At 37.3% G+C, this 576,716-nt stretch overlaps 1 protein-coding gene across 5 annotated transcripts; it reads right to left on the bottom strand.

Annotated features, from left to right (window-relative positions):
• Nucleotides 1–125,500: 125,500 nt before the first annotated feature.
• Nucleotides 125,501–478,365, bottom strand: SNTG1 (syntrophin gamma 1). 5 transcript variants are annotated; one of them, XM_075085000.1, is made up of 20 exons: nucleotides 477,885–478,365; nucleotides 327,161–327,259; nucleotides 326,418–326,520; nucleotides 288,497–288,551; nucleotides 278,867–279,001; nucleotides 266,658–266,714; nucleotides 259,713–259,770; nucleotides 257,109–257,152; nucleotides 256,960–257,001; nucleotides 235,449–235,551; nucleotides 233,981–234,063; nucleotides 230,862–230,992; nucleotides 225,100–225,229; nucleotides 201,421–201,459; nucleotides 178,653–178,769; nucleotides 173,697–173,768; nucleotides 159,860–160,012; nucleotides 153,875–153,967; nucleotides 141,040–141,150; nucleotides 125,502–132,062 (listed from the first exon to the last, which is right to left on the bottom strand). In XM_075085000.1, the coding sequence occupies exons 4-20, from the start codon at nucleotides 288,521–288,523 to the stop codon at nucleotides 131,904–131,906; spliced, it is 1,554 nt and encodes a 517-aa protein (XP_074941101.1). In that variant the 5' UTR covers nucleotides 288,524–288,551; nucleotides 326,418–326,520; nucleotides 327,161–327,259; nucleotides 477,885–478,365; the 3' UTR covers nucleotides 125,502–131,903. The 5 variants fall into 5 exon arrangements, with proteins under 5 accessions (XP_074941103.1, XP_074941104.1, XP_074941101.1 ...); XM_075084999.1 differs by lacking the exons at nucleotides 326,418–326,520; nucleotides 327,161–327,259; XM_075085001.1 differs by lacking the exons at nucleotides 326,418–326,520; nucleotides 327,161–327,259; nucleotides 477,885–478,365 and adding an exon at nucleotides 291,640–291,927.
• Nucleotides 478,366–576,716: the final 98,351 nt, after the last annotated feature.

Below are 576,716 nucleotides of genomic sequence, written 5' to 3'. Positions count from 1 at the left end.
TCAGCCTCCTTCTTCTTCCTTCAAAAGGACAGAGAGTTCACAATTATTTCAGGCTAGATTTTGGGAATCTGCCTCTCCAGCTGAGACTGTTGCCTGGACTCTATAATACTGACAATATGTGGTCCCCGTGGTTCTCACAATTTTTTGCCTTTTCCCTTTCCTTTCCTTTCCTTTCCTTTCCTTTCCTTTCCTTTCCTTTCCTTTCCTTTCCTTTCCTTTCCTTTCCTTTCCTTTCCTTTCCTTTCCTTTCCTTTCCTTTCCTTTCCTTTCCTTTCCTTTCCTTTCCTTTCCTTTCCTTTCCTTTCCTTTCCTTCCCTTTCCTTGCCTTGCCTTGCCTTGCCTTGCCTTGCCTTGCCTTGCCTTGCCTTGCCTTGCCTTGCCTTGCCTTGCCTTTTCCTGCTCCTTGCCTTTCCTGCTCCTTTTCCTGCTCCTTTTTCCTGCTCCTTTTCCTTTTCCCTGCTCCTTTTCCTTTTCCCTGCTCCTTTTCTTTTCCTTTTTCCTGCTACTTTTCTTTTCCTTTTTTTTTCCTTCCTTCCTGCCCCCACCCAAGTTTCCACAACAGCTTTTACCACTGTTATGCTTGCATGCAGTCTTCATTTGCCAAAGATGTGGCATCTTAAATTCTTTAGATAATTTTAGTTGGTGGCTCTGGAGATCAAGTATCTTAAACCCCATGCTATTCTGCTTTAATTTTCTGTGAAAACCCTGTGTTAGATAATACAATACACCTCCTTATATTTACTGTAAATTGCACTTTCTCATTAGTGTGATTTTTGAGCATCAACATGCGTATTTGATAAAAAATATTCTAATGTTATTTATTTTCCTTCACTTAAATGAGAACTTTGGAAGCTCAGCAGAAGTTAAATAACTATATTAAGAATACTAGTATGCCTAGCTCTAAACCCTATGAAACCACCAGGGAATATTGAAGTTGTAATACATTCTTGCTGATTTAAAAACCTGCAGGTTTCATATTTGAAAAGTTCTAAACTGAAAGGATTTGGGGTCGTTATAGATCTTTGCTCAAGACAATGAAATTCTTCCTGGGGTCTTTGGATTCAGTAATCCATTTAAATCTTAGAAACTGCTGGGGAGATGTATTCTTCAAAAGTGGAGAAGAGGGAACCTCTAGAAAGGCAGAAATTACTTGTAACTGAAAGATGTCTTTCCCAGATGAAAATAATATTGAGGTTCTTAGTCTTTCAGAAAAGAAAAAAGTTGCTGCCACCAAAGGAGTGGTTAATGTATTCAATCTTCCAACCTTATTTAAAAATGAAAACATACTGTAGTGGGACTGAAAGGCAGAAAATAAGAGAAAATAGAAAGGAAAAGTGGCTGGCAGGAGCTGATCTTCAGGCTTATTCATGTTGGCAATGCAAAAGTGCTAAATTGTTCATTTGTCTTTACTAAATTCTAAAACACAGTAGCTGCAAAGTGAGGATTTTGTTAGGTTATATTTATAGTCAGATCTTTAGCTGATGGTTCCACAGATGACAGAAGAGTATCATTCACAAAAAGTGATGTGGCAGAAAAATCCCTGTAGACACTTTATGTTGGCTTCGCCTACTCTGACCGTCCAGGAAAACAAAGAGTCAAACCAACCTTATACCTCTAAAATAGTACCATGATCGAACTAGAATGTTTTTGCCATCAGGCTCAGGTTATTCTGCATCTCATAGCTTCTGGTACAAACAGTGGTCAATGCTTTTATAAACAACCTTAAATCGACCGGCAGGACCCATCCCTGCGGTGTCAGCGGTAGAGTCTTTAAAGAAGTGATAGGACATGACACATATTACTAACAATAGGGACATGATTTGTGGGTAATGTTAATGGAATTGCTTATTAATACTGCAGACTATTCATAAAGAATACAAGGTTCTTGAATATGTTAATGCAACAAGAGAATTACAAAATGAAATTTCTCAAAAGTAGTAAAACTAAACTCTTTAATATTTGAAAGACTAAAGCTAACTTTTGTTATGCACAAATTATGGCTTATGACTGTGTATAAGCATGAGAGCAACATTAAAAAAAATACATCTCAATTAAATGAAGAGAGGATGATAAATAGCACATAATCAGTCATTTTTTGTGGTCCTGGAAAGCTATTATCTTCATTCAGAGGTTATTCTTTTTGATGTCAAATTAATTTTCCTCTTGACAAATGCTTCATTCACTTACACATCAGGGAATTACAAATAACAAGAAGCAACACCAGCAAGGAGTTATCTTTGTGAATTTCATCTAAATTGAACATGGATTTATGGTATGTTGCTGTTATTTTATGTCTCAGTGTATTTGGCTGATAGAGTATATCACCATCATATTATGGGCTATACATATCATCTCAAGACCACCATTCTGCATTTTGTGAAGACATGTGTTGGTGTAAGGCTTATTATTCTTGTTTAAGCAGTTTCCAAGAATCAGCTGGGAGTCTTGATGAAAGAATTGCAACAGCAGCTGATAGCTGCCAAGTATACATTCCCTGCAAAGACTGTCTTAATGGCACAAGATGTTTGAAAATTACCTTCACCACAGATAGAAGGGTGCTGCTTTCTCAGTACCTAACCTTTTTTTTCTTTTTTTTTTCTGATCTGGATAAATGCTTCTGCAATAATTTCTGAGGGCTCTCTATGGTCAGCAGAGGAGCACCTTTAATGAGCTGGAAATTTTAAGTATCCACTTAGAATCAACAGAAATGTTGGTTTAAATTGTTGTATTTCTTGAAAGACTGACAGAGTCAGGTAAGTTTACCCCTTGACAAATACTTTTTATTTTGATTAATATGTTCTGTAGATATTAGTTCTTCATGGGCTTTTAAGCCAAAAGTATTTAATCTCTCTACCTGTGACCTTAAAAGTCAGGAAAAAAGAAAAAGGGAAAGAAGCAGAAGGATATTGGACTCATTTTCTGTTCTCATAATAGAGTGAGGATTACAGGGGAAGACAAAAGCACAGGCTTGGTAAAAATGAGGCTGAACCTGTTCATGGGGTATGGTTTTATCACTGAAATAAAGTTATAGTAATGAAAACTAGATGGGCACCACTATCCTTACCCACTCCTTTCTACCATCAGTTCTGATTTCAGTCTCTCCTGCAACATTGAACCTGTTATGCTCTCACCTCCTACCATTATAAACATTTTGAAAGTTACATTAGTTTCTCTTCATCCTTGCACTCAACACATGCAATTCCTAAGAGCCAACAAAAAAAGTTTGATGAAAGGCTTATCAAAATTGGTTGTCACTTATATATTCACAGCAAAAATAATTTTAATAGCATGATTGAATGGTAGTGGTTGGTTAACCTGTTTCTCAGTGTTATCATTACCAGTGGCCAACCCCTTTTTGCTCAATAGTTGTGATTAATCAGTCTTTCTACAGAATAATTAGTGTCTGTCAGAAAAAGAGAGCTTGACTTGAATGTTGTCTCCTATGCGCCTGCTGTAAAAAAGTGCCTGTTCCACAAAACTCAAACCATAGGTTTCTCTGCTTTTGAACCATCAGAAGAGTCTTTTCCAGAGGAGATCATTTTCCTTCCAAACAAGGTATATATCGCCACTCCAGACCACTTTCCACTTGGACAGGCAGAAACCCTGCAGTGCCAAAGCCCTGACCCTGCAAGGCGATGGATCCTATCACTTCCCTCATCCCTTACACAGCTTCTTACAGGCATTGCTTTGTGAATGTTTGGTTTTGGCCAGCCCCACCCATTGTTGTGAAATCTTGATCCTGTGGTACTGATCCTGTAAATTTTGGCTTCCAGTGCAGGGCTCTGCGGCCCCATTACAATGCAGATTCCTTGAAAAACCAAGACAGATTTTTGGACCTGAGGTAATGGGCTAATTGGTTCAGATTTTCTGTGGGTGATAGAATAATAAGCACTCCGACTGATGATGCTCAAGACATTTTACCCAGCTACATGGAGGCACATAAACTTTTGATAATGACTGTACTATCAGCAGCTTGTTAAAACATTTTCTGCATCCTACTACTTAAAAGAAAATGCAGTGGACTTTCCAAGCTATTTAAAGAATCTGCTTTCTGGTTATTAACAAGAACTTCGGTTTTCAGACTAAGGGCAAAAAAATTCAGGTTAGCTGAAATCCTCCACTTCATCCTTAATTACAGAGGAAGTAAGAATGAACACAAAATAATTTTCCATTTTGGAGAAGCCTTTTAAAAAAGTATTAGAAAAGTATGAGAAAACTATTGTATGTTGCTACTATATAAGACTGCACAGTGAGACATTCTTCCATAAAGCTTTCAGGTGAAGCTTTCAGCCTGTTTTGCCTATGCATTGACTTAGTTGCTGTAAGATTTTTCTCATACAACTATTCAAGTGATTTTGGTAGTACACAACTTTTTTCACCTGTTACATGACAGTAGCGTATGTTAACACAACCACCTCTAGGGTATAAAATGTTAAAATCATAGGCTCACAGATTAATTTAGATTGGCAGGGATCTACGGAGGTCCTCTGGTGCAATCCATTTGGCAAACTAAGGCCAGCTTTAAAGTTAGATCTAACTTAAAAGTTATCAGGTTCCTCAAGGCCTTTTTGAATCCTATTTTGACTATGTCCAGGGATGGATGTTCCACACTCACTTTGAGCGTCCCCATGATTAGGTTAAAAAAAAGAAAATATTTAACAAAAAACTTCTCTTGTTTCCTCCTCCTTTACTTCTCATGAGGCAGGTTAATTTTTTATGCCTCAGTCAAGGAATTACATTTATTTTGTCCCTACGCTTCCAGATACCTATTTACCTCTGGAACATAGCAAAGTCCAGTGTATTCACTCCATGGAGTACAAAGACAACAATTCTGTGTCATTCGTCTGAGAATAGTTGTCTTCTTGCCTTCTGTCTTCTTTACTATATAGCAGAAAAATGAGAAAGAGGAAGACAACATATAATCAAACCCTACAAAACCTAGTATGCTGAGAAATTATGATAATATATTATACTGTCAAGTTTCTTATCGATCCACTTAAAGGAACATTGACCTTTAATATTAATGTGCTTAGCTACAAATGTCATTGGAAGAGACTATAATACTTAATCTTCAGTGACATAAAATGTGCATGTCTACACTGAACAAAACCACAGACTATAGTGAAGAAATGTAGACTTAATTGCATCATCTACTTGTCAGGAGGCTCTTACCATTTGCTCTTATGAAAAATGGAGATTAAGAGCATTACCAGGCCAAAAGTCTACTATTCTTCATGGAAAGACATTACTGTGAAATAAAAAATAATTAGATTTTTGTTGCAGACAGGAAAGGTGGTTAAATTATACATGTTTATTTCAAAAGATTAATATCAGGATGCTCTTGATATAAAATGAGAAGCATCAGCACAACAGTAAACAGAAAAGGGTTTATTGATTGTTTTATCTGCCAGGAATTTACTTTCTTACAGGATATAAAATATAAATTATAAGGCATAACCTTTATTCAGAGGGGATGCTGAACAGAAACACCTTTATCTGTGCACATACCCACTCCAAAACCACTTTTTTCAAGAGTTAGGGGCTCTTAAGATAAAGTTTTCTGGCTGTGCTGGGTGCAGGTGCCCAGGCACTGGCAGCAGGAAGCTTCAGGGATGGCCTCCATGAGAAGAAGCTGGGGCTGCCCCGTGCCAGACACAGCTGGTTCCAACAGACCCACCACAGGGCACAGCTGAGCCCAGCAGCCAAGGTCATGACACCTCTGGGATAATATATTCAAGAAAGGGCAGAAAATGCTGGGATGGTGGAGAGGAAGAAAAAAAGTGTACACTCTCTTCTGAGTGAGAAACAACCCTGCGAGTGAAGGTGAGAGAAGAAGGATGGGAAGGAGAGGTTCACACTGGAGCAGGTGAAAAGTTTGAGGAGGAAGAAGCAGCAGAGAAAAACTGCTGTGCACTGACCACAACCCACCCTGACCCTACACTACTTGGTGGCGGGGAGGAAGATGAGTCTGGAGTGAAGTTGAGCTTGAGACAGTGGGGAAGAAAGGTGTTTCTTTATTGTCCTTTCCATTTCTCACTACCTGAATCTATTTTAACTGGGAGAAAATTAATTTCCCTCAAGTTGAGTCTGTTTTGCCCATAACAGTAATTGATAAGTAATCTCTCTTTCCTTTTCTGTCCCCTTGTCCCACCGAGGAGCGGAAGTGAGCAAGCAGCTGGGGGGGAGTTTGACCCTCAGCAAGGCTAACCCACCACACTGGCCAAAGTCCAGTTTGGGTAATTAGATTTCCTTTACCTAAAATTACATGAAACCTTGTTCTACCAAATTGCTACTCCTAAACCAAAAGCAAAACCCAATAGAGGTGACAGGTAGTTGAGTTGTAGTGGTTTTCAAAGAATGCATGAACTTACTGAATCAGTTAAGACTAAGAAACTCTTTGGATTAACAATATTTCTTGACTTTTTTTTTTCCTTTTTCTTTTTTTAACTTACTTGTAACTTTATTTTTCTTATTTAGTCTTCTTCATATCAATATATGTCTTTATGTATTAATACTGTCTGAGGAGCCAGTAGGAAGTTAAAAATATTGTCAATGACCAACATCTTGTTTCTTGTTACTGAAAGACTTAGAAAGTACTCCGGTAACACTACAAGGCACTCATTCTGATCAAATAAGAAGATAAAACTGCTCAACACTGCTAGGTCAAAGTAATGAAACAGTTAGATGAAATGATAATGGCAGTTGAAATTATATATAGGTTACAATCAGGTGAAAGACACTGAAAGTTACTTTCTACACAATTAACTCGACTGTTTGAAAGCTGGCATGTGAGATCTTGCAGGGTATGAAAAAGACTTGGCTGCAAGACAGTTTCCATTTGATGTGTGTTGAATAACGTAATCCACTCAAGTTCAGTGGTGTGTAACTGTGATATTCATAGTCTTCATATATTTAAGATGACAGCATTGATTACATGTTTCATTTTTTTGAAAATTACATTCAATGTATCTTATTCCAAGAAGCTACCAGCAGAAACGTTTATACACTTATTCTTCAGCCATTGTTCTGACCAATATGTTGTTATGACAGGGTAGGTCTTAAAATAGATTAAATGGAGACATCAAGTTTAAAGTAGCAAATATAATTTTCTCAAGTCAGTACCATGAGTCATAGCCCGTTATATGATACAATACAGAACAGAGCTGAACCTAGCACAAGGAAAGCTACATAATCTAATTAACATTATTCCAAATGTTTCTGTCAGTCTTAATAAAGCAAACCACAGAGAGTTACAAAAGTCATTTAATGATTTAATGATCCCAGAAACTCACAGCATGAGCTAATATAAATTGCTATATTCAACATTTTTTGCTGTCGTTCAACTTTTTAAGACCTTGGATCTCTGAAAAATATAATTTGTCAAATATTGTAGTTAAAAGGAATATTATATTCATAAATATGTACAAGAACTGTTATATTTGTTATACTGTTAGCTATGCAATAATTAAAATTACCTTCAGCCTGTAACAGACAAATGAGATTGTTAGGAAGACCTATTAGACAATTGTTAGAGACTATTATCCAATTATTAAAGATGCTGTGGAAGTCTGAAGTATTCGTAAAAATAGTTTCTTGTTTTTCCTAAAAGGAGGTTTTCTTCTCTGTTTTTGTAGTCACTAAAGCTAGTCATTTCCATTCTAGGAATGAAAACTCTAGTTACATGCTGGAGCCAGAACCATACTTAGGATATGCAGTCAGTAACATTATTTCTAGAGAAGCAGATGCTCAGTTTTCCCAATGAGTTCAGTGAGTTTCAGCACACAAAGTTTCTGAAAATCCATTCTCTCTGTTACACAGTAGATACAGTAGGCACTGAGTTTTAGAACAGCTTTTAAAAATTTGGGCTAAAGTGTAATGCTTTCCTTGTCAAAGACAGTAATCTTTTATATTGTATCACTGATTTCTTCCCTGTCTATATATAACATTGATTTTTTAGAGACCAAACTATATCTGAGTTGACTGGATAGCCAGAAGTAAAATACTGTGTTTCAGTCATGGTATCTTCCCTAAAATTCTGCCATAGGGAGATATATGTGTGAGTTATGGAAGTAGGCGGAGCACAGAATCACAGAATGGTAGGGGTTGGAAGAGACCTATGGAGATCGTCTCTTCCAACGCCCCTGCCTGAGCAGGGTGCTCAAGCCTAGAGCAGGGTGCACAGGACCATGTCCAGGTGGGTTTTGAATATTTCCAGAGACAGAGACTTCACAACCTCTCTGGGCAGCCTGTTCCAGTAAAGAAGTTTTCCCTCATATTCAGGTGGAAATTCCTGTGTTCCAACTTGTGCCCATTGCCCCTTTTCCTGTCATTGGGCACCACTGAAAAGAGTCTGACCCCATCCTCTTGACACCCACCCTTTAGATATTTATAAGCATCGATAAGATCCCCCCTCAGTCCTCTCCAGACTGAACAAACCCACATCTCTCAGCTTTTCCTTATAAGGGAAATGCTCCAGTCCCCTGATCATCTCTGTAGCTCTCCGCTGAACCCTTTCCAGTAGTTCCCTGTCTTCCCTGACCTGGAGAGACCACAACTGGACACAGTACTCCAGATGTGGCCTCACTAGGGTGGAGCAAAGGGGGAGTACCTTGCACTTGCTTTTATTGAATTTCATCAGGTTCCCCTTGGCCCAGCTCTCCAGCCTGTCCAGGTCTCACTGGATGGCAGCACAGCCTTCTGGTGTATCAACCACTCTTTCCAGCTTGGTATCATCAGCAAACTTGCTGAGGGCCCACTTTGTCCCTTTGTCCAGGTCATTGATGAATATGTTGAACAGGACTGGACCCAGCACAGACCCCTGGGGAACACCGCTAGTGACAGGCCTCCAACTGGACTCTGCACCCTTGATCACAACTCTCTGAGCTCTGCCGTTCAGCCAGTTCTCAATCCACCTCACTGTCTACTCATCTAACCCACACTTCCTAAGCAGATTCACTTATGTTCACTCCATTGCTTCTCTGTAAGTCAGGGCTAAGATATCCCCTAGCTGTGACAACATGAAAAAAAAAAACAACACCAAAAAACCAGACATGGGTTGACATCCATATTATTCATACTCTACACCTTCTGTGCCTTTAGTCAATCCACTCAACTTCAGAATCTGGTATGGAAAAGTAAATTGGTGTACTATGATTACCACTGCTTTAGGATGAAATAAAGGATACTGGGAATGAGACACAGTATTACTCTTCTTCAATATGCCTAATAGCACAGCTCATTATGTGGCCCGTTTCAGTAGGAATGTTATGTAATGATCTGTCCATGTGAGCAAGGAGTAAATTCCTACTTCCTTTTCAAAGTAAGAAGGAAACAGGAAAGGAGCTACACTGGAGCATAAACCTCTCCGAAATTTAGTGCTTCTTATTCTTCCTGATTTAAAAGCTTTCTTCTCTTTCTTTCACGCTTCACTTTAGTAATCTCTTTTTAGTCCACACAACTTTTGACATAACTGATCCAGCTGCCATTTTTCACAGCAGCTCTCAGGGAAGAGAAAAACAGTCTCAGATAGCACACTATAATGACGTGTATGACCCATCTGGCAGCAGCCTAAGAAAGGTTAATGAAAATTCTGATTATCTATCCTTGATATGATGAAGACAATTAGAAACAACTGTTGTAACAGACTACATCAGGAGCAGTGTCAGGAAGAACTGTTGAGATTTTAAACTATGGTGAAAGGTTGCAATGGGATGAAAATAATCTGCTAAGTGCTGAAGTTAGGAAGAAAACACAGAGATTCCATGAAAGATAATAGGTAGAAATAGTCATCTTCCACTTATCTTGACCACTATGACAAGACACCTGAAGAAGAGGCTTTGTTTTGTCCTCCAAGGTATGTAGAAAGGATCTGGGGATAAAGGGCCTAAAGCTGACAGGTACCTACCTTGCATTTGTGAAAATCCTTACTAATTTTGTTATCTGAAAGAGAAAGTGCTCTTTCTTACATGGATGGAAAGATCACATATGATGGAAAGAGTGTTATACTAGACATGAATTGGTTATAGCTAACTGGCATATAAAAGATAAGAACAGATCAAACAGTAAAACTCCTGTTGAAATTGTCAAAAAATGTGCATTTAAGTTCAAAAAGACTAAGGTTCTGACAAAGATTTGCTAGCTTGTATTTAGATACTTGGTCCAAAAATGGTGTTCAGTTGAAAAAGAGTGAGCATTTAGTGTCAACAGATGTGATACCATTTTATCTGCTGTCATTTAGAAGTAATGAGGTGACTAAATATGATAATAACTGCTGCCTTTATATATTGGTTGATGGACATATGTAAGCATTTAAAACATTTATGTTAAAGTCAGGACTAAAACTTAGTGTCATACACTAACCCTTCTTTAGTTTGAAAGATCGCATTAAGATCACATGCCACTTTGGCATGTGGTCTTCATTTGTAATGTACAGCAATTTTTGCATTAACAGGAAAAACATTTTACAGAACTCTGATTTGAAGCATTTTGCAAATATTTAATAAGAACGTATAGCGATCATGCAAGAATCTTAAAAATAATAGATACAGTCTGCAGAGCTCTTAAACTGGCTTTTAGTTAATGCAAATTTTCTAGATAAGTTGTCTGAATTTCCTGAATTGTTTCTGTAAGTATTTTAAATTAAATTAAGATCCAAAGAAAATATTTTAAGATACAAAAACCTGAAACTGTGGACAATGTTTTTCAACATGAAACATTGAAGTGAGTTCTAAATGAATCTTTAGAAGCAGGATGCATGAAAATATATTTCTACTCATAGTGTTATGCACAGACACAATTGTCCATAAATTAGGTATTCATTAGTTATTGTGTTCCTCTGGAAGCATCCCAATAGGAAACCCTATTTACATTCTCATTCTGACCCTCAGAGTGCTTGCAACTTCTCCTTTCCTAGTTTCATCCTGAAAATTAATGATAAATACAACACTGAACAATACCAGAATCAGGCAGTGCAAAATACAGCAAGGAACTCTGTCCTGTTGCTTAGTCTGGCATCTTTTCCGAATCCTGAAGGAAAATACAGGTTTTGGTTTTTGTCTCTCCTGTAGAAGGCTACAATGGATCTGACATATGGTTCCACTTTGATAATTGACCATTGCTAATTGCTTCCTGAATTTGGAATTTCCTATCAACTCAGAAAATTACTTTGTGATAATGTCACATATTCCTAACAGAAAAAATATCATCACAGATAGTTAAAATACACTAAAGTGAATAGTATGTAAAATGTCCTTCTTTCCTAATTTAACGAGACTTAAGAATACTTTTTTGCAGGTCTTTCATGGTAGATACTTAACAATAGTTCTGCTGTTTTTTAAGAACTGAAGTTAATCTAACTAGTCTATGACCTCTGAACTCTTTTTAAGAATTGGTACTAGGTTTGCTTTCTTGTTTCAGTCTTCTGCAACCTCACTTGTTCTGCAGGGGCTCTAAGGGAACTGCTGATGGTTTCACAGGTTAAACCAACTCTCAGAGCAACCTGAGGTAAATTTCCTTAAACTAGACTGCTTTGAAAACTTTTAATCTAACCTTAAGCTCATATTCATTTATTGCTGTAGTTTTTGTCTGATACTCCAACACAGAGTGATGACCTGAACATAAAGATCCTACAGGCGTTGGACCTCTAGTTGTCAGTTTTCTGTGCCTGCCAAGAAGTCAGAGGACTTACCTGTGCTTGGCTTTTCTTTTAAGCTATTTATAAAATATTTTCACTGTATTTTGGCCCTTTTACATGTTGTGCTTCATCCTGAGTCTCAGGCTTTCATGCCAAATCTAATTACTCTTGTAAGCTTGTAGACTCTCCTGATTTGCTTGATCTTCCTTCATTTTCTGTACAATCGCTTGTACTGCGCATGGTATAATTTGTGGTTTATAGAATTTAGTCTTGGTGCCCTTTTCCTTGGTAAACCGCTAGGGCAGTCTGTACTTACAACCTTCTTCATTCTTCAAGGAAAAACCATTTGACTCTTTCCTCCCTTCACCCCACCCCAGCTTATCCCTTGTCATATCTTACACTTAGAACTGTGGCTACCACACAATCTGCTTTCATGATACCTGTTGCATAAATTTCCATATTCTTCTTTCTGCTGTTCCAGAGAATGGAAAAAATTGCTGTTTGTCTTTCCAGGAATGTCAATGTCAAGGACATGTATTCCTCTTTTCCATTACTTTTACAGTCAAGAACCTCCAGCAGAGGAATGAGCAGCATCTTGAATTGCTACAGTCAGAGTATCAACAGCTCCTGTGTACATGCTGTCTTCTGTGAAGCATTTCAGGACTGGCATTTCATTGCAGTCTTGCAACAATTTCTAGAACCATATTCTAAACATCAGCATATTTATTACTCTATTATTGCTTTTGCTAGCTTTTTTAATCTGTTCCTCAACCATCTCACAAACAGAGGAAACCAAGCACAAACATACTAGTTTTAGAAGCTGTTTCTTGCTTGATGTTGTTCGGGATAGAATTATGATTTTGGCTGAAAAATATTAAATAGTGATCTTTGCCACTTTTGTATATACCTTACTTCAGCTTGAAATAATTAAAACTAACAGTCTAGAACAAACTTCACGTATTGCCAAATCACACTTGTAGAAGTAATAAAAATTGAAATCGAATAAGATCCAGTGAATAAATTTTTATTCAGCTTTAGTCAGGCCTCTTGAAAAATTTACAAGTTTACCTTTGAAGTAATTACCTGATAATTCACATGGCACATTTCTTTTCTCTTCTTTGTGCCTGATTCTTCTATCTTTTGAAACATCTTTAATTAAAGCAAGTTAGCCACTGGGATCTTTATCTAAAATCACTTCCACTTATTTTGTTCAGAGATGTCACACAATTCAAGACTGGACTCAATAAATACAACCTCGAGGCAGTATGCAGCTGTGCTTCTTTTTCACCTGTGCCCACTTTTGTAAAAATATCTGATAGTGTCTTTAATGTACCAAAGCTTAGTGAATATAGGTTAAGTCCCAAGAGTCGGACAAGTACCAGGCTTACTGAATTTTACAGTCAGTTGACTCAATAAGAATACAGAGCAATCAAAATGGAGGGAACTGCATTTGTGAGCATGTGTTGCTTCAGAAAATGCTAACAGGAAAGCTAAAACTCCTCATGCTCCTCCACTCCTCCTCCTCCTTTTGAGAAACCTGTACATAAATGTAATTTTTAATGTCATTAACCACTTCATATGTACTTATTTAATATTACAGTTCAAGGAGATTCAGAAGACAGAACCTTAGAGTTAAGACCTTGCAGCCTCTGAAAATATATCAACAAACACTACAAATGTGTATATTTCTGACGTTGGTATTTCCACATACCAACTGGTAAAACTAACTATTCCCACAAGCTGTGGTTCATCACACATTTCTTGACAAGGCTGAGGCATATTAATATACACTAAACTTCTATCATAACCTTTTAATAGTCTCACAAAGGAAGAATTCGATGTGTTTCACTTACATGTGAACAATGAACACTGCCACTATGTAAAACAAATAAAGCCTTCGATGCTAAAGACTGATTTCTGCAATTTTGCACGTTGTAATAACTATCCACTTATATAATGATATCTTCTCCTTTCATAACTGTATGTGTGTGTATGCGTGCATGTATTGATGATGCCTGAGATTCATCATGAGTCAGTTTAAGTTTGCTTTTCTTTGTGCTCCAGAAGATAACTTTGTTATCAGTTACACTTTCACCTATGTGTAATAAAAGATTTTCTGGCCAAACACATATACTATTTCACTCAGCAAGACATTGCCCTTTGAAAGTCAAAATATTCACTTGTTTCTTTCTCCTTCACAATGAATAAATAACTAAATAACTAGATAGATAGATAAATAAATAATGTAAGGTAATACTTAAGGAAAAGACATTTAATTTGAGATTGAGCATTGTAAAATTATATTAAATTAAACTTCCTTCTTCCAAAAGAAACATTAATTCTAGCATAAAACCTACCTTTATCAGAAGGAGAAATGCTAAAGTAGAAACAAATCTTGACTGTCTGCCAAGGACAAGTAAAGCGATCTTTCTAAATGCCTGTTTCATAAAGGTCTTAAACCTGTTAAGATTCTTCATAGTGCAAGAGGTGAAAATAATGTGAAATTTCATGATGTAATGAATCAAAGGATATCTCAATTTCATTTTCTAACCCATCTCACCCCATTCACTAATTCACTAAATAAGTTTAAGAAGCAGTACTTGATAAACTTTAATGTTCTGGAAGTAAATGTTTACTTTTTTCAAAACATGTTGTTGGGTTTTTTTCCAGGTGCTCACAGTGACAAAGGAGAACAAAACAAAATAAGCCACAGCAACAAAACGCATTGAAGAACTATAAATAAATGAATACAGCACTAATTATAATATTTCCCAAAGTAAATATTACTTATAATTTATAAAGCAATTGAGAACTAAATATAAAGAAGAATCAAGAACACATGATGTTTGTTGTAATCATACATGAAGGACTTACACTTAAAAAGGTAGCAGAATAGTCACATACACACACATGTAAAATTTCACCTATCAATAAAATTACATCTATATTTACGATTTTTAACCTCTTCAAGCAAACTCTAATGAAATCCATTTTCAGAAATTTTGATAGGAAGTTGAAACTGTTTATCATGCAGAGGAAAAATGTTGAAGACCTCCTGCCTCCTGTGTATGTACAGTTCCCAGTTACTTCAGGAGGAGATATGCTATGTGTTCCCAACATGATGCCTGTAGCCCAAGAGTATGGCTTAATAACATGCAGTACATAAAACTTTTTACAAGAGCACTCTAATTTTAAATCCTGAATTAGAGTTCTCAGCTGTGTGCTGGGTATGCCAGTGACTTTAATGTGATCCTAATAGCATCTAATGACACTACTTTCACATCCATAATAAACTGGAACTGGATAAGTTAGAAGTTCTTTAAGTCTGTCAGGTGGAAAGTTGCAAGTAGCAATCAATCAGACATGTTTGGATGCCAGGACTGATAAAAGAAATTGTCATCTTCCTCAGAATTGATATGATAGGTAAGAACCTTGGCAAAATACAGTCCTTTTCACCCCAGCTTCCATGTCAGTCGGACAGTCAATACCACTCTTCTGAAGCTCCCTGGACACAAAATCCATTCTCAATGACAGGCAGTCTCCTGTATTACAACATTTTTTTTCCTTCTTCTGGTCTTACACTTCTTAACTGTTCTTAAAGTACAGGGGTCCAATGTGCACAGGGTTCAAACAAAGGCAACGGGTTTGGCATTGGCTGTAAGATTATCAGAGTGAACTGGTAAAGAGAATCAAGGGTGAACGTTCCTAGAGTAATTAAACTGAAGCCAGTGGAAGTTACTCTGAGGTTAACATTCATGAAACATTGACTTGGGACCTTATGTTCAAATGACCCAATCCATTATATTTGGCTGTAATACTGACAGACTTTTTTTTTCTTTCTGTTTTTTTCTGTACTTGGGTATTTTTGGTTGGTTGGTTTAGGTTTCGGTTGGTTTTTTGTGCGTGTGTGTTGTATTTTTTTCTATAATAATTTCCTTCTTACTGGTGTGCCTGCTTGATTTTCACTACAGCATAAGGGAGAGAAGAAAGGGTAAGGAATGTGGCAGGGCAGAAGCTGCTGCTGGAGTGAGAATTTACAGGCTCAGTATTTTATAGTTTGCTAAAAGATCTTAGTCTTGGAAAAAGTTTAATTAACCTTTCTGAACATGTAATAAAGTCTGCATTCATTGCTTTTTTCCCCTGTCCAAAATGCAGAACTGGTGGCTAGTTAGCATACAAACATATTTGCTCTTATTCAGATAAGCTGAACACTGGAGGTTGATTGTTCTTCATGTATTATTTCTGAAGTTTGGTGATTATTACTTTACACAGAGTGGCACCTCCCTGCTGCTCTGATTTCCCAAGGAACTTTTCTGAATCAGTCAGTGAAGGAGAAAGAACAATACAATTACTGGATGGTAATTTACAAGCAATTTCTCTGTTACTCTAGAAAGTGTATTTTAGGTTGTTATAAAACAAACATTTTGAACATTTGCCAGGTACCTGGACCAGGCAGTTTTGAGTACCAGTCTTTTCTTTAAAATAATAAAAATGTAAGTGGACAAGGCAGATGAAAGATCAGAGAGGCATTATCAAGCCATATATCTTAAAAAAATCTATTTATATTTCTTAATGAATATTTAGGTTGTGATATAAGAGGACTGATGAGGTAATGGTGATTTGATTGAATGGCAAACACTAAGGGTGCACTTAGCATGAGAGCTCCAAGGTTAGCTTTATTCTTACAGTAACTTTACAGTTCTCTCACCTTTCTTACTGACCTTTCTTATGTATCCCTGACTAGAAATAAAACCTATTCTAGACATGTTTTTCTAGGAAAGGAGTTTCATCTTTCCATAGTTACAAAAAGATAAAAAAGAAAATGGTTTCATAAAAGCCTGAAAGGAGGATCAGTTCCATGCCTGTTAAAAATAATAAAACTCACGTTATCTTCAATGCATGCAGAAGCCCAAAACATAGATACAGAGTAAAAACTGAGCAGGCTTACAAACTGAAAATGAGCTTCTCAGTAATTTACTTTGTGTTTAGATCTCATGAATGTTTACTCATAGAATACATCAATAGACTATTTCTTGGCACTATTCAAAATTAACTGTACCCACCATCATGCAGTTTGCCATTAAAGCCAAACACATAATCAAGGATGAAATTGGTGTCATGTCTTTGAGACAGACATCAAAGAAGGAAGCTCTGAAAGAAAAAAAGGGGAAAGAGCTATTAAATGATACCAGAAGAGAATTTAAGGTTTGTACCACCTTTAAAAAGCTGGGGTAGATCTTCTTATATCTTTGATAACCTTGAACCTGTAGAGTTTCCTGTGTTGACCTCTCTGTGATGCTGATTTCCGTGCATAGTGCAAGTCACTACGCACAAGTGCAGGTGAGGAAACCAGCCGTGAGGTCTTTTACACATCTTTCTGTACAAATGTGTGAACTGGCAGGGTGTAGAGGGAGTCAGAATTCAACATATATGAAATGACAAGGCAGCCAGGAGAGCTGGCCTCTTCCAATCCATCCTTCATTTCTACACTGGAGAAGGCATTAAAGGACTAGATGGAAAAACTGACTTTCTAAGTCCTTTTTCCCAGGCATTTACATGGGACTGTATGGTTACTTCACTATGATAGCTTACCTAGTTCTTTGTTATCCAGGATAGCTAATAACTACCATTTTCACCCCAGAATAGATGATGAGCAGAATCATATTACATATAGAAACCACAAGACCTTAAATGTGGACATGAAATTTCTTCTAAGAAATCCTTAATACCTGCTGTGGTAGTGATCATTACAGAAAACCTTATTGGTAAACTGAACAAATCAATCCTAAGAACCCAATTTTATTCAGTTTTTACTTAACAGACTTACACTGCTTTCTGCATAGTCTTGATGAAATCTAAAAAAAATAAAATAAACAACAAGACCTTTTTGGACAGATATGCTACAGAATAAGAAGACAAAACAGTATAAATGTCAACCTATTATCTTGGTTTTATCTGTAACACTGCTGATCCAAAAAGAATTTCCATTAAGAGCAGCCTTTAGGGACAAGTTTTGAGTATATAACCTGAACACAAAACACTTAGGTTCATGCATATTTATCTCTGCTGATGAAAGAGTAAGTGTTCTATTAGATGACATTCTTTTTAAATGGCTAAGCCTCATAAATTGCATATCTTAAAGTCATAATTAGGATCTGTGATTAGCTGAGACATTTCAGAAGAGATGCTTGAAGAATCAGTAAAATAGAAAAGATCTATATCAGGCTTCAATGAATAAAATACCTTGTTTGCACTACAACCCTTAAACATATAGTGGGAGGGATGGAATAAAAATGTTAATACTGAGTTGAATTTATAGCATCATTCCAAATTTCTCAAATACTGGAGTTTAGAACAGTAGCTGTCAGTCTCTTTTTATGGTAATCTCATATTTCAAATATAGAAGGGGAACATATCATCTTCCAAGAAAGGGAGAATGGCCTGTGAGCCCTTGCAGCATTGTCATGATATTTTAATGCAGCATATATCTTGGCATGAAAGTCCATGCTTTAAAGTGCAATTACTGTATTGGGAAGTGTTAAAAAGAGGCAATGAACCCATCATTTCTTTTTGCTCATCCCAAAATATATCAGGGTAAATGCATTCTGACCTGAATTAAATGAAGTTAAACTGGACTGTGTTGAACAGGAACCAGGAATTAAACATAGAAGTCTTTTCAGGAACAAAGAGAATGGATATTATATATATTCTTAGCAACAAATTAAGCTTTTGAAAATAAATGTTTTAAATGTAATACTAAGTTCCCTCCTTATTGTTATTATTTAATGCAGCAAAATACAGGATTTTCCATGTACAGTGCTACTAAGATATGAAAGTATTTCCTGCAGGTCAGCAACCATCTAACCAAATTTGCATGCTTGATTTTGAAATGAGTGATACAATGATCAATACATGAATAAGTATTAACAGCAGAAGAATCTAGCACAAATTTTGCTGTGCTTTCAGTTTTTCTTTCGCATGTGAGGAGTTTTACCTTTCAAAAATTTAGGAATCTACTAGTCCATTTAAATATGCTTAAAGTCACTTTTATCATTACTATTTTGTGAAATCAGAATTTTTAGCTGAAAATTGAAAGAAAAAAACAAACAAATATACTTCTAAGGAAAGTAATAATTTGTGATCATTTCTATGTTGTTTTCTTTAGTCTAAACAAAACCCAAGAAGCAGTACAAGAGGATTTGGAGAACAGGAAAAAAGAATCACCTAAACTAAAGGTACTTATAATGCTTCATCTTCATTAGTTTTCATTGGTGAGCTATGTAATATAATCTCCTAATATACTGTTATTTGATCAAAGTTGATAGAAATAGATATAGTAGAGACATGCATTTCTTAGCTCTCACAAAGCAACCTATTTAATTACGGTTTGCGTATTAATAGTGGGAAACATTACATTTTTGCTTACTGAATTTGAGAGTGTCTTTAATATGCAAACAAGTGGGTTTTTTAATATCTATTAAAAAATGTCACCTTCTTGGAAACTGGCAATATGTATAGAACAAGCTCTATTAAAGTCTTTATAAAAGACAACATTTTTAGCAAAACTTATTCAAGAAAATCCTGAGGATTTCAAACAACTTGGCTTACTGGAGAACATATTTACCAATCATAGCGAGTGGTAGATAAATGTTTCTAGAAAGGCAACCTGGTGGCAGAAACCTAGTAAATGACTAAGAGAATTCTGAATAGAATCTCTAATATTCTCAGCTTAGAAGGCAAGAGACATCCTAATCCACTTATGCCAAAAATTACTATATTAGGTATTAGAAATCATTCCATGAACCACATAAACACTAGACATGAGAGTAGTTGCTGCTCTCCTTGATCTAAAATAAGCTTACAACCAAGATAGATAAAGAGGACACAGACTCTGCAGATGTTATTTTAAAATATCCAAATAAGTTTCAATATCTTAGTAAATTTCACAACACTGAATGCAACCTAGCACACAACCAGCTCTGCTCCTATTAAAGACCACAAAAGAAACCCTACTGGTTCAACTGGAACTGAACACAGTCTTTTGTTGTCTAAAAAGTTTGCAATAATGAGGAGGAATTAGTCTTGGTTTTGAAGAAGGACCCTGGGACATGGAAGGTATCATGAGTTATCCAGCTCTGAATTCCAGATTAAACTTCTTGTATTGTTCCTTCTTATTTCCATGATAAATGTCTTCTATGAGTATGCATGCAAAAAAATGTTGCTTTCCAAAGTGTTCTGTCATCACTGCTAAGGGGAAACAGAGATAACCTTTCTACTGATGCTCAAAGTTTACTTTGTAGCTCAGAAATTCTCTGCACTAGCCTTCTTTAAACAAAGCTGCTTCTATTCTGCCTCTCTTGGAAACAATTTTACCACTCCCTTAACCATATTTCCTTTGTTCTGAATGGAAGAAAAAGAGGGTCATGGTAGTTCAGGAAACCAGAGGGGACATGAGACTCAGGAAAGTATAAGCATATTTGGAGAAAGAAATCACTAGAGTTTGGCTGGTTTACTGGATTTAAAATAAATTAAAAGCAAAAAGATTAAAAGGCTTAATTTAAAATTATGACTTCAAACACTAGATATCATTCTGGAATAAGCTTAGAGATCTTAAGCTGAGCAGGTTCTTCCATGCTTGCCTTCTTACAGAATCCCCTTTGTGGGATTTTCAGCTATGCAAAATATTGCGGAGGTCAGAGAAGAATGTGCATGTCTTTGGGATTGACTGTCATTCTTCCAGACTAAAATAGAAATCTCAATAGATAGCTCCAAATGTGTGGTTATGTAATACAGCTTGGCAGAGCAGGATAACAGCGGCAGATTGAATTAAGACTATAGAATTTGCCTTGTCTCATGAAGTGAATAATGAAGTAAAGATAAAACGTATTCAGAACTGAGGACCACAATTAATTTCACAAGGAATATGAAAGCTCAGATTTCCAGCTGAATAAACCCTGTTTACCTTCTGGAAGTAAAAGTGATAAAAGGTGAATTATCCCAAAGTACTGACTCCTATAACTGGGATTGGAAGGTCTGAGCCTATTACACAAAATTAGGAATAACTGGCCTAAGAATGTATATGAGTATTACAAGAATATGAGAAGTAAATTAATTTCAGAATGACGTAATCTCTGAGTGACAATTAATACTGGCTACATAGGGCCTATCACAAAATTGAGTAAAGACAATATCTGTTGAAGCAACCTGGTGGTAAACAAGGGTCCACTCTTTTCCAAAACAGGTGTGTGGAGGAGCTTTGCATACTTCTGATTGCATATCTGCACCTGGAGGAAGTTGTTGCTGTTGTGGACTATAGGAAAGTGAATTCATACAAGGTCTATGTATGTGTACGTGCCTATATACACTTTGTTTTACTATAATGGTCTTACCAAGGTTTAAATGTCATTTTAAAAACTGTGTATTTAATTTGTCCAATTTGATGCATTCCTAGGATACTGAACTTATCCCATGTTTTAACCATCAGTGTTTTTTGTGAAGGTGAACATGCTAAAACCCTTTTAGGAGTTCTATTCATAAGAAGAAAACAACTTTGGTATCTACGCTCTGTGCATTAGTCTAGAAATGAACCATACATTATCAGAAATAGTTTGTGCAGTCAGTGAGATCTATTCTTTCTGTGGAATATAACTCTACAGCAAACAAAATAGAGAATTTCTTATGTAATTTATTTGTCTTTTTTGCATCTCACACTAATATCTCATTGTTAAGGTAGTCCTTTTGTATTTCTAGGAGACAGGATTGATTTGTGCTAGTACAAGTATGTTTGATTTTAAAGACTTTTCTTATATAATTTCAGTGATAGCAAACCTAAAGAAAGTAAAACCTGCAAATAAAGAACACTATGGGTGTATTGGGGAAATACTCCGTGGAATTAAACTTGATAGAAAAAGCAGAATACTGAATGTGCCAAATACTCATACACTTTAACGTAAACTCTGCTTGGCTGCAAAAATTTCCTTTTAATTAAATGAAAGGTGAAAAGGATAACTGCTGGCCATTTTTTTTTACACCTTCCCTATATCCCGCACTCCCTTCTTTTAACAACTATCTTCTCTTGATAAAAATACAGAACATGAGAAAACACAGAAATTACTTTATAACTGAAATGGAAAGTGAGGAAGAACTTCCTTTTTCATATTACTTGGTTGTGGATCTTAAAAAGTTTTGCCTGCTTATTGTAATTTAATTTATAAAATTTATTAAAGAGTAGTACTAGTCGTACAAACAACTAGTACCTCAGTTACAGGGAGTGAATAACACTTGAAGAACTATCATTTAGGTACAGTCTGTGAGTACTGGGAAAATTTTTACTATCCTGTAGTTTGTTCTAGATGAATCTTCCCAGAGAAGCACTTGGAACCGAGTCATAGGCCAGATGTCTTGTTCTAGAGGCAGAAAATTCTGGCTGTGAGATACTCTTTTTTTTATGGCATTGCTTGTGGGTTATCGGAAAATACTGGTAATAATATGAGTACATGGGATTACTCTTTGGTGCACGTGAGTAAATTTGAGCTCATAGCAAGCTATAAGAGATAGTCCCCTCTTCTCAATATGTCACTTTCCTATCTAGAAAAACTGCACATGACTTGTTTAAGATTAAAAAAGGAAATTAGCTAGCACTTGCTCAGCACAGCTTCAGGGGGCTAACCTTGTATCAAGTGAGGATACTTTTTGGAGAGGTTCACTTGACTTATACGGAAATTGTTCTGTTCCCTTATGTGAATCACTTATTTCAGTAACATTCATATTAGCAATGTTTTGTACTTCTTGTCTTACAAAGTGTTATTATTTTTTGTAATGGTTAAAATCTTCTTGTTGTCAACTGATTAGTTCATTTTGTGCACTTGCACTTAATCATCCTTGTTACTGATTCAACATGTTATTTGTTTTAGAGAAAGCCAATTATAGTCTGAATTTTTAAATTCCACCTTCCTGAACGTTGTCTTTAATTTACTTGAGTGGAGTGACAGTTTTCATTATTCTGTCTGGATGAAAAGAAAAGAAGTAGTTTTATGAGAGTATTTCTTTCAGGATGCTGTCTTCATCTTTAAATTATTTGACAGTAAGTCATGGTATTTACCACTCCTAAAGAGAGAAAAAAAATACATTCTGTTAGACCACACAGATAGACTTTAAAGGACAGCAGTGAGGATGCATTTTATGGGTAAAAGTTGAGTCTAGACTTTCCTTTTGAAGTATTGGAAGAATATATTAAGATACAGTCAGTCAGTCATCATCCTCAAAAAAACCCAACAAAATCATCAGCAAGATTATTTTTCCATAATTAAGACTAAGTAAACTCTTACATATCTAGCACAAGGTAAGAAATAAAAGGACAGCATATGCTGACACATATAGATCCTGGGACTGGAGTCTTTAGTTGGACTTGCATTTTTTTTTTTTTTAAAGAACAACCTAGTCAGTAGGCTTCCCACATACACAATGTTGGCAAAGCCCTCATTAAAACCTTAGCGGAATTTTAAATTTACTCCAAAATAATACACTCAACATCTTCTTTTATCCACCTCACTGAATGTTACCTTGGCTTTCTCCTTTAACTGAAATGAAAATGTCTATACCAGTGGAGAAAACATAGATTCATGAACACAAAGTAATTTTATTTAAGTTAGATTATTCCTGACAACTGAAAAGCTGATTAATGAACAATACAGAAAATTAATGAAATACATAAGTATATCAAGTCTTGCCTATCGTGCAACACCACAGTTTTCTGAACCTGGTTCCTTTTTCTCCCTCTAAGTTGAAACTTTTCAGGGATAAAGACCGTATACTTTAAGAATGTAGCCCCCAGCACCCTGTTAATGTTAATCAACAAAAAAAAGAATAGCTGCTGGTAGCCTGGTGGTGGCTTTTTATTGAGATCAAATACTTTATCCTGCAGAGCCACACTAGGCATGAGACTTGCTGCCCTGAGGTCTCAGTTCTAGCACCGTCACAGTGATCATTTAAGTGCAATATGCAGATTTCAGTATTGTTGTGATTGATGATTTCTCAAGTCATTTAATACAAGCAAATTGTGATAAAATATAATTAGGAATCAGAAGGTTAACTTGATAAACTGTAATGTCTAGTGCTATGCAGGCTTACCAAATCTGATGATCCTTTCTGTCTTTAAGCACGGTGAGTCTGAATTTACTGAGCTTTCAAAATTTCCACAGCCACTCAGAAAAAAAGATTCAATAACAATATCATATGTCACTTCATCAAACAGATGCCTCAGGGTCCTTACTCTGATCTTGTTGTGAAATAAGAAAGATACAAATATAAAACTGGTATAAAATCTAGTAGAATTAACTATATTTCACCCTTTTTCTGAAAAGTCTTGCAGCTGAGCTTTTCTGAGGAGAAACTGATAGTGTGACACAAAATTTACATGAGGTCAAACAAAAGTTAAGGAACCTCCCATTAGAAATGGATTACACACAGAGAAGTCATAGGGGAAAATTCTTTTAAGAATAATCAGCAGTGCAGATAGAGGACATCTCTTCCTTCTTGCTAATTTATCTTTCCAGCAGCTTATGCAACTAAAATCAACATAATTATTTTTACATAACTAAGCTGTTGTTCGTATGTGGATTAAAAAAGCAATAGAGGATCTTGTACGACAGGATGATATGCAATCATAATGGTGCTAGTACTTGGTATTTCTTTCTACAGCCAGAGCAAACACAAATTGATCACTGCTGTACATTATTTCTGGGTCAGTGAATGAACCTTTCATTGTACATATTCCCTGTAATGCTTCCATAACCTTTTCAAAGGACCAGTATTATACCATCACTCTTACACTTTTTCACATGTTTTTTTCCTGTGGTAAACAGTGGCTGATAGAAGAATCAGGAATACAGACTGAAGGAAACTTAAGGAATCACATTTTGTTTTATTAAAGAATTTTTTTTCCTGTTTCTCGGGAAGTGTTATCACTATTTATAACCTGATCATTGCATTTCAGATTATATATGCATTGTGATGTACACAATCTTTTAATTCAGCCTTTATGTCACATTCTGTAGTTATATATATATTTCTTCTTTAGTCTTCCTACTTTAAATGGACTCACACTTTGCCATGCTATGATTAGTCGGTGCTTATACACTGTTTCAATGGAAGAAGTACAAACACAGATTCATGTAAAAGGCTATTTGAACAGGCTGAGATCAGCAAGTAACAGCTGTTACCACTTTCAGGTATGTCTGCAGGATTAATTATTTTTCTAATGCATCTTTAAGTCAATAGGTGTAGGTTAGCTGATAGGATATGCCATTTCCGAAGGTATCATTCATGCTACTACAGTTAACAACTTGAAACCAAGTATTTTGTAGTGTTTGTACCTTGGCAACCTTCTAAATGTGTTGCAAATAAGGTTTTTGTGACTGATTTAATATGGCATACAAATCTGCAAAATTTTGGGTGTATATATATACACACACATACAGCGTATATAGTTTATCATTTATATACAAGGTTCTATCTGCAGATCACCTCTTTTGACCTGCATAACAGAGATCAGAAAATGGGTGAAGACCAAGTCCAAAACTTAGAACACAGACCCTGGTGTTCAGCAGCTATTACTCATTTGCCAAACGTAAGTATTAGAATATTGGATGTGTGGTTTCTTAATCATTCTTTAAAGAAGGGAAATCACTTCACAAAACACCAAAATTGCAAAGGTCCCAATAGTAGTCCATCTTTTCACATGCATTCTGTGACAGATGTTGTTTGTCTGCTTGTCAGTTAGGAAAAAAAATATTTACTTTTGGTCTGACAGTCATCTATATCTGTTATTATCTGCTAAGATCTTTCTACCTCTGGAGAAACATGAGCAGAAATTGCAGATGGTAGTCAACTGCCCTACTTTTCTGTCAAGGCAGAAAGAAGAAATAATGTTATTCAGTCCTCCTTCTGATCTACTGGCAGTTCTTACTGTCCCACAAGATTTTGGTCACTATCAGGAATATAGAATAATAAAGACAATATTGGATTTTGAATGTTATGTGGTCATTCTTGATTAACATAGGAAGATACTGTTCTTGCAAAGGTAAACTATAGTACTGAGAAGGATGAGATGCTTGATTTTGAAACAAGGACATGCTATGCCACTACACCTCATCCAGAAAAGGTTACTACATGACAGATTCAACGTTTCAAACCTATGTATGTTGGAAATCATTTCACTAGTTTTGAATGACATGTGAAGGACTGCGCTTCTGCAGTTGTCAGTAAAGGGAAAGACAGCAAATATTTTTCACTCTAAGAGGGAAGTTTCTAATGTTTTAATTAAAAAAAATTGGTTATTCATTGACTGGCATTATTCTAACTCCAGATTTACAAAGGATACATAGAAAACTAGACATATATTTAGGCATTTTTCTACCTTAGAGCAATAACGCTTAATGTTTAAATAAAAAATTAGAAGTGAAAAATAGACATAAGGAAATATAGCATCATCTCCATGATAGAAGAGTTCTCTACATGGTGAAATTAGTATTAGCATGATCCACAGGAGTTCAGGAGCCGAATGAGGATAACTAAAAGTGATATTGGATCATTACACAGCTGTAGCTCTGTAGAGTGACAGGAGATATCTATGAGCCAATAGGTTTGCTTTTCATGGAAATGAAATAGAGTTATCAGTAATACAGATTAGCAGCAAATCTAGTTCATTTTGTGTTATCAACCTCCTCAACTCTGTGTCATTACCAAAGAGGATACCATCTTATGCTTCCCACTGTTATTTTAAGTCATTCTTACACTGTGAAGTGCTATGACTCCTCTCTGCCCTTCGATCCCACATTAGCAACCTGTGCTCTGTAAACCAGCACTACCTCAGTGCACGATATGAAAGAACAAAAGTAAACATGTGACAATACGTTCAGGCTAGCTAAAGTGAGGCTCTGAGCCTATTAGTTGACAGTTCCCTGATGCAGACTCTTTTGACCTTATGCTTTGTTGCCTTGCGTGCAGAAAGAGGAGATAATGCTGGTGCAACAAGTCGTCTTAGGAATTTCATCCCAATGTTCAGGAAACTACTTTGCTTCAAAACCTGACTTTTGCTGGAGATCAAGCAGAGATCAAAGTCCTCTACTGTGTACAAAGTTTATCTGAAAAGAATGTCACTTTCATCAGCCATCTCACTTACTATATGTGTTTGCATGTCTTCCTAGATTTGTCTTTTGTTTTATTGAAAGAATTTGAAAGATAATAGTAAATAATACTGTCACCCAATGACACTTCCATAACAGTAATGTATTTTTTTTTCTGCTTGACTGGGAGCTAGATTCATGTTTTAAATTATTTGCTGATTATTGTTATGGTAATCTAAGTTTGAACTCAAATAGACAGATCAATTTCTTCTTCTGTATTGTTAAAAAATGTTGTGGGATTAATTGCAACTTATGTAGTTCAGTGAATCCCATTCTTTTTAAAATGGAATCTCATTTGAAGAACCTGACAGTGTTTCAGACCAGAGGCAAATTGGGAATGAACACCAGTGAGGCTCCTTTCCCTATCCTATAGCAGCTCTGTTTCCTATCATAAATTCCAAGCAAAGCTTGGAGCCTAATTTTGTAGTGTACTGATGCCTCACCAGACTAGCCCCTTTTGTAGCGAATGAATAACTGATTTGAGCAATTTGAGACCTATTACAAGCCTTCACTATATAATTATTTGCTTATATGTTGTTCTAGGAATTTCTAGAGGTTTCAAAGATAATATGTTTCTGTACCTGACTGCATTTGGTAGGATTATTTATTATTGCCTCTAGAACAAAACATCCTAATTATGTTTTTCTTGTTGAATATTAAGCTGAAAGTAAGTACTTCCAGACTATGTAATACTTAAAGTTTAGTTCCTGCTTATTTCTCCCAACACGTATGATATACCATCAGACACTTCACTGTAAAAGAAATTCATTGTGATTGGAAATACCTGTTGTGAACTGTGAACTCAGAACAGATTGTGTTGCAGTTATAAAAACATGGGCTTTTTTTACTTCACAGTAGGTTTAATTTTTAATTTTGGTTGTTATCCCATAAGCTTTGCCAACGTACTTCCTTCGCTAGCAGGTAATGATTTAAATCAGCCTGTTGGATATCTTGCCTGGAGTTCTTAATACCTGTTTTTGTCCACTCACATAATTAACACTGTTATCTAGAGTTTAATAGAACATTACAACATTTAATTAAAATTGTGTGGAATGATTACTATTTTGATTAAACCTGGGTTTAGAAGCAGCTAATTTGTCAACATGAGCTCAGCATGTCTGGCTTTCTACTAAAACCCTTCATTAAGGTCACATCTGCTTCCCTTGACTCCTTCATCAAAAATTACCTTGGTCATTTTGTTTTATGACCATAAAATCTCTCAGTGAAAAAACCCTTCAAAAGTGCTTACAGATGCATCCTTTGGCTCCTGAATGTTTCCAAACTGGGGATGTACAAATCACTTTAAGTCAATATACAGCTCATCCCAAAGCCAAAAATCACTATAGCTACTGAAGTTATCTGCCACTCTTGTTTCTTATGTCTGGCAAAAGGAAAATTTTAGAGGACTAATACTAAACTTTAAGCATTATGCTACTTTTTTTTGAGAGCATCAGGACATAAAGAACTCTGGGGCTAAAATACCCTGCTGTTGTATCACATAAATCTCTTCTGTTACCCTTTAAAGGTTAGAAATTGCATAAAATGTAATATAAGCATCACTGGAGTACAAATATATCCTAGAATGTGCATGAAGGGAAAACTTTGCACTCATTCAACTCAGTTTTTATACATATGTGACTCAAGGTCTTGAGAAAAATAACTGGAAAAATCACAGACAGCAGCCTTAGAGCAGCTTTAAAAAAAATCCTGCACAGTTCTGATTCTCACCATGTCTTTCTAGTACAAAAACCAGCAGGAAATCACCTTTTCTTCTCTGTCCTTTAAGCTATCCAGTCTGCCAGCCCTGCTTTCACCAGTCATTTACAATTTATTACTTATACTGGAGAGTGTGGGTGATCACTATCCTGCTATGCTTTTGTACATGTCCAAGCAGAAGTAGAATGATGACCATTCAAAGAGATTTATGTTTCTATTATTTATGCTAACAATCTTAAAAGTTAAGGGTGAGTGGACTTAGGAAAATTGTCTTCTACACCAGGTTCCAAAATGTAAATGGATATTGCACTAATCAGTGATTACTCAGAAGTGAACAAAAAGGGAATTTTTTATGAAATAAGACTTTATCACTGCCACCTTACTCATTGCATCATTTTGTGGCTACAGGGCTTTGTAAAACATCACCGGATATCAAATCCCAGTTTGGCTCCCACCACATAATTTACATATTTTTTTTTTTAAATGTCCTTAAAACTACACCTGAAAGCACACGAAAGTGCTAATATAGAGACTAGAGTTTGGAAAACTAAAAAGAACTGTGTATGAAGCTGCTTGTTACTGTTTCCAGTTGCTGAAATTCCCAGTCAACAGTCATGAAGAACACCCAAATCTGGCTATTACTCTGTGTTCTGTCTCTTTATATGCAAACTACCAGCCCTGCCTGAAAACAAAATGAAAACCAAAATAAACCAAAAACATATGACTGGAATGTAGCCATGAGATTTCTGTATTGTCGTTGAACAGGATTGCAGACTTGGCCTGGTGATCCAAAGACAGTGGCTATGTTTTTGCACAGAAAGTCCTGCCATAGTTCCAAATAATACCTGAGGAAAATTTGTGTTAGCAGGCCCGGTGCTGAAAAACTGTGGATGATAAGCACCATATGCTCTTGCACTAAGCCCAGCATTAACTAGTTTATGTGTTTATATGGGTTGTGATGAATGCTTATGAAGAACAGGCAGAATTGTAAAGGCATAAGTCAGTGTTTGTTCTTACACTCAGACATTTTTGCCTGACAGTGTCCAATCATATATGAACTAAATGATGCAATAATACCTGTGAAAGATGAAAAGTCAACTGGTCTTGCATACCACGTCTGTTGAAATCTCTCAAGTGTCTGTGCTTGCACCAGTTTTTCTCATATTTAAGATTAAGATTACTCTCCTAGGAATTTAAACATGAAATGATTACCAGGATGTACAAAGGCAAAACAGATATATCACCATAGGGATCCCTTCTCTGATTTTGAATGATGAGGTTGCCTGGTGTTCTCTCTAACTAAATATGCTTCATTAAGGATTTTTTTTTAAATCTCTATAGTCACCCAATTGACTCTCCAAGATTCTTGATTCCAAAGGTTATGTATCAGGCCTTCTCAAAGCAAGCGAGGTCTAGGAGCTGTTCAGTAAACTGATTTGGTAATTTACAACCAGCTTTGGACTAACAAACACGGAAGTTATGAGTTAGTCCCTAGAGAAGAGTGTATTACCTCTTACAAATATGTTCATAGAACTTAAGTTCTGTTTGTTCATACACTAATTCACCATGAAAAATTTAGAACAATTCTAACATCAAACGTGGTGAGATAACTTCTAGAAGACTAGAATGCCACTTGTTCGGTTTATAAAAGAAATATAAAGTCAATATGGTATCAAGCTTTCCATCAAATAAAAAAATTAAAGCCTTTTTAGGCTTATCATACTGTTATACAAATGTGAAGACTTTATCTTGTATGAAAATTATATTCATCACCTGGAAGTATTCCAGTGAAGGTCACAGATAAATCTATTCTGAGTCATGTAGGTTGCCAGATGACCAGTAACAACAAGGAATGCTCATCCATGAAGGCTCAGCCAGAAGAATGGGGAATTTTGGTTGAGCAGTACGCTGATGACAAACACATTATATCAAAGAGGACTGGGAAAGAATATATGCAGTTGTTTAAGAAAGTGTTTCAAGGACATCTTAAAGGCATTCTTGTGTTGAACTTAACAGCCATCTTCTGGGGGGTTTTATTCAAAAACAGGCCTTAGGCAGCAATGAAAGCTAGAATGGCAGGAAGCATAAATTTCTTTAGAGAGCATAAAGTTGTACAGGGAAAGTATGCCAGAAAAACGTACCCTGGAAAAATACCCTGCTCATACCCTGGGTATTTTTGTGAATGGCACAATAAAAATATACAGTTATTTTTTCACCCGTGAGCAGGTCTCTGTCACCTCTTCCTTATGACACTGTGATACTTCCTCTCAACTGTAAATTGAGGTATTTTTGCCAAATAATAATCTGCAATCTGACAGGTTAGCACTGCTGGACTCTGACAGGGCAGTGTAAACATTTCATAGGTTAAAGTAACTGTCATAGTTGCTAAGCTCGTGGGGAATCTTCCTTATAAATCATTGAAGTAGGCACCTGGTATTTACACAGATGTAAATATATTCTGGTCATCATACAATTTTTAATAGATTTTGTGTTTATCAGTTTTGATTTTCCAGTTTTTATGAGTATTTATGCACCTTGCATATTTAATTTGAGAATTTTTTATTAGTTAAATTGAAGGAAACTGCAAATATGTTAACTCTGGAAGCAAGGCTTACTGAATCATATATGTAGAAGTCATATACTCTTTCATGATGGGTTTATTACTTTGGCTCCACAGAATAGAGTACTTTCAAAATCTCCAACTGATCTTTGAACAAAAACAACTAAAAATTATATTTTAAATGACAAAATGAAATTACAATAAACTCTTAAGATGCCAGATCAACATCATCAAACTTAAGACATGGACATATTCTACATGAGGCTTCATAATGCATTGTGCTTTGAATAGAGTTTTGCTAGAGCTGGCAAACAGCTCTTTGCCCCTGAAAGGATACTTACTTTAAAAAGAACAATTGAGAAGAAATAAGTATTATCCAAGTTCATGGCAGAAAAATAGAAAAATTCCTCTTTTTAAACTCCTATTTCCCTTGAGTAGAAATCTCTTACATAAAAATCTAATTTATTAAGAGTATTATTAACTATGTCCTGCTTAATGAACCAAATCTTATCACTGCTGCTACATCTTCTCTTAGGTGGAATCCAACTCGGTGAGAAAAAAAGTAAGAAAGCAATGATGGCTTTGGCAAGGGCAGAGAAGAGGAGATGTTGCCAGGGAGACAGAGGAGGAAGTGTTGAGGATGTTCGCTTGGGAGTGTTGGAGATTGCTGTATGCATTTGGACTGGATACCTTAGGCACTGTATCCAAAACTATTCAGTGAAAGTGAACCTGCAGTTTTGTATTTTTTGAAGCTTTTGGAGAGATTCCAATTGGACACCAGAGGGAAATTTTTCACAGTGAGGACAGTCACCATTGGAATAATCTCCCCAGGGAGGTGGTTGACTCAGCCACATTGGACACTTTTAAGAGTCGTCTGCACAGGGTGCTGGGCCATCCTGTCTAGACTGTGCTCTTCCTAGAAAGGTTGGACTAGATGATCCCTGAGGTCTCTTCCAACCTGTGATTCTGTGATTCCATTAAAGTCACATGAAGCTGAAAGAGAGCAGGGTTGAAAAGTGATTTGGAAAATTGCTTTTTCATCAAAATAAATTCAGTAGGACAGAAAATTTTGCACAATATTAGTAGTTGTTCATGTGGCCACAGACTTGTAACTCATTTCTGTGCAGCATGTAAAAGGGTTATTGTTATAAAGTAGTGAAGAATGGGAAATATATAAATATCAATTGTTGTAATGCAATAATATTGTACTGTACAATATTGAAATTTGAATGACAACGAAGAGTTTACCAAGTTTTTATTTATTTGATTCATGAAGCAAACTTTGGAGATAAATAACATAAGCTAGCTTTCCTGTAATGAAGCTTGCTCCTGACCTTCAACTAAAGAGATATTTACAAGCTTATAACTAGACATATATTAAAGGAACACACCCCTCTATCTTTTGAAGTGCCACAAGAGAAAAAATGATAAAACATTTCTGTTGCTACATGACTTGCAAACCTAATTTCATTCAGCCTGGTTAACTGTACAGAGATATTGTAATGATTTTCAACTGGATAATAAAGTTTGAGAAAACAGATCTATTTCTTATTTTACTGAAATAATTTTTGTGAGCTACATTTCAACTGAACAGATGGTGCACACTGAAAAATAATGTTGTACAAAATGGCAGGGTTCTTTAGCCTTAAAAATTTAAAGTGAGTATGCGCACATGTTTTAATTTTGATAGGCTGGCCAAGATCATCCATTTGAATACTGCATTCTAAATAAGAATAACATCTTTTTTTATTTAATCTGTAGTTAAAATTAATTGATTTTGGCACTTGCTATTCTGAGGTAGCTCAGTTTACTTCTGTCATATTAGATGCAATTTCATTGCTATTTCCCCTATCAGCTGTAATAAATCTCTTGCACACCTTTCTGTCTGCCATTGCCTCTACTCTCTTGGAGGACACCTCTGCTGTGTCCTTAGTTGGACAGGATCACCCATTTTGGCAGATACCTCTTTTTCTATAACCCAGTTCCACCTTTTGCTCTGTATCCTAAACTAAACTAAAAGATGAAGATATTTTCTAAGCTCAATTAAAAAAAAATTATCATGGGTTTCTCAACATTGCATAGAGTCACAGACTCACTGAGGTTGAATGGGACATCAGGCGTAAAGCAGGGTCTGACTGAATTCACACTAGGCTACTTACAGCACTGTCCCTCTGGTTCTTGAAAATCCTCAAGGATGGAGATTTCCCAGCCTCTCTGGGCAACCTGTTCCAATGCTTGGTTATCCTTTTGGTGACAATTTTTTTCATTATATCCAGTCAGAACTTTCCTCTGTATCAATGCATCACAGTAGTTTCTCATTCTTCTCCTGTGCATGCCAGTAAGGAGCCTGGTGCTGTTACCTCACAATGCCTTGATTTCAGTGGAGAATAAAAGCAATGCTTTGGGATGACAGCAAAGATCCATTTCATACCTTGCATCTTTTCAGGGATTTTACTTTAATCATATGCCTAGGAAAGGGCATTCAACATTTTATAATCCAGGAATTCCTAAACCACCATTAATATATTTTCATCAAATAGCCTGCATGAATTTGGTTTATTCACATTCTCTTGATGCAAAGACCTCTACAGCTCAACTTTAGCGTGTGTGAAGGATCAACTGCATTGGTTTTCAACCTGCTGTCTCATATTTCTGTTTGATGACCTATTAAGAACTAGGAACCCTGAGAGACACTGAATGATTGTTTCCCATTTCTACCCTTAACAGTGTTATTGGACTGTATTGTATACACCCTCAGTTTTCTCTATTCCAGCCTGGGCTTCTCAGTCGTTGCCCTTTCTAAGGTTGTTTCCTGATTTTTCTGCCCTTCCTTGAGCCTTTCCCAGCCATACTAGAAATCCAAAAAGTGGTCTTAAGAGGATCAAAACTGCACAGACTAGTGGCATGTTTATACAACAGCATAACACTCTGGTTTGTTCTCCATTCCTGTCTGTATAAAATAACACTGTTCTGTTCTCCATTCCTGTCTGTAGATGCCCTTTTGGGACTGCTGCTGGTCTGGTGTCTCCACCAAAACCTTTGGGACAATCGAAGACACGTACCACAATAGTCTGATCAGAGCCCAGCATTTTGTGTGTAAAGTCACGACTCTGTTTTCCCTACGAGTCTCATTTCACGTTTACCACCTTGAAATTCATGAGCCATTGTATTGTTCAGTACATCTCATGTATTCCTCTCAAATACCTTATGGCCTGATGGTTTTTAATTTGGGGATTGGGGGTGTTTGGATGAAAAACTTTCAGATTTTGTGTGTCTGCATAAAAGTGAGTGGAGAGAGTTTGGGTGAGAAGGGAGTAGTACTTTTTGTAGCTTTTCAAAAGAAATTGTTAGTGGTACTCTTAGATGCAAAAGCCCTTGGATCGTCTGGGCTTCCCTTCTTTTAATCTTTAAAAAAATTGACTTTACAGTTCGTAGGGGAATAGACAGGGATCGGCGACCGGAAGATCACAGGATGTGACAGAAGGATAGACTCCTCCCCATAGGAGTGGCAGGAACAGGAAGCGCAAGAGCTATATAAGCGTGTGACGCAGTTAAATAAACGGGCATTTTGCATCCATCATATTGATGTCTGTGCATCACTGTCCCCAGGGTGGGTAGAGCCCTGTGTCCCAGAGATGTGCGGCCCAAGGTAAGTTCTCCCATAGACGCGTACAGCAACAACAGTTTTAATCAGAAGGATCTCTTTATTTAGTAATAAAAGTATAATAAAAATATAAGTATAAGGCTATGAGCATGTTTGCCATCCTAAAAGAATGAATGCCACTATATTTGCAATTAGAATTCAGCCTCTTTTCTAATAGATAAAAATTTATTAACATTTACTGAGTTTAACTAAGATCACCAAACAAACAAAGATGAAAGAATAATATACTAAACCAAGCAGATTTTTTCCTATTTGACAAGTGTGTTTTTAATCATTATTGATAGCACTGTATAGTAGACCACCATTTTGATTGAAAGACTGAAAAAAATATGGTTAATCTGTAAAAGTAAGGAAGTTGGGTAATCTGAGGCCTCTTTTCAGTTCTCTTTATTAAATATTTGAGCAACAGAAAAAGATCTTTTTCATTTAACTACCATATTAAACAATAAGATTGTTATGTATGTTCACATTCATATTTCCAGGTAACATCCTGGCACTTTTAGTTAAATGCCCTAATTTTAAAAGTCTACTGAGCAGTCAATATTTAGGGAAAAGTACAAGTGAAATTCTTGAGATAACTAAGCCAGACAGGATTTATATCATTTCCCAAACTGGTTACTGCATTTCTCTCTAAAGTGACTTCTTGGGTTAAGACTTTTATTCACAAGTGCTAGGGGTTTTTCCTCTGCTGCAAGTCCACACAAGATACCTGCCTAGGTAGGTACGTGGCTTGAGAAGTAAGATTGTTTAGCAACTCCGTTGGGATTGAGGGTTTAGCAGGGCTATACAGTACCATGTCACTATTTGTGACTCCAATAGGAATACTATGTAAGAAATTTAATTTGACCTGGTTACAGAAATAGTATTAGACAACTTGTCAGAGTTCATATATTTTCATTATTTTGATGTCACAGAAGTCATCCTTTCATCTGTCAGAGATTCCCAGTAGATGTGGATGAGGAAAGAGAATCATCTTTCAGATCTCTCATCATCCTAGTTGTTCTGAGCAGGTGCCAGTATATTGGACTTTGAACACCTTAAATATTGCTAGACTTCTTTGACAATGTGGTGCAGTTTCTTACTTTGGGATATCTAGATGGTACAATAGAATTGTATTGAGTGAAAGCAAAAAATGAAATGTCTTTCTTCAGCGAAACTAGCATGGAAAGTTTTATTTTAAGAAATCCCCATGAGGAAGATTTTGACTATTGAGTTAGAACAATTTTCAAGTCTTATGATTTTATTGAGTATTTGATTTTGCTGAGATTTATCCTTCTCTGTCTGCCCCAGCTGCTGAAATTGGATTATTATCTGAGAAGGTAAGCTTTCTTTTTTGAAATGTAACTGTTTGATGACTGCTTGATTCAGGAAACAGCTTGACTAAAGCTAAATACTCAGTACCTATGGGAAAACAAAAAGAATCCAAACTACTTACTCCCTATATCTCAGAACCATAAATAAATTCATGCTGTGTGAAAACTAATTTATTCATATTTTATAAATGTTTGTCAGAGGGAGAATAAGAAAAGAAACAATGTTCCAAATTTAAAGCTGACAACTGAATAGTTTTTTTCTAGAACAGCTATAATTTGACTAACATGGAAGAGAAGGCACAATAAATTAAAGAGGTATATTTTTCCTGTATGCTGGTTTAAGGCAGCAGTGAACTTAACATGGATTGCTAACCTGGAGACACACTTTTTTGTGCCTTGTGCTAGACTGCATAGTTAGAAAACACAAGGAGTTCTATTAGGTGTACTTAAACTTCTGAAATCTTAGTAAATTTTAGGCCATTACTTAAAATGTGGTGAGATTATACGCTGCCCTGATAGGACTCTTAAGCTTTAAAAAGAAGGCTGGGGTGTGAGGGGGTGGGGGAACCCACCTAAATACCATAACCCAGCTGTTTCCAGGACTATCACAGGAGAACCATCAGCTCTTCTCACATCCTCACCACCACTGGGCCTCACCAGGGCACTTTTCAGATTGAGAGGTGTGACTGCTTACAGGGCTACCAGATTTATCTTGAGGTGTAGGGGAAAGGCCCTTGGGGATTGCACAAGTCCTGTTACGGATGTTTAGGGGAGGAAACAAAGGTGGGGAAAAGGAGGGATCAAAGTGGCTGGGGAGAAACAAGCATATGAAAACAGAGGGCTATGGTGACAAGAGGGGCAGGTCACGTGTGAACAGGTCAGTGTGCATGTCTATCTGTGCTTTGCCCAAATCACCACTGCCTGTCCCGTCTGCTCATCAGTCTCCATTTGTAACTTTTCCTGAGCCTCTATTCAGTGTGCATGCATGTCTGCGTGACAAATGGGGTCAGACCACAGGTTACAGGGACCCATGGGTCTGTGGTGCCAGTAAATGAGGGGGCAGGCATTTGCTGGTCAGGGTGTGATCACAGGGAGTACTAAGCTGGACTAACCAGCAAAGAGGTGAAATGGTCTGGCAGCCATGGATGTTTATAGATGGGTCTCTGGGAAGGAGGCAACAGAAGGATCTGGCTGCTGGAGGGACCACATTGTCCAGGCTATCTGCCAATCAGACCATGGGGTCTGGGTGTTGACTGAGATACCCGTGTGTGTGTATTTGAGAGATGGTCTTGATCTATGCGGCTGGCCCTGTGTATATGTATTGTGTATATATATGTTTGCGTTTTCCTGTTGTGTGCATCCTGTATATACGCTCAGTCTCACTACTGGTTGGACCTGGGGACATGAAGCTACAGCAGCCTCACTTCTGTTAGACCGCCAGACTGGCAACTCCTAACAGTATCCAGCTCACTTTTTGCCCTTGAAAGATCACCCCATTGTGCTACTTGATTTGATCAGATTTTAGTCCCAGAAATAAACAGAATTGAAAAAGCAGGAACAATTCCAACTTCACAAAAATTTTGGCAACTGGTAGCATCTGTATTTTACAAACACCCCTGAAACTTTCAACATTCTGATGTGCACATTTGTAACAGGCTTCAGACAAACTGCCACTGTTTAGTCAGGAAAGGTGTTTTTTTATATGAAAGCAGAAGTATTATTTGGTAATTTTTCTGACTTTAGGAAAACCAAAAGGGAGGAGACAGAGAATGGTAGTAGGAGGTAGCTGATATTTCATTCACTTTGCAAGCTGAGTTGTGTAATCATCTAATCAGGTGTGTGGTTGATCATCATATTTTTTTCATATTTTTGGTCTGTGTGACTACACTGAAATTAATTCCAAATATTCCAATAAAAAGCCTCAAATAAGGCACTTTACATTAAAATAACTTTCATAATAGATTCAAAACCTGTCTCAGTCATACAGCAAGACATCCATTAAGCTGATTAACCTGGACTGATGTGCCCCTAAACAGCACTGAAATGTTCCCAAGATTAGCTGTGCTTGTGTTAGGAAGTGTTGGATTATTCAAACTCAGCAAATGCAGGTAATGCATATGTGACAAATTATTTTTGTCAGTAGAAACCATCTTTAAAAATATATTTTATCTACCAGTGAGGCAGGTGAATGGAAGAATGTAACCAGGTGGCTAACTTCTATCAAGCAACTCATACTTTATAGAAACTGGGAACTGGAAAAAATTCTGGGTTCTCAAAATAATAGTGCTGTTGAAAAGCAATATAATCTTCACTTGCAGCCGTGGTGACAATCTAGTTTGAATTTGCATACAGTAATATTGTCTAAAGCTCATGACAAATTTCACAGGTGCCTAGAAAATAATTAAGAAGTCATACAAATGGTGTTGCACAATGGTTGGGAAAGATGGTGTTGCTTAAACCCCTTTTACAATGATGCTATTCATAAGTGGAATTCATCGGACGTGTATTTAAATAGTCAGTAACTACCTTAATGGAAAGTGAAAACAACTAATTTATTTAAACTACTGCATAACTACTAACACTAGTCAGAACCAGGAGGAAGTATGGGGGCAAAAACTCATACTATCAAATAAAAACTAGCAATCTCGTAATCTATTGTAATAAATAGTTATCTAAGATAAGTAAAACCCTTTATACATTATAGCGGAATTTGTGGTTCCATTAATTTAGAAGTGTACACCACTGAAGATTACCTTTTATCTCCCTAACTTCCCCATTCAACCGGAGTGTTACACTTAGTATTGAAATAGCAACAGTGTTTTGCTCCTCTGTTTGCTGTCAGTAGTCCAAACACAGATGCTGCTAACAGATTACACAGTCCTTTCACTTCTTCCTCTACAGGCTAGTGTTCCTATATTATTTAAAACTCAGAAAACAATCCTTTCATTGAATTTCACAGTTAAGTCATATATCAAGGTAGCAAAAATTATGGTACTGTCTCTCAGCTTATTACATGTTAAATTACAGATGCTCATGGTTGTGGACTTCGTGCTGGCATTTGACAACAAAAGAGACTCTGGTTGCAGGGCCAGGTTAGAGAAGAGCTAGACAGCTGGCCCATTAATCAAGTGAACAATTTCAGCTTCACAGAACGCTAGCCTCAGATGGTCTAAATTGGCTTAGTCAGTGGAGCTGTGCTGCCTTACTCTGAGGCCATGGCCCCCATTTTTTATCTGATTTGTTAGCTGAGACAGCCAATGGGTTAAGTTAAGTTACTCGGGGAGAATATTTTATTTTAGTGCCAGATACCTGCAGTTGACTTCAGCTGATGACACAATTTTCACTTTGTTCTCAAATGCCAGTATTCCTATGTCTGATTTGTCCTGGAATACTACATTATCTATCATATGTTTTAGAATGGGCATAAAATGGTTTTGCCTAGTAAGTGTCCTGATGGTAGTGACCTGAAGGAACAGTGGCGTGACCTCATTCCTTTCTGCTGCTATTGATATCTTTAATCAACTATTTACAATGATTTGCAAAAATTTAGGCTCTCTGTAGTCCAGGCTTCTGTACCTATAAATCAGTAGATGCTCATCCCATTTCGTAGTAATAATTCTGTCTGAAGCCAGTACCTTTAAATTTTAAGAGATATCAATAGGGAACAGAGAGATCTGTAAGAAAATGGAGACAACCAGACCAGTTCTGCACAAGCCACTTCATGTCCACATCGAGACACTGTCTGCTCTCCTCCGGGCAGCCTCAGGCACCTACCCCTGCACATTTTGCTAAGCTTGTTCCTGGGCAAAGCTGCTGTGCATGAAAGTGTTCGGCCCACAGGATGAGGTGGTAGCATAGACAGAGGAGGATTTGGAAGGTTGCAAATCTCCTACAAAGGAGGAAAAATGGCAGATTGGCATGTGCCAGTTTCCTGCTGACTGTGGAGAACGTCAGCTGCCAAACCAGATCCTGGTACTTGAATTTGCTGTGTGAGAACTGTACCCCTGAACTCTCTCCTCAGCCACTCTCCAAAAGTTTGAAAACAGCATTAAAGTTCTTTGCTATTGTTCACTCTATAAAGAAATACCAATATTAATTTTTTCTTTACTTAATAAAATAAAACTGTAATGATGAATACTACTTTTCACATTTTCTAAAACTGGTATGGTGAAGATAAATATAATTCCAGTGATAGGCATGTCCAGTAGTCATGTTAGAATGAGTTTTTACATTAAGTATGAAGCCTGATTTTTGCTTTTAAAATGAAAGTGTATAGTGCCAGATATCACTTTGGGGAAGCAGACCGTGGCTTTTCCTCCTACAGTCACAATATAACATGGTAAAAAGGCATGTGATAAAGTAAAGCAAGACTCTCCATCCATTTATTTTCTAAACATTATTAACTGATATTTCATTTCACATGAATAAATTGTTGGCTTTAATGGAAATTAGAAAGGCCAATGTAAGCTCTATCACTACAATTGAGATCCAAAGATATCAATGCAAACAAATACTATTAGCTTGGGGTTTTCCAGCTGAAAACATTTCTTTTGATCACTATGACTGAGGATGTGATGACCAAAGACTGTGAAGGAGCTGTGGTATAACTGGAAACAAACCAGTTTTAATTTCATGGAGCAAGGAATTCTGCTTAGCAAATGACAAAAATGATCCTTAGATACATATCTTAGCCTAAAGGGAACTATATAATTGATAGATTTTTACATAGGCTGATAGATTTTTAAATTAGGCTGTTTTCCAATGATCTATTATTTCTCAGACATGACATACAGAATGTACGGGTTATAAAAAACTTTTTAAAAAGTATTAATTTATAATTCTTCAGTGTCCTAGGTCTCAACAAAATACAGATGTCTTATATTGATGGATTGCGGTAATGGGCAATGATTGGAAATTTAGAATGTAGAAAACTGAAATATGGAGGAAACCAACCTGGCATTTTTAGCATCATAGTAATAAGGAAATAAACCGTGCCTCCTGGATTTTCTGCTTTGGTTTGTGACACTAAACACAATTATTACCCCAATGGACTGCTACAATTGTGATATTCACCAGGTCAGTGAAGTACCTTAGAGAAACCTTTCTGAAATCTGAATGAGTCACATACTACTGCTAAGTTACTAGAGATCAAGATTATCTGCTGCTGTTACACCACTCATAATAGCAGAAGTAATTGGACCACATCTGCAAAAATCACAAATTTTTAAATGTAGTTTTCAGCATAGCAATTCTGAAAACTGAATACACCAATAAACAATATATCGCTTTTATCAACTTCAGACATGTCCAATTTTGAAAAAAACACCACACACAACTCATGTTTTAGCTATCAGTGCACGCTTTTAAGAAAACAATTCAAAACATTCCATGTATGCACCTAATTTTATATGCAGTGAAGTGGAGATATACTATTCTTTCTTGTCCAGTGCCAAGTCCCTACAATCCTTTACATTACAAGTGTATGGCTAAGGAGCCTGTACACAAAGCTCTAAACCTTCGGCTTCTATTAACTACTGCAGGTTGGTAAACACTGCTGTTCCCAGAGAATTGGATTGGCAAACTTCTATCAACTTTAACCGTTTCAGAATGTATTTATACAGCCTCACTTTTTTTTTTCTTGTTGAAAGGTAACACACAAAGGAAGTCTGTATTCTGTTATTTTTAATATGGAGGACTCATTTTTGTTTGTATGATATGAACAGGAAAATAATAACTGAACCAACGTAATTACATTTTTTCATACAGTATTCAATCATATAAATGAAGGCATGGAAAATAAGTTTTGTGCATTAAACATTACTCATAAGCAGATCTTGTTAAGGATTAAATATGAGATATGGGCTGTATAATCGGAACACCGAGCAGTTAGGTTACAATAAAAAATTGTAAATACTTTCAGAGATATGAAAGGCTGTTTGTTTTTCAAAAGAACTGCATCTCTTACTCATTATCTAACTCTAGATGTTAGGAGCTTTAGGTAGTGATGACCTGATCATAGAAAAACACGGTCAGCCATATACTTATGTGATTTATCTTTTCTTTTCTTTTTTTTTTTTTAACATCATTATGTGCCAAATTCTGAAGTCTCCTTGATTCGTGTACAAATTGATTCAATTTCCGTGTTACCCTATAAAATGAGGTGATTCTGAGATGTGAAAAACAATCACTTCAAGTGAAGCCTAAAGTGTTAGGAGAGTTAGCAGAAGAATATTAAGCAGGAGAGTTAGCAGAAGGTGGATGCATATTCTCTTGCTAATGCAGTTTTATTTGCCTATGTATTCATTAGCATAAAGTGTTGAGCCAATCAGCAAAATTACCTCAATATGTAGGTTTCTTACATATATCAGTGATTTGGCATGTTGCTGCTGACAACTCAATTAAATTAAATGCCATAGATGAGTATTTTTACTGACAAGTGCACTGAATGAGGAAGATACTGACTTAATGTTCTTCAGTAATTAAATCATATTGAAGTATGCGGTGCCTGTCCACCTGCACTACTGGTCCTATTCATAATGAACTCAGAATGACAATTAATAATTAGCATTGGTTAAATATGCATGTGTCTAAGTTTAACCATCATTGTATTTTTCTTTATTATTTATGTGACAGTATACATCTGGTATTGTATAATTTTGATCAGAAGCTGTCTCAAGCATATTAAGAGAAGAATTAAAAGTAACATATTTTTGCTCAGTTAGCTGTGTAGTCTTAAAGAATAATAATTTTAACTGGCTTTTTCTGATCAGAATCTCTTCACATCTTGCCTCATAAAAACAGCATGCCCGAAATTGCAGTCACTCAAGAGCAAAACTCCAAAAAAGCCTTGACTTTGATTACAATCAGTAGGAGTCTCAGACAGAAGGTTTTGCTCTACCAGTTTTAAAGATAGGGGGAAGGTTAATAACTATTTGCAGTGGTTATTACATAGCAGTGTCACAGAGAGCCTTGAGGGGACGTAACAGAAATATCATCATAACCAGAGGCAGTTTGTCAGAGGGACCAAGTCATACGGCAGTTTCTCAGCTTGTGATTGCGAGAGAAAAATATCTTCACTATCTCATTTTTTACATCCTTGCTATGTCAAGTTTCTTGATAATTGAGGAATTTTCTGTGCCTTCAGGTAAGCCCTTGAATCCATTTGGAATAACAGAGAGCAGAAGTTACTTTTGTGAACAGACTTGGAAACACTGGTTGCCAAATGCTGTATTCTGATAGACTAATGGGCTGCATTAGCTCCCAATGATGAACAGCTGTTATTTTATTTAAGTGCATGGATGACAATCGTCCTACCACTCATATTACATGGGCATGGAGAGAGTGTTACCAGAAGTGCTCTCATTAAGTATCCTGAGGTCTGAGTGAAAAGTAGCCATCTTTTACAGATGAAAGGAACAGAAATGCTGGGAAGAAAATAGTAGTTGTTATTTTTGGTTGTTTGGGTTTTTTTTTTTTCAAAATAGACAATCTGCTATTAAAAAAATAGATAAGCAAAGAAAAAATTACACACAGAAAACAACAAAACTAAGGCAATATGACTTAAAGGTTACAACGACCTTGTTTTTATAAACACATTCCCTCAAAATATACCCTTTTGCTCCAGCCTTCTCAAACACTTGCAGGTAATATATTACCCTTTCTCTCATTCAAGACCATTTCACAGCTAAGATTTGATTTTGCAGCCATTTTATGGCCAATATCTGAAAACACAATCCTTCTTGGAGTTTGTCTTAATTTCACTGAGAACACAATGGTATATGAAGCATAACAATCTGAGCTGAACTGTAGGATGGAGGGAAGATGAAACTTCACAGGGTCTTAGCCAGGCTGCCCACATCTGAGATCCAGAATGACTCTATTTACAGAAAACATCATAGAATGGAAAACTTTGATAAAGTGTATTTTGTTGTCTTTCTTGGATGCTATTCTTTTCTCTGGAATTTGAATTTGTGCTTGGCTGAAGTGCAATTAATGTTCAGGTGCAACAGGCATATTTCTTAGGTCATGTGGAGACTTTGTAGTCTTGCTTTGGCTGACAATATACGTATATGAGTACTTATACCGCTATACTGACCTTTAGCAGCTTGAATAAATGTTCGATAGGCCCTGTGCATAGTTCTTGTAGTGGTAGTTGCATAAGTATTTAGACAGCCTTTGACAATGAGAAGAATGAGAACAGGTTTTAGTCAGGCAATAAATTACTTTTTCCCATACCTACTACCAGGACAGTCTTGGACCTGCCCCCAAGGGAAGCAGAACAGACTAGCTAAGGGCTGGCATGCTAAGCTTAGGGAAAACAACTTACACAAGCCATTGTTATTTGTTCATGCTCCTGAGAAGCCCTGCTTCAGAACTATTGTTTCAGGCTTTCTAAGGATTCAGGAAAGCATCAATGTAAGAGAGGACTTTGTTTCACAAATACGAGATTTTCTCCTACCTGATTCTAACCCAAAACAGATTTCATACATCAAGTTTTCACTTATTAGAAATGAAGATTTTCGATGTGGAACATTCCCAGAAGCTCAGTATCAGAAGATCTGCTTCCAAAAAGAAAGCTGTCCTTTTGGCAGAGATATGCTCTCCCTTCAGCAACAGTATTTTCTTCTTTGAAAAGTAAACTAAAATGGTTCTATTTTTCAAATTTGTACCTAATTATTTAACAGCAGTTATTGTACCACAAAAATCCATTGAAACAGTAACTAGGTTCCTTGTAAACTGGACAGATATAGGCTATTTGGACTACATATGTAAATATACATAACTCCATTTTGTATATATAAGCTCTTCCTCTGTATTATTAACTACCATAATATAGTGTCTCTATGGTGCCTATGTATGCTTGGCATATTATAAAAGTCAAAGCATGAGGATTCCAAGGCTAATATTCTTCTCAGACTTAGTGCAAGTTCCATTCTTTTATAAAGCACATAAAGAAGATAAATACAAACTTCCCTTATTGTAGCAGTCTTTAGATAGCTTTATGGTCACCATCTTCTTTCTTTGCCTTCAAAATAAAACAGAAAGATACAGAATGTGGTCTTCATATTTTCACTAGCAGCTGCTAGGTAAAACAAGCAAAAATACCTGCAAAACTTTTCATAACACACACAAGTTAAAATGAACAAAGCATCTATGAAGAAAGCATCTTATAATTGATTCAAACTACTCAGATGTGTTGACAGATGCAATTCACATGTAAATGAAGTTCAACATTTGATATCAAACCTCAAACCATATAGTATTCTGCTGTCCTATACTAATTCAATACATTGGAATGTAAACATAAGTGATGGAGAAACTAGAAAGACACTGTATATAACCAGGATGTACATTTTTCTAGTTGAAGTTTTCACTTCTAGAGCTAAAACCTAATAGCAGTGGGGTGACAAAAAGATAGTACTTTGTACCTTTCCCTTGATAGCCTTCCAACACTTTAGATTGAAATTTGTGTAATAATCTTCCCTTCCCTTCCCTTCCCTTCCCTTCCCTTCCCTTCCCTTCCCTTCCCTTCCCTTCCCTTCCCTTCCCTTCCCTTCCCTTCCCTTCCCTTCCCTTGGTGCTGAGAGACTTTAATTGAACTAGCTTACCTGGTGTGACCCAGTACAAAGGTAGCCACAGCACTAGAAGATGTAGGAAAGCTGCCTCATCACACAAGTTCTTATTCAGCCTGCTGAATAACTCTCTGAATAAGTAAGTCACATAAATAATCACTCTTTATAGGTTAAACACATCTTCTCACATAGCACTCACGTATAGACATGCTGTATGGTTTCAACAGCAAGAACATGCTGCTGCTGAGGAAGTGTGCATGTAAAGTTTATTGATTGTTACAGTTTCATTAGGCTTCATGAAATAGGAGAGCAGAGCTAACATTTTCTTCTTCATGCCACAGTCTTTCTCAAAACTTGCATCATGTTAATCTCTTAAAAAGCCAGTACAAGTAGAGTTAGTTAGAAGTCTTTAGACTGGCACTAAAATGCTTTCAAATAGCTCTGCTGACATATGATTAAATCCCTTAGGCAAAAGAAAGCCCACCAAATACTCTAGTAGAGTTACTTTAAAGCTTTCAAGAGTTTGCTCAAGGACATGTGCACAATCACGAGACAGTTAGATAAGGAGCTTATTTGTCCCTGTCTCCTCTCCTTTTTGAGTGCATCATAATCTTTTGTTTATGTTAAAATTTTTCTATAACAGCTAAAATGATGTCAGAATCACTACTGCAGGTAAAGAAAAATCAAACAATGAAGAGCTTCTCAGCAATGCTAGGAAAAGAAAAATATTAAAAGAACCTACCACCTAACAGTACAGATAAACAAGTTGAGTTTTCCTGGTGTTGTATGCGAGACATCTGGGACCTCAAATACTTCTTGTTCCAGTACCTACAATCTCAAATGCGGAGAGCAGATTTGCAAAATTATGATCAAGCCTCTACCTAGGCTTTAATTTGTATTTATTTATGCTTTTTGTATTTACTTTGGTTGGCATTTATCTGCATAGTAATAACTTCCTTCTCAAGCTTATTTAATACTGATAACTTCTGTTGCAACCAACAGACATTAAAATTTGAGGCTAAAGCATTCTAGAGAAAGCAGGAAAATCTTCCAGTTTCATAAAGCTGAACCCAGCAAGTAGAGCTGAATTCAAAAAGGGGAAATGGCTGGTCTGTAGATAACTTTGGTTCCATATTAAGATACATCTGACTTCTTCCAAAGCACAGAAGGTATCTTTTTAAAGTACTTTTGTAGTTATCGGTCCTATGAAACATGAAACTTGAAAAAAAAAAAAAACAGTGAATAAGAGATCCTGCTGAAATTGTTGTGAAATAACAACTATTTGAAATTTTGTAGTCTACACTGAAGGCAAAAATTAGTTTTGTTTTGTTTTTTTTTCTCTTCCCAATGGCATTTGTAATGCCATGTTTTAAAACCTGGTGTAAATCTTATTGAAATAACTTGGAAAACTCCGTTTTAATGGACTTCAAATGAGGGGAAATAATTATGTTCTAAAAGGTAAGTAGCCTAGAAAATCGATTGTCTCTTTTCAGGATTAAAGTGTTTGCTGTGCAGAGTAGTTCTCTGCCCCTTTGGTTTCTACTTAAAACTGTGATGGTTAAGGTTAAGCCAGCAGCTATGTAGTCATAAAGTGCAAGGAAGGTTATCAAACAGCTTTTTAAAGGGCAGATATATAGAAGTAAGATATAATGTTATAAAGTTCATTATTGTGCTGGACACACTATGGCTACATGCCTCTACTTATCTGAAAATCTTACTCTTGAATAAGCACAATCATTTACAATGATAAAGTGTACACATATAGCTGCCACAGTCTTTTCTAATTTTGGTTTGTTTTTGTCCACACGATGGACATTGGAATTCTTGGATAATGTTAGTAGTTTAACAATACTAAAGTGGGGTTTTTTGGTTTTTGGTTTTTTTTTTTTTCTTAAGGAACACTAATCTCAATCACATAGAACTTGTTAGCATATTAGTTTCAATATAGGAAGAAAAAGAGATGATCAGATTATTAGCTATGAAGTATTATTACATAGACGCAAAACTGAAAGGTATCAGTTCCTCCCACAGGATACAGCCCTTCACAAACTTCTCCAGCATGGTTCCTTCCCACACCTTCAATTCTTCAAGAACTGCTCCAGCATGGGTCCTTTCCATGGAGTACAGTCCTTCAGGAATGGACTACACCAGCATGGGTCCCCTATGGGTCACAGGTCCTGCTGGAAAACCTGTTCTTGTGTGGGCTTTTCTCCATGGATCATCAATGATCTGGATGAGGGGATCGAGTGCACCCTCAGTAAGTTTGCAGACGACACCAAGTTGGGCAGGAGTGTTGATCTGCTGAGGGTAGGAAGGCTCTGCAGAGGGACCTGGGCAGGCTGGATCAATGGGCTGTGGCCAATTGTATGAGGTTCAAAAAGGCCAAGTGCCAGGTCCTGCACTTTGGTCACAACAACCCGATGCAATGCTACAGGCGTGGAGATGAATGGATGGAGAGCTGCCTGGCAGACAATAACCTGGGGGTGCTGGTTGATACCCAGCTGAACACGAGGCAGCAGTGTGCTCAGGTGGCCAAGAAGGCCAATGGCACCCTGGGGTGTATCAGGAATAGTGTGGCCAGAAGGAGTAAGGCAGTGATCGTGCTCCTGTACTCGGCACTGGTGAGGTCGCACCTTAAATACTGTGTTCAGTTTTGGGCTCCTCAGTACAACAGGGACATTGAGTTTCTGGAGCATGTCCAGAGAAGGGCAATGAAGCTGGTGAAGGGTCTGGTGAGAAAGTCTTCTGAGGAATGGCTGAGGGAACTGGGATTGTTTAGCCTGGAGAAAAGGAGGCTGAGGGGAGACCTTACCACTCTCTACAACTACCTGAAAAGAGGTTGTAGTGAGGTGGGTGTTGGTCTCTTCTCCCAAGTCACTAGTGATAAAAAGAGAGGAAACAGCTTTAAGCTGCATCAGGGGAGGTTTAGACTGGCTATTAGGAAAAATTTCTTTACTGAAAGAGTGATCAGACATTGGAACAGGCTGCCCAGAGAGGTGGTGGAGTCTCCATCCCTGGAGGTATTTAAAAGACATGTAGACATTGCACTTCAGGGCACGGTTTAGGAAATACGTTAGTGTTGGGTTGATGGTTGGACTTGATGATCTTAGGGGTCTTTTCCAACCTCAATGATTTATGATTCTATGATTCTATGGGCCACAGCCCCTGTCTGGAGCCTGCTCCTGCTTGTGGTCTCAGCAGGCTTCAGCTTCCTTCAGGGCATATCCACCTGCTCCAGCAGGGGATCCTCCACAGGCTTCAGGTGGATATCTGATCTACTGTGGTCCTCCATGGGACCACGTGTGTCCCTCCATGGGATGGCCTATACCACCATGGTCTTCTCCACAGTCTTCAGGGGAGCCTCTTCTCCAGCACCTGGAGCACCTCTTCCCCTTCCTTCTTCACTGATCTGTTTGCATAGTTTTCTCTCACATTTTTCTCACTCTTCTCTCACACAGCTGCTGCACAATGCTTTTCACACTTTCTTAAATATGTTATCACAGAGGTACAACTAAAGCCACTGATGGGCTCAGCTTTGGGCAATGGCAGATCCATTTTGGAGCCAGCTGACACTAGCTTTTTCTGACACGAGGCAGCGGTGGTGTCTTCTCATAGAAGCCACCCCTGTAGTACCCCCACTACAAAAACTTTGCCACTTTAACCCAATACATCCTCCAAAGTGAGACATATGACTCTGAACCTACTGAGACGAGGAAGGGATCTGAAGTACAGTTCATACAGTGGATTTACTCTCCAGCATATCACATGAAAAGGTTTCACTGAAAAGAAACACTAGCAGCCGCTGTTTTGCACGTGATCCTGCCAACATGCCATAAGTTAGCTAGTGGACTTACAAGTAGGGACATAACTATAGGTGTTGGCTGAGTTTTCTGTGGCTCTGCTCAGGCTTGCCAAAGTTGAGCTGGTTTTGACAAAAATTAGAGCCTTTACATTTCTGTGGAACATGCATTGTAAACCACTAGCGTGTGGGGTTTTCATTCTTGCCAAGATTATGTGACAGCTAAAAAGTGATTTTAAGGATCATAGGTTTTGACTATGGAATTCTGAAATTTCCTTCTGAAAGTCTCCCTCCTGTCTTTTTGGAACTGTATCTTAGTCTGTAGGATTACTTTCTTTTGTCTGTCCTAGATCAAGCTGATCTTGCCCATCAGGGAATCCATGCTATATTTATTTTTTTAGCTTTGTTTAGGATTTGGAGATGGGAGCAGCTTCTGACATTCATTCAATTTGGAATAAAGTGTTTATACTTGGACACAAGCAAATAAGATAGCCTTACTTAAAACCTGTGACAAGAACAGTTTATAAGCCAGAAAGAATGTAAGAGTGAAGACTATACATCCTACCAGCTTGGAGGATGTTTCCACACCACCTTATAAAACAAGGATCAGGGAAGAGAGAGAGAATTGTTCTGGTTTAGTTTGTGAACTACCATTATTTCATTATGATGGATAAAAGAATGATGTTTCAATTTAAGTGTCATAATTACAGACTAAGAACAACATTTTTGTTTTCATTCAGTAAAGCTCACTTACCACAGGGGAAGACTTTAAGAAGGACAAATGGAAATTAAATACCCAACAGTTTGGTATTCCTGAAAATCTTTTTCTTTTACACATGTATAATAAAAGTAATAGCATTCATGAACCACCATAGTTTTCAAATAATTTCTTTATTTCTTTCTTTCCTGCTGGAAACACCTGCTAGTCCAAATGAATTAAGATGTAACTGGTAAGTGCTGTGATAATTAAAGCTGCAAACAATCAGCTAACTGAGTTTTATTGGCTGATTTTCTTATTGTTCAAATAATTAGTGAATATCATAAAAAGTAGAAATATCTTAATTAATGAGGGATAATTTGGAATTCTGGCAGTATCCTGTACTCAACATACAACATATGCTTCACAAAAAAACTTTAGAAGTGTCTTATGAATCTAACCAGTCACTCTGAAATGAGTTTAACTTCTTCAGGCTTGTAGAATGGATTAAAGTATAATGGGAAAAGAGAACATACTTCAGTACTTGGGGGAAGTCAAAACGCAAAGGGAGAGTTTTGGGCCCCATTCTGGTCAAAAATTGTTTATTCTTCCACCACAAAATTCATACCCAGGAGCAGAAGCATAGGGACAGGTGAGCTACTCTGAACTTCTTCTAAGTTCACAGAAACCACTTTTCAGTTTTCCTATGAAATGACCCCAGCAGAGACCCAGACTAAAGCACAAGGTCATTCCCTCCTTTGTTAGAAGGTTATAAGAGACAACTATATAACCTGACCTGCTATAAAACAAAGATCAATGAGGTTCAAGAATGGTTCTCACATGAGGTGATTGTTTATTCTGTTACACTGTTAGAGTTACACTGTTTGAGTTACACTGTTTATTTTCAAAAGCCGAGATACTATGATTTATAGATCTGGAGACATTAAATAAGTAATTTTTCTATTAGCTGTATTATTGGCTTAGAAGGATGATGTGGGACAATTCTTTTTTGCCTGAGAGTCCTCTGGGCTTTGGCAGAATGGCAGAGGATGCCAACCCTCCCACATCCTCGCCTACAAAGCTACTTGAGTGCATGTGTCCTCTAACCACGTAAAGGAAGAGCAACAACAATCTCACTTTCTTCACTACACAGAATTAAAAGCTTTGCAAATTTTCAGAACTACTGTGCCACAGCAAATTTTTTCCTCTTCCGCCTGAGTGAACATCTCTTAATCCTCACCTTTTTACTTTCTATTACAGAAAAATTACTAAATAGTTCAACTTGTGAATGTTTAAATTCTACATCAATCTGAGCAGCTTCCTTGCATGACAGGAGAGGCAAGAGGAACACAGGGAGCCAGGGGGTTCAAACATACACATATCATATGTTAATTTGCATTACTTTTTTCAAAAACTTAGTTTATTTTTAGGTATAAGAAGAACGTATTGGTCTTTAAACAAGGAGCTTCTTCAAGAATTATGCAAATATTCTTGGTTTAAAAAAGCTGAAAAGAAACTGTATGTTTCCCCTAGTATAAAATCTTTAATGAGTTCCAGTCATCATCTGACTGAAAATGATATGCACAGCAGCTCAGTTGTTCCTTTAATACTCAGAGATAAATGAGTTAACAGAAATATTTTTCTTATATATTCCCTGTGAACTTCATAGGATTAAGTTTACTGTTATTTCTGTGTTGTCAGGGCATAAACCTGGGACTTTTGGACTAGGGGTGAAGCTGAAGGAGTCACAAATGAGTGACTTCTCAAACACAGAGACCTGAAAGTACAAAACTTTTCCTTTCCCCTAAGAAATTGGATGTGTCTTGTATGACTCGGGTATGCTTACCACAAAAGATATCTTCTAACGAACATCCTGTTGCTATGACATGTAAAGTTTTACTCTTGGTACAGAAAGAAGAGGATAGCATATTATGGCTTAGTGTATACGTGGAGAAACCTTCACTTCATAATAGCTTGATTGTGTTTACCATCAGAAGGACATTATTTTCACAATGAGCTCTTCAACTAAAACTATTTCATACATCCTTAAATGCTTTAGAACTGACAGTTAAGTCCCAAGAAGGTGTCTTCTCTGCAGAATGGAGACTGAAAAGCCTTAAAATCTGCAGATAAAACAATAGAGAACAGAACTGGCAGACAGACCTTTTTTAATAACAATAATTAACATCTCCCTAGGGTATGGCCTGACAACATGTTGTGTCAGTTTGTACTGATGGTTGTCAGACGGCTATGATATTGCAGGCAACATAAAGGAAACAAACTGGGTAAAGACCAAAAAACCCAGATATTATACTGCATGTATTACAAAATACAGTGAAGCCCTGTTATCCCAGATAAGAAAGGACTGGGACATCTAAGATGAAAACTTGGGAGCACAATTATTAAAGTATGTCCTTGTGTGCGTCTCCACTTGGAGCCAACTTAGGGGTAGCAGATTGTTAATGCTCCTCTAGCAGGCCTTGCCAGACCAATTCTTTCTCTCTGCACAAAGCCAGCTAAATGCTACATTTTCAATAATAAACCCAGATGGAGAGAAAGACACTTGAGCAGAGACTAGCCCTGGTATTTCAGAATTCCATTGCCATTAATCTGTGACACTGTAAACTCTCTCCTGGGTAAACAGGAGATTACTAGGAAAAATGTGTTCTAGGTAGGAAGTACTGAATATAGGTAATACTGTTTTCTGTGAGAAATTACCTGAAAAACAAAAGCATACCATAAAACTCATGAACATAAAAACCTCGTTAGCTCCCCCTAATCTGGGTGACATCTCAGAACTCTAAAAAAACTAAACCAGTGTTTTTCTTTCCACATGGCGTTTTACAGACAGTATCAGATTTGGGTGTTGAGATATAATTCCCATAAAGTTTATTTTCTCCCTAAATCTTGATTCAGTTCACTAAAGAATCAAAATTTGGTGAAATATCCTTTCTGCTTAGTTTAACAAAAACTAAAAATACTATGTAGCCACTGTTCCATAAATTTCTGCCATTGAATAGAAACTGATAATAATCATGTGACTGTGCAAAAAAAATATGCTGTATTTTAATTAAAGCTTTAGAATATGTTTGTTTTTCCTGCCACAGGTTGTGAAGTGTGCCTCTGTCAAATATTAAATTAATAACTTTCTAAATTTAAATATGTACAACCTGTGGAGTACTACATAGCTTTAATTCTTTGCCAATTGTACTTTATTTTTTTGCAGTGCCAAAGATCAACACAAATGAGTTGTAAAAAACTCTATGTAAAAAAAAGTGATGCAAAGATGATTTCAGCATTTCAGGAGGCATACTTCAACATTTTTCCAAGTATCTGCTGTTCAGAGAAAGTAAAAGTGTTTCAGTCCTGCTGCTTTCATTTTGGGAGATATGTAACTTTCTTTGCCCAGGAATGCTCTCAACATTACCACCATTTCTGTCAAAACAAATGATAAATGTATGAATCTCAATAGAGTTAATAATTTTGCTGATCTCTTAAAATAGAAAGGCTCTTATTTGTTACAATTACTTCAGACTTCTTATTCCATATCAGAAATATGTAAATGGCTGCTTATATTTATTATCTGCTGTTTTCTGCTTGTATCCTTAGATTGGAAATTGTTCAGTAAGATTCTGCTCCGTGTATCATATATGTGCCTCCAAGAATCTTCTTGCAGTAGATCTGCCTCCACCTTAATATTTTGATAATTTCACTATTATGCAAATGTTTACCAACATATTAATACTAGCTATAAGGGTGTTAAGTTCAAACACCTTCATTGAAGCATAATGAGCAGACATAGGTTTCCAGAAGAAATTTCCACTTAACAAATTTACACTTAATAGACTTGCTAAATGTAACCAATAAAAAGCCTCAACTTTAGGCCTTTTATTTTCCTAACTATCAGTCAATAAGAAATGAATGGTTGAATGAAAACTAAAGCCTAACTCATTTGTCAAGCTACCTTTAGTTACAGTGGGCAGTCACAAATTCATATTTATTAAGTCAAAATTAACCCTAATTCAAATTGTCACCAAGATCAGAAGTTTGTTAGAAAGGAATTTCTTACTTGTAATTATTTTACTGACAAAAGAAGACTCATTTATGTTGCTAAAAAACATGTAATTAGAAGTGAACTGAGAGCTAGTTTAGAGAAATTACAGAAGGAAGCTTGTTCTAGAAGTATAGTCTATGAGACAGGGGAACAGACTAAATGCTGAATCTTTACATTAGCATGTAATTTCTGCCATAGTCAAAACTAAATGATAACTTGTTTAACATATGCATTTGCTGAAATGCCCTGTGACTTACTTGCAGGACTGTGACCCAGCTTGACTACGTTGTGGGTACATCTACAACAGCAACCTGTGCAGCTGAGGAGGAAAGGACCAGGACCTGATTTGATTAAAACTTTTATGGTTCTGGGACCATTTGTCCCCATTGCTTGTTTACTGGAAACAGCATTTGTTCCAGGTGTCCTACCTAGGCTTTTACTCTGTGTCTGTACCTCACAGGGGATATGAAATGGATTTTCACTCAGCCAACACAGCTTGTCTTACTGTCACTAACAGAGCAATGCACCTGTAGAGCCAAGCTACTGGAAGACTACTGAGGAGATGTATCTTCCCCTGGGATGAAGCACCTTGCCTCCCCTTTAAAGTGGGGTGCTTGCAATGGTACCTAGTCTTTGACTTCAAGCTTGGTTTTCTTGCACAGGTACAGTACCTCAGTGCATATAACATGACTCCAAAATCACTGGTAAAAACAACCTTTGCTGTGCTCTTAATGATTAATGTAGACAAATCCTTTGTGTCCTGCTTGGCCTCAGTACTTGATTTTCCCCCAGGCAGAAAAGGGGAAAGGATGGTGCATGTCTGTGTCCAACCCCTAGACAGAATCAGCAGGCAGCTGGGGTATGCGCCCAAACATGTAGCTGGGAAATACACTAGAAATCTAACTGCATTGCATTAGCACAGTGTTAGCACATAATTATGGGTTCAATAACTATTGTGATTCTCTAATTATTGTTTAGCTATTAGATCCAGGAAAGGCATCTTTAAATTCATCTCAGTGGAGGCAAATACATATTTCTCATTAACTGTGAATGGAGCTCAAAATGTCCTATAAGATCACTATGTTTAAAAAAAAAAACCAAAACCCAAAACAAAAACCCAAACACAAACACCCAAACAAAAAAACCCCTAACCTTTTCACAGCCTGTGACTTTAATTTTTCTCTTTGTGACCAGTACACTATGAAACGGCAGAAGAAATGGAGACTAAAAAAATCTCTTGGGAGGAGAGAAAACAGTCAATTTTTTTCTTCATATTTAACCTAAGCACAGGCCACTTCTTACCATTGCCCTCCTGTATTTACCTGGTTTACCTTGATTTGCTAGCACACCACTAACAGGCTAAAAACTGAAGTCAGTTGTAACTCTTTTTCCAGCTGTGGACTACTGATGCAGCATGATCAATGCAGCAAGAGAGAATTAATCACATATTCCTGTGGTAGTTATCAGACACTTCAGGTTTTCTGTTTGTCTTAAGCTTTGGATTAATATGATTACAAAGATAAAATTTGTTATTAAACCAGAAAATTTTTAGATGTTACAGCTTTGAATAAAATCTTAAATCGGTGAATCTCCAGAGGTTTATAAAAGACTTCTTATTTACCTCAAGACTTTGAGGCAGAAGTACATATATGGTGTATCATAATTTTTCAAAGGCTGCCACAGATAATGCAAAAATATTAGGCAGAGGGTTAGCTGAAAACGCTGCTGGTCCCTAGGGTGTTGAAAATCAGTTTCACACTCCTTGCAATGCATCAAGTGCTGTGATAGTCACTTTTTGTGCTGATATATTTAAGGTGAATATGCTATCTTAAAGTTTTAAAATGAAGGCCACAAACCTATTTACATTCATGACTTTGTCTCACAGAGTATTCCTTTTAAATGTATTTAAAATGGAAATATTTCTTGAAAGGCTTTAATCTGCTCTCATTTGTGCCAGCTTTACAGTAATGCTAGCCTTTTGACTTCATTTAAATTACTCTTGATTTATAGCATTTTTATTTATGTGAGAATCTGGTCTTTTCTTATAGGTTGAAGACAGTGTGTTGGGGTTTTTTATTTTACTTTTTAGGGCTGAATTAACAGTGGTCACTGTAAAGTGAAAGTCTTCTAATTTGACACGAACAATCTATTTGACTGTGCACTCAATCAGAACACATTACTTTTAAGAACACTGACTAAAATGAGTGATGCTAGTATGACTTGGCAAAAGAATTGTTGCTACATTCAACGCAGTCTACAAAGGTTAAAATAATACAACAATAATAGTACAGAATAAGTCCATATACATTGATACAGTTATCAACACTGTACTCTAGAAGCATTACTTTTCCAAAAAAGGTAAGAAGTTACATATTTGAGGTAGGACACAGCTAACAAATTGTTTGGCATTTTTATTTACAGCCTTGTTCACATCAATTACTATCGTAATAATTTAGCAAGAAATTTTAATAAGAATGTGGCAATTTGGGAGTACCAACAGTACAGGTCTGGGTTTTAAAGCACTGAAGCGACAATTTTTCCAAGGTAAATATACATCACCACAGCAGTAATTTTAATAGTGTATGCAAATACCTTTTAAAATTGTCAGATAACTTTTGTAGTCAGGTCTGTTAAAGAACTGGCTGACTCAGTTAATCGTGCTTTAAACTAACAAACTCAGGAGTAGTATCCAAAGCTGTGATACCTGCATGTTCATAAGGAACAGGGTGGATGTGTGCCCCTACCAGAGTAGTGAGGATTGCTCCCCAACCTTCTCCAAAGACCTGAACCCTGAGTCCAGCCACCTCAGGTGCATCTATTCCAACACACATAGTCTGGGCAACAAACAATGAGCTACAATGTCATAGGAATCATAGAAACTTGACAACTCACATGACAATGGATGGCTACAAACTCTGAAAGATAGAGACGGGAGAAGAGGAGATGGACTTGTTATGTAAAAGAAAAATTGTGTGTATGGAGGTGAGCTATGGAGACCAAAGTTCTGCTGAATGTCTTTTGATCAAGATTAGAGGGACCATCACCAAGGGTGATCTTTTGTTAGGTATCTGTTACAGACCTCCCAATCAGGATGACAAAGCTGATGAAACCTGACTTCATCTTAGGGCAACAAAACCACAGGTGACTTCAGTTACCTGAAAGTTTGCTGGGAAAGCAACACAGCAGCATAGAAGTTGTCCATCAAGTTCCTGGAATGCATTGAGGACTGCTTCCTGCTACAGGTGCTGAGCATGCTGACTAGGGACAGCATATTGTTAAGATTCACTACTCACAATCTGAGAAGACTTACTTGACAACGTAACTACCAGTGGTAGCCTTGGACACAAGGCTCATGACATTGTGGAGTTTAAGATCCTTCTGCACACAGTGAAGACCAGTAGTAGGACAAAGACCATGGATTTCAGAAGAGCCAACTTCAATATGTCTGTTGGTAGGACATAAGGGAATGGCTTAAACCTTAGTCAGGGGAAGTTCAGACTGAAAATTAGGAAAAAATTCTTTGCCAAAAGGGTTGTCAAGCACTGGAACAAGCTCCCCGAGGAAGTGGTCATGGCCCCAAGCCTGTTGATGTTCAAGAAGTATTTGGACAACACTCTTAGATATATGGTTGAATATTTAGGTGGCCCTGTGTGGGGCCAGGAGTTGGACTCAACAATCCTCCTGGTTTCCTTCCAAGCTGGGGAAAGCCAGCACAGATTTATCAAAGGCAAATCATGCATGACTAAGCTGATCACCTTCCACAACAAAATAACATTTCTGTTGGCATGGGGAGAGCAGTGGGTATTGTTTACCTGGACCTCAACAAAGTGTTTAGCATTATTTCCCAAAGCATTCTCCTGAATAAACTGGCAAGATACAGATTGGACTGGTGGTCTGCAAGATGGGTAGGAAACTGGCTAACAGGTTGCACTCAGAGGGTAGTGATCAATTGTTTTTACTCAGACTGACAGCCTGTCACAAGTGGGATACATGAGGGATTGATACTGGCCCCCATGCTGTTCTGGGTGATGGGAATGAAAGCACCCTCATGAAGTTTCAGGATGACTGGGTAGTAGGGTGGACACGTCAGAAAGGAGAGATATTGTACAGAGAGACCTGGACAGACTGGAAGAGTCGGCTAGCAAGAACTGTATGAAATTGAACAAAGAGAAATGCAAAGTCCTGTACCTGGTACAGAATAACCAAAAGATCCAGTACAGGCTAGTGTCTGCATGTCTGGGGAGAAGACTTGCTGATAAACACCTGCGAGTCCTGGTGGACAACAAGCCAAACATGAATCAGCAGGGCGCTGCAGCAGCAACAAAGGTAAGTCAGATCCTGGTCTGCATCTGCAGGGGCATTACTAACAGGGATAAATGTGATCATTCCGATCTACTCAGAACTTGTACCCTGGTTTCAGCTGGGATAGGGTTAACTTTCTCTAGTAGCTTTTATGGGGCTATGTTTTAGATTTGTGCTAAAAACAGTGTTGATAATGCGGAGATGTTTTAGTTGTTGCTAGGTAGTGCTTACACTAGTCAAGGACTATTCAGCTTCCCATGCTCTGCCAGGTGCACAAGAAGCTGCGAGGGGACACAGCTGGGACAGCTGGCCCCAACTGGCCAAAGGGATATTCCATACCATATGATGTCATGCTCAGTATATAAAGCTGGGGGAAGAAAAAGGAAAAGGGGGATGTTTGGACTGATGGCATTTGTCTTCCCAAGTCACTGTTATGCATGATGGACCCCTGCTGTCCTGGAGATGGCTGAACACCTGCCTGCCCATGGGAAGTAGTGTATGAATTCCTTGTTTTGCTTTGCTTGCACATGATACTTTTGCTTTACCTATTGAACTGTTTTTATCTCAACCCATGAGTTTTCTCACTTATATTCTTCTGATTCTCTCCTCCATCCCACAGCAGGGGGAGTGTGCAAGCAGCTGTGTGGTGCTTAGTTGCTGACTGGGGCTAAACTATGAAAGCATGTCAAGCTGCAGCTGGACTACTGTGTCCATTGATGGTCCCCACAATTCAAGAAAGACTGAGACAGACTGGAGAGGGCCGAAAGGAGGGCCACAATGGTGATCAAAGGGATGGAGAACCTGCCCTATGATGAAAGACTGAAGGAGATAGGTATCTTCTCCCTGGAGAAGAAAACGCTCAGAGTGAATGTCGTGGTTTAGCCGGCAACTCAGCCCCACAGAGTCGCTCACTCACTCCCCCACTGGTGGGATGGGGGAGAGAATCAGAAGGGTAACGCTCGTGGGTTGAGATAAGAACAGTTTAATAATTAAAATAAAATAAACAACAACAACAACAACAACAAAAAATGCAATGGAAAGGAAAACAACGAGAGGCACAAAACCTGGGGGGGAAGGGAGGGGGATGAACCACCAAAACAAACCGCACGCAGCACAGCCACCTGCCAACACGACGCCGCGCAGCTCCCGAGCCGCAAACTGCCCCCCCTTAATATACTGGCCATGGTGTCACATGGTATGGAATGAACCTGCCATTGGCCAGTCGGGGTCAGCCACCCCCACCACGGCCCTGCCCCTCCCAGCCCCCCCCCCGCCACGCGGTAGAGCACGGGAAGCTGGAAAGGTAGCTGACCCCCCACAGCGAAGGGAATTAACCCATTCTCAGCTAAAACCAGCAAGCGAACCTTGTTGCAGTATTCCAGTACTTAAAGTGCAGCTACAAAGAGGAAGGAGGCTCTCTCTTCACAAGCAGTCACATGGAGAAGACAAGGAGCATTGGACATAAGTTGTACCAGGAAAAGTTTCATCTCAACGTAAGAAAGAAACTTTTTACAATACGAAAATCATTCACTGGAACAACCTCTCCAGGGATGTGGTAGAGTCCTCATCACTGGAGGTTTTCAGCCTGTGACTGGACAGGGTCACATCTCATGTGCCTTTCCCATGAAAGGTTGGACCAGATGATTTTTGAGGTCCCTTCCAACCTAGGCTGTTCTATGATTCTATGAACTGAAAGCATTCAGAAACTAGTACTAGCCACCCCCTGTTTTATATTTTGCAATCAAGTCTTGGGTTTATAATAATATATATTAGTTTTATACATTTTCAGTGGTGTAGAACATGTTTTATAATGACTGAAAGTTTTGGGGTTTGTTTCCTAGTCTTTGATTATAATACCACCAATTTAAACAAAAGATGGGCTGTGATAATCACAGAATCACAGAATCACAGGTTGGAAGGGACCTCAGGGATCATCTAGTCCAACCTTTCTAGGAAGAGCAGAGTCTAAACAAGATGGCCCAGCACCCTGTCCAGACGACTCTTGAAGGTGTCCAACGTGGCCGAGTCAACCACTTCCCTGGGGAGATTATTCCAATGGTTGACTGTCCTCACTGTGAAAAATTTTCCTCTTGTGTCCAATTGGAATCTCCCCAAGAGCAACTTGTGTCCATTTCCTCCTTGTCCTCTCCATGTGACTCCGTGTAAAGAGGGAGTCTTCATCTTCTCTGTAGCTGCCCCTTAAGTACTGGCACACGTTGATGAGATCCCCTCTGAGCCTCCTTTTCTCAAGGCTGAACAAACCCAGTTCTCGCAGCCTGTCCTCATATGGCAGGCTTCCCAGTCCTCTGACCATCTTGGTAGCCCTTCTCTGGACCCCATCTAGCCTGTCCACATCCTCTCTGTATAGTAGGGACCAGACCCGTACATAGTACTTCTTTTTCAAAAGTCAGCCGTGTATTTAAGTTCTTGCAGAAAATCCTATATGAGGCATTAGGGAGTAATGCCTATAGACATTAAAGGACCTTAAATATTTCCTTATCTTTATCTTTATTCAAAGGATTTTCTGAAGCCATTGACTATAACAGGTAATGTATTATACTTGCCCAAAAAAAGGGAACTGAGAACTTTCTGCTTGACTAAAGCTTGAATTGACCTATTTTGTCATTAAACTTTATTGTAGATGTTTGAATTTGAAATCCTGTGACCTTTCCTCCAATGCATGATGTCTATGCAAACAGGCATTTGTATGAATACTTTTTTTTTTCCAGATCTCTCTAGAAAAAAAATACTATTTAAACTATGAAAGAAACCCACAGGAACAAGTGAGAATAATTAAAATGCTTGATGTAACACAAAAGCTTAAATAGCACGTTTTTCTTCCTTTTGAGAAGTTCAGTGTTAGGAAGCGGGAAGGGGATGGTGTCCTTATAATATTGGGTTCCCAGAATCTAACTGACAGTTTGCTTATTTAATCAATTTTTAGATGAGAAAATGAGGTTAGAGTACACAGAACATTGCTTAGTTGGCACAACTTTATGAATTGTTTCTAAATATTGTTTGTGTAATGTTATTGCTTACAAATCATTCACAAATAGTTCTTCAATCTCTGTCTCATCCAGTAATATAATCTTTTGAAATGAAATGATTTAATTTACTATGAAGCATAAGCATGAAATATGACTAACAACTCAACAGTGGAGATGAACGTTTTAGGTTTTTAAAAGAGCATTTTATCTGCTACCTTATAACAGCAAAGAAGAGAAATAAAATAGAGTGAAAAAATAAGTCAAACTACTTTATTTCTGCATAAGACTGTCTAAACCTTGGGCAATTAGTAACTCAGTAGGAGAAGCCGAACATTGAGCAGGGAACTGAGTAATGGAGTGAGACAAAACAGAACATCTCCAGGAAACTATTAGTTCAGCATATTGGCTTTTATTGTTTTAAAAGAAAAAGTTATTGCAATTGCTAGTCAATTGCAATAGATAATTACTATGAAAGATTTAAAATATGCTCTGAAAATATTTAATTGTCTTTCAAAGTCTATATTTTCTTTCTCGATTATTAATTCCCAGATCACTTCCTTTATTAGTAGTGGCTCAGAACAGGAAGCCCCTCAACCATTTGGCCAGCAATATTCACTATTCACTATGCAGACAGGCAGTCCTTGATCAAAATGGCTGCTATAAGATTTACTTTAAGAATCTTTTCTTAATTCCTTTCTTGGCTTCTTTTAAGTCAGTGAACTCTAAACCTATCTACTTCAAGTTGTGTTCACATTGAATAACATGATCACATTCTGAATGGTTATGTTCAGTGGCTAAAGTATTGAAGAATGAATCAAAATAAGCATTTAAGATCTTTTCACTAAAGCACAAAAAATGAGATCTGAAGGGGAAGAATTCCAGACATCAAGTAAAAACTCTAATATTGTGAAAGGAATTGCAGTAAGACAGGAATGCCTGGAGTTAAAGTCACATAAAATCCAGATTTCTTCATTGTTTTTTTTTTGTTAAGGGAACTGTACAAGGCCTCTTTCTCTATTAGCTATTAAAAAAAAAAAAAAAAAAGAAAAAAACAATCAAATAATTCCTCTTCTTCATTGGAAACTATTAGGGGAATTTTATTTAAGTAGAATTTTGGAAGTACTTTTAGGATGAATGAAGATACATTTATTGGCAAATAAATTAGACCCCAAAAGGTAAAAACCCCATATCATACCGTATCTTGTATTTAGTCACATAACATTCACCTTTTGCTAGGAGTTCCTCAGATATTATTGTTATTTGATTTAATCTTCTACATCACAAATCACACAGAACCTTATCTTGTTATTGCTACATGAAAAGTAGTGAACAGTGAAAAAGTGTGTAACTGATAACAACACCTTGACAATAGCATTTACACTCTTAAATAAGGGTATAATGTTACTGTCTTCATTTCATGAAAGAATTGAAACATTTCCTTTTCATTCTTTTTGTTGTTGAAAATGATGAGCAAATTTCTACCTTAAGTTGTTTTTTTGTAGACAGTTTTGAAATTAAAGAAATGGTTTAAATCCGTGAAGCTGAGACTCAAGGAGGCTTTAAGGAATTAAACAGAATATTTTTTTGCCATAACTTTCAAATGCTATTTGAAAAGAGATTATGTGTTGCTGATGAATAAGGCAATGGGCAGATTCATTGGGTGTTAAAAAGTAGTATAATTACTGACTTGTGCAAACTTCTTTTTCAGAGAGACCGATGTAATTTTAGCTTTTTCCCAGACACAGATTCCAGCAAGATATTTTGGATTTTATTAACAAGATTTGGGAAAAAGTAACACCACATATGAAAGGAGATGCTAAATTTGTATTATTCATGAGGTCAGGTAGCTTCCAGATACATGGTCACAATTTAATCCAATGGTCTCAAACTAATTTTTTTTCTTTTATTTTCTTTTTTTTTCTTTTTCTTTTATCTTTTTCTTTTTCTTTTCCTTTTCCTTTTTCACTGTCAAAACACTATTCTCTTGTGTACATTACAGACTGTACCTTAAAATCTAGCGTGGAATAATTTCCAATTAATATTTCCCTCTGTGAAGACATTTATCTCAACAAATCTATGTACTGAATTAGAACAGGATGCTCATTTATAGTCATTTGAACAATACCTGTTCAAAAAGTCTGGACTCAAACCTAAAAGGAATTTCTTAAACTACTGACCTTCAAAGACCTTGAATTTACAACTAAGTGAAAATATGTGTTTCACAACTAAATGAAAATTTACAACTAAGTGAAATAGCATATTTCAGCTAACCACCTCTGTAAATTACACGACCTTCAGCAGAAACCGTACCACTGGTATTTCCATAAAATTATGTGTTATACCAGTATAGCTATAAGCAATGTTTAATTTAAGAGATTAACAAGCTAGAGTATATCACCTGAAGACTTTACATATAGATTATGCTTCACAGTTAAAATTACTGACTTAACGTAAGACTTAATACACTACATTATTGACTTAAAATTTCACAGAGTCACAGAATCACAGGTTGGAAGGGACCTCAGGGATCATCTAGTCCAACCTTTCTAGGAAGAGCAGAGTCTAAACAAGATGGCCCAGCACCCTGTCCAGACGACTCTTGAAGGTGTCCAACGTGGCCGAGTCAACCACTTCCCTGGGGAGATTATTCCAATGGTTGACTGTCCTCACTGTGAAAAATTTCCCTCTTGTGTCCAGTTGGAATCTCCCCAAGAGCAACTTGTGTCCGTTCCCTCTTGTCCTCTCCATGTGACTCCATGTAAAGAGGGAGTCTCCATCTTCTTTGCAGCTGCCCCTTAAGTGCTGGTACATGGTGATGAGATCCCCTCTGAGCCTCCTTTTCTCAAGGCTGAACAAACCCAGCTCTCCCAGCCTATCCTTGTATGGCAGGCTTCCCAGTCCTTTGATCATCTTGGTGGCCCTTCTCTGAACCCCTTCCAACCTGTCCACATCTTTTTTGTACAGCAGGGACCAGAACTGCACACAGTACTCCAGGTGTGGCCTGACAAGTGCTGAGTAGAGTGGGATAATGACTTCTTTCTCTCTGCTGGTGATGCCCTTTTTGATGCAACCCCGCATCCTGTTGGCCTTCCTGGCTGCAGCAGCACAATGTTCGCTCATGTTGAGCTTCCTGTCCACCAGGATCCCCAGGTCCCTTTCCACAGAGCTGCTCTCCAGCCAGGTGGATCCCAGGCTGTGCTGCACTCCTGGATTATGTTTTCCCAGGTGCGTGACCGTACACTTGTCCATGTTGAACTTCATAAGGTTCTTGCTGGCCCACTCCTCCAGCCTATCCAGATCTCCCTGCAAAGCAGGTCTCCTTTCTGGAGTGTCTACTTCCCCACTCAACTTGGTGTCACCCACAAACTTCATCAGGCTACACTTGATGCCATTATCCAGATCACTTATGAAGATGTTGAATAACATTGGGCCCAATATCAATCCCTGGGGGACTCCACTTGTGACACGTTGCCAGTTTGAGAAAGAACTATTTACCACTACCCTTTGGGTGCGGCCTTTCAGCCAGTTCCCCACCCACTGCACAGACCGCTTGTCTAGGCCATAACACATAAATTTCTCCAGGAGGAGGCTGTGGGGGACTGTATCAAAGGCCTTGGAGAGTCCAGGTAGACAGTGTCCACCTCCCGCAACATGTCAACCAGGCAAGTCACTTTGTCATAGAAGGCCACCAAGTTGGTCAAGCACGATCTGCCCTTAGTGAAGCCATGTTGGCTTTTCCCAATCACGTGCTTCAATTGACTTGTGACGGCCCCCAGGAGGATTCGGTCCATAACTTTCCCAGAGATTGAAGTAAGGCTGATGGGCCTATAGTTACCCAGATCCTCCCTCGAGCCCCTCTTGTAGATAGGGGTAACATTTGCCTTTCTCCAGTCCTCTGGGACATCCCCCGTTCTCCATTATTTCTCAAAGATTATGGAAAGCGGCCTAGCAATGATGTCAGCCAGCTCTCTCAACACCCTCAGGTGGATGGCGTCAGGGCCCATTGATTTGTGGGGGTCAAGCTCCTGTAGTAGTTCATATATTAACTCTTCCTTCACTGATGGTGGGTCGGTGTTTGGTTCAATTGGCAATTTTGTTCCCAAAGCCTGGGACCCGACAGTGCTGGTAAAGAGAGAGGTGAAGAAGGTGTTGAGGACCTCTGCCTTTTCTGCATCAATCGTGATTGATTCTCCTTTTCCATTTAACAATGGTCCTCTGTTTTCCTTCCTTTTCTGCTTGTTATTTTTTATGTCTACAGCCAGTTTCAATTCAAGTTGGGCTTTTGCTTTTCTAACTGCATCTCTGAACTCTCTGGCTTTGCCCTTGTAGTTCTCGGTGGACAATCCTCCACTTCTCCATTTCTGGTGTGCTTCCCTTTTGGATTTGAGTAGACCCAGGAGGTCATGGTTGAGCCATGGGGGCCTCTTGCTCCGCTTACTTCCTTTTCCTTTGTAGGGGATAGACTGGTTTTGTGCTTCCAGTAGAGAGTTCTTAAGAATTCCCAGCTCTCACTAGCTCCTTTGTATTCCATGGAAGCATCCATCAAATCACTCCCAATTGAGCCCTGAGTGCACTGAAGTTTGCCCTTCTAAAATCCAGAACTCCTGTCTTACAGCTGACCTTCAGCACACTCAGCAGGATCCCGAACTCCACAATATTGTGGTCACTGCAGCCAAGGCTATCACTAACAGAGATATTACAAAGCAGGCTTTCTCGGTTTGTGAATAGCAAGTCCAGCAGCACCTCCTTCCTGGTTGGCACGTCTATTATTTGTATCAGGAAACAGTCCTCTATGCATTCCAGGAACTTGATAGATAACATGTAAGCTGCCATGTTGTTCTTCCAGGAGATGTCTGGGTAGTTGAAGTCACCCATCAGGACCAGGTTCTGTTGGCCAGAAGCTTGCTTTAGTGTCCCAAAAAATGCTTCGTTGGCTTCGTCACCGTGGTTAGGTCGATAGCAGATGCCCACTGTGAGGTCCTGCTTGGAGATGACCCCTTTGACTTTAACCCAGAGGCATTTGATAGAGCAGTCGCAATCACCATAGTTGACTTTGATACATTCAAGGTGTTTCTTGATGTAGAGTGCAACTCCTCCACCTCTTCTAACTTGCCTGTCTTTACGAAAGAGCCTGTAACCGTCCATTGCGATCCCCCAGTCGTTTGAGGTGTCCCACCATGTTTCAGTTACTCCTATGATGTCATACACTTCTGAGTGGGCATGGAGCTCCAGTTCCTCCTGTTTGTTTCCTAGACTGCGTGCATTCGTGTACATACACTTGAGGCGTTTACTCTTTTGTTTCACCTCTTGGGAGACAGCTAAGGTACCTTTGTCACCGCACCGCTTGGCCTGACTTACTCCCCCATTGGATGTGCTGATGTGATCATTTTCGCAACAGATCCCACCCCCCAAGTCCTTCAGTTTAAAGCCCTCCTCACCAAATTAGCCAGCCTACTCCTGAAGATTCCCCTACCAGCAAAATTGTAAGCAAAAAACCCCAAAGACTTAAAACGTCAGGCCTACATACCTTTCAATAATCAATATAAAACTCTATAGAAATCATTACTCTAATTCTTTCTGCTATCATAGTCACATATTATTTATGAAATTTCCACTAGAAACAAAAGAATATTAGCCAGTTAGTTAGACATCTATTTTCTTTTTTTTTTCTTAGTTTTTAACAATACTTTGGGAAGTAAATCTAATAAATTACTTTTAAAAAAAAATCTAGACATATTGACAAAGAAAAATAACATTATTCCAATCCAGGTTTTCATATATCTTAATGTATAAATGTTGCAGCTTATTCCTTCTGTATTCTTTATTTAACTTTCCCTTAAACTTCAAGCTTTATTTACTTAGACTAGAACAATGAGCATTCCATTTATTGTCCCTGCCTGTGTGTAGTTCAATTGACTGATAGCAGCATGGGACCTCTTTAGATGGTAAAGAATCCAAGTTTTGCATTCTGGACTGTAAGATGAAATGCTGTGGTCCTGCAAAGTTTAGATACCTATTTGTACTCCAGATATGCTTAACACCTTAGTTATCTGTACCTGGGCTAACCCAACACTGTCTTCTCAAAACTCTTCCCTCTTGAAACCTTTTTCTTACCTCTCCAGGCAGTCTACTCCATTTAAAAGTGACTTCTTAGTGCTTTAGACCTCTTTTCAAACATTGTTGTGACATTTCAGTGATGTCTGAGACAAGTCAGTAACTAAACTGCTGCTGTAATAAACCCTTCCTTAAGAAAATTTAAAAAGTATAACCTGAGTGTACTATGCTAGTTTCTGCAATTTCATCCTGGTTTTGTTAGTCAACAAATTCTGGAGAAATATGACTTTAGAAGGAACCTGTGAACCAGCTTACTTTTGCTATTATGAATAGCAATTTCATATGATCAGTTTGCAAAAATTTATGTACTTAACTTATTCCTGATCTCCAGAAAATCTTTGTCTGTGGCCAGTTTATGCCCACCGGTTTCCATCCCGGTTTAGTTCTGAAGTCGTTCTTCCCACCTCAGAAAAAGTGGGTCCTTGGCAGCAATAATGTGTTGTGTTCTCTCTAAATTTCTCTTAAAACTTGAACTGTGTTTACCTCTTGATACTTTACCATCATTATTTTTTTTGCATAATCCATGTACAGCTTTCTACTTTATTCATGTTTTTTGTATTTACAATACAGTTTTTCCTTCTGTGTTCTGATACTTGTTTTGACTATCACAAATCTGTCTGATCTCCTGTTACACAACAGTTTTGTTTTGTTTTGTCTTACAAATATATTACAGATATTTCAGTTGGATGTTCTTGTCTTTCATCACCTGTCATTAGGTCACATTTCATTAGTCATTACTGTATTTGCTGTTGTCATTCATGACTTTGATAAGAGAGTTTACCAAATCTCTAAAATATTCTCAGTAGTATTCCCACTTCTGAAATGTATGGATCACAAAAATAATTTGAGTGCCCTTTCTCAGTATGATACAGCTCTTACACTTTTGCTGTTTGTGCATTTGTATATTGCACAATGCATTACTATACTATCTTTTTTACCCTTTTCTCACATAAGGAAATGCAACAGTCTAATGACTGGCAATAATACACTATAAGAATTAAGTGAAAATTCATGCAGTAGTTTAAAGTGGATTTCAGCACCTGAAGTTTGTATTTAGGTACTGGAGAAAGTTATGAGGCACTTAGATCCCCTTATTCTTATTAAAAAATACATTTTGCATAAATCAATGAGTCTTTTTTAAAAGAGTAAATCTGTCAAATCATAATGGGTTGGTTAAAAATTTACAAATATTATATTACAAATATACGGCTCTGCAGAAGTTAGAATGATTTTGATCAGGATAGCTTATTGCACTTCAATATTTAGATATTCAGTTCCCCCCCAAAATGACCTCTACATCTTTTCCACCTGATTACTTGTTACAGTGTCCATACTTTTGTAAGTTATTGCTGCAATTTTGATTTTGGAAACACAATTACGGGATTTAGTTTAATGAAATGTGCTGTTTTCAAGGCTATTCTCTAGAGTTAATATATTGATTTGTGGAGCATTGGAACCTTTATCAACCTATAAGAGTTTTAACTTCTAAAATAAAAATTGGCAAATGGACTTAAGGCTGAATAACGTGATCCAGTTATGTCATATGGAATCTTATAACAAACTCAACATCTTCTGCGGATCTGGCTGGAAAATTAAAATTAGTTTTTCCTTGACAGATTTTATTTTTTCCCAAAACACCTTTAAAAATATGTATACATTCTAAGCATTTCTTGTCCCAGTACATATGAAAGCTTTACTCCTTTGTTAGTTGTGATCATCAGATCAAATGGATTCAACTTGCTGAATCACAGAATCAGTCACAGAATGGCTGAGTCTGAAGGGGACCTCTGGAGGTCAACTGATCTAACCCTCTTCCTCACGCAGGGCCACCATAAGCCAGTTGCCCAGGACCACGTCCAGATAGTTTTTACTACATCCAGGGAAGGAGACTCCACAACCTCTCTGGGCAACCAGTGCCAGTGCTCAGTCACTCTCAACGAAATTGTGTTTGCTGAGGTTCAGAGGCAACCTCCCGTGTTTCAGTGTGTGCCCATTGCCTCTAGTCCTGTCACTGGGCACCACTGAAAAGAGCCTGGCTCTGTCTTATTTGCCCTTAGGTATCTTCAGGTATGTATATACATAGATGAGGTTCCCTCTGAGCCTTCTCTGAACAGTCACAGCTCGCTCAGCCTCTCCTCATAGGAGGGGTGCTCCAGGAGCAAATTGTGTTGACTAGTTCTTCATAAAAGGGGCCTCTCTGGGGAACAGAAAGATAGGGAGGCACTGCCTGGATGGAAATGGGCTGTAGATCTAATCATAAAATCCTCTCACCCAGCACCAGAAGCTTTAACAGTGTCTTGGTTATGAGAGCATATGTAGCAAAAAAGAGGGATTTTTCAGGATGAAGCAGTAAAAACAGTCCATGAGACAGAGCCCTGTGGCTCTGTTTTGAGGAGCACCTTCCAATGCAGGAATTGGCTATGTGAATTGGACTGCCCTCTTTCCACTTTTTCTTTTCTTTTCTTTTTTATTCTTTCCTACCTATCTTCCTGAACTTCAGTATTGGTATTACCTAATATCTAAAAGTCTAAATTGATAATTTGATACTATCTTAATTATTTTTTTCATAAAGCTACTACAAGTACATGACCCAGTTACAATTTTACATTTCTTATTTTTATTTTTTGCTTTACATAAGTACTGAAAATTATAGGTTAACTTAAAAAATTTTAGAAAATTAGGTATTTAAAGAAAGTCGTTCCTAGACCTCAGAGAATTTTTAATTATTCAAATGATTCATTGCAATGCACAATCTGAGAAAGTGCAAGAGCATGAATTTTTATTGCTGTTCATTATTAATATGAATGGGATAAATTTATTGAAGATCTGGATTTTCTTTTTTTTACTTCAAAGACCTGAATCCATAGGAAGCCCAGCAGCTCAATATACAGTGTTACTGTGTTGCTTCCAGTATTTATAGGAGCCTTTTCTTAGTATTAATCTCCATATAATCCCCAGTACTTTCATTATTAAAAACATGGAGCATATGAAATGACTGTTTCCCTTCTTTGTTTATTCCTGAACTGGCCAGTGTGTCCCAGTGTATCAGTTCAATCAGGAGAAGAGCAACACATACAAAATATCTATAAATGTAAAACTATGACCACAAACTGCTTATGAGGAAACTGCATCCATCATGCTGGAGCTGTCACTCAGTGGTCAAGCTTCACTCACTGCACACAGACAAAAGGTCTAATTTCCATTCTTCAGGCATTCAAACTTCTCCCGACTTTAGCAGAAGCTTTGCATGTGTAAAGAATGCAAGATGAGCAGCAGGAAGCCAAAATTAAACTACAGTGCAATCTCTCTGCTACTGCTCTTGCAACATTACCGAGAAATATCACCATATTGCCTTAGAATGGAGAATAGACCATAACAGCAGATGGAAATAATATAAATGGATGAATGTATGTGAGGAGCTGAGATTAGAAGTCATCCTGATTATCATTTTTAAAAAAGAACAGTTGACTCCTGTGACATTATGAAATGTCATATAAGCAGCTGTGCTGAGAGCTGTGTAGGAAAAAGGTTGCACATGAGATACTGCTCGGTTAATATAAACTTCCTCAGCAGCACTGAAATCAGCAAAAAATGCTTCTGTATTTTTAATGGAAGAGAGGAAGGCTTACAGGCTCCATAGATAGACAGGTCCATATAAATGCATACATTTATATAAATTCCTAATAAAATCCCCAGTGACCAATGTAGATTCATAGAAATCCTGTTGTATTCCTATGCATCTGATTTGACGATCTTGTATATAGAGATCCTTTAGTATAACAAGGGGTTGCCTTTTTTTAACTAGATTTCACTTCAGGCTTTCTAGGCATAGTACATAATCAAAAACTCCGAGAATAATTATTAAAAAAAAAATTATTTTAACTGAAGTCACAAGCTGGGGCCAGCAAAGCCTATTGTACAGCAGCCTTGCAATAATAAATTATTAAAAGAAATTTAGCCAGAGGTACTAATGAGTTCATTAATGGGGGCAGATCAATGTTGTAACATTTTCTGAACTACTAGGTCATATCTAGCTAAATGAAGAGATTTTCCTAGTCAGGAAAACTAAAGACTCTAACTCTAGCATGATTCCTTTCCTATTTAAAAATTCAAATTAATTGTATGTATGTATTTTACTTCTTGTGACTAAACCAAACATATGAATTAATTTAATTTCTTTCATGATGAACTGGCTTAGCAAATGGGAAAAAAATAAAAAATCTTCATTTCTGATTTGCATAAAGACAGATTTTTTCTTAAGAAAATATGCTTATTTTTCTATTCTCTCTGGGAAAAATTCAGAGAGTTTCACTAAAGAAGCTAGTTGTTGTAGATGCGAATCACCTGCTTTAACCTTGTCATTTTCTGCAGTATCCATCATAGGACTTCTTTCCCTGGACATTAAGAAACATTGCTTTACTGAGAGGGTGGTCAAACACTGGGAGAGGCTTCCTAGAGAGGTGGTCGATGCCCCAAGCCTGTCATTTGGAAAATGCCCTTAACAATGTGCTTTAACCTTTGGTCAGCCCCAAAGTGGTCAGGCAGTTGGACTAGATGATCATTGTAGGTCCCTTCCAGCTGAAAATAGTCTAGTCTAGTCTAGTCTAGTCCATTTTCCAATCTGTCCAAATCTAACATCACAGACCAGACTTTGGGGGGGGGCGGCTTACACTACATATGCCCATCTGTAAATGTGCAAATGAATAAAAAATGCTGTGAAACTTAAGCTTATGGGTAGCCAGATAATGGGAAATATTTAATATAAATGAGTTGAAATTATATGTAACTGTATTATACATACACATGTATAAATATGTACCTATAATAAGTATATATCTTTAGTTATGTATTTGTAATGGTTAACGTACCTCATTTAGCTATTTGTTTCTATTTATCTTGGAACTGATATGCTTCCAATATTGGACAGAAAGTTTGTATTTATCTTTGAGCATTACATATGTAACACTACTAGTTACCACTTTCAGCTTTATAAATTAAATTAATCAGTTATCAAGGTAAACTAAAAGGGTCTTTAGACTTGTGGGAACTGGAATACTATAGGCAGGGGATACTTTCCTTTGAAACTATTTAATTCTTAAGGAAAATATTACGTTTTCATTAAAAAACAAGTAAAGGAACACTGCGAACACTGCTGTGGTTCTCCTCCCCACAAGATTATAGGACACATGCAGGCTGGGTTTTGCAGCAATACATTCATGACATGCAAACCCTCCTCCGGAGGGGAGGACAGAGATGAGCTGAAAAATGTGGGAGCCATTGACAAACATTTGACCATCACAAAATTTTATGAAACTGCTCTAAAAGAAGCCTGTATTCAACTTCTAGTGTCAAGTAAACTCTGTTTTGGTTGTGTTTCCCACTTTAATTTCTGAAATGATGCAAAAGAAAAATGCTGTGTAATTGTCCAAGTGTAAATGTAATCATTAAATACATTCAACCATATGGAGTATTTTGTTTTTGCCTTCCCATCGAAGCATTTCTTACATTCTACAGGCAATATCAGTGTAGGAAACACTGGAACATGTGGAAGTGTTGTTTACCTTTTATTACTGCACTCATAATCTGGTTTGTTTTTCATCAGCATTACTTGCTACCCAGACTTTCTTTTTGTGTTCATTTGCTGCCCAATCTGAATGTTATGTGACATGCATGATTACATCAGGTTTAGTCTGAATTACCAATACAGCTCTCAAACTCTTCTTTAGTTGGTTACCGCTTACCAATACAAAGAAGTCTCATCATATCCACAGTTAAATAAGGATGAGTTCAAAAGTATTTCCCAACATCCCAATTCACTCACCCCGGATATTGGAAGGATCTTTTTGGTGTACAATTATTTACTGTCTTATTTCATGGGTTTATATCATGCAATGAACAAATGCTCCCTGGGGTGCCAGGAAGAGTGGTTGATGGGCAGACTGTGTTTTCAAAATCATGGCATGTAAGTAATGATATTATCAAATCCTTAAAAGTATTTGCTTGTCAAAACAAATCTCTCTGTTCCTTCATGTGTGCCAGAAGAACATTTTAATACTTTTCTGTCAGCTCAGCATCAAAGATTAACATCTGACTTGCCATGTCATGTTCTTCTACCTTTCCTACTGCATTTAAGCCATTCTAATTCTTCATAGAATTTATATACTTTACAAAAAACCACACACAGATGAATTTGCAGCAAAATTAATGGAAACAACCTCTAAGTTGCAGGTGACTATGATTAGATGTACTGCCTTGAAAAGATGACGAACTGCTTCTTGTCAGTTATTGAGCTAGAATATACAGATAGCAAACTTGTATTCTTCCACAGAGCACATAAAATTGAATGGAAATCCTTTTGAACCTTCTCCTGTGAGCATAGCATTTTATATTTCAAACTTACTTTAGCAGTTAGAAGATATTTTGGAAGCTAAATGAAACCTGAATAATCTAGCAAAGGTAATTTTCTTTTTCTTTTTTTTGTAAGGCACAGATATAATCTCTTAATGAAAGGATGCAGACAAATTCTAGTAAGAGAATGCTAGGGAATTATAAAGGCACCCACTATGTGACTGAAATAAAATTATTTTCTCTATAAAATTAATGTTTAAAAAGCAATTAGTTAAAAATACCTATATATTTTGCATTTTATTTTTTCCATATTAATAACAATTAAATTCATTGCAAATAGAGGTAAAAAGTAAGGTGTTTTGGTTATATTATCTATCATAAAGCTAAAAATTAAAGGATTTACAGAGAGGTGGAAATTTTATTTTGGGCATTTTTTTATTTAAAGTTTGATTTCTTGTCATGGCAAATTCAAAGGGTTATTTTGGTTTCCTCCAGTTTCAGGATGAAGAATCTGTGTTTTCCCTGTTTTACTTACACATGGACATTTTGTTTCTCTATAGAATTGACTTTGGCTCTGAAGAAATGGAAATAACCCCAAAGGCTAGTTCAGTAATACCATTGTACCCCAAAGTTGCATGTTTCCTAAATGAGTGCTTTGGATTAGACCCCTTTCACAGAACAAGTGGTTCATTATAATAATCGCTCAGTATAATACTTTCTAAAGTTTAGTATGAGTAATTCCAAATCTATAGGTAGCTGCACAGTAATTTTAAGACTAGAAAGTTAATCTTTATGGAGTAAACCAGATTTTCCCCTGAAATAGTTATGACATTAATTCAACCAAAATGTAGTTAAGAAGCTATTATTTAAGATTAGTATACTAATAATATATTCAGAGTACCCACTACAATTCCTGTTCAGTCTTACATTTTCTTCTATTTAGAAAATGTAATATATTCTATACATTTAATATAATATATTCCATGTATTCTTCCTTTATCCCTCCTCCCTTTTTTCTTGTGGGGGAGGAAAGAGGTAAGTTGCTATTTGGGAAAAAAAACATGAGCATTCAATATAAAAGCTTTCAGTCTTCTGAAATGCAAGAGACAACCATAAAAAATATTCCATCTGTGTTATTGCTGCCTTTTCTGATGAACTAGACCTGAGTCAGTGGTAAATTATTTTCTTTTGGTCTTTGATTTTGAGTCCTATTTAAATTAGTTATTCAAAATGAAAATTCTTTGTACAGAGGTTATTTACTATGAGCTGTATTCATCCAAGATTAATGGATTTTCTACTCTTGAGTAAATGTAAACAAGAATATCAGTTTCATCTTCATTCTTTTATTTTTTTTAATGTTAGTGTTACCAACATCTTTTACATATGCTTACACTGTATGAATGATGAGAAAGCTGGCACACTATATTACTTCATTTGCCTTTTGGCAAAGTCAAATTTAGTTTTGAATTTGAAAGTAACATCAAATTCAAAAGGAAGATCTATTGTTAACTGAAATCATGTTTTCCCATCATTTACAAGCTACCCCATATGTACAAAGTGATAAATAAGGACCGTGTGTCTTTGCAGAAACCTATATCTATACATATAGCCTGTAGCCATCCATAAAGCCATATGCATATATTTTCCCTAGAGCAGATATATTGTTCTCAGCTCATCTGACCTAATTTTCTTCTTTCAGTGAAGGCAAGCTTCTTTACAATTGGCGCTAAAGAAAAGGTTATTCAGAGTATGAACTGATAAAGCAGGCATATAACTTCTTCAAGTTCATGAAAAACTTGGTAGGGTAAATTATTTCTGCACTGAACTCCATTTGACGTGATTTTCAGCATTACTTCCAATAATTTTTTTATAAGCCCAGAACATGTGTCCTACTTTCTACTGCTTACATGGGATAATAGAATTTCCAGCAAAAATGGGGCAGTGCTTGTGCACAGGACCAATTTTACTCTGACATAGATTGGCACAAATCCATCAGACTTTAATATTTGTGATTCCCATCGCAGTGTAGTCAAGTGCTGTCAAATAGCAGATGGGAAAATTAATTCTTAAACTGAGCAATAAATAAAAACTGCGATTTTTTATTAGTAATCAAATTAACAGAAGGGATTAATCCTGCCATATGACCATTTGGATACCTGCGGAGAAAGAAGAATTTTCAATTAATATCACATTCCCTTGACATAACAATTTGGGAGAAGAGAGGGAGGAGGGTTCTTCTAATTAATCAAATACAGCAAAGCAGAATTAAAAAGAAGCAGATTACTTTTCTCTTAATTTCTGCCTTGCTCTCCACAACAGAAAAATCTGTTTTCACACACATTTCTGCTCACGTTCCATTCTGAAGTGTTCTAGACAATAAAAAACCTTTTGTTTCTGCAAGTGGCAAAAAATCTGTTATCGGCTGTGACTGAACAGCTTAATATTCTTCTAAAACAGAGAACATTTTTTGTTTCAGTCACAGAATACACCTCTGACTTTCTTCAACACGTATCTTTGGCTCTGATGTAGAAGAAACTCAGCTGCAGAGGAAAGTCAAAGGTGCAAAAAGAAAATGAGACACTGGAACCCAGACATACTTCAATTCAATCTGTGAACACTGTATCTATAGTCTTAAGAATACTGTCCTGACACATTTATTGGTTTTCAGCTATCTGCAACCATATTCAATTTAATCATTTAAATATTGGCATATGTGATAATATTGGCTAACTTATATACAAAGATATACATTTTGCTTTCATGTAGTGAGTCACAATGCAGCAGCATAAAGGTTATAGAACCGTATAAAACATCTGCTTTTTCCAATCAAATGAAACACAATTTTGGAAAAAAACCTGCTGTCTCTGTAAGTAATGATATTATCACTAGAGCAGAACAGACTCCCCTCCTCCCCGTTATATTGACATTGAATGAAATGGAAGCATGAACTAATTTCTCTGAAAAGCAAAACAGAACACCCTTGTTTCATGTTTGATATGAAGAATATAAAGTATAACTAAAAATACAAAAATAGTGAAAGTTACAATATTTATAAATTATTTTTCACCTTTATTTAGAAATATATATCCTAAATTTATACAGGTATGCATACTAAGTTTTGAAAATGTAACTTTGAAGGTGAAAAAGTGATGTTTCCACAAAGATACATCAGGGACTTTATATCCATTTGTCCAATCTGCTATGATAGGATTATTTATTGAAAATAGTCATATAAAAATGGAGTGGGGGAAAGGATTATATATAAAAAAAAGTAAATTCTTTATCTTTCCTGGATAAATTCCAAAGTTTTTGGGTATTTTTGTCTGCTTTGGTTGTGGTGTTGTTTGTTTTTTTTTTCTCTGAGATTAAATACAGATTTTCACCATTTAAATACCTTTTTACTTTGTAAAATGAAACACTTTCCTCACAGCATGGAACAGAAGAAAAGATCAGATGCTAAATTCTTCCTGCTGTGAGACATTCAGGCTGAATTTCAACCTTCTGATCAGCTTCATGCAGGCATATGAGAGAAGGATTGAAAAGAGAGGTTTCTGAGTGGCAGTCTCTGAGGCAAAACACTTGATAAAATGTGGGCTGGAGAAATTAATTATTTTCATTTTTGTGCTCTAAGTATGCTTGCCTTTTTATTGACTTTTAGTATAAACACAAACAATAGCTCTCTTACAAGCACTCTAGAAACTTGACCGGCCATAGGTAAGGTTTAATTTTACTTACTTTACAAGAGCAGAAAGAGTAAAATAATTTTCAAAGCAAGGCCTCTCGTGAAAATATCTTTTTATTAGGGCAGTTGACAGTGGCAGTAGAATTTAGCAAGAAACATGATCTAAATTACTTTCAGCAGTTATTTGTACTGCAGTGTTTACTACAGTGCTTAGTGACTGCAATTTATTGAAACTTAATTATGTGATAAAATAATTATAGGGATGACCCCAATCACAAGCATATTGTGCAGAGTATTCACTCTCATTTTCAGCATAGGCTGAAAATCAACTCCATCACAGTTTAGCATTTCTTTATAAAGGCCTGTAAGAAGGGTTAAGAAGATCACACTGACAAACGTCTAAAGACTACTAGTGAGACAAGATTTTAAAGTGATATGTTTTAATAATGAACAAGCGATCTCAAACAAATTCTGTCTTTAAATGCATGTTTGTGAAATAAAAGATGCACCGAAAGCCTTCATAAGCATAGAAAATGGTAAACAGACATAGATTTAAAAATCTGATTAGACGTGTTTAAAGGCACTTGTCTTCCATTTTCAGTTTTCATTCAAATTTCCTAGCTATACGCTTAAAAAGAATCAGAAGAGCTGTAACTTAATTTTACATGCAGAAATTTGAAACGAAGTTTGAATTGAGTGCATTAAGGTTTTTTATTTTCTGGGGTCTTTTTTTTGCCTTTTTCAGTCTGAATAAGATCTAAAAAAATAGGCTTTGTAACACATTTCAGTCCTGGGGAAAAGTAAATAGAGTCCTTGATCATAATGGCAACTGTGTGCTTTATTTGATGAAAGTAACAACACAACCGAAGATGCTGGAAATTTTTGATGTCTTACAGCCTCACTTTTCATTTCTGTGTATAGAAAATGCCATGATCTATCTAAAATGATCAGCAGCTGAATACCAGAGGCTGACTCTCTGAATTACTCATAGATCTTCTGTTTTTTCAATGGGGATATAATACATAAAATCTTACAGTGTGTCTGCATATAACTGGAAGTCATGCAGACCACTACAAAGAAAGAAGCCTTCAGATTTACCTCTTTTAGAGATCTCAGATTCTGGCATCAGTGTTACACAGTCTCTTTAAAACTGCATTGCTCTCAAGTAGTCCATAATCGACTGCTGTTGAAGACAGTGGGAGCTATAGGGCTCACAAGAGGATGGAAGAAGAACAGATGGACCAAGAATGGAGGCAGCCAACAGCCAGACACGTAATGAACAACTCTCTTGCCAGGCTGTGTCCCAGTTTTTCAGCCATTGGGCTGTAATATTCATTTCTTCTATCCTCATGAGCTACACAGCTGTTTTACACGGTATTTACTATATGCCTCCTGGAGAAGCTGCGTCAGTACCTGCAGAAATAAAGCATTCATAAGGAAAAGCTTCTGTTAATGCTGCATTCCCAGCCTACAGCTGGACTCATGATACAAACTCTTAAATAACCCTTTTCTTATAATTACACTTATTCCTTCTATACCAGCAAGTATGAGACATGGACAATGGTGACTGCTTCAGTGTACTTAGCCCCTGACAATTTGCTACACTGACTGCAGCTAACTCTAGAAACCACACTGGTTTCTAGAGTTAGCTGGTCACAAACATTGGCGAGCCACCAGCAGTGATGATGTTTGGTACTTAAATGTGCAGAATTTTTCACAAGGTCCAATGACTTGGAAAATCAAGGCGGTGTCTTACACAAATTACACTAGAGCAACTCCTGCTCAAAAGACAATTAGAACAAGACCCATATGCTGAGCTCACAAAAGAATACAAGAAAAGCAGCCATGGGGGCAATACCTTCTTCTGCAATATCAAAGAAAATGTTTTTTGGTCCCAGTGGCACATAGAGATCTCAGCCAGTTACTCTGCATTGGTTAATTAACTACCTTAGTGCACCGGATCACAACCTCTAATACGAAGTGTCAGTCTGCATGTTTCAAGTTTCAAAGACGTAGTCACTGACCCCTTACAGATTATTTCTTTTCATACTAGGACTCTTAACCACAGCTAAAAGCAAAAAACCCCTACTTGCCGGGATGGTACATTCTATTTAACCGGTTCGTCCTGAAGAAATGCTTTCTGACATGTTTTCTACTCATAATTGTTTCACTGAATTTAGAGGTACAGGGAAGAGAAGGAGAAAGACAGTGAGCCTTATGGAAGGAAAGAGTAAATTGAAATCTTAAAAGCAATTAAAAATCAAAGACAAAGCTTCATGATATGCAATGACATGTCAGAATATGCCCTCAATTAGAATACAGGTCTAAATTCAGAGTAAATTAAAAATACAAATTTAAGCTCTGATACTATCTAGTTTCACTGAAGACAAAGGAATTGCTCAAAAAGTTTGATTTATACTCTACCATTTACACAGGTATCTCTGTAAATTTATTCTCATGTTCCACTGGTGTAACTGTACAGAATCTACTGCTGACATAGTTACCTCTTCATTAGTGTTATACTCAGTTTAGTACCTAAACAGCAATTTTTCTGTAAGTGTAAAGGAAATATATTTTAAAGTGGCAGTGTTTCCTGCATAATCTTTAGAAAAAAAACACAAAAGCTCTCTAATCCTTCACAACGTATTTGTATATGTTCATAGGTAAAAACATTTAAATCTTTTAAAACAACAGAGAAGGTATTTTATTTTGCATGCCGCTGGAGCTGTATTATTTCAGTAGTTATAGATTTACTTTATTGACAATCATTTTGCAACCAGTCAACTGAAACTGCAATTTGTACAGACTGCCATTCTGTGTCAACATGACATGTATTAGAAAGACATGTGAGGTTAATACCAATGTAAACAAAAGATGCATAGTAGTCAAAACAGTATAACAAGGTAGAATGAAAGCCTTGTGCATTAATCTACCCCAGTGCCACAAACAAATTTAACTTCTGCTGTATTTACTCAGTGAGTGTGGTTGGTAGATAGATGTGTGCTGTTGTTCACAGCTTTGTAAGAAAATTAAAAGAAAAGGTTACGATGTAATATTTTTTAAAAATCCCAGACTTGAACAACATGGTAATTATAGGCTACCGTGTTAAAGTTTACTTTCATAAATCATGCAGCAGGAGTGATAGGCTGTTTCACTTTTGGATGAGACTATCCTGATAAACTTGAAGAGTACTCTTTCTTAACTATTCCCGCAAAATGAGCAATGGATGTAGATTTCATAGTAACATCCAATGTGTTAGAGCTTTGCCTTATGTAAGCAAACTGCTTGGGGAGAAATCACTTGTAAAACATAAACCTAAAATTAATCTTCACCTGTTTTCAAAGAAAAGTTTCAAATTAAACCAGTAGTTTCTTTTGCACTTTCGCTTGTTCAGGATAAATCAGGCATAACCTGATTTATAGAATGTTCTTTTCCTCCAACAGTTTGCAGCAGATTAATTCTACTCGGAAGTAAATCAAGCCCTGTATAAGTGCCTATCAGAATAACAAGAAGAGGTCTTAAGAAAATCACACTAATAGAGTATAAAAGCTATTGATTTTCTATTTTAATTGCGAAGACAGAGATAAATATTTTTAATCCATCCATTTTTTAGTTAACAAAACAGCTTAGACAACTTTGTAAGAATATCAATGGAGTAATAAACATGTGCAACCTGAGTGAAAGATTCCCTTCTTTAATCATACTGTTCATGGTCAGTCGCCCATGGGCTGCATAACAGTTGCAAAACCATGTTATAGAAGCCTAACTGCAGAGCAGGTTGATATATCCCCACAGTATAAACTGTACTGTGCTCTGTGACCTTATAGACTCAGGCTGTACTTAATTACAGCAGACCATTGGTGGTGTATTCTTTTTGTGGTTTATGTCCCGATTCTCATTTTATGGTTTTATATGTTAATGTATATATTGGTTTATTCATGGTTTGCTTAATCCTTGGTATCCTCACTTTCCTAATTATTCCAGGTAACTTAGAATCAGTTAGTATAGAGTAGTGTCACCAACACAGTTGTCTCAATAAACTGTTAAATTTCTTCTTCGGCATTTTCCTTCGTACTTTACTTTCAATTACACATTCATAAAATTAGAGAAATGATATCACAGCATGCCCTCTGTATAGATACCAAAATGAACTGTCAAGAAATCAGCCAACTGTTACTTGCAAAAGCATCCATTCGTTAGCAACTAATGCTTGAATTCCTTGCTTGAATCGGTTTGCAAAAAGATGCCCAATGAGAGATGCTCGTTTTTGAATAAAAGCCGCTCTAAGAAAATGAAGTTTAAGCCAAGGCAGCTCCATTAAATACGAGCCACCAGATGGCAGCACGATTGCCAGTTCTTCCCTATGAAGGAAGGGGCAGTACTTCAAAGTACCTGGTTAGTGCAATGCCCTTCTTCACCTTTATGCACCAGGAGAACATCTTAGTTACTCGTAGCTCTTTGGGATTGTTGCTGCACGACAGAGCTCCTGCTCACAACGGAAGGAACTCTTAATGCTCCTGCTTTTTATTTCAAAGCATGTCATGTGAACTTGCTCTTTCCAAAAGCACTAATCCCTTGAGATTTTTTTTTTTACTGCATTTCTCCTTCTTCTCTGAGGTAAAAGGATCCAAATCCTCCCTATAGGATCTTACACTGAATTTGGGTGTGTTTTTTTAAATTTATAAATAACAACAAAAGAACACAGAATTAATCCCTCATCATTTTTCCCCAGATTTTAATTTCATATCGGAAGAGCCCACAAAGCATCCTCTTTTTTTCTTCCTTTTATTTTTTTTTAATGTGTGCTGAATTTTTGTCAATAATAAGGCAATTTTTGTGTCAGGGCTCAAAGAACTGTCACAGCCTCAACTTGGTTGTCAGTAGTTAAAAAGATGTAAGGCATTACGAAGTGCTGAAGGAAGGTCTTCACACCTCTTACCCACCCTAGTTCTGTATGTGTCTCTGTGTTTCCTCAGTGCTCGCAGCACTTCTAATAAATCTGCCCTCCTGGCCTTGCCAAAATGTTTTTTAGAGGTCAAGGATTATTCTCCATCTGTTTAGCTTTATACACCAGCTCTGCGAACAGCCTTCAGAAATTATCTGGATTCTGTTTCTTCACAGGCTGTGGACAGACAATAGCAATCTATTGACTACTCCCACTTTAATGACTTGCTACCTGTAACCGCAGCCATGTTAAGTGGCTACTTGGCTTTCACTAACCTGTTGCCTTTGCAAAACGCAAATGTTAGTTCGAACTATGACATGTATTTGCTATAGTCCAGAGAAGTAAATTAACTCCCCTGGAAGTAAAGGTGATCTTGATAGATACTCTGTTGTTTTAGTATGATCATTTAGATTATTTGATTTGCACTGATGAAAACCACTTTTTTTTTTTCCTGTTAAACGTATCTAAATGCCTTCAATTTCTCTCTGTTTGTTTACCTAGGCTTTGGTAGAAGTCTTAACCAGTGTTTAAAAGAAGACTGTCATTGCCACTGAACAGAAGGTAGAAAGCTAGATTTTTTCTTCTTTTCTCTTTTTGACAATGTGATCCTTGGTATGGTGATTTCTTGTGATACTTTCTCTTCTTCCACATTAAAAAAATATATCCAGAATGCCGTAACTGAATTTGTAATGGTCTCCACTGAAATCTTAAGCAAAATTGCTCAAATAATTCATACACTGGACAAACTGTGAAAAGTACCCCTATCTCCGAAGAGCCTGTCTGCCATTTCAGAAGTGACACACTCAGGGATTTGCATTCCAGTTTTCAGCACTTAGCTCCCTTTGGCTCTTCAATTATTTATTTTTACTTAAATGACACAGACTGTGGTGATTGATTTGAGCACAGTCAATTGTCCCAAGATCCAGTGAATGATATAAACCTCTGCCAGACCGGAGGGAGAGACATCTACCAAAACGCAATCTCTCACACAAAAGTGGACAATACCTGGCCAATGGCACATTCTGACTCAGTTCAGCTGGAAGTAAGTATATTAAACACTATAACAGCAAAAGCTTACTATATTCACTACCACTGTATAAAAGCTTTAGTAAAAAGACCTTATCTTTCTGCCTCTGGCCTCTACTGTGAGCCTTTGGCCCCGTGCAGAACACTTTCTGTTCTCACTCTGGCATTTAAAATATCTTAAGCATTGAAAAGTGTTACTTGGGATGCAATTAAGAAAAAATGCTGAGCTTGGTTTGTTGGAAACAAGGGTAGAGATTTGGGGCAAAAGAAAAAGAAGGGGAAAGGACTGAAGCTGCATGCTGTCTCTCAGCTCAGGACAAGGAAGTCTAAGTGGTGGGCAAAGGTAATCACGACCCTGAGGCAACACAACACTGGGGCAGATAGGGGCAGATCTCTTTGTCCATTAACTAAAAAGACACAGCTGAACTTTGGGGCACATGTTTCCGTCATCTTGTTCTAGAAGTTGGTGGAATATTGTCTCCTAAGTGATAGCATTTAATTTATAGCTCAAATAATACCCCTCTGCAAAATATGAGGTTTTCTTTTTATATATATGAAAAGACATGTACTGACAGCTTCCCCCCTCCCTCCCTCATTCAGTAGTTCTACTCACTCCATTAAATCCTGCAGTGGAGAAGCTGTCCACTTATTTTTGATGTCTTTTTTTGCATTTAATGAGGATGGCTGCTAGATGTCATGCTTTCCTGTTTGATATGATGACACTTACTGATAGGTTTCAACTGAAGTATATATCCTACTGAGTAGAAGGACCCAGTTAGAACACACTATCACCTGTCACGGTTCAATGTTGCCATTTAAATAAAACTGACCTATGTGTTAATGGAGCTATAACCTCTGCTTTAGAGTAAGCTGTGTCTCAATCAAAAACAGAGATGGAAAAAGAGAATATACTATGCAGCACAAAAGGTGAAATATTACTGTGGAAGGCAATACTATAGCAAAATGTTTAGAGCTTGGCAGCACATCAAAGTACTTTCTGGAATCATGGCTTCAAATTGAGCTGAAGATTTTCAGGACAGTGTAAGTGCATATGTACAGGTGCCTTAGGTCAGATTAAATATCCATCTTTCCCAGAATCCTGCCTCTGAATGGGGTCAGCATTGCTTAGGGAAAACCTCCTTTTAACAGCAGAAAAGTTCTGGCAATTTGCAGCTTAGGGACTGCCTCAGCCAGATGATCTGTGTTTAATAGCACTTTCCAGGGGTATTTTTCCACATATTTATCTAATCTTTTATGAATTTATTTATGCTTCTGGATTGTAAACATCTTGGCAAGGACTTCAGCTGTTGACTGCTGGCTGCTTGAAAAACTGTCTTTTATGTGTTTCCAACATGCTGCCTGATCATTTTATGTGGTGTGTTCCTGTATGGTTAGAAAAAAAAATATCATTCTTTATTTGCTTTCATCCCACCACTTAAAACCTCCATAATGCCTTCTCATGGTCATTTCTCTTCTGCGATGAAAAGTCATAGTTGATTCGATGTCTTCTAGTACAGGTGCCATCTCACCCCCTCAGTCTGCCTTCATAGCCCTCTATATACCTTTTCACCTTTTGAGGCAGAGGGACAGAACACAAATATTCAAGGTAGAAGATAATTTAAGTGTATACAAAATTGTAATGAGATTTTCCTTTTTCTTCACATATGAAGTAATTCCTACCATTTGCATTCTTTTGACTGAAGCTGATTGTTGAGCCAACCTTTCTCATCAAACTAGTCATGAGACTTGCGAGATGTTCTCGAAGTAACACTAACTTGTCTATAGCTCATCATTTTCAGTGTATGTATCTAATAGATACAAGTTTTTTCAAATTTTGTAGATTCCTTTAAAAAGTTGCCTTTTACTGCTCTGTCACTCAGGCAGTCTGCTGGAAATTCCAGAAACATTTAGAATGTCTCAGCCCTCGAGATTTTTCAAGCTTTATTCATCACTATTAGTGAGTTTTCCACTCTTGTAAAGGATACAATGTTAAGGAAACCTAAGTTTCAACTACAGCATGAAGCAAATGGTTCTTAAAATTAAAGCATGATGCAACTTTATTAGCAAATGCAGTAGCCCTCAGTAGGTCAGAAATATAGAATTACCCTTAAAAGGATTGCTTGCCACTTAGGGGAATTAATACTATTTAATTTTAGCCATCATTTTACATGGTTATTCATGCATTTAGATCTATATCAAAAATATGTCCTTCACAGACAAAAATTTATCTAGGTTTTGAGCACAAAGTTATGAACATCAGAGATAATGAACCATAAACATCAAAATTCTAAGAAAATTTCAGTTAATTTATCAGAAGCAAGTACCCCACAGTGTTTCAAATTTTCTGCCTTCTTCATTTTAATGTAAACTACATTTTTGTAGCTTTTCCTTATGTCTCCGACAGGGAACAGAAGCCAAAATTTCTGGTCCCTTGGAAAGTTTTGTTTCATGATTAAGAAACCCTCTCAAATTTCCTCTTTCTCTTTTCAGGGACTAACAAAATGATTAATTTTATAAGAGGGTTTTTTGAACCGCAGGACCATAGTAACATTTTAGTTGCAAATGTTTAAATAAACTGAATGTGTGCTTGGATATATCCAAGAATATAACCAAAGTAAGGTTTGTATAAAGAGATAGTTTCTTTAGTTGAGCAACTGATATGACTGGAAAAATGGACAAATTCTCATGGTGAGCCACAGACTGGTTCTGACAGGCAGAGAAATAATCAAGCCAATCCAAGACCACATTGAGAACAATAACCTATGAATTATGTTAATCCATTATACACTTTGAGATAGAAAATTAGTGATAGCATGGTATAATGGGATATAAACAAGCAAAACGATGACAGGTTCAGCAGGGGTGTATACAAGCACTTTGCATTTGTGAGAGAATGAACTTTTAGCAGCAGGCAAGAAACAGAACTGTTGTGGCCTTTTTATATCTCCCTTCTCAGCATCATCTACATTATGTCCACAGTTTTTAACATTTAATAGAATTTTACTCTCAGTCTCATCTGTTGCAACTGCTCTGAAGATGTCCCTTCGAGATTCAAATTTTGAGGGTTGAGATAGACAGCATAGCTGTTAAATGAAAAACATTCTTTGGTTGCTTCTTGTGCCCTCCTCTCCTTTAAAAGTTGATTGCATGAGTTCATTTATGGCAGTGTCTGGGGGGATTTGTGTATGACAAGATATATCTACCAATTTTCATGGATCCTACATAAGTGTATGCTTTTCTTTAAGAAAGGTGGATTAACACACAGACACTGTACTAGTGAAATTGCGGTGTACTACAATAATTTTTTACAATCTGTGGAAGTTAGACCACATTGTTACTGATGAAAGAAAATTTTTCAGAAAAGTACTCTCATATCTCTGACATCTCACTCCTGGTTGTCAAGGAGATGCCAACCACTGTCTCTGTCTTTGTTGTGCAGGGGCTGAATACTCTCCTTTTCTAAAGTTAAGGTTATTTTCCTCAACTTATACATAGCTGCTTATTGGACCTGTCTGTGCCAGACCTTTGAAGCTTAGTGTGCCTGAAAGTTGTCCACTTTTACAACTATATCAGCTTGTACAATAGAAAGATACTTCTTACCAGCTTGGCCTTACTAACTGCAATAATACTGTTAAATTTTTGATTCACCATATTTTTTCTTGTTTTACAATTACAGCATAAAAAGAAAAAAACCCTAGCCATTTAAAAGGAGAAGTTTAAAAAATCTTCAGATAGGTAGTCCTGGTAGAAAAAGCCTTTGTCTTAAGGACGTTATATGTTTAAATGAAATAAAAAGGCTGAGAAATGTTAATTGTATATTCCTTGCCTGGAAAAAAAAAAAAAAAAAAAAGAAAAGAGAAAGAGAGAGAAAACAGCAAGACCCAATTTGCTGCTCACAAAGTGATATTTATCAATGGAAAAAAAAAAAAAAAGAAATATTGCATAATATTGCTTACCTGGTGAAATACAAAGGCAATATCAATAATGCAGAACATAGCAGAAAGTATATCCAAGTAATTGCAGTTTAGGGAAGTAAATGATGAAGCATGAATTATTTTGAGAATGCATAAACCGACTTTGAAGTGGACACTAGTCTAAATGCTTCAGCTCACCATGTAATTTTCAAGATTTCCAAACAATTAAGAACTTTGTGATATTGATTATTTTATCACGAACTCAGCCAAGACAACTCAACTTCACAATTCCATGAGAATAAGCATTTAACTTCCCAGTGGTGAAATCAGCCTAACTTAAAATAATAGAATTAAGGCAAAGCTATAGAAATATTATAGACTCAATCTCGTAAGCGGTGGATTATTTTTAATTCTCAGCAACTTATATGGTAGTTTAGAGAGCTCAGCTGCACAGGATCAAATCCTGGGTGTATTTAAAAGGTAGCTGGTTGTAAAGGATTTGAAATGAGGAAATAACATAAGCTACATTAGAAGAAACGTTACTTTTACAGTTTGAAATAAATATACGCTAAGACATTAAATTAAATCAAAACTACAAAGTCTGAAAGTAATAATGCCTTTTTGCAAATGAACATATACTTGTTTTCTCATTAGTCTGTAGATACACTGCATCTTTGAATTTTTCTTCTGGATTAGAAACAGTCCTAAAATAGAGATAATTTGCCTAGATGTGGATGTATAAAATACATACAAATAGATGACATTGCTTGAAATGGTTCCATAAAAGTATTATTCATGCCCTGTCCAGATTTAGTTGGGTTATTCATCAGGATGAGGACCCTGAGACTCTGCACAGGCTGACCAGAGCATGGCACTTAAAAATAAACAGTCATTCACTGCTTAGTTTGCTTCCATTTCTCCATTGCATTGCTGATATTCAGATGGGTGGCATGATGTTACCGATTCCCAAGAGTTCCCCCTCTTAGTGAGAAGAAAGGTGCAAGGAAGGGATTATGATTCAAAGATGTGCCCACCAGTCATAGTCTCCTGGAGCTACATTTTGGATAAAGTATGTCATACATCCCTTCTTGCTCAAGGTTGTGCCTCAGGACTAGATTTTCCCTTTAAAATTAAGGCGCACAGTAGGAGGTTATTTCATACAAGTCAGAGAAAGTTTGGTAATAAATACAGACTTCCTGAAAATAAAATACTATCCAAAGTATAACACTTTATTTTATGTTACTTCTACACATGCTGCTGTAAATTCTTAGTGTTAGGTTTGAGCCATATTATTTTGTAAAGAAGGAACTTGAACGTATGGTTCTTTTTATGTCTTTCCCCTAAAGATGATTGCAGTTATTGAAGGATAGATGTGAAAATAAAGACAAAATGTTAATTAAATTATATAAATTGAAGAAGATGTATGGATTTTTTTTATGTGTAACTATTGAGAAACTGTGGTGATCTTCTGCCCCTGCTTACCTTCTTCACCTGCATCAATGGTGGAAATATCTATTAAAAAATGGCTTCAAATTTATAAAGATCTAGGCACAACTAAAATTGGCAATGGGACCTCTCAAATTGTTTAAAAGTTAATCTGTATGTAACTCCTTGCAGAAACAGGGCCAATAGCTGCATTGCTTTCTGTTTGTCCTACAGTTTACATTTCTTATTTCTACCAGTTAGAAACTAGAAATTATTGAAAGATTTTTAAAAAATCAGACCAGAAGTGGTGCAAACAACTACTCTGTCAAACAGCACACTCCTATATTTCTTGCTCATACTAATTTAGTTCCTTTTACATTGTCTTAATTTTTCAAAAGACCTTGTCAGCTTCTTTACCTTCTATTACTGCTAATACGTTATATAGTTACCCTATAAAATAATGCCGAAAGAGAGGTCCAAAAAGTTTTTAATAACTTCCATAGTTTACTACCATGACTTAAAAGAGATACCACTGTCTTGGAGTGACAAAACTCAATACTTTGATATATCTTCTAAATATTAGATTTAAAAATGAAATTACTGATTAGTATTTTAGACAGCACAGTAAAAGCAAGCCAAATGTGGTGTGGTTTTGTTTGGATTTTTTCCTTCTTTTTACAACAGTTTTGGAAAAACTAGTAGAAAAAAGATCACCAAGTGATACAGCATGTTTCTGACGCTTTTTCATAACATTTTTGCCAGATCTGTCTCATCTCTCTAGAGAAAATTCATAGTTACCACCCAGTCTTCAGATTTTCTGTCCAGCATTGGGAAAGGCTAAACAATCCAAACAAGCAAAATACAGCTTGTCTGCAGGAGAAGAAAAACATCTTTATTCCAAATAACGAGCAATAAAATTTTGTGAAAGAAAATGTTTTAAAATCCCACCTGAAGAGCTCTAGCTTTCAGCTGTTACTGACAAAAAAGCTTTACATTTGTTTCTGGTGGATTGAAAGATGTGTATGGTCTGTATTCAGAAAATTAAATTCCTGCTACAAAGTCAGTAAGTGGCTTCTATTAGCTGCCACACTATTATTCTGGAAAAATGGGTCAGTCGTTAACATAATAAACGTAATGGTCATGGCATATACAGTGGATGCAAGATAATTACAAACTGTTTCCAATAATTGATCAGTTTTCAAGATCACTGAGTATCTCTGCAATTGTGAAAGTTAACAAATAAATAGCAAATGCCAAAACATATGATTTGCACAAAACTTGATATTCTTTACTTGAAGAGCCTAGGAAAAAGATTTCAAAGATATTTTCAGTTTCTGTCTGTGAGCAAAGAAATGAGATCAGTCATCAGATGATAATCATCAGGGCATTCCTTTACTGGCAACTGTTTGGAAAGGTACAAGCCAAAGATATTATGATTTTTTTGAGGAAGCTGCAGAGAACTAAACAGAATATCAATCAGTCTTTTCTTTTGGGACAGTACAAGAGATACAAATTTTGTTGAATAACAAATCTAGGAAAAATGTCATGGGCAGAATTAAAACTTGCATACAAACTTTGTGGCTTATGGAGGCTTCAACTTCATGGTCCAGATGGTCTGCCTATGATTATTATCTTATGTAAATTTTATTATTTATGTAATTTTTTATGATATTATGTAAATTTAGCTGCCTGAAAAGTCATCAACATCTTCAAATCCAAAAACATGTATGTCCTCAGTGAAGGATATTATAATATAATGTTGCAGTTGCACATACACCTAAATAGGGCAATCTATGAGCTGGACACTCTTTAACATCATGTTTGTTGCACTGCTGATCTATGCCTTCAAAACCATAAATTGTGACACCTACCTGCAATATGATTCAGTGAATCTGCATCAATCACATTAAAATAAAAATATAATTAGAACAACTGTGATGACCAAAACCGCACAGGGATGATGTGGCAGTGTAACTGACATGACGAAAGAATCCCTGAGGATTGCTGCATGGAGGGGTGTCATAATGAAGTCAGATGAAATATAAAAGCTATCACAGCGCTAATCTTGAATCATATAACGTAGCACAGCTCTATACTGAGGATCCATGACCCATTCCAAAGGCCACAGTTCGGTTCTCCAACATTGATAAAATCTGAGGGTGCATTTGAGGTCAGAAGTAATTTGAATTCTGCACAGTGTAAAGCAAAATAGGAAGTCAGAACATTAAAAAGCAAGTGTTCAGTAACGTGTAGTTTTACCCATGGGTTGTTCTGCATATTTTGAAATAGATGAGCCCTCTAAGTAAAATAGCCAAGGGAAACAGGCAAGAGTTTGCTCATTAATTCTGATGGAATATTCTTCCATACGGTGAACGAACTAGTGTATACATTACGCTGAGTTGCTTCTAACAAAATGCAGTTGAATGCAGTTTAAGGTTTAAATCTAGATGCCAGCTGTAGAATGGATTAAAATCCTTGTTAGGACTGGGTCACTCCTCTCCTCAAGGTAATTGTATGGAATGACTTACAGGAAAGACAGTTCTAGAAAGTTTTCCATATTTTGAGTTAAGACTGGAATCAAAGAATTAATTATGAAAGAAGCTCTAGGGCTTACCCTACTTCCACATTTGATCAGCTTCTATCCTGTCTCTGCCTTCCACACAGACCTGGGTACCCAAGTACCCAGGTACTTGGGTAGTTTTCAGTGGTGTCCTGGAAACAGGTCCTGGAGGGTGCTGCCCTGAGACAGTCTTTCTCACTGACAAAATTCTGTCGGTGTGTGTATGGCCGTGTGTATATGCTCTTTGTAATTATTCATCAAAGTTCCTTGAGAAACATTTAGGATTTTAAAAGTAGCATAAATATTAGATCACTGAGAAGATTTATAAACTGATTCTTCTAGTTTATTCTCTCATTAATGCCAACAAATTAATTAGCTTTTCCTCTAACAATTTTCCTGCTCAATGGAGTTTTACATCCAGATTAATTTCTTCTTAGTAGGTTAACTTCCCACGCAGTAGGCTTTATGGTAGATTCTCATTTTGCAGTTATTCTGTAGTGTTTCTTGGGATGCAGGTCCAGATCTTAAAATCTGGCTTGGTAGCATAATATAGAGCTAGCCTGGTGTTTTTCTGAAGTGTCATAAAATAAATTTGCATACATAATCTATAGGCTTTTTATACATTGCATGAGGAATACTGCAAGTTTAAGTACTAAATGCACAGAAGACCTTCCCCAGTAAATGCATCTGGAGAGATACCTATTAGCAGTCTTCATTGCCAGGTCCAGTTTCTACACCTCTGTTCTTACTAGTCACTTCTTTATTTCTATCTGATTATACATCTTCTAAAATATGCATCACAACTACATGATAGTTTGGTTAAGATAATTTTCTCTTTGGCTTCAAAGTATGTCAACTTCTATACTCAAAATGCTGCATAATCTGTTTTCCTTTCTTTGACCTCCATCATTCATCCTAAAAAAATCTCATCATGGATGGCTGTTTCCCCAGTGTACTGCATTTTGGTTTCTAGGACATTCTCATCTTTAAAATTTTCACATAGTCTTATCCTGGTTTATGTCTCTGCTTTCATTTCCTTATGTGACTTTCAGTCCCAACAGTCTCTGCAACCTTCCCACCTTAATGCTTTGCTTTTCTTTATTCATGTTTCCTTCTGACTTTTGAGAAAATGTCTGTCATATGCTGTCTGCCAAGCACCCCTCCTTTGAACTTGCATTTAAACCCTTTTTTTGGGTGGAAGTTATTTTCATCTCTGGTAATTTCACTGTGAACATCATTGTATTGTAAATTCAGCTAAGTGTTGGGATGCCCAGATTCTTTGTGTAGATGTCATGCCATTATTATTTAAATCAATGAAAGAAATGGAAAAACTTTTAACAACCTGCCATCAGTCAATAATCTTTCTGTCTAATTTTTTATTTCTTTGCCATGGAAGACTAAGTTTATTAATGGCAGAGAATTTTTTTTCCCTTGTAACATACTAATTTATCTTGCTATTAGAATGAATAGACTGATGAATTAGTTTGGTGAATACTTAATCATCTTGTCCAGCACTTATGTGCCGCTTTATAGCAACATAAGCCTTATCTTTTGAACCTGCAGATCAAAACTATACCAGCTGCCAGGTTTTAGTTTGTAGTAAGGAAACCTAGATCAAGATTTTTTTTAACAGAACTCCTCTAATTAACAGTGAGTTATCAAGACAAAACCTCAATGCTAACAAATAAGTGTGTACTGAGCTTGTTACATGTTACTAATGTAAAAACTGAAATGGACATTATATCACATTGTTGCTTGTTCAGTGCTAATGTACCAGTGAATTTCCTTTCTTATTTCTTCCCCTTAGCTGAGGTGATCAGGCAGATGAGAAATGGACTTGGTAGTGAATACCTGAATAACTAGACGTGGCCTAAGGTAATCATCAAAAATTCACAATGTCCATCAAGCAGTTTCCAGTCATTTTGACACTGCCTGGATCTAAACCAATAACTTAAAATAAAAAATTATGGACTCCAGAATCATCCTCAGGTACTTAAAATTCTTGCATATACAAACAGTTTTGTACTAGTGAATTTCTGGATTATTAAAAAATTCACCTTTCAATGAATGCTATTATTCTGTTACACAACTGGAAAACCAAAGAGATATTAATTTTTTTTAAAAAAAAAAGTGTTTTAAAAGTGTTTTTAAAAAGTTTATAAAAATCTTTTTATACTTGGAATAGTTTAAATGTGTTTTGCTTCATAGCCTGCTGTCACCCAATCCTTTAACCACCAAGAGTGTGCCAATGCTTGTCCTGTTGAGTTGTATGTCCTTATGAGTTTAGAGTGCTCTGTTTTAAAGATCTGCATGATGTTCACTGGAAAAGATAAACAAACAAGCAAAAGGAGGATTTTCTTTTCTGATGTTTATAGGTTTTTTTCTTTAGTTTTTGTGTTTGAACTGAGGTAGTTATCTTCCTTTTAAATTAATTACCAAAGAGCACAAATTTGTGAAACTAGATATTGTTTCTTCCTTACCAGCGATGCTATAGGATTATTTTTCTTTGTTTAGTTCTTTTGAAGAACCACTGCCTTTTCAGATAAATAGAAGAGTGTTTTCAGTTCAGCTCCCACAGTTACTCTCCCAGTAATATAAAGCTATGAACAGGCTTTCTAACAATAATACTAAAATACCAAGAACTATTTAGTCAGATATTAATTATATAGTCATTTAAAAAAGCAAGATTTATTCTTTTCCAGGAGACACACTATGAAAAAAGATTATTTTCATATGCATATTTTTAAAAATCTAGATCAAATCGAAGCATCCTTTTAGATAAATCAATTTTCACATCCAAGACTGAAAAAGTGTTTCAGGGGATTTTTTAAAAGACAATTATCCACTCTCCTTCTGTTTCCTTCTTCTCCCCTCTCTAAGGCAAGCTGAATAAAAACACAGCAAAGCCATCACTGAAGAAAAAAAAAAAAAAGACACAGCAATTTCTCAGTTAAAAAAAAATCAGGTTGGAGAAGACCTTTAAGACCATCAAGTCCAGCCGCTATCCTAACACTGCCAAGTGTTCACACAATACTCACACAATGGAGCAAAGACACTCCACCCAAGTACACTTGGAGGTGTTTTCTTTAGAAATTTATTCATTCCTTCGTTGTTTAATTTGATTTAAACAGCATAATCTGGCCTGGAAGTACAAGTTTGCCCATTGTGAATGGAAAACACTGCAGCAGCCATTACTGGAAATATTAGGGAAAAACTAGCATTTAGTAGCTGTTTCCAGCAGACTAATTTTTTTTTCCCCTTTGATTTAGCAGAAAAAATGGCTTCTTTTCTGTATGAAATGGCAGATGCACTACTTGGTTTAGCCTAGTAATGAATGCAAAGAACTGTTTGTATTTTTGTCTTTAATGCATGTCTTCATTTAAGAAATCTTAATTTTGTGAATAATCATGCATTGAGGGCAATGCTAATCAGCAAAGTATAAGAGAAAGGGAGGATATGAAGGTAATGTTTGCTAATACAAATGGAAGGGAGAAATAGGACCTTAGAAAAGAGACTAGTACAAAAATAACAGCAGACTTCAATCATCAAAAACTGAAATAATCAGTGTAAACAGGTTTTTTTCATATGCACATATTTTCCTTTTAGGTTGTTACATTCACAGTTTAATATATATGTTTCATGAAATCTGAAGGCTGAAAATACCCTATATTTAACAAAATAAGAATGAAATCCTACAAAAACATTCTCAGTTTGACTCATAGCAAAACAACAGCCAAAATCTCTATAAACTTAATCAATCTGTCTGACCACTACAGACATTCAATTAGTCGATAGCAATTTGTTTGGTGAACATGCAACCATGTCTGATAGGTCAGTAAAGTTCAATTGTAGTTATGCATTTAGCTACAACTGTTACAGTTTACAGTCTGACTCAGTGCATATTCACAAATCTGCCCACTTTTTAACAAGAATCCATTCCTGTTATTACTTATTGTCTCCTTCATTTGAAAAACAGTTTTCTGAAAATATCTAGGAGCTTGTGGAAGACCTTCCATGGTGTCGATAATCTTGGTAACTTTGAATTCACTTGCAATGGTTTGCATCAACAGAAAAGGAATATGCTGCCAAAGAAAATACTGTCTTGAAAATTTAGGCAATGCCTACATGGCAAAATGTTCTGTCAAGAGTCATAGATTTTCAGGTGAAGGTACATAAGTCAGAAATACAGGGCTTTGAAAACTTATCGGCACTTCAGAGGCAAGTGTACAGTACTTAACCTTGCTTAGCAGAGAACTGCCCTAGCTGAGTCCTAAATTAATACACTGTACAGGTTCCTGAAGTAATGTAAGTATTTTTTTAAACCTGATTCTGATATTTCCATATCAGAAAGTGGGCAGCCACTGAACAGTGTAGTTTATTCTCAGTGCAAACCATTAAATAGTGCTGAATATTCTCCATAGTGCTAGATCTCTTTACAATAAACACTTTTAGTGCCAGATGGAAACAGCTAGGCTGCTTTTACATGCACAGAGGTACTTAAGACACACTTTTCCTCTAATTGTACATAGAAAGAAATAAAATCTGAAAATCATCTGTCTCAAAGGCAGGAATGAATCTGAAGCAAAACGGGGTGGTGGTGGTGATGCATATGTTATAGGAACAGTTGCCCATTTGTGAAACTGGTAGGCAAAGAAGACTTGTTTTTGTGGCATGGTTTCAAAAGATGTCTTTCAAAAACCATGTGTCTTTGCATACAACGTGTCTGAGAAACAAGGTATTGGACGTATCTGGTTTGTGCCATTTGTTTTACCTCTGCTCTGAGTGAACTGAGTGATTGAGTTGTTTGGGATGTCATTAACATATGTCTGGAATTTAATGTGAATGCTTTATTCAGCTGTGAGTTCCCAAAAGGATGTACACATCTCCTAGAGGTGGTACATTTTCAAGAAATATTTATGTTACTTGTTAGCACTTGATGATTTCCATTTGAAAAGACTCAGCATTTGAGAAAACAAAACAAAAGTGTAAGTGTACATAAACTTTTTCCCTTGCCTAATCTTTCACTAGTATAATGGGAATAATGTAAATCTTGAGACGGAATATTTTTCAATTCTAATCTTAGACTTGAATCATTATTAATTCCAATGAAGCATGAGTTAGTGCCATCAATGTTACTGTAAGTGCATCTTATGAGAAAAGGTAATCTATAAACCTAGGGAATAAGAAAAGGAGTAAAATAGAAGAAGAAAAGGAGTAAAAAACAGAATTGGTGAAAAGTAATAGCATTGTTTAGAAATCAGACAGTTGATATTGTGTTGTGATCTGTTGCTAAACGGGATTAAGACCTATTTTTTTCATAAAGCCTGTTAAATACTAAGTATGCTATAGTACTGAAGCAGAGAGTGAAAAACAATCCTTTTAAGATTCACTTCAAAATGTAATTTGCCCTGTGCTTACCCTTGTTAATCAACAAGAAACCCTATAATCTTTACACTACATTTTAAAAATGACAGGTGAAGAAGCGAGATAAAACTTTTGAAACTGATCTAAGTGCTATTTTCAGTTCAGTTGCTGTCCTTTGACTCTTAGTTTCCATTAATTTTCAATGACATACAGATAACTACGTGCTCAAGCAACGTCTGAAAACGGTTCTAAGAAGCATTTTCCCAATAAAAGCTTTGAGAAACTTGACCTGCACATCTTAATCTTAAATTTTCATAATCTCTAACCAAATGTGTTCTCTCTCTTTTCAAAATGTATCTGGCCCCAAGAAGTGATTCTGCACTTATTCCCAATAAGATTCTAATAAGCTTATATGTGAGTTGGAGTAGATTTGGAACTGCTTCTGGAGTGGCTGATACACATACGACAAAGGTGGTGGAATAAAAAGTCACTTTTCAGCACAAAAATGAATCATTTAAATCTCTGTAATTTAATAATGCTTTGTAAGCATCATCAAAATAAATTGTTTTTGTAATTCTATCTGAGTAAAAAGTATTTTGTTTCAGATAGTCTGAATGCATACTAATTTTGTAGAATAAAATGGAGATGGGAGGAAGCATATGTAAATATATGTGTACATTGCAATGTTCCTTCTTTTTGTTGTGATCGTGCTGCTGGCCAGCAGGAAAGTTAGTCTGTCAGACCTGAAGGAAAGAAGCAAAGCTAAAACTCATGTGGACCCAGAGCGTTGTAAACAGCAGCACAAAGTCCAGCTAGAGTCCAGTAACCAGAGGTCTATCCCAGGGGTCAATATGGGGGCCAAATACTGTTAGACCTCTTTGTTAATGACCTGGACAATAGTACAGACTGCACCATGAGCAAGTGTTCAGGTGATATAAAGATGGGAGGAGTGACTAATATACCAGATGCTTGTTCTGTCATTCAGAGAGACCTGACAGGTTCAAAGATGAGCAGAGAGGAATCTTGTGAAGTTCAAAAAGGGGAAGTGTAAAGTCCAGTATCTGTGGAGGAATAACCCCATGCACTGATACATGATGACTGGCTGGAATGCAGCTTTCCTGAGAAGGACCTTGGGACCCTTGTGGTCACCAGGATGACCTAGAAAGGTACCTTCGTAGGAAAGAAGGCAAACAGCCTCCCAAGCTGCACTTGGCTGATCATTGCAAGCGGTGATCCCCTCTCCCTGATTTGCACGCTGAGGCCATATCTTGAGTGATGCATCCAATTCTGGGCTCCCTATTACAGGAAAGACAGGGACCTTCTCAGGTGAGTTCAGCAAAGGACCACTAGGATGGTGAAGGGACTGGATCTTCTTTCATGTTCTTTTTACAGCCTGGATGAGAGAAGACTCAGGGGAAGCTTATCCATGTATTTATAGATCTGATAGAAGGGAATGAAGAAGAGGGAACCAGTAGAACTCATTGACGGGACAAGAGGCAATGGGTACAAATTAAAAGACATGAAACTCCATCTGAACAAAAGAAAGAAATAATTTACTGTGAGGGAGATTAGACAGAGTAAAAGGTTTCCCAGGGAGATTGTATAGTCTCTGTTTCTGGAGATATTAAAAATTTAAGTGGACATGGTCCTGGGTAATCTGTTCTAGCTGATTCTGCTTGAGCATGGAGTAGGGGTGGCAGAAGAGGGGCATGAGGAGGGGACTAGATGATCTCAAGAAGTCCCTTCCAGCCTCAGTGATTCTGTGATTTTATGATTCTCTGATTCTCTAAAGGACAGTTTTCCAATAATTCTTTTTCTATAGACCAAATAGCTTGTTTATAATGGTGTCATGAAACTGTGTCAAGAGCTCTAGTAAATTCAGGATATATGACCTCTATTGGCTATTCCCTGTCCATAAGGTCTGCTGCCCTGTCACAGAAAGAAATTAAATTGGCTTGACATACGTTGAGAATGACAAATCTGTTGTGGCTGCTACTCATTTCCTTGTTCCCTTCCAGGGACATACAAATAGTTTTTTGATCATTTGTAGTAGTACTGAATGTTGGCTGGCCTATATTTCCTCCTTTTCCTCTTTTCAAATAAAGAAAGAAATGCTCTTCCATTCTCCTGGTGCCTGATCTGTGTGAGATCTCAGAGATAACCCATAAGGATTCTGACAACTCAGGAGCTATTTCTTACATACCCTAAGATTAAATTCTTCTAGCCTGCTTGATTTGAAAGCATCTTATCTAAGCAGCCAGCATGCTATACAGTCTTTACTGAAGGCTGAGCTCTCACCCTTTTATTCTGGGAATTCATTCTATAAGTCAATTGATCAAAACTGACCATTTTATTAAGGATTAATGCAAAAAAGATCATTAAACTTCCTTGGTATCACCTGTAGATAGTACAGCCTTTCCACTAACTTATGATCATGAACATCCAAGCACTTTATTTTTTCTCTATATTCTCATGCTGTACATTCACATTTGACTGTAACTTACTTTCTGCTCCCTGTATCTTAACTCTTGAATATGTTCTCTCCCTGAAGTCAAAGAAGAGCTTATGGTTTAGTCCAGTTCATCTCCTATCCACTTTCTATTTTTCTTCTACATTGTGATAGTGTGCACTTGTGACCTTGGTATCATCTCTGTAAGAACCTGACAATTCTGTTTTACCCTTTAAATAATTTTTCAGCTGAGACACTGCCAGTTCTGAGTTTATTGAAGTCTGCCTTACTGAATTCTATTGTTTTTCATTTTCCTGTTATTACTTCCTCCTTTCTTAAAGATTACAACCTCTATGATTTCATAATAATTTTTACTCAAGTTCCTTTGTCTGCATCTTTGTTGTTAGTTAGAGCACAACCTGAGTACTTCACTTATCATTAACTATGCGCTTAACATATTTATATGCGTGTGCTGTATGCACAGAGAGAAAATCCCCATTTTACAAATAAGGGTATTTGTAACCCTTTTATATCTTGTAACCAAGTTAGAATGCTGTCATAACATGATTAATTACCAGGGACATTTACGTTAAAGTTGTTGTCAAAAGTGTTTGCCTAAGCAGTGGTTTATGCAATTCATTCCTGTCCTGCCTCTTTCCAGGTAATTGTCACATCTGAGTCAGATAGGTGTCTTACTAACATTTCGGTCATATTTCTATTTTGGACTTCAGCATAGTATTGTTCAAGAGCCTGCAGTAGTCTCCTTATCCAGGCACTATATAGCGCTTGCCTAAAATTAACAGTAAGTATGCACCGCTTGTTATCTGTGCAGGAACACCCCTATAGCCTCTCCAAAGCAACTATGATATATAATTATCCAGAAAACTTAATGGGAAGCTTTATCACATCTTATTTAGTTGTTGCACTGAAAGCTAGCAATGTATGGTCACTGACTCGCTAACAGATAGTAAGCACAGCTAAAACTTTAACAGATCCCCACAAAGAAATGTCCACTTCCAGAAAAACAAACGAAAACAAAACAAATCCCAACTTCTTTAGCTATCTGGCAATGTTTGTGTGAGCTTATTCACTCATGTGAAGTGACATGCCAGTCCAACCACTCTGTTCTTGAAGAATGGCAATATCCAGGAGACAGAAAAAAATGGACTCTCAACCTCTATCTATTTGTTTGCAACATAGGCAGATCACTGGTAAGCCTGGCAAAGTTTCTGATGGAACCAGGTATGGAGCCAGGTATTCATGATGCAAGAATTCCCTCTGACACCTACTTAGAGGGTAAGTCTAGACAGGGAAATGAGCAAAGCTGAAGTGAAAAAGAATGAAAGGTCTCTATTTTCACCTTAAATGATGGAATTATGATTTCAACAGTAATCTGTCACTGAATATGAAAAAGAAATACTAGAACTAGTGTTTTTATTCTGAAAAACATGATCTTTCCATTCACTTCATCCCCGTCTTTCTTTTTAGAATGCACATCATCTAAGATCAGTAAGATACCATTGCAATTAATCACCCAGTTCAACATACATAAAGACAGTGACGACATTTATTAAAATAGAATTCTCACTGTCTTCTCATTAGAAATACTAAAATACAGTATTCTGATGGTTAGAATTCCAGTACTCAATATTTTAAAATGCTTGACTGTGAACTTCTTTGGAGGACAATTTAACCACCTTTATTATGTATCTCAAAGGGATGACCTCTAAATATGTAAGTCCAGAAAGATTTATGAGCTATAAATATAAGTTGGGCAAAACAACTACTGGTTCTCTGTAGGCACCTAGGTTCAGAATAGAAGTGAGATTTCAGACACACTTTTCTCCATATTTCCTTACTAGCTGTGGCACTTTGTTTAATCTATGGTGAGTTCCACTTAGCAGTGCATAATTCTCCCATCTAACATCGAGAAAACCAGGCATTATATACAGATTTAGGAATCCTACAGGAAATGCACAGAGGTGAACTCAGTTCACCTACTGAACTACCTGGAGGTAAATCACTCTTTACAGCAATTCATTTTCAGTCACTTCATTGGTGTAGCAGAAAACAATGTTCTATACAACATTCCAGGAAAGTTAAATCACGTGCATTTGTGATTCCAAAGAACAATTAACCATTTGAAGTGCTCCTCGTATGGCATTTGTTTTCCATTAGGGACACTAATCAGGAAAATTCCATTTAGGTGTCTGCATGCTATTTGCATGAAAGCTTCTTGGTACATTTTTGAGGATCTTAATTTTGGCTACTAAAAATGTTGAACTTGGAATATGTTGGCCTTACATGCAACCCTATGAGGACTGCAAGGATAAAATTACTTCGTAGCATTGTCTCATGATAGACCTGATCTATAATTCTGGACTGGTTGAGCTGAAAACAGAACTGAAGAAAACAATACATTGTTTGCATAATTTCTTGGTGGTCAAGAACATTTACTTGTCCAGTAAATTGGATGTCCTGAATTAAGGTCTTGTGTCTGCTCAGGAAGATCTGAACTTATATCTCTAATTTCTTTAAGGAATGCTTTAAACCAACTCTTAGATGAAAAAAGGAACATTTAGAAAATGAGGCTGTCATTGTGTTAAGCAAGCAAGAGTGATGAACAGAGGGAGAAAAAAAAAAAAAACAACCAAAAAACAAGAAGGAATATGATTACAGCTTCACTGTTAGTGTCCTTGCTCAAAATGAGATACACACCTTTCAGATCTGCTTCCAGGAGCTGTTACTTGTTTGCTTGCTGCCTACTGTAAAACTGTGTGACTCACTTAAGATCCAGAGAAAGGAACCTGGCTTTGCTTTCTCCCATCATGCAGGCACTTCCGTTTTCATTCCTCCAGCCCCATGACTTTCTACATCTGGCTATGCTTCAGCAACTGGGCAACTCAAAGGAGCAGGTATGTCCAGAACAGCTAAAATTCGAGTGTAAGATAAGTACCCTGACAGTTATTACATTTAATTGTTAAATGCACATATTTCTGATTCTATTATTCATTTGTTTAAGCCAGCAATTGAGTCAGACAGGGTGGATAATTTTTTACCAATCTTCTCAACTCTGCTGTACAAACAAAGGACTTTTGCCAAATAGATATATGGAATGGCATGTTCATCAGTTAATTCCATTAACAAGTTGAGTTAGAAGGGCTAATGCTGGAAACCATTGTTTACTTTTTTTATTAGATTTGACAATGAAAAATGCTTTGAGAATAAGTAATGTAATTACTGCTAAATGCATTTCAGGGGTGTGAAAAGTACTTGTCAAGGAGAACAAATTGTATAACTATATAAGACATTACTCTGATAACTTCACTTTTATTGTTGAAGAATGCAACACTGAAATAAACTGTTGTAAAATATAATTTCCCAGGGATTTTACTTTTCTGTCTCAGCTTCAGGCAATTCTCTGAGAATTCAATTTCATTTTCAAAGAATAGGTAATTTCTTACATGTAATAAATCTTTTGCCCTTGAAAACTGTCATTTGCAATATCCAGGATTAAAATCTATATTTAGTACCTAAAGAGCATGCAAGAACATGCTTTTATATATGGACTAAAATGAGGATGCCACTTAGGTAGCAGTAAGTATGCAAAATATATCAATTCTTTCACACAATATAATTCCTGATGGCCAGAAAATACTATGTCTTCTACTAGAAAATTCTATAATTTCTGCAAAAAAAAGTGTAAAAGGGGCTTTATGGCATATCTTCTTTGAAATGCCCTCTTATCCTTGTTTAATACTATAAAAGCTTGACTGTAAATTTTCATTAATATTAAGTTTGTGCTAGAAAAAAAAAAAAGAATAACTGATTTCACAAGCCTAGCCCATGTACACCATGTGCACAGAATTTTCCACATGCCAAATTGGAAATTATCAGACCAACATAAGAGGGAAGTGAAGCTCTGCCTGTCCAAGTGTGAAAGCCATTTAGCACACAGTAGCACTGCACAGCAGTCTACATTAGGAAAGCAACTTGACAGAGCAGCTAGGCTTTACCAAGAGCATAATTTTAATTCTAGGAATAAAAATCTGCCTCAGGGGAAAGTTGTCAAGAGCCATTTAAGGATCAAGTGTGGTCAGAGTCCCACTTTAGCCCTCATGGTGCTCATTGACATAAACTTACCATATCATTACCAGCTATCTCAAGGGGACCTACCAAATTAAACACTGCTCTTTCTGATCATTACAAATACGCACTGAGATACTGTGTGCTGCAGGAAAATGTCAGAGAGCGCTACAACTGCTGAATCAGACACTTCAACCCTCAGATGTCTTATCATGTATTATTCTTTCCATGATTTCACTTTGCTACCTTTGACCTGCATTATTGTGCCGCTCATTTTGAGAATTTTGGTTTCATCCCACTTCATCTCCTGTATTGATAAAGGGAGAGAGTGGACATCTGTGAGACCTAATGGCTGCTTGAAGGACAGCAAAGCAATGTGGGGGCATGGAGGTGGGCAGTATACACTGTGGTGTACAGCCTGTGGTGTACATGGTGTATACAACAGTTCATGGTGATGAGAAACTCAGAATAAAACTTTTGCTCTGGGACAAAACAGACCCAAACTAGTAGGGAGCTGAGCCCAGTTTAGCAAGTCACTGGCCAAATATTAGCGTCCAGAGCTCCTGTATAATGAGATCTGCCTCCTGGATCAGGAATGCAATGGACATGAAAGCAATTTTATAGCATATTACAACAATATCTCAAAATAAGTAATGCAGCTCCTGAGCTATGACTGTGAAGTAGTTTACATGGCAGTAAACACAAATGCAGAATAAGAGATGATGCTTCAGTTTCTACAGCTATGCAATTAAGAGTAGTTCAACTAGATCTGGACTGAACTGAACACTCACAATCACATATGGATTATGCTCCTATTGTCACAATAACTTTGTCTCCTATTGTCACAATAACTTGTTCTCCCTAGGCAGGATTATCTTCTGGACACAATCCCTAGATCATGCGGACCAATAATGTCCCTAGATCATGTCCAGAATGTAAGCTGAGAACCTTAGGATTCTCTAATCTGCTCATAGACTTTTGGATCTAAAGGTTTGGAGCCTGTAATAACACACTTACTGTTCACCACACTCTGACCTATAAAAAAGTCCCTCACGGCATCCTTCTGAACAAGTTGTTCATCTGTGAGATGAGTAAGTATGTGGTGCGCTAGGTGAAGAACTGGCTGAAGGGCAGAGCTTAAAGGGTTGCAGTGAATGGGGCTACATCTGGCTGTTCACCAGTCACCAGTGATGTTCCTCAGCTTTCAGTTCTAGGGACAGTTCTGTTCAATATTTTTATCAATGATCTGGATGTGGGAGTTGAATGCACTATTAGCAAGTTTGCTGACAATACCAAACTGGGAGGGGCTGTTGAGTCTCTTGAGGGATGAGATGCCTTGCAGAGGGATCTAGATAGGTTGGACCATTGAGCAATCATCAATGGCACAAAATTTAATAAGAACAAATGTCAGATTCTGCACCTGGTATGGAGTAATGTCGGACGCAAGTATAAATTGGAAGAGGAGTGGCTGGAGAGCAGCCCTGCAGAAAGGGATCTGGGGGTGCTGGTCAACAGCAGGGTCAACATGAGTCAGCAGTGTGCCCTGGCAGCCAAGGGGGCAAACCGCATCCTGGGGTGCATCAAACACAGCATAACCAGCCGGTCAAAAGAGGTGACTATCCCACTGTATTCAGTGTTGGTTCTGTTCTGTTCTATTCAAATATAAATTAGATATATTATTTTGGGGTCATAATTATCATTGCCTGCCATTATAAAAAAAATTCCTTGCTTGCTTGCATGCTTGATGCTTTCCTTCTACTGCATTTATATAGCTACTACACAAATAGCTTTCTTCCCATCTATCAAATTTACCTGGTGTTTCTGCTTTCTTTTTGTTTCCATGGAAACAAAGATGATTTTTAAGGAGAGAGAAAGGAATGCGGGTCATCACAAAACCATTCCTCAAGATATCTTGAGATATCTTAGTTTTGTCCAAGAATTCCCAACTTGCTACCCTCTAGGAGGCATATTTTCCCTACAAAGTCCTGCAAGGCCTTTGTTTTGTGTCCTTCTATTCATACAGAAATTAACATTACAGTTTATAGTGTCCCAGCCTAATTAGGCAATGATATACTCGATTGAAGTCTGAATAAAAAATAAAATTAAAAGCTTTACAGTTCAACCTTATTTACATGCTCCTGCATATAAAAGAAGAGCCCAGGGGACTTCAACTAGGTGCCAGGGCAACAGAGTTGATGACCAGTCTGCTCATTGCTGTAACTCCACAGGTTCAGATTGGTCAAAGTGCTCTGATGCCAAATGTAATGCTAAATGTGAACCTAATGTCCCCACCCAAATATACTTAATGCTGTTGTTTAAGTGGAATGTTCAGTTCCTGTTCTTTTACTATCTTGAGTAGGGACCTGCTAGAACATCCTTCTTTCCCTGATGTATCTTGATTCACTTCCAGTTGAAACTAGGACGTCAGGAAAGAAGATGGGAACAGATGGGGAGAGATTATATATTTTGACCAGTCCCATTATAGAGTCTGGATATAATTCATCTACACCTGAATTCTGGTATCTTTTCCTGGAAACTGTGAAGCCTTGGTGAGTCCCAAAGCTTAAATACGTACTAAAAATGCCAGATTCCTGAGCATCTCCTGGGTAATAGGGATGTGTTTGCACTCCAAACACCCAAACCAAAATGTTTGCCAATATGTCTGAATAAGACAATTTTGTGACACTGAGATTCAAACCCTAGAAATAAGGGTGCTCTGTCGTTTTCACTATTCCAAGGTACAGGAAGATGAGTATTCAAGACCTTGCATACCATGAAGGTATCCAAATCTGTATGTCCCTGTTGTATACTCTAATGGTAATAATGGATGGTAGTAATTGCAGATTCTTCTTCAGTTGTTTTCCTTGGTGTCCTCTCAGAGGTTTCCATTTCCATACCAGCTGCTCATGAAGTGGATGCTGACAGTTTAAAAGCTACAATACTGTCACTAATTTTATGATTTCTTTATATAACAGCATGTAATTTTCAGTGTTTCCAGAGATGTTAAAAAAAGAAAAAAAAGCCACCTGAGACCTCATTAATAAATTGCTCAGGATGGGAATTATTTTAGTTATTTCCAGGTAAATTGACCCTATTTCAAAATTTTTGCCAGCCAGTAAGGAATAAAAAACCCTGGGACAAGGCTGGAGAATAATCAAGACATGAGAATGGATATTCTAATGATATACAGCTATAAGGCAGACCAAGGGGATCTGGGGACTCATGGTCAGAGCCCTTACATCTATTAGCAAAAAAGAAAGAAATGCCTTCTGGGCAGCAAAATTGCCAGCAAGGGATTTCAGAAAAGGAAAAGAGAATATTCTGTTTGGAAGGGTGTTCCTAAAATAATTCTTAAGGACTAATCTTAGATATCACAATAGACAGCTAAGTGAAAAATGCAGAATGCAGCTAAAATAAGAAGAAAAATAAAAGAAAGAAGAAAGAAGAAAAGAAAACTTATCTAAATGAATAGGTCAGAGAATAATACAGACAAAGCTTTAATGCAGCTCCATGAACCTATAGTAAGATCTCATAGCCACTTGTATAATTTCAGACAGTACTGCTATGGGAGATGAGATTCAGAGTAGGTTATCTTTTTCAGAAGTGTACTCGGAATAATTAATGTCAGGAAAGAAAAGTAACTCTTATTACAATATTTGTTCACCTTGTCACCTCAGGCTAATCTTCCTGATTTTCTGTGTACCTAAAGCCAATGAACGGCTGTTACCTGGCTCACTGTCGTCTTCTGGCGTCATGCCCTAAACAGGTTAGATGGTTTTAAAGCTACTGAGAGTTCATCTGCGCTTCTTTGTACTTTTCTGTGAAAGCCTAAACCATTAAAGCAGAGCAGATATAATCCAGCTTATCTGGGGAAGTCTCTCCCATGGCAATTATCGCTGCTTCTTTTGTCTTCCCAGCACTTACAAGAATCAACTAATAAGCTACAGCCGCTCAGATGCAGTCAAGATACCACTTACCGAACAGTGCTTTCTGGTAGGCTTTACCCCATGATGGTAAAACAGTGACGTTTAGAAAACAAAGCTATCTGCAAAGTTGATGCTTCTTTTGCTGTAGACATGGAATAAAATGGCACAAATGAGATAACCTTGCTAGTAAAGAAAGAATGGTCTTATCTTTGAAGTACATGAATTATGACTGAAAAACTTGTTTCTTTCTGTCTTTCATACCGTTCCTGTGAGGCTACTGAAAACAAAGCAACCCATTTTTGTGTTATATGCAACTGGTTCCCAATCCAGTTGGTAGCCGGTCACAAGTGGGGTTCCCCAGGGCTCAGTTTTCAGGCCAGTCTTGTTTAATATCTTTATCAATGATCTGGATGAGGGGATCGAGTGCACCCTCAGTAAGTTTGCAGATGACACCAAGTTGGGCAGGAGTGTTAATCTGCTGGAGGATAGGAAGGCTCTGCAGAGGGACCTGGACAGGCTGGATCAATAGGCTGAGGTCAGTTGTATGATGTTTAAAAAAGCCAAGTGTCAGGTCCCACACTTCGGTCACAACAACCCCATGCAATGCTACAGGCTTGGGGAAGAGTGGCTGGAAAGCTGCCCAGCAGACAATAACCTGGGGGTGTTTGTTGATAGCTGGCTGAACATGAGGCAGCAGTGTGCCCAGGTGGCCAAGAAGGCCAACAGCACCCTGGGGTGTATCAGGAGTAGTGTGGCCAGCAGGAGTAGCGAAGTGATCGTGCCTCTGTACTTGGCACTGGTGAGGTCGCACCTCAAATAGTGTGTTCAGTTTTGGGCCCCTCATTACAGAAGGGCATTCAGTTGCTGGAGCGTGTCCAGAGAAGGGCAATGAAGCTGATGAAGGGTCTGGAGAGCAGGTCTTATTAGGAGAGGTTGAGGGAACTGGGGTCATTTAGTCTGGAGGAGGCTGAGGGGAGACCTTATCGCTCTCTACAACTACCTAAAAGGAGGTTGTAGTGAGGTGGGTGTTGGTCTCTTCTCCCAAGTTACTAGTGGTAGAAAGAGAGGAAATGGCTTCAAGCTGCATCAGGGGAGGTTTTGATTGAGTATTAGGAAAAATTTCTGTACTGAAAAAGTGGTCAGACATTGGAACAGGCTGCCCAGAGAGGAAGTAGAATCACTATCCCCGGAGGTTTTCAGAAAGCATGTAGAAGTGGCACATCATGCATGGTTTAGGAGTCATGGTGGTGTTGGATTGATGGTTGGACTTGATGATCCTAGAGGTCTTTTCCAACTTTAATGATTCAGTGATTCTATGATTGTTCCCTGGGTTTCTATCATTACGTCTGAGTGGTTTGTTTTCCAGTTCCCAAGTGTGCAAACCCATGACGGATGTGGGAGAGTTCTGCCCTAAGCACTTGCAGATTTGCAGACTATTAAACTGTCCTAAAAGACTGACACCAAATGTGAGTGGACAATTTTTGCTTCTCATCATTCTGTCTTCAATTTACTGCCTGAAGACAAGCAAAATGCTAAGTGGTCTTTCAGTACTTCGTGAAAACAAATCTGTTACTATTTCAGCAGTGTTCAGATATTACAGCAATGAGTACTGTAGGAAAATCCAGGAGATTTAATAATTCTCTCTTCAGAGTGAATTTTAAGAACATGCAGTAAATAAGGCATGGACCAGACATTGAATGATGAATAAAAAACAAAATATTGAATAGTTGTTCATTAAACGTTCTTCATTTTGTGCTCTGAATAAGACAGGACACCTCTGTAACAAAACAGTAGATGATAATGTAACTAAAGGCACCAGAATTTTAGTGTACTTAATACTACATTATCAATACTGTTCTTTTAACAAGAGAGTTTTGTTGGGTTTTGGAGGATTATTTTCTTTAGTTTTGAGGTATGGAAACTTTTGGTTACAACCTATGAAGACAACGAAGAACAAAAAAAGAAGTTGAAAATATATAAAGCAATATGTAGTAGAAAGGATGGATTGGGAGTTTTCACTCTGTCTTACTCTCTAAACAAATAGGAGCAATCAAGGAGATTTAAATGCACCAAGCTATCTCTGCTTTTAAAAGTCTGAACAATGAATAATTGCACAGCAGGATGAGCTGGAACATATTAAGGCCAAGGATGTAGCAAGTTTCAAAGGTAGATTAGACTCTGATATAGTTTAAGGAATGTATGCAGTTCCATGTTTCAGTGTTAGAGCCTATCTCAAAAGGGGATTAAAAATATACGTCTGGTATCTGGTAGTTTATAAACCAGTACTTACACAGATGTCAAAATTTTTGTGTTTCCCTTTGAAAGCCATGGCCATTGACAGAAACTGTCTGAACTTTTTGTGGCAATTCCAGTGTGAACTGATTTTAATTTTTAATTTATTTTCCCACAAATTATATTTATCTTCAGATATTCAGATATCTTCGGATAACTGTAAAATTTTCTATCTTCTTTCTTTCCTGCTCTATTATTTCTTTAATACTGACAAGGTATAGGAAAGTTCTGTGATGATTTTTTACAGGTGGTTAATTTAAGTCAGTACAAAACATTAGAACTGAAAATCCTTTAATAATCAGAAATGCTTTATTGGGAACCTCATTTGGAGCACCAGCCTTATCTTTAGTCTTGATTCTGTGATTTATGCTGATATTGTTCAGATGTATATGAATTCCTTTATATTTGTTTTGGGCTAAAAGGTGCATGTTATTTATAGAAGCTGATATTTATGTGAGCATACAAAGTGACACTAATAATGTTCAGTTGTTGCAAATTATCAAAGTAGGCACATTACAAAAGTCAAGCTCTTATGGGAGTTATCAGATACATCTTTGAAGCTACCAAGAAGTTCACATTTTCCATTAAGAGTACCACCATGCATACCACTAAACACCTCAAAATTATCAGTTAAAATCCTCACTAATGGAACTGTCATAGTACCTGCAGAAGAGGTATTCAGGGGAAAAACAGACAAATGCTATTGTAGCCTTCAGGCAGATGTATGTTTGACAACAGCAAAGTACATCTATTGTTTAATTCACAGCATAAATTACAGTACATTGCAGAAAATGGAATTTCAAGTAAATTTGTTTACTTGTGCCCATCCTCTTTTATTTCACAGCTCAAACATTTAGGATTTGCTGCCTTAGCTGCTCTAAATCCAGGTACCATAATTGAAGAAGGTGTGGTTTAGTTCCCAAGCAAAGGGGCTTAGGAACAGAAACGAGAAAGAAGTAATACAAGTTACTAATGAAGAATACTAATGAATAAATGCTCCCCTACAGTAATAACAGACAGCATCTGACCTTCCAGCTGTCAGTCACTCTAAGCGAGCGTGGATTCTATACTAACCATCACTCACTGCCTTTCAAGGAAAGGTGGGGAAAAGGAATAGTGACCTAGGATATGTTTGGTCCCCATTACTTAGTTGAAGGCAGCATAAAAGGCGGCTTTGAATTGCAGAGTGGCAGAAGATTATTTTGTCTGTTTCAACATGTTGGCATTTGTGGCACCATGGCTTTGCCATGGAAAGGGAAAGCCTCAGCAGGCTGCTGCTGCCAAAAGCCATTCTGCTTTAATGCTTCCACTCTTTCTGCCGCTGGGGACTGGTTACAGAAGCGCCCTAAAAGAGCTGATGAGAGCTCAAGCCTATTGTGAGCACCATAAACATTTAAAAACCATCTACTGTGTAAAAGCCTAATTTCCCTAGCCCATTGGTTTTATTTTTTTTTTTACGTTTATGTTTTTCCACAAAGCACTATGTACCTCTCCCCCAGAAAGCAAGTAGAAATTAAAAGACAAAATACTGCTTGAAATTAACTGAGTTCATAAACTCTGAACCAAACATTCAAAGTTAAGTCAGAATTACTAGTGCACCCTCCACTTATAACACATGCTGGTTTATTTTTCAGTTGTGCTCATTTAAAATTTCCATCATGAAGACTCTGCTGTTCACTTGAATAACTGTTCCCCTTTAGGTTTGCTTCTAACACCCAAAAAAGTCGTCAAGTTAGGACAAAATGATAGCTTGGAGCTTATAACTTGCTCCTCAGATTCCAGGAAACTTGACATATTAATTTAGCCACATGCCTGCTGTGATGTTAGAGCTGTTCTCAGCTATTCTCAAACAAAAACAATCTGTAACACACCGTAAGACATGTAGGAAATCTAGGTACTAGCTCACCTTCCACATTACACTTCCAGAATGCAATATATTCTCTACGTGGAAAGAAAAGATGATGGTAGATGTTAATTCATGGAAGTTTGTTTCAGATGAAAGAGCTCTAATTACCAGCCTCTGTCACATTTTTTTGATATCTGTATAACAGATTTTAAAACTAGTTTATGTACAGACTCTCCTAAGATATATTTGCTCATCTTGTATGACCATGACCATAGCTGACATGTTTTTGCCTATGATATCTTCAGTATTTATTTCAGGAGAAAATATTTTAAATGTATGTACAAGGATATGGATCACAACATCATATTGTGACAGTTTTTCTGAGAAAGGTTAATAGCTTTCTCATTAGGCAGAAATAGTTTATCTGCTGGAAACACGCGGCTGCATTTGACCACCTTTCACTTTTCTTGTGCTAGTTGTACTCATTAGTTGTCTTGAAGAAAGCTGTTGAATTATTGCATGTTTTTAACAACTTTAACTAATGAAGATTTACAGTATAGTTGATGATAACAGTTTTAATTCTATTACAAGTGCCATAAGGTCATTTTATACTCTGAAGGAATCTATTATGATTGAGTTTTGCTTTATATTTCCAGTATATGTACTTATCTCCCTAGCTGAGTAATTAAAATATGTTGATAATAATCCAATGGGACCAGGAAACAATTTTGTATGTAAAGTCTACTGTGATTGTATTTGTTATATCATTTCCCAAGTCTGGTAAGATAGCATGGTTATCAGAGCCATCATCGGTTCTAGTGGGATAGCACACTTTCTCTGAAGCTCTGCTCCCAAGCTGACTACGCAAGCTCCTCCATCTTCCAGAAGGGTGCAACGGACACTTCTAATGTAAAGTACTGGGTCCCTTCCTTCTCTTCACACTCTTTGTTTTCAAGCACATTTGATATATCCACATGGATATAATGTTTCTCTGCCCCTTGAGCAGCAGGAGAGACAAAACTCAAAACTCAAAAATCAAATAGATTTCCTGTTAGAAAGGTCTGACCAAATATTTTCATAATAAAAGACATACTGTAAGCCTTGACAGTAACAGTCACATTTTAATGCAAAACAATGACTAGGCAGCCACTGGTTTACTGCATAAACACATTAAAATATCAATAGACAGGGATAAATTAAACTAATGCCTTGGTTCTAATTAAGCCTTTGATTTCTGAAGTGATTTTCTGTTAATACACAGAAAAAGGACTCCAAGGCTACATCTATCCTACTAAATTAAACATGCCAGTATTGTTTTTTGGCACTAAGACAAGCTGGCATAGAATCACCCTCATACATACCACCATACTCTCTCACCTGCCAGAACAGGATGGCAACATTCGATCTCCTTACGGTGAATGGTCCTACTCAGTCCTCTCTCTGTAATCCTACCTGGAATTGCTTCAGAGACAGCCTGGGTCAAGTATGTGCCAGGGATCATTTTAATCTGTCATTTAACAACATAAGTTGGAGTATAAGACCATAACGATTGAACAGTGAAAGCAGTCCGGTTCCAGCGCCCAGGAACATTCCCCAGCATCACTTTGCTTACATCACCAGCACCACTTTTGCTGAGAAACTTTCTATTTGTTGGCCGACTAACCTGCCATCTATGCTAGGCATGTATTTTCTCTGTCACTTCATAACAAAGATCTAGAAAAATGAAGGCATTTATTCAGCGCACTGAAAACTTGAAGAGAATTGTATTCCCTTGAAGTTGTAAGAATTGTCACATCCCAATTTTACAATAAAGTCACATCAAATATCTGGTTTGCTTGCAAACATTGCGACATGACATGAATACTTCAGATGTATTACCATGAAATTTACTTGTACAGATATGCTGATATTGGAGGGGGGAGGGGGAGGGAAGGGGGAGAAGGAAGGAGAATGAAACACTTTTGCAGCACTATCTTACCAAATTGGTAAAATCTTTTTTACAGTTAAAAACGTGGTCACGAGCATTTTCTGGCAATGAATCCACTTACAGATAAATATGTCATTTTTATTCCTATGTTACCACTATGTGATCCCATGACATACTTAGCTAATTAAATTGATTTTTCTCCCAAAATTAAATCCAAATGATTTGTGGTTTATAATCCCACATACTTTTCTCAAGTGGGAGCTGAGATCCTTATTTTGGGAACCTGTCCTTTGGGGTCAAATTTTGTAGCCTTGGTGAAATAGACTACAGAAATTTTCTTGCTCATTTGGAATGTTTGCCACTGGTACGCACTTACAGACAGTATTAAAATTCAATATTTGCTATCATTCCACTCTGTTATTATATATGCTGTTACATATATCCAGAAAATTGTGGTAAGATGCTATGGTACAATGCCATCTACCATTTTAGTACAGCGAGAGCTTGTTTATAACAGTACAGATGTATTTGGCAACATGTATACTGAAAAAAAAAAAACTATAGGCAGAAGTAAATAACTGCTTTTTACACCATGGACTCCTTTCCTCCACAGCTCAGGGAGCCTTTCTTTCTTTTTGGCCAAGAAGCATCAAGTTTAGTGTATTCTTGAAGTCTTGGTGGTTTCAATATCTACAGTTAAGCTTTCTGAGGAGAAAAAAGGGATCCAAACCCTTCTTCTGACTATTCCCCAAAAGGTCCCTTATATTAGATAGAAACCCATCTTGCTTGCTGAGGGAGATACTGTTGTATGCTAAACAATCTTTTAGGACCTTGCCCTACAGCTACTATCCTTGTTTGACTCTCAATGAATTCTAAAAGATTGATGAACTATTACATTTTGAAGATTAAATGTAAGATTAAAGTAATTCTTCACATACAATTTTGAATTTTGGCCCCAGTTCTAGAGTATACAATGACAATTTATACAATTGCTGAGCAGATGCAGAGAGCTATTGATTTCTCCAGAACTCATCAATGCATTTGTTGCTGCTGTGACTCACCTAGAGCTACTCTGAAATAATTTGATAATGCTGTAGGCTGACCTAGTGGCTTCTATACAAATATTTTGACTTAAGTGCCTCTTACTTGGAATTGTCTGAGATGGATCAGGCAGAAAACAGGAGATGACTCACAATAGCCCACAAAAGGGTCATTAAGAGATAATGCCAGGACTATTAGATTTGATGCCTCTGGCCTCTGTTGACTTATGGAATTGGTTTGGACTGAGAGGGAATAAAAGCCTGCCAACACAAACGAAACAATGAAGACACCTTTGTGTTATTCAAAGGGACGTCACCTGGGGCTATGATTTGATATCCAGACTGGAAAGAATCTGCCCAGGTACATACAGAAATGTAGTAGTTTGTGTAGATTAGTTTTAGGCCTTCTCATGACCTACAGCACCATTTTCATTTGGAAAGGCATGAACTAAGAAAACAGGCATATAAATTATTCAATACCTTATAACCCCTATTTTTTATGAAGCAGTTTGGTAACATCAGAATAAAAGCATTCTGGTTTAAGAATGATACTGGGTTACCTCAGCAGACACAGGATCATACCAGAAGAAATGTAAATGTTACAAAATGCAGTGGGATATAGTCTTACACAAAATAAATAAGAGATTCTTCCAGTCCAAGAAAGTGGCCCTAATTCTGAGATTAGTGCATTTCATGACACTAGGAAAAATCACAGCCACAAAATTACCACATAGTTAAGAAATTTAGTTTAGGTTATCCACAGAAAGAACAGGATCTGTATTTGTAGTACATCTGCTATTTCTCTCCCTAATATTCTCATTGAAGCATGAGATAATATTATTCATTATTAATGTTTTCTCTGCCAACTTCAAAGACTCAGGCTGCGCTAAAATTAAAAGACACGATCCCCAAATCCCTTTTTCACATACCTCTTCAATGCAATCGCCAGTCGCCTCCAACTTATATGCAAGTCAACAGAATGTTTCACCCTTCCTGTTCACTGCCTTTGGTGAGGAGCCTAATTGCCTTTAGATTTGCCTATATCTAGGAAACTGCCATCCCACAGAGGGAGTAAACAGTTCCCCAACTGAGAAATATGCAGGTGTGAAAGCAAGGAGATGTCACCAGGAGAAAATGGCAATCACCTGGGGAGCTCAGCTGTAAAACATAAGGACTATAGCAAAAGTGGATACTATTACAAACTGCCACTGGGACAAATACCAGCACTTAGCTCATCTCTCGTTTCCCATGTTTGCATCTACAAAAAAGGGCTCTGGAGGGGATCCTGGGATCTACAGACCACTGAGTCTCACTCACTGCTGGGGCAGGTGAGTCTATAATAAAGAATTACATTACTGAGTATATGCATAAACTAGTATGCTGAGGAAGAGTCAAAATCTTCTGAAAAGGGAAATGCTGCCTTACTGACTTGCTGGACTTCTGTGTGTCACATAGCCCATGAATAAAGGAGAGACCATGGAAATCATAGAACTGGATTTTAAAACACGTTCATGGTGTTCCACACCCAAGACTATCAAAGAAACTGAGCTGTCACTAGGTTGGAGGAACAGATGTTTTAAAGATAGGAAGCAAAAGCTAGAACTTAATAATTATTGTCCTGGCTGGAGAAGCGTCAGCAGTGGATACCTCCAGTGACCAGCCTTATTCAACTTTTCAGGACATGGAGAAGGGGCTATGCAGTACATCTACAAATTTACAGATCATATTAACCTCTTGCAAGTAGTCAAATGCTGTACTAGCAACAAAATACTGAAAAAGGATTCATAAAATAAATGCTTGGACTAAAAGGTAGTAGTTGAGTTCCAGTAGACATAAACATATGAAGTATTTTACCTAAGAGAAAATAGCCTAAATTGTGACTCAGTGAGGCTGAATTTGGAACTAGATCTTAAGAAAGAGTCAAGGATGAAAGTTTGCTAGATAATTGGCTCCACCTGCAGCAGCAGAAACAAAAGGTACATGAATGGATTGTGGTCAGGATGGACACTGAGAGGAAGAGAGAGGGTCTTATTTTGCTATCAATGTGAGGGCAACAGAGCAGTGGAACAGGCTGCCCAGGGAGGTTGTGGAAGTCTCCTCCCCTGGAGACATTCAAAACCCTTCTCGATGGGTTTCTGTGCCCCCTGCCCTCGGTGTCCCTGGTCAACCAGGGGGGTTGGACAAGATGATCTCAGAGGTCCCTTCCAACCCCTATCATTCTGTGAAATCTTGCTGTCCCAGACACTAGCACTGTATATAGTTCTGGCCTCTGCATCTCAGGAATGACATAATCACGTTAGATGAGATACAGAAGAGAATGCCTAAAACTGTGAGAGATGTAGAGCAGCTTCTGTCTGAGGAGAGACTGTAGAGGCTGTGACTCTTCAATATGGAAAATAGAGAAGGCTGGGTGGCGAATATGAATCAGGTTTACAAAATCATGGAGGTGATGGACATGGTAATTTCAGCACCAAATCCAATGGGGCTGAAACACAGGCTTTTGATCAAGCTAATATTAGGCTGGTTTAAAACATACAAAAGAAGGTAGTTCTTCATATAATGAGCTTCTGGAATTTAATGCCACAAGAGTTTCTGGGAGCAGACAATATTGGCAAATTTAAAAGGGATTAGGTAACTTCATGGACAACAGGTTTAAAAAGAGTACTAAACAGACAAGGCATGGATGTGCCTGCCATCATCTCCAATTCTGGATGGTGCAGAAGTATGAAATATTCTAAATATCATCTCTTATTTCCTGTCCTTACAGGTTTGCCCTTAGGACTGGTGTCTGACTGATAAAAATCTCAAAGGTTTCCTTGAGAAGGGGTAAAGGCTAAGGGAAAAGAAATCAGCAAAAAGCCAACAGTCACAGAGAGCAACAAATGAAGAAAAGACAGAGGGTGAAAGTAAAATGTGTAGAAACAAGGAACTTCAGAGAGACTTCTCACAAAGCACCCTATCAGAACCCACCACTCCCTGATGACATTCAAGGAGCCCATGAATTAAATTAATACAAATGTTTATTAACAAAAAAGTCAACAGTTGTCCATAGATACCATACAGCTGGGGTCTCAAAATAATAAGTTATTGATAAGTAGGGGAATCTGTTAGCAAAAGGTTTCTTTTTAATAGTGACCTTCACAGAACTGAAAAAAAAAAAGGGACAGCAGGGTTTTTTAGTGTTTTAAAGTGAACTATCTTTCTTTTGTACAAAATGGCTTTTGCCACTGGGTTTAAAAAATCTAAAAGAAAAGGAATACTTTAGTCTTTTGTTTCTTCAGTGATTTTCTTCTTGAAAAGACTAGAGGCCTTTATCTGAAATAAGCCTGGAAACTTTTTTCATTGTCTCAAAGGTACTTGACAGATTCTAAACATGTGAATAGGATTAAGTAGAGGATTTTAGAGTATAAGCTTATGACACATCACCAACACATTAACTGTAGATACATTTTTTTCAAAGCAGCCTCTTTCCAGTGGAAATGGATATCTGTCCCGGGATCCCTGGGTAAGAATTTCAATCCATTAATAAGGAATCTGATGAAAAAAGCAACACTTTTGAAAAAAAATATTCAGAAAAGTGCAAGAGAAGTTCACACTCCAGGTAAAGGCATTGCTGAAAAATGCCCGAGCAAATGGTGTCATCAACATAAACAGCTGAGGAAAATGGTGTAATGATAACTTACCTGCCAGGGTCCAGGGACTATTTGAGAGAGCAAAATATAAACCAGAGAGATTGCTTGAAGAGATCTGAAAGCATGAGTTTTGTAGCATTCATTCTTACAGAACTTGAGAGCTTCATCTGGCAATTGTGGTACTGGAATACAACAAAATGCATGAAAGGGTACAGCTTTTGGAATAGATAATCTTAAATTTTCTTCTACATCCTAGATACATTTTTCTGATCACATGTTCACACAAAATTTAATAAGTGAACCAAAACAGCCAGTATATAAGGTGAATAACAATAATTTTGTGGCTTCATTTATTCCCAGGTTGTCACACATGGTCTCAGAATAATACTTCAGCCTCAGTGAAATACAAATAAAGTGCACAATACTTTAGAAGACTGATTCAACATAAATAAATAAGTAAATACAGCTGTAGGCCTGAGAAAACCCCCCACATTTATTATCTTATCATATATAAAAAGGATCAGGGCTCATAAAAGAAAATACAGTCCCACTGACAATCTTCTTTTTTTTATTTTATATCAAGAAAAAACACGAAGAGCTGTTATTTATAATTTCGCAGAGAGCAGCAATCATTTTATCTCTCCTTAATAAAATACACCTTATCTCTCCCTCCTTTTCAAACTCTAATCAAAATATAAGTGTGTAACTTAACCAATCTAAGCTGAATGAAATACCTTTTCTTAAAAGTGATTGGAAATACTAAAATTACAGAGGCTACTATAACTAAAATAGGAAGGACAGGAATGGAAGCAGCACCTAAATTTTAGGAAGGCAGTTCTTGTAATGAGACATTCCCATAAAACCTGGTTTTTTAGAAGTGGGAGTGAACAGATATATGAGGGCAAAATGCACAAGAATCACGATAGCTTTAAAATAAATGAAATTATTCTAATGAAGACATTAGTATATAATAAAACATAGCATATCTTATTTACTTTATAGAGATAAAAGCATATTCAATTTTAGTATTTAACAGCAAAGAGTTTATAAAAAGATCCTCTTTCTTTTCTGCCCTTCTCATGCAGGAATGGATTGAAGATTGCTAATGCTCCTAAAACCAAGGGTAAGTGCTATCTATCATAAAACTGGAGAATCATAAAAATAATTTTAGGATCAGAGAAAAAATTGATGTAATGCTCTAACATCCTCTCATCTGGAGGCATGGGAGTTTGGAGTAGATGCTGTCCTGAACTAGCTGATGACGTTACGATTGTCTCTCATCTATGCTCAGTTTTGTGAAGGCAGTGTTTTTTCCCATAAAATAATGGAAAGGAAGACCAGAAATCTCCTTCACTAACATTAGAAAGGATCAGATTGACACAAGCCTTTTTGTGAAGGACACAGGAACAGGACAGCCTTACTCTGAGAAGGTGGTGGTACTAGCTTGTGCCAGTGGACCCAACAGACCTCATGAGTCCGCTCATGGGCTCAGCTGCAACACCTCTCAGTGGCTAAAAGACACGGGTGTAACACCATTTTAAACAGCCATCTATCCTTTTACAATACAGCCACCACACTGTATTTGATTTAGGTGTTTACGTATTTACTATGAGGCAATCTGATGATTATGTGTCAGAAGTCACGCTTCCTTCTCTAGAAACAACTCATACTTTAAAGCTAATGCTGAATACATGTACACATTTAAAATTTAATGTTCTTATTCATTAAAACCAATGCTGTTTTGCACAAGCTGTTAATAACTTCAGATAATTCCCCAGACTTCTAACTGGGGTTAATCCTTGCAAATCAGTTTTTTTGTTGTTTTTGTATTAATTTGCACTTCTGTTTTTAAAAGTCCTCAAGACTGATCACACAGCAGTCAAAATGAATGGACTCACAGGAGTTCATTTATGCACAGGAAAAAAAAAAGCTAATGACATTGAATCATTGAGCTTCGTCTGCTCACAGCTAAAAAGAAAACAAACCAGAACAAAAAAAAAGAATACCCCACCCACTGAAACGTTTAAAATTCTTTACTGTGTTATTTGTGTTCCAAAACCTCTGCTCACCTAAAGTGAGAATGGGTTTCAAAAAATATGATTTCTCTGGCCGAAACAGAAATAAATATATAGAATATAGTGCTGATTTTGTCATTGTAGTTCTGTCCCAACCAAGGCTGCCTGAATATAATCCAGCTGCAGGGGTTAAAAAAAGGGAAGATTAATCATTCAGAAACAAACTGTCTGATTGCAACGATGGAATAAGATTTGATAAATGCTGGAGATATTCTACCTCTGGAAGACCATAAAGAAAAGGTTTCCTATGAGCCTTTCATTCTTTCTCCTTTGCCCTTTACAGAGCTTTTTATTTTCTTCTATTCAGTCATGGCTGGAAGCCAAAGGATGTGGAAAGGGGAGGACTGGCATATAAATCCTCTAACCTGCCTCCTAGAAAAAAAGATTTGCATCCAAATCTGCATCTTTACCCTGACACCCCTTGGAGCTGTGTCACTGAAAGCTAACTCTTAAAATGATGGCTCATTTCTCTCTGCCTCCCCTTCCCCATAATGTAGGGGAAAAAGAGAAAGACTCCTAATTTATCTTCTGGGTGATAAACTGACCTGTTCCTATACCTCATCCTCATTACTGATGAGCTGAGAGCTGATCGCACAACTGGAAGAACAAGTAGGTCCATGATATACTAGCTTTTCACAAGATGCCTGTGAGTCACCAGTGTGATGCAGCCACAGAAATAACTCAAGCAACCACTCATAGTCGTTGCAGACGGTCAGCAAATATTATGGCCATAGGGCAGGACATAAGGGAAATCATATTTGGAGTGCCGTTTAAGGTGCAGAAGTAGTCACAGTTAGGGAAAAAAGTCAAATTGGAACAGATTTAGAGTAAGGCTGCATCCCATTAGGATCATATGGAAACAAGCCAGGGAACCTGATTAGCAATCAGCAATGAAAAGCAGTGCAGAAAGCCCTGAGCTGCCATGGACTTTATCTGCTCTGGAAGCAGTATATCACGGTGTGGTGCTGATGGGCTGTATTTATTATCTTAAACTGCATTAAAGTGGATGAACTGCTTCTGGCCCTGAACTGGTATTGCTGCAGCACAACAGGTAGACATATCAGCCAGAGTCAGCAATAGCTCAGGAATCTCTGCACCAAATTTCACTGCACTGCATAGACATCTGTATGAGCTTGGCTTGTGCATTCAAGCAAAAGCAAAGCTGTCAGGGCATATGATTGCTTGCTATAAATATATTGAGGAGAGGAGGAGAAAGGGCTGGAAAAGAACTATTTAAATTAGGGGATAATGTTGGCACAAAGTCAAATAGATATAAACTAAGTTACAAATAGATTTAGGCTGGAAATTCAAAGACAGTTTCAAACCATCAGAGCAGTGAGATTCCAGAAGGCTTTCCAACAGGAGGAAGAGGGCCAAAAACACGAATTACTTTTAAGATGAAGTTTAAACATCTGTGAGAGGGGTTATATGACATGACTGCCTGAGGAAGCTGGATAAGATTCAGTGTCTACAGCTGTTCTTCCTGAATTTATATTCCTCTGAGCATTTTCCTACCATCTCACAAGCCCCTTGGCCCTTCACAGTAGGTCACTAGGTTCCTCTAACCCCCTCAGACAGCTCAGATCTCTCTTACACTACACCAGCACTGGGGCCCTTGACCTCCCTATCAAGGAAGACCCCTATGCATACTTCTGCGTAAACTGCTTCCAGCCACATGAACCACCCAGGCAGGGGTTCCCTTCACCTTTGAGTTTCCACATTAACCGTAGTCTAAGCTCATGTTTCTTGTGAAATGACAGAAGGCCTGAACTTCATGCTTCTTGCAAATATTTGTCTTCTGCTGTGAACAAAATGTAAGCTGCTTGTAATGTTGCCCTGATCTGAGCCTTTGCTGCACTCGGTGGTACTGCAGTGCAAAGACCATGGCCAACCACCACACTGTCTCTCTTCCTTGGCCCAGTAAAGGGGTTTGACCTTTTTGAGACCCTTTGTTTCCCTCACTAGCTTCTTGAAGCAAAATAGAAAAAAAAAAAAAAAAGAAGAAGAAGAAGAAAAAAAGACATCTAGCTGAAAGATTTTGTATCTGTTCAAAAGAGAAAGGTGAGAGTTTGGATCTGGCCACGTAAGTTTCTCTCTCGTCTTTTCACTGAAGCTCATGGTATTTGATACAATTTCTTTTGCCTTTTTTAAAACCCCAGTTTTAAATTTCAGCATCTAGTAAAAATCTTTCTAGTCCTTCACCCTGCAGCAAAAAAGTCTGAAAAAGGTTCAGTTTGCACCTTAGGTAGTCCAGAAAAACAGAGAACAGGTAAAACATTATTATCTTCCATGCTCACAATTCTGCAAGGCCAAATCAGGGAGTATGGAGTGGCTATGCCGAACACACCCTCTTCCAGATGCCATTGTTACTATGCCGTGTCCTTTAGGAAAATGCATAAATCTCTGTTTATGGCCTCTTGAGTTTTAAACCTTCTCCAAACTGGTGATACATAACTGTTACCATAATCACTTGGGCCAATCTGTGTTTCCTTTTCACCATACCAGTAACACAAGTGTAAATGATTTCAAGTTCATCAGCTCGCTCTGAAAACATGATACTTTTTTCTCATTCTTCTTCTAGTAAAGAGGTAAATTTCTTTTTTTGATTCACAGTATGTTATTGAAGGACAATGAAACATGCTCCCTTTTCCTTGTTCTCACCACCTTAAGCTCTTTCCTGCATCAGAGGTACTCAAAATTTTCATCCTCACAACAGTGTATTCATTTGTTTATAAAACTGGGGTCTTAGTGTAGCTTCCTTAATTTCCCATCCTGAGTCCACTGCAGGGTAGGACCTGACCTACACCTATCCGTTTTGCAGTTTATCTTGGTTGACTGCCAGAATATGTCTGTATTCAAGGACATGGCAAGGACAAGAGGACCATGGAGCAGGCCTCCTTGGACGAGCACTGAGCCTCTAAGGAAGGATCCATGGTGTCATGCTGGGGAGCCTCCCCTTTGGGAACAGAAGCTGCATAGGCTCATCTGTGTCAAGCATGTCCCCCCTGCTTAGACAGTCCCCTGAAAACACTGACATTTTCCTAAAGAAGAAGTAGTGATTATCCCCTATAGATCAGTGTCTAAAGTGTCTAATACTTCAGTTATTCTGCTGTAAATACATTCACTGAGTGATTAAAATAAGCAAAAGAAAGCCACTGTAACTAATATGCTGGTATAATTTTTATAAACTTGCTATAATTTGTTTGAAGGGAAAATACAGACTGATCCCTTTGTGCTCAGTCATTTCAGATTTTCCTTATGAGGATACTTGCTGAACATAATAACAGATCCCTAAAGGAATAGCTTTGGAGGTTCAGGGCAGTAAGTGCCATATGTAACACCCTACTTTGAACGTGTTCAGTTCCTGAAAAGTCAGGCCAGCTGACGAAGGTGGCACTGATGCCAGGGAAGGACCAGAGGGAGCAGGGTTGCTCCTGGGGTACCGGAAGGGGGCTGGATGTGCCTTCCAGTAGGAACAACAACTCCCACCAGCAGAAAGGTCTAGTTCTTTTTCTTCCTGTGACCCAGTTAAACCTTCCTACCCCAGCATTTTTGGAGTAATAAAATTTTGTCCACAGTGCTAAGGAGTCTGGATCTAGCTCTGGTGGCAAGCACCTGTGCCATACATGGCAAAGAAGGAAAAGTCTGCTCAGAGCTGGGAGAAGAGTGTGCACGTGAAGTACATAAAGCACATAGCCAGCAATCCCCAGTACTCCCTGTGTGTTCATTTTTCTGGAACAATTGCATAGCAATATTAACTATAGCGCTACAGAAATTTTTTTTTCTGATAAGGAAATTAAAGGACATAGTTTTCTATTTGTAAAGGGAATTGCATTTGAAGAATACTTTAAAAATTAAAATGCTGCTACTTCATAAGCAAATATAAGAATAGCTAGCGTCAAAATACTGAAAAAGAAACACTAGGGAACTGTACAGCTTATTGATAAGTTGTGAATATTATACTGTGATAACCTTTATTGATCAAGTGGACAGGTAAATGGATCTCAACTCATTTTAAATGTTGCAAGAATAAATTATTGTAGGGCTTGGAGAACAAGTATGTTGGTTGTGGAACAAAAGTGTTATGATTTCACAGAAACTCATTCAAGGACAGTATCTTAAGAAACTTCGATTACAATAATTTTCTTTTGAGGTCAAAATCTGTGAGGAAGATGTAAAAGGTGCTAGATTAAACATGACAAGCCAGAAGAAAATAGGAATTTCCAGCATAAACATAACTTTCAGTTCTATGTGAGTTCATGTTCCCAATGTAAAATATAGTTCTTACTTAAAAGATAAATGGAAATGGTAGCTGTAACAGGATTCCTGTACATTTTGAGTATGCTCACTTCCAAGATTTTCCTAACTTTGTAATATTCTATGATACTCTTCACATATTTTTTTAAAGACCTCTCTCCACTCATTTTTCTTCTGGCCTTTCACTTAAATGGGGTACAAAAACAAACTTGAGGCACACGAAATTAACTGAAGCGATGTGACAGAGGTATGTATGTTTGCTAACCCACATCAGCTGAACCACATCTGGGAACGAGGACTAAGGAATTTTTCAGCACAAAGTGTTCATCACACTTATAATTACAACAGTGATATTTTTTCCTTCTCTTCAAGATGGTCTAAGGGCTGGGGCCAGCAAGGGAGGTTGCCTTGAGCACAGAACTGAGGAAGGCAACCCCAACCTGACGTCCAAGAAAGCACTGGTGGCTGCTTGTGGAGGGGGTGGGAGGGAAAGGTGACAGCAGCACTGTCACAAGGGAGCTTACCTGGCTTCTTGGGAGCACAAGAAAGGCACCAAAACGTGCCTGCAAGGTGTGCACTGCAGACTCTCATGCTAAATTGTTGAAAAGGTACAAAGGTGCCTAAATAAAAGAGGGGCTCCCCTTCTTCCGGCATCTCTTCCACCAGCCGGGGAAAAAGGCAAACAAAATTGAACTCATCCAAGCTGGTTTTGTTCTAGTAGGTACAGCACTGTTTGAAAGTTGTTTGATTGCAAAGTTGTATCAAAAAATGCCTTCAATCACTGCAAAATCAAGCCCAAGTTCATGCAACCAACACTAAACAATTAAATATCAATGGTAAAATGACCTGGTGGTTGTAGGTGAACTTCATAGCCAGGGGAGAGGCAGATACTTCCAAAATCCTAGTCAGACTTTAAGTGGGTGTATGGCCTTGTGGAAATGATCATACAAGTAAGGAATCATCATTTCTATTAAATAAACAGTTGAACATGGTGTTGGGAAATAACCTTACCACCCCAGGGTCTTCAAGTATTTTCTTCATCTCTCAGACTTGACTTTCAATGATATAAAACTCATACACTGTATGACTGGATGCGAAATATTAGTTAGAAAAGTATTTATTTTCTTTTTTTTTTGTTATGTTCCATTACAAAAAAGAAACAAAAACAAAACATAACAAAAACAAAACAGAAGAGAGCATTTTATTAGTGGTACATTAATGAGCTTAAACAACTAGGTGCCTTATGTTTGTCACAAATACATACACAAACAACCACAAAACCATAACTAAAAATTAAATAAATAATTTGAATAGTTTTTCTTAAATTTTTAATATTTATAAAATATATAGCACTTTCTATTATATTTTTCAGTCATTTTTATCCATAACAAATTAAAACTTATGACATATATTGTAAATATGCTAAAGGGATAAGAATAATTAAAAAATCAAAGTTCCTGGAGGTATGAAATAGTAAATCAGTTAATGTTTATCAATTTATTATCATATATCCAGATTTTGCATATCCTGCAAAAATAGCAATTTCTTCGACTAATATACATATTTTTCTTTATAGTATTATAAGATTAAGTTTTTAAATGTAAAGCTTCATGGATTTATGCTTCTGTTTTATAGTTGTGCCTAATATGTAACTTCCATTAATATATACTGAATATCTTCCATTAGTATATACTAATATACACACATACACACATACACACATACACACACACACTATGTATTATATATTAGTATATACTGAATAATAAAATAATTTCTATAATATATAGTTGGGATTCATGTGGAGAAAGTTGTTGAAAGTGGAAGGCATATATACCATAGTGAATACTGACTAGGTTATGTAAATGAAAGCATTTAGTTTTACATCGTTCAATGTATTTTAATAGATTAAAATACTGTAAAAATATCCAGAATCCAAATAAATTTATTTTTATTCCAGTATTTCTATGCTTTTCTCTATGATTCCAACAGAATATGAAATGCTACCTCTGCTAAACTTCCTGAAAATGGAGCCAGGCAAGTAGGCATGTGTTGACAGGACAGACCTTATTCCAGGAAAATACTAAAATTGCACTTACGAACACTCCAAGTCAGAAGAGCACTTAAGCTCAGATATCACTTCATTTTCTTTACCCTGAATGTTAATCACACACTCAATCACTCTTACTGGTACATGGATGCCCTTGCCATAATCCTTAATACTGTCCCCTGACTGTATAAGAGGTTTAGAGGCGCTGTTATGTAGCAGAGAGTATGGTTTTGCCGCCTGTCTGAGCAAAGAGGGTGAGGTGTGTATTTGCTGTAGACAGGGAGAAAGCACTCTGCACCTGGGAGAGGGCTGACCAGCACGGGGTGGCCTGCTTGCTGTCAGTACTGTCCCGTGGTGGTGAGGGAAAAAGGTGATGTGGAACAACCTGCCCTGGGCACCCATCAGATTTCTTCAGCTTCATTCTGCCCCTTGCCACAGAGCAGCATCCCCCTTCAGGCATTGAGCTCTGGTGGGCTACACTGCGAGCTCATCTTTCTAGGGTCCTGCAAGTACCCACAGTGCATGAGCAGCAGCTGCTGCAGAGATGGAAACAGCTGGCACCAGGAGCTGGCAGCGGTGCCATTAGTATCTCAGACGTTTGTTTTTTACCTCTGGACTCATTTCAGTTGTGCCCCATGGTCTGAAAGCCCATCAGGACCTGGAACTCATATAGGTGTGATGCTCATTTAGTGTCACCCTAAAAACCCAGTTCATGTGCTTAACAACAGCTCTGTGATAGGGACAATAGCACAGTGAGTGGCAGCAGGCAGGAGCCTGCCTTCAAAAGCACATTCCTGATAAAATGAGAACACTAACGCAGAAGCACCTCTAGCTCCTTAAGGACAGACACACACAAAAGGGCGTTCAGAGATCCTAAGCTACTTTCCTACCTTACGTTTCCCTTTTGAGAGTTGCAAGTCCTACCTTAGGCATCTAAGACAGGTACTTAAATTTTGGGAGCGTGAGTGAGTGCCTCATGTTTCCCATCATGCAGAATGGGTCAGAGGTGTGAGTCCGAAGTCCGGACTCATAACGCCCACGGTGGAACATTTTAAAATCAGCTTAAACTTATCTTCAGACACTACACTTTTTCAGAGACCAGACCCTGTAAGGAAATGGAAAGTGCAATACAAGGACAAGTGTTTAATATTAATAAAAATACATTTTCCAAAAGATTCCTTGGAATTGCCATACCAGAATGAAAACTGGTCTTTCTTTTTGGCATAAAGAATACTTGAGGGTACTTAGACAATATGTAGCAAAGCTGCTGAATTTCTGAGGGCAGCAACTGTACATTCACAAGATCTTCAGCTTTTTTAATATTTTGTTTGATGTAAGAAATGTCTTAAGGCATTGAATAAACCAAATCACATTTAAAGTCATAGGCTGCTGTACTGATAACTACCTAGTCATGTTTAACTGTCCACTTTGAAGTGTTCTGATAAAGTCTATGTGCATAAAATAAAGGTATTTTTTGTGGAATCAAGGACTAATTTGGAAAATTTTTTTCATTATTCTCATCTCAAAGCATTTTGATGCTGTTTATTATTGGTTTGTATTCTTATTAATTCTTTTGAATAGACAGAATTTCAAATTACTGGTTTTAAAAAATAACCCACTTATGTCTAGTTTGTCTCCACAAACTTCTTGCTGCACTTCATTAACTAAATAAAATGGCCAATATTTAAAAATATCCTGGTTTTTATTTCAAAGGTGCCTTCATGCTACAGGAATGCAAAGCTCTTTTGAAAATCTGGAACTGTATTTATAAACAGGTATAGGAAATGAAACATATTAATTCACTGATGAAATCCAGAATAACATGTATTCAAATTGATAACACTTTCATAATAAAATTATGTTAACACTATAACCTAGCATATGATTAGTTCTGTGAAGGTGAGATAATCTAAAATTTCCATCATAAAGCAAAGTAAATCAAAACAAATATATTTAGTTATACTTAAGAGTACATATTTTTGGTATAATATATAACATCACTTCAATAGGCACAGTACTATAAAGAAATTTTTTTATTAAACTTATTTAAGAACATCATGACATAAAGAGAACAAATTACATTTTATGCTATGGGTTTGTTGGTTTGCTCTTTTTTGTTAAAATATATTTTTTTCACTTGCATACAGAATTTTAGCAAAAGCTTGTAGCTCATTGTAATTGTGTTTTTTCATTGTCACTGGGCTGTGTTAACTTACAAAATACTTGTATTCATTATAGATTATGTGTGAAATGAGAGGCTGCAACATAAAGCCTGGGCTTTGGCATATGCTTATGAAGTTCCCTATGCTTTAAATGGGAATATCCTGTAGGTATTTAAATGAAAAATATAGCCATTTAATATGTTTGTAAATTATATTTTGCTATTTCAGGATTAGTTATATCACACGGTTTAAAATTTTCCCTCTTTGGTTCAAGACTGAATTCCCAACCAACTTGCTCTAAAAGGGCAGGCCTGGAAGCAGAGTCACTTCTGAATATTCTGTGAGGTCAGTGCAGAAACCCCTGCTGCATTTACAAACCAACACTGACCTGCAGTCAAGGCTATGACATTTTATATTCTCTCAAGATCACTTTCATCTTCTTGAAAACAAAAGTATTGATTAAGTCCACCAGTTTACCTCTTTGAAATATAGGGGTTTAGAAAAACAAACAAAATCAATTTGCAGGCTAATGTTTGTCTCTCAAATGTTGCATATTTAATGCCCGGTTACAAAAGCCTCATCGATGAACACAGCAGTTCTACAAACAGAATACTTGACAGAGATCTATCTCTAGGATACCCTGGTGGAGTCCCAAAAGTTCATGTCATTAGCTCAGTTCTGCACAAGGAGCAATTTTTTTTTAATTTGTTTTGGGGGCTTTCATATCACGGAATCCCTTAATCTGCAGTAATTTGCAAGGACATACTTTCTGCTGGTTTGGGTAAATGTTATGTTCATTTAATCACATTAAACAACGTCCCTTAAACAACTCTCAGTTTCAGTGGTACAACAGTGCACGTAGCATGAACGGTTGAAGCTAAAACATTCAACTGGCAGCTGAGTAGTTGCAGATTCCGCCACTGCCAGAAGAACATTTACTGAGGTGTTAGCACATGCCAACGCTGTGATAGCTGAGTGTCACAGCCACACACTAAAAGGAAGGAGATGACTTGGGAGCACAGAGGAGAACTATCATTGACAAATATCAGGCTTCTGTTTTCAGCGTTGTCAGTGCTCTGTCAAATTTGTGTTTCCAGTATATGCTTTCTTGACAAGGACAGTGCCTGAGTCATCACCGTTAAACCCCTTAGACTGTTGCAGCTTTGGATTCAAAATATCTGGGGTTTGTAGTCTCTCAGGAACAGACTTGAGATCCCACGGACAGCCGCTGTTGTTTTACATGTCGGTCAGAGACCAGGATGTGACCCCATTATTTAGGGACAGTTCACATAAACAAACACACGATGATGACTATGAAAATATTGCATTTTGATGACAGTTAAAGAATTTAATAGCTGGATTATGAGATCATTCCACTGTATTTAGCATGGAAAATAAATGTGTAACCCTTGGATGTGTACCAATAAGAAGTAAGCATGTACTGAAAGTCATTTGACAGTGATAAAAGAGTCCCCAGAAAATATATTTTCAGATTATTTGGAACTAGTATCAAGTGTGATGAGCTATACTTCAAGGCAAGGATACTCTCACACACATAAATCCAAATACTTCTAATACAAAGCAAAAAAAACAGAGACACAATTTGCCCCTACAGTTCATTCATCTTTTGTCCCTGCCTTGCATTTTGAATTGTTCCCATTTCGAAAAAGCTTTACTCTGGCTTCACTTCTGAAGTTTTAATTACCGTAATATGTAGAAAGGGATGTGACAGAATTAGTCTTTCTGCTAAACAAGGCAGAGTGTCCATAAACCTTACGTGCTATGTGCTTTTATAACTAGTCTAAGCAGGGGAGAAAAAAAATAAAAAGAAATTTTGATTTCAATATGATAAACAAAAACCCCACAAAGTACTATTTAAAATGTTATGCACAAACTAGCTGCACTAACTGTTCTTACTGCAGTTCTTTTACCCTCTCTGGCAAAAAAAAATCCCCCACTTTTTCTGTTGTTCCAGCTATATCCCACACATGCTCCCACCATTTTTCCATGTCCACTGATGTGTGCAATAGCATAAAATTAAATTATTTTGCAAAATTATTTTTAAATAAAGTTATTTATTTTAAATTTACAAGTCTATCAGACTTCATGATTGAATGGTACTCTGGAACCAGTATGTGGTCCAGAGTGATGTAATATTCTTAACATACAAAGACATTGTGCACTCTGTTATCTATTCTTTGCAGGTTATTTAATTTATTCCTGTCTTTTACTGACAATATTCAAAGAAAAAAAATATTATTAAGAATTCAAAGGGTGGACTCATTTTTTTAAGCATAAGGTAGAATGTCTATTTTGTTGAGAGCCTGAGTGGAACAGAGGTTTTACTTATGATGTGAAATCAAGGTTACACATAGAAACAATGTATTAGGTGGATTGTCTCTGAAACAAATTCAACAGCTAAGCCTTGTGAACAAAGCCTATTAGATTTACAGAATTTAATTCTTGACAGAAGAAAAGGGAGGAAATACATACCAGACGTGATATTTTACACCCTTGCACTTAATTTGTAATTAAAATTAAATTCATATCACATTATTTTTACTTGAAGAAAGAGACTTGCTCATGGAAAGGTGTTTTGCTTTTTGTTACTTGGGTGGGTTTGGTTTTTTTTATATTATTATTTAAATGTATCAGTCCAATATGGCTATATGTTTGTTGTTGTTATTGTTAGACTAAAGGAACGTAATAGAAAAAGTAGCATGACTCCATGTATGGACAAAAGTAAGGATTTACAACAGTGCTTAAAGTGCTTTCTTATTTGAGGAGATACTTACACAAATGCCTTTTCATGCTTATCTCCTTGTCGCCATGTACTATATGCTTGTTGCTTGCTCTTACGTAATTTATAATATAATGATTGGACATTAAGTTCATGTTCAGAGTTTAGTATATTGTCATAAAAAACATCTGAAAACAGGGAATTGACAATTCTATTTGTGTATTATTACAGCAATTTGAAAATTTTATTAAATACTGAAGTGCTTCATTTCACCATTTATTCCTTTGCTTCCAGCGTTGCTTAAAGCACTATGTAAGTACAAATAGATCATACTAAAAGCATATCCATCCTATTTTGGGGTTTCAACTAGGATTATTTACTGATGTCTTGCAGAACAGAGATGAATTTATGATCCCTCGTGACCATTTATCTGCTGATGCTGCAAGTTGTCTTGCCTCCAGGATTGGTTTCCATGTAAATCGTTCACCAACAGTATACTTCTTATGAATATTTATACATTGTTATGTCTTGTTGTTAAGTGGCAGTGCTATAATGTGAGATGTCAAGTAGTATACTTTAATTTGCCAGTACCAGAAGTTGTGGGAGCAGCAGAAGCTGTGGCTTGACTGCCTACATACAAAGGGTCCAAACAAGCCACTTTGGCTGCAAAGAATGAGTGGATACAGTGAAGGACTGCAAACAGGTTGGAAAACTCCAGTTCCTGGAAGTGAAAACAAAAAGATTAAACATGAAACAAAAAGAATACTTCACAAACATACACCAGGAATTAATTGCTATTCAAATAGTAATAATTTTAATAGTTTGATGTAATTCTGTTAATGTGCCTGACAATTCTCCATGGCAGGGACTTAGACATTGAGCTATCCCCATTCAATAAATAATTGTTCTGAGGCTAAAATGGGCAAATTTCTGAGATAGGTGCCTCCATAGAAATATGAGATCCTACTGGCTAAAGAGGAAGGAAAGTGAGGCTATATAATATTTTTTTTTTCTCCAGGTTAATGCAAAGCTGGCACTTTTGCAGGATAATTTAGATAGAAATTGAATGACTGCACCATAATGGTCTACTCATCTCTGGACTACTATTGTATACCCAAAGTACCCACAAAGATCAATAACGTTGAGCTTCACATATGAAACATTTGTTCATCATGTCACCTCACACTGGTAGCTGTTATCATACCTATGCTGATTCTATAACAACAACAACAATAACAAAGACACATTTTGAAAAAGTGTTACTATCACACAGTGATATTCTGGATCTGTTTTCATTGAGAGGTTTACTGTTATTGGACCAAAAAAATGAACAGACTTCATGTTTTAAACTTATTAGCAATATTAGACAACGTCCTTTTTTTACTTTGATTTACATTTCTTTATAGCTCCTCGGCATGTGACTAGACTGTCTGGTACTCTTTTAGACATTGCTACAGAGGAAAATATAAAAACCACATTGTTTTTGCATATATAAATTTGCTCATTTTTGTCTAATTGTTTTTACTTGGTCAGTCTTTTTTAGGTTATCTTCAGGATGTGTTTTTGGAGTTGTCATTTAATCAATAAATATCTGTTGTATATGAAAGCAAATACTGAGGTATTTGAATACATGTAAATGTAAGGACAGTGATGCAGAGATACCATCTTTCTGCTTTGATTCACTGCCTGTACAGATTTCTTCATTGTAATATGAAGCTAGTAATAGATAACTGTCATATATTCTATTTGTCTTTCTGTCCAGCACTGGTATTTCCAGACTATGTAGTGCTGAGGGTTTTGCTTTTTTTGTTTAGAAGAATATTGATAATGTCGTAAATTCAACAAAAATTGCTAAATCTCTCAAAATTACATTAACCTGAAATTTTCTGCCTCTTGAGATTTCCTGGAAGATATTGCTTCACATAATTCATGGAGACATTTACAAATCCTTCACATGCAAGGGGGAACAACTGTCTGAAAGCAGACAGCTGCAGGTACAGAGTGACCAGTGATGTACTGAATGGTTGGAGCTTTGTTCAGCTTTCTTAAACCTGAACAGATGTCCTTCAGACATGCTCAGAAATGAATTTATAACATTCCATGAGCTTCTTTCGTCTCCCCTAACTACCAATTCTCAATAAAGAAGGTAAAGTTTATGCCAAGTTTCACAAACCTGCCATCTGTGTCCATCTAGAAAAATCTGTTTAGAGACATTCTTAATTTAATCACTGGGAGAAGGGCAATTTTATCACTATGCTAAAGGATTTTTACTACCTCAAATTTCAAAATAAGAAAATTTAGCATAGATGATAGGAAAACAATGGAAATTCAAAGGTGAGGAAACAAGGAGTTATGGAAGCTATTTATAAAAATAAAACTGAAGCTTAAGATGAGAGAATAAAAATTCAGTGGAACAGTGAAATATTCATAATATCAATTCCATGTGTCATCTGTAGAAAGCCTATATTTCCCCCTTTGTCTCAACAAGATAAGCCTATTAAAACAAATATTACAGTTTGAGAATTTTTCTAGTCAATTAGGTAACCCTACTAGCTGAAAGTCCTTACTCTCATAATTACAGCTACTGAACACTGAATTTTCACAGTGCATTAGTACAATTATTACCAACAGTTATCACAGGTGTTTCTGCAGCAGTAACACTTTGGGAAGAACCATTGCTCAATGGACCTCCAAGGAAAACGGGTGAAGCCACAGAACAGCCTCGGAAGGTCCCATTTGATTATTATTATTATTGGCACAATGCAGAGTTTACCTTGACTGCAAAGATGGGCACTAAAATGTCAGCAAATGCTAGATTATTATTTGCCATGATACATTCTTATTTCAATGTAGACATGCATATTTAACTGGAAATTAAAGCAATGTGAAGCACAGTAGGCTGACTGGTATGTGGTGAGTACATATAGGCCTGAGTAATGGCTGCAGCTCTATTCACAGGAGTCTTAATGATGGGAACAGGATCTATCAGGAACAACACTTTCCTGGCAGATTAGCCTAATCACAAGAAAGCTTAATGAACAGATAAGACTTCATGTAGAGCTGCTGACAGACAAAATACTCATTTCTGCTGAGAACTTGCACTTTTAGCTGCTCACAGGTCTGCACTGCTGCCAGCAGATGGAGGGGAACCAACAAGCTTTTGTGTGCACATAGCCACCCCTGGTTGCTTTCGTATATACTTTACCATCAGTCATCCTCTTGTCTGAGTACACTTTCGTCTAGGCAGGGTGTTGTGTTTTGCACACCCAGTTTAAGATGAAGTTTCAAATAAGCAAACAGATAAACCCTAAGAAACCCAAAGAAATATGCAGTGAAGTCATTAAAGTTGCTTCCAGTAGGGAAAAGCAAATACTCTGAATCTCAAAATAAGCAAAGAATGGCAAACTTAGACACATCTACTTGTCCATGGACAAGTACACAATTTACTATTACTCCAGTTTCCAGATTGTTGTCTGTACATCTCACCAAAGACCCTGGTCTCCTAGGAATATCAGCGTACCTTCAAATCTTCAAGTCTTCAAATGGTCTTTCTAAGCTATCTCTTGATCAAACTACTCATACCCTACATTGCCATCATTATACTAGACATTGCCAGATTATTAATCTGAACAGTCACAGTTTCACTTCTGCGCCTGCAAAATTATGGAGATTATTCTGGGAGTTATTGAAAACACCTGAAAAACAACAGTCATTGGTCCCAGCCAGCACAGGTTCACCAGGGGAAAGTCCTGCCTAACAAACTTGATTTCCTTCTATGACAAGGTTACCCACCTAGCTGACCAAGGAAAGCCAGACGATGTGACCTTCTTGGATTTCAGTAAAGCTATTGATACTGTCTCTCACAGTATCCTCCTGGACAAAATATCCAACATACAGCTGGATAAACACGTAATGCAATGGGTGAGCAACTGGCTGATGGGTTGGCCTCAAATGGTTATAAATGGGGTTATGTTGGGATGGCGACGAGTCACTTGTGGGGTTCTGCAAGGATCCATCTTGGGGCCAGTACTCTTTAATCTCTTCATAAACGACTTGGATGCAGGAGTGGAAGGAATACTAAAAATGTTTGCTGAAGATACAAAATTGGGAGGAGTTGTTGACACTCTCGAGGGCAGAGAGGGCCTGCAGAGAGATCTGGACAGACTGGAGAGCTGGACAATCACCAACAGTATGAAGTTTAACAAGGGCAAGTGCCGAATTTTACACCTGGGGCACGGCAACCCTAGATGTACAGACAGACAGGGGAACGAGAGGCTGGAGAGCAGTTCTGCAGAGAGGGACCTGGGGGTTCTGGTCAACAGCAAGCTGAACGTGAGCCAACTCTGTGCCCTGGCAGCCAAGAGGGCCAACCATGTCCTGGGGTGCATCAGGCAGTGCGTTGCAGCCAGTCGCGGAAGGGGATTGTCCCACTCTACTCTGCACTGATGCTGCCTCACCTTGAGTATTGTGTGCAGGTTTTGGCGCCGCAGTATATTAAGGATACAAAGCTACTAGAGAGTGACCAGAGAGGGGCCACAAAGTTGGTGAAAGGTTTAGAGGGGTAGTGTATGAGGAGCAGCTAAAGTCACTTGGTTTGTTCAGCCTTGAGAAGAGGAAACTGAGTGCAGACCTCATCGCGGTCTACAGCTTCCTCACAAGGGCAGGAGGAGGAGCAGGCGCTGATCTCTTCTCTCTGGTGACCAATGACGGGACCCGAGGCAATGGCAGGAAGATGTGCCAGGGGAGGTTTAGGTTGGATATTAGGAAAAGGTTCTTCACCCAGAGGGTGGTGGAGCACTGGAACAGGCTCCCCAGGGAGGCAGTCACGGTGCCAAGCCTGACGCTATTCAAGAAGCAGTTGGACAACACCCTCAGAGATCTGGTGTAAATTTTGGGGTTGTCTGTGCAGGGACAGGAGTTGGCCTCAATGATCTCTGTGGGTCCTTCCAACTCAGGACATTCTATGAATCTATGATATATAAACTACTGATATGAGAAGATTTATGTTCTTTCATCAAATATGGTGTTACATGGTCTCTCTATATTAGCATGGAATCTGATCTAAAATAGATATTAAACAGATAATCCATGTGCAAGACATGGGAAAACTAAAAAATAAACCACAAAAACCTACAGAGTTCAGAAATCTGAACTCAGAATGGAGTCACTGTAATTGAGCAATCACTCTCTAAAATCGTAAGGAAGTATACTTAAAACCCATTTAAAGGTTGTATTCTAAATTTGAAGAGCACTGTGATGCTCACAGAAAAACTCTCAAGGCCAAGAACAAGGATTAATTTAAAATTATGTTTTGGAGAATGTACTTGAAATGAGCAGAAATGTCAGTCTGGAAAACAGTGCAAGCATCCATCAAGACACCTTGCAACACTTGAAAGTGAGCATTTTGTTCACATTACAACAGCAGTAACTCAGTCTTATTTCAGATTAGATTTCTATACAAGATAATTTCAAGTACAAATTAATTGACATTCATTACTGTTAAGATAGTACTGATTAATTAATAAGTATTAATGCTAAATCCTTGAAGTTAATCTTCTTTTGCTGGTACCATATTTCTGCCCTCTTCTGTTCTCCATATTCAAATAGGCAAAGAAAGTTGACTGGATCTTCATCACGATGTGCTGATTTCTGTATTCACTTCAGTTTTGTAACACTCAGCTTAGAGGTCCAGCTACTCTGTGTACAAAAGCTAACCTGATGCAGCACAGCTGTGTGACCTTGCCTGAGTTTTTCTGACAAGCTGTTGAGCTGTGAAAAAGCCCTGCAAGTTGAGAAAGGTGAAAGCACAGACCGAAGTGTAGCTTTTGAGTTATACATATGTTTTGCAAGCCACAGAAACTCTCAGCTCACAGAAATTACTGACTCTTGCATTTACTTACAAAATTGAAATGAAAAGTGCATGTAGTAAGAAAAACAGCACTGATGCTGATTTTTATACGCATTACATACTCCTCTGTTTGGGCACACATATATATAGAAATAGGATCTCTCATAGATTTAAGGTACTCTTCCCCTTCGTCAGAAAAAATATAAAGCAGTTTCAATTGCAGTGGTCCAATACTTTGCCAGGTGAAACTGAAGAGCACATTGCACTCTGAGTTTATTACAGTCCTGAGATTGTGTTAGCCTCTAGAAGCTGCTGTGATACTGGAGAGACATTAATGGATCATTAAAGTATAGCTAAACAAATATGTAAATAGATAGGAAACTAGATGGGAAGGTACCTAAGTGAATCCCTTCATGTCTTACAGAAGAGGAGAAATATTTGCCCTTCCGTGCTTGGTTTTTTCAACCCAACCCCAACAGCTCAGCAAGAATGAAGGAGAGGAACACGTAGGCTCCACGTTCTGCCAAGCCGACAGCTCTATTTTGTAGCTCTCAGTCAGAAAAATTCTGTCTGACTGTGCAAACTTGTGCAATATCTCCTGCTGAGTGACAGCTGGGAAATAACCTACAGATTGGAATGTCTAAGGGGTGTCGGTGATTAATGTTGCCCCTAAGTGGTTTTCTTCTCAGAAACCACTTAGACCTTACTTTAGAGACCTTTGAAGTTAGGTGTTTGCATCCAGGCACCCTGCCATGGACCCACTGGTGTGACCTATGGTAATTACTGTTCAGATTTTTCAGACTGGAATTGCTTAAATCTACAAGGAAACACTTCTTTTCTACTGCACTATATATCTTTATAGTAACAGCTGGGCACACTGCCGGCTCATATTCAGCTGGCTGTCAACCACAATGAAAGCAATATTATTTAAAAACAATAACAACAACAACAAGAAAAAACCTATGGCCAGACCACCTCACATTTGCAGGGAGTAAGTGAATTATAGTGCATTAAATACATTAACAAATTCCATCAGTGCCATAGCTAAAACTCGGAGATGGAGGAGAACAGACCTTGGAGGCAAGAAAAGCAGGAGTCTCAGATCAGGTATGCATATGCCGTAGCATGTTCCGTATAGAGTGTGTTAGTGTTAATGACAACAGGGAAAAAAAACACACTCAGTTCTAGTGACTGTCTTAAGCTGTATCAAAGTTACCTGCCATGCCCTATTTCTCATTACTGCTTGGGAACACAGAAGTGAAGAGCACTAATATGTTTGGGCAACAGCTGCTCAGACTTCTGGTTTTGTTTTCAGCTGTGAGCTTTCATTTCACCATACTCTTATTATTCCCTGTGTAATATGACTGGCAAAAAATTATCTTTACGTAAAGAAAATATTACCCTGTATTTCCCCTCACAACAGTGGGTCTCCAGGACATCTGAAGCACAGAGCTGCATTTAACAGGTGATAATAGCTGTGTCCATGAATATTCATCAAAACCTTTAACAGATGTTTTACAAAATTCCCATCATCTGATTCCAAATGAAGCCTGCATAGGGTATGCATGAAACCTGGCATTACAAGCATTTCTGAAAATCTGATTAACATTTCATAATGACTCAAGAGCTCCCCAAATAGCCATACCTCTAACTCTGTAATGTTAGTAAAGTCCAAAAAATAGAGGCTAGAATGTACCACCTCTTCTCATGGTGAATACTGCTTTAAATCTGTGAAAGGTTTAAAGAATACTGAAGGGGCCTATTCACAGAATTTCGAACTAATGAAAGTTGAAAAGATATGACCTAAGAATCTTCACATTCATTTTATAGCCACATTTATCTATATTTCTTAGACTAAGCAACATACTTCATATGTAAAAATATTGGAATGGATAGAAATGGTCACCATAAATACAATAGCACCTTCCAGAGAAAACATAGTCTGACATTTTTTGATCATGATACTTTTGGTGTGCTTTGATCACCAAGAAAATGAATTGAAAGTAACAAATTTTTATTTCCAAATTGATCAATGTGAAAGTTCAAATTTATAACAAAGAGAAGCAACTAGGCAACATGAGAGCAAATTAATAAGCATGCTAGCAAGTTTCCATAATATTCTGTCTCCATAAGGTGGAAGGCATAATTTCTACATTGATATAAGATCAAAAAATGAAATTTCCTAGAAATAACTCAATTCAGTTTGAGTGGAAATAACAATATGTACAATAAAGGCACCAGGCTATCTCTAAGGCCTATAAAGTGATTTGCATAACAGATTTCTTTTAAAACATGAAAGCATTTATATCAAAACTTCTTTTCTTCTTCAAACTCTAGATTTCATACTTTGTTTTTAATTCTTTTAATTTAATTTAGTACTAAAAAGATATTCTAGTTTTACTGAAAAAAAACCCCACCCTGTCACATTCTTGGATTCCTATGAAATCTCTTTAGTCCTAAAACCATGTGTTAATATAATGGCAGTAGCAGACAGATATTAGAAAAAAAAAATATGAGTTTCATCCTTCAGCCGTACTTACAAGCATGAAAAAAGTTTCCAATTATTTGCTTAAGAAAGCATTGTCCTCAAGACATTAGGTTGTTGTTACATTTTCTTATTAGAGATTAAAAGGAATTCTGTACTATTAAAACAATTTCTGAAGGAAATCAGAAGTAAGAAAATATTTATTTTTGAGATGTAGCAGAAAAGAAAGGTATTAAAAGCCATAGTCCATTGCTGTTGATTTAGTGGGAGCTTTTACATACCTTTATTGTATTGAGTACAACTTTCAAAATCAAGTCAATAGCTGTTAGGTAGAAAATAATTTATACCAAACATGAAGAGAGATGCAGGAAGGAAAAATAGCTGCTTAATGTAGCTATTTGCATTTAAACTCACAACTGCCCCTGATACAATGCTTTTTTTCTTTACATACTTTATTATGCTCTGCATATTTAGCCCTTTTAGACAACAATTTATTTAACCATTTCCTTTTTGCTCATGGAACCATATTGTTGTCACATTCATTCAGCAATTTTCTCACTGACACGATCAGGAAAAATGGTATAGCAAGTGCTTCAAAAGCAAGGCTTAATGGTAGCTGAGAAAATAGTCTTTAGGTTTACACAAAATTTGGGATTCTAGTCAAAAAGACCTTCAATTCAGACTCTAAGGCAGTTCCAGTTATCAAAGATCCTGGGAGATCACTTATCAAACACATTGGGACAGTAAATGCCCTATTCTCAAAAGACATAAATCAAACTAAGCATAAATGTCTCAGGGTTACTGTTTATATAATTACCTCTCGAATCAAAAGCACGACTAGAAAATACAACTTTTCTGATTTTGAATTAGACGCAGACACAAAGCTTCAGTTGTGTAAGGGAATATGTGTTTAATCCGTACTTTTTTGCTCTAAGAAATAAAAACAGAATTTAGACCTTTGCTGGAGTTTGTCCCCAGCTTGACTTAAGGATATATTTTGCACCATTTCTTCATGATATGAGTATAGTGTGAAAAACAGGGCATTCAAACTCTCAGCCAGCTATATCAAAATGATAAAGAGGAGAGTTGGCAAACATGCCTAAGACCATATATAGTGAGCCCTATTTTTTATTATATTTTAAAGGTAATTACACCTTTCAAAAGACTTTAAACTACCAAAAATCCAAGCAATTGGTTCAGTTTTGTTTTCTTGAAATTTCTTTGGTTTTCTTTGCATTATTTACTTTGCGCATTAATCAAATATTTCTGAGTAATTTAGCTCAATTTACTCCTCCATTCTCTTAGCTGCTGTGATAACTGCTTTTAATGTATATTGCCTTTATAAAACAATGTATTGTTTTTTACCTTTGCTTCAATTTGTTTAGTATCTTGGTTTTGGAACAAAAATTTGATTTTGCTCTTCCCATCATCTGAAGAACCTTTCAGCTGGGAAAACTTGTACCTCCAAAGTACAGCCTAGAGGGGAAAAAAAACAACCCACATTAAAAACCATACACAAGCAAGTCCATGTAGTTACCATTGAATTTTTATTAGAAATGGCCAATCTCCTTCCAAGGGGAATTTTAAACCCTCTATGACACATAATTAAATCAGTTTAGTGTTATGTGGTCTGATGCCCTTTTGATCATATGCATTATACTTTGGCAGTGTCTGATTCAGATCAGTCAGACTACATTTGTGAAATTTACCCCAAAATTCCTTTATCTATATTTAATCCTGATTAAACAAAAAAAAAAAAAAAAAAAAAAGAAAGGGTGAGTAAATTCATTGTCATGCTAAACAAAAAAAAGATTTTCTTCCAGTGATGATCTGTGGATTCCCTACTCCACCTGAAGTGATAACCTGGCATAGAAGGCCTCTGTGTTTTTTTCCCCACATTAAAAAATCTAGTTGTATTAATATAAATGGCACATAAAATGAAAACCAAATATATGTTTGTAAATTATAAAATAACAAATGGAAACCCAGTAATGAGAACTTATTTTGAGTTTACTTATGAGAGGTCTAATCATGAATTTGAGCAGATCATTAATTCTAAGCATACTGGTGGCCTTTCAAGTCATTATGTTATGAATTACATTGTGTCTTGTTGAAAATAAAGAATGCTCTACAGAACAAACATGCAATTAATATCTTTTATTTTTATATCTAATGTGGGTTTATGTAGAAAAAAATAGATTTTAAACTACTCTGCTTAAAAGTGGAAAAGAGCTATTTTTTATTGTAAGTCTTCTAAGCCTCATTGAAAGATATGACCCTCTCTAGATATTCTGAAGCACTAGCATTTTTCATTGTGATTTCAGTTGTATTTCACGTCATTATAAGGTCGTCCCCAATCACATTGTGCTGTTACTTTGAGGAGACATTAACTTCACATGCATCAGACACCACAGAAACTTAAGGCAAGAAGTGTTGTTCCATTTTCTTTTGTCTAAGGGTTTGTAACAGCGTCAGATGACAGTTCCATCTGTGCCCTTTGTTTATATTTATGAATTATTTAGTATCTACTTGAAATTAAGCAGAATATGAGGGAGGTCAAATATTTAACTATCCTAATCTATTCAGGTCCCTTTGCTTCAGGATGTGTTGATCTCTTTATGTTAATGACTGGCAAAAGTCTCTAACCTGCACCAGGCTAAAGTTATCTGGGTTTGTCTTAGTAACTTGAAGAGGAAAACCACAAAACAACAGTACCTTAACTGTGTACAGTACACAAAGCAAGTGCTAGAATTATTTTCCCCAAAATTCTCTCTAAATTTTTGTCCCTTCCAGATAAAAAACCGTAAGCTCAGCACCACTTTCATTCTCTGTGTGTATGTGACAGGTGAGCTCCCATCCACCATAAACAGAGTTAAGGACATTCTGTTTTAGATAAACTAGAGGAATTTGGCAATTTATGTGAAACTATATCATATTTGTTTCAAATGCTGTCCTCCTGAGCCCACCAATCTGTCCTACAGAAAATAGAATAGCTTCCCTCATCTCTAGGTGTGTGCAATTCCTTTCACCTTGTTTGATCAATGTTGTTTACCTATGTCCTGTAGATAGTGAGGTAAAGAAAAACCAACACAACAAACCAACACCAGAACAACACAGTATACTCTTCAGGTGGCCATACGTCCTACCTATATTGTAAACTCCTTTTTTTCACAGACCTATGTAACTCAGCAAATCTTGTCAGAAGATTGCCTTTCTGCAGGAACAACAAATCTACTTAAGCATGTCATTTCATAGGTGAGAAATGTAAAGGGTATTGATGGTCTCTATATCTCAGGAGAACAACAGTCAAAGAAACAAGCTACCATCCTTCCCTTCTCTGACGATGTATGGGGAGGTGCAGTAGTAACAAGGCCCTTAGATGGGCAGGCAAAATCCCAGGGTACCTGGCCTTATTCCCAATCAGATTAAGTTTGAGTGAAAATGAAGGATGTACAGAACTTCAGTACTTTGGCATTTCCGATGCAGTTTTGCCACTTGCTTCATTCCCATCCAGGGGAAAGAGAATGTCAGTCACACCAAACCACAGGCATGATTAAAGAACACACTTCAGTTTATGCATGACATTGGTTGTGGAGAGCGCTACTTAGCAATGTCTCTTGCTGAAGTACATAGCAAAAATCAGGTCCGTAGCATGGAGGGGACAAAATCCTTCTTGAGACTAATCCCAATAGGACTGCACTTCTTCCATCAGGATATCAAAACAAGTTCCTAGAATTGACAGTTCAACAGCATACTTCACAGAGACTATTAAACACTCTCTGTCTAAAGCATAAGGGATAAAAATGCCATTAACAATGCATGAAAAGATTCCCAAATTAAAGAACTATGTATTGCTTTTGAGTCATCTTCGGAAAATTGCACACATTTTTTCCCAAAGATGTCCACATGAAGGAGGGTTCTTTTTCCAAAAATAAGAGTGGAGAAATGTTGTGAGTTATTATGTCAGGAATACAATGTATTTCAAACATTCAAGATAGTCATCCTCGTTACTTATTTTGTTCTAGAGAATTTCTGAGCAACAGTTCCCTCACCTGGTTTGAACTGGGATGAATACTTGTTCACTCTGATACACTCTGGATGTGTCTACACCTCAGTGTACCATACTACATTAGAAGTGTAACAACTAGCTTAAACTAGATGTACAAATTCTAGATAGCTAAAATTGGGTGAATTAGTTAAGCATATACCCAGTAAAACCCATTTAATTCCTTGTCATCTACCAAAGAAGCTGAAGCGCTGCCCTGTGTAGCCAGAACTGCATGTTTTGCACGCGTAGCAGATATACAAGAGTATGTAGATTGCTCTCTTAAAATACAGTATCTTGGGGATCCCTGGGTTACTTCCTCTTGTGGTTTCATATGTTCTGGGTGGGATTTTTATTTCTTTTCATTTTCATTACTGCAAAATGCATAAGCAGCGAGCAGAGACCAGACTTATCCTTTTTCAATGACTACCTCATAGTGCGAAAGTAGAAAGGAGAAGCAAGACCTACTCACATAAGCACCCAGTTCCACACACAGGTGTAGCTACAGCGAAGACATAAACACGAGACAGAGACTTTCACATATTATCTTCCATGTTCCTATGGCCTGACTTCAGTGTCACAGTGCTTGCTGTGGTGACTCTTCTGAATTCTAATTTTAAAGGCTAATTCCCCTTCATTAGGAATAGGCACTCTTGGAGATACTGATCTATATGACTGTCAAAGCCAAGTGAATAATTTTTTTATTGTTTTGAGCACCACAGATTCTCAGAACTATCTGTTGGATGCTTGCCTCAGAAATGTAAAATAAGTTGATATAATTTTGTACAACTATATATATATTTATGTATAGAGTGACTTCTAAGCAATAAATGCATTCATAAAACTTGTGGCTTTTTCACAAATTCCAAAAAAACTAGATGTCTGTCATATAAATTATTCCTAAATCAGTTTTTATGAGTTATAAAATATAAGCAGAAGTACTTACTGGTTTGAAGGTGCAGTGTTACTGAGCTCAACACTCTATAACACATTCTGGTAGGGTTTCTTTTGGTTAATAAAGGCAGACTGTTCAAGTACTTTCCTTGTATAATTCTCAGTAACTGTGCATAAACTGCATCCCTGAGAATATTTTAAAGGACCATATATAGCATTTTTAGGAAGCAGTAACTCTGCATTTACTCTAAAATAGATTTCACAAGTGAACCCAGTGGAAATTCCTTTTAAAGCACGAATTGCAAACAAATTCAAAAAGATTCTGTGGTAGATGCTGGCATCAGCTACTCCGAAGGACCCTGAGACACTTCTCAAGTCGAGGCACACAACCTCATCATGCCTGGATAGAAGACCAAGGTGAGAACTCAGTATGCACTACTTATTGCCTTTAAAAACTAACTCTCAGTCCATAAATAGAGACAGAACTTGTGAATCACAGCAAGCAGTCCAATTTAGAAACTAGGACCAAGGTAACAGCATATACTGAAAATAACAGCAGCTTCACAATTTGCATACATCCAGTGTGGTCACAGAAAACCTGACATGGTTAATCCATTTTTGAGAAATGTGCTGTAAGAAGACAATCTCATTGAACAAATATGGTATGTATCATGCATAACACTGAAAACAACCAATAAGATATAAATCCTTTTCACAGCTATTATTCATAGATCACTTAGGCTGCTTTATACATTTTATACCATTTAATAAAATTAACTTCAAAGAATACCAGAATGCAATGCAAACAAATAAACAATGCAGACAAGCTGACAAATTAGATTTAAGACTTCTCTTGAGATGCTATTAAATTATTGTAATAAGAAATCATCAAAAAGTGAAATCCTGTCTTCATTGAAATTAATAGGCTTTTTTTCTTCCTTTGACATATCTGGGACCAAGATTCTCCACCAATACTTTTTAATGAGAAATATTTTATTTATAAGTAATCATCTAGGACTCATTTGTTCTAGTCTTTGTAACCAAATTACTGCCTATTATCTTCTGCCAGTGTTATTTTGCTATAATTACCCAAGGATGCTCTATGCCTGCATAGTTTTATTTTATAGATGGGACATAAACATGATACATAAATGGCACATGGAAGAAAAGCTATTGACTGCAGTACCTGTAATACTTTCCTGATGTTCCCCACAGTCACACAAATGAAGAATATTATATTGCTTCTATTATTAGCACTAGTGCTAAATCTAGAATACATATTCTGGCAAGGGACCTTAGAAAATATTTTCACTTTCATATCATATGTCTGTTTGCTACTGATTCCCAGAATCCTGGACTAAACTACATACAATATTGATGAGATGTCATCAAACTAAATCACTTCTTATCTAGATAATGGTAGCCAAAAAGTGGAAATGCATCATAATTATCTTAGTTTAGGGTACAGTACGATCAAGAGCATCGGTTAGAGGTTTTGTTTTGCTTTGGGTCAAGGAGCTTGATTTGCCCTAAACGGAGACTGGATTACTAAACAAACATGGAATAAATTGATGTCTCTGTATTTTTACTTTCCATACTCTAAGGAATATGCATAGAAATATGAGTATCTGACTAGTCCAATGCTCTGTGAATGCTATGTGATTTAGCAAGAATATACAGGGCAATTTACATTGGCACTGTATTTTGTCAACTTGGCTGTATTTTGTCAACATGAGAGTCTCCAACCAGAACAGAATTAATTTGTGTCCTATGGCTTCAGTGATGCACTACCTTCGATTTATTATTAATAAACAGTCTTGCCACTTCTATACTGGATTATGTACTGTGGACCAATTCTGTCCTTGAAAAAAGACCGTTTACACTTAACGAACTTGTGAAATAGTGTTTGTACCACACACTGCAACAGCATCATTCCACCTACCAGTGCACATCACCAAATACAAGTTTTCTCTATGCTTTCCATTGATGTGAATCATACAGTATTTATTATGTAATAGCAAAAGAAGTTTGGCCTTCAGTAGGAAAAAACCTGAAAGAGTCTGTCTGTGGTCTATAATGATTAGACAGCTACATCTCAGACCACTTGTTAATGGTGGAGTAAATAAAGAAAACATCTTTATTAAGGAAAGGATGTCAGAGGTCACTTTTCAAATACTAATTTCAAATATTTAGCAAATCCCTTCATTGTCTTTTCTATTGCATCTTCTAAAAGCTGTAGCTGTACTTTTTCCAACACTGCCTTCTTTTTTCTTGATACACTGAATGATTAAATCATTCTTCTGTTTGGCTCTTTAAGTTAATTTTTATATTATATATATTATTGAATTATGCTAAATTCTAATGAACACTTTTCAAGCTAATGTTGTTTGTCATCTGGCTAAAATAAGCGATACTCCTACAAGTCAAACTAAATCAAAAGCAGATACCTTGTAGGTCTTTATTTTCAAGAAAAAAAGTAATTGGGTCTTTGGGCACCTGGGAGACACCTTAATTTGGCTGTTTGTCTCGTACCTAATTGAGAAAGATTGCATTCTTGCAAAGTGACACTTTGTCCATACTGATAGCAGCAGTAGGGAACTGAGTAGGATTAAGATCTTGTTCATGCTCAGTTCTACTGTGTTACCGATCTCTGGAGAGTCTTACTACAAAAGAATTATGGTCCAAGGCAATTTCCTTTGTCAGCTGCTGTGGCTTTATAACTATAAAGGGAAAGACAGGGGAGGACACAGAGGATAAGGAACAAAAATGAGGCAAAGCTAAAAAGCATGAAAGTAGCCCTGATAAAATAACTGTTCTTGCCCATTACTGGAGTTACATCAAATGTTAAAAGACTACAGTGTATTTTCTTAGTGCTGATGGATAACCTACCAACATTTGTTTGTTTCTAGCCACAGTACTTAAGACTGTATGAACCATGCTTGACAGCTTATATTAAAGTTATAGTAGCTATTTGTTCAGCATTTCAATTACTAAGCATGGGATAAATATTTGTTCACAAAAGTTACATTATTAAATCTCCACCTTGAAGTGAGCCTGGTTTCCTTCTGCCTTCTCTGATACTGAACTTTGGATATCAAGGGGTTTTTTACATGCTGTTTTATTTTAGTATGCTGTATGTGTATTAGCTGCATGAAGAGACAGACCTTAAGGTATGTATCCCTAGATACGGAGTTTGTTCCTAACAGAATTAAGAGAAATTCTGTTCTGTGTTATTCACTAGCCTTTTGGTATGAAAAACAAATAAAAGGTAGTTGCAATGCTGTTTGCTGTTTACAGTATATTCTCTTTTTTGATGAAGTGTGCAAGGTGCCTGTGAGAGAACAGATGACAGGTACATTGAGCTCTGTTGATATGCACCTCATGAGCCATTAGGGAGCCTTTTGTTTGTTCTAGCAACACCATAAATTCAGCAGCACTTTAATTTATTTTAAGTCCTGTAAGGGATCATTTTTTTCTCTTCTGACAAATATACATTTTTGCCTGCTGCCTTAATGAGCAGTAAATGTGACAGAGTACAGACATAGCACTTTGCACAGGTACATATATTGCAATGTACTCTCACACAAATGCATACATATATTATTTGTACAAGCTATGATGCAAAAATGCACATTATAGAAAACAATTTTAATGAATAAGTCAGTATAAACAGAAACATTTAACATACACGTCTATGTATATACGCTTGTATATACACTTGAAGAGTAGACTTTTTTTGTTAGAAGCATGTTAAAAATAAGTTATTGAATGCCACTTGAATAAGTAGTTTTATACATTGGATCACTTTCAGAATACTAGTTAGATGTACATCTGTGTATGTCTTGTTATGCTTTTTAATCTATCAATGTCCATCCTTAATTCTTCAGGTGGCTCAACTGGCTGCAAAACCTTGTTTATAAATGCTTATCATAATACATGTGTATGTCCATACCTGACATAAATCATCCACAAAAGAGTTATATTTGCTAGTTATATTTGCTGATTAAAACATTTATGAGCATTTAAAATGAGTTTGGGTTTTTGAACATTTGTGAAATTTTGACTGCAATTTGTCAGGCATGTTGGAAAAATTCTTATTAACCTGAAATGTAAGAGGGAAAAAACCAATTTAAATATTGTTTCATTGTTTAAATAACTTGAACTATTAAAATAATGAGTTGAAGAACTTGGCTTCACTTCAGTTTATTAGTGATTATTCACTATTAAAAATAGCTCGCAGTCAATTCAGTAGTGATTAAGAAAGAAAATTTAAAATACCACGAGCAGTGTTAAGTACAAAGGTAGAAATTGCCTGAAGATTTACTGAAGACCTGCCTGCATCAAAATATAAGACAGGACTTCTCAGGTGTCCTCAGAAACTACTACTTCAGCTTTGTGTTCATGTGGGAAACATGAAAATGTCATAGATAAATAATAAACAAAAAAAGTTAATTACATTCATTAGATCTGCCCTCCAAGTACTTATCCAAGACCCTCTTTGAATTCAGTAAGATATTTTGCATCTGCAGTGTTATTCTGGGAGAGCGAGAGATGGACTGAATGAATTGTCTGCCATTGAACTCTGAAGTCTATAGAATATGGCTTCAAGTTAAGCTTTACCTAAATAGGAGTGGTTGAATTTGGTAATAGTCGTGGTGAAATAACAGAAGTGAACATGTACAAGAAAGACAAGGACCTATTAGAACAGGTCCAGAGGAGAACCAGGGCTGGAGTACCTCTTCTTTGAGGACAGGCTGAGATAGTTGGGGTTGTTCAGGCTGGAGAAGAGAAGGCTGCGGGGAGACCTTATTGTGGCCTTCCAGTACTTAAAGGGGGCTTATAATAAAGACTTTTTACCAAGGCCTACAGTGACAGGGCAAGGGGCAATGGTTTTAAACTAAAAGAGGGTGGGTTTAAATTGGATGTAAGGAAGAAATTTTTTATGATGAGGGTGGTGAGATGCTGGAATGGGTTGTCCCGATAAGTGAGGATGTCCCAGGATTGGAAGTGGAAAGATAATAGTTTGTACTGATTTTTCAAATACTGATTGTGAAAATTCATACAATTTATAAAGAAGTAGCTGTAAGTATTTTTATCATGAACACTGTGACATTTTAAATACTATTTTTGTCTTTAATACTGAGTTTGTTAATTCATGTGACAGTTGCTAGGACTTTTGTACGGTCTTAATGCACAAATATACATGTAAGTATTAATAAGATATAGATAATTTAATTTAAATTTTATTAATGTTTTCCTTGTCCTGCAAACTGTTTTCAATTTTCCACTGTTTTCTCAGATCTTTCTTGGAAAAGAGATTTTGAAATCCTGCTTCATATGAACTCCTTCATTAGCTGGAGAAATAATACTTTTACCTTACGAACATTACCAGCATAGACACAACCTACACCTGCTATCATCCCAATGAAGATATTTGAATAAATTTTTGGCTGAGAGAATCACAACCTTTATCTTTCCAAAAGACAATGGAGAGCAGATAATGGTTTTCCTATTTACATACTCATTAAAATGTGGTTGATGCACCTAGGACAGATTTGAGACACATTTTCAGCCTGTGGCTTGTTTGACAGTTTCAACTGTAGCAACAGATGATGTTGCATTATACAGCATTGTTTCTTTTCTAATGCCATTGCATTAGAGCCATCCTTACCTCACACTGCCTAATGCCTTATTAACTAACAAAACAATATGTCTTTTTTATCCATGGTGCTATATACTTTATTCTAACATACATACAAACTAATTAAGGTGCAACACTGCAGGTAGGTTTCTGAGGATACTAGCTGCATTCTGCTTACAATGCTGAAAGTTTTAAGGTTTTTGTGATGCTTCAGAATAATATGCAGAGAAGTTAAAAATAACTTTTTTACCTCTTTTATATGTAAACATTTTCTAAGTAAAATCTTTTTCTGTGAATGTTATGCAGTAGTTTATTTATGCTTATGCAGTTTGTTTAAGTAGCTATATATCAGAAGCCTGAAAACATTTTTAAGGAATCTGTTGACAACATAAATACTGTCCTATCTGTTTAGAAAACTTGGAGAGTTTCTCATTTGATTTGCTTATCAACTTCCATTAAAGTCACAGAAATATGTATCTGTATGTGTGTGTACCAACCCTTAACTTTGAAGGGAGCTGCACAGTCTTGGTTTTCATTAGACTTTTTTTTTGTTTGTTTCTAGATGATGTGTTTTTTAATTGGTAAGAGAAGAATATTATGAGTTTCAGGGCACCAAACGATAGCATTATATGTTCCATGAAACATTTGTGAGATTAATGAAGTAGTTTTCCCAAAGGCTGGTGAAAACTGGTAAGAAGATCTGCAAGACAGTATGACTAGTGTGTGTGTCACATAGCTCTTAATGACAATTGCCAGAAGAACGTTCTCCAAGAAGCTTTTGTGTATTGCTTATAGAACTAAAATATTTATGATTCTTTTGGTTTATGCTTTAAAGGCTCCATTTTGGGAGGTCTGGATTTATAAGTCAGGAAAAAAAAGGTCTTGAGGTCTTCGTATTGTTAGTCTGTAATGAATTTCATAGTCTCAGTTATTACTATCCATTTATTTTCTTGAATTTCCAATGTACAGGTTCTCCATGCCTACTGAATAGATTAGTCCGTGGCATATCTCTGGTATGCATGCTATCTAATAGATCAGGTATTTTTAACACAGAGCCTTTATCTTAAACTGTACTTTCTGCTTGCCTGTCTGTCTGTATCAAAGAAAAATGAAACAAATCCTGTAATCTTCAGGATTCTCCATGTACTGACTCCTGAGCTTTGCCAGCACAGTTTCTCCCTCCATTCAGGAAAATAAAACCCACTTTTAAAACAGAAATGAGTGAGCATTAAGGCAAAATTGATTTTATCAGTCTAAAATGAAGATACAGGAAGTGCAAGAAATACAGAGAAAACATGGACAGTGCAAGTGGAAAGGGGGAAGGGAAATTAGGAGATAAGTGTAGTGCTGAAAAATGGGAAGGAGTATTTTTTAGGGGGAATACTACTGCCACAGCATGCAGCTCCTGGGTGGTGTCAGATGCTTTGAGGGCCAAAGTGACACAGTAGGGGGGGTGGTGATGGATTTGACAGACCAGCAAGAGCTCCCTGCTCTTCCTTGCAGCCTGTGTGTAAGTGTGGTGAATGAGTGGTACCAACTGAGAGATTTCTAAGGCTGGTCTGGGTTGGATAAATGTTTTGTGGGCTGCTACCCACTGCAAGGCTGGCAGGTGAGAAGGAGAAGGAGCAGCACAGTATGGCAGTTGCAAAAGATGCAAAATGTACTACACTTTCTGTAGTTACAACTACAGTCTATTCTCTGCAATAAAAATGTCTTTCCTCCAGTTCAAGAGGTATTCTACACTTTTCTGTTCTGTCCACATAATGCCTCTGAAGCCCTTTCCTTCCCGAATGAAAAACATTCAGACATCTGCTATCCTTCCACACTTTGATGAAACCTCTTTCAGATTCTGTAAATGTATCCTCTTTCATCAGTATTTAGACCCTCAAGATCTCCAGACACTCAGCTGCAGTTAATACTTGGCTTAAAATTTCAGGACTTTTTGGATGCTGAGGCTAGATGTCACCTCAGAAGGAACAGGTTAATTTCATGATTTCATGGCTTTACAGAGAAACGGGAGAGGAAAAAGTAAAATTGCCTCATATTCGTACAATGCTTTATGGGTCTTCTGAAGCTTGGGAGACCTGGAAGCTGGAAAATTACTTTTTGGCTTTATTCTGTTTGTCATCAAGTCCTAAAAGATTCACTCCAGTGGTCTTGCAGTGTGGACTTTCTGCTGCTTGGTTATAAACTGTGGTTTTAGCTTGAGTAGGTTCCCAACATACCCAGTCAGGATTCTTATGGCTTGAAAGGGAAGTTATATGCTAACTTTTTGCTGCACTTGTTTTAGTGTTGGAGTTTAGAATGCATTTTTTGTACTCCGTATGTGACTTGATAGGGAACATGGGGCAGTAGGAAGAGAAGATCTGAATGCAAACCTGCTGGCAATGTTAACAACTGCATTAGTGTTTCATTAGTCAATTTTAATACTTGAAAAATTTTCTGCTCTTTGCTATGAAATAAAAAAAATTGAAATGTATTTGTGAAGGCAAAGAAGAATCTCTTTTATAAGTAATATTGTTCACCAAGATGATATCTCCAGAAATTTTGTACAACTGGAAAAGCACAATGACTTATTTGAGAACGACAGACAGTGAAGTTATATCTACTAGAGCTATTTCCTATATTTGGAAATTAGCTCTACATGTTCTAAGGATGTACTAAAGGTGTAGCACACCCTGCAGCCGTGGTAACAAGTATGAAGGTGGTTGTGCTTGTGTTTTGCTATCTGAAATTTGGTGTATGCTTGTACTGCAGGTAATGACTTTAAAAGAGTCTGAAGTCTTTTGAGAATTAGAGCAAGAGATTTGAAGGAGATGCAAATTATCTTTATACAAAAGCATTGCTATAGTATTATGGGGGGGAAGCCCCTGCATATTTTTCTGAGCCACTGCATTTTAATTCTGTTGCAGTGATTTTTCGTGTAATACCTCCTAAGTTGAGAGTCACATATTTCACTGATGAATCATACAAGACTATTTGCTTAACAAAAAGAAATATGTATACGCAAGTATTTGAATTTCAAATTCACCACACCTTGTATAAAGAAACAGTAGAATGGAGTGGGAAGAATAAAAGGGTTCTGATTAGTGGAGTAATATGGTGGGAAGGGTTGACTTCAGATAGAGGATAGGAGCATATTCTGGAGAGAAGAGGGCATTTTCAGCAATGGCTGGTGACAATGCTGCAGCATCTCAAAGGACAACAGGTACTGAAGAGATATGGAACTCAGACAATTTCACATTCTCCCATAACAGCAGTGTCAAGTAGTAGTAATAAAGCCTGCTTACATTTTAGTACTTGTTAGCTATTAGTGCAGATGGAAACATCAAGCTGAATCAGCCTGGGCTTTCATGTGAAATTAAAGAATGAAGAGTTGATGCTTGTTGCAGACTGATATTGGTATTTACTTTTCAATAACAAGCACATAGCAGAATACAACTGCTCACATCATTTAGAAATCACCCCCAAGTTTAAACTAAAGCACAAGAGATTTGACAAGAGGTGATCTGTTGCAATAACAAAACCAAGTACATTTTAAGGATGTACTACTTATCCCAAAATATAAGAAATAACAAGGAATAATAATAATGTGATGGAAACAAGTCTTAGGACTTTACCTTTGTGGCAGCATCAAAACAGACAAAGCCCATGCTAAAGTCGATGGTAAGTCCCATAAGATGACTGTCTAAAACACAGGCATATGTCTTGCACTGTAAAAGAAAAATCACAGAAGGTAGTTACCACAGAACACATGTCTTCAAATTCTTTCTAGGATCACTATTTCTGTGTCTTTTTTCTCATGTTTATATATCTCAAAATTATTATCAGAAATAAGTCATCTGTGTGTAAATAGGTCAATTTATTGCCAATGTATTTCAAATCAATATCAGTGACAAGGTTTTCGAACTATTGTAAAAAGAGGCTTTGCTTTGATTAGGGAAAAAAAAAATCAGAATCAGAATTGCCTCAGTGGTTTACCAGCGACAGCTGCTAAAAGGGAAGGGAAATTTTATTTTTGAATTCTTTTTTTTTTTTTTTTTTGGTACCTGGTAACTTCCTCTAACATTAATACATTCCTTTTAGCTTTTTAAGAAAAACTAAATGCATTTGTTAAAGATCTTTTTGGTATGCTGTTTATTGTGGTTTTGTGTTGTCCTAAATCTCAGTGAAAAAGGTAGTATCTCATACCATGTAGCAATTGATGTAACCATATTAAATACCTTTTTTGCTTCAGCTAGTGGTCAATATCACTCAAAAGTTTCTGTGAGAAACCTTGAAATCCTGAAAGACTTTGTCATCCTGTTTTTTAAATCTATGTGTCTATTTATTTCCATAACACCACACTTCAATACATGCTGTGAGACATCTATTAGTGTCTTTCAGGATCAAAACTAATGCTGTGCCTGAAGGCTGACTTCAGGTACACAATGACAAACTTGCATTTTTCAACACAAAATATGTAAAAAAATTAAAACATTTCCAAATCTGATGTAAGTTCTTTAAAGAAACCAATCTTATTTTATAGACATTTTACCCTCTAGATTAAATGAAATATATTCTTGAAATGTTGCTGTATGAAATGAGAACACAGACTTCAGTGATCTATGATATGTCAAAGAAACAAAATATAAATTGTAAACATGGGGACAATGTAAGCTACTAAATTATCAGTGTTATAAAAGTATGTATTATTATTTTTGGCATTTTGATTGTCAATGATAAATTGCATGCCTTTAATTATATATTCTTTGGGTCGGCTCTTTGGATTCTAAATGGTCTTCCCCAGAACACAAGAAGCTGAAAGGCTCATTAACAGCTTTTTGGAGTTGAAATAGACACCGTAATGAAGAAAATGGAAAAGTTCCTAGCTATATAGATTCTTTGGTTATTTTAAATTTTACTTTCTTACACTTCAATATAGATTTCTTTCCTGGAACTGAAATATTTGATTAAATTGCTTTCCTTGATGAAATCAAGGTCTCAACTGCACACAAACAGTTGTTGGTTAATCTTTGTGCTCACACTTTGGAGCTCTAGAATCCAGGTTTCAAACACAGTGATATCCATCACTGAAGGACACTCTCTGTTAGTTATCAGTGAGGCACAAGTGTAACATTTAAACCAGTCTTTATAAAATGTACGGCCATCTATAAATCAGAAGTAAAAACAATCCACAACACATGCCTTACAAGATGATTTTACAATATTGCTGAGTAACAGCAATATGTCACTGTGTGATGCAACAAAAGTGTCCAAAAGCTATAACTGTCTGTTGGTAAATGAAAGGTTTCCTACTGCTGCTGTTGAGGTGGAAAACAGTGGCTGGTCTATTCTTATAGCTTCTAACACTGAAAGAACTTTGTGTACTTTACTATATGTATAAAATCTTAATTCATACAGTATAGAGGTGCACTTGGTTATTATAACTACTAATGCATAAACCCCCAAAATTTTTAATTACAAAATCAATGATTCAGCTCTGTGGTGTTGCAGTCATATGGTATTTGTGTTTATATTAGCAAAAAGAAAGTGGCTTTATTTTTCTGGCGTAGCTACACCGTAAAACTGCTATGAATATGTAAACTTTGATGGTAAAACAGTATTGTTAGAAAAGGACAGGATATTGCCTTTGGCACATCTCATTAGTAGATGAAAAGAGTGTAAAGTAATATATTTCACTGTGACTTACTACTTAATGAATTCACATACACAAAAATGTTCAGGTTTTGCATGAAAAACAGAAATGTGCAGTTTTGTAGAATTATCTTCCTAATTTCCTACAAGATGCAAACTACATTTTTATTTGTAGACCTGCAAGATGTCTAGAACAGACATAGAGCCTTTACTGAGAATTAAAATTTGGCAAGGAGACAGTCCATTAGATTTAAAAGATGTATTGCTCTCTAACTCGTCTGACCTCCCACCCCAGCACCAGAAGTCAACCTGCAACGTGCATTGCAGCACCATGCCGAGCTGGCACAGCTACCTCTGCATAAGCACAGCACTGTTCCTGGGCTAATGAGCCTCACTGAGAAGTTAACATTTATGAGAAACAGGACATATCAATCTTGGTTCAATGCTGCACTGAAATAGCAACCTAGTTCCCAGACTGAAGGTTCTTTCTACAAAAGCTAGTGCACTGTTTGTAAAGAAATTTCATCAGGTTCAGTTCAATGTGGTCATCAGTAGGAAGAAACTGCACTGTAAGGTGCAAACTACCAGGAGTAGCTGATTTTTTATTTACTCTTTGCTTATACATGAGACAAGTCTATGCCCTTAGACCGTGTATTCCATGATGTTCAAGAATAACAAAAGGATCTCTGGACAGTGAGATTTTAGTTTCTTTGGAGGAGAATGCCCCTTGCTTTATGCACATGTTGTATTCACTTGCACAGGATTCTGATCACAGGTCAGAGTAGGAATGTGAACTTTCAGACCCGTGTTAGCTATGTTAAGATATTTCTCATCTTTATTTCCTTTTATTTGTCTTTTAATTCAGACACTTGGAGAAAACAAAAATGCAGAAATTCTTCCCAGGAGACTTGATAATTTAAAATTTCTTATACATTTATCAAACACTTGAGGTCATTGAAAGTATAATAATAAGTAATATATACTGTGGATGTTTGGCTTTGGTTGCTGATTTCTCACACAGAGCTCAAGAAAACCTTCTTAGAACAGAAACTTCCCCCTTCCAAAAGAAGCAGAAGCTATTTCAGCACTCATTTCTTGTTCTCTCACAGAGTACAGAGTCTTAAATTGGATTTATGAATAATTCATCGGGTCAGGCAGGGGCTGAAGGAGACAACCCAAAGTTGTTCCTTATATTTTACTCCCTCAATACACACAGTTTAAATTATGGAAAAAATGTATGTTGTAAACCTAGTGTAAGCTATCTCTGAAGCTAAGGGAAACCATACTGTAAATCCAAGATTAAATTCAGAGTTCTAAACTCAGATTCAACTTCAACGGAGACAAACATTAAAGCACTGTAACACAAAGCAGCTTGCACAATAATCTTTATATTAGGGAACAAGAAACTACAATACAAACAAGAAGGACAGCATGAAAAAATTCGTTATGGAAGTAGTGAAAATTTTAGCATAAAGTAGCAAGAACACAAAGGGAACCTGACAATCATATATAATTGCACATCATTATGCAAGCTATAGTAGTCCTGGATTCTCCATATAACGATGCTGTGAGATAGTAAAGAAAAAGGATCTTTATATCAACAGATTCTTTTTTCTTTTAATAGGTAATTATGAAAACAGATTAGCATGTCTTACTACTCTAAAGAAAACTAACTAAAGAATGACTGTAACACACAATGGCACTGCTACAATATCATACCACATATTATTGGCTAAAGTATTATCAGCTTGACTATTTCTGCTCTAATATATTTCTTTCCTAAAAAAAACCCAAACCTGCCTAATTTTTGTTTTAGATATACCTCTGGCAGAAGCTATGAATTAGACTTAAACATAATTTTTTATGTATTTATAGTAAGGCATCTTTAAAGCATTTTCATTTGTGATATATTCTTTAGAATTACATCAGAATAGGGCCCTGATTAACCTCTCGTGGAGGTTAATGCCAATTTATACTCACTAAGTAACTCTGTTATTATTTGCATGATTATGAAATAGTACACAACACATCTGAATAAGCCTAAATGGCAGTTTTAAACTGCAGTTATATTTTCAAAATTATATGATTTCATAGTAAGACAAATCTGAGCACAGCTGGATTATCATTCACATGAAATATTAATATTCATATGAATATGATTGCATAAAACACAATTTTAGTAAAAATGTACAGTTGATACCTCAATTTTGAACCTGTCACCTTTTTTTCTCACAGAGCAATGAAAGAACTTGTCAGAGACAAATTATATCACTACTTAGTCAAACCAGATTTTATCTGATGAGGATGAAAGCAGTAATGGATTGTTGAAAGAAAAATGAGGAGGCTGAGTCCAGTTATATAAAATTAATAATTTTTCCCAAACTGAGATATAGAAAGAGACGCAAGAAAATAATAATAATTTTAAAAAGGTGAAATCATAAGTGTGAGTTCCACAATAATAAATCATGAGAAGCCTGTTTGTCCACCTTCACAAATTTTCTATCATCAATCAATCTCAGAAAATAATTACCCTGAGTTCATAATTGCTATTGTGAACATCAATAGAGTGAAAAGAAAGGTGGAAAGGTTAAGTTTCATCTGAGATTAAAATTATTAGGGAAATTTTGGGGGATACATGGGAGCAATTTTGAATAAATGTAATGCTAAGACCCAAGAAGAAAATCTAAACTAGGAATGCTACAGTTTGAATCAGTATTAGAGAAGCGCAAACATGAAGTAGCTTCTGGGCTAAAAGTATTCAAGAAAATGGCCATATATTCTTTTACTGATGGCGCAATAGTGCTTCTACAAACAATGCTGCTGTCAGTTATATGAGAAAAAAAAGCATCTCAAATATTTAGTAGCAGTGGATATATATTGTCACAATTTTTATACACAGGAACTACACTTATATATTTCAGCATGACAACCAGAATACAAAAAGTAAGAATAGCTCCTGTAAAAGGCAGCAGAGTGCATGAACTTAAAGTTGAACCTTCTTCAACTCCTCCTCCAACATAGGTAATATGCATTAAAACCGACAGCAGTGTAGTTTTTGCAAAATGGATCACCATTAGCATATACTAATTCAGTTCATCTGCATGTGTTGGTTTATAGGTCAGAGGAGGGCTAATCTGTAACTAACTAACAATTTGTCTAAATAAAAATCTGTCAGTGCTTGCATTCCCAGGAGGCCGCAGAAAATGAGTGCAGGGAAAGTGAGCATTAGCCAAACAGAATAACTCATGGTAACATCAACGAAAGCTGTTCCAACCACATGTATTTATGTTTAGAACGTGACTATAACAACAATTCAGGTGAATTATAACTGGGGGGTATTTTTTTCTCCTATTTTAATTCAAAAAAATACTACTTTTTGGTCATGTGAGAAAAACGGAGTTATCTTAAAACACTCTGATACGTAATTTTGCTATAAAAATTTGCTAGTAATCTGTACCTGAATGTCACCCACCTCTGCTCTGTCATCTGACAATTGAGCAAATACGCAAGAAACAAAAAATGTGTGCAAAACCAATAATGTATCTGAGGCAAAATTTTGTCCTTGCTTGCATTCAGTAAGTACTCTAACTTGTAATTATTACGAAGACAATTTAATTCCTGCAAGGTTCTCTTATATTATCCAATAACAAATAAAGTAGCATGTAAGACAGTATGCAAGAGCATCTAAACATCTGGTTTTTCCCCTCTCCTGTCCACGAACTTTAGTTAACAGATACGTATCACCTAGTCATAACAACTCAAAGATTGTATTTGAGGTGATCTCTTCTCAACATTAGACTGCAAGCTGTTTGGGAACACCGAAAAGCTTTTTACACAGTTACATACACAAAACAATAATAATTTGAGAGCTGCAAGAGGTCAGAGAATTTCTTAAATTGCATCATTATTTCATATAGACCTAAACTGTTAACGTACCAAAAGGTAATCATCAAGGCAGTTGTTCTCACCTGTATCCTTTCAACTTCTAAAAAAGTTGCTGTTTGGAAGGCTTTTTCCCATAGTGTTAGGTCAGATTCTAGTTCCACAGAAAAGTAAAGATCTTCTCCAGATTCGGACTGGACACTGAAGCAATGTTTCCGTCGGTCCAGTAGATCACTGTCCTGATGAAAACCTGAAGTTATATAATCTGGCATACATCAATTAATATTTATAATTGCAAACACCTATGCCTCAAACCTAGCATTTTTAAATGGCATTTGTAATGATATAATGCTGTAGTAACTACTGAGAGCTGAGGAACTGAAAATCAGGGTTTTGGCCTAAACATTGACGTTTCAATGAATTTTAAACAGGACACCTATATTCAGAATTGTACAGAACAGCATAACATATCTGGCATAACTTTCAATATTTTAACAAATCACTTCTCAGAAATGTTATCAGCTACACACTTTTAAATGAGATAAATTCTATAAATGGTGTCCACTTTCTATTCACATGAGAGGAACACAAATATCAGCTTCTCTGATCTGTTTGACTCACCCACCCTGCTCTGTAAGGCTGGCCAAAGGAAGCAAGAGATTTATTTAAGCAGTATGAAAAGTCCATCTGTCCTATTTTTCCCTATAGAGACTAACCAAAACAAGTTCATATTTCTGGTGGCTTACAAAACACAACATGAAATTTGTCTATAGCTGCATACTGCCAACAGAGACTATAATGGCTGCCAGTGGTTAGGTTGCTGGCTTTGGACCTGGAGAAGGAAGATACTTTTGGCTTTGCTTCCAACAAAACACCACACAATGGATATCAGGTTATCGATATACAATATTTAATGATTCCTAGCTTTTGTAATTGGCACTGAATCAAAGAATAAGGAAATCCATCATTAAAATGTTTTTCAATTTTTTGTTGTTTGTTTTTAATAGTGGATGCTTTCTGCTAAAATTCTGGTATGCAATTCGTCCTTGTGAAAAATACACGTTCAGAAACAGTTTTAATTAATTTTGTCCCTACTATGGCAAAGCAGCTGTCACAAGCCACAAGTTCACCAGCTGTCCCTGCAAATACATCTGGAAATTTGGGTATATGCAGTTTGGGTGAAATTTCTACAATGCTACCCCATAGCAGAGGGCACAGTTGAGATCAGTAAAGGAGACTCACAGGACAGTATTTCCTTCTTGTTATACACAACTTGAATTGAGCAAGGGGACCATTACCAGCTGATACAAGCTAGGAGAGCACCTTGCATCATTCAAGCCAGCTCTCTTGGGGGCAGAGAACCAGGAACCTAAACCTGACCAAGAATGGAAATATATAAAACAGGAAGTATATGAAACTGTTACTCTCAGGAAAAGAAGTAGGCAATGGTAGAGTAAGCACTGTTTTCCTCCTTTTCATTCCGTAGACATGTGACAGACCTGCTCAAAAAAGCCAGTACAGCATGCAATCACGAATGCTCCTGGTTCATAACTGCTTTACAGTTTCTAGAAGAATCAGCTATGGAGGCAACATACCCTCTCTTTGTAATCACCATGACAAAACCGAGTTGCTCAGATTTTAAAATGACCAGTCGCTGTGGAACAATCTCCTTCGTTACTTCCATCAAGTTCTAAGCTTAGTAGCTAAAGAGCACTAAGAAATGGATGTAAAAATCAGAATGAACATAGGCTGTTAGATCTTAAAAACAGGATTTTTAAAAAATTAATAGTCTAACATTTTTTTTCCAAGTTTTCAGAAGGCTGTGTAGTTGAACTAGTCAGATGTAGCTAAATAATAGGCTACATCCTATGACAAATACTTTTGTATCTTTTTTTTTTTTTCTTCTTTCCACTTAGGCCCTTCTGCTAAAAAAATAAAAAAGTAAATTCTGCTCACAGTGTGTTTTGACCAGCATTCAATAAAAGAGGTCATAATGTCTAGGTTGTTGTTAATGACATCTATGCCCTACTGCACACTCAGTCTCAAAGCGCACAGAGCGGCAGCCCTGTGACAAATGTTTAATCTTGTGGATATGTGTAGCAACATAAAACATATCATCTAGCACCTGACTATACAAGCCCCACCAATAGGAACTGGATGAGCAAAAGCACCGGCTGACCCTCACTCCTCCAGGGAAGAAAAGCCACCTTGTATCGTATAACAGCACTTCTTGTCTAACAGGTCTTAAGCAGGGTCAGAGCAACACCTGACTGAATGGGCCTGTTGGTCCATAACCAAATGACCAAATTCAGCACGGAGTCTGACAAAACTTGCATGTAAGGTACATATCTTTCGCAGGGAAGGTTTTAGTTCTTCATAGCTACAACCTCAGAAGAAACTAAAATATTTTGAACGAAACTAAAATATTTTGAACTCATTTTCACCTATTCTTGGCAATAGTCAGTAGAGACCAGTTAATTATTACTAATGCAAACTCTTAAACATTATTTGAAACAAGACTATGGCACTATGTGGGATCACAGGAACCACTGTTGTTAAAGCAATTGAAGTAATAGCTCCTGTTTTTAAATGGGAGGAAGTTTAGTGCAGTGCTGAGTTCCTGAATGCAGATCTCTATTTAGCTGGGCACAGTTAAGGTTTGATGCTTTTGAATTACATTGTTCAACTGTCCTGTTCTTACAGGCTTTTTTCCTATTGAGAAGAATATGCAGGCTATGAAAAAGAGATGAGTTCTCATGTAGACTGTGAAAATGAAACGTTAAAAGTTTTACTGAGATTGATCTCTGCTAAAAAGTGTTTGAAAAATACAAAAAACTCAGAAGTCTTTGAAGCGATTAAATAAAACCTTCTGTATTTTATTATCAACATTGCTAGTAATAATTGTACCAGATTTTACTAAGCATTGCATCTAACCTAGAGGATGAAAGAAGAAAGAAGAGCTAAATGGGATCTACAATATTAATCCATGGTTTTGTTATTCAATATGAAAATTAGAACATTCTTTGACTTAAAAAAGATCTAATCAGCATTTCCCCTCAGTAGTTTACATATAAATTCTAGAATATTTCAACTACTAGTTCATATTGTGACAAACACCACATTTTGTGAAGTTCTTATTTGGAATGAAAACAAACTTCAACATTTCCACAGAGATAATAATTTTCCACATAATAATTTCAATTTTTTAACTAGTTCTAATGTATGTACTTGTGATTTTGATATCCATGACTATGGTTAAGTCCACGGTACAAAAAGTTCAAGTCAAATATATTTAAATGTTGTACTTTAGTTTAAAAAAAAAATTGCTGACATACATATGAGGTATTCCTTTCCTTCCTAGTGGTATTTCATTCTACTTGTAAAAACAATTTGGTGCAAGGCTCCCTTTCGTACTGCTTCTGCTCCTATTTGTGGCAAGATCTTTCTTTAGGCTTTCATTTGTTCTCAGGCAATCTAAAAGTGAAATCTGTATTCCAATTTATAGCTCTAACTATGGTTTCACTTGTACAATGGATAACTGCAGGAAACAATCCGTAGGCAAAGCTAAAAGATAGCTATCCAATGTCCTTGTAAAGGTAGAAATTTAAAGCAAATATTTTTTTCTTAGGAATACAGCTGAGAATTGTCCAAAAGCCTCTGCAAAATTAAGATAAACTTGTTAGGAGTCTCAAAACCAGGTCTGGTTTAAACAGGAATATTCATGAATTAACTTTTACAGAAAGGTTATTTCAGCTAAATTACAACATGTCATTCTACCCATTTAAGAATCTGCTATGACCCTGTATTTTTATAATCACTTACTAGTCAGTGATGGACATGAGCCATTTTGATGTTGATTTTTTATGAACTCTTTCATACCATTAATAATTAGCTGTACCATTTGCCCCTGATGTTCTCAATGTGAATTAATACAGATTCTCTGAATAGGAACAATAACAAAACTTGTAGCAGTATGCTAATTCCCTACTGGAAGGAAAGTAGTCCTGCTGAAAGATGGGCTGTGAGGAAAGTATTTGGCTTATACCCAGCTTCAGGGTGATCCAGCACCTCTGCTGACAAGATGGTATGACTCCTGCTTGCCAAATTAATAATGATGTCCGTGTTAAGTGAGAGTAATAAATTTGTCTAAGGGAACCAGGCATGGCTCATTAGGCAGGTCCTTTCAAATTAAGGCAGAATGCTTCTTTATCACTAAGTAGTGACATCGCTTTCTCTCCTGCAGAGGTTATCTTTTCTCTTTTGAAAGACTGGCCTCTCCAGAGGTAGCACTGCTCCTTTTCTATTACTTCTGTCTTTTCATTTTATGTATGATATATGCACTAAATACTCCTATTTTGACTCTTATTTAAATCGCTAAGATGCAAGAGACCCTCAACTTTTACTATAGTCAGTGAAAGTTGAGTTGTCCTATTCTACAAAGGTCTGTGCAATAGGAAACAAAGCTACATCTACCTCTTTCATGCTCGTGGCATGATTTTTACCCAGGAGGTGCTTAAGAACTGTCTGGAAGTCTGGTTTACCTGTAAAGTTATAAGTAATATTCAGAGTAATTGGGTGATGGAACTGCAAATATTAGTGACACTGGCAAGCAATTTTTGACATAAACAACAATTCATTTAAGATGTTCAAAACCATCCTAATCAGAGTTGTGCACCTTAACAGACAAAAAAGACCTTGACTTTTGAGATAATTTTATTTCAGTGGTTACAATGAGGTAATATTAATGTTTGTGATATTAATTATAATAATTCATAATAATACACAGATGAGAAAACAAACAAGACCTCTTTTCTGTGTTGACTAGTTCAGACAGTCCTGAAAAAAGGAATCCGCCTTACCATATCCAAGATTCAAACCTACCTCCTAAATTCTCTGAAGAAAAAAGTATTCTGCTATCCATTCAAGAGTGCAATAACTTCAAGGTGACTAAATACTAATCATATCATGCCTTTACACTTGCTGGTATTAGTGCCCTGTTTATTTTACTGTTTGTGTCTCCTTTCACTTACCAGCTCCATCTGTGTAAAAATACTTCCTTCTTTCTAAGGGATTCTAATGATCTACTTCCTTCTTTGAAAGTTTGGGAACACTTTTCTTCAGCATCACCATTAGTTGCTATGGAGATGGCTCTAATAGCATTTACAGGCAGCAGGGAACAGATTCACTCCAGAGTGAAAAAAAAGATACTGCTTCTCCAACATATCTTCATTAATCAAGTAATAAAGACAGACCCATGCAGGCATGCACGTGTTCACACATATCTCTTCTCATTTGGACCTTTCTGAGTTTTAACGTTAAAAACATAAGAAAAAATGTTGAAAGTCTGTGTGTGTGTATATATATATGCATTTAAATAAACAGAGAATGCCAGCTAAACTAAAACTGGACAGAACATTTCTCAATGTCCACATTTTATGAAAATATATTTTCTCAAGGGGAAAAATAATTATAATTACAGAATAAATTCTAGTTTCAATTAAATTTCCATTAGAAAGACCTTTCTGATTGCTTGAGAGAAATAGAAATGTTCATTCCCTGGAACCTATTAGGTACAGCAATAAGCTCGAATTTCTTTCGTATTCTGCCTGAACAGGAAAATTAATTTCCTATTCTGCCTGATTAAAAGGTGGTGCAGTCTCAAAGATGCTCATCTGAATCAGAGCAAGAATCTGAACACAGGGTTCTCCTGAGACAGTGCCATAATTGTACCTATCTCTTAATGACCTCCACTCAGAAATGTGTTTATTTTAATGCCATATGAGGAAAATTTTCAAAATTTTAATAAAACAGATTGATCTTCTGGGGAAAGAAATTATTATAATACTTTCCAAAGAAGCATTGGTGGTTATTTTCTGCTAAAGAGTAATCAGAGACTAATGTAATTACAAACAGAGATTTTAAAAATGTGCTGATCTTCTCTTTGGAGAGTTATTAAGGTTTTGTGCCTCTTCAAACTTTGAGGCATTATTTGCTGGAAATTAAGTTTAAGAACAGATCCCAGAAGAGTACACATAATGATAATAGATAGCAATGTTAAAGAGTGATCCTATCTTTTAATTCTAAGCCCTTGTTTACAACTCTAATATTTAAATAATTGTAGCTGGGGCTTTTTCCTATGTTAGTTGCCTATCTGAGAATATTTTTATTTTTATGTTATAGTTAAAACAGCTGAATCAATTCTGTGAAATAAATTAGGAAAAGGAATAATATTGGTTTGTCCATGTTAAGGAAAAAGAAACAAACAGCCAAGCAGAATTACCCCCAGAAACTGCTTTTTCGGCTGCTCTGGGGTTTCCATTCTTTGGAAGAGCAATGACTGCTTATGGGATGGGAGGAAACTTCTGCTGCCTTTGAAAATAAATACAGGTTAAGATCTACTGAAGAATTCAGATGTTCTGGGCAAAATTTAGCTGTTACCATTTTGAGGATTTAATTCTGAATGTGCTCCATCCCCATAATGTATAGGAAGATAAAAACCTTCCCTACTTTTCCCAGCTGTTAGGGGAAGTTATGCTACTAGTCATAGCAAATGAGAACAAGAAACACTATCCCTCCTTCTAGAAGCTATGTACCTCTTCAAGAAGAGAAAAAAAAAAGCATCTGACTCAAAACCAGAAGTGAGCAGAGAAATTATGTGAAAGAAAAGCCCTTTTAATTCTCACACGGTGAAATTTTTGTGGGCTTTTTTTCCAACTTCAGAGGCATTTGCTTTAAAGGTAGAAAAGGACTTTAAAAGGTCTTCCTCATGAATGACACAAATATTGGAAGGATAAGAATTAATCTGATTAAGTAAAAGGCTGGAAAATTACCCACCAAACTGAGTATTCATTATTATAAAAGCATTACTTACATAACTGCATACTCTCTTATTTTGTTTCTTTTATTATTTTTTTTTCAACAGAATTCCTTGCTTACTCAAATAGCTTGTTGATATATTATGGCAAGCTGAGAATAGATTAGAGTAGCACAGTGAAAACATTTGTGTTGGATATCAATATATCAGCGAATTTGTATCAGCAAATGTGTAAAAAAAATTTTACATGTACTTGCTAGTAGTGCTCTAAAAAAAAATTCAAAAGTGCCTATGGAAAAGAAGATCCTATCATAAAACAACAACAAAAAAACTGTTAGGAAATTAATATTTCTGTTTTCAGTGTTGGCTCTGGCTCTTGAGAGTATGTAATATGTGGACCTCCTCTGAAGGGGAATGCACCAAAGGAAATTTTAGATAGTTGTCACTGTGACAGGAATAATTCATTTCATATAAGGGATGGGACACAGATCCAGTGAAAAAATACAGTGGGATCACTGTTGCATGAAAGCCTATAGTCCTAAATTCTTTATGCAATAAAACTGCAACATCTTATGATAAATTTAATTTTTGCAATAGTCAGAAAGAAAGACAGGAAAATAACTCAACTAATTTAAAAAAATCTGACCTGAAAATAAGAGAAAATTGATAAATTAGAGAAAAATGCTACACAAAAACCTACCAGAATTAATGTATCAGAACATATAAGTGGATAAAATACTGAAATAATGCATCACTCCAATCTTGAGAAACTGACTAGACTAAGTCAATGAAAGGAAACCTTCTCAAGCTTTGGATAACTCTTGAACATCTGGGATGCAAGACATGTACTTGTCTTTCCTGAGTATCCTCATTCAGTATTTATATTTCACACCTTATTTCTGTTCTTTCTCATCATTCCTTTTGCCTTATGTTAAAACTTGAATTTGGCTTTGCCTTTCAAGGATGTTGCAACACCACTGTGGGTCTCATAACTAGACAGGCAGCAAAAAGTAATTTCTTAGAAGAAGGAAAAGCTGATACCTTTTACCAACAGAGAGGTTGCAGGAGTCATTTAAACATATATTTTCTACATTTGTTATTCTTTTCTTTCCCTCTGTGTGTTTATCTTGTTAATTATTCCAGGAAGCAGGATCAGACTCTGAGATTGGCAGCCCCAGCCCAATGCAACTGACTTGGTTTTTTCCCCAAAAGGTGGCAGTTTATACTACCCTAATATTGCATTAAAAATGTCAAAAAAATGCTTTTTTTTCTTTAAAACAAAAAAGAAACCTCTCTAAAGTTAAAGTGAAACAGAAAAAGCCTTACTTAATAACTTTACATTTCAAATATTGTTTGTTCTTCCTTTTCTGAACCAAATAAAAATTTAACAAGCCTTTATACAGTGGTAGTTGTCATGCATCTAATAACACTGCCCCTTTGCTTTCAGGGAAGATTCTTACATGGTGGAGTACAGTTACAGGAACATCAACGTCTTTAACACACAGGGCCCATTACATTTATCCAAATTAACACACCATGGATTTGGGATTGTATCACTATGTACATGTTGAAGAGAAGTGAACTGACATTGCATACAGAATCACAGAAATTACAGATGATTGGGCCAGAGTTGTGGTCATCTACTGCATATCTCTATGCAAGTTAGGAGCAGCTACACACCAGCTTATGCTTATAAGGATCCAGTGACGGAAACTTGACGGCCTCTTCAGGAGCTCTGTGTCAGTACTGAATGATACTAGCACCTGAGGAGTTTATCGTATAACTGAAGCCAACTTAATGATGATCTTAATGTCAGTGGACATGGAGATCATTTATGACTTCTTCTATTTTCCCTATCTTATAAGAAGACTGCAATTCTAATTAGAGTGGGAACAGATCCTCTTTTATTTGGAAACATTAACTCTTAAATTTAGAACAGGGGGTAAACGAAAGACTGAAAATTACTTCAACTGTTTAGAACTGAAACACTCAACAGTTTAGCACTTTTTCCAAGAACTGACACCTGGCTAAACCCTGGCTGAAAATCTAATTTTCCCTGGATGCAACATTAACCTATTCATAAAAGGGATTAATTACTTATGCCTCCTAAGCAGTTTTGAGTATATGTGAAGTAATTTAGTGGAATCATATCAGGATGCAAATCTTAGCCATTGAGCAAACTATGTTAATGATAGACCTCAAAATAGATTCTATACCATCACTTTGTATGTTTATGTGTCTATTGGCATTAATTTTAAAATTTATCTGAATATGCAAACTGTTTCAGTAGCTTCCCATGCTTTTTATATCATCCTTTTCCCATTATTAGCTTATTGAAAATGGAGAACAAAATCACAGGAAATTTAAGTGGGAAAATTAACATAACTGTATTTGAGGATTTTACACACGCTAACAGCTAAATAAGAAAGGAAACACAAGTCTTCTGAGACACCAAGTTGGTCCTGCTTAATATAGTAAGAAAATGCACCGATGTGAATGATACCAGCTATAAACATCAATGATTCACGATCCTGACATATTGCTGGCACAGGCTGCCTTGCACAATTATCCACACATTTCATTTCAGAGCTGATCTGACACCTGAATATGTTTCCTATTTTATGCTGAATAAAGTGTGCTTCTTATTGTAAATCTCCAAATATTTTTGCATGACACATTGAAGATAGATGGCAGGTGACTGAACTAAAGAAGGCATTTTATCACAATTAAAAGGAGATGCTTGGATGAAGCTGAAGGCCGTTAGTAACCCAAGCAAACAAGGCAAACTTGTCTGCCGAGAAGTGCAATCTTTTATATTATTCCTCATAATTTACCTGAAAAAATCTAATAAAATTTTTTCTAAGCTAATATGGAAAAATTGCTTAAATATGTAAGCTATTTATCAACTGTACTTAAACCTTGTTAAAATATACATGCTTACACATGTAAGTACATGCACACACACTAAAACACACACGTTAAAATTGAATATCAAAAATATAAGAGGTACCAAAAAGACACATACAGTTCTACCAGCTTTGAAGTATTGACCAGGACAAGGCTATCTGCCCTTTTCTGAAGCTAGTGACATAAGTACCTGCCACTCTGGAGTATTGAAGATTTGACCAATCCTAACATTAGAATTAGTTGGCTGCTAAATGGGTTTTACCCCTCAAAACAGAGGATAGCGTGAAACAACCTTCTTCCAGAATAAATTGGAAATATTTATTCATAGCAAATTCTACTACCAGTTCTGTTGAAAATGACTCCCAGATACATTTTAACATCATAAGTGGTATCATGTTAAGCCTGACAAATTGCTTAACATGGATCACAGATTTTCATTGACATGCTAGTGGTGGTAAAAAAAGAAAGTGATTTAAAAGCTATCAACTTCTTTTACCAGTATGTTCCACTGATTAATTGTCAGAACTTTTGGCTTCCAACAACTTCTCAGTTTGAACTTGCCTGACTTTGATTTCTACTCTTTCTTTTTATACCTATTTCTTTTTAGGGTTAAAGGGTTCTTCAGTGCCAGAGTATTTTCATTCTGTTAAGGTCCTTCCAACCCATAATCAACAGACCTATTGGATTTTTAATAAATTGCTTCATTTGCATCAATTTAGTATCCCCCCTTGCCCTCCGCCTCAGTCTTAAGTTATTTGCATCTCCATAACTGCTCCTTTTACATCAAATATAGCCCACTGCTGTTTGCCATTATTTCACAATGAATAATTTAATCCAATAAAATTGAAATGTGATTTTTGTATTCAGCCTACTTTACCTACTTTACATGTCAGAAATTATTATTTTAACCCAAAAATCTTGACAATGAAAGCTTTATACTTATGAGATATGTATTTTCACATGGTATTTTGAAAACTTTCTACAGAACCTTTTTTTATAATCCACTATAGTTTTGGTAGTGTATGAATGTGATTGTCAGGGCTTGGGGTTTTTTTTAAACACTTTTTTACTATCTAAAATTGTAAACATTGCATTAGGGGATCAGTGCTCCTTTGCTCAATTTATGTCAATTAAACTGTTTTTCACACAGTCAAAAGAGACCTTTTTAAAACCTACTTTTATGCTTCAAATTTTAATGGTCTTCCTGGTTATTTAGAAAGTCCTAATCACATTAAGAATAGTGGCTTATTGTCTTGCTTAGGGCAAGTCTCCTCTTCTTTCCTTTCCTTGTAATCTGATGGGGAAAAAATACATTAACAACAAAACAGTGATTTACCAGAGGACTATTTCAAATATGCGTCCACTAGCTATAAATCACATAAGAATCATGGACATCTCTGATCAAGGTGCAGAAGATCCTGCCTTTTAGGTGCTTGAGGGTGAGGGAACAATAAAAATTGAAAATGGCAGAATTTTATGATATTTACTTTTAGCAAATTGTAGACTGAGCAATTTGAGTTTAGCTGAGAATATGGAACTAAACCCACTTAAGTGACACTGACTGATGATATTGTTCTGCAAACAGGTATTACTACCTTCCTGGATTTGTCTCTGCCCAATGACATGATTGTCCCTTCTGAAGCAGAAACACAGAATAATTCTATCTTCTCAATTTTCCTGAAAAAAAATGACATTAACTCAGTCACTGCCATGGAAGAACAGGAAGTGCAAGAGAAGGGAAACTCTGTGGTAGCAGAGCCAGGGTTTCTTTTCTTCATTTTTTTATTAGGTTTTCTGAGGTATCATGCTATCTATCAATCTTGGAGAATATAATCGCTTCAAACCCTGTTAGCCTGCCCTTTTGCCATTCAACTCATTCTCCAAGGAAAACAAATTTATAATGGAAGTAGCACGTGAGGTACTATAGAAGGGAAGAAGTTTGAATGTGATCACAAAGCACCAAAGTAACTTTTTCTAAGTTGCCTCTGCTCCACTAATATCCATGGGGCTTGTATAAAGTGTCTAGAAACACATACTGCTAAAATGGAGACATTTATGATGCTGGTATAAAAGCTGAACAACACCTTGCATCTCTACAGAGGTTTGATGCAGTAGTAGTAGTAATGGGAAACTGTTTTTCTTGGGTTTACTTGCTTTTATATTTAGTGACATCATTATTGAGTCCTATACTACCTGCTGCAGAAAAGTAGAATATGGTAAATATTAATACTCCAATGTCAGAAGCTGGAATTTCATTGCAGGAATTACACTGAGGATCTACACCTCTTCCCAGACAGTTTGGAGAGCTGTATGATAAGAAAAAACAGCATCTCTGCACTCTTTTCTGTGCTTCCATGGAAAAGTTCTAGGAAGGCAGTGGTTTAGGTTTTTCTGCTTTGTGGACCAACTTTTTGGTTATAACTAACTTCTGCTACACAGCTGAAAAAAAATAAAATTAAAAAAAAAAATCCCTGCATTGGTGTACAAGAACAAGGCATAAAGGAGAAGGGTAAAAGAGAAAAATGGGTAAAAATGAGTGAATCAGAAGAGTACCGACAAAGGAAAATCGTAGAAGAAATGAAAAGAAGAAGGACCTTTAAATTACAGAAAACTATATGGCATAGATTCTGTACATTTCTATTCAAACAGGACAATAAGATTTTTGGATAAGTCACAAGAAGAATCATCCTGGCTCCAACAGGTTAATTCTCACAGAAGAGCTACCTTTGTGCTTATTGTTTTCCAGGCTCAAGGACTGAAGTAATCAGAAGTTACCAGAATAAAAATGGATGCGCATGTCACAAGTGAGATTCTTCATCTCTCTGAAAGCCTGACCTTGATCCAAGAGTGTTGTTCATATTACCCTTCAGGGTAATGTCTTCACAGAGTGACTAACTTTTCCTGTTAATTCTCTCCCTACATGACCACTGCTAAAGAGTTAATGTTTGCACACACTTGGTAGTTAAAGGACATACCACAGTGATGAGGTGTGTCGCATTTGGGATGTTCTACTCCTTGATCAAGACTGCAGTCCTCACAGCCAACGTAGGAGCAAAAGAACTGCTTTCCCTTTTTTGTTCCAGATTGCTAGCAGAGAGGTTTCTCTCAGACTATAAATTTGGTTTCTTATTTCTGAAGTCTCTGGTGTAAAAACATTCTGAATTTTATTGAGCTGTTCCATCTGTAATCTGCCTCCCTAAGGAAAGTAGAGTGCACCTATGTGACCTACAAAAATTAGGAAATGTACCATGTATAGAATCATAGAACTGTTTAGGCCTTTAAGGTCATCAAGTCTAACTGTATGTCAGTATAAGGTCTTCCCAATGGGAAACTCTTTTTTAAAATACGATTTTTCATGCTTCCTTTTGATACTAGTCTATCTCTGCCTAGATGAAACTTCAGAAAAGACCAAATTAGGTGTTTACATAATTTTGACCCAAAAACCCAAACCCAACATACAGAGGAAAGCACTTCAGATGAGTGGAAAGAGACGGGTTTGTTTTAAATCTCTTTTCCATCTCCTTTTCCTCTCCTGATGTTTTAGATTGAGAAATGTTGAGCATCTGGAAAACCATTTTTCACTGTTTTTAAAACAGAGGGAAGACCATATATATTAATTCTGAATGAATTAAGAATTAAAAATTAAATGCAATGTACAATAATGGCCCTATTCAAATTGCTAGTCATAGCTTTATCTTTCTAAATGTATTTCATTATCTCTTCCCATTTATTACAGTTAAGGCAAACTGAAGAAATTGGAGAAAAATAAGACAAGAGTTTTCAGAATGATATTGCATATTTTAAGGACTCTGCTCTCAGTTTAGTGAAATATTATATTGCAGAGACTGTTAGTTGCATCAACATATTTGAAAGCAACCAAATTGATTGCGATGTCTTTAGCTTCTCAGTTATAAAAAGAAATGTTATACTGGTGACTTTAAAGTAAAGCTATAAAACCTTTATAGCATTATTGAGAAATAAATATTGACTAGTTCCTAGTCAAAATCAGTTTTCTTTCAATTTTGCCATGCCTTCTAGTTTGGCTCTGTATCTACCGACACCAGGATTTCTGATACTGACTTCACAGCAAAAAATCTCTTTCTGCAAGATGGTCACATGTAGTTTCCATGTTGCAGTATTATGCTCTGGCTTGTCAACTGTTCTGACAAAGTGGCAATTTATTTTATACGTTCTCATCATACCTTGAGAATTTTGCACATTATCTCATAAACTGAAAAAGTTTTCTCAGCTCGTGTCCAGTCCCAGGTTGTGACCTTGAAAAAACAAACAAACAAACAAACAAACAAACAAACAAACAAAAAAAAAACAACAACAACAAAAAAACAACAAAACAAACAGGAAAAGAAAGTAAGTTATTTTTGTTTGTTTCAAGAATTAAGTGTATTAAAAAAAAAATAATCTATCGCTAAACCATTTGCATCCAGTATAATGTATACAGAAAGATCAAGCACCGCATCAGAGCAATAACTAACAGGGACCAGACTGTTCCATCCAGGCAGTGCTTAGGAGATGTCCTGCCTTTTTCCTTCTGCTTACAACACAGTGCCTTTGCATGCAGGTTGCTCTATGCTCAATGATGAGGCTTCCCATGGGAACCTGTGGGGGTTGCATTGAGATCCTGAGAGGACACAGCCCTTGAATTCCTCTCACAGAACCTTGACTATAAGAAGGTACGTTTCTCACCACTTCCATCTTTGTAACTGCATGCCACAATTTGTTCCTAGTCACCTACATTGTCTGTAAATCCATAAAACCAAATTCTCCAGCCTTTCAATGTCCCAGACACCCCACATGCCTTGAAATCCAGGGGATAAAAAACCAAACACGAAACAACAGAGGAAAACATATGTTTTCTTTTTTTCTAACCATGATTAAACTACTCCTAAATTCTAATAAAGATTTGAAGAATAGCTATTTCTCTTCTTTGACTTAGGATTTGACAATTGCTTTTAACAGTATTAATTTTAAGCAACTATTTTACACAAAAAAATTACATAGCTAAAAGAGTGCAATAAAGTTATGCAAGGGTAAGGGTTAAGACTTAAATACGACAGAAAGGGACAGATGAATATATTCAGTAAGGGAAAAGTCAAGGTGATATCACAGCAACCTATAAATAATTTTCCAAGGGAACTGCAAGAAGGAAAGAGAAGAATTATTCACAGACACAAAAGACAGAAGAACACACAAAACAGAATGAAAATTGAGGCTATATATGAAAAAAAAAATCTTAATGGTAAGAAGATTTGAATAGTGGCCTAGCTTCAAAGGAAGACAGCTGTATCATTACAACTGTTAGACAAGGTGAAGAGGCTGATGAAGACAGTTTATTTGGTTTTCAAGATTCAAGAATATAAAGTTCTTTGAAAAAAGTACCATAAAATGGTATCCACAGCATACGAAGAAAATGTTATATGAGACCAATTTATCTTTTATCTAAAAAGGAAACAACCATTAATAGACAAAACAGGACTGAGAAGCATCTATGGGTTTGGATGGCTTGGTATAAAACTTTCTTAATCAAAATTATTTTGCTGCTGTATGAAAAAATTCTATCCCTAAATAATATTTAGGTTTAAACACTATTGTAATTGAAACTCCTTTGAGGATGTCAGAGTCGGGGCTAAAAAGTTAAAAAATATAGCATCATAGTTCCTCTTCTATTAGAATTTTATTTATTTGCAGTCATCCTCAAACTCAGTTTTGACTATATGATTAAGTATGGGAATTAAAACAGATTTCTAAGGATGGGAATGACAAAATACTGAGTGTCAAAAAATTGTTTGGTATAGAATGAGGAAGTAAAGAAATATTGGAAATATACAATCTATGCCTAAGTTTTAAGAAGCTATTCAGATATGTGAGAAACTTCATGTAAAACTTTTCTTAGGGAAAGGAAAGAAAAGAAAAGAAAGAAAAGGAATGAAAGAAAAGAAAGAAAGGAGGAAAGGAAGGAAGGAGGAAAGGAAGGAAGGAAGGAGGAAAGGAAGGAAGGAAGGAGGAAAGGAAGGAAGGAAGGAGGGAAGGAAGGAAGGAAGGAAGGAAGGAAGGAAGGAAGGAAGGAAGGAAGGAAGGAAGGAAGGAAGGAAGGAAGGAAGGAAGGGAGGGAGGGAGGAAGGGAGGGAGGAAGGAAGGAAGGAAGGAAGGAAGGAAGGAAGGAAGGAAGGAAGGAAGGAAGGAAGGAAGGAAGGAAGGAAGGAAGGAGGGAAGGAAGGAAGGAAGGAAGGAAGGAAGGAAGGGAGGGAGGGAGGAAGGAAGGAAGGAAGGAAGGAAGGAAGGAAGGAAGGAAGGAAGGAAGGAAGGAAGGAAGGAAGGAAGGAAGGAAGGAAGGAAGGAAGGAAGGAAGGGAGAGACAAAAAATTAACTTTCTCATGATAAACAGGGAAATGGGGAAATGAGTCCAAAATACCAGCAACACAGGCTGATGTCATATTGCCCCATCAAGAAAAGTAGTTACTATTGCTGCTGAAGCACAAAGCCCTTCTGAGCTATGTTTAAAAGTTTAGTGTAAGATCCATACTTTGGGAAAAAATATCAGACCTCCCCCTTCTGTCCTAATTTTCTGCTTTTAATTGTACTTATAGAGAGACTTCTTTTCAGGTCAAACCAAATCTCTTTCTATGTAAAGATATGTGCAAAGCAAAAGCAACTATAAAATTAAGACACCCATAGAAATTGCTTGCCTTGTTCACTTTTATTATTTTCATTTAAAAGCTTGAGTAGGAGCAGAAAAGTTGTTAGTAGCTCTTTCTAAATTGAAGTCCATTCTCTCTGAGATTTTCAACGATAAACGGTAAGAAAATGAAACCTATGAGACTTAACACACATTCTACAGGAGAAAGCGTACCAGGAAATAACAGAAAAAGAAAAAATGTAATTTTGTTTAAAGCTTTCAAAATGCAAATGAGATGCGTTAGAATTGCTAATTTATCTGACCATGGAAAGTAGAGGTACTATCGACAAAACAGATAAAAAAAAGAGGCGGGGGAGGCCACTGATCTATGCTGTTTAAACATAGCTTCCCTAAAGTGTTAAACTTTGGCAGACACCAGGGAAATACTTTGATTTTCTAGTTAAAAAGTTGGCAGTACATCCCCGTTCAGAAAACAACTTAATCCAAGGAGTTTACACTGTAAATATAATTAAAACAGTTTTTCTTCTTATAACTCATAAGTAGTAGCTCTGAAACTGCGGGATTGATGTTTGTTCTTAATCTTTTGTAATCCCCAGACGAGAAGAACACATACCTGCAGAATAGCAAACATAACTGTATGTGTAAAAGTTTACATATAGAATATAGGATTTTAGAAGTCCATTTAAAAGGCCTACTGAAATCTTTGATACAATGATAATTTTGCTGGACATATAAGTGTGCCGTTATTACATACATTACATGTTTTAAAAGTATCTCTATAGGAACTCTTCCTCTCTTTGTTCTTTAAAAAGCATGTTTGTCATTCTGCTTTTCTCTTACTCCACGGAGAGAAAATTTTTTTTTTCTCTGTTTGAACTGTCTTTCTATTTTAGAATAAGAACCAGAATCTGGCAAAACAAAATCATGTTGTGCTTGCAGCTCAGCTGAAATAAGACCTATAAACACTTCAAGGATCAGTGGCTTGTCTCATGCAGCAGCAGCTTGCCAAGATTGTCCTAATGCACGTCACCATGGTTCACAGCCCTGTTATGAACATGTTCCTCCCACGCCCATTAACCATCACACATTACCCATTTACTTACCAGCAGCATATTACTTCTGGAAACATATGACTGAATCCTCAGTGAAGAGGCTTGTAGTTCCTTCCATAGTGCTTACAAAATAATCCTCCTCATTTGTACTGAATAGGAGCTCTCAGCATTGTTTCTGCTTTGATCTAGTGTCCAGAGTGGAGGGTAGCTTTTTTTGACTCTCCTGGCCAAAGCCAGGAGAGCTGCTTTTGAACTGAGGTGCTTGGCAGCATAATCTGTCATTTTAATCTGATCCTGAAAAATATCCACCAACAAAAGCCAAGCTCCCATTATGAGCCATGGGAGAGCCAAACTCCCACTCCAGTGAACTAGTGTACCGGTATTGAACACATGAAGTTTCCCATTCATACTTATTTCCATTCTTTGTGGCTTTCACATGTTCTTAAACACTTTGCTAAACAAACATGAATAGTGACTGATGAATGATGTAAAGATTTGCAAGCTGGCTTTGAACTACCTCAGGAACAGGTTGCCCAGAGAGCTGGTATATGTCCCATCAGGGCAACCTGATCCAGGCACTGACACTAGGCAACCTGATCCTGAAGATGTCCCTGCTCATTGCAGGGGGTTGGACCTAGTGACCTGTAAAGCTCTCTTCCAACCCAAACTATCTTATGATTCTATGATTCAGGCAGGAAAGAGCTACAGCCTGGATCTGGCAGCCCAGGGTTTAGCAGCAGTCAGAAAGGTCACCCAATAAACAGAACAAATGAATCCATACAACTCTCCCTGCTGCCGGTATGGGACTGCTACTGGCTTCTTAGCTACTGGCTTAAAAGTTAGCTAGAGAATATCTCTGTTTACTGCATCTTAGATGTACCATAAAACTGCGAAAATAAGTTGCTGGTATGAGACAACAGCTAAAATTTTGCCCAGTGTTGCCAGTCAGATTTCAATTAATATATTTAACCAAAACAATTGCATTTGCTTTCCTACCTTCCTCCTAAGCAGCATAAAAGTTACATTCAGGATTAAATAATACAGACATACTGCCATTCCCACAGCATTCAAAAAGCTTTGGTTTTTCCCCCAAATCTCAGCAGTTTGACTAGAATGATAGTTCAGTTTAAATCTAGCCATCTTGCTTCAGGCTTGTTCTGCCTGCCAACGCAAAATGAAAAGCCCCCTTTTAGCACAGGTAGATTCCTCTTGTATTCTTCTGAGTGTTTAGGTAAGTGGGGGAAAAGAAATTCTTGTTAGATGCCCAATCATCTGATGAACAGCTATTTTCTATCACTTCTATACCACATACCCTGGAACTTCCCAGTGCTGTAAGTTGCAATCCTGTTAACTCAATGAGTGATATCTCATTGTGAAAACCTTGTACATATTACATGAAATTATTTTATTTGATAACATTTATTCCCACTAAGCATGAGAAATATACTTACTGGAGGTGCTATAAATTTATATAGGGAAGATCCCCTCAGTGCTAGAAACTTTGGTGTGTACATTCGATCCTGAAGGGAGTCTTGTTCCCGTTCTTCCGTCCAGCCCATGTAGACTATCTGACAGAAAAATCAATAGCGTTGACAAATTCCTTAGACGCTTTCTTCAAATTAATTGCAAGTATTTCATGCAAGTAAGCTGGTGTCTGTCAAAATTTACATAGCTACAAACCTTGAACCACTGACTCAATATGGTGTATTGGCAGTTCCCTTACAATCATCTACTTGTATAAAGGATGCCTGTTATGACAATCCAAAAACATCAGACCAAATATTTATTGTACTAGCAACAACAAAAAAGTTAAAACACATACTCTGTGGATGTTAAAGTTCTACTGTCTCATTAAAAGCTCCCTGAAGTAATTCAAATATTTACTGAAAGATCACATCAGAAAAACTTAATGCAAGTGAAGTGTAAGGAACCACTAAGCAGGAATAGAAAATCAAGTAACTGTTGTTACACTGCAATATAGATACAGTCTCCATGTAAAACTTCACAATCATGCATTAAACAATATGATCTTACAAATTTTATTTCCAACTAACAACAGGCTTTCTTTTTCCCCCCTCTAAAAATCACTATACAGGAGTTTTGAACCTCCTTGCTTAGGAATAGCAAATTAAGAGACTATTTTCAGACACTGTTTTGAACAGACTTCATCTGCAGCTAAGAACTAACCAGAATGCTGCCAACTCTTACCACTACTTGCAGATCTTCCGACAGAGATGTATGAACTAGAACTTTTTCAAACCCATTTTATGACCTAATTCCCTACCTATCCATCTATTAAGTTTGAGTAATTTAGTATCAAATCCTTAAAGAGTAACAGAGTATGAGTCACCACTATGCCAACTTCTGGAGAACATCTGAACAGGGAGTAGACACATCATGCAACTTTTGATTTATAACCATGCCATTAGTAATAAAATACAATTTCCAGTGTGCACTGGTACACTACTGCTATGGAAAAATAGATCAACGCATATTTCATACAGTGCTGTTAATGGAATATATCTATTTTTAAATCTTTTTGTGAAACTTATTTCTACATTAACTAGGAATGGGGCATTCTCTGTCTCAAATGCCAGTTATGAACATGTAAGGAAAACAGTTTAGGAAAAATAACTACACTCATATTAATAGTTAGTAAGTTCACCAGTGGTATAAATATACCTAAAATTAATTATTGTATTGCTTGTTTTATCTTTTGAGATTTTGTACATCACATATTTTTTAAAAAGTGATTTACACAAGTTAATTTCATAACTGTTGGGAAGAGCATTTTCATCAACACTTCTTCATGGAATATACATTAAAAGAAATAGGAGGGGGTCTGTTGGGTTTTTATTTTCTTTTTTTTTTTCCCTTCCTTCTTTTTTCTGTTGGATTGTATTGTAACACACTGGAAATTAATGGGTTTTCAAATCATCATGTATGAAATCTACACAGCTACTCTCCATCACAGTTTATTAGGTATTTTATGGTCTATTCCTCTAACACTTACAGTGAAACCTCACCATTTAATTATTTTGCCAATAGCAAACATTAATACTGTAATATAGTTTTGGGTCCAATGAGTAACATGTGTTTAAGTATTTGGTGATTAAACAAGTTTATAAAACTCAAAAAGAAGACAGAGCTGTACCACAACACTCAAGAATCAAGCAGAGTGCTCAACATTATATTGTCATGCAATAGCCAAAAAGCCACGTTCTCTGAAATCTCATTCATTCTTGAATGAAAAAAATAGTCAGGGAAAACAAACAAACAAACTGACAGGTACAGTAAGAGAAGATTTAAATTATTTCAATTCAATGTTTATTTAGATTTCTCTACTTTCTGCTGTTTTGTACATTATCCAATGCAGAATAAGTATGGATCCCCATCCCTCTGATTTGCCAGGAATCTGTAGAGCTCAGTGACTGAAAGAAGCTACACAGAAGAGTAAAAATTAGTATAAAATATTGTACTACTATGTGCAGAAGTTTGGCACATTTTCCTCTCTGAAAATGAAACTCAAAGAGAAGGAATGTTCTCTAATTTCTAGGAATTTGAAATTAATTAAACTGAATTGTTTTGGTTCTCTCGGGATTTGTTTCATTAAAATTGGACACACAGTAAGATATCACCTTGCCTAATGATATCTAATATCACTGTAGCACTGTATGTGATCTGTTTTCAGTTAGTGTTTTTCTTTTTCACATTCGTCATTTCTACTTCTATATTCATCAGAATAACCGGATACATTGACTCATGCTGTGCAGATGTATTGATATTTCACATTTGATCGCCTTAATACTAAAGCAGCAATGAAATTTAAGGCAATTGCTCCTTTAGATATTTCTCCCTTGCCACTGTAGACCATGAGGACAAATCAGATTGATTTTTCAGACAACCTGCTGTACCAAGGCTTTATTAACAAAAAGGCATTTATCCTTCAGACTAAATACGTACTATTAAACATACAGAAGAACTGCTAAGCAAAGGCTGTATGATTATAATCAAGAACACTTACAAAGTTTTTGAGTGTATGTGAATATTCATGTGTGTTTTAAAATAGCATGGGCTAGGCTCTGGAAAACAGGGCAAAACTGAATAAATACTTGATAACTTTATTACTTATGCGTTCCTAAAGTGGTTTCGGTTTATACAAACACACTGAACATGTGAAGTTAGATAAAATACCGTAGTTTTTATACAATGAAAATTTTTCACTTATGAGATAAAATAGAGGCCACATTCTTGAGACATTTACGTTACTGGTAAACATTGTGACTCCTAAAAAAGTTTTGACTATGAACAACTTCAAGAAAATTCCTTTTTTGGAAAGGGATCTTAACTGTCCCAATTTATATTTCATGTGTATATATGTACTGAAATAGCGGATGAATATGAAATGTGTCTTGTGAGTTTTGGAACATATCTTAATGCTGTACATGTGGACCTAGCCCAAAACATGGAATTTCATGAGATTCTACCTGAAAAGCAATGTTTACAACCACAGACACAAGATGAATTGAAATAATTATTAATCACAAATAGACAGTACATAGCATGCCCCTTTATAAATTTAAAAACCAGGTTAGTTTTTTAATCCTAGAAAAGTTTATTAAATCCCTATGAACTGCTGACCATTATCAACAAAGGTGGCAGTGGTAAGAAAAACAGATTTTATTTGTGATAACATTCCACTTAAAAGACAATTTTTGCAGTCCTGGTTTCTAACTAACCTGAAGCACCTCATTCTTCAAAATCAAATGGTGACACAAATTAGTTAATTTAGTGGCTGCTGCTTCAGTAGCAAAGGTTCAATAAGTTATTGTGGTTTATGAGTTAAATCATGTAGAGTTTTAAAAAATCTATATCTAAATGATAAATGATACAAGACATTTTCTTCAGTCAAAAATCCATAATCTCCCCATTTAGTATGTACTTACACCACGCGGACATCCTAATCAAGCAAGATAACTTGCCATAAATTGCCATATTTCATATCAGTCCAACATATTGCTAAAACAACTTAGATAGCCTTGACTTTCAGAGAGATTTCTCCAGAGTTTTTAAACAAATTTTATTATGTTTTAGGAAGAACAGTAAGGTAAAAATACAAGAAAATTTCCCAAAAATGAAATGTAAAATGATGTAACATAAAATGAGTGAGGTGATTCAAAGACCAGAACAGATGCACTGACAGCTTTTTATCTTGGAAGTCTCATATCCATAGCCATATTATGTGAAATAGTGCTGTAGGGCGACAGGATAAACATGGGGCCAGAAGACAAATGATTATGTCAGACAACACAGGGGGAAAATTATGGGGGATGAGGAACTCGGATAATGCTCTCTACTCTGGTTTTAATATCATTATCTATGTATGATAGTCTCAAAATTCATTATAGTCAATTGTTAGCAGAAAAACAATAAAACTACACCAAAATGGAACAAAACATGTGATTATCATGCAACCATTGGCAAAACCAGTCCTGTATTTAAAAGGCTTAGGATTTTCATGCTAAGAATTTTTTTAAAGTCAGCAGAAGAACTGATCATATACAATTTTGACTGAATGCTAGAAAAAATTTGCTGTACCGTAAATATAGTCAAAATGACTTCTATCTTATTTTTCCTGCTTGTGAAAAGCCTTCCATATCTTTCCATAAATATTTTTCTTTTAAATTCCTGTAAATTACTCTTATCTTTCTCACAAAGTCCACTAAAACAAGGCGGTCTGCAAATGAGAAATAACCTCAGAGAAAAAGAAGGCAAATGGCAATGAAAGGGTATTTTACATATGTTTCAGATTAGATTTAAAATAATTTAAAGCCTCATTTGCGTCATTATGTTTTGTGACAAATAAACATCAGTAAAGGTCAGCATTTTCTAGAAAATTATACCATGAAATTATTAGTAGAAAAGGAACATCTTTGGCAAATACCCCTTTTCACCTTTATTTCTGAACACAATTTAGAAATGAGCTATTTTTGGTTGAATTGTGGATGGGCATGGTCCTGGGCAACCTGCTCTAGGTGATTTTGCTTGAACAGGGAGGTTGGGCAAGGTGATGTCCAGGGGTTCCTTATGATCTCAACCATTCTGTGATTCCATGAAGTAAGAAAAATTATGAATGTAGAAAAACAGTTGCTGCAGAATAGTTTCCCCCTTCAGTTCTCCTGTTATATGTCCTCCTTTCTATCCTATGTGCTTTAGAGCTATGACTGGCAATTATGACCTCCATATTTTTGAACCACCTACCTACTAATAGATTACTCAATCTTTGTGCATTTCACTTATTATTGGTGATTATAAAACTATTATGGCCGATTATAAGATCACACATTTATTGTATCTCATACAGGTTAATTTCCTTCTGGATTAGAACTCTTGTTGTCAGCTTGTTACCAGACTAAGGCTGAGTATAGATTTTCCATTTGGTTCTGTTCTGTTCTGTTTTTTAAATGAGCAGACAAAAATTAAGGAAATATTTAGGGGTCTTAAAGTAAACAGTACCAGAGAAAGCAGAAATTACTTGTTACTTACGGAAGATGATTCTTCTCTTATATTCCAGATAACTAAAAACTAATATCAAAGACTGAAAACAGATTATATTTGCTTTCTTAGCATACAATATCATAATCAGTGTGAAGACAGTTGTTTATGATAACAAAACTTGCCTGGATGTCTGCAGACATCTGTTCAAAATTAACAGCACTGTTTGAAAAACCTGGATTGCAGTTTACATTACATCCAGCACCATCCCATGAGAAATCTTAGCACCTGCCCAATGACATCTACCAGATCTTGCTAGAAATCAGGACTGTATTAACTGCATCATGCCTTCACTCCCTTCACAGATTTGAAAAGTGATGGCTACGTGTGGATATAGGACAGCTTTCTGAACAGGTAAAGGCCTGTACTTTGACTTTTCCAGGTTTCTCACAATCTTCTTCTTGTTATAATCCACTAATGCAGAGCAACATTTTGTCTCATCCACTCAGTTTTTCATCCAACGTTACATGTTAATAGCTACAGTTTATTTCAAAGCAATCATTTTACTTATTTAAGACTTCTAAGTATCTGTTCATTGAAATAAATTCTTCTAAAGACAAAGTCAATTTAAACATTAATTGGGCAACTGTGTGCCTTTGTCAAAATGTCAACATTAAAAGTTGGGGGGAGGGTTGCCTCCCTTAAATTATTCAAGTCAATGAACAATTACATGTATTTAAAATTCGTTACAATTTGAATTCATTCATTTTAATAAAGGTGATTAGCATTTAGAAACTACAGCATTCCTGTGTTAAGACTTTTTCCACAGAAGAACTTATGCAACTGTTTTTACAAAGATAGATTTGGATGCAAACTGCAGTATTAGATACCAATCTATATTAATTTGTTGGGGGTTGTGAAATTACTAACAGTAATCAGTACCAAAATAGCTCATGCTAGTCCTGGCTTGCAGGATATTGGCTGGGTAATTAAAAAAAAATAATCATCAACTAGAGTAGCTAGCCAGGATATGGTAAGCCCCTGAATTGCACATGGGATGTGTGCATTTTACATGGGATTGAGTTAAGCATTTTCCTGATTAACAGGCATGGTAGCTAGGTGATGAAAAAATGTATCTTGTGTTATCTTGAGTGATCTGCCTTCCTCCCTCACTTGAACAAGCCTCCTTTCCTCTTGTAGAGGCTTCATTTGGTTACCTGCCACATAACTCACCTTCAGAGTAGTTTAGCACATCCCTGAGCAGGTTCATTTGGCTGCCAGGTTTATCCCTGAGGATAGTCAGCCCCACCGCCATCACAGGCATTTTACAGCTGACCTGAGAAGCTTCAGACCTTCTCTGACAGACTCAACAGAGCAGCACACACACTGACTGAAAAAATTACTATATATCACACTCTCATCATTCCCCCTCCTTTGGCGGTCATGTAACTGCAACCAGTAGGGTTCTGGGTTTTTTACTGGGAAAAAAATGTTTGATATATGGACATATTTGAGTTCCTGCCTGTCCATTTTTCACCTACTGAATTTACTAGCACGCACAAAGAAGGCTGTCAATTTTAACACAGGATAAAATTACTGGGCTTCTTGAGGGTTTAAACAGATAACACTGCAATACAGAAAGCTCAACACTCAGGTAGCAAGAAGGTAAACATCATCTACTGTAAAGCCTCATAGCTTGACTGTGTTTAGGACTTATCTTTTGATTAATGTATCTTTCCTCTTCTAAATGTACACAGTATAAATGTAATACATTTTTTAGGCTCTAAAATATAAATGAGTCAAACAAAAAAATATTTCAGATAATTGAGCTGGAGGGTATGGCCTCTCCTTTACGATTAACCATGTGTCACATTCATCTTTGTCACCTCAGGTTAGACTACTGAAACATGCTGAATGAAGAAAAGGATGAGAATATTACAGGTCACTAGGCAGTGTCTTTCAGACTTCTGATGGTGCCACCAAGCAAACAACTGACATATCTTTCTCTAGTACCAGTGCAAGTGAAACATTTATGAAAGCATTTATTAACATTATTCACTCGCCCCCAGGAGTAGTTTTCCATTAGATTTCAATGACTGGTTCCAGATCCTGGTTTGATTTGCATTTTCTATTTCTCTGAAAAGGACTGGTAATCAGAACTTGGACAGGACTAGTGCAATTTAGGATATCTGGCTGTCTCTGAGAGATCATAATACTCATAGAACTGCTTTGCTAATATCCTGAAAGCCTGCAAAACTTCTGCTTGCTGAGCTCCATCCAAAGTAGAAGGTAACCACAAAATGTCTGAGTATATAGGAAACAGAGATGATGGGTAATAGATTAGACTTGTGTGAAATTAATTTTAGAAATATGTTTTGAATTTGCATAACATTAAAATTACATTTCTATAGAGTTATATGTTTACCCTTCAAAGTGCTCACAAAGCCAGAACAGAACTGCAAATACTCAGTGTACACTTAAAGCTGTCTTTTAAGTCTCTGGTGTTGCTGTTTGCACAGCAAAATAAACATATCTGACAGAAATCCCATTTTTTGGTAATAATAACAATATCACAAGACCTGGCTTACAAATATTATTAAACCTCTGTGAGATTGAACTATTTACAAAATTAGCAGTGCAGATATATATGTAAGTATACAAAAGCGTGTTTACACTTAATATATTATATATAAATACTTCAACCTCTGATGAAACCATCATCAAAATTCCATGGAATAATGCTGATCATGGCTACTGGATGATAACTATTAAGGAGCCAAATTTTTACTTGTCATTCTTATCATTTAAATGGCAATTCTTACAATCTGAAGAAAATAGCTATTAATGTTTGGGAAACCTCTCTTGCTATGTGTACGGAGAAAATTATTTTCTGTCCTGCCTGATTATCAAAAGAAAAGGACTTCTGCAAGCTTAAAGTGTTCTTAAGGTTCCCTCAGGGCTCTCAGAGAACAAAATTACTACTTATATACTCCCAGAATAATAAATATAAATAAAATCTCCAAAATATTTAATAAATTTACACTAGAATTACATTGTCTCATTCATTTTTTAAGAAGTCAATGCATGTAATTGAAAGAAAATGTAATCAATAGGTGAAATTTTATTTTCAAAAGTACAAACAATCAGTTTTCTGCATAAATCCACTGGTTTTCAGCTTTCAAAATCCATGTTCAGTTAATGAATTGTTTTGAATGAAGAGAGTATGACTGAAGAAGTAGTAGTGACATAGGATCCTTTTCCTTCCTTACCAGCACCTTGATTTTGCTGTGAGAAAGAAGATCTAGGAAAGGTCAGCTGGTCATTAGGCAAATTTTTTTTTTATTATGAAAAATTTTTATAAAGATTTATAAAGATTTATAAAGATAAAGGAAAGTTGCTAATTTCTAAGAACTCACAGCATCAAGGGAAGGACTGTGCTACGACAACAAGCTAAAACACCATTTGAAACCAAGTTTCACATTCACAGAAATGCACATAATGAAGCAATTACTAGATCCAATTAAAAATAATAATATATCTATAATCCTTCAAAGATTAATGACTACTGCAATCAGAGACATCATGGCAGGTGATACATGACACTAGCGTAGTCTATGTTTCTTTACAACTATTAATGAGGGCACATGTTTCTTTTAAGCAAAGTTAGTTATTAAAATTCGATATTAAACTTTCTGGAGATCAGTATCTCCAGCAACTGCCAACCAGTGCATAGCAGCAAAGTTTACTAAGAGAAAGGAAATAATGAAGAAGTCTTATCTACTGGTGGACTAGTCAGAAATAACTGAAGGCCACACAGCTCTCCCACAGAAAATCTACAGATGAGAAATATTTGATGCATCTGCATAGTGTCTTTGGTGGACCAACATTATTGGTGCCAGCTACTAACAGGGGAAAAAAACCAACAGGCAATATAAAAAATTAATGTTCAAATCAATAAAGAATACTGCCTAAGGTAATTTCATCATTCATTAGCTATAACAAATAATGTTTTGTCTAATTAATTCAGTTTTTGAGATCATTAAGCAGTAGGTGTAATTAAGTTTAATTTCTAAATTGAAAATTACAAATATTCTTCTTGATCTATAAAAAATGAGCAATGCAGTAAAACTTCAGTTTATATTTCAATTCATATTATGTAATAAGAAACTGTAAACTAATCCATAAATTTGACATATATGGATAACATTATGATTCCTTCCCTATCAGAAACATCAGACAATAATTACCCTTTAATCTTCCTTTAAATCAAAGGGTGTTTAAAAGATATATATAAAGAAATGATCATAAGCAGGAGGAACAGAACACAGAATTACGAAAGCAAGACATTTGCACATTCACATAGGTCACTTAATACTAACTCCACAACATTAACAGGAGTCATTGACATTTTTTTTGTTGTTAATCATTATCTTGAATAAAATCTGACAAAAAAGACTTTGCTTTTGACAATATGAAATTGATTTACAGTAAAAATTCTAGACAATCACCAAATTTATCACATATAAAAAGAAACTCTAGCTGAAAAAAAGAAGTTTAAATAATGCCTCTAAAATGTCATCAGAAGCATATTTGGTACAGAAACACCTAATCTGAACTTTGCATGTCAATGTAATAAGCTGAATGCCATTAGGAAATCAAGCATGTATTCGTGCTTATGTCATACTTCCTAGCCACATGTCATCTATCAGAATATTCCGAAAGCCTTTTTTTTTTTTTTTTTTTGCTCCGAAAGGATTTTCAGTGGATTTTGAATGGCTCATGAAGACTATTTTTCAAAAAATTACAGTTGAATGTATAAAACTTGCAGCATTTTAACAAATTGGTCCCAAAGAGTATTCATCTTCCACTACAGCTAAATAGAAATAACATTATGGGTCACTGCTTTTCTCATTCACCTGCCTTCAGAGTTTGAACTTTCAATCACAACAGCATGAAAAATAAACTAACTTTTTAAATAAAAACAAATAAATATTCTGCAATTGAAATCTAGAGTATGTACCTTGCTAGATCTATAGCAAGATATTTTTTCACTATGTCTATCTTGTGGCATTAAGGCAAAGAAATCATGTATCATAGCACCTTTGGTGTCTTTTCATACTTCAAAAATATTGAATTATTTCTTTTGGTGAGAGGTGTTATGAAAACTCTATTCTTAAAGATATTCAGAACTTGACTGGGGAAAGTCCCGAGCAACTTCATTTATGTTGGCTGTTTTCTGAGTAGGGTTTTGACCAAATGAGCTACAACAACTCATCCAATCTAAATGATTCTGTGATTCTGAGAGACTTTGATCTTGAAGCAGTCACGTAATCCATTCTGAAATAGTCCCGACTTATTATTCTTAGAAAACCAGCTTCAGCATTTTTTTTATTACAGTGCCACATTAATCTTCTATGGCACACATGGTGTGTGCCATACATACCAAATGTGGTACTACATACCAAATATAGTAGTTCACATTTCATAATCTATTTGTAGCTGTCCAGGATTTTCTAAACCCACCCATTTTATATCTACCCTAATTTTCAGTGGGACAGTGTATCAAACTACTCATCGCAGGCTTTCATCCTTAAAATACACTCTCTACTAAATTTTTAGTGCAGACTGCAGGTAAGGCATCCTTGAGATTGAAACAGTAGGACTCTTCTATTGTTCATAAGCACATGTTGAGAAATGCTGGATAAATCCTATCATCCCTTTCGGTTTTTAACAGGGGGAAAAATAGTGATGATTTGTGAAGGACCCTGATATTCTATGGACATTGAGGAGGAAGAGAAAGAGGAGGTGAGAAGCCAGACAAGAAGAGAATAGAGGTGTGAAATATCTAGAAATTACTTCAAATTCAACTGATTTTCTAAATAGAATGAAAAATCTGGCGTGTAAAGGACTAAAGTAATGAAGCATAACTTGCATTTTTACACACTCTTAAAATAAATAACAGTCTTCCTAAATTAATTACTAAGAAAGAAGGAGAAGCAGAACTACCCTGGAACCACTTTAAATATTGATTTTCAAACAATGGTATCCAAATACAACTGGGTTGAAAAAGGGAGCCAGAACGCAGTCCCATTCTAAAAGACAGCAAGGTAGAGGAAAACTACTGTTAAAATACCTCCTTCAGGAACTGAAAAAACCTTAGGGGATGACTAGATCAAGAACATGATATTCAGTATATTCTACATAATATTGCTTTCATGCTTCTCTTCATAACTTAATTTTTAAACAATAATCTAATTCTTTTTTGCTTTGTTAGAATAAATCCTGTGTTAATTTGCCTGGTGTTTAGATTGAACCTAGGGTATCCTGAAGGATCTTTCACTGCTCATATGCCAATGGCTTCTGGCAGGGAGTTAGCAGTAGTGTTCATAACATTTATCGAACTCATGTCACAATTATTTTTTGACAGTGGGGTGATGCCTGTTAAGAGCAGAGTTGTCTCTGACATCTCTCAGTATTTCCATGGATTTTGTAGTTTTGCTGGAAAAGCTCAGTCTTTAAGAAATACTGCATGACAATTATTTTGCAATAATATCAGAGTTTTCTTGCACTCAGAGAATTTTTTTTTAATGAGAAGTGTCCCACCGTCATGAAAAACTGAGGGATACAATCTATAAAGGATGTTAATACCCCAAAATTAGGACCAGGTCCTGAATGAAGCTCTAATTTCAGTAGTAGACACTGAGGCTTTGTATCCACAGAGAGCTCTACAGAGGAACAGGCAGGCTCCTTCACCAACAGGGAAGACAACTTAAAAAGAATCAGATGTGGGTGCCATCTGTGTGGCTGAAGGAGAGAGCCAGATGGAATAGCTCAAGGCCCTGTCAAGAGTGGACAGTGACCTACAGGAATTTTATTAAACAATTGACGGATGTAAACTCATAATTAATATTTAGCCAGACGTCTCTCCTCTCAGATGAAGAATCTTTTCTTGAAGGCCCTTTTACATAGTCTCAGATGTCTGGATCCTTTTTGCATACTATCCTTTCTCACTGTCTGGGGTTGGTTTTGAACGGCAGCCTACTTCAGCAGGAGGGAAGGAGAGGCTGCCATATTATCTCACCTGCCACCGTTAGGGCAGGCTTGTGGGAGCAATAGGTTGGAGTGATGAGTCACTATCACTTCTATTAAGCAAGTACCGTAAACAGTAGGCTGTTAAACAAATAATGGGAAGCAGCATGACTTCTGACTGTATGCTAGAATATGCTAGAAGCTGCATATTGCTGTATCTTGATCCTGCTGGCCTTTGGAGGTACTCTGAGCATGCCGGTTGATTAAGTGTCTCTGGACACTCAGCACTTACACACCACCAGAGCCATCAGGTAGAGACCTGTTATAGAAAAAAGCCAGACATCTGTCTGGGCCCCGGTCAGAAGTTCCAAGCACAGCATTCCCTATCTACTGCTTCAGGCCCTTTCGCCTCTCCAGACCTGCACCGTTTTCCTGAATCATTCTTCATATGTAAAGGTGGACCTTTTAGGTTCTAAAGCCAGCATCACTGAGAGATATTCCAACAAGGAAAATGTTTAATAAACACATAAACAAACAAACAAACAAACAAATCTTCCTGTTGTCAGGTCTGGAGAATAGTTTCTCTCTTTGCTGCTGTTTAATTTCTATTTGCTGTCTCATAAAATAGGATGGACTATAATAAGTTCTGTTTCCCAAAATAGTAAAATTGAAAGTAAGAGTTCTCTAATGTGCTAAGCATATAACAGACATTGCTCAATAAACGGTGTCTCCTTACCATGAAATATAACTGTTTAAAGGACAAAAATATATCCTCATACTATGAATTTCTAGGGGATGGTTCTGCATTTGCAATGAACTAATTTTTTTAATATTTTCCATCAATTTTTTCCTTTAGACATTTTCAGTGATTAATACTTCTTGGTTTCTTTTTTCTTTCTCCATTTGTAGGTAAGTTGTCAATTGCTTTGTACTAATTTACAATCAATTTTTTAGTGAAATTCAGGTAGCATCTGTATCACAAGTACTATGGTCTATTATTGTGATGAAAGGGAAAACATCAATGACCATCTATGGCGCACAGAATTCTGTTTATCCACTGTTCTTAGAAGTTCAAGAGACTAAATATTTTTCCTTTCACAGGGTATGATATGAAGCACCAATCATCTGCATAGACGTAAAATAAGGGAATGAGAAAAAAATGAAATGCTTATTCACCTCTCCTCTTTAAGTAAACTGTAATTAAAAATACTTTCTTTAAGCCTTTTGAGTCCCATGTGCTCCTTCAATGGCAGATCTACAGCTAAAGTATATGCTTCATTGATTCCAATTAATTTATTTAGACGATACAATTCCCCAAAGAATAATGTGTGTATAGGCTCACTGAACACTTTCATTCTAATCTACTAAAATTAATGTTATTCTTGGGAACTTTTACACTCACTTGATGCAATAAAGGAGGCGTTACAATAAAGCATTGCAATGTTTTCATTTCTAGCCTCAGCCTCCAATGAAGATTCCAAAATGGACAGACACACCAAATTGGTATCTGGGAAACTGGATATTAACAATTCCTGATTTAAACTGAGGTTAGAGAAAATAAAAAGTTTTCCCCATACTTAATCCTTCTAAGTATAACTGTTAAAAAAAGATTGCTTATATCTTTTGTGGATATTGTGACTCAATTTCTCTCCTTTTCTTATCTTCTCTCTTTGTTACCACTTCCCAGGAACTTGTCAGAGAGCAGAGAGGTACAGGACATATGCATCATTAAAGGCACCTATTTCTAAACAAGGATGTTGAAATTTGTTTCCTGTCCTCCTGCTTTGTTGGTTGGTTGTCTTGTTTGGATACTAGCTAAAAATCCCGCCCAACAATAAAATACATGAAAAAGATCCAAGCATTTATTATATTAGAATAAAAAATAGCCCTTTCTCAGTTTAACATTATCTACTTCCCCCCCCAGACTCGGACATCATAAATATCCAACTCTCCCCAAAAATCTGCCTTTTAAGTTGCCAGTATCTCTTTCACTGTCCTATTTATGTTACATATCCCATTTCTTGGGTAAGAAGCAAAATATCAGATCCAAATATGCTTAAAAACTTAAAGCAGGATTTAATTATGTCATGCATATAAAGAGAACACAGGGATAAAATGATGTACCAAAACCATCCCTTCAATTGCTATTTAAGTTTAACAGTTTCTCACTGTCTGACCTCATCATAGATACAGATTTAACCTTCTTGAAGAACTGCAAGTATTTGTCCATGTTAAAGCTTTATGACAAATCAGGAAGCAATGATTCCTCTGCCTAAACCTGCTGGAGTGGGGTGTGATTTGGAAAAACCCTGGATGCATACCAACAGGGTCAGGTTACTTAAAAAGTGTTAAGATCATATTGTTGCAAAAAGTAGCAGCTGAAGGGAAAGCCTTATTATGGCAACCTAGCAATTACAGCACTTGCAAGGTCAGTGTGTAAAACCTTTATCTTTCATCTTCTAACCTAACCATCAAGCTAAAAGCTGAGGTATACAGCTCCTGTTGAAGCTATGACACTGCATAAAATCATGCAAGACCTGTGGGATCAGAAAGAGCCTGATTTCACACCTCAGAGAAGTGTAGAGCAAGGTGAAGGATCTGGTTAGAACACCTTAATCTGGAAAGCAGTAGATTGAACTGTCCACTTGACAGCTGAATATTTTCAAGCCATGGCTGTCACCCAAAAATAAATAAAATAAACATAAGGCATAAACTTATTCTTTTGTAAAGTATATGCATTTATTTATCTATTTATTTATTTATTTAGAGCAGGAACTTCCATTAATTTCTTAGAAAAAGTCTTTGTGAAGCATTCAGAGCTTTGAACCTGACATGAATGAAGCTTTGTCTTAGACCCCTAAGCCACAAAGAGAGAAGGGTTATCAGACTTGTCCGTGTGAGCTGCCTGAGGTAGTGCTACACCCCGGCTGTTTTGGATCTTATCCCGATGGTTCTCCATTCTTCAGGAACCAAATGGGTAACAGCCAGGCATCACCTCCCTGCAGACTCCTAAGTGCTCTCTGTAATCCACCCTTGAAATGTCACTAAAATACTTACAACGTCTAGTAACTCTTCTTTCAGAACCAGAAAATAAGCAACTTTTTATTTTTCTCTGTTTATCAATTTAGGATTCCACTTAATAACACCTAGTTGTGGGACGTGTCTGTTTATTTCACTCAATTTTAAATGTGTACAAGAGAGCAAGGTGTTTAGACTCCCCTCATCCATCTTCCCTATTTAAGCCTTTAGTGCAGAACACAGTACATTCATCCCTGTATTGACTAAAATCTGAACACAGATGTCGTAGTCACTAAATTTGGTCAGGCAAAACTTACCCTTACTGAAAGCAATTTTCAGGAAGTGGCATTAATATTGCAGAGAAAAAAATTAGCTAACTAATACTTCTTATACTAACAAGTTAGTATTAGAAACAAATAAACTGAGAAGATAAATGAGAAAAACATGTAAATGAGTATGAAATCTATGCTTGAGGCAAAATTAAATTTGCTGGACATGCAAAAGTGATTTAATACACAGCTTGAGACTTATAGTTTGAGATTTAAATAAGAACTTGATCTAATCACTCTTTTCTATCATCTAAATTTCCAGCAGGTGTCCAAATTACTTCCATCCTCTCATGAGCTATAGGGTATGCAGCCCTAGGATATAAACATTGCTATCCAACAACTGCATCAAGTGACTCACAACGTGAATGTTATCAAGCTCATCAGGTAATCCACTGTCTTCAGGAAGCAGTCTGACCTTCCTCTCAAAAGTCAATGTGGTTTCCTCAGCCTCAAATCTCTAACAATCTCTGGTGTGTATTGCTCTTCTAAAACTTTTTTATGTCCTGAAGTTCAAAAGCTACTCTGGACCACAATGTAAAGTGAATAAAAATCTTTTATCAGCCACAGGAAACATAGTTTAGTAACAGAGAATGCCTCAGAAGTACCTAAAACAATTAAGGAAATTGCTAAGTGAAAAGCATTTCATGTCAAACAAACATACATATTTATAGATATAGGTATAGATAGATATTCCTTTTATTTTACAGAAAGCTCAATAAAGAATTAATAAGCAACATAAGTATTTCAAAGGTTTATGTTATGGAGTAATAATCCATGCTGAGTGCCATAGAAGGCTGATAATACAATGCAGGGAATTAGCACAGCATAATTTACACCCTATCGTGCACTTCTGCTTAATTTAACAGCAAGAACCCAGCTCCCCCTGTGTGTCTCTATAAACATTTAACAATAGAAGCTTCATTCTAGAGATTTTCCTTCAAAATAAACCTGATCAAATCCTTACTGTGACAACAGATGGTGATAGAGCAGATGTACCATAGGACCTGGAAGTTCAATAACTGTCAGTCAAAAGCTGCAGAATGGCTACTCTGAGGAACTACAATAATGACATATTGAAAAATAATTAATTCAAAAGACATGCAAAATCAGGAAGAAAAAAAAAAAGCCCCAAAGTACACCTAAGTAGAGGGAACAAAAGCACCATCTTGAATGTACTTCTAGAGTAATGACTTGATTTCATGTCACCTTTCAGTAAAACATCTGTTTAATCATTCTACTTTAAAAATATTAATACAATGGCAATGCCATCTTGGAGGTTATTATCCTGCAATTAAAAAAAAAAATTGGTATGTGCTCTGTTTCATACCGATGTTTATCACTAGAACAGAAGTTGTTCTATCAGTCCATCTTAGCAATGCAATTCACCTTTTTAAGTGTGATAGAGATGCTACACATCTGCAGCAAAGGACACTGGCTTGACTGACAGGCAAGCCAGCCACTGTGACATTTGCATGTATTCACCTTTATGCCCCGTTTATAAGTCAGGTTTTATTAAATAAACTCACTGAGCTGAATTTTTAGAAGTGATTTTAAATGAGATTTTTCTAACCGTGTAACTTTAATCAAGCTGAGCAACAGTCTATTAAGCCAGAATATGAGGTGATATTGCATAGCTGATCTGGTACAGCTGCATGTAGTTGTTTTTATTAAATTATCTCAAAATAAGAGGAATGGGCATATCCATATATATTTGTGAACATCATCAAGAATGTAAATATGCCTGCAGAACACTGGGATTCATGACAACTGAGTGCTGCAGAATCTGACATGCACAATTATACTTCAGTTTCTTGCCTTGGTGCGGCATCAGTACGTTATGCCATGATGTTGTTTTAAAACTGAGTTTAACACAGTTGTGGAGACAGAAACACTCTCTGTCTCTTTCTCATATAATTCTTGTTATAAACTGTTAACTTTGAACAGGACAGCTAACGATTTTTTTATAAATGCAGGAAAATTCTAGACGGAAAATTATTCTTAAAACCGAAAATTAAAATTATTTATTGAGAATATCTTATCTTCTGTAGAGACAAGACAAATTTTTCAAAAATGCTCATGCTGCCTGTGGATAGAAAAGAAATAGTGTTCAACTTAAAGGATTATAGCATTCTTCCCCATTATTGGTTTTTCTTGTGAATTCAGCATTGATGAAAGCTGGAGTGTTATAGCCTTTGAATTCATCTTTGTAGAGTTGAGACATACAGCATAAGAAAAGAGAATTTTAAATACTCTACCAAGATATTATCCATTTCATGTGAAACCTTGAGACTCAACTTTTGTCTGTGTAGCAGAGAAGCAAGAGGCTAACTTTTGCAGTTGTGAACAGGTATGTGAACACAGATATAATCCAATAAAATGGAAAAACAGCTTCCTGGGATTGCCAGGTATTGAATCTGCTTTGTACCACTAGCTTAATGCTTAAAATAAGTTAAAAGTGCGATCAGAAAGTTATGACTTTCCCAACTGCAATTTATAAACATTGTAGTTACTTGCACATGCAGGGACAGGAGAGGTGAACTGAAGGCCAGACTAAGATTTAGATCTAAACCTTGAATTCCACTGCATACCTAAACCAGATGTAACCAGTCCACCCTCCTGACATGGCAATCAGTAAATGCCAAATCCCAAATAGCGAATGAGGGTTATAATGTGTAGTAAAATCTCCAGTAGCTGGAGGCAATATATTTGGTTTCCCACCCTGAGAAGGGTCAGAAGATTTTGTAAGAAAGGCTATCTAATCCTGATTTCCCTAGATGCTATCAATTCGATTTTCAGCTGAGATCAGCACATTCACAAACTCATAGTGGCTAATGTAAATGTTGGGAATTGAAAAGGAATGGGCAATGCTTGTCCTCAATACAACACCACAGTTTATTGAGGTAGGGTGTGTTTTACTGTCACTTGGAAAGGGTTAGCAGGGAGGTCGATGACACCTTTCAGAACTCTTTGCCTAATGGTGGCTATAGCAGTAGCTGACATTTGCTGTAATCAGTGTAACAGCTGAACAGCAGTGATGAGCTCTAAGAAAAGGAAACATGCCTGTGCTTCCTCTCCCATCTTGGCTGATCAAATACCGAAGCCTCTGGCTTTAACCTTGAAATATTCTATTCTTTGTGCCTCTCTGCTATGACGTCTTTATCTTTTTTCCCTTGGAATTATGAAAATTTTGTGTATGACATAGTGCTATCTTTAATGCATATTTAAAATACGCATTATGTTTTCGGTACCAAAGTATTAAATTTTTTTTTCTAAACTACTTGCTGATATTCTCTTAGATGGTACTATATGTAGCCCATGCATATAGTACCAATATAGAAAACACAAACAATTTTCTAATTTTTTTACCACCTCCGAGCATTCTTTTCATCACTTTCATCTCAGAAAGGGGGAACGTTACTTCCTTCTTTTCCCACAATCTTCTTCATCAATATTTTGTCTGTCTGGTCCTCTTACAGTATTTTTTACATCATCTTTCCACCATTATTAAACGCAGTAACAGCATTCTCAGAACTTCTTATTACTTCATGCTGTGCCTATAATTGTCACTTTCATATCAATACTCATTGTTGAACTTTGAATTTCCAATAAATGTATCTTATCTTTCTAATAATTTTCTAGACACGCGTACTTTCACAATTACTCCCTTAAAGGAAAGCTGCTACATTATGTGCAGTCAACAAGTCTTTTCTAATTACTTTTTCTCTCTCTTTTTAACTTACTGCAACATTGAGATATTTGGATAACACCGTCAATGTTACAGCAGCTTCCACACCTGTGTAGGTTCATTTGTTTCCTCATTGTAATACTAATGGACCTGTCTGTGACGACATTTTCTTCTCCAGTCAAGAATATATTAATGAATGAATTCTAACTGGATCACTTCCTTGACTCTAGTTTGGCATCTGCCTTCCCCCCTTTCCCTTTAACAAGTAATTAAAATCCACATATCTATACAGATACATATATATATATCTCAATTATATTCATATATATGTATACTCACACATATATATAACAATCCTAAATGAAAACAACCCTTAAAATAACTTTCAATTACCCTGCCAGTGCTCATAAAAAATCCCCTGGGTATTCGTTAAGTGAAATTCAGAGTGGTTTTTTTTTTCAAGTGTAATAGGATGAACACAGCAGTCAAAAGATTAACTTGTAATGCCGCCACTGTTGATGGAAAATTCTATGGAAAATTTTGCTTAGATAGACAAAGGTGTAAAATCAAAACCTTCACACGCATTTTTGATACTAGTAATATCTAAGTGTGAGATAGCTATTAATCCCCTTAAGTAACTGGATATTTAGCAAAAGGAGGATACTTAAGAGAAAAGGTTAAATACTGAAATTATTGGTATTTATCAGGAATCTTTTAGATATATGGGGAAGAAATGTAAAATATACTGTAGGAATTTTGTCACTGAGGGAGAAATGAAGAGCCACATGATCATACAAACCTTTTCCGCCTGTATTGATTAAAGATAGACTCTAAAAATTCTTAATCAATGGATGTTTTTCAATAAACTGACTTGGAAAACATTTCATTATAGGTGCTTAGAAACTGTCAGAGTTTGTCTTATTACTGCTTTTTATTGAACAAGATGCATAGTACATACAATAAGACACAGAGGCATTTCCATCCTAAAGAGATAATGTGCTTGTAGTTTGGACTAATAATTTCAGGCAAAATATACTGTAAGAAAAAAATCTAGAAATAAAATCCTAATCAGATCAGTTTCAGAATTCAAGTCCATGATGTGTTTGCAGAAAAAAATTAAAACTAGCTTAGACAAAAATGTGTTTTATTAAAATAAATGTCAAGATGACAAAAGTATTCAAGATGATAATTTAATATTCAGATAAATAATGATGTCTTAATGTAACAAGTGAAAAAGGCCTGTTCCTTCCCCACATATCTTGTTAATGTTTGCTACGTATCTGAACACAAAAATTAACCTTACATTTGTGTAGTCTTTTCTGACTCTTCTCAGAAATACCTTATTTAGCTTAAATTAGGTGATATTTCCTAGCTCTTTCTACAATAAAAAACCGCAACCCTCTTTACATAAGGTAAACCCAAAAGGGAGTCAGTTTTTGAAATTAATGTCCCCTAAAATTTCAAGACATCCACAGATCAATAAACCTTTTTCTTTTCCAGTATTTGATAGGCCTCTCTCTTTTCAGTTTGATCTTTTTGCTGACTTTCTTGAAATGGTCCACGCCAATTCATTTGGAATACAGTGACTGATGCTGATGAGAGAAGAACACATTAATTGCAGGCCGCCCTAACAGAATACATGACCAACAAAATATTCAAGCCAAGAAAATTATTTTTTCTTTCCACTGGAATTCTAATGAAGAGGAAAATGCCTTACTGACTACACATGCCAAGGGTTCCAAGTTCTCCATCAGAGATGACTGAATTAATATTTTAGCCTGGTGGAACATTATAATTGTTGTTTATATTTTTATTGTCTTTTTTCACAGTAATAAAAGCAAAGAGATAAGTTCAGAGTAAATCATAGGAGTGAAAATGGATCTAGCTAACTATTTTCTGTTTCCTTGCATCTTGTCCTTCCTTCTTTTGAGATAGGAGCATTTCTTTGCCAACAATTGATGTTATAGAAACTGTTCTAAAGATTCCCAAATGCAAGTGTTATATTCAATTGCTGAATGTGACAAATTACTTCCTTTCTGTCACTTCAGGAGGCAAGAGTAAGATAAAAGTATCTAAAAATCTGAGTAATTGTAATGTAGGCAAAGAATTGAGAATCAAGGGAAAATAAAAATTTACCTAATTGCTAATTATTTGTTATTTATTCTAACTTCATTTATAGATACCCATATAGTAGTAGCAGTTTGTTTTGTTATTGTCATTCCTTTTTTATGATTTGTGGACCTTCTCACAAAGAAAGCAGCAAACCAAGTAGCAATACCCCCTCCCTTGTGAGCTACACTCAGCACAATTCCATATAAATAATTCCAGAGAAAGGGGACTGAGACATACGCTGACTGGCTGAAGATGTGGTATAAGGGAGGCAAAGCACTTTTCTTCCTCAAATTTGTCCTCTTGAAGGCAAGTTTACAGCTCAGTCTTATACATATTTTTCTCCTTCTGCAAGGAAGTAATTTGTTCCGTCTGATGAATCAGATTTCTCTGTTTCTCATTATTACAAGTTTCTTAAAAAGAAATCCCCATTACGTAATAGTTGTGATACACAACACGTGCATACTGAATTAACTGGTTTAACTTACTAGACATGTACTCTGTGATAAGTAGACCACCACAGAATGGTCATATTTTCAACCGTTGTGCTATCTCACAGAATAATTTATGGTGTTACTGTAGTATGGGAACAGGTTATGTTCCAAATGAATCTCTGGTCACTTTACAGTGTACTGAGCTTTATCCTGAATATTTTTATTGATGCTTTATTACATAGTTTTCTAAAATGTATATAGATCCTTTTGAGGAGGTGTGGCTGTTGTCCATTCATACTATGATCTCTAGCAACTAGAACCTCAGAATTTCAGCCTTTAACTTTGAGCTGACTGTTGGTTTGCTGCTTTAAAAAAAGATATGTGGAAAGAACAGATTTCTCAAGATGCACAGCTCTGTCCCTTTGTCCCATGGATCCAATCACCTCATACACAGCTGCAGAGAAGAGCAGCAATTGTGCTCATGATGCACTTTGCAAGAAACCATCTCTATTCAAGGAATCCTACTCCCTTTTTTTTAAGATATTGCAGTGCCTTCCACTAATATGAGACTACCAATGGATAAACTTGGAGACAGCCAGCTGGTTCAGTTTGTTCCAAATTCTGCTACCAGCCTACTCCATAACCTTGTACATTTTTGTCATGCTTTCATTTGGACAGTAGAATTCATACATTTTTAGGATTTTAGAACAGTGATGGATATTGGCTAATTCTGTAAAGCATAACAATACCATTCCCCCTTTTATAGTAAAATAGGTAAGATGCAATCTGAAGAAAACTTTTATATATACATATATATGCATTAAACAGGTTAATTTGAAAAGATTTGGCATGATCTTATTTTGACCAAACACTCCAGTTCCCTTTGACTTTAGAAAAAAACAAAACAAAACAAAACAAAACTAAACTATTTTGAGGCAGCAAGGTACCCTGTAAAGGTAAAGTAAATCTACATACTTAACTTACTTAAATTTACTTACCCAGTAAGTAAAGTAAATCTACTGAGAATTCTTGACCTAGAATAATGCACATCTACCACACAATTAAATACAATTGAAATGAGAAGTATAAATGAAACTACACCAAATTTTCTTTTTCTTACCTGCTGGTTTACGGGAAAATTCCTGTTGATTTTTTTAATCTATAAAAATGAATAAAGAAATCAATTAATAGTCAGTCATTAGAAGAAAAAAATCAAACCCATTGGATTTTAGAGACATATATCAGACACTCCCTTCCAAATCATGTATGCTAAAAAGAAAAAGTATCTCCAGCAGTAAAGCAACTGAAATCTTTGACAAGCTTATATGAATAATGGGACATTTCTGCAGTCACTATGTGGTTCATTCTGCTGTTCAGAATCCCAGAGAGGAGGATACATGCAAAATTGTTTCTGAATTCTACAATACTATGTATTTTTCTTTTTTCTGAGTAGAAGCTATAACATGAACTAGAGTATTTAACTATATATAATTCAGAACAACTTACTGCCATCCACCAAGGTCATCAAGCTTTAAGCAAATACCTTTCCTTAAAGAATGATGGAAAATTGGGCTGGAATAGCCTTTGAAACATCCCTTACTCTAACCTTGTATCCTAGGTGTAAAACCAAGTACGCAAAATCAGTCTTGATAATTGTTCAAGTAATTTTTTCTTACAACATTCAACAACACCCCTAGGTAAATAAACATTGCCAGCTTTCTGACACAAGTGTCCTATACAAGGAGAATTAAGTGTGGAACATACCCATTTCTGCCATTAGAAGAACAAAAATGTTCTTTCATATTTTAAGCATAAGCCCTGAAATCTTTTGAGCAAACCTAGTAAGTCTACCATGTATGTTCATGACAGATACTTGATACCTAGAATTTATTCTATGCTCTCTTATGTTACCTTTTCACAATTATTTTTGTAGCTATGGGTAAAAGAGTAAAACACATCTTTAAATTAAAGACATTGTCAACTAGGAATTAACTGTATAGCCCTGAAAGCCCTGAAACCACAATGTAACATTTACACTGCTTCAACCAAAGGTATGATAACTTTTTAGAAGAAAAGAAGAATCACCACCGAATTTCCTCCAGTGTTTACAATATAATCTCTAAATAACTATTTACAGAGATGTGAGTGGCACTGTGTTTTGCAGACTTAAAAAACAGACTGTTTGCTGCAGTGGTAACCTCTTTGCATTCTTCACGCAAATACTGAGCAAGTCTGTAAGCCTGTCACTGACATCCCACAGTTTCACTATCAAAGGATAATTCTCACTGTCAAGAACATGCTGGCAAGCAATTTGAGTTGGTTTTCAAATATATCCTGAATCAAAAGTGTCAGAAGAACATTTCTACTGTCCCTTCTTGCATGTACATCAGCTTCAATTTCCTCCTTTCTTCAGTGTAAGTCAAGGGGAAGCATTTGAGGAGCTACGGCATTTGGTGGACAAAGTATTAAAATAAAATGAATTCCCACTTTATAAGATACTAAACATCTTACACAATTTCTTAAAAGAAAATGTGGATGACAAACATTTCTGACACAAAATACTCTAACATGATAAATCCCTGTTTGTGTTAGTAGGAGCTATTAAAATCCTTGTCAAAACTGTGCATTTCATTCCAGTTTAGGGAAAGACTACAGCCTATACTGTGAAAAATTTAAGTTATGAAAGAACATTGTGAAGAAAAAGAGATTTTACTATTCTAAACAAAATACTGAAAGTATCTCTTTAGGGGCAAGTTACAGTTACATATTAAATACTTTGGTAATATTTTTGTTTACTTCATACATAGAGATTAATTTTTTAAACAGAAATAAAGTACATTAGGAGCCTTGTATACTTTTAAATGTTCCTGGGAAATGTAAATGCATGATCCAAACATCATTTTCTCATTCGCAAATTTCCAGCTTATTTTTTAAAGTATGATCTAAGCACCTACATTGCATAGTTGCTTTAACTGTTGTTACTTTGACGAATCAAAACAATCATGTTTATCTTTCAGGTAATATGGTGATGATTTCTTGAAACACATTATTTTTAATTATGTTATAGCTTCCAAACTGCATTATATGTTTTCAGTTCTACCTGGAACTAAAATTGTTAAGTGTGATTATTTTTAGAAACACCCATGTTTAGAAACATGCATAAATGTTGGACACTGCATAAAACCCAAAAATGTTCTGCAGTCGGGCAGCAGAAGTCTCTGATCTTTAAGATTATGAGATACTCTGTCTTGACAATATGGAAAGATATTAGCCAACATTGTTCTTCCCAGCACGTTACAAAATACACTGAGTAAAATTTAATCGACAGATGATCCAGATCTACCAATCCTTAAGAATCAAAATCAAAATGTAAACATTTTTTTCACAAACGAAACAAGAAAAAAAAATCTTCTGTTACTTGATAGATTATCTAAAATAAACGTGTTCCTTCAGTCTTCCATAACGTTACTGAACTCATTGTAATACTACTATTTATTAAGCACAGTCACAGCACACACTGTGTAACTGATGCAAAAGAGTAACTTTTGTTTTCACCAGAGGATACCATTACAATACACTGCAAACATATATGCACATAATATTTTTAAATAAAGCACAATGGCAGATACTATGCTAAGAAAGGAAGGCAGGTGCTCTGAGAACATTCTTTAGAAAGATATTCTTATCCAGAACAATAAAAAATCAGGATTGGCACAAAAGGACACAAAAGAAGAAGCTGTAAAGACAAAGGGAAATGTAATATACTTTTGCTAACTCCAGACGCAGAACTAGATGGATATTAATTCTGGTTGATTAGCACTTAAAGTTCTCGTGGATCATCTTAATCCATCTGGAAACTAGAAGTTTTCCTTTGAATCCTACATACAAGTAGAGGAACAAAGGCCTGAGATAGTCTTGAGGTCTCATCTGGAAAGCAATCCAATAATTCTACAAGCTTTGTTTTAAATTCTTGTACTGACTGCCCTTGTATTAGCCAGTTGTTCAAAATACCACAGAAGAGAGCTTGAATCTTTTGGTGAGCTCCCATACATGCACATATTTGATAAATACTTTTGGAGACAACAAAGGATGGCTAGTAAGACTCAGGAATGCTCCCCTGAAAAAAACAGATCAGTTGAATGCAAATCATTCCTAACAGAGGTCTAAAACTGATGTATGGAAAGATTTCTTAATATTGAGAGTTATTATCAGTTTATGGCACGTAAGAGCATTATCAAAAGGCAAATGCTAATCTGAACTATGATTGCAAATCCACATACCATCAAACTTCTTTCATTTGCTTTCTTACTCAAAAGCGTTGTGATGAACACTACCAGCACAGCAGTAATGGATGGATATTGCAAAGAAATACCAGATTTGTGCCTATTACATGAAAATATAGTAGGATCCCTAAGGACAAAAGCACAAAACCTAGTCTTTGCACAGCTGTGATGTTCCAATAATAGGACTACAATTGCTTGTATTTAAATTAAAAAAAAAAAAAGTTTCACTTAACAGGTTAATGACTTTATGACTTTATTTAATCCTGAAATATTTAACACCTATTCCTAAGTTTGGGCATTATCTTAACAATATTATTGCTACTGTGCTGCTTTAAAGAAGACACTTGTGTTACAAACAACACAGTTTCACAACAGTGAATCTCCATAATTAAAATACCAGCGGCAAAATGCATATTATTAAAGAGACAATGGCAACAATGGAAAGCCAGTGCCTGAAAAATCTACTACGGTCTCATCTGAAAGTGAGAAACATATGTCTTTACCACAGATTTACTAGAAAGTCTGTGAAAAATAAGAATTGAAAAATTATGGAAAAAAAGTCCCAGAAGGAGATACAAGAAATGTTGCTTCAGATAATGAAATGCATCTGGATAATTGTGGTTTATATCATAATAGTGGTTGCTTATTGGAGTATGATTACTGCAGTATCAGTCACACTAAGACTAAAAAAGCTGGTATAGATAATCATCAGTAAAACATCTACTCACAAAATAGTGAAATATATTCCTCTTGAGTATTTCTTTCATTTGTAATTTAAAACAATTTTACTATCCACCAAAGAGCAAGAGTGTGCAATGGAAATCCATCTGAATACTTCATAGGTATTCAAATCCATTTTACTTCTTGTTAAGAAAACATACATAGATTCCCGAGTAAAGATGCAGTGTTCCTAGCAACTACAAATCCAGTCTGCCTTTGAAGATATCAAGGAATTCCATCTGAAATATAACTATTCCATATTCCCCTAGCTAATCTTTTTAAGATTATGAAATCTAAGTCACTTGTATTCAAAATACGTTAAATATAAACTTTATATATCTTCTACAGCTGGAAATACTAGACTGTAGAAGCTATCAGAGACCTCCAGAATACACATTTTATTATTTTTCTCTGAATTATTGACATTCAAGGAAAGTTTTGTTAAATTTCCACCCAATTTTTCAATGACGTTTTACTTAGCTGTTGCTATATCCTTTCTCTATACAACAGTGATTAGGACTTACATTAAAAATTAAATTAAAAAAATTCTAAACCGTCAAAACTCTCACAGGGAAATAAGTTTAATGGTTGGAAGATTATGCTTGGCACTAGAAAACTACAATTTGTTTCTACAGACTATCATTGGCTTATTGTGGGGTCCTAAACTTTCAAACTTCATTACATGAGTTAGTTTAAAATAGTATCCTTGAGTTATTATAATTTAGTTGGGTTTGACTGAGAATACAGCAAAATAACATTTAAAATTCAGAAAATGGCAGGAGTAGCAGGTCATAATGGCTAGTTTAGTAGATAACAAAATGCAAAAGAAGCAGTTACATCCTGAAGACATTACTAGATCAAAACACCAACACCCTGAAGCTTAAGAAATCTGCACTTGTCAAAAGAACTAGGTTAAGGCAAAGAAAAGAAGTAGATTTTGAAGAGCACAGTGAAGAAAACCCTGGATCACTCTCCTTCACAAAATCATGGCAGTATTACATATCTGCCTGTACAAACACCCATGAGAAATGCTTGAATATAAACTGTTGAATAGAAAAATTAAATTATTAAACATATTAAACAAGTATGCTAGATATGATAAAGAAATATTATTGATCTAGTCACAATTTTTTTTGGAGATGGAATAATACTTTTCAAAGCTGTTGCATACAGTTAACAAGGGTAAGTGTAGTACACAAGACTGATGTTTATTTAATGCATTATATTTGTGGTTGTTATGAAACTTGGGTGATGACAAGACAATATGCATATAGAAGAAAACCAAGGCTGGGTGTTTTTGTCATTTGGAAAGTATTTATTTTATAATTTTGGTAATTCATAGCAGCTAATAAGAAAGTTAAAGTCATGAAGGAAAAATCAAATCTAAAAATGAATATGTACTGTATGTACCTAGTGCTAGAGTGACATAGCACTTGAGGTGATGAGATTGGTATTTAACAAGGATGGGTTTCAATGGGAATAATTATCTAAATGCAAATAATCAATCAGATGGCTGATTATCTGGTTTAGATGGTTGATTAACAGGTCTGCAGCTCTTAGCACCTCTGTCCATTTGTTATTACTGCAGAATAAGCAACCCCATGTCATTCTCCCAGCAGAAACCAGATCATTAAATCATTAAAAATTGATCTATACATCTCTCCTGTTTTAAAACACCAGATATCATACTTTCTGATTTCTCAAGGAAATTAAAAAATGTAGATGACTCAAATTTTAATTTTACTTTTCACTTACAATTTCATTACAAGATACACTTAGACAATTAAATATCTAGTATAGAATATTTACTTTCAGAAGTTTTCATAGAATACTGAAGAAACAGAGGAAAAACTTTAGTCTAATGGTAGCCATAGTTTGTCTTAACCTAGTATTTCTGAATGCAGTTGCAAGCACTGATACTAATATGTTAATTCTATGATAATACAAAAGTATAGAAACATATGGCTGAAAAGCAACTCAATAGATCTAAGCTGTGTGCCCAATGCATTTGTACAGTCCTGCCATGATAGCACTCTCAGAACCTTATGAGTCAATCTATTAGCAAGTACAGCTCTACTTAGTATTAGAAGTTTTCCTTATATCAAAACAGACTCTTTCTATTTGCAGTTTAAGGCCATTACTCCTCATGTAATCCATCACAGGAACAAAGAAGAAATTGGCTGCTCTTTGTGTAGCTTTTCTAAAATTGAAACATTATTCTTTTCCTCAGGCTAAACAGTTCCATTTCACCCTGTATTTTCTTGCAAGTTCATGCTACTGTCAAAGAAACCAAAGCCCTCTTTGGTGACACTGCTTTTGCATATAAGCATTGTAGGACACATTTTTCCTGCATGACCAGGAGGACTAACTAGCACATTACAACAGCTCTGACCCCCTCAGCCTTCCTCCAAGAGTCTCGTAGTCACTTCTGATCTGCTTAGAGTCACACTGAAATTGGTCATGCCCGCATGAACGAGCAGTTCAGTTAATTGTCATTTGGCTAGATGGCTTTCACAACATTCCTCAGAATTAAGCTCCTGGGAGACAGAAGGCTTCCCAAGATGTTAGGTCCAATCACTAGACCAAATTTTTCATCACACACAGGAGTGAGTCACTCATGACCAATACATCTCTTCCTCATGGGAAGAGTGATCATTAATCTCACAGCTTTTCCAGCCTGCCAGGTCTTTGTTTTACTTTTTTCTCCACTCTGTCATTAGGCTTGAAACTTTAGTTACTGCAGGCAGCACTGTAATGCACCACTGCCTGAGAAGGGACCATTTCCCTATGAAGAAAACCTGCGAATAGAAACCTCTTGTTAGCCAGGTTTTTCTCATTCACAGTAAGAGCTATTGTGGATCTTCCTGGCTTGTTGCCAGTCATCTTATCCACACCCTCTGATCCCAGATTTCACTCAGTTTGACAGCTTTCTCATGTAATTTCTCTACCAACTTCTTAAGAGATTTCTCTAACAGGTATGCTCCAGTTGAGGCATCTTCCTCCCTCCTCAGCTTTCTTTGGGAAGGAAACTGCAAACCATAACTCCTACAAATTCCACATAAGACTTGGAGTGAGATACCTATAGCTTTGGTTCCCATCTAAAGGTTCCACTTCCAGCATTAGCAGGTCCCGGAAGAAAAACACCTCGTAACAATTTATATTCTCATCCTCAGTTTGCTCTGTATATGGTATACTTGTTGAAGCTCATTACTTGCCTCACTTTCCTTCCCCCTAAAAGTCCTATTCAGAGCTTTTGAATTGCTTCTTTACTCAGTCACATGGCTCTTTACCTTTTAAGTCCCCCTTGCCAACCTGGTCTTTTCACTCTGACTTGGCTGAAACAAATGAGAGAGAGTTTCTTGAAGACTGCAGCTAAACCTACTTTGTTCCTACGCTCTTAGTCTATCAGCAGGCTTCTGACCTTTCCCATGAAGAGTTCACAGTTTGCCAAGGTTTGCATTATTTCAGGACTCCTCTCTTCAGTAGAGATAACAACATTTGCAGTTCACACTCTGGCATTTAATAAGACAAAGGGGGTAGTAAAATGGCAGAAAAAAGGGGAAATTTTACACAATTATATATAAGACATGAGACAATTAACCCTCTTGACAGAACCTAATGCCCCGTAGAAATGTAGCTAGCGATTTTAAAAATACATTTAATACTTATAACATAGCATATCAGTCTAAATGAATTCCTGCTGGCAAAGTTCAATAAATTGGCCAGCTGCCAGTGGCACAGACAGATACCTTTACCTGAGGCAATGAAGCTAAAGAAGCTTTCTGTAGTCTTTACAGGTAATATATTTTCCACCACACTACCACCAATCCAAGTTTGTTTACTTTAGTTTGAGTGGATTAAAAATAAAATTACAGGAACACCTAGCCTTTGTTGTATTGTGTCACATTTCACTTTTTCTGTCTAAAAGAATTACACACTTGTATTCTGTTGGAGCTCTCAGAAAGAACAGCAATATTTATGAGACAATTTCTCTGACAGCACCAGACAACAAACTGTCTGTAAGCGAAAAAAAACCCACCCAGTATTATATTACTTGAGTAATTTGGGTGATATAAAATGAAATAGCTGTTGAGACAGTAGTTTCACATGATAATGAACTAGGTATTACCACAATTATGAAATTTGATACTAAAAAAAAATAAATATTTTCATATGTCACTGTGGGCTATAAAAAACTTAGTTCTGCAGTATTTGTTTCTGCTGAAAGCTCACCATTCATCTGAACAACTAATCATTTTAAATCTCACTTGTAACACTACAAAATTACTTTGTAGTACTTTTATATTTAAAAGTCATGTCCTCATTTTGTAAAATATTTCTGTTCCCTCTTCCTTATACACAATGGGGCTTACTGTACTCTGCATTCAGATTAATCACAGACTCTAGCACTGTATTCAGTCATTCTCTGAGTTGGCTTTCAATGAGAAACTCTTTTGCAATAAAGCTTCTGCATTGCCTTAAGAAGTCAAGACCGGACTCTCCTTAACCTTCTTTCTCTTAACAAGCTGCTGAGCCATTAGCTTTAAAACTCTTGAATTTAGTTCCCTTCTAAAGAATGCAGTTTCTTCTACTTATCTCCAATTTCACTTAATAACTAAGAATTCATTATAAAATAGTGAGAAGTAGTCCTCAGAAATATGGATCTTCTCAAGTATCTTCTGGTATTTCTGAAAAGGAATGATCAAATAATGAGCAATATGATTATATACAATTATAAAGAGCTGTGTATGTGAACATGTGTGTGGGACCATGGGTGAAAGGCACTCCAAGCTGTAGAATATGTCAAAGTACCAAATAGGGAAAAAAGGTAGGGTACAATTTTTTGTGGAAACCAATTAATTTTCAAGCTCTTTTTTTTTTTTTTTTTTTTTTTTTTGTTAAGTATGGTAAATACTGAACTACATTTGAGGGCTTTTTCAATTTTGACAACAATAATGTTAAAATGACATAGCAGTAATAGATGGTATCTTCTTCTTGCCTTGGAGATGACCTTGTAATCCTTTAACAGGAAGAGTTTGGAATAATTAAGAATCAACAGAATTTTCCCCAACCTCTCATGAATTACCAATTTCTTGGCATTAAGAATGACTAAGACAAGCACTGAGGATATTACAAGTAAATTTAAAGATTACTTTTGCTTTAAATTTCATTTCAGACTTGCCTAAGAGAAAACTATGAACTTTAACTAATTTTACTGTGTTCAACAGAGAACAAAATAAAAAGTAAAACAAATTTCAAATCAATTAAAAAATTACATATTTCTGCATGAGGGAGAGTTGTCACATGGTGTATAAAGTTCAAGACACATTTTTAAGATCTTTCATTGAAAGTGCATCTGTGTCAATAGATTTCAGAACAGCAACTCACTAACTGCATTTCAGCAGTAAAAGAGATTGTTTAGTCAAGAGTATAGATTTTTTCTATATCAATAGTCCTTGTAGTCCAAAGGAAAACATGATGTCATAACTTAATAAATGCAAGTCATAGGATTTCAACTTTTCAAGGTATCAACATGTGTCAACTTCTCTAAGCTTCAACCGTAAAAACAGTATCAAAGGAAGAATCATCCTTACGACACTTAAATTACTGGAATAAAGACAAATTATTAATTTTTCCACAATGCCTTTTCTCATTACTCAAGTTTTGGTTATCAGTCATGGACATTATCTTTCCTGAAAGAAAAAGGCATGGCACACGCATGCTCAGAAAATTAGTACAGCACTATAGTTAAAATAAAAATCAGGAAAATTATTCAGCAAAGGCATAATAAACCATGAAGACAGTGACATGAGTAGAAGAACACAAAAGCTGTAGTTTACAAGTGAAATGCATACGTCAAGCTGCAACAAAACCAGATGATGTACAATGACTGAAATTGTATGTTGTTACATTGTTAGATATTGTCATGATGTGGGAATTAAATGTATAAACTTGACACTATTATAATAACACTTAAAACAGTAATACATATTAGAATAGTGTGCTATTTGGAGAATTTAGAACTGACCAAAACAATTAAATATCTGAATAATATCATTCCTATTTATGAAGCATAGGCTGCTGTGAGAGCATAAGCTCAAAACCCAAGACGAAAAAATCCCAAAGATGAATGAAGGCAACAATTCCTATATCAAATACAGAAGTACTAGTAACACTCTATTGGTAAACTCCCCTGTGCTCTACAGGAAATACTACTGAGCTAACAGTAGTAAACAGAGTACCAGAGACAAACAATATATATAGAACTGCCAAGAAGCTGATGACAGACTGATAGAAAGAGTGGCGGTGAATGTAATCCCATTATTAGTATTAACTTTTCATGTCTTCTAATGGTTGGGATAGAAGACACCAACATGCAAAAATATAAGATTTTTTTTTAAGCTGAAATGTAATGTTTCTGGAGCTAAAGTTTTCTTGACTATTCAAATACAAAACAAAAAAAAACATTCCTCAGAGCTGTAGTTCTGATCAAAACCAACATGGCCAGTGGAGCTACACAGATCAGTAATTTTATTATTTGCTGATGACTTGTTCAAGACGCAAACTGCCTTCTAAGTCACTCCATTGTAAAGAATGAATGGCATTATAACCAGGAGCAAGTGGGAAGTTTCTGTGTCTGTCTTAAAAAAAAAAGTAAGCATAAAATGCATGAGCTGTGATTTGTGCTATGAGCTTACAAAGCTAGTGGGAAGTAGGTTTTGGATCAGAAGACTAAACAGAGGTCAGACAGATATAATTACTTTAAGCTAAGTTTGGCCTGCAACCTATCCAGCTATGTAAATGGCAACTTAATTTACTGGTAGAACCACCTACAAGCCTGAGAGTTCTAGCTGCTACCCAAACCTAGGGACTATTCTTCTTTTATTCAAATTGCATACTTTATTTTCCTGACTTCTTTTCATTACATTTTGAGATGAGAATGCTATTTATGGTTACTGTTTGGTAAATGAATGTGCTAATCTCCATACCGCTGCAGCAAGAGTAGCTAGCTTAATTAAGGTGCAGGCATACTTGCTAAATAGTCAGAAGAGGTATATTGACTATCTTGTTAGGCAAATAACTTTTAAAATAATCTGTTTAAAACAGATTGTCAAGAGCCTTTTAGAAATTTTTTTTGCTATAGTATTTTAAAATTTATAGGTGATGTTTATACAGCAACAGCAAACCCCATTTATGTTAACCTGGTGCAAAAGGAAATAATTCTGCTGTTAAACATGCATACAGACTATAATTTATCAATTATTTAAAGAGCAACTGAAAAAGAATGCTTAGCTCCACAAATCCATAGGTGTTGTATCAGCCTAAGGACATATTTCTTCTTCTGAAACACCCTATTTATGATGGTAAAAAAAAAAGAAACCCTTTGATATTGTTACTATTACAAAATGAGGCAAACTTTTCAATAGAATGCACACACTATTAAAATATAAGTTTATGAGTAGCCTGTGTTTTTCTGCCTGGCAAGGAACAAAACAAATTACAAAAATAATATATTCCCTCCCTCTAAGAAATGCATCATATAAAAATATGTAGTTAAATGACATGGCTCACTGCTGAAAGACCAAACATATATGTAGTCATTGTTCACTTTTATAATATTTAATAATTGTAAAGCTAATATCCTTCAAGATTTGCTTCTTGTCTGCATTCCAATGACTCCTCTTACAATAATAAACCTCAACAGTTTCTTAGCAGACATCTGGAGTACCTCAGGAAACTCATGAGGAGAAATATCTTTGTGACTCCTCAGAACACTTCATGGAAGTCACTAATAACAGTACAGCAAAAAGGAAATCTGGAACAGTAAAACAAGTGTCTGAATGTCAGTTCCTTTTGTTTCTTTGGCAGTACCTTTCTTCATGAATGCTCTTTATTGAAATGATATTCACAATTCAGTGGACATTTTCCAATAAAATCCAAAATATTTTTTTTTTAAAGAAGTATCATATAAGAAGAGGAATATTTTCTTCTTTCTGAATAGAATAGTAAATCAATACAATGGGGACTAATAGGAGTTCTTCTAAATCTACACAGCAGCTATAGATTAGTATTCCAATGAAAAAATATTAAGCAAATATATATCTAGAAATGTCCAGTAAAACTTGTATTTTCCCTATTCAATAATAAGGCTATTATTTTCCCCAGGTACATCCCTTGGAAGAGAAAACAGCAGCCACGGTAAATGGGAAAGCAAACAGGAAAAGTAAAACAACAAATATTTTCATTTACAACCTTTATTCAGCAATAAGCAAGTCCATTGCTCATAGTGAAAAACATTTTGCGTCAACCTGTCTTCCCCAAAGCAATGCGGGCTAGTTTTGCAGTAATAATTATGCCACAAATTAAGAAGTCTCAGCACTCCAGAATGGTGGGGAATACCTCCTGTGATGTGAGAACATCTCAAGAAGCATGGATCTTAATATGCTCTCAAAACCTGAGAGACATTCTAGTTAGTTTTTAAAACTTTGTGGATTGCAAAGGAACATCTAAGAAGACAGAAGGGATAAGCATAAAGAAGGCTTACCTGACTACAGCATTCACAAATACAGGAAATCCCCAGCTGCTCAGTTGAAGATATCTATATGAGACCTGTTTTTTCTGATCTTTCTTTCATGGCAAACTTGGCTGCAGAATTTTTTGCTGACTCCTCTCTTCCTGCCTGTGCATCCACTCTATGTTCTCAGCCTTTTAGCTGTGCTAAAACAACTCTTTGGGGGATTGCACTGTTACCGAGATTAGTGAACTGAGGTGGGTTAAAATATCTTCAAAATAAAAGCTTCACTGTAGTATAGACAGTGAAGTAGACATGCCCAGTTTGGTCATGCTAGGTAATATCAGAGTACCCACCCATGATATGGGACGTACAGTATTCAGGCTGAAGGAGATAAACACGTATCTGCTGTACTTAAGCAATATTCCTACTGGATGAATCCTACTGGATAGCCTGGATGAGAACCCTGCCTCCTGCTAAATGGCACTGGCACGAATTTTACATGTGGCTCAATGGATTGCAAAGAGAAACCTGTCTGGAAAGGGGAGCATAGCCTCAGCCCTGCTTTGTCTCTGGACATCCTTTGGCCAGGGGTGAGACAGAAGGCACCAGGCCTGCAGGCTGAGTAGCACGGGGAGCTCCTGTCTCTCATGTCAGGGTGACTCTTCCAACCTGTAGGCTATTATGCTAAAGTACCCTCTTGCCATTTCCTATTAGAATTGGGAGAGGTAGGTACTTAATTCAAGGAGATTGAATTACCCTCTGGAGATGTATGCATTCTTTGTATAGTTAATGGGATAGAAGTAAATACCTGAGTTAAGAGGGCTGGTTCACTTTCTTCAAGTCTTAAAGACATTTTCTTCTATCCATTGACTATGTAGGGAGTTTGGGATGAGAGGATCTTGCCTTCTCAGGGACAAACACCTAACATTTTTTGTGAGATTACTTAATTTATCTAAATTAGATTAAATTCCTATATTTTTATAAAAAAAAAAAAAAGAAAAACAAAAAAACCCCAGTTGTGACAAAGAAGGAAGTCTAGTTCCTTGGCAATCAGACACCAGAGAAGAAGAACTGCTACAAATGCTTTGAAAATGTTAAATCGGCTGAATTATGTGAGAAGCCACAGCATGCTGACATGCCATAGGAAGTTTTTAATCCTTTTTATTACCTTACAAAGGTACCTTAGGAAATAAACTCAATGAAAACAATACTTTCTGCTAGGCAGGTACCAGATTCTTCCCTGGACAAAAGTGCCGTAAGTTTGTGGGGTCATTCACCGATAGATGTATAACCATTTTTGGAATCTGGACCTATACTCTTTTACTGTGCTTTTTTATTCAGACTACTTGTCTGTACAAACAGGAAACCTATGAAACATGCAAATAAACACCTCCCCATACATAGTGTAATATTGACTCAATGGGCTACAAAAATACTTTTTACTGATCTTCTATGTGGTTTCAATGCATTACACTGGAAGAGCGGTATAATATCTATCAGTAGTTTGAAATGGAAATAAGGTTTGTCTTATGACATTCAAAAAGTAGCCTCATGAATAAAATGAATTTATCACATTAAAGACCCAAGTTGTGTATCTTCATTGACCTTACATCACCTTTCCGCTACTGTAGCTAAGAGTAAGGGTAAAGATTAACACGCATCAAATTTTTCCTCAGTTGTGTTTTATGTTGTTTTTTATGATACTGAACCATTAAGTAGTCACAGGTGAGATGAACAGGCATTTTTAAACTACCTGGTTGCCTCCTTTCCAATAGTGTTTCACAATTTCCTCATTCTCTATATCTAAAAATTAGTGACTACCTTTCTTATCACACATCTCGTATCAAAATAGAATTTAGGAACCCAGTATGTACACTTTAGTCATAAAGTGCTCTTTTGACAGACTAGCCAGGCATAACTGATAAATGGCTCATAAAAAAAAGCAAAATTGGAGAATAAAAAATTGATTACCTGCATCAAACATAAAAATATATAGTAATTTTAATATCAAATATATGTGAATAATACCGTCTGAGACATTATTGCACATAGCAAAGGATTGCAGGTTTGATTTCAGAAAGAAATGAAGCAACAAAAATGCTTCATATATTTCTATAGATTTAATATATTTTTCCTTCTTAACATTTAACACCTATTAAATCTTATTCTCTGTGTACATATTTGTATGTAAATATACATATATGGACCACCCCCCCCCCGCCATTAGAGCAGTTTACTTCTTTTTTTCCCATCGTCTTAATGATAGGATTTAATTCTATGATCTCATACTGTTTTTTCCCCAGGGTGAAATAACCCCGATGAAATTCAGGATTCTATGAAGAATACTGCCTCTTTGGGACCTTTGTTTCACTTACTAGCAAAGTTCAAAGTTACTTGTACTGAAGAATCAGGACAAATCCAGAAAAAAAGCCCCTCATGTTTGATGCAGCTACGTTCCCCAACAAATCTATTTTTATCCACCCTTTGCCAGCAAGTTCATAAATTAATTCAAGAAAACCATTTAAACTAAATATTTCCATTCATGAACAATAACTTTTATAGGATTCCTAACCTAAAAGCACTTTCAGAAAGGGTGGAAAATCAGGCAGTTGCAAAGAAGTCAATGGAAGCTGTGCTTTACGTTACTTTCTAAGTTAGGGTTATTTCAGACCAAAGTTGTCTTAAGTGATTCCATAAATGCCATAAAGAATATTTTCTTTCATTTCACTGTGCTACAGTTCCTGACTGATTGTCCTGGTTTCAGCTGGGATAGAGTTGGGAAAATACCTTTTTCAGTCTGTAAGATTGTTCAAAGAAATTTTGAAACACTAGAAAAAAGGCAGAAACCTCACATATGGTCATTACAAACAGTTCAAAAAGGTAAAAATCCCCAAAAGGAAATGAATAATTTTTCAGTGCAGTAAGTCACAGAGTACCATGCATTGGGAAATGAGAATGAAATAAGGTACTTCATTTTCAGTTTTTCAAGATTGACTTAATGACCTCACTGAAAGTCTTTGATATAAGCTTTATATGCAATTACCTCATTTTCTGAAATAAACAAACTGGCACAAAAAACCCGGAATAACCCTGCAATCATGTTGATGCACACACAGGTGACCAGCACAGCCATAATTTCAGACTTCTGACTTTGCCTGCAGGTGCCTGCTACTTAACTCCATGAGGTATTTTTAGGAGATAAGAAACTTGTCACAGAGTTTCAGAATACCTTTTGTTAGCAGAGAAATGGCAAGTCCAAAGTATGTGGGGCTCATTTCCTCTGCAGCACATTCTGCCTGGTGGTCATCTGCTGTTTTGCCTATTTCCCCATCAACTGGGCTTGTTGCCCCAACGACTTAAAACCATCCCAGAATGACTGAAATGCCTGTCTTCTCCTCCATCCCTCTGCCTCTTCCTCTGAGTCCATTCTTCTCCTCAGGCAAATATAAGCTGTGCACTTCTTGAATGCGTGGGATGTCTACGGCACTTCATGAAGCAAGACAACCAAATGGAGGAAGAGCTTTCAACACATTAGGCTACTAATAATGTATACCCTGAGGTGTTTTATGCCTTTTTTAGTGCATTTCCATTTCTTTTAATTGTTGTTTTAATTGGTTGTGGAATAAAGGCAAAACTTCTGATGTAACCACCTTTAAAAATGTATTTTAAAAGTGAGTAAGAGGAAAGGGATGTGAAAACAAGCTAACCTTGCTGTAAAATACAAATAATGATGTTCAAATATATATATTTTTTTAAGGCAGCAAAAGAGGAGGCATACAAAGAGCAAGGCTATTATTGCTTAGCCTCCCAGTTCCCAGTTGCTGTTTTATCAACAGCAGTCTGTGATTCAACAGTCACTTTCAAAACACTCTCACTTAAAATAAACCAATTGTGGAATATTGAACAGTTTACTGCACAACAAAAACTAGGTTAAAGTAGCTGGAAGTCTCCAACTGCTACTGAAAGGGCAGCTTGGCATTTTGGCAGGAAAGGGCAACTTATAATGAGTACTTTCTTTTTCCATGTGTTACCTCTCTGCAAAAACCCAAGCGGCTTACCTGTGTTCCCAGTCAGACTGCTCCTACTTCCTTTATTCTTGTCACCGTTTCTTTGCCACTTTAAATCAATGAAGAGATTTTTTTTTCCTTAATTACAGGCCTCTTTCTACCTTTCACCAGGGTGGGATGTTGAGAACAAGAATGACATCCCTCCAACGTGCCTTATAACTAAACAGATTATAGTCTTTATTATACTGTGTCAACTTAAGCCTTCAATAATAATGGAATGAAGGAAGAGAAAGAGTCTCAGAGCTTAATACAAATACCACACAGATTAAAGAATGTATTGAATATTCTAATGTATTGCTTTTATTTAAATACTAGCGCAAGGCTACAATTTAATTTGACTCCATACAAAATTGCATGAATCATATAAAGTGCAGGGATTCTTTGCTGTGTGACGGCGTCATATATAAAACTGCAAAAATATTCTCTCTGCAATAATGTGGCTTTCTTTTTTAAGGCTTACATTAAACAGGTAAACAGTGGTTCTTCTGTTTGAAGAATATTTAAAAAGAAGTGCTTTTGGTTTTATCATCTCTAAGGACATTGTTTATCTTAAAGTGTATTTTAGAGCTGTATAGTGATAATTTTTAGTCATACAGATGGTAAAACTTTTATTAAATATTAATGACTGCTGCAAGATTTCTGTTACTACGTACAGCAAAACTGGAAGGATACTATTAAAAATAGCATTAGTAGATTTAACATTTGGAAGAAGTTTGGTACAGAAAGGCAATTTTATTTCATTTGAAAATCTATCGTGACTAATTGAAGTTTACAATGTAAATTCCAAATCAAGACTGCATATCTTAATGATGAGTGCTGTCACCATAATCAGAATGTGTCACAACAAATGCTCCAACTATGAAGACAGAAGTCTCTTGCCACAAGTTTCCCAGATAATATGACTATTCTGGAAGAAATATTCTGGAGGAAATATTTGTCAAAGAAAAGAGTATTTTCTTTCTCTGTTTTCCTGGCCTGCCATATGCTAGGCATTGTCCCTTAAATTCAGGTATATTTAAAAAGTGCAGATGTAAAACACTGCAGCAACAGCAATACAGTTTGGCAAGACTTAACTTTGCAGCTAAATCACTACACCCAAGAGGATATAAAATATCCCACAATTCTTCAGTTAACAAGGTACAGCCAACAAGTTAGTAAAATAAGACATGCAGCAAATTGCCTAAAATGTAGGTAAATATGAGACAAGGCCATGTATAACACCTGATAACAGTCACATCGAAACAGATGAATTTTTAAAAGTCAGGCTGGTTAACATGCCATGTTAAAAAAGGAAGGAAAAATAGGAGAGATTTGATTTATATAATTTTGGTGCTGCACTGACAACTTTTATTCACTTATATTTATGTGCCTTAAGAGAACCATATATGGAAGAAACAATGGCAGCAGTATGTTACAAGCGTATCCAGTTCTGAGATTTAAATGTTCCTACAGAGACCTAAATATCAGTATTGGAATAACTGTCTCTGTAGGCTTCCCTTTACAAGGTCTAGAATTGGTGGCAGAACAAAAAATTGAAGTGTCAGAACTTTGTAAACACCTGAATGCCTAAGACTGCTTAAAAAACAGTTGACTGTACATTTATTTGATAACACCCAATTTATCTGAGTAGTTTCATCTTGGGAAAAGTACATAATGTTTGTAAAAGTTATTCTATTGGTAATATATTGAAGAATTCAGAATCACATGATCACAGGTTGGAAGGGACCTCAGGGATGATCTAGTCCAACCTTTCTAGGAAAAGCACAGTCTAGACAAGATGGCCCAGCACCCTGTCCAGATGAATCTTGAAGGTGTGCAACGTGGCCGAGTCAACCACTTCCCTGGGGAGATTATTCCAATGGTTGACTGTCCTCAATGTGAAAAATTTTCCTCTCGTGTACAATCGGAATCTCCTACAATCCTACAATCTTCTGTTGTTTTAGTCTTCATTTTACAAGGTTTTCAACTAAATTATTGAAAGTATTTGTCCTTTGCACTACTACAGAATATATCACTGTAAGAGGTTTGATACTAATGTTGATCTTTTTAGATTTGCTCCAAACATGCATAGTTTAGTAACAAACAAAAAGTTAAATATTATTGTAATACAAATTTCACAGGGCATCTAAGAGCATAAAATCCCTGAAAACTCCAAAATTACTAATATTAGAGCATCCTGATGGTCTGCCATGGTATTTCAACTAAAAAACTGAAATGTGAAATCTGTTCAGTTCATGAGTTTTATTCACATAATGTAACATTCCACAGTATGTTCTTACTGATGGTTGTATCCACCAGAAAATGAGACATGTACTACTAATTAATTCCAACAACTTACTAAACACTAAATGTAGTCCTGTGATATTTTATTCTTTCCACAAGTGGAACAACTCATATTAGTCCAATTATGGTTTTTTTTCCTTCTGTTTTGTACTTTTTTCCTCTCACTCTACCTAGTAACTTACAGAATCCCTAAAGAGTTACCCAAACTTCAGCATTGCAAAGATAAGGTATTATTGTTCACTTTTCTCCAGTGAAAGTGAGGGCAAATACTTTTGTCCTTTTAGCAGCAGTTTCTTTCATTAGGCATTACATTTTAAGCATATGATTAAAGCCATGATTTCAACTGAACTTTTCAAATTTGTTCAAAATAAAGGCTTAAGTTCAGGAAAAACATACATTGTGCCATACTCATACTCAGTCTGTAGACCTCTTAATCCTTCTGCTTTCACACTACTGCCATGCTTCCACCATCAACATATGGGTGCCTCATTAATTTCGCAGACACATGTTATTTTACTCAGTAAATGTACCATGATGGAAAAAAGTGAAGTTACTGAGAACTAAATCTTGCAAGATCTTAGGTGCATTCTCAAGATAAATTTAAAACTAACTTTTTGCCACCTTCTGCTTGGCAACCTTACCTCAGTTGCCTGTCATTCCTGTCTCATGATGTTCATGTTGTTTCTTCTCTGCCAAGTGCTAGCTTCTAGGTAAGCAGCATAAATGTGCAATTGCTGCAGTGTCTCTCAGGGAAGGGATGAAAGAGGAAAGGGAAAAGAAGTATTATTGCACTCACTATATAAAAATCTGCCACAGAGAAAGCAATGGGCAAGAGTGACAAATACTGAGTAGGGAGGATAAATCCCCAAAGACTCTATCAGCTATACCCTAAAAGATGCTAACTGCAATGTATTTTATTATTCTTCTGTTATGAACACCTAAAGCTTCTTTTTTTTTTTTTTCTTTCCTCTTTTTTTCTTTCTAATTTTGGCAGCGTTTGAATAGAATATTGTGGCACTCAAATAATTTTCAGTTGAATGAAGTTTGAAAAAGACCTCGGGTAAAGCCTCATCCCTGCTAAAGGCATTAAAAATTTTGCCTTCCAGTTCCTTGCAAATTGCACCAATTAGGGAAGTATTGGCAACAGGCGGATCTCTACAGACCACATGATTTTGGAGTATGTTCTTAGACTTTTCCAGAGTGTAGTTTTTTTTAAAATTCATGTGACCTATTGGATACTGCCATCATAAAATTCTTTAAAAAAATAGATGGTAAAGAATAGAAATCAGTATTAATTACCACAGAAATTAGTACAGCTTAAAAGTTCATGGAGAGGCTGACAGTTCACAGCTGAACTGGAACAGCAGAACTGAAAATTCCTACTGGGAGCATGAGCAAGAAAAGGTAGAAGCAGCAGCTTGTTCCCTTTCTAATTGTCTTTGGCCTGCCATCCAGACTGGCAATAAAAAGAAGTAAAACCTTTCTCTACCTCATCAGTTCCTAGAGGGATTATAGTTCCCAAGTCTAGGTTCAATTTAACGTATTCAGGTTTCAGCATGTGAACTTCAGTTTCAGGATTACTTAGACCAAACTTTGGGTTTAATATAACCCCTCTCTTTTTTAAGGCTATTGCTAAAACCAATTAATTTTTAGCACAGATGCAGCTCAACTGACTCAGGTTGGAGAGCAACCCGTCTTCAGAAATGAATGGTCTTTCTGGATGCTTTCAACAATGCATTTCTATAGTATGCATTTTGGTTGCATACCAATATACAAGTCAGTTCAGGTTTTGTGATTTTAAAGCTGTGTATTTAATCTTGCATGTGATCTTTCCATGGTTTCTGGGGAGCTAAAGAAATGAAAATTAGTAGTATCACTCTCAGCATTCTACAAACACTGGAGGACACTAGTCCTAACATACTGAATACAAAGAAAAAGAGTGCATACCTGAAGTCTGTCTTTTGATGAAAATTTGAAATTAAGTCAACTAGATCAGCCAGCATACTAATTTTTTTAATCTCTTCTGTAATAGTCAGAATATAATTTTCTGTATCTCTGCATTAATACTGTAACTTATTGCATAATAATACAAGCTTTCTCTCACACTGTACAATGATTGAGAGTCTAACCACTGCAGCCAACAGATATTGACACCATCCTCCAGCCTCCATTACAGCAACTCTGCCTTTTAGAGATGATGATGTCAAGATATTTTTTATTTCGTTTCTACTCCTGCCTTTTTGTTATCTTCTTGTTCTTTGGTAGGTACTGGCTGCACAGATGATTCTGCAATTGAGTCACACCATCTTTGTGTCAGATGTGGACATATTAGAACAAGACAGAAGAGATTTTGACATTACCCTTATAAAAATTTAATTGAACTATAGACTCAAACATGAGATTTTGGAGCCAGAGCCTCACATTTCTCAACTGTAAGACATATTTGTGGAGTTTGAACCATCAGATGATATTTCTCGGCTACCTTGTGTATGAACAAGTAAAATAATTCAGAGTTTCTGGTTGAGACTAGTATGCTTTTTGTCAAAATATGCAGGCATTTCTTTGGCAGATTTATTCAGAGAAACCCTCTCTGGGCCCTCAGAGACACCAGTGACAGGATATACATATCTCCTTAGGTATTGAAGTCTGAACTTGCCACCCTAGGGTCCCTTACCAGTCAAAGGAAAGAAAGACATGTCCTGAGGGAATTAATCTCATCATAAAATAGATGTCAAAAGTAAATCATAAGGATCACTCTTCAGACCTTCTGCTTTAAGACATCTAAAGTTAGGCAAGAAAAATCCCACCCAAATCTACAGAGTCCAAACTTGGCACAAAGTGCCATTCTGAAATGCTTCCAGAAACAATTTAGTTTTTATAATCCTTCTTGTTTTCATCTGCTTCCTTGTTCTTCAAAAGGTAGATGTGAGAAAGAGCACGCAAGTTAACATTTCTATGAGTGACACAGTATTTAAATGAAACAAATTATTTTTCATAACCCCTACATAGAAATAAGTAGTTAACTGAAGCTAAAAATCAGTCAATTTGCCCAAAAGTTCAGATGAAGTCCTATACTCCCTTTGTTTGTTTGGTACTGGAAGCCACAGTAAGGGAGAATGACTCTAAATAGACGTCTCTCTCAGAGGAAAAAATGCTAACATCAACAGTATGTATATGTCAATAACCATCTTATTAAAGAAAGAAAATATAAGGACCTCTAATCACATCTAATCATTGTTCTGAGCAACAGTTTGGGTTTTTTTCCCTTCTGTGTTTCTGATGTTTCTTATATCCACTTATCACATATGCTGTCAAATAAATAATTCTTTCTGGCAACTGACAAATTAAAAGAAAAATATATTACAGAAAAGAAATTCTCATTGGTTTCCATAAATTCATACGGGCTATGAACAATTAGGACAGCTCTAAAAATAGATACATGGATAATTGTCAAGCCCTAACTCTCACAGTTACTTTACAGGATGTCTCTGGCGTAAATTAAATACAGAGATTGGCATAATAGTTTTATAATTTACTATTTCAATCTTATTAAACATCAGATACACTGTTTCTGTATTTTTTGGAAACTAGTGTACTAGTGATAGTGTACAATTGTAAACTGTACTTATTTTCAAAATGCTGAAAATATATAACAGTGCATTACCAAAATTAGAGTTATACTAAGCAACCGTAATTACAGTCTCATCAGAGCTACATACTTCAGATAAAATTTAGGTGCATCTATCTATTGTTATAAGCAAACAAATACACTACTTTAGGTAGCAAGAATCATTAATCGTCTGGACTAAAGATAGCAAGAGAAAACATCAGCAGCCTCATTTGTCAGGATGCCTAGTGAGACAAGAAAGGTTCTATACAGCAACATCTTTGTAAAGATGAATCAATAGCCATAAAGTTGGCTTGTACTGTGTGGAAGCTTGCAGATGGTGGATGAATTCATGTCTGTCACGTTTTTATAATACAATGACTTTTACATATTGCTGCCAGATGGAACATAGTTTTGCATCTTGAATATAAATCTCCAAGAAATACAACTCCCTTCAATGTGTTCCCTATATTTGAAACAAAAGCAACTTCAGAGGCAGGTTTGGGATGCTAAAGCAGATTTAAGGAAATCTGAGAGAATATAAATTAAATCCTCAGGGGCTTCTTTGTTTTAACTCAATTCAAAATAATGGAGTTACCCACGTGTTCTGTATTTTTTGAGGAAAACCAGAAAAGGTATTGTATAGACTTCAGCAAAAATGACACAACATCTATCAAATGCAAAATACATCCCAGGCAGGTCCAGAAGACCTTTACATTGAATGTACTGGTAGTTTGGCAAAACTTTTGCATAACCTTTATTCTTGCTTCAATAAAAAGAGATATCTATCCCACAAGATCAGGTCATAAAAGTACAGTGCATGACGCATAAATGCATTTAATCTTTGCAGATAATAAACATCTGTATTATATCACAGAAGTACCTTGCTGTTCTCCTTGTGTTAAATGATACCTAAACAGATCTAACATCTAATTCAGATCTGATTATACCAGTCTTTATATAGATGTGCTTTCCCAAATTGTCAGGAAAGTACTTAAAGTTTTGCTTTGATATGTGCTTACCCATCACACCTGGTTTTCTCCTGTGTCTGTGGTCTTTGTTTCTAATGCTAGCTGGTATTGCTAAGAAGTGTATAACTCTGATAGCAATGAAGTGAACTACATGACTGTAGGGAAGAATATTTTCCCATTCAATGATTTCTCACAAAGTCTGATTTGATGACAAACTTGAGTTGACTTCTCTCAGACAGCCTCAAGGATTGTTTATATGCAGATAATTCTCTGTGTGAACCCATTAGGCTTTTATGACAGTTATAATCAAATATGATTGGGAAACCTTCTGGCTTACTTGGATCCATACTTACATTGTGCTTTGTGAGGTTGGAAATGTTACTTGCTATTGCTTGTAGCCAGTCAATACAGTCTTCAGCAGAGAGACACTGAATTATTCCACTGCAAACCCCATCCACAGCAATTACTTGGAACGCATTTTGCCTATAGACATGTCATAACAGATCAGGTCAGAAGAAAATTTCATCTGTTCTAGCACATCATCTTAACAATACTTGTAGAAATGCTTTTCTTTCAACTACAGCGAAGGTCAGCCACCAAACACTGATAAGTTGCTGGTTTTCCTGTTTTATAAATACCTGAGATATTAACAACATCATCCTAAAAGGTCAACTCAGACTATATTAAGTTTCCATAAAGCTATAAAAAAATTTCTGTAGACTAGCTCCACTGAACATCGACCAACACTGTGTGACTTCAGAAGCTAAACAAGTGAAATAGCTGATGCATACCAAAGACTTAATACTTTAATACTACAGATCACAGAGAAGAAAAGTGTGCAATGGACACTGGATGTAATAATTTGAGAAATTCAGTGGAATACAGCACCTTTTTTCTCAACAACATTTGTTTCATTTTTCTATTTTTTATTTAAATACATTGTTTTAATACAGTAAGATTCCCGTCTGTATACACCTTGTTGGGTGCTCTTGGTTATAGAATTTTGATCCTCTTCTAAATTACTGATAGAAAAGCTGGCAAGTTCAAAATCAATCAGGTAGCATTAATGATTTTTCCAATTGCATTTCTGAATATAGGATCATTAGCAAAATACACTGGAATGCAAGAGACATCCAATGACAAAAGCAACAGCCACCAGGGTGCCTCTATCCCAGCACCATTTTGGGCACCTACACAATAATCTGTCATGCATTATAGACTGACTTTCAACCGCTGAGTGCTGAGCAATCATAGAATAAGAGAAAACTTTCAGATGTTGAAGCAGTAGCAAACCTAATATCTTCAGTAAATAGCCTTCTTGGCTAACAGCCTTTGGAAGGCTCCCAGGTCTCCAGCTTCAGAACCAAAAAACCTCCATGTTAATCTATATCCTGGAGTAAGATATTATTAAACATACAGAGAATGCCAAGTTCCACTGCTGGCATTCTGTTACAAGCCCATCCATTAATGAACAATTAATTGTATAAAATTAAGTACATAATTCAGATTCTTTGAGAATGGCTCAGGCAAAGCGTTACCTTCAGTGTTAAACTGAGTGTCACTGATAACAGTTTCTGATATGTCAAGACAGATATCCATTCCGCAAAGTTTTTTTTAAGCTCTTGAAATTATATTCTAGCTGTATGGAGTGTAGAGTTAATATCTAGCTCTACCATAAAGGTCTTTGCTGCATCCATGTCAAGTACAGGCTTTTCCTTCAGTCAGGAGAAGCACTAAAAATGAATTAGAGCCATGCCTTTTGTTTGAGAGTCCCATCATGAGAACTAGCTCTTACAGGAAGATAAGGCTTATATATCCTAACATGATCATAGAGAGACCAGTGGTTTATCTAAATCCATCAGCTAACTTAGGAGTTTACTTGCCTTTTCACACAGGTAGTGATGTTTCCTTAAAATCCAAAGGTACAAACTGAGATCTACTTCTTTCAGTGATTCATTTTCACAATAATTCAGGTCAAGTTTTTGAGGAAGATTTATTTAAAGCATATTCAGGTAGTGTAGCTAGCATTTGTTTATGATATTCTTTATTTTAAATGGCTATTAATATAATAGTAATTTTTTCCAAAATAAAATTCTAAATAAGTCCTTACATAAAGAGCATAGCATGATGCTCTAACAAATTTGTTGATTAATTCTTTCAGGAAAAATAGCATTCTTTTCAGGACTCCCCTTCTTTCTGCTCAGCCTGTTGTAAGCCAAAATAGGAATCCAAGGAATCTATTAATGTGTGACACTAACCTGCACAAGCAAAGAAAACCCAGTATGCTCCAGATTCAACCCTGATGCACAAATTTCCCTTACACTACAAACACAGAGAATCTGATGCATTTGGAGCATCAGACTGTTCCCAGGTATTTGATCTGTGCACATACGAAACCATTCATCCAGAATGTTCTTGCCCAAGTATCAATAAGCACGTACTATAGGATGCAGAGCTACCTAATAAATTACTTCTGAATGTGGTCAGGGCAGTAGATATTCTTAGCCTTAGATTATTTTAATAGTATTTTCTTGAATTAGTCTACCAGCCAAATCCATACTACCACACAAACCTGAAAAAATAACGTATTGAATATGTATTTTGTATTAAATAGAACAAATAGTAGATTAATCACTTTAATCTAGCAAAAAAAAGTTAAGATCAGAAGAATTCTAATTCAGTTACACATCTCAGGTTCTGTGCCTTCTGGAACTCAAGAGTTATATTTGAAATTAACAAGCTTTCCAAGGTCAGCTTGAATGCCCTCTGGAATTTTATATGAATACGCTCTGGAACTCATGCATCTCAAGCATCCCACTAGAAAAGCTAGAATATGACTATGAGGTTTAATAGTGTATGTGATAATGTTATCATGTTTTTGTGCCAGTCTTTTCACACTCTGAAACATAAAAAGTTATTAGGCTTTATATAGTGAAAACAGCCTTGTAAATATTAACTACAGAAAATGTAATGAATTAATTTCCATTTCATGTTGCTTTCTTATATTATTTTCTATATCCTTTCCTTAATGTTGCTCCTTTTAGCAGTCTCTTAAAAATTAGCTACCTTTCTCTCATAACAAATTTTGAGGGAGTCATATTTTAAAATGTTTATCCTAATTTAAAAGACTCTTATAAGCTGTCTTGCTAGCAACACAAACTGTTGCTTCTATGCTTTTTTGAAGAAAAACCCACTTCCTCATATTGATATAGCATTTTTGTTTCCTTTTTCTTACTTCCTCATGTTATTAGCATAGAAGGGCCCAAGGAAAATTATCCGAGTAGTTATTCAAGGTTTGAGTATGAATTCAGATATTATGTTTTGTATAAATACACTTCTAAATTTATTTTCTGGAAACTCAGATCTCAGGAATATCGTTGATACCTAAAAATCTTTCTCTGTAATGTACAAGTTCTATAATGTGCACTTTAAATTTACGTTTTATTGATGCAGAAGACTGAATTTTAAAACCCTATATCTATGAATAGTTGAATATGTCCTAATTTTCCATGTGAGTAGCTCTGTTCAATTCAGCATAATTCAGCCATTGTACCCTTTGGTTTACACCCTGACTCCCTGGGCAGGCATTGTTCCCCAATAGAAAAATGATCATGCAGCCAAGTACTTGCTATTACCAGTCAAAAGCTGTAGGCTGTTTTTAGCATCACAACTTTCTAGTGGTGAAATGACTATTGCCTAACCTGCATTAATTTCAGCTCTGTGATTAGGAAAATGGCTGGCAGACCTAGGTAGTGTACTTCCAAGGAACAACAGCCCTTAGAATTAACTGAGGCCATGGGATGCTTCTGTGCAACTTTCAAACGTTTGCTGAGAACCAATGAGCAGGAAGAAGGCTGTGATAAGAAACAATAAAATTGACCCCACACAAACTCCAAACTGAGGCTGAAGAACACTCTTCCCCTTGTTTCTGAGGGAGATCATACCCCTACCCCTGGGGGCAGTTGACTGTAGGACCCATAGAAACACAGAAAGGGTGAGCATAACAACAGAAGAAAGATACTGGGGAGGTTCTTTCACAAAACAGTCTTTCCAGAATTATTAATGAAGCTTTTCTGTATTAATTAGGTAATTTTACATGTGTATGAATGGAGGAACAAGAAATTTTAAACTGCTGATGCCTGATGTGTCGTCAGGGTATAGCATAACACACTAGTCTTTCCAGACTCGCACATCTAAGCTGGCAGACATGAAGGCTACACGGGAAAGACAGAGTTTATTTCAATTAGTAAGACCTCACAGCCTCACAAATGATATTGTGTGATGATATCATTGTGCTTTTTTTAAGAGTTAATGTTTCTGATGGGTTAGAAGATGATGTAATGGAGAAACAAGTTCTATAACTGTAGACAGCTGTCCTCCAGTTAATGACTTACATGCTGGAACTCACAAAATTTTTTAGTATTAGAACCTCATTCTTATATACAGGTGATAAATTAATCCACACAATACCTAGGTATTTAAACTTTAACAAGTCTGATCTTATTTATATACTTTGCCTTGTTGATTTTGTAGCTAGTTAATTTTCTAGTTAAATGCATAACACTCGAAAAACAGTGATCATTCCAGAATATTCTTGTCTTCCTTTCTGATTCCTTCTGATTTATTAGGACAATATTAAATTAAACAACGACAAGTTGTAGGTCTATATGGTGCAATAAATTTAAGCCTGTCTATGAGCTTTGGACAGCTTCCAGTGATTGGGAGAAAAAATGGCAATGAAATTCAATGTTAATAAATACAAAATAACACATATGGGAAAAAAACCCCTTAGCTTTATGCAAGCAACAAAGAACCTTACTGTAGCTGAGTAAAGAAATGCAAGAGTTACTACAAACAGTTCTCTGAAAACCGTCACCTTAGCGCTCAGTGACAGTCAAAAGGTAATAGGTTATTGTGAAGTATTAGCTAACAACAGAACAAAAAATGGAAAACATCAATATGTCTTAATATAAGTCAAGAGGGATCCTCCTTGCAGTCCTGGAAGCACTGCATGAAATCTCATGGAAGATATATTAGAATTACAAAAGAAACGGAGCAAATGACAAGGATTATCAGAGCTATGGAAGGGTTTCCCTAACAGGAGATCGCAGTAGGGTTCCTTCCAACTGGAAAACGGAAGAGAGTAATCTGAAGTCACAAAACTGTAAATGAAGAATGCTAATTTAGCATTTCCCTTGATACAAGGGTCAGGGCCCAGAGTCCACCCTCTTCCCCATCCTGGGTGCCCAGCTGCCTGTGCTTGAGGTATGCCTCTGCTATGGTATGGCTGTGGGATGTGGGATCAGGCTGCTGTGAAATAGCTTGAGTAGGGGGCCTGTCCCTCCCTTCACTCAGGAGCTGTATAAGCTCAGGCCCTCCCCCTTGGTCCTCACCTGAGTTTGGCTGCAGCTATGCCTGTGCCTGGACATGTATCTCACTGATTTGGACCCTACCTGTGGGCTTACTTCCCAGCCTGACCTGAGCCCCACCTCACCATGATGGGCTCCTCTGAAGATGACCCATAGGCCTGCTTTGCTTCTGCACTGGGTGCAGTTGGACAGGGCCCTTCTCTGTGTTGACACTGCCTTATCCAGCCCCACTGTCACCCCCTGCTCTTGGGTCTCCTTCCCAATAGGGCAGCCAGCCCTTGCTGCTCCAGAACAACAAGGCTATTTCACCCAATGAAGTTTATCAGGTGAGAGATTTAACACAAACAAAAGGAAGTACATTTTAAAAACATAATTACATTGCAGACCTCAATGCAACAGTGCATTGAAAAAACCAAAGGTATTTAAAAAAGCAGCTTAGAAGCTTTTGAGGACAGAAGCATTAGCAGTTATTTAATAGAATTACCTACATGCAATCTCAAACTGAGAAACGTGCTGACCACTAGGTGCAAGTGGGAAGATCACACGTCTTCCCCACATACCTGGTCCTGGCTGACATCAGAGCAGAATGTGGGCTGAGGTGGACCTAGATAGACCTTTATGAAAGATCCTGTTTCATGACTCCGCCAGCTGCAGTGGAACTAATGCCATTCCTCTAACAAGGCAACTCCCTAAAGCTTTTATCTGTCAACAAAGAAGTCAAGTTTCAACTTTCTGAACTTCTTTACCTGCACAGATCTGATCCTGGAAGGTACTGGGAAAATCGTGAATGAAGAAGTGGAATTAATCGGAGGTCACACCACCTTTTTTCCCACCTAAGTCCTGGGGATGCTGGCCATGAGGAACATGATAATGTATCCTGAAAAACATTAAAAGGTCCTTCTCAGTTTTGGGCTTCGTTGTAAGTACTCAGCAGATTTGGAAAGAGCGAGACAGACTTCAAAGACTTTGTATTTCATTTAGCATTGTGTTCCGCTTTCCTCAAATCATTTGGCATCAGTTTTAGCTAGCGCTGGGGAGATTCTGATCTTCTCACAGATAAAACAAATCTATATAAACCTCAACCTCAATATGCTTAGAGGAAGTGTGATGAACAGTGTTCTAAAAACCCAGGGAAAACAGATTGTGTAATTTTTTTGAAATGAATAGTCATGAGTAGAAGTGCATATTTACTACATATCACATCATCAGCTGCTAGTTTTATACCTGTACCTTGAATAAAGGTGATCTCTAAATTATTCACTATAGAACCATAATTCAGTTGTTTCCTGTGCACCCGTACACATTTAAATACATGTCTATTCTAATGATATTACTCAAAATCCGGTAATTATTAATGGGATTTAACATGTGATGAAAACTGTTTAGTCAAAAATATGTGTTTATGACAACTATTTCAATTTTATGTATTTACACAACACATTACGTATATGAAAATTGACCTTCATCATGTCTATGATCATACATACAAAGAATGCGCATTTAAATATCCAAGGTCTAAATTCACCAGCATTTTTACAGAACATAGATTTGAATGAGAAATATTTATGAAAAGTGAAATTATCAACATTTATTTTTAAAAATCCATCACCTCTTCCTTTCTTTATAAAATGCTTTACAAAACAGTGCTAGTGATATTATTTTTCTGAAGAGGCATGATTCTCACTGAAATGTATGAGTACTTCTGGTATATCAGTAAAATTGTACCTGCCTATCTTGCATCATTTACAGTTTTTTAATTTCAGACTTCATATACTTTCTTACCTGTATATTTTATAAAATAAATACTACAAAAATTAAGTACAGCTTGTATTTTTCTAAAGTGTGATTTTTCTGCAAGATCTATGGAATTATAAAGCTTTGCCACCTTGAACTTTTCTTTTACATATATGTTCATACATCTTTTATGTATATAAAATAAAAGATCACCATGAACATAAATTTTTCTGAACAGCAGACTCTTAATAAGTAGATGCACTTATTTAAAACACTGAATGTTTGGTGAAACATCTCACAGATTCATTCTAAATAAATAAATTATTTGCTAGGAAGGCTAAGCTGGGACATTGTTTTGGACATTGTCTTGAATTTTTAACATTTTCCGCCTGCTTTCAGAAACTTTTTTCACCTGCAATTAAACTTGAAGACAGAGCTGAAATGCGGAAAAAAGTTTAGATGAAAACTGTAGGCCTAGATCTGGCTGCAACAGCAAAGTTAATCCTACCTTTAGCCCATATAACCCTGAATTGTTGACAAAAGACTAAAACCAGTCCTGCCTACTCCAAATTCTGAGTCAAAGGCTCCTTCATGTGAATTACCAGGGCTATAAATTCAGAAATAGACTACAGCCATAAATGATAATGCATTCCAGAGAATATTCTGAGAAAAAGGAAGGACCATGACATGAGAGTTGTACATAATTTAGGAATTCTTACAGAGGTCTCATTTGGTTTTATGAAGCATTCTATTCCTATTACAAGGGAACATCTGAGATAAGAACCACATCCTGGTCTTCAGCAGAAGAATTTCATTTATGGTGAATTATAGACTTATGATGCCTAATTATATTATTTAAACCTAGAGAAAAAGACTTGGCTTCAGTAAATTATTATCCATTCAAACAGAAACTGTAGCTAATTTAGATCAGTTTTGACACCTGCAAAAATAGGATTCACAAATGTAAACATAGTTTTTATCCTAAAAGCAAAGTTAGAAATGAAGTGGCTAGCAAAATAAGTTTAGGATCTGCTGCAAGAGCCTTGCTACATGCACTGATATACAGGCTGTTGAGTTAAGTCTGTTACTGATGTTGCACTAGCTATATGTATATTTTTAATTATTATTATTTGACCTGCATTAAGACACCAGTTGTTGTTTTTATCCCATTTTTATGAATTCTAGCTTCATAAAAGTGTATAAATCCTAAAGGTTTTCCAGATTATAATCATGCTTAAAATCTGTGCTATTGACTATTAAGACTCTGGGCTCCTATTTAAAACCTTTACCAGTGAAGTATGAAAGAACAATAAAACAAGCGAGAAATTAAAACCAGCAATGTCTATTGAACAATGTTTACATTTCTGTTTTTTTTTTTTTTAGTATGTCTGTAATAATTATGCTCTATATTGGTTTATTTATTCAGTGCTTTTTATGTTATCTGAGTATTTTCACCGATCACAAAGCCAAAGATGCAATAAAAACCCCTATATATAATTCCACTATATTAAATAGTGGAAATGTTGCATTTTCTGGCTAAGAAAATGGTTAAAAGCCCCTTGTTGCACTTCAAAGGCATCTTTCACAAAAAATCTGATGAGACATCTGTGTATTTCATCCTAAAGAGACTTTGCTCCATAATGCTATCATTCTCCAGTAAGATTTTAAGTGTAAGTTACTAGAAGTAAAATGCTCTTGCCTTAAAAATAGGCAAAAACATGTACCTAAATCATCTTTTGCCAAAAGTTTTAGGCAATAAGAGAAATTAAAGTAATGGAAAAATATTCTGAAAGTTTTCTGCCTTTTCTTTAAATACATATGTTTTAATTCTAATAATTTTAATTCCTATGCTGTGGAAATAATCTAGAAGAAAAAACTTTTGCAAAATTCCTGTTGCCTGGATAAAAAGAGTAACCATATCTACCAAGGCACAATCTCAGCTGGTACAATTAGTCAGTTTAATTCTCAGCCATAATAGCTGGCAACTCTTTTTACCCCCTATGGAACTGCCTATCTCCAACGTTAATTAGAGCTCCTTCCATGTTGCTGTCCTTTATTAGTTACTTTTACTTAGTTATTATAGTATTATTATTCTTCTGTGTAATTCCATCAAAGAAATATAAGCTCTCACCGTGTTGTTGGGATGGTAGTTGAGATGCAAACCACTGTCACAAAGGGGAGAGGATGTGCCACTGCTTTGGTCACTGGGGGCACCTAATACAAACAAGAATACACCAAAAAATCTTCATTAATTTATAATGCTATAATTCAAATTTGTGTATGTCTGTATGTATGTATTCCCCTCCCCTCATAGTTTTGTTGTATCTAACATTCATTTACTTTCTCCATTGAGACAGTATCTGTCTTCTGGTTTGAGCAGCGTGCCTTTTTAAACTGAGCGGAGGATTGAGAATCCTTCTGGTGCTTTGCTTAAAAGAGTTAATAAACTGTTTAGTAAGAAAAAAAACCACAAAATTTTTGCAACTTTGATAAAAAAGGTGTGTACCTCCTCGCTTGGTTTTCATTTGAAGGAACTCGTCAGACAATGCTTTTGTTATTCTCAATGAAGTTCACAGTTCTAATCGTTCTTGTAACAATTTAGGAAATCATAGTGCTCCACTTCAAAAGTAACATGATAGGATCAATGCAAATGCATGTTTGTGCGCATTATTCAGGGCACTCTGTAGTACCACAACCTTTCATAACAGGGACAAATGTACTGGAGTACATTTTTATTTAAGAATATGGTGTTCTAAATTTTTTCTTGTCTCACTAAAATTTAATACCTAGGCAAAAGATAAAGACAGTATTTCAACAAATGAATGTATAAAATATCATTTCATAATTTAGTTTATTAAATTCCTACTAACTTACAATCAAAGCCTAAAAGTATTGAAATCAAATATTTATTGTTTTGTTGCTTAAAAATTAAGCAATTCATTTTACCCTCTTAGGAGCAAGAAGCAGAAGGAAAGCAGTGGTGATAAAAGGCACAGGCTGACATATAAATATGCTTAGATATGCTGCAACTGTCTGTAATTATGCACCCACACTTACAATTTCATATAATTAAAGGAAGACAGCTGTCTCCATATGTCTCTCATGGGGCTAGTTGACTAAAACTCAGTTGGACTTAAACAAAATACTAATCATCCCGGAGTCATTTATTTTTAGGTAGACAGACACCTCCACCAAAGCTTCTGAATTTTAAATGGTAAAGTTAAGACCTCTAAATATACACACACAATCTCATTCTCACATTTACAAGACAAAACTCTTTCAGACTAAAATGTTATTTGATGCTGCCTGAAAAACTACTTTTAAATACTCTGCATCAGGATGTGAGCTACCGTAAACTAATGTAGTTCTACTGTTTTACCTGCAGCTTTGCTGGTATGCCCGGTGATCTGTTTTTCCAGCAAAGATAGCAATTTTTTTGCTTGAGGTGAATGTTACTACAAGACCTGGCAATATGAGCAGCTCATATTCAAGCAGAAAAGCTGACCAAAAATCACCCTCAATGAACAGTAGGTTTGGAAGCTGCAAGCATTTATGAGCATTGAATTGAGTTTTCTTTTGGCTAAGTAATAAAAGCTTACATGCACAATCTTCATTCAGTGGCAGCTTGAGAAAAGCAGGTGCTCTTTTCAGAAAGGATACAGTTAGGGTCACTTCTTCCCCTGCGTTGCGAAGGACCTGAACCTGGAAGAGGAATACAGAGAGGACACCTTGAAAGAAATATATGACCGAAATGCATCTGCAAATGTAAGCACCGCCATACAGCTTTCACATACCAGAACGTAACTGCTTAGAAATTTATTGCAGTGACATTTTTTTAAAAATAAAGCAAGATATAAAGCTTGCTATATGCTTGTCTGTTGTGTTTCTAGTCACACATGCAGGTAATGGTGGGGGTGGGGGGCATTAGCCTCCTATAATAGCACTGGCTTTGCACTGTGCTATCGCACAACTTGCTACCTGCCACTGTTCAGCTGTGCACCTCCTTCTTTCAGATCTGGCATCATCCACACTAGCATGTATGTATAAAAATAAAGAAATTTTATTTCCCCCCCCCCGAGGTTGTCTCATAAATCTCCAACCAAAACAATAGCAGTGATTTCCACGGCTGTGCCATAATCCTATGAGTAAGTCTTTCCAAAAGCCAGGGTTAAATTTAGCCACAGCACTCCAGCATGGATGAGAGACCTAATCTTCCCTACAGCCACAGAGGAAAAATACCTATTTTAAGCCTTAAGTCTTAGATAAGCACAAGCTTGGGTTTTGACAAAGAGCGGATTGCATTTTGGACACAGGAATGCGTAAATCACCTGTCCACCTGTGAATGCTTTCAGCTTTCCTGTACTCTTCCACAAGTGCCCCTGTGGCTCTTGTTCATGCCTTTAGTTTTTGTGTGGTACGGCTGATTGACACCTCAAGACACACAGCAGAGAAAGGGAACCCCAGGCACCTCCCCAGAGTGGCGCAAAGGAGGCACAAAAGCAGCTAAGCAAAATGCTATACTTAACAGTGGAGTAATAACATTTGAATCAGTTTATAACATGAGAGCCAAGAAGCATCAGGTCACAGAACTCTGCTTCAGAGAACAATCATTTCCTGTTCTTCCGGGTCGATAACTTCAAAACTCTTCAAGGGCTGATTTAATTTGGGTTTACAAAGACAGAAGATTGCATCATGCCTCTGAGTGACTGTACTCATACTGTGCAGAGAGCCAGCTTGCTGGGAGCAGTGTTTGCAGACCTGCTACACAGTGACACGTTAGACAGATGTTTTAAACTAGCATATATGTGTTCCCTTTCTGCTGTGTTTTCATGGTAGCTGGATAACATACAGGTAACCCCTCTGTCATGCTGCTGCTTGTGAGAAAGCCTTGTAAATAATTTATGGAGGATCATTAGTCTTTAATCTATAGCTATCAACAACCTAACCTACGTATTTAGCTATATGCATGTATATAACAATACACAGGGATGCTTTCGCATGGAATCGCTGCATTAACTTAAAGCAATTATTCAAGAAAAAAATGTCAGTTTTGCCTTTAAACACAATACCTTCTACTCCACACTGGTTGCTACAGAGGAGTAACAACATGATGACAGAATATTTGATTCAGTATCTGAAATCCACTCTGAAATTTTAGGCTCTTTATTGTTTAAAATAGCACAATGGTTGCTAAGGCACAATTTGCAGTGTAGTGGGCATTTGTATGTATATTTGTGTATATGTACGTGCGCAAATAAACACACGCACATCACAACAAATTTCATCAACTTAAACAGTATGCCAAAACTTTGTAACATAAGCCTCTTCAACAAGCACTTCCCAGTTCTGATATATTTTATACCTTAGAATTCGTAAGTTGTACTTCTTTCATAGAAAGAGGATGATTTGTAATCTGCAGAACAGTAGATCAAGACTCTGAAGTCCTGAATTCCATCAGAGAAACCATACCCTATCCTCAGCTTTCATAGAAAATTTATCCTTCTCCTCTCTTATGTATCAGTCACACAGTTCAGAATAGTCACAGCCAAAGCAGAAACTTACAGGCACGTATTCTCTATTGAAACAACAGGTGTGGATAGACAAAGAGCAGGAAAAATACAGTTACCTTCTGCCTTTTTAAAAATCTATCTTTTTACTCAGGAACAGGGGAGAAATAAGTGGAGAAGTTACAGCATTACCAACTTTAATTTACAAAGTCACTTTTTAAGATACCTAAGTGGATATCATTTGTGAAAGAAGTTGAGGCAGTAAACTCTGCCCTTGAGTCTCCTTCCAAGAGTACAACAAGCCACAAGTCTACATGATTTCATCTGATAATATATTGTTCTGTAAAGGCTAAAAGTTGCCATAAGTAGTTTACTGTGACCACATTCTCTAATCTCTCTTTCTTTCCCCTCCCCTGCCTTTATCTCACAGGATAAAGAATCTAAGCTTCTACACAATTTAGTTGAAATCAGCAACATTTATTTCACTGAAGCGTATTTTGGAATGTATGAAGCATCTAGTCCAGAAAGTGACTAGATTTTGACATGCAAAATAAAGACTAAAGAGAGATTAAGATTAAAAAAGAAAACTACTAGGTAACGATTCCAAACAAGAGGACAAGAGTTATCAATCCCATTTCACTTACTTTCTAGTCATTATCAAAGCCATTCTGGGAAATAAGGTTAGCTGAAGAAAATAGGATTTTTAATTAAATTTATTAATTGTCTTTTTGCAGCTTGCAGTTGCAAGCTTTACTGTTATTTTACATTTTTTTCTGTCTTTATTTTACACAAGAAATGAACAATTACTGAACTGTTTTAAATCAAGCATGCCTTATAGGATTCATTTATTTTGTGTCCTCATTCAAAGTTTACAACACGCCATACTGCTGTTCCTCCATGCAGAAAGAGAATGAAGTACAACAGTAAATCTAGTCTTACTGAGGAATGTTTTCAGTGGTATACCTGAGCAGCTTATGGTCATGAATGGAAAATTAATTAATAACTTTTACAAAAAAGATACAGCCAAAAGTAATGTGACTAGTTATTATGGAGAGTTATGTCTACAGAAAAAACTACTTGAAAACAGGGAGTCAAGCAGTGTGTCTGGTGGATATGACAGTATGAATTTCTAGAGTTTTACAAACATGAGTGGAGTTCTACCAATAGTCACAGATACTGGCAAATTAATTATTTCTTCTCACTTCCTCATAGCCTAACGTCAGTTTAGCTCAAAACTTTTTAGAGCTATTTTGGTAAAATAAAGACTGTGTGAAAGTAGATGTATTGCTTGTTCAGGCTTGGAAAGTGTACATTCACGAAAAATGAATTTATCTGCACAACTATACCCATGTGGACCTGAAGAGTTGGTAGCGTATTCCACTAACAAAGCAGTAATGAGCTTTTATCACTGAAGTAAATTCATGAACATACTGAAGAAACCAGCTGTCAATCATGATATAATTTTTACATAACGACACGGATAGATATCTGCTCAGCCACCCTGCTTTTTTACTTAGAAAAAAGCTCCCGCGCATTTATTGTATATACATTGCCAATACGTTGTCAATCAAGCGCTATCACTGACAATGTATGCACTGGTTATTTCTGGAAGTGAAAATTAAAGAAATATTGCAAAGTTACTTTCAAACTTAAGAGGGAAGTAGACTATCTAAATCCTTTATAGATTCTTTTCAGAGTTACCTCATATTTTCTGATTTATAAGGAAACTTTAAAGCTGGGTTAATCAGGCTAACTGGCTCTGGATTTTTTTGCCAGTACTATCACATATTGTATGCATGATAAAAATGACTGAAGACTAAAAAGCTAAGGACTATTTTCTAATCCCTGCAAACAGTGAAGCTTCCTCAAGAATTTGCAGTCATTTAGAAATCTTTCAGGATTTTTCTCATTTTGCAGTGTCTACTTCCATATTCTCACATCATGTTAAATTTCTTAAATTCCTGATACATTAGTCCACAAATTAGAAAAAGGTGGGGTTTAGGTTGGGTTTTTTGAAAAAAAGATGTATTTTAAATAGGACAAATAGAGATCTGTGGAGACCTTGACTCATGGAAGGTTGAACAGTGGCATTAAAGTGGTACCACATTTTTTTCAGTAGATTAAAAAAACAACAGGAAAAAGTATGCTAATTTTATTCCACCCCAACATCTTATTCTATAGATCTGTGTCTGGACCTTCCAAAAATAATTTTTACTAGGGCTACTCCATAAAATTGCTGATTGATTGTTGATTTCCATGATGAACCCATCCCTCGCAAAAATATTCCAACATTGGGTAGAATACAACCAACATTTAATGTCTTGTTAAAATTAGATATTTATCTGAAGAGTGACCAGTTCAAAACTGATTGCTTTCTTATAAAATTGCTTTCTTTTAAAATACAAAGTAGCTATTTTAAGAAACAGTGCTTCTATAATAACTATACAATCAAATTACCAAAACCAATGCTAGCCACAGATAACAATTCTTCTCAGTCCTGGAACAGAATTAAAGCCTCATTCTCATTGTATATACATTCATTGTATATAAATGGTAAAAAGATTGTCAATATTAATCAAATATAGCTGTATAAGAGATTTTCAATTCACTACCGAAATAGAGGAGGCATTTCTAAATTTACATCAAATAAATATTTTTTTTAATTTCCCTAGTATGTGAAAAGATATAAATGGACCCAATTTCTAAAAAGTTAAAAAGAAACATATTTTTGAAGGTATACTGATTTTGAATAAATATAGAAACATTATGTCAAAATTTCAAAACAAAAATGCAGCAAATTCCTAAGAGGTTTCTTTATTATATATGAAGAGTTTGGTGAAGGTGACATAAATTTGTAGTGCTAAACCCATGGAATATTTGCCTGACAACAATTTAACTCAGTAGTAGACCTAACATTTTCAAAGTCTAACAAGATTGTATCTCCCCACCATAAGCCATGCAAAAACTCCCTTCAGAAGAGGTCACCGTGTCTATGCATGTGACCTGGCAATTCCTAAAGCACTGCATCCCAGGTTGCAGAAAATGCATGTCCAGGCACATTAAACAGTTTGCTTATTCTCTGTATCATTGAAAGGTAATAATCTGTTTTATTTCCAGAGGCTGTACTGACTATTCAAGATGTATGTTGTTTTTTTTCTATAAAGCCCTAGATTTTTAATATTTTCAAGGTCTTCTACAAAGCCCTAGGTTTCAGGCATGTGAATTCACTTAACTGTCTGAGGTTTTTATTTTAATAGTTAACAATGACTAGTAGTAACACTTAATGTGCTGACACAGATGTTCATGGATTAAGTAATGCAAACATACTTAGTATTGCTGTTACTACTTGATTTAGTTTTGTTTTTATTTCATCTAGTGGCCAATACTAGCTATTGATTTGTTGGTGTTCAGTGTGTAATGAAGTCATCCCTGTAACAGGAAGGCGCTGTGAGACTGAGAAGTCTTAACATCTCCTCATCAACATTATGGCTATATATTAAATTCCTGCTGCTGTGTTAGATATCATATATATATTTAATGTGGAATGAGTTGATCTGAAAAGAACTACACAAACAGAAGCATAAAATACTGTCAATAAACTTTCTTACATCAAGCATAAGCTTACTACCTGTGCGATCAAGAATTAATTTACTTCTAACACAAATAGCCCTATATAAAATTAGGATGTTCAAGAGTGAAGTGAGACAGGCAAAAATAAAAGTTATACTTGTCTGAACCAGTAGCTGTGTGAAATAGTGACATTCGAAGAGCCAGTGTTTCTGGAGCGACAGTGTCTATACTTCCATGAAATTACTGTAATGACTGCAAGGGGGACATTTAAAGAAGTTAATTTTATGGTGATGTGTAATATTGCTGAATAAAATTGCTGCATAATAATAACACTAGTCTGAATTTTTAATAATGTCTACAATTATATTGCCTTTTAATTTTATAAACCTTTTAAAGTCCCAATTCAAGGAAACATTCCAGCATATGCTGAAGTCTCTCTCAATATATTCAGGAAAGCATTGAAGCATGAAGTCCCTCTGACTTGTTAAGTATTCTTTTCTGAATAAGGTTGTAAATCCCCTCTTAAATTACCAATGAAATTTATCCATCAATGAAGCAGTAAAGATTTAAAACAGAAGATTTATAGTCCCTAAGATCTGTGTTCTCCTGAACTGGGACAAATTCCACTCTTCAGTGTGCTTTAAAGGAAAATTCAGTTCTTTGATGAATACCTTGAATTATAATGATAAAAAGGAAAAGAAGAAGACACGTTCCTAGCCACTGTGCAGAGGTACACAATGGACTAGTTGAAGGCCATCACCAGATACCACAATGTGCATTCGGGTACAATCACATAAAGCCCCGAAGCAAGAAGGCTCAATTCATACATACAACTGTCTTGAATTATATTTATTTTAAAAAAACTATGGCTCTCTTATTCAGTAAAAGCCACATAGTTAGTACAGAATATTTGCATTAAAAACACATCAGCATATGGGGAGTTTTTAATTCATATGATCTAATATTTATCACAGTATTCACCAACAATGAAAGTGAATCAACAAATGTAATAGTAAAAACTGTTAAAAATGTTTTTTTCCTAATAAAAATTCTCTTACTGATATACAGAACAAACTAGAATACCATTTTACGACAGCAGTTCCAACTCAGGCTGCACAGCTCAAAGTATACTTCAGACCATAGTTTGCCACTACCATAGTTGTAGGTTTTAATATTTTGCTGTCTGGTTCCAGAACCTGTGTTAGATATTTAGATACAAACCCAAATGGGCTACACAGTAGAACTGGGAGCTTCCTCAAGCAAGGCAAGAAGAACTGCAGGGCAAAGTGGTGCACATGCTGAGGGTGCAGGAAGACACGTGCCCTTATATTCAGAGTCCTCTTCTGCATGATTCCTGCTACTGGCATTGTTTTACAAAAGTGCAGGGGGTTGCAGTAAGATTAGTAGTTACAGAAGAGATACCCTCCTGAGCCTACCGCTACACAATTATTCTGAAAAGTGACAGGTAGAGATTTACGGCTTCTCAGGATGACGCAGGAATTGAATCAAGGCAGCACTCAGTGAATGCTCCAGCTACTAAAGCACTGTACAAAAGATCATTTCAGAGCAACACATGCAGAGATTCAGGGTTTTATCCTTTTTGGCAAGTCCCATCAGACTGACCACTTAGAAGCAAAATTATTCTTAATTCCAAGTGACAGCACTCATTTAAGCTCGACCGTCAGGTGGTTTCTCAGATGGACAATGTCATACCAGTCATCTTATAGCTATATTCAAGCTTCCTTCATTGATCTTTGCCCTACCTGTTTTCACAGGCTCATGGGATTTAGTCACAAAGGTACCAGAACATGTAACCTCAAGACTCCTGCATAAATCATTAGTAGAAAATTAAGTGATCTGCCTTTAAAAATAGATTTCATCATGTTTCAAGCCTACATGCAAAGTAGGCCATTTATATTAGCTGACACTAAGAGACATCTACAGAATTTCCTTCATAGGAAATGACTAAAATAATCAGATGTAAGCAACATGAATAAGTGTAATGAGGAGGTAGGAGAAAGAGATTAATTTCAGAAGTTATTTACTGGAAATATAATTAACTCACACACACAAAAAAAATCCATCAGGCAATAGAGGTCCAAATATAGGTCACATAGAGGACACAGGCTCCTGTCAGTTCTTTCTTCAATGCAATTCCAAGGTAAAAAGATAATATTGTTACTTCAGTGATATATTTACAGTCAAATTGGAAAAGAAGAGTCTGATTTTAAACTTTTAAGTCCAACACTTGTGGAATGGTGTACTTACACGTTTATCTAAAAGATCTGGTGACAGCTTTCTGGAAATCTTTAAACTTTCTTATGCTCCATAATGAACACTAAAATGTTTAGTAATATTTCAATCACAACAGCAATAGACTACAATTATTGCTTAGTTGCATGTTTATCTTTTCAAAAGTAATGTAGGAGTGCCTCAGCAAAAGATATCAATGAAAACACCTGAGGAAAAGAAATTATGAAGCATTATGCAGCATTTTCCTGTTGTTCTTTCATTAATCTTAGCATAGTTAATAAATACCACTCATAAAAAATATTGCTGTTAAGTGCTTACTTTGCATTCTTAGGTCATGTACACTAATTTTGTATTCTGTTTCACTAAAGGCTGCGCTTACTGGTCATTACAGTTCATATTAGATCATTAGAAGGCCATTACTCCAATACAGAAACTATGAAAAGCAAGGAATTAGAACTTGCTAAAATTTTAAGGCTATGAAAACTGGGAACACCACACCTTGGAGTCCCTGACCATAGGTCATAGGGGACACCATAAGTCCCTGAACTGAAACATTTCATACCATAATCTGAAAAATGAAAGAGATTAATTCCCTATATAGATTCCAACTCAAATACATTATTTACTGTAATCTATCAGTATACTGTTTGACTCATCCCAGCTGAGCTTCAGATTGTTGATTCTAATGCAAATGTTGATTATAAGTCCAAAACATGGGTCTTGTTAATGTTTCCCAATGTATATTCCATACTATTGGTCTGGGATTGTGGTCCACAGAAGAAATAAAAGCATAGAAGAAATAAATACAGGGTCTGTGGACCCTGACATAGAAGAAATAAATACAGGCATTTATTAGCCATGGCGCAATACATGATATGGAGTTACTCATGACAAGAAAATATGAAAGAAAACACAAAAAAATTCAAAGAACAAGAAGACTCCAAACTAAACTCTTTCCAAATTTCATGAACTTTTTCAGTGTATCTATATATAGCGAGTACATGCCAGAGTTCAGAACTGCCCATCTTTGTTTTCACATTACCTACTCCACATATGGCTCCACTTCTCTAGGATCACTCAGCTACACTCAACGATCTGTGTAGTTATACAGTCCTAAGAAGTCCTCTACTTTAAACTCTCACCACTGTTCCACTTTTTGAATGTTATTAAATATTCAGCTGCTAGGCACCTATTATATTTCTGAGCTAATTCATGAACACATATTTTTGTAATTATATATTTAATGAGGACCAGAACAACAGGCTAAAAGGAATTAGGCAAATCCCTTAATAATACCGAAAATGTTAGAAATACCGGTAGAATGGTTTCTAGTGTGGTTGAAACGTAACAGTATTTATTCTGCAATATTTTTAAAGATACGAAATAGGAAACTTGAATTCTTTTGGACAACACAAAATATTAAGAGAGTTTTCTAATTGCAAATTACAACTTTGTGAGACCGATTAAATTATCACCATGTATTTAGGTAAAGTACTTAACTCCACGATCAGTCAAATATTATAAATCCATAAGCCTAATTCTGGTTTCAACTAGTTGTATTAACATGCATATTTCACCTTCTACTGATACTACACGCTTTCACTACCATTGTATATATTTGGGTAAACTTCTTATTAGTATGATAGCTCAGAAATTTACACAGGAACCAGATTTTGTGTGGGATCAATTTCATTGACATGGTCCAAATCAAATATTGACAGAAGCTGCTTTGGGAGAAAAGTGTGATCCTCTTAATAAACAAAACAAAACTCCTACTGAAATGGAGGAAGCATTTACACCGCTGTTATAATAGCATCTACTGATTCCTACATGGCTTTGCCAAAAAGATTGCACAGCATGCACTGTTGTGTGCAGTCAGATGAGTGATAGGCTATCCCATCAGTCTACAGAGTATTTATTTAAGAAACAAGGTTTTTGGACTTCATAATAATTGGAAAGCAACTGTGGGAGCTATGCTGAGATTGTGGTGGGTTTGACTACATGTTATGGAGAATATTCAAATATTCAAAAAAAACTGTCAACACCTGGAGAGCATTAAGCAACCTTCAGAGGTTGCACATTTACCTTCAAGGATCCATGACATAAAAATTCAAAGATTTTTGTTTTCCTTTTAAGCAAAATCTAGGCCATGTTTTAACACACAGATAATACGTAGAAATTCCTCCTACTCATCATATCTGCACAACATCCTTGTGAAATCTATCTTTATTATTCATACAAATAGTATCATTTTAGTGGGTTTTAGTCCAATATAATATTAAGTGGTAAGAGTAAGCTAGAACAATAATTTCCTAATTCTCTGTAGGCTATCAACCAATTCTTGGTATTGCTATTCTCTAATAAGAATTTCAGATAGCAAAAGATGGGTAAACCCTCTTCAAATGAGAGCAGAAAAATCTAATAAGATATATTCTCTTGGACTAAAAAGAAAGATTGTTTTAGGGTATATTATACTATAATATACACCATAATTAATATTCCATCACAGATTTCCCTGACGCATCTTTACGCAAGTTTTTGATTAGCATTCAGTAATCTGTAAAAAGACAGGTTATACTGGAATGCCACTTTCTGGTGATAAAAGCTGCCACAAAAGCACTCGGTGCCGGATATAGGCCAGAGGTTCAGTCATGAAATTACTGACATACTAAATAGGGAAACCAACACAATATCTCTTATACAGAACATTAAGAGTTTGCTGTGGCCTGCAGGTATTATGGCATACAATGCACGATAATATATTCATTATTCTAGAAAAAAATAAGTATAGTGTATGAGCTATCCACCAGTGTGAGAATGCAACAGATTCCAGCAGATAATCATAAGCCGAACTGAAGAAAAAGGTTGTGTATAGCCTCTCAAAACCAATAGCCGTATTTCAGCAATTAGCCAGGAAAACCTTAGAAGAATGACTTAAGTCACTTAGAAGTCTCTGTCCTCTATATAAAAGTCACAAAAAAATATTCAGCATAATCAGAAAGACTAAATGTATTATCCATGTTACATTAAGAATAATAAAATAATATCAGCTATATTTACAGAATAAACCAAATTGTTCCATATTTATCTACATAATTCCTAGAGTACCCAGCTACAATTGGAATAAAGATCCCTAGAAATTCTTTTATGAACAGATACATGTTTTTCTTTTGCTAGAAGACATGCTAAAGCCAAAAAGCTTCAGGTAGAAGCTTTTGCTTTTTCAGCAATAACGGGTTCTTTTTCTTTTTAAAGTAAGAATAAAAAACAAAGCAAAGTTGAAAGTGGAAATAATTTTTTTTTCCTAGTAGCTGTAACAGAAACTGGACAATAACTTGGAATTAAGGTCTCCAAATTTTGCAGGTAACATGTGCTCCTCAACTAGAGGAAATAATTCCAATCAAATTATCCATTTTAAAGAATTTGGACTTCTTTCTTTCAACAGTTGATCATACTGCACTTTTTTTTTTTATCATTATGTCAATGAACTTGGAGGGTCTGAGTTTTCTAGCCCCGATTACTAACAAAACAATGAAACTGCTTGCTTATCTGTTAAATAAATAAGAATCCCCTGTCCCTTCAGTCAAACTGTTCCCACACTTCAAATTTACCAGCATTTAAGTGCTCTCACAGTTGAGTTCCCTATGAAATTTCTAACACATTTACTAAATAAGTACAGTTTTTATGAATGCAATTTGTGAAAAGATAATTAGTAATATTCAAACTGCATACATATTACTAAATTACATAACGTCAGCTATTGTTTCTATTCCTAATGCTTGAAGTGTGAAAGTCATCCAGTTGCCACAGCATTTTGAAGTACATCCTTAATTTTTAAAATCTTTTATGAACAAAGATAGATCTAAGGTTGTTGAAAACATGGCTTAAATATTTTGTCTGACTAAGCAGAGCCCCAGTTCTGGGGGAAAAAAAGGAAAGATTGGTCCCAGAATAAGAGTTTGCTCACACTAATCCCATTGCAAGGCTGGGGTCAAACACACAGTTAGTGGCAAATTTCACATTTACATATTCAATATAAAATTTGCTGTTGGCAAATATGACCTTAACATTTACTTTTCATGAATAGTCACACTAATCAAGCACCAGCATATAAATGTTCATGAAAAATGAATACAAAATAGTCTTAAAGAGTTTGAAAACAGATTTTAATTCTAAATTTGAATAAATATTAATGTACAAGCCTACGCCTATTTGTTCAGTTCTAAATGTTATCAACCTCACAATGACATAAAGTATAATTCTTGGACAAATTTGTATTTGAAGTAATGTTTTAGATCAATATATGCAGTTAACTCTGCTAAGCTTCTCAACAGCTCAGGATCTAATCTCTGAGAATCTCAGTCCTATCTCTGAGAAAGATATTTTAGTACTTTGGGGAATGTGCTCAGTGGTAAATGTTTTCAGCTGAGAAAATACATCAGAACATACTTTCATGCCATTCGGTGCAGTGACATGCCTCTCTGCTGCAGAATAGTCGTACGGCATCTAGTTGAAGTTGAGAAAATTGCTTTGGTCCTCATAAGTATTTGTAAAAAAGAAATACCTCAATTCATTAAAATACTTAAATTCATACTTTTAGGCAAATACATAAACATTTTGCTGGACTGGTATCCATCATAGTTATCCTGTAATATTGAATTTTCACAAATAATACTGCCTCAACATTTTTAGGATTATTTTAATCAGCAACTAAATTTTAAGGGCCTTGGCAAAACTGAGTTTGGAGGTACTCACACTGGATATTAATTAACTGGAGGACATTTACAGATATTTTGGAAAGAAAAGGGATTAACCTATAATTCCAAGGAAGTAAAAAAGCTAATTGTATTTCAGCATAATGATGAAAATGTGCTGAATTACAGGTTTAATCAGTTTACAGCATGAGGTCTTCATGACTTTCAAAGTTAAGCATAAATCTCATATATTAATCCAAAACGATCAGGTTACTTATCCCATTGCAACCCTTATTTTACCTTTTCTTATTTTCCTAATTAGGCAATAACCCCACAGAAATCCATTCTTGCCAGAAGTTGATTACCATTTGAGACTACAAAATCTTATAAAAACCATAATTTTTAGACTGCTATATAGAGTGGATGTGTTTTCTGAAGGAAAAATTTAATATCAACAATAAAAGAAAAACAAAATGCGTTGTAAAATTCTGTTACATTGCTGCTAGGTGAATATGTCAGAATATCACAAATAAGTGCACAAACAATAGGCCTCACTTTTACAGAGTCTAGGCTCCTCAAACCTTAATAATTCTGGGTTTGCAACTTTCTCTGAGCTGTCAGTTTCTACAAAAATTCAGAAAATAAGCAAAACAGTGCTGATGCTACGTAACTCAAATCTATCTAAGGAATTTCTATACAGAAAGATGATTCAAAAAAGCACACTCCCATTTAGATAACACTTCCCTATTGAGATATAAAGATTTTTGTTTTGACACCTTCTGGGCTATTAAAAGCTGTAGTTGTAGCAGCAAAAGTAAAAATTTAAATGTCTTGGTAATGCCAAATTCCAAAGCCCCCAGAGTTTTAAGTAGAGAAAATAATAATTCTTTGTCTCACAGATTTGTTGTTGTTGCCATTGTGCAGGTGATTAATTTTACTCTGAAACCTCACTTATTGATTGATGGAAAGATGCTTTATACAGTCTGTAAAACCTTGCAATCTTTCAGGGTGAAAGATGTTTAAACAAAATATGTAATCTGTCAGCATTCATTACAGTACATGCTAGCTCTCACCAACACTTCCCTCTGCAGTCAGTAATTCAGAAATAATACATGATGACCTGATGTGCACAGGGGATTTTGAAAGTTTTGCATTAGATTTTCCATGTAAATATGACTGAACAAAAGATACCAGAAAACCCTTAAGACAACTCAGATAGGGTGAAGATTTTGTGAAACATGTCTATCTGTCCATTTAATATGCAAATACATTCTACTCAGAATAGTATAAGAAGGGATGGCATTTCAGTATTTCAGAGAATCTAGAAATATCCTCAGTAGGGAGTTTTTTGATGTAGAGCATTCCCTTGAACTTTCCTTTTAACAGGTCAGCATAATTAGAACCTTTGAAATATTCTGAATCAGTACTGGCTTGACAAGGGCATGTGAAGTGGAATAGAGCTATGTACATTTGCTAGACCTCATTTAGAGATATATGTCATTATCCTGGTAATGCCGTTTCAGCCTGAGCACTGACTATTCCCCATTTTGCTCAAAAAAGTGCTCACATCGCAGGGAGGCAACAACTCCTGCAGGTCTCTGCACTAAAATCTAAAGAATGGGTAACCTTTGTAATTTTTAATGAAGAGTTTCTTTCCTCTGTAACCACACCTGCACCAAAGTTTTCTTGTGATCTGTGAACCTCTGACTACTGTGAGCTGTTTTACTGGCCACAGTCCTGCAAAATAGCTAACAGGAAACAGGTAGTACCAAACAGAACCTGTAGAAAGACACCAGTACTATGAGGGCAACTCTAAGAATAAAGTATGCATCTAGAAATAGGCCCAGTGCTGACAAACAGATACCAAAACACCAGTACCATACTGTACCATACTAGTGGTTGAGAAGTATGGGGTGGGCCATCTGGAAACCTCCATGTATCTGGCTGGAACAGTCCAACACTGGATACTATTGAAAAATATATAGAGTCCATTCTCCTTTCCTCTTCCTCCTCCACCGAACAAACTGTCAAAAGACAAAGACCCATTGTAGAGGAAAAAAAAATGACCTAAAAATATGTACAGGTGATAGACAACCCCTGGATAAAAAGTTTCTTCCTGGCACCCATCTGATTTTATTATAGCCAGAACAATGACAATTCTGAAGAGTTAAATCAGGTATTGTAGCTGCTGGAAAAATGTCAGAAGACTCGATGTGTGTGCACATTTGCACTTCTTTCAGCACACATTTATGACTCCTGGCTAGCTAAGTCAGTACACACGCTCTATTTTGTTCAGTGTGCTCTCTTGGGCCCGTGTCAAGCCATAAGAAATAAAGAGGTTTATTTTCAGAGGTGAACATTTTCTTTCAGTTTATACCATGGGGTTGCTACCTGGTTAAAGAAAACATTTGTTGCCAGTCAGACAGTGTTTTCTAGTCCATATGGGGAAGTGAAAATTTTTAATAGTGACCAGGGAAGATAATTTTCATGCCTATAAAAGGTTTTGGTTTTCCTACATTAAATTGGAGTGCTTTGTGTATGTTTATTTCCTCTGCATTTTGGAGGTTTTTGATGCTCTCTGTGCTATTTTTGTCTAGCCTCTAGGTTATTACACAGTAGTATGTCCAAGTAAAACAAAAAACTCAGAACACCTAGCCAATGTGGACTATACCTTTTCAAACATAAACCATACAGAAACAGATTTAAAATAATTGGGACTCTGGTGCTCTACCAGTGAGCCAGACCCATTTTCTTATTTTTTAATTATTGTACAGTATTACACCTATGCACAGCAAAGAAAAAATGGAGTCCCTGTACCAAAGTCAAACTGAGGCATAGCTTCACAACTTGAAGATGCTGTGCAGAATGAAATATTTCAGAAAGTCTTCTGGAAGGTAAAACACACACATGTACAAACGAAAATGAAAATATTTCTATCTGCTTCCTAAGGAAGCAAAGAAACCAGAGTCTTATGATAAAATATCAATGGCAAAAAATCAAATATCAATAAACAAGGTCAAAAGCAAAGCATGTCTGATGGTACACACTTTAAATTCACTGCTCAGTTGTCTCTTTGCTTTGCAGCTCAGGCTTTCAGCATTAATAGAGCTGCATAACAAAGGAGGAACCGATGGCAGTTATTTGAAGGATGTTGCACTGTAACTGATGATTCAATCTTTCACTCTACCTCACTAAACCCTAATGGATTTTTGCTTTGAGGACTGTAGCTATATAAGAAAGAAATAATAATATTAATCATATAGACTTGGTATTAGTCATGCCAGCATGTTCAATCCCTGTCTATTAAAACTTGGTAGTACTGATGATTAGTTTTAAAAGATCAAATCCTAATCAAATGGCTAATATATCTACAGGTATCTTAGGAAGACAAGCAACACATTAATGTATTTTAAAAGCCTAACATCATAGTGCTTGAATAAATTAAAGCCTTTATTGAGTTTGGAACAGAAATTAGTTATTTAAACACTAAAAATCATAGCTAAAACCACATTAGAAAAGCATCTGAATACGTTAAGAATACTGCTCCAGAATATAGTCTAATCCAAGGAATTCCCACCACACAGGAAAAAACAGTAAATTATTTACACCTGCTAGGTTCTTTTCCACTTGATGGACACTTACTTCAAATTAGTGCTGAAATATTTGACAGATTATTATTAGCTCCAAATTTCATGAAGAATAAGGACATTGTAAATACATTGTAACAGATGTTTTCATTAATTGCAGCAGGGTAGCTAGGTTCTTTTCCACTTGATGGACACTTATTTCAAATCAATGCTGAAATATTTGACAGATTATAATTAGCTCCAAATTTCATGAACAATAAGGACATTGTAAATACCTTGTAACAGATGTTTTCAATAATTGCACCAGGGTAGCTAAAGTGACATTAGCACTTCTTTTATTACCCAAGTCTCAAATAGGAAACAGCAGCTGTATGGAAAAAGTAATAACTTGGCCTCTCCTTATGAAGGAAATATTGGATTTCCAAAAAGTTTATATTTCACTTTCAAATTCAAAAGTTACAAATTGCAGATTGATTATGGTCTTCTCTTAGAAGTGCCAACTATGCAGCTTCAATATTTAAAGTCGCCATTCAGTCTAGAGAGGAAAGGGTTAAATGGCTGTGCTATGAGTTAACAGTGCAGGATCTCTGCCACATAATATGAGAAGGCAGTAATCTGTATTTGCAGGTTGCTGTTATCACTACCACCAAACAGAGCAATATTAATGTAGAGATCCTTTTCTATAACAGATTCTGAAGTACTTCATCTAATTCAGTGAGCTAAATGTGATAATAGTCTAGGTCTCTCTTTCACAGCTAAGGAAGCAAAGATAACATAAAAACATAATTTACCATAAGACACATCTGCAAAGTCAAGATGGAGTGAGATTTCAGATCATTTGGTTTCCAGTCCTGTCTTACAAATACAATATGTTCGTTCTTCTGCTTAAAAACATTTACGAAAAATGTTATCAAAACTATTCATAACGGGTTTTAAAAATCAGTTTGAATGAAACTAGTTTCAAAACAAAGAATCAGAGTAAGTTTCATCTACTGCACGATTGCTGTTAAGCAACTACAATCCCTATATTATCAGTTTCATACAACATATATGACTCATGGATAGCTAGCACAGTTACAGCCCTGCTATGAATGCAGAGAAAAGGGGGAAGCAAAAGGTAGAATGCAGTGCATGTGGACATCCCATCTCAGGTCGTTCTGCTGGAAGAAAAGGTCTTGTGCAAAATGCCGCTGATGACAGAATTGAAACATGACGTTACATATTGTAGCTAGCTCTACATAAAATCCACCGAAGTCTAAATATGTATGCTGTCTTGATACCTACCTACCTCTGTATGAGCTTTTCCTGTTGCTTTTCAAGGAATGCACAAATGGCACGTTAACTGGCACATACAAACTCTAATTTTTCATTAGAAACATTCCCTGAATCTCCCCAAATACAAAAATTAAGAAATTATTTCATATCCATGTTCATTTAAATCTATTTTTATTTCCTAAGAGAAAACCAGATGCTAAGATCAAAAAAATCCCCAGTGTAACAAACATAACCATAGCTGTTGGTACTACCTGAGATGTGTTATTTACAGCGTTAAGACCAGAGACATAATCTTAAACATATCAGCAGCATTTGACTAAACTTCTTCCTTCTCCATAGGCCCCAGATGCTTTGGTGCACTATAACCCTGGGAACAGTAAGAGCAGTAGATCCAACACAAGATTTTTGGTTGTATGCAACTGAGATGACTCCTACTCTGAGCCACTCAGTAGAGCTCAAGGGAAGGTAAGTCACAGCAGAGCCTCTCACGCTCTCCCAAAATTTTGTCCATTATTAGTGGTGTGGTGGCGAGACCCAGAACCATCAAAAATGGCCACATGTCCTCAAGAACAGCATTATGTCAGTGACTGCCTATCTATCTTTGGTTTATGTTTGGACAATAAATGGATGTAAAGGCTACAGATACATTAGTTTGCAGACTACAAATATATTTTTCTCCAGCATTAGGAATAATCATATCCACTGTGAGCCCTTAAAAACTAGGTTTGTGGATTGACAAGTTATGTACTGCTGGACCATATTAACTAGACAGAAGCCCAAACTTGAAGTTCTGTCTAAGTATAATCCTAACGTCAGGCTTAGAAAATCTTGTTGTAAAATGTAATGGAGAATCTACGGCAAAAGGAATAATTAATAAATCCAGAGTAGAAAGACCACAAACTCATGTAAATTAACAGATATAATGATTTCTCCTTACCTCTACATTCAAGTTCATATTGCATTTTTGGAGTCAAATTGCCAGTATGATGATGAGAGATATGTTTTAAGAGAATTGCTAGATTGTTTTTTTCTCAACCTCCTCCCATGCTGATACTTCACCACAGAGAGCATGTATTTATTTTACCATAGGAGATCACTAAGACTGAAGCAATGTTGTGCTCTACTCAGATGGGAGTCTTTACAGCCTAAGACAAAAAACAAGCTGACATTCAGCCTTTGATAGAAACTCGTAAAGTGCTTTCATGATATGAATAATATCCTTACCTTCTACAACCAGAAAACTAAGCTCAAAATTAAGTGCTTCACCTAAAGCTAAAAAAAAATCAGAAGGGAATTGTATAGAAGCTTCCAGTAAGGCATGCTAAGAACTGACTAATCCTACCTATCCAGTCTTACAAGAGTCTTATCTATCTCTCTGTCTGCCCACCTATATATCTACCTATCTATCTGTCAAATTCAGGCTTCAGATTTTAGTACATTTCTTGGGTAATGGCATCTATGCATCACTGAATACTATATCACTAGATCTAATAACTAATGGAAGGCAATAAAGACAACAAAGGAGTGCCCACAAGTGTTAAGCCAACTAAGTTCACTATATTTTGGGGAAAGATTCTTTCTACTATGAAAGATGGCACTAATTTGGCTAAACCACTTAGTTTTGAAATTCAAATAATTTTATATGCATAATATAGTTATCAGTAAAGCACAGTGAAATACCAGGGCCAGCTAATCATCAGCGCAATCAACAGGCTGCCGTGATTATGCCACAGGACTTTTCATTGCAGAGCTATGAAGATATGACATATGCTTAAAACATTTCTGCAGGCAGCAAGAAATTTTGGATCTAGAAAAAGAATGAACACTCATAGGATGTACACTGCAGATACAAGTGTGAGTTTTCTATGGGCATCTTCAGCTTTATATACTGAAAAAATTTCCACGCTGGTTTACAGGGAATATTTTCTAAGACATTAAGACAACCCAAAACACTAATATATTCTCACATAATGATACCTGCTAAGTCTTAATTAGTTACAGAAAAAAACAGAAAGAAACAAAGCTCTGAGATCATGTACCTTGCGTAGCCATTTAAAAAGTACCTAGATGCAATAAGGATTGAAAATGAAGTTTCCACTACTGTTCGACTTCCTGCTGCGAGCAACTATGCTCCACACACTTCCTATTTCCTCTATTACCCTGAGATTAGAGCTACAGATTCTGTATTGGGTAAAGACCCTGCAAGAGAGAAGTGCTAAAACAACTCAAACTGCAAAGGGTATGTCGCAGACAAAATCTCACCTATTACTCCTGTTGGCAGACCAGTTGATATACTTGCCCTTTACTCAGGGCTATGCCTAAACCACAGATTACTGCACAATGCATAACCATATTTACCACTACTATAGCGGGCTTTATAAAGAATTTACTCCACAAATATATAACATATGACAGCGATTTTTTCTCAAGAAAAAAAAAAAGTTACCAGAGTTCATTTACTTTGGATTTTAGATTAATTTTATCATTTATATTTGTAACTTCTCTGCATATTTTAGCTTATAAAATGTCATATGGACATTTTATCTTATTTAAATATTGCTCAATATTTACTGTTAACTCTTAAGAATTATTTTTAGTTAAAGATGTAATTTAAAATTTATCTGCTTCTTAAACTCCTAAAACACTTGCACATACACAAATGCACATTCAAAACTCATAAAAGATTTTTTTATTATTATTCAGAGAAAATTATCTATAAGGAGTTTGAGAAGCAGATTATATTGGAGAAAGAGGGTATAAAACAAAATTTAACATGATGACAATTGATCCTCTATGTTAATCTGCACCTCTTGGCTTTTCCAAAATACCTTTTTTTCTGTGAAAGTGTTTAAACCTGATCACAACTAGCTAACAGATTTATGTATAATTGTAATGGTTAAGAGATTGTCTCAGAAAAGAGAAAAAAAAATCCTGGTGTTTTTCCAGTTTTCAGTATGCCTTTGAATGTGCGAGTCTACACTTTTAGTACTAACTTTTTTCCCTGTCTCGAAATTCCAACAGCCTATTTAAATCCCACTGAGAGATTTACCATATTAATGTATATTAAACCAAACAATTGTGGTAAGCTTATAGAAGATTAAAATCTGATCACTGTTTCACAGCGGAATCTTAAAAGTACTATAAACATGACTATTAGCCTGTGTATATGGAAGGTGGTATGACGAAGGCTCCAAAGAATTAAGCATGATTTGCAGCACAAATTTCCAACATGAAACCAGTGCACAAAAGCACTCTGAGAGGAGGAATAGTGCAGGGACCTAATCTTTCAGCCTGCACTAACTTGTTCATCAGAACTTCATTTTTACTAACTCTTGCCTTCTATATCTGAATGACATATGGTCAATGATCTGTCATATAACAGAATGCTGTATGAAATACAGAGCATCTTTGAATTGGCAAAATAAGTTTTAGAAAAGTAAACTTTCAAATATAACATTGCTACATTATGTTAAAAATATAGGTACAAATTCTATGGAGCTACACAGGATTTAAAGATAATTACTTTGGTAATCTCATTTCTGGCATTCTTTTCTGAAATATAGGGTTACCTACCTCTGAAAGTACTTAAGAAGAGTTAAAAAGTCAAATATAACAGAAGTATATGATACTTCTAGCAAAGCTGACTTAACAAGGGAACCAGCCTACTACAGAGCTCTCAAATACACATGCTTTCTCTAGAAGAAATATCCTTAATACACTGTTATTTTAAATACATAGTGATAACAGCTTAACTGGAGGAGGAGAGAGCACCCTCATTAGTAACAGCCAAGGAATGAAAGGCAGACAAATAGTTCTGCTTCAGTTTTTAAATAGGATTAAAACCAACCAAACAGCAAATCTCCAACTAGTGCAAATTACAGCTTTTGAAATTAAAATGACCTGACACAGCCAGAAAGGTGTAGCACTGTTGAAATTTGATAGCTATAAGCCAGAAGAAGAAATGTTGGAATATGTACGGTTAAAATCGGCATAATAAAGTAATCACCTTTAATATAGAAAAACCTGTCTGAGAACAGCAATTACAGCAAAATTATGAAGAAGAGATTACACTAAGAACATAGTTGCTTGCCATGCTAGCAGGTACAGTCATATTTGTTTAGGAATAACAATAATAGAACTGATACCAGCGCATTGTTATCAGCGTACACTATCATCTCAATAACTACAAAAGACGAAAGTAGACTAAAAAATAGAAAAGCTCACCACTTCTTCATGCCTGCATTTTCTCACATTAATTCCATTAATCTGTTATTGAAAAGATAAAGAAAAGACTTACTCTACATTTCATAAGTATAGATTTCATTTCACTTTTCTAGAAAAATATGAACAAAAGAACTTTCAGTTTTACTCACCTGTATAATTGCATCTCCTATAAAGAGCAAACCTGAAAGTTCCGCTGAAAACAGAAAGCATATTTTTCACTCATTTTGTACAAAACATCCTACATTTCATGTACATGTATTCCTACTTAATTTAATGGTTTTACATAATCTTTTAAAAATTTAAACAAAAGCCTAGATTTTTTAAAATCTGAAAATATTGGCATATCAGTGCTACAGTGCCTACCCAGCCGAAGTGCAAGACTATGAAACATCTTCCATCAGTCACTAGCACCTTTCAGGCCATTATGGTGAGGTATGGCATACTCTTCAGAATAGAAAATGACTGCAGGAGTAGGTCCTATTTACCTGTGAGAGACCCTTTCTTACAAACTCTGAAGAAAAAGCAACATGAAGAGTCCAGAGCTACTTATGAATGACAAATTTAACTTGCAAACTTTTACCAAAGACACTTTAGATCCTGCATCTTTGATAAACTCCGTGGAGTTTATGCTTTATATGCTAAAAAGCCAGACAATCAGTATATTTTACAAAATCACCAGCCAAACTGAATTTTATTTTAAAAACAAAGCTATACCCTATAAATCACAAGGGAATTTACAAAATCTAATTCTACAGTTGCAATTTTTAAACACTATCTTGTGTTATGGAGCTATCTAATGCAAATATACTGTATAAATACACAAGAAATGTAAGATTATTTAAGTTTCTCTAAAGAAATAATAACCCCTAACATGAGAACTATGGCATGTTAACATCTATAGTATTCCAAAACATCACAGACGACACTGTCTAGAAAAGACTAGAATTGGACTTGATCCAAAAACTTATCAGTTGTAAAACCGGAATCAATGTTGACATAAATTACGATACTCAAGTACATGTTTGAAGGGCTAGTCTTATTAGCTAGATTTAACTAAGGATGCTTAAATTATTGGCGGATAGACGTTCTGATTTATTTTTTTAATTTTTCTTAAATAAATTCATATCTCTATTCTACTTCAGATACTGGACTTCCAAGTACTAACACTTCATATATGGCTTAATGGGCTAGCCAAAGCACCTGATGTGCATCACTGGTTTTAAGAATTGCATCAAATGTCACATTCTTGTTTAGAGGTCCAAAGAAAGAGCTGGAGTCAACCGGGAGGAGGGCAGAACCAAGGCTGCAGAGCTTTGAGGTACAGGCTCTGGGTCAAACAGCATCTTCTGTATCAAAGACACCTAGTACAGACACATGGCATGACACTTTCTACACCACAGGACAGTAGTCTCCTACACAAGAGATGTCCCTCAAAACTAGCTCTCCAAAAAGCAGCAGTATTTTTCTTGAAAGCAGTAATGGAGATTATATCTCAGCTAGGTATTGAGGTTAGAAATAATGCATCAGCTACTGCAGCAAAAAAAGAGACCCCAACAAAAATAAAAGTGTGCACTTTTGTGTGCTCAGTTAAACTTAAGTCTATCTTATTTTTCCTGCAGTGCTTAATAGCATTTTAATAGTGCGTGTAGGTAACATATGCCACATTACTATGTATTACATACTTATATGTACACAGAAAAGAACGAAGTCACAAGTATAACCTCTTAACATTAACCTTATTGCCTTCCTTAGGGGCTCATTCCATGCTACTCTATAGCCTCCCTACATACTACTGTCACATCTACCTTTCAAGGTTGGCTTCCAGTTCTCAATATGCTGATTCCCCTGTACCTCTCTTCATCTATGTGGGTGAATATGATTTTCTTTTTTAATGCTGGCACATTTTAGTTGTGCAGAACCAGCACCCTAGATTTATTGCATTACAGATGGAGCAAAATGCTTCCAAGTTTACAATTCTGACCTTACACAAATGTACACAAATATACACAAACATAACAGAGATATTAAATACAACATACTAGTACTGATTCACAACTTTCATTTCTCATCATAAGCTGCTTAACCATTATCCATCTTCCTAGCACATATTCTATAATTTCAGTCACTACAAAACATTGCCAGTTAAAAACAATACAGAGATTCAGCACCAGCTCTGCTTGTATTAAAAATAAGTATGGTTAAGACCTTATGCAGTACCAGTTTTGCTATGTATGTCTTGCTGCAAAGGCTTACACAGCACAGCATCTAATGCTGAAATGACATAGAGGTTTTATCAAGATTCTGCCATTACCCACCACTGTCTGAGTACTACCCTATTGAGCAGTATAAAAAGACGTGCATTCTCTTCTTGTGTTACCACACTTTAACGGCCAAACATTTTATCTGCTACAGCTTCCTGGCAAGAACCATTTGGAAATAAAAGCCACAAAATCATTAACTTCTGTTAAATTTGTTAAACATTTTCATTCTCTAAATACCTTCCTATTTCTCTCCTTAAAAATAATGCCTTATAAGAACTTTTTTAAAAATCATATTGAAGACTGTTTACAAAATATTCCAAATATGAATTCTGTACTTTTTCAGAGAACAGTTCTGAAGAAGAGGGAGATCACAATGACATGGAGAGAGAAAAGGTACACCAATACAATTTAAACTTCCTGAAGAATCTCAAGACTTAATGCACCTTGCTTTAAGGAGCATGTCAAAATACAGTGTACTAATCTGACACCCACCTCTTTGTTCTTTGGAAATCTTAGAAATGACCACTGGAATATTATGTTCTGCTCCACCCTGAAAACAGAATAAATGGCAATCTCATCAGTCACCAGAAATATCTTTTTGCTTAAAATTATATTTTACCCTTTCTCTAAGACTGAGAAAATAACTCTGATACTGCATTTCCTCTTTTTTTTTTTTGTTTAATAAATACTTGATTTGGAGTCATTTCTTATTGCCTCTCATATAGAAGTTCTCAGTTGCCATCATCGGCTCAGGAAGTGAACTGAACGTTGTTCAAAACTCTACAAGACTTGAAGAAAAAGAACATCAGTTTCTGTGAATTCTAGAGAGCTTCATGTACGAAATCATGTCCTGCAAAAGCAAAATGGCCATCACACTACAATGGCAGCCATGCTGTGACCACTGATTTTTCATGCTGGCAAGAAAGAAACAGGTAAACAAAAGCCCAAGCAAAGCAAGTTTGGACTTTTCATCTCAAAAGCAGCCTTTATTTGTTTCCGTCTCTGTCACACAAGCACAAAGAGCGAGCAAGCAGTGGGATAAGTAACAAGGAACAGAAAAAGAAACGTTAAGAAATGGAACAGTAGGTGTTCAATAAATGGGGGGAAATAAAGGAAAGCTGGATGGTAATTCAACAGTTCAACAGCAATTCAATGCTCTTGCTTCATTCAGTTTATCCTGTTGGGACTGGAAACGTTCATGGTGCTTAAGAATAAAGTATGAAAAAGAAACCTTAAATAAGGAGGAAACTCAAAGGAAGAAAAAGGCAAGTATACACAGAGTTACAAATATTTTTTCCTCTGTAGAGAGCATCAAAGTGTAAGCCTGAATGTAACCTGTACAAATTGAGATCATCAGAAATTACAGTCTGCCACACACTTATTTTGCCTAGGAATCCTGGTTAAGGGTTTGCTTACTCTTCTCTTCCACATTTTTCTTTGGAAACAATGGCTTTCTTGGGTCCAGGCATCCAGTGTCGAGGTGTGGAAAGGACTGACATGGATATTTTGATGGTCTAAGGAACAGTATAAATCCCTTCTTCATGCAAAAACCAGTTTGAAACTGATCAGACTCCTGCACTCAACAGCTCTTTCTGTCATGGAATAAACATGAATTTCCTGTGAAACAGTAGCATTTTAAACCTGATTAAGGCTCCTTCTGCTAGTGGTTATCAATGCAAATGGCCCTAAAACCACTGAGTCAATAGGGATCTCAGTAATACTACAAAAGTTATATGTCTACAAGAAAAGTTGTATTGGAATTGCATGAGATGAGCATTGAAAAACACAGATATTGACATTTCAGCGTGGACTGAGTATTCACTCTGTAAACACCATGTGGCTACCTTCATTTCAGTCAGGCTTAGAGATGTATTCAGACTAGATAAATTGGAGCATTATAAGTTGTTGAATATCTTTCAATGTTTTCACCAGAGAAACAGCAACAGTAAAAGTTGGCTTCAGTTCAAGCTCATTAGATTTGTAAGACTTAGCCTACACCCTCCAGATTTCTCCTTAGTCACATGTATATTTATTTTCTTCCAAAATTTTCAAACAAACAGAAAAATAGTTGTGCCAGTTCCCTTTCTAAGCCTCCAATGTTACACAGAAATTGCACTATCCAGGACATTTGAAGCTCAGCAAAGGAGTGTAGGGTTTAAAGCTCAGCCTAACTAACATAAGTCCTTTTTTTCTTTTCTCAGTAAAATGGCCTCCCTCCCTGCTTAGACTCAGCTCTCCAGTAAAGAGGGAAATTACTGTTATTACTAAGCCAGTCTGCAATGCACACATGATTATTCCTCTTTGACTCACTATAGCTACCTAAACCTATTTACACTGCAGATTTGAAGAAGCATTCATTAATGTCCTACAGAAGAAAATTATCTCCTTTCACAGCATCGCAGTCTGGCCAGTATGAAGTATTCCTTTTAAGTTAGTCATAAGAGGTATTGCTTGCTATTCTAAGAAATAAAAATTCAAAATGGGAAAGAGAAAATAGTTGACTGCCTATCCATATCCAGTCATCGTTAGCACTTTGCAGCAAGCTAAAAAAAAGCTGTATATATTCTAAAACATCTTGTTGAATACTACTTCAGATTGACACTGCAGCCTTGCATCCTCCATACCCAATTCTCTGTGCTGTAGAAGAAAAAGTGTACATGTGTCTAAATTCTGGTTTTATAGGCTCAGGAGATACTCTACTGAAGGAACCTCTGGGGACAGAGGCCACTTTTCCATTGTTTAAAATTTTCCCTCCCTCTAGTGAGGACACGTAGTTATAACCTCAGACCAGAGGAGAGAACAAAAATATGTCAAGTACTGGTGTTGAAGTCTTGATGGCTGGCTCAGAACTCTACCAGACTCTAACACCGATTTTTGTAATGCAAATTTTCTTTGTAATTTTACATTAAGCAGGCAAGGATGAGCCTGGAATAAAGGTAGCTGCCCACCTGCAGAGGTCGTTCTGCTAGAAGAGGCAGACGAAGCTCTAATCACTGGCAGCTGTTTGAAGCTTGCTGTCCTGGATGTCGGCCATTACTAGTACAAGGTCACCCACACCTTCTTTCAAAATGTCACATGATACAGTTCTAAAGATTTTTTCTTATCTGAGGGTTTTTTTTTAAGTTTTAGTCATACAAAAAATAGGGCAACTGAAACTAGTAACTTTTCTTGATAAATGCTGTTTTTGTGTTTGGTTCCAAGTTCAATAAGAAAATTACTGTTTTGTTTTTCTAAGCAGAGAGACTCTAAAAAATTAGACCAACTGTTAGACTTCAGCACCCTCAGAGTTATACATTGTAAGGAACATTTTTATTTCCTACTAAAATGCAAAATTTATTCCACTAACAAAAGTGGAATTTTGTTTCAGCTTTAAGGTCTAATGGAATAATATGGCCCATGTCTATGAGGAAAAACTATCTTCCTAACTGAAAATGGGTGACATTATACATGTTACCTATTGAAAGCAGTCTATGTAAAGCTCTCACCTGTGTTCACAGAATACTAGTTTTTGTAAGCCAAAACTGTGCCAGGAATCATGCTAGCAATTAAACAATATGCACAGTTATTTGCTAATGTTAATTGGCACTTTTAAAATTTTATTTTCGATAGAATACCGTAGCTGGAACCAAAATGCCACTTCCAAATTGCATTCAACACCAACTTCTGCAAGTACACAAGCCTTTAAAGATGAAAAGATAAATTTTTAAGCTAAAAGCTAGATGATTCACATATTAGTTCAAGCTTTCTATCTTTTTTTTGTTTGTTTGTTTCAATTTGAAACTCAGAGAAAATGTATTAATAAAAAATTATCACAGAACAAATGAAGAGGAAGCGAATCATCTAAGTACATAAGCGTGAGCAGGACAGGTGCACATGCTTGCTTTGGAGATTTTTTGATCAAGTCATACTTTGAAAAGTCAAACCAAATCTCAGCAGATCTGCGATGCTGTTCATCATGTAAAAAAGAATGTTCCAAACAGAGGCAGGAAAATGGCACTGTGCAGGGTCCTGGTAAGCCAGGAGTCAGACTGTAGCTGCAAACCTTAATTTATTTAATGAACTATCAATTTTATTGCCTATTTCCACAAGAACACTACACTCCAATCATGGAGAAACATTATGTTCTTTCAGAAGTTATACACTTAGCAGCTTCTTGTGTCAAATCTCTGCGTCTTAAAGTTGTCAGAGATGTGAAAAATGACTGAAATACTACACTACACATCAGTTTCTACATCTAACTTCATGGCTATTCCTTCACACACACAAGTTTTTTACTGAAGGTTCTAAAGATGCTTCAGAAATTAGAAAATAATTCCTTCTGAACAGTGTAAAACAGATCAGTTCTGCACCAAATTCAATCACACTTCTACCATTAACTTCAGAAAATGAAGTCAGCAACACACAAAACATATATTTTTTTTGTTCTTTCAAGCCTTCAAAGGTGGATTCAAAGCAATTTTTTAAAGGGCTTAAGTTCAGATCTTGTGTAAAAATCAATCTCACAAGCTGGTTTTTTAAGCAGTTAGCTGAAGCTCTGATTTTTACAAATATAGTTGGAGCACACCAGAAGAGAGTTCCCCTCATAGACAAGTCACTAAAAGATAACTAGACAGTTTCATTTTGGAATTATTAACATTTTGACCTCCTGCTTTTTGGGGGGGGGAAATTCAAGGGTCCAAATACTTAAGGTGGGATAAGACACTTCCAAAGTTTACTCAAGAGAAAGCTAACAGGTGACTTGACCATGTGAGATTTCTGATAATAAATGGGTGTTTAAGTTAGCAGAAAAAACGTATGATAATGCCTTAGAGCTGAGTGCCCAAACTAGACAAATTCATATCAGAGAACCAGCAAATATTTTAAAGTGAGGGTTATTAATCACTGTACTGCTCTAACTCGTACCTCAGATAAATTGCATCCTCTGATATACACCACTGCCAGTAAGTAAGACCTCAGATAACCCCCATCTTTAAATAATCTTGAGAGTAGCAAGACAACAGGAACTACTGTAGTACATGGCCTGTGGGAGGACAGAGTTACTGAAACAAGGAGGAAAGGCCTCAGTCCTCCTCACTCCTACAGTGTGATCTGTAGACCTCTACTTTAAGGCACTATTACAAAATAATTACTTTTGTATTTAAACCTAATCATAAATGTAAGTCCTTTATTAAAGTCCAGGAATCTTCCAAAATAAAACAAAGCAGCAAACTGTTACTGACCTGTAAGAGGAAGCATACAATGACTGAACAGTACATTTTGAAACAGAAAACTGGCACTTTTCAGAATATTTTGAACTGACATTGACACTTCACAGCATACCTAGAAAGTCCATTTCAGTAAGCCATAAAGTTTGCCTGCCAAGCTACACAAAAAAAATTACTTTAAATTACAATTCTAGGTTGTTTCTTACTACTAGCTTAAAATTATAATAGCAGATTATACTGATTAATTATTTATTTTAGATTGTGTTACCTATCCAATCGCTTGTCAATCTTTCTAAGAATGTAGGATTACTAATAAAGGGATCTAGCAAAAGAGGTCCCATGTTCATTGATTTTTAAAAACAAATAATTTTTTAAAAATAATTCATACTGCTTGATACATGTCAACAGACTATCCCAGACGACAGAATGCTACTCACCATTTTCATCACGTAATCTACACCATCCATGTACGTTTGAGTTTCCTTTGTTGAAAGAGATCTTTTTTCTACTTAATGACATCTGTTGAAGGGATTCCATCATCTGATTTTTAGTTATTCCAAAACTTAAAAAGGAATCACCTATGCACACCTGAATTTATGTAGCTTCACCTTTCCATTATGTAGATTAATTTTTATCAAAATAGCTATGCACTAAAATAAACCCATAAAAATATTTAAATAAAATAATTTAATTTAAAGCTTTTATTTGTAAATTTTATTACATTTGTTTCTAATACAGTTGATAGTTTTTTATGTTATTTTTTTCTATTGAAACAGGATCTTACTACACACAAAAAAAATCCCTTCTAGGCTGAATTCACAATATGTTTTGGCATTTTTAAAAACTTTTGCAAGGTCCAAGAATTTTCTTCAAAACAATGGATATCTTGCTCTAAAAATTTAGGATTATCTTGCTCCGCTAATTTAAGAAAGGCCATTGCACATTCACTATTTAATTTATATTTCTCAATGATATTTTATATTATACAATATACCTGATATTCAAATAATGTGATCTTGAGCTTGTCAGCAATTTTGATTCTAAAAGATAGCCCATTGTAATGTATAACTAAAAAAATCAATTTTAATGACTGCTGATGAGATTAGCTCTCCAAACCTCAAAAGGCCTTATTGTAACCAGTTATTTCTTAGCACTAGCTAAATAAAACCTCATTCACCCATATACTTGATTTTACACTGACACACGTTACTTCATCATTATTCAGTGACCTGTAGCTTATAATGATATTGGAGGAAAACTTGTGTGCTGTTGACTAAACTCATGAGAAACTTTAGCCACAAAATAGCAATTAGTTTTCCTTGAAGAGAGGTCTTTAGTGGGTCAACAAGATAACAGCAAGTGCACCAAGACATATTTTAAGAACTAGGATTTCTATTCAGCAATATTCTTATCAATGACACAACAAATGCACATTAATCCCTTTTCTGAGTCACTTCTTATAAGGTCAGTACTAGCAGATGTTCACAGGAAAGTCTATACTTTCACTTCATATGCATAATTTAAGCCTTTTTGCATTCATGTGAAGTACACTTGGCTTTTCCCATTGCTATCTTGAGACTAAGGAGTGCTTGTTTTTAGAACATAAAATTAATGTTCTGTTGCCTACACTGAGATTCAAAGCTAAGGTAAGGTTTTCAAAATCATAGATTATGATGACAAAAAATTATTAACCTTTCCTCCCTCTCCTCATCCCTCCCTCCCTCAAAAAGGATCACCTACACTTATATATGTACTTAACTCTTACTGAAGAAAGCAAAAATATGGTAACGTGATAAATTGCTGCCTTTGCTTGTTCTACAGAAAAAAAAAACAATATGAGAAAACAATAACACTTTGTGTCCTCCTAATGAATTGCAGTGAATTAATGTGATATTCTTTGTAGGACAATTGATGATAAACTTACTGGCTGTTCTATGTGCCTGCCACTGTAATTTAGTATTCATTAATATACACTTAAATTAGAGTGCTGTTAAACAAAATACAGTCTGTGCAGTTGCAAACATTTTTCAACTGTCACATCAAATCTTATTACAGAGTTGCTCAGCTGGAGTCTTAAAGCAATGATCTTCCCATCGCCTTCCATATCACAGGGCAGTGCAGGTGCTGGTATCTAACATTGTTTCTAGTCCTCTAAGATACACTTTGTCCTCAAGAAAAGTAACATTAACTATATACAGAGACATGGAAGAACAGAACAAAAAAATTATCCTACCTTTATACTTAATCCAAATCCTCCTACAGTCTGTCTTCTAATTGTTACTGTTCTTTCCTGGGGAAAAACAAAATAAAAAATCAAGTTCTGTTAGATTTAATGTTTTCTGCTGTAATCTACATCTAACATCTACATTCACACTTTGGTAAGTTGTTTCTGTGCTTCCATCCTACATCGATTTTTCTTTTTTTAATAAACTTGTGAGCTCCTGAATGCAAAAATCCCATGAAACACATGCTGCAGAGATAAAAGACAAAGTCTGGAGGAAAAGCAGAGCTCTGTCTCAGACAAGAAATCATTTGTTCAATTCACACCATACTAACAAGCACTGCAGTGCAATAAGGATAGAACTGTAGAGTTTGACAGTCAGCGCACAACACATGCATCTCAGAGATCTTAACCTTGACTACTCCTAAACTGGTCCCGTATGCAGACTGAGCACTACATGCACTACAACTGCACTCCTGGAGCACATTTTCCAATTTACTTTCATCCTAAAGGAATACAGCTTGTGTACTCCAAGACCACTCAGTGATGTGAACCAAAGCATGATAACTGCACATGATCCAGAAATTAATTTCAAAGCACAGTCCTAATCCAAATTAAAAAACTAATACAAACACAGCAACTGTTGACCTCAGAGCTGTAGTTTAAAAATAATAACCAGTGATTTAAAGGGTGTTATTACAGACAGGAAATACATAAAGCAGCCCATTTTTTTTCCTTTTATTGGTCGACCTAAAATTTGTTCTGTAAAAGCTGTAGGCTCATATCTGTCTTAGGTATGAACATTTACAAAAAGGACTTATTTTTTTCTAGTCTGTCTCATTGACTTCATTCCCAAAGATAATTTAGAACTAGTTAATTTGGTTAGCTGTAAAAAATCTTACTAGCAGACATACCATAGATCCAGGAACAAATATATGGAATATACAGATTTTTGATGCCCTCTACATGTGGTCTAGATTTTATACTAATTACATTATATATATTGCATAGCATAAGTCTGCATATATATTTTATCTATATATGCTCACAAATTTCAGCACAATCAGCACACATAGATTGCCAGTGTCAGTCAGATTTGAATATTTCTCTCATCAGAAACATACCAGTGACAGAGAGGATAAAATATCCAGAGTTATTATTTCCTCCTTACTTCATAAAAAGAAAGGAAAAAAAAAAAAAAAAAAGAAAGGATTTAGGGCTACCACATAAGAGTTTTGGAAAACTGATATTGCTGAATTTGGGGGAATATCCTGTTGCCTTCTTTCTTTTTCATATTTGTGACAAATATGAACTGTGTAACTGCAGAAAGAGCAAGCATAAAGTAGTTTAATGTTTTGGATGGCAAGACAAAATGGATTGCCTGAAACGAGACTTTCAATTTTTTTATTTAGGCTAATGCTTGTAACTGTTTAATCCAAGAAAGAGGTATGTAATTTTGTTGTAAATGGCCAAACTTTTCATTCTTTTTTTTTTTTTTTAAACATTTGAAATGCATGAAAAAAAAAAATACCCTTATGTTTGTAACCCACAAATGAATGGGTAGCATGGCAATAGAGGAATATATGGCTATCCTGTTTCATTCATGTGCTTCTGCACTGTTCGGAGGGACCAGAAGAGACTTCTTGGCTTTCAACTCACACGTTATAGGAAGGAACTTTCATAATAAAGTTCCCAGAAACTGGGAAACTTCAGGCCACAAACTGTACTTAGAAAACTTTATGTCTGCCAGGAGGTTTCAGCCGCAGATAACGCTGCAGACAATATATTCAGGATAAATCAATATAGGCCAGAGTCTGCTGTGTGGTCTAAGCTGGGTTTACAGAAATAAACATGAAACACTCAGCTGCGGCTCCCCTGGCAGCTGTATTTTGCCTGTTAACTCCACCTCATTTCCAGCTCCAGCTTGTGTTGAACATCTAGTTAAGAAAAGAAGCTTGACTTGGACATTCTAGTCAATACATTCTAGCATTTTTGTTATACATGGTCAAATCAAATAGAAAATACTTGTGTTACCTAAGCAGATGTTGAAAAATAGCAACCTTTTAATAAACTGGCTTCATAGTATCACATTAACCATGAATGGAATAAAGAATATCACACTGTAAAATTAAATTTCAAATGAAGTAGCGTGCTCAGTGAAAAACATAACTATTCATTTAAATTTAGAGTTCATGATATGTCAGTAGTCACTGTAAAGTTGAAATAGTGGCATCCGAATATATTCTAAGCTGGAGCTATGCTTTTAAAAAGCATAACAGAAAGCTGTCCTGCAGAATATTTCTATCCTTGTTGGTTTTTTTTCCTTATAGCACAACAGACACAAATGCCCATGTAAAAGAGTCAATAAAATATTCTTTCCGGTTTTCATTCAAGTGAAGGCAGAGTCAAGCCAGACCTAAAAACACCTGATGTGGAGTCTTTTGTGACTTTACCAGTGCTGTCTGACATAAAACTAGAAACATTTTACACCAGTGTTCAGCATTACTTTTTAAGAGAAAGAAATGCATGCTTCACAAATACTTCGTTAGCATAGCAGATTACTAAATAGACAAAACTGTATAAAAGTAAGCAAAAGTAATGGAAAAATTTCAAGCAACTATAATTTTCCAGCACAACATAATTTATCAGATAATTTAACGGTATTTTTTCTAGATTCTTTTCTATCTCCAGTGAGAGTAGATGTTAAACATTTCAGGTCTGGACTCTTACTAACTGAATTGAACTTTAAAAACATACTGCAAACTAGATCCATTCGAGTGATGTGTTACTTATAATGAAAGCATTGCATTGTGTTTAATCTAGGCTAACTCAACACGCTTCCCAATCTTACAATAAAGTGTTATTTTGGTGTATCTTAAGTATAAAGACTTACATATTCTTCTCAGCATGATAACTAACAATTACAAACATATACTCAATTAACAATTTTCAAAACTACAAATCAGAATTACATACGAGTTCTATATTTCATTGGTGAACCACCAATAATCCCCTAGTCTGCCACTACAAACCTCACATAAAGAGCATAATGAAAAAGCTTTTCTAGAACTGTCAGGAGCATCACACATTTCATACACCAGAATTTTGGCTTAGGATCAGGCTCCAGCTCTCATCAGCTCCTCTTTTTCTACCCAAAAGTTTAGAAGAAAAATGATAGGACTCATCTGGCCACAGTTAAGCCTAATCAGTAAAGAAATATAAATACATTAAATCCAGGTGAGTTAAAATAGGTGCCCAAGTTGGGTGATAATCATCTTCATCACCTGTGGCCTCCATTGAGTATACAGTCAGGATATCAAATTCAACTTTGGAAGGATGAATCCCTCCCTTTAGAGTTGCAAAGTAACTTGAATAAGTATTGTGATGGTAGATACCAGCTTTGAAATTTTTGCCAGAAAACTTATCTGAGTAAGTTTTCCTTTGTGACTTGCATGACTTACATGTCCTTTTTGTATGTGACTCACTAAAAAACCAAACCAAGCTTCATGTTTAGTGCTATCCTCAACCAAAGTGACCTGAATAAATCTTGCCTGAAAAGTACTATATTGTAATGTAATATAATATTTTAATGTAATTATTAATGCCATAAAGAAGTTTGACCAGCAAACTGAAGCTAATTATTTTGTTCTGATGCCTGTAATTAGCATTTCAAATGAACAATAACAATAATTAAATGCTTTTCACTGGTCTAATATCTTTAAGTTCTTAAAATGCTTTACAACTATTCATTAATAAAATATGGTGACAGCTCTGAAAGGCAACATGTTTTGTACCAGTAAAGAAGTGCTCTAAGTATCCTGATTGACCTTTTATGTTGTTCCAGGTTAAAGATAGTGCTGCTTATTGATTCCAACTATCTGCTTAAAATAAAACCTAACTAAAAATCTGTGTCACCTGTAGAATTGTCTACTAACATTTTACTTAGTTTTGCTTTCCCCTCTATTTGCACAGGGTAGTATTCTATGATTTAATTTACAATGGTTTTGCAAATTCCAAAAGCAACTTCATCTCCAGGTTTACAAAATAAAACTTGATTCTGATGAAAAGCAACTTAGTTCAATAACAAAACTATGTAGCATGTCCTGTGAGCTTGTAATTCCATTATCACATTTGTTATCTACATTACACCAAAGAGAGGGAAAGTTAAAGCTCCTAGGATCTTTAAATGCAAGATTCAGAGCAGTATCTTAGAAGCTGCTTCCTAGAACAGAACAAAAGGAGTTGTTATTTTACTGAAAAACTCAAAGCTGCTGCCAAGCTGTCAGCATTCTCCATGCTTCTAACTCAGAAAATTCCTCATCCACACATATGTTCATTCACTGGAAAGGAGAGCTAAGAGTTTTGCCAAAAAAAAAATTCTTCCTCAGAGCTACGCAGTGAAACAGAAGCAAGGGCTTTTAGGCTTTCATTAAAGAGGTATTAAAATTTCTCCTTAAAATTCATATGATTTTCTTGAGATCACGAACGTCAGCTTAAATGAGATTAGAATTGAAGAATGACAATGTGAGCACAGAGCAACAGTAAATAGTCAGGAAGGAAAACACAAAATCCTATGTAATCATTACCTATTCACATTTAGTCCAGAGTTAATATTATTTTTAGCAGTTAATTCTTAAGGCACAGTAAGGATTCAAATATTTCATACTGACTGATACGTGATGCAAAAGAAAGTTTAAAATTGCTCAACTACTCTTAACAATCATGATTAATTAGTAATACTTTCAAATTATTTATTCTGTATAACATAAACCAGTAATCTAATGTGATCAAATAATCTGTCTCTGTGAAAGCAGTCAGGTAACAGGTGGACAAAACAATGAAGAAACTTCAAAACTCTTCATGAAACTGAGTTAACAGCATGTGAAACTTCAATATTCCATTACTCAACCTTTTTACTAGGATATAAATATTACATTTTCAGTTTGGGACACTGATGTGTCTGGTTAGTCATCTTACAAGAGTAGAGGTATGAAGAATTAATTTGTCTAGGTTCAGACACAAAACAAGACCTCTCTTTTCACGGTGGGCAGAACAGACACCAAGGTACTATACATACAGAAGAACATGGAGAAAAGCTGAATGGGTGCAGAAGAAAACAGTAGGTGGGAAAAGAGGAATAGGCATGGAGAGGAATCTACAGTAGCACAGTGACATGGAAAAATGTAGGGGAAAAAAGAGAAAAATGTTAGAATATAATTTTAAAAAATGTAATAATGAAATATGAAGATATAATCAGTACTTTGGCAGCAACTTGACAACCTGACAACATTTGATGCCATACTATCTTCAAGGCCATGCTGTCATGTAGTTTATCAAGTATTAGTAATCCCACTACATTTTGAAATAAGAAAATGTTGTAAGAATTTTTGTTTTTTAATTATTTCATACATTATCCAGAAGGGAGCTTTTATATCCTCTTTTTGGTAATGCTTTGCTCTTTCTTACTGGCATTTCTTCAACAGTGGCATTAATTGACATGAGCAGTCAAACTTTACACTCATTCTGAGTGTAAAGGACACAGGACACAGGTCAGTCACATTTCCAATTTGAGTTAATATTGTTAACATGGTTTGCCAGCAGACTTGCTCATCTGCTAACAACTTCCATCGTGTGACATTTGAAGCTTGTCTCATTTCAGTTCTTTGTGCAACTGGAGAAGGTCGGCAGTAAGGGATGGAAGGAGAAAGCCTGGTCAGTTGGAATTCCCCCTTCCTCTGCAGCCATGCTGGAGACCGAGGACGGTAAATGCAGCTGTGTTGTGCAGACTGTTAACATTGACTGGAACGAGAAAGAGCACTCAACCCTTCGCTTGTTCTCCCTTCAAAATGTTCCCAGTCCTACAGCATATGCCTAAAAGCAGAAACATTCACCTAAATATCTACTTATAAAAATTCTGCTCCTAGGGTTTATTTATTTCAAAAGTACTGCATTTCTTAGTATAGAAATAAGAGAAGAAACCACAAACCCAAACTCAGTATGGATCTGAATTCCCACTAGACTTGGTAATGAACACTCTGTAGTTCTGTGATACCTCTACTTTCCAGCTACAGCCTCACACCATACACTGCCATTGATCAACGCTTCGGCTTCTTCAAGTTTTTTCTGGTTTGCAGTATTTTTCTTTTTTTGTGGGGGGAAAAATATCCTTCCAATAAGAAAAAGTTATTCTGCTCTTTCAAATTTGACATTATAAATGACAGTCCTGTGTTTGAACCTTAGTAGATTGCTACGCTTTCTATTTTTAAGTAGCTGCAAAAAAAAATAAGTTCACTTAGGTTGTCCCTAAATAGTCATATTTACATCTGTCAGTCCTAGGTTGTCACTTAAAAGCTGTCCAGATTGGCAGGGAAAAAAAAAGTTACCACCATCTGATAGATATTTGACGACTTCTGTGAAAAAATGGATTCACTCCACTGAATAGCTGACAGATACCAACATAATAAAAAAAAAATCACCATTCTTACTGTTAGCTTTGTGAAGATAATAAAAACAGGAAGTGCTTGAAAGGTGACCTATCTGTTCACATATTTGCAGTTCTCTTCAGGACAGGGACTTCCACTTTGGCACCATTCATACTATTCATTTACACACCAGAATCAAAATAGTCAATAAATACAGAAATAAATACAATACAGAAAATAAATCATACCCATATGTTTACTATTTTAAGCTTTTCACTTTCTTCTTCATTTATTTTTCTACTCATTAATATTCCTGATCTTAATTTAACTTGTTTTACCTACACCAAAATATATGGAAAGAAAATTTGAAACTCTCAAAAGAGAATCATCCAATGTAATAGATATAAAATTCACTCTCCAAAACTCTAAAATGTGCAAGCAAGGGAAAGGTAATAACTTCATCTGACTGCTCAGGCAAGTCACAGTTAAGTGATAAGTTCTGAATTTAAATTTATACTTAAAAATTAATAATACCTTTATCATTTAAATTTTAAAAAATCAAGAAAAACATTCTACTGTGCAAAGTTTATAAGTTGAAAAACTATCTCTAATGCAACTTATTTTTTTGTAATATTATATGGGCTTTGTACAGGATTACAAATCTTTCAACACAGTTGATCTTACAATAGCAAAAGGACAACTTTAAAAGAGAGATATAATATGTTCTTATCTTTACAAGAGAAAGGAGAATGATAGTGTGATTAATAATGCAGAAATCAGCTTTGGCTACAGTTCAACAATTTCAATCAATGTTGCTTTCTGACCTTGGAAAAGGTGTTTATTGATGAAGTTTTTTCTCTATCAAAAACCCAATTACAGTCCATAGGTTACTTTCAGATACATGTGTATTAACCTCATTTAAATCTTTGGACAAATGCCGTACTACTCTGAGAGCTGCTGCTCTATAAATTCACATAAATGTGCTTTGACTTTTTGTTGGTATTGAAATTATGAATGATCTTCACTTCGATCTCCCAAAAAGATCCTTAATTTTTAAAAATGCTAAAAAAAATTATTAATGTTTAATTACATAACACATACCTACACAGCAGCATAGAATTACATTACTCGAAAGAAATGAAGATCATCTGTATGCTATCACCAGGTGAGTTAGCACTATTTTGGAAAATCTATGATTCTTTAACAGAACTTTTAAGAAAATTACATAAAAATGCAAACTGTCCTGGTAGATGAACTTAGAAATTTGCCAGCTGCTCACAGTTTATTTTCAGTCTTTTAGAAAAACAGTAGCTAATTCAAATCATCCATCTTGTCAGATGGTACATTGTCATATCCTTGGTCTATGGATCTCACATGCAGATACACTCTATTAGAAAAACTTCTGAGTATGACTAGCCATGAAATAAATTCTATTAAAAGAAGAAAAATATCGTTCCCTAGACCAATGAACTACTTTTCAGGATAAAATCCAATAGTCCTTTTACTTTAATTTCAGGTGTTAATGAAAGGTGATAGAAATCGTGAGTATTAAATCTAAAATAAAAATTTTGACTCTGGGATTGCTAAGATTAAGTATTTTCCTAGGAATAAATCTACTGAAGAGTCATATTTTAGATCAGGCATGCCTTATCACTCCCCTCCCATCATAATTTTGAGCAAGGTCAATATTAGGCTATCCTTGTGTCATGGATTTAGCTGGGGTAGAGTTAATATTATTCACTGCAGCTGGTATAGTGCTGTGTTTTGGACTTAGTATGAAAATAGTGTTGATAACACACTGTTTTAGTTGTCACTAAGTAGTGCTTGTACTAGTCAAGGACTCTTCCAGCTTCCCATGCTCTGCTGGGTGCCCAAGAAGCCGGGAGGGGAGGGGGCACAGCTAAGAGAGCGGACTCAAACTGACGAAAGGGATATTCCATATCATGTGACGTCATGCCCAGTGTATTAACTGGGGGGGGGGGGTCTGGCCGGAGGGAGCAGTGATTGCAGCTCAGGGACTAGTGGCGTTGGCCAGCAGGTGGTGAGCGGTTGCAGAATTTGTGGGTTTTGGGTTGTTTTTTTTTCTCTATTTCATCAGATTTCATTTCTCTCATTATTTTCTTTTCAATTGTATTATCATTATTATTATCATAATTAGTATTATTATCATTACCATTATTATTTTATTTTCATTATTAAACTGTTCTTATCGTAACCCATGAGTCTTCTTGCTTTTGCTCTTCTATTTCTCTCCCCCATCCCACTGGGGTGGGGGCAGTGAGCGAGAAGATGTGTGGTGCTTAGCTGCTGACTGGGGCTAAACAACAACAACTTGTTAGTCCAGGCTATTGACGTATACATCTAAAAAGACTGGGAGTTGCCTTATTGCACATTGTCACCTGGAACACCATACAGCAAATTTCTGTGAGTATAATTTCATGTAATTCAAGAACTATGTTTAAAAGGAAATATAAAATAAAGATCTTCTATACTTTTGCCATCAATATTGATGAAGTTCCTACATGGTTTAATTCAGCTGTTTTCAGGGCATTTCTTTTTCAGATAAAAAGAGTAAAAATCTTAACTGTTCTTTACCACAATAAACTGTCATGGAGATTTATGACAATTATAATTATAAGAAACCTGTCTGTTAGCAATACCACAATTAAGAAAAAGTATTTTCTGAGGGTCCAGTACTTTAGGGGAGAAAAAACTGTTCCTGACCTAACAGTCACAGGTCTTATCTTCCAATTTTCCCACAGAGACTCATGGATATCTTCAGACGCAAGCTACTCCAACTCAGGCATACACTTCCCATACTATAATGTCTCTCTATAGGGAAGGATTTAATTTGGATTAGTAAAGACACTGCCTTCTAGACTTTGAGTTTCACAGAAGTGTTCTCAACTCACTTTTGGACATTCACACCACAGTTCAAATCGACATCAGATATCCACTAGCAGCATAATGCAGAACCCACTACGTTTCTATCTCTTGGAAAGTAAGTCTTTCTTGTTGCACACAGAGAGAAATCTCTGTAATACTTATTGATGCAACTGATGCTCAAATTTAGATCTAATCACAATTTTTTGAACAATCTTTGAGGCTTTATGGAATTCCTACAGGTACAATTGCTGCAGGACCCTCACTAACACTATCATTTTGTTCAGCCTACTAACAGATGCTTTCTTTTTTAGTGTTTAACACTGTTTGTATTGCTTATGATCTTTTATGCATTTTAGTTTCTTACTCCAATCTGTATACAATGAAAGAAGAAACAAGGTTCCTTTGCACCTCTTAGTTTTGAGAAACTAGAACTGCTTTCCACCAAAAAGGAAGTGTTCTAAATTAAGAACTAGGTCCTTATCCCAAGTACTCACACTAAGAAGCACCTCATTCCTAAGGAGCCATTGATTTCATTTAGATTATTCTGCAGGATGCAGATCAGGATACCGCTGGAACGTTAAGTGCCTGTTAAAAGTCTGCCCCACACAGAGAAGCATGCAAATTGATTCAGACCCAACAAACAGAAGAGATACTGTTCTGAACTAGAAACATAGTAATAGCCTTTCGTTCCTTAGCAGTGCAGAAGTGATTAAGTAAAACCTTATAATTAAATTATATGAATAATATTAAAACAGATTTTAAAAACCTTTTACTGTGGCTACTTGTCTGTAAAATTTAACAACACTATTGTTCCTCAGTTACAAATTTTATTTTTATTCTGTAGAGTTTATTCTGTGAGGCATTTTAGAAAATAAAAGAAACAAAAAAGAAATCTAATAAGAAAAAATGCAAAAAAAAGGAAGCCTGTGGGACTTGTCTGATCATGCTATACAGTCAAAGCACATGATTCCAGATGATTTAAATGACCTGTGACAAAAGGATAGTTAACTGTCTGTGAAATGCCAGTTATCCTTAGTTGGAATGAACCTACTGATACAAGAGCTAGTCTTAATCCCAGAGGAAATCAGGGTAAAGTGCCCGAAAGTCACCAGCCTAACAATGACACTTCCAAGAGAAAAGAAACTCCCCATCACCACACTAATATCAGTCAAGGAGTTATGCATTCAATATGCAGATAAGATAGGGAAGTGCAATTGGTGAAGCAAATCAGCCACTATTTTCTACAATGCTGTTGCAAAGCTAAAGAGGGCAAAACTGTTAAAGCCTTGCTGTGAAATGGGAAGGAAAAAAAGAGAAGCATTTCATGAAGACATTTAAATAACAAGTTCAGTGAAGTAATAGATGCTACAGCACAGTAATGAAAGTCGTATTTTTGAGTGATAAAATCTTCTAATAAATAATGCCAGAATGGGGTTAGCGGAGCAATGGTGCCACAGTGTGTGTTGCTAATTGAACAACTGTAGCCTGAGCTTGAACTCATAATTTCTTTCTATCCAGGCAGCTACATGTCATATATTATGGAATAGTAGAATCTGATTGGTAAAAGTAGCATGTCTATTCCATATAAAGCACACAGACTTGTATTAGTAAATTGTATTTGTACAGCATGAAACTGTCAAAAGCTAATGCCAGATTTGTCATGCAAATAAACCCAGCCTGTACAGAGACAGTGTAGGCAGTGTGTTCCTCTTGTTTCAGAGAAAAACTCAGAACCATTCAGTTCGAGATGTTCACAACAGTGAGATGGATTCTCCTATACATGTTCCATTGGTCTTCCACGCTGTTAGCACCGCTAACATTCTACCAATTTACTTCTGTTTTCTGCTTTGTATTTTTTTATTATACTTGTATTTAGAGATACAGGGATGTGGCAACAGCAGCAATTAATTAATAAAACAGACAGACATAATAGCAGTCACGTAACATTTGCATAAACAGATATTACACTATTATGCTTCACAAGATTTAATGTGAAATCTTATGATAATTTTATTTAGCTCAAAGGGAGAGCAGAATGCTTATGATACTTTTCCACGAATCTTAAAAATATCTCTACAAAATATAATTACAGTATCTATAAAAGTGTCTACAAAATGAATAACAAGTGGTTTCTATTATTTTTTTAGCTATCTTCTACAATTAAATAAAAACTTAGCATTACAATAGTTCCAAAACCTACAATATTATTCTATATAACATTTTATAGATCTTCCAAATAACTGTCTGCAAAGCTCAGCTTCCTATCCACAAAATTCAATACGATGGTTAAATAAGAAATCTGACACATCACGTTAAAACAGTAACACATGAATCACACTGTTACACTGTTTCAGCTGTAAGTCCATCTTTATTAACATGATGTGCTGGTAAAACTAGTGATCCTCGCAGCATGGACTGGCAGCACGCTTGAAGTCTGGTGTGGTCTACCATATGAAGCAACCAAAGCAACAGAGGATAGCAGATAATTCCTCTACCAGCAAAGCCCTGCGATAACAGTTACCCATCAACTGTCTTATCAGCTCCACAGACAATACTCAGATATGTAAGTACAGTGAGGTATCTGTATTCACTGCAAAAATCACTGCTTGTGTCATTCCTGTCACATTGAGTGATATTATTCCAATATTCAAGGGTTGAGTGGAGAGAAACAATACTGTAGTCATGCATGTAGCTTATTCATTATCTTATGGATGCTCCTTAGATGAGTATTGCTAAGATTTACTCTCAAAAGATGAGATATTAAAATACACTTAGTGTTAACAGTATAAAATGAAATATCAAACTGTGGGAATAAATGCATACATATGCATGCGTGTGCATGCGCACACATACACACAGAGTATTTTTGCTTTGTATAAAGTACAGCTTAAAGAAAAAATAAAAACTACTTACACCAGAATAGAAAGGCTCACCAGACACACAGATCACATCCTGCTCCTGAATCATCAAAATATCTTTGGCTAAGTGCAGTCGCACTTTGAAAGGCTCCTGGTTACCATCCTGCAGCAAACAAATCCCTGTCTTTGTCTTCAAAGGAAGGAATAAAGAAAAAAAGTTTTCTCAGTTAGCAATTTGCATTGCTAGAAGCAGTATTTTGAAACAGAATAGCTGAGAGACAGGTATAGTTACCGTAAATACCGCAACAAATATCCAAAACTATTACCAGTGATTACTGTATTTATTTACTGTGCTCAGACTACAAGAGAAAAATGGTTAAAGTAGCAACTAGAGAAGGCAGATTTTGCAATAATAATGTTCTGTTCTGCCCATGATGAATCTGTGAAACTCTTTACAAATTGCTCCTGAGCAGCTGTGCTCTTACTTTCCATCTTTGTATTACATGATGACACCTCACTTGGACACGAAATAAAAGCTGACGTTCCATACATTACATGAATTTTGAAACAGAAATACATACAATAACACCTCCAAACTATTCATATGTGAGCAGTGACAGCCTACATGAACCTGCGTGGCTTTTCCTGATCTGTAAGCACAACACTGACTTATGTTTTTATGCTCCTTTTCAGATGAGGATGCTGAAGAATCAGAGAAAAGAGAACAAAGAATGCAACTCCTCCTAGTAACTTACTCCTTGCTCCACTTCTGTGTTTTACATTTATGGTTAGAGATCAGGAATTCTGTAGGATTCTTCAGTACACAATAAGTGACTCTCCAACAATTTAACAGTTCCTTTGTGGTAGTACCTGTTAGTGCTACTTTTTTGGGCATTATACATAAGAGGTTTGAGCAGTCAAAAAGTCTGTACGTGTAAGCACCTGCAGTATTTAACTGTTTTTCCCTGAAGGCTGTGTTGAAAGTAGAACTCTTTATAACACTTCATAAATTGGCAAAAGTCATGTTGGTAGAGCATTTTTGGTATGAGAAATTTGCTTACAAACAATCTAAAAATTCAGCCTTACAACAAGTAGTTTACCAGTATTAGATACCTATAACTATTGGCATAGATACTGATATGCATGTATGCACATATGTATCTCAGAAGAAAATTCATATAGAAAAATCTTGGACTCATCAGTGTCAATAATAAAACTTCCATTGTTTTCATTCAGGTCAGATTTCAATCCACTGTATGGAAAAAGTTGGCTTGACAGGAGATCAAGGAAACAAAAGTCTTACTGTGAACTTTAACTGCCAGGGTTGACCTGGCTGAATCTGAGGGCTCTGTCTCAGACAAGAGTTTAAAAGAGGATACGGAAGATCTCCCCATAATGTGCAGATTCCTTACATCCATAGCATGGAGAGAACAAACACAAATATGGAACTGACAGTAGGTCACTGGCAGAAGAAAGGTTTAAATTGCTCTCAAGAGGCTTTAAAAGAGGTGGAAAGGTTGAGTACAACCTTTAAATACCTCTATATAATGTTCTTCACTGACAAACTGTTCCGTCACTTTTGCTCCATGCTCAGCACTCAACCTTTGGAAATTGTTTTCCCTTGGACAGAAGTAGCAAATGTGTATAACAGCCATAGCTTTGAACGTGGCTCTGACGTTTCCATTCTTTTTAAACTAAGTAAGAAGAAGAAAAAATGAAGAGTTCCATGCACCGAATTCACACTGAGGTCGGTGGAAGTTGTGGTCGGAAGACATCATACAGCCTTGTTCTAATATTTAAGTGTCTTTTTTGTTAAACAGGATGAGGTAGAAACTGATTGACATGGACATACAAATCAAATAAATGGATCATGAATGGAGTTAGTTTTTCAGTATCACTGAAAACTTCCCTCTTATACCATACATAAAATGTTACAATATTAAAATAAAGAGAATGTATAGTAGTTGAATTCCCCTGGTCCTCTCCTTACAACTTCTGCTTTACAGACTAAGACGACTTCTTTTGCCATGGAGTTGTGAGGTAAGCAGTAAGTGACATTAGAAGTTGAACAAATCAATCTGTAAATAACTATGGTCAAATAAAAGGGGCTAGTCTACAAACATCTACCACTTATAAAATGCCTTTCTCCCACAGAAAACTTTGCAAACATGCCTTTCCTCCTCCCTGGTTAACTGGTAATAGAATAATTTCTGCCTCTGATACACTGGTTATAGTAACTCAGCCTTGCTTGATTGCACATTTCTGATTTGGTCAATAACCCTACAAAATCTACAAAGAGTCTTTCTGGAAAAGCTGAGGGGCTTCTTTGTGGGAATTAGAGGCTCATAACCATAGCAGACACAATTAGCCATTAGAATAAAATTAAAATTCAAGTTGGTCTCTAAATGCATGTGGGCTGAGCTTATTCAGTCTGAACAAGGAAATGAAGCTTGGGAACAGCAAAATATTTTGGCCCTTGGAAAGATTGATCACACACACTCAGGGATCTTATTTACATCAAACACTCTAAAATGTAATGAACCACTTTACTGTGGCTGGGCTTTGTGAAAGCTGGTTTATGATACAGTTCAAAATTAAATCTTCAATTATACTACCTCCTTCCCTCTCCTACCTGGAAGCAGCATTAACAACCATGTAAAGGAGAAGAATTTAGTTCAGTTTCATTAGATAAGCTCAAGAGAAGTCCTTGAGAATGAATACTGGAATTTAATTATTTCATTATGATTCATTTTTGCCTGCTGAAATTTCTTTTTTCTTCTCTCCCCTGCCCCCTTCAAAGCATCCAGTAAACTGAATCAAATAAAGATATGAGCTCCTGCATCCTTATCCAGAGCTGGAACTTAGGGAAGACGTCCTGTATATATGCTTTCATGTAAATTACTGCACACATCAACATTTTTCACCCATGTGGCCCCAGTAAAATAATCCTGGTTTGAGAAAGATCATCTGTCTAGCCTATACCCCAGCCATGTCTGACATTTGAAGAGCTTAGATGATGTGCATATGTGTGTGGATGAGGTGTGGGGGTGTGGGGTTGTGGCTGATGTTAGCTTTTGTTCCCACTACTAATTTTTAAGAGATTTCATGACAGGGTGTGCTAAAATTTTCCTTTCAAGCTTTCTACATTTAACTGGCTGAGGGCTCTGCCCTTCCCCTGACCTACAGCAATAAAACAGCATACGGCACATCAGCCAAGCTACTGTAACTGTCAGTGTGAGGTCATGCAAGGCATCCCCTTCTGCTCAGATGTATGATAAACTGCGTCACCTTATTGCGGACATGGACAGGGAAGCATAGTTCAGCTGATAAGAGTTTGTTATGCCAATACACCTTCACTGCATGTTTGAGCCAAAATTGCCAGGAACATTGCCCTGCTTATGTTTATACCATCCTACTTTCTTCATCCTATCTATAGATTTTGGCACCTCTGTAAAGAGGGTAAGAAAACCGAGTGTTTGAAGTTGCACATGTTTATGAAGAGGATGAGATAGGCTAAGGAATGAATATGGAAGCAATATACAGTGGCGAAAGAATGAGTTTCCATATGGGAGAGGAGTCAGCGACCTCAGGCAAAAGCAGCGATGAAGGAAGGTAGCGGTACCTAGAGTGACAGACAGCGAATGATGCACCTGCACAGTACTGCCTCTGTCACCTCATTCTACTCCCTTTTAAGCTGAGTTAGACATGAACATTGATGTAGCAAGAGCTGATGTCCTTGGCAGGAGTTTAGAAACTGCTTACTGTTCCTGAACTAATATAACTACAAGAGGGGCTGAAAACTTATCCTTCTGCTTTGCCACACCAGTCTGTGTTGAACTTTCTGCTTCAGATCACTACCAGAGCGCAGTATAGGTTGGCAGAGCCCTCAAGGCAGACTGCTTCTACACAAGAATATGGTCACACTCAGATCATTATTATCAACAAGGCAGGGAAAAAAGGCCGTTTAAATTTTTTTTTTCCATTATACCCTGACTTACAGCCCATTGTCCATATTAGTTGTGCATAAGATCTGGCCCTAATAACTTTCCTAAAAGGAATTTAGAAAGGCTTACATATTATAAACAGCTTGGTGCAATATATGTGGCCTTCAGAAATATTTAAGAATTAATTTCAGAGGAGACAGACAGTCTCCTACTGTAGAAAACTACAGTTTTTATATTTATGCTAGCAGCAGAGTCTTGACCAAACTTAAACCAAAATTAATACTGTATGAGAAACACCTTTAAAGTTACCTATTCATTTCAAAGTAAATTTCCTACAAGACTTCCAACATAAATATTTTTTAATTTATCTGGTCTAAATAAGGCAACTTTCAGGTTTTCTAGTGCGGATTCTTGGTTTTTTTTTTTACATTTCCCCTATTTGTTGTTTTTCTTGTCATTTATGATAAGAAAGAAATAGTTCTAAATCTTTTCCTGTGTTTTGTTCTTGAGGAGACTTATTCAGTATTTCAGGCAACTTTAAATACTTTTCATTAGTTTTCAGGACAAGACTATACGTTTTGGTTTATGCTATTTTATCTATTCCTTTTGCCATACATTAATAAACCAATTTGGTTAGCTTTGCTTCTTCTAGTTTCACATCAGCAGAAAGACTTCAACAGATATCCCAGCATAGTTTAGTCCATAAACCAGTGGAAGAGAGGAAGAAAAAAAATATCTGAACACATTTTCTGTGCAAGGTGGACTGGATTTTTAGTTTCTGCTTTGGGTCGTATGTCCTAAAATAAATTAAACCTCCACAATTTAGTTTTAAGCCCTGATGTTCATTCCTACCATCAAGAATCCAATGCCAGTAAGGAGAATGGGTTGCAGGAACTGCCTTAAATATGTACATAGCTCATTTCAGATTAATTTCTACACTATTGGATGCTTATTTGAACTGAGACTGATGTCTGAGTATTTGGATATATGCCTGTTACTGCTTTATAATCCCAAGCATAATAGTTAAAAGGGAAATGGAATCAGAGGTATAAGGTGGTATGGCAATGAGTACAAGAGGTAGGAATATGTGTCAGAACCACATAAAGGATGTTTTTTAAATGGTCCAGCTACTCATTCTGTGGAGGTGTTGGTAGCCTAAGTGAAAAGCACTTAAATTGTCAAAAATTGGAATGCAACCCAGATACACAGGGATGTGTTCAACTTGTCATGCAGAGCCTCTTCCAACCAGATACCAATATTTTCCAATCCAAAGGACAGCAAGTCCATTCCTGCACATGAGTTTTACACTCCAACCTGAAAGACCCGCAGGAAAATGTTGAATTTGGACTTAATCTTCTTTTTCTTTCATTTGCCAGGTAAATATTTGGCTATGGCATTCTTCATAAATTATTTTCTCAAATGAATAAAGTCTACAGAGAATTTCCTTGTTTTGTACAGTCTGATTAACTCAATATGTAACTTAGACATTTGGAAAAAAATATATTATTTTATATATATGTATATGAGTTTCTTACTGAACAAAGGTATTTTGTAAGAGCAAAAACTTTCATTTTCTGAAACTATAAGGAAACAAGTTTTGATGACTTAATTGCCAATGAGTTTACTGGGACTAGATTATATCATTACAGTTGAGCCCAAGGGATAAGATAACACAAAATTGAAGGCTATTGTGAGAACATGCATGTTTCTTCAACTTTAGTTCACCTATAACATGACATTCTCACAGGCATTGTAAATTGCCAGCCATTTTCCATCTTCTGATTTTGGGATTAAATTATGAGTTGAAGTTGGATTTAAAAAAACCCCTACAGACCCAAGGTATGAGAAATCCCATCATTGCCATTTGATAGCATTTATAAACAAAGGAAATAACCAGCTTAGGTTGAAATGTGTAAATCAGAAAATGGCGTAAAGGTGACAAGAAGAAGTCTGAAATAGTATACGCAAGATTTATGAAGGAAAGTCACGAGGAAGTTAATACACTGCTTAAAAATTAAAACACATTCTGTGGCAGGCAAAAAAACTCCAGCAAGACAGATGTTGAAACAGAGGTCACTAGACATGTGAACAACAGAATGTATCAAATTATAAAGTTTGTGAAGTCTAAAAGAATATTCGTAGTATCCACAAAGCAGAGTACAAACTAACAGTTTACCAATTCAAACTAATCCATCAAAGAAACAATGGACAGTACTGTAAAAAGAGATTAATAGATTATAAGTGTGAGAATGAATGGGATATTTACTAATTTAAATAAGTTAGAACTTATATTAGGAAAAAAAAAGCCCAGCTAATAGAAGTAAAGAATAAGATTTCAAAAGTTAGAAAGTTAGGAAAGTTAGAAAGCTGTTCATGCAGTTTGTTCATAAAGTACATGGAATATATCAACTTAAAAAAAAAAAAAGTATCTAAATGGAAAGTGTTCTAATGTATTCTAACCATCCCAAGCCTTCAGTTTCATCAGAAGGGTACTTTTACTGCAGAGGACAGTATTATGTCAGAGACTGAGGTTATCTTCCAAGAGATGGTTTTCAGAATACAGAATAAGGTCAAGTGAGTACAGGGGAGTGTTTAAAGAACCCAGTGACTCTATGATTTATGCTTTTGTAAAGTTCAGAAAGGCTAAAAGAGAAGCTGGATAGTCTTACGGTTTGGAAATTGTTGAATAAGTGCAAGAACCAGTACAATGGATATATTTGCCGATAAGTGAGGGAAAAGATCACGGGATCCAGAATATTTAAATATGAACCAATGGAAAATTTCTCACAACTAGCAAATGGAGAAGCCACAAGAAAAAAATAACTATAAATTTCCCATCATCAGATACCAGGTAGTTTCCCTTAGAAAACATGTGTGTATGTGTGTAAGACCTCATCTTTTTGTAGTGCCATTTGACTTGCCTAACACAGAAGGTATTTTTTTTCAGAATAGAACTACTTTAAGATGCCTTGAAAGGCACCACAGCCTACACATAAGATGCTTAGGGGAGAAAATAATCATTAGGATCGTAGGAATCATGTTGAGATTGACACCAAACTGTACCTGTCTACATATAAGTGTTTAAGCTCTCATTATAATCAATGCTTATTATAGGCAATAAAGTGTAGAAAGCAATTCAGTTGATCAGCAAGTTTTGGGAGAACTGCTCACTGGGCTCCACCGACTGTACTATTCAGATCTGCAGTAGGAATTTAGTCACAAAGTGCGTGTGGAGGTACTACCATTTGAGTGTCCAAATCTCAATCCAAATCCCACTGGCAGTAGCACTAGAAAAAATAAGGGATGCATGAAAGCATCAGTACTATGAAAGTACTAAGGTTCCCTCAGAGACTTCCAATGCACTAGAGCAGCAGTTATTTAGAATGAAAAGAATAGTTTAAGGAAAAAAAAGACTACTTCATGGACACTATGAAAAATGTGCTTTAGCCTCAGTGCATCTATGTGGAATATATTTTTTTTATGTTACTTGAAACTCAGTTCAAACCATTTACTGGCATTAGCAAGGACGGGGATGGAAGTACCAATGACAGTCTGAGCCCCACTCATCGTTTTGGGAGAGCAATCTCAGTTCTTCTACAGTGGTGGTGGTTACAGCACTGGAGGGTGGGAAAAGAAGGGCAAAAAGATATTCAGAAGAAAGGAAACAGATAGGGGAAGAGAGGAAGATCAAATAGCCAAGATGCTTCATGGCAACTTTTATTGCCATTTTCAAAAACTGCCTCGTAACTATTTAGGCACAGAAGACCAGAGATTATTTTCCACAGATACCTAGTATGATTGAGTATTTGATAACATTAGGGGATGGAGGGGAAAGAAGGCTGAAAGTTGTAAAGTTACTGACTCGGTAATCAATTAAACAAAAGTACATGGAACAAAGTCCAAAGCTACTTTATGTTTCATGTCAGTAATTGAAATAAATAAAATAACACCAAATAATACCAAAATGTTGCTAGTGTCACTTTCATAAGACGCTTGAGTACTAGATGAGGTTTTGGTGACAAGTCTGGCAAATTTGAAGGTATTAAGAAAACTGCATTAAAAGCAATAGCTGAAAGGTATATATTGGTAATTGAAATACCTGACAGAATGGATGATATCTCATACTGATCTTAAGTGAACAATCATATTAGGTAATTACTTAATACTTGGATGGTGCAATTCAAAGAACAGTGTCCACATCAGTGGAGAAACAAAAATGAACCTTCTGGAAGCCAAGAAGTAGATAAGAACCACAACTGTTAGGTTACGTGACAGAATCTTGTCTGCACGCTCACAAGGCAGCACGGACAGACTATAGCAAATAGGGGAAGTCCAAATGACACCCTGCCCAGTTCCATCACAGGGGACATCAGCCTATTGAAGGCCTATCATCACAAGTCCATGAAAACAAAATGCCCTTAACAACTTGCTTTAAATTTTGGTCAGCCCTGAAGTGGTCAGGCTGTTGGACTAGATGATCATTGTAGGTCCCTTCCAACTGAAAATATTCTATTCTAAAAGCCAAACCCCAAAACTAACAAGAGTGCTTTTTTTCCAGGCAAACAAACTGTGATATACTCTGTTATAGAATACAGACTGTGTATGGATCTTCTGAGGTATTAAAGCCTGATACATAGCATCCTGGACAACCACCACAGTACTTTTTCCCAAAGGCAAGTTTCACTTTAATATTAATTTTGACCCTACTACTCTTTCAGAATCCTGTCATGGTTTAATGTTCTTTAGCATGTTTATTTTCTCTTCCCCCCTAATTTATACCAATTGCTTCTCAGGTCAAAATTGGTTTTACCTGCATTTAGTTCTTGGTTTTAGTGCTGTTCCCATCCCTCCACTTCTATTTTTTCATGGGATCATGGTCACACTTAAAGATATGGCCAGTTTTCTTGTTCCCAGTCATAACTTCCTAAACAATGTTTGTGATTGTCAGTGCATGGGTAATTGTCTAAATTTTTTAATCATAATAATGCATTGACATCATTATGTAATTTGGTGTAAATGGTTCTCACTGTGTCTCAATTGCTGAAGTTGTGAAAACAGATTAAAACATTTTGTTAATAGGCAGTCATTGAGTAAATAAGATGCCCTTTTAAATGTCTACAAATACATTTCATTTGCTTTCTTTAAGGCAAAGTTAGTAGGAACACAGAAAGCAAAGCACTTCCCCTATCTCAGTGATGGGGGACTGAGGTACTTTGCATTGACATTACAAAACTACACCTATTTTAAGCAAAAATAACTCTTATCAAGGCAGAGTGGAATTGCTTTTCATTTTAGTCAACTTCACAGCTCCCCCTCTCTCCCCACCCACCTGCTTCCCATACTTCTACATTTCCCCTTTGATTTTGCTGAACAGTGCTATACAGATTTCTGGCTCCATTGATGTTTTACTTCATGTACAGGCTTTCAGATATAAACACTTCACTAAAACGCAAAGCTAACACAAATCAGCTACCTGCACCTACATTGTGCCTAAAGAGGTAAATTGGAATGGACAGAAGTGAGGGCTAGTGACAAATACATCTGGGGAAATTCTTTCATCTTCTACTACAAAGTCTGTCTGCCACCATAAAGCAATCAGCTGAATAACTTATATCTGGTTATATAATTCCTCTCATTTCTGAAAAAAAGGGTACAAAAGGGATTTTGCATATAAAAAGCATTAAAAGTTCATTGATTTTTGATTCTACTGTTGTTTGAAAAGAAAAAATATCTGATCCTACCTCTTCACAGGCGGTCCTGAAATCCATGTGCTATGACACAGCAAGTGATATTTGTCTAAAATGGAAAGAAAGATTTCATTAGAATGAAAAAGATATTGCAAAACATAAAAGTTACCTGTCTGAGCTCAGCAATTGCACTTCCTTTTGTTAGGTGCAGTTATAGTCATTGCTTAAAAAGAGAAATGATCAAAGTTGCATCAGGATTAGGAAGAGTATGGTGTTACAAATTGTTCCTCGTTTTTATAAAGTACACAACCTGGTTTCACTGAGTATAAGCAAAGGAATGCTTATGTTCCCTCAACCTCCCCCCTTCTGTGGGTTGTTCAAACTTACTTTTCTTACTGCAGGTGTAAATTTCTTTTTTTGTGTTTTCTTTTTTTTTCCCCAAAAGTAAGAGTGTACTGGAAGTATACCGGGGAGAACTAATTGTTGCTCTTCAGAAAACCCTGTTTCTCCTAAAAGGCTGTTGTTTTTTCTTTTCTCCCCTAATTAAAAACTGTCATGCATCAATACCTTTTGTCTCACATTTTATTAACATACACAATCTCTCCAAGGAAGCCAGTGTCATTTAAGTGTGCATACTTTCCAGAAATATTTATGAGCTAAAAAACCCAAATGTTAGAAAAGCCAGGAATATGTGCAAGTGCTGGCAAAATGTCACACCAAATCCTGTGATTATTACTTTGCCTGGCCTTTACCTAAAGTGTATTCACCTCAATGCACATTTATGCATTCATTTATTTATGAGATAAAGCCACTGGAACAGGCTGTTATCAGAGGATAACAAGTGTGTTCTGTTGCTGGTTCTGCAATAGAAATACTCATGCATCAGCCAATAACATTTCCAGGATACATTTCCTGTGCAAAACATTCATTTCATTCAATGGCTGCAGAAACAAAACCTGTAACAAAATCCTCTCCACCAAGCATTTTATTGCTATTCTGTGCTAATTATGTGCTTGCAATTATTTGTATAAATATAGTACTCAAAGTTCCAACAAAAAATTTGCCCCATTAGGCTAAGTTTAAAATCAAATAAAAAAGCTGTACCTCACATAGTACAAAAACTAAAAAATAAGTCCTAATAATAATAATAAAACCTCTTAATCTCTTAATTAAGTCTTGTAATTTGTCGTGCTGCCCTAGATGCAGTTTTATTAAACCTAAGCCAATGCACACATATGAGGTTAATGTTCTGTATTTACTGAGCTCTGCCTGGTTCACAGCCTGCGCTCTAGACTAATTTCTAGCAGAGCTAGCCTAGGCTGGCTAGGTTACAATGCAGGAATTTAAAAGGGACCCATCATCATTCGTTTCTTATCAGCTTTACAAGTGCATCAAGATCCAATAAAGATCTATATGTGTAGTTCTGCTTTCAAAGTGCTCATAACAAACAAGGTTACTGTTACAATCTTGCAGCCTTTTCTCTCCGGTGGGACAGTCATTGTGCAATGAAGTATGTTTCCTTGTAATTTTTATTGAACTCTTTTTCCAAGTGCCGAGTAAACTGAAGCGGGAAAAAAAGGCTTTGCTCACCTTAGCAAAGTATTCTGGGGACTTTTTTGCCTTCCGGAACTATAAACTTAAGGTATCTTTAAAATATAAACTGAAGTACTGCACAGTGTTCTCCTTTCTCAGGCCCTGATTGAGTCAGGTCAGTAACTCCTACAGCAGTCAAAGGTGTATTAACTTATGTTATGTTCTGCCTTATTAATAAAACTTCTGCAAAGTTTGGGTTTGGGCAACTTTGGTTCCACAGTCAATGACAATTCTTCTTTGGTTCTTTTTTAGCTACTCTTTGATCTAAATCCTATCTAATCCAGGTGATTTCCACAACTCAGTATTACTCCATTTTCTTTTTAGTTGTTTTCATGTATTACACATTTATTTACTTATTTCAGAAATATTTGTATTACCACGTGGAAGAAAAGCCAAGAACAATTAGGCTTCCCAGCATCATAGCTTATTTTATATATAGCTCCTGTTCTAAAACAACTTATAATTTTGCTCAGATACTAATTTAGCAATCTTAGAAGTACGAAGCTTCACATGAATACCAACTTCTTTATTAAAAAACCCTTAAGTACCTTCTTTAAATCCTTTAAAAAAAAAAACAAAAACAAAAAAAAAACCCGCAACCTTTAAAAGCACCCCAACATTTTAAACACCACTGCCATTAACTCTAGTGTTCTTGATATGTCAGGTGATACTACTTCTGAAAGGCAGGAGCCGTAGTTGTCTGACCTATGTCTTGAGGGCTGTCATGGCAAACAGAGCTCTTGACCTTCAGAGAGACAGCCCTCAAGCTACAAATATCTCCTCCCTCTACCTGTTGGTACTTGGTGAATCTACCTGCCAATCACCTTGGTGATACCTCCTTTTTTTCCCATACATGCTAAATTACAAAGAGGTAAAATAAAATGTACAACCAATGCTCTCCTGACATCCATCTCCTACTAAAATAATTCCACTGGTTCCCACAAAAAGGTTAGACACAGAGTTTGCCCTGGGAAAGGTGGTTAGAGGCAATTTTTCATAATTTGTGACAAGATCTTTTACTATTTTTACTATTAAAATATTGTCTAAAAGGTAAACCTGGAGCTACATAATTTGCAACACAAAATCATACTCATTGCAATGAGTGTACCTGTTTTTCCGGCATTCAACAAGACTGTAACTAATCTTTGCAATATAGCTGCCACTGTTTCTGTATCATTCTGTTTCCTTGTCTGCAGCTGCACAAAGAGAATTTAAGCCCATTATCAATGTTCTTCTTCTATCAGCGATTTTATAACACTTGATATTTTAGAAACAGCACATAGAAGGTTTGATTACAAAGTGCATTACCTCATAAATCAGCTCGGAAACATCATTGCTTCCAGCATTTACACCCCAAGTAAACACTCTAGATGATTAAATTACAGGAATACATATCATGCATCATGCAGAAATTTTATGACCTTATGCTGGTAAAATGCCCCAATGATTAGTAATTGTCTGCCCCTGTAATAGATGAAAAAAGGCAGAAAACATAAAACCAAGTAATTTTAAAAAGAAAACATTTGTAAAATGATAAACTGTGACACCCAGCATTGAGGGGTATCCCCTGCTCAGTCTCTGGCTGAGTTCTACAATTGCCTTACCTTCAAATCACAGCCACTTTCACCTGAGCATCTTTCCAGCTCTCCTAGGAGTTTCCTTCAGTCTCACCTAGACAGTCCACTGGTTACCAGCCCACAGCCCCCTTCAGCCTCAATATTTGATTTTTCTCTGTCCCTTTCCACCTTTAGTTTGCTTTGGGACAAACTGCACTCTAGAAGGTGCAAAGGGAGCTGCCTGTGGCTTTCAAGCGATGAGGTGCACAGGAAACAGCATCAGGATAGAGTAGGGTGTGCAAGCACAGGAGGAGGCATGAGCAGCATGCATTACTCAAAGGGAAAGGATGGCTACAGCAGGAATGAGGCCTCTTCTGAAAGGGTTGGAAACCACTGCAATCAAAGATACGCCAACAAGTAAGCTTTAAAAAGTTACTTTCCTTCCTTTTGACCAGATTTGCAATTTGCACTTCCTCCAAAACTTATTTAGCTCATCTCTGCTGATAGATGTAAAGGAAGTAATACATGACAGACAGGTTGGGAACAGAATTTGACACCCCCTTGACAGAACAAGCAGTTATTCAATACTGAAGAAACATTTACTGAGCAGTATTATTACAGCATTTGTGTTCTAAAGGGAAATCAATGGCTAAAACATACCGGTAAAGTTGAAGGCTATGGCAGCCCTCAGAGACAAAGCTTCATTTAGGATAATGCACTGAGCTCTTGAGCTATGCTCTGATCTTCTTATAATAAATCAGGTCATGTTCCAGTGGTATAATAGATGGAATTTCTCAAAGTACTGCCATGACTGAATACTCCAGTATACTTAATAGAATAAGATAGCAAACAAAAAGAAAATTTCATGTGCACACAAGAGTAATAAGAGATACTTTGTAGAGTGTTGGGAATACCACAAGCCAAATAAAATACTAATGAAGCATTAGTAGGAAATACTTCGTTCTCAAGGTTACTGGTGCAAAGTAAGAATACAATACTGTATGCACCAATAATGAGTTCATGGAGAAATGATGTATTATCAAACACAATTTAATGTACCATAGGATATCATTGCAGCTTGTATACTTCTTACTTGCTGGAGGTAAGTCACAAGAAATAATTATTGTCTGAGAACAGTCTGAGTTGCTAACTGGGAAACAGAATAAACTTATATTTCAAAGGCACAAATATAAAATCTGCAATTGTAATAGTAGTTCGCTACTAAACTTCATGTTTGCTTTTTCAAGTCCTTCTGCCTCCATTTTTACCAACAGCTTTTCTGCTCTACAGCTTGGAGATGTCTGAAGAAAATAATATCTGTCATTTTTGTGTGTATTAGGAAATGAAACATATGCATTTGTAACCCTGCAGGGGCCTTTTTTTTAAGTAGTATTTAAAAAAAAAACAACACCATCTCAATTGTAAAAGGGAAAGAAGGCTTAGGAATTATCCTTACATGTAGCATAGCTGGTTCTTTGTGCTTTAAGGGAAAAAAAGTATTTTTAGTAAAAAAACCTGCATTACTTTAAATGCAAATTCCATGAAGGCATCTTCATTCCATCCAGCTTGCCACAAGGTGGTTAGTACTGGAAGAGTAGTCAGAGGCATGCAGACAGCACAGTAAATCAAGGGAGCAGTTTAGTAACCAGAGATCAATAAAACCCTATTCAGTCACTGTTTTCAAGCACACTTGAATTACATTTCATTTGAACACTGAGTTACTTCTGTTCGGTTAACATAACGATTTTTAATAATTTAAAATAGTAACATATTGGACTGATCTGGTGAAAAATTTCTCAGCAAGTTGGGAGCAGATAGTCCCTAGATGCAAACACAGCCTCATACTTCCCTCATAGAGTTTAATACATGAAGGGGGATCTATATATCCTTTGCACAGTACTACAGCTTTAATAATTGAAGTTGGAAGATGCACATAAAGCTGGATGACCCTAAATTGCCTGTACTTCAATATCCCCAATAGTTCAGGGACTGGGATGAACTTTGAACTCACTACAGCTGTGTGCTTCTTGGCAGTAGAGAAAACTAATCACCTAACAAAGCTTTTTAACAAAATGTCCAGCTCTTAGCAAAGCTCATGCTTCAAAAGAATTGGAAGTTGGCAATTAGTAGCTAACAAGGTTTTTATGTTTATTTCATTTTATCTTTGTTAAAACAAGAATTATATTTACCTGCCCATCATAATTTATTATTTTAGTTGCAAGCATTTATAACCAGCAAACCCAATTAAGGATTCACCGTATAAACACCAATTTTTTTCAAGAATCAGTCAGCCACAAGGCAGTATTAACTTGAATGAATGTATTTTGGGCTCCTGTTTATTTATCCAGTACTGTTTGCACTAACAATTCAGTAGTGCCCCCCAGAACAAACACCCACAAAATGACTTAAGGAGAAACCCAGTCGGTTCTGGCTTGGCGAAAGCAAACTGATGGAAAGGGAAAAAAAAACAAACCAAACCAAAACAAAACAAAAAAAGCAATATGCAACCTTCCAGAGGGAAAAAGCAGTATTACAGAAGCATCTGAAAATGGTGAAGTTAAATGCCAATGGGCTGCAACTGCATATGAGTATGTTTGTTTTATGGCAAACGGCAACAGGAAATTCTGGCTTTGAGTTAAAGATTGGAAGGTTGGTATAAAAAAAATCTGTGTCTGATCTCTCACTTTTCCAGTATTATGTGTTGGTGATTCACTAGAAGTTTCTGAATACAATTATGTACTTACTTCAAAGAGAGGTAGTGCAGATGTCAGAGACCAAGCAGGGAATAAATATCTCCTTATTCTTAACTACTCTAGAAGATGCATGAACTGCTTCATGATCTCATAATCAAAGAATCACAGAATAACAGCTTTGAAGGGACCTCAGGGATCACCTAGTCCAACCTTTCTAGGAAGAGCACAGTCTAGACAAGGTGGCCCAGCACCCTTTCCATACGACTCTTGAAAGTGTCCAATGTGGCCGAGTCAACCACTTCCCTGGGGAGATTATTCCATGGCTTGACTGTCCTCAGTGTGAAAAATTTCCCTCTGGTGTCCAGTCGGAATGTCCCCAAGAGAAATTTGTGTCCATTCCCTCTTCTCCTTCTTCTGTGTAGCTGCCCCTTAAGTACTGGTACATGGTGATGAGATCCCCTCTAAGCCTCCTTTTCTCAAGGCTGAACGCACCTAATTCTCCCAGCCTGTCCTCGTATGGCAGCTTCCCCGACCTTTGATCATCTTGGTGGCCCTACTCTGGACCCCTTCCAGCTTGTCCACATCTTTTTTGTACAGCGGGGACCAGAACTGCACACAGTACTCCAGGTGCGGCCTGACAAGTGCTGAGTAGAGTGGGATAATGACTTCTTTCTCTCTGCTGGTGATGCCCTTTTTGACACAGCCCAGCATCCTGTTGGCCTTCTTGGCCGCAGCAGCACACTGTTCACTCATGTTGACCCTCCTGTCTACCAGGACCCCCAGGTCCATTTCCACAGAGCTGCTCTCCAGCCAGGTGGATCCCAGGCTGTGCTGCACTCCCGGATTATGTTTTCCCAGGTGCGTGACCGTACACTTGTCCATGTTGAACTTCAGGAGGTTCTTGCTGGCCCACTCTTCCAGCCTATCCAGATCTTCCTGCAGAGCAGCTCTCCCTTCTGGGGTGTCTACTTCCCCGCTCAACTTGGTGTCACCCACAAACTTCATCAGGCTACACTTGATGCCATTATCCAGATGACTTCTTAAGATGTTGAATAACATTGGGCCCAATATCGATCCCTGGGGGACCCCACTTGTGACCGGCTGCCACTTTGAAAAAGAACTATTTACCACCACCCTTTGGGTGTGGCCCGTCAGCCAATTCCCCACCCACTGCACAGACCACTTGTCTAGGCCATAACACATTAATTCCTCCAGGAGGAGGCTGTGGGGGACTGTATCAAAGGCCTTGGAGAAGTCCAGGTAGACAGTGTCCACCTCCCACAACATGTCAACCAGGCAAGTCACTTTGTCATAGAAGGCCACCAGGTTTGTCAAGCACAATCTGTCCATAGTGAAGCCATGTTGGCTTTTCCCAGTCACGTGCTTCATTTGACTTGTGATGGCCCCCAGGAGGATTTGTTCCATAACTTTACCAAGGACCGAAGTAAGGCTGATGGGCCTATAGTTACCCGGATCCTCCCTCGAGCCCCTCTTGTAGATAGGGGTAACATTTGCCTTCCTCCCATCCTCTGGGACATCCCCTGTTCTCCACGGCTTCTCAAAGATTATAGAGAGTGGCCTTGCAATGATGTCAGCCAGCTCTCACAATGCCCTCAGGAGGATCGTGTCAGGGGCCATCAGTTTGGCCCTGAAGAAACCTTTCTAGTTATTTTTGACATCCATGGCCAGTTTCAATTTGAGCTGGGCTTTTGCTTTTCTAACTGCATCTCTGCACACTCTGGCAATGCCCTTGTAGCTCTCGATGGATAATCCTCCACTCCTCCATCTCTGGTATGCTTCTCTTCTGGATTTGAGTAGACCCAGGAGTTCATGGTTGAGCCAAGGGGGCCTGGTTTTCTGCTTACTTCCCTTTCTTTTATAGGGGATAAACCCATTTGGTGCTTGCAAGAAAGAGTTCTTGAAGAACTCCCAGCACTCACTATCTCGTTTATCATCCATGGAAGCATCCCATGGAATTCTTCCCAAATGAGCTCTGTAGCAAGCTGAACTTTGGTGTTCTAAAATTCTAAAATTATTTACACACTTTCTGACTTTTGCTTAAAATACAGTGCCCTGCATCAAAGATGAACTGCAGAGGAGCTGCAGAGAGGAACCTGGAGGTTCTGGTTGATAGTAAGTTTAACATAAGGCAACAGTGTGCCTTGGCAGCCAAGAAGGCCAACCGTGTCCTGGGGTGCATCAGGCAGTGCATTGCAGCCAGTTGAGGGAGGGGATTGTCCCACTCTACTCTGTGCTGGTGCGGTCCCACCTTGAGTACTATTGCAGTTTTGGGTGCCACGGTACATTAAGGATATAAATCTACTAGAGAGTGACCAGAGAGGGGCCACAAAGTTGGTGAAAGGTTTAGAGGAGAAACTGTATGACGAGCAGCTAAAGTCACTTGGTTTGTTCAGCCTGGAGGAGACTGAGAGCAGACTTCATTGTGATCTACAGCTTCCTCACAAGGGGAGGAGGAGGGGCAGGCACTGATCTCCTCTCTCTGGTAACTGATGACAGGACCCGAGGGAACGGCAGGAAGATGTGCCAGGAGAGGTTTAGGCTGGATATTAGGAAAAGGTTCTTCACCCAGAGGGTGGTGGAGCGCTGGGACAGGCTCCCCAGGGAGGCAGTCACGGCACCAAGCCTGACACTATTCAAGAAGCACTTGGACAATGCCCTCAGAAATATGGTGTGAATTTATGGCTGTCCTGTGTAGGGACAGGAGTTGGACTTGATGATCCTTGTGGGTCCCTTCCAACTCAGGACATTCTATGATTCTATGATAAGTTCTTCTCTGTCTGTCTGGCACTGCAGTCTGGTTTCCCCCGCATTAGCTCTCAGCACAGGATTTCCTTCTAAAAGAAATACTGGCATTCCTCTGCCAAGGCAATTGTTTCCCAGTCAAATATAAATTTAATGCCTCTGGCATTATGCCTAATGCTAGTAGTTTGGCATGAGGCTTTCCATATCATATTGCATCTCTTGATTTCATTTAAGTTAAAAAAAATTAAAAATAATAATAATAAAAAAGGCATTTTACTCATCTCCTAAAGGAGGTAAAGAAATAAATTAATGTTTATTAACATTCAGGAATTTTTTGTTTGCAAGGTCCTTGGGAATTTCTTAGATACTAAAGTAAGCTAAAGACAGGAATGCTTCCATTTCTTCAAATACTGAGCATGCCTTTTCAAATTAACAAGCAGGTAAGATAATAATGGTAAGATTACCATTTAATGTAAGTTCTGTCTTTGCCTTACCCCAACTTAGGCCATTTATTCAACAGCTAATACAATAAAGTACACATTTAGTCCTGTGAGGGCTAGAGAAACTAGACTTCAGAACCACATGGTAATAGCTACATTTTTATATATTCAAATAATCATAGAAGGTTCTAAAATTTTCCTATGAGAGCAAAACAAGTTGGATTGGTGCAAGCTAAGATAAACTGATTCATAAATGGGGAAGGGCAAAAAAAAATCAGTATGACCACAAAATGAAATAAGCGTACCAAATACTTTTGACTTTTATATATCCACAGACTAAACAAATGTATGCAGCCTATAAAATAAGGAAGTGATAAAATACACTTAGTGAAATTGTATAGGCTAAATATATTTCTTTAGGAACTGGGTTCTGTTTTTACAAAACCCAGTCACAAAATCCCCCCTAATTCTTTCTTTGCCATTTCAGATTCAGACTAAAAACACCTGAATGAAATACCAGCAAATATTTTATCTTTCCTCACTGAGAAAAGGACTGTCCCTCCATTTCTGTAGACACGTGTAGCCCTATCAACTTAAAAAAAAAATTTGTTTAAAATTAACTGCTGTTGATACTCTAGCCTGCCATGTTCTTTGGGTAGTGTTTTGGATGTGTGTATTACAGGATATATGTATGAAAGCATTTATGATTTTAGAAAAAAATATGGAAAAAATCCAATGGAATGCATTGAATTCTAAGAATTCTTAGGTCTCATCCTTTCAGAAATTCATTAAATGCTTGTATCCACTTGGCATAAAAGGACATTTTTACATGCTAATGATTACCTGAATGTGTATACTGTAATTCATTAATGATTTTCTCTTTAATTCCCCAAATAGAACAGTATTAGAATGTCATTTAAAAGATAACAAGTGTTGTAATTCCTAAGTACAACATGGCATATCATTTAAAAAAGTATAATTTTATTCTGGTATACTTTGACTTTCAGTAAATGGAAATAGTATAACACCCCATATTTATTTGAGATTTTCAGAACCTGTATAAATATCTGACATATATATGTACATATCTCTCTATATATGTACATGTTTCAGATCCAAAATTAATTGCAGAAGGTCTTAATGGAAAAATAATAATTCATAGTTATATTTGAAAAATCTGTATTTCCTTCAGATGATTCATTGTAAAAATCCTTCTTTAAAAAAAACAAAAAACAAACCAAAAACCAAAATAATAATGTTTCCCATATGCCAAGGAAAATGCAGACCAGGATTTCTCAACAGATATGACACCTTTTCTGCTCATACGCTACAGTTTGAATCACAAACTGTAGCATGTCTTGACAGAGCTTGAACTAACAAGATAAGCACAACTGATATAAATGGCAAAATCTGATCTCAGGGAAATTCATAAGTTTCATTAACTTCAAGGAAAACAAAATGACAAGTCATTTTAAATTGCTCCAGGACAAAAAAAAAATAATCTAAGTTTAATTTGAAACTTCATAACCAAAACATTTGTTTTTGGCCTTTCCTTATTCTGACGGGTTTGAAATCAGTTGAGTTAGGTCAAAATATTTTCACTCTATTTTATCATTTGTTTTTATTAAATGACTCACAGTAATAATCCTATCTTACATTCACAAAATCAAAACACTGTCTGTTACATTTTAAATTACCAGGCTATATATCACAAATTAATAAATCTGTAATTGGGTTGAGATAGAGCAATGACAGTGTTTTACGTTGTTTTCCTGTTACATCCACAGATGTGAACACAAGTCATCTTCTTTCTTAGCACAAGCTCCTAACTAGTTCAGGTAGGAGTAGATACCTTCATGGCATAGGGTCTCAAAGGCAGCTGTGAAGGACACTAGACCTCATCAGTCCTTTCCTCAGAGATGGTAAAAGAATCAAAACAGCCTAATGACAAAAAAATGGTTTAATCTATCTTTCAGTGTTATCTCATGTAGTCTCATATTGATATTTGAATTGGAGCTTGCTTTCTTCTTAGTAATTACCATTGTCACTGTTTTTGCAACTGCTAGTCAGTTTTCTCACAGATATATTGGAAATGGAATTGGTCTATCAGGAGTAAAAAGGTTTGGGGAATATGCCTAGAAGCTACTCAGGAAGACGGGCAGAGAGACAGCTTGAGAAGCTGTGTGATAACACTCAGTTAGTGCAAGCTGGCAGAACAGAAGAAACCAGGTATATTTATTTTTATTAAATCAACACTCTGCTGAGACACTGAATTTAAATGGCTAAATTCTGGTATCAGAATCACATAGGTGAAACACCAGAGGACAAGACAAATTGGAGATTACAGGAGCAAGACCCCAGATTTCTCATTTAAGGTGGACTAAGGCATCTCTGTGTTCTACTGCAGCTTAGAGAAACGGTGGTGTTTACTGTGTCAAGTCATTGATCCTTAAATGTCACTGATTTTCTTCATAGGCTTTTTTTTTTGTTTTCTAGAGTATGAACTTACAGATTTTCCATAAATAACCAAGCTAATCTCAAAATAATACAAGGAATCATTTGAAAAAAATTATTGAAAAAAAATTTAAATTATTGTGACTGAGTGACCGTTTAACAGCTTTAGACTGAAGTCTGAACTGCAGCTTACTTTCTACTACCAGTTTCTGTAACCAACAGCGATGTTTCCACCTAAGAATTCCTATGACAAGCATGAACACACAGTGTCAACACTAAAAACTATGCATTTGTTTGTCATCTCTGGGATCTCTGGGACAGCATAGCTATGGCATAGAAAGGGCCTAGGCTTACTGCAGTTGCTGCTACAGTGTTGCCTTACCTGCAAAGTAACTTACCAAGACTACCAGCAAACAGTCATTTTCCTTAGGTTAAGGAAAAAAAAAAAACAACTATTTCAAATAGTTGCTAGTGAAGGAAGGTGGAATCATACTGTGCATGAACTAGGAAATTCTAGCCATCACAGATATTATGGTCATGGTTTGAATAGTCTTCACCATATTTCTCTTTTTTCAGAGCAGATACTTCCATATATAAGAATTTAGTACTTATGGAAAACAAACACCAATAACTTGGCTCAAAATTAATCAACATAATTAGATCTTCCACTTGAGTTTTATATAATTGCAGCAAAAGCCTCTTTACCTCCTCTGGAATCCAGAAAGCAGGAATTTGTAGCAGTACTGTTGCAATATCATCAAGTCAAGTTTATTTATTGTCAAACTGTTCCTGCAGTAGTACATTGTCAAAATGTATAAAAAGACAACTTGAGATATGCAAAATATGCCACAAAGGGAAACACAGCACTTAAAGTACTGTAAAATTAAAATAAACAAAGTTAAGTAGCCGGTGAGAAACGCTTAAAGCTAATCAGAAAATATCCCTCTGAGAGCAGCACCCCTTACTGAAAATCTTTCTGTACAGGACTGGATTGGACTGGGATGGTGAAATGGTCATCCCAGCTGTCCATACAGCCCTCTCCTGCAGATTGTTACTCCTGCTATAGGAGTATTGCAGTAAGTTGCATGAAACACCAACTACAGCCTGCTCCAGTTTTAAAGACTGAGATTACTTCGAACACTGGTTAGTGGTAAAATGTGCTGGTCCAGGAACACTGAGCTGCCACACAATGACACCTGCGCAGGGCAGACATGAGTGGACAGCTATAGGTGCCATCCCTGTTCAATCAGGCACCTTGTGGGAATTACTCATTTTGGTTATCTCATTTTCTACCTAATTGACTACCGCTCATTTAGATTTTACTATATGTGTTCTTGACTCATTGAGAGCCAGGATGCCAAAAATTGAAAGTCATAAGGAATTTTTCTTTGTAGAGTCCTGGACACACTCACGATGCAATCTGATTATAATAAGGGTGGGACTGATATCAGTAACTCCTTCTATGATTGTCTTTCACACTCCACTAAATGTAGCTAAGAGTCACTAAATGTAGCTGAAAGAAGATGATGAAAATTTGAACCGTAGAGTCAAGCAGACTGGAAGATGCTGAAGTCATGTTGAAAAAGCGTTACCAGGAAGAGACGAGAAGAATGGGGAAGGGAATCTGAAACTTGCTAGACCAGCAGAAAGTGGTTAGGGTAGGCCAAACTGAGGAAGCTTTTGGGCCACAGGTAAGCTGAGCGATGAGGTAGGAGACAACCTTCAGGAGAGTGAAAATGAAGCTTTGTAACCACCACAGAGCACCTGCCTCCATGGAAATGGTACCTAAAAATCAGATCAGTATTCCACAGGCATGGTAGCGTTATGCCTGTTTTACTGTGCAGAATACTAAAATGAAGCAGTGTCAGCAAATATATTGTATGTATCAATAAACTGTTAGTATGGACCCTCATGTGGATTCAGTCTATGCCAACTAGTATTCTCCAAAACAACTGGCCACATGATTCAGGAGTTAGTATAAGAATCATTCTCAATAAGCAATTTTCTCACAGACACCCTACTTCAGAGGATAAGGCAGTTAAATACCATGAATGTAGGCTCTCTTATGCAACTACCCTCAATGACAGAAGCCAATTTCATTGATAATGATAAACATAAACACATCCTCATAGACAAGCTAAGGAAGTGTGGGTTGGATGGGTGGACAGTGAGATGGATTGAGAACTGGCTCAACAACAGAGCTCAGAGGGTCGTGATCAAGGGTGCAGAGTCTGGTTGGAGGCCCACAACTAGTGGTGTTCCCCAGGGGTCTGTGGTAGGTCCAGTCCTGTTTAATATATTCATCAACGACCTGGATGATGGGAACCTCAGCAAGTTCGCTGATGATACCAAGCTGGGAGGAGTAGCTGAATCACCAGAAGGCTGTGCTGCCATCCAGTGAGACCTGGACAGGCTGGAGAGCTGGGCCGAGTGAAACTGCATGAAATTCAACAAAAGCAAGTGCAAGGTCCTGCACCTGGGGAGGAACAACACCATGCACCAGTACAGGCTGGAGGCTGGACTACTGGAAAGTGGCTCTGTTGAGAAGGACCTGGGAGTGCCGGTAGACAGCAAGCTGAACCTGAGCCACCACCATGCCCTTGGGGCCAGAAGGCCAAAGGTGTCCTGGGGTGCATGAAAATGATCGTGGCCAGCAGGTCGAGGGAGGTTATCCTCCCCCTCTACTCTGCCCTAGTGAGACCACATCTGGAGTACTGTGTCCAGTTTTGGGGCCCCCAGTTTAAGAAGGATGTGGAACTGCTTGAGCAAGTCCAGCAGAGAGCTACCACGATGATCAGGGGACTGAGGCATCTCCCTTATGAGGAAAGGCTGAGAGACTTGGGTTTGTTCAGCCTGGACAAGAGAAGGCTGAGGGAGGATTTCATCAATACCTATAAATATCTAAAGGGAGGGTGTCAGGACGATGGGACTAGGCTCTTTCCAATAGTGCCCAATGACAGGACAAGGCGCCATGGGCACAAGCTGGAACACAGGAAGTTCCACCTCAATGTGAGAAAAAAATTATTTCCTGTGAGGGTGACAGAGCAGGGGAACAGGCTGCCCAGGGAGGCTGTGGAGTCTCCTTCCCTGGAAATATTCAAAACCTATCCGGATTCAGTTCTGTGCGCCCTGCTCTAGGTGTCCCTGCTCAAGCAGGGGGGTTGGACAAGATGATTTCTAGAAGTCCCTTCCAACCCCTACCATTCTGTGATTCTGTGATAAACTAGGAGCTCCATCTTTTGGAAACACAAATAGTGGCAGAACATTACAGCTGCTAGTACACTAGCTTAAACGACAGCTCTAAATCTTCCAAGCCTACCCATGAGAGTACCAGAACATACCTCATTATGTGTTACTTTTCATGTGAACTTTTTTAAAAAGTGGGTTCCAGTGAAAATATTAGATTGTGATTGTGCAACTGAGTCATAGTGTACACACAAAAATATGATAGCTTAAGTTTGCATAGCTATGCTTAATTCAACTATTTTCTAACTTTTAACTTACCTGAAAGATTTTAAAAAGAACTCCTGAAATTGAATAGGACCCAGTTTTTAAAAATTCTCTTGATGTCTCCAAAACTCACAGGTATAGTAGCTGTACATCTATATTGGTACACTAAACAGTACCAAAGGGACTTCGGCACTCAGACACCATCACTGAAGCCAAGCAGGAGTTTTGCTCTTCCTTTTTACTTTCCAAGACTATCACTCCAGAGAGTAAGGGAGAGGACAAAGTTCAGGTCACAATTCCTTTATTCACTTTAAAATCTGTTTCAGGGAATAGAAGGGGTATATTTTAAAGACTCCATCCACTCACCCTGTGGGGATATGGAACTAGAGGGAGGTATAGGGTTCTTTTTCAGCATACTTCTCCCTAAAGTTAATGGCAGTATGAAAGGAAATTCTCCAAACTATCCACAAAGAGTGTGTATTAATAAATGGAGCACAGTGCCAGTCTGAGAAGACTGACGAAAAAGGAGAAAGCATGAATAGGACAGAGGAAAACATGAGAGAAAAGGGAAGAGATTGTTGATAAGAAGGAGAGCAAGGAAAGAAAAATATGTAAAGGATGGGAAGATGAAAACATGTTTTTTAAAAAATCATTGCATTTTCCCATTACATGTTATTTTTAAAAACTGTTCTTATATCACAATCACAGAATAACAGCTTTGAAGGGACCTCAGGGATCACCTAGTCCAACCTTTCTAGGAAGAGCACAGTCTAGACAAGGTGGCCCAGCACCCTTTCCAGACGACTCTTGAAGGTGTCCAATGTGGCCAAGCCAACCACTTCCCTGGGGAGATCATTCCAATGGTTGAGTCTTCTCCCTGTGAAAAATTTCCCTCTCATGTCCAGTCAAAATCTCCCCAAGAGCAACTTCTGTCCATTCCCTCTTGTCCTCTCCGTTTGACTCCATGTAAAAAGGGAGTCTCCATCTTCTTTGTAGCTGCCCCTTAAGTACTGGTACATGGCGATGAGATCCCCTCTAAGCCTCCTTTTCTCAAGGCTGAACGCACCTAATTCTCCCAGCCTGTCCTCATATTGCAGCTTCCCCAACCTTTGATCATCTTGGTGGCCCTACTCTGGACCCCTTCCAGCCTGTCCACATCCTTTTTGTATAGAGGGGACCAGAACTGCACACAGTACTCCAGGTGCGGCCTGACAAGTGCTGAGTAGAGTGGGATAATGACTTCTTTCTCTCTGCTGGTGATGCCCTTTTTGACACAGCCCAGCATCCTGTTGGCCTTCTTGGCCGCAGCAGCACACTGTTCACTCATGTTGACCCTCCTGTCTACCAGGACCCCCAGGTCCATTTCCACAGAGCTGCTCTCCAGCCAGGTGGATCCCAGGCTGTGCTGCACTCCCGGATTATGTTTTCCCAGGTGCGTGACCGTACACTTGTCCATGTTGAACTTCGTAAGTTCCAGCCTATCCAGATCTTCCTGCAGAGCAGCTCTCCCTTCTGGGGTGTCTACTTCCCCGCTCAACTTGGTGTCATCCACTAACGTCATCAGGCTACACTTGATGCCATTATCCAGATCACTTTTGAAGATGTTGAATAACATTGGGCCCAATATCGATCCCTGGGGGACCCCACTTGTGACAGGCTGCCACTTTGAAAAAGAACTATTTACCACCACCCTTTGGGTGTGGCCCGTCAGCCAATTCCCCACCCACTGCACAGACCACTTGTCTAGGCCATAACACATTAATTCCTCCAGGAGGAGGCTGTGGGGGACTGTATCAAAGGCCTTGGAGAAGTCCAGGTAGACAGTGTCCACCTCCCGCAACATGTCAACCAGGCAAGTCACTTTGTCATAGAAGGCCACCAGGTTTGTCAAGCACAATCTGTCCATAGTGAAGCCATGTTGGCTTTTCCCAGTCACGTGCTTCATTTGACTTGTGATGGCCCCCAGGAGGATTTGTTCCATAACTTTACCAAGGACCGAAGTAAGGCTGATGGGCCTTATAGTTACCCGGATCCTCCCTCGAGCCCCTCTTGTAGATAGGGGTAACATTTGCCTTCCTCCCATCCTCTGGGACATCTCCCGTTCTCCATGGCTTCTCAAAGATTATAGAGAGTGGCCTTGCAATGATGTCAGCCAGCTCTCACAATGCCCTCAGGAGGATCGTGTCAGGGGCCATCAATTTATAGGGGTCAAGCTCCTGTAATAATTCATGTACTAACTCTTCCTTCACTGATGGTGGGTCCGTGTTTGGATCAACCGGCAATTTTGTTCCCAAAGCCTGGGACCCAACAGTGCTGGTAAAGAGAGAGGTGAAGAAAGTGTTGAGGACCTCTGCCTTTTCAGCACTGTTGGTGACTGACGGTCCTATTCTGTCTAACAGCAGGCCTGGCCTATGTTTTCCTTCTGTTTCTACTTGTGTTTGACATACCTGAAGAAACCTTTCTAGTTATTTTTGACATCCATGGCCAGTTTCAATTTGAGCTGGGCTTTTGCTTTTCTAACTGCATCTCTGCACACTCTGGCAATGCCCTTGTAGCTCTCGATGGATAATCCTCCACTCGTCCAACTCTGGTATGCTTCTCTTTTGGATTTGAGTTCATGTCTGAGCCAAGGGGGCCTGGTGCTCTGCTTATTTCCCTTTCTTTTACAGGGGATAAACTGGTTTTGTGATTCCAAGAGAGAGTTCTTGAAGAACTCCCAGCACTCATTAGCTCGTTTCTTTTCCATGCAAGCATCCCATGGAATCCCCCCCAACTAAGCCTTGAGTGAACTGAACTTTGGTCTTCTAAAATCCAGGATATTGTCTTAGAAGTGACCTTCAGCATGCTCAGCAGGATCCCGAACTCCACAATATTATGAGCGTTGCAGCCAAGGCTATTACTAACTGAGATATTACAAAGCAGGTTTTCTTGGTTTGTGAATAGCAAGTCCAGCCTCATTCCTGGTTGGCACATCTAACATTTGCATGTGGAAGCAGTCCTCTACACATTCCAGGAACTTGGTGGATGACACGCGAGCTGTCATATTGTTCTTCCAACAGATGTCTGTGTAGTTGAAGTCACCCATCAGGACCAGGTTCTGTTGGCCAGAAGCTTGCTTTAGTTCCCCAAATATCACTTTGTCGGCTTTGTCACCATGGTTAGGAGGTCGATAGCAGATGCCCACTTTGAGGTCCTGCTTGGGGACGACCCCTTTGACTTTAACCCAGAGGCATTCAATAGAGCCGTCACTATCACCATAGTTGACTTCGATACATTCGAGGTTTTCCTTAATGGAGAGTGCGACTCCTCCAACTCTTCTACCCTGACTGTCTTTATAAAAGAGCCTATAACCATCTATTGCAATTGCCCAGTCATCTGAGTTGTCCCAACATGTTTCAGTTACTCCTATGATGTCATAACCTTCTGAGTAGGCACGGAGCTCCGGTTCCTCCTGTGTGTTTCCTAGACTGCGTGCATTTGTATACATACACTTGAGGTGATTACTCTTCTGTTTCACATCTTGGAAGACAGCTACAGAACATTTGTCACCAGACTGCTTGGGCCTGACTTGCTCCCCTGTTGGACGTGCTGGTGTGAGCATTTCCACAATGGATCCCACCCCCCAGGTCCTTCAGTTTAAAGCCTGCCTCACCAAGTTAGCCAGCCTACTGCTGAAGATTCCCTTGCCCCTTTTGGACAGGTGGATTCCATCCCTCCCTAGCTTGTTGTAGTCATTGAAGAACACCCCATTGTCTTAAAAGCCAAATCCCTCATGGTGGCACCAGCCACATAGCCAGGAGTTGATATACATTATGTGCCTGCTTCTGGCTGCTCCCTTTCCTCGAACTGGCAAAATGGAATAGAAGATAATTTGGGCGCCAATGTTTTTTACTTGCTCCCCCAGGGCTCAAAAGTCTTCCCTGATTTTACCCAGGTTACGGCTCTCAGTGTCATTCATGCCTACATGAAATAGTAGCAGTGGATAGTAGTCCGTTTCGTTGATGAGTTGTGGCACCCTTTTTGCCACGTCTCGAACCTTGGCTTCTGGAAGGCAGCATACCTCTTGTGACTCCCTGTCAGGTTGGCAGATGGGTGCCTCAGTACCCTTCAACAGAGAGTCACCTACCATGAGCATTCATCATTTCTTTTTATGATGTCCACTGTATGTTGCTGGTACAGTTTCCTCTTGCAGAGGACTTTGCAGACCTTGCTCATGGGTGTCCTCAGTCATTAAGGCTTCATATCTGTATCTGATTGTGATGATGAAGAGGGCAGGCTGATGTGGAATCCTGCTTCTGTAAGTCACCAGAGTCCACAGTGCCTCATTCTCGCGGTATCTGCCACAGGAACATGATTCTGAAGCCACCTGCCTATCTCTGCCTCAGCTCCTCTAATACTGCGCAGCTTCTTAACCATTTCCTGCAGTTCAGCCACCTGACGTAACAGGTCATCGACCTGTGCACACCTCGTGCAGGTACTTACCTTTTCGTCAGGATTGGGGTTTGGGCATATGCTGCAACCCACTGCCTGTACTGATGTTTCCTTTCTTACCAGACCCATCCGGGTGGATGAATCTGACATCTCGGGGGCTTTCGCTGCAGGAACAGTGGTTTTAGCTCTGAGGCAAGTGCCCACCATTTCGCCAGAGACCAAGGCACTTGCCTGAACTGTAGACCTACAAGCCGGCTGCAGAGTCCCTCCTGCTTGCCCTGCTTGCACAAACTGATGCGCCACGCCCTTCTGACACACCATGCCCTTCTGACATGCCACGCCCTGTTCGCCCGACCTGGTTGCCGTGCTCCTGGTTGATCACGCTCCCTAGGGGACGTTTAAATCTCCCGCCGTTGCTTCTGGCAATGGCCCACGCCGCATCAGCTGCACGTCAGCCTCGCTCGCGAGAGCTGCTGGCCCTTGACGGGTCCCTCTGCTCAGCCTCGGGCTTCTCAGGTACGTGGAACCACCTTGCCTGCCCCGGTCTAGTGCTGAGCCACAGGACTTGCCCTCGCGGCTGCTGTGCTCCCTGTCGGCTCAAGTGTAAAAGTCAGCTTGATCAACTCCATATGTACTAAGATAAATTTTGGGTTTTTTTTTCATCAGTGGCATTCCACAATCTAACTATGACGAGTAAGCTGAAGGGAAAGTATTTTAGGTATACAAAAGAACCTAACTTTACATTTTATTGGGTTTATTCCCCCCTCTACTCTCAGCAGACCTCAGAAACAAAAGATTAAACTTGGAGACAGAGAAATAATGTAAATCTTAGAGATAAGCTGACTACAAGCATTAATGTTTAAAAGACAGGGTCAGAGATGCATTGAAAGATATTTCCTTATATCTTCAGTCACATGGTTATGGTAATTGTGCTGTATTTTAAAATCTTTTCACAATATTACCAGAACTATCAAAGTTCATTGCTTGTGACATGCCCACCGAAAACAAATTATTTAAGTGCAGTTTTGGGCACCACCTGAATCACAATCGCTTAAAAGCATTCTTTATCATTTTAGAAATATTCAAGTGAAAGACAGATATGTAAAGGGAACAAGCTCTGTACAGAAGTCCAGTGACACACTGAATTAAAGCAAATTAAGTCAATGTTAACAGAACACACTGATGCAGGAAATGAATATGGGTGTTGCGGGGCTGTGCAGCATGTTTGAAGATCTGGGATTTGGCAAACCTGTCACAAAGGAATGATTAAGGCAGGACGCTCAGCTAAATTAAGATCATGCAGCAGAACAAAATACATTACTATTTTTAGAAGCTGTTGACGTCCACATAGGCGAGGGAAAAGACTGGCCTCTTACTTTCAGTCTAAGTGACAGCAATGCCATCAGGGTAAGCTACAAGGACATACTGAGAGTACGGCAGACAAGTTAAATCTGAGACATGTACAGGGCAATGTGAAATGACGGCTTAGCAGAAGCTCTGTAAACTTAATGTCAAGGAGTCTGATGCCCAGAGTCCCCAAAATATAATTTCTTTTACCAGTTAATAAACATGTCAAAGTGCAAATTAGTATAGGAAATCCTGGTATCAAGCATGTTTTTCTGAGCTTGAAACTATGTAAGAAAAAAACAAGTTGTGAAGTATAAATACTGACATTGAGTGGGAATCCTTTGTGATGGTTCTAGCTTCAGAAGTGTGGTTCTAGACTTGTGCCTGTGATACTAGATCATATTTTAAAAGAATTCTTCATCAAGCATAACTGACTGAGCCTGCTTTAAAAAGGAGTGAAAACTAGAATGCTAATGAAGATATTAGAGAGTGTTTCACTCCTTGGGAAACGCTTCTTTGAAAACGGAGATGTTTTTTGTGAGCTACTGATATTACCTCTCCTAGCAACAGCACAGCTTCCAGGTTCTTGCTTTTCTTCACGGTTTTAACAACCATCAACCTCTGTTTAAAAAAATGGGTCACTCACTGTGAAATATTTCAGTTTCTTGCTGTTTAAACCAGTCCAAAGCTTATGTTGCTTTTTTTTTCCTGAGTATTGAATTCCTTCTGTAAAAATAGCAGCAGTTTGCAGGCAGCAGTTTTAACAATCATTAACAGTCAACCTATAAAATATTGTGAGAGTCCAGAAGTATTGCTGTGAGAATTTGTAACCTACCACTTAAACATGAGCATGATTTAGGAAAGATCATAAGGACTGACAAGTAGTAAATACCCACCAAGGTTTTCATTCACAGTTCTTTTGGATTCTTACAATCAGGTGGTGGAAGAAACAGAAGAAAGAGGACACATCTGATAAAAACACAGGAGAAAAAACTTTCATCACTAAATTTTATTTCTTTAGAGATAGCACATTGATCAAAAGATAAAAAAAGAAATGTCAGTTTATGCAGTCACATGGTCTACTATTTCCTCTGACTTTTAAAAGAGACTGTCTTAGAGAAAATGAATTGATAAGCAAACAGCTACCATAACTGCAGTGTAACATTTGAGAGAACAGTAGGCACTACCTTCTTGATCTTGGTGTAACTGCAACAATTGCAAAATTTTTTTTTCCACTTTGAAAAACAAACCCCTTATGGCGTGATGGGGTCATGTAACTGATCATGCCAGTCCTTGCAGGGACTGGGAGAACTGTCTTCACAAAGTTTGAAACAGCCAAGTACCTGTGTTTTTCCTTTACAGTCCATCTTTTCAAGTTCAGCTTAAAAAAATTAAAGGAGGAAGGAAAGTAAACGCCAAACCGGCCTCCCTTCTGTCTGAAGTTTTGAGCAAATTTTAGTTCTGTTCAGTATCCTCTAGTAAAAACACCAGAACAGCCTATAAATAACTGCTTATCTGTCTTTCTTTTAAAAGAGTAAACCTTTTAACCCCACCTTTCATCATCTGGGGTCTAAAGCATGTGCTTCTTCCAGCCTTCTCTGTCCCTGGGCTTCTCCCATACTGGATTCTCCCTCCATTCCTGATGCACCTGACAGGTTATGGTGAGGTGAGGTCATATGAACATACAGCAACATCTTCTTATGTACAGGAAGCTTTAGCAAAGGATTTAGGCTACCATTTGACAATCATTACACCCTACCACTAAACCTTTCTATTCAATAAGCAAACACAATATTTAGCAACTTTTCTTCAATGGATTATTTATTCGGTATAGAATTGGGAGTTCTTTTTACCCTCTTGTGAACAGACTAGTCCTGCTCCAGGCTTGAGAGTAGTGTTATGTATAGGATCTTGAAGAGAACCTTAAAGCAGGAGTGAAATCCTCAAAAGTGGTTTAGATTTGCCAATCCAATGAATTTTTTTGTTCTCCTTCACGGGAACAGGGCAGGAAGACAAAGCTGGTATCTTCAGACCGTCCCCAACAGAACACTGGAGTGTGTGCGCTCTCTTAGGTTCCCAAATTACACTTAACTAGACTGTATCGCTTGTCTTCAAAAGGGATGGAGAAAATGTCTGTGGCCTGTTTTTGTGGGATCTTTCTATATGGGCACAAATAATAATTTAAAAAATATTACTCTACTAATAAAAACAATAGCATCAGTGTACACAGCACAGTGCTGTGTTCAGTCAAATAAATCAGTTGCTTATCCCACCATTAGAAAGTCCAAATAACGGGTTAAAAAGAAGTCTTTTCCCAGACAGAGTTCCAGCATCATGGGATTTTTCAGTGTCTTTCAGTATATTTGACAACACTCACCCTGGACTAGTTGTCTGTAAACCCTCATACCAACCTTGCAATAGCCAATGCAAAACTGTGTTATGCTGTCAAGCTTATCAGGTCACCTTCACTGCCTGTGCATATCTTCCACCACTCCATCTAGCAGCTTGTTCCACTATAGCCTCTGATCAGCTTTCTCCATTTCCTGGGGAAGCAGCTGTGATGTCCCCCAGATGTGTTCACCCAACACCATTCCCACATAGCAGTACTCCTGGTAGGTCACAGTTGGGCAAAAACACAGCAGCAAAAGAACAGCTTCTATTCCAAGATCCCTTTCCATGTAAAAAAAAAAATTCTGGTGCTTTTAATGGATTCAGGTTGCAGAGAATAAGAACATGGGGTAGTTATGGCAGAGACCACTTGGACTGTCAAAAGGTTTACTTTTTCATCAAAAATTGTAACCAACTGTTCCACTTGCCCCACAAATTTAAAGTCTCCTATTCAGAAACTTCAAGACTGAAATAACCAATATGAGTATATCTGTTCATTTAGATACTTTCACAAAAACTCTACAGTGTAGACCCATTCCTACTACTCTGGAGTTAAAAACTTCTCAGACTTGGAAGAGTTACCAGGCCATGCCAGTAGCTTTAGTTCCCATTTCTGATACTCATCACTGGAGACCTGTAACTCTTTAACTACATAACTCTGCCGCTAGGGGAAATTTGGGTAACAGTTTCCACAATGCCTATTCTGAAACAAGTACGAGTGAGCTGGACATATGGATTTTCCTCATATGTCTTTTCAGAGCTGTGATCTTCCACTTCAAAAGCTCCTTTCCACTGTAATTGACATCACAGGATTCATAACTGTCCCTTCACCAGTTTAGCACATAGGTTCGTATTCCAAAACTGCCTAATAAACCATTATGGCTTTCAAAAGAGTGATCTATACTTTCAGAGTCAGGGATAATTCTATATAATTGATAGAATCACACTAGGCTAAAGCTGTAATGAGATCATAATAAGACCTCAAAATCATTACTTAAAAGTTTGAAGATACAGTAATCCAAATTAATACATCTAACCACAACTTCATATCTGATGGAATATTTCAAGGCTTCACAACGTTATCTAAAGAAGTAGATAAAGGGACAACATTTTATTACATTCTGTTCACTTTTTAATCCGAGGATTTAGCAAAAGGGTTTCTTCCTTTCTTTCTTTGCCAAGAAACAGCTTTGTGAAACTAGCGCTTAGAAATACTCATGTTTAAAGTTAGGAACACATTTAAATATCTTGCTGAACTAAAGCTTCATATCTACTAAGACTGAAGTTGAATTTTCTACTCCCTATGTGTAAAAAAATTATGATGCTAAAATTATTTTGGGATTAGCCAAGTTCCAAAAGTAATAGATTCAGTAAGACTTCTTAACTTGAGGGTAATATCGGAATTACAGTTTTGATCATATAATAAAAAATAAATGTTACCAGTGCATGATATAAAGATATCAGATGACATCTTTGCAGAATAACAACAAATCCTTGGAACTTAAGGAATCTGAAATAGTCCACATGAGCAATATTAAGTAAAAACCTTGACATTCACTATTACAGCAATTGCTGGAAAGTCTCAGGGAGGGAATTTCATATTTACACGGCTGCATAGTACAACACATAGTCCATAAATATGGCACAAAGTACTTTTTAAGGAATGACTTTAGCTGTCACTCAGTTTGTCCTGAACCACACTGATACAAGAGATACTATATTCAAAATCTAACATTTAACAGCTTTAAAAGGGGCTATCTAGAAAACACATTTTACACTTTCCTTGTTGTTGTTGTTTTGTTTTCTGCTTTCATCCTTTGTTTTAAGGGATATAGAACAGCAAAAAAAAAAAAAAAAAAAAAAAAAAAAAGAGGTCATGAGGTACTTTACTAGCCTCTGCTGCTGTGGATGAGATCATTTGCAGTGATTGCAGTAATTTTCAGGGTTTTGTTAAGGACCACATGCTTCAAATCTATAATTCCTTTGTGCTTCAGTGAAGTTAATCATGTGGCATATATTTTCTGATCTCCTTTGACTTCCATTTTCAGCAGAGGCCATTTACAAAAATAAATAAGAACAACAAAAAATCAAACATATTACTTTAAGTTATTATTTTTTCATCTAGGATATTTGGACTATGATGAAGCTGAAACGCTAATCTGTATATTATGTGTGACTGAACTAAGTTTTCTATATTAAGTTTGATCTTAAGTTCCTTGGTGAAGCAGTCATGAGTTGCACTGATTTACATAGAGCTAATACCAAGAAGCTGAAAAATAATAATACATAAAATCTGCGCTCACTTACCCTTGTCACTTCTAATCTCTTTGCTTGTGCCATCTTACCACCTCCACAACCTGCCAATATTATCCTTATTGTTATTTTTAAATTTTTATGTCTAATTTCTTATCTTTTTACAAGTTTTATTACATCTTGATGACTTACATCTTTATGACTGAAAGTTATGTAAAAAAGCTGAATGCAGTGTACTTGATAAGGTTTAAGAGCATCCATATTTAGATTACATTATGAGAAATATCTTACAATGCACAAATATTCAAAGCTTGGACTGAAAGAATTTGCTGTAATGCTCTAGCTTCAAGTTCTATAGTTTTCTTATTTCTCAATTCTGAAGATGAGGTATCACATTTATTAACCTCTGGACCGTTGCAGGTTATTTAATCTAATACATCCAAAGACCTGCCTAAATATTTTTTTTTCTTCTTCCTTTTAATCATCCAGATACTCCTGTAATCAGAAGGTAGTTCAAAACCAGAAAACAAAATTACACCGGAATAATATAGCTGACTGTGTTTCCCACATGCTAAAGAAAGAACGAAAAAATTAAGCATATTTAATTTATACTCTTACAGAGTGACGCAACCTAAGTTTCACCAAATATAAATGGTTAGAAATTTGAAAACTGCCCTGTAAAATGCTGAAAAGTTCTGCTTCAGAACAGGAAGAAAAACTGCAAGATGTGATACATTGCAGAGTCTGCTGTGTAAAGTCATTAAAAGAACATGTTTCTCAATATGGGGCTCATCTGATGGATGAGCTGTGTCCAGGATGAAACCTTCTACTTACAGATTATCTTTTTTTTAATATTACATCATTGCTTAAATAGATGTGCAATCAGCTTATATTAGCTCCACCTGAATTCAGGCACTTTGCCAACTTCTTCATTTTCTAAAACCTTTCTTTGCAAAGAAAGCATAATAAACCTGGTAATGCTTAGCAGCTAACTGTCCTTCACCTATTCATTGACAAATGATGCAGTAAGCTGGTTGTGGTTTAAACAACAGAACAGGTTTGAGAAATTGCTCTCATGCTTGTTAAGTCAGAAATAAAAAGAGGCTTTACTCCCCTTATACTCTGCGCATTGTAATCCCCCAGGTAGAAACCTTTAGAGATACTGTTCTAAAATATGGAACAAAGCAACTTAGAAACACGTGCTACTTCAAGATTAAAATTCAGAGGGCCATTAAATTAGAACAATGACTAATACTCCTTCCTTTTTTCTCTACCACCTATCCTTTTACAGTTCATGAAACCATGTCAGGACTAGTCTGCTGAAGAATTAGAATTCCAGAGAGAAGATTTGAACTACTGAAATGTTAAACACGTCAGCATGTTAGAGATCCACAATTCTGCTCTACAGCAATAAGTAGTACAAGGTCTAACTGTCTCCTCCTGATCCTCAGGTGAAAAGAACAATTGATGTCAGTCACATTCAGCAGGCACCTACTTACTGTGTCTTATCCTGGCAATCCAGGCTGAAATTAAATACTGCAAGACCACTCAGAGACACTCAAACTGCCTCCTAAAGGTAGGTATGGTATACGAACTAAAAAAAAAATAAAATATATATAGCTCTTGTATATAAAAAGCATTTTGCAAAAGCCAGTAAGTAACACCACAGAGTTTTCTGAAGGATTCTCTTGATAATAAAGCCAATTATGGAATGAAAACTTAAGAGAAAAGGTCAATATATACAGTTCAACATGGAAATTAATGTATTATTGAAAACATTTTTGCAGTTTCTGCTGTGGAGTTCAGTGAATTAAGAGCTCTAATCTCAGTTAATACCCTATAGAAGAATATTTTCCTTTTTCTGCCTGCTATTCCTTCACTAAATAAATTCCAAATCAATAAATAGAAACTCCTACCTGCACGTGACATTTAGCTTCAAAATCCAAATACTAAAAGTCATGAAAAACAGGTGCAGAACTATCTCAGGAAATAGTTGCACTACATAATGTTAGAATAAGCACCAAATTTTGATGCATATCCAAAACAGATAATGTAGATAATCTACCATTACTTTCAGTGTCCTAATGTTAACTCACAATTACCTAACCAAAAGGGAAAGGTCACCAGCTCTCAACTATCAGTTAAATAGCTCATTTAAGAATAACAATGATCTATTCACTTTCGTCTGTTGTAGATAAAAGGGAATCAGTAAAGAAAATTAAGCACAGTAGGATTTTGTTCAGGTTTAGTTCACCTTTTTAGTCATGAAAATCCATTGATTCAGCTGGGTTTTAATATTAAACTTGGGGTGAGAACATGGCTGCAAACTGTGGGCTTGGTGGCTCTCATTTGGCTCTCCCCAGCACACAGATGACACAGGATGCCTGGTGATCCAGTGCGTAACACCAAGTTGTGCAACACCCCAACAATCACCTCCTTTCCACACACCCAAATTCATATAAAGGATGTGCAAAGTAAGGGGGAGAAGAAGGCATTTAAAGAGGGAGGACAGAGGGCCACCCAAGGCAGAGGACATGAAGACCACTCACATGTCCTTTCCTCTTGGCTGCATTCCCCGCTTCCCACCTTACCTAAGCAGGTGCAGAGGGAGAAAGCACGAGCTGGAAAGGCTCAACAGATGGATCCATTTTGTTCTGGATACTAGGACCCAACCAGACCACATAACAATGTATGTTTGCACAGAGTTTTCTTACTGAATGCATTTTGCTTTACGGTGCCTGTAAGAAAGTGTAAACTGTTATCTACTCCTTCCTTACTCAATAAAAAATAAATAGAAAACCTCTTTTCCAGTCATATATAGGCATAACCCTAGCAACAGATATAGCATGCCAAAACATCATCTCAATCCATTCATTTCATTTAAAAGTGTTTCTTTTCAAACAGAGAAAAATAAAATTGGTCTCCCATGTGGTAAGCATAAATAAAGAAATAAAGTGTTAATCAACTTCATCTTCACAGATAATACAAATATTGTCACGACCCTGAGAGCACTGCCAGCCCTGCCTGTCCCTGCCCAGACACACATGGCTCCCTGCCCCTACCTTGCCCAGGTCCAAGCATCCTATTTCAGTCGCCCCAGGGCTCCCCCCACCCTGCCCAGGTCCCAGGACACCATTTCAGTCCCCCAGGGCATTCAGTCCCTGCCCCAGTGATACCACAGCAGGACCAGTCTTCAGCTTCCCACAACGTGGCCCTGCCCAGCCATGGGCCCTGTCAAGCTGGCCCAGCCTCAGCTCATCCCTGTCCCCAGGGAGGGGCCCAGTGTCCCAGGCTGGGGCTGCCCTGGTGCCACCCAGGGGCCTGAGCCTGCTCCTGCCCCCCCAGGGAGCTGCTGGCCCTCATGGTGTCCTATCAGGACAAAAGGTGATTATATGTACATACATACGTAGTTGCAGCAAGATGGTAAAATTGCTGTATTTTTCCACAGCAGTTTTAGCTTATCTGAAGACTTTAGGTTGGTTAAAAATTGGATTAAGTCTCTGAAAGGATGTACTTTCTGGTTATTAAGGTAATAGGATATACCCTTTTGGAGCACTACAATGCAGATGCGCGCATGGGATTTTGCCTGGGCTGAGTTACGTTCTCATCTACAGCAATAACAAAACTAAATCGAGCCTATCGGAATAACAGCACTACTTGCACCAAAAAAGAGCTGAAAGCTGAACCAACAGCACTTTGGGTTTTATTTTGTTCTTCACTGCAGCTCCTTGGAGTTTCAGCGTGAGAGAGGGATGCTGGGGATGGCTCCGTGGTTGGTTAGGTGGCACATTTTTTTTCTAGTGTTTTTTGAGAGAATAGGACATGCATGTATCAAACTGTGGATGTAACTTTTGTATTCCTGTCTCTATTTGAGAATTTAACCTTCATTTCGCAGCATAAACTCAATTTCAAATCATCCATCAGCTTTGAGCTAAATGGTGACAGATATTGAAAAACTGACACGAGATACCGTCTGAGATTGGTCTAAGAGCATTAGCTCTACCTCTCTCTCAACCATTGGTCCACCATGAAAGGAGAACTGTCTCTTTACAAAGGAAAGTGTAAAAGATGGAGACAAAGATATTATCTGTGCTAAAAAGAGGGAGACCTTACATTTAAGGAATAAACCTATATGAAGAAAGGAGTCATTCAGACCTACACATCAGACAGCCAAAGTGGAACAAGAAAGGAGAAAGAAGGAGCATCAGCTGTGCCTGAGACTCTTATTTGAAATACTTGTCACTTTTGTTACAGTATTGGGAGAGGCAGTGACTCTGAAAAGTCACTGCAGCCACAACAGTCAGAGCACTCAGCCACACTCCAGTGCACTGAGGTAAATGGAAAGTGATAGTGGATCCTTTGAGTGTATCAGGCTGTGGACTTTGGTTATGGAGGACCAGATGAACTGCCTGTTCAACTGGCTCTGCTACCAAACACTGTCCTCTGAAAGAGTGGTGGTGGACAACAGGTGGAAGCACATTCACAGATGCATGGGGATTGAAAAGAACATGTGAGTGCAGCCATTTACATCTAACAGAAAATGGGAGCAAAAGGAAGAAGAGTGTGCATCTTAATTTCACCATATAAAGATCTGTGACTCTCAAAATTCTTCACAAATATTAAGAAATCAATTTATGAGACATACGTTCCAAGGTTACTTTGCCTCTGATAAGAGGTTGAGTGGACTAGGGTGTAAAATATACAATTAAAAGTTGCATTTAGCAATTATTTACTTTCTAAACTATGCTAAGGATCATACAGCTTGCTCCAAACCCATATTTTTAATAGTTCTCCATTTTGTTGAGGGTATCATATATGCCATAAAATTTTAAGAATTGCTGCAGCTGGAGTTATGACTACAGTTATGGAGGATTGCTCAGTGCCTTCAGTAATGTCATAATATAAATCCTACATAATAATTCCATTTCCCCTCCAAATGATCAATCAGATTAATTTACACAAGTACATCGCCCTTTTCCTCACATGCCACAGCAATCGTCACCCTGGAGTGAAACATAATCGCTCTTTAGACTCAGTATTGTGTCACTGAAGAGGGTAAGACTTTCTCATTGAAATGTGATGATTGTACAGCCAACTGTTGCACAAGTGACTGGATGGAAAAGTTGACTTCTATGACCGCTGTTAAAAAAAACTGCATCAGCAACATGAAGAAAAATGGTTTCACAAATGAAAACCTACATGTGAGATAACTACAATTTCACTGGGTAAGGGAAAATAATGACCGAGCACAGTAAAACCAAACCTCAGTGCTAATATTGTTTTATAATTGTAAGCTGTATATAGAAGTTTAGTATAAAATACAGCATTCAGTGTAGACACATCTGTCTTTATAGCAATGTAGCTGAAAGCATGGCCTGTTTTAAAGTTTTATATCACAGTTCTATGATTCTATTATTCTATGACAATGTCTAACACATTTTCAAAGGACTGGGCAGGCATTTATTTTTATATATTCAAACTTTCATGAATAATAAGATTTTCACCAAATATGGAATGAATTAGATGCATCTTATACACTGTAAGCTATTTAACGCTTTAAAAGAATATTATTTTGGTAATGACCACATTTCATAATTTTCTGCCCATTTTGTGAAATCATATGAAGTAAAACAATGAAGAAAAAAGCTATAGCAAAGTATCAGATATCTAAGAGAAGACCCAGGTAACATACAAGTGGAAACTGCTAATTGTACTATATTTTATTTGTTCTCAAATTTGTCTTTTTATGAATTCTGCACAAATCTACTAGACACCAGTAATATTTTACTAATGTTAGTTATCTCTTATTTCTTCAGAGTTTTGCAGATGAAATTTTGTGTCTGATGACCTCAGTGTAAATTTTGCCATTATCTTCAAAGACCCTAAGGACTTCATGTTTCTCCGCAGGTTGTCCTTGGTTAACAAGAAGGTGTTGAGTCTCACCATATTTTAACACACCTACTGGACTCTTTAAAGCTATAGTAACTGAGAGAACTGAGGAATCACCCCCAAGCCTCTGGTTCTGTAACAGATAGATTGGCATTTTACTCAGTTGTACAGTCATGATTCTGAAGTCCCACAGCTTCACTTACACGAAAAGTTGTGAGAACATGTTACAGGGACCGCTGTTTTGAGAAGTCTTCTGCATTTGCCCATCATTGGGAGACCAACACTCCACTAGCCCCACAGTCTACCATCATACAAAGTATATCACAGTAAATATAACTAATGTTTTCACTCATATAATTGACAGTAACGACACTTCTTCTCATAGTAATTGAATAGGCATCTGTTACAACCCGTCAAAAGAACCTTGCTCGCCAAAACGCTTAACCAGAAATAAGAAGCTCTGATTTTCAAAAGAAAATGTCATTCACTATGACTCATGTAATGATAAAATGTAAAAATATTACAACAAAAAGCTTAAAAATTACCAATTTTTTAGATTAAATACCCACACATTAAGATTATGAAATGAAGAAATAGCACAAATGAATAGATTACCTCATGTGAAGAAAAACCAATATTTTGCATTGTTATGGTCCCTAATGATGATTCAACTTCACTACAATGTTGGTTTTATGTATTTATTATATCTTATATATGCTTCTTTTTGGAGACTGAATTATTTCTATTTATTTTTTAAGTTAATGGAACCTACTTCATTCCCATATTTACTACTAAACTAAACTCATTATCCCCATCTTTTAAAATAATTGTGAATTGAAAAAATGTTCAAGTCACCTTTATCAGCTGTGTTTTATTATCTGTACTACAAAGTTCATCCTTGGATCAAAACAAGGGCAATCTCTTGTATATGTATGAAACTTTATTTATATGTTAATGTTAATGAAAATAACAAATCCTTTCTATCAGTCTTTCCATTTTCAGTTTTGGAGACCAAATAGTCATGTTAGTTCAAGCAAGCTTTGGATGAGCAAACAATGCTTTAGACTTTTAAAGTCAGTACAGAAAATATTACATGTGACAGATACTGTTATGACACCACCTGCCTAATGATTTGATGGAAAAATAGCCAATATTCTGGCTCTAGCCCCCTAAACAATCTCATGGTTGCACGCTTATTTACAGAAATGTTCTTGTTATCTGGGACCACATTTTTTCCAAATTGACAAGAAAGTTCTTCATTTTTTTTGAGAATTATCCTTTCTGAATGTGCCCTAAGGCTTTGTTTCTTTTCCTATTTTTCAGTAAGAAAAGGATCCCTATCCAGGTGTGTTTTGTTTTTCTTTTTCAGGAGATTATTAGTGAAGGCATCACGAACCACAGTTCCCACTTACAAGTAAGATGGTTCACTTCCGTCTGATCTCTCCAGTGGGCACCTCCTTCTCCAAGTAATAAGGACAAGCTCATGGTTGAGGCTTTAGAGTATTTTCTAAAATTCTTAGTATGAAAGCAATGTGTGACATCTCTTCACATTGCAGTTCTACAACCACTTTTGATGGAGAAACCTTCTTCCAGGGCATAAATCTAAAATATTGTAAACATGAATATCAACTCTGGTTTATTATATTTATCTTTTGGCAGGTATAAAAATAGTTAAACAAGAGACAGGCAGTCCCAAAATGTAGGTGTTACCATTCACTGCATTCAAATGTTAGTAATATCAGCTAAATTCATTGAGGTTTTCCTCAGTGAATAAAGAAACAAACACAGTAGTCTTATTGTTTAATTTACTTATTACTCAGAATTTAACACCCTGCTAGACTTTTTGTTTTGCAAATTGTTTCAAACCTGACTCACACTGTATGAAAACAATTGACGAGCTGGGCAGCAGCTTTTGATAGGACTTAAGAAATACTAGCATTAAGCTAAATCAGTTTGTGCTTTCATACAATTCCCTGTCATTTTTAAAGCTCTGAATTAAAAATGAAAGTGTCTGCTTTTTTGTTTTGTTTTAGCTTTCTTACTTTTTAGTTTTGGAACACAACTGTCTGCCACTGCATACAATATGTATTATTGCCATTACCACTAAGCAGAGGATGTAATTCTGTAGTCTTTCTTAATACCATTCTAAAGAACAGAATATATCATATATTAGGTTATTGACTGTAATCAAAAAATTACACAGCAAAAGTATGAAGATAAGCAATCAAATTTTAAAAGGTGGAATTAGTCTTCAAATAAGTATAGAAAAGGTTCTATTACAGAATCACAGAATCCCAGGTTGGAAGGGACCTCAGGGATCATCTAGTCCAACCCTTCTAGGAAGCACACAGTCTAGACAAGATGGTCCAGCACCCTGTCCAGCCGAATCTTAAAAGTGTATTGTGATAATATAACATGCTGAACTTAATAATATCTCTGCATCTTCTCTAATATACTATCAAGGCAATCCTTGCCTCGGGGAACTAGAACTCCCCACAGCACTGATCACATATTTGGTAGGCTGCTCCCTTTGCATGGTGTCCCACCAAAATCAGTGGGGTATCAAATAGGAACAGCAATCTGTCAATGCACAAGAAACTGCTAAATAAGTGCCTAAAAGACAGACATGGAAGACGAGATATTCTTCAAAAACTGAAAGAGAACGTACTTGACAATTACTTTTTTTTCAGGAGCAAGCTTTCACAGGTTTGAGAAACCTGCTGAAAAAAAAATCCACAACTGAAAAAAACATTATCTGTATTACCTTGATTATATGTGCCTTTTTTGGAATATATTTGACATATAAAAGCAATCTAGATTTCTCAATAAGCAGGAAATGAGAAGCAGAGTGGAAAGGTCAAAAGTTGATGACAGATTTCCTTTACCTTGCATCTTACCTTCAAAAGCATCTCTCTGTTATTTTCCACTTACTAATTTGTAAGAATGTATGAAGAGTAAGCTTGGCCAGATTAGTTTTGAGAACAAAGGCAAATGTACTTTACAGAAAAACAGCTGTTCCCACTGTGCTGTACCGAACCATTGTGTTTTTTCATCTTTGACGTTGTAACCTTCAGGACTCTGCAGTATCTGATATATCGACGCTAATGTTAGCTACTATATACAGATCTTCTTTACTCCGGACACTGAAGTGTGATTCTAATGTTCCTCAACATCAGTTACTAGTAAAGTTTAATTTCAGAAGCAGAAGGCTCTGTCAGCAGCTGAAATAAGCCTTCCCTAACTTACATTGCCAATGGAGGATGCCTTGAGATAACTACAATAAAGAAGCATTTGTTCCATCCAATCTGCTCAAGAACTACAAAAGCCTCATGTGGTCTACTGTTTATAGTTTTGGGTAAAATACATCAAAAAAACAAACATGAAGCAGATGGAGACAGTTCAGGACACAGCGATAAGAATGACCACACATCCAAAAAATATGGCCTATAAAGACAGACTGTGAGAATTTAAGTCCTTGTAGCCCAGAACAGAGAAGACTGAAAGAAGGCAACACGTGCAGCCATGTACTTTTATATATACACACATAAATACATGTATGCATATATGCACATATAAAAAGAACAGAGTGAATGGAAACAAACTCCTGTCCTTGTTTAATGTGCATAGGCCAAGAAGTAATGGCATTAATTCACAGTGAGAAAGACTGCGGTTACACGCTAAGAATTTTCCAGTAATAGAAACCCTTAGGCAGTTCACAGGAAACAACTGCCTAAGGAACCTGTGACCTTGTGTCACTAGAGGTGTTTTGTTCTGGTTTTTTTTTTTCCTAAGAACTAGTTAAATAATATTCCAGGAATGGTTCAAGTACAGCTGATCTCACATTCTAGGGAAGGACTGGATAAGATGGGCTCTCAAAGTTCATTCCAACCCTCTTTTCTAAAATACTCCCATTTTTAAAAGCTAACTTTCAGGTAAATTAAATTTCAACTTATATGTTTTTTATCTGCAGCAACAAAAACCAAATCCAGCATTACATTCCCCCCAAATATGACTATGCAATACATTCATTACATGTCAAATATTAATGCATTCTATATACAAGTTGTGCATACAGACTGAACATTTTATTTTCATTTAAACCAGAACTGCACAAGAAAAGAAAAAATCAGTCATGTTCCCAAGTGTTGCTTTTATGCAGAAAATTAAAAAGAAAAATTAACTAGGGAGTTACAGAACATTTTGAAAAGCAATTTGAAAATATTTATACTCTGTTCATTAAAGCTGCCAAAACTGGGTGCAGCACAGATACCAACTTCAAAACAGTTTCATTTGCTATAATCAAACCCAGGAATGTGTGAAAAGGACAAAACTAGGCTTTTCTTTAATTTCTATTCAAGAAATTTGCTGACATTTATTTAGTCTATTTATTACTACTGATGTTATGGACATTATTTGAAGTTGACACTGATGGTCTCTTTAAAAAACCATAAAATTGTCCATATTGAACATCAGACCTTCAGTATGTGCTTTGTATTTCTTTTTGGTGGGTATATGATGGCTTTGTTGACTTGTTCCATTTGTGTCCATTTTGTGTCCATTGTTCTGACAAAGAACAGGAAAGCACAGAACTGCCATGAATGACTGTTACGTACACTTTATAAATGGTGATGATTACATTTCTGTTGCTTCATTCATATCAACAAGGTGAGATACCTACAAAAAGCAAAGTCTTAAGTGCATTTGTAAGGTCCTGCTCCTCTTCTAGGAAATATTTTTTAAATTATTTTTGCAGTGATGTACCATTATACTAAACTTCTGCCACTTGTCTTTTGCCTAAGTGGCATTCTAAGATGTACATTTAACAAAATCCTTACTCTCCATAAAATTGGCAGGTTTCCATCGAAAAGTCATGATTCAGATGTGCAAGGGTACTCAAGTACAAGCAGTTTGCTAGCTGCGAGATGTAAATGTTACCAGAAGGGTAAAATTCACCCTTGAAACAGGACTTCCATGGGGCATAGACCTTGTGCTGGCAGAATATATCAGGGCTGAACTCCAGCAGAGGTAATTCTTACTGTGGTTCAGAAAAAATTCCATTACTGGAGCTGTAGAAGTTTTGCCGGAAAACTGGCAATCATTCACTGGCAAAAAAAGCACTGAAGGGAAATTGTGTATTATATCAGAAAAAAAAAATTGCTTCATGAGACTTCCCAAATGTACAAATTATTTGTTTCATCACCAGTGTTTCATTAGTGACGATTACACAGCAGATTTTTGTTCTGATATATAGAAATCTTAATTCACATTCATGGTCATAAATTTCTCTAATTTACTGATTTAGACAGAAAGTCCCATGGCCTGGAAAAGACAGAAGTGCTCAAAGGGAAAATAAATCAAACCCATAAAATTATGAATCTGGTATCTCTAATTATGATCTCCCCTGAAAACATTTAACCTTCAAAACCAGCATGCCTGGATTATTTCCAGCCATAATCTTTTCTTGGCAAATTGCATCTATAGAAAAAGATAATGAAAAATAACGCATTTACTCCACTACAAAGTAATCCTTTTTTTTTTCTTTTTTTTTTTTTTTTAAATGAATGGCAGAAGTCCAGTAAGGAAAAGTCTATAATCATTGGCCAAATGATTACAAGTACATTAAGTCTTATATTCTGAAGACAACATTTAAATTGAGAAAACTGGAGTACAGGAATCCATTGATGCTCTAAGCATCACTAACATTTTTTTAGATATGCATCAAGGTAGAGCTCCATAATATATTTGGCCTGTATGATGGATGGAGTGCTTCAAAGCTACAGAAGTCTACAAATATCTTGAATCTGATCTTTTCATGAAGCTATTCTCAAGATAAGAAAGAAAAACTTATGGCTGGCAATTAACAAGCCTGAAAAGACAAGACTCATGATGCAGAAGTTTACAGGACAATGCAGCATGATGTGTGTAGTTCCACCTGCACCTTTATTTATAAATTAGTTCCAGTCCTCATATGACATGTCCAAAGTTTACTTCTTATGTCACTGAGAAAAATTTAAATCTTCTGTAACCAGGACCAAAATTTGATGCAATTTTTGCATGTTTCAGATTAAGATATTTTTCTACTTATTCTCCTATTCTCACAAAAAAAAAAAAAGCAATACAGTAAATGTCCATCTAAAAATATCTACAATTCTGATGATGATTGAGTTTGCTATCAGTTCCCACCTATTGGGGAAAAAGAAACAAAAGGTACAATTTCCTGTTTGTTTCCTATGGCAAAATAGACTGCAAAACAGAAATAAATTATTTTATTGAGAAGACAATTACTGGAGATGGTATAGAGTTATCTAAGCAGTTTTAGTTGACTTGAATGCCAACAGTTGCCATCTTTCTTCAGACCAAACTATATGCAAATACATGGTGTAACAGCTGGATTACGTAAATTCCACATTTCCTGCCAAGATAGTTTGTTCACATATGGTAAATTCAATGTCTCTGGGATATATTAAACGCACCCAGCAGGTGAATGATCTGGAAGCCTCAACCTCAGCAGCATGTATATACACTTCAGATACCTGTTCGTTCTGCGTGTCTGTAGATCCTTGAAATGTCCAAATTGCTTCCTTGAATGCTCTAACCGGAGAGTGCAAACCTAGGAAGCATGCAGTACAGCAATGGCTGCAATTTTCTGATACTCAGCAGTCCTCCTAATAATCCTACATAGTGGGTCTCAGGGTTGTGACAGGTCTGCAAAACTCACCCAGAGAAACTCTTTAGATATTGCAAGAAGGCTGTCTGAGGAATCTCTCAAGAATGGAAGCTGCATGAATATACAAAGTACTCAGATTGCATCAGATGTGAATCTGTAGGAGACATATGATGAAAAGGTAAGAATATTCTTTCCTACTCGCACAAGTACTTTAGACTGTTTATTTACACTGAGAAGCTGGTTCACTCGAAATACCTTTGAAAGTCTACCTTTTTAGTTATAACACCAGAAACTGCATTATATATACTACACCAGTGACAGCTGGTGTGCTATAGATATTTCTCAGGAATAAGCCATAAAAATATCTATCAACTGTCTCTCAGATACCAGCCGGCTTGGAGCAACCATTTCCTTTCATGCTTATCACAGGCTAACACTGGTCAGTTACACAAGACAGCAAAGCCATATAGAAAAGTAAAGGAATCTCATTACTGATCCATTTTGAGAAGTCTGGATATAAAATTGAAATCCTTATTTCTTACAGCTCACTGACAAACTTTTCAGTAACATAAATTTCCAAGGTTAGCCAGTCATGTATTTTGTTTTCAAAGTAAGAAAACACTTATTTTCTCTTTCTCTAGGAAGGTAAAATAAAACACTGGTGAATCTGTATCTCTAACACTGTCGTATTTTTATTTTTCTGTTTAAGATCTGGCTGTCCTACTGGTGCATGAAACAATAAAAGAGTTTATCCCTCCCTTGAGCATGGAAATTCTTTAAAATCTGTTGCTCACCTCTGACTGTGAAGGATGAAAACTGCTAGAACACAATGAAAGTAATAATGAGTGCTCTGAAGTTAAGCATGTCATGGTCACAGATGCAGGCTCTGCAAGCTAACAAAAAAAAAAAAGAAATTAATCTAGACAGTAGACTCCCGTTGAATTTCTCCGCTGTCATCAGCTGTTTATTGTCATGCTACATTATGAATAAATGAAAGATTTAAAAGGTTTCTGCATTTATTAAATTCCTAATTGGAATCACAGATATTGAGATCTGAGACTACTTCAAGTCATTTCACTGATAAGCAAGCTCATCATAACATCCTCAAAGAAGCTATTCAATAAATATGCATAAGCAGTTGCTGAAGCAGAAAGCTGTTTGTCGCTACTCCGTAAGAGTAAAAAGTTTTGGGTAGTTTCTTTACCCATACATGTATCTAAATCAATAGAGTCGGAAATAAGGTGTCTGATCTGAGGCTGTACTGGTGTGCAGAGACAGATGTAAGACAAGAAAGAATTAGGAAAGCGCTTTGAAGTGGGCATGTTCCACAAACTCAAGGAAATGGAAAAGTTAGGACTATTTTCAACATAGTGTGTATAAAAATCCATAGCATGTCCCTTTCCAGCATATGCAACAATACATAGTCAGGAAAACTGCACAGAAATTCTCCTGACAGAGAAGGAAATGGAGGTGTATGTTCCTGACTGAGAGCTTACAAAATACAACAGACAAAGTGATCCAGACATTCAGACTCCACTGGATTTGTACTATAGCTGGGAGTCTGACCAACAATGTCCACTGTATCTTTCAAACAAGCACATAGCTCCCCTACATATAATCCATACTAATATCCAGTATTGTCAGTCCTCCTTGGACAAGATTTGGGAATTTACAGATATGAATACCCTTACAGTACAAAAACCATCAGTGAAATTTAAAGCTATACTTCGCAAACCATTAATGAGTCATTATTTTGTGGTCAGGTGGCACTCTAAAATCTTGGAAGCAGTATCTGCTAATTGTCTCCCATCGGCGTGACTGCCAACTTATTTTGCTATTCTCTCACTCATACATGAATTTCATTCCCTAAACTCACCTATCTCACCCTACTATCTTCCTGTTTTAAGTATAACACAAAGAACCAAAATCAGTACTGAGAAAAGGAAATAAAGAAGAAAAGGAATCTGGTACTGTTTCATGATCACCCTTTTGAGCAGCTGCCTGAATCTGAGATTCCATGTTCAGAAGTTTGGTGGTGAACAGGAGTTTTGCAGGCAAGGCAGGCTAAATGGTAAGCATAACATCAGGGGATGAGGCAAATTCATACCAATGAGTTAGAGAACAAAATGCAGTAGGTAAAAGAAATGGCAAATTCCAAGTTTCTAGATCTAGATAGCAACCTACAGGCAAACTGGTATGATTTGTTAGTTGAAAAAACATACTCCCCTACAAGGAACCACCTTATCTTCTATGTAATTTTCATTCTGTCAAATCTAAGCTTATGATTTTATTGCTCTTAAAGCTGAAAATATTCTCAGAGAAAACATTAGTCTGAAAGCAAACGGAATTTTAATATTAATCTGCATTACTGAATATAGCTCCTCCATTCAAATGACTCTTGGTTGTTTCAGAGCAATTCTGTTGTTGACTCTCAGGAAGAATGACAGGGAGCTTGATACAGACAGGTCTGAATCCCACTACTTGTATGACCGTAAAAACCTTGGGGACACAACCCAATCTACCTTAATCCTGCCAGTCTTCACCTCCTATATACTTAATAGACCTTAATTCTGGAAGAGTAACTCCAAATAAAGTAGACTAGATAATTTTCTGTACATCTCAGGGATACCCGCTATTTTCCCCGTTACCTCCATGCAATGGAAAGCTTTGACTCACCCTTTCTAACTGGGAATTTCCATATATTTAAAAAAAGAAAAAGATCACAGCATATATAAGAAAATAAAGATGAATCCTCTCTTCCTGGCAGGCTGAATAGTAGAGATATTTCAATTCTGCAGCTGAAATAATAATAGTAGTAGTAATAATAATAATAATAATTATTATTATTATTACATGTACAGAAGCTGCTTCTGACTTTGCAGACAAACCTTTTCTTTTTTTCATAGCAGTAGCTAAAGGGAAGGAGCCTATAAAGATCTGATGAAGAATCTTGTAGGTTGGCATTCAAAGGTATACAAAAAAGATCCACAGTGATCCGTATCCAGAAACATGCGAGTGTGCCAGAGGAAAGGACTGCTTTGGTCACGCAAGTATTACTGCTTCTTTCTTTGATCTTGTTTGCAGATAAAAGGGAAAGAGGGGAATCTATGAGCAGTTCCAAATCTTACATAATAGGACATCCCAAATGAAGTAAATCGCCTTTAAGAGGTGACTAATTAAGTGCAAGCTACAAGCCCAGAAAATGGGGAATGCTGCTTTCACATGCCAGGAATGATGCACCTTTTGAAAACAGAAGTTTGGATAATGAAATTTGCCAGGTCATGAGCACTGCACAATGTCATCATTAGATGAGACACAGACCACCTTCTTTTTCTTTTGTTCTCTGAAATCATCGGAGTTCAACCACAAAGTCAAGTGAACTCTCAAAGGACAAAAGCACAGAAAATTGCTCACAAAGAGAATGGTTGCACTATACTGCTGCTTCCCAACATGAAGGAATGGAGGGGAGTAGAAGAATGGCAGTGTTTCTGAGGCATGCTGAAAAGAAACCGTTTATTGTCTTTGTGTTAGTGTAATCTGGATAAAACGAATAGCCCATCTATTTCCTGTAAAGTGGAGATGGAGTAAGAAATAGTCTTAAAGAGGGACTGAGGTGCTGACAGTGAAGCTTCATTAATCTCTAAAGAACTAAGCATGTCTAAGTAAATTGTAGATAAATATCGTGCCATAGTGGAACAAATAACTGAATTGTTTACCTGGTCCAGTAGGTGCCAAGCGCTGCTTTTCCCTCTGTTTTCTCTCTCTTGGCAGCTCTTGGTTATATCATTTAGGTACTGGGGAGACATCTCTAACATTTACAGATAGATCCGTTTCAGCGTGGACCTAGGGACCATGGATTTTGATAGTGGTGCAAATGTTTCCTGTATTGACACACTTTATAAGGTTCTTTTTTGAATTTTAATCTCAGGAGCAATATGTTAGGGAGATGAAAAGCATGAGTGTGCTTTTGTAGAGACAGGTAAAGACAAATACCAGGCCAAACCATCAGCTCTTGATGAGCAAAACCAAAAGTCTCTGTGTCTTAGGGTATGTCTGTTTGAGAGGTTGTATCTGAAATTTGGCCGGACAGGACAGCAGTGCATCTGTGATCTGAGGCAGTCAGACAGAGCCCTGCTACAGACAGGACGGCCTGTAGCTGTGCTTTGCAGGACAACATCACGAGGAGAGCTGCACAGTTTCCAGTCCAAAGATGTCTGGTGCCAATCACCTTGCCAGTGTTACACTGGGACTTCTTGCAGAAGATCACATGAACATGCTCTCACCCATGTGAGAGCTCTCACCCAGTTTTCTGTTACAATTACCAGTTATCTGATTATTTATTTTTATTCCACTAATAAGGAAAAAAAGGTCACTGAGTTTAGGAATGGATATAGGCTCAGAAGGGCCACTTCCAGTTTCTTATTCAATACAAACTTATCTTGTGCTTTAAATGAAAATATTTAGATCTAAGTTTATAACGAGATATCCAAAATACATCTTCAGCTAACTCCAAACTCTGCCAACAGGACGTAGAAAATGCCCAACCTTCTGTCCAGGCAGTTCTTTCAGTGGCTAAATGCTCAAGTTCTGCACTCAGGTAGCCCTATTTTAACCAGGATGAACAAGTAGTCTCCGAGCTCATAGCCACAACCCTTTCAAATCCAGCAACCAGGATTGCTTACAAGACCCAGTCAGTTAGTTCTCAGATGACAGACACCTGTGCAGACTCCATAAGTCAGAGTAATACTACCTACACAGACAGGTATTTTTTATGACTGCAAAATCTACCTTGCATTGTGAGAATCTCTTTTTCTTTTATTCATAAAAAGCAGACTTTATTACAGAAAGCTATTGTCATTTCCAAACTGTAACCTATTCCCTTGGTAGAAAAAATGAATATATTTATTCCAAATTCAGGAGATTTCAAGCTAAGCTTGCAAGGTGCATTTAAACTTGGCTTTTAGGGAAAAAATACAGTTTTAGAATAGATACAATGGATCACAGCTAAGCCTCAATAGGTATGTCTGTTCTACACAGAGCTTGCAGCAGGACTTTAAAATGGCTGTGGACATTTGAAAATGGTAAAAGAAACACATTAGATGTCAGTACCAAGAGTGATAAGGGATTAAAAAAAACAGCTACCCTAAGAAAATATTTTCTTATGTAATCAGTTGAAGGACAATGGACGTTTTTGAGAACAAGAATAATTTATAAGGTAAAAAATACCAGTATGTGAAACTAAAGGTAGTTTTTAAGTATCATGACAGCTGCATGCCAACATGGCATGTGGGGCACAGGTAATTTAGAAAGATCAGAAAGAACAAAGCATGAAAAAAAAGCCTTACTATTATCTTGAAAAAGAGAGAGAGAAAGTAATTCTGATAAGAGAATGTGAAAGTAATACAAATAATAGAGAATTATAATAGCTTGATAATCAAGAAAAAATCTAATAGGAAGATAATACGGAAGATCCAAATAATTAGTACATAATTAACACAATATGGATTATAATTAATATAATATGGATTATGAAAGAATTAATTTTAACTTGGAATATATTTAGATGCATTAAATATAAACCATAACAGGGTATCAAATGAAGTAATAGAAAAATGTAGTACAAGAAATTCTAAGTAATGTAACATACTAATAAAAAGGCAAAACCAAAATGATCTTGAGAATGAAAAAGTCTGTTACTGGAAGCTGAGATGAAGAGCTGTAAAATCAGTCACCAGGACCTACTTGGACATAAGAGGATATTTAAAGAAAATAAAACAAAGTTGGAAAACAAAACATGCTAAACTACAGCCCATATGAATTTAGGAAACACGCACAAAATAATGATTCCGTGATTCTGAAGAAAACCAGAAATGTATGAATGAATTTATGTATAAATTTTCAATGTAAATTCTTGGCAAAAATGCTTGGCTTCAGTATTGCTAACTTTGGATACACAGATAAAGTACCTAGTCCTAGTAGGCTCTGCTCTGTCTTTTGTCAACAAAAAAGACAGCAGCAGAAAGTCACTCAGATTTAGACCCTCTGAAATACCTTCCAGAGAAACTTCTTTCCATAATCAGGAACACAACTGTTTTTAAATGGAAGAATATACTGGGCAAATAAAACATGGTAAATAAAATGGCTGAGTATTATAACAAAGATATATATTAAACTATTTATACTTACTTGCATTTAGAGATGCAGAGGACAGGAAAGAAAAACACGCTAGTTATACAGGAGTAATTTCAATACTTGACTCTGTGAGGACTTAAAGTATTACAGTATTTGAAACCATTTTCAGTTTGGAAACAGTATGTGTGAAATAGGATGTGTAGGGAATCTGTACATCTCTGTGCAGTTCTGTAGGGAATCTGTCAGGGACTAGGTATGTCTAGGATGAGTGCGTGTTTTCCTTGTTTTGGAAATTATTTTGCTCCTTTTGAAGTTAGTAGAAATTTAATGGAAATTAAATAATCCCTTTTCATATAAATACATTAATGTTAATATCAAGTAAATAATAAAATCACTTAGTAAACATTAGTAGATAGGAATTCCCAAGACAGACACGTGCATAATGTGCAGAAATGTATCACATGCTAACACTGTCAGTATAATATTCTTTAAAATGCAATAAATGCTCAGCATTTACATGTTGCAAAAGTAGTACATACAGTTAGTAAAAAACCTGGAACTGGTTATGAATGAAATACATTATAAAGTGTAACTATAGTAAAAGAACGCTATTCTGTGGAAATTCTGACTATATTCTGTCTCAGAGATAATAATTGTCACACTTTCAAGAGGATTATCCAGGTTGCTTTGAAACACCACACACGATCTTTGTCGTTTCGCAGTGAAGAAAGCTAATATAGGTAGGAAATCATACCGAAGAAGGTCATTAGAATAATAAATTACAGAGCTTAGCTCTTGATAATGGTTAAAGAAAACATTCACATTTCTAGCTAAGGAGATCTCACTAACATGAACACGAGAAAGGACTGAAGCTACACAACTGTCTGATTTGTAACAAACACAGACTCAAGGGTTTAGAAGTCCAGACTGAAACAGGAAAATGTAATAAAGCAGGGATGGATTTCTATTAGTGTGTAGTATGAGAGGAGGGATAGAGGGGAACCAATCTTACAAAAATAACTTTTGAATCAGTTGCTTCATCCACCTAAACACGCATCTTAAGTGTGCCATTTCTTAGATACATTATCTGTCCAAAGTAATAAATGCTTTGCAAATTCGGAGAGCTACTTTAAAATATTCCTTCCTGAAAATACAATGATAGACTTATATTATTCACAGTCACTTTTCAGGAAATTATTTCCACAGTCCTCTGGCAACAGCAAAATCAAAACTGAAGACCATAAGCACTTAAGAAATTAAAGCAGAATAAAGCTTTAGCCTCAATTATCTCTTATAATATTTTTCATGCTTTTTTTCAGGGAAGATAAATATTTGCTTAAGTTAATCAGACCAAGAAAGATTTTTGTTTTCAGCCCCCCCCCAAAAAAAAGGAATATTAATATAGGCTAACTGGTTGCAGACATGCATTTTAAAATGCTTGACACTCTAAAGATACATTATGTACATGCCAGCCTTTCTAAAATCATTGATGAACAACTTAACATTGGACAAAACATGGATTCTGATCACTCAGCCTATTCTTCACCTTCAGTATAAGGCCATAGGCTGGCAACAACCTCTCCTGCTTAAGACTGTAGCGAGGTGGGTGTTGGTCTCTTCTCCCAGGTCACTAGCGAGAGAATGAGAGAAAATGGAGTCAAGCTACATCGGGGAGGTTTAGGTTGGATATTAGGAAAAATTTCTTCACTGAAAGAGTGGTCAGGCATTGGAAGAGGCTGCCCAGAGAGGTGGTAGAGTCACCATCCCTGGAGGTGTTAAAAAAAAAGTGTAGACGCGGCACTTCAGGGCATAGTTTAGGAGACATGGTGTTTGGTTGATGATTGGACTTGGTGCTTCTAGAGGTCTTTTCCAACCTTAATGATTCTATGATTCTCAGACATGCATCCTGACCAGCTCCCAGTTCCTAAGTAGAGTAGATACTTGTCTCCTTCCGTCTTTCCCTTTTCACCCTGAACCTGTTGTTTCATGTAAAGGACATCTGACTGTATTTCACTCTAAAGAGGTGCTGCTATCCAGGGACCAGAGGAGCAAAGTACATGTCAGCATAGCACACATCAGAAGGCAGTTCAAAAAGGAGCCTCAAATACTGACAGAACTGAGGTGGAATGTAGGCTGGTTCCCTCTTTTCAAAATCCTGTATCTATATTTTAAATGGGATTGTTAACTACTGTATTTTTAATGATATACTGAAAAAGTAAAACAAACCAAACCAAACCCCAGCTTAAAAAAACACAGTAGGAGCTCATCACTAGGACATACCAAAACCTATGATTCACAAAGCTGAGACTTTAGACTTTAGATCCTGAATGTGGCAGATCACTGCCTGGCTGCTAAGAAATTTCTGAATGACAAAGTTCGCAGTTAGACTATAGCATCAGCAGAGCGGCATATGGAGAATATCAGTATCAGTATCCAATATACTTTTTGGAAAAAAAGAATCTAATCCTTATTTCTCTTGAAAATATAGAGAAGATTCCTACAACAATACCCAGCTGTGGGTTTAATCATCTGGAAAGAACACAAGGCACCCCACAAAGAATACAATTAGTCTGCAAATGGGGTAGACCTAACCACTTTTGCCTGGCTGCTCCTCTCCATTTGATAAGTACACAGCTCTACTGGGTGCTCACATCATGTAGGCAGCTACAGGATGGAAGCTATGTCTACTCTTCAGTATTGGTCCAATGACTACTCTGAATAAATGAGAATGATCAAAAATGAAATGGCTTTCATGTTGACCTACGTTTTTTTTTTATTTTCACCTGTTAATTCAAGAGTGAGTGTCAAGCCACTCTAGAAAGGATGTTTGGAAAGATCCTCAAATAAACCTTGCCAGTACAGTCACTATGGCCTGCTGATAATAAATTAATGCAAATAGCAGATTATTAAGCACAGATGCAATCCAGAAGTACAGAAAAAGTAAAATGCTTTATTTCATCAGCTTTACATATTTTTTTCTCTATAGCAGAAAAAGTCCTTGTTTCCATGTTTTCGAATTACAGCAATATTGTGCAATGTAGATAAACTTCTCTGGAAGAGTATTCTCTAACTGTTTAATTAATAACAACAGTTAAGCTCTGCTGTCAGTTAGCTGATAGACATACACTACTACAAACAAAAATTTAATCCTACACTTCACTCATACACAATCAATATGAATATCTGGAGGGCTAATACACACACAGAGCCAATCAGAAGAAAAGCATTAGCTTTATGACAACATCTTCAGGTTTTCTATTAGCAGATTTTCATGAAAGTCTTCAATTAAGAAGCATAAGCAAAGTTAGAGGACCCTTTACTACACTGTTATTCTCCTTCACAAAGAAGAATCCACGGAAACCAGACGATGTAGCAGGAAAGTGAGGCATTTAAATTAAATAGAATAAACTAACTCAAACAGGTAATAACGAACATCACAAATATGTACTGACATTTGTCGCCCTTCTTCTAAGAACTTTTTGATGTCCAGACTAAATGTAAATAAATTTCATGTTTCTATAGGTATGATTTATATTTTAAACCTACACCAATAGGTGGTGAAGGAGATACTCCATTTATAATTCCCTTTGACAGGGATGTTGTTGCGTAAATATTGATTCTCATTTTCCACATAAATGGTGCTGTTGGCCTTTAAATATAGTATTTATGCAAACATATGTCTTATTTCCACCTTTCAGCAGCCTTGCACTCTGGATGGTAATTGACAAAACAATGAATCAAGCCATATGTCTTACCTTAGGTTATATATGTGTGTATATAAACACATACAAATAGCTGTATCTTTATCTATACGCACACATACACAGACCCCCTCCCTGCCCGAAGCATGGCATATACCAAGCTACATAGTCAGACTCTTATAGCAAATCCAGATAAGCACACAGGTATTTACTATGAAAATGTCCAAGCTAAAAAAAATCTCACCCAAGTATAGTCCTGGTACAACCTGAAGCCTTTTTGTCTCAGGAAAGCCATATTTAGTCTAATGGATCATTTTCATTATGACTATCAGTCTTTCTATAAACTATAAATTAATAAAATAAAAAGTCAATGTTTAACTCTTTCAGATCCTGAAAGAGGTGATATTCATTTTTTCACAATCACCTTAGCTTTAATTTAGACAAACCACAAAACGGTTCCTAGTCCCTTCAGAACTGATTTTGAAAATCACAATATTTTTCAGGCACAAACCAGGGAAAAGTAATTGAAAACTTCTCAAAACACTCTGTGGTCCTAACAGTTGATTACAGAAATCCCATTCATCATCTCATCCGTTGTATTTTTCTTTTATATGTGATATATTCCATTCATTCCAGAGCTGACATCTAGCCAAAGGTTACCTTTAACCTGGGAAGCCCTGGACAGTCTCTGTTCTCTAGGGTACCATTGCTACCAGAGGACAGTACCAAGCTCTTCTGGTCAGTTCAGATGATAGAGTTAATAAAAGAGCATTATCATCTGTAAGGGATGATATCTGTTAATTGGCCTTCATAAATTATTGTTTTTACAACATAGTTTAGTTTACAATGGATGGACTAGTCAGAAAATAAAAGACAGATGATCATGCTGAGTTCAAGATGACATTAATTCTCAAATCTCTTTGAAGGTATTGACTAATCCTGTTATTAAGGTTGTTAATTAACTGCAAATATTCTGCTTGATTTAAAACTTTTAAAGTTAAGGATGTGTAACTATTTGCAGAGCTTCCTATGTGCCTCTCTACTAGCTTATTCCAATGTAAATTACAAATTATTACAACAGAGAGATTGTGTATGCACAAGGATTCATTATCTTCCCATCCAGGCAATTAAATAGCAACATAAACATATACAGCAGCATATAAAATAAAATAGGCCACTATATCTTCTGTTATATTATGCCTATTCATATATACATTCTTTTATCAGTGTAATAAAATACGGGTTCTCAAAATGATGTGTTTTCCTTGTTATTTTTAGGAAGTATTTACAATTTAATCAATGTCAAAGAATGATCAGACTTTAAATAAAGATCGGTACAAAATCAAACCTTTGAATTATCTGGCAATAGGAATCAAGTAAATGTGCCTATTTGTAACCTGAGATTTACTTTTTCCTCATTAGCTTATACCTATCATTAAAAAAGAAGCAGAGGGATCAATGAAATCTATGCATTGGAACTTCTCAGTAATATTAGCCCTTCCATAATGAAAGTGTACATTTAGAGTGCCCAGTCCTTCACCTTACAGCTACGGTCTTTAAAATGTCAGTCACTTGTTAGAAACACATTTCCAAGTAGGTTTTAAAACACACACAAACCCCCCTCGTTACCCTTTATCACGCAGCTCCAGGCTTATTTTTATCTTTCCTAGCTACCTACTATTGTCCTCACACCTACCTTGTACCTGAGGTTACCTCCCTGCTGCTGTCTGTCACTCTAGGACTGTGCGGTGGGTACGTGGGAGGACAGAGCACAGCCACAGGCATGCAGATGGCTCACATGTACAGACTGTCCAGCTGAAGAGCCTTTCAAGGAGAAACTGTTCTCTCTCAACCCAGGGTACCCCGATAATTGCAGCTCTGTCCTCCTTTTCGATAAGGGATCATCGTTGCTGACCCCAGCAGGCAGCTCTGGGGTCTCAGCAGACTTAGGCAACAGTCCTGAGAAAAAAGGGGTGGCATGGCCTGAAAGCACAGGAATTTGAGTAACTCATTAGATCAAGATTTCCTTTCGCACAGCAAGGCTGCCTTTTTCCAGAGTGTTTCTCACCCAGTGATGCATTTCTCAGTCTCTTCTGCTGCTATGGGGACATGTGATCTTCAGGCCCCTGAATATGAAGCGCAAGCAGGACCAATGGGACTAACAGAGCATGAGGAGTCAGGAGGAAGGGGGCAGAGTCATCAGAGAAAGGCAAATCCTACAGAAAAGACAAGTGGAAGAAGCTGTTTTTCCCTAAGCCACTTCACTAGCGACTATACAAAATAAATTTGCTCCCATCTTTGAAATGTATCATATGTGCATACATATGTATATCTGGGAACTGGAATTCAATGTTCTTGTTGTGTAACCTCAAGCTAGGACTTCTACCCTCTACTATTGGATAGTATTTATTTTATTTCTTTGGCATTTTGCAAGACACATGCAAACTTATATGCCATGATTAAAAAAAAACAACAAACCCAAAACCAACATATAAAACATAAAATCCCTTTATGTTTCACACAAAATTCAAAAATTTCCAAGCAGGATTACTACTCACTGATTCCCAGCATAGTGAAGATGTCAGACTGCTGGCCCAACTGTACATTTCTCAAATATGGCAGTGCAAAGCACCTCAAGCAGTCAAGAAAACACTGATTCCCAAAACAACCCTCGTCTTTTTGAGCCATGTGACCATTAAGTCTTTGCTGATTTAGCAGCCTTTCCTACAGCTTGTGGAAGGCAACGGGTGTCTTCCCTCTGGATAATGTGTACAAGAACTACAGAAATGGATCTTACTACAGATGCAGCTGAGTACTTTTGGCCCATGTTTCAAATCAATGAAAGACCCAGCTGTACCTGAGGTGGGGGAAGAAGCTCTTTGTAGATATATTAACTGAACAGCTTCAAGAAACTCTGGTAAAGTCAAAGATCACATGAACTATGAATACTATGAAGCTCTGTAACCCATCTAAGTTTTTATATAATTATAAAAGAAATTCACTTAAACACAGACTCTGCTAAATTTCCAGCAAATGTAAGTCAACTCTTATCTCTCCAGATCACATAATTCCATTCAATAAAAACTCCAATTTGTGGTACAGAGATGGTGTATACAGTCAGATCCACTCTTTACCCTTACTGTAGAGCATTATTTTCTACTGTGTAATTTATTACTTTTACAGTAAATCATCATTCTTTCTGTTAGAAAGAATTGAGGACTGGAAAAAAAAAAAAATTGCATTGTGGAAACAGACCAAAACTGGGACTTTGGAAAATGTGCAAACACATCTCTCAATGGGATCTTGTCACCATGATCACAGCAGTATGCAGTAAATAGCTTCTCTAGCTGAGTTGGACAGGCTTTAGAATGAAATTATTAGTATTAAATGGAACCTTTGGAAAGTAGCAATTTATGTTACAAATTCTCTGTTGTTTTGTTGAGGTCTTAAATTGGAAAGTGCAACTTTTTTTAGGGTTTCTGTAAATAGGAAAAGTTTCACTGGAACTTTCAAATTATAGTCTTCAAGAGTCAGACACAAGTGCTTGTGGCAGGCACAGTTTGAAATCTTAAACTGCTAATGGCAAGATATATTTTTACATTCACTCGGAATGTAAGATTTCAAAAGTTTTCGAAAGGCTGTGTGGGGTAAAATTTCAGTGTGTGTGCACAGCTGATGAAGAATCATTTGGAAACATGCACATACCTGGGGCTGGCAGAAAATTTTATATGACAGAGATGGTACGTTAGGTCAGAGGTAGCTAAAAGTGAATTTCAGATTCTTCAGGGACATTCTTCTTTTAGTGAATAAAGGGCAAATGGCCATTCTCTTGTTCCATTCTTCTCTGCAGGCTTCAGTGAAGTTGACCATAAGGTAAGGTTGTATTGTGTGATGGGTACAGCCAGGTTCCAGGGGAACTGCTTAAAAGGCCTCTTATTTGTGATGTCCCTCATATGCAGCTATTTTTTCTTTTCAAAAACTAAAGGCTGCTTCCAGGTGAAGTGCTGTAATAGCAGTCTCAAGTACAAACAAAATACTAACAACATGCAAAAAACACTCTCCTCCCTACTCAGTACAACTACTATGGTGCCACCAAACTGCTCTTCATTTATAAGAATTTCATTTATAATTATATAAAAAACTTAGACAGGTTACAAAGCTTCATACCATTCATAGTTTATGTGATCTTTGACTTTACCAGAGCTTCTTGAAGCTGTTCAGTTAACATATCTACAAATTTTTGAAAACAAAAATTAACCTTCCTCCACCCACCCACCCCCAAACCCACCCCACCATAAAATTTCCTTGAGTTTCTTTGAGTTAAAAGTTCAGAGTGGCAAACAGTATTTGGTCCTTAGTTCAAATGTACCATTGATTTTTTTGCTAAAGCTCAGTTTTCACATATTACTTTTAAAGTGATTTGTACTCCCTCTCAACTAAGAGGTTTTTTCCCATTTATGAGAATCTTGTCTGTTATTCACCTTTTTATTCTCCCATGATTCAGTTACAGAACTGCAGTAAACCTGGAGATACTGGAAGTATTTGAGTACCTAGGAAACTCCCTAATAGAGAAAGCTACAATAGAATTACACATGAAGCTTGGCTAAGCTACCTTACCAGACCTAAGTCCTATATACTGATTTTCCACTGTATAACATCAAACTCAAGTTCTTTGCTCTCACCTTTATGTTGGGATCTCCATGCAGGGATTCCCAACAACTGGCATTTCCTAAAGCACCAGATAAGGACTGAAATTGATTACTTCACCTTCTAAGACAAAATTTTTCTCTTTGGAGAACTGTAATCTTTGCCCATGATGCCAATATAAAGCTTTTGAGAGCACTGGCATGCCCCAGCATATTGGGGAATTAAGGACAATGGGTTTTAGCCTTTTTCTGACATAAATGCACAGGAACAGGCATATACTATAAAGAAAAAGCTTCAAGCAGAAAAATCCTACTATTGCATTTATTTCTCCTCCTAGAGAGAAGACAGGAGAACAAACAAATATGATTTGACACACAACAAAAAGGTATTCTGATGCTACCACGATGCAATAAAAAGATTTTAGAAAGGGGTAACCACTTTCACCAAATCCCATGTCTGATACAAGTACTTCATGGCTGAAGAAAAGGAGGGTTATATATTTCTTCCTTCAGCTATATTTCTACTTTTCAGTTTAAAATATAAAGGGGATTGTATGTCTAGGAATTCACTTAGTTACTTTAACTATGGATATTACTTACCACCCTTGTCCTGCCTACATCCTTAGAAACTCAGCAAAAAAATGTGTTCTTGCTCAAACTGCAATCATATTGTGCTTACTACAACATATCAGTGGAAAGGCAAGGAAGTGACTAAACCAACATTCATGACATCACAGGAAGTTGAAGGAAGAACAAAAAGTGAACTAAGAAGGCTATGCGTGTTCAATAATCAGAAGGCAGGCTAAGAAACTATGTAAAATTTCTGTAATTTACAAACCTTACTTCAAAAGGGAATGTATTGCAATTTGGGTTTTCTTTTAGCAAAAAAGTTCATAAAACTTTTATGAAATCCAACCAGAAAGTTTGAAGATACAGATACAGGGTAAAACTACATAATATGAAGGCTTCACTGCCATCTCATGCCATGACAAATTCCATTGTTTCCAATAGGCCTGCTTTACTTAAGTATCGCTTAGATGAACTACTACTAGTCTGTGATTATACAGTAGCAATCAAAAGGCCACTTCTGCCTATGTTGAAAAACAGTCTCTGAGCTGAAACAAAGGTCAAGGGAATTGTATTTGCAGATACAAATACAATAAAAGGTCATTAAAAGGCTAGTAACATGAAAGGCAGGTATGGATTAAAGCATAAACAAACAAAAGCTACAGAGAGAATGGTCTTCTCTGCCTTAATAACTTCTGTGGAGACAAGGTCTAGCTAGTCTGGGGGGATTTGTGAGGCTAGGCTGCAGTAAGAACATCACAGCTGTCAGTTACTGTACAGATGAAGTACAAGATGGTTAATCAACAAAGAAGGGTGATTTGCTGCATTCTGCATTTGGGTATGTTGCTGACACATAAAATCTCCACTGGCTGTCATGTATACCAATCCATTGCACAAGGTCAAGAGCCACCGGAAAAGATATATACAACTAGGCAATATATAAGTGCTGTTTGCACATGACACTTAACATTTCAGATCCTAATGTCTCTATAATTAAAACATTCCAAACACCAAAGGACAGGACAGGAAAATAAAGTTGTAGGGACTAAGAGTTCACACAATCTCGTTTGGCTCTCCTTCAGGCACAGTAATAGCCCTTACAGAGGATCTGGTCAAAGGTGTTATGATGAAGTAAACAGGAATTTCAGAGCTAGATGGTGAGGAATTATATCCTAGACATCAAGGAGAAAAGGATTAAGAGTTTAGGCCATACTGTCCTGATACATGAATGGTATAAATTGTCTATCTGGATGCAAACCAGGTCCTGATCTATGACAGTTGGATTTATCTTGAACAGGTGAATGCAGAATGAATTTGCTGTTCATTAACATCTCTGATTGAGACAATAATTCAGACCTATATATTATGGAAAAGCCAGTCACAGACTGATCAATGCCATTTAACTCATCCTTATTTTCACTTCCACCTCTTCTGTCTGCATTTTGAAAGAAAGGGCAAGAGCAGACACCAACAAAAAAAAAAAGCCTGTTTTTTTTTCTCTGGGTTTTTTAGAAACTTAGTTTATTCAACAAAATTTCTTTTTTGCATGTTCTAGTTCTTCCTAAAGCCAGTTAGGGTCACCAGTCCTAATCTTCTATTTCTCCCTAGACCAAAACACCATCTAGATGAACTTCTGTACCTCCAGAGTCATCACAACATTGTTGCATTTTTCCAGTGAAATGGCTAGGATGAAAAACATAGCCCAGATATCAATCCCACAAGGAGTCATCCGGGATAATAAACCTCTGCCCTGGTTTTCTATGACCAACTGCCAGAATCCCATTTACCAAGTATAGAAAAATATCAACTGCTGTTTCTGAAAACATTTCAGTTCCACACAAATAATGAAAAGGTTCTCTTTTACACAGCAATGTAATTCCCTTAGAATAGCAATTGATGAGTTCTTCTGGTCTCTCTGTATTTCCCAGAGCAGTCAGTAAATTCATCTTTTTTTTAACCTCTTAGGGCCAAGGAACTTTTTTGGATCCTGACCCCCAAAGAACAAGACACTTTCAGTTTTCTTTTTAGTGGTCTCTTAAGAGCTTTCCCTTCTCTTGAATTATGGCATTTTTACATGCTCGTATGCATTCATTCCTAAGCCTTCCAATGATGACTTCCCTTTAGCAGGGCAACATATATAACATAGATGATGTGACGTAATTTAACCACACAATGGATATTCTCCCCCTCTACAACACATGGCACCTTTCTGTTGCACAGTAGGGATGGACAGCTAGCCAGACATCGACAGACAAAGATCTGAGTAGTCAGTATAAATGAGATTGTCCCTTAAGTCCTGCCTTTACCTAACCGCTGATGTTACTGGGTTTTTTGACACTAACACTACTGTCACTGGTACCACATTGTTTTATGCACGTCTTTCAGAAGCAGAAGCAGCGAACCTCTCAAGTTGCTTGTAAGCACTAGTCGTCTCCTGCAAAGTCGTTCATTCTTTCTGAGACTAATCCTCCTGAACTAGTCCTCCTGCTCGCCCATGCTGTGCACATTCTGCTACCAGTTACAAGCTCTCAGGAAGTCACGTAAGCCACTGGAGTCCTGCTGCTTCTTCCAAATGCTTTGACTTTCAAACACATTACCTGGCTTGCACTCACCACAGCATGTGCAGCTCCACATAGTGATTCTTTTGTTTATTTTTCTAGAGGCTGATTTTGAGCTCAACATTTCTTTCCAAATAAGATCTCCATTTTTATATTGCTTAGTGCCCTGAGTTTTGCCAGAGAAAGCGGCGCCAGAGGTAGCTGCGGGAACCCACCTGGACTCAAAGTGCCTTGGCCCAGTGAGTGGGCTTAAAACATTTCCAAATGACAAGCGGGAGCTTAACTGTGGTCGTGACAAACTGCTAACGAAAGACCTGAAGAAAAGGTTTCCTTAGAGATTTAAAGTAGGAGGTGAAAGATCAGAAGAATGTTGCACATGCAAGTAGAAATGGTGAATACAGGTTTTAAGGTATTTATCCAGAGATACAAAAAAATGAGAGCGGCACAGCACAGCAATGGCAAATAGCCTAAGGAATCTGGGGAGAATTCAGAGCTAAACACTGAAAGAGAAGGCAACCTGTTCAGGAAAATCTTTGAATTTCTTTATATCTGAGCAATGTCCTCTGTTGTCTAGCATGAATATTACAAAATTACATAGCTTTATTTTATTACAGTCACTATTTTAATATAAGAATAATTTTCTGTTATCCTAGTACTTAGTAATTGCATTATTACTTAACAGACGATCAAGTAATTTAATTGCTAAAGCACACCTTCTAATGTTTGCTTGTTTTGTGATATTTGACCTGGTACCAATGTAAGCAGAACAGAGAACTGAGCAGATTACAGAAGGTATACCAATAGTCGTATTTATTTGTAGGATAGCTCTCCAGACATAGCAATCGCAATCAGTAAATGTAGATTTAATCTCTGCAGTATTAAAGGTAAACAGTTCAAGGAACTACAGAGACTGCCAAAACAGCATCCAGCGTTAACTCAACAGCCTGTGGCTGCTCAGCTCGTACAACCCAAACATAACACTGCACTTTCTTCCACCTATAGTGTATTTGGGTCTACTTCAGCACACAATAAAACTGCAATATCTGAATAGTAATTTTACATGCATGCTGCTTAGACAGAATTTTGACAACGTGTTCAGCTTTTCTTCACTAACCTTTTCTTGTAGCACATAAACCGGGCTTTCAAGGAGCTTTCTGTCTCCTGCTGAAACCCTATACAGTAAAGTTTCTCACAGTGTAGCTTTACCTACATCTACTTTCAAAAAAGTTGAGCATTATTTGGCATTCATTTGCAGTGAAATTCCAACACTTGCAAGATGTGTCCATTTACACTTTTGAGACATCTTCTCAGGCCATTTATCAGGTAATAATGGAATGTATCACTGGGAAGTAATTGCAAAGACTGACTAGCAGGCATACCCAGTCCTGAGTAAAGAGCAAAACAGTGTGTGGTTCATTAGGTATTTTTCTATAAATTGAATTACATTAACCCTTTGTGGCTTAAATACTGTCTGGGCTATGTTAGTTTGAAATCTAGTTGACATAACTGAGACCAATAAATATTCAACGTAATGATAACTTAGTTTTGTAGAAATATAAGTGATTAAACTGAAGGAACTCTCTGAATTTTGAATTGGCCCAAAATGTGGACTTTTTTCAAATAAATTGCTCTGTAATTGTAGCATTTTTAAAATGTCATTAAAATTGTCCTTAAATAAACAAGCATTCCCCTGCAGCATTGAAAATCCAAACATTCACTGAACTCATTTAAAATTTTCTTAGGGGATAGGAAAGGCTTAGGTCCTGTACTCTCATTCCACTGCACAATGTCATTTAATAATCTCAGTCTGACAGTGAAATCATCTACAGAAACTTTCATCTATTAAAACAAACAAGTGTAAAAAACCACAGAACAGTGAGAAGAAAATTGGCTTTTTGGAATCCCTTTGGATTAAATAATCAAAAGCTATACTAATAAAGGCAGTGCAATTATTTTCCTTACAATACATGACATAATAATATTGAAACATGCAAATCTAATTTGTGAACGTTGTAGCTTTACAAATACACAGTGAAGCTGCCTGAACCTCCTCAGATGCTTTGTTTTGAATGTATTACTGCTACTGGGCCTATTTCTACCGTCTTTCCTAAGGCAAGTCAACCAGCACAAAAGATACTTCTTTATTCACCAGTACATTTCTGGATGAACAATTCCACTGATGAAGGGTATAAACTATACATCTAGATAAGGATTTTAAGTTACTTTGTTTAAATAAAAGAAACTAAAGGAAACTCTGCCCTACTACTCTGCCCTAGTGAGACCACATCTGGAGTACTGTGTCCAGTTTTGGGTCCCCCAGTTCAAGAAGGACACAGAACTGCTTGAGCAAGTCCAGCAGAGAGCTACCACGATGATCAGGGGACTGAAGCATCTCCCTTATGAGGAAAGGCTGAGAGACCTGGGTTTGTTCAGTCTGGAGAAGAGAAGACTGAGGGGGGATCTCATCAATACTTATAAATATCTAAAGGGTGGGTGTCAGGACGATGGGACTAGGCTCTTTTCAATAGTGCCCGATGACAGGACAAGGGGCAATGGGCACAAGTTGGAACACAGGAAGTTCCAGCTAAAAATGATAAAAAACTTCTTTCCCGTGAGGGTGGCAGAGCAGCGGAACAGGCTGCCCAGGGAGGTTGTGGAGTCTCCTTCCCTGGAAACATTCAAAACCTGCCTGGACACGTCCCTGTGCCCCCTGCTCTAGGTGTCCCTGCTCAAGCAGGGGGGTTGGACAAGATGCTCTCCAGAGGTCCCTTCCAATCCCTACCATTCTGTGATTCTGTAAATATATGGGTTTTTGCTTCATTACATAGTTAAATTTACATGAAAGACTAAGATACAGAGCATACAGTTGCAGGGAGGCTAAACCATTGTATCTTCTTACTCTTTTTTTTTTTTTTAGTAACAGCATAATCCTCACCAACACCATTTTATGAGGAAGTTAAAGGACTGAAGTAAAAGCCAACGAGAATTTCTACCATTCCCAAATTCCTTTTGATGTACAAGATATGTAAAAAATCTAAGCACTGGAATAAAAATCAAAGATGGATGCGTATACATAATTGGTATCTCTTGTGCATTTATCTTCTGTGCTTTAAATACATCAAGATAAAAATGAGACTACTAGCTTGAATAAATTGTAATATGTGAAAAATTGAAAAAGAATAGAGACTAAGGAATACAGTGTGCTGCCTTTGTCCATGGTGTCTATTAAGGAATCTACAAATACTAGTGTAGAAAACACTGTTTTGTGTAATATCAATAAATAAGACATATGGATAGAAAAAACCCAGGAACCTGACAAAACCCTTTCCCTAATCTTTAAATACATAAATTTTCCCAAATTTTAAATGCATCTCTCTGTATCTAATCCACAGAAGGCATACTGCAAATGCAGCCCACATACAATGACCATAAGTTTTAAGAACATTACCAAATACTATGACTAAACTTGTGACTTGTGGAAATCACAGAATCCCAGGTTGGAAGGGCCCTCAGGGATCATCTAGTCCAACCTTTCTAGGAAGAGCACAGTCCAGACAAGATGGCCCAGCACCCTGTCCAGACGACTCTTGAGAGTGTCCAACATGGCCGAGTCAACCACTTCCCTGGGGAGATTATTTCAATGGTGACTGTCCTCAGTGTGAAAAATTTCCCTCTGGTGTCCAATCGGAATCTCCCCAAGAGCAACTTGTGTCCGTTCCCCCTTGTCCTCTCCATGTGACTCCGTGTAAAAAGGGAGTCTCCATCTTCTTTGTAGCTGCCCCTTAAGTACTGGTACATGGTGATGAGATCCCCTCTGAGCCTCCTTTTCTCAAGGCTGAACAAACCCAGCTCTCCCAGCCTATCCTCGTATGGTAGGCTTCCCAGCCCTCTGACCATCTTCGTGGCCCTTCTCTGGACCCCTTCCAACCTGTCCACATCTTTTTTGTACAGCGGGGACCAGAACTGCACACAGTACTCCAGGTGTGGCCTGACAAGTGCTGAGTAGAGTGGGCTAATGACTTCTTTCTCTCTGCTGGTGATGCCCTTTTTGACACAGCCCAGCATCCTGTTGGCCTTCTTGGCTGCAGCAGCACACTGTTCACTCACGTTGACCCTCCTGTCCACCAGGACCCCCAGGTCCATTTCCACAGAGCTGCTCTCCAGCCAGGTGGATCCCAGGCTGTGCTGCACTCCCGGATTATGTTTTCCCAGGTGCATGATCTTACACTTGTCCTTGTTGAACTTCATAAGGTTCTTGCCGGCCCACTCTTCCAGCCTATCCAGATCTTCCTGCAGAGCAGTTCTCCCTTCTGGGGTGTCTACTTCCCCGCTCAACTTGGTGTCACCCACAAACTTCATCAGGCTACACTTGATGCCATTATCCAGATCACTTTTGAAGATGTTGAATAACATTGGGCCCAATATCAGTCCCTGGGGGACTTCACTTATGACAATCTGAATCCCAAATATGAAAATGAAACCACAAAGTAAACAACAGCAACTATAGCTTCACCAGGGCACTCTTTATCACTTTGCCTTGGATATGATTTCATTCAATGCACTTTACTAATAAGAGAAGAAATAATTGTGATTTTCATTTGTCTATTCAAAATGTTTGTAATTTTTAAAGAACATGGTCACTTAGGGGGAAAAAACCCCAAACCAACAATTTCAATTGTTTTGAAAAAAGTCCAACAGGATGTTATTTGCTGTGGGGGACTTTCAGATGATGCGAGAAGACGATGTACTAAAAAATCCTTGACATTCATCTATGACAAGTCCCAGACTCTTAGTGCAAAATTTCTGCTACATGAAATAGAAAGTTTTGCACCATTTTATGGCTGATGGACTCAGAGGTCATTTTCAGTGGTAAAATCAATGAAAGTCATAACAACAAAATTGACAGATTACATTTTGGATGAGGGAGCTCTATCTCTTTTTATTTTACCACAGCATACTGAAGCTGCAATCTTTTTAGGCGTGTTTAACATCTCGCCAGTGTACCTACGAAGTAAGGAAGTTCTGCTTGGCCCATTCTAAGATGGTGACCATTGGTTGCCACAAGAATGTGTGCGCTAGAGAAGCTTGAGCCAAATATTCTGTAACATAGCATACAGCATTTTAATCACTGGGAAACCTGATGGCAAACACAGAGCTAATAACACTAATCGTATAAAGCAGGAGTGAGGCTAATGAAGCTGTATTGATTGCTACTTCTTTATGTCCTAAATACATATTTTACTAGATTCCATTCTACTTGGAAAGACATTGTTGAAGTTATTAATGTAGGATTGTCTCACCATCTGCAATGAGGCTCCGAAGGAGTAGCAGGAAGACTTCAGTTTAGTTTTCATTAAGCTATAGCAGAGAATTTGGCCCAAAGCCAGCCTTCTGTTGCAGCTTTAGATTTGGCCCACTGTCAACATCTGCAAACCAAACTTGCATGGCTTGCACAACCCAGCATTTAAAAATTGTTAAATTTAGCTACTTAATATTTGAGAGGTTTGTGCACAGAAAATGAAAACTAAGATTACTGAGCCGGAATAGCCAAAAAGCCAATAGAAGAAACCATGTACAACTTCGGATATGACATAGTTCATTGTACTTTTCACATGTACAGCTACAAATAATGAAAATAATTAAGTGGGAAAGGACATTCCCATCAAAACTATCCTACAGTCAATATTTATACAGACTATTTACATGTGTGGAATATAAGATATTTTTGAGAAAAAGAGAAGACTGAAAAAAAATGCTATACTGGGAAAGCTCTGGGGAACTCAGAACAGCTTAGATCCCAGTTTTCTCAGCTATTTTATTAGGAGTAAGTCATCCTGTAAATACAGTTTTAGCTGTGGAATTTTAAATTCCCTGAAATCCCTGTGAGCCCCTGTTACTATTGACCATGGTGGGGCAGGATTAACTGCTGATCATTTTTGCAAATCCAGCGTAAAAAACGACCTGGAAAACTTGGATCCAACCTAGCACCATTATCCTCAACATGCCAGTCATCCTTTTCATTATGCTTGTCTCCACACCACCACAATAAAAAATGAAAATGTGTTAGTCTGTTTTTAATGACTAGAGACTCCCACACACATGAAAAAAAAAAATATTATTGAAGCACCCGACACAGAAATAAGGAAAGAAACAGTTAAAATTACCCCATTTTGACATCTTTCTCTCCTTCCTTATGAGTAAAGTAAAAAATTTCTGTGTCCAGTAATGTATGAAGTTTAACGTTATCCTTGTGAACAACACTTTACTTGTTCTGTGTGATAGTGAGAACTGAGTATATTGTTGTATGAAAAATTGGAAATGTAATATATTTAGTATGTCTTGTACAAATAGGTTAGCACACACGGTTTTGCGGTACCGTTAAGTGTAATAACTTGGTACCACACTAACAGTTGTTGTTCTCACGAGACAGATTTTTATGATCTTACATAAGATTTAGACTTATGATTTCTTAATAAACTCACTTTGACATTTCTTTAAATTGAGTATATAGAATAACTGTGACCATGGGAAAAGACTGCTGTATGTCCCTGATACTGCTTTAGTCTAGAACTGTTAGAGCAGCTGCCTTTGTGGATGGTTTACAGCTGCATTAGAGCTCAAAACTGTATGATTAAAAGCCCAGCACCTCAGTTTTCACACCAAGCTGAGAATCATAATGATTTAGGTATAGTAGCCTTAAAAAAAAAGAAAAAAAAAGCAAGATGCAAAACAGTTTGTGTACTGTTCTGATAAATGATTTTACATATAGATAATTTATGTAAATAAATAGATATGTGAATAGAGTATTAGGTACTAGAGTTTTTTGAGGTTAGCTGGTGATTTTTAAAAGGTTGTTTCTTCACAAATGAAAAATAAGAAAATTCTTATGTATATTTATATAGTTGTCCAAGAACTAACTGTTACTGCTTATGTTCGATGATTCCTTCTCCCCTTCTTTTGCTAACCCGTCTCTGGAAAAGAGTACAGTACTGCTTAATCTTTAACAGAAAGTTAAAACATTTAATACTTATTTTCACATGAAAGAGAATATTTAGTTGTATTAAGATGCCCCTAGGTATTAAGAATTTTAAAGTCTTTGGTTCAACCCTGTGTTTAACAACAGTGAGTTGGAAATATCTGAGACTAACTAACTACTTCTGTTCCATTTTTTCTTTAAATTGCATTTGGTTAAATGGGCACAAGCATGAAAATCAATCTTCCTTTACATGAGAAAGAAAGGTGAGCAATAAAAATAAGCAGGAAATATAGCTTCCACTTATCTGTTTTGTTATTATATATTCATAAAACATATGTATTTTTACATGTATGTTCTGAAGAAATGTTCAGTTAAGAATTTTACAGAAACAGCCAGTTGTTTTTCCTTAACTTCACTAGACCTGTTGTTAATATATCAAAATCAATGAAACTTTTAAACTAATCAGTTCACTATATCTTATCATGTCTTCATTTTGCAGACAGTCGTACATCTGCTTTCTCTACTGCCCTACTTTCCTAATTCATTAAGCAAATTCAACAATGAACCTTATGCCCAGTTATAATTCCAATAATCAGGATTTGTGACTGTCAACTTTTCTCTTTTACTGACCTTACAAAAAAAAGTGATCTGAAAATGAATTTACCCCTTGCTTGTAAAGCACGTATCTTATATTTTCACTTTTCTTCTGGGACCTTGAGCTATTGCCTGGCTTTTAATTACAGATTGCGCAATAAAAAAATTGTAGTGTGTCCTCAAGGCTAAAGTGCCATTTTGGATTGAATCACCCATCTTGCATTTAATTTTCACTTCTGACACAAGCCACAGCTTTTGTCATGAAGAATTTTTGTTTGGATGTTCGCTTCTTATATATTGCGAGAGAAAGCTGTCTGATGCATTCCCTTAACCCAACAGCATCGTCAGAAGCATTCACAACCATTGTGAAATGGCTCAAGAAATCCGCTATTTAGAGTGCATGAAGATCACACCAGAGGTTTCAAGAGTTTTTTTAGCTCCTTTCTCTCTGTGAAATCTTCCCTTTCACAGATCTCTGTCACTGGATATAGAGGGAACCATTAGGAAACTAGAAACAAGAAATTGCCACATTAGAGATGTACATCTACATCAGTACAGTGTTTCTAACTGTCACTGGCGTAAGGCATTTCATGATAACTGAAAACAAAACAAATATGCATTCTACTGTAGGTGGGTACAAGAAAGTTCATTCTCGCTGCATGTGCACAATACTTACTGACGTTCTGCAACATCACCAAAAGTAAGTATTTTGCAATTTGCAATGCATTTTAAAGTAAAGTAGTATTGAAAAAACACTACTGAAGAGCAACAGTGAAGGACATTAGCAGTTTTCTGCTACTGCTCAGTGAACATTCAGCCTTACACACGCTTAAAAGATAACTGAATTCAAAGGATAACTGGATACCCTACAGGATGCCTGAAGCCTGGGCACATTTCATCTTCTACAGTGTACATGATGTTGGGTCACTCTAGGAAGTAGCCCAACAAACTGTCCTCTTGTCAACCACAGGATATGTCTCCAAAAGAGTATGGGTAAAAGGTCTTAGGCTTAGCTCCTCTACAGTGCTATAGAGCTGGAGAGGGACTTTTTACCACGGCCTGTACTGACAGGACAAAGGGTAATGGGTTTAAACTGAAAGAGTATAGATTTGATTACATATAAGGAGGAAATTCTTTGTCATGAAGCTGATGAGACACTGGAACAGGTTGCCCAAAGATGTCGTGGATGCTCAATCCCTGGCAATGTTCAAGGTCAGGTTTGATAGGGCTTTGAGCAAAATTATCTAGTGGAAGAGGCCCCTGGCCATGGCAGGGGGGGTTGGAACTAGATGATCTTTAAAGGTTCCTTCCAACCCAAACTATTCTATTTTTCTATGATTCTGTACTTCAGCCTGCAGTAAGGAATAATGCGGACTCCACCTTTAAACTTGATCCTTTTTTCTACCTGAGGTTTTCACCACATCTACTGAATAACTGAATGTAGAATGGGATTTAACATGGACTGATGTTTGAATTTAAAATACAAAATATAAATATACTATAAAATATAAAAATACAGAGTTATAAAGAATAACTAGATAGGCACTGTCTTTTGCCATACAGGAAACCTCTAGAAGAACAAATGCCAAATTTAGATCCTAGCCACTGGGTCTACTTCACCCTCAATGAGGAAGACCTAAGCCACTTTCCCCTCCCACCTTTTTTAGATTACTAATATATTACCAAAATAACCCTGCATTACTAAGTTTTTGGCATCTTCAAAGGACAGAACTTCAAAATGCAAATTGCCAGTCAACATCTTCACAAAATTCTCTGGAGAGCTGCTGAGAAGCAGCTTCAGCAGAGCTGGGAAGCTCAGGCTGGCTGTGGCCCAGAGCACTAGGTCCTGAAATGGTGTCACAAAGGAGGACACTTCAGGACTTTTACTTGCTAAATGAATGTATTTGACCTTGCTGATAGGCTTGCAAAAGCTATCAAGATGGAAAAATGTTATCTATATTTTCTCCTGAATGTTAGTTTACATTGTTTATGCAGATCTGAGCTCTTCTATTTCAAACACTGATTAGATAGATCTTGGACAATTCATTTGATGTCATTTGGCTCCAAATTATTTGGGGGTATTATAGGAATGGGATTTTTAATCATTATTATTTTCAGTAATGCATTCTACAGCGATACATGATTCTCCTTTTTGAAGCAGGCTGTGTTTTACTTCAGTCGTATACACCTTGAAGAAGAATGTTTACATCCTAACTCAAAACCCAGTGTCAGTGAAAATAATGTAGTTCCCGCTGATCAATATATGTTAAATGGAGAAACAAAATTCTTCCTACATTAGAGGCTAAACATGAGGAAACGGAATGCCAAATATTTTATAATATGTGACTGAGACTCTGAGTGAAGATTAAAATGATAATAGATATAATAATGTATTTTAAGTGGTATTCCATAGCAGCACATTAATAGTGCTGCTGTGCTAATTCTAAAAAGAAACACTGACTAGCCTACTAAAAAACCTGGAACGTCACTTAATACTACAAGGAAAACACAGTCAAACACACACAGAATCTTCAGCATGTCTGCCAGATCAGTTCAGATGGTTAGAGTATGCCGATGGAAGACAATATGAAACTTTTTTTTTCCCAGTCTTCTAACATATCTGCATAGATATTGATCATTACAATCTTAAATATTATATAAGAGAGTATATGGCACAAATGGCCCACTGACTTTGTCACAAATAATGAGAACAGGGTAAGGAAACAGATGTATTCTTAATCATTAAGAAAGAAAAACAAAGGTGAATGCATACAGACATGTACATATGCATCGCTACACATGATTATTTTTTATATTATTAATTTATGCATATATGTGAGCTTAAGTGTAGGTATGGGAGAGAACAGTCACTCATCCTCTCTCTGTAACTGATCAATTGTTTTTCTTTTTAAATGAAGGACAGGATGCCAACTTGGAGCATTTATGCTAAGCTAATATTGATGGCCAATATGTATTTTATAGTTAAGCAGCTTAACAGAACTAGAAAAAGAATGCTGATAAGGTTTCAGAACCATTCCTCGAAAATGCAGAAGAGTTAGAGCTGAGACTGCTTGCGTTATCACAACGCAGTCTTTTGCAAATGTTTTGTGATACAGCTTTTAATTAAATAGTCAAATACTTAGCTTTGCAAGATTAGTTTCTGATGAATAGAAGACAAAGTCTTAATATAGGAAACGTGAGTCTTTCATAGCACCAGTGATGTTGCTAGCCTTGCTTAAAAATAAAAGGAGATTAAATTTCAGCAGGATATATAATTAGTAATGTGTAGCCTACAGGTGAAATTTAAGTATGCTTTCTTCCACTCACCTGCAAGGGCTCAAGGAGATTGAACAGACAAGTAAAAAGAAAATTCAAATTATAGTGAATTAAATACATATCAAAAATAACATCCAAAACTTCAGCTACTAGTTGTGCCCTTTTTTTAAAGAACTTTCCCCTGAAAAAAAAAAAATATTCAAAATAAAGCAAATCCCTAAATATGTTTAAGTCCTACAAAAATATTCTAACTCTCACACTTACATATGTATTAGATGGTTAAAAAATTAAAAATGCTTCTCTAGGAGGTAAAATAAAAAGCATTTAACTGAGGTAATTCTCCACCAGCAAACCACAACTTTTCAGCTATGTCATAATTGCAAGAAAGGAAAGATATTTTGGCAAGAACTCACGTTGAACAATAAATTCATATACTTCTAGCAGCAGACTATCTGATGATACATAATTGATCTTTGATTAGTTACTTTAATTCAAACAATACAGTCATTTTTGCAAAGACTGTAACAGAGTTACACAAGACTTTTCCCATGTAAATTGCAGTAATTCTACTCAAATCAGGCGTGGGTTTGTTGTCTTCTAACTTCTCCTTTACCCGACCCTGACTAATTTTAAGTGCAGACAGTGTTTAGTTTCATTTTTATCTTTCTTATGTTTGAATTTTTAGTCATGTTTCAAGTTAACTTCTGCCTTTATTCTTGCAATATGCTTTGTTATGGTACTCCTTAGTCTTTTTTAACTTCACAGAATTTAAGAATCTGAAGCTCAAAGCAGATATTTAAATTGGGTCTCAGACACTATGTCAACTTTTCTGCATTGTTAAAGAGTTAGACAGAGTACTGCACCAATAACTGTATAGCTGAGCACTATATAATGCAAATTAAATATCCACCTACATAGCAACATGCAATTAAAAAATTTACAGTAAAAAACTTCCCTAATACTCTTTTTATATATCTGAAACCATTGGATTTATAGCAAGTCTTTTTACAGATTGTTTTCTACATTTTGGCCATGGTTCTTTGACGAATATGTCCATTTCATTAGCATCTATGCATCAATACCTGAACCCACTTCAAAATGTTTGTCTTAATAGTATATGCTGCCAGAGAGTTTTATTTTGCCTTGCCTCACAGATGACACTCATTCACTCACTCTCATTGCTGTTTCTGTATTTTCTCTATTATATTCCATTTGTGAATTTTTATGAAGCTTTTGAGAAGCACAGGTTGCTTCTTTTCATCTGGGAGTCACTAAATCTTTGCAGTGCTTTCTGTTTCCAGTAAAGCACTTAAAATTGTTTTGCATATTCTTTTTTCTTCCTGGAAGCTGGGAAATTCAGGTCATCTTTCTGGGGTTTCTGGAGAGCCAGTTCAAATAGCAGCAAAAGTTGCTCACCCTCAAAGGCTAACATGCAAGGTCCTAACTACTGTATAGTTTATTTCAGTGGATTCAGAGTCTCAACATTTTCTGTACAGTATGTGTGTAGTGAGACCAAAATGTTCAAAATTAATCAAATTAGAACATATTCACTGGCCAGCATACATGAACACATTTCGGTACAGAAACCTTGGTTGGTAATGTGGTAAACCAACAGTGGAAAAATAACTTCCAAACTTCCATTGATTTTTAAGTATTAAAATTAATGTATGTAGAAGGTGATAACTACTGCACTGTTGTAACAACTTTCAACTTTTTAAAGACAATGTGATAGGAAATAAGAATCAAAACAAATAAGATATTTAAAGTTCAAAATGCTTTCATCAATATAGTAAAACTCATAATAATTTTTTTCAGAAGATGCCCCTTCTGCTAATTAAACTACTTGAATGCAAGAAATAGAATCAAAATATGAAGTATTCACTAACACATCCACAATCACTTGCTCCAACTATTAATGTGCGGTGACAGTTATCACAGATTGCATATTTAAAATTGCTTGGCTTTCAAGAGTTAACACAAGTATGAAAGCACTCCTCGATGAGATGCAAAGCCCACTGAAGTACTGCATAGGTCACCATTTGCTGATGCAGCTCATTTTCACTTCACTTCTTGAATAGGATTTTGTCTCCTTTAATTGCAAATGAGTTTGGGGTGGACTATAAACTAACTGCCCCATTTCACACATAAGCACTTCTTTCCTTGCCAAACTTCTTGTCCTGGTCTAGACATATGGAACATGATAAAGCTCATCATCTAGGTAACATTTTCAGTGCCTTTTTGTCTTACTGTTTTAGCAAAGAATATGTCAAGTTTGGCACATTAGCTACAGAAATCTTTGACTTTTCAGAAGACACAGTTTTTCTTGATTGCTTTATTTCAATTTTCAAATCAGTGTTTGCCTAATTGAAAACTGAAAAAGAATGTTTCCAACCTTTTTCACTCCAAAATTTCATTGTTTTAGCCATCTTATTTGCCTGCACCTCTCATTTTCTCATGCTTCTTATGCTCTGCAGCTGTTGATCTCTCTCATTTTCCTCCTTAAGTGGTTTTTAACAGTTCAGTAAGTATAAATTCTGCAGCTTGTTCATCCTGGGAATCATCTTCCTCCAACCCACTGTCTTGTTACAGTGCTATATCTTTACTTGGCTCCTGCCTTGCAACCTGAATTTCATCTAAGGCTGCTGCCTTATGAAAATTTTTAGGTTTGTGCATTCTTTTCAGGTGGACAGCTATTGGATAGTGGCAGCCATTGTTCAAGCAATTTCAAGCTTACACACTAGAGGTTCTTTTGCTCAGTCAGGTCAAATCAGGAGCTTAGCATAAGCCCAAAATCTGATTTTGGAAGGAGATTTTAGGTGAAACCTAGGTACCTAAGAAGAGAGTCCTGCTAGAGATGTTAGAGGCAAAACAAAAGGAATGAACTAAGTGGGAAATGCAGACAAAGACAGCAGCATTACGGAGATAAAGTTGAACAAAGCATGAGACCCCAGAGGAACAGGGAAGGACCAAGATGTCAGTAGAATGATTTTCTGCTTAAATAGCTCAGAAAGGATTCTATAAACTTTGCTTCAGAAAACTTTAACCCCAATGGTTTCAATTATTTTATTGATTCAAATGAAACTATACTACCTTGTAATATGGTATTTAGTTTGAAGTTTTCACTATGATTGGCCACTATCTGCTACAGAGTACATGGAAAGAACCAGTTACATTGGCGGTACTCTTTTCTGAGAGCAGAAGTTATTGCTTATCTCAGGATAGTTTGGTTGGCATCATCAGCTGATAAAAACCACCTTTTTACATTTTTTCCCACCCTTGTACCCTAAAAGATCACCATTTATTTTCATCCTTCTTTACATCCCACACACCTACATATCAACTACTTCAATATATACAATTATTTCACAGAGATAAAAGAAATGCCAAGGCCAAGTATGTAGCCATCAAGTCCTTTCTAAACCATTAGAGTTAAAAAAAAAAAAAAAAAACCCAAACCAAAACCAAATCAAAGCAAACCTAACAAAACCAAACCAAACTAACAAACAAAAAACCCCCACAAGTCAAAACTCAAGAAAACAAAAAAATCACCAAACAAACCATCCGTAAAAAAATACTGTATAGGCATAACATTAGGTTTCCATGCCTGGCAGGCAGTCGCTTACTGAACTAGCTGTTTTTTCATCTGAGTTCCATTACCACATAGAGGTTTCCAGTGTATTGTTTTGATTTACTTTGTTAGCTTTTCCTAAGATTAAACATGGATGGCATGGAAATAAGCATAACCATCCGCGCCTTTCCACACTGAGTCCTATAGTGCAGGAATGGCCTTTTTAGCTGATCATATAGATCTTCCAGACCAACATAGCAAAGGCTCCTGCTGGCATAAAGACAAGGTCCAACAGCACCTAGGACTGTAGTTTCTTATAGTCTACTCTTGGGATCCAGCAGCAGAATGAAATGTTGAAAAATCACTACGACTAAACTTGCAACAAAAGTTATAAATTTGTCACAAAATGTATAGCTCTGACTTTCCTAGTGTAGACAAATCCCTGAAAGATTTGTGCAAACTAAATTACAGGCATGATACTTATTCCTCTGTCTTTGCCATGATGTCTGAACAGTTTTATATATAAACATTTCTCATACATTTTTTCTTGCCTTGACTGGGGAGATAGACACAGATTAGAAGCCCTCAGTTCAGGAGATCCACTACAGCAGGTCAGAAACATAATGGACACAGAGGGCTTTATGTTTTCACTTTCCTCAAAGCACTTTTTTTTTCAAGGTAACGTTTACCAACAACATTCTTCTTCCTTATATTTTACTAACATAAAGCTTCCTGAAGCAAGAAGCTGAGATCTATAAAACCTCCCAACAGTAGAAAAGAAATATTTCATCCTTCTTCCTTACCAATAATAAGAATAGTACGCTTATTTTATTCTTTATCTTTATGCTTTCATCCTTAATAATATCTTTCATTATCTGGATGCTCACATTTCAGCCTTTTGCTTTCAGCTTTTGCAGTATTCTACACCACGAGCTACGGATCTTCAAACTCGATCAGATATGTCTGTTCACTTCCAATATCTTTTCCTTTCACACAAAATGTAATACTTTAATTTGAGCCATTTGCCTGGCAACTAATCTTCTTGAGTTTTGCTCCTCTGTTGTGATTATGGCTCCCATTCTCTTTCTGCCTCCTAACAATTTTAATTAAATTAATCAGACTCTGGACCTGAAAACTACAGTAGTTTCAGTACTGAAGGATATTTCAGAGGAAAATGGGAATTCTTGATTTTCTCCATAGTCACCTGTTGACCTCTTAGGTTCTTTTTCAAATAAAACCATGGCTTATAGTATTTCTCCTTAAAAACTTGTCTCTGTCATAACCTTAGACAGCATAGTTTGGGTTGGAAGGGACCTTTATAGGTCATCTAGTCCAACTCTGCTGCAACGAGTACGGACATCTTCAACTATATCAGGTCGCTCAGAGCCCTGTCATAATCATAGGTAAAACTAAACCACTACTAAATACACAATAAACACCAATAGAAACTAAAAGACCAGTCCTGCAGGCACTGTAGGTGAAAATTTCTAAGGCTGGAGAGGAGTCCAACCTGAAAGGCAAGATCCTTTCCCTCAGCTGTAAAAAGCTGTAATTTGCTGGTAGGAGTGAATTGCATAGTTCTACACTATGGTGATAAATATATATTATTTTTTTTTAAAAAAATATTTGTATAATTACATATATATAAATAGCTAATTGGGCACTACTAACAAGTATTAAGTACAGCAAAACTCTACAATGCCTTAATATTTAACAACTAGAATGTTGTACTGCAGGTGGAATAGTCAAAATATTTTACATTTTAGTGGTTAAAAGTTTCTAGCAGTTTTTTTAAAAGACATGCTTTTGAACTTAAATTCTCCATTTTCTGTATCAGGTCCACTTAAGAAGGCACATTGGTGGTATTGCATGTTTCTTCATATCACTGTTTTATAGTACCCCTTTTACGATTTTTTCACACTTGATTTTATGATTTTTAATTATTTCATCACAATGAATATTCCTTTATAGAAAACTTAATTACAGAGGCTAGTAAAGGCCTTAACATACTACTAAATATTACACACTATTATGCCATCTATATAAAAAAAACTTGGACAAAAAAAAGAGTCAGATGACTGTTAATTTAAAAGCATAATTGAACATTTAATGTATGGGCCTGATTCATCAAACTAGGACTCTCATGAAGACTGAGAGAAATTCAGAGGCTGAGAGGGACAGCTAAGAACGTCCCATGACCTGACATGGCAAACAGTATGGTGTGCCTACACGTGAGAAGTCAAAAAGGGAAGGTAGCTCCTACAATGGGTAGTGTTGTAAGAATTATCCTTAAGGACTGGTAACAGAACTGAAAAAGAAGCCAAGAGATATATGGCATGCATTTTTTGTTCATTTTTACAACTACCTCAGGTCATAACCATTACAACTTTTAAAATTAAAATTTCCAGAAAACATTAATAAACATGACAAAAGTGTACATGTACAGCACAAAAACTGTATCTTAGGGAAAGCTGACAGTCTTAGGACTGGCCTTGCATGGAAAAGATACCAAGGGGCCTTTCTGTAACAATGAGAAATACAAGAAAAATCCCTTCCTGGAAAAAATACAGTAGACAGTCCTATGCTGGAGAAACAGACCCAATCGTCCACCAGTTCTTTAAAGTAATCCTTCAAATCACTGATAAAATTTCAGGCTGTGTGGATAGAATCTCAGCCAACAGGCTTCCATTAATAGCCAAACCTCTTTTAGACACTGAAGAAGCAGCACCACAGATACGACTGAGATTCAAAATTTGGAATGCTGTCTACAGCCATAATTAACTGCAAAAGTTGGATGATGTCCAGAGCTGCAGTCCTTAGCTTAAAAGTCTGCCTATAACAGAAGGCTCTATGTTAAATCCAAGTTAACCCAGAATACCATTTTAATGCAGAGCATTCTGCACTCATTTTAGCACAGAGAATACTGCAGACAGAAAAAGTAGTGGGGTTTTTTGGATATCCCTTGGTTTTTTTTTCTATTGGAAAGTTTCAGCTCTAAAAAACCTCATTCTTTCTAAGAGTGAAACTGAGGAAAGAAAATTATTTCCCCCATGTTAAAAATACTTTCTTAGAAATTGAGATCGTGCATCATAACATCCAGGAACACAAGGAATTAAGCGGGAAAACTCTGTAACCAATTGAGGATGTGCCTCAACAGGCTTAAAATGAGCCAGTGTTGACTCTTTGTAGTCCTATGCTATCTAGAAAAAAGCTGCAAAGTCTATGGGAGCAGCATGCCTCTGTTCTTGACCAGAGGCAAGTCTTTGTTGAGAAAAAAGGCTTTCACCTGCCCCACTTACACTACTACCTTCAGCCACTATGGGTTGTGCTGTGAATTATTTGAAGTGTCTAAATGAACATACTTAAATTGAACTGGGAATAGGAACATTTGATTCAATTTCTTCAGAGAAAAAAAAAAACACAAACAAACACAAAATCAAAAAAAACCCAATAGACATAAAGCACATATTAAATGCATTAAAAACAAAAACAAAAACAAAAAAACAACAACCCACAAAAACCCAAACACATAAAAAGCACATAAATTACAATTGCAGTCAAATATTCCAGAGTCAGTGAACAGTAACATTGAGTCACTCATGACACATTACTTCAAGTTTCTGGTACGCATATATTAACACATGTTTAATTATGTGTTTTCATACACTATTTTCATACACTATTTTTCTCCCCACAGAACAACTTCTTCACTCACTGCACTGGTCAGACTGTCCCCTCAGGACAAATTTCTCAGTCACAGTTGAGCATTGCAAGGCAGCAGTGGGAAGTCAGATATACGCTCCTCTGAAATATTGGACTTTTTTCTTGACACGACCACTCAGTACCTGCACAGTGACGGACATGAAATGTAAATCACAGGTGTCACCTGCAGCCTCTAGTGTTATCGTAATACTCCCATAATATGATTCAACCCCTGGGATCTTGCAAGTGCTTTGTTTACTTAACTAGTAATAGAGGCCTGCTTTGAACAAATAATGTATTAGAGCATGCAAAATAATCTAAAATAATGAGCTGACAACTTTGATAATTTTGACCTTAATCTTTTTCTGTGTGAATTTTCATGTTTGTAAAGGTGAAAATACATAACAGGTATATTATAAAAAGAAATCTGGTAATATAATAAAGCATCCTGAAACTATCACAGAACAGCTAATGACAATATTCTGCAGAAAGGAATCTTACTGATTCGAAATAAATATGCCACACTGACACTACATGAAAAGGACATGTTGCATTACTACACTTTTTGTCAGTACTGCCTACCTTATGCAGTCAATGAGGTGCTTTGATTTTTAATAAATCATCGTGCAATTACAAATTTTATCCACCTGAATATGGATCAGGAATTGCATTAAGGTTACACACAGAATCCTACTGTTGCCATTTCTTAAATTCTCAGGCTCTGGCTTTCTTACATTAATATTTTAAACACATTTTTCTGTCACATTATCTAAATGCGTAATTGTTCCTTCAAAGCATGGCACATATTATAGAACTTGGCAATATCCATAATTCAGAGAGGGAAATTGGCTCTTCTAGAGAATCCTCCTAAACAAAAGAAACTTGTCAGAAGAAAGATTATAGAATGATACGCGTAATCAGAGCTGAAATGTTTGGGGTCATGCATCACTACTTGAAAAGTCAGGAAAGAATAGCTTCAAAATGCAAGTTAAGTGCAGAATTGTTTAGAAGAACAGGGAAAAATGCACCTATATAGAAAATTGTGGGTGTCTCAGAGACATGAGGATTTCTTGTTCTTGTGGATTTTCTGCTCCTTTGGTGACCATTTCTGTGCACAAGATGCATCCAGTAACTACCACTGTCATTTAATTACTTCATATATAGAGGTCTTTTCTTGTGCATATGCAAGATTATTGATTTCTTTTACTGCCCGTCAGTGCAGCCCTGATACTTTTTTGTAATTAGAATAATTCGAAGGACAGTATGTCAGCCAACTAAGTGGCTCGTGTAGTGACTTTTGCTGTGCATCAATATGCATAGTTTTCTGTAACTTCAGGAGACCTTGATTACGATTCTCAACATGTTCAATCAGAAGGGGTTCTGAAGAGATTTTCATTTCAATTATGCATGCTTCATTATCATACTTTTAGTGAAGCAGAAAGTACATTACAAGGTGAGAGCCAAAAATGAGATGAAAAGCACAAAGCGTAAGTATCTTAGAAGGATTTCTAAATTTGTCTGAAATAATATTAATTCATAATAATATCAATCATTCTCTAACACTGCATTTTTACATGGCACTTTACAATCAGCTCTTCAGAGCACCTTTCACAAGATCAGGTATGGCGTAAAGCTTCAGCAAAGGAAGCACACAGTTATCACTGGGGAGACGAACAAATTAGAAAGCATTCTGTGGTGCAGTGGGATTTAAGGAGAGATGGTTTTCTAAGGCTGAAAATTGGTGCTCAGAAAACAGGAAAGCCCTTAACTGAGTGGAAACGGGGTGCCGTTATGAAAGGCAGAATTGATGGAGATGAAACCTTTAGCTAGCAGAGGGAGCTAAAACAAGAGCAAAGCAATGTATAATTAGGAGATATTTGGAGCGTGACGCTGAGGTCAGCAGATCAGAAAGTACAGCACAATTTGGAAGAAAAAGAGAAGAAACTTAACTGTGAAGGTAAAAGACAGAACATAAAAGGATTTAAAGGGAGAAATGCTGTGGTTAGAAGAACATGACTTTCAATAGCGGTATTTTTGTTAGGACAGCGAGCTGAAACTCTCAGAATGTATAGATGAGTAGAGCAGAAAGAGCGGATAGATAGATATGAAAGGACTAACTTAAAAAGCAGTTGGAAAATAAAAATTAAAAACTACAACCAGGAAGGAAGTGGAGAGCTGATAAGCTCAGGAAGGAAGAAACTGGCTGAAGAATGAGAATGATGTGACATGAGAATACTGTGACAAAGATGCCTGAGACAGCAGAAAAGACATATGGAAATAACAGAGAAATCTATGTTTAACACTAGGACTGTTTTTCACAGAGCAAAATACAGAGAGGCCAGATTGCAGATATCCTAGAACAGGGCTGTAGAGGAACAATGTAGGTGCCCTTTATTTACACACACACAAAAAAAAATTCAAATGCAAAGGGGGAAGATGAACTTAGCATTTGAACGGAAGAAGAAAAGAAAAGAAAGATTTAATAGGTGAAGACAGTGGGTAATATAGGAAAAAAGCCAAAACAGAATATAAAATAACATATGAAATACAAATTCTTAATATATATTTTTTAATATAAATAAAAAGGATAAAAATTGCAAAGTAAAGGAAGGAAAGAGAATAAGAAGGGAAGTGAGAAAGGAGCGGCATAGATTGAGGGCTTGTGAAGACGTAAAGAATGGGTTGACAGAAAACATTAAATTAAAGGCTAGGGGACATAATAAAAGGTGGAAAGGATGAAAGAATCTTTATGGGTAATAAATTTAAAATGGAAAATTTTAAAGATTATTCATATGAAGAAACCACATCGATGGATAGGGCTTCGAGCAACCTGATCTAGTGAACGGTATTGCTGCCCATGGCAGGGAGGTTGGCCTAGGTGTTCTTTAAAGGTCCTTTCCAACCCAAACCATTCTATGGTTCTATGATTATACTCCTCAACTCTTAGACACTGCTAACAAACCTGATCTACCATCAGAAAATGGGTGTGCTCTTGAGTAAGAGCCAAACGTTAATTTAGTGGGAGAGTGAAGATATGAGAGTAGAATATTTATTAAAAAAGCAGTAAAAGAAGGTGCTGCACAGACCTTTGGGAAGAACAGTTAAGAACTATAATGCCGTATAATATACGTTTGACAAATGTGAACTGTATAAATTAACTACAAGTGGCAGATACTTACCTTATGGTACAGACATATTAGAATATCTGTAACATATTTAAGCATTGGTCTGTAGCTTTCTGAATTCTTCTCCTGAATAAACGACTGACCTTAAAGTATCTAAACATAGCAGATACTTTTAAAACTGGTAATATTAATGTATCTTTTTAAGCTTGCGGACAATCAGTAATTTCAAACAAATTCAGATGTCAGAGTTTGATAGGAGTCATGATGAATCAGAACAGGTACTGATCTTACTCAGAAAAATTAATCTAGCATTATGATAACATGGCTATAGAATAAATAAGCCACTTCTGCTACTAGGAAAGGACACAAAGACTGCAGTAAAAATGAAAGCTATTCAATAAGCTTGTTTGCATGACATAAAACAGTGTTCTTCACACAGTCACAGCAAGAACAACAATGCAAAGGCTTGTGTACTTAATTATTTGCTACATTTTTCTATCACGACAAAAACTTCAATTTACTTTACCAAGTGTACTCATAGTAAACGCAATGCTGGAAAAACACTAATGAAACACATACAATATAAAACCATACAATACACTAAATCAGACCTTTAGAATTATCAGTGGCTGGGAGCAGGTTTTTAGAAATTGTTGGTGCACACAGAACAAAAACATTACCTGTGCCACCTTAAAAGGAATTATGTCAGTTCTGAAATCTAGAATTTTGCTCAAGGATCATAAGAAAAATAAGTAATTAATTTTCAAAAATCAGTGAAATCTGTACTTATTTAGGTGAAAATTGCATTAATTTCCAGTTGCAAGCAAGTTCAACACAGAATTGTTGAAATTTGATATTGTAGTGAACATAATACAGTTAATAGCTGTTAAATATTTTTTACAGCAAAATATTTTATTCCAAATACTCCAATGTGTACACTGACACATTTTTTTTGTAAAAAAAAAGGCTAAGTCCTCCACAGCAGCCAAAAGAGATCTCTTTATAAAGTAGCGAAATGTTAGTGCACTTCCTTAATTACCATTGACAGTTTAGCAAGAACAAATATAGAATCCAATTTGCTTGTGTGTTCATCCCTTTTTAAAACAGTTATGTTCAGTTCCAACACTGTAATGGTGGATATATTTACCATATAAAAAATATTTAAAACTGCTGGAATTGAAAAAGTAGGGCAAAATGATCTACACGTTCCCAGAAAGCAATTACAAGACAATAAAAGCCAAAGTGAACTTTCTCTTGTTCCTTTATCATAACAACATATTCTGGATTGGACAGTAAACCTCTATTAAAACTGTGACAGGACTTCAAGGTCCATGGGTCTTTATCGCTCTTGTAGCTGAAAGACATGGAACTAATTTCATCTCTGTGAATATCAATATAGTTGCCCCGGTCTTCCTTGAAAATAAGCATTCTCAAAATTTTACTGATCTCTAGTCAGCATTTTATCTACATATAAAAAAAAAAAGGAAGAAAAAAGCACTTGGAATAAAATCTAGAAAATTATAAATTACATTTAGACCAAGAAAATGTTCTGTCCTTACAATACTTAAAAAAAATTATGTTTCTCACTAAAATAAATTCTCCAAAATCTTTCTAGAATATTGAAAAATGTCTCTGCAATGGGAAGTCCAACAAATCAGGGGTCTAATGGTGAATAAATAAACAGTGAAAGTAAGTTACACTCAGGTTCAAACTTTTCACTTTTAATAAATGAAAGTAAAGAAACCTTGACAGAGCTCCTAATGTGGTGACATTTGAGGTCTAGATATTTTTTTTTAAATAAATCACTTGAGCTTTATACCATTTGTATCCTTCTGGTAGAAACCCAGAATCCATCTGTCTGGCTAAGCTTCTGGGCTAATAAGCTCCACTGCATGTCTCTTGGTTTATTAATCTTTACACCAAATCCAATTTTACTTATCATAAGCACCCTGCTTCCTTCTCTGGACCTTTGAGATAACTAAACATTTGTTCTTTGTGTACAAATAGCAAAGGAGCAGAGAGGAGGACTGGTGTATATCTCGCATCTGTCACACCAAAAGGATAAAGGATTTCTGAATTTCATCTTCAATGTTTTTTTTTTCTCCTGTGCCATTTATGTGTATATCTATCTACAGCTTGGACTGACTCCTCTCTCAGTTCTGAGAGAATACACGCTTATTTCACAAGAAGGATAAAAACGCAATGGCATGCAGCACAAATCGAGGCAGAACACAAAGGAATGTGTAGAACGTGCTGCTCATACCTTCCTGCCAGAGACCCATTCATGACGTTAACTCCATGATCCTAATCATATAAAGAAAGGAAAAGCGTGATCATTTGAAAGACCTCAGGGGAAACCTAATGCTAACTCACAACCTGCTTTCATCCAGAGTAGTCTTAGATGCAATCTGAATTACCATTAAGCAAATAATTAGCAGACACTTTCACCTGTAAATTCTTTTCAAAGACAGCACCTTCAGATAAAAGTCTGGAACTACTCATGCTAAAGAGGAGAGCCAGGAGGGAGAAGAGAGGGAGACAGAGGGATGTATATGTCCAAAAGCCGGACAAACCTCAGGCTCTTGGGATCCAAAGATGCTGGAAATAACAGAAGAAAATCCTAAAGTTTCATAACTAATCTAAATATAAAATTATGTTCCTTCCATTGTACTCCTCTACTCGAGTCGAGAGGTCGAGAAGCTCAAAACTTGCCTGATAAGACTTTTAGAGGTTTAGGAAATGAACATGACTGGTAACAGTATATAAACTGAGATCATATTCAGGAAATAACCTGCAGGTGCCTTCATTAAGACAACTACCATTAATAAAACTATTATACAAATATCTTACAACAGATTAATAGGGAGTCCCCTAAAAATAATCTGCTAATGAAATACATTATAGAATTAATACTTCCCTCCTCTCTTTTAAAAGAACACCTGTGTTAAGGTGTCACAAATTATAATGAAACACAGCTGATAAATCTAAACATTGCCTTCAGAAAATTTCTGAGGATAACTAGCATTGTTAGTAAGCAATTAACTGCAGGTACTTAAAGATATAGCAAGTTTTGCTCTTTAATTAACTTTAAACTAATGTTGAAAAAAATGTATTACTGCTTTCATGTTTCTGAACGAGCAAAACTTCTCAGGAATCTGATTTTGTGTATACACAAGCCTCTCTTCACACCCATTACATATTTTAAAATTACGCAAAATAATTACATGCTTAAATGTCACCACTGGGAGAAGGTGAGGTAGGGTGAGATTTGTAATGACATTTAGCCTTTTTGGAGTATATGGAACTTAATGTCATAGTATCTACAGTAAATCCAATAGGAGTTTTCAGCCAAAGCTTTGATTCAAACAACATACAGAGATTGCAGAACCAGCCAAATGCCTATTTATTGAGTTGGTGGCAGGCAGACATAAAAAGGGCCAAGCACCTTCCCACCAGTGCTGCTGTATGCAAGAGGAAGAAGGATTACATACTGAAGATCCATCTACAGAACTTCTATATGGGTCTGTCCCCAGTCACAGCCTATGAAGTGCACAGAAGAAAGTGAGATATGTTTGCAAATATCTATATGAAATCTGTGAACTTGTTAGTGGTGGAAAAATATATTTTCAGAATCTGAGGGGATGAGTATTTAATTTATTTTCTTAGAAGATATAAAATGACACAGAATACACACATTCAAAAATTAGCATTTCTTTACGCTAAACACTGTAATACCTATTATTGTGTGGGTATTCCCTTAAAGCAGGAATACAAAATCAGTTCCCAGTCTTAACTACAAATGTCAGGTCCCATGAGAAAAAGACCCAAAGCTTGTTGTTTTCTGGATGTATTACTTGAAATGTCAATACAGAGACAAGGATTGCAAACTCTCGCCAGTTTACCTGACTTCCTCTGGAACAGGAGCTGATAGTTGTTCTACGCATCATGTACATTTTCAATATCCATACATGAGTAGTGTCTTGTAAGATGCTCTTCTGACTTCCCCAGACCTCCTCCCAGGCCTTTGCCTGTTCTCCTTTTTGTTACAAGGTCCTGAACTTAATTCAGTCTCCTAGTTTTTAATCCAAGGATTACCAGCTAACCTAAATAACCTGGCCTCTGCCAGACCTTTCAGTAGGTAACTGCTGGTGGTAAATACACAGAAACAGAGCATTCATCACAAGTACCATTTATTTCTGAACAGAGTACAGAGTCTGCATTAAGCAAAATGGTCTTCTCTTACAAAGAAACAGACAAGCGGAAAGTTTACCCATGCGCTGATATTCCCCGATGGTCTCCCAGAAGGGAACCACTACGCGGGGAATTTATAGCCTTGTTGGTTGTTGCAGGCGATGTACAGAAAGGTCATTTGCTGTTTGTAAACCTTCTCCCCTCATTTTACCAGTAACCTGTTTTCAATGAACATGCCAAGGTACAGCCAGTGCAAACAAGTTTATCTTGAAAAGAAAAACATAATGCTTTCTTAAATCTTAGCCTTCTTTTGGCTATTGCACATGCCAATTCCTGGCCTAGCCCTGTGACTTCAAGCAGACAGTAAACAGTGAAATCAAGTGACTTGTAATGTGTAATCTAAGAAATAAACGAGATACACATTTTCCAAACTTGTAATGAACGTTATACATATCATACAGTACTTTTGAACCCTACAGTTCCTAGGTCTTAATAGCACGTGGGAAAGGGGAGAGGCAAGCTAATTATTAGACTAGCAAGATGTTGTGAGTTAACCATGGTAGGCAGCTAGCCACCACACAGCCGCTCGCTCACTCCCACCCCCACTGGGATGGAAGAAGAAGAAAGGAAGAATAAAAGTAAGAAAACTTGGGGATAAAGACTGCTTAATAAGTGAAGTTGAAGAAAGAAAACAAAATGAAACAAGCGCTTGCTACTTCCCAAAGGTAGACCAACGCCCAGCCAGTTCTGAGCAAAGATGGCTAACCTAATTAAAACCTCCTCTTTTCTCTTTTTCCTGCTGAGCATGATGATTTATGGCATGGCATATCTCATTGGTTTGTTTGGGTCAGCTGACTGGTTGTGAGCCCTCCCAACCTCTTGCCCACCCCAAATCTATTTGCGGTGGGGACAGAGTAAGAAAGAGAGAAGGCCTTGACGCTCTTCAGCAACAGCTAAACATCAGCATGTTAACAGTATTTGTTTGGTCACAAATCTAAAACACAGTGCCATACCAGCTGCTGTGAAGAAAATTAACCCTATCCCAGCCAGGCCCAGTACACAAGAGATTTCTGAAAAACCGTACAAGTGGTGAATGGAGGAAACGATGTCTTGCATCTCTGCACTGATCTTTCGGCATTTGACTTTGCAACAGAACAAGTTCCTGATACATAAGCAAACATTTTTGCTTACTAGTAACACTTTGTAATTCCCAGTTCAGTTTGTGATGTCCTTTTGTAAATTACAATGTTTTCATAAAACAGACATACCTTTCCATAATACCTTTATTAGTCCTTTAATGTTAGGCCTGAACTCAGTCTGATTTGACCAAAGTACTTCTCTTTCACCTAAATGTTCCAGGATGAGAGATCTTCACTCACACCAACTCACACTTTCCTCATACAATGTAGTCTTCCCCGCAGTGAAGAAACTCCATCTGAAAAATTCTCCTTACGTTCATTAACTTTTATAAACAATATTTAAGCATTTTAGTCAGTAACTGTGGTCCCAAAACAGTAACAGTTTCCTAGCATCTTGCACCCAGGGCCATGTGAACACAAGGCAACTCTACCTACACACGTTCATTCGATTTGTTTAGCAGGAGTCTACTACCAACTCAAGAGGAACAAGATTTTACCTTCTACATTTCAGAAAAGATTGCTAGACCCTTGTTTCAGAATTTTAAATCCTGTTACTAATTTAAATCTATTTTAAACATAACCTAGCAGGTAGCTAGCTATAGGATATGTGGGATATCAGAAAAGTACCTACGGAATAGTCATACAAATAAAGGAAGGCACTATAGCAACAGGCATAATTTTTAAGTTTTAATGAGGAAAGAAAGCATGCACTGACTTTCTACTCAGATCCACGTAGCCATCAAAATGAATTTAAACTAGATACAAGACCTGTACAGCCCAATTTAATTTTATGAAGCAATTCTTCAAACAACTATATGCCAGTTACAACGTATCAGATGAGATTCGGGTGCTATATCCTTTATTGTAGCAACTACATGGCAATTTGTCTGACAACTCTCTTGCTAGTTGAAGCGTGTCTATTAATCTATTTGTGTTTGGATCAATTCCAATTTTCTAATCTTCTGGGCAGTTTTCACAGAGACTCCATATTTCATAAAAAGAACCTCCTACAACACAGATTTTCTTCTGTCTTCCCATATGTTGCATTTTCATTCAAGATAACTGGTCTAGTGCCCAAGGTTAACACGTTTCTGTCGTGGACTGGTTGCACAACTAATGAATTCTTCTGGATCTACAGAGGTTAAAAACATCTAAATTACTCTTGTGAGTAGGAATTCCCTTGTTCAGTAAGATACTTGGTTAAGGGAAAGAGAAAAAAATATTTTGCATTATTTGAAAGGTTTATTTTATACTATTTTTAATTATTTTACAATGCTAGCATCGATGTCTTTGTAGCAATTAAAGCAGCCCATAATAAAAGCAGGTTAATAAACGTCTATAGTAAACATAGGGTACATATAGGTTAACAATGATGAGAACGCTGTGCATGACTAATTACTTGAGTGTAGAGCACTGTTTTCTGTGGTATTTCAGATTTCATTACCAAGATGGGATGAGCATAACTGACTCATTATGTTAAGTGTGTGTGGTATGGATGTTCAAGTTGTCACTATTTTCCTTCGGGCTTTTTGAATGGAACATGTGATGTTAAAGAATACTTTGTAGTTAGGAATGCAGACTATTCCACTAACACTGCTGATCACCATGAACACAGTACTGTTGGTGTTCGTACTTAGCTTGGCTCCCATAAAACAGATTTGTTTCACAATATCTCTGTCACCACTAACTTGACGGCACTGATAACTCTTATGCTAAAGCAACTGATTAATACTATCTTGACCTAGAAACCCAGAGTCACAGACGTATTAGTTATGGAAAAGGAATAACAGATGTGTCTTGAAGATGGACTCAACAGAAGGCCACTAAAATTATGTTTTGATATAAATTCTGATTGCAAGTACAACCTAGCGGACACACAGCCTTACAGAATTACAGGAACGTTGCCTTCTGCTCCTTTTACAGTTGGTGGAACTTCTGTTGCAGGAACTTCTGCAGCACAGTCAAGCCCATCCAAATCTTCACTGCCCCAGAGGATGCTCTCTCCATCCACTGCAGGGAAGACTAGAACATTTGGCTGCACATCAGACGCAACACACTCAAACTTCCAGCATTAGCGAGGATTAATTCAGGCCTCAGTGTTTTGCTATTCTCTTTCATTCACTCTGCATTAGAACTCTTGTTTTAATTGTATCATGGTTAATGAGTTTAACACAGTGGATGGATCTGCCCAAGAAAAGGTTCTGTAATTTCCTACGCTTTAAGGCAAAAGAAAATGGATGCTGAATTGTTTCTTCACTGAATAGGCACATAGTAAGAAAGAGATGGGGAAAACCTCTCCTTATAACAGCAATACATTGAAAAGTCTTTAAATGTCAGCAAATATGTCAGAGAAGTCTACACCCTCTCTTTATACATGAGTACAAGCACAGTCACCTCAGCGCACAGGGCTATTTCTCCCTGTGGCAGGGACTCTAATTACCTTGACCATGGCTGTAAAACACAGATAACTAGACCATTAAAGCTGAAAGGAAAAACATGTAGTTTGGAATGAATTAATAACTCAGATGAAAATACAACCATATGCATTATTTGATAGGTAGTACAGTATGGATGGTTCCCAAAGGGCATAAATACAAACAGAATGAAATCAACAGTGGTTCTGTTATCGGATTTACAGCAAGGAGAGTAGATTTACATCATAATCCTACATCAGAGGCAGAAGGACACCAGATGATTTACTGCAGATTAACAAGACCACTGCAAGATAAATAAAGTACACTCAGCATTTTCAGAGTATTAGAATAAGTATAGTCAATGGAAATGTTAGAAGATATGCTCATTTAAGACTTAAGGAAGCTGTTTTACTTCCCAAAGAATTTTAGCAAACTCTGCTAAATCATGAAGTTTAGAGATTCTTTTCAAGGAACAACTGTTATCTACATTACTGAATGATTCCCTTGTATTATACACACCTTCTATCATCCACATCAAGTAATGAAAATACCTAGCAAATGATTTCTAAAGAAAAGAAATAAAATAATGCCTTTACTCATCCAAAAATATCTAAATATATCAAATAATATATCACATTCTGCCCATCAGTCATAGCAACAGAAAAAGGTTCTCCAGTGACAATCTGAAGGAGAAAAATGCAGACTTTTTAAAAGGCCAAAGTTTATTTCTCAAATAAAGAACGATCCTTTTCTACCACTAAACTTCTCTTCTGCAGAATATTGTATTCAAATAAAACACTAACAAAATCAAGGAACAGAGGACTGTTCATAGTTTTAAGGATTTTCTTTCATGACATATTCTTTCTCATCACGGAAATAATGATAAATAGGTGAGAAAATGTCTCTTCCGCTCTTTCAGAGCAATTCACTACTGACAGTGGTCTGTCATTCCCATGATCTTCCACTCAGTTCCTTCAGTCAGAAAGACAAAATACCCCACTACCATCTCAGTTGTTTTACTCTTCACCAGCAGGTTCCCTTCTGAAGATTTCAGTCACCTCTGCGACAGTGCTGTCTCTCCTGCTTAACGAACAAGTCACACTTCCTCCTTGGAAGATGAAGTGGTAGTTTTATATTTCAGGATCAAAACACACAAATGTACAATTAGTCTTTAGCAGAAGACAGTCAGCAGAATGATAGCAAGAAAACTGATGCAGGGCATGTATGGTGGAATTTACTGAGTGTGATTCAGCCACCTAAAAGGTAGACATCTAGCCTTAGCTTCCCCTTCAGTTGAGAGAAAAGCATCGACATTTCCAAGGGTGATTCATTCTGCCTAGCTTAGACACTCTCTTTATATGGAAATTAATCCTCTTTGACAACATCTTTCGTGTATGATTGAGACCAATGCCATTTAAGATGCATTAGAAAGTGAACGGTGTTGTGCAGCGTTGTACAGCACGCAACTGAACTATCTGCAAATTCTTCATATACAAATGGGTGTTAATTACTAAATAGTTATACAGCAATTTTTCTTGGGTCTCTGTGTGTGTGTGTATATAGATAGAGGTGATTTGTATGTATGTATATGCAGTTATTCTTAAGTACTATGAACACATACCTAAGAAAAGATTTATAAAAGTGAAATATATCTGGAGCAGAAGGACACATATCCATGCTTTTGTTTCAGTTTGGTTTGTGGGCTACCATTATGATTTTAGTTAGTAAGATACTCCAGAAAAAGATTCTAAGTCTTAAGCTAATGGCATAATATAGTCATGGCAGTGATTTCTCATCATTTCATAGGGATTTTTTTCTTTGGGGCGGGGGGTGTTTGATTTTTGTGATTGGGTTTTTTTTTTGTTTGTTTTTTTTTTGTTTTTAAAGCAAGTAGAGTCCTTGAAAGGTTTCCATAATGTTTCAGGAATATTTCACATTCAGCAATGGCAGTGATGACATGATGTTTCCTATATTGACAACATAAATTGTGGCTTATCATTTTCAAGTGATCCCAAGGGTCCTACAAAGCTGACATGTTCACTAACCTAATGAAAGATAGAGCTTGCATGCAATATAAATAGCCACAAGTAAGGATTACATCCTTTAATGCAACCTTATCAGCAACATGTATATTCAAACCCCGGAGGAAAGCGTTGCCATAACATGAACCTAGAAGACATAAAAGATCAAGGTACAAAGTAAGGTAAAAGGAGAAAAGTCTGCGCATAGAAGTTGTGAATGATTTCCTGCTGCATATAACCTGCAACACTGGTGCACAGTCTGGGGCTGATCACAAATATGAGAACATGAGACTCTGTTCAGTTCCTAATAAGCAAGTGAATTATAATATAAATTCATGTTCCTCAATAATTCAAGATAAATGCTCAGAGTATTCATTTTTCTCCTGTTTGTTTTCTATATCCCATGCTGTTTGCTTTATAGAGAAGAATGAAAAGCAAACAGAGAACAAAAAGAATAAAGTATCTAGGCAAATGAGGCCAGCATACAAACAAAGGAGCAAAGCAACATCAAATTAAAAATGTGAAACAATATCATTTGGAGAACATTCTTGCATGGAATTAAGAGTATGATTTAGGTTCTTTCAACCTTCCAGTAAAAGTGTGGGATTTTTTTAAGAAGAGAATTAAAAGGAATTTTAATAACATCCACCACATTATACTTTGTGCTGACCTAGGCTATAATTTATACCATTTTTGATATTTTACAGCATTTATCCCAGAAATTCAGTTGAGATTAATCAAACATGAAAATATATTCCAGATTGTTAAACTAATTTACTTAAAAGCTGTGTAGAGGTTCTAACGCCAATTGTCACTTAACTGCATTTAAAGTTAAAGACACAACTAAGGTGTATGATCTAGATTATGACAGTATCTACCATATAACATGCAGTTTCTAAACTTATAAAAAGGTGATTCTTAGCATAAAATTTAAAGATATAAACATATAGATGTGACATGAAGTAGATGAAAGAATGAAATAAAAGGTTTAGAAACATAGAAGAGCTTCCAGTAGTGCACTGATTTAACATTTGGTCACACATTACTTTCCCTTATTTTTTTATTTTGGCTTTGAATTAAACACATTATTTTCACCTCCATCTGTCACAAAGCAATCCTTGTCCCAGTTTTTGTTTGTATCCTTCTCTGTTTCCTTCACAGCATTAGTGTTTCTTCTTCCACTAAGAACAAGTGGTCTCTTACAAGACCAGTATTTCAAGAAGTGATTTTGAAGATGACATACCACACAGGAGTTCAGGTGTACTTCACATTCTTATTACAATAAATGCTCATGAGCATTTAAAGGAGAAAAGGATTTTGTAGAAAACTTTAACGTACATATTGTTATAAATTGGCCTTTTTGCAAGGACAGGAGGAAGAAAACATGACAGCTGACATCACTGGTGAAGGCAATAATGTTGACTAGGGCAAGAAACAAAGGGATATGAGTCAAACGAACAAAAATACCTCTTGTAGGCACCTGTAGGGGTACATCTTATACTTCACACAAGTCAGTCAGGAATTCAAATATTCTTGAAAACAACTGAATGCCATGTGAAGTGGGGAAAGCATAATCTGAATAGGGGATTTATGTACATTTATTTTATTTTAAATGTAAAATGAAATTCTGAATTCTCACTTGATTAAGTGTTGCCATTGAATTCTGTAGACCCAGTAAAATTTCCAGATATAGCTCACTCTCATCAACTTACATGTTAAAGCTGGCAACATTTGTTAAGTGACAAAACTGTCTTCAATTTCATTTAATAAAGTCAGAAGAACCAATCCTGTCATTACTTGACATATTTCTCTTATAAAAGTTCTAGAAGTAGCATAATCAAATTAACACAGATGCTGGTATTTCAGAAAACAGTATTTTTTGGATATTTCCACAATCAAAAATTTCATGTTATTTCAGTTTTCAGTCATTTGCTGTGTCTTTATTTTCCTGAAAAGACTATGCTAAGTTACTTATGTAGTAAAACTCCACAGGAGTCAAGAGGTTCTTAAAATTCTTTGAACTTAAGCAGTTCAATTCTTTCTGTAGCATTTGGCAAGCAACCTTTGTATTTTTGAGATCACTGTTTCATCATTCTCATTATCTAGACTGGAAATACATGGTTTTCCTTAGGTCCTAAGGCTTCAGCTCAAAATTCCTATATGATGTTATTTCATTGTAAAACCACGATAATTATCTTTGAAATCAACATCGGCATTAAAAGGCCACTTTACAAGGAGTTCCACATTCCGAGCTTTCACACTGTAGACTAAACATTGATGATAAGGGTTTTTTTTCCCTTCTGAAAGACACATGACCTCAAGCCAAATGAGTTTCAAACTAAGATTAAGATGAGTCAATGATGTGGCATGTGTATTTTCCCTCAACTTCAAAAATGTAGCTGTCCAGCAGAAATTGTAAAATCAAGAGACAACTCTCTAGCAGACAAATTAAACTTATGCTCCATAGGATGTCCAGAGGGATTACAGTTTCAAACAGCAGAAAGCTTAGCAGAAGGAACTCTGACTGCAGTACAAACAGCAAGTTGCATACCCTGATTCTGATCACAGTCCATGAGTGAAAAAGAGGAGCACTGTCAAGTACATGAGCACAGCTAAAGTGCTGAAGTCACAGTGCTTCCCACAATCCCAAGCAAAACATAGTGCTGAGATGAGTTAAACATGGGAATCAGTGTACTGGAATCCAAAAGCTCTGCTTTACATGCAAATAAGATAAACAGCATGCTCTCACTTGCAGAAGCCGGGCAGGCAACACCACAAGATAAAAAATAGCAACTACAAGATGAAAATACCAGGACCGTCTGTGCCCACTTCTGAATCAAGACTTACTACACTATTTGTGATTTGTGGTGTTTTACCTGAAGATCTTCTGATGACTTTGGATAGCCTATAGTGGCATCTCTACCCCACAACTCTGTAGTTGTGCCCTGTAGCCATGTCTGTTGTATTAGGACATTGGCAGCAAATGCTGAGAGGGTTTTGGACAGGTGAAAGGATTTAAAACAAAAAGGTGTCATAAAAGAAAAGCTAGTTATAGTCTTTAGATAATCAAGTGAATGAATCCTTGGAGCAAATTGCACATGTTAAGCAAAGAATTCTGCTCAGTAGTGATCACATGAGAAAAGTAGAGACACAAGTAAAGTGCTGCTTCCAAGTGTTCCCTTCCTACATGAAAACTCAGCAGTCTTAAACTTCATTCTTCTCCTTTTTCTCTGTTCTACAGAAACACAACTTCCATGATTTGTTTAGGCCTTTATATTGTGGCCTTTATCACAGTAACCAAAACCTAATACTTGGCTTTGTAAACTGAGATTTTGCTCAGAGAAATAAACTCTAAAAATCCACAAAAGCAAGATGGACCCACACTATCACATTGAACAACTGGGCTCCAGTTGTCCGTAAAGGCACTTCTGTGAAATTTAGATCACACAGTAGTTGTACTCACTTAAATGTTTCTACTTATTGTCTAACTTTCTGAACAGATGGAAAACTATTTGTAAATTCTAATTCCTCTTGCTCTTAAACATCCTACAGTAATGCACCCTCCTTTCACTGTGACAATTTCAACGAGGTGGCACGGCTGATCATTTGAAATTCTACTCTTCCCCTACATTCATCCTCTACCTAAAATTCCATCTGCTCATTAATAGCGTCACCCGTAGGGCAAGACTCTTTCCACCTGCTAAGAAAGCACACACAGTACCCAGCAGTAAGCAAGAACTGACACAAGGAACATGGCAATGAGATTCCACAACACAAGCGAGTTGTGATTCCATTAATTCCTTTTGTCCCCTGGATTATAATCTATGATTTTTGTAGCAAATGCAAACCAGACAGTTATAAATGGCAAACAGAAAGGCCAAACCATTTATTGCAATTTAATTTACAGTATCCAATTTGATTATGCAATTTCAACATAGTCAGGAAACACCACACATCACTCAAGTTTTTGGTATTGAAACACATATGAAACAATTTCACAATTCAAATCCAACACTTGTCAGCTAGCTAGCTTACCATATTTACTCTATTCATTCTTTTCTGAGAGTCTGCTTTCCTCGTCCAATACTTTCATGTTTAGCCTTAAGAACATGGTAGTTTCTTGAAGGTCAACAGAATTACTCAAAGGCTTAATCTTAAGTACATATATGTTTGCAAGCTCAGTGTTTTAGCCTTCTCTTTTGACACACCATGTAATGCATGGCATACGATGAAACATTCTAATAATGGTGAACCACTGGAGCAGTGGCCCTTTGTATCTGAATCTTCATACTGTGACCTGTTCATCAGGCGATTCATTTTAAGTGTACCAGAAATGCTTATTCTGTGGGAACAGATGCCTCCAAAGGCTAAACTCTTTATTTAATATCTCAAACCCCAAGATTCCCACTGTGTACAAGGTGCCAATCATGTTAAGATTCAGGTAACACAAGAGGAAGACATTTGATTTATATACTTTAAGAGGTACAAACACAGTCAAAAATGCTTAGGCATCTAAACCGATTATAACAAACAAAGCTAACGGACAGTGCCTGCTTTCTTCACAGTGCTGGATTATTTAATTCTCAGCCTATTCAGTCTGCATGGCTATAAAAATACCAGACTTGCATTATGCTTGTATTTCTTGCAGTACTCCTAATTTTATTTTCCAGCGTTGGTTTCTTAAAAGCTTATATTTAAGGCTTAATCTTAAAGATGATAGGCTAATGGGAAAAAATCTAAGTTGCTTCTCTTCTCTGCTAAAACGTTTTGGAGCGAGAAGCAAAAACTACTTATTGATTACTCTGTATATTCATTTGTGTCCAGCTTACTGTATTAACCATTCACCAGTATTAACCAAGAGACAATGTGATATAGTGGCTGAGTGTTTTATGATGCCTCAACACATGAACAAAATAACAAATGCAGTACATAATGGATGATGAGAGACTAAGAAGGTCTAACAAGTTGTTCAACACCTAGACTCATGTTGTATACAATCAGTAATTGTTACTCTTAAACTGATAAAAATTACATGTTGGTCAACAGTGGGTAGCTCATTTCTCCGACAAGCTGTCATTGTGACTTGAGCAGCAGAAGCTAGTTTCCCATTTTCATAAACAAAGCCTTCTTCCTCTTCTGAAATTAGAATTCCCCCTTTTTTTCTTTTCTTCCTTTCCCTAAATGAAACTGGATAGAACTCAGAGCTTGCACATCTAGAGCTGGGGATACAAAAAGTAGGAATGTCACATCTATGCATTGTTTTTATGCTTGGTTTGTGCAAACAGAGAACGACAAAGAAGATTTTCTAATGTAGCATCATTATGGAGAAGAAGAAAAGGAGAAATATAGTTTTCAAGCTTTTGATTACAGTTTTATCTCTTGCATTATTATAATTTACTTTATTTGTTTAACTTAAAGACTGAGTGTTTTCTTTCTCTGAAGCCTACTATATTTGGTTATGATTTTTTCAAATAAATCAGGCCCCATATGTAGAATATAAGTACTCTAGCTGTGTACACCTTAGTTTCTATTTAGACGTAGTAAGTATACTGCATAGATCTCAACATTCAAGTATCCTGTCCTTAAGTTACCATTATTTTTCAATTTTTATTAAAAATACCTTTTTTCAATTGAGTTAAAAGGAGTTCACAGAATTGAGAAATTGAACACAGCTCATGAATTGTCCAAACATTTTACTACAAAAAAAATCTGCTAGTAATTGTCACAAAATATTTTTTTCCTTTACTGTGGCACTCTGGAATAGAATAAAACTGAATTCTTAAACTATTAACTTAATCCCCTTCACAAGAAATCATTAATTCGTTAAACAACTTTTAATTAACGTCTGGAGTTTACATTCAATCCCATTCAGCATAAACCCATATTTTACAATTTTCCTTCACAAAGTATTCACTCAGTTCAACACGTTCATTATTTTAAGCATCTCTGTCTCTATAGTTAACCAGTTAGTTTGTGGTGAATAAAGATTATTGGATCAGGCTTCCTAAGGTGGGGCGAAGGGGAACCAAACGAAAAAAAAACCAAAACAAACCTTTACTTCTTCTTTTCAACAATTTATTGAATGGGTTTGATCAGTGATGTCAGGTTAAAACCTAAATTATGTTTCAAGAGTAAAAATGGATTAAGCTAAATTAATTTCTGAAGTAATGAGTTTTCTGTCTGTAGCGCTGGTTGATGTGGCTAAGATAACTGTTTTCTAGGACCACCAGATGGGGACTGCGAGTGAACATACACAAACCCACATACACCCTGACAGATGAGTCCCTGCAAAAACATACACCTGAGCTGGGTCTCCCCTTCAAGCCAGCTGTCACGCTCACTGTAAATCTCTCCTAGCATAGACTCAGGTGTGAATGATAAGGAGAGAAAACCTCATTATGTTCTTCAGATGAGAGTCGCTCATATCTCTGCTTAGCTGACGATGTTAGCTATTTTATGGGTAAGGTCAATGGGAATTTTGTCGCTGGGTTAAATCCTAACTCCACTGCATCCTACTTGGCAAATTGTGAATTGTAATTGATGAGGGTTTTAACTCTGTAATCCTGCCAGGGAACAGCAACAGGTAAAAAAATAAATTGGGGATTTAATTTATATTCACAGGTTTTATTTGTTCCTTTTGCAACTTTGCTACTTATTTTTATTTGAATGTTAGTTTATTCCAGAAGAATTAATGGAATTATGAAATATTATCATCACTCTTCAACTCTCCCTTCCCTGAAGATATTATTGTAAAAACAATTAAAGTTTCAGAGCTTACATCACATTCCTTTATTTAAGCAATCTACTGTGATTTACATACAATTTCAGTCAGTCAAATAAAGAACTTTATATTATAAGGACGAAAAAGCTAAGTGGTGGTCCAAATTCAAACCTGGCATAAAAAAAGGCAATCTAGCTAAGACATGTCAAATGCTAGGGAGTCCAGTTTTCTTACCTTTGCAGACCTTCGACTGAAACAACACTTTTTTTCCCAGTAATTATATGGACAAAAAACAATATTTAAATTATAATGATTAAAAGTTTTCTGGGCACAGAAAAAGGAAAACAACAAGGCTATGTCCTCCAGCTATGCTGTCCCATTCAATCTTTTTTTCTTCTCCTTCCAGAGCTTCACTGCTTTGTTCTGTATTATTCTTTCTTCCTACCAGCTTTCACATTAATTTGAACTGGAATATACTGCTGTATATGGCACGTCATGTGGCTTACTAATACAATGAAGATTCCTAAAATAAAAAATTCCCATAATGGCTCGCTTGCTGCAGACTTCCACCAATTAATCTGCTTAGGTTTTTGAAACCTGGTGTAGTTATGTCTTTGAAATGCTCTGTTTTATGATTATGACAGAAAAAAAAATAGTTCAACTAATTATAACTTTAATGTTTTTTTAACTTTGTATTCACTTTGCAGCTCATTAAAATTTAGCAGGTAAAGCTGGAGGAAAAGCAGTGATATGGTGAAATTCTATATTCATGGCTATTTTCAATCTCTTCTAAGACCACACAGGTAATTCTGGAAGCATTTCACTTTAGGACTCTCTGGTTACATGAATTCTGGTAAATTAGATGTGCCAAAGCCTGTTCTGTGGCACTTAGAAGAGATTTTAGCATTTTGCATGTAAGCCATGGCCACTTGATCTATTTCATAACAGAGGCCTTATCTAAACTAGTTATCAGGGACTGTCATTGACCTGTGTTAATCCCTAAATACTGTCTGAGAAAGTGTTAATTGCATAAGCCAAAGTGTTTTAGGAGATGTGCCAACAACTAAAGAGCTCTAGCTGTTTGCTACTATACATAGTTTGTGAATCCAGCATCTTCTAAAGCAAAAGCAATAGCCCCTTAAACACCTTGGGATATAACACATTGCCCTCATCATAAAAATCACTAGTTATAAAACCTAAAATATAAGCTTTATATTTAACAACCTCTTCTGTGCTTGGGAACTGCAAGTGCTGCTATGACCTTTCAGCAAAAATATCCTTACATTAAAAAATTTTGCAATTCTTACATTTTAAAGCAATTACTATATAGCAATACATAGCAGTGAATATAACTACTGTGATACTAAAATACTTCAACCAGCACAAAACATTGAAAAACCTGAAACTTGCATTTTATACAAGTACTTCTGATGGAGTTATTTTCTCCCTTTTGCTTGCTCCTGTTCTACACAAATATAGTTTACTGAAATCAAAGGCAAAAAATAATTTTAAACATTCTATTAAAAAAGCAAAGGCATCATTTGGAAAAAACAAACAAACCCAAAACAGTGGCCTAGTGAAAATAATGACCCTGACGGCATACGTTGCTTGTATTTGCCATCACTTGATTACTACTGTAGTAATACAGAAGAACATACTAGCAGTTGGCTAAGGAGCTTTCTATCTTTCTAACCACAGATACATGAAAAGAGTAATTCTCGCACCATAAAGCCACATATAATAGATGATCAAATTATTTCTAGCTGCTACCATATTCTGTAAGAATACTGGGAAATTGGATTTGTCTCTCTAGATACTTCAACATGCATTTCATGTACCATCTATTCCAGAGGTATATGCATGTGATACAATTCTGTATTGGGTTTGCGTGGCAAGGTTTTGGTCATGGGGTGGCTTCTGTGAGAAGCTGCTAGAAGCTCCCCCCATGTCTGACAGAGCCAATGCCAGCCGGCTCCAAGACAGACCCACCACTGGCCAAGGCTGAGCCCATCAGCCACGGTGGTAGCACCTCTGGGGTAACGTATTTAAGAAGGTGTGGGGGGCGGGGGGGAAACCTGCAACAGCAGCCAGAAAGAAGAGAGAGAATATGTGAGAGGAACAGCCCTGCAGACACTAAGGTCAGTGAAGAAGGAGAGGGAGGAGGTGGTCCAGGCACCAGAGCAGAGATTCCCCTGCAACCCGCTGTGAAGACCATGGTGAGGGAGGCCCTGCAGCCCAAGGAGGTCCATGGTGGAGCAGATATCCACCTGCAGCCTGTGGAGGACCCCGCGCTGGAGCAAGTGGATGCCTGAAGGAGGCTGTGACCCCATGGGAATTCTGTGCTGGAGCAGGCTCCTCGCAGGACTTGTGAATGCATGGAGAGAGGAGCCCACGCTGGAGCACGTTTGCTGGCAGCACTTGTGACTCCTCAAGGTTCCTGAAGGACTGCATCCTGTGGAGAGGACCCACGCTGGAGCAGTTCGTAAAGAACTGTAGCCCATGGGAAGGACCCATGCTGGAGAAGTTCATGGAGGAGTGCCTCCCGTGGGAGGGACCCCACGCTGGAGCAGGGGAAAAGTGTGAGGCACCCACCCCCTGAGGAGGAAGGGACAGCAGAGGCAAGGTCTGATGAACTGACTGCAACCCCCATTCCCCATCCCCCCATGCCACTGGCAGGAAAGGAGGCAGAGAAAATTGGGAGTGAATTTTAGTCTGAGAAGAAGGGAGGGGTGGGGGAAAGTTTTTTAAGATTTGCTTTTATTTCTCATTATGCTACTCTGATTTGATTGGTAATAAGTTAAGCTAATTTCCCCAAATCGATTCTGTTTTGCCCATGGCAGTAATTGGTGAATGATCTCTCCCTGTCCTTATCTCAACCCATGATCTTTTCATTATTTTTTTAATCTCCCCTGTCCAGTTGAGGAGGGGGAGTGACAGCAGCTTTGGTGGGACCCTGGTGTCTGGCCAGGGACAATCCACCACAAATACAAAGAGGGAACAGAGACAAGGAAGGATTCTATATCCTTACTCAGCGCAGTATATCACCAGTCGATTCAGTAGTCTATATTAATCTACTTTCTCTTTAAGTTTGATACAGTTCAGTTTTCCATGGAGCAACTTCTATCTATAAACTCTCACTGTGTAATGGTTTCTCTACCTTGATTCCAACATAGGATGGAAGGCTACAGTCACGTTGTTTTGGTCTCTGCTAGGGTGCTATTTTTGCTGTTGACAGAAGTCTTGACAGCAGATTCTACAGTAAAATGGAATTTTCATGTCTTACATCCCTGTTGACCCTAATGAGTGCTATTTCTGTTTCTGTCCCTGTGATCAAAGGCATGGTTATCTCTATCTCCAGCGAACACATCTCTAGATCATAATCACTACTTCCTCTAAGCTATTCAACTACTAACATAGCTAGACTAAAATAACAACCATTGTTTTTAACACATTTTTGCTAGAAATTTGTTGTGTCTTTCTTAGTGAGAAGGACCATGTGCCTCAAGGCATGCTGTTTTTTCCAACAGTACTTACTGGTCTAACAAAAATATTCATTAAAATTAATATATGAAGTAAACGGAATTCTTCAGGCTGTTTAAATTTGAAATACACAGTATTTTACAGAACATTTAGCTCACAAATTTTCCTCTGTCTTTATTAGCTCTGTCAAGCTAAAGCTTCTGCTGTGCTTCCCTATTTCTGGATATTATACTTGGCATGTGTAATCTTTACACAATGAAAACCAATGCTTCATTTCAGGTTCCTATCACAAGCTCACACTTAAAGCCTCATTCCAGCACTGTAAATGGCATATTGACCCTAACTCCTGGCACATAAGACCATTACAAACTGAATGCACACATGTCAAATCTCACAGATTGATTTCTGTCAAATGAAGAACAAAGATCATCAATTCTTCTTTTACCCATTCACTTAGAGAACTAAGCCTTTTTAACCTGCCTTTTTTTGACTGCTGGATTCCAAGCGACAATGTCTTTCCAGTAGTAAGTAAACATACAATGACCTGAAAATCTGGAAAAGTAGATTCTGCCTGTGGTGACATCAGATATATATCAACTTAAGGCAGATAACACATGATTTTTGCAAAACTGGTAAGAAGAGTTCAGTATAAATGATATAAGAGATTGCAACCACATTGCTTTCAAGTTCCACTCTTGAAACATAGGTTTAACTTTACCTTTTCATTTATCTATCTGAAGCAGAATTTCAGCTGCAACAGACTTAATTACAGCAGGTACATGACTATAAAAGTAAAGTTACATACAGAAATGGAAAGTGTTGCTTTATGATACTCCATTTTAAAATTAGCCTAAATTTTAATGCAAGAAAATTCTAGATTAAAGCTTATCACATAGATTCACCTCTGGATTGTCCATTCTCCTGTCACAGTGAAATACTTTTAAAATGCAATACAGCTGAATTCTGCAATCATGATTCATAGAATCATAGACTCATTAAGGTTGGAAAAGATCTCTAGGATTATCAAGTCCAACTGGCAACCCAACACCACCGTGCCTCCTAAACCACGTCCTGAAATGCCACGTCTACATGTTTTTTGAACACCTCCAGGGATGGGGACTCCACCACCTCTCTGGGCAGCCTCTTCCAATGCCTGACCACTCTTTCAGTAAAGACATTTTTCCTAATAGCCAAACTAAACCTCCCCTGATGCAACTTGAGGCCATTTCCTCTCTTCCTATCACTTAGTAACTTAGCAGCAGAGGCCAACACCCACCTCACTACAACCTCCTGTCAGGTAGTTGTAGAGAGCAATAAGGGCTCCCCTCAGCCTCCTCTTCTCCAGACTAAATAACATCAGCCCCCTCAACCTCTCCTCATAAGACCTGCTCTCCAGACCATTCACCAGCTTCGTTGCCCTTCCCTGGACATGCTCCAGCACCTCAATGTCCCTCTTGTAGTGAGGGGACCAAAACTGAACACAGTACTCGAGGTGTGGCCTCACCAGTGCCGAGTAAAGGGGCACGATCACTGCCCTACTCCTGCTGGCCACACTATTCCTGATACAAGCCAGGACGCTGTTGGCCTCGTTGTCCACTTGGGTACACTGCAGGCTCATGTTGAGCCAGCTGTCAACCAGCACCCCCAGGTCCTTCTCTACTGGGCAGCTTTCCACCCACTCCTCCCCAAGCCTGTAGCACTGGATGGTGTTGTGACCAATGTGCAGGACCTGGCACTTGACTTTGTAAAACCTCATACAATTGGCCTCAGCCCATCCAACCACCCTGTGCAGATCTCTCTGTAGACCCTTCCTACCCTCCAGCAGATCAACACTCCTGCCCAATTTGTTGTCACCTGCAAACTCACTGAGGGCACACTCAGTCCCCTCGTCAGAGCTTGTAACAGAACAACAGCTGATGGATCCAGAAAAGTCCACAGCTGTTCTGCATGGTGGGAGACCAAAGTAAACATTCTAGCCTACTACAGGAAGTGAACGCCTGAGACCAAGGAAGAGCATAGGGAGATGTTAGGTGGATTTCACAACCTAGAGAATGGCAGTGAAGAAAACAAGCAATTATTTGCTGGTATCTTACCTCTAAAAAGCAGGCCATTGCCTACTAAAAAGAGGAAAAGATACTTCCATTTTATATATGATAAATGGTACCATACAACACAAAAAAAGCACACTTTAAATACTTATACTTCCTTGGTTAGCATTATATCTAAGATTTCTTCACACAGGACTGTTGAATTTGGATATAAATATATACATTGCCGCTGCATTTTTTGTTTTGTTTTGGTTTTTTTTGTAACTGGAAATCGAGTTCAAGTTTTCAGTTAGCCTTTTATGGTGGAGGGCATCCAAGTACAAGGTATAAAAATAGTTCCTTTTTCCATCAGTTACCAGTGTATACCTCTACAGACATAAGCTAGAAACACGGCAAATCTTGATAAAACATTTCTGGCACACAGAGAAGCAAGGACCATATTGAGGCAGGGTTCGTCAACTCTTGCTCTAACGTTAGGAAAACCTTTCTCCTTTGATTGCAATGACAAGTGAAATACAGCACTTAAAATGTATTGGGAGATACCTGAATCCAAGGTTATGGAAGGCCCACCCCTAGGTCACAGAAAGCAAAGCAAGCTAAAAATGCACATGAATGTTAAAAATATAACAAATATAAATCTGGAAAACATGAAAGTCCTGAGTGTTAGCAGGATATTTTTTTTCCATAGCTCTCATAGAATTCATGCATTTTAATAAGCCTAATAATTTGTACATATTGTGAATTATAATTATTTTGCTTTCAGGTTGATTTACTACTGTTGACAGGAAAGGAGTGTAAAAGCATCACGTTTTTAGTTTTTCAGATACTTGATGCAGTAATGGAGTTATTAGAAAGATTATAAATAATGAAAGAGTATACACTTTCAGGAATGTTCAGAAAATTTGAATTAAAACCACTTACAAAAATGTCACAAAAGCTTTGTTCAGCTTAATTCATGCCTTAATACTCTAAGTATCTGATGAAGTCTAATGGAGGGTATTTTCTCCATTCTTCCAAAAATAATAGTTTCAGGCAGCACTGGTTCTTTTGTAAAACACAGTATCTTATAATACAGTGACAACCTTAAATTAAGCTCTTCTTTAGGTTTTCATGTGTAGGAATATGATGTATCCAAGATCACTTTCATCCAGTAACCATAAATCTAAGAAACATTTTGATTCAGGTTCCTATTTTCTTATTTAAGTGACAACAGTGCAAAATGTAGGCTGATTAAAACACTTTCTGAGGACAATTTATTGACAATAACATCCTGTTCCGTATGGACACTAGACATTACACCAAAGCTGCAGTTTTTCAAATCCTAGATTCAGGAACACAGGATTGATATTGTCAGTCTTGATATCTAACTCAAGACTCTTGCAATCTCAATCTGTTTTGCAAAAGCTGTTTAGTCCAAAAGGGTCAAGTGAACGCATATGCTATGTATCCTTACACAATACATGCCACAAAAGATTTTTCCAAACTCCACAGTCCACTATGACCCAAGGTTCCTGAATCACAACTACTTCACTTCAGTATCAATATATACCTCAGGGACTTAGTTTTTTTCATTTTTTATTTAAAAAAAAACACCATTCCTGACAGCAAACTATGGCCCAAACAATACAGGAAGTTACAAGAAAAAGACAGAAATGGCTAGCAAAGTAAGTTTGGAGAGGAACCCTTCTGAACTGTATAATGGCACTTAGAAATAGGCAAGGCACAGAAGCCAGCTACTTAACAGATTTTATCATTGCTAAAATTTTACTGTAGCCCACCACACACCTCTGAGGCTTCTTCAGCTAACCTCTTCAGGAAGGATTAAAAAGGAAAAGAAACCTAACTAAAATCAATGCTATGATTTATCACGTAAATAAGTAGTCTGTCCTTCAAGCAGTGTGGTATCCAGAACTCTGTATTGGCCTCACCAGATTATAGGATATAAGGCTGAAAGAGCTCTCCTCAGCTACCGAGTATAAATTCCAGCAACTGCAAGAGCCTCAGCATGCAATCGTGTCTGTAAATGTATCAAGCTTCCCGGCATGAGTAATCAAACTCCTTGTCTTCACTTCTTCTATTGCCAGGACTTTTTTGAGACACTACAATCTGCAATTTTCAAAAACAATGAGAAAAATTGCAACAATGGGAAAAATAAATTCATCTCATGAATTTCTTTAATATTAAAATGCATGGAAAATAAGCTATGAAACAAATAACTGGATCGTGAATATTCATGGTTTGGAATGGGTAACTTAATACTTTTGAAAGTAGCAAATACAGTTAATAACCTCAAATGCTTTTTTTAAAGAGACTTCTTCCAATAGATTATTATTCCTACCCTGTGAGAATATATACAAAAATGTCATTCTATTTTAAGATGTTTCACTCTTACAAATAAACACTGGAGAATCAATAGAAGTTAACCAGCATCAGCATCTGAGACAGGTTTATGTGAATATGTGAACAATAAATCCATATATTAGTACAACTACCAGGCAAAACCAAACTATACAAGTCAGTATGCCAATTTTCTAAATTAATTACCTCTACTTAAAGGTGAAGATTTACATGTTCCTTGTCTTCCAATGTCAGTCTTAATTCTCCCTGTCTGTAGTCGTCCTCAATCAGAGCAGTTCAGTACCTGGCACAATTTGTTCCTTTGTCCTCAAACACAAGGAACTTCCTAAGGAACGGCACAGAGTCTCAAGTGACACCAGCCATGCCTCCTGCTTGCCTTTGCTATGCTAGACCTAGGAGGACAGCCTGGAAGAAAGCATTCCACTCAATTTAAAACAGGAAACAAGAATAGCTGTCTGCTTTAAGTTTTTAACAACTTTTTTTCATTTTACGAAATAAAATTGTTCAGTTTCCCCACAGATAAAACTGTGTGAATGCAATACATTTGAAAGATTTCAGTACATACACACAGAAGCACACCCCAAAGCCCTAATGACATTACTCCGTCTCCACTGGCACACCACATGCCACAAAATACTTCCCAAAACCGTACAGACCACTAAGACCTGAAATAAAGTCCCAATAACTTAACTGACCGTCTTCATGTAATCTTCTGGCAAAAATGATAGGAGAAACCCCAAAAGCAGACCAGGTCTACTCAGGCAGTGCAGAGGGCCATTGGCTGTGGGATCACTAGCACTTCTCCAACAGTGTTGAGCAATCTATGTATCTTTCTTTACAAAATGCCTCACTCTTTATTGACTCAAAAGACCCTAAAGAATCATATGTATTTCTTGAATTTCATATTCACTCAAATAATGTGCTAAATTCATGAAAGCAAAAATATAAATTTTTAACCAGGAAAAAAATTTTGGTACTTCAAATTTTTGTCTTTCAAGCTGTAATTCTTAACTGTTTCGGAAATAATTCCTATCATAGTGTGAGCAGACATTGAGAATTCAGTCAGCAAAATGGGAGACTGAGGTGAGAGTAAGACTTGATTCACCAGGTCACACTGAGATCAGCACCCTCTCTTTCATACCACCCTGCAAGTAAAATGAGGATAGTATTTTGCTTTTGCAGTAAAAGAGATCTTTTCAGATAAAGTGAACAGGTCAGAGATATTCCAAGTATGAGAGGGTTCAAGAGCAAGAGAATCAGAGCTGTGCCCCTTCTCCTATAAATACACAATATCATAACCCAGAACCGATGCAATACCATACACCAGACCCACAGCACATCCGTCATCAGTCATAGTCATTTACAGAGCTGGCAGATCAACCCTATATTAGAAGGAACAAGATATAAGAAACTGACCTTTAAAAAGTTGTGATGCCATTGTGGCATTTTACTTAAGAAATATCTATAATCTCTTAGCGACCCTCCTTGCGCCCACTTCACCCTGTCGCCTCTGCCCCCAAATTATAATTTACATTCTTAACTTTGTGAGACTGGTATTTGTTCATAATTTTTTTAAGTTGTCAAACATATAGTCTCACTGCATAAAAGATGTCTAATTACCTTATGCAAGGCTTAATTTGGACAGCATTTTAATTACAAACTTATGATGCATCAGACTGGTTCTTATTGCAGACACATTTTAGTAAGCTGAGTTGTATTACATAAATGATCTTTAAAGACAACCACTTTTCAGAAGTTACTATCTTCAGGACTGATGCAAGGGAAGACATGCCTAAGTTATCTTCCAGCAGATTTCACAGATGGCTCACGAGGCTGTCATAAGGCACAGGAGGAAAACAGTTGCTTATTTCTTCACGGGGATGCAAGTGCTAAGCACAATTGGGATTTAAGGCTAGAAGTTGTTTGTTTCTCAATAACTCTTCTGAACCTTACTCCTGCTAACTAATATTTCTCACATCCAAATGAATTACTAAAATTGAAAATGAAAAGGCTGCAAGGAAATAAGTATAGTTCACATTGATGAGATATCAACTATTGCCTTACAAAAACATGTAACATGCTTTTCAAGTGCAACCTTTTATGCACTCTTCTATGCAGTCTACAGTAGAAGTACAAGTCAATATATGAAAGCACCACTGAATAGTCATGGGATACACTGGTTAGACCATTTCAGGAAAAAAAGCAAGGTTTTTCAAAATATAGCTATGGGTTAATGTTGTAGATCAAATTCTGACAAACAGTGCCATCATCTGTTTGTGCCCTATCGCTAGGCTGTGAGGAGAATCACGACTACAAATGTATATGGTTATTTTTCAAAGCCTCCCACACTCATCATAATAGACACTTTTCCAGATTTATAAGGCAGTGTATGACTTTTTTTCAGAATTTGCTTCTTTGTTATGGAAAACAGCAAAAGGAAACAAGGTCTAATGGATCATGCTGGTTTTCTTTTATAACCTTCACACAGACCGATCCTTTTTTCAGCCAACAGCATTGTGAAAAATAACAATTCATTAAAAAAAAATAACAACCACCAAGATACATTTTCTTCCCTACAGCTTCTAAACTCAACTAACCTGGCTGCAAGCATCTGGCACCAAGCAAGTGGCATATGTAAGTTGTTTACAGACTTTGTGTATCTCAGAAATAGAAAGCCTAAGGCTCTTGTCAAGAAGTTTCAATTCACTCTAAAACATTGTTCTTCTAAGACATCAGTCTCTGAGACCTCTTGACTTTTTGGTCAGCAATGTTCTTTGAACAATTATATCATCTCTGGTGGGGCTCACAGAATGAAATCACACTGGTTAAGCATATGTGCCACACTGAAATCTAGGGACAGTGCTCAGAAGACGTTTGAAAGGATTAGCCTATAGTCTGGTCTTGACCCATTGTATTATCTTCTTTTTTCTAAGCTCACCCATCTATTATTTTTTTTGGTGTGTGTTATGTTAAGGGTGACTATGGTATTATAGAAGCTACATTACAAGAAGCCTTTACAACAAAAAACATACCTTATAATTTTTCAGTCTCCTAGGCAGCTGCTTAATTACACACTCCACTCTCATAACCTACAGATGCATCAAGAAATTACTCGAGACTGTAATAGCATGGCATTTAATATAGCATAATGACTTAAATTCATGGTTCTATATAAAACTGAATGCAGTATGGAAGTCATATATGTCTGTACCTCTCCAAGATTCTTGTGATATATTAAACAAACAAATGGGGGAAAAGTGCCTTTTCTGTTACGTAAAACAAGCTGTTGTACTAAACTTCACAGGCAATTCCAACATCCCACCATTCTGTTCAGAGCTCTCAAACCAGAAACAGAATTTGTCCTGCTCTTCTCCTGGATGATTCTATTCCACACAGACCCATCACCTTCCCTTTTAATATGTGATACAGCAATTTATTATTACTGCCTCTATCACTGACATAATTATAGGCAAACTTTTCTTCCCTTCCCAGATCTTTCCTCCCATGCTGTCTCTAAGTCCTTTTTTTTCACTCCCTGCTTCATCAACTGTACTTTTTTAACCAATCCAATACATATATTTGTGTATGAAATATATATTAATTTACACATTCAAGTAAGTTCAGGGAAGCTCAACAATAAATTAACAGGATTTCAACAAACACCCAAGCAAAAACTCAAACCTAATACTCCAAGTCTTTTGAGAGTCAGCCTTCACTGAAGCTGCAGAGCCTGACATTTCTTTCATTTTTATTACACCTGAAGAAGTTATTTTTAGCTTTTGTGCACTGTAATCCACTCACTGTTAGCTATGACATGCATCATGAAATAATTAACTTATTTCCTCCAGCAGTGGCATCACTGGACAGCTGGGTTAGTTATTCCCACTGTGACATATGAAGAAAATGTCTTTTCTTTCCTTCATATATAAAAGGCAGTAGCAACATAAGATGTCAGCTTCAATATGTACTGCAGTACTATCTCTAACGACTCATGTCTTTCACGTATTTTCCAGTAGCTTGTTAATTTTTTAAAATCAATCTTTAAATAGGTATTGAGATTAATTTCAGGAGATTGTCTAAGTATCATCCAGGACTTACTGATAATTTGGGCAAGAGACAGTAAATTAAGTCACTGATATTCTTTCATCAGTTTTCATCATCTTGATGTACATGAACACGACACATATGTATATATAGATCCAGATTAATATGTAAAACGACATTAAATTGTCTGTGCAACCAGAAAACAAGGATCCTTCACATTCCAACATCGGTTTTGGAAGGCATTCAAATCTCTAACATAAGTCTACACTATGTGGTTTTAGTCAGTGCAAGACAAACTTCGTCAACATATATGTTAAAGTGACAGAGATCACCAAGTTAAGTATGGTTTAATGTGTTGGGTACACAGGACAACTAAAGCATTTCTATTATCACCTAGCTTCCAGTTATATATTTTCTCAAGCTTCAATTTTCCATTGGAAAGTCAGTCTCCCTCTCTACCACTAAATAATTACAATAATACTTTTCTAAGCCGATTTCATGACAGCCACATACAAACACTTGAAAACCTGTATACTTCAGAAACAACACTGAGATTTGTTATTCTAATGACAAGAAATTGTCACTTTTCGTCCTTACCTCTCAGATCACTAGGAGAAGAGGTGTCCTGTGCAAATAATATATGTTGCACAAAGACAAAACAGGTCCAGAATAAAAAGTCAGTCTAGATGGCAGACAAACTGAAGTAGCCAAATAAAAGTTCTGATATTGCCACTGCAGACATGTATTAAAATAATCTTTGAAAACAATAGGAGAACAAAATCAGAAGTACAGGGAACAACACTAGCCCTAACTGGGTATTAGCATGGAGCCCATTTCCTTCATTAGGGCTTTCGGAAATTTTAGAAGATTTTGAGGTGACACAGAAAATATAATACTGTGACATGGCTTGATGGAGCAGAGCAATCTGCCTTGAAAACACAGCATCTACTCCTTACCTGGAAACATGGGATCTTCATCGCATTGGCTCAGTGGCTATTACAGGCTAAAGAGAAGGAATGAAATAGCACTATCATTCTACCAGCTTTGAAATGCAGGATTTGAAGTGCATCATTCCTCCTATTATTGTGCAGGCTCATTTGATTAACCTGCCTCCCTCCTCCATCCTTCTGCCCTTTTTTGGTTTGTTGGGTTTTTATGTTTGTTTGTTGAAAAGAAACAGAGCTTACTTGATTTTGTGTCTCACATATGAATACCAGAAGCTCAGGACCACAGGAACAACTGAACAGAACTGAACATCCAATTGTCCATAAAAGCTTGCCAGGTGTCAAGTGTAGCTGACAGAATGGTGTGCTACTCCTGACCTTCCCCTAGAGTAAAGTTACCATTGAGAGTCAGAAGGAATAACAGAAATGGTGTATTCTCTTTGTTGTACTCTTCCATTATTTTTGTCTTCCAGGTATTGGTATGTAACCAGAAACAACAGGTACACCGTATATTAACCAGCTTCTTCAAATATGTGCCTAACATCTTGAACACCACTTGGAAGATATGGTGTTTCCCTTATTAAATTAATTGCTGTTAGAGCTAGGTATTGTTTTTTCCCCAGTAAAAAGTAATATGTTGAAAAATATAGTTCTCAAGAGATTCCAAAAAAAGGGAAGGAGGATGAAAAGCGACGAAGAATGTAAACCTCACCTAAACAGTCAGGTGAGCTTTGATGAATTTGTAACTTTTTTCATTTTGCCAAACCATCTAATAAAAATCCCTCCCATAAATAAACATGCAAGTAATTCCTAAAACTCCCATTTCTTCCACAGGGTTATTACAACTAAAGGCAATTAAGCCTGACTGAGCATTCCAGATTCAAACCGACTGAACTGCTTCTCATTCTTCCCTATTTTTAATAAAAAACTCACAGCGATTTTGGATGTTAAGCAGGCCAACCTATCTGTAGGCTATCTCTATGTTGACAAGCTTTATTCTGTCTTTTCTTGGGGTCAAGCATGACAAATTTCCAGCCAGATAACACTTGTCACATCTTAAGCCCATCTAGACAGCAATCATGCCTGCTGCTCACAGAAGCAACATCCGCCGCTGAGACAAACAAGAGCTCTTGATTCACACAATCGCTTGCTGAGCTCCCAGCTCATTAGGATCTCCTAACTGCTGCCTCTTACACATGAAAAACACACCTATCATTGAACAAGCAAAGTGTCTCACTCCCTGCTAGACCCCTGAACAGAGCAGCTCCTGCTGAGCCTGAGCTTGGCAAGAGCAAGAGCCCCCTTCACTCACAGAAGCAAGACCTTGTCAGACTGTCTATCAGCATTACCTGATGAGTGGCAGGCTCTTCAGCTGTGAAGCCAAATCCAGCCAGCTTCACAAGCACCCTGCTAAAACCCCAAGTGCAATGGTGCCTGCTTTAGGCAGGAGCCTAGAGCCTGCACCAGGGTGAGCATGGTGAGCATGCAAAGCTCCCTGGCACACCACAGCTCCCCCCCCACTTTGGGTGCCCCGCCTAGGAAGACGTTTTAGAGCTACAGGATCAGCTTAACACTTACTGTAAACTCATGTTTCCTCAAAGCCCCCAGATGTATCTAATTGCTTATGGTTATACACTTGGCAGGATCATACAATAACATTTAACTCCCTGTCCCTACTTACTCATTAAAAGGTATCTGTTCCCACATTGACTTAAGGTTAGAAACTTTTTCTAGTATGGAAATGGACCTAGACAAACTTGGCAGTTTGACTTTGTTCTTAAAAAGAACAAAGAATTTCACATTTAGCCTGCTTGCTATGAAATTACTTTTCTCTTAAAAGAAATGGTATGTTAGGAAGAGGTGAGATTTCACTCAGGGAAAACTTCAAAAGCAGCAGCATTTATAGGATTAACATCTAAAGGACTGTAACAGTCTAATTTTCTTTTTAAACAATCCTATTCATACAACACTGGCCTAGAATTACAATATAAGAAAATGGTCTTTCTTTGAAGGAAAAAAGAATAATTCATGCCTTCCTACATTTTGACAAAATTCTTTGAAAAAATACCTGGATCAAAATTTAGCAGTTTTACATGGCTCAAAAAAATTAACAAGCCCGGTATATTCAGGAATTTGAGTTGGTTAATCTTTAAAACATGAGACAAGTACTGCTGAGATCTTGGGATAAAATCTTCAGTAGATATAACCAGATGCTAGAGTGTAAATGAGAGTCTAACAATGGGGGAATAACATCCAAGATAAACTCTGGAGAGAGAAATACTACAACTTGTTTTCTTGGACCAGTGTTTTCTTTAACGTGCCAAAATTCTGCTATCCTTCATTCTTAATCAGAGAGAAAGGGTTACCGCACAGCTCAAGGAGTTTCATTGCAGAGATCTACTTTCCATTTCTTACTGCACTGCAAACTTCCTATGTGATCTTCAGCAAATATTTTTTTAACTCTTCCCAATAAGACAAAACCTGTGAACTATAACTTAGGATAAGAATACTAAAGATCAGATTGACAAAGTATTGTTGTATGAACAGAAAAATTCCTCTTCATACGAATAAAAAAGATTTCTCAGATAGTAGAAATCAAAATAGTTCTTTTCAGATTCACATACACTGTTAGACAAGCCCAGATCTCTGTAAATTTTACATTTGCTCAACAAATGGGAAGACCTTTATTTGGCCATTTATGGAATAACAGCTGGATGAACTTGCACCAATTTTCTCTACATGGACAAATCTAAGCAATAAAAAAATGAGAAGTCCATAATTCAAAATCTAGAACTGTGTTAAACTGATGCTGTGACTTCAGTTGTGAGCCTTTTGTTTATATTTAACTTCCAAGTTGTGTTTCTCTTTTTTTTTCAGAGCATTAAATATAAATGCTGAAAAATATTTTTATACAAATAATATCATAGCTTAAGGTACAGCCTTATTTTCATATCCTGTTTCTTTGTCTACCCTGCTTCATTTCTTTTTAATACACAACCAGAAGATTGGCTTTTAAACAACAAAAACAATATTTCATAAAGTATTTCTGATCCGCTAAGGTCCACCAAGCTGAAGGAACTGTGGAAGTATTGGAAATTAATGAGCATGGTGGACCACAATCCAAGCTCCCAGAGGCAAGATAAAACAACTAGGTATTGAAATGAGTTTCTTGTGGAGTATCATAGAGTACTCAGTGTAGATGTAAACACAGAAATTTCATTTTTTTCAGGTACTGTACGTTTAGTATAGATGCATGTTCTTCACCTTGTATTGTTTAATACATTTCATCTCAGCCTAAACAGCTTTTTTAAAGGAAGGAAAAAATGTAATATGCACATGAAAAAAATGCACTCTGATGCATAGAGCCAGCATAAAGCAACATTATATTAGAGTTTCACGTTGCAGACTCTTGAGAAACTGGTGGCTGCTTAAAAACCTTCTTATTGTATTCTTACAATAAAAGAGAGAAATACTAAATTCCTTGAAAATCATAACAACAGAATATCCTAAACACAGTTAGTTCCCTCTAGAAATGACTCATTATTTATGGGGATGGAAGCCAGCAAATGTAAAAGCACAAAATACCTGGTATCCTTCATTAGAAAAGATAGTAGTATTTACAGTTGCTTATTCTATCCCCAAGGATTCAGAATTTTTATTTTTCTTCTTATAATCAAATGAGAATGACATACAGTTATGATTAAGATTTTGCTTGATAAATCTGGAACTAAATATATATTTCAAGGGTTCTCTTTGTAAAACACCTGGCTTAAGTAACTGGAAAAGGAGCAGGAACATCTTCGGAATTGAGTTTTTAACAACAATATCATATTACTGCTGACTTTAGAAGTTACATTGTTTTAGCTGAATCTTATTATAAACTTCCCACTGTTCAATACAGTTAGCAGAGGAAAGTACTAGTTCAACAAACAGCAGGAAGCCAACGCCAGCAGCAGCAAGTGTTGCTGCGTGCTGCGAGGAGCGCGAGGCTTGCAAGGTCCCTGGGGGGTGCCTGAGTGGGGTTCAGGCCCCCAGCACCCTTGGGCTGTGTGTGTGGAGGGAGCAGGTGGCAGGCTTCACCTGACGGACTGTGCAAAAGCAAGGAAAGCCTGAATCCAGTCTCAAGCTGACTGACACAAGTAACCTACACAAGGAAGGGTGGTAGGGTTAGACTGGACATAAGGAGGAAATTTTTTTGCAGTAAGGATGGTGGGACACAGGAACAGGTTGCCCAGAGAGGTTGTGGGTGCCCCATAATTAGAAGTGTTCAAGGTCAGGTTGGATGGGGCTTTGAGCAACCTGGTCTAGTGACAGATGTCCCTGGCCACGGCAGGGCAGTAGACTAGATTATCCTTAAAGGCCTCGTCCAACCCAAACCATTCTATGGTTCTATGATTCTATGAGAAAGAAAAAAGCAAGAGAAAAAAATGGTTGCCATTAATAATCCAATAATATACTATTAAAAGATCATCAGATATTCATTAAGAGTACAAGAGAGGAATTTGTTCAAAAAGTTACTTAGCCAACATTCTATTTTAATTCTACAGTAAATTTTGATATTCTGTTAATAGGATCAACGGTTAAATTCAGTATGTTGAAACTCTCATTTGCTATTTAGTTATTACTTTGGTGTAACAACTTAGCAGTAGCAGCAGGCATTAAATGCTATTGATATTTTAATTGGAAAATGCAGAATTATTCTGGGAAGATTTGCGTTTAAAGTTGTGAAGGCACTATGGAATTCTGTACTACACTGCAACAACATGACAGTTCCTCACAGATAGCTATGGAGAGTGTTGTAAATACTGTAGTCTCAGAAGACACATTTATGAAAATTCTAATCAGATATTGAACAGAAAAAGGTTTTTTTGAGACTTCTCACCTGTCTTTGTCCAAATCATTCCATCCAAAGGTCTCTCATTTTCCACTTCTCTGGTATTTTAATTTTCTGATATTCTGAAAGATTTCATAAAACCTCAGCTAAGGGATGACTCCCACCTTGCAAAATCCTCCAGTGAACTCAATAAGACATAACAAATTTAACATCTTTGTAATTGAGCTCTGTTCAGTTTATGTCTACATACAGGAGATCTGAAATCTAATGACCTCAGTTTGAATACTTCAGCCTTAGTCCACTGACAATTAAACCCCCAACAGATTACTCCATTGTCATTATTCTAGCCAGTTAAAATGTATTATTGATGGTACAGAGAGATCCACCCTGTATCTCTGGAGTTTATTATCTAACTTTATCAAAGAATTTCTAGAAACAAGGAAATATTCAGCTAATTTTGAGCACCTGTGGCCTTATATTGATAATGAATGAGCATGGTGGTTTTTTCTAATCTTACAGTGTGGGAGATCACAGTGCCTCAATAAGCCTCTAATACTTTGAGGACATTGGGGATTAAAGTTAGAACTCAAGCCTGGATGCACTGTTAATAACACCAACTAAATAATTTCCAGAATCCAAAATGGATTCTGAGAGAAGACTGGTTTCTGTGCTTGTTTTACAAATAGCCATATTACTGTCTTGTCCATAAATCCCAATTATGTAGCTAACTGCAATTAATTAATTCATTGTAATTACCTGTAATTGTAAAAGCAACTCAATCCCCTGAAGTTTCTCACTCGTTAGTTGCCACGTAACATGGTTCTGTAAGATTCTTTTCCCTTGGCAGCCTGGTGATCAGATTATCATAACAGCATTACAGAAACAGGTTGAGGAAAGCTACCTACTTTGTAAGGAAGGAACATCATAAAACCCTCAAAATTCATTTTTCTTCTCTTGAAATGTAGAATTATGTATAATATGTACTTATGGCTCCATGTATCTGGAAGTATAGTGGAGCCATAATCAGAAAGTCCAAGTAATTAGTTTACACGGATGCTGCACACATCTTCCAACTAGTGTGGAAAAAAAAAAAAAGAAAAAAGAGAGAACTTAAGAAAACTAAAAAACCATTATATTAAAATAGTGAAAAGCTAAATGCATAAAACATTTACCTATCCACACTGAAAGAGAAAAGTTTGTAAATATAAAATTACTCATACTGAATCTGCACTTCTTACATTAAATGTATTTTCAAGACTTACTGGCAGGAGTTTTAGTGCTCTTTAAAGAGAAAAATGGGTATTGCTGTCCCGAACAATAGGCACAGAAAAATATAAGAAGCTAAAGCATAGCTTTGTTACTAGAAAACTAACGAGGCATGCCCTACAATCTTCTTCTCTAATGCAGAAAAACTTCCCAGAAGAGGCTCTTTCTTTCACATGTACTCAGCTTTAGTGCTTCTGCCACAAACTCTTCAGACGGCAGTACCAATGGCTCCAACATCCGCCTTCCTATAAACCAGCGCTTCACCATAGAATTGCAGAATCTTAGAATCATTTAGGTTGGAAATGACCCTTAAGATCATTGAGTCCAACCATTAACCTAACACTACCCAGTCCACCACTAAACCATGTCCCTAAGCGTTGCCATCTTTTGGAGAAGAAACAACAATGAAACCCAAAACCCACTGAGCACCTGTCTGGCAGCTAGGTGCAAAAGACATGAAACAGGTAAAATAATCAGCATTTAGGCAAACAAAATATGATTGTTTTACAAAATCATAATCTATTTTTCAATCAGAAGTGTTTTAAATATGGATGACTTAAAAAAAGGCCTCCTACTTCTGCAGTTGGAGTTACACCTCCCAGCACAAAAGAAATCTCAAGTGAAAACTGCCTGTCCTTTTGCAGACCACTTCTGGGTGCCTCCAGGGCCACCAGTGGGCAGGAGCATGGAGAAGTACCGCTGCACTCCACAGCTCAGCTCTCCTCCGGCACAAATGCTCTCCAGCCACCGCAGGGGCAGTGAAAGCCTAATGACTTACTTTATCAGCTTGCACACTCCAGGATTCATTGTGCGCAATGAAGGTTGTGAAGGTCGCATGGCTGGAAGGGAGCCACTGTAAGATCAAGTCCAGTTTCTTGCTATCTCGGGCACCACCTCAAAAGCTGGAGCTTTTGTTTCTTCCCTCATTAAAATATTGTTCCAGAATTGCACTCTTCCAGTACATTTTCAGCCCCATTCTTTTTTTTTTTTTAACCTCCTAAGTTTGCAATCTTTTTTTTTTCCGTGTGTGTGTGTGCCGAAACCGGTTTGTTCAAACCCTGCCTCTCTGCAGTTATACTTTAAAAAGAGAGACCCTACCCAAGTGCAGAATACCAAACCCAGTAAGCAGCTCCTGACCCATCTACACTCCAGTATGAGCACAGAGACCTGAGCGAGCACCCTCTCTAATCTCAGAGCTGTACTTGACACAGATACCCCCAAAAAAGCTCAGTGCCTGAGCTAGAGAGCTGGCTGGGCACAGCGCAGCCCCTGGGCACACGCAGATACTGCTGGGGAGGAGCAGACGGAGCTGCCTGGCCCTGAGAGGCTCCACACGGGCACCTCCAACTCGGGCCCCCACAGAGCACTCCGACTCATGGCAGAAACAGCCTCCTGGCCTCCTCTAATGAAAAACCCCCTTTTGTTATTCTGGAAGTCTTTTCTCTTACCTAGCTTTTATGCACCTCTACATGGTTTCCTAAATATCAGTGAAGAGGAGACGTGGTAAAACGAGACCTGTGTGCTGGACAGATGCGCCAGCCATGCTCTGGCACAAAATCTGACTGCAGAGAAGGCATCAGGTAACTCACGAGCTTTACTGTTTCTGTAACTCCCCTCCTAATGACCTCCACCGCTGAAACACGTTCAAGTTACTTCTCCCATTCCAGCATTTAGTCCACTGTGATCAACAGCTTCTGAAGTTACAAACACTATTAAAACCTCTGTTGTTTCAAGATAGTATTTTTTTTCAGTCATGCCCTCCCTGGTTTCCAGGGTCCTCTAAGTTACTTCAGAAATCTTTTTCTTCCAGCTATCTTTAGATCTCTTCATTCCTGTTGTCAGGTAGTCAGAAATGAGGACTTGAATTTGAAATTAAGACGCCAACACCAGAACATGAAACTAAGTATTAAGGCTCTTTTTTTATACTGCTTTATTGTTCATTTTTAAGCTTCACATGGCTCCACTGACCCAGTTTCACAATTACTTTTTACTGTAATTTTGCCTCTTGCTCAGTGAAGCAGTTACAACCCACTGTATTAATTTACTGAATTGATAGTTTTACATTAAGGATGACATCACCTGAATATAGTTTTGGCATTTCTATTACATATATTCACTGTACCTGTGTTGCATCATCACTTTTCTTGCATTTTAGGGATTCTCCTTCTAAAAGTAAGAACTTCAGCACATATCTCTTCATCAAGAAGTATATACACAGTAACAAATGGACTCTTGTTCTTTATTTCTCAGTGTTGACAAAGACAGTTCCACTAATCATTCTTTTCTATCATTAATATATTAATATAACTGACTTTTTAAGGGGAAAGTGAAATGCTGAACCAGAAGCTTGCAAGTTTTCATTAACAGAAAGCTTTTTAAAGAATTATACCAGAGACAATATGCACAGGCAGCTACCTTGTACCGTAGCCTTAAATATGGGCACTGATGAAAGGAAAGTGGCTTCAATCCAATCAGACCTTGTGCTGACTATTCATTTTGCCTAAATTAAGCATGCGACTCATTTCCTTTCATCACAGAAATACTAAAAGCTTCCCAATCAACATCATCTATATTTTTAAAATAAACCATTTACAAACATTGAGTTGTTGGTATTAGTATGCTTGCTTGTACTTCTGCATGAATCTGTATTAAAAATATGTATTAGACACATCTAATATGTCCACAAAAAAATATTGATAATTTTAAATATAATGCTGCAAGATGGCCTTACGACACTGGCATTACACATCAGTTTAATATAAATTATTCTAAAATATAGAATTCCCATCATAATTTATTTGGACATAAGGACAGTAATTATGCAAGCATACTGCACCCAAATGATATGATAATAATCTACACAGCTACCAACTCAGAAGAAACGGATGAAGGACAAAAGGACATCTGGGCTGTTTGATGTACGTTCAGAGAAACTAAGAAACATTTCAGACATATACCTCCTAAGCCTCCTCATGACCCAGGAATCTGCTTCAGCCCTTTGCAGCTGGTATCACCACCTGCCCATGGCTTCCAAGATGAAATATATATTGGTAAGTACCAGAAGCAGAAAAAGAAGGAAGCATGAGTGAGGCCTGACATCGCCCCAGACCCGACTCAAGCCTCAGCAGCCTACGTACAAACACAACTCCCTGCCCACCCTCCTCCCTTCTTAGACCTACACAGCTAAGTCTGAGCTGCATTTATCTTTATTATTATCTTTACTACTTCTCTTGTTAAAACTGGTTCATCTTGAAAACAATGTTACAGTATGTAACTAGTGATCAGAGAAGACTGTTAAAGCTAGATGTTTCTCCGCCATGGGAAATCCCCATTCCCCAGGGCTTTCTGCAGGTTGCCCCCCAACACATCATGAATGCTGTGCTGGAGGGAGACAAAACCACGTCCCCCTCCCACAGAGGGTTGGTTCCACGCTCCTGGAAGGCGTACCCGTAACTCCCACTGGATCACTGGCAACGCTGCTAAAAAGGCATAAAGCAACTTCTCCACAAAACTTGGAGGAAGTCTAAACAAGAGGCACAGGTATATGGAAACCTCATTAACTTCACCATCCAAACTCAAATATCACATTCTAAAACTGGCTGAGACCTAGTGAAAAGAGGAGCATTCTGAAGTTACGTGGCAGTCACGTTAACCACAACTACATCGATGGCAATTTTAGGATGAAAGACAGCAGCAACAATCAAAGAACACTGATCTTGATCAAGTTTAAAAGCAAAGGTTTTGGTTAACTTAGAGACGCGTCATTGCAATGCAATTGCTTATTTTCAGTTTTGCTTTGAACCTATGTTCATATCCTTACTAATGGCCATTTTAATAACCTTAAATGATTACAGTCATGGTTCTTTATCTAGCTAAAAATGTGCTCTCCCTGGAAGACTGCAAAGCTTGTTTGTTCTGGTTCGGAAACAAGTGACTCACAGAAAGGATACCATACCTCGAATCATAATTTAGTTGACATTAATGGCATCTCATAATTACTTTAGATAACTGACAGCTGTGGGCATATCAATAATAACACGGAGCACTGTCTTTGTGAGCATACCTTCTGTCATTCAAAGATTTTTCTATTAAAATTGTGCTGTTGGAATTACCAACAGCAAATACAATTCCTTAACAGTATGAGATTTCTGCTCAAAATTTCCACTGACCAAAGGTCAAGCTGAATTTATTGGCTCTGATTTCCCCTTGCCCCTCACTTTGTGCAGTAATTTGAATTAGCATAAATTAGGGTTAATATATAACAAAATTAGAATGGATGATTTTGTTCCCATTTTGCACAAACATAAATAACTGCAAAAATTGCAGAGACAGAACAAGAGAATACTATTTAGAGATCAATTGCAAATATTACAGTTCCTATAATTCTAGACTTTCCAAGTCTGCAACAATCAGATATGCTAAAAATGTGTAAACATGCAGCATATAATACGCATAAAGAACCATCTGTTATACATACAGAAAAGCATATAAAACACAGACAAGACTGTCCTTGATTTATGTCCCAGCTACCTGCAGTTTGGCAGTTCATTCAAAACTGAGTCAGAAATACCTGTGTTTGTATATAAGGGTCTTTGTGTTTAATATTTCCATATGGAATTTTCTGCCATGTCTTATCATTTTTGAAGTCACTTATGCTACACAGCAATAACGTCCACAACAGTTTTATGCACTCAATGAAAAAATACACCCATTAGTTCTAAACTCACACAACAAGAAAGAGCATACAGTACTGTCTATTATACTTCCCAATTCCACTGCAGATAGCATGATTACTTCCACAGCCCAGGAGAGAAAGCTGAGAGGATTTTCTGTTTCCTTCCTCTGGGCAAAAATACCCATTATTCCTCAGTTCCAGTTGTTATCTAGTTAACTAGTTATTAGTTTGGAAGCGGCTTTTCTTGTGAATTCCAATTTAGTTCAGTTTAATTAAAAGCATTTGTTAAGGAAATTTGCCAAAAGCATTTTGGCATCAAGGTATAACAACTTTTTGTTACAGTCACCGCTTCATAGTGATTCTTCAACTGTTATTATATGGAGTTGTTCAGTAGTAACGCAAGAGTATTCTTTTGTGAGCTCTTCGAGTATTTCTTCAGTCAGGTGCGCCATACAACAGTTCTGTCTCTATCCCATTGCACATCATGACATTGACCTAGTTCTTACAGGGGCACTCAGACTGTCCCTTATTGCTGTACTGTCTATCCCAAAGTTTCTCTCCACTGTTTCTCTCCATTACCGTTTCTTAGTTCCTGTAACCATCTTGGTTGGCTGGTTTTTACTTTTCTTTTATGTTAATATTTTTTCCTTTCCGTTTATGCCTGGAATTTCATCCACAGGGATTCAATGACACGTGCTGATGTTGTTAGCAATTTGTAATCAACACATTGCCTGCACCTCTTGCCTAAAACACAGTTGGACTATTCCACACCATGTGTACCCTGGGCATATAGGGAATGCTAATTTCAGTACGTGTACTTCTATAATCTGTACAGAAGCACTATACACTTGGTTTGATATGTATGATTTCTTACATGGGCTACTTAAATGGGACTTGTCAATACCATATTTTTGTCCATTTTACTCAAATTTAATTTCTTTCTATCTTGTACTAACTGGTACTACTGGTACACAAGATCCAAGCCACTTCAGTTTTCTCATGGCACTGGCTAGACAGACATCTTATAAGAGCATTCCTACCTCTTCAGCCCACCTCTTCCTATCATCTGGAATCAGTTTTACAGAAGGAATACTGACAGCATTGTGCTTGAAAGCATATGCAGCTATCTGCTGACCTTTGCTGACAGTTGAAGTGAGCTTGGAAATTGTGACATTATATCTAAGTTCATGTCTCCACCTCAAGCTGCAGAAAAACGAGTTTCTGCATCCAGTAACTCAGTTTTTCACTTTAACAGAATACCTCCAATATATCTGCTGTCTTCTTTTGTCATCAGCAGCTTCCAGCAGGGTCAACTGAAGATCACCCTCTGCAGGATCTCTGCCTCCGTGGCTCCCATCTCTCAGGTACACTTACTTCCTCGCATCAGAGATTCATTTATCTACTTCAACTGACATAGAAGAGAAACTTAGGCCTGTTTAGTTCTCCCAAATCCAGACTCAAAACAGACACAGGTTGTCCACTCCAATAAACACTCAAATGACATTTTCCCATAGAGTGTGCTTCCTTCACCACTTGTTTCAGCAAAGAAGTTTCAGCTTTGTTATCCCCCTTCCTTTTTTTAAAAAAACTGTCGCTATCAAGGTACTTTCCTGCTCCTGTACATCTTTTAAAGACTAAAATCACATTGTATACCTCCCACCACCTGTCCACAGCCACCTGCATCCACATCTTTTGAAGTCACTGCAATGTTGGGCTCCAAAAATGTCTTATACAGTCCCACTTATATGTTGGGACTGCATTATATGTTTGTTCTAACCACAAAAATATCAGAAAACATTGTCAATCTATTCTGTTTCTATGTTGTATGTTTGGTCACTAATTCTCCACAAAGAATATTTTATTGAGATGAAATTTACAGTTGTTCTTCAATGCTTTCCTATATTACCTGGACAAATCACACTCTTTCAGGGTTATGTTTCTAGTATATTATAACAGAAATAGGACTAAATCAAACATAACACTAAGACAGAGCAACACATGTTGCTACATGATATCTTGGATGGCTGCATAGATGGTAATCAAGCATGACTTAATCTCAAGATTTAAAATTACTACAAAGAGACTAAGCTTACTCAGTGTCAAGGGTAAGACTTATTTTCTTAGAACACTATCACAAAGTAACTGACTTAAAAAGTAAAACTCAGTTCCCTCCACAGTACATTTTAAACCAGGGATTTGTTTGTTCATCAAAAAAGCATGAAAGCAGCAAAAATCTCTTGTATGTAATCATAGGGGAACCGTTCCAGCCTTCTATCAGCTGCTTTTGGTTTATTTGTTTTCTTTTTTTAACAGAATCCTACAAAGATGTAGGTTGGAAGGGGGATTCTGGAGGTCTGGTATAACCCTTACTTCAAGCAGGGACAAATATGATGTTGGATCCAACTTCAGCATTAAACCAATTTGCTCAGAGCCTTCTTCAGTCAAGTTTTGAATATCACTAAGCATGGAGATTCCATAACTCCATTAAAGGAAATAAAAGCATAACCACTTATATTATCAAAGCATACATAGCTGTTAGAAAATATTTTTATACTGAGCTTATCCATATAGAAAAAGATACGTGTTTCTCTAAATTGTTATTTTTAAAAAAGAGAATTTGCTTTCCTGATACACTTTTAGGAAAAGGAAAATATTCACTACATTTACACGCACCAGTCTTCAGTGAAAAAAAAAAAAACCTAAAGCAAAGTGAAATTCAGTGTGCATGAATTAATTGCAGACCATGTATGAATACAGGAGATAAGCTATCTGTTCATAAAGTCTGAAATTTCAAAATTGCCTTTTTCATAGGATTAATAATAACGTAACAGAAATCCATCTGTATTCTTATTTGCTGATTAAAGAATACCGTTACACATATTACATGACACCTTTAATGTAAGTAACTGAAACTTACTTACAATTATATTCACTCATATGTTGACATAGATATATTCATTTACTTATTTACCTTGTAAATACAGAATTTACCAGAATCTTGCAGTCAATACCAAAAGGAGAGACATTATCTGAAGAGGCCTGAGTATCATACAAAATGGCAGCTATGTTAAAATATACCTTGAAAATTCAGCTACTTGTGCACTTTGAGTCATAAAACTTGACAAATGATCACTTCTGGGTTGTCAAGACAGAGGAATCTGTCATTTGTAGTACCATGTAATGTTTTTGGTTTCAATTTTCACTTGTCTGTAAAGAATGAAATATCATAAAAGAAACAGTGGAGGCATAAAGAGAACACTGCCACTAACATGTTTAAGTAAATTCTGCTCAAGTCACAAATACAAAAATACATTACTATCTGACAGCTCTTTCTTGGTTTAGGTGAAATGAGTTGTGAGTTTTGCCCACTCACTAACATATTAATAGGCATTTTGAAATCACCACTATCCTACTTGTTCTCTTGGGCCTGTGTTCCAGACAGTAGTCTTGACACATCAGCACTCGCACACTAATCTGACTCATTTATTTTTTCAGGGTTGGCCAGAAAAGCAAGCTAATTGCAATGAAAAAATTCAAGGAAGAATTCTAGGCATGACAGAAATTGATTACATGAAACTTAAAACAATTGCTTAAAACCAAATGAGATGATATTTTAAATTTTCAGCCTTTTGACAGAATTGGAATATTCTGCACACTGACTTTTGATCAATTCTACATTTCTACAACACTGAAAAGAACAGAGCAGAGTTTGTTTCCTGCTGGACTAGAAAAAGAAACTTCCACAAACCGTGAATTTGATACCAAAAATGAATATATCATCATGGCAAAGCTATTCCAAGAAGGAATTCATAAAGAGTAGGAGAAATGCAAAAGTTGTACTTTTGATTATCTTGATACAAGTTTTACCCATACTGCTAGACTTTCCAAAAAATAGCAAGTTTGAAAAATGGAAAAAACCTGTGAGCTTGGTTTCTTTGTATTGAAAGGAATTGGGGATCAGAGAGACAGAAAAACCATTTTGATTAAAAAATAAGGATAAAATCTATTAATAAAACACAGGGGTGACAGACTCTGCAGATGAGTTCCTTCTGAAAGAAAGGCCACGGACTCATCTAATTGCAGAATATCAGCAAAATAACCATTCAACAGAGGAGAAAAGAAAATCTAAAATCCTTTAGTCTGGACTGTGAGGTTCAAATAGTGCTATAAAAAATTACACTGTAAATATGGGCAGATATGTTTATGTACAAAGTCATTCATATGAAAAATGTAAAGTGTTAATTTAAGGGCCTCGTAATAGATATTAAAAATACCAGTTGACACAGCTGACAATTTCAAATATGTTTGTATCTATGAATCAGCAAATCCCAAAGCTCAAACAAATCTCCTGGGAAGTCTTAATCTCTCCCTTTTTTTAATTCATATCTTCCTTTGCACTTAGGGACTACAAATGAAAAGCTTAATACAAAATAACAGCTGTTCTTAGGCCATTTTCAGCTTTAGTGGGATCAAGAGAAAACAAAAGGCTTGCGAGACAGATTGCTATAGAGGTATGTATCTTCAGCAGAGGTTGGCTAACCCGGAACATTTTGTTGCTTTGGATTAATACAGGAGATTTCTTAATTTATTTGAGACTAAATTGTGAATGATTTCCAGGTTTCATCTATACAGGGCCATCTATAGTATTAAGACTTTTGCTGCTCCTCTTTTTCCACTGTATTTATTAAGAGCCTGAAGGATGTAAAGTGCTGAGGTGAGTTTAACTGCCCTAACACCTCTACTTTCACCATAGTCTGCCCTCTCCACCCTAGTATAGTCTTTCTCTTCTACTCATTTCATGCAGTTATGTGCATGTTCATCTGAGAATCTGTGTCAAGTTCCAGTTTTAAGGATACGTAATTTAGTTCATGTCTAGGTTATCTACATAAAATACGGGTAATTCACAAAATATTCCCATTAGTAATGTTGAAGACTCACACTTGCATTCACAGCACCAAACATCTTTCTACTAAAAGCAGAGATTTCTATTACCCCAAAAGACTGAAGACAGCCCAGTGATGTTCACTAAAGAGCAAAACTTCTTTATCATCTGTATGTTCCTCTTGAAATACAGAAGACACAACAGCGAAAGGCAGTGAAAAGAGAACATCTGCCTCACAAAATCTCTGACCATCTGCAGGTGGTCATTAATTTTCTTAACCAAGTCCTTTAAGCTAGCACTCTTAGCTGATTTCACCAGGAAGTTGAAATTCACTTCACTTGGATGTTTACGAAGTTTTGTGGCCAGCACATTCACCCAGTTTTGAGTGACAAAACTGAAGTAAAATTTTAAAAGGTGAACATTATCCCAAAAGACATTGAGAGTTTTCTTTAAATTCATTCTTGCTTCCAATATTCTAGCTTTCCAATATCTCATCTTAACGTGCTTTATCTCATCCCATTCTATTACTGTAGCTGCTCAAGGCCAACGTGAAAACAGATTTCAAAAGCAGTTACCAAGCCGACAAATAAAAACATCTATAGTGTGTTCAGAAGTCATGCAACACAACGCCTGAAAAGCAAACACTCTTCCTATATTTAACCTGACAAATCCCTCAAAGAAAGAAAGCCTTCAGGACCACACCAGAACAGAACAAAGAAAATCTAACTGTAGTTAATATTTGGATTCTTTGGGGGTAAGATTTAACAACAGCCCAGTAAAAAGTGGGACATGAATGCCCTGTCAGACAAGTGCCTCAAGATGAAATTATTTAGATTTTCTCTTGAAACAAAGGACAAACAAAGAAGGTTAAAGATAAAAAAAACACCCAAGAGAACAAAACCAACATAAAACCCCACCTCTTGAAACAAAACCACTGAAAAAAGAGGAGAGACTTAATGAAGGATATTGAAGCAGAGAATCTGTATTTGTGTTTAATTTGAATAGTTATCAATTTTCATGCAGATGGATATCAGGCTGTGAGAGCAACTGAAGCTAAGCCACGCCAAATATTTCAGAGCTGAAGTGGTATTTCTGTTTCTCATGTTGTAATACTCTCTCCCCTTAAACCCCAACCCTTCATGTTAAGAAAAGCAGCAGACACAAATGACTAGATTTAGAAAATCATGGAAAAAAGGTGGTGTTTTACTCTTATCGTAGCCCAATAGTTAAGAATTTTCAGAAAGATTTTTACATATAACGCCTCAATAGTCTTTGAGACACAAAGATGATGAAAAGGTAAGAACGCAGCATGTACACATACCAGTCATCTAGACATTTTTCTTCCTTTTGTTAGTGAAGATTTCAGAGAACCTTGAAAGCAGGACACATCAGGCTACCCACAATTCAAAGGTGAAACGTTTACAGGATATGAAAAATCTATAGCTATAGGTCCCCTGTACATTAAAATGGAGAGAGAGGGGCTGTTCCAAAGGCCAAATCCAAACAGAAAGCCAATTCAGAAATTCAAATTTGAGTGTGAAAAACAAAGTTAAAAATGTCATCCCTTGGAGTTTCTATGACAACGCCTTTATCACCCCGGCTCCCTGCTACTAGCATAATAACTGGTAGCACTTTTAACCTCCTCTGGGCCACGAGTAACAGGTGTAAGTTCGCAGTTTTAGTCTTCTGGTGTTGCCAGGATCCGAGGACTGCAGATCCAGCTATGTGCTGACAGCTGTTCCATGTTCTCTTCTATCAGGGCTAAAGATCTGCATCATTAACTGCGCTGGAAATCACACAGCCCAGTCAGTGAAAAAAAAAATACCAATGATTCATCCCAATACAAAAGAATGGTCGAAAACCACAGAATATAGAGTCCTTAAAATTTGATTTAATAAGAAGACAAAGAACAACTGTGTTGCAATTGTTTATGGAAAGACATTTAGAATTTCCATTGTGAATTAAAACGTCAAAGCAGCTTAGTGATAGGTAAACACCAGTTCAGCATTTACATTCACTATAGCAACTCGCTGGCTCCTGCTTGGACATACACTGCTTCTGTATCTACATGGCTTATGCTATGACTCCAGAGACACGTCTTGAGGAGGCTAGAAAGACTTCTCTGAGATTGTTGCTATCATGAGCCATACTGGAAAACTTGGTGACTTGGCAATTTTATCAGCTAAAGAATAACTGACCTTCACCAACTCCCTGCTTACCTTCAGAGTGTTCGAACAGCAGCTGTCAACATCTACTATCAAAGATCTGCCAGTACAGCGTATTATGATGATGAGGGAGTTCATGCTCTGATCATTACTATGGTTACTAAATGGTACAGTAGAAAGATTTTGATAGAATTTACTTTTGAGTTCATATTGATAAATGATCTCTAGTGGTTCAGAGACTGCTGGGTGATAATTACTAGGAGTCTATTTTTTAAAAGACTTTTGGGTTTTTTATTTCTCTTTACTTGACCCTATTCTCCCTTAAGTTGTAAAAAGTAAACCTACAACATGGAATTCAAACAAGCTTTCTAGCTGTACTATACATAACCTGAGAGTTCAACTATGCTTTATTCCTTGCCCCGTATCCTAAGTATTATTCCTAAAGAAGGAATAAGTAATTACATGGTTTATGCTACGGTTCCAGAGACATGCCTTGAGAGGTTTCTCTGAAATCACTGCCACACATCATGAGTCATACCACCAAACCTGGTGATCTTGAGTTACTTATGCTCTGCTTAGTATCACATCACCAGAAATATTATGCATAAACTACTCTAACTTAAAATCAGACAGTCTAAACTAAAACTGTTCTTGAGAATCTTCTGTTCTGTCTGTTATGATCAACCTTCAGACTTCAAGGGAAGGGGAACAGTTTTGTTAAAATGTTCTGTTTAAACAGTTAAACCAAAAAGGTTATTTTTAATTCAAAACCAGCTTGATTTACCTATTTCAGTTTATATAATAGGTAAAAATTAAAGTTAGAAAACAAAATGAAAGGTTTTCAATCTAATCTGATCTTTTTTCAACCATTTCGTAAAAAAAAAAAAAGTCTGACATTCTATCTAGCTGAGATGAGAAAAGCCTTCAAAACTTTCAAACTGTTAAAGCAGGAAAACTCTTTCAACCCCAGGACCATCTAATGAGAGTTCTGCCAAAAAATTAATAGTACCCCAAAAAATTAATAGCACCACGTCTCGCAGTACCAAGTGATTAATATGTTAGTCTGAAAGAAGAGAGAGTCTCTCAACAAAAGGCATTCACAGCCTTTTTCCCTGAGGCTTGTGAAAGACAACAGCTCATTGCAGGAACAGTTCTGAGCAATCCTTCCTTTTAACATAAACATACTCTAAAATAATTCAGGTTTGCAATAACATTATGAAGTAATGGATAATGACATATATCTACAGCAAAATAGCTCACCTGAGTAAGAACTACTTCCTATCTTGTCAGTATTTGCAGGAAAAGAGAATTCAAGTTTTACATGGTGGAGGGAAGACCTCTGTCTAAAAGGAAGGTAATGTATAAAAGGTGTATTTCCAAAGTGACTGATACAAATGAAAGTGACTGTAAACTTGAAGTCTGTAACCAGGCGAACCCAACAAGAGGGGACATATCCATATTTTCAGGTTAACTGCAGTGCTGCTCCCTTGTGCTTCAGTTCATGCTTTTTTTTCTTTTGATGGGATGATATGATTCCCATTTTGAAACTGACTCCTCCATGTGTCACAAAAGACTACCAAATAATAAAAGAGAGCTTTTCTTCAGCCCCTGTATCTGTGTTCCCTGCAGAAACAGGTTGTGTTTAACAGCATGGCATAATCTCTTTTTGAAAAGTACCTACATATAAGACAAAATGGAAATTCTTGTCATAGATTTTTTTTGGCATAAAAATATGCTCAGGTTCATAACTGAGCTTGGGTTATTCCAAAACAAAAATCAGACAGGAGATGCTGCTCACAGAGACAAGACATCACTGCTGAGGTCCCCAGCAGGGCCATCAGGCTGTTCAGCATGCACAGCACCTCAGCAGGAGCCAGGCACATGCGTGGAGAGGGAATCCCATAGCAGGTCGGGATTTGAAGCAGGATGATTACAGACGTGGATGAAAAGATGAGATGAGTAAAGAGTGGATGGCATATGACTGTAAATCTACTGTGAGCATTGGGGAAGGGGGTATACTAGTGGAAAGAGAGAAGTCATAGACTCCCTTTATATTTAACATCAACCTTGATACAAATGTTGTAAATTATCTGTTTGTTCTCAAAGTCACTTCTGGGTTCAGTTAAATATGGTACAATTACTAGCTTAAAAAAAAAAAATAGCAAGGAGAAATCTCAGTGCCATAAATGCAATAATATTGAAGCAATAAACACCTGTCTAGTTTATTAGATGGATACCCATGCTCCTTTGAGGATCCTGCTACGTCTAATTTTCTTATAGCCTAGAGAAACCACAGAGTGTAGTACAATGGAAAAGACACACCACCAACTTATGGTATTCTCGGCCGCAGCAGGGAAATGCCATGCTCAGGCTAATGTTTTTCTGTGCTGTAACATGCCAATATATCAGTTGGGGGCTACAGTAACACCAAGGTTTCTCCACCACGAACCCATTGTACAGCATAGATGTGCTATATACTTCAGCTTATCCACATCGGTGCTGCCAACAGACTATTGAACACCTTATGGCAAATGATTTGCCTGTACCCTTCTCCCTCTAAGACTTTTCACTGCTCACTCCACATTTAATATTCAGGCTCCAAGTTCCAGAAAAAAAAACAAAGGATTGAGTATATATAAAGAAAATTTAATATCCTAGAAGAACACAAAATGTGTCGTTCACAGTCCTCCTACGGTCATTCAAGTGTGCTTTGATGATGACTGCCATATGTTATGTGGCTTCTTGCACAAGAGCACTCCAAATATTTTCCACAATTTCAATAATTATTAAACATGACTATCCTTGGATAATTACAGAATGTATCCACAGTTTTCACCACACTGTCTTAGGCATCTACCTCATTTAGGCCTAACTGGAGCAAAACTGTTCCCTATCTGCAGAAATAGCAGCAGAATTTTAAGATCAGCTCTACCACTCCATCCCCATATAACTTTGTTGTGACTCTTGGAACATGTATTTATACCCTGTGTGCTTTGATTCCGTCATTAAACACTGCCTCTTTTTGACTGCACTTTCCGAAATTTTGACTGTACTACCATCTGACTTGGTGTCACAGCTATTTAAGTTGCTGTTTTATCAGTTTTATGTACACCATCTTCAAAACTTTGTTTGCTGTGGGAATGAAACATGTGGGTAGTGAGACATGAGTAGCCAGACTACGTGATATGCATCTCCAGTCCAGCATCAGTGCCCGTGACTCTGTTCTAAGGAAGGTACATTTCCCACTGTTTTCTGCATATTCATCGCTGTATATGCCAACGCCACCATCTTAACAAAAGCAGCTCGATAACTCAGATGCAGCTAGAGGTCGTGCCAGGGAGCCCTTTGAGAAGGGCCTTGGGAGAAGACTGATTTTTAGCGTGGCAAGGAAAAATAGCTTCAGGTAGTAAAATATCTTTCATTACATGTCATTTTACTTTCATCAGATGATGAATTACAGTTCCACTAGCTAAATATTGATCACATATTTCTGCCATGGTTCAGAGTTACAAACAGTCAGTCTCTAATCTAAACAGTCAAGCTGAAGCTCTGCTGAAGTATTTCTGGTAAAATAGCCAAAACGAAGGCTGACATTTTGCACCTGAAAAATCATACAATGATTGTTCAGAATGCCTTTGTCATCTCTTTTACAGGCAAGATTGATTTTTTGTCCTTGTTACTTTTCCCCCGACTAGCTAGTAAGATCCCTACACCAGAATTCAGAACAACGGGAAATCATGTGATTTTAGCACTTCTCAGCACCGTTTGTGACTGAAGAGGACCTGCTATACTGGATTCAGAACTAGCCTCTCCTATCGGTTTTCACCTCCATGGATAGTTCATCTCTCTCTTATCGTTGCAGAAAGCGCTTAGGCACGGCCGTAAGACCCAAGGGCCTAGTCAGCCTGTTAGAAATAGGCTCAAACTCTGGCTTGCTCTAGGGCCCGGCCTCGGAGCACAGCCCTCGCGCGCCTTTGATCTCCCAGGGCGCAGCGGGCAGGCTGGCGGGGAGCAGCTGGCGCACAGGAACCAGGGCTTGGGCAGGTTCCCAGCCCATCTGGTCTTAGTCCTAAGGTCCTGCGGGCGACTTCAAGCTCACTGGCAGGCCACACTGCTTTGCTCTCCAGGGAACAATCAAATCATTTATTCACGACCTGGAACCAGAGAAAAAACACTCCTCGTGCACCTTCTCTCTCCAAAACACTCTCCAGACTGTCCTGGGTTGTACCAAAAATAAAACAAGAGGCAGAATGGAATATAAAGGTCTTAAGGGGAATGAAATTAGCCTGGCCCTGGGCAGAAAGCAGCCTCTATTCATATTGAGAGGTGGGTGTCTAATGTTTTCGGTTAAACTGGAAAAGCAAGCAACACAGCTGTCCCAAAGAATATGGAGGATGCAAGATACATGATCTCTTCAGGGTTATTTCTGGGGAATGACTCACCCCCTAGGAGTAGTACAAAAGAGGATGGTGGCTGCATGATTATATAAGTTTAAAGATAAGTTACTGCACGATACAGTCATCTTAGTTAAAGTGCCTGAGGTCTGCCATCAGTTAAAGTCAATGTAATGATGAAGACAACACTAACAACCTCTTGATATCATCCAAATTCTGTTCTGCATTCCACTCATTTTAGTGACAGCAGAGAGGAGTCAAACCTTCCTGAACACCAGTTCTCAACAGCTCTACACCTGTCCACAGCACGGATTTTCAAACATGCACCAAGGGGAGGGAAGCCACCTCAGTAGAATGGCAAACAAAAGAGAAAAAACAATTTAAGTGATTATCATAAAAGTTATACTGGAGTCACATAATTTTCTTTTGCTATTTAAAAAAGTCAGTTATTTCTGAATAGTCATTGTGGACAAGATTAATCTCCACAGCCCCAGCAGCATTTCTGTAACCAGAGAAAAACAATAACATAATTATTTTAATTGCAGTGTCCTCAAGACTTAAGCTCTAATAATGTGATAGCCAGCTGTTTCTGTAATCTATCTCACTTAAAGAAATTGAATTGGTTGCAAACAGCTGTTCCTAAACAGCAGCCACACAACATGATTGCACATTTTAAGGTCCCAACATGCAAACTACACAACTGTGATTTGTGGATAACGATCTCTATCTCCTTTTCATAACAACACTGAGCCATCTGAAGGTAGATAAGGTGCAGTCAGTAACTACGCAACTGAGATTAATTTACTTTCTAAATGTAAAACAATCATCTGATAACCAATAAAGTAATAAGATCCAATGACTGGACACTGAAGTCAAACAAATTCAAACAAAAAATATGCAGCAGTATATGTTGAATTGTGAAAGCAACTATCATCTTATTAAGAGTGCCATACAGTCTCCATCCTAAGTCTTGGAAGTAAGATTTGACATCTTTCTGAAATGAGCACTCCTTACTGACCAGCCATTACTTATCTGATGCAGGAATTATTGGCTAAAAATGCAATCCACTGTCAGGTTGAAGTAAAACAAATCACCTATGGTGATCCTTGCAGTTCTTAAAATGTCTGAAAATAGCATCACTAACTATGTCATATGGGTATGGTGGTATTAAAAAAATCAATATTTAATGGAGAAATTCCTGATATTAATTCTTTATTTTTCAAACACAGACTTTTCTTTACGTTGGCCTATGAACACTTAAGTACCTATAGATAGTCCTCCTTTAAGTATAAATTACATAATGTAAAATAATCCTTCAAAGACTGAACAGATGTTTTTATTTCATGCCTGACTTTTCTATTCCAGTTTCAGACTAGCAAAAAAGCTGTATCTTGCCCAAAATTTTCACTAAAGCCAACAAGAATGAAGGATGGCTCAGCAGAATCTACCTTGTGACAGACCCTGAATCACACTCAGATGACAGTTTGCTTATCCTGAGCGTTGCAGGTCTTGGGGCTTCCAATCACAGGCAAACCTGTAATAGAAGGAGCCACAACAATGGCTCATCATTATCTTTTGGAAAAAATATCAGTTCAAAGAAAAAGGAATGTTACACAAAATTGTGTAACATGGAATCTTACCAGAAATGTAGTTAATAGCTGCACTTTGACACAGTCGATATTACAAAAAAAAAAAAAAAAAAGGGCAGAAACAGGATAAATTAATAAAAACGAAACTTTTCTTAAATACATAGATTTCTGTGGCTGTTATTTATACACCAGTATAGTACAATGGCAAGACATTTTATAGGCATGAACAATTACTATACAAAAGCACTACTAATCTGGCTAAGAAAACTGGTTCAAAGATAACATGTGTATTATTAACTTTAAAAAAAAAACACCAAAAGAAAAGGTTTGCTCATATTTTATCATGGAAAGTTTCTAAGCAAACAACAGAATAATTGATCTGGATTATACAAAGCCTGTCAGACTGTGCACATTCATTTAGAATCTGCATCTCTGCCCTCTCTTCCCTTTTCTCCCCATGACACACATTTTATGAGACAGACTTTACATACACCGTCTATGTCATGTTCATGTGTGTAGCAGACAGTAAGTGGGTCTGTTACCATGCTGGATGCCTTAAGTAAACCAGCTAAGCAGAACTTCCATTTAATCAAACGGATAAAAATATATTCTCTCTTCATCCATAATTTATCTTGTTGGTTGCCAGGAACTACACAACTGAGAAAATACTAGTTTAAGAATCTGCACAAATATTTAGCAAGGGGTATTTCACCCTTGAAATCAATAAAAACCAAACTCCTATTAATAGCTGGACCAGGATTTTTCTATATAGAATACCTACTCTAAAATGATTCTCTTCTATAAACATATCTTTAAGGAATTAATGAGTTTGCTCCACCTAATATAATCTGTAATACAGATAAAAGGTTAATGTCCTAACTATAAAAGCTTTTAAAAGCAAAAGTATAACTGCTCACATTCAACAACACTCCATTATTGCAAAGGATCTGAACATTGAAAGTCTATTCACTGCTCTAAGAAAAATGAATGTGCACAAATCCTATGAAGGTGAATGGGAGTCCTTGGAAGAAAAATATTTCTGAAGCTGTTTGAAACACATTTTTGAAACACAATTCTGAAAAACACAGACAACAGAAGGAAATGAAGCAAAAGTTTAATATCAGAAACACACTTTCCCTTGGTTGAATAATTTTGGGACAGCCCATCACTATTTAGCTTTTCAGCTGAGAAATCACAGTCTGTTTTATCCTTGAAATCAAACATTGGCGTGGGATGATCAGTAGCATAAGATAGTGTTATCACTAAACAAAAAAAATATTTACCTGAAATGGAAACAAACTGGGCAGTGAAATGACACAGCTTGCACACAAAACAAGTTTCAAGAACCGTTGCACATTTTAAAGCATATACAGAATCATTTTCACTGAGGCAGTAAGACCTGTACATTTCTGTCACCACCAAAAGCACAATTTCAGCACACTGTTCTCCCTTCTTATGGAAAGAACGCATGCCGTCACATCTATGAGTGCTGAATAATGAAAGGATAAATTCTACTCTGACATACTGATATAAATTGAAATATTAAATAGTTATGGAACTGGCAGCACAAGTGCATTAAAGAAGGCTGCAAAAGCTGAAAATGAAGCCAAGACAAAATCGACCTGAGGTACTGAAAAGTATTTGCATTTTGACACTCAAAATGAGGGCCTTCAAGATACACTTCATACTCCTGTATTCTGAAAGGCTCACCAGTACTTAGAGGTAAGTCTAACCCAACAGGCAGTGAGCCGCATGCTTTTCACTAGCTCTGTGTCACCTTTATTTAAAGCCAGAGGCAGAAGCAAAATCCCAGAAATAGGATTAATATTACCCTAGAGCAAAAATGGGGTTTAAGTTGACAATTTTTATAGGAATTGATAGCCTGGATCACAAACTTTACTCCTATAAACCAGATTTACTGCATTGCTTGGAAAAGACAGCCGCAGTATCATCTTTTCTTCAGTGTTCGTTTAGTGCTTATCAATAATGTCCCTTTGACATAATATGATAAATGCAATAGAGAAACCGAAAGAGAAGTAGATCTGAAAATTGTGAAATGCAAGTTGTTGCGTATTTTAAAATGGAAAAGAATTTGGACAGTACCTATAAAAATCTTCAGGCACATATGGAAGATGAAACAAAAGTGAGGTAGATAAAGCAAGAACTTTGCTTGTATGTACTTAAGCTGCCAACATATATCCCTAGATGGACTCCACAAGTTCTTTGAAAGAAGCATTATAAAAGCACGATAATTTCATGCAGTGTATCTGCTAGGTAGCAAAAGTCAATGCAAGACTAGTTTTCTGTGAATACAGAATTTATTTTTCTTGTGTTTAGCAGATTAAACAAAACCTGTGTTTATTGAGATATGGCAATTACGGTTTATCTCTGCCTTTCAAAAAGCACCTCCTGTGACATACCTTCTCATCTCAACAGACAAGTGAATCGCAGTTTAATGCCTGTCTGTTCTAAGTATGCAATGTATCGGGAATGGAATGGACAAACTGGCTCAAGCCAAATCTGGCTTAGAATTGCTTCAGATGCAGCTTCCTTACCAGTGGTGCAGCATAGGTTTTAATAACCCTCCTGAGAACGTGAAGGAAACTTGTTCAGAATTTATTTTAAGCAGGAAATCTTTTAAAGAAACAGCGAGCAAGTATGTGAGCTATTGATCACTGCACATTTGTTGTCACAGTGCTCAAGCTCACACGAAGCAGCAGGTCCTCCTGCTCTACTCTGCTTTGCACTACATCCACTCCCTACCGAGGGCTGTCCTTCCAATTAGGAACATAGAAAAAGGGCATCACTGGGAGACTGAAAGCACTCGATTAGGGGGACGTTTTACACAATGGGAGAATACAAAAGTCAGAATGATGAAGTTGTGACCTACATCATGGGCATGAGGATTTCCCAAGAGGTCAGCAGTCAGAGAAACCTACTTTTGTGATGTATGAGATAGCTCTCAGGTATCTGACAATGTATTTCAGGCACCACAAAAGTTTGGCCATGCCTGATACGTTTAATAAGCGAAGAGAGATAAATGGACCTTAGCTAAATCGAAAAAATTAAGACGAAGTCTTCTATTGTAGAAATACTAGTTTTAAACTAAGGGGAATGAGACAGACAACAAAAATCACAACTTCTCACAGAAAACCTCTCTGCTTAACAAATAATATGATGCAGAAAATATAAACTGAAAAAGGCTAAAATTAACCTGAAATGCCTTTATATTAAACAGGAGCCAAAATGAGGGAAAAAACTGTGAAATTGTTCCTTTCCCAAATTAAAATATCAAGATTTATATGACTGTGAAAAAAAAGGAAGAACATACTTCAGTAAACAACATGCAGACTTCTATCACTATTCACCAAGACAGCTACTGATTGTTTACTAGCTATGCTTCTTTCAGAATCTTCCAACATGTGCCCTTAACATAGACCAGTGTAATATGTTCCACTGGCTGTGTTTATGTGGAACGACTCAGTTGAGATGAGTGCCCTCCGAAGGGGCGTATGAATGACGAAATGCAAGGGAATAACACTCCCTTGTGATCCATCCACAAGACTCACTGACATACTGAAATTTCAAGACATACCTTGGGGGGAAAAAAAAAAAAAGGAAACAAAAAAGCAATGCCGGATCAGCTCTAGATTCTCACCAAGGATGCCAGCAAGTTGCAAGCATCTCAGAAAGAAGACGTACTTGTCCTCTTTTCTAGAATGTGCCCTCCTTGTGGGATTCCTGTGAAGGCCTGTGTGTGCATTGTAATAAATATGAGACAAAAGAGATTGTATTTACTCATTAATTGAAAGACTTAGGTCTAAGGATAAATGTAAAGTCCACAGTGAATGTAAACTCACGTCTACTTTAGCATGATTTAGCACCTTTGCTTCAGTACCAGTAAATATTGCATAAAACTCAAGACAATGCCATCTGCAGGGATGTTTTAGCCTTTAGTAGCTCCTATGTGGAAACAGAATTGAGCTCTCAAGGCAATTCAGATGGAAGTTAATCTATAAAGTCTGACACCTTGTCCACTGCAAGTTAACACACTGGCTGATACACCTTAGTGATTTTTATCTTCATTTGTAGACCAACTAAGGGATAGATCCTTCTACCAAGACATTAATTTGGGGGCTTCTTCCGTTTTGGCATGGATTTTGCAGCCTATGTTTATCTTGCATTAATATCACTGACAGTAGAGAATGTACAAGAGGATAACACAGTCATGCAATCCTGTTGGGGTAGGGCTGTGAGTAATGATAGGCACATCGCAAAATAGTTGAGATAAAAACTGGAGTGGCCAATAAATACTTCCCTGCATTAAATATCTGCTGGATTAAGAACCTGATAAAGCTACCAGGGGTCTAAGAAGCATTTGTACTTGCAAAACCCCAGAGACTATAACAACTTTTCTTGAGCCGTTCTCCAAACTTTTTAAAAATTCCTGAACTACCTCCAGTGGGAACAGCTATTAACAAAGCTTGTTTGTTTGGAAAATGGAAACTAACAGGCATTTTTTGTAACTTCTAGACAGGTGGATCTTCCTTACCAATAAATGTATATGTCCCTTTCACAATCTCCCTGTAGTACTGAGTGATGTGCCATCTGAGGGTCCACTTTAAAGATAGTCTAAAATGCCTTATAATTTCAAGATGTTTACAAAGGCAGACAAGAAACATGACAAGGCAGAACAGTAACTGGTTGAAGTCAGGTCATAGCAAATAAAAGTAAACAGGTTAATAAACAACTTTTAAAAGTTTCATTAAAAGCCTGTATCCTTTTAAGACATTTCTAAAATTCTGTATTTTAAAAGGGCAACCTGGCTCTCTTTCATTTCACATATGTAAATAGTTAAACTACTTTATGGTCATTTCAGATTACAAGCATTCCTTTCTAGAGCAGACTGACAGTTTCTCCTACCTGCTGTGTATGACCCTCACAAAAACAAATCAGGATATTCAATTACCTACGTCAAGTCCAAGGATAATGAGGTTTTGGTACAATTTTGTTCCATAAAATTTCATTAGTTACTGGGGTCGTATTGATCTGTAAGTTGATAATGTTTTGCCACATCTTATGGAGATTCTGCAGCCTCATTCAGGCCCTGTCAATAAAGTGAAGAATATTAATTTTCTACAGGCAGATATGTTCAAAAAAACCAGAAAGGATTCAGGATAAAAGAGACAAAAAATCCCAAACTAAAAGAAAAAAATCCTCCCCAAGCTATTAGAAGAGAGAAAAGAAACTGGGGAAGTTTGGTAAAATGCCTCTCCTCCCATCACCAAGCCCCTTAATGGTTTGGCAGCAAAATCTGGGGACCTGCCTCTTCTCTGTTTGACACCAGGGACAAGTGATGGCTAAGCCTATTTTCATGCCTAAGCTATGCTGCCCCGGTCATCCTGAATTCAGAAGCTCTATTTCTTCCTCAGCCCTGGTTTCCTGCCTAGAATAACCTGACTCTGGTTCCAGCATGCACCCTCTAGCACAAGCTCTTATTTTTAAGAAGAAATGGTGCTTGAGTGGGTTACAAGCAGGTGATGGCACGAAAGGGCACATGGTAGATCCAGCAAGTGGCTGCCACCACCAGCAAAAATGGTGGAGCAAGGTCACTTCAGGAACGCTGGTAACAGCTAGAAATGGTTTTGGGGTGGTTTTGTTTTGGGTTTGGTTTTTTTTTTTTGTGTGTGTGTTATGTCTCTGAAATGAATACTGGGCAGCACTAAGCAACAGATATTCTAGCCCACATTTTCCCAGAATAGAACAGAAATCAACTACACGCAAAGGAGTTATTTAAGTACACTGTGATAGAAAAGTCCTTCTCACAACAGAAGACTGCACCGGACTGCTAAGAAATTTCAACAAAGCCGCAAAGGATCAAGTTCTTTTTCCCCTGAAACGCGTAGCTGTGATCTACAACAGCAAACCTGTGGAGTACACATCACAGATGAAACTCCAGAAAAACAGGTACTTGTCTCAGATTCCAGTAGGACAATCTGATTTGCTTAAGGAGAAGTTATGCAAAGGCCACTGAAATCACTAAGGGTCACTGACTTGCAAGGCGTCTGTTCCTATGACTTGAAGTTGGTTACCAAAGTAATTGGGTTCTAAAACTTAAGGACAGCTAGATTTAGTAACAAGATGCCTAAAGGAATAACAGGGTAGCCAAAGCGCAGATCTAAAGTTCTTGCACTCCTTACATATTTGTTTCTGCTGTGTAATTTCTATGCCACGATGTGTTTAATTCACTTTGTTTGAGCACATCATGGTAACAGCGAACAACTGAGCTTGCCCCACACTCTCCCATGAGGTGCTCAGTGGGCAGAACAATTGATGTGCCTTACAGTTAAAAACAACACACTACAAAAACAAAGCAACTAATGAAATATTAAAGCACCAAAGCAAGCATGACCATAAGCAGAGACAATGAGACACAAGGGTGCTTTTATCCATTCTTTCTCAAAGAAGGTAATGGACCAATTTTAACCAATATTGTTCTGATGCCTATCCTATGTGATGGGATTGTATACACACACTAACTATTTTTTCTCACTTCTGCTAGGATACTTCATGTATCTTTAACACTGGTCACTTGTAAACTAAAACATCCTTAAAAATCAAAAGGAAACTAAAAGAGAAAGATAACACAACTTCGTGCTTGGAAAAATGTAAACAAAAACATCTTCAGACTACTCGTGCACAGAAATACTGTGGAAATGTAAAGGAAAATAGTTTATTAAATCAGTCAGGCCTTTTAAGCACAATATGGTATCAGTTAGAGATCCATGGCTATAGCTATTGAATAACAGAACCAGGGCTGATAAAAATAAATTATATCAGTAAATAACAGGCATTCCAGCACCAGAGGAATATTGCTATATTGGAAGGAATGTAAAGAACAGTAACAAAATGGAATTAAAGATTGATTCTTGTTAACTCGCAAGATTTCATAAATTGCAGCCACATTGGATAAAATGAGGACATAACAGTGGAGATCTTTAAATCCTAAGAACCCTCTAAAAACCCCTTAAGCTTTAGGGCTTAAGTCAATAACTTACAAAGTTATGGTTTCTATTTGGTACTTTTGCCTTTGGATTTTTTATGCCATAAAAGTCTATTAGAGATTTTGCTGCATCTTCCACTTCGATATCTATGATTAGCTGCAGTCAGGGAGAGGACATTGTTCTAAATGGAATTTTGGCACTAACATTCTTGCAACAAAAAATGATCAAATAAGTGCTTATCTTCAGTGAGTAATTAATTAGTAATGCCATCACGTAAAGGCATGTGCCATATAGACCCATGGTCTATATAACTACTAAGAACTGTGATTTATTTATTCCTTCAGTTTATAAGTGTGTCAATTACATATTATTATCACATTTAGTAAGTCCTGCAACCATGAGTAAGCTTTTCATGGTTTTCTGGATGGGCTTTTTTTTTTTCCCAAAAATTCTGTATATCTGAGAAAGTGTCAGTTCAGCAGGATGATCTTTACTACAAAAGTTACTTTACATCCCTTTCAAATACAGACAAAATGTAGAGACTTGGGTTTTTTTCAAAATATGGCAGTACTTCCTGATTCAGCTGTATGGGAGCACGTACATTCAGCTGTTTGTTTGTCACACACACACTGACATCTTCACTCAGGAGCAGTGTGACTCCTGCATGTAGACTGAAGATATGTGATTCTTGAAGCACAATACAGACTGATCATTCAGTATAGTACAGATATTTCCAAGTCATCCTTATTCAGTGGTCCTCCCTTATCTATTATCAATTTGATCACAACTCCTTCAGTAGTCCTGCTGCAATGAGTTATCTTCATATTTACATTCACTCTTGCTTTGTTTGAGTTCAAATAAAGGGGATGGTCTAAGAAAGAGTTGTGTAGCTTCATTAGTTTACTCAATGATTTTGAGATGGAGTCCGTGACTTTGAATTATTTTACCCAGTGCATGGATTTCAATGCCTGACTGTGCCTGTCTGAGACTGAGTTATTACACATTACTTCCAGAAATTTTGATTTAGAAACAATATTTCTGGAAAAGAGGCACTGTTTTTTTTATCTTCTCCCTAAATATACAGAAAAAGGTGAATGCAGCTGTACCCAAGGACAGTGAGATAGCAGGTATCTGAATAATTATATCTCTTTATTCAAGATACCACCTGTAGATCATTTTAAAATACAGTGACATTATAAAGCAATCTCTGTTTGGTTTGGGGTTATTTTAAGATACATAACTGATCTCCCTCCCCCTTCCATTTCTTTTATCTACTTACAAGGCTCAGGTAAAATGAAAAAGTCCCTGGGCATTATACTCAGCAAGACCCTGCTACACACCATGGACAGCAATCATAGCTATCCACAAGATTACTAGTGACTGTCAAAAAAATGGAACAGATACATTTGGAAAACATTGTGAGTTGATTTCCCAAACTTCATAAAATAGATAGGCTCACTGTGCAACCCAAGCATCACAGAAAAATAATTGGAAAAGCAACATGGGGTGAAGTTATCATCACTGAATATGAAAGCTATATAATAACAGCCTACCCCATGTTTAAAAGAGAAATCTAAATAAGTACCTGGTAAATACATCCATCACTGAAGTCCATACGGATCCTACAGACTTAAACAGCTACAGAAAGAGAGCTCAGAAGTAATCAGGGAAAGCACCAGGTAAGGCAGTTGTACCTATTTTGACAGCAATTATTTTCAGATTAAGATCATCATACTCTGTATTTATAGTACGGAAACTTAAATACTCCAGTCAGTTTCTGGCACTTTTGCTTGCTACATAGCAAGTGATGATCCTGCTCTAACTTCCTGCACAAGGGTGACCTCAAAGGTTGCTGTTTTGTAGCAGTTGTAGTAATAATAAGTAGTAAATGCCACACAGACCAAATTATCAAATTGATTTAGCAGAAAAGAAGTAACTTTGTTTTCAACTATTCATCTCTCTCAGAGATTAAGCTTTCAGTAATGGTACATCTCAGGGGAACCTGAGTGCCAATCCTTGTCTTAAGAGACATAGGACAGCTGCACGGTGGGACCTAGCCTTCAGTGAAAGTGGGAACAGAAGGAAACTACAGACCCGAATGCCAATCAAAAGGCACAGGGAAAAGTTCCTGCTCAGATTGCAGGAAATGTATGTGAATATGTATTCAGAACAGCGGGACCCACATCAAAGTGCGTAAGAAGCTCTTGACAAGAGCGCGGTGCTCACTACATGAAAACCTCATTCATTTTAGCTCCACTAAATCACCTGACAACAGCAGGAGATGAAAATGCTCCAGAAGTTTATCTTAATCTTAGCCTAGTTTCTTCACAGTGGGGCAGCTTTGAGTCCTATATGTTGTCAGATTATGTCTTCCCTGCCCAATGCAAACTGCCTCTTTGCTTTCTGAGTCCTTATTAGACCATTACACATGGATTATAAATACTATACACACATAAATTGTGGTGCAGAAGCACTCTACAGAGTACTACATAACCCTGGTACCTGCACCACACCTGTTAGTTTTCTCCCTGCTTATGCATGCCAGTCTTCAAAAGGAATCATAACACACAAGAAAAACACATTGCATACCTGGAACGTGTTCCAACACACAGCTAAAAGATGACACACAGGGGTGTATTCCAGGATATGAGAGATGAGTACCACTTCTAGGTACAACAGTTAAGACATGGGAATGATGAAATGCTGGTGGGTTTATGTGCACATCTAACTTTAAAATTAATTTTCCAGGACTAAGTGCCTCCTTGGACTAGGAAGCACAGCACAAACAGATTAATCAACTGCTCCTCCCCACAGCCTGAAGGACCAGGGATTATTCCTACCCTCTACTTTCATGTCTGATCCCTCCCAAGAACTAAGCTGCTGTTCAGCATGTCCCTTAGTGTTTTGGGAATTTCCAGTGCTATCGAGGTGACACAAGACTTGGGTTTTTTTTTCCCACATGGTACTGTGTCTTGATGGCAGGCAGACTTATCTAAACAAACAAGCAAGCATATTGGACGGAGAAGATATTTAATGATTGAATGTTCTGCTATATTATGAAAATATTCTCTGCATTTTTCTTACTCATATGAAAATGTCTACTGCTGATTTAGCTCAGTTGAAAGGTGTGTGTTTCTGGAAGGCAAGCTTTGCAAAGTTCCCAACACTGAAGAGGCGACACAGGCCTTCTGTTCCAGAGAGGCTGATGACCTGGACCCGAGGTCTTATACTGCTGATGTAGCTCAGGCTTTTCCACCTATCATTATAAACAAAGAAAACAAACAATTAAGAAACCAAGTACTGTCTAGATATTTTGTGGGAGGAAAACAAAACAAAACAAAACCAAAACCAAAACCGAAAAAAGAAAATAGAGCTAGTGTTATTATTTCTATAGAGATTTTCATTTAAAACAGAAAACTACACTAATCTAGAGCAGAATGAAAAATTAGAACTCTGGTTGTTCATTTATTATTTCAGTTCTCTTCTGTTGGCTTCCCTGATTATATAAGGGGATTGCGCTTTCTGTTTTGATTTTAACCATAAACGGTTCACCTAATATCTCTCATATCACATGAACAATGAATAGAGTACACAGACCAAAGACAGTGTCTGACAGACAAAGTCTTGGTTTTTTTCTTAAGGACCACCCACAAACAATAAAGGGGTGGTAGAGCTGACAAAGTCATTGAGAGGATTTCAAGCAAAAGAAAATCAGACGACAGCATACAGAGACTAAGATTTCTGAAGGAAACAAGTCACCACAATTACTTTTATTAGCAGATGCTAATAAAAATATTTAGACTACTTTGCTATAATTCTTTCCCTCTGAAAAGTAACCCATTATTGAAGACTACGAGCTGGTTGCATTTTAAGTATGCCATGGAATATGGGTCATAAGCCACTAGCAATTGAAAAAGCATTGGCATCAAAATGTAGGCCGCAGATTCAAAACAGCACGCACAAAACTGCAGCCCCAATGCAGAACTGCATGTTTCACCCCAGAAGAGAGGAACAGTTTAGGAGGACATACCTAACTGCCAATAGATCACCAAAGTACAGATATCTGGAGCAACAGCAGGTGATGATCTTAGAATGCTAGGTATGTTACTTTCTGCTGGTTTTCCAGGTCTTAATACCGTTCAAATTGTGCAAAGAAGCTACCACAAAGCAAGCTGGTACACTTTGAGAACACAGGGTGCCACAAAGTGGAAATACAAGCATTGGAATGAGAAGCAATACAGTCCCATGAGTAACCTATGATCTATTAATTCCCACCCCACCAGGACTAATTAGTGTCTTCATATTTTTAATTCCCATTCTACGCCTTCTTGGCATACCTCTGCTTCATCTTACTGCCAGCTTGCTTAGTCCATGTTTGCACCTTGTTCCACATCATATTAGGCAAATTTGGTTGGAGATGTTGCCTTCTGTCTTCTTCAAAAGCCACTTCATATGGATTCACGTGTATCAAGAACTCCAAGACCATAGTCCTCCAGGAACAATGGAAAGGACTGGACTTCCACCGCACCGTCCTTCAAGACTTCTCAGGCAACCGCAGTATGATGATTCAAACTTTCTGGTGACGTAACTCCATGCTTCTTTGATTTATGCATGATTGCTAGCTTAATAAAACACCATGACTTATACAGTTTTAAGGACAGAAAGATTACAGTCCTCTGTAGGAATGGACCTACTAATACTGCTTTCATCAAATGCTGAGTAAAGTCCTTCCTAACCAGAATCCCTAAAAAGCACAGAAAAAACCCAGTAATTTACACATCACCTGAAAGGGGTCAAGGGGCATTGTGTCAAAAACACAAAGACACAAAAGAGAAGTCCATATTTTTGCAGTATCATTAATACCACATTGTAAGTTATTTCTCCTATTCTCATCCTATCCCATTTGACTCCCCAGCTTTTCTTCAGTGTTTAGTAGTCCACTTTTTCTGTATGTTCCGTTGGCTTTACTTTGGTAATCCCAGTTCAAGACAGACAATGAAAAAATTAGAGAGGCCACAAAGTGCCCTCCGCAAAAGTGGAAGGTCTCCAAGATGAGTAAAAACTTGAAGAACATGACATAATAAAGACAGTTCAAGTAACTGCGTTTCTTCAGCCTACAGAAAAGATGTCTCCTAATACTTAAAATGTAGGTGATAGAGAAGACATCTGTATGCTCTATATAAGGATGCACAGTGACACAACCAAACCCAACAGGTAGAAACTGAATCTGTGGAAATACCAGCTTGATATAAGGAAAAAAATCCCCACTGTGAGGACCACTGAATATTGGAAACAGTTTGCAGGAAAAGTGGTGCAATCTCCCTCACTGGAAATATTCAAGACTCAGCTTGACAGGGCCACTGACAAACTGATCTAAAGCCCTGCTTTCAACAGAAAGTTGGACCAGATGAGCTTCAGAGCTGTCTTCCAAGCTATACTTTTTTCGTTATTCCATGTGACTAAAACACTGAATTTTATGATGCACGAGTCTCCCTTAAAAAACTGTATCCAAGAAAGCTGTCATATTAACCTGTTTTAATTCTGCCTACATCCCACAGAATTCTGTTGGCCACTCTTTTGAATAGTTAAATATAGATATTTAATAAATATTAGACTATATGAAATAGAAACGCATACATGTTATAGACATGCATACTTACAGAACACTAAATTTGTTGCTAAAGGAAAACACGTTTTCTCTAAGGGACTTCCCACTGTGTCCAAGTTTCCCGAACAACTCATCATGCCCCTCTTGGCACCAGCATCTTTCACCACATTGCTTTGATCAGTTGTAGCAGCTGTCCCCTGCATGCTCTGTTTCATTTGTGGTGCTGGGGACAGACCTGCAAGGAGAAGCCCCATCAAGTGCAGAACCAGCAAAGGAAGTTTCTGTATCTCCTCTGGGACCTTGAATAGTGAATGTCTTCTGGTATGCACACAAGAGCAACATGTTGAGCAACAGAGGAGGAAAGAAGGGGGAGATGTAGCCTAAGGGCTATGATGGAGTTCAGAGCCAGCCATCCCCATCTGCCAGTGCTCATCAAGGACAGTATGAGGACTCCAGGCAAAGTTGAGGAACCACAAATAGATCCTCACCCAGCTCCTGCCCTGTTACTTCACAGACAGAGAACCTGTAGTCATTTCCAGCATAACAGCCATCCAACTGCATCTCAACTGCACAACCTAGTATGGTCATTTTATATTAATCCTTTCATCACTAATTGCCCATAATAAAAGCTTTTACAGGATTTCTATAATTCTCAAAGGAGAATGAAATTTGTCCTCTTGGAAGGAAGCAAGAAAGAAGCAGAAAGAAGCAATTATTCTCAGAAATGCCCTATGATATTACAAAGATGCACAAAACCAACCTTTTGTGAGGCATTCACCAGTTTAAAACTCACCCATAATAATCTCTGTACAAACTTTTTTTGAAAAGTGCAAATATGATGACATATTTCTATGATTCTAAATAAAGGTTTCATTATCTAAAAAAAAAAATAAAAGTTTAAAAAAACAAACAAACAACTAGATGAAGAATGGCACTCAGATTGGGAAAGTTGAACCATGTTTATGTGACTTTAATATTTTGCAGCTGTACCTCAAGCTTGCAGCACTGATGACTTTCATAAGCATAATACTGGATCTGACAAAACAATGACTTCCTGTAATCTGTCAGTTTTCTAGATAAAAAAACCCAAACCAATCCTTCTTGCTTGATCCAGAAACATGCATGACTTTTTAAGAGTGCAAGCCCTTCTCTTTCCCACACATACACATAGACATGAAACACACATTTTCAGTAGCAAGCAGTATTCCAGTTAGAATAACTCAGAATAGGCAGTTCTTCTCACTGTACTTCAGTACAGCTTGGTAGACAAATTTACGGAAACCGAACCTGTTTGCAAAGTAATTGGAAATGCTCTTATGTGCTGTTTATATCTGCAACTCAGAAAATTATATTTTTTTTAAACCCATGTATTAGTTAGACATGCAAGGCAGGCCTGGTTGAAAACAACTCATGAAAGAAATTTACAGTTGAGCAAACGAATTAGCTAGTAATTACCACAAGGGAAAATACACAGGAAAATAAAATCTATTTTAAAAGATCAAATAGAATTTAATATGAAGTGTGGTACCCAGAAATGAATGTAATTTACATTTCTAAAAGTAAGACAACTTTATTAAATATTATCAAGCTTTGCTGGAAGAATCTATAAATCCTTCCAAAACACGCAAGTGTTCTCAGTTGTATCTGATGTGGACTTCATAGCCTCTCCAAGTTGGATGGGTATTGTATTGCATGCATGTCTTAATAGCGATTTTCTATAGCAGATGATCATTTAAATTTATAGACATGAAGAACTATATAATTTTTGATGAATGTTGCTGCAATACCTTAGAAGACATATAGTTGCTACTTTCATATACGTTTGTAAATTCAGTGCAAGTAACAACACTTCAAAATATATTTGTGCGTATATATATATTTTTAAGATGACTTCTCAGTAATGGATAAGTAAGAAAAAATCTCCAGCAATGTCTTTATGTTTCCTGTTAAATAGCCACTTTAAAATGTTATTTGCTGTCTTAGTATACTTCTACTTATGTTTTTTCCTGTTACATGTCAATAAAACTCATCATACAGTAAAAGAAATCTTAACACAGTAGATGCAATATTTTCCTGTCTGAAGTAGGAGGTGTTTGCACGAGTTCCTGCAAAGTGGGACTATCTTACTTATTACATCTGGCATGACAGAATCATCATTTAGCTCTGAGAAATCCAGCAGCAGTTGACAGACAAAAGTCTCTGGTGAAGAGCCACCTTCCATATTTTCTATTTATGCAGAGGACCTCCAGTTATCACTTACTCCTACAGATATTAACTTAGTAGTAGATCAAAGTCATCTATCATGCTGTCTTTCTCCAATGTATATCTACATTGGCTGCACACAGTCCACTAATTAATCACTTATTAGCAATTATGCTTGAGTAATCCTCTCCTTATTTATCAAATCCTCCTTAAAAGCTTTTATCATTTTTTTCAAGCTGTGTGCTCTTTTAACATTGTTTCTGAGAAATGTGCATTACTATTTGTTTTCACTCAGTTCCAGAACACAACTCTCTTGAATAATTTTTTTCAACAAAGACACAGTTTTTTTCCTTTTCAAACACATTCTTGAAGTCCACAGTGCTAAAAGGCTATATGTAAAGGCTTTCTATATGATCTATGAAAAAAAGAGAGAGTTGGTAATAGGCTAGCTTCAGCCAGATGACTGTGCAGACACACTAATTCCGTGACTATAAAATCCGTCTGATTTCAGAATACTAATTACATGTGGTATTTCACCCATATCTGAATCGTAACCATTATTTAAAACTGGATTTTTGAAACAGAGATGGTCCATATGAGGCACCATTTTGTGTTACATGTTTTTCTTCATGACAGACCCCTCTCTACCCTGTAATGTTGCTCTTAAAGCTCTTTGACCAGATACGCCACTAACACTTAATGAAGATATAATACAGGCAGTATATTTCCATACAAAACTTCTTGTTACCAGTTTACTGAAATGATGCACTATGTGCACACCTAACTCAAGAATTCACAAATTATGTAGGCCGCTTATGTCTGGAAAAATATATTGGCTATTGTAGGTATAATTCACTGAAGTTTTACCAGTCTTTGGAATTATTTCTTAACATAAATTTTATAGTACAGTAATTATATAAAATGTCAGGGTTTTCTTCAGTTTTATTTTCAAATTTAGTTGATCTTAATAGTTACTGATCAAAATTTTCCTATAGCTTTGCACCTGGTTTTCAGACCGATTAACCTGCATGAGAAATAGTAGGATCTCCTTAGCTTATTTTAAACTAAATGGCCTTTATATTTATATATTATTTTCTACTCTTGAAATCAACGACTGAAAAGACTACTATCCAGTCTGCTGCTGGGTTGGAAGCAGTACAAGTTCCCTCTGAAATGCTGTGGAATACAACAGGATTTAAAACTGTGCAGAGTGAGAACCTGTTTATATGTTTTGCAAACAAAAAATAGGCTCAATTATGAGGTTACACACAGGCATTTAAACATTCAGATCAAACAGTGCCCAAAAGAATATGGTAACATTTCAACCCACTGTGGCTTCGCTAATGAAAACTGGTTTTATTACAGAATATTTTAGCACAGTATGTGTAAGAGGTTACTGATTAATAACTAAAAGTATTCATTCTGTGACGATGCTGTTCCATCTCATTAGCTGGATTGTTACTCATGAAGCCGACTCATCCTCAGTCAAAAGAATGCAGCAACTACAAAGCAGTCCTCTATTTTTGCCCTCGGTGGCTGTAATTGATGTGTTGATACTACCTAAGCAACAACGTACTTGCTGTATATTAGCTTTGTGTTGCTGAGTTTCACATAGCTTCAACAGAAACTCAAATATTAGTATCCGAGGTCTGTTACACTAGATAGGTCATTTCTTCCATGACAGTTTAAAACTCCTGCGATTTCTGAATTCCCGATGTACCCTAGAAAGAATTGGGATTCTGAAGCCCGTTCTTTCTTTTCAGTCCCTAGCCCATGATTTGCTTCATTTATCTTTCAGGAAAAAATATATTTTGCTTATTATTTGTAAATTCTGTAAGTTATCTCAGAAAAATATAAGAAAACACATCTCTCAACTTTCGAAAGACTGACTATCTGGGGATTTATCCATGTGACTAATAATTAAGACAAAAAGAATCAGAGTGAAGACAAAATCATAATTCTAATTCGTTTTTATTTACATTGCAGTAGTATGTATGAACACGTGCCGTGCACTACAGCCATGTTACTGGGACTTTACAAAATGTTTACAAGATACTGTGTGCCTCCAAACAATTTAACAATGTACATTTATCACCTCTATTGATTTCACTCAATGCTGCACACCTTGTGAATATGCATAGCAGTGAGATTAGATCACAGGCTAGGAAGAGTTGTTGACTAGAGATAGTATTAAAAACAAATAAAAAAATTCAAAACCAAAGCAGAGAAATACAGGGAAATAATTTTGAAGCTGTTTCCATTTGTAGACCATGTCATTTCTGTCAAAAGTAGTATCTACAATTTTATGTAAGACACATATATTATTATAATCAAAATCAGCAGTTTGATGCAATTTTCAAATAATTTCAAATTTCAAATAATTTTCAAATAATATTTTGATTTTTACCCTTCCAAAAATGACATTTTCAGTGAAAGCATTTTTACCTGAAAATATTTAACCAAATTCAGTCATCAAAGCATAGCTGGCTGTGATATAAAGTCAGTCCAGACACCACATATACCACAAGCACTGAAGCTACTGAATCAATAAAAGTACTAATATACTTAAATGGAGGCAATATTTTAATACAAATATTTAAATTATTATGTAACTATAAATATTATCCACTAAAAATAGTTTTATTCATTTTATTAATTTCTTGTTCACATGTATTATTTATTAACAAATTGTTTGTTAATAATAAATTAAATATTTAAATTATTGAATTACATAAATGTAATGGATAGCTCTACAAATTAAGTCTTCACCCAGTCTACCTGCTATGTAATGACTGCACATGGTGTGACTTTTCTTCAAGTCCAGATATCTCGGAGAAAACAGGAACATAAAAATTTAGAAGCACTGTCAACACTTAAAATTACTGGATATCATAGCACAATGTTAATACATTTCAGTAGAATAAAAATGGAAACCCTAAAGAGAGTGATTAATAGTTGCTGTAACACTGCCAAAAGACCAGAAGGGACCTCATACAAGAAGCTTACCAACATAGGAGTGACTTTGCAAATATTTCTTTAATATTATTATGGGAGAGAACATATACTGATGTCTCTGTTAAAGCTCTGAGCATGCCTAGTGAAAACGAACTGAGCAGACTTAAATCTGAAACAGAAGGTAACAAAACAAGTGTAGATCTACAATTTAACTCTAGAATTCTCATCACAGTCTCTTATGACACCCACCATGGTTATGACTGGGAACCTTGCAAGTATTCTGAATAGGCAACGATAAAGCCTCACTCAGTGATTACAAATAGATACTCAAAGTGATTTAAAGGAGTGCAAGCCAGGCACATGAACAGCTTCAGTGTTAACCTGTGCTTCATCTGGCAGTAACAGTATTCTCTGAATTGGATTTTAGTACTTGTGCTCCCAGATTAAACCACTGTTTAAAAGACGCTTTCTCTTTTAACGTGTACCTCTATTCTACCCATTTCCTTTAAGGACTGTACAACATGCAAAGTGGATGAGACTAGTCTGAAGCAATGGAACTGCTAACAAGTCAGACCTAATAACAGACAAGTAAGGCCTTCTGATCTGCCATTTTAATTTGAGTTACAGCCATCAACCAGGGTTGCGCTAGAGGTTTCCTCTGCACTTAACAACAAACGGAATAAACTACTCTTCTTCAGTGGGTTAATTTTGATCAGCCCAAAGATAGCACTTACCTTAGCATGGGTTCTCTGGTAAAAACGTAGAAGTGAGTACCTGGGAATAAGAAAACTTTCGTCCAGTAAATGGCAAACTAAAGGAGTTTTCCCAGGCTCCAGTCATCCTCCAGGGTCAGGGAACTTCAAACCTGAGGTGACGAGGCTACCACACAGTAGCTATGGAGCGCTTCAGCCTCCAAACCCACAAGCTACAGGTGGCAGCTGTGTGCCAAAGATCAAAAAGGTGCCAGAAGAAAAAAAATTAAAAACGCAAAACAAAACAAAACCACAAAACCAGGTAAAACTCATTCAGACAAGAGCCAATTAAATCAGAAATATGGAAGGCACTTATAGCCCATTCTGCTGAACTAACCTTGGATTACAATAAAATACAATACAATACAGTGTGTAACTAAAATATCTTCAGTCCTTCAGACAGTTAAAATTAGTGTAAAACAGAAGTGAAAAAGAGAGTTAGAAATTGTACTTCAAACTGATGGGAAAGCAAGCTGTTCCTCAGTAATGGATTTAATAATGAGTAAGGCTCAGTGAACCTAAGTTGACACAGTTGCTTTCTTACATAAAAGTGAGCACCAAGAACAAAGAATGCTAAATATAACGCAGCTATAAGCACTGCTCTACAATTCTAAAACTTGAAAGAACCGAAAAAGGAACTTGAAAAATGTTTCTTAAAATGCAAAGAGCATAGTAATTTGAAAATGAATACCACTTGGTATTTGCTGTACAATTTAGTATATTTTCACTGACTGGAATACATGTTAAATATGTTTAAATACTTTTTTTTTGTTCTAAAAGTTTATTTGTAAATACATATTTTCTACATATTTAAAATTATACTTATCTCTGCATCTATACATACAGAAGTTCATGCACAAAATAATATATGTTTATTAAGCAAATATAGGGTAGAACAAAAATACTTGACACACTGTCAATACTGCAGAAACATCTCTACAGCTGCTGCAAATTCTGTTTTTCTGAGACAGGCAAGCAAAGACATTGTGAAAAGATGCCTAACATATAAAACTAATCATTATGCCAATTTCCAGTACTCTGACTTTAAATGCATTGTTTTTCAACCCAGGAATAGAGGAAATATCAAAATATTCTCATATTTTCATGTGCAGTATAACTATAAAAAGGTATATGCATGACTGCTGTAACCACAAGATTTGAATCTGTCACATTCTTTCAAGTATTTAACCCTCAATAGCTTGTAAAACAGGGAAATAACATTATTCTAACTTGAAATCAGTCAAGAAAGCGAGGAACATGTATATCAAATCACTTGCACAAAATTAGACTGAAAACTAGTCACCACAATGGGAAATAAATCTAGATAAATACAAGGAAAAGAAACTATAACTTTTCGGATCTCTATACTGACTGATGAGAATTTCTAGAGTACGATCCTTTCTACTCATTGAACTCCACAAAATTAGTATGTAAGTATAAACAAATCTTCATGGGCTCCTAACGCATGGCTTCCCCTATGAAAACCTGGGAGACTGTACGACACTTTTTGTTTCTTGGTTGGCTGGCCGGTTGGTTGGGTTTTAGGCAAATTGCTCTTGGTTCCCTAATTGAAAGGAAAAACATTCCTCTCTCCCAGTTATTTCCCTGAGCCCTCCCACCCTAAATCAGTTCTGTCGCTCAGAACTGATCTCACAAGTCTTTGAAATACAATCTTCTTTTTCCATGTCCTCCTATCACACTGATGAACATAAAAGTCTAATTTATACCACCACCACAGGGAACCCACAAACTCAAGTGAGCATCTTTATAAGATACTGTTTCAAGTCCCTGCAATCACACTTAAGCTACTTAAGCAATCCTCAAGTGCATTAAATGAAAACAAACTTTGTAGGACAAAAAGTAACTACGGAAGAGAGACTACTAATCTCTATATTATTTAATATTAATTAGCATTAAAAACTTAATATTTAATTTTATTAATTTAATTAATATTTAATATTAATTAAAAGCATTTTGCAAGTACAGGCTTGCTCTGAGTCTGCGCACAGCATTTTCACAAACCTATCTTCTGTTAAGATCTCAATAAGAAAAATTATCAGTCAGAACTCAGTCGAAGCTTTTTCACATTTAAAACTAAGTACATGCCTTGGTGTCCAACTGAGCGTGAAAGGACTGAAAGAGTCCTTTCTTTGTAAATACATTACCAAAATATCCTCAATGGAAAACAAATAATAAATTATTCAGAAAAATTTCTTAAAAGTGTCCTGTAGGCACACTTGGTAAGACACATCTTAGTTTTCAACATTTCACAAAGCTTCCTGTTAAGAATAGTTAATCTTCATGAACAGGGATGGTCACCAGTCCAAAATAAGGTCCAGCTCCAGAAGCAGTTTCGACTAGTCAACAAAAATGCTGGTCAGCTGGCAACTCGATCAAATAGAGGCTATTGCTGGCACATGTTTTGGTGGAAGCAGGGGAGGCAGAGTGACCCTGTGTACTGCTCACAGGGTTGTCAGTCTAAGAGCACTACCTCACTGCCTTGGGTGCTCTGGTCTTCGCCCTGAACTGGCCTGAATTCAAAGCATGAGCTTTCTCTTCTTACTCATTAACAAATCTCAGGATAGGCATCAGCACATCATCTCTGCTTTCCTTTTTTTTAACTATGTATGAAGAATAAGACATTCAAAGCAATTGCACTGCTGGGGAATGGTCACAGGTTTTCTTGCATGGTGGGCCAAGCCCATGTGATCTATAAATCTCTTCATGCTTCACAGACAGGTAAATAAGATTATGATGCTCTGGTTTTTTTTCCCTTATTTCCAGCTGCTGACCTTCACTAAAAACTCTATAAACTAGAGTAAAGACGTCCCCCAGGAGTCAGTTGCTCTAATTCTCCCAGAATATATTTGCAGAGAAGGGGCAGGTGGCCCACACAGCAGTCTGGATGGAAATGTGATCAACCGTATAAACATTTGAGAACCCTTGTGCTCACAAAATTGAATGGGAGTTGGTAGGTAGGACAGGGTACATTATATATGATATTCTCATAGATTGGGAGGACACAAAACTGATTAGTTATCCATTGCAAATACATAAAAGGACTTGGCACACATGGACTTTGACAGAGTAACAATATCCAGCGGGAAGGACAGTGATATTGTGTAGATAGCCTAGTTTGCTTCTGCCAAGCCAATCATATGCTTAAAGAGCTAAGAAATACTGGGTGTGAACTGTTTTCTGTTTTATATTACCAGGAGGTAATCCATATTTCATTTTGAATTGTCAGATGTTTCTAAAGGTACCCTACCATACACACTAGAGGTAAAACACTGAAGAGGAAGCATGGCAAGTCCTTCAGCAATGTGTTTATGACAATATCCTTCCAGCAATCAACATGAGCATGCACAGCAAGGGCTTCTGCTGCCCTTGAGGGACTGTGTGTAAAACACGAGCAGCAGATTTTCAGAGTTAATGGAGTTCCACGAAGTTAGAGCTCTGTCATCAAAATATTTGAGGAAATTAAATTTCTTCCTATAGTAGCTGCAGAAATATCACTGGCATTATTAAGGAGTCAGCAACCTGCAAGACAGGTAGACAGATCAGAGTTCAACTTTTTCTCAGCAGTAGTACTAGTAACAATATTATCGTTACCTTTTTCATCACAACCAAATTAAATCTGTTGTACATATATATAGTTGTTCATGCAAATATAAAAAAAAATATTGTTTGGGTGGTTTTTTGGGGGTTGGGTATTTTTAATTTGACTTAAGAGTTTAGCACTGTTGTCTTGAAAAAAATGCATGTGTTCAAATTTGAGCATTAAGCACCTTCCCAAATTAGTTATCACTATTCAAGGAAACATGGATTGAAACATGATCTTTCATAAATTTTAATTATTCTGTATGATTCCTGCAGAGACCCTATTCACAGAGTGACTGGTTGGAACACTGCCTGGTGTGTTTCGATTGACATGACAATACCCAGCTTTTGGTTACTCAACCAACCACATCAGTGTGTCCTCCACTCTCACAGGTTTCCATTCTTCCTTTTATTCTGGCTCAAATGTTCCATTGTTCCTAGTGCCATTCTTCTTCGGTCATATTAAAACAGACTTGCTCCAAACACTTTTAAGCTTGTTGTAAGTACCAGTACATTGCTTTTCAAACAGGAAAAAAACCAAATATATATGGCTGTGTTTTACTTTTTTTTTTAAAAAAAGTTTTACCCATGTTGCTATTATGTCCTTTCTAATACAGCTTTTACTGATTTATTTTACAGACAATTTCTTGTCATGTAACAGTTGTAACAACATTGACTTTATCCTAATATAAAATCCCTGAATTGTTGTGATACATGAAATAGCTTTAAAGAAAAGTGTTTATTATGGAACAATCTGTACAAACAAGGCAAACAAATAGGTTTCTAGCCTATTCAAGTTCCAAAATAATCATCAGGTATGTTGTGGCTTAAACCCAGTCAGCAACTAAGCCCCACACAGCCACCCACTCACTCCCTGCCCCAGTGGGATGGGGGTGAGAACTGGAAGAGCAAAAATGAGAAAACTTGTGGGTTGAGAAAAAGACAGTTTAATAGATAAAGCCAATGTGCGTGCAAGCAAATCAAAACAAGTAATACATTCACTACTTCCCATCAACAGCCATCTCCAGGAAAGCAGGGGTCCATCATGTATAACGGTTACTTAGGAAGACAAATGCCATCACTCCAGACATATCACCCCTTCTTTCTCCTTCCTCCAGCTTTATATGCTGAGCCTGATGTCATATGGTATGGAATATCCCTTTGGTCAGTTGGGGTCAGCTGTCCCGGGTGCGTCCCCTCCCAGCTTCTTGTGCACCCCCAGCCCACTTGCTGGCGGGGTGGGCTGAGAAGCAGGAAAGGCCTTGACTCTGTGTAAGCACTGCTCAGCAGTAACTAAAACATCCCTGTGTTATCAACATTGTTTTGGTCACAAATGCAAAATTTATCCCCATACTAGCCACCGGGAAGAAAAGTAACTCTATCCCAGCTAAAACCAACACAAGGTATCAAACCATCATCTGCGATGTTGGATTAGTTTAGCAGCAGACTTGCAAGAAAACATATACGAGTATTCACATCACCAAACATTAAGTATATCACACGCTTAAGCAAGATTTCTATGCTCTGCAAGCTTCTTTACAAAAGCAACACATACAGAGAAACTCTTCTGGAGCTTGGTAAGGATGAGTTTAATTACAGTGCTCTGAATTGCCCTGCTACAGAAGCCTACACTTGCCGTACACTAAGTCTGAGAAGAGGTCTTGATCTAGGCATCTAAATATACCCCAAAGTCACAATAAGAAATGTTATAAAAAACATATTACCAAGTCTATACCTTTAAGATTATATACAAAAGTATTTGTGGTAGGCAATTGTACAATTTCTGAAACAGGAACAAATTTAGCTAAGTGATAATTAATAAATTATGTTGCTTCTGAAACAGTAAAGGCCTCTTTCCTGCCTCATCCTAAATTGTGGACTAGATTTCCATGATTCTCCAGTTATAAAATCCCAAGTACTGTGTTAATGCAATCCTAAAATTGGATACGGTCCAGATGGTGCCTAATACAAAATGCCTACAAATGTGTTTTGGCTTTTGTATTTGACATAATATGTGTGTGTATTGTGCATGTTTCTTGACAAGCCAACAAAAAGGGCATTGAAAATATTGTTTATCCTTTCAGCAAACTTAGTAGTGTATGCGATTGTATTATCAGCTGGTCTCCGGTAAGAGTGGTGGGATGCAGAGCTTACCAGCACTGGTAAAACATACACATTACACAGGTTGCTATAAACAATAAATTGGCTGGACTTTGTCAACTTAGTCTTCTCTGAGACATTCCTATTAGAAACAACTGTGGCAATATAAGGTGTTCGCTGTTTCCCTTGCTAACAAGCATTTCTTCACAGAATCACAGAATGGTAGGGGTTGGAAGGGACCTCTGGACCCTTCTTCTTACGGCCTCAAACATAGGAAGATAATTAGACATAGATATCTGTTACAATTGCCTCCCGTTTCTTGCACTATGCATGCTAATTTCACTTCCACCTAGTCTTTGCTATGCTGTCTGTAAGCCACCACTGCTAACTCATTTTATGTTAGATTCATTAGGCAGATACTTACAACACCTGCAAATTTGAAGTTCTTATTATATTGACAAGAGGTACTGACCTCTAACAGACCTTTTATTTGTTTCTGCTTGACGCCATCCTAGAAATAACATTGTCCTTTTGAAAATGACACTCCATTGTTTCGAAATATCCTCAGATGACAAAAGGATTCTGAGAAACTGGAAGCCCAAGTCCTCCCTGTTCTGTTTGGGGCAGAACTGCACACTTTCTTACAAACACCACCATAAAATAAAGCATTCACCACTTGAAAGTGGTGAATATACATATAAATACATAAAGTATTGACCACGCTCCTCTTACAGTAAATGGGTGAATTACCTATTTGTCAATACTGGAAGGAAGTACACAAAACTTTTGGTAAATCAAGACTGAATGGACTTAGATTGTGCATGCCAAAAAAACCCAACCCCCCCAAAAAACCCTTCAAATTCAAGAAAACCTAATATCAAAACACCAAAATGTTAAATGGACCCAGTAAAATTGGTAACCCAGTTTTATTAAAAAAAATCGCAGGCCTCTGACATAGTTGAACTTAGCTGCAAGAATATTAGCCCTTATGGGGAAAGATGGAAAAAAAATACTTTTTCATTTAAAAGTAAAAAAAAGAAGGGAAAAAAAAAAGTGTCTTTATAGTGTATATTTTTTTTTCACAGCACAAACTAGACTAATGAGAAATGTAACATTTGGCCTACCTCACTGACAGTTCAAGTGGTATGGACAATCTCTTTGATTATACAAAGTAAAACCTTGTTTACATGGTTAAATTTGCTTCTTTCTTTTTTTTTTTTTTTTAATGGACAAGTTGTGCTACTTAGAATTTAAGGTATCTGTTGCACCAGTAAAATCAGAACCTACCTAAGACAGTAGAGGTAAGATATCCCTTTGAAAAAGGGTATGATCCGTAAGCATTTACCTCTTTATTGACCACTTCTTCCTCAGAGTTTTCTACATCATTAGGCTGTCAAAGCAGCAAATTTATATTCTTTACTGATTGAATTGTAGCTACAACCACTGAGTAAGAATCTTGCTCTGAACATAATAAAAATGTATCAAAGGAGATCACAGATTGATTGTTATTTCTCAGTCATACTGAATAATAAATACTAGTTATCATTTTACTCTCAACAAACATGACAAGAAAAATACTACTCCCCCAGGATAATTTTAAAATCAGTTTTAAGGCTTTTTTAAACAGTCTGGAAGTTATTTTTTATGTAGGATTTGCTTCAAAATATTATTTTTCTTTCATAAGAAAGAAATTATTTCACTGCAAATATGAAGCATACAACAACAGGTTCTTGCTTAGAGTGGATGAGTCAGCAAATTATTTCAGAAAGGTTTTCCTATCTGATCAAAACCCAATATAATCTTTCAGCAGCAGAAACAGAGAATTTGAAAACATTACTAAAGCATAAATGACAGGCAATAACCAATAATCATATAACTCCACTTCAGCGTATATCTAAATGAATCTCATTAAATTCCTTCAGTCGGAGTACTGCCTGCAGAAACATGGAGCAAAGTGCTTTCTTCAAATGTTCTCATGAAACACTGTGAGTAAAAGCTTTCACACATGACTTAAAAATCTTACTTACCTGTTGCATCATTGCATAGGTGACAGTAAATAAAACAAAGAACACATTCATCCTACACTAAGAGTATTTTATCATCATTACCTCTGTCCTTTGGGAGAAGATATGAATGTTACAGCTTTCCTACAAGATCTTACCACAGAATCTCACAATGTAATCCAGTTATAAACTGAAAGTATTACAAAAAAAACTTTTCATAGCATAATATCGTCAATGATCTCACGGCTGTTTCATCAACTACATACTGAAAAACATAAGTGCTCCTCTGTAATCTTGTCCTCAGTGGATACTCCTCGCACTCTGTAATAGCCAAATCATCTCCTTAGAGACTTCTCATACTTTCTGCATGACAATGCGACCTTAACATTTTTGGTAGTTAGAAGTACTATATTCGTTAAATATGCAGGAAACATTAGGGTTTGTTTCATCTCTATTTTGCAGTGCATATTTCAAATAATATCACGCTCCTCTGAAGTACAATGCACTTTCAAAACAGCTGTGTGCCAAACCAGTAAAGCTAAGCTTGAAAGTAATGCTCATCTTGTCTTTCAGTAATTCTGCTGTTGTGGAGGGCAGAACGGGATAGGAACCAATTACTATATACAAGCTGCAATCAGTTTCCACAGGTTTAGAAGCTCATTTGCAAAGCCACAAAAAAAATGAAACTGTTTCATGGATGGCTATAAACTCTTTGGAAGGGACAGGCAAGGAAGGAGAGGCAGTGGGGTAGCCCTATATGTTAGGGAGTGTTTTCATTGTCCAGAGCTTAATGATGGTGACAATAGGGTTGGGTGTTTATGTATAAGAATCAGGGGCAAAACCAACAAGGCAGATATCACGGTGGGAGTCTGTTACAGACCACCCAACCAGGATGAAAAGGCAGACGAAATATTCTATAAGCATCTGGGAGAAGTCTCATCATCGCTAGCCCTTATTCTTGTGGAGGACTTCAATTTACCAGATGTCTGCTGGAAATACAATACAGCAGAGAGGAAACAGTCTAGGACGTTCCTAGAGCGTGCGGAAGATAACTTCTTCACACAGCTGGTGAGAGAGCCAGCTGGGGAAGGTGCCCCATTGGACCTGTTGTTTGCAAACAGAGAAAGATGTGTGGGTGATGTGACGGTTGGAGGCCATTTTGGGCACAGCAATCATGAAATGATTGAGTTTTTGATTCTTGGAGAAGGAGAGGAGTCAGCAGAACTGCTCCCTTGAACTTCCGGAGGACAGACTTTGGCATCTTTAGGAGGCTGGTCAGAGTCCACTGGGAGGCAGCCCTGAAGGGCGAAGGAGTCCAGGAAGGCTGGACATTCTTCAAGAAGGAAATCTTAAAGGCACAGGAGCAGGCTGTCCCCAAGTGCTGCAAGACAAGCTGGTGAGGAAGGTGACCGACTTGGCTGAACAGAGAGCTTTAGCTGGAATTCAGGAAAAAAAGGGGAGTTTAAGACCTTTGGAAGAAGGGGCAGGCCACTCAGGAGGACTGCAAAGGTGTCATGAGGTTATGCAGGGAGAAAATTAGAATGGGCAAAGCCCAACTGGAACTTAACCTGGCTATAGCAACAGAAGACAATAAAAAATAATTCTATAAATATATTAGCAGCAAAAGGAGGGCTAAAGAGGATTGCCATGCTTTATTGGATGCGGAGGAAACCATAGTGACAAAGGATGAGAAAAAGGCTAAGGAACTTAATGCCTTCTTTACCTCAGTGTTTAATAGTCAGACCAGTTTTCTCCAGGTACCCAGCCCCCTGAGCTGGAAGACAGGGATAAGGAACAGAATGAAGCCCCCATAATCCAAGGGGAAATGTTGAGCGACCTGCTACACCGCTTAGACACACACAAGTCTATGGGGCTGGATAGGATGTGCCCAAGGGTACTGAGGGAGCTGGCGGAATTGCTCACCAAGCCACTTTCAATCCTTTATCAACAGTCCTGGCTAACCAGGGAAGTCCCAGTTGACTGAAGGTTAGCAAATGTGATGCCCACCTACAAGAAGGGCCAGAAGGAGGATCCAGGGAACTACAGGCCTGTCAGCCTGACCTCAGTGGCAGGGAAAGTTATGTAGCAGATCATCTTGAGTGCCATCACACAGCACATACAGGGCAACCGGGTGATCAGGCCCAGTCAGCATGCATTTATGAAAAGCAGGTCCCTCTTGACTAACTCAATCTCCTTCTCTGGTTGAGTCACCTCCCCTGGAAGTATTTAAAAGACATTTGGATGTGGTGCTTAGGGACATGGTTTAGTGGTGGACTTGGCAGTGTTAGGTTAATTATTGGACTCAATGATCTTAAGTCTTTTTCAACCTAAAAGATTCTATGATTCTATAAAGATGTAAGCCTTTCAAGTAGACATAGTACTATATATGGCATTATTTCAAAGCATGTTAAAAAATGAAGATAGCAAAAGGACAGATTGGACCTGACCTTATCGTTGTCTCAGGGACAGGAATAGACAAAGCAATATGGACAAACACAGGCCAGCCTGTAAGGCAGCACCTCAGCACTTATTTTCATGCAGTAGAGGTTCCATTTCCTTTCCTATCCAGAGAAGCTCTGCAAAATGAAGGTCATGGCTCCACCTCGCCCCTTTCAAGCTTTCTCACAAAATAAAAATATGCAAGTGAAATCTCATTTAGCTGTGAAGCAACAGGAGCATTTTCTTGTAACAGGGAAGATGACCCTCTCCACTGTGCAGCTGTGCCAGAACAGAACAAGTGAGATCTGGGAGGAGAGGCAGCAACAGCATTTTGTATTACAGGGACGCTCAAAGCACTCCAATGATGAGTAAGACTCTTCAGTCTGAAAGAAATTGCCTTTTCCCTGCTAATTCCCACAGAGAAACCTCATATATATTCACTTTATTTTATTAATTCATGGACATGAGGATGTTTATGAAGTTACACAATGCTGAATCAAATGTTTGCTACTACTTGACTGGAATGTATTCAGGATTAACTAAACACGGGCAGCAGGCAACACAAAGTCATTTAGATGAGAACTGAGTCTGTTCTTTCTTCCTTCCTTCCTGAAATAATGATTAAGTTCCTGTTACACCTCATGGAAGCAGGAGAAGACCAGTTTATCGTATTGTCATTCTGTGGAATATTATTGCAATAAAGAAATTAATGGCTTTTAGAAAAGTAGTGCCTTTGATAACCATGGTTGACCAACAGAGCCTTAACGACAACATATGCCACCATCATTAAGCTGTTTTAGCAGCAAATCAGAGTCATCCTCGACTGGGTTAGACTGATCAAATTTATGATCAAATTATCAAATATAATAAGTTAGTTTGATTACCTGTGATACAGTCATTGAATTGCTGTCAGGCTCATGGTAAAATATTTCGGACATCATTTCTGAGGGTGTTTACTTGGTCAGTTGCTGTGGTTAATTATTTAATTACGAGAAACTAATGACTTAATTGGATCTCTATAAACTGAAGGTTCCCAATAATTATTTAATGAAGGAGATGGGAGAAAATAATTCTCTGATGCAACATCTAAGAACTACATACTAAACTGCAAAAGCAGAGCTACATATTCAATTCTAAGCAGGGAAGATTAAGTTATATTTAAGAAATTATCTATTAAATAACCTATCAAGGCAAAGAAAGGTAAGTATTTGTTATAGTTTCTGAACATGTAACTGATGAAATATGTTATGAAGTATACTTATTTCTCTGTGGGTTAAGCATTTACTGGAAGGAAAAAGAACAAGCATGATTCTAGAAAGAAACTTTTGCAGACTAAATAGTAAAATCAACTGTAAAACCTACAAGCACACAAAAATATTTCCAGAGAAGCTTCCTCTGGCCAGAGATATCCCCCATGCAGACCTCTGTGCAACAGGTTTGCAAGACTTCCACAAAGCTTCCTCTCTCAATTTTTTTCCCTGAGAAAATCACCACTCAACTGAGCAACATTTCTAGCCAAAGAAAACGACAGGACATGCTTCAAAACAGTAGGAAACAAATCTCAAGAGCAGTGTATATGTGTTACCCAAGAAAAACTGAGCACTTCAGTTCACAACAAAAAATAAATCATTGGAGCCCTGTCTGTTGTGAAATGCCTCAAAAATCTAACAACAAATTGGAGCTGACATTAAAATCAATTCATGACTATGAAGAACTCTATTGGTGGATAGATGTATTTGATTTCTATTTCCTGAATTGGCACATTACTTTCCAGGGGATCGCTGAATGAGCTTGCTAGTCTCCATGTACTGACCTGAAATGTGTCAAGTTCCAGCTTTAGTCGTTTACTGTAACTCAAAGCTCTTGTAAATGGATATTAAACCATTGTTCTCAATAAAGCTTAATTCTGGAATAATTTTAGTTATTGTAATGTTTTCATTTCAGAATGATACAGGAAAAAATGCTACAAATTTGCAATCCTGTTAAGTTTAAAAAAATCTGTGTCTCAGCTTTTATTACCAGTATTTAAGTACAGAAATATATTTTAAAAAGAAAGCATACACTGAACTAAATATAGATACAAACCTATCTATAGCACAGCAAAATGGAGCACCCATATTTTTAATTCGCCTCACTACAATATAGCCACATGCAGTAAATACCTCAGGAACCATCACTGAAACAAACTGAGACTAATTACTACTTGTGTGAGGTAATTAAAGTTACCTGTCAATATTTTAGAGTGGAGGGATGGAGGGAGCTGAGACATTAACTACTAAATCAATCAGTTAATCACAAAAACCCAGTTCTCCTCCCTCATTACTGTGGACACACATTTAGACACCAGCTCCCAGTTCAGTCCTCCTGCTTGCTGAACTCTTCTAGACCTGTTCTGGCTCTCTCCCATCTCACCCAGCCCAGCTCTGCCCCTCTGCAGGACCCCTCCTCGATGAGTGTATCTCTCAGCATTTCATTCTCCAGATACTGACCCATCCTGTCTAGATTTTTCATTTCCATTTCTAGCTGTAGCCTGCTTTAGTACTTGTGCTAGACTCCAGCAACTAAACCTGAGCATTGCTCTCACTTTCAGGGATTTTCTTCTGTGAAAATGGGAGACAGGGAAGCTGAGGGAGGAAGAGAATATCTGAAATTATTCTAGCATAAGTAGAACTGTTTAGCTCCAATATTCAGAAGAAAACAGCAAAGCAACTTCTGAATGCTGGAAAAGGCCTCCTGAACCAAGTTCATTCATCCACAAAAAATAGTAATAATAAAAAAAAAACACCCCACCTGTTCATGTAGTAGTAATAAATTATTACTCTGAGCAGTTTCAGCTCTCCTGTTTGTCTTAGTCAGACAATGTGACATACGCTTAGCTCATCTTGTTCAGACAATGAAAGATCCCAGTGCACTCTTGAGTTACACTTCAGATTTGTAGTACATTAAACCAGGCTCCACTTCACAAGTTTGCCTCTCTCCATATAAGTATTTATTGCTTTAGATTGCATTAGATGTTCGGATCTCTTTTTTCTGGTGTGGGTTTTGGGTTTTTTTTTTTTGCGTTTTCAGCTTGCTCCAATACTTTAAAGAGGACAGTGTTTACTACAGTAGGCATCTTTATGTACCAGAAATCCTACGGCACATTTTCTTATCGTTTGGTTATGAGGCAATAGTTCATGACTAATTTTCAGTTCTTTAATCCTAAATTGTCTGCTTCACAGTACCAGATACTATCAGGTATTTTCTAAAAATACCTGAAAAAGCAAAAAAGGCATTTTGCTCTCACACTGAAAACTTGCCTATAACCTAGTAAAAATTAGGACAGATCAGCAAAACTGTGCACCTGTTCAATAAAGGATTAAAACAGCAGTCCAGAATGTTTAGCTCATTTCAGAGATGCTAAGTTGTATTTTTAGTTTCCAGATGGTAAAACTATTAAAATAAGGCAGTTTTGGCATGCTTCAGGTCAAACTCATTTCTGTAATACAAAAGTATTTATCTGAATTTCTCCATTCCCTATAAAAAGTGTGCAAAAAGCATACAAATGTCAGCCAATTATAAAGACGTCAATTTTATGTCCCATATCAAACCAAATGAAACAGCTGTATATAAAACAGGTCTCTAAGACACCCCCACATTTTGTATGCACGTATCACACAATGAAACCTAGCTCAAATCAAGCTAGCTAGAATTGAAAAGTCAGATGTTAGTTTTTCACCAAGGGACGTTCAGAACAGTATTCGTGCAGGGTATGCAACCAATATTCACTATTTCATTCCACTGTTTCCGTTCACTCGGTGGCTCCATGTCTTATTTTACCAGCCACAAGCGATGCTGCAACTCATCATGTTGCAAATATGTAAGAATCCCAATTAATTTGTTCGTACCCTTTATCTTATTCAGTGAACACTGCAATAGCTGGTAGAATAGAGGTATGTTGTCATGTTATTGGACTGTCGCGTGACATGTAAGGCCAAAGCGGAGGAACGGATATACTTACCGGTTTTAACACTTGAAGTTGCAATCTTAATAAATTTATCTTTTCATTTAAAACAAAACAAAGAAGAAAGAAAATTAAAATAAAAAGGCTGATAAACCACTTCTTGCCCTACCCAAATCCTTCAACAACTAAAGCACAGTGTGCATGAACACAGGTGTACTATAAAAGTCCATCTACGAAGGAAAAGAAAACCACACATATCCTTATTTCTAGCAAATCGTAATACAAGGAAGGTAGCAAAAACTTTTGCTTCATCACAATTCTTTCCCATTACATAGGCAAAAGAAATTAGAAGGGGCACTGCACTTTCTGGGAGAGGTTTGTGAACAAGAACTATCATTTTTAGCTGCTTTTCCTACCAGCCAAAAAACATAGTCTGACTTCCCAGGTGTCAGAAGCAGTGCTAATATACATTTCACAGTTGGAGAAACATGAAAATGCCTACCATCAACAGGAAAAAAGGTGAGGTGAAAAATGTTGTTGTCATCAGTAGAGCTAAGTTTCAGTGAAAAGATAGATAAAAGTTTCTAAAAATTGTAATCTTTCACAAATTAATGTAAAATAAATTAATAAATAAGTTTTGTTTATGCAATATTTTAAGAAATTTTCAACAAATACAAAAAACATCTTGGGGTCTTGAAATGAGTGTGAAGGGTTATTTTTATTTATTTTCAAAGTATTACAGTGAATAAAAAGATTTTTTAAAATATTTGCCTCCCTCTCTGGTGCTTTATTCAGATGAATACTGACTATTTACGAGCAGAGGAACAAAAATCAAAGCGCTGAATGCTTAAATAGAGCACGCTCTTCCCTGTTTCCATGGAAACATTAATGGAAACAAAAAGAAAGGTATATAATTTCAAGGTTTATTCTTAACGCATAGCTTCAAAGCTTTAAAAAAACCCACCCACAACACTGTGGGAACTACCGGTATGCTATAAAATTATTAGGAGAGACTTACTTGGAAATTCAAATGCAATAGTAATTTTCTTGTTGAACACACATGATTTATGAGCACAGAGAATCTGTCTCTCGTGATCACTGGAATGTGGTCTCACACGTCTCCCGGGTGCGAGAGACACTCAGCTTTGCGCCACAGGCTTCTCACCTGGAGAGAAACAGAGGTTCGATCCACACCATGAACTGTGCTCATCTGTGTTGTGCAAATGTGGATATCTTAACAAAAAAACCTGGGAACTTATTCTTGGCTATGAATAGAAACAGAATGATGAACTTCAACAATCCTACCTGTAAACCGGACTAATAAACTAATTCTCCCAGAAGGGAGATCCTGGGACCTGGAGATAGTTAAATTAAGCCAGCTGGAACAGAAACAGAGGAAGATTATGGACCTATAAAGGGTTTGGGGGGTTTTGTACTTTTTTTTCTTTTCCTTTTTCCTTAGGATACATCTTCTGCTGGCATTAATTGCTCATAAGAGTGAAGATTTATGAAGAGCTTGGTTTATTAACATTGGCAGGATTTCTTGAAGGCCACTTCATTGACAGCTCTTGTACCTACTTCAGTGTTACTCTTAGAGTTTCCTCCTTTGCAACACTACCACTGAACGTTTGAGGAAAAATCTTATAAGCGTACAGGTGTGGGGATCATGGAAAAGCTAAGTTTATCTGAAATACAAAACTCAGAAGGTCATTTCTCTGTAAGGAGAGGGAGGGCAGGCCATAACAAGGCATGCACAGAAGAACTGATAGGTGGCTACAGCTGGGTGAAACATTTTGGAGAATGACAATAGAATACATTTTCTTTAAAAATGGGCTTTGATTGCCAAGATATAGGTATAAATTTAAAAGGAGGAAAAATGGAAATACGAAAGGCATAAGTGTGTCAAGGTACAGGTTTTTCGCTGACGAACAAACCTCTCGATATGCCAAAACATACGTGGAGAAAAAATAATTTCAACTTTTCATTTCATTCCTGAAGTCGTCTGAGTTTCCAGAAGCTGCAAACATTTTCTTATGTTCTGCTCAGTCACTGTTAAAGCTAACACCGTTTCCATTTTTTAAAAGGCTCAATTTTTTAAAAGGACTTTACCTTATCTTCTATGCTACACGAAGTGACACACCACTAAACTCTCTGGCATAAAGGACAAGCAGCAATGCTCCTTGAAAAAGCCTTAGGCACATTTTCTCTGGCTGAGCAGTGCATTCAAATATCCAACCTGTTCCTGTGCTGTGTGAGCAGAGCAAGAGTTTGGAGGTGGGAGAAAAGGAGGAGGAGAAGGGAAACAAAGCCTAAAGACAACATGCTAAGGAGATCTGGAAAGGTACAGCAGTGAAAACTGCCTGGGTCAAAGTCCCACTCTGCGTTTGCTCAGTACCTGAGAGTGAAACAGTGACAGTATGACTAAGGCAGCCCTTTTAACCAACACATTCAACAACTGGCTGTTGAGCTTATCAGTAACAACCAGATGATCCATGATCTTATGCTACATCCAAGCAAGGTTATAATTCCGTACAATACTGGAATTTCAGAGATTTTTCCAGGATAAAGCTATGAGGTGTTATCTTATTTAGCTTATGGATTCACTCATTAGCTATTATAGGGAAGAGAATCTTTTTTAACCTATGTTGACCAGCTGAAGTGAACTGTCACTGCCACCAGAACAGCATTATGTCACTCTGAAAGGCAGCAAATGATGCTTTTTTTAGCAAAGGCATAAGCTAGTACCCCAAAAGCAAAGCAGCTGAGGATCATGACCAACCTGACACCAAGGTTGCACTAGTTTAAAACCTGTCTTAAGACTAACATTAATTCCTGCACAGACAGACTTATGTAGACACAAAGCAGCTTAAGAGCCATTCAGCACACTCAACAGTTACAGCTAACACAACAGAGAACTTTGCATCAGCTTAATGAATGCAGTGTTAAAACACATATTTCAGCAGGTGTGAATTACGTGCAGAACCGACTTCCATTTTTCAACTGTACCTCTAAAACCAGGGAATGCAGTGATTCCAAAAGCAAGTTCCTGAATTTGATGAAGCCAAACTATAGACTGAAAATTCAGATTAAGAGTCTGGTTAAAATAAATAAATAAATATTTAAAATTAAAACAACTGTAATTGATGTGAATTATACATAATGAGAAAGTAATACGTAGGTGGTTAGCAGGATAACTTGCCCCTTTGTCAACCAACAGACTGTGAATATCTGTGTGTAACATGGAAATAAATTTATTGTCCAAAAATATCTTTCAAACAAATCATAACTTACTCCTTTTACATTGCTTTGTAGTAACCAAAATGACTGTGAAAATATTCAAAGCAACATGTGATAAAGATTCACAATACATTTAAAAAGGGCTCTATGGACTTCTAATCAAGAAACAGGGACAAACACAAAACAGGTTACACTGCATTGTCTTTGTAACCTACTGAGTTTCCAGACAGCTTCAGTGGTAACCTCCCTCACCTACTCTGCACTCCAGCTCTTCCATGCTCTCTTCAAAACTGAAGGCATCCTAACATTTCATCTGAGCCAATTCAGCTTTGATTAGCTAGGATTCAAATCTCTTTTTACTGAGAAACATGTAAAAGTGCAATGAACTCACTGACACAATATCAAAATCTGTCTCTTGGTTCGTTTTTGTTCTTGAACACACAAATATTTTGTGAAAGATCATAAATTGTCAAGAAGAATGTTTCGAAGAAGCCGGAGTCACGCTTTCATTGCAATTTTTCTGCTAATAAATTATTTAGAAGAACAGAATGTCATACAGTACACAAAAAAACATTAGACAATTTATCATCTTTGTTTTAGAAGGGTTGGCAAGAGGTTTGGAAAGGACCACTTACAGTATAACCAGGAAACCCAGAGAATAAGATAAGAGCACAAGTAAGGAACTGTTAATTGTGAGTTATGGATAATATTAGCTTACTGTACAAAGAGGCCGCGCAACTGCCACTGATTTATATTCCAGCTCAGTCACTTAAGTAATGGCGTGTGGAAATGTATGCAGGAGTCAGTCCTTACATACAGCCACCTCAGTGAGGAAGGAAGTCAGGCAGACAGCAGTGAAGCCAGGACCAGCTACCTGCCCTGATGCTTTCCACACTGCGCTTGAGCTAGCAGGATGCCGGCTCAGCCAGCAGAGTCACCACGGGCACAAACAGCCCTGGTGCCTGCGGTGTCCCGGACACAGCTCCCTCTCATTCACACGGTGTGGCCAGGAGCGAAGGAGGACAGGGGCAGCACACACTGCTCTCCTGGTGCCTGCAAACTCAGAGTAACACAGCCACCACAACCTCCTCCATTCACCAGCTCCTACCTAAAATAGTCCCTTCTGCTGCCAGCTTTACGTCCCACTTTCCTCTTGACAGGTAATACTTGCTCTGACCCTTTGTGACTATGTGTATCATCAATGACAAAGAAGGCAAAAAATACTATTGTAATTAAGGAAACTGAATAAATAGGGTTGAGGCCCTCCTTGGGGAGATATTGCAAAACAAAGTAAAATAAAAACAAAAAATCAGCTTTTTAAAGCTTACAAGCAACTTATGAGCAGAGATTTAATGTTTATCAGAGAAGATCTGTGGGAGAAAACCATCTGATCTAACTGTGGCAAGGAAACTTTCTTCCACAATGTGGTCCAAGCTGTATTAATGCCTATCCCGTCCAGTCTCATTGCTCATTAAGCAAAATGAAGTCCATCTCTGTGATAACAAAAGCATCAAAGAGGTTACCAAGGCTGTACATAATAAAAGAAGAATTTTCCGGATAGCAGCATTTTCTCCACATACCAGAAGCACCTAGCCAGCTTCCAAAAGATCACCAGAAGTTCACAACACAAGAGTAGAAACAAGGACTATGATAAAGGCATCACGCATGAGCTCCTACTGCTCAGAGTCTCGTTTTTCCTCCTACCCGTATTCATAGTGCCTACTAAACATAAATTTTTACTGGCTGATTGGTTCATTTTCCATGGTGGTCAAGCCAAAAACGCTGTTTAGATGCTACTTTTTGATGAGCTGAAGCTCTTTAATGATGTTGGTTGCTCACTACTTCACAGTTACATCTGCAAAAATACCATCAGAAATAGTGCTATTCTATGATGTACAAAAGAACCTTTTTTCAGACATGACTATTTCCATGACTGCCAACATCCATGCAGAAAAAAAACGGGGGACAAAAGGAGAACGACAACGTTAAGTTGCAAGAAATGGGTAACGGAAGTAAAAGACGTAAGTAAAACCAGTTACACCAGTAACACTGAAGAAAATTTAGGATAAAAAATAGTAAGATAACTATAGGCAGGAAGATGGGGGGAGGCAAGAAAAGCATAAATTGTGTTGACAGAATGCCAAATGAAGAGAAATAAGAGGTAAAGAAAGTCTTTAAATTGTATATAAAAATGGATACATAAAGAGAGATAAGTATAGATAAACTAGGTATTTTTGATAAAATTACCACCACAAAAAGAGAAACGTAAAACCGCAAGACTCAGAAAATTACGACACTTTACACATTACTAGAAGTGTAGCCTTTTATTTTCTTCAACAAATGTGGTCCATTATAATGTAAGTACTCCAGGACATCTAAAACTATTCAGGAATAATCACACATGCTCATAAGATTCCAGTTCAGAAAGTAATGGTCAGGTGCCAGAACCCTTTTACAGATTAGCACTGACAGTGCGAGTGCTGGTTTCACTATAAGAAGCAAATTCAGCTGATCCGTACTTCTTGTTCCAGTGCTTTAGGTGACATTTTCATAGTTTAGGCTTCATTCCTCAATTACAGAAGCTTAATTAACCTGTGGTGGGTTGACCCTGGCCAGACACCAGGGTCCCTCCAAAGCCACTCTATCACTCCCCCTCCTCAGCTGGACAGGGGAGAGAAAATACAACAAAAGGCTTGTCGGTCAAAATAAGGACAGGGAGAGATCATTCACCAATTACTGCCATAGGCAAAACAGAACCGACTTGGGGAAATTAGCTTAATTTATGACCGGTCAAATCAGAGCAGCATAATGAGAAATAAAAACTAAATTCTAAAACGCCTTCTCCCCACCCCTCCCTTCTTCCTGTGCTCAAATTCACTCTCGATTTTCTCTGCCTCCTTCACTGACAGCAGCGCAGGGGAACTGGGAATGGGGGTTGCGGTCAGTTCATCAGACCTTGCCTCTGCTGCCCCTTCCTCCTCAGGGGGTGGGTGCCTCACACTTTTCCCCTGCTCCAGCGTGGGGTCCCTCCCACGGGAGGCACTCCTCCATGAACTTCTCCAGCATGGGTCCTTCCCATGGGCTACAGTTCTTTACGAACTGCTCCAGCGTGGGTCCTCTCCACAGGATGCAGTCCTTCAGGAACCTTGAGGGGTCACAAGTGCTGCCAGCAAACGTGCTCCAGCGTGGGCTCCTCTCTCCATGCATTCACAGGTCCTGCCAGGAGCCTGCTCCAGCACAGAATTCCCATGGGGTCACAGCCTCCTTCAGGCATCCACTTGCTCCAGCGTGGCATCTTCCACAGGCTGCAGGTGGATATCTGCTCCACCATGGACCTTCATGGGCTGCAGGGGGACAGCCTCCCTCACCATGGTCTTCACAGCGGGTTGCAGGGGAATCTCTGCTCTGGTGCCTGGACCACCTCCTCCCTGTCCTTCTTCACTGACCTTAGTGTCTGCAGGGCTGTTCCTCTCACATATTCTCTCTCTTCTTTCTGGCTGCTGTTGCTATTGCTCAGGTTTCCCCCCCACACCTTCTTAAATACGTTACCCCAGAGGTGCTGCCACCATGGCTGATGGGCTTGGTCTTGGCTAGTGGCGGGTCTGCCTTGGAGCCGGCTGGCATTGACTCTGTCGGACATAGGGGAAGCTTCTAGCAGCTTCTCACAGAAGCCACCGCTGTAGCCCCACCGCTATCAAAACCTTGCCGCGCAAACCCAATGTACAACTTTATCAGTTATGAGATCTACCAAGAATATGTTTTATCAATGTCTACATAGAAATTGACAGCAGGGATAAAACTGTGTATGAGTTCTTGAAAAGTTGGACCAGATGATCTTCCAAGGTCCCTCCCAGACTTTGCTGTTCCTTGATTCTATAACTTTGGTCTTGGATGTAAATCAGATTGCTCTCACGTGCAGTTTGTAATGGTCCATAGTGCAGAGCAGTGCATCTGACATCATAGGCACAAAATAGTGTGCACAGGTGAGTGCCAAGTACTACTATTCCGGTGTGATGCCTTAATGCCACTTAATAAAGGCATCGTTTTTTGTATTAATTAATGCTCAGGAACTCATAAGAGGAATCCTAGTAAATGCCTTCAGTGGAGGACAAAAAACAACCAGAAGGGTCTTGATCAACCTTAATCTCTTTTAGCATGGCTTTTCCAAAATGACCAAGGTCATCAATGCTGAGCTTTGCATTCGCATTTCAGTTGTTTTACACCCTAGGCTACATTTCACTGAATAAATCTGCATTTTCCAAAAAGACAATTACGCACATCAACCAAGGAATGTTCATTACAGTCAAAGATGTAACAATATGCTTGCTTTGCAATATCCCGCTTTGTTTTCATTTCAGATGAAATAATTTCCTAAGAATTGCAAGGAAAAGGAAAAGGGTAAAACTGTTAGTACAGTTAATGCAGGTATAATTCAATTTAGTCCTAGCCATTGGCATAATTGTTAATATGTTCTATCCTCTTATTCATAAAGCTTTCACTGGAAGTGATATCACAGTGCATTATACATTCCCTGTAGCAATGCTCTTGGCTTCAGACCCAATGAACTTAGTTTATCTTTTTTCATTGAGCTACGAGTTTATTAGACACAGCTCACTATTTCCATTTGTGATATAAACTTGTCTGACTTGTTTCCCAACTCTAAAGTAGTGATTTGTGAACCTTTGGTAAATGCATGTTACTTCAGCATAGAATTAACAGTTCTCACTCGCTTGGTTGATGCCACCAGATAAAGTTGTGGTTTTTTTTTTTTTAGTTGAGTATAAAGCGCACTGAGTGGCTAGAAAAGGATGAAAAATATAAGAAAGAGAATTCATATATTCAGCAAAACAGGTCACTGATATGTGAAGGCGTAAAAGGAATACAAATCGACCAGTATGTTTCAGTACCGCACATAAAAAAGTCTTCTTGCTTAAAAAAAATACTTTTTAAAATCACATGGATGTGCTTACAAGATTTTCTGAGTACTGATCCTGTTATTTGTTTAAAATTAGCCTTTAAAATTAGCAGTCTCAGAACATATGAAAAAATTGCATGTGACCACATTCCTCACCTTTCACATTTTCTGCTACGTGTTTCTTTTCAGTTCTTAACTAGCATTCAAACAGCCAAGGTAAATTATGTATTTTTCAGAATTCTTTTTGCTTCTTACCAAGACCTGTAAGATATATTTGGGTATTTCCCTTCTTTGTGGGCTTTATGAAAAACCTCTGAAGCACATACCATACTGACGCAATCAGTTTTGCACTTCCAAAAATTCACAGAATCACAGAATGGTAGGGCTTGGAAGGGACCTCTGGAGATCATCTTGTCCAACCCCCCTGCTTGAGCAGGGACACCCAGAGCAGGGGGCACAGGAACGCATCCAGGTGGGTTTTGAATGTCTCCAGGGAAGGAGACTCCACAACCTCCCTGGGCAGCCTGTTCCCCTGCTCTCTAGTTTAAGGGGATATGTTCTCCCTTAAACTGGGGGAGGATATTTGTTTCCATGAACAAATGTTTTTCAGTATTCCCAAGTCCGATTCAGCATAAGGCTCTCAGTTTCCCAGGTATCCATAGCATGCCTGCACTAATATTCTGCCAGAAGCACAATTTTACTAGAATTTATCACTGTGAAATTTTAGTCTTTTTACTGAAAATATACTCAGCTAGACAAGAGCATTTTAAACCTTTCATCTGAACAGAAATCAACAGAAAGCACAAAGCCAATTTACAATTTGTGCCAATTTTGCTAGTAGCAAGATGTTTTTACCTCAGTTCTAGAGGTAATTTGTTTAACACAGTTTAAAAATGCAACTCTGAATGCCACATTTTATTTTCAAGAGAACTGCATGAATATTGGAGGATCTGAGTAACTCTAGGAACAACCTTTCCCCCATAATGCAGGAGCCATAAATGCGCTTGTTAATTTCTCTGAAGTTCCTTGTAGCGTGTTAGTTATCACCAAAAACAGTAAAGCTCAAGAGTGGAAAAATTTGTATTATTTCCAATCAGTAAGCAAAAAATTTCACTACGTAATCCTCTGTGTCACTGCCACAGGAACGAACAAGTATGAAGTGACTCTTCTTTCTGTTTGAGAGATGTTTGCTGTTCTTTCAAAGACTGAAAATCTGGCATGGGAGAGCGATATATGACAGAGGCAACTAAAAAGTTAAAATAGTAATAAAGTTTCCGTGCAAATAGCGGCTCTGGAAGTTTATCACTGTGCATTTGAATGAGGTTTTAGGGCACTCCTGTGCCTTTGGACACTTTGTTGAGCAGCTCTTGGTTTAGAGCTTCTTCAGCTTTAATTGCTTTAATCTTTGTGACTGGATAATGATGAACTGCGGAGCCCAGAATTACGCAGCAGATGCTTTTTAGCCTTCCATCCATCCAGTTTCCTTGCAAAATCCCTACTGCCATTGATCACAGCTTCCCTTAGCCCATTTGCTGAACACTAAAGTAAATTTCACAGTCCCCCAGCTATAATTTAAAAAGTACTCAGACAAATTAATGGAAGCCGATGTCTCATATTCCCAACTATGTTAATAAACTGCATTCCCCAGTTGTATCATAAACCAATGTGTCCACAATAAGCTTTAACTAGGACTCACAATATATTGTCTATAAATACACAGTCGTTCTGCTCTGTGAAATACAACATAGTATGCAAAACATCCAGAGAGTAACAGAAAACCAAAGGACATGTTGGCGTAGCTGTCATTATTTTTTAATTTGATTGCCTAAGAAAATTAAGTTTGTGTTATCATGCTGCATGTATATGCCCACACAAGGGTGAACGTGTGAGAAATACCTGCATGTCTGGAAATCTCCAAAGAGCATTTATGAGTTTGGAGTCTCCTCCGCAAACTCAGTTTCAGCAAAATGGGTCATAGAGGGAGTGGTACCGACAACAACATTTGCTAAAGGTTTTGTGCAAACACATAGCTGGATAAAACAAGAGTCTCCATTATTAATCCTATTGGCAATTAATACATCCACCAGGAAAGTGGGCTTTTATTCTTGATAGATAGCTACCACCTTAAAATAAAATGAAGACAAATGAAAGGACTGCTTGCAGAATTACTAACTGCTGTGGAGGAACCGAGGTCCTACCGTGGTGGGACCACACAGCTATTTACGTAAATGTAATACATGCAAGACCACAGTGGATTATCCTATTTAAAGAGAAAATATTACGCAATCCTCAATGCTATGTCAAAATACTGTACTGAAATTATAATGTCTTATTAAGCAAAGCATGGCCCTAACAGTGAGGCAGTCTGAGTATCAACTACAGCTGTTGCCTTATGATAACAAGGCAGCTGTGGAAGAGAAAGGCAATGGCACTAGAAATCTTTGCTAATGAACATATATTGAGTGCAAGGATAGCAAAATGTAAGTTGTAAGTGGTTTACTGTCTCACATCAGTAGCTAATACACCTGCTCACTGACTCGTGCTACAAAATGAGCCACTGACAAGATGCTGTGGGACAGACAGAATCATGAGAGACAGGTCTTCTTTCTCTCTCTTTTTTAAGGGGACGACTCCCTTACACTGTTACTGGTATGCTATTTACGCAGTAACTGTCATCAATTCTACATGCATATTCCTAATACATTAGAAATCATGCCAGAACATGAATATTTGGTAAGATGGTGAAGTCATCCTGGTGTCTCATCAAAGCATGTGATTCTTATTAATGACCATTTCACTTCTGTAAACTAGTATCGTTCCCTTAAAATCTTATGCCTCAGCAAAAAAAAAAACTACCTACAGCTGTAAATAACAGCAAAGCAGGAATTCAAGAGTTTATGTTGCACAAGGGTGCATAATCTGGACATCTATGTGTTGGCCAATGCTAAAGCCAGAGACCCATGCTAGCATAAGTCTGTCTACAGCGAGGCCGAAGCAAGTGTTAATAGTTGGTTTGACAGTGTTTTGCAGCTGGTTTCATACTGGGCTATCTTTCCACTTTCATTCAAATTACTCTTATAGTTCAGTTTTATTTTCATTCTTTCCCATAACAGGAAAAATGTAACATTATGTCAAATCCATATCTAAATTTGCCCATGGAATTATAGCAGTTTTGAAACTAAATACTAACATAGGAAAAGAAAATTTTTAAAAGTCAGAACTTAAAAAGCACCACAGGTTAGTATCCTGTATGTTCATCTGTTTGTTTAAATACCAAAAAAATGCAATTTATTTGGGGAGTTTATAGCTCTCTATATAACAGTCCACTTTGTCCTTTTACAGTGCTGTAGTAGAAAAAGTATAAATTTATTTAGCAGTTGTGGCTCTATTCACAGACAAAATGCTTGCAGAGAGATTCCTTCAAGTGCTTATTATAGTACGCGAATCCTAAGACCTCCAAATGTTCCTCCTTACAATGTATCATTTAAGACAAAGACTGGAAAATGAGCAAATAGGACTTCATATCCAATTTAATTTATGTCAAGACTAGATTTAGACAAATCCATTTTAAATGCTCCTACAATTAATCAAATTATTTTCCAGGTTTGTGTAATGTTCTTCAAAAAGGTAATAATACATTAGAGAAAGCAATGACTTGAAGTATACTGAAATTTGTTACTAGGTCATGCAAAATACTCTAAGAAACCAAAAACGCATGTAAATCGGTATCTAACACACTATGTGCCTCCACTGTCTGAAACTACTGGGAATAAACCTTTATGTAACCATTCATTAATGAAGTTTCAAAGTACTAACCCATGTGTCCACGAAGTATGAATTTAAGCTAAATGGGATAAACGAGCCAAAAGAAATTTATGCGACTTGCTCAAGCCTATGGGGTAATCACAGAGGAAATCTAATTCAGAAGTTCCAGTTCCCTGTTGAAATCTTGCTCTATCAGTACACTTGACATTGCCAGACTAAAATAACTGAGTTTAAATTAAAACAAGTTACAGCTTTGAAATTTACTTAAACTTCAGTAACAAAAAATATTACATATAAAAATGTTTGGGGTAAAATTCCTCTAAATTATAGATAAGACAACTTGGGAAAAAATCTTAACAGGCCAGTTTAACTATCAGTTGTTCACACAGCTTCTCATCAGCCCACACCTCCCAGCCCAGGTTCCCTTTAGTTAAAAAGGGTTCACCACTCCTTTCCTCCAGCAGTACGTTTGTTTGCTCTCTTATTTTTGGACTACAAACTCTGAGGAAGAGAGTATGCAGTACAAAAAAGAAGACCAAGATTTGTTTTCAGAGAGAGGAGGCAGGTCAGCTTTGCAGCCGTCCAGCACTGCCTGAGTGCTCGTAGCCCACACCACCGTTTCATGAGCACGACAGGCACTCAGGCAGCAGCCGGCTGAGCACACACCAGGATCCACGCCTTCTTTTTGGGTCTCCCCACACTTCACATCTTCACAGCCTGGATTCAAGAGTAAAATTTCTCTTCACTAATCCACTGATTTTTTTAATTCACTGCACATTCAAACTGATATATGTAATTCCACGTGTTCAAGCTGTTTGTTTTTAAGTCCTTTTCCTGCATTTTTAAACTCAACTCTTGACACCAGAACTTTGAATTTTCTGGTGCTGAATAAATGGAAACAGGTTTAAGTCCAAGGAATCTAACACCAACCACTGCCACAACTGCCACCAAATGCTGAAGATTCATCCATGAACAAAACAGGGATGTTTTATCAAGCTGAAAGTAAATTTCAAGGTATTCTGCCCTGGCCTGGTATGTACTGCCTAAAGGCAGTTGTCTAAAAACATTCACATCAAGCATCTGCAATTTCACTGAATACATGTGCATTAAATAGTTTTAAATTAAATATTCAAGCATAGTTATTGAAACAAGAAATATTATTTTCATGCTGTGTGCCCAGATATTTTAATACACAACAGTATACATTGAGTAGATTATATTATTTGATTAGCAGGACGAAAGTTTTAAAAAAAAGGCAAAATTTCAGTTACTCAAAAATTACGCATTAAGATCTCACTGAATTATATAAAACTACTTACATAAAACTACTCAAAATGAACCACTGAAAAAAACTTCTTGTTTAGGCTTTAAATCAGTTCCAGATGGAAAGCATCTGCAAGCATCCTAGTAGAAGTTAAGATGACAGTTGAACGTTATAAAAGCAGATTTTCAAGTAGAGCATTTTTACTTTCATATGGGACAGAAAAATACATATTATGGAAATTTTAAGGGACAGAACAGGCAATTCGGACAGCGGTGGACTGGTTGGTAAGAACAAAAATCTCAATAAGCTGCTGAATACAGCACCTAATGCTCAGCTTTACCAAGCGAAACCCTTGAAAACAAAGAGAGCACTTCAGCTTGATTTGAGGAGGAACCAGCAGAGGCATGTAAAGAGAAGATTCAACAGGCCAGGAAGACAATCCTCACTTGCAGTTCTGAATATATTTGAGGAGGATACACAGCGTGAGAAAGGTTATCTGAAAGAGGGTCAACTCCTGTACAAGCACTGGCCACCATGTGCTTTATGTATGTCTAAAAGAAGTCACAAGAACATCCAGCCACATAATGTGGCCACTGTCATGATCAGAGGGGTTTATTATAGATTTCCAAATTCCCGGGCTGTCAAGGCTGACAAGCACTTAGTATACCATATTTAACACAGATATATAAACATGTATCTATTACAAACACATGTATACACACAAATATGTTAGAAACATACACTGTCAAGCGATAAGCCTGTAAAGGATATAACAGAAATACTGCGGAGGGAAATCATAAATACAAAGCTTTAAGTAGGGACCATCCTCAAAAATAATAAAATGTGCTGCTCTCAAATTACCAGTTTTGTCATCCCTTCAGGGAAAAGTTGGCCAAAAAGCAAAATTAAATCTTATGGCAATTTAAGAGAAATATATTTTTTGTATATATGTGTCAGGAACCAGCAACAGAAACAAACTTTACCTCTGAAGTTTCACAGATGAGTTGACACCAGTTATTGTAACTCGAGTCACTTTTACTTCTACCATGACGGCATCTTGCACCTCAAAGAGGTACCATCTACGCTTAGTGCTGTACATGTGAACAACAAAGAAACATTCACCACTTATCATTTCTTCTTTGAATTATGTACTTTTATATCATTGTATCATGCCATTATAGGTTTATTATGCTGAAGATCTCATGGGTTTCCAGCAAGTAAGTCTCAGAACTATGACTCTCATAAATAACCACGACTAATCGCATACTGTCCTGTAAGCTACCACCCAAGAAGATGGCCACAAAGAACCTAATGGGTGGCCTTCCTGGTGCTGACTGAATGCAAACACAGGAGCTAAAGGCTTGGTGGGCCACAATACACAAGACAGGAGACAGGAAGTGACATCATGTCAGTCACGGTTGTGAGAACAGAGCCCAAGCTTTGTGGAGCACAATACTTACCCCAAAGGTGATTTTTGCCACAAGCAATTATCTGTTCACTGACCTCTAAGAGAAACATTATGTTCAATCTTTGTAAATAAAAAGGGTGCCACCACAGAAATCTCCAATATGCATCTTCTATCTTCTTTCAACTGGAGCACTCCAGCAAGGCCCCAGATACCAGGTAGCTACTCAGATGGAAGGGACCGTGACATAAATCATTACACACTTCAGAAGCTGCCTTGCATATTTCAGTAAATCGAAGGCTTCCCAGACTGATGAAAACTGAGCTTACAGTAGAATAACACCCTCTCTGTGGCTGAGGGAGACAGAGCTGATTCAGTCACACATCATGCCTCTCATCCTCTTACAAAACACCTGCACTTGTGTTCCAGGCAAGCGCACGCAGGCTGCTAAGGAAATCAGCAGTACAACTGCCATGAAGATTATCCCAAGAACCACTTCTCTATACGGAGAGCAACACACAGTGTACCCTTCCCAGCAGCCACAGGACTGAGGAGCCTTCTGATTATGAGTAGCAGTATGTTCACTTCAGATATCTGCTGCATGTAACAAAAAAAGTTTTCCATCTTAAAAAATAAAAATAAAAATTGTATTTTATGACCCATGACAACAACCTCTGCTTTTGTTAAACATGCAGGCTTCTTTCCTGGACCCCAGACTTTGGCACAAAAGCTAACTCTGGCTCTTCTCAGTTTTCTTCTTGACTGTATTAGACAACACTGCACAAATAATGCAGGATACACAAGCAGATGAAAAATCAGAATCATCACTCACTTAAAATATTAATTATCATAGTCTAGGAAGTACAACCATGAGAAACCACCTTAAAAAAAAAAAAAAGATACTGGATTTGAGAGGAACACCAAAGGGTCAACCTCCCATTCACCCAGTACACACAAACAAGGCAATCACTGGAACCGATGTCTTAGAGCATTACTGGGAATATTTACATGCTAGATCCAGAGACTCCAGGTCCAAAGCTTAAATTCACCCTGAGGTATGGATCTACTGGGGGAGGAACAACAGTAGGAGAAATGAGAAGGTAACTGTCCCTTCTCAATTAGCATGTTAGCCTCTCTGCATGTTTAGGAGCAAGAACCTGGCGACGTCAGTTACCCAAGCCAGCCTACGGCTGCATATCGCACTCATCTGTGACTTTGCCTACAGTAATTATTTGGATAAATTACTTCTTTATTGATTTTTACTTCCCTTTATCTTAGTTTTAAACATCACTCTGGAGATTTGACTTGTAGGCTCTAGAGGGACCCTCATCCTCAAGCGAAGGCTGCATAGATAGGTGTTATTGGTATATACAGTTATTCCCAATCTAGAGCATGTCACATGCGCACTCACTGTGTTGGATTTGTTTGCACAGTCAAAAACTCAAAGGTCAAACACTGCCCCTAATCTGCATCCTGAATGTGCCCCAGTACTGTGAAGACAATTGGCTTGTGTAAGAGACCATAATTTTCATGTCTAGCATTACTCTGTGGTACTGAAAAGCATATTTTCAGGTTGTTTCTCATAATTTCTAAATACAAGAGTGCATTTCAGATGAACGGTGTTAAAAAAAAAATCTTTCAGATAAAAGATGGTATTTATATAATTATACCTTCTTTTTAACCTAACAAAAAGCTTTGACGAACAGACGAGCGTTTTGGGCAAAACCATAGGTTTTGAACACACAGCAGGGCAGTTTATAGAGTCATAAATACAGGTTACTACTACAGATTTATATTTTTTTTATATAAAGGACTAGCTTTCCCTGCAGTAGCATCTCGAGCTATTTACATGTCATAAACCTGCAGAAAGTGATAGTTAGCTGTAATTGCAAAACTTCAAAGTACTGCATGGTTTTTGTGAGCTTTTGTGCAGAAGTTTTTCCAGCACTTTAAATGCCTGTAGAGAGAGATTCTGTATGTAGGAAGATCTAAAATATGCCTCACCATCCAGAAAAAGACAATTCTGCTCCCATAAAATGAGGAATATAAATTAATCTTGTGTATCGCCTTGTAACTGGAGTAATACTGACACTTGATCCGTGAAAGCAGCCTCCTTCTCATCTACTTTCTCTGAAGCAGAATTAGTATTTAGAAAGCTCACAGTCTTAATTTTACACTTCTACAGTTGCCTTTAGAGGTGGTTCCAGCTATTTGTTCCAGCTCTACTTGCTGGAAAGGAAGGTGCCCAGACAATTTTCCTAAGGAAATCAGAATTGTCAAATGAGATCCATAACTCTGCTTAGTCTCCACAGACTTCTGAGCACTGTAGAGTCTATCACAAGAGCAGATGTGTGTATGAAGCCCAATTTATTGAAGCATTTAACTTGAGCTAGAGATACATGTATATACATGTATGGCAGGGCAAAAAGGAAGAGAAATCCTGATGATGTCACTCCTCCATCTCTCCTAACATGAGACAACCTGAGGACCTCACCAGTTTCCACTTTGCTTCTTGTGCATTAAGAGGCCAACCTCAGATAGCCTGAAGGACCACAGCATCGCGACTACATCCCCAAACAGACCCACAGAAGTGAGTGGTCCACCTAAGGATGCAACTGAATTCCTGCACGTGAGGTCCTGGTTTAAATTTGGGGAGCTAAAGGGACTTATGGAGAACAACGACACAGATACAGTCTTTCCCAGATATTTCTCATATGGACAGGGAACACGCTTCTGGCAGAACTTTTCTGCATGAGTAGCAGGTCCATAATTCAAGGACGTAATTCTGAATATTACTGAACAATTGCAGTCTTGAGCAACACCACTTTCCCCTCAAGACATGGACAGCAGCTCTCTCATCAAACATCTTGCTTCTGTCCTTGCAATTCTCTCTCCGCTTTGCCTAGAAATGTAGCTATTCACCTTTTCCTCTTCTCAAGGGTCACACATATCCTCTCTCTATCACAGCATAAAGAATGCAAATGCAAACCCACTGTATTTTTCTGCCTTCTTGCATACAGTCTATTTAGATGCTTACGACCTCAGCTGCTGGTGATCTCAGGCTTACAGTCCTGCAGCCATTAAAGAACTGCACAGAAGGCATACTGCTGTATACACATGGTGGTCAGTACTACCGTGGAGTAGGGAGCAGGGAAAGTGTTATGCCTTTTTATGCTCCTGAGAGTAAAACATGGAAAAAAAAAAAATTACAGAGTGGAAAACAGCAGAGTTCCCTATCAGTACCCTTAAGCACCTACTATCATTCTTTCTAATGAACACCTGTATGTGACATCTTATCTGCATTTTATAACACTTAAAGAGGTTGTAGCTCTATCTGCTGAATGGTCATTACTACTGCTCTTCATAATACATTATAAGCCATTAAAAGCTTCTGCTCTACTTGGTAAGCATTTCACTGACATAAGGAAAGCTTTATTTAAATTAATTCCTTTAAGACAGAAGTAGGGGAAAGATGCTTTTAGGACTCTAAGGTTTTAGTGTTAAGATTCAGAGAATACCTCCTGGTTCTACTATGGTAGGCATAGTTAGGGTGAGGAATTCCCATTAAAGGTACCATCTCTCCCTGCATAAAGAGTTGTAATGTCTCAGCTCAGCAGCTGCATAACATCTTCTCCTACAAAAGCACATGTAGATACGTTCACCTGCATATGCAGGTTCCTGATTGTAATTTCCTGTGACAAGTTATTGTAGCTTGTCCCCTTCGGTACTAGAGGGCATGCACTAAGTCTGGGGATATTTCTCAGAGACACTTCAGATCAGGTCTTAATCTTTCCCTACTGCTACCCAATAGAAAATATATTTGATTCTTCTCTGATACACTTTTTCAGGATAGGTAGGCATCACATTTCTTCATAGTGTTTAAGAATATTAAAATATCCTGAAACTGAACACAAAATAAAATCACCAAAGGGCATTCCTGTTTGAATCTACTGTAACAAACACTCTTGTAAGAAAAATTTGTTAGAAAACAACATAATGCGGCGAAGCAGGTGCCATATTCTGAGGACTGCCTCTTGCAAAAATGTTGGTCTATATTGACTGGAGGAAAACTCTTCCCCTAAAACACAGCATCGTGCTATCCTAAACCCCACTGGGTGTCAGAAGCTCAGCAGGAAGCTGTACCAGCCTGCAAATTCCTTAAATCCATTCTCCTAGGTGCAAGAGCTTCGTAGGAGCTTGTCCAGATCACTCTGACTGGATTCACTACCTACGCAAAAACAGGCTGTCTGGAATCTACTGGTTTCACAGGCTGAAATACAGAGCTAACAAAAAATGCCACAGGAGTCCTTCTCCACTGCTCCAATACTGACATCCCGTACCTTCTGCCAAACATTTCAGCAGCAAAGCCTGGAGGCTGAGGGAGCAGAGATTCACGTCCTTTGCCAGATAACCCTTTCAAAACTGGATGTCCTTCCCCTGTATTGGCCACTCTGCATACAACTCCTCTTTTCACTGTATTTTAACAAAGCATTTATTCAAGGATTGATATTTAAACCATTTCCTGAGTTTTACCATCATCCCCAAACTCACTTCACCTGCCTAACAGGAATCTGAGGGATCTCAATCTCTCTCTCAGAATAACAGACTTCTTCCTTAACATGTGGATTGGTTGTTGTAGCTGGTTACTATCTTTCCTGTGTTGCAGAATTTCCCATCTTATTTCTGATAAAAAATAGTAGTTGTACAGCAATTATTTTAAGATTTTTATCTTGGGCACACTATCAGGTTTTTTAGACACAATATTCAATACAGTGACAACACAATAGGGTAACTGAATGAACCAAGCAGGCTTTCTGCTCTCCTCCAAATGTGACATAATAAGGTCTACAGTGTAATATTCTCTACCTTAAATCTAATTTTTTCTATATATTCAAACTATATCCTCAATCCCTTATTTCCTTGAAAAAAAACCAATAAAGTTGTATCAAGCCAAATTATCATTTTTAGGAAAAAATGAGCTAGTCCAGAATTGAAACATGAAAATATACTTAAAAGTAATAAGACCTAAGTAATCTTGTTCAATACTGAAAAAAATGTGCCCGTATACAATGTATGAACTAAAAAGAAAAAGTCCCATTAACTTCAGTAGATGCTGGATGGTTTTATTGTAATTTGCCAAAAAAGAATCGATCCTCAAATATTTCTTTTCCTATTTCCAAAAACGTGTTTCCACAAAAAAGCATGTCTTTTCTGTTGTTAGACAATTGCAGCTAATATATAATAGCAAAGTTAATTATAAAAGGAAAAATCAAGTCTGATTTCAAAGGGGAAAAGTCATGGATTCGGTCCTGTAAACACAAAGTATATAAAGGATAATATATTAATCTTAATAAAGAGTTGTACAAAAACACACAAAAGCAGGGCACAAAAATAGTGCAGAATCAATTGGATGCAAACTGTACTACATGAGGAAAATAAATAATGCTTGAGATTAACACTGAGATTTTCAGTTCAGGAAAAACTATTGTAATATCATTATGAAGAGGTTAAAAAAGAGGCAATAAGAGGTACATGAAAGTGTATGTTATGTAAGAGCACAGAAATAAATGACAGTGTCAAACCACTGTTAACAACTTGATTTCTCCATCAGTCAGAGCATGCAATGAATATGGTCCATCTCCCAAAAATAGAAAGGTGGTCTTTTTTAAGAAACTCTGCAAACTTATATAGGTATATAAATGGCATTGAGAACATAGATAATAACACAACAGAAAGAATGTATAATCACTGATCAGTAAGATCAGCTCAGATTACCAGGAGCCTATTTAATGTAGTGAAAAGGAAAGCTGCTGTATAAAACAGATTAATAAACTGAAATTTAGGCAATTTTAATTAAGACATCCCAAGGAAATTGCCCAGGCAACCTTACAACTGCATAAGAGAGTAACTTGTGAAAAGAAGCATATTATGAACCATTATTACAGATGCTTAAGAATTAACTAGCTGAAAGACTAATGACATACTGTAGAAAGAAATTCTCTACTTGTGCATTCAATTATCCAGGAAGGTCCTTCCTAATCTCAGCGACTTAAAGAAAAACGAGAGGAGATAATCATCAGATGCTGTCATGGTTTCTATATACTTTGCTTGGAAATGTCTAGCAGGGTTACAGCAGGCTTCCTCCGGTAAAATTTCTTCATGAACATCACTGTATTTGACTGAGAAGTTTGTTCAGCTGAAAAAGCAATAGCATTGCTATTTTTGCACTTGCATTAGCAGAGTTGCTTAGTTTGCCGACAGGGAGCCCTGCCACTAACTGCACCCCTGGCAGTGGCCAATCATGCCCCATTCATAATGTATTAACTGTTCAGGCTCCTCGGAACTGTAACCTCAGTTTGCTTTTACATCCATTCCTCCATGTTGTTAAAGCCTAACACTGATTTTGAAAAGACTACTTTTTATTTTATATTACACTCTGTGATCATAAAGTTGTTTCATAAAAAAGCAAAACACATAACCCTCAGGATGAGAACAAAGGCACTCCAAATGTTAAAACCCATAGAGACACAGGTCTGATGCTTTTTTACTCCAATTCTATCATCAGTGAAGAGCTCTGTGCATGCATCAGTTTGTGTTTTGTTACATGACAAGAGCTCTGTATGGACCAAACCCTTACATTGCCACATAAATGTCTGCCACTTAATAAGCGATTAAAACAGTTGTGTGAAGTACCGTGTGAATTCTGCTGCATTCAGGCATATACAGCTGTGATACCAACTGGTAATGGATACAGGCAGACAGCTGTGCGTGATGAAACCTAGGGCTGCAAGACAACTGTAGAGCTGATGATTTTCCCCTCCTTTTTAACTTGAAAAAATCTGATTAACATAGATCAGTTCTCAAAGGCTGTTTATAATATATATCAAATGATAGGAGAGAGAGAAGAGAGTTCTCTTGCAAGCATAACTCTAATTGCTTTACTTCTTTAGGGGTCAAAAGCAAGCCAAAGAAAATCAACGTCCATTTGTGTTGCAGAAGCTGAAACATACAGTTCATTATTCACAACTGTTAAAATAGTCAATCAAAACATTTTGCCATGCGGACCAACCAGAAAAAGCCATCTCACATAATTTTTCAATGAAGATATATTTAGAAATAGCAAAGCATTTCATAAAAATAATTTCAGAATTGATGCTTTATATTAAGGCAAATATTAAAAACTATGTTATGTAGGAATATCAAACTTTGAGAAGACTTCCAGGAACTTCATATTATAGCCATTGAAATCACTGACAATTTTACACTAAATTCAACAAAAGTAGCAAAACAGTCTTTACATTGTGGAAGGAATCAGAGGGTGGGATTACTATCACTTGTCAGATTCTGTCGTCTGTACAGGACAATTTCAAATTCCCTTTAGTTTTTGACAGAAGGGTGAAGAAAAATTAATGTCATCAACAGCATTCCCATTCTTACTTCTTTGTGGGTAGCTGTATTCTTTTAAATAAATTCAATTTAACAGGTGGAAGGGGAAAAGGGATGTGTTTTGTTTTATTCAAACAGCCTCTGCTGACAGTTAAATGTAAGTCTATTTAAATAATTTGACCAAAACCAATATAAAATTTACTTAATTTCTAACATCTTCAACAAGAAACATAGTACGCTGTCCACTATTTGAAAAACTACATTGTTTGAGATTGAACGAAAAAAATATTAAACCCAAGTTTTAGAATAATCCAGTAAATAAACTGTACCTCCTCTGATAATGTTATCTCGGAAGCTCCAAGCAACGAACACTTCAGAAGCGCTTGATGTCATCAGCTTTAAAAGCACACCCTTGAACCAGAATCTCACTCAACCAGGGAAGGAACACCTGAATCTAACAGCAAGTAACAAATACTTCATAGGGGAAAAAAAAAATATCCAACACTCTTGAGATGAGATCTGGATTATAACTATCTGCCGAATAATCAATTGAGCCAACAATCAGTTGCGCTCACGGCATCTCTGAAGCCAGGAGTTCTTTCACAGACTCAGTCTCAGCACCAGTATTACAGCAGTAAAACATCAGTGCCTTTACCTCAACCACATCTCACACAGGAATTTCCGGGCTGCTGAAAAGCACCCTGCGAGCTCAGTGTCAGAATTTCGCTCTGCTCCAGGGCTTGTTCCACTTCAGGAACATCCGCTTCCACCCTCAGAGGAAGCTGGACATGCTGTGTTCAGCTCCTGGCATGGGGGTATCCTACTTTTTGCAGTGGAAGGTACAGCTCAGCCTTTCACAAACCATTTACGCCTCATCATTAAAGTAACTGTGAATACCTGAGTGGCACAGCAAACCTTGTCCAGCAGTATCATTTACCCATGTTTTGGCCTCACATGCAAAACCCTATCTTTTAGAACAATTACAGGTATGTAACTTAAGTCTACTATTACTCTCACATTAGTATCAGAGTTAAGAACTCTTAGGGTTTTGTCCAACACTACCCAAAGCAAACTGGAGAATAAGCTGTGAAATTAACTTCATCCCAAACACTCTTCTTTATTAGTCTCCCTCTACCCATTACTAAATTGAAGAGATCAAGTCCCCAGGAAACAACCCAGCCCGTGGCTCCTGCTCCACCAGACTCATCACACAACCGAGCGTTCCACCTCTTTTGGCTAACTTGAGCTAATTACTGAAGATAAGGCTCAGAGGCCCAAATGACAGTGACGGCCACATCTGAAGCGCACAGTGGAAAAAAGCTTTGTTTCCATATCACGTAGCTCCTCTTCCTCTTAAGGAGCAGACACATCACCTACTAAATCAATCTCTAAAGATGGATAATAATTTCTCCCTTGGATAATTAAATACATATGTGAATTTCACTGGCTGTGTCTCCCCTACATTCCCTGGTGTTGATTACAGCTGCATCTCTGAGGCATGATCTGTTTTGTTTTGGGGTTTTTTTTAAGTATGCTTTCTCTCCTTCCTCTGATCTGCAACAGGAATGCAGAAAATTTAGTTTGGCCACAATGACAGCAAGGCTTTCTGACTCCTCCAGTTACGGTAGGTAAAACTCAGGGCAAGTACAGAAGGTCGGCTGTGTAATCATGCTGAGCCAATGTCACAGCATAGTTCCAGAGGTACGTGTTGATGCAGCACACTCAAATTGGGATTCAACCCTCCCACATCCAGTCCTCTCCCTGGAAACCAGAACTGAAAGCACAGCCATGAGAAGGGCCAAGAAAGACTACACATTAAATCCATTTGACATTTCTTATTATTCACTACAACTCCTTACCTTTTTAATAATGTATGCAAGCAAACCTGGCCATGACTACTGGCAAGAAATACGGACAAGTATCATAGCTTTCCTAGTAGCTCAGGCACAAGGACCAGTGCTAAATTACAAGCATGAAGAAATGGTACTTACCTGAGCACTTGAGAGGGCAGAACTGACTACAAACTACAAGGGCAAACTACAGCTCTTATTTGTTTGTTTCTTTGTTTTAATATTTGATTTAGGATGAATAAATAGAAATGACACACTCAATTGGGTTGGGCTGACTAGAAGAACCATGCTTAGCTGTTGATATGTTTCATTTCGCTTACAGGTCTTTCCCTCAGTTCATGAAAGTTACGCCTGACAAGCCAAACAGCATGCCTGAGCAAATATGAAAAAAATCAGGAAAGAAATGTAATCTCTGAGCTTGCCCTCAAATTTCTGGATCAAGTCAACATCTACTCTATTAAAGAGATTTGCATAGTATTAAAATAAAAATGCATGCTATAAAGTTGAATATACTGTACTTTGGAAATCTTTCTTTGATTCAAAATATACAAGCAAACTGCGATACAGAACATTAACGAGGATCCTTGAATACCCTTACAGTGATCTGTAGGATCGCCACTCCTGAGATTTTAAAATTAAGAACTACACACATTTAAAACTAAAATATAAATATGCAGAAAGGCTTTCGGACAGCAACCAGGTAAAAGAAAAATTGTGTAATGGTAAAGGGGTTTGATTAACATCTTAGAAGTTGTCATTTTATAAATATATCCTTAAAGACCTCAGGTCTTACTTTGCCCTTTCTTTTCAAGTTTCTAACAGAAAAAGAAACGTTTCTTTTTTTCTATCAGACCCTGTGAAAACTCAGTTCTTTGGCGATGTAAGAGAGTGAAAACCTGGCCGCAAGTGAAAGTCTAGAGCAGCATGTTCTTTAATCCAGTGGCAGGGACCTTGATTAGATTATCTCATAGCTATGGGACAAGATACTGCAAATGCCAAATGATGCATCATTAAATTATGTTTTCTTCCTCTCCAGGCGAAAAGCAAGTATAGCATTAGATTAGACTGAAGGACTAAAAAGAAAAGGAAGAAAAGGGCTCTATAACATGCATCAGAAGTGACAAAAGCTGATACAATTTTTAATACCCATTTATTTACTTAATCAGGTATAAGCAGTTGCTAATGTTAATTGTGGAAACCACAAACGTAATATATAGCCCAAATGAATTCCAGATCAGTGCACGCTTCAGTGTTTTATGATCTCCCTTGCACATGCCTAGTGAAAGCCTGCCACTCTGCAACAGAGGAAGGAATTACTACAATAAAGCCATAGGCACACTTAGCTAAAAACTATACTTTTTCTGATATGACACAGAAGAAGCTGTGTGCTTTCAGTAATGGACAGGTTCAGGTCCATTCACATCTAGCAACAGTTATTCTACTTAAGTTTCACAGTATTTTCAGAGAGTCAGAAATATGAACCACAGGAAAGCTCTCTGTGAACTGCATTGAAACAAATGGCATTCCCCTCAACCAGCTTAACCACCATGAGCCCCATCCACCATTAAGGGAAAGGCGTACTTTATCTTCCTGCAATAAACTTGAGTTAGTTACACATTCACAGTACTGCCATCCCAACATCTTTTAGTCTTATTATGTCAATACTGCATCTATGTAAAAAATGTGCGTTTTGGTGCATAAAAAAGATATCTTGCTGCTGACAAATCAAACTGCATTAACCTGGGAAGCTCTGAGATTGCCATGCACAACCACACATCCCTTTCTCTAGAGATCTCACTGATTAGAAAAATAAGTATCTAAAACTCAACAAACATTTCACGCGCAGTGACATTTCTGCATGAGCATATGCTTCGAACATTGCAACTTGTACTTTCATCACTATTAGCAAGTTATTTTCCCGAGTTATTTCCTACACACGTACCATGCCCGGTACCCTTCCTGAAACTACCATGTTCACTGGAACTGACTGAGCTTTTTGTGAAATGTCAGAGCTTAGCTATAAATCTGTGTAAATGCTTTTATTCTGTGCCGCTTTCATGTTAGAACAGAACATACATCAAGGTCACTGTTAAAGATTGTAGTTTTCAGGCTCATAGAGGAGACACCAAGAAAATAAATAAGAGTAAACTTAAACACTGTCTGAAGTTCTATCTTCTCCCAAACCTGTCCAGAATTCACATCTCTATCCCCTGCGTTTCAGAGACAGGTGTTTCATAGATACGGGAAGGCAGGCTACTTAGCTTATACACTATCAGTGCTGAAAGGTGAACAGGAAAATTCACTCTTTGCAGTGCGACAGGTCTGCTCTGAGCTCTCTGAGTTTTTAGCAAGAGATTACAGCCCCACGGGCCTCTTCCTTTGAAGTGGAGTTCCTCCGAGAGCAGAATTAGTCCCCTGCCTGCAAACCGTGCTCCACATACTGAAATAAATTACGTTCAACTTTTTGTTTCATGACAATGTCAAGCATAGCAATAAACATCCACAGGCTAAAAGTAAGCAAACAAACAAGGCTGGGCAAGCCATAACCTCACAGCAAGAGCATCTCAAAGAAAATCAGCAGGTAGGGCACAAGAAAGTTAAAAGCATGAAAATCAAAACTGTGGGTTCGCTATCTTAATCCGTAAGTGGGTCTGAATGGCTAAAGCGCACCCTGCCTCTCTCCTACAAGACGCGCTGATGGAAAGCAATTAAGAGACTCCGACAACGTAGCTATAGCCCAGCACAAAGGAGAAGGCATTTCATATTAACGCCTTTCACTTGCAGAAGTGGGAAGCGCTGGGACACCGCGCTGCCTCCCCGGCTCCCCCTCCGGAGCACGGCAGCGGCGCGATGCCCGCGGCGGACTCCGGCGGAGTTGGAGCGGGGCTCCCCTGCAATCCCAGCCACGAACCTCCCCGCACCTAAGCGCCTGAAAACTGCCGCTGGCGCCGCCGACCATCCTGCCTCCAAACCAGGAGCGGGCGACCAACAGCCGCAAATGAAAAAATAAAATTAAGAACAAAAAAGTCACTCGAGAGGAAGGTAACACAGCGAGACGGCGGCAGCGAGGGAGCACTTACTTGCCTATACACCACCGCCGGGCGACCTCCTCTCGGCTGGTGAAATGCTGTGCCACTCGTCCTCCTCGGACCGCCGCTCCGCGCTATTTCCAAAATATTTCCACAGGGCGCCGGCACATCTCCGGGCTCAGCCGCAGCGCGCAGGGAGCCCGGCCGCCGCGCCCCCCAGCCCGGTGCCCATGGTGCCAGCCGCAGCCCCGGCAACTGGCGCCCCTTCCCGCCGGCGCTACCTCGGGGGCGGGCCGCCGCCTAGCACGGCATCGCACCCAAGCCGCCGCCGCCGCCGCGCCGAGGGGGAGCCAGGGGCTCCCCGCGCCCTTCCCGGAGACGGAACGGAGCGGGGGCGCCGGGCGGGGGAGTGCGGGGAGGCAGCGCCGCCCCTCCGCGGCGGCGAGCGGCCAGGCGAGGGGAGGCGAGGGGAGGCGAGGCGGCGCGCCGCCGCCACCGCGGCCGCAGCCAGCCGCGGCGATGCCGGCCCCGCCCGGGACCCCCGCCCGTCCCCCTTCCCCCCCCCCCCCCCCACCGCCGCCTCCGGGGCGCTCCGTAACGCCGCCCCGCTGCCGGTGCCACGAGATCCGGTGACGCGCAGCCCTCCCCCAGGCCGGCCCCCGTGGCGGAGCGGGGCGAGCGGGCCGTCAGGCAGGGCCGCCGCCGGCGGGCAGCGGGAGGCTCGTCCGGGCGCGTCCGGGGAGCGCGGCCCTCCGGCCCGGCCCGGCCCGGCCGGCCGCGGCAGCCGGCGCCCTCCGGCGGGCGGGGGCAGCGCGTTCCCGGCCTCGGCGCCGCGGGGGACCACGGAGCCCACGGAGCCCTCCTCCCGCGTCCCGAGGAGCCGCGGCTGTCGCGCTCCCCCGTGCCCAGGCGGGAAAGTTGTCCGCCCCCTCTCCCGCCTCAGTGAGCCTCCGTTTCTGCTCAACTTCCCCGGCTGCCGTTTCTCCTGGCTGCGTGATCGGCTCTAGACCGACCGCTCGCCGGAGGGAAAGCACACCGACCCCCACGTTTGGAAGAAATTTGGTGCCGGTTGTGTCGCTTTTGCCAGGCTGACTTTGCGCGGACGGGCCACTGCTCTGCCGCCCCTACCCCGCAGCGGAGCGCAGCGAGCCCCGCTCCCCCGAGCAGCCTCGGGCAAGGAGGGGGCTCAAAAGGCGCCAAGCGTGCGGGGGTGCTCCCCGATAAAGCCCCTGCCCGGTCCCCTCCCTCCTCTTCCCCACGTCCGCGCCTCCGACGGCGGCACGCGGCGCCCCGCCGGACATCGCCCGCCCCGCCGGACATCGCCCGCCCCGTCGGGCAGCGCTGAAATGAGAGTTGTAACGTGCGGGAGCAGTGCGATGTACTCCCACACACGTATATAGAACACACGCACTTACACACACATATATATATACACGTTTGTGCGCACACGCCCCAGACGCACAGGCCGGTGAGGGGCGGCCACCGCGGGGGAGGCGGATAGCCCCTCGGGACCGGGACCGGGACCGGGACCGCCACGCACCCACCCACCTCCGCGAAGGCTGCGGCAGAGGGGGGAGAATCAATGTAGCACGAAAAGGAAAAAGAGGGACCCCGGGGGGGAGCGGCCAGCGGAGCCGCCCCTCAGCAACGCGCTCCCCCTCGGGCTCCCCCGCGGCGGTACCGGGGGCCGGGCTCGGCTGCCGCGGGCGCGGAGCGGCCTCGCCGCCGCTGCGGGGAGCTGCGGGGAAATCCCGCGGGTGTCGCGCAAGGGAGACGGAGCCTGAGCTCCAGCGCGGGCAGAGCCGGCCCGTCAGGGTGCTCTTGCTAGTGACTGGGTATGGGGGGAGCGGCCGTGGCCTCATCCACATCCTCTGGGCCCCGTTTTAGCTCTTGGAAATGTTTTTCTGTAGTCGAGCTAAGGATATCGGGGAGGGTGGTCAAAATTAAAGGAGATTGAGCTTTGCATTTCTGTAGCTCCTCTGCCACCCCTCTTCCTCTCAACTTCTTAAGGCTTCCTGGAATGAAAAGTAATTATAAGCACCTTACAGTTAAGGGGTCTCCTTCCACCAAGCTGGTGCAAACAAAAATGTTTCTGTTCCTTATGAATTCCTTTTATAAATACTAGCTTCAGTAATGTGCCGCAAGCCATTAAGGGGGAAAAGGATTTAAAAAGATGGCTTCATGCAAGCTAAGTGCAAAGATAATAGAGTTGCTCTGAAGAGTATGGTTAAGTGTTGAGTTGATAAATGTATGAGAATATGCAGTGATAGGTTTCATGCCTAATTGAACAGATTTGTACTTCAGTTCTTATCTAGAGATACAGATCCTTATTTTTCCCTGTTTCTTAATACTGATTGATGTTAAAAGAGTTCTTGATAGCTACAAGCCAACGAAGTTATCTGCCCTATTGTGGTTCTACTGAAAGATTGAATGTTTGAACAGACAGTTCTGACAAGGTTGAAAAATAAATGATTACAACTATACATATAATAGGACTAGGATGATTAAAATACATGCTTGAGAATTGAAATAAGTGAAATGTAATGAACCAAAATCTATTCAAAGTCAAACACAGAAGTGGAACTGTAACCCCCCTTGCTCATGCCCTGCTGAGACAGTTGACACTCAACCCTTGAGAGCCCAGTTTTTAAACAAAGTGGAAACATACTATTTCATGATCTTTTAACTATGCTGGCTAGACCCAGTCCCACACTCAAACTGCAACAGGGACAGCCTCCTCCATTTTCAGTATTGAAGCCACCTTCACATTCCACTCTCAAACCTGGGTTAATTGGTACATGCCATGTTCCCCCACCTGTAGGAAAATCTGTCATCTCTCATGGAGACCTCTCTCTTTTTTCCGCATGTGACGATGAAGAGTAGGATAGTTTAAGCAAGCAAGAAAGTGTCATTTTCACAAGAGGCAGTTGTCATAATTTACACTGCAGGATCTTTCAAACTGTTCCTATGTTTATTAGAATACGTATGTGTTGGAAGTTTGATTAGCAGTAAGGATATGCTGACAATGAACTCTACCAAACTGGGTGACAACCGTTTCAAAACAGGTGCAATATTCTTAATCATTATCAAACTGATGCTACATGATTGTATGAAATAAGTGTGACTGCCTGTTTTACATATGATTAGCAGGTTAATTTTGTGTTGTATTTTTGCTCTGGGCAGCACAAACACAACGTAAGATTCTTACGTATGCAGAACTCAGAGTTCAGGTAGGCTTAGGATGTAGTCAAGAACATGAACCAGCATTTAAAGTCAGAGTGTGTAAGCCAGAACTGGTTTTGTGTAGTATGCTGCATACAATGTAGCATTAAGAAATTTCACATAAATTGGTGGTAGGTTGGCTTCTCTTGTAGGTTCTGCAGCTTCAGCAGTCTGACACCACACAAGTCACCAACAAGGATGGAGTGACAGAGGAGGAACAGCATTAAAAATGGAGGAATTAGAAGCTAACATGAAGATAAAATGCCATTGTTTAAAAAAGATGGGGATGGAAGGAAGAATGTCACCCAACAAGAAAGCAAGTGACATCTTTTGTAAAACTGTATTGACTATCTATCTGCAAGAGGTCATTTGTCTTCTTTTCCCTTAGCAAAATTATTACAGCACCCAGTCTCTTTTTTCTAGTTAAAGTATACTTCACTTTGATTGTGGGCAGTGATTCTGACATTTGGCAGCCAAACACTGGTGCATATGTCTGTCACACATAAGCCTCACTGTGAAAGTGCTGGGAAATGAAGAGCTGAGAACTAAGGCTTTCAAAAAGTACATGGGGAAAGAAACTACCTGTAGTAGTGGGCAGTTAAGAAGAATATACAAGAAAAATGTTACAGATGTTTTGGGGAGCAGAGGGGAGAGCCTTTTAATCCAATATCACTGCAATAGTGAGTTTTCCATTCGTGTAGCAGGTCCCAGCATCTCTGGGAGCACATCACAGCTCTCCACTTATTCTTTCCTTGACAGAACCTTGCTCTTTATCAATTTTAAGCCATCAGTAATATGAAACACACTTCAGTCTGCAAATGAAGGCAAGGTATACTGCTATTTTGAATATGAAAATCTTTACCTGAAACCAAACATGGTTGATGTTCATTTACAAGCACTCTTTTTTTCAATGGCAAAGTGCCTTTAATAGACCTCTAGATGTGGTTTTAATTCTTACAAAGCATGAGGTCTTATTTATTCACATGAAAATGCTCAATAAAAAGGCATTATCAGTCTGTAAGAAGATCTTCTTAACCAGAATATCAAAGAAATTTAAGTGAAACATATAACGCTGTTGGGTTTTTCATGGACTTTATGAGAACAGAATGAATTTGTTTTCAATATCCACTTTTGGAAAAGGTAGCAGTCAGAATAGGAAACGTAACTTCCTCAAGGACAGGTGTCAAGTGCTTTATAATAAGTAAGTCACAAGGTCATCTATAAGCACCTTGGTACTCCTTATATTGAGTTACAAATGCAGAGCACATTCCCAACTCCTGATGACTTTGTATTAATTTTAATTTCCAGTCACAAACTGGTAATAATGCACACAACTGAGTCCAGAAAAACCTCTATGAACATATTCCCTCCTGTTTTCCCACAAGTAGTCTAAACTAAACTTCACGAAAATACTCGGTTTACCAGTATCTGGCACACTTATATAAAATAATGTGTCATTTGTCACCATGGCTTGTAATCTGAAAATCTGACTGGGGAAATGATGGAGACCAAAATAGCCTTTTACAGTCTGTGGGTGGCCAAAAAAGCTGCAGCTATATTCCATAATATTCCTTGCTGCTGTGATTTTTTTCCTCAAGAGCTCTTGTCAATCCATTTAAAACTCACACTCCCGTAGACCCAAAGAGAGACACTGAGGTTTGTCCAGACTGAAACTCAATATGCTTATACATTAAAATCCCTCTTTTCACATGTAAACAGGTTATTAGTAATTCTATAAATTCTATGTGAATTTTACTTTGAAATTCTGAGCTTTTCAAATCATTTCAAAGCTTGGAGAATTTGAACACATATACATTGAAACCAAACAGCAGTTAACCTTAAAGAAGCCAAACTGTGAAGTTCATAGTCTTAAATTCATTCCTTAATCCCAAATTTTACATGCGCCTGTACATCACGTTCAGTACTCTTATTATTTATGCCAGTCCATAAGTAGCTTGCTTCTCATTAATGGGTGGTTTTAACCTGTGAGAGAATTTGAATAAAATTATAACAAAGGATTTCAACTAGTTTCAGGGAAATTATCTGTGTTATCTGCCTTAGTAATTAATTTATTAAAATCAATTATCCCAAATCAGAAAGGGCAAATAACAAATCATAGGCTATAAATAGCAGGATCTAAGAAAATGATCAATTGCTTTTTTCTGTATTACTCTCAGTAAAAAACTTATCTTTGCATTATCACAATTATCCTATTTCTTCACCTAAAGAAGATAAAATTGCCCTCTCTGCATTTAAAAATCAATTTTACACATTGCAAAGTTCAAAAATTAAAAATAACTAACTTACACTCTGTACCATTTAGAAGTCTCCATAAGAAAACTAAAAAGATAAAAGATTACTAAGGATGTGAAAGAATTTATTTCTGTTAGCTTCACAGGTTTTGAAGGGGTAGTTAAAAGGTGAGGCAGTGGAATTCAAAGATGGAATGTAATCTGCAAAAAAATTAATTCATTAAAACATTTTGAAACATATGTGGATACAGTCATAGTTTATAAAATGATTGCTATGTTCCCGGCATTAAAGATCATTAGTGTATCTACTTGAGACTATTTTTGCAGATGGAATAAAAGTCACAGTTTTGCCCCAAAGTTGAAACCACTCTGCAAAGAGGTACTAAGGCTTAGGTACAAAATTATGCCCGTTACAGATAATCCCTGACAGATGGGTATTAGGACATGGTCTCCTCACCATCTTCAACCTGGCTCAAGTGCCTGCCTGTGGGAGGATGAAAAGAGCAATGGCTATTTAATCAGCAAATGCTTTCTCATGGCTCAGTATCTTTTTCACACTCATAGCTCCCAGTCAGGGACAGAAGATAAAAAGCAGCTGCTTCTGTGGCTGCCAAAGAAATGGGGAGGTGGTTCTGCGGATGGATGGATGGATGGATGGATGGATGGATGGATGGATGGATGGATGGATGGTTGAGGCAAGCCTTCCTGCCTGGAGCCGCCATGGCATCCCTCTGAATCTTCAATAGAAAGGGCAGCTGCTTTAGCTCAGACTTCCCTCCTCAGACCCCCAACAGCAATGTGGTGCTCTGTGCATGAGCTCAGTGTTTGCTGTAAATGCAAAGAATGGCTGCTTCACTGTAGAGAAGGGGATGTAGGTGTCTCTTGGTGTGAGGAACCCGCTAGGTGTGTGTTGGCTGGGCACTGTGTGCTGATGCTCAGGGCACATGAAAAAGAAAGAACCTGCCCTAGTTTGACTATCCTGTGAAATCTAAGTAGTTGTCTGCCACTATGCATGTGGTTTGCATACATGACCTGCATCTAACCCTAGGGAAAACCATCTGGGCTGTGGGAGCTGCAGCATTTGCTGATGTTGCTTGAAGAAATTGACCTCAGCTCAGAACTGTGTGACCCATGGCGTTTCTGCATTAATGAGTTAAATACTCTGGATCCTTAGCTACTGAATAACCAGCATTGGTCTTCCATCATATAGACAGTCTTGGAGGTTTGGGGTTTCCCCCCTGCCTCCCAGCCATGGATTAACAGCTCACAACTGTGAAATAGTTCCCAACACTACTCTGTGCTTCTCCCACCACGCTTTGGTGCCACCTGCTGAACATGGACATGGTTCTTACACCACTCCCAATAGTCCAGTTCCCTAGGGCTCTGTGACTCTGGTCTTTGCTCAGCCGGCACCTAAGGTTGCACAGCCCTTTCTTCTCACCACAGCCTGTCCCTGCCTTTTATCCATCTTGGGTAGCCACCTGTCAGAAAAGGCACTGTTTGCCACCTGGGTGTTCTTCCATGGCTTGGCTAGGGACCAAAATGGAGATGAAGGAAAATAGCAAAAATGCAATTAAAAGCACACTTACATATTTTTTATTTTTTTTTTTGGGGGGGGGGGGCGGGGCGGGGGGGATAGTGTGGGTTTTTTTTAAACAGACTACTTTTAGTCACAACGAACATGGTGTTATCTACTAAGCTGGTCTTCCAGTGATATCCCACAAAACCTAATGTTGTCTGCTTCAGTTCAGTCTGATACAGATTACATAAGTAGGACAGCTTCATGTGGTTCCCTTATTCATACCTTGGAAGAAGCACACTTGGGGGCTCCTCTGCCTTGATGCGCTGTTCCAGAACAGCTTTCCTGAGCAGCTTGCTGCTGAAGGCTCTGTAGGACATACACCGTCCTGGGTGGTGTCAGGGTGCTGTGAGGCTCAGTGGCTCCCTGGGGACCAGGCTGGTAGTGACAAAGTCAGGTCCAAGATGAAGCTGGGAAGACAACCCACAGATCACAGTCCAATTCAGCAAGGTCCATGGCCAGGCACAGGCATGGCTATGAAAGAACTGTAGGCAGGCAAACCTACAATGTATGCCTGTGTCCTACAGCAGGGACTGATGGTCCCAGGTGGAGCTGAAACATGGTCCTGGTCCTATGGGCAGTGGTGAGGGTCCAGGGGAGGCTGAGTGGGGACAGTAAGGACTGGAAGTTCCCTCAAGGCCCTCACAGTTGATAAAAATAGAAAATATGATTCACTTGTAACTGTGGTGAAGCAGGCCTGCCACTTTTCTGAAGCACAGATACTCCAGGACATCCCTACTGCAAAGTTTTTCTGTGCTGCGTATGAGTGTACCAGATTATCACTCATTACAAAAACAAGAAGGTACTGAGCTGAAGTGCCAGCTCTGATACAGCACTTCCCAAGAGCTGCTGATTCCAGAGCAAAGCAAGCCCTCGTGCAATTCCAGCACTGTTTTGCTCACAGATATAAAAAACCACCCACAGCAACTCATTCAGAAGTCATGAAATGAATATTTTTTTATTATTACAAGAAACAGGCAAAATGTTTCTCATTTTTATACAAGGAAAAACATTTTGACATGGTATGTTTGAAGTGTTCCTTTTGAGATGCAATCAGCAGCAATGAAACCTAGGAATGAATTTGGATTATCTACCTCTACTTGTCTTTTAGAGTAATAATCTGTCTTCAAAGTATTACCTCTTGTGGAATAATTGCTGGCGGTGACTTAGAAATTAAACTTATGTTTTTAGAAAAGGTACAGCATTGAAGAAGCTGTCAGGGCGAAGTGCAGCTGATACGTGAGGAATCCATTCCACGGAAGTTCCCTAGTAACCTTAGATGTCAGCAATTCCAGGAGAACTTGGGTACTGACTCTAAGAGGAGTTGTCTGGAGGGTAGACGCATCGGGGCCAGGCTCTGATAAATGGGAACTGGAGGTACCATGGAGCTGGTACGCTGCATATTTGCCCCCCTGGGCCAACAGTCTGTCATACTTTTGACAAAATGCTGTCCTTTTGGTGAACTTTGCTCATTATAATACCAAAACACACCTCCATCCTAAAAGTTACCTGCCTCTAAGGTGCGACCACCCCTCACTGGGCACGTGCTTTGAACTTCTTGTCATCTACGCTTTTAAAAGTAAAGCAAGGAAATTCTACACCAATCATAATAAAGGTATGTATGACTAGAGTCACTCAAGCTCCATCTGAAAGATAAAAAGTTGTATAAAATGTGTGAAGAGAAAGAGGGTCTTGGGGAAGATACCATCGCGTACCACTCTGACTTCTGGGAGCAGTCGACAGGCTAAGCCTCTTTCCCCCGCCACTGGGACAACTTTGGGTAAAATGAAAACATCTGGGTATACCACCTGTTTTCCCAGGAAAACTTAAAAACCTCTCTATAGCTTCACTTTAAATCTCCAATGCTTCATATTTGCTTAATGCATTTGTAGCCTAGCAGTGTTACTCATCTTCTTAGTATTTGTGTGTCTTGTAACCAGCAATCTTATCACCGGTAATCCAAAGAACCTGTGTATCTGTTGCTTTAATAAATTGTACTATACATTAATCTAGCCGTGATCGTCCTCATTGAATGCTACCAGTCAGGGCATCTAGCAAATTAGTTACCTACAACAAATACTCTGATGAGTGGTTACTTCTACAACTCTTAGAAAATAAACCGTTGACCAAGTCTGAGACTAAGACTGGACTTAGCTGCACCTAGACTCCTCTTAGAAGAGGAGTTTAGAAAGCAAGGGGGTCCTGTCTGACCCTCATGACTCAATGGTAGGGTCTCCCCCTAGCCACTTCTCAGACTATTACCATTAACACAACACCTCTCTATACTTCTGAAATATTTTTTTTTTCACAGAAGTAAAATGAACGATGGAATAAACCTGGTGTTTTTTTTCAAGTTACCGATGGGATCTGCTAAAATTAAGAATGACATCTGTATCATCTTAGTTCCATATCAGTGCTCTGGTGCCTGCATTATCCTCCCCCATCCTGGCGGGAACCCCACTGATCCAGGCATCTGTGGGGAAAGCTTTATTAGCACTTACAAACAGGGAAGAAACAAAATTAACATCTTCCACATAAATTTAACCAATCATTTTAGCAATTCCTTAATTATTATTTCTGTGGGGAAAAAATAATAGTGAAAAAGTGTTACAGAGCTGTAGCCTTAAAATCTTGATACAGCATTAATATTCCATTTTCTCTAGAAACAACATTTATCCTATTTTCTGTCATAGATGACTTGGAAGTTGAGTTCAGACGATCAGCATCCCTCTGAATTTCAATTGTCTGACTTTTGCAAATTTTCCTGTTTTCTGGCTATTCATTATCTCATAAAGACACTTTTCTTTCTTTTGTTACAAATATTTGTGTAAAAATTATTTATTTATACTCTTCTGTACATATTTATTTTAGTAGAATTTGTGCTATAATGATGAAAGGTTGACTGAGAAAATAGTAAGTATTCTTTAAATACACCAAATTAAATTTCATTGCTTTCAGAAGAGTAAATTGACTCTTAAGTATATTCTGATGCAATTTCTCCCTTAGAAATACCTCTCAAAAATGATCTGATATTGTCTACAGATGTGATGAAAATAGCCATTTAATATGTACTCAAATATTAATTACAGATTGTTCATGATGAAAACAAAACACTTGTCAGCACAAAATAGTTAGGCACTGTAACTTTTATAGGTTAATTAGCCTTCAACATAGGTCTCAGCTTTATTTAAAAAAAAAAGGAAAGAGAAAGTAGACATGCATCTCACAGCAATCTTATTTTTCACTGCAGATGTTACTGGGTGACTATAAATGGGTAACAGATCTATCACAGACTTATTAAATCCTTAGCAAAACCTATCACAGGTAAGGTTGTATGGCTATGAAATGAACCTGAATTCCTGGGTTTTTTTCCAAGTGGCACTAACCAGTGAGAAAGATTTTATGCCAATACTATTATGAATGTTTTAAATAAATTCTAACTCTGTACTTTGCTTAGTTTTTAAAAGAAAATATTGAGTTAGCATTTGGGGTTGAGTTAACATTTGTTTTCCGTTGTTGATTAATAGCTCTTAAAAGAAACAAACATAAAACCCTGGAATTTGCATAAAACTTGATAAAAAGGTAGCAGCGTTTTAAACGTATGCAATACATGCATTTTAGAAATTAAATCATTGTGAAATTTACCAGTTATATCAGACCAGAAATGGGGAGAAAGTTCATTTTTATTTGATAGGAAATGCTGTGTTGTTGATAAAATATCTCAAAATTTTCCAGAGAAATAAAAAACTCAGAAAAGCTCCTTTCACATCAGTCAAAACCTTTATAATGTTTTCTTCTTTTATTCAGTATAGTGAAATTAAAAGTCATTCCAAGCCAGAAAGATGTATTTTCTCTTCTGATAATATCAGTTTATTTTGATGCTTATTTCAAAACACAATTCTGTCAAGCTGACTTGATGCCACTGTGGCACCCTACCAAAATACTTTTGATAAATTGGCTTTTCTGCAATGGAAGCATTCTGGAAAAAAAAAATAAAATCAGACTAGTTCTATTATATAACAGAAAGTCTATGTGCCAGTCTATGTACCGCTCATGCAAGCTGTTTTGACTGATTGGCATCTGAATCCAAGCTAGTATTGATGGGTGCTGATATATATCGAAGTGTCTCTGTGCCCTTGTATCAAACTGAAGGCTGGAAAAATCACTGGCAGCAGCTCCGTACAGAAGTTGATATACAGCTGCCAATAGATAAATCGTTTACTTTCAACACCTGTGCTGGCTACTTCCTAGAGGTTTTACATTAGCATGCTGGCTCCCTCTCTGCAGAGAGAAAAGACTATTAACGTGAAGCTATTTCATGGACAAGGAGACACATTCTGACAAACTGAAATACTGAGGGAAAAAATGTCAAAGCTGAAATATGCCAATACTCGTTATAAAGCTGCTTTCTGATAAAAAGAGAAGGGTTCAAGGAACTGCCACGTATGTAACATATTCTTTATATTCTTCCTAGTACATCAGGCAAAAGGTTCGGTCTGGTTTTTATAGTTCTTTTGTCTAAATTATGGTTTTTACTTTTGGCTTCCTCTGGTCACAAAATGGTTTAATGCTCCCAGATCACTGAGAAGAATTACTTAGGAAATACTCCACAGTCTCTTGTGATTAAGTACTCTATTAAAACTACAACCCAGACGTGAAGGTCCTGTGGAGAGTCTCCGAAGACTGACATTTGTAGCTGAAAAGGATCTTCAAAAACCTTTTACATCTGTCTGGCAAACTCAAATTTATTCCCATCGACCCTCCTGAACTTGATATTCTGGTCTGGGCGATAATCCAAGATCTTTCGTGAAACTGAGTTCCCCCAAGCCTCCTTAATATCACTAGCTCTTAGATAATGGGGCTTAAAGTCTCAAGACACTCTGAGATCTTTCAACCCTGAGCTATTCCCATGTTACAGGCTTCACTAAGCTGCATACTGCTCAGATAGTAACACTTGGATGCTGTCTTCAGTCTGATTTCTTTTGCTATCATAGCCAGTGAATCTCTCCTGTGCACAGCTGCTCATTCAGAGTGTGAAAATGTGAACACTTATTTACATGTTTTACAAAGCTATGTCTAAGAAGGAAGGAGTACAATAGAGAGTTCTTCACAGAACTGGGAATAATAATGGTAATATTTTTTAATGGCAGATGGTGAGGGTCATAGAGGGCTCTGTGCAAGCATGCAGATACCCAGTACAAGTCCCTGAAAATCAGCAATCAGGGCTCTAATGTTCTGAATTCAGCAAAATATTGTAGTTGTAAAAGAACTCTGAAGAACTGAATGCTAAATTTTTATTGATGTTCTCACTATGTATCTTTAATTCACGTGTAAATAATATACAAAACCATGAGTTAAAAGAAGGTAGATAACATAAAGAATACTAGAGATCTGAAGAAAAGATTTTGTAAGCATTTTAACAATCCAAGCACCAGCATCAATTTATATAATCTATGTATTGAAAATCTATGCACAAATATCTTTCCAAAAATTGAAATGCCACATAGAATAAATCAAGTTGGAAACATTGAGAGTATGTGGAGTTGTGATAAAACAATACAGTCTTAAAAAAATTAAAAAGAAAAGATATTAGACTTACGTGCTCGTATAGGTGCATTCTTTACCAACAGTGGCAATCCTGCCCACAGGCTCTGGTGGGCAGCCCCCAGCTTCTGTGAGGAATACACTTAATTGCATAATCTCAGGATTGAGACTTCTCTAATTTAAGAATCAGCAAAATAATAATAACAATTAAAAAAAACCCAGACAAGATCACTTAGTTTTTTGAAACTTCCAATCATAAGTTTCTAAAGTATTTCTGACTTCATATTTCTATTTATAAAAAGGCTTTTGAAAGCAGTGTTTGTTCCTCATGCAAGACACTGATGTCATTCTGTATAGGTGTGTTTTAGATGAGAATTAATCCTTTCAGATTACAGACTGGACATTCATTTTGGATTATCACTTAACATTATTACTGTATAGGTCATAAATCAATCTCCAAGAAGTCCATTAAAGAAATAATACTGAAACCCCTGAAAAAATCACAGTTGTTATTGTTCCTCCAAGTCAATGCTATGCAGGACTTCTTATCAATTAGAAATTTTACAGCAAAGTCAGTCTATTGGAGTCAATGGAAATTATTCTCCACTTATATGTAATTGCCTGGTGGTCTGGATGAGGGAAGTATTAGTTTACTGATCTATTTAGTTTGGGGATAAAAAACCCGGTCCCATGTTATCAGGAAGAGGGGATTAAAATGGAACCCTCAACTCTCACACTATTTCTCTGATCACGAAGCAACAGACTTCCTCCTGTTCCAAAAGGATCACATTTTAGAGTCAAAATGAACATTTCAGAAGAATTTCAATTAGCAAAAATGTCCACTTGTTCCAGAGTGGAATGAAAACAAATCCCCAGATCTCAGAAGTTGCTGTGAAACAGAATTGTTGTCAGCTCTGCTATTACCCACAGAGGGCTTTGGATCAGACCCATTATCCCTTTAATCCCTTTATGTCTCTCCCGTGAGCAGAGGACAAAAATGAAAACGGAAAGCCCGGTGCATCAGTGACCTAGATCAGACTACTGAGTAGCTAGAACAGTAAAATGTCACTGCTTAAGTTCCCCTTCTACCGACAAGCTGTGCTATACTCTGTCAGTAGATAGCAGGAAAAGAGAACACAAAAGGAAAACAAGTAGGGGAAAAAATAATATGTGAATATCTATTTTCTTCTAGAAAAATGTATTTTATAAATATCTCTATTTAGTGGCAAACTGTGAAGGGCTGGAAGCACCACTGCTATCTCCCAGCTCCCAATACTTGTTCCTAAAAATCTACTGAAAGCAACGTAAAGCAAAGCAAAGCAAAAGTCTAGCCAGCTCTGCTTTGGAACCGCTTCTGAAAGGCAGGAGTACCCTTTGGCTTTCAGAATGGGGCAGCACTGGTTATCTTCTAAGCCAGGTTGGTAGCCACTCTAACCATTCCTGTAATTTAGTGGCCTAGCTCTGTGTAGGAATTACTGACAGATGTCTATCATTTTGTAACACTATTATTTCTTAAGGATCTGAAGACCGTTTGTCTGTCTTAGCTATATACACATACATACATACGTACGTGAGTCACTCAGGATGGTGAACGTGACTGTTACACCAGCTGTTAGTTTTTGGTATATAATGTAATCACTGCAGCAATTCCTCAAACCTAGAAGATTAGGTAGTCCCTGATCACATACTGGAAAGCATAGTAAGTACTGATTTCTTGTTAATGATGATCATTGTGCATTTATTAATTTGATACTTGGGAGGCAGAGAAAAAGGAATGTAAATGGCTATAGCAGGAAAATGGAAAATTGCTACTAACATTTTGATAATAACAGAGATGCAACTGCCTTGTTATTCAATTTCAAAACCCGTAAGAGAGCTATAGTGTCAGTATTCATCCTTAGATAAAAGAATTGTACGTGCAGAACACTCTAGAATCATATTTTCATGTTCTGTTTAATACACACTATAAATGTTCTCACCTCTTGATCTACTTCCTTCAAAATGCTAATAAAATTAAAGTTATCCTGCTGTTTTGCCTAAAAGAGTAATTTTAATTCAGATGTCACCAGTGATATCTGTTGTCCAACAAATGAGAAAATAGCCAATATGTTAGAAGTCTTTTTAGAAAGAATTTTAATACAATTGAAGCCTCTCTGTAGATAAGGGCTTTGCGTATTGGGAAGTACAAAGAGATAATGAAACAAATAATTCAGTATTTGTAGACGCAATAGGAGCAATAAATAAATAATATCACCAGGAGAAAAATGTGCTTTTTTTGATTATGCATTTTGCCCACAGCTTTAAACAATATGCGTGCTATCAGAAAACATTCTGATTTTCTAATGAGCAGTGTTTATCTCCATCATTATAAAAGCCAGTCAGGATGCACACGCACATACATACGTATACAGACTGCCATACACATGGGTGCAGCTCTAAACATAGATGCAAAAATTTCTATTAATTACATATTAACCCTACACACGTATAAAAACTCTTTTGGTCCTTGAAAAAAACATCCCATGTACCATTATTCTTAGAAGATGTCTGAATTATCCTGAAGTTACACTGACAGAAAATGTGATGAACAAAACCCCTTGACTCTTGCTTTTATTGCCATTTCTTTTTACTTTGTAAAACGGATGTTGTGTTTACAAGGTTTTACTACTTCTATTTCTTTAAAGAAAGAAAAATGTCTCTGCAGTACTGCTGTCAGAATGCTGTAGCAAGTGCACTTAGGCTATGTCTAGGCAGCACAGCAGATGAGCATCCTGGCATGCCTGGTGTCCCAATCCTCCAACACCCTGATCACAGGTGTGTGATGCTGCTCTCCCTAGCCTGGTCACCCACTTTCTTCCCCATGGAGACAAGGACATGGGGGAGAGAAAGAAGGAGAATAAGGTGATAGTGCACTTCTGGGTCTGGCTTTGGTGTTCTCTTGGTCCCTGCAGTGCACGTATAGTCTTGGAGGCTCTTCTAATGGAAACTGAAGTCAGTGGGAATTTTTCAGGTAAACACCTATCTTGAATTCTCCATATGGCAGTAGAGGTTATAGAAAGAAAAACACTAACAATATTCGACTGAGAAGAAGTATACTTAAGAAAAACCACAAGTAGTCATATTTTGTTAGGCTCTGAGAATTGTCATACTGGTTTAAAACCAAGATTTGCATTCATTAGGTCATATATATTAATTTTTGTATTATTTCTATAGGTCTTCTGATTTTGACCATTTACAACAGGCTAAAGCTCGGACTTGGAAAAAGTAACCAGGCTGAAACTTGAAATATATAAGTCATACTCACACAATAGATTTCAGTTTCACCAGATTACAAATTTCAAACAAAATTTTGTTCCATTAAAAGTTTTTCTTACTACCAGTATGTTAATTTTTATACAGCCAACAGAGTGGGTGATAGACTAATTCCTGAATTAAAATTAGTAATTTATTTCAAATCCCAGTGGTGCTCAGAAGAGTCTGTGGTATTGCTTAATGTGTTAAAATTTGCCAAAATAATTTATTTGCAGAGCTTCCAGAGCCCAGTAATATATATGTGGTTTTGGTCAGAATCTACACACTTGCTTCTGTCTAGATAGGTACTTAAAATTTGGAAGTCACAATATCTCCCAAGTGATGCAACATCTTTTCTAGATTTAGGCCACATCTTTATAAACAGTATTTACTGTATTTAGTGTCTTGTTTGGCCTGATTTGATAACTGATGTACAGGGTTCTCAAGCTATCACACTACTACCTCATTCCATCTTTGTTATGGAACCAAACAGTCGAATGGAAGTAAATGTTAAACCCAGAGGAGACCTTTATCTCAGTTTATTGGTTATGCAAAATCTGCAACTGCTGTGACCATTCATGTTCAATAATTTACAAAAAAAAAAAAAAAAAAAAATTATCTTCTGTTTCAGGACAGGTCTCTGAGCAATTACAAACAGCACAATATTAAAAAAAGAACACAATCTGGTTGATTAAAACTTCTCCAGTGACATAGAGCAGCTTGACTGAGCATGGTTTATGACTTTATTAATGCAACATATGCACTATTTTAATTTCAAATGCACTATTTTAATTTAGGAGAAGCCTTTTGTAGTAAGTAGCAGTCCCTAAGTACTTACCCATAAGGCTGCTTATGGCAGGCTGCCTAAATTACACGAGGATAGTCTGCATCTCAGTGCACAGAAATGCTCCTTTTATTAGTACAACCAATTAAAACTGAGGTACTGTATGACAGCTGTGGAAATTGGTAATAATTAGAATCCAGCAAATGACTGCTGTATCTTGATTCTGATCCCTGTACAGTCATACTCAGCTTGAGAGTATTTCAGGTTAGAGGTAAAGGGAGAAGAAGGAAGATTTGATTTAAACCCATTGCCTCTGGGAAAATGGTTGTGGAAGTAAAAAGATGAATAGTACGTTTCTTCCTTGGGGACTTGTCAATAGTTGTATTACAGCCAACACTACAACTATCAGATAAATGAATCATTAAGAATTCAACTTCAGGACGTGAAGTTAAGTTTTTCTGCAGATGCCAAAGAACTAAAACGTGCCCAAAGAGAAGTAGATGGCATTAGTCATAAGTGGCCATAAACTTCTTTGCACAAGGATGAAAGAAATCACGAGATACCAACTACCAAGTGGAGTGAGGTGGATTAGAAAGTATAATTGTCTTTGATATGAAAAGATCTGCCTTCCCAGAGGATCTTCCTCCTTTAGAGTTTCATAAAGACCTACCAAGAACTTAAAGAAACGATCCTACAAATGCTTGTCAACAGGTGTAATTTTAAATACATGTGAGTCCATTTCTGAACCATGGTTGTTTACATTATTAAGGTAAGAACAAACACCACAAATCCTACAAGATCTGTAGGATTTGGAACTACAACGGCTGCTTTGCCATTGTAAAAATGGCAAACTGCCGTCAGATTGAGTCCTGTTTAAGGTACCAAATGGTTCACTTTCAAAGCAGAATATAATTATCTCACAGTTACTCACTGGAATTTCTGGCATGAAGTAAACCCAAAAATACATATACAAAGTTGGATTAACTATGCATAAGTGCCTATAATGTGAAAAACCATTCCTTACAGCAATCCATCTTGCCAAAATCTTTTTAAATTTTTGCACATATACATAGCTAGCACAGGATAACAGGTTGATAGCAAGACCAGTAAGAACTTTAATACCTAGGGAGGAGAAAAAAGCCAGTCAAAATCATCCCATTAGAATTGTAGGAGATAATATTATTTCTCGAAAGTGGTGAGGTTTACTTGACAGTAAAAGCCAGGTTACTTTGAGGTGCAGTTGCATTTCACATACCTAACTTTGAAAGCAAAATAAAAGTGGTAGGCTCTGTTAAAAATTTTCTTCTTTACTTCAGGAAGGCTAACTCACTGTTTTCTATGCAAGAGTTGGATCTCTGTTTTCACAACTACAAATGTCATTACTATTCACTAGACCATAGAAGGCCACCTCCCATTTCTTTGCCCTGGGCTCATATTAAGAAGGGAACACAAATAAACATGCTATTATAGATATACATTAATTATACACTGATTTTTAAACGAAGTCCTTGAACGCCCTCTTTGAAGGACTGGCAAATATAATTAAAGCTAAGCAGAAAAGATTTTTCCTGTGTTTCCAAAATCTAAAGCATGGGAAAAAGCTTAATTTTTCACATTGCCTAAGGATGTGAAAAACCTTAGTGCAAGGCAAAGTACTTGTCCCGCATTGCAGAGGGTAACCCTCATTGAGAGGTGGCTGACTATATTGAGGGGCTTTCTGAGAACTGAGGTACCATCTCAAATCTGAAAAACTTTGGACCGTGACGGCGATGTGATCTGAGATGGTCTGCTAAACTGACACTTTGTAAAAATAAAGCAATTTGCAAATTCAAAACCAGGTCTTCTTTATTTTTCCCGTGACAGCTATGAAAATAGAAGGTTGTGAATGCACAGTTAGTTTCACACCAGTATAAGAAACCTGTTCTTCGAGATGTTAGAAACAACAGGCTGAGTCCCATGATATTTATGCTGAAAAACAAAATTCCAGCTTGTATCTATGGATGTTACTAATCTGTGGAAGAGAATTTTATTCGGTTTGTCGTCTAAAGCCATAAAGGGATTTCCATACATATTTATTTAACTGTAAGTATCTTGTTTGTTCTTTCCAGAAACTAGCAATTAGGACTACAAAAGGCATAACAGAGTGTTGGGCTACACCTGTCTGACTCCAGCGAACCAGCTATTCTGGTGATAATGGGTGTTCAGCGTGGAGCTGGCGGCTGCCAGGGAATGCAGTCTGCAGGATGCAGGTGTTCTCATCTCACTTCTGCCCACCATCCCCACTGTACTGGGGAGTCCACATATTCACTGAGGAGGCTAGGATGAATATGTCTTAAGCTAGTATTAGCTTTCATGAAGACAGACAAAATGATCCTGACAAGAGCAAGGTATAGAAGGCAGCATCTGAACATGGTTTATGTTATGGCCCATTCTCTGCATCATTCAGTAATTTTACTAGCAGTTTTAAACTGTCAAGATAATGAGGCCCTGTGCCAGATGTTATCCTGGGGTGAGACACTGTATTTAGCTAAAGCATCTGGATTACACATAGAACGTCAGTGTTTTCCAGAATGAAGGCACCAGAGAGTACGAAATACCACATGGTCTTCCATAAACAACTCTATATGTACAAAAGCAAATAATTCTGGTAACATGTATCTCTGTGTGGTAACATTATAGTGATCATCCTCATATCAAAGGCATTAGAACATGAACCATTGTCAACCACCGTTATAGTGATACCATAAAAATCTGTCTTCAATGGATATTTTCTTCTTTTTTGTAGCATTCTCAGTTATACTTTATGTGCTAACTATTGGAAAATTCAGTTTCATTGTGATCATCTACATAATATTCCATATTACTGTCTGCTAACAATGCAAATAGCTCGTATTTATCATGGCCTTCCAATCAAATTAACAAAAATGCTGAAGTCATGGAAATCAGTGCTTTTTCCAGAAACATTTATGAATGCTTGTCACATATCTAGTTTGCATTTCTATCACATGAGGATTTTGAAATTCTGTTGGCAAGTATGGATCTGATCTATTGCTGTGTATGGATGTTCAGATAAAAATGTTTAGATATGAAGGTAATAGGTGTCCTAGAAATAGTCACAAGCAAAGAGATTGATTAGAAAATTTGACGTCTACAAGTAAGCAAACAGGAAAGAGGTTGAGTCACTGGTCTTAATTTTAGCACAAAGTCATTCTATCCAGGAAAGGCAAGAAGAGCTTTTGAGTGTAGAAAGGATGGGGGAAAGAGCAGAATTAAAGCACTCTCTGAAGAACTGAAATATGAATATGCTTCTGTACCTAACATATGTATCAAGAATGATTCTCAGTCTGGCTGAGAAGATGATGTAAGGTAATGTGCTATTGAAAATGCCATAAAATGAAAAGCAGGAATAATCATCAGTCAGTCACCTAGCAATAGTCCAGACAAGCAAAAAGCAACCATGAGCACTGATAATATGCCACACACCTCATTATATGCCTATGTTTCTCATTTTGTTTTTTTGCATGTCGTGGTTTAACCCAGCAGGCAGCTAAACACCACACAGCTAAACTCCCCCACAGTGGGATAGGGGAGAGAATTGGAAAAAAAAAACAAAGATAAAACTAAAATAGGACAGAAAAGAAAGGGAAAATAATAATAACAATGATAAAAGAATATCCACAAGTGATGCACCATGCAATTGCTCACCAGCCACTGACCAATGCCCAGACATTTCCTGAGCAGCAGACCCCTCGGCCAGGTTTTCCCCTAGTTTATATGCTGAGTATGACATCGTATGGTAAGGAATATCCCTTTGGCCGGCTGGGGTCAGCTGTCCCAGCTGTGTCCCCTCCTGGTTTCTTGTGCACCCCCAGCCCACTCGCTGATGGGGTGGTGTGAGAAGCAGAAAAGGCCTTGACTCTGTTTAAGTATGGCTCAGCAGTAACTAAAACATCAGTGTGCTATCAACATTATTCTCATCACAAATCCAAAACACAGCACTATACCAGCCACTACAAAGAAAATTAACTCTATCTCAGCTGAAACCAAGACAGCATATCACCTATTTTTCTTTTTCTGATTTTTTTTTCTCCTTGGGTTGTTTCATATAAGACCACCTGGTCTCAGGTGGGTCTTTGGCCTTTTGTACAACTTTCCTTTTTTTCTTGAAATCTTATGATAGTTATGAAAATGAAGGAAAAACACTGACATGTAGAAATAATTAAACATATACTTTTTCCTCTTTACAGAAAGTCAGTAACTGCCAGGTATTGGAAAGGCATGTTCCAAAACAATTGGAGTGAGCTGGACTTCAGTGAGCTTGGGTTGGGCTCTGGAGGCTAACATCCACATTTTAAAATGCAACTTTTAATTTTTCTTATATTTCATGTTACAAATCTGTTAAGTCATCTCATCTTAGATTTTGAAATTACAATATTCTGCAAGACACCTTCCTGCCTAACAAAAGGAGCAAGAACAGGCAGAAATGCTGTTTTGGCCTATCTGTAGAGATAACGGCATGACAGGACATGACAGAATTTTGCATGAAGATATTTCTAGGGTCTTTTTTCATCTGCAGCCTTAATAGAGTCTGTATATTTTGTATCAATCTTTGTATTATTAGAATTTAAAATAAAGCATATCATTATATTGGTACAATGTCAGAGCCTAAGAACTCTGGAGGGACTAATAACTGAGACATAGTTAGAAAACTATTCAAGCTTGCCTGTATTGCTGCAGAAGAGATTAGTACAATAGTTCCCACTTTGTATTTTTAATCAGTGGCGTATGCCAGTGAACAGTGAGAAAAGGCACATGATGTATCATCTCCACTGTTTCCAGCAGTCTAAGGTCCATGCATCCAAGTTATTTAGCTCTCCAGCTCTTTTTTGGGTCCTGCTCCAAAGATTATTCACAATACATGAACATTAGTTCACTCCCAGCCTCTCTTTTGATATGAAGCAACAGTTCAAACTGTTGTTTGACACGAAGCAACAGTTCCTACCAAAACAAAGCCTGGGCATGTTTTGGAGGTACCTTCCAGTCAGCAGTTTGGAAAACCATGACTTAAGCCCAGCTGCCATGACCCTATGCTGTCCTCCCACACGATGGCAGTGGGCTGTGCATCCCTGCAGTCCTGTGTGCTCCCATGCCAGGCCTCACCTGTTCAGCACCCAACCTGTGGATGCGCTTCGGATTAACAGCATAAAACCCCCACTGTTTTGGAAGGTAGCCTTGCATTGTTTGGCACATATCAGATTGAAAAAAAATCCACATAAACAGAGAGGACTGTGCTTTAGGATGACAGTTACAGTCCCTGAGGCCCACAGAGGACCCACAGCCAAGCTTTTCGTAGTTCAGGTACAGCTCCCAGTCTGCCCAGTCTGACTGAGGATCTGCTCCTGGAGAGGGTATGCGGATATGCACACTCTTTAGGATGTGGCTTCGAAAGACAGGCTGCAATATGCCCTAGTAGCTTCTGTAAAAATATTATCAACAGCTCTTTTACCCATTATTTATATCTCAAAATAGTATATTGTACAGCTCTGAGTCTCTTAAAGATAGTATGTTAAATTATAATGATGATGATGATAATAATAATAATAATAATTCATATCTTGTTTTTTCTTCCCATTATTTCTGGGCAGGGTATACATACCAGGCTGAAGAACTCCAAGTGGACTTAAGCCTTGGTCTTCAAACAGTGTTCTACTCTTTTGGCAGGCTGTTCTCTTCCACAGATTGCACTACAACTGGAACAATGTATCTTCAGGATGCAGGCCATTGAATCACTTCCATCAAAAAGTATGATTTTCTTTAAGTATTTCACTGAGGTAGCTGAATATATGCTCATTCCTGTTCAACCAACTCTGTATTAAAGCAAATAAGAATATTAGGACACTACAGTAGCACAAATTGTTCACTATTCTTTGATTCCCTAAGGTGACCATACACATAATATTCATAATATCATGATTTTTAGCCTCAATTATATACTGTTATATAAGAGATGGTGTAGAATCCGTAGTGAGTGTGGCTGGAGTTTGCTGAATTCTTCAGCTACCTCTTGTAGTCTACTATTCATACAATCATAGACTAGCCCAGGTTGGAATGGACCTCGAAAGATCATCTGATCTGATCTATCATGGGAAAGGAAGCCTAGGGTAGATCATCGAGCATCCTGTCTATTCATCTCACTTTTCCTACCTCAGTGCTCAGTAATGTAGGATAAATCCTAACAACCAGTATGTTCTAAGCAATAGTTCCAAGTCTCAGTTGCATTCCATATTTTGAAACATGGATTTCTGTTTTATTGTTGTTGTTATTTTGTTCAATTGTTAGTCTAAGTTTATGGACATGCCTTTACATGGCTTGACCTGATTATTACAGGTGAGGAAGCGCTGCAGCTCAGAGCTGAGAGTTTTTGGCTGACCTAAGTATTTAGCCACTTGCATTTAGTTTATGCACCTAGAATCAGAGGTAACTTTGAAAACTTTAACCTTATCTTCAAAATTATTTTTTTAACAAATACATTAGTGTCAAACTCAGTAGAGTACATCAACAACCCCTTTTAAAACATAAATTATTAAAAGCTTCAGGTGAGTCAGGGTAATTCACCCTTTTAACTGCAGCATAGTCAACTTTTCAAAATATGTTGAACATATTTCAATTGGACTGACTATGGCAATGCCTGAGGCTTCAATAAAAATTCAAAACTACAAGACATAAATGACACTGATGAATTCACTGGGTGACAGGCTGAGATGAAGAACAGAGGTGAAATTTGAAAATGTGAAAGGCTTCCAAATTTGTGTCTGTGTCTATTAATAAATCCATAGATAAAAATAATAAATGGTGTTTCCAGGAATGATGCAAAAAGAGATCATCTCTTATCTCCAAGGGTAAAGCAGAACATTGAGAAAACCAGAGAAGAAATTAATTATAACTCTCAGCTCCATTGGATTCATTAAATGGTCAAGAACAGGAAGTTTCCACATGATCCCTGCCAGATTCCATATGTCTATGGACTGGATTTTTAATTCTGTTGCAGGAATAAGTCCATGAAAGTAAATTGCTGAAACTGAGTATGGTTGTTTATTCTAGTCTTACACATGTAATCCTTTGAGGAATGAAGTATATGGGGACTTGAAGCTGGAGTGCCAAGAGATGTATGTCTGGATGTCATAAACATATTTCACTAATGGAAAAAAAAATACATACATATATAATATACATATATAAATATATAATTTGACTTTCATGGGAAAATGAGAGAGCTGTGACATTCTGCAAATCAAGAAAGCTGCCATTTGTGGACTACAGTAGATATAAAAGAGAAAAGCAAGTAAGTTCCTAGAGCTTCCTTGTTTTCAGGCTATGCTAGATTAAAGAGAAAAGTCTTTTGCTTAATTAAATATTGATAGTTACACAAGTATATATTTTAGCTGTCTGCTGAAATGATGAACAGGATGACATTAAAAAAATTATAATGCTCTGAACAAAGCTCCTGTGATGGTAATTGCATCTAGTACATTGCCTCATAACAAGCACTGTGTTTGCGTAAGAGAATTTTATTTCAATTTGAGGACAACGTAGGAGCATGCAAAACAACAAATAAAGAGGTACACTTTTGCTACTCTGTCAGACAGGTTTAGTGGAAAAGTCCCCTCAGAGGGGATTAATGTTAAATAATTTTAAAATTATTCTTAGACTTTTCAGCCAACCATTAAAATTCATTAGAGTGCTGAATGCTGCATGTTCTACATTGTCACAAACTTACCAGCTGTAAATGTTTATCTTTGTTAATACCTCTAAGATACGTTTAGAGCTTCAACTGTAAAAACCCATTAAACAGTCAGCACTAATTCATCAGAGGCATTGCCGGTTCAAATTCCGTAGGTTTGTGTCAGATAATAAGGAACTAAAGCATCAAGTAATGGTAATTCAAACAGCTGCTAAAGTTATTATCTTTTTCTGATCATCCTAACAGTCTATGCCTTATTTTCATTCTGTCCAACTGAGAAATAATTGTTAGACAAGTGCATAAATTTAAGCACTGTCCTAAAGTAAGGTGTTCTCTTGAACTAGGGCCCCAAATCCTTAACAACATGCTTTAACTCTTGGCCAGTTGGTCTAAGTAATCATTGTATGTCCCTTCCAACTCTCTCCTCTCCTCTCCTCTCCTCTCCTCTCCTCTCCTCTCCTCTCCTCTCCTCTCCTCTCCTCTCCTCTCCTCTCCTCTCCTCTCCTCTCCTCTCCTCTCCTCTCCTCTCCTCTCCTCTCCTCTCCTCTCCTTCCCTCCCCTCCCCTCCCTCTCCCCCTCCCCCTCTCCTCTTTTCTCTTTACAAATTTAAAATGTTTGACCATCATGAATTCTAGCAACTGTGATACTTAATAACCTGCAGATGAGAGTAGTGACTTATGAGTCTTAGCTCTGGAATTGCTTTGGAGTCTTGCCTGCTGAAGAACAAAAGTCACATAGTGGGTATGCTTTTTCCCTCATCATTACAAACCTTTTGTCTTATCACAGCTTGTCTATGTAGAAACCTTTTTAAAACTGTACCTATTATCCAACTCTGTTCATCAAAAGTGTACTGACAAAGCAAAAAAAAAACCCCAAAAGTTAACATAACCTTTCTTCTACCAAGGCTAACTTTTAAATTAATTCATTAAAATAGATATTTCCCCAGTGATGCTTGAGTGCAGAATATATCAGGTTGTTGAAAGTAGCCTCAGGACTATCACAGAAATAAAAGCTAAACGATAAGATTACTTGAAAATCACATTATTGTCCAAATCACCCTTCACATTTTTAAAAATGCATCTTTGCTTTTCTAGAATTCTGAAAAAATTCAATAACATTACAAGAGAAAACCAAAACTACAAGATTTTAATACAGAGACTATTTAGTTCACTGAAAAGAAAGTCTGTAAAAAAGGGAGATAAATTCCTTAATAGTGCTGCTTTTTTTGAAAAAAAAAAATTTGCACAATAAAACTTATTATTTGAAACAACTTCATTGTCCCCTCACCCTTAGTGCTGCTTCAGTTTTGATTTTCTTTTAATCTGAATAGTATCTGCTTAGCTTACTGCTTGTAAAATTGCAGCTTTATTTTAGTCAGTACTACAGCTGAGCATATAAGATCTGTCAAAACACCATGAAGTAGGTAAATGGAGAAGAGAGCCTTCCTACTGAACTTTCAATCACAAGAGAATTTTCAAAATTTCCTTAAACACTAATGCTAAAAAATGCTACAAAAGATTTTCTGCTCATGTCACTCTGACATATAATTTGATCAAAGTTATATATTCCTTAAAATGCTTGTCAGAATTATGGGTTTTAAAATTGGTGTGTGGAGCCGACATTTGGGTATCATGCCTTATATGAAATTTTCTTAAGTAATTTAAAACAAACTTTATATACAATTTGTATGGAATGTATCTTTTTTCTCTTATTGTGCAGAATAAACATTATGCACAGTTTCCTTACTGTATTGGTTTTATATGATGTATTTTTTTACTAAATTACTGTGAGCATCTTATTCTCTAATATCAATATTGACTTCAACAGTTTTCTTTAAAAATAATCTACTGCTTTATGTTTTAAGCGGAGGGGACAACAGTATGAAAATATTAAGAAAGACCACAGTCCTCTGGGTTCAGGTATGCATGTAAGTACACAGAGTAGACACCACTTATAGAGAAACAGTTAAATTCTGAATTGTTGGAGAAAAAAAAAATAACAAATTTTAACACTGTTTGCAACTGGGCAAAACTGGCGTCTCAAATTTGTTCAAAGTGGATACCTTTTAGACTGTATTTAAATTACTGTCTGTAAATTATTATTGCAAACGGTAAGTTGTCATTGTTAAGCAAATGAAAAATGATAATTCATGTGTCACAGGAATAGGATACTGTTCTAAAAATTAGGACTGCCTATTTTTTCCAGAGTGGAGATAAAAGAACAGTAATAATAAGATGAGTTCCCAAGATATTGCCAGTTTTCTGCATTATGCTTTTATGTGATAACTTTTATACAGATGATCTTTTGAGGGTATTAAATGTCCCAGGTAGTACGTATTGATCCCATTCTTTCATAACTGCTGTGACTTGCAGAGGGTTAGAGAGATTTTTGTATTAACAGCTGCTTAGCTCCTTCTCTGGAGCAAACCCATCTTCTCAGGCTAAATTATTCCTCAGAAATTTCCCTGCTTTGGTTCCCAAGATGCCTTTTAGTAAGATAGTTGAGATATGCCTTCATGGATTTGTACTGTGCAGTGAAGACATGCCATTACTATCAAATGAATAAGCATGAATTTTTTTTCAAATCCAACTTTATCCACCTAACATGTAAGTACCTGATCTGTCATAACATGTAGCTAAATTCACAGGGATTGAGCCACCTCCAAAGCACAGTTCATCCTATGCACTGTGAATACCTGCCTAGGGATGGGAGAAATCACACCGAAGAGGTTCATCTATCTCCATTGAAGGAACCCCCATCCCTAGCATAGATCAGGCAGCTGATTTTTAGGTGGCTAATGGGTGAGATGAATGCCACCCCAGGTGATGAAGTAGTGCAGTAGGTCAATGTCTGAGTCCTCTGTATTATGCAGTAGCTGCAACTGCTGATGATATTACTGTTTCTAATCAACAGTGAACAGTTACAATGAACCACCAGTCCCACTCTAATGTATCTGAGTAGGAAATTTAGTATTAGCAATATCGGCAACAGCCTTAAGGATTTTTTCTTTTTCCTTGCTGAACAGAAACAAAGACAGCATATTAAGCCTTTCTCCAGGCTTTGTCTTTGCATCGTTCTTCTCCCTCCCGTATACTGAGTGGCTTTAGATTATCCATCTTTCTACACTAGAGTGAGGAATTATTCAGAATGTACTGCAATGCATCAGAATAGTCTAAGCTTCTTGATGAAAGGCCATATAGTTTCCTTCGTTGCACACTTTGTAAGTCTCTGATCTATTATTTCTCCCAGCCTGTATGCTAGAAAAGTACAGTATGGGTACTGGATTTTCCTTTTTTCAGGTTGCTAGTCAGATCTGCTGCAGGTTACTTCATGACAGTCTTTCATTTTTGGCAAATATTACTATTTTGTACAACAGTAGAGTAAGGTAGACTGAGCTGGAAACAGCCCGATGACAATCATTTGATATATTATGCCAGAATGTCTTTTGGTTTACTCTGTCAATCATCTCCCATCTTTTTTGTGTATGGTTTTTGGTTTTGTTTTGTTGTTGTTGTTTTGTCTGGTTTTTGTTGTTGTTGTTATTGGTTTGTTTTTTGTGTTTGTTTTTTTTTTTAACATTATGTTCAAATGTCCTAAATTCTATGAGGAGCACTGTGGATTGAGACACATGTCTTTGAAACTGAGACTATCTTACTGTTTCATGTTTTTGACAGTAATGACCTCACCTTTGACTCAGGCTTCTGAATATTCTCCTCGTACAATTAAGACCTGACAGTAGGAGCTGCCCAGATGATGCATAAGGAGTGCCACCTTAGGTGGAACTGTGAAAGATGGATTTTCCTGTGTGACGTGGTTTCCTGGCCTCTCTGATCTTGCCTCAGAAATTTGTCTTGAATCTGTGGGAAACCAACAGTCACGTTATCTTAGCTGTGCTGGGATGACAGAAGGTAAGCCTAAATATTTCTTCCATTCAATGACAAGTCAGCCAGGTATTTACACTACCTGAGTGGGAGGGTTGTCCAGCCATTCGGCTGCACTATTGCTCTGCTAACTTGTTTTGTAAGTGTTTTGTCATTTGCAGTGCCCTGAAGCGCAACTGAATGTGCCAAAGGTAGCTGTAAAAATGCAGTAGTGAGAAAATAATTCAATTCAGTGTTTCAAAATTACTTTTCCATATGTAACTGAATCTTAAACAACTCAGTAATACTTTCCAATTAACTATTAATTCCAACTAACAATTAATATTGTCAGAAATGCAGTGCCTCTTTTGTTGCATAATTATAAACTACACCTTTTCTAATGTCACCTTGCTAGATGGTTTTCTTGGCATCTTTATTTTGATTTTAAAAGCAGTTTTCTACTAATAATACCTTTTATCTTTGTTCTCAGGTGGGTGAAGAAATAGTTCTATGGTATTTTGCTTCAATACCATTTATAACTTATGGCTTCCTTCTTCAGAACCACAGAAGTAAAAGCTATCTTTCAGGTTTTAAACTTCAAATAGAAAAAAAATCATACAAGAATGTGGCTTTTCAGGGAAGATTTAGAAATTCAGAGAAAATTTCAGAGAAATACAATGTAGCATTATACAATACTAAAATAGAGGACTAAAATAAGTTAGGATGATATTTATTTTTTATTCCATTATTCTCATGCAGCTAGATGACAAAAACAAGGGGTAATCCTAAGACTCCTAGACATTCCAGGAATCTAAGATTTCTTGAGGGTATAAAATTGCCGTATCTAACCTGGAAGAGGAATCACATATTGTGGTCATGCAGCCTCCCTGGGCCATTCTGTGATCCCAGAAAAAGCCCTATTGTGCTGTTATCTTGGTCACAACAACTTGGGCACCAGGCAATCTCTGTCCACACCTGTGCCACCAGCTCCCTGACTTGTGTACCAGAACTGTGGCCAGAATGTTGACCAAAGCCAATCATCTCGATCCTCTAACTGGCGATCCAAGAGGGAGACCCTTTGAGCTCTCCAGCACCACAGCAGGCTGTGTGACCCAGTATCTCCCCCTGGGCTAGGACACCTCTCAGGGTTGATTTCATGAGGACTGAAGGATTGTCTGCTGACGATTTCACGAGGACTCAAAGGCCTGATTTCATGAGGTTCATTGGCTGTGCACTGATGAATACCAGCACATAAAAGTCAGTAATTTATGAAACTCACAGAAAGGGAAATTTTATTCACAGGCTAACCTTGGGGTGTGTGTGTGCAATTTGACTATATATATATTATCACTACTCATATAAAGTGTTGACCAAGTCCGAGACTAAGATTGGATCTATCTGCACCTAAACTTCTCTCTAAAAGAAGTTTAGAAAGCAAGGGGGTGTATTCTGAACCTCGTGACCCAATGGAAGGGTCCTCCTTATCCCCTGGATCCACAATCCCTCTGAATTATTCTAACTTGCGTATACCTCAATTTTCCTTTGTGCACTTCTTCTATGTAAGTAATAGAGTGAACCTTGCCATTCTCAAATCCGTCAAATTGCTGTTTTAAATTGGCTGATGCTGTTAAGAATTATGCAACCTAATACTGTGATCTATCTCAAAATACTAATAAATCTTAAATTGCTAACCAAAGCTGTGTAACAAATCATATTCCTGACAATTTGGTGTAGTTTGCGGGATACACAAGGTTGCATTCATGACAATTTAGCGTAGTCTGCCATATCCACAAATCCATATTTGCAACTCATTGGAAAGCTTGAATGTGGCAAACCAGTAAGAAGGGTGTTTATCCACTGGACACCTCAAACTTGCTTTGAGGGAGGGGATGACGTCAGTGCAATGACAGTACCTGATGACAGGCATTGGATCCCTTGCTATACCATCTTTCTTTTTTCTCTTTTTCCTATGTTTGTATTGTGCTCACGCAAGGAAGACACACTTTCACACTGTGCACTTGTGAATAAAAGTGGTATCAGTATTAAATACAGGTTTGCTTCTCAAATTCTCCATGTAAGTATCAGCCATCACAAACAGAGAGCAGGTGAGAAAGACATAAGATATTCTTTAACAGACCAGTTCCCCTTTGTTTATGAACTTCCTAGGAGTAATACAGATGGGCTTCCCAGTGGACAGCACTGTAGCAGCTGGCCAGAGGGTGAACTGGGTACCTATTCTTTTCCCCTCCCACTTTCATCTTCCACAACACAGTGTCCCCTCTTTGTTGGTGATTGCTCCTCTATCCTCAATTTTACAGTACTGAGGGAGTGAAGAATTAATTTTTTCCAGAGGGAGTTAGTCTGGTTGCTCTAATGTAAGGCAGTTTAATCGTTATTCATCCCCATAACAAAGCAGGCAGCCACCAACAGGTAGCATTTTCTAGAATTCTGCCTATATTTCAGACTAGTCAATAGAGCCCTAAAGGCAAAATTGAACCACTGAGTAAATTAAACAAAAAAGGAAACTGAGTGGACACAGGAACAGCACTTGGCATTTGCATAGTTCTTTGTTGGCTTGGTCTTGCCTGTTAAACACAGATGTGAGTGCTCGCTGGGAGTACAACTGTCTAAATACAAGAAGAGATCTGAAAATGGTGGCTGGCCCAGCCTGAATTCTGGACAGAGAAATTGTTGCAACATTTTCAGTAGTAATTAAAGCTATTGAATATTTTTACAATTATTTGTAAAGGAAAAATTGTGCTCAGAATATATTATACAGCTGGCCAATGTTTCTTTAGTTGCATTTTTTCTTTAAAAGAGTGCTGAAGCACAGTTACAGAAATGGCAGGAGAAAATGAAGTGAATAATATTCAAGATCATCTTGATTTCTAGACAAAACCAAAGGAATGCTTACACTTTATTTCAGATATCCCAATAAGGAGAAAACCACGTCTTAAGAAAAGGTATAAATCAAAAATTAACTGTGCATAGAATCATAGAACCATTAAGCTTGGAAAAAACCCTTAAGATCGAGTCCAGCTGCTAACCTATCACTGCTAAGTCCACACTAAACCATATACTCAAGCACCACGTCTACCCTTCTTTTAAATATCTCCAGGGATGGAGACTCCACCACCTCCCTGGGCAGCCTGTTCCAATGTTTGACAGCCCTTTCAGTAAATAAGTTTTTTCCTAATATCCAACCTAAACCTCCCCTGGTGCAGACTACAACCTCCTTTCAGGCAGTTGTAGCAAGCAATAAGGTCTCCCCTCAGCCTCCTTTTCTCCAGACTAAACAACCCCAGTTCCCTCAGCCACTCCTTATAAGACTTGTTCTCTAGACCTGTCACCAACTTCGTTGCCCTTCTTTGGACACGCTCCAGCACCTCAATGTCCCTCTTGTAGTGAGGGGCCCAAAACTGCACACAGTACTCGAGGTGCGGCCTCACCAGTGCCGAGTAAAGGGGCACGATCACCTCCCTGCCCCTGCTGGCCACACTATTCCTGATACAAGCCAGGATGCTGTTGGCCTTCTTGGCCACCTGGGCACACTGCTGGCTCATGTTCAGCCGGCTGTCAACAAGCACCCCCAGACCCTTCTCCAACAGGCAGCTCTCCAGCCACTCCTCCCCAAGCCTGTAGCATTGCATGGGGTTGTTGTGACAGAAGTGCAGGACCCGGCACTTGGCCTTGTTGAACCTCATACCGTTGGGTCTGGCCCAATGATCCAGCCTGTCCAGATCTCTCTGTAGAACCTTCCTACACTCAAGCAGATTGACACTCCCACCCAACTTGGTGTCATCTGCAAACTGACTGAGGGTGCACTCGATCCCCTCATCCAGATCATCACTGAAGATATTGAACAGGACCGGCCCCAACACTGAGCCCATGGGAACACCACTTTTCAGTGGCCACCAGCTAGATTTAGCTCCATTCACCACCACTCTCTGGACTCAGCCATCCAAACAGTTTTTAACCCAGCACAGAGTGCACTTGTCCAAGCCGTGAGCAGCCAGCTTCTCCAGGAGAATGCTCTTGACAGTGTCAAAGGCCTTAGTAAAGTCCAAGTAGACAACATCCACAGCCTTCCCCTCATCCACTGAGTGGGTCACCTTATCATAGAAGGAGACCAGGTTAGTGAGGCAGGACCTCCCTTTCATAAACCCATGCTGGCTGAGCCCCATCCCCTGGTTATCTCATATGTGCCACATAATAGCACTCAAGATGATCTGCTCCATGACCTTTCCCGGCACCGAGGTCAGACTGACAGGCCTGTAGTTCACCACATCCTCCTTCCGACCCTTCTTGTAGAGGGGCATTGCATTCACTAGTTTCCAGTCATCTGGGACCTCCTGGATGACCAGGACTGCTGATAAATGATGGAGAGTGGCTTGGTGAGCTCCTCTGCCAGCTCCCTCAGTATCCTCGAGTGGATTCCATCTGGCCCCATGGACTTGTGAACATCCGGGTGAAGGAGCAGGTCGGTGACTGCCACCTTTTCAACAACTGGGACTTCATTCTGCATACTATCTCCATCTCCCAGCACAGGGGCCTGACAACCCCGAGGATGGCCAGTCTGTTAAAGACTGAGGCAAAGAAAGCATTAAGTACCTCAGCCTTCTCCTCATCTTTCATGGCAAGGTTACCTTCCACATCCAGCAAAGGAGGGAGATTCTCCCTGGCCCTCCTTTTGTCACTGATGTGTTTATAAAAACATTTTTTGCTATCTTTAACAGTGGCGGCCAGTTTAAGTTCCAGCTGGGCCTTCGCCTTTTTGATCTTTTCCCTGCATAACCTCACAACATCCTTGTAGTCCTCCTGAGTCACCTGCCCCTTCTTCCAAAGGCAATAAACTCTCCTTTTCTCCTTGAGTTCCAGCCAAAGCTCCCTATTCAGCCAAGCCGGTCTTCTCCCCCGCCTGCTCGACTTACGGCACACGGGGACAGCCTGCTCCTGCGCCTTTGAGACTTCCTTCTTTAATAACATCCAGCCATCCTGGACTCCTTTGCCCTTCAGGACTGCCTCCCAAGGGACTCTGTTAACCAGACTCCTTAACAATCCAAAGTCTGCCCTTCTGAAGTTCAGGGTAGCGGTTTTGCTGACCCTCTTCCTTACTTCTCCTGCAGATAAGAAGGAATTGAAATAAAGAAGAAAAAGCTTTTACTCCCAAACATACTGTACTAAAATCATTACTTCTATTCTCTCCAAGGACCAACAGTGCACTTCACTCACAAAATAGACAACTATTTCATAAACAGAATCAAAATGTTGAAGGATCTTGATATGTATTCACAGGAGCTAAGATTTAGCTTCTGACCTCATGGGAAAAGCATATAAACAGAACTGGGCACCTAAATTTAAAATATATTAACTCTAAACTGTTCAGAAAGGAATTCTTAGGCTCCCTGTTGCCACAAACACACAATTTGTTGCTACCTCAGTGCTGAAAGAAAAATTATTGGTTCTGTTCCTATGGTGAAGGTAAGTCATGGCCATTTCAAGAATTTTATATTAATATCAATGATTCATGGAGTCATAGACAAACTAAGAACTTTAACAGTGATGCATATACACAAAAGGAAGATTTTTCCCCTTTGTGAGTGAGAAAATAACAAGTGACTGGTGACAAGCTCTGCTCAAGATTTTTTCAATTACACATCTTTTGTGAGAAACCACCACTTTGAGGAAACCAGAATTATTCACAGAAATTGCTGTGCAAAAGTCATCTTGGGTCTAAGGTAGACTTCGTGGAGAAGAAAAAGAAAAAGAGACAACGTAATTGCAGAAGAGCAAACAGCCCATGGCTAGGGCACTCTCTGAGATGTAAAGCTAGCCTGTACTGTGGGATGTCACTTCACCAAACTTTCTGGGCGATTATAGCACAATATCATTTCAGGACAAATCCAAAACTCAACAGTGGGAGAAGGAAACACAAGAGTGCAGGATAGAAAAGGGAGTCAAACACATACCAGTAAATCCCCTAACCTGGAACCAGTGTCAAGGACAATGTAGGCTGCTGCACTGCACATCCAGCCCAATATCCTAACACAGTTTCAAGGACCCACTTGCTTTAAAGAAATAGAAATACAGTTTTGAAACCTTTGCATTTCTGTAAAAGAGGATTCTTCTTTTCTAGGTAGTGTTACACAGGACAGAAAATGTTTTTTGAAATTACTGTTTGTTGAACAAATGCAAATAACACTCTTAAAATGTTGATTGTTTTCACAGACAATTTCTGAGCAGAAGAAATGGACAAATTATTCACAAGGGCTCTTGCGTACAGTAGTTTGTTCAAAACTGAATGCTAAAAAGGATAGTGAAAAAAACCAACCCCCAAACCCTACACCAAAGATAGCTAACAAAAAAATTATAGGGAGGGCTTATCACAGGAATAATTGTGTAGCTTTGGAAAAAGAATGACAAAGATTTCAGACTTATGTGATGCAATTTTCAGCCTAGGATTCTGTATTGTCAACAAAAAATGTGGGCTGATAAATAATAATTACAAAACCAAGGACAAGCTAAGAAGGACATTGAGGTGCTGGACCATGTCCAGAAACGGGCAACGAAGCTGGTGAAGGGTCTGGAGAGCAGGTCTTTTGAGGAATGGCTGAGGGAACTGGGGTTGTTTAGTCTGGAGAAACGGAGGCTGAGGGGAGACCTTATCGCTCTCTACAACTACCTGACAGGAGGTTGTAGTGAGGTGGGTGTTGGTCTCTTGTCCCACGGTACTAGTGATAGGACGAGATGAAATGGCCTCAAGCTGCATCAGGGGAGGTTTAGATTGGATATTAGGAAAAATGTCTTTACTGAAAGAGTCAGGCATTGGAACAGGCTGCCCAGAGAGGTGGTGGAGTCACCATCCCTGGAGGTGTTCAAAAAGTGAATAGATGTGGCACTTCAGGGCACGGTTTAGGAAGCATGGTAGTGTTGGGTTGATGGTTGGACTTAATGGTCCTAGAGGTCTTTTCCAACCTTAATGTTTCTATGATTCTATGATTCCATTATTCTAATTCTCCATGTTCTTTTCTCTGCCGTGAGACAGAGAAAATGGAAGTGCTATTTCTGTTTAAGCAACAATTAATCTGAATAAAATTATAAGAATTGTTCTGCACGGCTTTGACAATTTCAAAGTATGACCAAAAGTCTAAGCTAACTGCAAAAAATCCTGTTAGAACCAGAACTCCAAACAAGTAATTTGGTTAGGCAAGGCATTTATTTTGAGAGCATTCACTGAAAGTAAAAGAAGTTGAACATTTTCCAGTTAACTACTAGTGAGATAAAATAAGATTTGAATAATGTTTGGCAGTCAGATCATACTTAAAGTCAAGAATGGTATGTTTCCTGCATAAAAGAAATTAATTTGGGAGGAAAAAGGAGAAATTTCAGCTTCTGACAATAAGATTGAGAGTGCACTGCTTTGACTATTGCTTATTTCAACATATGATCCAAAGTCTGAACTAACTTCCAAAAATCACACTTTATTTATTTATTTTTAACTTGAGAAGATATAAGTTCTGAGGCCAGAAGAAAACATACTGAAGTGTTTTGTTCTGCATTCTTATTTTAGTGCAGTTGGCTCATGAGTCCTGCTCCAAGTCTGCTCTGAGCTGCACAAATGCTTTGTGTATAACCCTTACCTTATCCTCACTGTAAGGTTAAACAGAGGTACAAGGTAGGGGAGGTTCAAGGCAACTCCCATGGCTTCTGTAAGTCATCCTAGAAATCACTCAATCATGATTAGCAATTTCAGTAATTTTTAATAAAACACAATCACAGGATATTACCAAGGAGTGGGTGACTTGGATTTTGTACCCTTCTGTTTCTGTGTTACAAAGTGACATAGTCTGTAGCAGAAATATCACAGAGCAATTCTTTAGCCTGCTGCAGATAGTCACTTGATGTTTGCAATTCCTGGCTCGGCTGCTTTGGCTGTTCAGTGGTTGTTCGGTCAATGGTTCAGTTCCACAGAGCCATGGTGAGGGAGCCTCCTGCGACCTATACAGACCTGAATAATTACTGCTCCCCAGGCGATAAAACAAGACAAACCCTGAAGCCATGGGGAGAGATGGAGCTAAAGAGTATCTGGTTTACAGGTTCTCTATTTGTGTTAGGAAACTATTTAGTGTTAGGAAAATCAAAAGTACTATTTTGAATCCTGTGTCAAATCACAGTTATGCATTATGTATTTTAAGTATTTTTTTTATGGCTACAGATATTCTACTAGCAAATTAATCACATCAATAGTAGTGACAAAGTTTTTTTCAGCATTGCTTTGAAATAAGGAAATATTTCAGATTGCAATATCAGTGAAGTGTTAGTCTCTACCATAGACAGATCATAACATTGTTAATTATTAATGGTATTCAAAACTATGATAAAGCCTAAGAGCCAATCAAGAAGGGAGTCCTAATGTGGCAGCCAGTTTACAAAATAGCAAGAGTACACAGACTGACCAAGAGGTAAAAAATTAAAGCAATAGAGGCTGTAGCACATATGCTGAGTGAACAATAGGGTGACAGTTTTCTTCTGCATGCAGATGGTTATTGTGAAAGGATAATGAAAGGAGATTGGTGAGTTAGGAAGAAATGACAGATTTGAGATTCTGGAGGCATGGCCATCTTATATTGAGAGAAGTTTGATGGTTTGTACATGTGGAAAATATATTACTGAATAATTTTTTATTATTGTTAAGAGTGTTTATATTCTTGGGTTTCATGCTGGATGATGATACAATTAATGCAAAAACTACCCAGGAAGATAGAGAAGCTTGAGGGAAAAAAACAAAACAAACCAAAAAACCCCACCCCACCCCGGTTTCTTATATTTGTTTGAGATGCAAGTCAAACAAACCATTTAAAGCCTTGAGCTTAGATCAGAGATTTACATATATGAAACAGAGTGGAGCAAAGAATTTGGGAATTTGTCTCTGTAAATGATGGGACAATTGAAGGATAATACCTACTAAGTGGAATATGTATAGACTTTTCTCATTTTTACATGTTTTATTTTCAAAACTTTCATACTAATAAAAATGATATTATAAAAGAGGACAATTATGGAAATATTCTGTCACTTTCAGTGAAAATAATAAACCAGATGTGTTGGCCATATTCAGATTTGCTTGGCTATTGAAAAGAGAGGGCACAGCCTTGTGGTTCTGGTTTTAAGGGACAGGAATGCAGCTTTACTTCCTTCACCATCTGTAGCACTGTCCCATAAAAAAGCTAACAGTGATGAAGTGGTATTAAGCGCAGAACTGCGACCAAGTGATTAAAAAAGGAAAATGGAAGGATAAGATTTAGGAGGGGAACTAAGCAGAGATAGAACCACAGAATCATAGAATCACAGAATAATTTAGGTTGGAAAGGACCTTTAAGATCATCAAGACCAACCATAAACCTAACTGCCAAATTCACCACTAAACCATGCCCTGAAGTGCCACATTTACACATCTTTCAAATACCTCCAGGGGTGGAGACTCAGCCATTTCCCTGGGCAGCCTGTTTCAATGCTTGACAACCTTTTTGGTGAAGACATTTTTCCTAATATCCAACCTAAACTTCCCCTGGTGCAGCTTGAGGCCATTTCATCTCGTCCTATCGCTTGCTACTAGGGAGAAGAGACCAACACCCACCTCACTACAACCTCCTTTCAGGCAGTTGTAGCGAGCAATAAGGTCTCCCCTCAGCCTCCTCTTCTCCAGACTAAACAACCCCAGTTCCCTCAGCCACTCCTTATAAGACCTGCTCTCCAGACCCTTCACCAGCTTCGTTGCCCGTTTCTGGACATGCTCCAGCACCTCAATGTTTTTCTTGTAGTAAGGGTCCCAAAACTGAACACAGTATTGGAGGTGTGGCCTCACCAGTGCCGAGTAAAGGGGCACGATCACCTCCCTGCCCCTGCTGGCCACACTATTCCTGATACAAGCCAGGATGCTGTTGGCCTTCTTGGCCACCTGGGCACACTGCTGGCTCATGTTCAGCCGGCTGTCAACAAGCACCCCCAGACCCTTCTCCAACAGGCAGCTCTCCAGCCACTCCTCCCCAAGCCTGTAGCATTGCATGGGGTTGTTGTGACAGAAGTGCAGGACCCGGCACTTGGCCTTGTTGAACCTCATACCGTTGGGTCTGGCCCATTGATCCAGCCTGTCCAGATCTCTCTGTAGAACCTTCCTACACTCAAGCAGATTGACACTCCCACCCAACTTGGTGTCATCTGCAAACTGACTGAGGGTGCACTTGATGCCCTTGATATTGAACAGGACTGGCCCCAACACAGCCCATGGGAACACCACTTTTCAGTGGCCACCAGCTAGATTTAGCTCCATTCACCACCACTCTCTGGGCTCAGCTATCCGGACAGTTTTTTACCCCATGAAGAGTATGCCTATCTAAGCCATGAGCAGACAGTTTCTCCAGGAAAATGCTGTGGGAAACAGTGTCAAAGGCTTTACTAAAGTCTAGGTAGACAATATCCACAGCCTTTTTCCCTCATCTACTAAGCAGGCCACCCTGTCGTAGGAGATAGTCAAGCAGGACCTGACCGTCATAAATCCATGCTGACTGGGCCTGATCATCTGGTTGTCCTGTATGTGCTGCATGATAAATCAAGGTAGCAAAGGAGATGTTATCTCCTTTGGTAGCAAACAGCCAAACAAGGTGGAGGAACAGAACAGCAGAAACTTGTGTTTATTTGGAATTAGTTTTGGTTTCCTTTGACATTAATTTCACTGTTGGAGTGCCTGATAAACTTGGGGAAAACAGCTTAATTTATTACCAATTCCAAATACAGTATCATAATGAGAAGTAAAACAGATCTTAAAATACCTTCCCCCACCCCTCCCTTCTTCTTGGGTCAAATTTACTCCCATTTTTCTCTACCTCCTCACCCCTGAGTGGCACAGGGGGACAGGGAATGGGAGTTGCAGTCAGTTCGTCACACGTCTCTGCCACTCGTTCCTCCTCACGCTCTTCCCCTGCTCCAGTGTGGGGTCTCTCCCACAGGAAACAGTCCTCCACGAACTTCTACAGTGTGAGTCCTTCCGACAGTCTGCAGTTTTTCACGGACTGCTCCAGTACAGGTGCTTTCCACAGGGTGCAGTCCTTCAGGAACAGACTGCTCCAGAGTGGGTACCCCACAGGGTCACAAGTGCTGCCAGCAAACGTGCTCCAGCGTGGGGTCCTCTCTCCATGCATTCACAGGTCCTGTCAGAAACCTGCTCCAGCACAGGCTTCCTGTGGGGTCACAGACTTCTTTGGGTGCATCCACTCACTCTGGCATGTGGTCCTCCATAGGCTGCAGGTGGGTATCTGCTGCACCACAGACCTCCTTGGGCTGCAGGGATACAGCCTGCCTCACCATGATCTTTACCATGGACTGCAGTGGAATCTCTGCTCTGGTGCCTGGACCACCTCCTCCCTCTCTTTCTTCTCTGACCTGTGTGTCTGCAGGGCTGTTCCTCTGACATATTCTCTCTCCTCTTTCTGGCTGCTGTTCCACAGCAGGTTTGGTTTTTTTTCTCCTCTTAAAATATATTATCCCAGAGGCATTACCACTGTCGCTGATGGGCTTGGCCTCAGCCAGCAGCGGGTCTGCCTTGGAGCCAGCTGGTACTGGCTGTATCAGACATGGGGGAAGCTTCTAGCAGTTTCTCACAGAAGCCACCCCTGTAGCCCCCCTGCTACAAAAACCTTGCCATGCAAACCCAGTACAATGACAAACTATTAACAACCCAAACTATTTACTGGCTCCCCTCAAAGCTTTTTGAGTAATTGACATCCCTTACATAGTGGATTTCGGACCTAACTAATCTGACTTCATCTTTCCTAATCATTAAAAGGAAAAATTAATAGTGTTTGGTAACTGGTTGTCACTGCTGAACTCTATGAAGTATGAAGTATGAAGTATGAGTAACAGACAGAAAAACAGGAAAAAGACTGGAAGTCTAGGAAGGGATTCTATTTCCAGCAACATATGTCAAGAAATAGTCATTTAAAAAGAGGGAGGAAAAACAGCAACTTCTGATATTTAAGTGCAAAAACATGCGAGTAAAATATTTGTGTTTCTACAGTTCTATTTCTCACATTCCTACTTTTCTCCAAATTAAAGTGTACTATTTTCAGCCTTCTCTAACCCACAAGGCTCTCTCCCAAACCTACTCCATCATTCCAAAAGCTGGTGAAGAAGGAGGAAAGGCCAAGAGACTGAAACTGTCAAAAATTTTAACTGGCAGAAAATGGCAGTTAACAAAAATAAAAGTCAAATTGAATTGTTGACTTTCTGTGAAAATACAGGTTAAGTTTTTCTGAGCTTGCTTTTATAAAATTATGCATAACTAGAAGATTTGCTTGCGCATTTTAAATTTTTTTTCATTGCTTTGTAAAATAGCTGAAACTTTTGGACTTTGGTATTACCTATTTCCAAAGCACAGGACACACACTGCTAAGGACAGAAGAACAAGGAGAAAACACACTGTTGTATTTTATTTTGCTTCACCTGTTAAGAATAAAACTCTTGCACATAGCAATTTAAAAATTTTGAAGGATGATCCAATACAAAATGTTAAAATGAATCCTTTTTTTTTTAATGATAAACAGAAGCTAAATCTCCCAATTTTCATATAAATTGTCTCCACTTCTCTTGGCTTTTTCCTCCTTACTACCCTTCCCTGGCTATGAACACCTCCTGTTGATCTACGTCTGGTGTTCAACCGTTATTTCTCACATTCTTTTTCCTACTGTGATCAAAGTTTTCCAATTCCATAGCATTATTAAAACTTTTAACACATTCTAAGGCCAGTGTAAGATTTAAGGAGAATTTTGGTGAAGCATAATAAGCATTTTGTTAAAATAAACTGTTTGAGGGATAAATTGTTACAGTTTGTATCGTGCTGAAAGACCGTAATGAAAGTCTTTAAGATTAAATTCTGCTATTTTTTCCTAAATTCTGTTGAAACTGGCAGAAGGTAGAAGCCTGGGAGTTTTATTTTTCCATTATCTTCCATGGCAGCAAGCCATCTGCAAAGGAAATGAAACGGATTCAGCCAGGGCAGAGAACAAGTCTACAGGATATCAACCCATGAAGACATAATACAGAATAAAAGAAGAAGATATTAAATAATTTATCAATGCTATCACATGACAGGTGTATAACAGCATCAGCTGTATACTCAGCTACCTCTGCCCTGGTTCCTTCCCTAACATCTTCTTTGTCCTTTTTGAGGATGGTAATCATAGAATCATAGAATCATAAAATAGTTTAGGTAGGAAGGGACCTTTAGACTAAATGACTAAATGACTAAATGACTTTAGTCCAACCGCCCCTGCAGTGAGGAGGGACATCTTCAACTACATCAGGTTGCTCAGAGCCCTGTCCAACCTCACCTTGAATGTTTCCAGGTTGGGGCATAATAATGGTAATAATCAAGACGTTATTCTAGTTTCCAATTTTTAATTCTAAGAATGACATCATTCATAAAGCATAAAATATTAGTGACTCTGTGGCACAAGTATGTGCTTTTCATTCCAGAGGATGCTTCCTTGAACTGACATTTGAAATTAATATATAAATTAATTTAGCTGTGGTTAAGTGAATGCAGATTGATATTTTGGCAATCATTCTGAGAAGAATAAATTTATCATTTTCTCTTAGCCAGGAAGATCTACTATATGAGAGCATCCCCAATGAAAAATGTGAACCCACACTTCTGATGTTACAGACAAACTTATTTGTCAGTAATCTGCAGGTTGATGAACTGAATTGTTTACAGTAACTTACATAGCTGTAGCAGTGTGCCATTAAATTTGGGCATTCATTTTATATTCTTCTCTCTTGTTTTTCTTTTCTTCAGGGTGAGTAAAACATAATATTGTTGTTCTCAAGGCATAAGCCTGACTCTGCACCCCTTCATATCAGTTGACCTGGCTGTAAACATAAATCTGGTCATACAGGCTTGACAGTGGAAAAAATATACATATAAGTGCTGTTCATACTACTTTCCTTTGTAGATGGCAGCGTAGATGGCTGACCTGAAATATCCAGCTCCAACTGCCCTTCTGCTTAGGAACAAATCTTTACTGATCCTCCATCTGAATTACTGAAACATTCTCAAAATAAGATAAAAAACGTGTTATTCTTTTCTCATTTTAAAAAAAAAAAAAGACTGTCTGGACATATACCCTTTTCTCTGCTTACCTATCAATGTGATGAAATGTACTCGAAGCTGATAAGATCATTATTTGTATCACCCAAGTTAGACATCATTGACTTCATAGGACTTACAAACATTTTTAGAACTTGGGAATTTCAGAACATTTTATCCTATGAAGTTATAGCTGTGTGCCTGTGTGCACACATGCAGTGGCTGAATGGCATGTAGTGATGGAAACTGATGGTAAAGTGCACACATACAGCTCTTGGTACAGGTCTTACTTCATAGGTACTTAAGGGACAATTACTTTTTATGCTGCTAAATGGGAACCAGTTTTGCATCAATGCTTCCTGTTAGATACTCCACAATCTTCACCATTCCCTGTGTGAGGAAGAGTTTCGCAATATTAACACTTAAACTGTATGAAACCACTTCTGCTATAGCAATGTAACTGGTTAAAATATTTATAATTTGTTTACATTAAGGTTTTTTCCTTAAGGTTTTTAATGCATTCATGACTGGAGAGTAGCCACCAAATTTTGTAGAGAAAGAACTGTAAGATGTTTGAGGGTAGTTCACATTCATTACAAACCAAGTGCATAATGCTCATAATCCTTAATAACATAGAAATTAACAGTAGAGCCCTGCAAAGCTGTGTAAATTCTGAAGCTATTCAAATTCTAAATCCATGCTGAAAGGGAACTTCATTAAGACAGTTGCATCTTATTTCCAGCTGCAGCTCAATCTTTAAATAACTGTACTAGAAAAAGAATTTAAAAGCACCAACTTATGTAAGTTATTAACATGAATAAGGGACAAGTGCTTTACAGTGTACTACCTCCTGTAAGCCTGTCTCCAAGTTTTCTGATGATTCACAGTGTATCCAGGCAACAAAGTAAATGACAGCTTTTGAATATATTTCCTGTTCTTTCTTCATCCACATTTATAAACTTTTTTTTTCTCCCAGAAGACTGGTTAGCCGTTTTGGTAGCAGTTTTAAAAAACTTCAATTTCATCAGCTTAAGAAAGAAAGATGCCCACTCAGCCAATCTGTGACGTGGTCTAAAGAATTTATTTGCTCTTTCATGCTTTCCAGCTTTTTGACTTATCTCCTGTTGCAATTAAGAAATGCTTAGATTTGCCCATATCTCTAACCTCTGACTTAGTCACCCACGTACGTGTCTAAGTCCTTCATTACACCTCCATACTTCTGTTGCCACATATCCTGCAGAGATACCTCTAGCTCCATTCCATGGAGAATGTGGACTCACAGCCTACTGCATACGTAAAAATTTTATATTTACTTTCACTTGGTTTTGTATTGTTTCTGATTAACTGTCAATTTAAAAATGCTCCCCTTTAAACAGACCTTATAGAATTTTATGCTCAAGTCTGGATTTTTATGTTCAAGCCTATAAACAAGGTAAGGAGGATGATGCTGGTGAACTCATTCTTTTTGATTGCCTGCAGATCGTATTCTTCAAGCCTCAGTTTGCAGGGAACAATTTCACCAGCTCTATCCTGTCTCTGGTATATTTATAATAAAAAAAGATACCTTTAAATTCTAATAGTTGCAAGGCTAAGTCCTTTTTTCTCACAGCACATTTATTCAGTTTTAAATTTAATTTAATTTCATTGTTCTGCAATCCCATTTTACAGGGTCTTTCCCCTAACAATTACTTTTCTCAATGATTCATGAGAGTTCAGTGGCTTATCCCAGAATTTCTGCCCCTGGCAGTATTTCAGCATGTCAAGACATCAGATTCTAGTGAAACTCAAAATGGATACCAAGGTTAAAAAACTTTTCTGAATATTGTTTCATTACTTAATTTCTCTATATCCTGGAAAGGCCTCAGCATTCAAGTGATTCTCCTTCTGAAATACATGAATTCCAAAATCAATTTTTGGAATAACAAGTGATTGCTTTATTGTGCCTGTCATGTATCGACTGGCACTGATTTTCAGGAATAAGCCTACTTCATGGAAACATACAGATCTCTGAATGATGCTGTGTGGTGCAGGTGACATACCTGAGGGATGGGATGCCATCCAGAGAGACCTGGATGAGCTCAAGAAGTAGGCCCATGTGAACTTCATGAGGGTCAACAAGGCCAAGTGCAGGGTCATGCATGTGGGTCAGGGCAACCCCCAGTATCCATACAGGCTGTAGGATGAAGGGATTGAAAGCAGCCCTGCAGAAGACTTGGGGGTACTGGAGGATGAAAAGCTGGACATGAGCCAGCAATGTGTGCTTGAAGCCCAGAAGGTTAACTGTATCCTGGGTTGCATCAAAAGAAGCATGGACAGCAGGTTGAGAGAGGTGATTCTGCCCCTCTGCTCACTCCGGTAAGACCTGACTTGGAGTACTGCATGCACCTCTGGAGCCCTCAGCAAAGGAAAGACATGGACCTGTTGCTGTGGGCACAAAGGAGGGCCACAAAAGTGATCAGAAGGATGGAGCACCTCACCTATCAGGACAGGCTGAGAGAAGGCTGCAGGGAGACCTTATTGTGGCCTTAAAGGGGGCTTATAAGAAAGATGGCGACAAACTTTTTAGTAGGGCTTGTTGCGATAGGACAAGGGGTAATGGTTGTAAACTAAAACAGGGTAGATTCAGAGTAGACATAAGGAAGAAATTTTTTATAATGAGGATGGTGAAACACTGGAACAGGTTGCCCAGAGAAATTGTGGATGCCCCATTCCTGGAAACATTCGAGGTCGGGTTGGATGGGGCTCTGAGCAACCTGGTCTAGTTGAAGATGTCCCTGCTTACTACAGGGGGTTGGACTAGATGACCTTTAAAGGTCCCTTCCAACCCAAACCATTCTATGATTCTATGATTCTGTGCTGTGTTGCTGTACCTTCATCCAGAGCACAAACTGCCATCTTTTGAGCTCTTCCTCAAGGTACATGATCCACTTTGTTTCTCAAAAGTTGTACAAAATCGTTGTCCATTATATGACACCCAAACTTTTAATAACTTTCTGCATATACTTAGAAATTAAAAGTTCAAGGCTGAAATTAATGTGGAAATACTATGAGAAAGAAATGCCAGAATTAAAACAGAGGGAAACTAATAAAAAACTATTGCTCTTAGAATTCCACAAAACGTCTAATGGTAGTGAATTTTTTCCTCCAGCAAACAATCCACCAAACCTGTGCACTACTCTGCACTAACTCAAGAACCTCTTTCTTCCCTCCTTCAGTTCAATTCCCACAGCAGTGACTATTCCTCTAAACTCCCTTTAAAAAGGGGTTAACTCAAACTAACAGAATTGCTGCAGGCAGACACAGGTAAACAGAACTTGTCTGTTCTTAATTGGCAGAAATCGAAGACTTTTTACTGCTCAGATTGACATAAACTGTTTTATTCACCTTTTTGATGTACACTTTATTAAGTAATGATTCCAGGTGGAAGGATCTGCTTTTGTAGTGTCAGCAGACTCTCAGATTGCTCATGCATCTTATTGAACATCATCTTGCTAGGCAGAGTGGGAAGAGCTTTACCTGATAGGGAGGTTTTAATAAAAATGAGGGCAAGCCAGCTGAAGGGAGGAAAAATGAAAGAAAGAGGGAGGAGGAGAAGGAGACAAAGACAGAGATATTTCCAGTTTAAGCACACTGTAATAGATTAATGCATGTGTTTCTTTAATGTATTTACTCTTGTATTTCATAATTATTTTTCATGACATTGCCAATTGTGGATGATATAAATAAATACTCTCATTTGCATTTTACTTTACCTGATGAATTAATAGGGATTTCAAGGTAACTGGATAACATCAAGGCACTTTTCATCCAATGGCATAGTAAACAAAAAGACTAGATTACTGGGAACTCTTTGACTCACCCCAGCACATTCTTCAAAATAGCCAAATAGCATGTACACTGTTTTCCAGCTGTCTACCTAAAAAGGTGTTGCACACCGGAGAACTGATAACACAAAATCAAAAGAGGAAAAAGTATTTTTAAGCAACTGTGGTAAGTGGAGAAACTCTTTGGGAATGTATGAATGTCTCCCAAGTGACCTGAGCCCAGAGATGCAGAAGTATAGGGAAGGTTACCCACAGCAGTAGGACACAGTGACAGAACAGCTGAGCAAGGAGTTGCAGAGCTGGAGAGATGTCTGGCCACACACTGCAACAGTTCATACCCTCTCAGTGAACATCAGGAGAAGTGGAACAAATTCTGGACCCTGAAAGGTCTCTGGATGTGAGTTGTTGCCGTATGTTCAGGCATCCATTTCTTCTAAGACAAAGATCATGGCAGGCACTTTTTACACTTCAGGGAAGACGAGGGGTGCCAAGAAACACATTGTTTGCTTTTGGCAGAGAATAGACCCCCTTTTATGATCTGGAGCAGACAAATGAAAGACGAATGGCCTTTTGTGTGGGCTGCTTCTCTACAGATACTACTGTTTGCATTGGTTATTGCACCCTGTAGAACAGGCTTCCAAAGGCCAGTAAGAACAACCAGGACCAGCTGGACCTGACATGCACACTGGCGATATTCTCAGAAGCTCTTTGGCGCTTTTCTCCATGCACAGAGAGGCTGACTACAGAGTTTGTTATATGTTCTGGGAAAAATTTGGCCTGGATATGTTCTGGGACAACTTTGGCTTGGACCATGACAACATCTGGGATGAATTCTCAATGTGTGGGACGCTTCCTTTAATTGTGTAGGAGGGCCATAGTAGTCCTACTGCTGAAGACCTGAGGCATGATTCCCCAGTTTCTCTCCTCAGCACAAGACTGCAGTGAAGGCCATTTGCTGTGACTGTTGTCCATGCTGGAGGATGTGATTCAACCAGATCAGGCCTATGTGGTCCCATGACAGAGTATCTTTGATAACTGCCATCTGGTCCAAAACATCCTTCACCTGGTCTGTCATTTGCTTCCTGTCCCTCAACAAGGAGAAAGCATTTGACATGGGATATCAGAGCTATTTTATAGGGATCCCTATACAACGGTGTTGGTCCCTGCTTTGTGGGGTACCCTGAGGCACTGTTGCAGAAGGTTCAGTAAGCTTCTGCAGAATCTTGAACAAGACTGTTGGATTTCATCAGGGAAAGTGTCAAGGCTGCCTCTTGACCTGCCATCTTTGTCTTCTCTATGGGGACAAGGTTGGTCCTTAGAAAGCTGGATAAAAACCCAGATGACTTAACGGATGTGAAAGCCTGTGAGGTCACCAACCTGAAGGTCTCCTTCACTGGGCAAGCAGGTCAAGAGGTCTGGCCTGGTGCCTTGGGACAAGAAAGCTCCTTCCCCCATGCTCCACATCTAGCAGGGCACTAGCTAGCAACTGGAAGCTCAACATCTAGCAGACACACTGCTCTACCCAGGCATCTACAGCTCTGTAACCAACCCCGCCCCAGCTCCTAACTGGGACAGAATGGAGATAAGGGTGTCAGAGCAGGTGTGAATGTGGCCAGGTCTGCTGTGGATCCTTGCCTTCAGGGAAGACGAGCTCATTGTCATCCTGCCAGTCCTGCCCATTTTCTGGTACTGCTTCAACAGCCTCTGCCTTCTTCCTGTGATCTGGACCTGGATTTTTTTTCAGGTCAGGGCAGCACTGGCTCCCTTCCTGGCAGCTGTACCCATGTACCATGTACTCAGAACAAGGTAGCAAGGCAGGATTTACTTTCCCAGAGGCCAGGCTGATCCTTTCTTTACAGGCTGTGTTTATCCATGTGCTCAATAATCTCATTCTTTAATACAGACTTTTCCATTTTACCACAGATGAAAGACAGACCCAGTGGTCTGCAGTTCCAGGATCCTCTCAGGAGCCTTGTTTGTGGATGGGACTTAGAGTGGCAATCTTCCAGGTCCCTGGCTCAGTGGCTGCTTGTAATGATAGGTTACATGTTTTGGCCAGCAGCTCTGCAATTTCACATTTGAGTTCCTTCACAGCTCTTGAGTGAATGGCTGCTGATCCTGGTGACTTATTGACATCTGATGTATTCTATGTGGTCTAATACTTCCTGTATACTTAGCTCAAATTGATATAGCTCCCCTGACCTATCTACTACAAAAAATGCACTGGATGTTAGGAACTCCCCAACGTCTTTAATGGTAAAAGAAAATGATACAAAAAGTAAATCTCTCATTCTTTGCTGTGGCTTTATCCTCAAATGCCACTTTAACACCTTTGTCATCAGGGTAGTCCAGCTGTTTCACAAGCTGGCTTCCAGTTTCTGAGTTATTTAAAGACCTTTTTATCACCAATCAGAGTATCTTTAACAAATTCATTTGTTTCCTGTAATTTCTTGTGTACATATGATTTGCCATAATTTTACTTGTCTCCTCATTTGTACAGCCTTTCTGGTTTTTAAAGTCAATCCTTTCTGTACAGTAGCCTCCTTAAGTTTTCTGTTTAGCTATAAAAGGTTTTTACTGGGTCATTATGTTTCCTTTTTCTGAGCAGTTTACCTGGGCTTCTAATACAGTATTATCAAACACCCTCAGGGTTGCTTGCAGGCTTCTTGCTTTTTGGAGTATTCATTTTAGGGGTATTTTTGCTAATTGCCTCATTTTTAATGTAATTCCCTTTCCTGAAATCGAACCTCTGTATGCGCGATTTATTTGGCTTGCTCTCTCCCACTACAACGTTAAGCCTAATTTTATTCTGATTGCTGTTACAGAGTGCTCTTCAACTAATACCATTTAAATTAGGTCCTGTGCATTACTCAGGACCGAAGCCTAAATGGCACTTTTCATAAGAGTGCTAGGATTAGTTGTTCTAGGAAGCAGTCATTTATTGCACACAACAGTCTTATCTCTACCTCTTGTCCTGAGGCAGCAATAATACAGTCTGCATGTGTATAGCAAAAATCTCATGCTATTGCAATCTGCCTTAAATTTGCAACATTACTTAAGCACTGTCATCCTCTAGATCAAAGACCCCAGAGTATCATCCTAGTATTATTTGTTTATTATTATTATTAAAGTGTAGGATTTCCACCCAGAATTCCACACTGTTTCTCTTTTCCAACAATATTTTTATGGTGTTAAATTTTATATTTTCCATCACGTACAATGCCCCTCACCTGTACATCTTATTCTGTCATCCTTCAAAGCTGGTAGCCTGGCAACACTGTATCCCACTAATTACCCTTTCACAGGTCTCTGAGATGCCTATTGTATCAGGATTGCTGTTTTTTGCCAAAAATTCTGGTCTTCCCATCTTATTTTTAAGGCTTCTAGCATGGGTGTAGAAGCCAGCATTTGTTTGTTTTGCCCTTGGTTTAGCTTTGCCATGCTAGTCAGCTGCCATTTTAGGCAAAATGACTTGCCTTCCCTATTTCTGTTTATTTCCCTTCTGGCCTTTTCAGAGGTGCACCGAATATTATCCAGGTTATCCTGCCAAGTTGAATGAATCTGAACAAGGTGTTCCTCCATGCTTGTCAACTTTTCCTGGTTCCTAGTTTAAACAATCCTGTATGGCCTTCTTAATTTTCAGAGCCAGCAGTCTGTCTCCACCTTGAGCAAAATAAAGCCCATCCTTCCTTTATGGGTTCCTTTTGTTTCAAAAGGTTCCCCAATTCCTAAAGTATTGAAATACCTGTCCTTGCTACACCGTGGTCTCATCTGTGCAGTGCAACACCGGATACTTGCCTGCCTCTCATGACTCATGCCTGGGAACTGGCAGCATCTGGGAGAATGAAAGTCCTAATTTTGGTCTTCTATTTGGCAGCCCAAACAGCCTTCCGGACCATCGCTCATATATTGCCCCAAGACACTGGTATCAGCTCAGACCATGACTCCTGGATCCTTCCATGTACCCTTGCATTCCTCACCATTATCTGCTTCTATTGATAGCCTGCTGCTGAGCATCCTTGATGAAAGAGCTATGGCACTGGGTAGAAGGAAGGTCTAGTGTCAGACATTATATCTTTCTTTTTATGCTTGGCACCCTCTCTCCACAAGGCATCTCTTTAGGAGCGCAGAGCTATCATAGTGGATGGGCACCCACTCTGAAGCGTCCCAATGCATAGGTGCCATCTGTGTACCCATTCTCTTCTTTTAGCTGCCAGTTTTCAGTGACTCTAAAGGACAGACCCAATCTCTCCAAATCAAGAGCTCCTTGCACAGCATGCACACATATAAAGCCAGTCCCACAGGTAGTTAATTCTCCTCTTATCCTTGTCTATCAATATTAAGCTAACTAGCAACAAATGAGATATTCCCATGAATGTGGGGAGCAGAGAAGAGTGTATTAGAAGTAATTTTGTAAATATGAAACGAGTACCAACAATCCATGCTAGAGATGTGGCACCCAGTATTTTAACTTACTATTATATCATAGACTAACTGAACCTTTGGATAAAATGGGAATTAATTATAGGAAAATATATGTAAGAAAAAATATTAAAGCAAAAGGCAAAACAATTTAACAAAGGGGGAATTGAAATACTTGTTCATGTCATTAGATACAGGTGTTTGTACAAAAAATTACCTGGTTCCAAGCAGACTGAGTTTATGCAAAATACAAAACATTGGTTCTCAGAAGTACAAGCTGTTCTGAATTCATATTGTGCTTGAAGGACACAGTAAGTGGCGAGCTATGGGCAGTGAAATCTGTTTAATTCATGTGCCAAAGAGGGAACAATCTTGGCCTTTTTTTTCTTTTTTTTCTTCTATATGTGAAATCCTAACAAAATGAACTGACAAAATTAACTACAACATTTCATTTATAGTACTTAAGTACCATACTTAATACACTATACCTACTACACTACACAAGGGTGACAGTTTAATTGCTAGAACAACTTTAATCATTAATATAGGGATATGAGCAGAATTAGATAGGAGAGTTATACAGTACAGCAAAAGTTATTTCAAAAAAATACTGACTTGAATTAGATCAACAGTTAAAATCTAAAAGTACGTCTCATTTTTAATTCATAGGAACTTTCAAATCTCATTAGATGCAAATATTTCATTTTTATAATTCTAATAAACATTACTTAGCTTTTAAGCATTTTAACTATGACTAAAATATTAAAAGGAAGTCAAATAAGGAGAAAGTGTTCTGTAGATGTCACCTTCATTCAGATAATTTTCAAATGTGTTTCAACGCCTTTTGAGATACAGCTTTGTTTAAGCCATCTTTCTTCCAAAATAGGGATTCCAGCAGGAATTTAATTTAAAACTTTTCATACACATCTAGACAGGAGACTAGCTGTTTGACTTAGTAATTAAATAAAGTGCAGGAGTCAAGTAGTTTAGTAATCGTAGTTCTATTCCTGGCATGTCAAATTTATCTCATGTAGACACGACAGTGTTTTCATATGTTGACTGCTAAAATGAAAACATTTAAGGCCAAATTGTCTTATGAACTCAGTACTCACAACTCTGAAGAATTATTCTCTGTTGAATGGTGTTTTGAAAATACAAACTCTCCCAAAGATCTTACTCAAGGTTTTGTAATTCTATGTTGAATCAATTACTATCCACTGGACCCTTCAGAATCTTCTGTTGAAAGGTGTTTTCATTAAAAAAAAAAAAATCCTTACTGTATTTTATTGTGCAGGAGGAAGTCCAAGGGGTCCAAAGGGTGACTGTAATTCTCATGCAAACCTACAGTGGCAAAAATGAAGCTGACTCCACCTGCCCAAACCACAGGGATACAAAAGTGAATCAATCACTCAAGAAGGAATTTTTCTGGTTGTGTGTACAGGGGAGAAATGACAAAAGCAAGTTCAGAGGAACCTTGTTTAGGCCAGAGAAGGCTGAGGAAAGAAACAAAATGAATTAATAACAACTAGAAGTATGACCAGAAGAAAGGCAGAGTAAGAATCCTAGTCTACCACCAACTACTAAAGGCTCTGCTTTCATGGATGTCCATGATAAACAGAAGTCTGAATGACTTTCATCCTAGTATTGTCGCCATCCTGACATCTATTTACCTCTCTTCTGGCTGTTGCTCAATCAGGTGATATAAAACCTTTCTGATAGTCATATTATGCAGTAAACTTCAACTACTTTGGACACCTGGTGCTGTGATAAAGTCTGTGATGTTCTCTTTACCTGTACAATGCTATAGCTTCTTACTAAGGGTTCTTCAGCATTGGTCACAAAGTAAAGTTATAATAGATAACATTATTTTAGTGTGTTAGAATTCATACTGCCTCCACACAGAATAATCTAATAATATCAAAGGTTCACAACAGGCTTTGTCTTTTCTAAAGAGAAAGTGGTTTCAGGTGATAAAGTCAATGCTAAAACCTCTCAATGGGATTTTCCCAGTGCTAGAGCCAGCAGGTGAGAAAGAGGCTGTACAAAAAAATATCTGTTCCTTCTGGGAGTAGGATCACAGTTGTTCACTCCCTTCTTAAATTGCCTTCTGAGAGTTTGTCCCATTCCTACCAGTGTTCTGCAATTTCCCACCGCAGCAAACCTGATGTGGGAGAGCTTGATATTACAGCCTGTTTCTCACTAGATAGATAAGACCTCAACCAGGATAAATAGGGCCCATGACTACTCTGCAGTGACTATTTATTTGATAGTATAGTGTGATTTACAGTATCAAATGCTTTAAAAAAAATATAAAGCTGTTGTGCTACATTTCTCACATTTATCAAATTCAACAAAAGTTTTGTTAGTCAGATTGATCTATGCTGCCTTAAGAAGTCAGCCCAAGCCTTAAGGAAAACTGATTTGTAAGAAAATATCACTTGTAAAAATGTAGCGTTCAAGTTGTGTGCTCATATGCTGTTCAAAATAAGATAGGTAGGAGTGATATGAGTGTTTCTGTGGGTTCAGTTACAACTTCACATTTCAAAGCTGAATTTTATGTTCACATTGTCATAATCAAAAGCATATTGAGAAAGCAAGAACTATATGTTTCTCAGCAGAAGAGTCCAGCTATTGTAGGAATTCTGTTTCCACACTGTGTAGGCTATGGGTCACTTCTTTCTCTTCAACTTCTGTGCTTTTTTTTTTTCTCCTAAGACTAACAGCTTTTTGCATTAATTTTCATTTAGAAATTACATGCAGTTATCCATGGAGTAACAGCCTCCGAATTCAGTATGGGAGGAAAGGGTTCAAGAACCTGTATTTTGTGCCTGTAGCATTCCAAACAAATAGGTATGTGGAATTTGCACCTGAAGTAGTATAAGTGATATTTATTACCAAATCATGAGAAAGGGGTCAATAGTAAACTTTTATGCATATGAATACTCTTCTGAGTAGCTAGAAAAGTCTGATTATGATAATTCCCATGCCCTGTACCGCAACTACATACGTGTAAGATGGTCAGTCTACCAGGCCACAGGCGTTCTTTTCTATGAGGTCTAAAAACCAAGACCAAAACAAAACTTTCTACGTAAGAAAGCTGTGAAAACAGTTAAGTCGCTCAGGTGTGCAGAACTTAGCTTTGTGATACTGTTCATTTATTTATAATGCATTATCACCTGTGTGTAAAAGTATCTTTTACTATGCATCTACAAAAGTTGTTGTCATTTTGTATGATATAAAGAAAAAAAAAACAATAAAAGAACCATCGCTCTTTGTGGATGTATATCTCTATCAATGGTTTGATGTTTTTGAATTTAAAAACCTGGACTTATATTGTTGTATAGCGAGAGGGGCTCCTGCAGCATAGGTTAGGGTGCCTCCATATGTGGGGAGAACCTCAACTTCCACCAAACCCCACACACCTTACGGAGCTAAGGGCTCAGGCCCCATGTCCTCCCTCTCCTTATGTCATTGTATAAATAAGAGTGGAATTTACTTTAGCTAACTTTAGATATCTAAACAGTAGGCATCCAGTCTAAACCTAGTCTCCTCAAACTGATCAGAGGAACTGCCCTCTGGAAGAGTATACATCTTTCCTTTGACTAAATAAGTAACCAAGACAACTAACTAGCTCACTCTAGATACATACGGTTTAGGCAGCTAAATTTGAGAGAGATTGAGCCCAGACAGCTGTCACAGATATTTTCAATGCAGTTTTCTTTAGGTGGACAACTGCCATTCCATAGTAGAAAAAATAAAAAATGCAGCTGAGTACCGTACAGAGCTGATTCTGATTGTTTCAACTTGACTGTCTCAAAACACTTCTCACTTCCTGCACTCCATGAGGGTGACTTCCATGACCTGTGTTAGCATCCTAATCCATTTCAGAAGGCTTGCTTTACACTGAAGAAAACATTTATTACCTTTGCATTTGACCTAATCAAAGATTCTGTTTTCAAAATAAGCCATTTCCATCTTTTTTAAGTATGAAAAATTCCAGGTCCACAAGATAATTTTCAGAAGACCATGGGCAGCTGGAAAAAAGAGGGCTACAGAAAAAAAAACTTTAAAAAGTCACAAGAATTCTGGTAATTTTAGTCTGAATGACAGGAAAAAAGTATTGAACAAAGCTATGTGTCCTTCCATCTCCCTGTAATGCCTGGACTTAAATTGCCATGGGTATGTAACAGACATGCTATGCAGTTTAACACCTGCAGCGTCAAATCCATTTCCATCTCATAGAGTAATTCTAGAAAAGTCAAGTATTAAAATTTGCTTAAAAAAATTAAAATTAGAAAACCACTGAAAAACTTCCCTTCTCACCTCCATCAATGACAAATGATTTTCTGCCTTGCTGTTTATTTGTCAACATATGCTACCACAGAATAATTGAATTAGAGGGAGATAGTGTCCTCAGATTATCTGCCAATGAATCTGAGGAAATAATCTTCAAGTTTACTTCTTGGGTACTTTTTTTCAGCCAGCTTCTGATTTCATTGTCCTTCTGCAGTAGCTCCTAGAGAATTTTATCATTATGAGAATTTCCTTTCACTGACAATTTAAGTTACAACTGAGCTACAGTAGCCAATAAAAATCCTCACTGCTTCCTGTTCTTGCTAGGAGAAGCTGGGAGCCATTTGTTTATTGATGTATGCCATGTTTTGTGTATAGCAGGATTCTCACAAAGTCCGTTACCTCTAGTTCAAAAGATTTCAGCAGACACATAATGTAGGTAAACACAAAACCAAATTTAACAGTGTAAACTTCCATGGTTTAAACCCAGTCAGCAACTGGGTTAAACACCACACTGCCATTCAGTAATTCCCCCTGCCCCAGTGGGATGGGGGAGAGAATCTGAAGGGTATAAGTGAGAAAACTCACGGGTTGAGATAATGACAGTTCAATAGGTAAAGCAAAAGCTGCGCATGCAAGCAAAACAAAACAAGGAATTCATTCACTACTTCCCATGGGCAGGCAGGTGTTCAGCCACCTCCAGGACAGCAGGGCTCCATCATGCGTAACGGTTACTTGGGAAGACAAACGCCATCACTCTGAATGTCTCCTCCCTCCTTCTTCTTCCCCCAGCTTTATATGCTGAGCATGACATCATATGGTATGGGATATCCCTTTGGTCAGTTGGGGTCAGCTGTCCCGGCTGTGTCCCCTCCCAGTGTCTTGTGCACTCCCAGCCTACTGGTGGGATGGGGTGGTGTGAGAAGCAGGAAAGGCCTTGACTCTGTGTAAGCACTGCTCAGCAGTAACTAAAATATTCCTGTATTATCAACACTGTTTTGGTCACAAATCCAAAACATACCCCCATGGTCTGGGAAGAAAAATTAACTCTATCCCAGCCAAAACCAACACAGACACACTCAAAGAAAGTAATTTCTGACCTGTCACAGGCCTTGCTTGCCTTACCACACCAGGGAAATTTTAAAAGTACAGTTCTTTCCACTAAGGTTGCAGAAATTGCCATCAGAAAGTGTTGGGAGGGTTAAAACAGCTAAGGTTTTGAATGGAAGTAATTGACCACAGGGCCAAACAACTGGAAAACCAAACAACTCATGTTGTTCAGTTACCCTGTGATATATCTGCGTATAGCAGATACTGATCCATGCCAGCATCACAGACACTACAGAAATGTGGAGCACATTTCTCTGACCAGCTCACACAGAAACTGACACACTGCAGGTTCTGGGATGTGATTAAGTTAATAGTATTGTTGAGAATTTTGTTTTACAACAAAAGAAGGATCATCAAAACTATACACTCATGGTTAAAGCAGATGTGTCAGGAGGAACAATCTCATTTGTTTTATGGAGGCCTTACAAATGCCTATTTCAAGCGTTCAAAATGTCATGCAGACATAAAACAAGTCTCCATGCCCGCTTTGATGGCAAAGAGAGTGGAATCCAGTCTAACACCCTGGGCAGGCTGCAGAATGCAGCTTAAATTTCACTGATAAGCTTGTAGCAGCAGAGTCTATATCACTAAGGATGGCTTGTTTATTTTTTTAATTTACAGCTTTATGACTCATCACCTTCCTTGATCCATTCCCATTCTGAAAAGGTTTGCAGCTGCAGGGCAGTGACTACAACTGACCTTGGCTTACCCTCTCTCTGGACCACGGTTTTTCTGCTCCTATCATTACTTGTATTTCATTTCATAGTTCAGTTCAGAACTGTATTATATATAGCTATATTCACAAAAATAAAACATTAGCATGAATGCATCAGACATAATTTAAGATAAAAAGGAGAGTTATACAACTTTGCATCACCCAGTCAATTCACAAAACAGTTCACATGGCAAATGATTAAGAGTTTCTCTGTTCAGAGCTTTGATCTCTCTAGTTGCACTTTAGATCACGTACAGTCGGGCAATAGGCATCGAACCCAAATTTTGTGTGTTTCTCTTTGAAGTAATTCACAGTTGTATTTTTAAATTGTTACCAAGTCAGTACTAGCGTTAGGTTTAATGAACCATCTACAGCGAAATACCTTGTTTGCCCACTCTCTGTCTACAGTGTATTAACATGTTTTATGTCATATACTCACCAGATGTTTGTTTACAAGTAGAATTCTTTATTTCACTCTTACCAAATCAAAGGGACAAAAAAAGCTCTTGCTATTGCATGGAAACATGCACCTCCCTGAAGCACCTTTCAGTTCCTAAGGAAGGTTTGTGCTTAATAAGTTATCAAGTATTTACTGTTAGCCACACAACAATATAAAAGAAAAATATTACAGGCTTGATATTAATTCATTCAAAGGTCCTCTTTGAATGAGCAGGTAGTCCCCTAAGAGCATAGTTCTGCATCCATTAGTAATGGCAAATATGCTGTAACGTTGCATTTACTGCCTAAAAGATTCAACTCTGCGAGTATGCCTTTACTGTAGAGTTAACTTATAGACAGGTGCATTAAAAAACTTCTGACCTGAACTCAGAGATCTTTAAGTCTGTATTAGCTTACCCAGTAAGAGGCATAAGTTATAGTTCAGCCTCCATTTTAATAGGGTCTTAGCCTTCCTTTTACAGCGAGGATGCCACCTAGTCAATCTATAGCTTGATAATTCTTTCAGGATATGTTTATATTGCCATCTGCATATTTTCTTTTGCTGTACTGGATGCCATAAATTATCATATATACCACATTATTTTAAGGACAAGCAAAACAATGAGAAATCACTGGATTTCTGGTGTGTTCACAGCATTTACTTGAACACTGTGGTCATACAAGTTTGAATGTGACAAGTAGTAATGATGATATCAGCCGACCTAGGGTACCTCCCTTCATGCGTAAAGGATTGTCCATTGTTCCTTCACAGTCAGGAGTCAGAATAAGAGCTGCAATACAAATTTGGCATCTCATACTTTTAAAATTTTTTTTTAAATTAATCACATTGTGACTGGGAATCTCTAAATATTCAGTCTACTCTTAGATATTGTTTTGGGGTGAAGAGTCTCCTATGTACCTCAGGATGGCCCAGGAAGAAAATAATCACAATAGTTAAAAATTCCTATGAATAATAATGTAATATGGCAAGTTAATGATCATACAAATGTTTTAAAAGTATTCTTAGAAAAATTAAAAGAACTTTAATCCACTCTTCAAAAACTCTAATCCACTTCAAGTATTTTAAATTGGGACTGAGGTTAAAAAAAAAAAAGGAAGAAGAATCTACTATTTAGCAGGGAATTTTACCCCTCAAGAAGGAGACATGATTAATAACATTACTTGCAGTTGAGTTTAAGCAAATATAGTGTGTTTAATCTCCTTGGTCAGATTAATTTGGCAACCTGTTATTTATGGCTATTTGTGCTGGCTAGAATTATGGTACCGTCACTGAAATTGGGAATAAACCTCATAACACCAATGTAGTGTTAGAAGGCAGGCATTCTTTATTTGCAGCGCCGAATGCACGGGGGATCGTGCCTCCTAACGTGCATACCGTCAGATCTCTTTGTGCCAGTTAAGTCCATGCTTCATATACATATTCATTAGCTTTCTGATGAAAGATATACATATTCAGACATTATTTGCGTATCTCAATCATTTACATTATCCATACCCCTTTCCCTGTCATTTTATAAAAATGATCACCTCCTCTCCTATAGAGAAGTTTCCACACCAAGACAAACACCCATTTACAGAAAGACTTATACATATTTTAAAGTCAATTTAGCAGTCTCAGAGCCTCTATTGACGATTTTCCATTATGGCGCTTTCTTCACTTGAGTGTAGTGTATCCATGGTTCCACTCCTTCTACTTTGGTTGCAGTTGTAGGTTGTTAATAGTACCTGTAAAGTTCCTTTCCACTTCTGCAGTGCTTCAGAGTTCCAGGTCTTTATGTACGCAAGATCACCCGGCTGATACCAATGTATAGGCGTATCCAAGGCAAGCCATCTAGTCAACACAATGTATCTGCAGAGAGCTCCAAGAGTTTTTCCTGAAGAAGTCAAATACATTTTTAAATCTGTTTCCCCTGCTACCTTCATATCCCCTGGGATGAGAGAAATTTGATGAGGTTTGCCATACAAAATCTCATATGGGCTTACACCATCTTTAGATCTTGGTTGAATTGTAATTCTCAAGAGAGCCAATGGTAAGGCCTGTGGCCATTTTAAAGACCTTTCTTGACAGATCTTACTTATTTGCCTCTTTAGTGTTTGGTTCATCCTCTCAATTTTCCCACTTGTTTGTGGTCTCCAGGGGGTATGTAGGTCCCATTTTACACCCAAAATTTTACTAATCTGTTGGACTACATCTGCCCCAAAATGTGGTCCTCTATCGGAGGACATTCCCATTGGCACCCCAAATCTTGGTATTATTTCCTTCAGCAATATTTTAAGTAATTCCCTAGCTTTGTTGGTGCAGCAAGGGAAAGCTTCTGGCCATCCAGAAACTGTATCAATCAACACTAACAAGTATCTATATCCATTTTTTCTGGGTAACTCAGAAAAATCAATTTGCCAATAATCTCCGGGAGAGTTTCCTTGTTTTGTTACTCCTAAAGGTGGTTTCTTTTGGTTTAGAGGGTTATTTTTAAGGCAGACTGGACACTTAGCTACTATGGATTTAACTATTCCTGTCATCCCTACGCACACTACCAAGGTTTTTAAACTCAAAACCATAGCATCTACACCCCAATGTGTTTGCTCATGTTTTTCTTTTGCAAGTTTTGTCATAATTTGCGGGGTCACCATTACCTGTTTTTCCAGTGTTAACCACTATCCTTCTGCGTTTTGTGATGATTCTAATTGTTCTGCTAATTGTCCATCTAATTTATTATATCTCAGTTTCAAATTTGGAAATTTTTATCTGTTTTACTGGTACTAGTACGAGGATACCTTGTTCTGCAGCCTCCTTTGCAGCTTTATCTGCCCATTGATTACCTATGTTTACAGCCATCTGACCGAATTGATGAGCTTTGCAATGCATTACCGCCACTTCTTTTGGTTTCTGCACCTCTTCCAAAAGTTGGAGAATTTCTTCTTTATGCTTTGATTGATGATCCTTGGGCTGATAGCAGTCCTTTTTCCTTCCAAATAGCTTCATGAGCATGGATCACACCAAAGGCATATTTGGAGTCAGTCCAGATATTTACACTTTGTCCTTCTGCCATTCGCAGAGCTTGCTTCAATGCCACCAATTCTGCTTTCTGTGCTGAGGTGTTTGCAGGCAGCATCCCTGACTCCATTACCTTGGTGGAGGTAACGACAACATATCTGGCCATTCGCTTCCCTTCTTGCACAAAGCTGCTTCCATCTGTGAACAATTCCAGATCAGGATTTTCCAGAGGTTCATCTTTCAGATCCGGTCTACTCGAATAGACTTATTCAATAGTTAGCAGGCAATCATGTTCTAAACTTCCTGTCGGATTTTCTGCTGACAGGAACATTGCTGGATTAACAATTGCCGTGGTTTTTAATTCTACATCATCTTGCTCCAATAAGACAACCTGATATTTCACCATTCTGCTGGGGATAACCAATGACCCCCCTTTTGCTCTAAGACAGCTATTACCATGTGTGGTACATATACCACCATTTTCTGACCCATAGTCAGTTTTTGAGCTTCTTGAATCCACAATACTGTTGCTGCCACAGCACGCAAACATCCCGGCCATCCTTTACTCACATTATCAAGTTGTTTGGAAAAGTATCCCACTGGCCACCTCCAGGATCCCAACCATTGTGCCAGCACTCCAAGGGCCAGATGTTGCCTTTCATGTACAAGCAACTCAGAAGGTTTGGTCAGATCAGTGCAGGGGCCCTCATTAGTGCCTTTTTAAGTTCTTTGAATGATTTCTGACACTCAGGTGTCCAAGTTAGATACTAGTCTTTAGATTCTCTTAAAGCCTCATATAGCAGCTTCACATACAGTCCATAATTCAGAATCCAGAGCTGACACCAGCCAATCATCCCCAGAAAGGCTCTCAGTTCCTTCGGGCTGCAAGGCTCAGGGTTCTGACAAATAACTTATTTCCTTTCATTTCCTAATTGTCTTTGTTCTTGAGATATCTCAAATCCCAAATAAATCGCTGCTTCTTTTCCTATTTGGGCTTTGTTTCTGGAAACTCTGTATCCTCCTTGGCCCAGAAAATTTAATAAACTGATAGTAATTTCAGAACATTTTCTTTACTTTCTGCCACTATCAGAATGTCATCCACTTACTGTAACAATATGCCTCTCTCTTGGTTCTGTTTTTTCCATATTTCTAATTCTTTTGCAGTTGATTCCCAAATATCATAGGGCTACTTTTGAGTCCTTGTGGAAGTACAGTCCATATTAGCTGCGTCTTTCATCCTGTGGTGGGGCTTTCCCATTCAAAAGCAAATATGCTTTGACTTTATTATGTCCAGAGGTATGCAAAAGAAGGCATCCTTCAAATGTAGTACAGTAAACCATTTATGCTCCTCTTTTAAAGAGGTCGGTAAAGTGTACAGATAAGCCACTACTGGGTGTATATCTTGGACTATCTGACTTATGGCCCTTAAATCCTGAACTAATTGGTATTCCTTGCCCCAGATTTCTTTACTGGCAATATAGGAGTATTATATTCTGATTCACATTCCACCAAAAGCCATATTCTAAATATTTGGTAATTAACCCCTCTAACCCTTTTCGAGCCTCCCACTTGATAGGATATTGGTTTTGTCTTACCGGCCTGGCTCCAGGTTTTAATGTTGCTTTTACCAGCTCTGCCAACTTAGATCGTCCCGGGACTTCACTCATCCAAACCAAAGGAATTATTGCATTTTCCCTTCTGCGGAAACCTATTCCTCCCTGGGGAATCCTGTAACATAAACACTCTCGCCTCTGTGGCTTTTGATTCTGGTATCAGTAATTTAATCTCTCCATCTTTAAAAGTTATTTGTGCACCTATTTTACTTAATAGATCTTGTCCTTACAGAGGTAGTGGGCATGTTTCCCCAATTTAAACTTTAGTGGTTCTAAGAAAGGCCAATTTTCTTTCTGCCCTGTCGCACCAACATCATCTCCGTATTTATGACTAAATTTCCCTTTACATGTATTCAATACCGAATAAGTGGCCCCTGTATCTACTAAAAATTCTATTTCTTCATTCCCTAGCTTCAAGGTAACCAGGGCTTCAGCTAGGGTTGATTCCCCTGGTCTCCTTCATGCCAAGATACTTCAAGCATTTTACCCAAATCTCCAGGTTCAAGTGCTTCCAATTTCTGAAGTTTCTTTCTAATATCTGGGCTGATTGTCCCATGAATATAGAGGCCAATCGTATTGCTTCTTCTCTTTTTTCTCCTCTGAGTCCAAATTAGTATATTTTCTGGCAGTCACTTTCAGTCTTTCCATAAAGGCTGAATGGAACTTATTTAATTCTTGTATCACTTCAAAAATTTTGACCAATTTATTGCTTTTGGCATTGCCTGTCTTACACCAAATAAAATCCATCTTTGATATCTAGTCAGCATTCCCCTGGGTCCCGGTTGATTAGGGTCCCACTCGGGATTTTTAGATGGAAAATTCTCATCCACTGTCCCCTGTAAATTTCCATTAGCATGTGCTCCCTGCACCTGCCTTCTGGCTGTATTCAATACCATTTTCTTGTCAGTTTGATCAAGCAAAGTATCCAGTATCACAAGTAGAACAACACTTTTTCAAGTTCTGACCACATTTTCCTCCTTTCAAAACCATTGCCATATAATTTTGGGGATATATCCCACACTGTTTCTGCCACTCTGGATGATTCCGCAATGTAAGGAAGAAATCAACATAAGCCATTTCATTCCATTTTCCTTCTCTTTTACAAACTAACATTAATTGCAATGGTGTTATATCTCAGTCTCCCATTTTCTGGCCATTTCTCCCCACCTTCCAACCGATACATTGGCCACCAGTGATTACAATATTCAATTAATTGTTTCCGAGTAAGAGGATCACCCCCCATATCTTTCCAGTGTCTCAGAATACATCCCAACAGTGTCTTTTGTGGGATGGGTTTCTTGCTTGAAAAAGTTCCCGTCTTCCCAAGTGACTAATGAGTGTGATCGTGCACTATCACAGGCACTAGTCAGAGGGGTGGTTTTTGTTCTTTGGGGTTTTTTTTCCCCCTCTTTTTTTTTTTTTATTTTTTGAAGCTCCTTCTGGGATTCCAACCCCCTGCTGGAAACCCTAAACCATGCAGGGACTCAAACCCCTTAACCATGCGGGGACTCGAACCCCTAAACCTTGCCTGGGACCCTCGCCCAACTCTGCGCAGCTTTTGCCATGCCTTACAAGCAGGCTGGTGGGACTCGAACCCACATTACGTTACCCCCTTAAAAGAATGCCTTATTACCTTTCCAGGGGACTTGCTTGGAATTCTTCAGTCCGGGGATCAGAGGTTGTCCCCGAGAACCCCTCGGTGCCAGCTGGAGGTCCCGTGATCCTGTGGATCCGTTGAGACTCACAAGTAGAGTCCCACCTGGGTCGCCAAAAACTGTCATCGAAATCGGGAATAAACCTCGTAACACCAATGTAGTGTTAGAAGGCAGGCATTCTTTATTTGCAGCGCCGAATGCACGGGGGATCGTGCCTCCTAACGTGCATACCGTCAGATCTCTTTGTGCCAGTTAAGTCCATGCTTCATATACATATTCATTAGCTTTCTGATGAAAGATATACATATTCAGACATTATTTGCGCATGCATATTGGTGTCTCCGGGTGGTCGTCAGGGGTCTCTGGATGAAGGACATACTCTTCCTTCTTGTGTCCACTAGTTAACCCTTGTGTTCACGCAAACTCAATTCTGAGATTACGTATATACTTCCCTTGAGGGGTGGTCTGTTCTGGTTTGGTGTCTGCTGTGCAGTTCCTTATCTTTACGGCTCTGTATGTCTGCTTTTCTTAAGGCCAAATGTCATCGTGACTTTGTTTAGGTACTTTGAATCTTGAGGCCTCTTTGACTCCCTAAAGCAACAAGGTCTTGTCATCGTGCAGGCTGTTCTTGTTTCGGGTTCCTCCTTATCTTGGCTAAATTTCAGCTCCGGGTCCCAGCCTTAGTTGAGCTATGCTAGCTTGTATTAGTAACTCCCAACCATTTATACCCTGAATCATTACTACCTAAAACTGAGGCTTTAATTTAATCCTTAAAACAGAGGTTTGGACCCTGAGCACTAGGAGTGAGGGTTTTGGGATCTAAAAATTAGGTTTTGAATCTGATAGGAGAGGGGTTCTGATAGAAACACATTATCTATTGCATTAATGATTAAAGAATACACTGATTGTCCCCAGACTTAATGTTCAGTTGGATGATAGAGCAGCACCCATGTTTGGTTAACTTCATCACCCTGGTTACAGTACTGGTTCAGGTTTAGAGTCCGTATGCAGTATCCTGCAAAGATCAAACCTGCTGGTCTCCACCTTGGACAACATTATTCAGATAATACATAACTTTCTGGATAGACATATCTCAAAAAAGCTATGTTGTAACATAGATAACTGATCAACCATATCTGCCTTCACTATAACAAGCTGCAAGAATGAAGGAAAAAAGATTTCCATTAGTATTCTCTCTTTTTCTAATAATTTTTTTCTTCTTCCACCTGTCAAAATTCTCCCCATTTCATGATTTAACTGGAATTTAAACATTAATTAAGACAACCTCACTGCATCCAAGCAGTGGAGGCACTAAGAAATTGTGAGACCTCGCTAGCAGTATGAGATCTGTTCCACTTATTTACTGCTTAATTCAAATTGACAGTTGATGATTCTTTTTCTTTAATCTTCCTATAGCAGTTTAATATAACATTTAAATTAATAATGAGAAAATTTGAATATATGGGTTATGCAAAAAGAATTCTAGAAACAGAAGTGAAATTTCTTTCCCCTATTTAATTTTCTATATTTGCCAGAATGCTTCCAGTTACCTCTGCTTAATTTCAGAGAGAAAATTGTAAAAGTTCATAATTGAGATAAGCTCATAACTTGTATAAAGACATATTTATAAAAGGTCTAGATAAGATTTTGCTAAGTTTCTGCTGAAAAAGCTTTCAAGATTGTAATGTTATCATATTCGGACCGCAAAGTAGCACTGCTCTCTGCTGGTTGTTATAAAATTAAATTGCTTCTTGGCAGTTACATAGAAGTTCCTTAATGTACTTTCTTGGTTCATCTTTAAATTATGCTTTATTTGGATTAGAGAGATAAAGAAATGTTTAATCAGCTACAAAGCTAAAACATATCTGCTTGCCCCTCTAACAAACAAGCAATTCTCAGATAAGGCATCATCAGCAAAGCATCACATTTGCAGAATTTTACATCTGAAGATCCCTCAACCTTTGACCTTTCTGAATATAACCTGTATCTGTATTCTCATCTCTAATAACTTGTCTGATTCTTCTGCTTCTTTCTTTAACTTGGTCATAACTTTTGTCAGGAATTAATTCTTTGTTCATAATGCAAACTTCTTTTAGTTAGGGAAGCTGAGATGACATGAGCCAGCTGAACACTGTGCTGACACACAGTGCTAATCAGCAGCATCTCCACACAAAGAAATTGCCTCAGACCTCTCTGCTCCTTAGGGAAGTAGAAGTCAAAGCCTTTGCTCTCCTTGCTGCAAATAGTATACATCAGGCTTCAGCTTTTCTAATTACAGATCCTCCTGACAAATGAGAAGAATTCCTCCATGTTCATGCAACAGAAGACAATGGTCCTTGTCAGTCATCTGCGTCCTCTTTTCTTGCCTCATCCAGAGGGCATTGAGAGGGCCTGGAGGTCAATAACCACTGCAGCAACATCAGCTGTGGGCATTTGAGGGTCATGAGTTAGGCTCCTGAGACCTGTAATTTTGAGAAGTAATGGCTTTGAGAGGGGAATTTCTCTTGTTTTTCAGACTTGTTTTTAGGCTTTACAACCACAAAAACTGGTAACATATTTTTACACTGATTTGCTTCTGTGTCATTGATTTTTTATTTCTGGAAATATATCAGATCTTATTTTATTCCAATATGTGCAATACTATGAATCATCAGAGTTGGTCAAGTTTGGACAATTTCCCAATCTAAATTAAGCGGGCTTTGAAACTTGACAAGGACTGTGCCATGTGAAAAGAGCAGGAGCAACTCTACCCTAGCAAGCAACAATGAGAGAAGCCTAAACCCCGCTTGTTACTAGCTCTAAATGCAGGCTTGGAGCGGATTCCCCTTTCATTGTAAGATGCATTGAGGCTGTGTTAACTTTCCAGGTCCAAGCTTCTCAAAGAAAACCAGATTCACCATGAGGAGGAGAATGCAATGGTATTATATTAACCCAGTATTATTTACCACATAACTAATAAAAAATATTATTTATCCACTGTAAGGAATGAAAAATATGACTTTAATCTCTGACATAAAGGGAAAAGAATAAAAAAACTAACAAGCCCTTTCCTCCTAATGCAATTTTATTTCAGTATCTCTAAACCAAACTGAGAAAATTAATTGGTATGCACTAAATTATGTATGGAGGGTGAGATTTTCAAAGGCACAAAGGAGAGTCAGATGTCTAATTCCATTTACACCTTTATAAATAATTATAATCAACACTGAAAGTAAAGCTGTGATGTGATGAACATAATCCCAAGTCTTTCTGTCCTTTTAAGCAAGTAAAACATTGTCACTTTCCATGCAGGAGAAGAATTCCCTCAGAAAGCAAAGCAAACAAGCAAGCAAAAAACCCAACAACCCCACTCCTGCAGTCTCCAAGGAAGGCATGCAGTGACGTTTTAAAAATTCTTTCTCAAATCTTGTTTTTCCCAAAATTGCAAACACAAGAAATGACAATGGCTTAGAAACAGAAATGTTGTGTCTCATACTACTCCTTGTAACAAGCCTGATAGTTCACTGCCCCTCCCAGATTACCACTCAGTTTTGTTTGTTTGACTTTACTTTGTTCCTAGGCTAAATTTTGGTAGTAGGCTCCTTAGGGCAGAAACTAATCCTAGTACATGTATGCACAATACCTAGAATGACACCCCATTCTCAGATTTAGGTTGCCATGTGGCATTACACTGTTTAAACCATCTAAAGCATTTAACTTATCTCTGACAAACCAGGAAATTACTTGGAATGTATCAAATATAAGATTTCTTCCCTTTCTCTTAATTTTTAATTAATTAGCAATGTTGAGAATATCCCAATTAAAAGAGCACTTTCTGACATCAAAGAGAAGAAAAAGCTTTGGCATGTCAAATTCTTATTCCAATGCTCAGGAAATCAGCTACTTTTCTGCAGACAATGTGGAGCAATGGGGTCCTGAATTCTTTACATCTTTTAAATAAAATGTAGGAAAAGGTTGTTAATGCAAACTGAATGTAAGCAGGTTTAATTTTCATTATGCATTCCTACATTTTCTTCCTCTTAATTTTCTCACCCACCTCTTTTCTTTTTTCTTTTCCCTCCAGATCAATTCCACTGTTATCATGCCTCAGAGGAAAAAGTTTTGCACAAAAATATGCTTCACCTTAGGAGATCAAAGCTGTTTTAAAGCTGGTTGTTTTTTTTTTTTTCCAAGCCTCTTTTAATCTTAGCAGCATCAAGCTCATTAGAAACAACAACAAATACAAGAAAAAGAGAGATTTAAGCTAGGATCAGTAAATGAAAAGGAAGCTTTGATATCTAGTAGAAATTAGTGGTAGAAAAAAAGGTGTTATAAAATGGGACCTGGAGAACTGGTTATGCAAGAGGGATGGAAATCCAATTTTTAGTGTCTCGCTTCATCAGTACAAAACAGTTACAGGGCAGATTCTATCTGTTAGAGGGGAAACAGTGGGGAAACTTGTGGTGTAAGGAACAACACAACGGAGCAAATGTATAACCCTAGTAAAGCAATTTTAATGATATATTAATGGAAATGGAAAAATATTAACTACAGATTTGTCCAATTGTGTATCATACAAAAGAACAACCCATTGTAAACAGCATGCCATTAACTATTGCAAAATAACATACCATAAATGTCATACTGGTCTCAAAGAGAATGTGTGAAGTGCATAAACAAAAGCATAATCACCTTACTTCCCTTTCCAGTTCAATTTGGTTGACTTAAAAGCTCCAGCATTTAGAAGTTAATACACTGATGACAATCTTCAGTTCATGAGAAGAATGGGTTAATTTCCTTTTCCATTTCCATTAAAACTGTTGTCATGAGAACAAATCAATTCTGTATCATTTTCAGTTTGCCTCATTCTCTCTTGAAAGATTGAGACTTCTGAATTTTAAAGCTCTGGAGTATCTCTGAAAGACAACAGTTTGCTGGACACTTCCACCTTTTAAATAATCTCTATTTTTGCTACTTGTCCCTTCCAATCTTTGTCACCAGCTGTGGGAGCTAGGCGACTGACACTCAGCTCTACAACTTGATTTCATTGGAAAAGACAGTGAGAACTGTCAGCTCACCCCTACCCAGCGAAGACTGCAGCCAGGATGAACATCGTTGCCTGAGACTCAGCCCAGCCAGGGACAGGCACTGTTACCATTCAGAAGAGATACCAGAAGGGACTGGCAGGGATATTTGCTGCATGGATGGGTGGATGGATGGATGGATGGATGGGTGGATGGATGGATACATTATTCAGTGCTTGGACTCCACATTTTTGTTTTCCTGTGTGTTTTGGAGAGGAATTCTTGTATAACCATAGAGTGAAATATTGTTTCTGAATCAATTCAAAACTTCAGGGGGCAAAGTTTTTACTCACAACACAATTTCCTGCATTATGATTCACCTCAGTATTCCACGGTAAGGTATATTTCCATTTAGCAAAGAAACCACAGTTGTTCCTTTTTCAGCTGCATTTCCTGCTACATAAAGTGTATTTTCCCTCCTTCCCTCAGGAATTTGTAAAAACTGCTTGTGGAGCCTGTAGTAGTAGACCTTTGCCACCTATTTCACCAGGTGTGAAAGATGGCTGTCCTTTTGCACAGCAAGGAGAATATTCTACTCTACTGCCTACAGTTTCATTTCCAGCTGGTTTCTGGATGTGTTTCAAGGTGTTGTTTTTAGCCTGCAAAGTACTAAACATTTTAGACCTTTATTATTGTTTTCCTTCCATGCAACTTTCATCAGCTGAAATTATCTGAAGCTGTTGATGCAAAGAGGAAACATTTCATTTCAAACCCCTGCCCTACCTGCTTACACATACCATGCACACACAAAACCTTGAACAAAAGATGGCATCCAACTAAGCTTTTTCCATGAAAGGGATGCAATCTACAATTAATTTTTCTACTTTGATCATTAGAATGTGGATATGTTGAATGTCAGAGCAAATTTCAAAACCCTGACAATTTTTCTAGTCTGAGAAAATGGTAACATGAAAGGGTGGAAGAGAAACTGGAGTTTTATTGGTGCTACAGTACTGCCACCAAAACTGACTTGTATTACTCAAAAAGGAAGAGAAGTTCATTAGATATGAGTCCAAGTGCTGAAATCCTAAATACAGTTGTTACAACTAACTGATAGGATTCTGACAAAGGCCAATTTTTGTTTGCATAATGGAAGTGTACTATATATCTTAATAGAATTTTAAGATGTGATCTTACCATTCTGATTATGTAATATGAGCTCCTACACAGTGTAAACCAGAGAAATTTGTTTATTTGGACTAAATCCTTCATTTTTAAACATGTAATGTTATAAAGTAATAGCTAATGCCTGTGGAATAACCTGGGCCACTCAAGTCTGTGTTTTTCTTTTTTTTGAGCTTAGAATTGATGAATTTAGAATTGCTGAATTTGCATTTAATGTATTCTATGGCTATATACCCTACAGCAATCACTGATGTAAAGCCACTGCAAAGTAGCAATTCAGACACCGAATCTCCAGTCTCAGAAAAATAACCCTGAATAAAAAAACTTTAACAGTAATTTTTGCTTGGATAATGATTGCCTAAAGTTAGAGTATGACTTTAAATGAAGGTTCTCACTGAGTTTTTGTCCCCCACAGAGGACTGATAATTAGAAAACAACTCTCAAATGTTCATGCACAGGGAATTGTCCATCAGCAAATGAATAAGAGAAGTTTCTGAAATTTTCTTTAGCTACATATTTATTTAACCTGCTTTTAAATTTAAAAACAGGAAAATCCCTACTAAAAACAGACACCAAAATGCCACTGCTTTTTAGATGTTTTGGGTGCAACATTATATTCAAACATAGTACTTTCTCACTACAACTTTGATTTGATTTAGTCCAAGATTTGGAAACCTGCATCTTAATTAGATATACTTTAGCCTTGAAGTGAATGTGCAATTTATTTTTGTATAGTGAGTGTCCTTTTGTTGCTATGGAAACCAGATGTTTGATAATTAAACTTGCACTGTAAATAGTCACGTGCTGTCATGTGAAAGACTACCCTTTACAAGCTGCTATCCAGCCAAATTGTTGCGTTTGTTGTCTATTGAAAGCAAATTGGGTGAAATTGCTGCCTCTGAAATGAACTTTAAAAAGCAATCACTTTGCTAGACTATTTTGAATAATAATAGGAAAGCATTGCTGGATTTTGTGGCTATTCTGCAGGTCAGAACCTACCATTGCCTTCCTTCTTTCAGTTCTATTTACCTATTATCTACCACTCACAGAAAAATGAACATGAACAACAAAAGAGGAAACGTAAAAGTCTTCTGTAGCTAGGAAGACAGTCATCAATTTCAGCCAAACCAGTCAGGGCCTGCCTGACTCAGAGCTCAAAAAATATTTTTAACTCATACCAGTAATGTGGAGCAAAAATTGTGCATTGACTAACCTTAGTGAATTTTTCTTTTTACATCCTATGAATGACTTTTCACATATTTCAGGGCATGTGATTTTAAAGGCTTCAGCAGTCACTAAATACAGTGAGGTAGCTGGGAGACTGGCAAAGGGGTGAGCCCTGAAATGAAACATGGAAAGCTGGAGAGAAAGACCACTGCACTGAATGAGCAGAACTAGTAGGTGTCTGTGGAGAGAGGACAACCACCACCTTCCTACTGAGGGTCATGTGGGAAAAGGCCTGAATAAAAAAATCGAAAAGCAACCGGTGGAGTATATTTGGCCATGCATTTCCATGCCTAACAGCCTTGTAATTAATATGATGAACATTGTTCACAAAAATAGTTGTTTCCTGGAGTCTTCCTTAATCCATACACTCACAACTGTCATGATCACTCAAAGGAGTTACCAACCTCCCTATAGTAAAAATGCTTTTGGGTTTGAGTTTTATGCTTTAAATCACTTATGAAGGTACACAACACAATAATGTCATTGTGCATAGCCTATTTTAGATTTTTATTGGTAGTTTAATTTGGTGTGCCTGAAAGCAATTCTGCTGTTACCACACATGAAACCTGTACAGCAAAAAAACTTGCTACTTGCTGAGAAGAGCAATGTCATGTAATCTGTAATTATGAAAATAGCTTTAGTCTATTTACACAATCACCAATTTTTCCTCCAAACAGCAGAAGAGGCATTGTTTGAAGGAAAATATCTTCTTAAATCTGTAAACACAGCTTATGCTTTATATCTCTAACTTGCTCTAGCCTATCTCCTGTCTCACATCCACTGCCTTTCTTTATTCTGCTTCTTCCATCAGACCTATTTGTTATTTTTTGATTTTTAAACATTTAAAATGTAAATGATAAAGACTGTACAAGAACAGAGAACTAAAGAATATGTTTAACACAAAATATGAACTTTTAGAAGATATACTATGGACTCTATCGCTAACCATTTATTTTGTTTTTCTTCTTTTCATATACCTTGATTCCACCCCCAAAAAAATCCCTTTTTGAGACAATTCAGTTATTTTTTTCAGCAGGCAACAACATCAGACTGTTATGTGCAACATTTGTTTAGCAACAGGAAGCATGAAGCATAACTCTGGCTCTGTAGCTTCATTATTAATTTCCCAAGAATTCCACCTTGAGGTGTTATTTACTTGAAAAGCACTAGAACTGCATAGGGAATGATACATTTTAATACATGCATGTTAGATTTCACATCAGGCACCATGCAGGGCATCAGAAAATATGAATCAAAGCCTGTGCACTCAGACTGAAAAGCCTGTTTGAATTTCTCAGTGGGAATCCTACATACATTATTTCACAAATCTCTGAAGCCTACAGTTCCCTTATTTGTAGCCACAGGTCCATTAGCAGCAGTCCAGTTTTGTGACATTAGCTATACAAGGTCATTTCTTCCATGACAGGAGCACATATTTTCTAATCCCCAAGCAAATTTGTTCTCTTCAGCCTTGCCTCTAGATTTAGCAAGTAACTATTTAAATCCGAATACTCCTATTTTCAAGAGAATATTTTTTTAGACAATATTTGGTTTTGTTTTGTTCAGGCACTGGACTGCTGCAGTGTCCAAGTACAAGGCCATTCATACCGGTAATCCCCTGAAAGTTTTCCCAATCACCAGACACGTTTGAAATAAATACAAGCCATTTCCTAAAGCTATCCTCAACACAGAGTAAAACCTGACAGGAGATACAAAGGGGAAACTGAGAAATGTGTTTTTCCAGAGAATACAATAGCAGAAAGAACCTGAATAGTGACCTAACTAAATTTTAGAAGTCGTGAAAAAGTAATCTCTGAACATAAAGTAAAAATGAACTCTTCACAAAGAAGGCAAATAGAAGGGGATATAACATGAGCAAACGGCAAATCAGGAGAGAAAGCAGATCAATGAATCTCATCTACTCAATAAGGTATAAAGAAAGGAAAACACGTGCTGCTATTTAATGCTACAGCCAGTAAAGAACAGCAGTTATAGTGGCTTGCTTCTACCCACTCCGTCACAGAAATCTTACTGTAGGAAAGTCATTTATTCCCCTCCCCAGTACCACCATACAGTCCACATGGCCAAAAAAAGGCTCACCATTTTCAACTGAAATTTTAAACTAAAACATAATAGAATTTAACCAACTGAACAAAACAATCATATTCTCCAAGAACAAAATGAAAAATTAGATTTCCAGACACAAAAGTTCACAGATGCTTGTAGAGTAACAATATATTAGTAACTTTATTTAGAGGTAATATGACATTTTCAATATGTAATAAAGTATTAGTCTTTCATGCAAGGACTGCCCACATCAAATGCATATGTATGATATTGGTTGCAGCTTATCTGTGACAGCCTAGCTGTGTATGACAGGTGCCTAGCTGGAAAACCAGGAAAGAAACACACAAGTCAGGATGCAGGATGCAGCACCTTCCAGTGCTGGAAGATTTCTGAGGCATACCTTAGTTCTGCCTCTGGTTCTGGCAGATTTGGCTTCCTGGATGGCTCTGGTGTCAACACTTGGCTGGCAGTGTCACAGAAGGAACCCAAAGCTTTCATGTTCTCTCTCCCAACACTCTTCTAATTCTCACCTTCTCTAGTGGCAGACTCAGTTGTGTTATCCCATAAGGTCAGCAGAATGGGTGCAGTCCCATACTGCCCAAAGAAGAAAAACCAAACAGATCCATGGATAGTCACTAGGAGGTCCAGGGCTGGGCATGAATTAATGCAGCTCGCAGCTGAAGCGAGATGCACTGCAGGGCTGCTCCCTGCTCCCTCTCACCTGGTCCCTGGTCCCATGGCTGTACCGCCTCAGACCTGGCCTCCATCACAAGCAACCAGGCTCCTGGGGGGAAAAGAGTTGGTGCCGCCAGGGCCCTGACAGCTGGAAACACAGAGTGAATATCGTTTGACTGTAGCCCTGCCTATTTGTAATAGATGTAGGATCGGTTTAAGCTCTTTTGTAGCTTTTGAAAATAAACTCGCACATTAGGTGACTGGCAATACAGTGTGTCACTCTCTGCACTTTGTAGTGTCATGCTGAGCCAGACCTGCTGTGGACCCTCGCTTTGGGGATCCCCTGCCCTCTGCCCTCAGAGTAAGCTGGGGAGTGGACCAACAGCTTTCCCTCAGTCTGCCGGAGGGGAGGGCAGCAGTCCTCAGTGGTTTTGCAAGGTTGGGAAGAGGAAAGAAGTTCCTCAAGAATGGCTGAGCCTTCAGGACTCTTATTTATTCACTTCCTGAGAAGGAGTAAATCTATCCTAACGGTGGATTGATCTGTTGAGCAGCCCAGGGCTGTAGACTTCTGAGCACTGTAAGGGAGGCTTAGGTGACAGTTTTGCCTCTAATTTACCATCCATGACTTCTATATGACAGGTATTTTAGGGTTTCAGGACGATGGCTTTTTGAAGTAAGAAAAGCAAAACTGTATTTCTTTTCCTATGACATTTGATGATGTATGTGTCTCTGCTTCAAGAAAGAGCACTAGCTCCTGGTTTTACCTGCCTCCCAACATTCAGAGCCATGGATTCTTCTTCTCAGGATCTGAATAAATAAAAGCCCCGAAGCTCAGACACTCTCCCAGGCCTGCAGACTTGTCCTGTCTTTCTGTCCTTCTTGTTGCAAATTATACCTCATGTCTGATAAACTAGGACAGCAAACCTCTTCCATGGTCCCAGTTGTGTCTTGGTTATTGTTCACACACTAAACACACAGTGACTCTTTTTCAATAAAGAAACGTTTCACTATCTATTTAGTTACTTTAGAAAGCCATGCTTACCCAGAGATCTGCACTGAGCTCTGGTCTTTATTGGGCCATTCTGGCCAGTACACAGCTAAAAATGTTCATGATTTGTTTATATTTCCATTATACATCTCTTTTTTGAAGGAGTGGGGGGAGAGGACGATAAATAAACTTTAGAACTTGTTCTCACATGGGCAGACAGGATTTTCAGCCAAAGAATAATTTAAATTTTGTTTTAACAGTGATGAAATGCCTTGATTTGTAACTGTTTCAGTAGAACAGCAAGGTTGTATCCTACAATGTTCCTTAGAATTAAAGACCTGAACTTCAGTAAGGGTGGTGGGACAGTAAATTCCTCACTCTTGAAGGTGCAGACTTTGCATTGGAGAGGATGCATCTTCAGACTGAAAAATTAAGAAGCCAGAATGCAAGCACCTAGATAGGTGCCATAATGTATATGAAATTTGGTATTGAAATTTCAGGAGACTGGAGAGATGAAGGCAAACATAGATGTTTGGATGGTTCAGAGACCAGAAAGGAAGAATCTACGTGGGAGAAAGTTTGCTTGAGGGTCCTGGTGGAGTTATACTCTTCTGGGGCAGTGAGGAGACTGGAAGAACTCACCTGTATATCAGTCAGAATTCTGCCCCTCTAAAATTTGTATTTAGAGGCTAAACCTTTCAAAGAAGAGATTAGCTCTTTATTATTGGTCTCCAGTTATGGCCTTGAGGTGTACCTCCACCTATATAAAATAAAAGCCTGTTTGTTATGCCAAGTAGCAGTGAAGTATTAGGCTTTTAATTCCACAGGATTTTAGTATATGTACTCCAAGCTAATAAATTAAACCAGGATATGAACAGTTTATTATACTTCACTTTTCATTTACCTTTTATCTATACAAGGCTAAAATGTTTAAAGCTTGGCATTCATCACTATAGAATCAGAGTATTTCACAGCATTAATGGATTTTCCTTGAGATATGCACAGGAAAAATAATAATCTGAACACTGAATACAGGAGGAGATAAAGAAGGAAGATCAGCAGCCAGTTTCTTTTCAAGTCCACACTGGCGAAATTCATGCAACCTGCTTTGCACAACTCAATTGCAAAAATTCAGTCAACCGTGTTACAAAAATCAATCAGAAATCAAATTTCACTAGTACTACTACTGAGTGAGGAATATGCACAATCAAAGCAGCAGTCATTATAACACCAAGTCCTCTGACTTGCCAGGTATATTCTGGAGTGAGCTGAATGTTATCATGTACCCCCAGGCATTAAAAAAACACAACAAACTCTAAAGAAATCTTGCAAAACACTAATAAGGAGCCCTCTCTTTAGTCACTGTATTCTGTTATAAAATATGCTGGTTAACTTTGGCACCAACATTTCAGAAAACAATTGCATTTATCACAATTTCAAATAGTCTGAGAGAAAACATAATGTCTTAGATTATTTTTCAGACCAGTTGTAACAGTTTCAAAAAGAATGCAAGATTACATTAAGTGTGAATATGGCAGGTGACTGAAGGTACTGTGCAATGTATGTCTCTGCCACCATCGTTGCTGAGTACAAGTATCTGGAGAAAGAATAGAAGTAACACCAGGTAGTTTGTTTGCATCTTTTCACATAAAAGTGTTCATTTAATGATGAAAAATATGTTCATGCATTCATAAAAACAGCATCTGTATATACAGATCTTGATGGCTGGCTGTGTTCCCTCAGATTACTTAATTTTAATAGTTTACTCCTCCTTATGGTTCTGTTTTTGTTTCCATTTTAAACATGAAAATCAATGTAGCATGCAACCAGATAGACTACCACATGAAAATATTTCTAAAAAATACTATTCATACTAGTTCTTTAAAATTATTTTATAAATAGATGTAATAGCTAATGAAAGATTCAGAGAGACTTTTTTACAGCCAATAAACTGAAAATTAATTCACGATGTTTAGTGCACTCCTAGTTTTATATCCTCATCCATTATTTTATTATTGTTATGCTAGGTAGTGAGTTTTTATGATTACGCCACTCAGAGAACATAAATTTTCATTTATAATTGCAGAAGTGCATCACAACAGCATGGTTTAGAATTGCAATTATTGTTGACATAGCCTTCTGGAAGGAAAACTGAATTCTTGTATTTTGATCAACAGTGATAATATCACACCAAAATAAACATATTCTTGACAGTTCTTATTCTTTTTATCTACAGAGAACTATATCATGACTTGGATTTCATAAACAAGTACGGCTCATGTGGCTAGCCCTGGAACATTCTGACAATGTTGTGTATGCTTCAAGTTCTCACTGGGCCTTTCATATTTATGGAAAAGTAGAACAGAATAGGAGTGAATATATTCTTATCAATATGATCACATTTCCTAAAGTGAATACCTTGCCAGCCATACATTAGCCTCCTTTTATTTCTGTTGGGTTGTTTCCCTCCCCCCCACCCCCTTCTTTCGGAGTAATCCCCAAACTATGACTGCTTTTATGAGCTTACAAACAATTGTACGAGAGTGGTCTATATTTTTCAAGTGAATATTCATAATGAATAAAAAAAAACCCCCACGTAGTAAATGTTTCTTTATTAGAAGACACTGAAAAGCACAGAAATACAAGAATAGTTATATGGAAGTCAGGAGATATTAGCTGTCAAAGAGCAATAGAAAGAAGGATCTGGACAAAAATTCAGCTGTCCCAACATCCTATCTGCAGCAGTGGTCAAGAATGGGTACATACGGAAAAGCACAAGAACAGCTTGTGCAATTCACTGCTCAGACACTTCTTTGACCCTATTGCTGACACTGTTTTGATCCTCCATTTCTGGATTTAGAGCAAGTTCCTCTCTTAATTTAGAAAGAAAACTTGCTGAGATGCAAGGTACTTTTATAAAGTAACAAGGTTTATAAACTTATATAAATTATAATGTTTATACAGTTTTACATAATAACAAGTTGCCTAGCCCTACTTATATAGGTTTTGTCAATATCTACAGCTCAATGATTTAATTTTAAATATCATACAACTATTCAGAGTTACTGAAATCTCAGAATGAACACCATGATAGTGTGGACACAGTCACACTGATTTTATACATGTGCATTTTGCATGTAACTGCAGACCTAATTGGTTAATTATGTACTGAGAGCTTTGAACTGTTTATTTCCCACCACCAACACAATTTTCCTAATTTTTCTTCTTCCAAACTATACTTAACTAAAAACTTTGCCTAAAGGACTTGTTGACTATATTAATAGATTTATTGTTTAAAACATTAAGCATTGTTGCCTTCTTTCCTTTTTTTTCCAAACAAATTTTGCTAAATGCCATCATTACATGACTGCCAGTTGCTTATTTACAGAGAAACCTACAGATCATTGAAGCTGGGCTGCATTTTCCTAGATGCCTGCAAAGTTATGGTTTTTTTACTATACTACAACTTTGGTAATTCAGTAACATTAAAAAATGGTCTGCCATTACATTAACTATTGAAAGAAAATAATACACTACGGAGAACATTGTATGACAAATAGTAATAATTTAAAAATATTTATCTGAATTAGACAGCATATAAACATGGAAGAAGAAGCTGTTTTCCAAAAAGGCCTCTAATACCTCATATTCTTCCTGTTTCTAAACCACAAGATACAAAATCAAACCAAATTTAAATGTTAGAAACCTACATGGCTGTAAAGAAGTTTTATCTTATAAATAGTTGCTTTTACTCCAAAATAATATCATTTTCTATACATCATTAATATTTTTAAGTGTCTGTTCAGAAGGGTGAACCTAATTAAAGATCAAGCCTGGTTTTATCAAAAGGAGCCATGTTAAAAAAACTAGGATTTGGTATATTTCTATTGGGTTTGCTTCTTTTGAGATTCCCCAGTCCAATATTCTTATTTAGGCAAATTGAAAACACAAGCTATATTTAAATAAAGCCTATTTGATTGTTATTTCTAACATTTTTGCTGGTGTACCAAGATTTGTATTGCATTAGTATTCTTCTGATATATCAGTGACTGGAGGCACACTGCCTTGGAAAATGCACCATTCCTGCAGTGTATCTATGCAGTCTTATACAAGCAGACCTACACACACTTTGCCTGCATTCCCAGGTAACCAGAAGTTACATCATTAGCAGAGTTTCAACCTCAATCTTACATACCTTGTTTCTTAGCAATGTTTACATCATGATTCATAATCACAGTTGTCTTGAACTTATTGCAACTGATTATGCATATATATATGTATATATATACATCTCAGTTAAGAGAATTAGAGATCACTGTGATAGCAGTGCTTAAAAGACTGACAACTTTCGCCAGTTTCTAAATTGAAAGCATTACTAGATTGACATTCATTGGCAATACACATTGCTAATGGTTAGTTCTTAGTCATATTTCTATACATATTCAAACAATTAGTTCTGAACAAGTTTATCCTAAATATGATATACAATATCATATGTATACAATATGATGTAGTATACAATATGATGGAGTTGATGCTGATGATGGCTAAGGTCTTTAATGGCCTCAGTGCCCAAGTTTGGGGTGGCCAGTTCTTAGGGGTCTTTGAGAAGGGATGATGGAACTGAAGCAGATGACTTCTTTCTTCTCCCTTTTCCTTGCTCATGATTGCCATTTTGTGTTCTCTATTCAAAAGATAAAGGGCAATTTCATATACTCTCAATATAGCTGAACCTTTTTATTTTTGGGGGTTCATAAGGACATTTCTCATTCTCCAGGATTAATCTAACCCTACCAAGCTCTGCAGGATTATCTTGGGTTTATTAGATCTCTCTCACACCTGATCTACATCCTTAGTTTAGTACTTGAATATGGGTTCTGGCACCTCATTTGTGCAATTTTACTGCAAATGGCCATTTGCCCTTCTGCAGTTATGACTATTATTTATAGATTTATGTTTAACTGTTACAAAATGCTACTAACAGTGTTATGATGTTGCAAAGTGCTTACACGCTTACCCTGGTTATGCTATTCAGTATGCTTATGTCTGTGTTCAAGGTAAACGTGTATTAATTATATCTTCGTTGGCCTGCTTCTATTTTATGAGTGCAAGCAGCATCAGCTTTGACCACTGTCCTGGTTTCAGCTGGGATAGAGTTAAATTTCTTCGTAGTAGCTAGTATGGGGCTGTGTTTTGAATTTTTGCTGGAAACAGTGGTGATAATGTGGAGATAATGTTTTAGTTGTTGCTAAGTAGTGCTTACACTGGTCAAGGACTTCTTCAACTCCCCATGCTTTGCCGGGTGCACAAGGAGCTGGGAGGGGACACAGCCGGGACAGCTGACCCCAACTGGCCAATGGGATATTCCATATCATATGACGTCATGCTCAGTATATAAAGCTGGGGAAGAAAGAGGAAGGGGGGGGGCGTTTGGAGTAATGGCGTTTGTCTTCCCAAGTAACCATTACGCGTGATGGAGCTGTGCTTTCCTGGAGATGGCTGAACACCTGCCTGCCCATGGGAAGTAGTGAATGAATTCCTTGTTTTGCTTTGCTTCTGCGCGCAGCTTTTGCTTTACCTATTAAACTGTCTTTATCTCAAACCATGAGTTACCTCACTTTTACTCTTCTGATTCTCTCCCCTGTCCCACCAGGGGGGAGTGAGCGAGTGGCTACGTGGTGCTTGGTTGCTGACTGGAGCTAAACCACGACAACCACAAACTCAGTGACTTATAATTTGAGTCAGTTTATGACCAACTGTACATGAAAATAGGTGTTAATTGCAACAACTATTGTCTAGCATACAGTACTTCAGGGTGCTTGGCTAAAATGGCAAAGCAGAAACATGCATCACTTGCCCAACATGGCAGGTATTGCTTATTAGATCAGTAGATCTAGAGCAGCCTCAAGGGGTTGGAGCTATACAGCTACAATTCACTTCTACCATAACTGCAGAAGAGCAAAGGAGGCAAAAGCAGAGAGGAGAACTATGGCTTATTTCTGAAGAGCTGTGTTGGAGAGCTCAAGGGACCAAGAAACTGTAGCAGGAAAGACTGGTGAGAGTTTGTTTGGATAACTATAGCTAGAAAGATGTTTCTGGTCCCTGCACTGTTTTCTTATTCCCACCTCTTCTGTAGAGTAGCTTCCTTTCCTACATGACCACCTCCAGCCCAAGAGTGGCCATAACTCACTGCTATTAGTCTCCCTATTCATCTATGCAAACAAAGTCCAGCTGGTTATAAATCAAATGGACTTTCTTATCTACGTAATCAAAATTCTTTTTTGCAGCATTTGTCCAGGGACAGGAGACAGAGACATGAATAAATTAGTATAAAATAAATTACTGTTTCTACCATCACATCTCCAAAATAATTAAATTATATGTTCTCAATTCACTGTAGTACATGCCTATGTGATCTAAGCATTTTTGCTTTGTTGCCTATCTTTTCTTGCTAAAGAAGTGGGCACAAAAAAGGTTAAGACTGAAAGATCTTTGGAGGGAGTTTAACAGAGTTTAACAGTTCTCATCAGCATGTGGATCTCATTTCAAGGTTGGGACTAATGCTTTGGAAATGCTGCTGGAAAAATGGATTTTCGAGGTGCTGGTAAAAACTGAGAGAATCAACTTGTTGCAGACAAGCTAAAATAATATGGTTTTAATTTTGTGGCAATTGGAGGGGGAGTTTTAAATTGCCTTTTTTTAAAAAAAAAAGTAAAACTTACAGCACTGAAACCAAATATTGTCAGAAACATTTTGAAGTAATATTTTAAAAATCTCTTTGCCTTTTTCAGACAAATGAATTAACTAGAAATTAATCTGTACTTCCACTTACTATATTAATCCATAAACTTTTCAGGGAATTTATTTGTGTTTAAAGAAGTAACATGACTGTGACTGAAATCAATAAGAAAGTGTCTTAAAGAAAAATGGAAGCTGAATTAAAATGATTGTGATTATCACATAGATTCACAGCATATATAATGGATGTGCATTGTGTTAAGTGACTGAATTATGAACAGTACATATGAATTAGATGCATATATACATATGCAGCGTGAACTATATATGGCTTATGTGCACATATGTGCATATACAGCAATACAAAAGAAGTTTCATGAAATTTCTAGATAAGCATTAGCCATGTGTGTTGTATTCCTATTTGTAATAAATCTGTTACACCAGTTTGTCATGGTCAGCTATGATTTTCCTCAAAGGTGAAAGGAAATGGGTTTTGAATTTATGCATTCTTGCTACAAAAATGCCAAACGCCAACAGCTGCCCTGTCAAAAGTTGCTTAGTTTGCTGCAGAAATAACAATTCTACTTCAGAGCTACTTGAAAAGCACTCTTGCAGGGCCTGCCATTTCATCCCCACAGCAACTGAAAAGTGGGGAATAGATGGGAGGACCGGCAAATGTAGACAGTGTATTCATCACTGCCCTTTCCTAGCTCCAGCCACTTCCACCACAGCAGGAGCAAGTGGGCTTTGTAGATTGCTTACTGTGTAAAAAAACAGTGGCCTTCATTACACGAGTTTTCGTTGGTTTAACTTAGCAACTTTCAACATCCTCAGTGGAAGGCAGAGTCCTCAACTTGTTTCTCAGTCAAACTTCTTGCATAACTGTTTTTAAAAAATGTCAGATATTAAGCAGGCTTTTTGAAAAAGTTGAACAGCCAGAGACTGGATGACTTCAGTAATAAGAATACAGCCCAGGAAAGGTACATAAATCATAGCCTTGCTGCACATAAAATTGTTTTGGTAGTTCTGCATCTGGAAAGACAGAAGGTTTGATCAGTGTGGTTTGAAGGAGTGCCATCAGCTAAACAAGTTAATCCTGCACCTTAAATACCAGGTCACGCTGCCTTTCTCCAAACAATCTTATTGTGAACTTTTTAAACATATATAAAAGCAGTGGTTATCTTGCAAGTAAGACATTCAATAGAACGAAGTTTCCTGTCATCCTCAAGAAAACATAGGGGTGACTATCTGTGAATCATCCCTATAGGCCTACACAGGCCACCTTCTGCTTCAGTAAGAATCTTAATGCCATAAATGTTTAATCCATATGTTTCCTTTGTGATTCATCCCTGAGCAGCTCCATATGTCAGCACTGGTCAGACAAGGCTAGTGAAATGAACATGAGCAGAGCTGGTGACTAGCAGACAAATGTGCCTCAGTCCCACAAATTGTTATTTTCTGTTTGTAAGCCCGTTGGGTTGGACTACAGAACAACTGGGGAGAGGACTTCTGAAGAGATCATCAGTGACATTAAACTGGATAAGTTAATCTGGAACTACAATAAGCATGTCTTCCCTGTCCCTGTACTTCTGTTGCAGGGCTGGGTATGAGCTAGTCCTCTTCTTTCTAGGACTCCTTGGCTATGCCCAGCCTGGAGGAATTGGGCTTGGGGGCTGAATCCAGTCCAGCTTGCCGACCCCAGTGTCTCACTGAGAATAAATCAGGCTGAAAGGGGGTGGTTAACAGACTAGGATTTTAAGGTTTACTGCAGCATATACCTCCATGCAAAGTAAACATGGCCTATGATTCTGGTATCGGTAATCTTGAGCTGAGAGAAGGGTCCAGTATGTGGACCCTATCACCAATGCCTGGTATGGTACAGCATTCAGTTCTGTGAAACTCTTAGCAAGAGCAAGGTAGGAAATCATTATTCTCACTATAGAAAAGCAATGAAGCATGCAGAGAGAGGATGAAGCAGTTCATAGTTCTTTCTGGCCTTATTAGTCAGAAGCATCTACTTTCATAGAAACATGAATAATTTCTATCCTGCATTGTCTACAAAACCCAGTTTTTAAGACTGCATTGTACACAAATGAAACAAAATATTTCCTGAACTCAGGAAATGTAGTATATATATCTATCTACAATACTTCCCAAAGGAAACTCAGGGTTAAAGTTGTGATAAAATCAAGTGCTTTTGCCTTTATATATAGTTATGCAGGCACAGGCACTGGGCTCACAAAAATATGCACTAATTTAAGGGATGCACAGGAACCTGTTACCACATGTGGGATGGTTAGCTACGTCTGGATGAAGTACCAACTACAGACAGCTGACTAAAGAAAACTGAGGTCTTGATGCAGGTCTTGCTGTAGCAGTGGCAAGATTTTTTTTTTTCACCTAATGTATAAGCACATAGGGCATGAAGATTCAGCTGGGTCTCATGAATATCCATTAGCATTCATATATGGAAGAAATCTGACCCAAAATATATAGGACTATTTACACTTGTGCCAAAATTGCCTGAACAGGAAATCTCAAATGCTAGGCCCATGGGTGAGACAAAAACCAAAACAAACCGCAAACAAAGCCACTCTTCTTTTATTGTTAACTATAAAGCCATCATGCACTTTATTTTTTACAACAGGTATTTTTCAGTCCTTATCCCAAACCATATTTATAATAGTTTTCAACTTACAGTGAACTGTAATGAACTACTGCTCAAAAATTTGAACAAAGGCCACAACATAGTTTGTACCAACTAGATGAATTTCTGCAGGCTAGCATCTTTTACTGAGAGTTCTACTTTAATAGAATAAATTATTTTCATTCAAATTGTTTACATTTGAACAGGGAAATACTAGTACCCTGAGCAATTTTAAGGTTAAAAGGAACTGTTCAATCGTCAAGCACATACATTCTTTTCTTAAAAATATTATATTGAAGGCCCCTTTATCTGCATGCCAATACATTTAAAACAGAAGAAAAATTCTTGCATACTGCTTAAGATTAGAATAAAAATACTTTATAGTTGAATAGATTGAAAATATTTTGCTGATTGACTGATTTTATACCTGGTTGAATACTATTGATTGAATTATTCAAAAGATAACTAACTTTTGTTCAATGATTTAATAATTAATTTTAAGTCAGTGTTCAATCAAGTCCTAAAAATAAGCAGGGAAGCAGATAGCTATTTCATAAATAAGGTCTTCCCTGTTACAAAGATACGTTTGTGATCCTTCTACTACTACAAAAGTCTTGGAAAACTCTCCTTTTGTGACTTGAAGCATAAGTCATCTTTTACAAGCAACTAGATAAACAATGAACAAAAATACTACAACACATATTTTTAGGAAAATTTATGAATGTTGATGAACACATTGTGAATATTATTTTTTAAAAATCATCTTACATTTCCTTTTTTTTTTCTTTAATGGAAAAAATCACTTATCATCTACAACGAGTAAGGAAAAGACTACCTCTGAGACTTGGCCACCTTAGATGTTATAGCTTCCAGCACAGCCTGAAGGCAAAAGCAATTAAAGATCCTCAAAAGGGAGATCCCAATTCAGTTGCATATTTTGGCTTCTAAATGAAACATTGCAAAGAGACCTGTTGCAGAAAAGTACTGTTTTTATAATAATGAATAGTTTCAATAAACATTCATCCTATGGTCTCTTGCTTGTATAGAATGTGATATCTTCATACTCCAGTTTCCAAGAGAGAAATGTGTAGAGGCAGAAAAAGGAAAGAGAAAATAAAATTATGGTAACCACAGACAGAAACTCAGACACTAATTTAACTGAGACTTTAAGTAAGAATCTCTATATATGGTAATCTTCACATGGTCTATCTAATTTTTAAAATTTCATTTTTACTGATTAAATTTTATGCAGAAATTTTGCAGTGTTCTACTGCAAAACAAATCTATGTCAGCCCAGTTCTGACTTTAAAATAATGAATATTTTAATTTGAGAAACACTGTGTGTTTTAAGAATTGAATAGTAATGCCTACCAAATGTACCAAAAGTTCTTTCTTGGTGTGTTCTTAAGTTCTTTCTTGACATTTTATTCTAAAAGAAATGTGTCCCCTAAATTACATTAGATTGTCACGCCACAGGAAATATTACCCAACAGCTGGTTTTAGAGAAGGCAATAGAGTTGTTTTATGCTTAGGTCTAATGTAATTTGTGCATACTTTGCATTTTATCATTGTGACAAGGTAGACATGTGGGATTCTATATTTCAATATGAACCTAGAAGAGAACAGATTGCTGTTTAAAGGCAAAGGAATCAACATGGACTTGCATTAAGTGCTTCAAGAAACCCTTTCAATGTCATTAAAAACACAGCAGAAGGATAAACCTGATGTTCTAAAAGAAATTTCAAAATGTCTGCTTTTTATTTGGCAAGCTTTGACTTACCAACTGCTGTCATTGTCAACTGAGGTCTTCAGCTTCTCAAGGCAATGAAAATAGTTATAACAAATACACTGTTATGTAATATGCATGGATGAAAAATTAGAAAATAAAACTGTTTGTCCATTCTGAGTAACAACATGTAGCTAGGTTTTTTGAAAGTAGAAAATTAGTCACCAATTCCATTGCAGTGGAATTTCAATGCTTTTCTCATTTAGGCAGGCTTTTCACTATTCCAGCATGAAGCTGGCTAAGACCTGTCAAAAAACCAATTACCCAGAAGTTCCCCATGAAACCTCCACTTAACATTTCCAAAACTTTATTTAGCATTTTAAATAAATGATTTTGAAATTTTTTTTAATAATTTAAAAAATATTCACTTCATGGAAAATTTCCAAAATCCAAGTCAAAAAAAGCAACAAAAACCCCACAGATGTTACTGCTAGTTGCCTGCCTGTAAAAACGTTTTTGTCAGGTTCATCAGCAAGAAAGGAACACGGGAACTGCAGCATCTCTACAAGTCAGGCAAAGCTAAGGAAATAGCTAGAAACAGCTTAGTTTGATCATCAAAAGACCACAAGCATATATGCTTGTCAATGTATGTTGCTACATATATGTTGTCAACAATTCAACTAATACAAAGAAAAAAGAAATTCAGATTTCAAACAGTAAATAGGATGATTCTCTTGCAGTTAAGACACAGAGATATTAAGCCTGGATTCTGCTGTCACATAACATGGCAAAGCCTGGTAACACTTTGCTGAGACACTGAGACTCCTGCCAGCAGGACCTCTACTTGGATTCATCTTGTTCTCTTAGACAACGGGGTCTGAGTAGAGCGCAATCACTGTCTCTTACTGCACAGGCTATTTGTATCATCTCCTGCTCCAGTGAGCTGAAATCTTATAATTGCTCAGCTTTACTCTATTGCCCATGATGGTCCCTGGCACCTCCAGAGGTCATGGGCTTTCAGTTGTCTGATTCATCTCTTTGCAAGGGATAAAAGAGGTCTGGTTGCATAGACTCTACACAACATTTTTTAATACAATGTTAGTCTTTACTTGAAAGATAAAAACTAAGCAAAATGATCATTAGGGAAACAAGGTTTCTTCCTTAGCTCACGTTTAGGGTTTGGCTCCATACATTTTGGGAGGCAAACTTTCTCTAAGCTTCCTTTATCATCAACAAGGAGAAGCTCTATGCAATAATTACAGTAAAAACCCTCCTGTATGATAATATTATTTGCAAAGTCAGGCCCAGATCAGTTTACTCATGTACTCAGAGACCCCTGCAGATAATTTGATTGCTAAGAACTTCTCTCCTGAGAGGCTACCTTTTATTCTGAATGCTTGTATGTGAATAAAAACCCATCTTCCTTTAATGGCACACTAAGACACCTCCTGAGATAACTCTTACTCTGAGAAAAAGTGTAACCAACTGAATTAAGAAGGGCATATTTTTAAGGGAGATGAAAGCTGAAACAGATAGATAGGGCATCCACAGTATCTCACTGAGAAATCAAAAATTGTACAAGACAAAATCACTACAGTTCACAACAGATGCAATGATTTAGGAAAAGTTTCTCACTTCTTATGGTTATTTGTTGTGAAATTGGACTAGATCTGAGGCTAAACAAGGCCATTGTAAAGTGCGTGGAGACATTTTTATATAAGTGGTGGCAAAATAGAGGATACAGAGACAAGTGAAGGAGGAATAAAATAGAACCTGTCTTTGAACCAATACATTGTACAGAAATAGGTTTGTCAGGGGTAAGGGGTCCCTTCAAATTTATCTAATGTTCACCATTGCTTCAGACATGATATCTGATGAAATTGGCTGAAGTTAGGTCTCATTTGGAGAGTCTATTTTTTATTTTTTCAACAAAATAAGAAGCTTAAAAAATGCACAAGTTTTAAAGTTTGAAACAAACATTGTGACCATAGTGGTTGTAAAAAATGAACATTCCTTCATAGTGGTTATAATAAATGAACATTCCTTTACAGGTGTGAGAAAACTGCTCCACTTATGCACTAATTTTTATTTGCTCCTTTGCTAATGTCACTTGGTAAAGGAATGAACGGCAAAACAGGGGAGCAAATTGGATAAAAGGGTCATTTCTCATGTTATTGTTATGTTTACCAAAGGCTAGTGAAAAACTATAAGAAATGCACAAAATAGTTTAAAGAAATGATCAATTACTTCATGGCAAAAGTTAGTTTGAAATTAAATTCATTTTCACATTTACCCACTGCTCTTTTTTTTAGTGTGCCTAATTATGTTAGGCTGGCTGTGCTGCTGTGTTCTCTGGGAACTTGAAGATTCATGTGGAAACAAGAAGGTTCATGTGGAAACCTGAAGATTTCCATAACTTCGTGATTCAAATCTATGGGAATGTACTTTTTGAACCCTGGAATAACAAAATAGGATTTACAAAAGTACTTGCTTTAGTTTTTATTTTCTGAAAAAGCTGATGTTTAAAATACACATATGTACCTACGCAAGCATCAAACAAACATTTTATACCATAAGCCCCACCAAAGACAAAGTGACTGGAATAGCAGAAAATAATGATCTGGGTTGAACATATTCAAACAAAATTATTTAGCTTTGCAAAATGAACAAAATTAATAGACTGAAGAACAGACTTCATAATTGGCAGATTTAAGATTGTACCCTAGAAAGAGCACATGTACAGCATATAAGCAATTTAACAAAAACTGTCAATGCAATTCTGCTGCAAAACGTGACAAGATCTGCAGCTGTATAAAGAAGGGGATAGTGGTTATATGTATGTGATATATATTAGTTGGACAAATGAGAATAATATATCAAGTCCTGTAGTCCATATTTTAAAAAAAAGAATTGGAAAAACTGGAGAGAAGACAGAGTCACAAATATTACTTGAGGTGTTAGAGAAATGTATTTCTGCAGAAGACACCTATAGCTCAATCCACTTAGCTTATCAAAAAGTATATTAAGAGGTGTTGTGACTGCAATGTATAAATACTTCAGACATCAGGTACTAAGAATATCAGGTACTAAAAGGCTGTTCAGCCTAGTTGAAAAAAGCATGAAAGAATGAGTGTTTAGAAGCTGATGGCCAATTCAAATGGCAAACGACACAAATATCTAACAGGGAATATGGCCAACTGTGAAAACAAAGAGCCAGTGACAGCAGAATTCTGAAGTTTTTAATCTTTATGCCTTCAGGCCAACACAGGATGCCTTCATGCAATAAATGTCTCAGCCAAACAGATGTTGTTTGGCCTGGTACAGTGAAAACAACAGATATGTAAGTACAGAGAAAATCCTTTCGTTTTAAACTCTTAAAAGTCTTTGGGATACCTGCTGAAGTTCCTGGGGACTTCATTCTCTGAGTTTCTCTATAACAGGAAGCAATTTTAGAGTGCTGTTGTGATCTGGGACCATAAGTCATCTTCTGCACAGTCTAATTTTAAGTATGCACTAATTTTAAGTATGCTATGATTTTTATAGGAGTTTAGAAAATATTCTGACTATTCAGTTTAGTCCACACAGAACTGAGCAGAAAACAGTTTGTGTTCCATGAAGCGCATAGAACATGCTCCAACAGCTTAAAAATCCCCAAACCCTAAAAAACTAACAATGTTTAAAAACAACAGCAAATCAGATGTATGTCTGTTCAGTGATTTTGAAATAGTCATTGCATAATGATTATTCAAAAATAATTCTTTTTTGAAGCAACAGGCTATTTCATTTTGATAATGAAAAACTACTTTGTCTTCATAGCATAAAAATAAAGCAAGGACAAGATGTGACATATGTCAACACCAGTAATATGCATGCAGTTTTAAATCTAATCTTTTAATGTCATATAGAAACAAAAAAGATAGTGACCTTTTCACTCAGAAATTTTGATGAGTTCTTCATGTTCCCGTAGAATGTTTCAATCTTAATGAAAATATTATTGTTGATATAAAATTCTGCTATTTGTTTGTTTTGTTGTTTTTGCAAAAGTGTTAACAACAGACATCAATGTCCTTGATTAATTTGTAATATAATTGTTTGGGCAAACTCTAGTGACCTTAAAATGAATTTTGCTCAAACACAATCAAAGCAAAAAAAGACTTGAATATTCAGATTCTTCCCTCCACCACCACCACCCCCCCCGCTAAATGCACTCTCACCTTCCCCTGGTGTGAAAGACCATTTCAGAAAAGTATTAAAAGTAATTGAAACTAAAATCTGTGATTATTTTTATTGTTTAAATAAGATCATGACCCACCTTAAATCTTAATTTCTGGATATTATCTGACATGCTCTACTTGAAAACAGAAAAGCCTTACAAGAGAGAGATACTGTAAAGGTTTGGGAACCTGCCAAATTAAATGAATTTAATATATATATATATTCTAAGATAACATTCTGAGTCAAACTGTAATGTAACAGTCTAATCTGGTGCAGTCAAAAGTGCCAAATGCTGCATTGAAGCCCAGATGTATAAATGCTAAAAAATTATAGAACATGATTCATCTACCATCCAGAAATAGAGCCCTGGTGTTGAGCTGTGATCCAAACTGGCTGAAATTGTCATTATATGCCCTATTCCATACTCTTGTCTATAGGAAAAACAGCCAAAATGAGTACCTCTGAAAAAGACTTTTCAGATAATTTTTTGTCACAGATCTGTTCAAGATCTACATATTTAGTCACTTGCCAGATTTCCAGAACCCCATATATTATAAGACTTCTTGCATCTCACCATCCTGTAGCACTTCTTCCCTTGGACCCTTGGCTACATCTTATATTAACAGCCCCTGACCCCTTAATGGGAATGGTGCATCGCAGTCTGTCTGCCACGCTGCTCATCCTCAATGGCAGGCTAAATTTGCTTCTTTCAGAATAGATGTTGCGTTATACACACACCACACTTCTCACACATTCACGTACACACATTTATTAACCAGAGCTTAAGACTGCTCCAATGCACTTAATAGCTCTACTGGAGTGATTTCTGGGCTGAGTTCAGATACTCTAGTATGATAGAAGGGCTTTTTCCCCATGTTCTCTCTGCCAGCTTTCTCAGCTGTTGTATCTTTCCAACTTACTTCTGTGACCTTGGACAGTCCTTCACTTAAGCCTTACCCTTCTACTCCCCCACTATCTTTAGGCACTTCTTCCCCAGTGTTTCCTGAGGTTTTCATTGAGCTTTCCTTTTAAGTATCTTTCTAAGGAACCTTCCAAGAGTCCTTCATCGTTTGTCTTAGCTACAGTTTTCAAAATTGCCTGATCAAATATAGCAATAAACAGGTAAGTAAACTCTATTTGTATTATTATACTTACCACATACTACAAGAGTTTTCAGCAAAAAATAAATGTATCCCTTGATGTAATGATTTTGAGAGAAACAATTTTGCAATTGATTCTAAAATTTTAAATTCTGTCTCTATGGATTCCCTAAGTCCACCTAATTGATAAAGACCCCTAGATCAGAAGACATTTTCTTCTTTAAAGTATCACTATGCTTCTGAAATCAAGATCATTTAACTCTTTCTAATGGTTTCATTGAACTTTAGGATCAACCCACCCACACATATAGTCCGCAACTACACAATATGAAAAAATGAACATATAATGAAGGCTAGTACTATCTATCTACATGTACTTCCAAATTTACATTGTTGATAACTGTTTCTCATCATATCATATCACATCGTATCACACCAAAGAAATCTCTGGAGAATCATGAGGCTACAACTGTCCCTGTAAAAAATAGTAAGTGTCTAGCTAAGCAAAAAAATCTCACATTTCAAGGAAGTCTGTCAAATTATATCTTTGACTGATCATAAGGTTGGTAAAAATTTGGTATTTAAGAAATACATGACCACCTAAATAAAATTCAGCATTTGTATCGATAAAGAAGGGGGAAATTCAAGAAGGAAATACATAAGTATCTAATACAGTTTCAGTGGTTGAATTTTAAATTCATTTAGCTAATTAATAAAGTGAAGTAATACAGGATCTTTGTTGTTTCAGGACTGTTCAATACTTTCATAAATCATCTGGAAAAAGGGAGGAGGAAGCCATGAAGAAACAAAATTTGCTGGTGATAGTTAGTTATTCAAGGTAATAAAAACAAGGGCAACTGAACTGCTGAAGAAATAAAATGGTAATGAAATGAAATGGCAGATGAAATCAGTGTAGGTAAATGCACAGTGACGCACATGGGGAAAAACAATCCTAATTTTACATACATTATGAGCTCTCAGATTACTTTTGCCACGCAGGAATGAGATCTTTAACATGGGCCTGTAATAAATAGTTCAATGAAAATGTCAGCTCAATACTCAGCAGTAAAAAAGAAAATAAAAGCCTCAGAAAGAAGAAGAAAAACAATAAAGCAAATACTATGATATTGTATGATATTGTATAAAGCTATCCTGGATGTTCATTGCAGTTCCTACTACTCCCCCCCATCTCAAAAAGGGAACAGGTAAAAAATTAGAGAGAATAATCAAGGACAGTTACAAGGGTTATTCAGCTTTGGAAAAGAAACAACTAATAAGGGATTAAAGAAACCCCTGTGAAGTCATATATGATACTGAGAAGATAAAAAAGGAAGGACTAGTCCAATAAAGGCTAGGGATGCCAAAATAGCTAAAAATGATCCACCAAATGAAACAGAAATACTTCATAGCTCACAGCTAATCTGTGGAACCTTGACACAAGGAGATGTGGATGATAAACCTCTACAGGTGTTCAAAAGCAGTGGGAGAAGTTTATAAAACAAAAATCTATTAAGGGCTAGTAATCAAAAGCATAATCTCAAGCACAGGAAGTCATTTAGATCCAGTTTGCTGTGGACTGGGAGACTAAAAGGGCCTGTCAGAGCATTTTAACCGCTTCTGATGTCACCTGAACTAACAACAAAGTTGAAAAACTCCAAAGAAGAGAAAAAAAAATTCAGGTGCAAATATAGTTTTTAAGTCCTGTAGGGCTATATGATTTTTCCAGCTATTTCAGTGGTCCTATAAAAGACATGACCTTTTTCTGTCTGTTATGGGTTAATCTCAGTGAGCAGCTGAGCGCTACATAGCCACTCTCTACTCACTGGCAAGGCAATGTGAGAAATAAGAGAGTCCTTGATGCTCCGTAAGTACCGCTGGACAGTAACTAAACCATCACTGTATTATCAACACTGCTTTGGTAACAAATAAAAAACATAGCCATATATGAGCTGCTACGAAGAAAATTAACTCTATCCCAGCCAAAACCAGTACACTGTCTCATTTTCATCCTTGGTACATCATATAATTTTACCATAAGAATTACCATAAGACTTTCTGTAATAGGAATGCTTTTCTGGATGAAGGCTTGGAAGACACTGAAATTCCTGATTCAGCTGCTACACTCTCTATCCAGAAGTCTAGCTTAAATAACACATTCTATAGTACTTGATAGTACTTGATATACTTATCAGATGAATTCTTCCTCTATAAAAGTGTTCATTAATTATAATAAATGTATTACAAGGGGAGTTCTGAAAAATACTTATAACATACACTATGGCAATTAAAGCAAACTAAAGTATTTTGACTTTGAAGTGAAAAAGCCACATGATATATCCCCATACCTTTTATACAGTATTTTCCTGTGTCAGTTCTGGTGGGCTTCTATCAGAGGACTTTCTTGCTATGACTCTGAAGACTGTGGAAGGGGGAAAAAAAAAAAAGAGAGGGTGAGTGCCAGTTTGGAGGAGGGTAGATTAAATTGACCTGTTAGAGTGACCTGGTGAGGAGGATGATGGATTTTAGCTAGGCGTTATGTTTTTAAAAGGAGACAAACAACAAATATCTTTGTTATGGACAGTCAAAATTACAGGGCCCAAATTCTTAACAGTAGTAGATCACATGGAAAGTTTCAGAAAGGAAATGAGTTACCAAACCTCAGCGATTGGTAGAAAATGGAACACACAAGAATTTTCTAAGAATGAATTAGAAAAAATACAGATACACTAAATACCTCTGTATGTCGGATTATTATGGATATGTTCCAATATATCTGAGGAAAACTGTTCACCATTTCAAAGATGTTTCTGAGTGCAATATGGGGTGTAACAGAAATTATCCTTGGTCCTCAAAACTGTAATCATATCAGAAGTTCCAGACACTGACCTTTTGTCAATGAGTAATGACAAAAGAGTGGTAGCCTCTCAGAGGAGAGACCCTGCTTCAGTTTTCAAAATCACACAGTGCCTGTATCTAGCCAGCTTGCTGGGGGTTGGCACAGTGGGCCCTAGGGTCTACTTCCTAATTTAGATAAACTGCTGAAGCAGATTAAGCACATCCAAATCTTAATCAGATGTAGATTCAGGAAATACTTTTAGCCACTGGGATTTCTGATTCCACTAACATGCCTGCAGCTACTCAGTTACGTGCAACTAATCCCCACAGGAATGAAGTCTGGAGCGTCAGGCTGTATACCTATCACCTAGCCAACCTACATCATCACATGGCTCTTTGATAGCCCATCCCTGTCATGAAAGTTGTTTCCTTTGTGTTCTGCTATGCATGCTTGTTTGCTCTGTTCTTTAGGATGCAAGCTCACTGGGATAAGCAGTGTCTTCCTATGTTTATATCATCCCTGAATTTGACTAGAGGCATGGTTCAATAATAAAACAAATACAGCCTTAAGTCTTGCAGTACTATGTCAAAAATACTGGATCCTATGACACAAAGCACTGGGTTTGCCTCAGTCCCCTCCTGCCAGCTGCTTCAAACATTAACAATGATTGAAAGTTTAACTTTCGTCTGTCACACTTGATGCTGGATTAGATACTGCCTTTGCCAGTCTAACTTCATGTCACATCAGATACCATTTGCTTTCTCATCCCTGGCATTAAGCCTTCATGAACTCTATACCCAATGATCTGGTTGATTTGACAGATGTTTGACTGTGGGTCCACTTGGGAGCTCTGGTTGTAGGAGCACGCATAGATCAGCATTAATGAAGCTGAGGCCCTACAGAGGTGTGCCTCCTGCATCCCATTTTCTGAGAAGTTTAAAGAGAATCAGGTACCCAGCTCATATTAAGTTTCAGTCAGTTTTGTTTCGTTTGTCACTGATTAAAAAAAATCACCATCATTTTATCTTCTTTTAAAGGTTCTAATCATCAGCACAAGTATAGAAATAATACCTACCAATTACATACTAAATTAGTAATAAATAACCAAAATAAAGCTTCTAAATACCCCATGGGTTGCAAGTTGTCTGTGCAAACAAGTGAGAAAATATTAACAAACAAAATACATACAAGTTATAGTAATTTGCTAAAATTTTGCTAGCAGTAACAAATATTTGCTATTTATTAAATGCATATGCCAGAGAATAATTTCATATTTTTAATCAGACTCATAAGTCTACAATGCACAAAATCAGAATCTTGAAGACTGCTGAAGATTATGTGTTTACTTTGTTTTAGTGGTATTGCATTTAACAAATTTGTGACAAAGCTAGTATCCCAGGCCAAATAATACCTTTGCTAAACATCTATTTGTAGCGTTTGCACTGCTCAGTTTCCATGCCAGAGTACAAAGGTGATATTTTATGTTATTTTGCCAGTTTTGACTGGGGTAGAGTTAATTTTCTTTGTAGTGTGTAGTATGGGGCTATGTTTTGTATTTGTGACCAATACAGTGTTGATAATACAGGAATGTTTTAGTTACTGCTGAGCCGTGCTTACACAGAGCCAAGGCCTTTCCTGCTTCCCACCCCACCCCACCAGCGAGTGGGCTGGGGGTGCACAAGAAGCTGGGAGGGGACACAGCCGGGACAGCTGACCCCAACTGACCAAAGGGATATTCCATATCATATGGCATCAGGCTCAGCATATAAAGCTGGGGGAAGAAGAATTAAGTGGGGGAGGACATATTCACAGTGATGGTATTTGTCCTCCCAAGTAACCATTACGCGTGATGGAGCCCTGCTTTCCTGGAGATGGCTGAACATCTACCTGCCCATGGGAAGTAGTGAATGAATTCCTTGTTTTGCTTTGTTTGAGTGAGCAGCTTTTGTTTTACCTATTAAACTGTCTTTATCACAACCCATGAGTTTTCTCACTTTTACCCTTCCAATTGTCTCCCCCATCCCACTGGGGTGGGGAGTGAGTGAGCAGCTGTGCGTGGCTAAGTTGCTGGCTGGGGTTAAACCATGGCAGTTATGTTCAGTATCAATCAAAAATATTTTTTCACCTTTATTTTCTGTTTTGTCTTATAGAAACCTGAAGGCAGCAAGAAAATCAAAACTATCTAGGATAAGAGTAGGATTTAATATAGTAGAGGAAATATCTGAGGTCCATCAATATAGAAGAAGGAAAAAGTAAACTCTCTGTTGGCGGCACTGAAGCCCAAAAAAAGGTTCATGCGTAAATAAAAACATACAACTAGGATTCTGTTTAGAGTAGGTTTTAAGAGTGGAAGTCAGAAAGCTTTACCTGGAGCTAATATATCTGGTTTTCTGATGTAATAATTCTAAAGAAGACGCCTTTTCCTGAAGGAAGATACATAAACCAGACCAGCAAGTTCTAACTTGCAGGCAGGCAGACCTGTCTATATTCATCTCGAAACCTTTTTCTGACAGCTCTTTTCTCACCCTTGTGATTATCTCCCCATGTGCCTGCTCTACCTAACCATCCTGCAGCCTACAGGGACTCTAGCTAAGAGCTCCTCCAGACTGCCAAAAGAAGGAGCTGCCAAGCTGTGGCAGCTTCCCAAGGACATCAGCAGCTGCTGATGCCGTCTATCAGCATCACTTCTGCTCTCGCTGCAGAGCTCTGCCTCTGGGACTCTTATGGTTGCCTCCTTGCAACAACACCAGCTCCCCACAGTGTTGGAGAATAAATGAATGAATCTCTAAGAAACCACTGAAACCTGAATAAATAGTTCCTGCTCCACCTCTTATCAACCATACTCCATCTGAGCAGAATATAAAGTTATACCTAGTCAGAATGCAAGGCTTAAATAAGTTCAGAATTAGTTAAGACTATGAAGAGTATTCTTCCAGATGTTGTTTTTAACTCTTCAGCTGCATTACATTCTTTAAGGGCTTTAAAAATTCAGTCAGATGGCAAAAAAAAAAAACCCAAACAAAAAACCTAAAATTATACACTAGTCCAAGCATTTCTAAGCAAGACGAAATATTATTAAATTAAGCTATTTTCATCAACTTGATGATGGAAAAGAGCCTATGGCTAAGTGAAGCCAGCCCAGCGCCCAGGGAATGCTTCCATGTGAGAACATTAGCCATTTTGTCATCATCTTACACTGTCCTAGCTCTCATATTGCACCACAGAGGAAGACTTGGTATTTAGCAAGATCAGGAATGAGGCAGCCCCACATGTTGAGCTGGTCATCTGAGCTTGTTGGCAGACACAAACCAATGCTGACTCACACCCCAAGTGATAACAGATACAAGGAGCCCAGGAAGTCCACAGTGACCTTTTTGATTGTACTTGGCAGTGGTGCTGTATACATCCTGGAAGCAGCTGAGAAACAGGGATATACTTCTAATGGGGATTCAAGTAAAAATATGACTACATTAATAAAAACACAACCTTAAATATAGTTTGGCAGAATATAAACTACAGGCTTTTCATTGCCCAATTCTAAATGCCATCACTAGCTATAGAAATTTCATCTTTATAAACCCATACCTGTAATCACATAATTCTTGTAAGTAATATGAAACAGATCTTATGAAAAACAAACTTCTAATGACACCATATAGGGAGGGAAAAAATGAAGAGGGGGGAAAAAAAGGCAGAGTCAATGTGGTGGAGGAATAAAATGAAGGTGTCTATGGGCAAGTTGCATGAAAAGGCAACTGTCTATGGATAGTTTGATGGTTAAGAAAAGAGTGAAAATGAAAAGTCCCTCAGCGTAACCGAGGTTCTCTAATGACAAAAACAGATTCAGTTAGTGATTTTCAAGGGATCTCGAAAGGAACTAGCTGCTGAACCTTTAGAGCCATTCAGACTTCTTTGAAAAATCCAAATCATAGTGTCTACTGACAGACTCAAAAGCAGAGTTAATGATGAAACCTGTAGAGATTAAAACAAAAAGTTACTTTCAAAACTTCGAATGCTCTCTTGAGACCAAAAGTAAGGAGTAGATAATCTGGAATCACTCATTACTGTAATCAAAAGTCTTCTCAGTATTCTCAGAAACAAAAAGAAAAGAAGTAAAAAACAACAATCCCCCTCCCCACCCACCCCGCCCAGGGAATAGTGTGACTGCAGGCAATAGTTCGAGTGATTTGAGATAATGACTGAGAATTTCATTTCTCAAAAAAACATAAATGAAAAAAACAGGGTACAACTGGGAAAAGGCCTTTCCTGTTTTGAGGATTTTCTATGGCTTAACAAGATTAAAGAGTGAAATAGCAGCAGCAAAAGACTTTAATATATTTTTGTAAATCGGCAATAGTTTAATGAAACAGATTGGTAACCCTGAAGTTTTCGTTGGACAAGGAGCAAAGCTGAACTAAAAAGATTTCTTAGATTTATAAATGAGAAAAAATATCATTGAGGTGGGCACAACATACGATATGTAGGAGTAAAGGGTATTGAATCTGCTCCCATAAACAATAAAATTCATCTTTACTATAGCTCTTTTGCAATTAGCAAAGACATTGTTTCAAACATGGGGACAGTTACATTATATGAAAATATTATGTTGAACACTACAAGGGCTCTCCATACTAGATCTTACCACTTGTTTTTCTTTCAGAGTGTGCCATTATTATTTTTTCACTAAATTGCATGGATTTCAAGTCCCAGGGAGTGCCATTGTTTTCTACTAAGTTGCATAGCTTTCAAATTCATTAGAATTTGCAATGTTCTTTCCACCAGAAAACTTAAAATGCAAGTCCTGCCTTGAAGAACTTTACTTTAAAAAAGAAAAGTAAAAATCAGTTAATGGAAGGAGATTTTACACTTCTAATTTATTACCTTGGCTAATAAACAAATAAAGAAACCCCTCTCATATATTCCTATTTGTACTCCAGAACAAATAAAACATGTCCATACTGTCAGAATCAAAAT

The sequence above is a fragment of the Phalacrocorax aristotelis genome, chromosome 2 (genome assembly GCF_949628215.1).
Source record: "Phalacrocorax aristotelis chromosome 2, bGulAri2.1, whole genome shotgun sequence".
NCBI lineage: Eukaryota > Metazoa > Chordata > Aves > Suliformes > Phalacrocoracidae > Phalacrocorax > Phalacrocorax aristotelis.
The sequence above is the reverse complement of the archived record's forward strand: the minus strand, read 5'-3'. Positions and strand labels throughout refer to the sequence as shown.

Coding starts and splice junctions, on each gene's coding strand:
- SNTG1 (XM_075085000.1), bottom strand. CDS start 288,523: ATGGATTTCAGGACCGCCTGTGAAGAG. Junction 235,552..256,959: donor AATGCAGGCATGAAGAAGTG/GTGAGCTTTTCT, acceptor TTCCTCTTCCAG/GTTCAGGTCCTTCGCAACGC. Junction 160,013..173,696: donor TAATGTGCAAAATTCTCAAG/GTATGATGAGAA, acceptor GGTTTTCATCAG/GACAGTGATCTACTGGACCG.